We start from the raw sequence: 576,716 nt of genomic DNA, 5'->3' as shown, positions 1-576,716 counted from the left end.
ATTGCGAAGGATGAAGGGAAGAATGGTGAGTGACTTGAGTATTTGAAGGTAGAAGGGTATTTCGAACTTCACCGACACTCATACCTACTGATTCTGGGCCTCTTGCCCTAAAGACCTCGCTATCTGGTCTCGCACTGTCCTGTGTAGTTAAAGAATGCTGAGGTATTATAGTAGGCTCAGAGGGTAGGGACATCTCCTTAGCCCCCAATCGATTGCGACCATTAGTGCTTGTGAAACTTAGATTTAGGGACTCCAGAGTTACCTCAATTTTACTTAGCCTATCTGAAAGGGGCTGTAATAGGCGAGGAAAAGACAGTTCCATTTTTTTGTAGCAATGCATCCACTGAAGGCATTGAAGGTATAGAGGCTGTTGTAACCTCTGATACAATAGCAGAGGTTGGCTTTGTAACTGATCTTACACCCCCTTTTTTCTTTTTGGTGGCGGCTCAATAAAGACAATGGGAGAGTGAGCTCTAGTGTTAGCCAAATAGTTTTGACATTTAGAACGAGTTACAGTTTGCTTAGGTGGTAGAGGGGGAGAGGAAATAGACAGGTCTTCCACAGATGCATTTGGAGGCTCAATGTTAGTAAAAACAGGTGAGCAGCCGGGCACTGCTAAATCACCCATTGATAGTCTGCGCTCTACAGTCTAGATCTCCTTTTTCACAGCGTCAGAGGCTCTTATAAGGAAGGCATCTAAGGTGTTAGATGACTCACCTCCGTTCGTGGTAGATTTCCTTTTACCCATCTGCATCAGCCAGGCCTGATCCAAGTCCAGATCTTGATAGCAGAGGAAGGAGTTGGAGGGGGGTCCAGCCCAGCCTCCTCCATGGGTGCCCTTTTGTCGCCAGGGAGGCAGAAGCTGGAAGCGGTAGCTGACTGCTGGAGGAGATGAGAGTTGTGGTATGGGCTACACGGTTCTGCCCTGGACCTCCCAAGGCACAGTAAGCAATGCGTGGCTCTCCCAGCGGGTCCCCACAGCACAACGGCGATCAGCAGGCTTCTGGACAGTTCCTGGGCGGATCCCGTTTTCCTGCTCTCCTGCTTGAAGCCGGTGAGTTCCCTATTGACACACACAGCTCGCTGCCTTGCTGCTCTCCTGCTGCTTTCCTCCCTGCTGTCTTCAGGTCTGTCTTGGCTTACGCTGATAGGCACAGCTTTTCTATACTGCTCCGGTGTGTGGAGGGCTGCTCTGTTGGTTTCCGGTTGACTTCATTTTCACCTGCTCGCTGACACAACAATCTTCACAGTCCTCGACAACCAAGAGGAGATATTGGCCCCCAGATAGAGTGGCAAACAGAGAATTCCAATTGCGGTAGAGGAGACCACAAGGAGGAGATGGCATATCATCATGGATGGTCATCGCAGGATGTTGTTGCTGTAGCCGAAGTGCAGGTCTCACGTTACTGGTCGTCTCTGACAGTCACTGCTAAGGCGAAGCGCTGGTGTCACTGGAGCTCCACATTGACAGTCACAGCTCGCAGCAGAATCTTGGTGTGAGCGGTCCATTTCCGGTCCCGAGGAGCCCCAAACTTTAGGATTTTCAACTTTTCTTCAACAGGAGTGCGCATTGATGCCAGCCAAGGGTCCAAGACTGGGGTGAGACACCTCTTGGGGGATCGGTGACTCACTCTAGCAGATGTCAGCTGGGCTCAGGGAGGTATGGGAAGGTCCAGTTGTAGCAGGTCAGCTAGGCAGTTGCAGGGAAGCCTCTGATGCTTGTCCTGTAGCTCACACAGCAGGTTAGCCAACGGACCCTTGGAGTCACTTTGGTTAGCCTGGGATGAATATAAGCAAGTCCAATCTTCCTTCACAGACAGCAAGGCAGCTCTTCAAGCAGTAGGGTAGTCCTCTGGAAGTCTTTTTTCTGTAACTTCCATAAGTCCAGAGTGTTCTGAAGAGCGGGTCTGTAGGTCCAATATTTTTATTTGCTGCCAGCCTTTGTGTGTGGGATCCTGTCCCAACTCAGCATCTGGTTCTAGAAAGTTCTTCCCCTGTCATGACTCTAACTGTATAGGGGAGCAATTTCAGGGGAGGTCTGGTGTTGGATTCTTTTGTGTGTGCTGGAGTAAAGACCCTTTGATGTGTAAGTGGGGCTGGGTGCAGCCTCTCCCCTGTCACTGTGTCAGGCTGGCCCATCCTGTCCACATCTAATACCTTTTGTGTTACTGTCTGGGAGCAATACACAAAGCCCAACAACAGAGCCATTCACTGTAATGTGACCCAGGGCACTGGCAAAAGGCACAAAAGGTTGGGACAAGAAAATCCAGCTTTGGAAAAGTGGGATTTTAAAAATGTTGACTTAAAATCCAACTCCACAATTAAAAGGCATTTTAAATTACAATTAATTTGAGTGTAACCAGCATATGTGTATCTGCTCCCAATCCAACGTTAGCACTTATTACATATAATAAGGTGACCCAGTGTTAGCCAATGTGAGAGATAGGCCTTATAACATTGAAAAGCAGCTTTAGGAGTTTTTCACCACCAGGACATGAGAAACGTAAATACAAATATCCTGCTTTTTACAATGCACCCTGTCCTTTGAGCCTTTAGTGCCTACTTTAGAGGAGACTTAAATGATTTTTTTTAAAAAGATTTTGGCCTGGGCAAAGGTTTATTTTGCTAGGTTGAAATGGAAGTTTAAAACTGCACTATAGGCTGCCGTGGCAGGCCTGAAACATGTTTAAAAAGGCTTCTTTACTTGGTAGCAGCAAGAGTGCTGAGCCCACTAGTAACATTTAATTTACAGGCCCTGGGCACATGTAGTACCATTACTAGGGACATGCATGTACATTAAATTTACCAATCAGGTATATACCAATTCTTTCATGTTTTAGGGAAAGAGCACACACACTTTACCACTGGTTAGCAAGAAAAAGGTCCACAGAGTGGTAATACCAACAAAAATTGATTCAGCAATAGAAGGCAAACATCTGGGGGAGATCCGGCAAAAAGGGCTAGGTCCAACAGTGGTTGGGTATCATGGCCCTTCTCTGAGTGGGATTTGGTTAGGACCATATTTTAGTTAAATTTTTTAGAACCATTTGGCTCCGTTTATCTTATAATTTAATTGACTGTGGGCGTTTTACGGTTTTCTCTTTTGATAGCCATGTTTGGCATCCACACATCCATACATATGAGGATGACACCAGTTTGTTTTGGCTTTCGAGCTACAACTATTTGGCCTGCCCAATGAAGTAGGCCCATCCACATTCTCAATGATTCCAGCTGCTTCATTTTTCAGTTGTCTTTCCACTTGTCGCCACACATGAAACGGAATCCTCTGATGGCAAAGGGCAACCAGTTCTATTGAGTGTTCTATGTAGAGTTTGACTACTTTTCTTTCAGACAACCAGTGCATTGGAGCACTTTGGCACTCTTCCAGCATCTATATGATGGATTGCTCTTACACTTGGAATGCAAAGGTGTCGAGTTTTAAGAACTCAGCTGCACTGCAGCTGAGTAGCGTAATGCCTGCTGTCTTTTTTTGAAGAAACATGCCCCTATTGACTCCTTTTGTTGTGTGACTTTGGTTATGAAAGCACCAGTGAGGTCAATTGGGCCGGAACTGCCAGAGGCATATATATTTTAGTAGCTGTTGGGTTAAATTTTGGTGAGTGGAAAAGTTGTCTGTAGTCAGTCATTGGCATCAAACATACTGTGGCACCTGTTTTAATAAACATTTGTTGATGCCCTTGGATACGCAAATGGCACTGTGGTTGTGCTTTCTGTGGGGAGGACAAAGGACATTTGAGTGCAGAACTTAAATGAACCTGTCCCAGGTCAGATGATATTGTTTTATCTGAATCTTCAGGTTGTGGCATTCTCATTTCTCAGCAACCCAATGATGAAATTAGTTTTTTATTTCTACTAATAAAGAATAATGTCCAAAAACATGTGTCTAGAGATTTACAGAACTAACCTGCACCAAACTGCAGCTAATATTAAAGTAAGCATTTTCTGGGAACTGCATTTACCAGAATGCTAAGGGGCGAACTGTGCTGGGAGGTGAGGCAGTGTGCTCCCACCCCCCTTCACTCTGTAAAGGTGCCTCTCTTCAAGAAAGGGGAGTAGAATGGAATACTGCCGTCTACTGTACTCGTTCCCTGGTGAACATGCTGATTTCTAAATTCACAGGGGTGAAGGGTGGTGGGAGTCTGCCCACTTGACCTTCATGAATCTCATCTCTGCTTTGTGATCAGGTTAACAGAGCGAAGCTATAGGACATGCTGGGTTCCATGGAGGTCGAGTCAGCATTGGTGTCCTTTTTGCAAGACCTAAATGAGGGACTTACTGTTTCTGGATGGCATATGTCTAGCGGAGAATGTTAGGAGCCATCCAGTTTGAAGAGAGGGGTGCAGCAGGGGCATATCCTGGCCCGTTTTCTCTTCATCCTTTACATAAATGGTTTGGTATTGTTTTTATTGTGTGCACTTTTATGATTTTATAAAATTGAACAAAGTTAATATTTGATTTGACTTGTAGGTATGGGGCTGAGTGACACATAGTGAAGGGCATTCTCTCTGGAACATAGCGTTTGGAAATGTGCTGATGGTATGATCACCACAGCGATGTGCAGGTAGTAGGCTTTCATCTCTCTTTCCGAGGTTGTGTGACATCTGCATGGGCCCCTTCAATAGTCTCCCCGATATTGAGAACCTCAGCGAGTCATGGTGCTGGTAAGCACTTCCAGGGGACAGCAGACAAGCACAATGACTGTCCCGCTATCATGCAGCTGAGAAGCAGAAAGGAATTAACTTCAGCTGTGGGATTTAACATGGCATGCCAGGCATAGCGGGTGTTGCAATGAGGGCCCAATAAAAGCAATGTTGGCCTTACAGGTCATGGCCTCGTTGCCACATTGGAGGGACCCGGGGGAAGCAACAGGTGCCGCCTAGTCTTCCCTCTGGTATTTGCAGTAATGCGGACATTATATGTAGGGACAGGGAAAGGGGTGGGTTTCTAAGGAGAGTATTTAAGGAGTCGAGAGAGGTGGAGACAGCCTCTTCTTGACTCCTGCACCATCAGTGAAAGGGGGAAGATGAGATTTTTGGTTGCAAGATGAGCGGGGGCACGAAGGAAAATGAGGTGGTGAGGAATGTCCTGCACCCCCTCTATGCAGCAGGGTAAGCTGATTTACATAGGCCTGGTGTATTAGGCCTGGACGGGCATGAGCTGCTCGACATGTTGGGCGGCGTAGCGGCCTCAGTAGTGGCCTGTTCTCCCCCGTAGGGGAGAATGTGGACTACAAAAGGTGTGGTGAGGCAAAGGCACGCCGCATGTAGAGGTGATGATAAAGGCACCAGGAAGGTGGCACAGCCTCCCAGCCAAATTTATACATGGTGAAGGAGTAGGGCTCCTTCATCCAGCTGATCATATCCCTCACCAAAGACCCCCACACCGCCAAAGCCAACCTCCACAGAGGAATGAAGGGCGTAGCTGACAGGATGAGGGACAGCAGACTGAAGCTGAACTCAGACAAGACGGAGGTCCTCATTCTCGGACCCACCCCATCAGGCTGGGACGACTCTTGGTGGCCCACGTCGCTAGGCACAGCCCCGGAACCCACAGACCACGCACGAAACCTGGGGGTCATCCTCGACTCCACTCTCTCCATGACCAGGCAAGTCAACGCCATCTCCGCATCCTGCTTCAACACCCTCCGCATGCTCCGCAGGATCTTCAAATGGATCCCTCCCGACACGAGGAAAACCGTCACCCAGGCCCTCATCACCAGCAGACTCGACTACGGGAACGCCCTCTACTCAGGAACAACAACCAAGCTCCTGAGATGACTCCAACGAATCCAGAACGCCTCGGCACGACTGACCCTCGACATCCCCCGGCGCAGCCACATCACACCCCACCTGAGAGGCCTGCACTGGCTGTCCGTCAACAAGAGGATCACCTTCACACTCCTCATCCACGCACACAAAGCCCTACACAACGGACCCACATACCTCAACAACCGTGTCAGCTTCCACACCCCCACCCGAAACCTCGGCTCAGCCAACCTCGCCGTCGTCACAGTTCCTTGTATCCGGAAAACCACCGCCAGCGACAGATCCTTATCCTACCTCGCCGCCAGGACCTTGAGCGCTCTCCCCACCAGCCTACGACAGACGCAGGACCTGCTGGCCTTTAGAAGACTCTTCAAGACCTGGCTCTTCGATCAGTAGCGTCGCCACCTCCCTCCACCCCCAGAGCCTTGAGACCCTCACGGGTATGTAGCACGCTTTATAAATGCAGTGATTGATTGATTGATTGATTGATTAGGGCTGAAAGCAGATCAGGGACATGATGAGGAGGTGGGGTCTTGCTGGTGCGGCTGCACTAATGCGCTTGCGGAGGCTGCATATGAGCAAAATGAGTACAGTCAGGTTGGGGGGAGAGGAGTGCTGTCCCAGCCCTCATAAAGAGCCCCCAAGTGGAATACATGTTTCCAGTCAAATTGGGGGGATGGGTACCTTGATTTAACCATGGGCCAGGCCCCGAGGGGCTGGGACTGCCTGCACGCTGGGGGACAGGCCTGCCCATCAAAAGAAAGACACAAGGAGAGATCCAGAGCAGGCAAATGTGGGAGAATGTGGAAGAACAGCACCGGGGGCATGGTCATATGCTTGGTAGTGGTCAAAGTGGGAGGATTGGCAGATGCTGGAGGGGCTGGGTAAGGAGGCGTGTTCCAGGTGAACGGCATGCCTGGGGTGGATGGGTCAGGGTTCAGGCCCAGAGTACATGGTGGGGGAGGACACTGTTTATAGGTGTCATACAGAGTACAGGTGGGGTCAGGGACTGTGGGATCCTGTGCGACTCGAGGTGTGGGTGGTGCAGGGAGCCCACCGGGTTGGTGCAGCCTAGTGGTTGAATGATCAACAATGCCATCAGGAAATCAGTTGATGATGCAGACAAGATGCAAGCTGGCCCCTGGACATTGGCCTGAAGAGGTGGGGGTTCTGGGTTGTCCTTCCCTATGCCAAGGGCTAGGTCTAGCAGAACACGTGAGGAGCGCTACAATGTGCTGAAGAGGGACATGTCTGGGAAACAGAGTGAACAAGGTGCGAGGCGAGTGGTGTGTGAGGTAGCCACAGGTGGGGATAACCTAAATCTGGACTACAATGAAGGCAGTGATGAGTGGGAGAATGGTGAACTGTGTGATGAAGAAAAAGTGAGGGTGCCAGAGGCGCAGAAGAAAGGGAGAGTTGAGGCACTCAAGAGGACGATTGGTGTCTTTCAGGAGTCAAGCATGGACAAGGGAAGCACCGCTGGTGAGCAGTATGGGGCAAAAGGCAGACATCTCAGAGACTGAAGGGACGTTGGCGGTTTGCCTTCATGGGTAATAAAGATTGGTGGTCAGTATGGTGCATGAAGGAAGGGGGAGTCTGTCGCAAAAGTATGTAAGTCTGTGGGGGTCAGGGATGAAGTCTTTGAGTGGAGGTAAAAAAAGGGAAGGACACAACAGGGGTGCAGGAGATGCTCAAAGAGATCAAGCAACAAAAGTAGTTCGGTTGGAGGACTCAAAAGGGTCGGATGTCACAGAGGGAGACAAGAACAAAGAGAGGGGTTCACATAAGAAGAGGCTTCCTTAAACGAGATTGGCAATGCTTCTAGGGCCACACATTTGTGAAAAAACTAAGAATAAGATATGGAAACATAAATATGTAGATTGTTTAAATTCCAATTTAGAACAACATGGACAAACACATTAATGAATCCTCATACCATTAAGACTCAGTACCGTGCACTGGAATGCAAGGAAAGTTCCATTCGGCATCCCAGCTGGAGTCCTAATGATGAAGCATGCCACCAACTAGGGTGGTCGGTGAGGGTTCTTCTTACAAACATATTGGGTTGCTTGCATTCCAGTGCATGGTACTGAGTCATCCTGGTATGAGGATTCATTAATGGGTTCGTCCACGTTGTTCTAAACTATTATTTAACAGGGGGAAAGGACGTACCCCTTTGTCCTTCCCCACTCACTCTGTGTTATTTCCACGATTGTTTAAATTACTTCACAGAGACATTGAAGCTAAGGAAGGGTCAAAAGAGGAGCAGTGGGAGCTGGCGAGGCAACCCAGGGTTCCCCTTTCACAAGGAAAACTAGATGCCAGCCCATTTAATTGATGCCAGCATTTATTATGAGAAACATGCAGGCAGGGCTATTGCACTGTTCAAGTATATGGCCATCATTAGGGAGGTGCAAATGCATTTTGGGGGCTATGCTTGGCAGAGCTATGTTGAAGAGTTCAGGCACGGCTGAGCAGCAACCAGAACAGCCGTGGGTGGATGTGGCTCGGAGTTGTGGATGCAATGGATGTCCTCAACACAGTCAAATGCTTCTACACATACAGCGAGAGGCCTTCCTTTCATGTATAGGTCCTTTCAGCCCCATCCCACTCAAAAGGGGGCAGGGTATGTGTTGAAACCAATTGGACCCAATGTTGGGCATGTTGAAATTTAAATAAAGGCTTCTGTTTGAGGCACCCATACAAGTTCAAGCATCAGTGTTTGAGATGCGGGGGGAGACACCTAATTACTCACTCTTTCATCTTGACCAGCCTCACGGAATAGTGGAGGGTGACCAGTGGAAGGGGACATTAGGGTCCTACTGCACTCCTGTGCCTGTTAGGTTGGAGGATTTGCTCCCATGGATCGCTGTCTGCCCAGACAAGAAGATGGCTTTGAAGTTGGAATGGGGTTTCAAAGAAGGTGTTCGGGTAGATTACCAGGGCCCTAGGGGATTTAGATGGGCGGACAACGTACGGCCAGCAAAAGAAAATCTGGAGGTAGTGGAGACCAAATTGAGGAAATAAGTTGAGGAGGGAAGAATTCTAGTTCTTTTCTTTGATTGGCCCCTGGCAGACTTGATCCTATTCCCATTGGGGGTGGTGCCCAAATAGATGGAGGTGGAGTTCTGGATGGTATACCGCTTGTTGTGGCCAGTGGGAGCTTCATTGAACAATTTCATTGCCACACAGCACACTAACGTGGTATATGCTTCAATGTGAAATGCTATAAAAATTGTCAGACAATGTGGCAGGGGGGATCTGGTGAACTATGATGGCAATTTGGCTTTTCGTTTACTGCCCATACACCCAAGACTAGTTTCCATTGTTAGGCAGCCAGTTTGGGGGTGCCATTTACATGGACAGAGTGTTGCCCATGGACTGTGCCATCACGTGTGCACTGTTTGAGGCCTTGAGCATCTTTCTGCAGGGGGCGGGGGATTATCAAGAGGAGTGGGCAGTGCTGGGTATCCCACTACTTGGAGTATTTTTTGTTTGTGTGCAGAAAAGAGTCAGACGGGTGTCACAGTGCCTTGGGTCACTTTGAGAGGTTAGCAGAGGACCTGGGTGTTCCAATGCCTCCTGAAAAGACAGAAGAACCCAGTAAGGTGTTGTCATTTTTGGGCATTGACACGGACACTGAATTGTTGGTGGCACGGTTGCCTCGAGCAAAGGCTCCGAAGATTTAGCAGTTCTTGAATGAGGTGATCGGGGACAGGAGAATTGAGTTGAGGAAGGTTCAGAAGCTGTTGGGTTTCTTGAATTTTGTATGCAGAGTGGTGAGCAGTGGGCAAACTTTTTGCAGGATATCAGGCATGGTGATGTCTAGAGTTCTGTTACCCCACAACACAGTGCATATTTCACTGTCCATGAGAGCTGATCTTTTATCTGGAGGACTTTTTTGAACGACTTCAAAGGTGTGTCAATAATGGCGACAACACAGTGGGGCAAGTGCAGATTTTTTTGATAGGTTTGGTCTGTTCGGGACGGCGGGTGGTGTGCAGAGATTTGGCCACCACATTGGTTGCCTTTCTGTAATTTTTCCATTATTGGTGGCATTGACAGTGTGGGCTGGGGAGCTGGCGAACAAAACAGTGTTATTCAATGTGGACAACACGACAGTGGTAGCATTGATAAATTGCCAGAGGGCCAGGGATCTGAGAGTGCTGCGATTGTTGAAACATTTAATGCTGGTCTGTTTGAGACTGAACATTATTTCAGGGCTAAGCACATGCCAGGTGTGAAGAATGATATAGTGGATGCATTATCTTGTGTTCGCAGTGGCAAAGATTCCTCAGATTGGCACCTGGAACGGAGGACAGTAAGACACCATTACCAGCATGTATTTGGGCATGGGGGAGTGAGAGTGATTGGGTTGGTGAAGAGGTCTTTAGTGGAATCGACCAGGAGACACTATTGTCTGGTGTGGAACAAGTTTGAAATTTTTGAGGGAAACACACAGAAGCTAATGATACAGGATCAAGTTGGCAAAGTAAGGAGAGTGATACATTTTTTTCTTTTGTTAATTGACAGAGGTTTATCCCCCATGACCATAGCGGGCAAGTTGGCGGGAGATTCTTTCTATGGGAAATTGTACTGGGGCTTGAACCAGCAAGAGATGAGCTGTTGAGGAGGATCTTGAAAGGGTTGGGCAGAGAGCAGTGAGTGGGGGGACCTACATTGTGTTATGTGATCCCGTTTGAATTATTGCAGGGCCTTCTTAATGTTTTGCCCAAATGTTACGATGGGTTTGAGGTGCCGCTTTTCCGGTTGTGCTTTGTATGGATGTTTGCTGGTGCATTCAGAGTGTCTGAATTGGTAGGGTCTGCTTGAGAGTTGTGTGTTTTACATGGTGAGGTTCAGTTTGAGCAGGGACAGTTGGGGATATGGCTGAGGATGTCCAAGGCTGATCAGGCAGGAAGGCTCAGGTGGATATAGCTGCAAGAGGGGGGCAGAGCCGAGGTCACGCCGGTGAAGGAGTGACATACGGTTTGGGTTTGGGCAGGGCGCAGGCGAGAAGCAATCTTTTACCATAGCCGGGTGGTGAGGGTTACTGTGTTGCAGCTACTAGTGGTACTGCACATGGCACTGGGAAAACTGTGGTTGAACCTGGCTAACTTTGGTTATACAACTGTTTAGGATTAGGGCACCAACTGCAGTGTTGTGATTGGGATGGAACTGGAAACAGATTTGGAGGATAGGCAGGGTGAAATCATGGTTTTCGTGAGCGTTATGTCCGGAAATGAGGGAATGTTCTATGCATGGGGGGGGCATCTTCATTACTAATCAGTAGTGGCTGGCAGGGAACAAGAGTGGGGGTGAGGTTGCCGGGGGGGCACAATATGCAAGCAAAATAAAACACCTCCTTGCCGCATTTCTCTCCTCAGTCGTCCCTCGTCATCTCTCCGGCCAGAACCAGGAAGCACACATGCTCCCTCCCCTCAGCCAATTGATTGGTCTAAGCACTGTGGCTCGGCGCCCAGATGGGAATGGAAGGCTGGGCATCGTACCCACTAGGCTGTGTAATGCAGCCTGGTGGAGAACATGCAGAGTGCTCAGGACTGTTTGGCTGGTACTAGAGTGCTGGCCAAACAGTCATGCACATTTTGGAGTGCAGCAACCACTCCTCCTCCCAGACATCACAGGAGCCCACCCCTGCCCCGCCCAACCTTGCTGACACTAGAAATAAAATGATAATAACAGAAATATCTTCCGTTATTATCATTTTCTTTTTTCTTTTACACTGCTCCAAGAGCAGTGGGGAGATGCTCTTCTGCCTTAGCAGAGGAACCACCACTGTTAGTAATTACTTTTTTTCAGCTTAGGGTGCAATTAGCAGTCTAGGGAAGAATACAGCTGGTGACGTGAATTATTGTACACTCTTTCATGCATTGTGCAGCAAAATATGCGGACCAGCAAATTTATGGATGGAAGTTGGGATTGCCCAGCAGCCGGCATGAGAAGCTATGGTGGGGTAAGAGGAGGATATGCTGGGACAATTGTTGACTTTCTTGGCAAAGCTGGTTTTGCAGAGGGGTTAACCAGATATGCTCTTTGTGTATTTGGGAGAGAATGATTTGGTCCAGTTGTTGGGGTTGGCCTTTCAAAATGTTTGATGGTAATGCTGTTTTGAGGTTCACTAAATATTTTGCAAACCTGCCCTACTAAATGGTCTTTTATGCTACATAGTTGTATGGCGTGTGATTATTTCACGATATTGTGTGCAAAAGGGCCTGTGCCTAGATTTCGGGGAACCAGCACAAATGAGACACAAACACAGGCTCAAGTATTTCTCATTGCGTACCAACTGCTGCACGCATGCATTCTTTATTCATACCTCTGATGATGCCGCATGAGGACCATACCAAGTGCGGCTCTCAAACGGGGTGAGTGAGGACTTTCCGTTAATGACATTACACACCACCATTTTAAGTGTTGACTCTTACATCTATCAGCGAAAAGGTCTCATATATGTATATATATATATCTATATATATATTCTAATCCCAAAGAAGAATTCAATTGAAACACGCTCTCAGGAAAGAAAAGGAGTATGCCGGTCAAATGAAGTGCTGTTTAATCACAACGCGTTTCACCAAACAAATGGCTTGATCACGTGATTCAATGCTTGTAGTTCATAGGTTAAGTATCATACACAGTGTAATGAACATAAACATAGGACTGCGGCCAAGATCGGCAGACATGACTGGAAAGTCAGGCATAACAAGACCAAATGCGCGCGATCAGTACATACAATGTAAATACAATGTAACACTAATTTCAGAACGAGATCCCAATTCATGCCCATTCTTCCACATGACAGCATAGACACATTCCATGAGTGTGTCAACAAGAGTCTCAATGATCTCAGACACAAGAAACATTGGAAACCAGACAACCAGAACATGACACACAAACAACGTGAAGCCATAAAATCCCTGATGGACGACGAAAATATTGTCATCCGTCCAGCAGACAAGGGGGGTAATGTCGTGGTACTTGACAGAGACATGTACATTAATGAGGCCAACAGACAATTGGCTGACAGTCGTTTCTATGAAACCATTGATACAGTATGTTATCATGAGAGCATTACCATTTTACATGATTCCTTACTGGACTGGAAGGAAAGAGGCATTTTATCATGGGAAGAGTATAAATATTTAAAATGTGATTTTCCTGTACTTCCCGTGCTGTACTTGTTGCCCAAGGTTCACAAGAACAAAACCAATCCACCAGGAAGACCCATTGTGTCCTCCAGGGGCAGTGCTTCAGAGATGGTATCTAAGTATATTGATCATTTTTTAAGGGAATCTGTAACTAACTTAGCCAGTTATGTCAAAGACACCAAGGATTTTCTCAAGAAAATTGAGGATCTAGTATGGGACACAGACTCCATTTTGATCACACTCGATGTACAGAGTCTGTACACCATAATAGACCACAAGCAAGGCCTTGAGGCATGTGAGGAATTTCTCAAAAACAGACATGTAAGATTCAGAGACCATACTCACATGATTTTAGAAATGATTCAATATTGTCTGAAACATAACATCTTTATGTTCAATGGTGAACTATACAGACAAGTGAGCGGGTCAGCCATGGGATCATGTTTTTCACCCAGCTTTGCGAATCTGTTTTTGGGGAAGTGGGAATCCGACATAAGCAATGATACCAGTCTTCAAACAGATTTTGCCAAGGTCAAGGTATGGTTGAGATACATAGATGATCTCTTCATTGTGTGGAGAGGCACTATGGAGGAGGCTGATGCCTTTGTTGACAGACTCAACCACAATGACAGGAACATTGTCTTGAGTGGCAATAAAAGTACCACTTCCATAGAGTATCTCGACGTCAGAGTGGAAATCAAAAACAACAAGGTTCACACTTCACTCTTTCGCAAGAACACCGCAGGGAATAGCATGCTACATGCCCTCAGCAGTCATCCGGAAAATCTCAAATGGAGCATTCCGTTTGGCGAACTGCTGAGGGCTAAACGCAACTGCAACACCACTCAAAGTTTCGAGGATGAAAGCAAGATTATGATGACGAGATTCAGAGAAAGGGGTTACCCTGAATGGGTTCTGAAAAAAGCCAAAATGAGGGTCAATGGCATAGACAGAACCGAGACCATCAGTGACAAACCAGATGATGATGTCCAGAATGGGCAAACGACCAGACTCATTCTGACATACAGCTCAGATGCCAAAGCTATAAAGAGAATTATAACCAAAAATTGGGACGTTCTCAAAAGTGACAATGTTCTAGGAGCAGATCTTCCCACCAGACCCAGTATCACGTACAGACGTGGCAAGAATATACGTGATATGCTGGTCCACAGTGACATCACGGCATATCCTCCTACCAACATAGAAGGCATAGATGGCTTCTATCCTTGCGGACACTGCAAAGCATGCGCCAACAGTAAGTCATGCAAGGAGGTCACTCACAATGGTATCAAGAAAAAGATTACATCTTTTTTAACTTGTAGCTCCACATTTGTTATATATGCTATTATTTGCACTTGTAACAAATGGTACATTGGCAGCACTACATGCATGGCCAAGAAGAGGATATTGGAACATACCAGAGCGATCACTAACTTTGACCCCAAATATCCCGTGGCCCGCCATTTTAGAGAAACTCATTTCTCTAATGTACGGGATCTGAGATATATCATTCTGGAACAAATCACCAAGAATCCCAGGGGTGACAATAGAGTTTTGAAACTTCGTCAAAGGGAGTCCAAACTCATTATTGATTTCCAAACCAAAACCCCGGGAGGTCTGAACGAAAATGAAGATCTATCAGTACATCTCAAGAGATAACCTTTTTGTGGGATATCTTGTTTAGATCTCCTCTTGACACCAGGGCTCTGGTGCCTCTGACCGGTCATCGCATGCATTATATTTCATTACATTGTTGTTTTTTCCTCCGAGTATTGTCTTCTCTCTGTATAATCAGTACCTGTTAACCTGATTGTTGTTTTTAATTAAGGGTTATGCTTTCAGCATGTCCAGCAGAATTGTATATAATTATGTTTTGTATTTCTTTTTATTTTGCAGAAACACACGAGAAGGGGCCCCTTTTTACACTTATATTCCACGATCACGGGACCTCTCCCCTTCTCCTGTTTCCTGTTCACGGGGGCACTGGTTTGCTTGCTAGACGTGAGAGCGGCACTTGAGGGTAGCTGTATGACTTCGTACAGTAAGGGCATCACCACAGGACTTGGGCACTTGCCCTGTATTCTAAGATGCACTGTTTTCAGGCGTAATTTTGGCAGGACATGCGCAGTGTTTCTAGACATGATTATTCCAATGAGGCCACGAGGCACTCAGCGCGATTCACGCGTCTTGGAAGGACGGATTACAGTCCATTCTATTTTGATGAGAGCTGTCATCTCATCTGCCTGCTTTGACATTATTTATTTAACCTAGCTTTCATTTAACCAAGCCTTTAATACATTATGGTTTTTTCTTGCTTACATATGCAATTATTTGAGTCATGTTCTTAGTGTTACATTGTAATTACATTGCATGTACTGATCGCGCGCATTTGGTCTTGTTATGGCTTCACGTTGTTTGTGTGTCATGTTCTGGTTGTCTGGTTTCCAATGTTTCTTGTGTCTGAGATCATTGAGACTCTTGTTGACACACTCATGGAATGTGTCTATGCTGTCATGTGGAAGAATGGGCATGAATTGGGATCTCGTTCTGAAATTAGTGTTACATTGTATTTACATTGTATGTACTGATCGCGCGCATTTGGTCTTGTTATGCCTGACTTTCCAGTCATGTCTGCCGATCTTGGCCGCAGTCCTATGTTTATGTTCATTACACTGTGTATGATACTTAACCTATGAACTACAAGCATTGAATCACGTGATCAAGCCATTTGTTTGGTGAAACGCGTTGTGATTAAACAGCACTTCATTTGACCGGCATACTCCTTTTCTTTCCTGAGAGCGTGTTTCAATTGAATTCTTCTTTGGGATTAGAGTGGAAACTACCGGATTTACTCCGCCGGCGTGCACGCCACCTTCCATGGGTCGGAGGGATCCAGAAGGAGTGCTTTATACTGGATATATATATATATATATATATATGTATATATATATATATATATATATATATATATATATATATATATATATATTTATATATATAAATATATATTTATATATATATATATATATATATATATATATATATATATATATATATATATATATATATATATATATATATATATTCATCATCATAATCATGGCACCCTTTGTAGATGTCATGAAACTTTCCACTTCCTTAAGCAAAACAAGCCTTTGCCTGCCCCCGTGGTCAGCGTAGGCGCCCCCTAGAGGAACGATATGTCCACTTCACGGACTGCACCGACCTTCAGTGACACATTGATCTACGATTTAGCAAAGCCCGTAATTTCACCACCAAGACAGAAGTGATCTTTAATTTATTTCGGTAGCATGCTGGTTTCTGCGAGCTGGGCAATATGGGGGAAATATAAAGCATTTGTCTTTTTATTGGTGGTGCCGGAATAATTCACATTCGTCAGACAGAAAATCAATACTGGAGCCAGTCTATCTATAAAAAAAGGTAAAGCAATCATTTGAGCCTTTAATTTAAACACACATTAATATGCACAAAAGCAATTTAGGTCGGGAATATGTGCACATAGCAAATAGATCGCATGAAAGAGCAGAAAAAGCGAGGAAAAGCAATGTGATAATCCTTCCTTTGAAGGCAGAAATGCTTTGAGAATCAGAGAGGAAAACACTGTTTGTTCCTCATCAGCAAAACACAGCTGTTTCTTAACAGTCCAGATTTTTTCCTGCCTCTGCATTGCCAGGGAATATTGCCAGCCTTTCAAATTCCTTGTGTCAGAGTCCAATACGAATCAGAATACCTCATCCTGCAGCACTGCTTTTGATGCTGAGGATGCAGAAATGTGCACACTGTCACAAGGTAACAGGGACTCCCCTCAGACATCTGTTTTCCTTGCTCTGAAGGGCCCAGAATCCATTGGGAAAAAACATGAAAGGGGGATGGATGTGTTACTGCAGGCTCGTGACTGGGGCTGAGTTTAATGTAACTTGCACTGCAATCAGAAAACTGGTTTCTAGACACGGCTGTATGAAATGACCTCTCCGAAACTGAACACTGTTCAGCAGTCCACCACACTTTTTTGTCGCTTTCCTTTCACAAGGCTCCCTGTGAGTAGATTGCCGGAGCTGACGATACAACTGCTGCCAAAACGCTATAAATCTGTTCAATTTCTGTGACAGCAGATGATGTAGTGAGATTGGTATAAGCTAAAAGCAGAGGCAGACTGACCCTTAGGGAAATTGAGAGAAGTTACACGGGCCAATGGGTCTGGGGAAAACTGGTGGCAGTCGTAGTCCACCACCTTGTAATGACACCAGATTACTGCAGAAAGCCAGCAAATTCGTATTTTTTCAATTTATCAGGAGCACTTCAGCAGTCAAAATTGTATTTTGCCTGGAGAGCTAGAAATCCTTGAGCAGCCTCATGATAAGCTGTTTTAAGGATTCATACAAGTTTACGCAGGACCAGTCTGCAATTGACTCAATACATTGCTTTATTTTTTTCATAGATTGACAATTTAATCCAGCAGTGCTGCATTTTGACAAAATGCGTGGTTGCTCACACTCGAATCTGGGTGTTGTGTTGTTTCATCTTTGTGGTGTGATGATATTGTGTCTCGGACCATCGCTACTTCTTTGTAGGGTTTTATCTTCATCCCGAATTTAAGACGCAGGAGCCGATCCCCATTATTTGCAGAATCCTTTCCCATCTTCTCCTTCCTGATAGGTTTTGTAAGATGCTGTGATCTCCCAATTCGACTAGCCACCGATGTTATGTGAAGATGGAGGTCAATCTCCATAAAGGGAAAAAAAAGTGGTCCACCTCACCGTTACTCTGAAGCAGGCATTCTAATTATCTCCAGCATTAAAATAGCTCGACTCATTCCCATCCAAACAAATGATCTGATTTAATATGTTTTGCCTTTTCCATCAGGCCCTTCGCAGTGAGTCGCTCTTCTATCTCTCTATCATGATTTTGCCCACATAACACCCATGCTCTTTAAAGTTGAGCACCCTAAAGACTATGAGGCAGCGTTACAAACCCCTTGCGCCACTTTTGCGTCAATTTTCCCATGTTAAAAGTGATGCAAAAGTGGTGCAAGGGGCTTGTAAATTTGCCCCTATATGGATGTGTGATATTTGCATAATTTGCTTTTGAGTAATTGCGCAAATATGTGGGAATTTAGGCAAAATTGTGAGTAGTTACGTGAAATGCAAAACCTGCATTTTGTACGCCTATTTTGGACATGAAGTGGCATTTATCACTAAAAAAACTAGTGCAAACAAACACAAGGGTCGCAAACAGCACCAACTACCATTTTGGTCATTTGCACTGATACTGTGCACTTGTGCTAAATTTGTGCGTAATGTCAGTGAAGCATAGGAAAAGAATATATAATATTGCTAATTCCACAAATAAAGTCTAAACAAGGCAATTGTGTAAAATTATGAACACACCCTTATGAGCAGTGATAATTAATTCTAAACTAACATATGTGATTAATGTTCATGCTGACCTAGTGCTCTTCCTTTATAGGTAGTGGTGATCCTTAATCTACCTGTAATGTAATTAGATAGCACCCTGATCAAGGTCCTATAGCATTGTTTTTAAAGGTCCGAAATGTCACGTCAAAAGATCTATATTTGGACATTTCTTGCAAAGACAGCAACTGTATTGAGCAAAAAAATACATTAACAAATCCTTGACATTTAGGTTTTACCTGCTTTTAAACATTACTTTCTTGTTTTTTTAACATATTTTATTGAGTTTGAAGTTTAATCATGCGATATGGCCAACACAGCCAACATAACATAATAGTGTAATAAAAATGAAAACAACATCAAAAGAATATGCCTTCCCATCAGATCCCTCCACTCCCACAACCCCCTCATCTACTGCACTACATATATCCTGCCTGGATGCCTTAGAGGCCGTCGCCACCCCAGTTCAGTCTACCTCCCTCCCCAAAATGCCTGGACTTCATCGATAAGCATATGGTACATGGGACGGAGAGGTGCCAAGTGTACACCTCTGTGAACTGCCTACCTCTTCTATATTTTGGGGTGTTTTTGGAGGCCCCTTGCCTTATAGACTACAATTTCTTGTGTTCAAAATATTTTATTGGATTTTATGATAAACAGGACAAACAAAAAATGATACAGTGTTGATATATATAATGAAATATTGCAGTCATAAAGAATATTACCATGACAATGTTAATATACCGAAAACTTACCATCATACTAAACATAAGAAATTATAATGATCGAAACAAAACAAACAAGGCTACTCCTCAAAAACATTAGTCATAGAATATAATGAATAAAAGCCAATAGTGACACTGAGTAAGTCATAAATAAATATTAATATAATCCTCAATCTGTTTCCATAACTGTTGAAATGATAGTGTATTTTTAATGGCCCCTTAAAGGAGAGATGAGCATTCGACCTGATAAAAGTGACATATGACCACCAGGCCTGGATTGATATTGCTTCAGATGATTTCCAATTGGAGGTAATGGATTTAACAGTACTAGAGATAAGGAGATAAATTAGCTTAGACTAGGGTTCTTAGAGGAAAGATGATAAAAAAATATGATTTACCAATAAGTATGTTGTACGTGAAAGTCTCAGAAATAGGAAGTATTTTAACAACAATATCCCAAAATGTTTGCCAAAGTTGAGATATTATATTAAAGTCAAAAAGCATATGCTTCAGAGGGCGTGGCTTGGACGAAAAAGAAGATGGTCGTCTAGGTCCGTAGCTCCGCAAACCCTGAGGGAACAAAGGCGATTAAACCAACCAAAACTCGAGGTATAAACCTGGAAAAAGGAACTAATCGAACTATGAAGATGAGGGCTGCAAGATAGCAGAAGCCAGAGACTCCAAACAGGCTTCATCAACTAAGCCCAGCTCCGAAGGAGACTACAAGGCGAGAGGAAGGCAAGATGGCGACTGGTCAGAGATAGAACCAGCCAAGCGGAGGGATCACTATCGAGGAAGCGGCAAGCAGGGAGTCGCGCTTGCAACTAGTGCTTAAGTTCGCAGAGAGCGAGGAAAGAAGAAAGGGGAGAGGAGAGAAGAAGTCAAAGAGCGTGGCGACGGGGGGAGACAGGGGGGCAGAAAAGAGGAAGACAACGATCGAAAAGAGAACGTACCCGGACACACCTAACGAGTACGTTCCAGCACTGTGTGGCGGCAGCCCGGTGAGCCCGGTGAGCCCGGTGAGACCGGAAGTACCGGGGGCGGTAACGAGTGCAGGGACGGAAGCGGAGGAGGAGCGGAAGCGGAAGTCCCAGGCACAGAAAGAGGAAGCGGAAACGGGCTGCGAGGTCAAGCGGAAGAAGGGAGACGGCCCCTCCCCCCGAGACAGCACTGCAGCGCGCGAGCGCCTACACGAGAGGGGTGAGGAGGCAGCGAGACCCCGGAGGAAGCGCTGAAGCGCACAGAAGGCAGCACGCGAGCGCCTACACGAGAGGGCTGAGGAGGCAGCGAGACCCCGAAGGAAGCGCTGAAGCGCACAGAAGGCAGAGAAGGCAAGCGCTGCACGAGGGCGGAGAAGGGGGGAGGAGCCCAAGAGCCCCAAGAGACTGCTGGAAAAACGCGCAAACTACAACAAACTGCAACAAACTGCAACCCTCCACACGAGGGAGGGGGAGGAGCCTGCACGAACCCCGAGGCAGCAGATAAGTGTGCTAACTGCGGTAAACACACGGAGACCACACACGGAGACCACACGACCCCCCCCCCCCGCAGCCAGCGCCAGAGCCAGAGCGGATAAGGAACAGCGCCGGAGCCCTAGAGAAAGGCATAAACACATGAGGCAACGCCTACCAACCTACGGAGGCTCTTCCAACGCCCAAATGCTGCAGCGCACATAAGCACACCACGTGACAAGGAGATAAATAGGCAATAGGTAAGGCCTACACGAGGAAGCACGATCAGACGCTCCCAACAAACTCAGGCTAAGGGCGGCAACACTGAAGGCCCAAATCAAGAAACAGCAAAGGGCGGCAGGAGAGTCAGAGCAAGGCTAATAGCCGGAAACAACAACCAATAGAGGGCAAGGCGCAAGGCAAGACTAGAGCCGGAGGGGCAAGCACAAAAGCAAGTCCAGGCACATCAAAACAACGAAACCTATAAATAAAGGAAGGCAAAGTATCGTGTGCGGTGCAACAATTCACAACAACGCGCCAAAAAGGAGAGCTGGTGGGAGAATTGGCAACTAACCCGGCACACCAGGCGAACGAGACAAAGCAAACGCTGGAGGGAGCCAGGGCAAAAACAAAGACCCGGTGTATCAGAATACCAAGTCGCTTCCGCTACAACTGCGCAGTGCAAGCCGCAGAACTGACAAAAACGAGGCTGCTAGCTACTGCCAGGAAGGCAGGGGAATCACGCAGCCCGAGGAAACCACAGCCGCAGAAGATGGCAGACATGAAAAACGCAAACGACCTGAAGAAACTAAGGAAAGACAATCTGGAGTCCCCGGCTAAACTAAAGACAGAGACAGCGACATTAGATATTGTACTGAAAAGAATCAATGAAGTCAAGGATGTTGCAAGAGAGACTAAAAAGACAATAGACAATATGCAGCTGGAACTAACAGCGATCCGTGCTGACCAGCACAGCACAAACACCAGACTAGAAATGGCAGAAAGTAGAATAAGTGAAGTTGAAGAGGCAACAAGCAAAAATATCAAGATCACGGAAGAACACACAAGGATAACCAAATCACTACAAAAGCAGCTAGCGGAGCAAGACGACAGAGCCAGAAGAGGCAACATTAGAATCCTGGGAGTCCCAGAAGGCCTGGAGGATAAGGACAAGTCCTGCGCAGCAATGCTAGAAGACATGATTCCTAAACTCACTAGCCTAAGCTTTGAGAGGCAGTTTGAGGTCAACAAGGCATACAGGGTGCCGGCAGGGAAACCAGCCACCGGGAAACCGCCAAGAGCGATAATCTGCACCCCACTAAGAGCGGATCACACCGACGCGATCTTCGCCTTCGCCAGGAAGAATCAGAACCTCACATGGGCAAGCAGCAAGATTGTACTCACACAGGACTACTCGAAAACTACAGTAGAGGCAAGGAAAGGTTTCCTAGCCATGAGAGAGGCTCTGCGAAAAAGGAACCTAAACTACTCCTTCACTGGCCCGACTCGCTTTAAAGTCACGGACAACTTTAGATCAATGGTTTTCGAGGACCCAGAGGAATTGAGAAGATACATAAGAGGACCGCCGATGGAGGAGATGGAGGCGAGAGACCAAAGCCAGGGCCAGAGCGCCCCGAAAAGAAGTGCGTCACCAAGCAATGAGGGTAAAACAGACTGAGGAAACCTCACAGCTCTTGCAGCTCTTGCAGGAGAACTACGCAGAGCGAGCCCAGAGAGAGGCACACAACCAAAGAACGTGGACTAACCATCCCTGGCTAATGAAGTTAAACATCACCAACTACCTCAGTATGTTAACAACCAATGCCTACCTCAATATGTTACACTGACTTTTAAGGGGACAAGAGACTTAAAGGCTGGAAGCTAAAGGCCAAAGAACAGACGAGCAGACGAACACTGATCCAGGAGGCACGGAAGGAAATAAGAAACCAGCAAGCTACCTCAGGGAAGATGCGGAGCAAAGGAACTTTGTTGTCGCACACCCACTATGCAAGTAAGGGGGGGTGGGGGTAGGGCAGGGAGGAGGGCATGGAGGGGGGAGGGGGTGCGAGGATAACACACATGGGCTGATACTACTCTTTTCTCTTTTTCTATCTTATCACATCTATCACCTATCCCTAGAGAGCGCACAGAGAAAGACTAAACACGATACCATGGTAGGCACACGATCAGAAGCTAACCAGACGAACGGCCAATCCAGGCAAAACGAAAGATGACACACAACTCAGACCACAACCTCACGACCGACATCAAGATAGTGTCTATGAACGTGAAGGGTCTCAACCACCCAGTAAAGAGAAGGAAGGTCCTGGACCATCTGGCCAAGCTTAAGAGCGACATCTATGTCCTGCAGGAGACAAGACTAGAGGAGGGAGACATAGACCGACTGAAGGCCAGATGGATAGGTCAAGTAATAGGGTCACCTGCAAAGAACAAGGAAAACGGGGTGATAACAATACTAAGCAAAAAGTCGAAACGTACACTAGCTAAGTCAAAAGGGGACACGGAGGGGAGATTACTAGTAACCAGCCTGCTCAGAGGGGAGGAATCCATACATGTGGCAAACATCTATGGCCCCAACACGGAGGATAAGACATTCTGGGAGCAGACTAGCAAGGAACTGGAGACACTGCCATTAGGAGAGATGCTAATAGTGGCCGGAGACATGAACAAGGTCCTAGAGCCAGCCATAGACAGGCACCCACAGAGACGCAGCCAGGGCACACAGAAGGACAACACACTGCGGAACCTATGTACAAAACTAAGGCTCGGAGACCCATGGAGACTGCAAAACCCAGACCAGAGAGAGTACACCTTTTACTCAACCCCACACAACTCCTACAGTAGAAGCCCAAAAGCCATCTCAGACCACTCACACATCTGCCTAACACTGACAGGGAAACACAACGAACGGCCAACGAGGAGATGGAGATTTGATGATGGCCTACTGAGAAACACAAACAGCAGCGCTGAAATAGAACTAGCCATAAAGGATTACCTCTCAAACAATGACAAAGCAGACACAGATAGGGAGACCCTATGGGACGGGCTCAAAGCCACGGTGAGAGGAACGATAATGAGCATCAAAGGTAGACAGAACAGGGAAAGAGGCAGGAAGATAACAGACCTGGAGAAAGAAATCAAGACACTAGAATCAGGACACATAGCTAACTTAGAGGACAGGAACACCCTCACGACCCTAACAAAGAAAAAATACGAACTGAACAAGATCCTGAGTGAGAGGGCAGGGACCTGGGTCAACAAATACAAAGCAATTAACCTATGCTCAGCCAATAGGGCAGGGAAGGCTCTGGCGTCATACCTCAAAGGTAAGCAGAGACAACACACTATAACAGCGGTTAAAGACAGGGCAAACAAATCACATACGACGAATAAAGGGATACTTGACACCTTCAAAGACTTCTATGCGCAGCTATACAAGGGGGACGAAACACTAAGTGCAGATGGAGGGAAGGACCTGCTAGATCGCATCACGACACCAGAGTTGACGGAAACGCAAAGAAAGAGGCTAGACACTGAAATAACAAGCGAGGAGATAGAAGCAGCAGCCACAAGCCTAAAGGATAACAAGGCCCCAGGCCCAGACGGCTTCACAGCCAAGTTCTACAAACACTTTATCGCCACACTAGGGCCAACAATGACATCGGTATTCACAAGCTGTGTACTCAAGGGGCGGATGACTCAGTCGATGGCAGAGGCCAACATCATAGTAATCCCTAAAGAAGGCAAGGACACACAACACCCCAAAAATTACAGGCCAATCTCACTCATAAATGTAAATTGTAAGATATACGCGAAGATACTAGCAACCAGACTCAACGCATACCTACCGTCCCTCATACATTGCGCGCAAGTGGGGTATCTGAAGAACAGGATGTCACACGATAACACAAGGCTACTCTGCCACATAATCAACCACGCAGCAAAAGGCAGCAACGCAGCGGTCATGATCGCCCTAGACGCCGAAAAGGCTTTCGACAGGGTATCATGGCGGTACCTAGACGAATGCATGAAAAAATTCAGCTTAGGCCACAACTTTAGGAAGATGGTAATGGCCCTATATAATGAACCCAAAGCGCGCGTAGTAGTGAATGGAGGCACGTCAGAACGCTTAAACCTCAAACGAGGAACACGGCAGGGATGCCCGCTCTCACCAGCCCTCTTCCTACTGGCCATAGAGCCCCTTCTGAGCATGATACGAGCGAACCCAGACATAAAAGGGATACCTATAGAGGGAGAGACCTTCAAATTAGCAGCATATGCTGACGACGTCCTCATCGTAACAGAGGACCCAGAAAGATCCATCGCGGCCCTAATGGATACTATAGATCAATATGCCCAGGCATCAGGATACAAATTGAACAGGGAAAAATCGGAGTGCAAACCACTAAATATCCACACAAACAAGACGATGCTGGGGTCCTCTGGACTGCCCTGGCAACGGAAAGCCATCAAATACTTAGGCCTGCTCTTCGAGAGGGACCTGCACACCACATTGAACCAGAACGAACAAGCCATACTAAACAAAATAAAGGAGAAACTAGAGGGGTGGTCTCCAAAATTTACTACATGGTGGGGGAGGATAGAAACTATCAAAATGATGGTCACCCCAATGGTCAACTACCTGCTCAGCATGCTACCACTAACTAATACAACAGACTTCCTCAAAAAACTAGACAAGCTAATCAACACATTCCTCTGGAGAGGGAAGAAACCCAGAATCAGCCTTCAAAAGCTCAGACTGCCCAAGACACTAGGAGGCCTTAACCTAACTAACTTTCAGCTCTTCCAAACAGCGTGCATAGCAAAACAGGGCCTGGACTGGCTAACGCCAAAGAAGGACTACACCCCGGCCTGGCTCTCTCTGGAAAAGAGGATTCTAGGAGGGATGGAACCTATGGCCCTACTCACAGCAACAAAACACCCCGCAATAGAACAAAACCCAGTACTAAGGAACACAAGGCGAGCCCTGCTAAGAATAGATAAGCTACTAGACACCAGCATCAGGCAGACGCAACTAGAATCCCTCTGGCACAACCCTAAAATAAAATACAGGAACAACACACTAGACATGCCCACTTGGTACAGACACGGCGTAACCACAGTAAGCCAGCTGCAGCATAAGGGGACCCAAGCTACCTTCGACACACTCAAGGAACAACACAAGTTGGAAAGCGCAGAGCTTTATAACTTCCTGAAGATAAGAGTAGCAATTACCAAGGCAAACTTAACTGATCGCACACCCTCAATACTGCAATATGCCACAAGCCTTAACATAACAGGACACCAAGTAGCACACATGTACAAAGCCCTGAGCCCCACTACCTCTAAACTCAATAACAGAACGACCGCTCATTGGGGAACAGTGGCAGGGAGGGAACTAACTGACAAGGAGAACGCCGACCTCTGGGCATCCACATCAAGAAGGAAGGTGACAACAACACTAGACCAGACAAAATTCTGGCTGCTGCACAAGGCCTACTGGACCCCAGCCAGATTAGCGGCCATGGGTATTAGGGAGAACGACTCCTGCTGGAACTGCAACAATCAGAAAGGGGACCTAGCACACCTCCTTTTCCACTGCACCAAGGTCAGGAAATTTTGGGAATCGGTCAACACACTGGTAAACGATGTCACAGGGGCCGCCCTGGCACTTGACTTCCACCATCTAGCACTGGGATACACTGACCCCTCCATAAGATCCGAAACGGATAGAGACCTGATTGACCTCCTGCTCACAGCCGCGGTCAAGACGGTTTTAACAAACTGGAAAGACACAGCGAAAGCCACCTTCAAAGCCTGGTTTAACGGGGTCATTTTCCTGCGGGGGGCCGACAACATGACATCCAACAATCTACCAAGCGCAGGGAAGAAAAGCGAAATGTGGCGCTCGCTGGACAACTACCTGTCCTCACACAAGCCACCCTGAACGCCAGACAGACAACAGGGAAACAAGCCCCAAACAAGATAAGACACCACTGAATAGACCACTATGATCGCCTACTCTGCCAACTAGCCGTGCCTCTCTAATCTATGCTCTCTACTCTCTCTACTCTTCTTCTCTATACCTCTCTCTCCACGCCACCGGGGGAACAAAGACAATTGGACAATTCAGCAAGGAGGAAGGGGGTTCACCAAGAGGAACTGAAGAACTGAAGAAGCAGTGAGAACAAAGTGGACAGATGGCGGCAAATCAGTACCTAACGGTCCCCCCCCACCCCCCCACCCCCGGGGCCCCTCTTCCCTCTTCCTTGTCTCAGTTATCTCCCATGTATATCCTGTATATCCTTTGCACCATGTAAATATAATTTTCAATAAAATTTTACTGAAATAAAAAAAAAAAGCATATGCTTCAAAAAACCATCATAACTTTTGCAGTTCCAACAAAATGGGGAATCTATAAGTTTAGCTTTAAAAAGTTTACATGGAGTCGATAGGCAATTAAACAAAATAAAGGTGTTAGTTTGAGATAGAGAAACAGGAAACCATCCTGAAATATTAATGGTCCATATTTGGTTCCACTCTTTTAAGGAGAGGTTCGAAGTAAGTTCTGCATTCTAAAAGGTAACTAAAAAGGTAATGTTGGTAGCATTATAACAATTAAGTTGTTTATAAAATTTGGAAACAGTATGTTGAGAAGCTGAAAACGCTTTAAGACAACTTACTAAATCTGGAGTCGAAATTTGGGGTAATACAGTTGGAAGGTAGTAAGCAAAATATTACACAGCATTTCCTATTTAAAAGCTTCGGATACGGGTACCAAGTATCTGGTTTGCAATTCAGAGAAGGATAATAGGGCATCATCTTCAAAAATATCCTGGATAGAGAAAATGCCCGCTGATATCCAAAGTTTCTAGAATGTAAATGCATGGTTACATTTTAAAGTAGGGTTATGCCAAAGGGAAATCATAGAAGAATCAGAAATACGTGAGGAGGCGGATGCATCAAAATCAGTAAAAATGAATTTAGTAGAAGCAATAATGGTAGAGGATTAAAAAATATATATATGAATTAGACATAATCAAAAGTGAAGGTAAAGGAAATGGTGACACTAAGTTGCGTTCAATCATTAAACATTTCGGAGAGTAGCTGGGGTATGGACATGTGAACCAAAGTGAAGCTTGTTTTAAAATAAACGCTTTATGGTATTTAAAAAAATCAGGTAAACCAAACCCGCCATTAAGTTTAGACAATTTAAGTTTAGAATAAGCCAAACGAGGGGGTTTGTGATTCCATATAAATTTTGAAATGAGCTCATCAATTTTTTTGTATGTGGAAAGAGGCAGTTGTACAGGGATCATACATAAGGTGTAGAAAATAATTGGGGCTGATACCATTTTATTGGATTCAAGTTTCCCCCACCACGATAAATGTAATGTTGACCATTGAAAACGTTTTTCTGTAATTTTTGTGAATAAACAATCACAGTCAAGAGTAATAGAATGTTTAAAGGGAAGTGAGAATAGTATAACTAGATATTTAAGTTGTTCTTTTTCCCAGATAATTTCTGCATTGTCCAATATGGAAGGAGTGCAGTGAACATTCAAGGGAAAAAAATCTGTTTTATGATTATTCAAGAAATAACCAGAGACAATTGATTAGTTATTTATAACCTCTAACACTGCTGGTAGAGTTGTGACTGGGTTGCTCTCTGGGGCCCCAATTAAATAGAGTTTTTAATGCCGCTGTAATGGAAGGGGCTCCCTCTACGTGGGGCGAATCAGTAATTATTCCCATATTTAAGAAAGGGGACAGATCTGAAGCTAAAAACTACCGGCCGATTTCTCTTTTAGATTTGTCAATTAAAATTATGAGCAGGGTCCTACTTGTTAGGTTAGAGGAGTGGGCTGAGGAAAATGGGATTTTAACACAGTCCCAATATGGTTTTAGGAAAGGGCGGGGAACCCTTGAACAGTGTATTAATTTGGATTTAATAATTGGGAAATATACACGTGTAAAGCAAGGGTCCCTTTTCCTATGCTTCACTGACATTAGCACTGCATTTGATCTAGTGGATCATGCCCTGTTATGGACGATTTTACGAGGTCTTGGTGCCCCAGAGTCTATTATTTTCTTTTTGGAAAGGCTTTATGAAGAACTACTAACATCCGTGCAGTATGGCCAAATGGGTGAGTGTACCCCCAAATTTGAGGTTAAATCAGGCATCCGGCAAGGCTGCGTCCTTGCTCTACTGCTCTTTACACTCTTCATAAATGAAGTAGACGCAGCACTCAAACTTGTAAAGTCGGATGCACCTCAGGCGGAGGGTCAAGACGTGCCGTTTCTGCTTATGTAGATGATGCCGTACTTTTACCGAGAACACCTATAGGCCTACAGAGGTTAATAGATAAGTTTGTAGACTTTATTAAGGGTAGAAAGTTGCAGATTAATAAGACCAAAACTTGTACTATGATCTGTGGTCCGAGGCCCGGGAGAAATAAATCCTTTTTTGCAGAAAGACAGAAAATACAAACAGTAGACAAGTTCTGTTACCTAGGGATAACTTTTTCTGGTAACGGTAAATGGTTGCAGGAAACGATTAATGTTAGGTCCAATTTGGTAAAAAGTGTACACGGGGTTTTAAGGTTTGCTAGGGGACCACCAAATCAAAGATATAGTGCACATTTATCAATCGAGATGTACCTCAATCGCACTTTATGGTGCGGGGGTATGGGGTCATCACTACCATGGTGATTTGCAAATAGAGAAAAATAAGTTTCTTAAAAAGCTGCTCTGTTTACCCACTTCTGCATCTTCCAATTTAATACATAGCGAATTGGGGATTAATTATCTGACAGACCTAATTGGGTTAAGACCATTGATGATATGGAGATCTATATGGAGGAAAGAAGAGACCACATAGAAGCATTATTAAAGATTGTCTCTGACTAGATAATTGTTTAAAGATCCCATGGCTTAATTACATAGTACAAACCTTCAAGGATCTATTTAATATAAATATGTTGGAAAATCCTACTGGAGCAATAGAAATCCCTAAAATTGAATTGAAAAATACGTTCTTGCGGGAGAAAAAACATGAACGTCAAAAAAGTAATGGGCATTTAACAACTTGCCAGTTCTATTACTCATATTTAGAAACTGAGGGATTCCAAGCATATTTATGTCAGGTAACTAGATTATCTCATCGATTTGTTCTCACAAGAATGAGATTAGGCCTCGTCCATCACCTGGTAGCATTTCCCTGTGTAAAAAAGTATTCCGTTTCTCCCTGCCCATGTGATGGACATACAAAACAGAGCACTTTGCACTTTCTCCTTATATGTGATTTGTATTTGAACCTACGTATTACTTTCCTTAAACTTTTGTTTAAAAAATATCGTACTTTAACTACCAATGCTGCTATGAGTCTGCTGTTTACAATGCGAGAGCCCAATATTTGTTTTTATACTGCGACATATATTTTAAGATCAATTGATGTGAGGAAAAGTGGTGCAGAGTAGGAATATCGACGGAGCAATATCGTGTTACATAAATATCTCCGCAGAAATATCGAGTGGAAGAAATATCGACAACAAAAATATAGTTTGACCAGAATATCGACTGATAGGTAAGTAATATCGATATCAATAATATAGTTGTAATAAATATTGTTTGCAAAAATATAGTTTGCAAAAATATCGATTTAATAATAATGTTATGTATTTTAGTGTTTTTGAAGAGAATTGATTGTCATTTTATTATATGTTTTGGAATTGTATTAGTCAATAATGTATTTTAAGTTGAATTTTGTGTTATTAGTTCCGTAGCGGGTTGTGGGTTTATAGGGGAATAGGGTGGGAAGTAATTTAATTATATAAAATTAATTGATTATTAATGTGTTAATTTACTAATAATTGTTTAATAATTAGTTGTTAATTAATTTCAATTAGTCAATTATTAATTAATTATGTTAATTGATTAATTATTTTTAGGTGTGTGTTGTGGAGTTTATATGTGTAAATGGTGTGAAGGGTGGTGAGTAATTAATTATTTATTGATTAATTATTAAATACTTTTTAAATTAATTACCATTAATTAATTAGTAATTATTAATTGTAAATGTGTAATTAATTATAGGTTTGTGTTGTGGTGTTTATACGTGTATATGGTGTGAAGCCTGGTAATTAATTAATTAATTAATTATTTAAAAAAATAATTTTAATTAATTAATTAGTAAATAATAAATATAATTGTGTAATTATTTTTAGGTGTGTGGTGGATATTATAGTGTAAATTAATGTGTATTTAATTATATCTTATTATCTTTGTTAATAAAAATATATTTAAATGTATATATTAATTTTGTTTATATTTGAAATTAAATTTACTAAACATTTTGATAGTTTGTTTTTTTATTGTTTTGGGTTCCAGCGCTTTCCCTACTATTGTACTCTCTGGAGTGGGAATAGTAATTTTTACCCCTACGCTATCCAAGCTTTCCCTACTGTTGCACCCTTTGGACTGGGAATAGTAATTTTTATTTATTTATTTATTTATTATTTATTATCACATTTGTAGAGCGCTCTGTTACCCGGAGGTGTCCTGGCGCTGGCTGCTAGTGCTGGTCTGAGTAGATGGACTTAGTGGGTAAAGAGCCAGGTTTTGAGCTCTCTCCTGAACGCCATCAGGTCCTGGGATTGTCTGAGCGTGAGAGGAAGTTTATTCCAGGCCTCGGCTGCCCCAAGGGAGAAACTTCTGCCTCCCCAGTGAGCTCTTTTTGTTCTGGGGACAGTGACCAGGGCCAGTTCCCCTGATCTCAGTGTTCGTGCCGGTTTATGCCAACGAAAGAGCAGTTTCATATATCTGGGGCCCGTATCATGTAGGGCTTTAAAGACCATGCATAACGCCTTGAAGTCAATTCGCTTGCGGACAGGTAGCCAGTGAAGGGTCACCAGATCCTGACTTATTGATGCAAATTTGGGAGTGTCAGTGATCAGGCGGGCAGCTGCATTCTGTAATAGTTGGAGTTTATTAAGGACGCTCTGCTGGGCGTTTAACATCAGGCTGTTACAATAATCTAAGCGGGAGAGGACTAGACCTGTAACGATGGTTTTCCTATGTTCCTTCTCCACATAGGGAAGAATTTTTCTAATGGTTTTAAGAACATAATGCAAGGAGGAAGAGAGTGCGTTAACCTGGGGTTTAAAGGACAAGGAATTGTCCACTAAAATGCCTAGGTTTTTTACTTTGTCCACCGGGGAGGGGAGAGGACCCATTTCATCTGGCCACCAACTCGGGGACCAGAAGTTATCCCTGGCTCCGAAGAGCAATACTTCTGTCTTCGTGGAATTAAGTTTTAGACAGTTTTGTGCCATCCAGCAGCCCACCTCACGCATGCAGTTTTTAAATCTGTCTGCTGTATTTTCAATGTTTCCGGGTAAGAGTGACACCACTATCTGAGTGTCGTCTGCATATGCTGTGAGGTGAAAGCCAAACGATCGTATCACCGGGGCAAGGGACGCAACATAGACATTAAAAAGGGTCGGGCTGAGTGAAGACCCCTGAGGGACTCCACAAGGCAGCACAAACGGGTGGGATTCGTAATCTCCTAGGGCCACTACCTGGGTTCTATCGGCCAGGAAGGCCGGTAGGATGTTTAGTGCCTTTCCCTGGATTCCACAGGCCCTCAGCCGGTCCACCAACAGTTTGTAGTGGACCGTATCAAAGGCCGCGGAGAGATCCAGCAGGATCAGGGCCGCTCTGCCTCCTGCGTCCATCACCTGCCTGATGTCTTCCACTGATTTGATCAGGGCGGATTCCGTGCTATGCTCCGCCCGAAACCCGTGTTGGGAAGGGTCAAGGTGATCCCCCGTGTTTAAAAAGGTGCTAAGTTGTGAATTGAGGCTGCCTTCAATAATTTTTGCGGGGAGAGGAAGTCGAGCTATCGGCCGATAATTATTCAAATTGGTAATGTCTTGATTGGTTTTTTTTAGTAGTGGCAAGATGGATGCTCGCTTCCATATGGAGGGATATTCTCCTTTCTCCAGCATCTGATTGAAAAGTGGAGTAAGTCCACTTGCAATGACGTCTGGGGCTAGTTTAGCTATACCAGTGGGACAGGGATCATGAGGAGAGCCTGATTTTATTTTTAATAGGCGCTTTACCACTTCCTTTTCAGTGATGGGCAGAAATTGTTGAAGTCTAACTGAAGGGCCGAGTGTCTCCGGGCCCTCCCTCAGAGGGGGTGTCTTAACTCGGCTGTCTAGTGAAAAGAAGATGTTTTCTACCTTTTCTCGAAAAAAACTGGCCAGGTTTTCACAGAGCGGAAGACTGGGGGGAATTTCTGTAGTTTTGGGGTTAGCCAGTAATGAGACCGTTTGAAATAATTCTTTGGAGGTGTTGCTGGCTTCTTTTATCTGTTTAGTATGGAAAGCCTTTTTTGCTTGTAAAATTCTTTCTCTATAGCTTCTTTGTTCTAAATTAAGAGTTTGTTTGTCTGCCTCGCTGTAATTCGTTCGCCAGATTCTCTCCAGTTTTTTACATCGTATTTTATGTTCCCTGATTTGTTCTGTAAACCAGGGAGCTGCTGGGGAAGCCCGGGTAGAATAGGTGATTTTAGGGGGGGCCAAGAGAGAGCAGGCCCGGTCCAGCCAAGCTGTATAGGACATGGCTGCTTCCTCCACATTGTCAGGGAGCGGGGTCAGGGAGTTTTCTAACATGTTTTCCAGCTTATCCCCTTTGATGTTCTTCCATTTTCTGACCTGTCTCGGAGCGTTTCTTGTGCTAAGTGGTTTCGTTGGGGTGAGGAGGGAAATCGTGAAATGAATTGCAGAGTGATCCGACCAGGATACTGGAAGAACCGATATCACTTTTAGGTTGGGATGATTTGTAAAAATCCCATCTAGGGTATGTCCTGCTTTATGTGTTGGGTCAGATACCCGTTGAGTCATATCAACCCCCCTCAGAAGGTCGATAAGCTCCCGGGAATTTGTGTCCGCGACGCAATCCAAATGAAAGTTAAAATCGCCCAGAAGGGTGAACATTTGGGCGGACGCTGCAGCTTCGAGTGCCCTATTTAATCCTGTGAAAAATTGGGCTTTCCCACCTGGGGGTCTATAAATCAGACCGCCACTAAAGGATTGATGATCTGAAAGAGTGAGGTTGAAAAGCAGTGATTCATCAAGGCCGGCGGGACCGGGTTGGAAAGAGCCTCTGATGGTGTTATGATAAATGATCGCTAAACCACCCCCTCTCCTTTTGTCCCTATTTTGGGTGTGGCAAACATAGTCCTGGGGGGTTGCTTTGACTATGTTTGGACCTGATGCTGCATCAGTCCATGACTCCGTGATAAATGCTATCTTTATATCCTCCTCTTGGATAACCTCCGCTACCTCCAAACTATGTTTGACCAGAGATCTCGTGTTAAGCAGAAGGCATTTGACCGAGTGGTTTTTTCCCGTAGGTGGGATGATTTTTTGGTTCCCTTGGGGTGCTATAGGTTGCCAGAGTAGTTTGGGCAGGGTTTGCGGGCAGTTAGCGCAATAAGAGGTATGAAATTGGGCTTTGAGTCCTGGTTTCCTTACTTCGCAGCCCTTTGTGGCGGGCTTATTGTTTAAAGCCCAAAGCGTCTCTCTATCATATAGATGTTCGGAGGTAGGATGGAGGTTGTGCGAAGCAGGGGGACTGGCCCTAGGCGCGGACGGGCGCAGACGGGCTCGCCTTTGGCGCGCTGCCGGCGCACCCACTGCGCTTCCTAGTGAGGGGGGCCATTTAAGGAGGAAAGGGCGGGAGGGGCGGAGCACTAGACTGCTCGTCAGTCTCCCGACCCAAAATGGCGTTACCTACGGAGGAGAGCTGCCTCCAGTGCTCGGTTTGGACAGAAGTGCACAGAGCAGCAGCACAATGTTAAAAACAATGGCACAGCGTAAAAACCGGCAGGTATTAAAATCAGATATCACATACAATTTATATAAAACAGAGCAGCAGTCGCAATGTTTAAAAATGCGCAGTCCCGGCTACCGCCTCAGGACGTTTACTCACTCGCACTAGCAATCAGTGGTAAGTGTGGAGATGCTTAGTTTTTAAGGAGGAAAGGGCGGGAGGGGCGGAGCACTAGACTGCTCGTCCATCTCCCGACCCAAAATGGCGTTACCTACGGAGGAGAGCTGCCTCCAGTGCTCGGTTTGGGCAGAAGTGCACAGAGCAGCAGCACAATGTTAAAAACAATGGCACAGCGTAAAAACCGGCAGGTATTAAAATCAGATATCACATACAATTTATATAAAACAGAGCAGCAGTCGCAATGTTTAAAAATGCGCAGTCCCGGCTTCCGCATCAGGACGTTTACTCACTCGCACTAGCAATCAGTGGTAAGTGTGGAGATGCTCAGTTTTTAAGGAGGAAAGGGCGGGAGGGGCGGAGCACTAGACTGCTCATCCATCTCCCGACCCAAAATGGCGTTACCTACGGAGGAGAGCTGCCTCCAGTGCTCGGTTTGGGCAGAAGTGCACAGAGCAGCAGCACAATGTTAAAAACAATGGCACAGTGTAAAAACCGGCAGGTATTAAAATCAGATATCACATACAATTTATATAAAACAGAGCAGCAGTCACAATGTTTAAAAATGCGCAGTCCCGGCTTCCGCCTCAGGACGTTTACTGACTCGCACTAGCAATCAGTGGTAAGTGTGGAGATGCTCAGTTTTTAAGGAGGAAAGGGCGGGAGGGGCGGAGCACTAGACTGCTCGTCCGTCTCCCGACCCAAAATGGTGTTACCTACGGAGGAGAGCTGCCTCCAGTGCTCGGTTTGGGCAGAAGTGCACAGAGCAGCAGCACAATGTTAAAAACAATGGCACAGCGTAAAAACCGGCAGATATTAAAATCAGATATCACATACCATTTATATAAAACAGAGCAGCAGTCGCAATGTTTAAAAATGAGCAGTCCCGGCTTCCGCCTCAGGACGTTTACTCACTCGCACTAGCAATCAGTGGTAAGTGTGGAGATGCTCAGTTTTTAAGGAGGAAAGGGCGGGAGGGGCGGAGCACTAGACTGCTCGTCCGTCTCCCGACCCAAAATGGCGTTACCTACGGAGGAGAGCTGCCTCCAGTGCTCGGTTTGGGCAGAAGTGCACAGAGCAGCAGCACAATGTTAAAAACAATGGCACAGCGTAAAAACCGGCAGGTATTAAAATCAGATATCACATACAATTTATATAAAACAGAGCAGCATTCGCAATGTTTAAAAATGCGCAGTCCCGGCTTCCGCCTCAGGACGTTTACTCACTTGCACTAGCAATCAGTGGTAAGTGTGGAGATGCTCAGTTTTTAAGGAGGAAAGGGTGGGAGGGGCGGAGCACTAGACTGCTCGTCCGTCTCCCGACCCAAAATGGCGTTACCTACGGAGGAGAGCTGCCTCCAGTGCTCGGTTTGGGCAGAAGTGCACAGAGCAGCAGCACAATGTTAAAAACAATGGCACAGCGTAAAAACCGGCAGGTATTAAAATCATATATCACATACAATTTATATAAAACAGAGCAGCAGTCGCAATGTTTAAAAATGCGCAGTCCCGGCTTCCGCCTCAGGACGTTTACTCTCTCGCACTAGCAATCAGTGGTAAGTGTGGAGATGCTCAGTTTTTAAGGAGGAAAGGGCGGGAGGGGCGGAGCACTAGACTACTCGTCCGTCTCCCGACCCAAAATGGCGTTACCTACGGAGGAGAGCTGCCTCCAGTGCTCGGTTTGGGCAGAAGTGCACAGAGCAGCAGCACAATGTTAAAAACAATGGCACCGCGTAAAAACCGGCAGGTATTAAAATCAGATATCACATACCATTTATATAAAACAGATCAGCAGTCGCAATGTTTAAAAATGCGCAGTCCCGGCTTCCGCCTCAGGACGTTTACTCACTCACACTAGCAAAAATCCCCTATGCTATCCTGCGCTTTCCCTACTGTTGCACTCACTGGAGTGGGAATATTAATTTTTACCCCTAGGCTCTCCAACGCTTTCCCTACTGTTGCACTCTCTGGAGTGGGAATAGTAATTTTCACCCTTACGCTATCTAACGCTTTCCCTACTGTTGCACTCTCTGGAGTGGGAATAGTAATTTTTACCCCTACGCTATCCAACGCTTTCCCTACTGTCGCACCCTTTGGAGCGGGAATAGTAAGTTTTTACCCCTACGCTATCCAACATTTTCCCTACTGTTGCACTCTCTGGAGTGGGAATAGTAATTTTAACCCCTACGCTATCCAACGCTTTCCCTACTGTTGCACCCTCTGGAGTGGGAATACTAATTGTTACCCCTACGCTATCCAGCGCTTTCCCAACTGTTGCACTCACTGGAGTGGGAATAGTAATTTTTACCCCTACGTTATCCAACGCTTTCCCTACTGTTGCACCCTCTGGAGTGGGAATACTAATGTTTCCCCCTACGCTATCCAGCGCTTTGCCTACTGTTGCACTCACTGGAGTGGGAATAGTAATTTTTACCCCTACGCTATCCAACGCTTTCCCTACTGTAGCACCCTCTGGAGTGGGAATACTAATTTTTACCCCTACGCTATCCAGCGCTTTCCCAACTGTTGCACTCACTGGAGTGGGAATAGTAATTTTTCCCCCTACGCTATCCAACGCTTTACCTACTGTTGCACCCTTTGGAGTGGGAAAAGTAATTTTTACCTCAACGCTATCCAGCGCTTTCCTTACTGTTGCACCCTTTGGAGTGGAAATGGTAATTTTTACCCCTACGCTATCCAGCGCTTTCCCTACTGTTGCACTCACTGGAGTGGGAATAGTAATTTTTACCCCTACGCTATCCAACGCTTTCCCTACTGTTGCACTCTCTGGAGTGGGAATAGTAATTGTTACCCCTACGTTATCCAACGCTTTCCCTACTGTTGCACCCTTTGGAGTGGGAATAGTAATTTTTACCCCTACGCTATCCAACGCTTTCCCTACTGTTGCACCCTCTGGAGTGGGAATAGTAATTTTTACCCCTACTCTATCCAATGCTTTCCCTACTGTTGCACTCACTGGAGTGGGAATAGTAATATTTACCCCTTCGCTATCAGATGTTTTAACTACTAATGTTTTTATTTTGTTATTAAATGTATGTATTATTATTATTTAATACTTTAATGTGTTAATTAAATATAGAATATTTTATTTTCTTCAAAATGTTTTATATATGTGTTTATTTTATTTGTATATAATTATTAAAGTTTATAAATTAAATAAAGATAATAATAAAATGTATTTAAGAAAATATATGTATATGTATACATTTATGGTGTTTATATTAATTAAATTAAGTTTATTTGTTATAAATAGTTAAAATATAAATGTAATTTAATGTATTTGGTTAATAATATTAATATTATATAATTATTTAATTTAAGTTATATTATTTTTTAAAGTCGATATTTTTTACAACGATATTTTTTACAAATATATTTTTGAGTCGATATTATTGTACTTACCTGTTTAAGTATAGGGAGTCGATATTTTTGTAATCGATATTTGTACAACTATATGTTTGTAAACTATATTTTTGTTGTCGATATTTAAACAGGGAACCAGGAAAAGTATGTTGTTCTAAACCGCATTAATAGTTAAGATTGTATTCCATTGACTTAATGAATTGAATAGGCTTTTAACAAATGTTTTAAATGTGCTTTTATGGTTGTTTTATTCTAACCGAATAAAGCTTATTGAATTGAATTGTGACTGGGTTGCTAAGATACAACAGAACATCATCGTCATAAGCAGGTGTTTTCAAGTCCACATCAGCTAATACAATTACTTCAATATCTACAGAATTATGAAGGTCGGAGAGAAAAGGTTCAATCGCTAATAAAAAGAGAAGAGGGGACAATGTACAACCCTGTCTTGTACCCTATAAAGGGAAAAGGGACTTAAAAATTGACCATTAATAAAGAGTCAGGCAGAAGGGGAGCCATACAGAGTTGAAATCATTTTTATAAAACTTGTACCAAAATTAAAAGAAGACAGCATTTCAAAAAGAAATTGTCAGTGAACTTTATCAAATGCTTTCTCCTCATCTAAAGCAAAGAGACCAGCAGGAGAAGTAAGGGTTGAGGCCTTATCGATAACATGCAAAAGGAGTCTTGTGTTAATAACAGAAAACGTTTTGACATAAAACCGGTTTGATCTACATGTATAAGGCATGATAAAACCTGAGCTAATCTGGTAGCTTGGATTGTCTCAAAAAATTTACAATCTAGTTTATTAACGAAATAGGTCTATAATTTAAAACCTTAGTCCGGTCTTTATCTGTTTGGTAAAACTATATTCAACCCTTCCGAGAAAGATGTAGTGATAAAACCAGATTGGGCAAATGTAGTGAATAAATGATGTAAAGTAGATGTACAGGGGCACAGGGTGAAGGCTGATTTGCATATGGCTCTGTCCAAACCGGGGTGGCATAGTGTGTAAAAGAAAGATGGATTTAACCCAGATCTTTTGACTGGGGGAGAATGTTTGCATTGTCAGCATTCCGTCCATCATTTGTTTGCTGTAACACTTTTTGCCCTAAGTGGGATGGGTATGCCCAGACGTGGGTCCCTTGCTCACTGTGCCACTGGATTCAAGCTAGCCTGGCTGAAGAAGGGTGACATACCTCGAAACCGCTCCCAGGATGCTTGTTTCCTGTCCAGGGAGGACCTGGCCTGGCAGTTCCGTCTGGACTGTTCCCATGGGGTGCAGGGTCAAGACTGATTTGCATATGGCTCAGTCCAAACTGAGGTGGCGTAGTGGGCAAAAGAACGTTGGATTTAACCCAGATCTTTTGATTGTGGGAGAATTTTTTCATTATCAGCATTCCGCCCATCATTTGTTTGCTGTAACACATTTCGCCCTACGTGGGATGGGTATGCCCAGACGTGGGTCCCTTGCTCACTGTGCCACTGAATTCAAGCTATCCTGGTTGAAGAAGGGTGACTTACCCTGAAACCGGTCCCAGGATGCTTGTATCTAGTTGAGGGAGGACTTGGCCTGGCAGTTCGATCTGGATTGTTCCCATGGGGCACAGGGTCAAGACTGATTTGCATATGGTTGGGTCCAAACTGGGGTGGCATTGTGGGCAAAAGAACAATGGATTTAACTCAGATCTTTTGACTTGGGGAGAATGTTTGCATTGTCAGCATTCCATCCTTCATTTGTTTGCTGTAACACTTTTCACCCTAAGTGGGATGGGTATGCCCAGACGTGGGTCCCTTGCTCACTGTGCCACTGGATTTAAGCTAGCCTGGCTGAATAACGGTGACATACCCTGAAACTGGTCCCAGGATGCTTGTTTCTGGTGCAGGGAGGACATGGCCTGGCAGTTCGGTCTGGACTGTTACCATGGGGTACAGGGTCAAGCCTGATTTGCATATAGCTCGGTCCAAACAGGGGTGGCATAGTGGGCAAAAGAACAATGGATTTAACATAGATATTTTGACTGGGAGAGAATCTTCGTATTTTCAGCATTCCATCCATCATTTGTTTGCTGTAACACTTTTCGCCCTAAGTGGGACGGGTATGCCCAGACGTGGGTCCCTTGCTTTCTGTGCCACTGGATTCTACCTAGCCTGGCTGAAGAAAGATGACATACCCTGAAACCGGTCCCAGGATGCTTGTTTCCAGTCCAGAGAGGACCTGGCCTGGCAGTTCGGTCTGGACTGTTCCCATGGGGCACAGGGTCAAGACTGATTTGCATATGGCTCGGTCCAAACTGGGGTGGCATAGTGAGCAAAAGAACAATGGATTTAACCCAGTTCTTTTGACTGGGGGAGAAAGTTTGCATTGTCAGCATTCCGTCCATCATTTGTTTGCTGTAACACTTGTCGCCCTAAGTGGGATGGGTAAGCCCAGACGTGGGTCCCTTGCTCACTGTGTCACTGAATCCAAGCTAGCCTGGCTGAAAAAGGGTGACATACCCTGAAACTGGTCCAAGGATGCTTCTTTCTGGTCCAGGGAGGACCTGGCCTGGCAGTTCGGTCTGAACTGTTCCCATGGGTTACAGGGTCAAACCTGATTTGCATATGACTGGGTCCAAACTGGGGCAAAAGAACAATGGATTTAACCCAGATCTTTAAACTGGGGGAGAATGTTCGCATTGTCAGCATTCCGTCCATCATTTGTTTGCTGTAACACATTATAGAAATGACAGCACCTCTTAAGTAAGCTTTGAAGGCACCCCAGCTGATAACAGGAGAGGTAGCATCCTCAGTGTTATGCAAAAAGTATTCATGAATAGCTTTTAAAAGTGTATCTTTATGGCTTCTTTGAAGAACAACACCAACATTCATATGCCAACGGGAATGAGACACAGATAAATTACCAACTTGCAAGTGAAGGGAAATTATAGCATGGTCAGAAACTTCAATCCTACCAATAGTAGGTTGAGTTATAAATTGCACTAAATCTCTAGACACCAAAAAATATTCTAAAAGTGAGTGAGAATTGTGGGGGTTGGAGAAAAATGTGAATTCTTTCTGTGCACGGAAATGCAACCTCAATACGTCAATCAATTTAGTGTTTTTAAGTAACATTTTAAAGGAATAAAATGATTTAGTAGGTGTGTATTTAGTTGAGGATACTATATCTAAAAGAGGGTTGCTAATCGAATTAAAATTGTCCCCCAAAATTAAGGGAAGTCTCCCAAGTTGCAAAAATCTCAGAAGAAACATGGGACCAAAAAGAAGGGTCATCTGCTGTTGGACAATACATATTAAATAAGTATAAAATTGTATCTCCAATTTTAATTTAACTAATAGAAATCTGCCTGCAGCATTAGTTTGTTTGTCTAAAACTTGTAGTTGGAGACTTTTGGAGAAAAGAATACCCACACCATTATTTTTACCCTGTGCAGGAGAAGAAATAATCTGACCAACCCACTACCTTTGCATGTGCATTAATATGGTGGTGTCAATGTGAGTTTCTTGTATTAAAGAGACACACACGTGCATCCACGAAGAGAGAACAAAGGATGGTAATACACCTGTGTTGGGTAATTGTCATAATAATAACAGGATTATAACTGTTGCAACACCAAAAATACCTACTAATTACCAGATAGTAATAAAATAGCAAACAGTAACACTATCGTGTCGATTCCGATCCGGTAAAATGCGCTCCGAATGGTCGTACGGAGAGTTTTTTCCCCGTACGAATCGTATCCGTAGACGTCCCGTACGTACGATGAAGTACGATCCGTACTAGGTGCCGAACTCCGTACGAGTCGTACAGGACTCCGTACGACTCAAATCTCCATACGAATCTCACTCGGAACCCGCTGTACGCGACATCGCGGCACGTTTTTACGACCCAGCAAGTACGATTCGTGTCGGGTACGCGCCGTACGACCCTTTTCCTACGGGAGCCGAAAACAGTCGTAAACGCAGAGTTCGCGCCGAAACAGGTACGGAACGCCCCCCCCCGGGTACGGCACGTACCCCCCATGATCGCAGGGGTACGCGGCGTACCCCTCTGGTCATGCGGGGTACGTGCCGTACACCCAGCGTACATGGGGTACGCACTGTACCCCATGTACAGTGGGTGTACGGCACGTACCCCATGTACTCTGGGTGTACGGCACGTACCCCGCATGACCAGAGGGGTACGCCGCGTACCCCTGCGATCATGGGGGGTACGCGCCGTACGGTGTGTAGGTGATCGTGCGCTTTTCCGTACGAATCGACGTGTACCGTACGAATCGCGTACGGGTCGGCCGATCGGGATCGGAATCGTCCGGTCGTACGGCGTCTGTACGAGTCGTACGGAAACGGCTCCGGATACGATTCGTACGCCGGATTATTTTACCGGATCGGAATCGACCCCTATGTAGACAGTTTCAAGGTGGAGAGTCATATGTATCTATGGTAAGAGGAGAATAATGATCCAAAAAGCCATGAAGGTCTTCCGGCCGCAGAAATGCTTTGGATATGTCGTCTTTCCTGACACGCATGATGGAAGGGTCGAAAAGACCATTTTGAAACCAGTAGATCGTAAACGTGTTCGCAAGGCTGCAAAATCACGTCATAGTGCCACTGTCTCTTTTGCAAAATCTTGTTGAATTAAAATCTTCGAGCCATTGACTGAAAGAGAAGGGATTTCACATACTGCTTTTCTAAAGAAGAAGGTGATGATGGCGTAGAACCTTGAAGATGAGTTGCCTGAGTTTAGTCTGGCCTGGCCTACGATGAGATTGGATACGATGGGCTTTATCAATCTCAAACTTTTCGGAGATTTTCAAATTCAGTAGATTAGGAAATACGTTTTCTACACACTGTCTGCAATCCCTTCTTTCAATATCTTCAGGCAAGTTGAAAATGTGCAGGTTATATTGCCTATTTCTATTTTCTAGGTCAAGTAAAAAAATATTAATTTTGTAAGCATTGGCAACAGCTTATATGTTTTAGTAATAACATCATGAAATTTAATTTCATTATCAGCAACTTTCATGGAGAGGCTGGCCGTATCTTTCCGTATGTTTTTCATTTCCATAGTAATACTGTCTGTATTTGAACTTAACAGCCTTTAATTCCTCTACAATAGTGAGAAGGGAGGGTTTGGATGAGTCTACTAATTTTGACTTGACAGGCCGAGGAGAAGCAGCCTGTTTGCATTTATTTGCCACAGACTTGCTTTCCATTGTCAATAAAAATTAGAAAAACACAGGCAAAACAGTTAAAATCTATAGATAAAGTAAATAAAGAAGGCAAACCATTGCAGCAGCTAAACCCAGCAGTGGAAGGCAACCAAGGCCCAAGCCGCGCCCTCTCCTGTTGTGAGACTCCGCCTCCCTGACAGGAACTGAGGAGAGTAGTGGAAGGAGGGCTCGGTGTGGAACGCCGACTGTGGAAAGGCCAGTGAAACACCAGCATCGCACAAACAATGAGGCAGAAATGGGGCAGCAGGAGCAGGTAAGTGTCCTGAGCAGCAAGAAGACAATCCTGCTTGTACCAGCTAATGACGGTCGTCGTTCGACGGGCGAACTGGAGCAACGCTAACGAGCCGCCATCTTGGTTGTGCTCTCGTGTGTCTCCCGTAGACTACAATTTCTAAACCCATACAATGGTCCACACTCCTCTTCCATGCTGCCTGAGACAGGGGTGTCTCCACTTTCCACTCTTTGATTATATCTTTTTTAGCTACAGTTAATCCCAGGTAGAATAGGGAAAATATATATCTACCTCCACCTAAGTTATCTGTAAGGTGCAGGAGGGCAATTTCGGGTCCCTCGGTATCTGCCATGATAGAACCTCACTCAGGCATGAATCACTGCTGCCAGTCAGTCAGTCAGTCATGAATACTTTTATTTGATTTCAATAAAAAAAAATCATAAAAGGGTGGGGAACCACCATAAGTAAAAATACATTTTAAATTTAAAAACAGGAGAATTTAAAACATTAAGATAATGTTGTTGATGGATATGCTGGAACTTGTTAAATTAGTGAATGATTTCCTTTTTTTCCAGCTCTCTTGCTGCCATTTTGGGAAATGTTATTGCTCTACAGTGCAGTTGGATTGATAACCCCCCAAGGCATTGGATGACAGCAGCTGTGCATGTCCGTATTTGTTCCTTCCTAAAGGCTTCCGGGAGGACCGTTCTTCGGGTCACTGCCAGGGAGGGGCATATGCATAACAGGTGTAAAAGGGACTCGTCCCGACCTCCGCATAAGCGACATTCCTTGGATTGCCAGGGGTATTTCCATTTTGGTGTCAGATCTTTTGATGGAAATGACCCCAGCCACAATAACGTTAAGTACTGTTTTCTCTCCTGGCAGAAATGATCAAGTAAATATGGTTGAGGTTTCAGCTGCTGATAGCCTTGAATCACGGTCCAGGCGTGTTTTTTTTCTGAGACAGCTGTTTTATCCATTAATAGGGAGGTCCTTTTGATTACGTTGTTCACTACGGTTTTGAAACTGGAGTAAGTGGGGAGGGCTACTCAGTGCTGGGGCTCTGATGCTTTCCTGACCTGACTGGGCGCATCTTGTGGAGAAACTTTGCCGGCTTCTGCTTCGTTGTTCTCCGGTCGCGGCACCCGCTCCACGGCTGCTGCTTGAACCGGACCCACCCACACCGCCCACACTGCTGCGGGACTGCGAGGCGATCTACAACACCTGGAGCCTCTTCCCGCAGCAGCAACGCCCCCCCGCCTGGCTCCCTGATAAAATTTCGCAGCACCCGCTGCGCGGGTGCTACTCAGTGCTGGGGCTCTGACGCTTTCCTGACCTGACTGGGCGCATCTTGTGGAGAAACTTTGCCGGCTTCTGCTTCGTTGTTCTCCGGTCGCGGCACCCGCTCCACGGCTGCTGCTTGAACCGGACCCGTCCACACCGCCCACACCGCTGCGGGACTGCGAGGCAATCTACAACACCTGGAGCCTCTTCCCGCAGCGGCAACGCCCACCCGCCTGGGAGGATAAAAGCTGTTTAGCCGTCCCGCGCAGCGGGACGCGCGCGGGACGGAGCTCGGGGCGAAGACCGGGCAAAGAGCGGGCCGTTTGAGGCCGTTCGAGTACGGTAGAGGGCGGGCCGTGCCCCCCACCTCTGCCCGCCCTCACTTACCCTCAAATTAAGGAACGACCCTCCGGTAAAGTGTGATTCTGTGGAAATTACTTTATTCACATTGTGTGGGTTCCACAGAGTCACTACCTTTCCATACTATCACTGTAGGAGTTTACTATAGTTAAAACAGGCATAAGTAGTTGGTAACATGACTTTAAGATCAGGCAAAGATCGCACAGTCCAAATACAAACAACGAAGGGAGTTGTCTCGGGCCCACTGGACGCTTTTATCACCAGAGCAACAGGGATATTGGAAAAAGAAATAGCGATGGTGGAAAAACGCCTCTCCTTAGACCTTGTTAGCGGTAAGCGCTCTTCCCTGGGCGGGATGGCAAAAATTACTAGTCCTGCTGCTCATGCAGCATCAAATTGTGTATATTCTGTTACCACCGAGGCAATAGTTCACATAGATGGTGAAGGGGTGGGCCCTTCAGCTCCTTTGGTTAATGTTGAGCAAACCTTGGACGATACTCAGTCAAGTGGCGGGGATCAAACTCAGAATAGTGGGGAAAACGACCTTAGTTTGGAAATTTCACACTCACCTACTAATGCTGCCTTAAATCTCATAGTAGAGGATGATCCTTTGCGATTAGGAATAACATCCCGAAAAGGAAAACAGGATTCGAGCCCTCAGGGGGGGAGAGATCACAAGATGCCCAAACTTAATGATCCATCTAGTAATGTTGCATCCGCTCTGGTGTATCCCCCTGACTCACAAATATCTTCTGCATTCCCTAGCGTGCTATGTCCTTCTTTAACTACCCTGGGGTCATCTAATCCCTGCCCTATGTGCCTCAATAGTGATGAAGTCTTACTGGTAAAAATGGAGGCTATGATTAAAACCCTCCTGCTCCCTGTTTTGGAGCGCACTAGGCTGATGACCTCCAAAATAGATGCTGTGGAGATAGTAGCAAGCACAAATTTGGGCTTGCTACAAAAGTTAACTACTTCTAGTCCAGCGGGAGGGGTTCCAACACAGCCGGTATCTAAGACAAAATCTCCAAACCATGCTTTCAGTAGTAAATCCACCAACCCTGTACCAATAGGGGTAGCCAAAAAGAAACCGCTAGCGGGGGGGAGGCCTAGAGATAATCTTAGCACGGTAGCTGAGGGCACTCTGTCACAGGTTTTTAAAAAGAAGGTCGCTGATATTTCCAACCTAGATAGGTCCCAAGTTGCTCGGTCCGCTAATCCAGCGAAATCCAACGTTAGCACATGCTCACAGCCACCCCCTGGGCAAACAATTAATCACCGGAGCATCAAAACCCCAACTGGGGGGAAACAAAATAGGTATACCAATCCCCGCGCTGACTTACCCACGGAGGCAACTCAATATACAATAGTATTAACAGGTGTTGCCCCGTTAAAAGCAGGTACTAAGGAGTCATATGGGGATCTACGTAATAAGGTGATATTCTGGCTGAATAAAAACCGTCCCCTGCCACCATCATCTCCTACTGAAATTCTGTTTGTAAGGAGAGTTGATTGGGTGGGACACGGCATCAAAGACTTGGAGGGTGACTGTATTCTAATATCGTTTAAGGATCCTTGGGTGGAGGACACTATTCGAAGGGAAGCCAGGTTTGCTAGGCAGGGGGATGTACAAACTCTGGGGCTAGCATATTTCTACCCCCAAAGAGTAATTTTTCATTAGGCCCCACTCACAGGAGACCCCCAGTTAGGAGGTACCCCATAGTAAGAACACCACACCCCCAGCAATATCCCCCACTCTTTAACCACTTTGGGCCCCTTTCCGATCTTGAGGCCATAGACTGACTTTCTATAGGGAATAGAAAAATTGAGTCTGCTGTGGACAGTGGGTATGTGGAAGCGAGGCCAAGTCGGGGGGTCCCTCCTTTTACAAATAAGGTAGAGGCAACTCAGGGGGCACTAGCAACCGAGGAACATGCTGTAACAGCTGCTGATGTTCCAACAGAGGTTATGCGGGTGGGGGAAACCTGGGATAATGTTGACAGCAATGAGAATAGTGTAAAAACAGGGTGTATATCAGTGCCCCCGGCTGTATCAGCATCAATGATCCCCCTAGCAGCTCCCTTATCAGAAATATTTAACATAGTGTCCTGGAATGTTGCAGGGGTCATGGGACGCATGTACTCAGAAGATTGGTTGGAGTTTGTGGACAAATTTGATATCATTCTGCTACAGGAAACTTGGGCACCTGATCCAATTCATAGGGTAGGTTTTGTAAATTTTTTCAAACCAGCTATCAGGGGTGGTAAAGGGCGAGCCTCAGGGGGTTTGCTGATTTGGGTGAAGCAGTCATCAGGATATCACCCATCTGAGATACTTGTAGACAACCCGGACCTCCTGGTAATTAAACTGAGCAAAGATGGCCATCGGGACCTGATTGTTATTAATATATATGCACGAGGTCTCCCTGGGGGTCGCTGCCCTGTTGTGTTGGATGTATTGGATCATTTTCTTGCCGGACTGGGCAGAGAAAACTTCATCCTCCTGGCAGGAGATTTAAATTGTACTTTTGAGCCGCTTTATGTAGCCGGGGACAGCTGGGGCTCTGCAGAAGATGCAGTTTGGAACATTCCAGATTTGATGCTAAATAAAACTGTTAAAGCTACTGAGGCCGCGCTGAACTGGATGGCTCTGTGTCTTACCCGGGGGCTAAGGGCTATAAATGGTCGGTCAAGATCAGATTTGGGTGCCAACTACACCTTTGACAACGGACTAAGGAAAAGCCGGATTGATTATTTTTTGTTAAAGCTGGAACACTGGCCTTTGCTGGTAGATATGGAAGTGGTACCCCGCCCAGAAAGCGATCATAACCCCCTGATACTTAAACTAAGGCTGCCGGGAATGAAGAGATTGAAGGAACCTGACACCTCCCGGACAGGGGACGTTATCCTGACTAATGATCGAAGGATGTTAAAATGGTCCAGGCTAGCGGGGGACGAGACCTTACAGGAGAGCGTTGAGACTGTGGTCTCTAATATGTTTAATGAAATAATGCTTGATGATTTGCTGGGGGGTGGTTCTGTAAATACTGTTATTGATCTTCATGAGTGTTGTTTTAATGAGCTCAAACTCCTTCTTTCTCTACCAGGTCAGAAGGGAACCGCCAAACAAAACGCCCCCGTCAGAAATGGTACAATAAAAAGTGCAGGGAGGCCCATAGACACCTTGTCAAAGCGGTTAAGTCCCGGAACATGTGTGCGGTTAAGGCAGCTAGGGTGCAATATAAGAAAGTTCAGTGGGAAGCCAAACGGGAGTGGGAGGATATGTACTGGTCCGATCTTTTGGATGCCTCCACTTCAAATAATCTGTCCAAGTTCTGGGATTTAGTGAAATGGGGCATGGACTCTGACTCACGCATTCCCACAAACCATGTACCCCCTGAAGCTTGGGTGACCCATTATTCGGCCCGATTTAGTGCTGAAACCTCTGAACACCCTTTTAAATTGGACGAGGTACCTCTGTCATCTATTTGTGGGGAGAAACTCATTTTCTCTGAAACTGAGGCAGAGCTAGCACTTGGCTTGACCCAGCGGGGGAAAGCACCAGGGATGGATTTAATCCCTGCTGATCTGTTTAAAGCCAACCCCGCTCTATGGGTGCCCTACATAACAAAGATCGCAAATGCAATAGCTAAAGGGGCAAGAATCCCTGGGTCGTGGAAGGGTGCGGAGATACTCCCAATCCACAAAAAAGGCGATAGGTCTAATCCGGGCAATTATCGCCCGATTAGCCTCATCGACTCCCTCCAAAAAATTATTGCACGCATGGTCTTGAGTAGAGTTCAAGGCTGGATTGAACTAGAGGACATACTATCTCCCATGCAAGCGGGCTTCAGATCAGGTACGAGCACCATCGACCAGGTGTTCAGATTTTGTCTGATCTACGGGAAGGTGGTCTTGCTCGGCGGTGGAACCATCTTTGCCGCATTTATCGATCTGAAGTCCGCTTTCGATCTAGTGCCGAGGGATAAATTGTGGTGTGTCCTGAGGGACTTAGGCTTACCCAGGGAACTACTTGATCTGATAGTTAAAATGCATGAGGACAACTACGCACGGGTGAGGTCAGGGACAAGTGACGAAACCCTTCCCCGTGACCCGTGGAGTCCGCCAGGGATGTGTCCTGGCGCCAACACTCTTCTTGCTATTCATTGATCAAGTGGTCAAATTCTTTGCAGACACTCCCACTGACGCCCCCTTGCGGGCAGGGACAAGGTTTCCAATGCTTATCTTTGCCGACGACACCCTACTCCTCTCAAAAACACGCAGTGGTCTGCAGCGGGCGCTGGACCGCTTCGAGGAGTTCTGTGCCATCAATGACCTTAAGGTAAATGTGGGCAAAACCAAGTTTATGGTTCTTAATAGAAGGCATCTTGTCCGGAGCTCCGTAAGTATGAGTGGAGTCAACTTGGAACAAGTTGAAACCATGACGTACTTGGGGGTTACCTTGGACCGTCGTCTGGGATGGAAAGATCAGGTTGGTGCCCAACAGCTTAAATTTGCCCGACTCACCGGTTGTCTTCTGAATGAGCAAAGGAGATCAATTACAAAACGGGTTACCCCAGCGTTAAAAATCTATGATACTAAGATCAACACCGCAATCCTATATGGTGCTGATCTCTGGGGACATATGGATCTCCCTAGCCTATTCAGAACCCAGTGTAAGTTTTTAAGGAGCCTGATTGGGCTACCCCAATCATCCCCTTCTATACCCCTATGTCTGGATCTGGGATGCAATCCAATTAACGAGATGGCAAGATTTAGATTGGTGGCTTTCTGGAGGCGTATATGGACATCCCCTGACCTTACCCTTTTTGCTAAGGAATTGGCTGAAGTTAGGTCAATTGGGGGATCTGGGAGAATCCCTTGGCTAAAAACGGTAAAAACCATTCTGGTTGAAATGGGACTGGAACATCTGTGGATATCTCCAATTACCAACGCTTTTCCCTCCAAACAGGAATTCAAGGCATTGTACTGGGCCTCGGTCCGTCAATCGCTAGTAACGGCTTCCAGCTCTGTTGGTCTAACGGGAAGGTTTCTGACCTTTAAGTTGGATCCCTCCCGTGAGACCTATTGGGATATCATCACCAAACCGCTGGACAAGAAACTTTACCATCAGTTTCGGGTAGGAGCATTGCCATTGAATTCCTTCACAAAAAAATGGGTTAATGGAGTAACTGAATTTTGTAGTTGGTGTCCAAGTCACAAAGAAACTGAGGGACATTTTTTGTTTGCCTGCCCGATCTATTCAGTGCCACGAACAAAATGGTTAAAACCCCTGTTTCAGCGCCTCCCTTTTAGAAGGTCTTCGGAGGCTATCAGGGTTCTAAAAACCAATACCTCAGAGGTGATTGTGGTGAGCATAGCCAAATTCCTAGGGTGGGCTTGGGCCATCAGGGCAAGAAGCAGACAAAACCTTCAATAGGGCTTCTTAATTTACTCATAAAGGCTTAACCATTCCTTTTTTAACTAAACTCAGGAAAAATGTATATAGTATGAGGAATGTTCTTGCATATTCTTGTTGTTTTTCTTTTAATTTTTAATATGCTATGGTCAGGTTTGTCTTTGTATTTTTGAATGTTTAATAACTTTTTATGATAATGGTGCTGCTATTTTAAAAATGTCATTATAATGAAATATGTTTTAAATGTTGTCTTTTATGATTTCGATATCGAAATAAAGACTTTAAAACCTGAAGTGGGGAGGGTGAGCCAGGCCTCCTCGACTTGCAGTTCCGCGAGGGAGTCTTTCAGAACACTGAACGTTGAGTTACTTGGGTTTCAATTTCCTTCCAGCAGTAGTGTGCTAAGGTGTTATCCTCTGCGTCCCTCATTCTCCCGTAGTATTTCGCTAATGCCCCTTGTCTGTCGGGGGTCTAGTTTCTCAGGCCGTACTCAAGACGAATTTGGGATGGTGAAATGTGTCGGGGTATTGAGAACAGGGCCTTAAAGAGAGTTGATTGTGCTGAGTTTAAGGAAGTGACATCTTTCGTGATTAGAATTTCCGAGCCTTATGAAATTGAGGGTAAAAAGTTTGCTGAAATAGCTTCAAGCAAACGGCCTGTAGGGCACCCCGTAAGTTTTTTCTTTAAGACACTGAAGGCGAACTGCAGTTGTTTAGCTCTAGTACTGCCTTGCCCCAGTTGTAAATTGAACTGCTGCCAGAATCTGTCTAACTCAGGGTAAGTCCACACAGTGTATAGGAATGTGTCCTCTCTTGCACCTCAACGAAGACAGGCTGGGGAGGCAATCACCTCCATTCGCACAACAGATGCCAAGTAAAATATACTCTATGTGTATATTTAAATTGGATCAACCGGAGCCTGCTCGCGATGGCTGCCTCTTGTGGCGTCCCCACAACATCTGTCCATTCTTCATTTTCCAACTCCCCGATATCAGCCTCTCACGCCATGCAGAGGGCACCAAATGGGCCTGGTTGGTTGGAAAGATGTATTTGGCAGATTTGTACAACTTTATGGTCACCCAGGTCTCCCAACAGAAGTTTACCCTCCAAGGGGATTGAAGTTGGGGATTGCAGTGATGTGATTATGCATGGGGACAGTACATGGTGGAGCTGGCGTTATCTATGAAGCTGACTACGATGATGCTGATATTCCACTTGTAGGGATTGGTATGATTTGAGGACTGTGCCTTGCATTTCATCTCCTAAGGTAGGTATCCCGGTGAGGTTCCATTTCCGCAACCCCACCAGGGTGGACACCTGTGGAAGCATGTTTCCTTGCCATAGTTGTTTCTGCTCCTTCTACCTTCCCCACCATTTCAGTCGCCTAAGCGATGAACGCCATGAGTTTAGCACTACTCGTGTCGCCGGGGGAAGACCATTCCCCCATCCGCACTACACAGATACCCGGTTAGTAGGGCGCTCCCCATCACCCATTTGTTTGGTCCAAATGCCTGGTGACCCCATGTGTCATACCACCAATCATTTATAATTAGGAGGTGAGCTGCCAGGTAATACAAATCAACATCCGCTGTGGTAATACCACCAAAGTAGGAGGACTGGAAGCAATTGGTAAGTTAAATTTGGGGGTTGACCTTCTCCGACAAGAATGAGTTGAGAAAAATTGTTGTGGAATAGTGTATGGGAAATTCTGCAGTTGATAGAGGAATCTGGGCAGGGACACCATGTTGAAGATGGCACACCAAAGAGACAAGGACAGGGGGAGCACTGACCAGATTTCTATGTCCTCTCCATGGTGAGCCAGTATTGGTTCCACATTAGCTGTCCATGCTTCCGTCTTATCTGTGGATATGAAAATGCCCATATATTTGAACCTGTTACTGGCAATTCGCAATCCTGATGCCCACTCAAGTCTCTGGGGCCAATGCCCACTGCAAACAATATGGATTTTGATGTGTTGATGTGAAGACCACTGGTTTTCCCAAATACTTACGGAGTCTTACATTTGTTGCATGTAGCACACTGCTTTGCACCATTTTTGTTATTAGCTTTTATATCATAATATGCTGTATGTAGAGCAAATTTGTTTTGTTGGGAGTTAGTTACATTATTGTTATGTTCTATGTGTATATCACTGAAATAATATTATAACCAAATGTTCATTGTAGGCCTGTAATGTCCATGTCTTAGTGTATTTTCACTAAGACTTGGGCATGGGCCCAATTGCTTTCTTTATTCAGCGCCTGTATACCCTCACAGGTGACAAGAAACACTCTACAAATCTACTGATTGATTGATGTTTATTTTGGTAAATTATATTTCTGCACCATGAAATAACCCTAAAGTTTCTATTTCTAAAATATGTGAAGTATACAAAATACTCGTGGGAACCATTGTGTTTCTGTGAGCCCTGTAGGCAGGTACAAATGTAATCAGTTATTGATTGGGGTTACGCATCTAAAGGAGCAGCTCAGTGAAGTCTGAGCAGAAAGGCAGGCAATTCAGGTTTGGTGAATTGATTAAAATAGGAATCGTTGAGGTGGAATATCAATATTTAATGTACATAATGTATCTTTCCCAGATGCCACTTTGTAGGGCTTTATTGCCTGGGTGCCTCTAAAAAAAATCCTGCATTTCCAGTTCTAAGTTAAACTAGACCTATTCAAACAGTAAAAAGAGGAATTGTCATCTATGCTCAAATATTAAGAATTGAACGTTTGGGGTTGCTGGAATGACACGTCACCCTCTGCTTTCTAAAAAGGAATTCCAGTGCAGGCTTACTTTTCCTATACACTTTGGGCCTAATTTATAAGGAATTGGCATAGGGCAGCACCATAATCTTCTTGTGGCACTGCCCTATGCCAATGTGAAACAGCAGGAATGCTTTGTATTAATGACATTTGGTGCAATCCTGTCCTTTTCTCCCGCGCTAGTGCACAATTTGCTGCCTAGCGCCAACGCAGGCACCTATTCACCATGGTGCAAGGGTGACTGCATTGCATGCAGGATTGTTTTTTAGCAGGAAGGGGCACTTTCTTGCCCAAAAAACAATTCTGAGAGGCGTTTTCCTCTTTTTATGTGTGCTGCAGAATGCAGCACACATTTAAAGAGCATAAAATGAGGAGAAATAAAAAATATTACTCCTCCTTACGCCTGCTCTGGGGAAGCACAAGGTTTTGGCGCAGCCACAGGTTTATTTGATCAAACAAATCTTCGGTAGACTCAAAACCCATGAGTGTTGTGCGGTAACACCCACTGCAATGCCAATGGAATGCCTCCCTGGCGCAGAGTAAGGCAACGCACCAACTTGACCTTCTTTGTCTTACTCCATATCTATGAGGGATCTATGACATAATATCGACAGACAGAATATAGACATACAAAAATATCGAAGCAAAAATATCGACATCAAAAATATCGAAGTTCTATCTACATAAAGGTAAGTACAAAAATATCAAGAGAAAAAATATCGTAGTACAAAAATATCGAAGTAAAAAATATCGTTTTTTTTAAATGTATTAATAATAATTAGGGCTCCCGGTATTATGGTATTTTTTTTTTTTACATTTCCGTCTGTATTTATCAATATTTATTTTTGGACCTTTTTATCAGTATTTATCCATATTTATTTTGTGTTTTGCGTATAAATGAAGTTGAAAAACTGTACATTTCCATATTTATTTAACTGATAGACATGCACTCATACTTTGATGTCTGTCGTGTTTTAGCTATTTCAGCTGTCAAATATTACATCAAAATACATCCACTGTTAAATACTAGCATTATACCATAAATGTATGTTGACATATGTCGCTATTTAAATACATTTCATCCTGTTTTTTTAATTTCCCATGCTGTCCATGTGTTCAGCCGCTGCCCTATAATTCATCAAAGACAGCTTCGGGAGTCACTTTAAAGGAGCACAATTTTATGTATTTATCCACTTTTAAAAATAAATGCAGGCAGAAAACACATTGTTTTCTGTCTGAATTTATTTGTAAAAATCTGTAAAAACAGAAAACAGGGAGCCTTAATAATAATGTAAAAATAATTTAAAAATACATATAATTCAACAAATTATAGATATAAACATTAAAACATATTTAAAAAATAATAACCAATACATATACATTTAAAATAAATTAAAAACTCTACATAAAAATTACAATATATACTTACTCCACATATTGCATCAGTAGGGAAAGCGTTGAATAGCGTAGGGGTAAAAATTACTATTCCCACTCCAGTGAGTCCAACAGTGGGGAAAGCGTTGGATAGCGTAGGGGAAAAAATTACTATTCCAACTCCAAAGGTTGCAATAGTAGGGAAAGCGTTGGCTAGCGTGGGGGTAACATTTTGATATTAGTAACATAGATACCTTAAAATCGATATTCTGTCCATCGATATTATTGCACATTGATATTCTATACCATCGAAATTAAAACATCGATATTATTGCATATTGATATTTTAATTTGATATTTTGGCTACCTACCATCTATGAGGCCATGCAAAGCCAAACAGAGTGGCTTTGCGCGGCCTTATAGATATGATTGAGAGACTTGCGCTGCTGGGAGTCAAAAAAAGTGGCACTCCGGCAGCACAAGCCTTTCATAAATACAGGAGGGGTTTGGTAATATCCATCAGAGAATTAAAAAGCCATAGCTGATTGATGAAACTTATGCAAAATCATAAAAGTGGTGTTCAGCTTCTGCAACGTTTGAGAAATTCTTGCCAAAACTTCACAAAATTATAACATTTGTGGAGGATTTTAAAGCTATTTTGGGAGGAAAATCTGCAAAAATCAGATTTGTGGAAGTTGACATTGTACATTGTTTCCAGCGAAATAAATTCAAAATCCTATCGCCTTTTTGTGTATTTAGGAGAAAAAATAACCCTGCAAATTAGCTATTTGCATTAGAATATTTCGAATATTTCTTCAGGCACAAAATGAAGAAAGTCACTGATTCGCAGTGTCATAAAAATATAACATTGTTAAATTTGCCCCGCCACACTTACAAATTCACAGCCCCGATTTCTGATCAAAGTCCATACTGAGATTTTGAATCAAACCAGTGATGAGTTTTGTTTACTTCTTCTATTAAAAAGCTAATTGTATGCTTCACAATTAACAGTGTTGTTAGAAGAGGTTTGGGGATCTTGAGTGGACCAAGCTTCCACAACATTGCCAGACTGAATGATCTGTCGCTTTTATGACTAAGTGAATTTTAGATTAGTTTAAGGACCACTATATTCAATGAACAAATCTCTGTGAAAAGGAGGAAGCCTGAAATGTCGAATTTTGAAATGATGAATGATTTCAGGAGAACAGTTAATGAGGAATGTTCATAATGATGAATTATGCTTCATTTTTTTCCCTATAGGGGTACTTCTACCGCACTTCCTTTGCCCCTTTCAGTGCACTTTTGCTTACTCTCTTCCCTTTCCTACAATTTTTAATAGCAGTCTTACTGTGCACCTGGCTGATGACATTACAGGAACCACCACTCATTCTGGCACAGAGCTGGAATATACAAGTCCCCCCTCTATTTTTAATCCAAAGATACAGATGCGGCACTCTTCCCTGTGCAGGATGGGATATTACCTACTCTGGTAATGGGTTGGGTCTGGCGCTGGGATGCAGTTACACAGTGGGATTCCAGCAGGTGAAATCTTTTCCCCTGGTTCAAATGACTTACTCTGTGTTTGACCAAAGCTTTCTGTCATTAAGGTGTGTTAGTCAGGGCCAGCTTTAGAGCTGTTGGCGCCTGGCGCAACAATCTTTTCTGGCACTACCCCATGATCTCCTTCCAAACGGATTTCCTGACTACCACCCCCCAACAGTGACCCTCATCATTTTCATTTGTTTTAAAGCACTTGTTGGGGTTGGCTTTACTAATAAGAATGTATTACTACCCAAACAACTGCAAAAACATAACGTCCTAACCTATATTCTGCAATTTGCATGAGGCTCTTTCATGACAGTTCATAAGTCACTGTGCTATATTAGGATTGCAATTTATGAAGTGCAAATAACAAAAAGATCACTGCGACAAAAGGGGTAACATACTGAACTGTCCACATAAAGTTATATTGACATTTGTATTCTTGTCTGAAAACTGTTGGACACACAAGGAACTCGGCAGCAAGTGTTTTTAAACCCATAAGTTATTTCTTACACAGCACCCTCCCCTACTCCTGAGCTGTGCACAATGTGTAGCTGCACCAATTGCACCGCCCTAAAGCCAGTCCCGTGTCTGACAGACTCTTATCATGTTGATTTCTTCAATCCGTTTTGTCAGTCTAGTTTTGTCAATCTTGTATAGTAATCAGATTAATTTTATGCTATTATCCACGTTGGTATGTGGGAACATTCATTTAAATTCACTACATTTGAGGTATTGTATCAGAAAAACACAACAAAAGCAAAAAGAGTAAAAGAACAGCACAAATCTCAATTTTTGTTTCCATTATGTTTTGGACGTAAAACAGGTAATAAACGTTTTGGGGACATCTGCCAGTACCCATATTCCAAATATAATGCTGGTTGTACCAGTGGAAGTGTATACTGGTTCCTTAAATATTTTTGAGTGAAAAGTGTAGTAAGTAGTGGCAAAGCCAATATAATTGGACTCGATAATCCAGTGCAATAGTTACTCCTTTTAGTACAAACTTATGCTACAATGTAAAAAAAGTTAAAAAAATATTCTGGAACACAAATGTGGTATCCTTATGCTTTAAATAACAATTTCAAATATTAAACAAAGAAATAAACATTGTATGTAATGTTAATAGAATAGTATGTGTAAGTTCTTGCAGGCAGGTGTTCTAAGAACTGTTAAAGAAAACACCTTTTAGCTTAATGCACATAACAGGTACTTTTGCTTGCAAAGGTAATCACATGACACATGATGGTGTAAATTATATTGCAACCAAAGACGGTTTGATAAGACAACCGCAGCATGAGGTAGTGATGATGTGCAGAAATGCAGACAGAATATCAGATGTAAAAATATAATTTTTAGCCTTGTTTTTAAAATCGTAAAAATATTGATATAGAAATTAACATTGTTTGCAATATAATAAGTAAGTGTTAATAAGTATGTAGCTTATTGTAGCAGTTAATTGTATACATTTATCATTTTTTTATTTGTGTTTTCAGTAAGATCATTTATTAGTTATGAAATTGTTGAAAGTTGTATTTTTAGTTGTATTGATATTTATAAATAATGGTTTTATAATTAGTTTTAGTAGCTGGATATTGGGTTTTTAGAGATTAAGGGTGGGGAGATTTTTAAAATGTGAATATTTGAAAGTAATATTAATGTTAATTATTTTAATGATATGCAAATAATATTCTATACTTTATAAATTTATTTTGTAAGATCAATAGCTTAAAAATAATTTATAATTAAATGAAATATATATTCATTTTATTGCATAACATTTTTAAATATAAACAAAAATACTAGAATGTAATATTCTAAAAATTAAAAATTTAAGAAATTTGATTTAAATAAAGTAACATAATTAGAATGTTTTATTTAAAAGTGATATATTTTAGGAAAAAATGCATGAAATAATACAAACTTTTTTGTTATAATTGTATATTAAAAAATTTGTTTATTATTTATTTTGAATTATTTTTGTTTTGTTTTAGGATTGTTAATTTTAGAATATTACAATTTTATTATGGTTTATATGTAATATTAATTATTTATAGTAATACAAATATTTGTATATGTTGATATTTAAATATGAATATATAAGTTGGCAGTTTTTGCTAGTGTGTTTTTAGATTAAATATTAGTTTATTTTATAGGTATACATTTTTATGTGAATATGGAATATTTATTGTGTATATAATTTGTTTAAATTGTATTACCTAGTCTAAAATGTTTTAAATTGCATTGCAAAAAGTCAATGTCACCTCTTTAGCATCTAACAACTCCTTCAAATATGCCTTCGTTGGAGTGGGAAAAGTTAATATCTCCCCTTTAATGTCCAAGAACTTCCCCCAGTATGATTAGATTGGGGTTGGAGTAGTTATTGCAACTCCTTTAGTGTCCAACACCTTCTCCAAATTGGTATAGATTAGAGTTTGAATAGCAAATGTTACTCTTTTAATGTCCAACGCCTTCCCCAAAGTGGGAATAGTACATGTCACCCATTTAGTGTCCAACACTTTCCCCAAATTGATTTAGATTGGAGTGGGAATAGCACATGTCATGCTTTAACTGTACAACACTTTCCCCAAATTGCTTTAAATTGGAGTGCAAATAGTAAATATCACCTCCTTAATGTCCAACACCTATTTCAAATTGATATAGGTTGGAGTGGGAGTAGTAAATTACACCATTTAGTGTCCAACATTGTCCCCAAATTGGTTAAAATTGGAGTGGGAACAGTATTTTTCACCCCTTAAGTGTCCAATAGCTTTCTCAAATTGGTGTGGATCAGAGTGGGAATGATAAATATCACTTCGTTAGCGTCCAACACTGACCTACAATTGGCTTAGATTGGAGTGGGAATATAAATATCACCCCTTTAGTGTCCAATACTTTCTTAAAAATGGTTTATGTTGGATTGGGATTATTTAATTTTATATTTGTACTCTGAAATCCTTTGTTTTAATTGTATTTGTATTAAGTAGAAATAGTATGTGGTATTTCATTTATATTGTTGGGTGTAGAAATATAATAAAAACTTAGGGGCTGATTACGATGTCTAGAACATCTTTGAAACTTACAGGAGCAGGCACCCAAATGTAAAATGATGGCTTTGACAAGCAACGGGAATCAAAGACATCCAGATTGGTTGTGGTACAAAAGGAATGGTAAAATGCTGCTCTCAGAATGTTGTTACACAATTTGGCCCATTTGAATCATGTTGCTTGTCAGTTGAGATGGTAAAATCCCTGTCACGGTCATTTGCTGACTTGCACCTTATTTTCCCTTCATTTCTCAGCAGCACCGTTACAGGTGTATTGCTTGCAGAGTCAGGTTTAGAGCTGGTAGTGCCCTGTGCAACAATGTTTGTTGGTGCCCCCCAATGTCCACCTGTGCCACAGATTCCCTCACCACTAACCTTGAACAGTGCCCCATACATTTCCATAACCATTCTCTCTCAGATGCATTTAATTAGTTATAAAGTGCCACTCTTACCAGTGTTGGGTGTCAGAGCACTTTACATCACACACACTACATAAAGACAATTCATTATAAATGGGCTTATTAGTGTATAGGAACTGCTATATAAGACAGAGGACTACAAGGTGTAGGAGACATTCACCATTCATACTGGTAGACAGTATAGTTTAAGAGTGCTTGTTCTGGAGAAGTACAAACTCAGAATGTAAAAGCCAACACCATAATGGGGATTCCCCTTAATATTAGGAATTGATTTCTTCCCAAATGAACCCCTTTTGCAACATTAATGTATGCTCTAATCTATACTTTGTAGTGTGCATGCAGTTCTTTGATGACAGTTAATAATCCACTGTTCTATATTAATTTATAAACTGCAAGTAGCAAAGGATGTCTCTGACAAAAGCAGTAACCCACTGATCTCTTTATATTATATGCACTTTGTGATCTGCATGTTACACGTTCTTTGCAGCAGGCCCATTTACCCGCTGTGCTATTTTATGATCAGTCAAAACCTCAACTAGACAAAACTCCGATATCTCTCCAGGAAGAACATTAATCATTGGAGTTATCTTGACATTTCAATTGTTGCACGGAGATTGCTGTAGGCCAGGATAAGCAGGTGCTTTTAAAAACAAAATAGACATGCAAACACGGCGCCCACTGAAGTCAGCACCCAGTGCAGTGGCACCATGCGCATCGCCCTAGAGTGGGCCCTGGTTGCTTGGCAGGCCTGCAATATTAGAAAGAGTACCAGGACCACCCTAATTTTGACCTTTCAGTACCAGACCCAGACTGGCCATAGCGGGCACCGGGCAATCCCCATGTGCGCCGCAAGGGTGGGGGCCGGTTTTGAGCCCCTGGGGGCCGATTTTGTTGCAGGGCCGTTTTTGCAGCATAGCTGCAAAATCGGCCCTGCAGCAAAATCGGACGAAAACCGGCCCTAGCAAAGCGCTCGGTGGCACCTCCAACACCCCCGAGCGGGGAGGGGGGCCGGCCGAGCACTTTGCCAGGGCCGGTTTTGGTTCCCAGTCCGGCCCTGTTCAGTACCCTTCAAACTCATCCAGCTAGAAGATGGATTTCTGTCAAATGTCCCAAAGATGTTTTTATGTCTGCGTCTTAGTAGTGATCTATATGTTTTCTGACTGGGCGGAGACCTACCCCGGTGCTTATTTGGCCGAGAGACTAATAAAGGACTTTGTCCACATATTTGGAATCCCCTCTCAAGTTTGAAAGTTAAAGTGGATTAATTTGGTGTCATCAGTAGTTCAGGAACTAATCAAATCTTTTGGGCTTCAACAACATTTCCATTGTGCTTATGACCCTGAGTGCTCAAGAATGGTAGAATGATATAAACAAACATTGAAAAACAAAATATCCAACCTTTTAAAGAAACTGGACTCCATTCTCCTGGTGCCACACCCTTACACCTAATGTCTATGAGAGCCGTTCCAAACCAAAATACTGAGGGGTATATTATCAAGAAACAGTGTTAAAATTATCGCTGCTTTAGCGGCAGGAAACTGCAGCTAAAGCGGATATAATGGGTTTGGTAATATGCCCTTGTGAATTCACATAGAAGCCCATGTTCTGGTGTGAACATGGGCTTCTATTGGAATTCTCAAGGGCATATTATCAAGACCATTATCGCCGCTTTAGGGGCAGTTTCCTGCCGCTAAAGCAATGATAATTTTAATGCTGTTCTTGATAATATGCCCCTAAGTTGTTTTATAATGGTAGAGCAGTGGTTCTCCCATCAACTCCTCCAGTGTCTCCAGGATCACTTGATTTGCACCTATCTAACAATGTGACTTTAGAGTACTACAAACAACTCATTCACCGTCTCAACGGCTTCTGTTCTCAGGTTCAAGCTGCATTTTCCACCTGCTTGACCACTGTCTGTCACAATCTGCAGCCCTGTGACTGAATCCAAGTCACATTTCACCAGTGAAAGTCATTATTTCAACCACTGTAGTCAGGTCTGTTCTTTTTTTTTCACAGAGTTTTATATAGCGCAAACTTGAGATGAAGGTATTGGGTATCACATCGCTTTACACATGCAGCAGTTGCGTTACATGAGGACACATTCATTTTTGTTAGGCACAGGGAGAATATGTGATTTGCCCAGAATCACAGAATGTTGCACGTCCTTGCCGAGACTCTAACACAGTTCCCCAGATTTGAGGTCGACCGCCCTGGCGTTAGGCCAAGTCCTCTCCCCTAAGAGAGTTCTATGTTCTGCTTATCCCCAACACTGCTTTCAAGTGCACTGAAATATCTGCCTGGATCTACGCATCACATTGCAAGTGAACCTCAGAGCAATGAGACACCAGACCAGCTGACAGAGGAGTTCCTGCCCCAGCAGGTGCTCCACGGTGACGTATTATGAAATCGTACCCATAAACACAGCCTCCAACCTCAGTAGTGAGAAGCCCCCTAGTTATCTGATCCTTCGATGATTCTATCAGGCCTCTTTTCAACAAGCTATTTTAGTTCGTTCATTGTGTAGCAGTGCCTGGCAGGAGTGGGCAGAGGGCTGGGAGAAGTCAATCGTACAAAGTCCACTGCCCTCTCCAGATACAAGTAATTGATCTTCAAAGATAATACTTGACTTGCCCCCAGGTCATGGACCAATCTACCCAGGAATTTATTTTTTCTTAATATTAACCATGCTCCCTCCAGTGAAAGCATGCACTGCATGGACATTTAAATCCTAAATGTAAAACATACACCACCTGTGTGACGGTAAACAGTATAGTGGTTAAAAATATCGAATTTAAGGTAAGTAATATCGATTTTCAAAATATAGAAGTCAAAATATCGAAGTATACAATATAGGCATTAAATATATCGATTTTTTAATAATATCAATTTTTTTAAAGTGTTTTGTATGTTAGTATATGTGTGAAAAGTGTATAATAATTTTTGTAATGTATTTTAAGTAATTAATTTTATGTTATTTAATTTTTGCGTAATTTAATTCTGTAGCGGGTTGTGGGTTTATAGGGGAATAGGGTGGGAAGTAATTTATTTATATTAAATTAAATATTAGTTTTTAGTAATTATTATTAAATTTTAATAAAATTTTGCTTTCTAGTTCTGTAGCGGGTTGTGGGTTTATAGGGGAATAGGGTGGGAAGTAATTTAATTGTAATTAATTAAATATTTTTATTTATTTATTGGTATTCATTTTGAATTTATTGTTATTTTTTAATTGGTAAATAATTTGTATTAATTGCCAATTAATTTGTATTAATTGTTAATTATGTTAATTTTCTAAATTTATTTTCTGTAGTGGGTTGTGGGTTTATAGGGAAATAGGGTGGGAAGTAATTTAATTGTAATTAAGTAAATACTTTTTTCATTTATTGGTATTGATTTTAAATTTATTCTTAATTAATTTTTAATTGGTAATTAATTTCTATTAATTGGCAATTAATTTTTATTAATTGGTAATTATTTTGTATTCATTAAATATTTGATAATTATGATAATTGTATTAATGTATTTTCTGTAGTGGGATGTGGGTTTATAGCGGAATAGGGTGGGAAGTAATGTAATTGTAATTAATTACATATTAAAAATACTTTTTGTGTATTGATAATTAATTTACTGTTAATTTTTAATTGGTATTAATTTTTATTATTAATTAGTTTTTGTTATTGAAAATTAATTCGTTGTTAAATAATTATGAATAGGTTATTAATTTTTATTAACTAATATTTAGTTGTATTTCTAATTAATTATTACATAATATTAAATTGGTTATTCATTTCAATTAATGTTTTATTGGTATTGATATTTAATTTATTTTTAATAATATATTAAATCATTACTTTCCACACTGTTAAACTCACTGGAGTGGGAATAGTAATTTTCACCCTCCCGCTATCCAACGCTTTCCCTACTGTTGCACTCTCTGGAGTGGGAATAGTATTTTTCACCCCTACGCTATCCAACGCTTTCCCTACTGTTGCACTCTCTGGAGTGGAAATAGTAATTTTTACCCCTACGCTATCCAAAGCTTTCCCTACTGTTGCACTATCTGGAGTGGGAATAGTAATTTTCACACTCCCGCTATCCAATGCTTTCCCTACTGTTGCACTCTCTGGAGTGGGAATAGTATTTTTTACCCCTAGGCTATCCAACGCTTTCCCTACTGTTGCACTCTCTGGAGTGGGAATAGTAATTTTTACCCCTTCGCTATCCAACGCTTTCCCTACTGTTGCACTCTCTGGAGTGGGAATAGTCATTTTTACCCCTACACTATCCAAAGCTTTCCCTACTGTTGCACTCTCTGGAGTGGGAATAGTATTTTTTACCCCTACTCTATCCAACGCTTTCCCTACTGTTGCACTCACTGGAGTGGGAATAGTATTTTTTACCCCTACGCTATCCAACGCTTTCCCTACTGTTGCACTAACTGGAGTGGTAATATTAAATGTTACCCTCCTGCTATCCTACGGTAATATATTGTACATTTTTTATTAATAACTTAAATTAATTATATCTTAATTTTAAAGTTATTTGAGTATTTTTAAGTATGTTTTAGTTAATTATATTTATTATTTCATTAATTTTAAATTACTTTTAAGACATTTAAAAAAAATCGATATTTTGACTGACTATATTTTTTACAGACTATATTTTGGATTCAATATTTTTGTACTTACCTGTTTGTAGATAGGAATTCGATATTTTGGCATTCTATATTTTGGTGACTATATTTTGGTAAGTCTATATTTTGTCATTCTATATTATGTCAGTGATCCCTGTGTGACCCTTAAAAACTTTACTTTACCTTTGTTCAGCCAAGAAATTTTGCCCCCTGCTACGCACCTAGTGCGACAAGCCCATGGATTGGTTTGAAAAAATGATATTACAGTATATCCATGGAATGCAGTGAGTGTATTAACCACTTTCTCCAGCATCTTAGCAGACCAATGAATCTCAAGAAAGAATAGGCCTGATGGAGCAAGGATTCGCACGTAATGCGACTTGCTTGAATTCAGTCCTCTCGACATAACGTTAATACACTAACCAACATGTTGGTCTTATTATTATTGCATTTCACAAAAGCATTGGGTATCTAGAAGAAGCTTGCATATGTGTTTCTACCAACGATAATCTGCTTGCACTAAAAATGGCCGCTGCTACTCGGGATTTCTTACTGCGCATGCGTCTGTCACACTCACGTGACATGACGTATTCCTTGCTTTGGAGGGAATCTTTTGCTTCTGCGCATTAAAACTAAGATGGCTGCTCTGTGTTACCGCATGCATGAAGCTTGCACTGCTGCTTTTGCTAAGCTGTTTGTTCTGCCTAAATTCCTAATGCAATAGTTAAAATAAAGTAATGGGAATAGAATAGAAATAAGTGGTAAACAGTACATTCATTTTTCCTGTGTCTTAAAACTGTTTCTTTCTATCTTTTCATGTAACGATAATCTTGGGCCCGAGAGGTGCTATTACTCCATCTTGAAAACCCACATCGTGCATGTCTGACTCTAAAAAGAACTGAAGTCATCTAACCTTGAAGCAATGCCAAGCTACCGCGCACTAGAAGATGCGCATGGGAAAACGAACTTTTGAACCCAAACCGAAGAAAAATTGTTAATCTGTTATAACACTGTATTTGTTAATAGAACATTAATTGTCGGGTGGAATAAAACATACGTGGGAAAAATAAATTGATGGGCGGGAAAGCAAACATTAATATTCATTCTGAAAGATTCATTTTAGTGTGGTGTGATGACCTCTCCTCATCTTTTATCCAATCAAAAATGGGGATACTTACACTTGCAACATTTGGGGGGTGGTACACTGACTTGGAAAATAGGATAACTAGGGTAGGCTTAGTTAGTTAATTTGTCCGACTTGTCCAAATAGCTGACCTGTCACTGACCCAACGCACTCAATAGGTGATCGGGAGCAGAGGTGCTGGCGGAGCCCTCTGTCAGGAGAATTAATCCAATTAGGAAGGAGCGTACTAGTAATACAATGTGAATGTAATAACTCCAATTCACAATAACACTTCTTCACAGAGACATCTTCTGTATTTTCCAAAGGTTTCTTTATTCTTTCGACTCAACAATTCTCATAAGATCACAGTACAAATTCAACAGCCGACGCGTTTCGTCCCGTGATGGGACGTCCTCAGGGCTGTGAAAGAAAAATTTAAACAAACAATCACAAACATATTCATCTCGAAAACAAATCTACATAAGCTGACTCCTACAATTATGTTGTTTTTTCATAATCAGCATCGTGAGCAGAATATATAATCACTTCCATATAAAATTAATACATTGGTAAACATAACCACTTACGGATACAACAAAATACCACTGCTTAATGAACATTCTAAGCAAAAAAAGGCTACACATTCTCTACCAGTTACAATAATCATCTCCACTGCTGGACCCTCTTGAGCTTCATATTGTTCATATTTATTCATTCCACATTACCCACACCTGTGCGCTAACTCCGACTTCCTCCGTGGTCCACGGGAATGGATCATGTGGGAATGGATGCGGACCACGGAGGAAGTCGGAGTTAGCGCACAGGTGTGGGTAATGTGGAATGAATAAAGTGGTTGATTAGGGCAGGTAATTGAATTTACTAGGTATATAAGCACAGCAACTACACGGAGTCAATACAGACTGAATCGGGTTTGTGCGAGGATGGTGACTAAGGCGACGGTCAGATAATGCGGAGGTGAGAACTGAACCTAGAGGGAATATAGCGAGGGGGAATTGAAAGGCTGGCATCCGGTGGGGAACTTAGTGTCGTATTGTCTGTCTTAATTACAGTGTTGATACAAGAAGAAGAGATATAAGTAATATGATGTCATGAGGGAAACCAGAAAAGAAGGTTAAGAACAGAGAATTTGTAATGAGGTGAGAAGCCCAGCGAGTATCTTTTTTTTTTTTTGGACTGGGGATATTGGAAAAAGGTCAGGCCAGGGGGGCACACATTGATTGACAATCTCATGGCCATTTATTTGTTTAGGAGCATCATCCTATGCGGGTGAATAGTAGATGGTTGACGTTGGTGCAACTGTTGGAATAAATAAAGACGATATCAGGAAATTACATTAAGTAAGTCACAGGCCATTACTGGGTACTATGATCCACCATCTTGGTTCGATCTTGATTATAATGTGATTATGTGTATATTTTTGATACAGCTCATTATTCAGGAAGCGTCAAACGGTTTTGAGGCTGACATTGGCATTAATAAGAAGAGGATTGCTAAGGAGAATTAATGAAGTGGAATACAGGTAATAATGGTTAAGAAAGAAAGAGTTGCCCTGGGAGTACCTTTGTGACAGCACGTAACTGGGGTGGGTTCATGGATATTAGATCTTGAAGAAGCAGGAACACCCTGTTTTAGTCCCTGTTTTAGGAATGATTATCATACGCATTGGTTACCCATCTCTGCATTTTTAGATCTTCTACATAAACTCAAATTTTGAGTCGCCTTCAGAATATCTGCGAAAGGATAGAAATTCATGACCAGGTCACATACTGGCTGTAATATAGTGATTCAAGGTGAGCCATTATACAATGTCTAGGTTGGATATCATGAATGTAGTTTTGAACAATATGAAGCTCAAGAGGGTCCAGCAGTGGAGATGATTATTGTAACTGGTAGAGAATGTGTAGCCTTTTTTTGCTTAGAATGTTCATTATTATTACTAACAAGAGCAACCCATATGTCCTTGCAAACTGGGTAAGTACATTCGTACCAGGAAACAACGTTCACAAGGAACTCATTTTCAATACAAATAATAATTTTGTGGCAAATAAAGTAATTGCACTTCTTAATAACCAATTCTATACTGGTAATCTTTTACATATATCAATGAATTAATCATATAACCCTTTAGGACAAGCTCACAAAACATTCAATTGTTTGTACCAAACTTCAGCCGAAGTAGGCACATTTATTTATTCAAAAAGTAGGCAATTTAATAAATCTTCACATAAAAACAATTTTCATGACCCCAAGTGTAGTGACCATAACCATATTTACAGTGAACATTGAGTGACATATTCAAACAAAAACGGTTATCAGTAAATTCAACAAAAAAGGACAACATATACAGGTAAAATTTTTGTCTGATAAGGTTGTCTCTTTTCTTAATTTCGTCGACGGCGTTTCGACCCTCTCTAGATACCGGGTCTCATCAGGACAGTTAATCTGGGGACAGTACTTGCATGTAGTACAGTGGCTCATCCGACGGTAGGAGGTCTCTCAGACCGAGGCCGAGGATCAGATGAAGTTCTTATGTTGGTGTCCACTTAAATGGCTACACCGCTCAATTCTAGTAGAGCTCGCAGCGTATGATTAATTTCTTTAGCTCAGATTTGGGGATGGGATATCGATCACGATAAGATATCTCGAACACTAAATAGTGGAACGAGTCGGGAGTTTTGACTTCTCCTCGGTACGGCTGTAGCAACTCCTGGTTCCCAGATAGAATGTTCATTAGGCAGTGGTATTTTGTTGTATCCGTAAGTGGTTATGTTTACCAATGTATTCATTTTATATGGAAGTGATTATATATTCTGCTCACGATGCTGATTATCAAAAAACGACATAATTGTAGGAGTCAGCTTATGTAGATTTGTTTTGAGATGAATATGTTTGCGATTGTTTGTTTACATTTTTCTTTCACAGCCCTGAGGACGTCCCATCATGGGACGAAACGCGTCGGCTGTTGAATTTGTACTGTGATCTTATGAGAATTGTTGAGTCGAAAGAATAAAGAAACCTTTGGAAAATACAGAAGACGTCTCTGTGGAGAAGTGTTATTGTGAATTGGAGTTATTACGTTCACATTGTATTACTAGTACGCTCCTTCCTAATTGGATTAATTGTTTATGTATAGGGAGGTTGGGCAGTGCCTCCATGGGGGTAGAGCGTAACAATACTTAAATTTCTTAATATTGCTCGTAAAATGCGGCCAATTAGGTGCCCCCCTTATCGCCAAGCCCCCCTCTGTCAGGAGGTTCGAAACACAGATCGGGGTTTGAGAGCTGTAGTGCTGGCGTAGCACTTTGTCAGAGAAAATTGATAACTTTTACCAGGTTTTGGCTGTTAGCTGCAGAGAGGGAGTAACGCAGGCATTGCAACTTTAACTGCGGGTGCTGGTCTTAGCCCTTGGTGGTCCTGTCCTGATCCAATTTGGCTTCACCTGTCCTGATTCTGATCTGCACCTGCCTGCCTTTATGGTGCCTGCACTTTCGGCGTTCTGTCCTTTAAACTGACCCGTGGCCAGGGTTAGTTCTTCACACCATTCTAGGTAAATATTTAAATGTGGGTATTGTCATTGTACTTTTTCCTTCTCTCTTCCCACCCTAATGTTAAATGATAAAAGTTTTACATATTGTCATATAGCATTGTTCTGATTCCTTTTCTTTACCCACCCTCTTATCAAATGCGTAAAGACTGCGTTATAAGAACTCTGCATATTTTCATTCTAATCGTTATTTTCCTATTTGGGAATTTTCTATTATTCAATGCTTGGATCATGACATTTTAAAAGATTTTAGATAAAGAATTTAAACCTTTCCCGAGTTGTGGTTATTTCATGAGTGCAAATGTTCATATTTTACATGCTATTTTAACTCCTTTGATCCCTCAGGACTTTAGGTACCGATGACGAAGATTGGTAAGACAATAGTATAGGTCCTAAATGAAATGTATAAATCACTGATTAGAGTAAGTGCACAGGTTACCTGATTAAATGTCATCATATGTTGTTTATGGGCCCAGGTAAGTATGGTAATCTGAGTCGGGTGACCTGCGCCCTCTATCAGGCCCATGCCATAGCTTGGTATCAAAATGGCAAACAATTGTGCAGAATCTCAAAATTGTCTTTTCTTTCGCCCACTTAAGGTGGAAGGGGTGGACAAAATGTGGAATAGCAGTAACATGTGCTCTTAGTAGCATGATCCAGACCAGGAGCCGCACATAAGCAGAAACGTATTAAGTCCCAGTTGGATTAGATACACTACTCCAAGTAAACATTGCAGTAAAAGGGAAAAAAACGTCTCAGGATCTCATTTTGTGTAAAGACTTAGAATGAAATTGGAGAAGTTTGTGGGGTATGGTCATGCTCTGGAGCTAATACCTACCAAATCAGTGGCAGAAAGAAATGTAATTTTATAGAAAACTGTGGCTCTCGATTTTGTTTTAGCTCCTAAGGTCTGTGTTTATGGCATTCCTGGCTTTGAATGTGCTTATATTGCTGATTCCTTTGGAAGGATTCATGAACAAATTGATAACACACATAAAAGTGTTACGGACTTTGACATTATCGTCGATGAATTTGAATGTTTGGACATCTGGCCCTGGATGAATGATATCTTTGTAGGATGCGGAATGAAGATGCTTGAAGTTGCTTTGATCATTGCCATAGTTCCTCCACTGGTTTACCTTGTCATCTGAGTCTGTAACCACCTTCATATCAAGTCTTATGAGAGGCCCGCAAACTTTTCTCAGATGCCCTTAATAGTTTATGATGATGATGTTGGCTATGATGTTGATACCACATTTGATTCTGGTACCTTGGGAAGTTCGAAAGATGGTGAAGGGGAAGTAGTGTTTTGTTTGATGAATATTGAACTCTAATTTTGATGCACATCATAGCATAATAAATTAGCATATGAGAGAGGGATTGTGGGAAGATGAAATACAGTGCATTTTCTGTAACTTTAACCTGGTGTAGCCATGCTTTCTTACTAATGCTAACTTTGCTGACGGAATGTGCTTATGACGTAGGCTAGGAAGCATTGTCTTAGCACCCGAGATAAGACATTTGCAAACCAGCTCGCTCAGCCACAACTGTTTACATTTTGTTGTTACTTTAAAAGGACATCTTCTAATGCTCATGATCTCAGCTGGGCAACTGCTTGAAATCTACTGATATCTTAGTTATGTGATCCATACTAGAAGTCACAAGGGGATCTGCCATCTCGGGATAGCTGGGCTTGTCCATGGAACATGAGGAATCCAGGTGTCGGTAGGTTCTGTGATTTAATGACTGTTAATTTACAGTGGTGTCTCTGCAAACGTATTCACTGAGAAGACCTTCTTTGCTGTCACATAGAGGACCCATCACGATAGGTTTGGATTAGTGTTAATGGCCAAGTTTCTAGAGTGAAAGACAAATCCAATGTAAAACTACCAAAAACAAGCATTGGAAATGCAATAGGTCTCGCAATAACGCGAGTCTGAACTATTAGCATTGTAAATGATAATGCCCTTTATTTTTGCGTTCTGGTTTTTGGAACATAAATAAAAGGCTTTGTCATTTACAAGGCCTATAGCTTAAATTTGCGTTAAAACGAGACCTATTGCATTGCAATGGTGGTGGTGCTGCTGAGTTTTCTCTGAATCTGCACTCTGAATCTGCACCCACAATCTGCACTCTGAATCTGCACTCTGAATCTGCACCCACAATCTGCACCCACAATCTGCACCCACAATCTGCACCCACAATCTGCACTCACAATCTGCACTCTGAATCTGCACTCTGAATCTGCACTCTGAATCTGCACCCACAATCTGCACCCACAATCTGCACCCACAATCTGCACCCTGAATCTGCACCCACAATCTGCACCCACAATCTGCACCCACAATCTGCACCCACAATCTGCACCCTGAATCTGCACCCTGAATCTGCACCCTGAATCTGCACCCTGAATCTGCACCCTGAATCTGCACTCTGAATCTGCACCCACAATCTGCACCCACAATCTGCACCCACAATCTGCACCCTGAATCTGCACTCTGAATCTGCACTCTGAATCTGCACCCACAATCTGCACCCACAATCTGCACCCACAATCTGCACCCACAATCTGCACTCTGAATCTGCACTCTGAATCTGCACCCACAATCTGCACCCACAATCTGCACCCACAATCTGCACCCACAATCTGCACCCACAATCTGCACTCTGAATCTGCACCCACAATCTGCACCCACAATCTGCACCCACAATCTGCACCCACAATCTGCACCCACAATCTGCACTCTGAATCTGCACTCTGAATCTGCACTCTGAATCTGCACCCACAATCTGCACCCACAATCTGCACCCACAATCTGCACTCTGAATCTGCACCCACAATTTGCACCCACAATCTGCACTCACAATCTGCACCCACAATCTGCACTCACAATCTGCACCCACAATCTGCACTCTGAATCTGCACTCTGAATCTGCACCCACAATCTGCACCCACAATCTGCACTCACAATCTGCACCCACAATCTGCACTCACAATCTGCACCCACAATCTGCACCCACAATGTGTGAGTGGCGTTGCGTGTGTGAGTGGCGTTGCGTGTGAGTGGCGTTGCGTGGGTGAGCGTGGGTGAGTGGCGTTGCGTGGGTGAGTGGCGTTGCGTGTGTGAGTGGCATTGCGTGTGCGAGTGGCGTTGCGTGGCTGAGTGGCGTTGCGTGGCTGAGTGGCATTGCATGGCTGAGTGGCGTTGCGTGGCTGAGTGGCGTTGCGTGGCTGAGTGGCGTTGCGTGGCTGAGTGGCATTGCGTGGCTGAGTGGCGTTGCGTGTGTGAGTGGCGTTGCGTGTGTGAGTGGCGTTGGGTGTGTGAGTGGCGTTGCGTGTGTGAGTGGCGTTGCGTGTGTGAGTGGTGTTGCGTGTGTGAGTGGCATTGCGTGTGTGAGTGGCTTGCGTGGCTGAGTGGCGTTGCGTGTGTGAGTGGCGATGCGTGTGTGAGTGGCGTTGCGTGTGTGAGTGGTGTTGCGTGTGTGAGTGGCGTTGCGTGTGTGAGTGGCGTTGCGTGGCTGAGTGGCCTTGCGTGTGTGAGTGGTGTTGCGTGTGTGAGTGGCGTTGCGTGTGTGAGTGGCGTTGCGTGTGTGAGTGGCGTTGCGTGTGTGAGTGGCGTTGCGTGGCTGAGTGGCGTTGCGTGTGTGAGTGGCGTTGCGTGTGTGAGTGGCGTTGCGTGGGTGAGTTGTGTTGTGTGTGTGAGTGGTGTTGCTTGGGTGAGTGGCGTTGCATGGATGAGTGGCGTTGCGTGGATGAGTTGCGTTGCGTGTGTGAGTGGTGTTGCTTGGGTGAGTGGCGTTGCGTGGGTGAGTGTGGTGTTGCGTGGATGATAGTGGGCTTGCGTGGGTGTGAGTGACGTTGCGTGTCTGTAAGTGTTGCTGTGTGGGTGAAAGTGGCACAGAGCCTTTGATGTGGCCTGGCGCAGGAGAAATGCTGCTGCTGCTAATTAAATACAAGAGTGGCCGGGAAGCGGCCGGGAAACACAAGTACGGACGGCCACATAATTAGGGGAGGAGAAGCCGCACAGCACACGCTGGGAGAAGCCCTTTGATGTGCTGTGCGGCCGCGATGCGCGCTCTGTGCTGGGGGAGGGGGGAGGGCCATTAGCCTGAACTCGCGGCAAGATCAAACGAAGGGTGGGAGGGACATTGAGGAACAGATGGCCATGAAAGTGTATGGGCCAAAAGCGCGTGCCTGTACGTGCACTCGAAGAAAACGCCACGAAAAAAAGCGGTGGTTTGACAATCAGTTCGAGCACTTGAATTCTCGTCATTTCCCATTCCTTCGGAATGGTAAAGGACGAGACCTAAAAAGAAAGGGTATGCATACGTTCATGAAGGAAGATGCAAATTCATCGATTTTAACAGGCTATAAAGTAGCACAAAAATTTTGAGTGAACAAAGTGGCTTCAGTTTGCACCTAGATGATTTTAATTGCATTAAAGACTTTGCAGAATGTTTTAACATCAATTAATTTACAAATCACTTGACCAATCAATCTATATGTTGTAAATCAATTCATGTATAGATCGGTTAGACAAGACTTTTATTAATCTACAGTTTAGTATCAAGTTGTGTACGTGGGGGAAAGGGGGTACACGACTGCTTATATTGAACGGATTGACATGTAAGAGGATGTAGATCAGTGATTAGACATGACATTTTAAGAACCAGTTGGTGCGTCCTACCTAATAGCCCAAAGAACTCAATAGAATTAACCCTGGTGGATGAGAGACTAGTGTACAATCTAATAGCCTTAGATGTTAGGACAGGTCTCCCTGCCACATTGAACATCCAATTAAAGCAGCAGATGGATAATAATCTACCCCAGAACATCCCTAATTTTGCTATCCACTCGGCCATCTTCTGTCTTCTTTGGTGGAAAATTACTGACTACAGCCCAGAATTGTTTCCATAACAACTGAAGCTTGTGCATACAGCCCCCTTTCCAACCGAGGATCACTATTGCCTAGCGAGGTACCATCAACAGAAACCTCTAGGGCTGATTTAAAGCAATCGATCCATCTATAAAGCTGCATTCTGGTGAGGTAGCTCGCTCTCTTATTCTAACAAACACCTCCACCCAAAGTCCCCATTGTCCATATGCCCTCAAACGCTTAAATTGGTTTCATGTAATGTGGCAGGGGTTAGAAGGAAATGTTTCTTCCGCACTGGGTAAAGGTCATCAATTCTTCTGACAGCTGTATCTTACAAGAAATCTGGAGCTTATTGTCAACGTATATGCCAGGGTATATGACACTCCACTCGCCAGCAATTTCATCTAAACATGGGCGTCCATTAGGAGGAATGCTAATTTGGATCAGTATTGGTTTAATTGTAGAACTCAAGAGTTACCCACTAACAGCCCTGACATTTTAGCAGTTCGATTGAAGGGCAATACAGACCCCACTATAGACATTTATAGTGTCTGTACCGGAGGTACTAGAGGGGAAGGGAAATCAACCAGCTTAAAAATTCTTGATGAACTCCTTGACAAGAGGCGGCCCTCAAATCCTTCGATTGTGGGGGGTGACTTCAATCTGACTTTTGAGTACTTAGACTAGGTCGGCATCCACAATATTAAAGAGGAGGATAAGCTGTGTTCTGCTCCATCTCTTGACCTACCCCTAATAAAGAAATGGTCACAACCAGCCATTCAATTAAATGCATTAGACCTAGAATACAGGCTGAGAGCTACTAACGGGAGAACAAACTCAAACAGAGATGGAGAGATGACCATTAGAGGTTCAACTGGAACAAGTCGCTTTCACTATATTTTAGTGTATCTTATGCTGTGGCCATCTTTAATTGTAGTTAAAAGTAGTGACAGTGACCAAAATCTACTAAGTTTGGATTAAGCATCTCCATAGAGCAAACCATAAAGTGCTCTTAAGAATAAAATTATTACTAAAGCGCTACTACCTACCAATGACAAACACCTTATTAAATGGCCTCTGGTTCTGTGCGATGACACCAAACTCAACAACATCAAGCAGAATCTGGTACCCCACTTGACTCAGATTCAAATCTTACCTATACAGTACGAGAGGTAGGATGGGAGCCAACGACCTTCATACCATGTATTATCAACAGCTAGCTTTGTATTTTGTTGACCAATCTCATTGCTCAAAATTCAGACAGGGGAAAGTAAATCAGAATTCCTGGTACACACGCGAGTGTAGATCACTAAGGAGCCAACTTATCAAGGCAATTAAAACAAAGAATATGGCCAACATGCGAGAGTTAAGAAGTGCCTCAATCTGGCAATCTCTAGGGCAAAAAGGAACTGGAACAAGGATAAATGGAGGAAAACTGGGGAGGGAAACAACCTTTACAACGCACTAACATTACAACGAAACTTTTACAACGCAAAATACATTATATCGCATGCCATTACAATGCAACCATTACAACGCATGACACTACAACGCATACCACTACAACGCATGTCATTACAACTCAGTCATTACAACACATACCATTACAACGCATACCATTACAAGGCATAGTACCCTTACACTATCCAACACTTACCCTACTGTTGCACCCCCTGGAGTTAGAATAGTAATTTTTACCCCTACACTATCCAACACTTACCCTACTATTGCACCCCCCTGGAGTTAGTATAGTAATTTCCCCCCTACACTATCCAATACTTACCATACATGCAATGTAATGTTATGCATTGTAATGGTATGCGTTGTAAAGGTAGGATGCGTTGTAATAGAAAGCGTTATAAAGGTAGTTTTTAAAAATTAGTTGTAATGACATGTGTTGTAATGGAATGCGTTGTAATGGATGTTGCGTTGTAAAAAATGCATTGTAAAGGTATGCATTGTAAAAGTATGCGTTGTAACGTCATACATCCACTGGGGAGGCATGCTCCCATAAAGTCCTCAGAAAATGTTCGGCTGTTGTTGGGAGTGGGCATTTGGAAAATCAGCCTCCGCTAACCAAAAACATCACAACTAGTGCTTGGCAAGAGCCCTTTGGTGCCCTATATACCATTCCCAACTGATCTACCATGGGGACTCCTCCTTTTGATTCTTTACTGACTACAACTAATGTTTTCTTCACCAAGAGTGAAAATGTGACCTCAATTGAGGCCATTGTCCCAGGAAAAGCCCATGGACCTGACGGAATTTCAGGAGATCTATTCCATTATGGTAAAGATAACTAGTCTGACTACATAGTGGCACTCTCTAATGCTATTGCAGTGGGCACCCCAATTCCTGATTCATGGATAGGAGAGGAAGTTATTCCGGTCTTCAAAAAAGCCAACAGGAATATTCCAAACAACTACAGTCCCATTAGCCTCATCGATTGTATTCAGAAAGTATTCTGCTGTACACTTTTGATGAGGATCCAGGAGTGGATAATTGACAACAGCATACTGTCTCCTTACCAAGCGGGATTCCGGTATAAAACAGGAACAAGTAATCAGGTTTTTTTATTTATTCTTATTTACTGGAAGATGGTGATTCTAAGCAAGGGGAGCCTTTATGTTGCTTTTATAGACCTGAAGTCAACCTTCGAACTTGTCCCTTATACCACACTCTGGCAGATATTAAAAAACATGGGGATGTCATTGAAAATATTGTAATTAGTTGTCCGCCTCCATGAGTACAACTATGCAGGGTGTGATGGGGTGATCAGGGTCAAGTTACTGATCACATTAAAATCAACACGGGTGTCCGACAAGGTTGAGTCCTAGCCTCAACCCTATTTTCTTTATATATGGACCAAGTAGTTGACCGTCTGTCCACGACCCCAGCAAATGCACCAACTCTGGGACAGGAGAGAATTTGAACACGTCTATTTGCGGATGATACCCTTCTCGTTTCAAAAACAACTGGGGGCCTCCAGATGCTATTGAATCAATTTAAGGCTTTTTGTGATATGAGAGGCCTAGAAATTAATACAACCAAGATGAAGCTTATGATGTTGAACCCTCACAAATCATATAAATAGGCTGTAACCCTAAACATCATTCCATTATAGAGGGTGAATAGCTTTGAATATCTGGCTATTAAATTATCCGAAGACATGACATGGAACACAAGCCACACTTAATTAAGGCAAACTTAAAGTTGAAGCAATTAGTTGAGGCCCTAAGGAAGGAGCATTGTTGCTCATACACCAAACCTGTTGCACCTGCCCTAAAGATTTTCAAAAGTAAAGTCATGAGCTGAGCACTATATGGGGCTGAGCTGTGGGGCTTTGAAAGACTGACCGACTTAACTGCGGCGAAGAACACGTTTTTAAGGAACCTAGGGCCAGATGTAGGTAATCTGAATTTACTGATTCTTAAATACCGAATTTTACCGATTCAGTATTCAAAAATCGGTAAATGGGATGTAGGGGAAAATTCGGTATTTTTTACCGAATCGGTAAAATTCGGTATCGGACTTTCGGAAATTACCGAATCGGTAATTTCCGAATCGGTATTTACCGAATTGGTATTTCCCATTCATCCCTATGGGCCAAAAGGCCCATAGGAATGCATTGGAAATACCAAATCGGTAAATACCGAATCGGTAAATACCGATTCGGTAAATACCGAATCGAACAGCAAGCAAAAGTGAAACTTAACACAACAGTCAATCAGGTGCAACCACCCTCTCCCTTCCTACCAGGAAGTGGCCACACAGGCAGCTGCAACTAATTAGAAGGTTCTGGAGAGGCAGTTGGAGCAGAGAGACTGGGAGCAGCAGCAGACAGAGTTTGTGCTCTTTGAAAATTAAAACATGGCAAGCAGCAAGGACACAGAGCAGCATGAAAGAAAAAGAAAGCTCAAATTCAGCAGCATGGAGCTCCAGGTCCTTGTGGAGGAGGTGGTAAAGGTGCACCACAGACTGTTTGGAAGGCATTCCCTTACTGTGCCTGAATCAGCAAAAAGGAAGCTATGGCTTGAAATCCTAGAGAAAGTCAATGCAGTGGGAGTGACCACCAGAGTCACTGACGATTTAAAAAAGAGGTTTTATGACCTAAGGAGCCTCACAAAAAAGAAAATAGCTGACCACCACAAACAGGCCTCGCAAACAGGTGGAGGAAAGAACACAGCACCCCCCCTCACCGACCTGGAGAAGATGGTAGCCACAACCTTGGAGCCTGAAAGCGTCCACGGACTGGGAGAAGTGGACAGCTCGGCGAAAGCTGCATCTAGAAAAGGTAAGATGCATGCACAGCAATCCCCCTCACACCCTCATCCATCCCTCACCCCGTTACCCCAGTCCCAGTGTGTCTGTGCAAAACAGTAGCAATACATCATGGTACATGTAGTCAGTTAATGAAAGAGCATGTCACACAGCACTGTAACCACCAAGTTAGGCAAATGAATGCAGACATAATGAAGGGCAGGCAGCATGTAAGAAGTGCAATTTCATATGTTTAATTGTAGTGGCTGTGAGACATTTGCACCTAGCTGATATGTGCTCATATGTCCACAGGTCACACATCCAGAAGGCAGTCTCAGGAGGCAGAAGGCACGGCACCCGAGAGGGATGACAGTCATGAGCCAGGTCCCAGCGCATCACAGGACACAGGTGTTCCGAGTGGGCAGCCACCTTCCCAAGAACCTGACATCAGTGAAGAAATGCAGGCCTCCCCAAGACCTTCACAGTCCCCACTATTGGTTTCGTCACCCGAAATGCCAGCAGCCTTAGAAATTGAAACACCTGCAGCACACCCTAGCAGGAGGCATGTCGTTTCCCCACTGATGGTAATGGAGACAGCTGCTGGTGAAATGGTGGGTGAAAACTCACACAACTTGCCTGAAGCTGGCATCTCTGCCACAATGCAGCCCAGCACAGAGCCTGTACCAAGTACCGGTAGATGCCGCACAGTACAAGGAAGGAGTGTAGGTGCACGTGGGGAGGGGTCCAGTGTATTCCAAGGGCTGGAGGGATCCATGGTCAGGATTCAGAGGATGCAGGGCAAGGGCATCATGGCCTGTCAAAGACAAATGCGCAACCTCAATATAAACATGCAGGAAATTGGTAAGGGCATCAGGGAACTGGTGGAAGTTAACAAGAGCATGGCAACAGGCATACATGACATGACCCAATCCATGCAGCAACTGTGCACAAAACTGGACTCTGAAATTACATCAAGGCGCAGGGAGAAACAGCATGCAGAGAGAACAGAGAAATCTATACACCGCCTGGCAACAGCCACATCCCTGCTATGCAGGCGTAGCATGAATAGTCAGGAAGTACTGACTCAAAACAGCAATCAGCTGACAAGGGGCATAGCCGGAATGACCGGTGCGCTGGAGGCTCTACTCAATGCTCAAAGTGCACAAACTGCTGCCATCGACGTGCCGGACACTGAAGGGAGCACCAGTAGGAGCAGCACGGCAAGCCCCCATGTCGTAAAGACAAGGAGGAGCAGCAGGCGACAGGGTGAGGCTACAGGCCAAACGCCCGGTGAACAGGGTGAGCCACAAACACCTGCCAGTGCAAAGCGTGGTCGCAAATGAACACTTAATACTATGGCCTACTGCTAATGGACATTCAATTTATAGATATTAATGTTTTTGTTGCACAATTGTGCCATTTATACCTGCCTAGAGACAATATACAACTACGGTGGCTTGATTCCACACCTGTCTGTGTGTGTTTGCTCACTGTGAGCATTGCTGTGAAATGCTTACTGTTGCACTTTTGTTCTTTAACATACCTAGAAATATACTAAATAAAACACATTCTCGTGCTTTCAAGATAGGTCTCAGTCTCATCACTTACTCAGAAATAGTTCTGTGTTATTTCCTCACGTCTGTATCTGCCATCACTTGGTGTTGACACTCCAGCAGGTTGTGTTTCAGGCACAGCAATGTCGTCGTCATGATCCTCATAGTCTGACAACTCCACCTCAGTACCCCTCTTCACAGCTAGATTGTGCAACATAGCACAGGCAGCAATGATCTTACAGCAGGTGATGGGGGTATACTGCCTTGCACCTCCGCTCTTGTGCAAGCATCTGAACCTGCTTTTCCAGATACCAAATGTTCGCTCCACTACATTGCGTGTGCTCTTGTGTGCCCAGTTATATCTCCTTTGGCTGGGTGTTGAGGGGTTGAGGTAGGGGTGAGTATGAAGGAGCGGAGGGCATATGCACTATCTCCTAAAAGGTAATGGCAATACATCACTCACATGTATACAGGTACTTCTTAAAGCAATAGGTGTTATGTGGGTCGCACACTGTGTCTTACCTAGGAGGTATCCTTCACCAAATTCCCCTGCAGTCAGCCGTGCTTAGATGCCACTGTTTTGAAATATATAGGAGTCGTGGGTACTCTCAGGGAATTTTGCCTCAATGTCAGTAATGGCGAACTTTGCATTGCAGATCACCTGCACATTGATGGTGTGGGTGGACTTCCTATTCCTGTAGATGTATTCTGTGGCAGCAGGGGGACAAATGGGAATGTGTGTGCCATCAATGCAGCCAATTATATTGGGAAATCGAGCCATCTGGTAAAAGTCAGATTTTGTTTGCACCAGTTCAGCATGGGTAGCTGGAAAAGATATGTAATGCTCCATCCTGTGTAACATGGCGTCAAGGAATTTGTGGAAAAACCTTGACAGGCTGCTCTGTGTCACCCCACCTACCACAGCAACCACGCTCTGGTTGCTCCCAGACGCAAGCAGGTGGAGGCTGCACAGCACCTGCACATGGGGTGGAATTGCATGTGCCCTTGGGGTAGTGTGCTGCAACAGAGGTTGGAGGTCCCTGATGAGCTCCAAGATGGTGTCTGGGGCCAACCTGTACCTCTGCAGTATCTCTGCCTCTGTGAGCATGAACAAGGTGACCCTCTGCCTGTAGACCTGCTCCTCTCTCTGCCATTCCCTCTCTCCTTCCTCCTGTAGCCGTAGCCGTCTTGCAATGACATAAAATGCCGCCATTGTGCAAACAGAATTGCATTTTGGGTCCATTTTTATAGGTTTCACCTGGTTACCACCTGATTCCAATCCATGGCAAATACCGACTCTTAAATAACGAATTTCAAGCAAATTCGGTATTTCAGTGCTTCCCTACATCTCAATATCCATTTTTACCACTTCTTATTTACCAAATCAGTATTTTACCGAATCGGTAAGTTTACCGAATCGGTAAATTTACTGATTCGGTAAATTTACCGATTCGCAAATCGTTGCGAATCGGTAAATTTACCGATTCGGTAATATTTCCGATTCGGTATTTTATCGATTCGGTAACTTTACCGATTCGGTAAATTTACAGATTCTGACTATTTTCGCTCTCCTACATCCCGAAAGCTCAATACCGGTCGGTAACGGCCAAAAATACAGATTTTTGGCCGGTACCGACCGGTAAAGGGCTTCCTACATCTGGCCCCTAGTGTCACTTCCCCCAAGTACACCACTACATCCCCTTAAATTGGACATGGGAGCTAAATCTATTGTAGACCTAGCAAAACTCCACCTGCTGCTCTTTTGGCAGAGAGTAGTTTCAAACCCTGAACTGTCTTCCTATGCTTCAGCCTTTGAGGAAGGTTGCACTTTGGATGTATTTCAGAAGATAGGATGTATCAGAAACATCAAATGTCTACTTGATAGCATTGGGGCTAAAGGACAGTGGAATGGTATGAACTGCCTACGGCTGCCCTCAAAGAAGCAAGTAAAAGCTGTGTACTAGGATTAGGTAGCCCAGAATGAAATTAAGAATAATAAATTGGACAAATTAACTGTGAAACTTGTTGACTTCAATCTGTCTGGTTCATTGGAAGGCTATCTTGAACTTATACAGTCATCAACAGATAGAAAGTTATACATTCATTTTAGGCATGGTACACTCCCCTTGATCTCTTTTATGACTTCCTGGTTGTGTAGAACAGACCAGAGTAAATGCTGCCATGTTGCTCTGCTCCCACCGAATCAACCGCCCCTGTTCTCTTCAGCGGTTAAGCATATTCTGGCCCTAGAATCGATACTTTCAGAGATGTCCCTCATAATTTAGTTGAAACCTACTGGCCAAGCGATACACTGCACCCTGGCTCCCCCGAAAATTGTGTGAAGAATTTAGGGAGTAAAGCTGACAGCTCCCTCTCCTTCCAACCGTAGATTCAAGCACTTGCTGGCTCCTGCTTCAGCATGCTCCTCAGGCTAAAACAATTCTACCTCTTCTATCAGAGTCTGCTGGGAGAAAGGTCGTGCAGGCTCTGATTGCGATGAGACTTGACTATGGGAATACTCTTTACCTTGGTCTCCCTGACCATCTTCTTAGCAGGCTGCAGGTGGTGCAGAACTCGGCGGCGAGACTGCACTTCGGCTCCCACTTAGGTCTCACCTGTCTTCTCATTTGAGGGCCCTCCACTGGCTCTCTATTAAAAAGAGGGTTGTCTTTAAGGCAATGGTCCTAATGCATAAGGCCATGTATGATACAGGTGCGGTCTATCTCAGAGAGAGGATCAGTGAATACATTCCAGCACGCACCTTGTGCTATCCTCTGCGTGTCTTGCAGGAGTGCCCGCATCAATCACCTTAGAAGAGGTGGGAGATATTTTTCCTATTTGGGTACATTCAACTGGAACAGACTTCCAGTCGACCTTTGCTTAGTAGACAACCTGGACATCTTCAAGAGGAAACTTAAGACCTGGCTCTTTAAATAGTCAATCTAGATGCCCGGTTGGTTGCTCACTACCTGAGCACCAGGACACTCTGTGGAGTATCTGCGCACTTTACAAACCAGATTAATATAACATAACATAACAGAAGAAGGTGGTTAACGCCTATATATAAGCAGCTGGGCACCAGAGAACATGGTGTAGCCTTACGCATTTTAAAATCGGACGCAAGACCCTTGTTTGCCTGTACACTTGCAACATTTCTGGGCCAAATATGGGGAATTACAAGAAACATCCAAAAGTTAAAATCACCATCTAACCCAACAGATCCAATAGTATGAACCCTATTAGGTTCACCTAGTAATAAAGGTAGGTAATTTGCAAACACACATGTGAAGAGTAGACAACACATTGGGCCCTACTTCCTTGGACGCTGGGTCCCTAGGGACTGCAGATGCTTTTACTAGTTTTTACATGGCTTATATCCCTGCCTAATAAGTTTTATGAATTGATCTAATATTATCTTTTTTTTTTAAAGAACTTTTATATGTAACCTCGTAAGAAATGTATCTAATGCACTTTGTACTTTTATGGTCTGACGACCGAAATAAAGTTTATTGATTTGAATTGACTGCTTATATTGAACTGATTGCTGTTTCTATGACTGTTGGAAAAATCTAAGAAACATATATGTTGCGCTTGTACTGTTTAATAGTAAGATTAGGACCTTCTTGAAGATCTCGCAATTTGTGCATATAGGCAGCTGGGGCACAGGTTGACAGGAAGATATGTCCACGATCACCCACTTGGTTCAATAGGGGAAGTCATGATTACAGCTGAGCAGCTATGACGCCACAGTTAACAACACTGCCAGTAAACAACAGTATATGCTTAAACAAGATACCTTTCGAAGTTCTTAGCCTGGGAATGAATGATGCGCTACCACCAGGGAATACGAGTAAACTACTCTGTATGCCAAGATTGGAAACCATGATTTGAGGTGATTTGCCTTCTTCCTTGTCTGTGTGCAGGGCTCCAGACTCGAAGACCCAATCAATAGAAACCAGGCTTGCTCTCTTCGTATTGATCGATTCTTACTCATGACGGGGAAGAGACTGGCCATGCTTCAGTGAGACTTGAACAGCCTGACTGAAGATCATTGAGACATTTCACAGGTCTCCTGGGTCTAAATGTCTTCTGTTTGGATCTCCGATGAGCCTGAGGCCATCTGTCGAGGCATTGAACTGTTCCCTGTCAGAGAAACGAAAACAGGTTTGATCAAGGTGAAGTAATTTGTTTCTCTGTTTTCCAAAAGAATGTTATACAACATCGAGCCTGTATGATTTCTTCTACATTTGGACTGGATTTCTGACTTTCTTGGAATTCAGGATCCCAGCAGCTCCAAGAAACTCTATGGCAGATGTCCCTGAGTCTTCAAATTCTTCGAAATTAAACATTCAAATGTTCCACCGTGTAGAAACTTGTGTGTGTAAATCTAAAATAAAAGCTCATGGTCACGTTTGACTTCTTTATTGTTTGAAATGTTTTTCTTCAGATAGAAACACCGTGCCCTATGCTCCCGTTCAATGAGGGGGTTACCTCCACACGTTCCCTGGATACGCACGTCTGCCTTTCATGTGCATTCATGTGCAAGTGTCCCTAGGTTGGGAACTGTTTAAATGACTTTAGTAAAAGACCTAAACCCCACTGGCTTTTGTTGGTCTGCCTATTGAAAAATAACCACAGCCCACCTTACTATTGAATTGAGGAATGCAGAAAATCCTATATACCAGCAGAATTCCTATATGTAGGGTTTCTAGTGGGATGAAAAAAGGGGGAGGTCTCTCAAAGGGGCGTGACCAATGTAATTAAGGGCTTGGCTTAAAGCACCTACTCTGAAAACCAATGCTTAGCTTAGTGTGCCGCCAACTGGTATTTTGCTACTTCTGTCATTACATAAAGGTATATATAACAAAGCAAGTAACATTACACTTACAACAAGTCAGGGCTATTGGCTTTGACAATGACTGTTAGTTGCATAAGATAAATAAGCACCAACTATGGCTTCGTTGCATAGAATATTGAAAATGCTGAAGTTCTGAAATGATGAGACTGTAATTGCAATTGAAAATGTGATTTGTATAGCGCAAACTCATGCCAAAGGGCGTCTTTACGCTGTCAGAGGCGGGTATGGCTGCTGCAGATAGGTTGGAAAAGAGGCTACTTTCTGGGCTTTGGTGTCTGCTAGTCTTGTGAAAAGAGCCACGTCTTTACAGCCATTCTAAAGAGGAGTAGGGAGGGAGAGGCTTTTAGTGTCAATGGTAAGCTGTTCCAGAGCACTGCAGTGGTCCTGAAAAAAGCTCTTGGCACCCCAAGGGGTCCTCTTAAATGAGGGGAGCGTCAGGTTCATGGCAGAGCCAGAACGAAGAGTCCTTCCTGGGGTATACTAACTAAGCTTCTCCTTGAAGCGTAGTGGTCCCTGGCCATGCAATGCTTTATAGGCCAGCAATAAGGCTTTGAAACTGCAGCATTGTCTAACGGGTAGCTAGTGGAGTTACCTAATGGCTCCTCTAGCTGATTCATATTTGGAATTTTGAAGAGGGAGCGGGCGGCTGCATTTTGCAGTCTGGAGCCTTTTCAGGGGACCTATTGCAAGGTTAAGGAAGAGACTATTGCAATAGTCATACCTTGAAAGTAGGATTTTTTTAAATCTTTTTTACCAGCCTCAGAGGGCCAAAAGAGGCTGCTGTAATTCTGTTCACCTGATCTTAAAGCTTCAGTTTGTCATCTAACATGAAGCTGAGATTTTTTACTTTATATTTGCGTTCCGGGAGTGAGGCCAACTCAGGCAGCCACCAGGCCGGCGTCCAGAAAGAAGGGTTATTGCCAAAAATGACGACTTCAGTCTTTGTGGTGTTCAGTTTCAGACAATTATTGTCCATCCAATTGCTAACTTTACTCATGCAGGTCTCAAATGCCGAGCTTGAGTCTGTTTCTGGTTTTGCTAATGAAACCACGATTTGAGAGTCATCAGCGTATGACGCAAGGGAGAAACCAGAATTTTTGAAGTGTCACCAGTGGTGTCCCATAAAGATTGAAGAGTGTAGGGCTCAAGGCAGAGCCCCGAGAAACTCTGCATGGAAAGGAGAAAGGCCTTGATGACATGTTACCCATCAACACACGCTGTTGTCTGTTGGCGAGAAAGGATTGAAGGAGGTCTAGTGCAGTATCCCCGATCCCTATGTTCTCCATACGTGCAACCAGAATCTAATGGTTGACCGTATCGAATGCTAATCAGATGGGGAAGGATCACTCGTCCTGCACAACCTTAGGTATGCAGGAAGAACGGGGGGTGTCCCAATTAAAAGACCCTAATGCACGTGATGGGTATGATGGTATCTTAGCGGTATATCTTGATTCTCCGCTATCTAATCACGTGTGCATAATTTTTTTTTTTTATTTAGAAGTTTTCTATAGCGCTAACAAGACCCGAAGGTAGCAGAGCGCTTTACAGTAGAGGGAATGAAAAAGAGAACAACATGACACAAAACCAATAAAAGCAATCAGCGAATGACAATTTGGAATGAGGAAAAGTTCGGACAGCAGGACTTCTTGGTACAGGATTCAACGTTACCGCATGGATTCTGGGACGTTTGCTGATCCAAGTTACCCACAACCAAGGGAGCGGATAAGGCACAAGGATTTGAGTTGGCTCTTGAATTCTGAATAGGACGGTATAGTTCTGATGTGCGGGGGGATGGCGTTCCATATTTTGGGGGCATTTCATGAGAAAGAGCAGTCCGCAGTTCTCTTCTTTCTGGTTTTTGGTAGGATGAGCAGCAGGGAGTTAGAGCTTCTCAAATTTCTGGCTTGGCCTGCTTTTTTGAGCTTGTTTGCCAGGTATTCCGGTTTGCCGGTGTGGAGGGCCTTGTGGGTTAGGCAGGCCGTTCTGAAGGTACTCCGCATTTCCGCAGGGAGCCATTCGAGTTCTTTGAGTGCCGGGGAGATGTGGTCAGATTTTTTGCAGTCTGTGATCATTCTCGCTGCCGCGTGAAGTGTTGTTTTTAGTGGGGCCAGGTGCGATTTGGGGATGCCTGTTAGGATTGAGTTCCCGTAATCCAGTCTTGATAGAACTAGAGATTGCGTGGCTAGTTTGAGGTCCTTGTTAGGAATGTAGGGTTTAATTTTGTTCAGAAGTCTGAGGTTGAAAAATGCGCTTTTCGCCGAGTTCTTAATGTGGTTTGTCAGGGTTAGTTTGGGGTCTAGGGTGAAGCCCAGGGATTTAACGGAGTCGGCTAGCGTGAGGTTACCTTTGAGAGCATCGATCGACTTTAGCCACTCGTGATTTGAGGGTTATCTTCTTTGTTTGAGATGATGAGTGTTTCTGTCTTGTCGGGGTTGAGTTTCAGGTGATTCTTTGTCAGCCAGTCTTGAACTTGATTTAGGACATCGTTGAGTCTGTGGATGTCTTTAAGAGAGGAGGTTTCCAGGTAAATCTGCGTGTCATCCGCGTAGAGGTGGAAGTGGATGTTGGCGTTCCTGAGTAACTTGGCGAGCGGTTCCATGTAGATGTTAAAGAGCTGAGGAGAGAGCACTGATCCTTGAGGGACACCCTTGTTGACTTGCTGGGTATCGGAGGTGAAGTTCTTAATTTTTATTAATTGCGAACGGTTATGTAAAAAGGAGGAAAACCACTTGAGAACTACCTCGCCAAGGCCGGCTCTTTCTTGAAGAGTCATGATGAGGAGCTTGTGGTCCACCGCGTCGAATGCTGCGGAGAGATCGAGGAGTATGAGGAGGCAGCACTTGTCAGCGTCAAGAGATCCATGAATGTCGTCTATGATGTTCAGCATTGCGGTTTCTGTGCTGCGGCCTTGTCTGAAGCCGGATTGGAGGGGGTCCAGGAGATTGATGTTGTACAGATGTTGCGTCAGTTGCAGGAGTACACAGCGTTCAAGTGTTTTCGAGAGCAAAGGGAGGTTGGATATCGGTCTGAAATTGTTCAAGTCAGTTGAGTCGAGACCGGGTTTTTTCAGCAGAGGAGTGGCTTGCCCCATTTTGAGACAATCGGGGACCACTCCGCTTTGTAAGGAGCTGTTTATGATTCTTCCCCAGATGGGCGCTAAGGTAAGCTTCATTTTTTTGATTAAAGAGGGGGGAATGGGGTCTGAAATGTGTGCTGATGGTTTGGAGGTCGAGATCAGCGAGATTATCTCAGCTTCCTGGACGGGGCAAAAGCTTAGCCAGGGGGAGGGAAAGGAGTCGGATGGGAGTGCCAATGGGGTGGCCGAGTTTCTCTTCTGGAGGTGTGGGTTGTTGATGTCTAGAGATAGTTCGATTTTTAAGACCTTATCGTTGAAGAAGTTGGCGAAGTTATCACAGAGTTCTTTGGATGCCTGCAGGGTTGAGGGCAGGGACTTTGTTGTTTGTTGTCTGATTATGTTGTAGAGTTCTTTGGGTCTGTTTTTGGATTTGACCAATGCCTCGCTTAAGAAGCTGGATTTCTTGTTTTTGATATGGCTGTTGTACTTCCTGCGGGCTGATTTTAGTTGGAGGTGGAGAATGGCGGTTGGGTTGTTTCTCCACTTTCTTTCTTTGGCTCTCAAGTTTCTTCTTTCTGCGTTGAGGTCCACAGTGAACCAGGTTCTAGATGGAGTGGCTCGGCTTCTTTTGAGCTTTAGAGGAGCTAGATTGTCGAGTATGGAGACTAACCCCGAGTTATAGTGGTCGACGAGATCGTTGGTCGAGAGGTGCAGTGTGTTATTTGGAAGAAGTGAACTTAGTTGACCTTCCAGGATATCTTGGGGTACTTGGGAGAGGTTTCTCGACCATTTAGGGAGGTCTTGCATAGGTTTACGCGAGATGATGGGGTGATTGATGTGAAATAAGATCATGTGGTGATCTGACCAGTCAACTGGTAGTATGGTTGACCGTGATAGAATTCTTTTGGGCAATGATGGCATCCAGTGTGGCTCCTTTGTAATGAGTCTCCTCAGTACAGTGTTGGGTGAGGATGTTATCATCAAGGAGGCTAGATAGCGATCTGATTAGAGGGTTATGGGTCTCGTTCCATCGTAGGTTCAGATCACCAAGAATTAAGTTTTTGGAATCGCCAAGTGCGTCTTGTGCAATCAGGTTTGATAGTTGTTCTCCAAACTCATTATTCCTGCCTGGGGGGTGATAGAGTAGGTGGCACAGTAGAGAGTCGTTGTCTTTTGTCTTGATGACGGTGGATAGACATTCAAAGGAGTCGTACTCGAAGGAGGAGGTTTCTGTGATGCTCCAGCTGTCCTTGTGGATGATAGCGACCCCACCTCCTCGTTGTTTAATCCTATCTTTGGAGATGAGGGAGAAACCGGGTGGAACCAGCATGTCTAGGCAGGGAGGGGATGTCTTATTAAGCCAGGTCTCCGTGAGGAACGCAACGTCAATGTCATGTGTGAGGATGGCTTCAGCTAAGTCCGTTGCATGTAGAGAGGCCGATCTGCAATTGATTAGGAGGCAGTTGGTGAATTTCTCCTGATTGCTGGTGGTTCTATCTTTAGTCTCTCTAGGTATAGCGGTGAGGACTGGTAATCTCTGTGGTTTGACGATGGGTAGGTCTTTCCGGTGACCTGTGATAACTTGGATTTTGGATTTAGGTGACTCAGCAATGGACGAGTCGTAGGTGGCGGCTAGTAAGGCTGCTTCCCTATCTGACCTAGGAGCTTCTGATCTAAGCGGCCTGTTTTGAGCCCGCTGGAGTGGGAGAAGGAATAGAGGACAAGGGTCTGGTGCAAGGGGCTCTTGTTGTTTCGTTTTTTTTTAAATCAGAACCCTGGTCCTTGGGGAGGGGGGCGAGAGGCTGGGCACTGAAGGCTTTTAAGGGCCCCTGGGTGATGATGGTTTTGGCGTGGAGGGTGGTCCGGGGAGAGAGTTTGTGGGGGTTACAGACTATACCAAGGTTAGAGAGGATTTCTGATAAACCTTGGGTGATAGTGTTGACCTGGTTTTCCAGGGCTGCGAGCCGTTTTGATATGGACTCAAGGGAGGGGATGTGGGCATCCGGAGTGGGGCCGAGTGTGTTAGGGTTCGAGAGAGTGGGTTGGGAGATAGGGGTCAGGGTGAAGGACGGAGGGGTGTTCAGGGGAGGGCCAGGAGGGGGTAGGGAGGAGGACAGGAGGGGGTTTGGACAGGGGTGGTTTGAGAGTTGTAGGGAGACTCAAGGGGGAGAGGCTCGTTGGCTGAAAGCAGCCTGTTGGCGTGGGGGTTATTGCTGTAGGAGGCTGTCGGAGACTGACGTTGGGGGAGGAGAGGTAGTTGGAGGAAGGGGTAGAGGAAGGGGATTGAGTGTCCTGTTGATGTTGGGTGGCTGTGCGTGGGGGGTGAGGTATGGCTGGGGGAGGGAGGGCCTGTCGGGCTGGATAAGGGTCGCGGAAGGGAGTATCAAGGTCTTCTCTGTTAGTTGTGGTCGTGGTCGGAGGCGGCGTTGGGGCGAGGTTAGGGAGGGTGGGAAGGGCTGACCTAAGTGCGGGAAATATGGAGTCGAAAGCTTCCAGGTTCTCGTTGTTGGCTTGGATGAGGACCGTGCCATTGGAGAAGATGGTCACGGTTATATAGCCTCTGCCAGCTGATCTGAACGGGAGAGTCGCGGTTAGTTTACAGCTGTGGAGAGTGGAGTTTGTTTTGGCGATAAACATCCGCGATCTAATCGTGGAGACCCAGTATTCCGGTCTTTCAGTGTGGAATATTAGGTCCATCTTCGTCGGTCCATTGGAGGCCGAGTGGTAGATGTCAATGATTAGGGTTTCTTTATGATTGCGAATGAGTTTCTGCTTGAAGGTGCGTCGCAACTTAGTAGAGAGGCGTGGGGGGAAAATGATGGTGAAGGAGTTCCGACTGTGAGGTTTAAGGTGGGCAGGTGGGGCTGGTGGAGGAGGGGGGGGGCTGGTCCCGGGCCATCGTGGGTGTGGTGGAGGGGGGAGCCTGATTAGGTAGCGGAGTGGCGCTAGGGTGGCCCGGAGGGCAGGCGACAGGTCGAAGGTGCGGTTCAGTAGGACACGTGTTTAGGAGTCATGTGGGGCATTGCAGGCCCTCCTGGTCCGCTATTCTGAGCAACGGCGTGCAGGTGATGGTCGGGGCAGGGCAGTTAGACCAAGTGCCTCTGCCTAGGTGGAGGGAGGGGGGGATCTCATTGCCCCAAGTTATGCTTCCCCGTGGCAGCCAGTGGCACAGGAGGGGAAGGCTACGCTAGTTAGCAGCTATTATGAGTAAGCACTTTATTAATGTGTATGGTGTTGGTTGTAGAAATGACAATTTATTTATTTTCTTAATGCATCTTTCGCTATCCAATGTTGGTGAGAGTTGTTCTTCTGCGCTTTTCCCACTTCTCTTTTTCCCCCTCCTCTTTCCCTTCCTTTACTACTCTCTTCCTTCTCCTTTTTTTTTTTCCTTGTTGTAGTCCTACTTCTGTTTTTCTGAAGTGTCCCGGTTTTATGTTCACAAGATCTGGTCACACTGGAGATAGGGCAAGGGCCCCTGTAGCTCCTTATAAATGATGAGGCAGGATGTCCCAGTTGCCCCTCTGTTTGGCGCCCCCGTATCTTTCAGTATCTCTCCGTGTGGAGAGAGGTGGTTCCGGTGGAGGCTCTGGTCAGGCGACGTACTCTTTGGCCGCCATTTTAAAGTCAGACACGAGGCCGGCGGTGGCAGGAAACATGGGGCTGTGATGAGGAGGCTTTGTTTACTGGGGTAGTCGGGGCTGAAGCTTGGTGGTGCCCAAATAAGAGTCAGTAACTCACGGGGTAGAAGAAAAGCGGCTACGGAGTAGGCTCCCGTCAGGCGACGTCCTCTTTAGCCGCCATTTTTAAGCCAGGCGCGGGGTCGGCAGCGTTGGAAATAATCATCAGGTCGATCAGGTTATGCAGCCTCCACCAGGAGGTTTCTTACCCAAGGTTGATGCAGTAGTGAGCCAGTGATGAGGGGTATTAAAAGGCCCGGAAAACCAGATAGAGGAAGATTTTATTGGGTCTGGGTTCGGGTCTAGTGAACTCTGAATTAGTGCATCTCATGAATTTGTTATGTTAATAGATGCACTCAGAGTATTAGAGTCATAAAATAGTGGGGGGAATTAAAATTGGTCGACATGTTTCTGCCTCATACGCCTTAATTAGGACTTACGGGCATTCATCAGGACCGTTAGGGGAATAACGTGAAAAAAATAGTGATAAGAAATAGGGATTGTGAACCTGTTTCTTTGTATTGGAGGTCTCAGTGTACTTGTAAGAAAATAAACATAATTGTTTTCTCAACATACAGGGGAGGGGGTACAGAGGGACACAAACCAAGCAGAAATCTGCTTAACAAGTCTATTCATTGATAGGCTTCGTAACAACTAAAAAATGGCAATACTTCATGAACTGGCAGGTACATATGGCAATGGCAACTCTCTCTTCAAAACTCCAAACTCATGCAGAGGGCTGTAGCATGCTTAGAGTTGGTGACGCATGCATGTATTATCAACATACTTTTTAATTATAGGGTAAGTCATAGAGTGATTTCGTCTCTTCAAAATACGGTGATGGTGCAAAATATTGTGTTCTTCTCGTATTGTGCTCAATAACCAACACACATATACACACCGTCACTCATTCTAACGTGACTCATTCTGAAATGAAAGTATCTTAGGCAATATAGTTTAGTGCCTTAACACGCGTGCTGTTTATCAGGCATAGTACTAATAGACCGTAGTCCCTTCTCAACACGTATAGGAAAGTCATTGTTACCTCGCGCGTATATCTAACGCGCTCCAGTCGGATGGCCGAGCTTCAGGCGGACTACAGAAAGAGAGAGCTTGAATTAAGGCTAAATGTTAAAAGATACTTGCGATTTCCTGCATTCTCATTTCTTCGGTTTCGATACCTTTTGCGTCCGGTCCTGGCGTCCTCTGTGTGCGCGCTGCTCTCGCCAACCCGGAAACAGTGAATTCTGTTTCTGTGTTGGTAATTAAGGGCGGTGGTTACGTTGTGAAATGATCCTATTGGCCCTTCTATGTGTTGCTATAGAAACCTTGGATGTTTTAATACTACATACCTAGTGATTTATTTCTCGGTGTGCGTACATGACAGGGTCAGTGGAGCCATAGTTTGGTAACTTGAGGGACAGCCATATTGCGACATTCAGTCCGATGTTCGGGCTGTTGTTTATTGACTTAATGTTAAAGTCGGGTGTAAAACGATATACAATGTATTGTTTATCGTAACTTATTTATACTTTAAGGGGACTGGCGACCATTTGTGGTAACATGATGTTCAGTCCGATGTTTGGACTGGGACATGTCATCTTCGTGATAAAATAGCATTTCAATAAACAGTGTTCAGTAGGTTATTCATCGAGAAGCGAGGGACAGTGTTTGTGAAGATGACAGTGTTCATTTCCTATGCTTCTCAGTCAGACACAGATTATTCAGACTGGATACTATGACTTCATTTCCTCGCTAGGCTGAGCCAGGGGATGTTATCATTCAACCCTTCACTGTCAGTTCTAAGCCTATGTACCCACCTTTGCTCTTTCTCAAAGAGGATCTTATCGGCATTTCTATCTCTATTGGGTAAGGTTTCAAGGATGACCCAATGTAGGTCTTGTATTGTATGGCCCTTTTCTAGATAGTGATTGGCCTTTTTCGTGGTACTCTTTCTGCATTTTACGTTACTCCGATGTTCACACAATCTTTGTTTAACTTTCCTGCATGTCATGCCAATGTATCTAAGGTTGCAAGGGCAAGTGATCATATAGACCACGTGGATGGTGTTGCAATTTGTGTGGTTTCTAAGGGTCCATTTGAAATCTGGCTGTAGCTGTATTTCTTTTGTAGGTTTTGTTAGGCTACATACAGAGCATGAGCCACACGGATAGTGTCCTGTCACTTGAGGATTGCCCCATAGATTGTTATGCTCTCTGGATATTTTCGGGCAGGTCTTATGTGGACTAGAATGTCTTTTAAATTCCGACTCCTCTTGTTTGCGAACCTCGGTTTTGGCCATGAGAGGTTGCCCGATGTCAGTATTCGCCAGTTCTTGTTGATAATTTTTGTAATGCTGTTTGTCACTGGGCTATACGTAGTCACGCAAGTTAGGACTTCTTCAGAGGGTGCTTTTGGGACAGTTTCGAGAAGTGCCTCTCTGTTCTGGTTTCTGGCACGTTTTTTACATTTGTTAATAACTTTCCTCGGGTAGTCTCGTGCTTCCAATTTTTTGCAGAGGTCGTTAGCCTGTGATTTGTACTCAGTTGTGTTGCTGCAATTCCGCCGTAGTCTGAGGAACTGACTGTATGGTAAATTTGCCCTCAGGGGACGGGGATGGAAGCTCTTGTAAGAGAGGAGGCTGTTCTTAGCAGTTGTTTTGAAGAAAGTCCGAGTCTGGAGGGTGCCAGCCTCGGCATAGATGGTTACATCTAGGAGATCAATGCTCTTCTGGTCTGCACAGTAGGTGAATTTTAGGCATTCATCTTTCTGGTTCAGCCAGGTATGAAATTCTAATAGACTGCTTAGGTCTCCTTCCCAGATGACGAAAATTTCATCAATATACCGTTTCCAGAACAGTATATGATGACGGTGAGGGTTGTTGTTCTTGTTTAAGATGTATAAGTCCTCAAAAGTGCTGACATAGAGTCCCGCCACACTAGGGGCAAATGTACTGCCCATCGAAGTACCGTGGCATTGCAGGTACAGGGTGTCTTTTTATTGGAAGAAGTTTTCCATGAGTGCCATCCGGCAGCACTCCAGTGCAAAGTGTCTAGGAGTTTTGTAGGTCCATGCGGAATTAAAGAGTATGTTCTCAAGGGTGTCCATGGTTTTCCCCTGTGGAAGGCTGGTGTACAGGCTTTCCACGTCAAATCCAACCAGGAGCATGGTAATGGGAGAGTACTCGATCTTTTGTAATTGGTTAAGGAGGTCTCTAGTATCCTTTAGATATGTTGGGGTCTTTTGGACCAGTGGTCTGAGATATTGGTCTGCAAACTGGGAAAGGGGTTTGAGGATTGAGCCAATACCTGACACGATTGGTCGTCCAGGTGGTGGTACTTGCCCTTTGTGCGTCTTTGGTAGTGAGTAAAAGTAGGGGGTTCTTGGTGTGATGGTCCCTAAATACTCCCCTTCTTTTTTTGAAATCCAGTTGTTGGTTTCTCCTTCTTCTATCATCATGGCAATAGTTCTCTGTAGTCTTGGTGTAGGGTCTGTTGTTAAAACTTTGTAGAATTTATCAATTGAAAGTAAGTCCATACATTGTTGGTCATATCCTTCAGCCGTGAGGAGAACCACTCCCCCGCCTTTGTCGGCGGGTTTGATGACTATATTTCGGTCTTCTTTCAAGGCATTCAGTGCTTGTTGTTCTGCTCTGGTAATGTTCTGGAAGGGTTTCTGGAATTGGTCAGCTAGTTCATCAATTCCTTTAAAGATGGCCTGTTCGAAGGTTTGTATTTCGATTGGGATTTGGAAATTGAGTGGACAGAAAGATGATTTGTTTCTTACGGTTGTATCTCCTTCTCTGGTGGGAGGTTGATCTTCTTTAAAGAAAGCTTTTAATTTAAGCTTTCGACAGAATTCTGCCACTTCACATTTAGTTTTGAATAGATCAGGTTTAGGTGTTGGAACATATCCCAGACCTTTGTTGAGCACACTTTCTTCATCTTCAGTTAGGATCTTTTCAGTAAGATTCACGATGAGGGATTTGTGTTTGTTTCAGTTTGGGCTTTGGTTACACTCCTGGTCTGTACTTGTCTGGTTTGGTCGGACCAGGTTACTCCTCTCCTCCGTGTTCTTTGCGATGTCTGGCCGTTACCTAAAAAAGGAATACGTTGTTGAAAATTCTGGCCTGACTGGTGTTGCATCTGGTGGTTCACGATCTGGGGACATTAAAATTGGGGTTCATCCACCCTTGGAAGTGAGGGTTAAAAGGTTGGAAAGGTATCCCTTGATTGCCCATTTGAAAAAATGGGGGGCGCCAGGAGTTGCGTCCTCGTCGATTTCCTCTTCTATTCAGATATAGATTTTTGTTAGAATTATTAAATTCATCTCCTCCCTGGTCCGAGCTTGTACTTGATGCACCACTGTTTGACCCATAATTCGAGGCGTTGTCATCTGTCTTGTAGTCCTTGCTACTGTAGGGGTGTATCTTCTCCAGAGAAATTTTTTTAAGTTCTTTTGCTAACTTTTGCAGTTTTGTCTGGGTCAAGTATTCATGAGTGTCACTCATTTCTTTATTGATTTCTTCCAATCTTTTTTTATATATTGTGATGTTCACAGTATTATTCAGCTTCGTTTCTAGAATTTCAATTTTTACCGTGAGTTCGTCTGTCAATCTCGTGGCGGTTTTGATGATAAGGACCAAATAGTCCCTGGTACATTTCCATGAGATTGCAGACCAATCTTTTCTAAAAGCCAAGTCTTTAAGGAAAATCCTAGGTGCATTGGTAACCCAGAGTCCTCTGGGTGCCGCATTCACTCTTAAGTATTCTGTCATTATGATGCCGTGAACGTATCGTACCGTATCAAATGCCACAGAGAGGTTCAGCAGGATCAGGGCCATTCCCCCTCCTCCCCCATTATCCAACGTTTCTCGGATTTCTTCCGTGGATACTATCAAGGCGGATTCTGTACTCTGGTTTTTCCTGAACCCTTGCTGGGTATCATCTAGAAGAGCGTTATCTTCTAAGTACTCTGAAAGTTGTACATTCATCACCTTCTCCGCCACTTTGGTGGCGAGAGGGAGTCTTGATATAAGGAGATAGGTATTAGGGTCCAGTGCATTCAGGTTGTCCTTTTTTAGCAGAGGCTGGACAGAGGCCAGTTTCCACTGTGAAGAGAAGATTTCCTCAGCAATCATCTTGTTAAATAATTACCCTATGATTTGTGCCATTTGAGCAGCGATTAAGTGCATTACTTTAGGACAGGGGTCTTGCAGGGCACCCAATTTGAATAATGGAATTAACTTAGTGATTTGTTCTAGTGAAGGGAGCCTAAATGTGGAAAAACTGTCTTGAACTGATGCGTTAGTTGGAGGTTGTCTATTCGATTGGATGGCACTTCTAACTACATTAAGTTTACTGGAGATGTTTGCAACCTTTTCTTGAAAAACGTGGGCCACTGTGTCACAGAAATTTTGATCTATTACTGCAGTGGAGTGGCTTACAGATACCACTAATTTTCTTATAGCCAAGGAGAGGGTTTTGTGGGTGTCACAGGCTAATTTTATGCCATGACATGGAGGCTAACATTAAGCAAATCTCCTTTATTGCGCAGCTCACAGCAGCAACAATTGAAGAGTTCTAAATCTTCAAAAACATTCCAACAGTGTATATAGTCCCTCCGCATATAGTCTTCTCCCTTCTTTGTTGCTGTTGCTTACAAGATAAGTACACCTTTTATACTTCCTATGTTTGTTGCATCCCTGTTTGAGCATTGACTGATGCTGATCGGATCCTCACCCCCCTCATAAAATAAACAAAACAAAGCTGACTCACCCCTTCATAACAGTGCAGTGCGTCACCATCTTCCTTCCAGAGCTGGCTAACCCCTGACTAGGGCTAGCGGTTAAACTATTGAAGGGAATAAAATAAAAAAAAGATAGAAGAAGGGCAAAGGTCACACTTTACACAGGCTGGAAAAATAGACAAGAGACTCCAACAGCAGGCCCAAATCTAAGGAAAAGCCCTTAGCAACCCCTGACAGCCATGTTATAAAACTGGGCTAAGTTACTGCAATTATTAGAACAGCCATTTTATTAAACTGGGCAACTTTAATTGCTTTGACAGTTGGAACCTGACTGACTGCTTGGACCGCTGTCTTTTGATCACCAGTTCTCTGTTTCTAACTTTATTAATAATTATGTCCTCTGAACCCTCAACTGGCTCCATGGAAGATAGATAGATTAATAAAGCCTAATATAGGGCAATAGGGTCACTCGATTACACCATTAATAACAATTTAGAGGTCCTATCTAATCAAGGGTTTGCCAGTTACTGGACACCCCGAGGAGACCATGCAGGCGGACAAAATACAAAGGAAGGGGGCTACAACTGATAGCCTATCAAAGGGTGCTAAAAAAGCCAAGACTTCTAGCCCACTGACATCACGCTGTGGCAGTGACAGAGACACAACAGATGGGCCTGAAAAAGGCCCGGTATTACCCATCCCCATTGGTAGTGACGATGAAATGGAGGATGAAATCAATCTCTCCTACTCCTCTGAATTTGACTCTGAGGAAGAGGGAGAAATAAGGAACGTGGGTGTAGCTGATGAGACATCTTAGGTCTCGGGATAAAAAATGGGGATTGTAGACCGGTTTGGGGATTGTATGTACGACCCGTTACTTATTAAACACCCTCTATCCCGAGTGGGTCCCTTCGCAGCATGTGGTTGAATACTTTTCCTTCTGGCTCCATAAAGAAATTCCTAAGGAGGTGACGTTTTGCCTCAGAACTGAGTGCCCTCGACCAACCCTCCCAGACAAAGTGGCCTCTACCCCAGACCTAGACAATAATCAATCAATCAGTCAATCATATCATTTGTAAAGCGCACTACTCACCCGTGAGGGTCTCAAGGCGCTGGGATGGGGAATGCTGCTACTGCTCGAAAAGCCAGGTATTGAGGAGTTTTCTGAAGGTCAGCAGGTCTTGGGTTTGCCGTAGGTGGATGGGGAGGGTGTTCCAGGTCTTGGCGGTGAGGTGGGAGAACGATCTGCCACCTGAGGTCGCTCTTCAGAAGCGGGGGACTGTAGCGAGGGCGAGGTCGGTGGAGCGGAGCTGGCGGGTGGGGGTGTAGAAGCTGAGTCGTCTGTTGAGGTACGTTGGTCCGGTGTTGTGGAGTGCCTTGTGTGCATGGGTGAGGAGCTTGAAGGTTATCCTCTTGTTGACCGGGAGCCAGTGCAGGTCTCTCAGGTGGGGTGTGATGTGGCTGCGGCGAGGGATGTAGAGGATCAGGCGTACAGAGGCGTTCTGGATGCGTTGGAGCCGTCTCAGGAGTTTGGCCGAGGCTCCTGCCTAGAGGGCGTTTCCATAGTCCAACCTGCTGCTGACAAGGGCCTGGGTGACTGTTCTTCTCGTTTCAGTGGAGATCCACTTGTAGATCCTACGGAGCATGGGGAGGGTGTTAAAACAGGAGGAGGATACGGCTTTGACCTGTTTAGTCATGGAGAGGGTGCAGTCGAGGATGACCCCTAGGTTACGTGCGTGGTCAGTGGGTGTTGGAGCGGTTCCCAGTGCGGTTGGCCACCAGGAGTCGTCCCAGGCCGAAGGGTTGGATCCGAGGATGAGGACCACCGTCTTGTCCGAGTTCAGCTTCAGTCGGCTGTTCCCCATCCATTCAGCAACGGCCTTCATTCCTTCGTGAAGGTTGGTTTTGGCGGTGTGGGGGTCCTTGGTGAGGGAGAGTATCAGCTGGGTGTCATCGGCGTAGGAGAGGATGTTGAGGTTGTGCCGACGGGCGACATGGGCGAGCAGTGCCATGTAGATGTTAAACAGGGTTTGGCTGAGGGATGAGCTCTGGGGTATGCCGCAGATGATCTCGATGGCTTCGGAGCGGAAGGGGGGAAGGCGGACTCTCTGTGTTCTGCCAGAGAGGAAGGAGGTGGTCCAGTCCAGGGCCTTCTCTTGGATCCCAGTGTTGTGGAGGCGTGTTCGTAGTGTGTGGTGACAGACCGTGTCGAAGGCGGATGACAGGTCCAGGAGGATGAGGGCCGCCATTTCTCCGTTGTCCAGCAGGGACTTGATGTCATCGGTGGCGGCGATGAGGGCAGTCTCGGTGCTGTGGTTGCTGCAGAACCTGGACTGGGAAGGGTCCAGGATGTTGTTCTCCTCGAGGTAGCGGGTCAGTTGTTCGTTGACAGTCTTCTCGATGACCTTTGCCGGGAAGGGGAGCAGGGAGATGGGCCGGAAGTTCTTGAGGTCCTTGGGGTCTGCCTTGGGATTCTTGAGTAAGGCGTTGATCTTGGCGTGCTTCCAGCTCTCCAGGAAGGTTGCTGTCTCGAAGGAGGTGTTGATGACTTTCCGGAGATGGGGTGCAATGGATGTGCTGGCTTTTTTGAAGATGTGGTGTGGGCATGGGTCTGACGGAGATCCGGAGTGGATGGTGTTCTTGATCTTGATGGTGTCATTGTCGTTGATGTTGGTCCAGTAGAGCAGGCGGTTGGTGCGGATGGTGGTCGTGGGGGCGGAGGTCTCAGTGGTTGTCGGGGCGGTTGTGGCGTTGAAACGGTTGTGGATGTCTGTGATCTTGCAGTGGAAGAAGGTGGCCAGCGAGTCGCACAGGTCTTGCGAGGGTGGGACGTCGTTGGTGTTGGAGCTTAGGTTGGAGAGTTCCTTCACAATGTTGAAGAGCTCTTTGCTGTTGTGCACATTGTTGTCTAGGCGGTCTTTGGAGGAGGCCCTTTTGGCGGATCTGATGAGGTGATGGTGTCTGCAGGTGGCATCCTTGTGGGCGGCGTGGCTGTCCGGTGTTCGTTCACGGAGCCAGATCTTCTCCAGCTTTCTGCAGATTTGCTTGGAGGCCCGGAGGCCTTCAGTGAACCAGCTCTTGTTGGTATGATTGTTGGAGGGTTTGTTGATCGGGGCGAGGGTGTTGGCACAGTCGTTGATCAACTGTCTGAGGTTGCGGGCGGCGGTGTCTGGGTCGGTATGGTAGGCGGGTGGGCTCTGGGCGAGGGTGGTGGTTAGCTGGTCTTCGGTGATTTTGCTCCAGCAGCGGTGAGGCATCTGTTGGGTGCGGTGGTGCATGGTGGGTTTCTTAAAGGTAAAGTGGATGCAGCGGTGGTCGGTCCAGTGGAGTTCGGTGGTATGGTTGAAGGAGACGTGGGGGCTTGCGGAGAAGATGGGGTCAAGCGTGACTGGCGGAGTGGGTGGGTGTTGTGACGAGTTGTCTGAGTCCGAGGTTGGCTAGGTTGTTGATCAGGGTGGTGGAGTTGGTGTTGTCATTGTTCTCGAGGTGGAAGTTCAGGTCCCCGAGGAGGATCTAGTCCATGGAGGTGAAGCGTGTGTGCTGACGAAGTCGGTGATGGAGTCGCTGAACTGTGGTCGGTGTCCTGGGTGGTCTGTAGATGAGGGTTCCTCTGAGGGTGGTGTTGGGGTGGATCTGGAAGTGCAGGTGTTCGGCGGTGCTGAGGGTGTCGTCGGTGTTGGTCGAGACTCTGAGAGTGTTCCTGTGGACGATGGCGATTCCTCCTTGCGGGTGATCTTTAATGGAGAAGTGTGGCTCAGGGGTTAGAGGCAGCAGACCCGGAAGCTGAGATCGGTCCTGGACCAGGGTTCAATTCCCCGCCTCGGCGGGGTCTTGGGCTAAAAATTCCACGGACTCGATAATTCTCGCCCCGGTGCCTCCTCGACTCATGGGTTCACACTCTGCGACTCTGGGCAATAGCTTGCTTAATCTCCACAACGGCCCCTCGCGGCGGGATGCCTGACTTTCACCTTGTGGATACCCTGCTATCTCACAGGGGAATACCAGGAAGGGTTCCCTAAGCAAGCGCCGGGAAACCCACTGCGGGTAGCTGTGCGCTATATAAGCTCAACTACATTTACATTTATTTACATCTTGTAGACTTCCGGGACGGCTATGGCTATGTCGGGTGCCGAGGCGGGGTTCAGACAGGTCTCCATCAAGAAGGTGACGTCTGGGGAGGTTGAGTCAAGTAGGTCCCAGAGTTTAACTGCATGTTTTCGGGCAGAGCGGGTGTTGAGAAGGATGCATCTGAGGTGGTTGGGTTCTTTCCAGGTCGGCAGCATGGTGGGGCTGATGCTTGTAAAGCTGCAGTTCCGGCAGGTGAAAGCTCCTTGGGTGTGCTTCGGGGTGGCCAGGATGCAGGTGTGTGATCGTCCGGTGTTGAGTGCGTGGAGGGTTCTGGCATTGTAGCGGTGTCGGGCGTCGTGGCATTTGTGGTGTCCAGGTGTCCTGGCGCTGGGCGTGGTCCAGGCACGGACGGGCACAGACGGGCTTGCCTTCGGTGCGCCAGCGGCTTCCATATGAGGGGATGTGGGAGGGAGGAGCAGCTGGGAGGCGGGAGAGGGGCGACGAATGGGATTACAGGTGGGCGGGGCCGCAGGGACGCAGCGGCAGGAAAAATGGGTGGGGGCCGTGGGAGAACTGGGCACAGGAAGGAAAACCACGTTTAGGCAAGAAAACAAGAACAGGCACAGAGGAATAAAACAAGTCTGGGCAAGAAAGCAAGTTAGGTACAGGGGAATAAAAACAAGTCTGGGCAAGAAAGCAAGTACAGGCACAGGAGAAAAATACAAGATTAGGCAAAAACAATGCAGGCAGAGCCGTGCAGCAGCGTGGGGAGCGACCTGCCTGCTGCCTGCGAGCAGTAGTAAAGTAGTGGCGTTCATTGCCAAAAGCAGGAGAGACCCGAGGAAAGGCCTGAACTCCTACCAAGACCTACTCTTGGATATTACTGGCCCGCTAACCAAAATATTTGAACTAGCTGAAAGGGCCTACCATGAAGTTATTCCCATTGACCCGAGAGAGCTGCGCCAATGGGCGCAAAGAGCCCTTTGCCTCCTCGGCAACAGCAACACTGCTCTCTCCAATGAGAGAAAAAAGAGTGTCTATTGAAGATCGACCCCAAGCTAGTGGAACTAGCTAACAAGGGAGTGGGAACAGCCTCCCAAGTCCTTCTCTTTGGGGAGGAATGTATCAAGGAAATGACTAAGTTATGTTATGTTATGTTATTAATACTTGTAGAGTGCGCGATTACCCTAGGGTGTCCTGGTGCTAAGTACTGATTTGCTAGCAATAAGTAGTAATAAGAGAAAAGCCATGTCTTAAGGCCCTTGCGAAAGGAGATGATGTCTGGAGTGTTTCAAAGTTGGAACGGGAGTTCGTTCCAGGCTTTAGCTGCACAGTGAACAAAACTTCTACCTCCACAGTTGGTCTTTTTGAAAAGGGGGATTTGAGCGAGTTTGGCTCCAGTAGATCTTAATATTCTCCCTGGGATGTACCAAGAGAATTTCTTTCTAATGAACTCCGGACCAATGCCATTAACCGCTTTAAAGACAATAGATAGTGCTTTAAAGCGTGATCTTAGCAGTATTGGGAGCCAATGTAGTTTTCTCAGGTTTCCTTTGACCGAGGTAAACCTGGATGTTCCGGTCAGCACTCTAGCTGCCGCGTTCTGGACCAATTGCAACATATTCATATGTTGTTTTTGAATATTGAGATAAGGACTGTTGCAGTAGTCCAGCCGAAACATTAGGACAGCTGTCACCACCGTCCTAAGATTATCTTTAGTCAGGAAGACCTTTATTTTCTTGATAATTCTGAGGACCATGAAACATGCTGAGGTCACCATGTTCACCTGATCCCACATGGTGAGTTTATCATCCACCATGATCCCCAGATTCTTGGCTTTCCTTGATGGTTCAGGACACAAGCCCAGATTCTCCGGCCATCACTCGGGTGTCCAGACCAGAGGATTATTACCAAATGTCAAGACATCGGTCTTACCCGAATTCAATTTTAAGCAGTTGGAGGACATCCAGGTTGAGATAGAACCCATACACTCATGGAAGAGATCACCCGTCTTCTCCACTCCCTCAGTCAGCGACAACATAATTTGCGTGTTGTCAGCATAGGTGGTGAGCTGGAAACCAAAAAACCTGATGATACCGGACAGAGGTGCCACGTAGATATTAAAAAGTGTAGGGCTAAGTGCCGAGCCCTGTGGCACCCCACATGGAAGAGTAAATGGTTCTGACATGTTCCCGTCAAGGTCAACTGTTTGAGACTTGTCCGATAGAAATGATCGGAACAGTTCCCATGCTGAACCCTTGACCCCTATATCCGAAAGCCGGCCCAGCAGTACCTTATGGTGGACGGTGTCAAAGGCCGTAGATAGGTCCAATAGGATAAGTATGGCATTTCCTCCCTTATACATGGCCCCTCTAATTTCCTCCGTAGATTTTAATAAAGCCAGCTCAGTGCTATGAAAGGCTCCAAACCCATATTGCGTTGGGTCTAGGATGTTACTGAATGACAAAAAATCACTAAGTTGTCTATTCATTTCCTTTTCTAGCAATTTCGCTGGCAACGGGAGTCTAGAAATTGGTCTATAGTTGTTTGGGTCTTTAGGGTCTAGTGACTATTTCTTCAGAAGTGGCAGCACAGAGGCTTTTTTACATAATTTGCGAAAGATTCCAGAGGATAGAACTGCGTTAGGCAGAGGGGTAAGTGCAGATCCAATTAAGTCAGAGATCTGCTTAATGATCCACACTGGACAAGGATCACTAGGTGCTCCCGATTTGATGAGATCCAGCAGTTTAAGTGTATCTGGCCTTTCCAAAGGGGTGAATGCGTCCAATGATCTCACAGGGACGGCCCGCAAAAGCCTGTATTTTTCGTTAGGGTTGGTCTGGTTATTATTAATTAAATCCACAAGAGAAGGAAATATAGTTTCTATTTTTACTCTGAAAAATTCTGCAAACTTGTTGCAAAATTCTGGGTCGCCCTGTATCTTGGCAGTGTTGGGGCTAGATAGTTTAATAATAGTCTTGAAAAGTTCTTTTGAATTGGATTCAGCCTTAGATATTTGCAGCGAGAAATACTCTTTTTTTACTTCTAAAAGCATTTGTTTATAGACAGAAATGCATATTTTATATTTTTCCTTATCGGGTTCTGCGTAATGTTTACACCATATCCTTTCCGAGTGTTTACAGGCCAATTTCTTGTCCCTAAGCTCTTCTGAATACAAAGGAGCCGTAGGGAGAGCTCGTTTTGGTTTCCATTTTTTACGAGGAACTAACTGATCGCAGGCGTTAATCATTTGGGAGTATTTAATTCCAACATGAGTCTCAAAAGGACATAAAAAGAGTCTTCCACTACAAGGTTTTTGGCAGGGCCGGGAGAATACAGAGTCGGTTCCTCTGCAGTGGTCAGAGCTCATCAAGGCCCTACATGGGAAGATTCTCCCACGCAGGATTTGTTGGCCACTCATCCTTCTACCCTCAAAAGCAGAGATTTCGCGGCAGATGCTTCAGGGGCGAATGGAGACAAACAGGCTTTTCAGCAGGCAAGACTTATGAAAGACCCTTCAGATACCCCTATACATGATGTGAGGAAGACTAGACCAATTCTGTGGGAACTGGAACCTGATGAGCCAGGATCCCTGTGTCCTGGATGCAGTCAAGGGGTACAAGATAGAGTTCATAGACTTACCAATACAAAGGAAGTTACCCACAGAGATAACCTTTTCACAACAAGATTCAATCCTAGTGACAAAGGAGGTAAAAGACTTATACACCAAAGTAGTAATACAAGAAGGAAAAGTACAAGGTTTCATCAGCAATGTTTTCTTAGTGGAGAAGAAAGACAAGGGGAATAGACCTGTTATAAACCTGAAAGATTTTAACAAATTGGTGGGTTACCACCACTTCAAAATGAACAGAATCCACCTTCTAAGGGACGTATTGAGGAAAGGGGATTTGTTAACTCATCTAGACCTGAAAGATGCATACCTCACTATCCCTTTCTAGCCCCCACATCAGAAATGTCTCCAGTTCACGTGGGAGGGCAAACTCTGGCAGTTTTGCAGCCTACCCTTTGGTCTTTCATCAGCCCCCTGGAGTTTCACCAAGGTCCTACGCCCAGTGGATGGTTGGCTAAGAGCAAGAGGGATAAGACTGATATTGTACTTAGACGACATTCTAATTATAGCCCAATCCAGAGAGGTGGCGTCACAACACAGAGATCTCACAATAAAACTCTTAGACCATCTAGGATTTGTCATAAACATGAAAGAATCATCCATAACTCCAAGCCAAGACACTGAGATCCTGGGTTTTATCATAAATACAGTTCAAGCAGCGTTAAAACTACCTGGGGAAAAATTAAGAAAAGGAAAATTAAGGAAAATACCAAAGAAAAAGGGATTAACATTGAGAACATTAGCAAGGGTACCCTTTGGGGTAGATTTCTTTGAAGATGGGCTGAACACTCAATTACCAAAATATTTCAGCTGGAGGCTGGACCCACAGGCCTTGGGTGTGGATGCCTTTCTTTAGAATTGGCAAGGACTAACACCTTATGCTTTACCTCTATTTGTCATGCTACCAAGGCTAATATTAAAAGTTTGCAGGAGTAGGGAGGTAACGGTAGTAATAACGCCCCTCCAGAGGTCCCAGGCATGGTTCCCAATCCTGATGGATGAGTATAGACCTACTAATCCTTATACCAACATTCGAGCAAATAATTATAGGTCCTCAGGGAGAATGTCAACTCCTTTTACTGCAGGGCCTTCTGTCATTGATGGCCTGGAGGATTTCAGGAGACTGTGGCAAATGCCAGGACTTTTGTCAAATGATTTCAGACTCATATCAGAGTCATGGTGAGGAAAATCGAATTTTGCCTTGTCATGTGTCCCTACGTGTTCCCCATCCTAGGTAATATGTGCATGATTAATATGCATATATCCCCCTATGATCAAATAAAGACGCCATTATAGTTGTGTCCAACGTTAGTATGTCAGTTATCCAGTCCCCGTGAAAGCAACGTGAATTAGGCTTCTAGGCCTATGTTGCCAACGTTTTACATTATGCACGTTAATTCATCGAATTGTCCCCGTTTCTAGGCCTCATAAGGGCCTGAACACCAGATTCAAGCTCCAGTCTCCTGAAACCACTCCGAGGAGCGATGCAGCCCCTCCCGCATCCCTGACCCTTCGCTTACTTTCTGCCAAGCAACGCGGTGCCCGGCCTGGCCCGGCCTGCCTGTCTGTCTGCCAAGAATATGTTATGCCTCTAGTTATCAGTGCAGCTCCCCGTCTTCACATTCCTAAGCTAACGAACCGCATAAACATCTTCAGCTATAGTCTAGTCTTTCTGTCTCCATGCAAGTGAATTACTGTATTAATATCCCTAGAAGATTCATAGCACACGCAATACATGAAGAATATATGCATGCACCAGCCTTAGTGTCAAGTAGCCTTTGCTCTGATGACTTTTAGATTCAATCAACATGTACTCCAAACACCAGATACCAGATATGCTATAGGTACATGTCGTCCTGACATCCCAGACTTTAGTCTCCTCTTCTAGCGTAGAAGTCAGAGCCCCCAGCTCTCCCCAGTTACACGTCATGGTCCGTTTGCGCGCACCAGTAGGTTAAAGGTTCCAGTTGCCCAGGTAGCCCCCTCCATGTATCCACCCATTTGTGACACTTCTGTGACGTTCTCATCACATGTCTTCGTGCACGCCCTGTGCACGCCTTCTTTGTACGCCCATGTGTTCTTATCTTACGTTTGTCACTTGTTACGCCTACTGTATTCAATGCAATTGTAACGTTTTACTATATATACTATGTACTGTTAATGAGACGTTGCAGCTGCCATTCCATTCTGTTACAGGCTGATCCGATCCTGTCCCTTCCCTTGTGTCAAATTAAAGCCTGTTCAACTCAGATACCCCGGATCCTGCCTCTTATTTATTGAGCTATCTGTTTTAGTTAATGTATAGAAAATAGTACCGGTAATTAATTATTTATTTACCACATAATGGTGCCCGAACAGGGACGAGCCCCTTCCCCACGCGCCGGAGATGTAACGCAGGCCCCCTGACCCTTCTACAGCCGTGACGTAACTCTACCGTGCACGTGCAGATATTTCTGCTTCATCAAGTCTCCCTCAGGCCCACGGAGGAGACGGAGACTGCGGTCCGGCATCCAGACGAGGCGGTGAGGAATGCGGTTCGTCCCGACCAGAGCCCAAGCCGAGAGAGCAAGGTCCGAGGTATCCGGAGGCCCACCTGTTTCCGAAGCCCGAAGTTCGAAGCGCATGCGTAGTAACCAGACGTCGTAGCAGTCCAGTCCAGTCCGAGGCCTTCAGTTCTGCTTCCCGGTGAGTACCGTTGCTGGGGGAGTATCTAGACGGGGTCATTAGTTTGTCTCCGGTCCGATGGGTTTGGGTACGCAGATCCAGTCCGACGTGTCCATCTAGGTGGATACGGTATGACGTGTCTCTTTATGGGACCGGTATGTTCTGTACTGTTTTAGCAGTGCATCCAGTAATTCTAGTAAGTCCGTTCTCGAGAAATTCAAGCGTTATGTTTTCAGTGTATCAGGTAGTATTCTGTTCGAACTGTTATTAATGTATTTCTATGTCGTGGTATGAGTGATTTGTTTGCCATTTCATTACTGTGATTATTGTGTATTTTGTTTAAGTTCAAGTACGACTCAAATATGCCTCTGTTTTCAAAGTTACGTCAGATAAAAACCAGAAAAGGGTTACTCGAAGAAGCAGTTCCTGTCCCTCCTAGGGACAGTCCTGGACACTTTATGTATCACAAGCATGGCTTAGATGCCATATTATATCTAAACTTATGGGTGGATTATACAAAGAATCTTGAAGAGAAATATAGATGGCCTGTATCAGGTACATGGGATGCCGAGTGCATCATGCGAGTAGAAGAAGCATTATGGAAAAAGAAAGCCAGACAATCCCAGAAAGATGCCATAGAATTATGGTGTAAAGAATCCCATAAAAGATCCGAAAAAGATTTCAGAAAAGCAGAATTAAGTAGGGAATCCTCAGAAAAAGCCCAAGAAAGGGAACTTCTAGAAGAAGGTGAGCGAGTTAGAGCAGAACAGTCAGACAGACAGAGAAATGCCCTTATTAAAGGTATGTATCCTCTTCTTGCCGAGGGCTTGCCGAAGGCAACCCCGGAAGTACCCTGTAATTTACCGCCACCATTGGTCCCGACTAAGCTACGTCATAAACCGACTGCAGCTGAAATTTTCCTTTCGTCCTATTTGGACGATACAGTCCCAGAATATGCAAATCCTATTCCGCCTGCTCAACCTCAGCACCCTGTTAATGATGTAATTCCTGTTCCTCCAGCCACTGGTCCCGGGAACCCCGTTAATGTGCCAGTACCCCCGGACCAGCCCACATTACGTGTGCCCGTTTTGCCAGTCACTTTACCAGCACGTTCAGTATTAACTGACGATTCTAGTTCAGGAGGAGCGGGGGGAGGTGCTCCTACCACCCCGCCTCAAGTAAAACGACTGACGCTGAGAGACGCAGCGTTACAGCGCACGCCAAAGGTGTCTACACACGCAGCCCTCAAGCAATACCTTACAGACTGCATATATGATTCAGTGCCAGGCGAAGATCACATGATATTATATTCCGTACGTTTAAGACGAGTTGCCAACTTTTTGGCCACCCTGCCCGAGATGAAGGAACATCTAGACAGAATATATCATTTTATCCGAACAGGGGAGAATCCAGAGAGTATTCACGAAGCTATGACACACAGAAAGGTCGAGATTCAAAGTATGATTTTACAGTTCTTGATTAACTGTTTAATCAGAGAGCAGGATTATCCTGATAAAGACAAAGACGAGATGAAAGCCCTGACAAGGTGGAGTGACAATATAGCCGAGGGAAAACATAAGACACAAAACAGTATAGAAAGTATGTACAGGAAAATTCGTAAAGAAATTCTAAGTATACACGAGAAGGAGAAAGCAATAAGAACAACCGAGAAAGAGAATGACTCTTCAAGTGAAGAGGTAGACAGCGAGAATCCAGCCAGAATAGCGTATGTAGGTAGAACTAGATTTTCCGACCGACATTCACGCCTAGATTACAAGAAAGTTTTTCCTCCTCCCGTACCAGAACAGTGTTCTCTTGAACATGTATTCCAGGCTACTGATAAAATTCTGAAACTACGAATAGGTTATAGTGAGCTTAGTACCATGCATGAACAAGAACTAGCCCGATCAGCAGTCCGATGGACTAGTGATTCTACCACGTTTTCAGATGAAATAGTGGCCCAAACGTTTCTGATCAGTCAGAGAAAAATCCCTGGGTTCACACTGTCAATATGATTCACTCGGTTTTCTTACACCTTCTGTCTATGTGCTCACACGTTCTTTCTCCTGCTGTGCAGGTCACTCACCCACTATTATAAAAAATGCTTAATTTCCACACTAAAATTGAACGTTCACAATCTTTTTAATAAAAATTGAAATGTACACAAAGATAACTTAAAAGTTCAAAGGGTAAACTTTGAGCATATACAATAAAAAGACAAGAATAATCATAGAAATTCATTAAAAATTCATCATAGACATTTGAAATAATACAGTTTCGTTTATCTAATTTGATGTATCATAAGCAAGGACATCTTACAAAGCAGTTATCACAATCAATAAACATTTTAATTGAACAAGAAAAAAAACCCCTAAAAAATGATGGCCTATAGATTCGTTTGCCACAATATTCGCTAGATCCAATGGTCCTTTCTATGTATACACACGGTGTAGTCAATAGTCTCAACAATATGTGAATATCTATTGCACCCTGGACTCTACTTGGATTCTACAAGAAAACAACAAGTGCGTCGACGCGTTTCGGTGCTGTGGACATTTGATACAGTAGCACCTTCATCAGGACTGCCGTTTCTTTGGGGTCACCGGCATCAAGGGATATGGATAAGCTCCCTCACTGTAGATATATGGAAAGAGAAGTAAGATATCACTCTGGTGTTTCAAACGTTTCTGAAGCTGCCCCCAGCCGAGCAGCGTCTGGTGGGTATGTATATGATCCAGCACCTCATTACACTGTATGAGGATCAGCAGTCTGATCCAGGTCCTTTGTATGATGTACTGAACGAGTTACTCCTAAGCAGATGGAAAGGTCTAGGTACCGATTTAATTAGAGTCATTTTAGAACAGCGCCACAAATACAGAACGTTCCTGAATCCACATTTTGTTCCTGTTCCACCCCCAGTAAGAAAATCATTCTACATAGACAGACAGAATCCGTTGCGAGAAGTACATCCAGTTAAGGGAGAGGGGGGTGAGCTCGAACGAGTATTTGTTTACACCCCTATCACGAAAATAGAACTTCTAGAAATGAAAAAGTTAATACCCTGTCACGATAAAGATCCAGCAGGGTTCCACCGTGAATTAAAAGACATGCTCCGTATGAGAGAATACACGTATCCCGATATCATTAAAATGTTAAAGGTCCTGTTGCCTGCGGGCATATATGAAAAACTCAAAGAAAAAGAATGGGAGGTGGGAGAGAAAAAGATTGATTGGACCGCATTAGAGACTGAAGATAACACACGAGTTCCAGGTACCGGTCTTGGGGAAAAAGCTAAAGCATTGCCCGAGTTGTTAATACAGGTCTTGCCAAGATTACTAGCCACGAAAAAGGAAGACTGGGATGCCATCTCAGCCTGTAAACAGAAACAAGACGAAGACACTAGTGATTTTTATTCTAGATTTGAGAAATGTTTCATTATTAATAGCGGCCTGAAAACAAGTAGTGAATCGTATCCACATCTTTTTGTTACCAAACTAGTTGAGAATTCTTTACCACAAGTTAAAAATCGAGTACTGAAAGTCGAAAGTACCTGGCAAGCTAATACTCCGTCACAAATGCTCCAGATGCTACAGTATCACCAGAACAGAATCAGGGAGGAGCAGGAACATGAAAGGAGACGTATGAAAGACACAAAAATGAAAGTACTGGTTGCACAGTCTGTTCCACAAGATAGTCAGAAGAGGGGTCCGAATCAGACTAGTCATTCTACAGCTCCCATTAAAGGGACATGCTATTATTGTAAACAGCCAGGTCATTATATAAACGAATGTGCAGTTTTGAACCACAACATAGCTACAGGTAAGACAAAAGAGAGACCACGTCCTCCTAGACAAGAACATGTTCCGCAGAATTCCCAGCCACCGCAGAACGCACAACAGACAGTTACCGTACCGCAGCCTATAGCTGCCACACAACACGTTACACAGCAGATGTACCAGTACGCACAGTCAGATTATCCAAAATATCAGCAGTATTCATAAAACAGCCTAGAGAGGGAGGTTGGCTTGCCTCTCATCGAGATTCCTGTTGATCAAGAGGGTCCCTATGTACACAGTCAAGTATTAGGGAAAGACAGAAAGTTTCTGATTGATACAGAGGCAAGTAGGACTACCATCAGTCATGACGAGGTTCCAGGGGCTCCGCTCTCAGGCTCTAGAAATGTTTCCCTTGGATTTTCAGGAAAGCCTATTGTTAATGAAATATCGAAACCAGTTTCCCTAGAAGTTGGTCCATTGTCCCGAACTACTGACTTGTTACTTACGAAATCATGTCCAGAAAACTTACTAGGTATCAAAACACTGAAAGAATTAGGAGCAGTCATATGTTGCTCCCCAGAAGGAGTGAGATTGTTTTTACGTGATTTTAAAGGTCATTATGTATTACGTGATTTTGATCCAAGATTATTGAATGTACCACAGCATTTATGGGCGCAAGGTCCAACTGATGTAGGTTGTATGCACATTACACCATATCGTGTCACTCTGAAGCAAGGTGTTGTATTACCACGAATCCGACAGTACAAATTGCCACCTGAGGCTGTAGCAGCCTTATCAAAAATTATTGACGAGCTCATTGCTCAAGGAGTAGTTGTAGAAACTGACTCAAATGTATGTAATTCTCCTATCATTCCGATTCTTAAACGTACTGATCCCAATGTACCTCCAGTTTATCGATTAGTGATTGACCTTCGAGAACTTAATAAATGTATCATACCCCAGTACCCAGTGGTTCCAGATATTTCTTCCCTATTGACTGCCATTGATTCCGAAGCTACGTTCTTTACTGTTATTGATCTCAAGAACGCATTCTTTAGTGTCCCCATTCATCCAGACAGCCAGTTTCTTTTCGGATTCTGTTTAAATGGAAGAAGCTATAAATTCACACGAGCTCCTCAAGGCTTCACAGAAAGTCCTAGCATATACAGTCAAGCACTTAAAAGACAACTAGACAATATTCATATGCCAACTGACACTGCCCTGCTCCAGTATGTCGATGATCTATTGATCACAGCCCGTTCTGAACGTGACTGCGAACGTGCGTCACTTACAGTCTTGTATTTCCTGGCCGAGATGGGGCACAAGGTGTCCCCTTCGAAACTGCAATTTTGTGTCCAGCAAGTGGTGTACCTTGGACACTTACTGTCCAAGAGGGGTAGGCAGTTGACACCAGACCGTATCCAGTTAATAGCACATCTTCCACAGCCCAAGACTCAGAAGGAGGTACGAGCTTTTATCGGCCTCACTTCTTACTGCAGACAATGGATCCCTCAGTACGCATATCTAGCCAAGCCACTGATACAGTTAACGACACAGGAGGCAGCCACATTGACTGTCCTCCCTTGGACCCAAGAACATACACTTGTTTTCAATGAGTTAAAAAAAGCTTTATGCCAAGCACCTGTTCTAGCAACACCAAACTACAGTAAGCCTTTTACACTTTTTGTCACTGAATGTGATGGTACTGCATTATCTGTTCTCACACAAGATCAAGCGGGACAATACAAGCCCTGTGCTTATTTTTCTAGCACATTAGATCCAGTAGCCCAGGCCTTGCCTGCGTGCCTCAAGTCAGTTGCAGCCACAGCCCTAGCTATCAGACAGAGTTATTCCATAGTGTTAGGACACTCCCTGACAGTACAAGTTCCACACTCCGTGGAAGTTCTTTTAAACTGAACACAGACTCAGCACTTGACTATTGCACGTTTAACAGGATATGAACTGACATTGTTTCAGCCACACATAGAAATCAGACGCTGCAACATTTTAAATCCCGCTACACTGTTACCCTCAGTTACTTCAAATCCTGCCACACATGACTGTGTGGAAGTTGTTAACACCATGACAAAGCCAAGACAAGACTTGACAGACATTGCATTGCCTGATCCCGACCTGACGCTTTATGTGGATGGTTCATGTATGAGAACAAGCACAGGAGAGTTAGTAGCCGCGTATGCAGTGACTACTGAAACTGAAGTTATAGAAACACATCGTATTGACACCCTGTCTGCTCAAGCAGCAGAGCTCGTCGCTCTGACCCAAGCCTGCATACGAGCCAAGAACCTGAAAGTAAACATATACACAGATTCACGTTATGCATTCGGAGTCGTACACGACTTTGGAGTGCTCTGGCAAGAGAGAGGTTTCATGACTTCTCATGGAACCAAGATTCAGCATGGCCCCCTCATTCAAGCTCTGTTAGATGCAATACATTTACCGACAGCTATCGCTATCATGAAGTGCAAAGCACATACAAGAGTCACTGACATCGTTTCCCAGGGTAACGACCTGGCAGATCGAACAGCCAAGCTTACAGCTCAGACTCCAGACATTCCAGTTAACACGACACAGACAGACGTCCCTGTTCAGACGACTTGTATGACAGTTAAGGACCCTACACAAGATGTACTAGATATACAGTCACATGCTACTCCCGATGAAATCAAGAAATGGTCTGAACAAGGAGGGGTCCAGACAGATCAGGGATGGTTGACGAAGGGAAAAGCCACATGGTTTCTCCCCGACTCTATGGTTCAAGTCATTATTAATACCGCACATAGTCCAGCACACTTAGGAGAAAAAGCCATGTTAGACAGTATTCAGAACCTCTGGTTTAACAAACATTTACGAGCAGCAGCCAAGCAGAAAGTGCGTACCTGCATGATCTGTTGTCAGTTCAATCCAGGTAAAGGTGTCCCGGTGGAACAAGGTGGATTCCATCCTCCTGACCACCCTTTTGAAGTCCTCCAGATGGATTATATTCAGATGGATCGATGTCGAGGTTTCAAGTATGTCCTCGTAGTTGTATGCGCTTTGTCCAGATGGACAGAAGCATATCCAGTCCCAGATTACACTGCCGCGACCACTGCCAGGCAGTTGGTGAGTATTTCCCCCGCTATGGATTACCGAGGGTCGTGTATTCAGACAACGGCCAGCCATTCTCCTCCGAACTCATGAAACAAGTATCTCTTCTGTTAGGGTACCAGTGGAAGTTCCACTGTGTACGACATCCCGAAGCAGCTGGTCTCGTCGAGAGACATAATCAGACCCTGAAAATCCGCATTGCAAAGATATGCGCAGAGAAAGGCGTAGATTGGATGGTGGCACTGCCAGTCGCCCTTTTTTACATGAGAATGGTCGCTCACTCCCGTTCAGGTCTGTCCCCTTACGAGGTAGTTTTCGGTCGTCCCCCAAACATGTGGGGTACACCTAGGCCAGGTACAATTACCGATGTTGACAGTAATATGCTGACAGATTACCTGGCTTCCTTGATGTCTGCACTACTCTCTTGTCGTTCACAGGTCGCCGCTGCCTTTCCAGACAACACTCAAGTGAAACTGCACGAGGTCATACCAGGCGACCTCGTTTTGATTAGAAATTTTGATCGTTCAAGTCCGCTGGAGCCCCGTTGGAAAGAACCAAAGCTCGTTCTGATGACAACAAGGACTGCGATTAAAGTAGAGGGCCGCAATGGGTGGTTGCACTCCAGCCACGTTAAACGATTCCATGGACTCCGTCCAAAGACTTTTTTCAAGGACTGCCCCGTTCTCAAGGACTGCCCAGATACTGACTCTAAACTTCCCCTGTTAGAGAAAACTCCACAGCAGGAATATAAAGAAAAATTAAGGTCTCGTAAGTCAGCCAGTTTAATTGTCTAAGTCCCTCTCGGGTGAAACGGTTAGACAGGTTCCTGACATGTATGAGATAGACGCTCATAGTGAGAGAGTTAGTCGAAACTCTAAGAGAATACGTTATCAGAAAAATCTTCGAAGTCGATGCATTGTTACTCTATTAATTATGTTATTTCTGAGTCTTACGATTACAGGCATAAGTTATGTTTTACATATATATTTTCCTCCTATCGTTTCACATGTACATTTTTCCTCTAATGTTACAGTAGAGCACACATTTAGTGAACTGCCTCCTCACGAGTTATCCTATCGTCTTGCCATGCGCAATAATACTTTTATCCGAATGTTACACTATTCACACCAGACCAGCAATGCCACTAATTGTTGGGTGTGTGGTTGACTCCCCCCTTTCCAGACACCGAAGGGAGTTCTGCCACTCTTTCCCTATCCGTTTTCACACAATGGTTCGTGTGGAGCATGGTCCACGTTAACGTCATCCTCAAACGATATGTCCCTTCTGAATAGAACATGTTTCCCAGACAAGGAAGGTCTTTCCCATAGAACAGGGTTAGATCTAGAAAATGAAGTATATGATCTAGGTAATTATTCCTCGAATTTCATGGTTCTGAATGTTCAGTCCGAGACTACTCCAGATTTGCCTGCTATTACAGTTCTACCAGTGAAAGGCGAATTATGTGTCCGAAAGAATGGTTCAGTACATCTAGGACACAGTGATTGTACTACTGTGGTCGAGTATAGTGACAGTGGGAAATCTACTTTCAAAGCCTCACGTCATTCTTATTTTGTATGTGGTCAGACCGCATATGTACGTCTGCCCCAAGATTGGGATGGAACATGTTACATTGCCTTCCTACTGCCACCAGTTTTCCTAGCCCCATCCGATTATCACAGAAACACACATCTAGTACACGTTAGACATAGAAGGGAGATCGAGTCCCCAATTGTCGATCAGACTGAAACTGCATTAGAACAGTATACAGACTTCAATAAAGGTTTCTTTTTCTTCATAGGTCCTGTCCAGAATAGTAAGTTAATACGTAGACTAACTAGAACCCTTGAAGCAGTAGTGAATGAGACTACTTCCGCTCTAGGTAACTTAACTGAAGAACAATCTGCTATGAGATTTGTCGTGCTTCAAAATCGCCTCGTCCTTGACGTCATACTGGCCGATAGGGGCGGAGCTTGTAGAGTCATCGGATCTAGTTGCTGCATTTTCATTCCTAATAACGCACCGTCTGTTTATTCAGCTATAACCAGACTTCATAAAATAGCCCATCAGTTACACCAGAATCCAGGCACCTGGACATGGTCCGGTTGGCTCTGGAGTATAATATCTGCCTGGGGATGGAAAGTATTGTCATTCCTGGGTATAGCAGTAATGATCATATTCAGTTGCTGTCTCTGTTTACAATGTGGCCCTGCGATTTGCGGCTTGTGCGCTACATCTTGTATTCCAAGTCCAAAGTCCCGTTCCAAGAAGATTCGAGACGAGCAAATGATGCTCTATGAGCAGATAGATGGTATCATGAATATTGATGTTTCCTGATGGAAACGTAGGGCACAAGGAGGGAATGAGGAAAATCGAATTTTGCCTTGTCATGTGTCCCTACGTGTTCCCCATCCTATGTAATATGTGCATGATTAATATGCATATATCCCCCTATGATCAAATAAAGACGCCATTATAGTTGTGTCCAACGTTAGTATGTCAGTTATCCAGTCCCCGTGAAAGTAACGTGAATTAGGCTTCTAGGCCTATGTTGCCAACGTTTTACATTATGCACGTTAATTCATCGAATTGTCCCCGTTTCTAGGCCTCATAAGGGCCTGAACACCAGATTCAAGCTCCAGTCTCCTGAAACCACTCCGAGGAGCGATGCAGCCCCTCCCGCATCCCTGACCCTTCGCTTACTTTCTGCCAAGCAACGCGGTGCCCGGCCTGGCCCGGCCTGCCTGCCTGTCTGCCAAGAATATGTTATGCCTCTAGTTATCAGTTCAGCTCCCCGTCTTCACATTCCTAAGCTAATGAACCGCATAAACATCTTCAGCTATAGTCTAGTCTTTCTGTCTCCATGCAAGTGAATTACTGTATTAATATCCCTAGAAGATTCATAGCACACGCAATACATGAAGAATATATGCATGCACCAGCCTTAGTGTCAAGTAGCCTTTGCTCTGATGACTTTTAGATTCAATCAACATGTACTCCAAACACCAGATACCAGATATGCTATAGGTACATGTCGTCCTGACATCCCAGACTTTAGTCTCCTCTTCTAGCGTAGAAGTCAGAGCCCCCAGCTCTCCACAGTTACACGTCATGGTCCGTTTGCGCGCACCAGTAGGTTAAAGGTTCCAGCTGCCCAGGTAGCCCCCTCCATGTATCCACCCATTTGTGACACTTCTGTGACGTTCTCATCACATGTCTTCGTGCACGCCCTGTGCACGCCTTCTTTGTACGCCCATGTGTTCTTATCTTACGTTTGTCACTTGTTACGCCTACTGTATTCAATGCAATTGTAACGTTTTACTATATATACTATGTACTGTTAATGAGACGTTGCAGCTGCCATTCCATTCTGTTACAGGCTGATCCGATCCTGTCCCTTCCCTTGTGTCAAATTAAAGCCTGTTCAACTCAGATACCCCGGATCCTGCCTCTTATTTATTGAGCTATCTGTTTTAGTTAATGTATAGAAAAATAGTACCGGTAATTAATTATTTATTTACCACAATGGGCACCTGGCATAAGAAAAGCATATAGACTGGCTTGGCAGAAATGGTTTGTGGTGTCTTTGACGAAACAACAATCCTGTTTTGGCTGATCCAGTACACTAATTACCTATCTATCTGAGATTTTAGCATCGGCCAGTTAATGTCTACAGATCAGCTATAGCAGCAGGCCATTGTCTTGTAGACTGAACCTCCATGGATCAACACCTACTAACTAAGAAGTTAATAAGAAGTATGCGTGTTTTAAACCCACCATCGGCTAAATACAGTGCCCTATGGGATGTTAGATCTTGTGAGCAGCAGCAACAAAGAAGGGAGAAGACTACATGTGGAGGGACTTTACACACTGTCAGAATGTTTTTGAAGTTCTAGATCTCTTCAATTTTATGGCAAGGCCCAGGGGCCAATATTCTGCATCACCTTTTATTACTCCTCAAACACAGCATCAACATCATATAGAATTAGAACATTATAAACACTCTAGAACGCAGAACATGCTTAAAACCCATGAACAGGCAGCCATCTTCCTCTTTTGTTGCTGCTTATGCACAAGATAAGTACATTCTTTCTTAATGTTTTATGCTTTGGATTATTGAGTTTCATATATATATATATATATATATATATATATATATATATATATATATATATATATTCAAATATTGAAGGAATGTATTCTTTTTATATAGAGAATGATTATCTTCAAAAAGAATAAGTGTTTGGAATATAAACGTGATTCTTATCTTTTTACGAGAAAATATATATATTGAGTATTTTTTAGTTCTGGGCTAGAGGAAGCGTAGCGCTTGTTGTTAGGAGTTATTTGTGTTTTTTTACCTTTGAAATTATTTATTGTGTAAGGAGCTGGAAGCATTAGTAATGATGTTACCGTTACGTGGCGTGATTTAAATGAAGAACTCTTGAGGCAGGAGGAGCGCGTGTCAACCATGTCAGGTCGGATGATAGATTTCAGACATTTGCGTGACTCTTGGGCGGTTCAATTGTGTGACGCTCAAGCGCATCATAGTGCTTACCTGTTTCCTCAGCAACTCTGCGGCTTTGTGCGCGTTCGAGCGAGTGAGGGTTTATGACTCTAATGAGCCGCCGTATGCACACAGCGTGCGGCGGCCATTTTTAAGGATTGGGAAGTCTATAGTTTAATGGATTTTAAGTAGGACGGCCCTATTTTGGGAAATTAATAGTGTCTGACTGATTGAAGTCAGTTTCAGTCAGATGCAGGTTAAAAGTTTGTTGCGAATGGTCAGTTTGTGAGAAAGGAGGTATTTTGGTCGATTTGTGAGGAGAATTTTGAGTTTATTGACAGTTTTTAGATAGTTTTTATTTGAGATTGAGGTGGTATCTAAATTGAAATTTAGTTTGTTGATTTGTTTTAGTGTGTTGACAGGAATTAATATATTAATAAATGGAGAACGTAGAGGCAAATATGGAAGAGAGAATGAAATCTTATATGGAGAAAATGTTTGGCAAATTATCAGCCTCAATTGATAAAAAAATTGAGAATTCTTTGGAAAAAAGTATTAAGAAAAGGAATAATAGACAAAAGTCTTGTGAGGAAGACAGTTTCTGGACTACCGGAGGGGTTGAGGTAGTTGCAGGAACGTCTGGTGAAAAATATAAGAAAGAAGAGAAAAAGAGGCATATTTTGAAGGGAAAGCAGACAAAGGAAAATGAACGGAAGGTTCAAAAGGGTTGGCTATAAAGGCCAGAGATGGCGCTATAAAGGCGCATAAGAGGAGACAGTGCTGTAGCATGTGACTCAAGTTCAACCAGTGGGGATGTTGAGTTGACCTGTAGTTCGAGTTTAGAGGAGTCTGATGTGGAAGAGGTTCCAATTAAGAAAAGGAAATTAGTTGAAGGAGAGATTAAATTGGAGGCTGGTGATTTTGTCGATCCTCAGGGCGAAGAGATGTTCGACCCTTTGTTAATTCAACATCAACTGTCCCCACAGTGGACTCCCGTTGAACATGTTGCAAGATACATAAGATATTGGATTAGAAGGGAAATCCCTAAAGAGGTGAGAATAAGGATTAGGTCGGAGTGCCCGAGAACTAGTCTTAATAGCAAGGTGGCTTTCACGCCTGAATTGGACCAAAACATTTTGGAATTCCTTAATAAAGGTGGAGAGGATCCTAGGAGAGGATTAGACAAAGGGTTGAAAGGTTGTCAAGACAGGTTATTAGATGTCTTGGGACCATTAACAAAAATCTTCTATATGTGTGAAGAAGCACACACAAATAATACTGGTGTGGATGTTGGTGAGATGCGCCAGTGGGTGCAGAGAGCCATATGTCTGCTAGGCAATTCGAATGCAGCATTGTGTTTAGAGAGAAGGAAGAGTATTCTGTTAAAAATTGACACTAAACTTGCGGACTTGGCAAGTAAAGAATTAGGGCAACAGAGTGACGGTCTTCTTTTTGGTGATGATTTTGTCAAAGATATGGCAAAATATGTAGGAACTTTTAACTCTATGCAAAAAGCCCAAAAGGACATTAGAAGGGTTTTTGGGATGGCCGGGCGAACGTGGGGTCTGTTCCCCGGCCGAGAATATGGAGTTACCAGAAGCAATTTTGGAAGAGGAAATAGACCCTATGGAACTGGTTTTGGAGGAGGATATGGCTATTCAAGATCAGACAATGGAAGTTTCTTCCCACAAAGACAGAGAAGAAGAGGAAGGAATTCACGGTCGGGTAGAAGGCCAAGGGGAGTCTCAGGTAATAATTTTACGAGACCCTTTGTGTACGGAAATAAAATTGGGCGGCAGACTATCCCAGTTTGTTTCGAGATGGCAGGAAATCCTTCAAGATCCTTGGGTTTTGGATACTGTAGCTGGGTACAGAATAGATTTTATCAGTATTCCAGTACAAGAAAAGGTTCCCAAAATGTTGAGATTTATCAGAAGAAATGGAGACATTAGTAACAAAAGAAGTGCAAGAATTGGAGGGAAAAGGAGCAATAGAGATTGCAAGGACTGTGCCAGGTTGTTTCTTAAGCAATTTATTTTTGGTGGAGAAGAAAGACAAAAAAATGAGACCAGTCATAAATCTAAAGGAGTTAAACAATTGGGTTGTTTACAATCAATTCAAAATGGAAGGGATTCAGTCAGTCAGTCAGTCAATAATACTTTTATTTGATTTCGTTAAAAATCGTAAAAGATTGTAAAAGCACGTTATACATAATGATTAAAAGGTGATAGTTGGAGAAGTGCAAAAGATGAAAACATTGTGTCATCATTAGTCAAACCTCAACAGCAGTTGAAATAAGAAATATAACTATATAGTATGCACAATTTAAAAGTGCTAGGATATTCATTGAGGAGAGGTCAGAGAATTGTGCAGGAGCAGGTGAGAAGGGACCAGTCAGTATCGTAAGAGGCACTCAGGCGGATTCTTGGGTATTATCTAGTTATTTGGCTGCCATTTCCCAAAACGTAATTGCTTTGCAGGACAGTTGGATTGACGAACATCCAAGGCATTCAATGACAGTCTCCTCTGCATGTCCTTAACTGGTTTTTCCTGAAGATCTCACGAAGTACAGTTTTTCGAGTTTCTAGAAGCGAAGGGCAGATGCATAGGAGGTGTAGTAATGTCACTTCTCCCTGTCCACACAGTCGACATTCTTTCGTCGGCCATGTACGCTTCCATTTCAGGGTCAAGTCCTTCGTGGGGAAGTGCCCCAACCGTAGCATCATCAGACAATGCTTTTTGTTGCTGTGTGACAGATATTGTTGTGGTTTCAACATCTGATAAGATTGAATCACTGCCCATGCATGTTTCTTTTTTTTGCAAAGGCAGTTTTGTCCGTTGACAGAGAAATTTGTTTGGTTGCAGTGTTCACAGCATTTTTGAACACCGAGTAGGAAGTGATTGTGTGCCAGGCCTCTTCAAGGTGTAGGTCTGCGAGTGATTCTTTTAATACAGTGACAATGGAGTTATTTTGCCTTGCTTGCTGTTCAATTTCTGCCCAGCAAGAGTGTGCTAAGGTATTTTCCTCTGCTTGCCTCATCCACCAGTAATATTGGGCCATCGCTTCTTGGCGGGCTGGTTTCTGGTTGTTAAGCCCATATTCCAGTCTTATCTGTGACTGGGAGATGTACCTGGGGATTGAGAACAGACTCTTAAAAATACTTGACTGGGCTTTGTTTAAGGTGGCTGCATCTTTTGTGTTCATCAATTCTGACCTGTATGATATAGTTGTTATGAATTTTGCTGCAATTCCCTTTAGCAGGTGACCAGTTGAACAGCCTTTAAACTTCCTCTCTAGGGTTTTAAAGGCGTAGTGGAGTTGTTTTGCTTTCGTTTTTCCTTGGTCTAGCTGGTGGTTAAAATTGAGATTGTGATCGAGTTGGAACCCAAGATATTTGTACGAATCCACCTGGGATATTGGTTTGTCATCTAGATTCCAGATGAATTTGCCTTTTGACCCTGTTTTCCGATGTTTAGAAAAGCATAGCACCTTGGTTTTCTAGAGGTTTATCGTTAATTGGGCTGTAATCGTGTATATTCCTAGTTGAGTCATTGATCGCTGCAGACCTATCGGTGTTTGTGATAGGAGAACAATATCCTCTGCATATTCGAGGCTGGTGATTGGCGTGTTACCCAGTTTTGGGGGGTCATTTCGAACTTGTTGGAGGTGCTTCTCAAGATCGGCAGTGTAGATGTTGAATAGGCAGGGGGCCAGTACGCACCCCTGTTTAATCAGTTTTTGGTTGGAATCTTGCTTGTTATGCTGATGATTCATATGCTGAGAGATTTGTTGAGGAAAGGAGATTGGTTGACAAGATTAGATCTAAAGGATGCTTATCTGAAGATTCCAATGTGTCACGATCAAAGGGATTATCTGCAATTCAGGTGGTTAGGAAAACGTTGGAGGTTCAAGAGACTACCATTCGGACTAACGTCAACTCCATGGTGCTTCACAAAAGTAATGAGACCAGTAGCGGCTTGGTTGAGATCAAGGGGTATTCATCTGATAGTTTATCTGGACGATATTTTGATTATCGCAGAGGAGAAGAATTTAGTGAAGGAACAGACAGAGTTTGCTGTGAAGGTTATAGAGGATCTGGGGTTTGTTGTGAACAAGGAGAAGACTTGTGTAGAACCGATGCAGGAAATTAAGTTTTTAGGTTTCCAGATACAGACATTGGAATGTGTGTTGAAGTTGCCTATGGAGAAGGTGAAAAAGATCAGGAAAGAGGTAAAGAGAGTGAAGTCTGCAGATTGGATTACCCTGAGGCAGTTGGCTCGATTGCTGGGCCTTCTGTCATCGTCGATTCAAGCAATTTTTCCGGCACCTCTTCATTATCGTGAGTTGCAGAGATTGAAGGCTTATCATTTGAGAAAGGATGTGAGATATTCTTAGAGGGTGCAGATGAACCAGGAGACTCTGGAGGAGTTAGATTGGTGGTTGATGAGTTTGGAAGCATGGAACGGACGGGCGATTTTTGGAGAAATGCCAGAGATGAAAATAGAGTTGGATGCAAGTCGGTACGGATGGGGTGCGAGATGTGGAACAGTTGCAACAGGTAAACAATGGTCCAAAGAGGAAGGTCAGTTGCACATAAATTGTTTGGAACTACTGGCCAGTTCGTTTGCGATAAAGAGTTTTGTGAATGATCACGTGAGATGTTGTGTACTTTTGAAAATGGAATTTGTCAGCAGTTCGGTATGTGAACAAGTTGGGAGGTCCTCCTTCAAGAGAGTTGGCGGAACTAGCCAAGAAATTTGGGAAGTTTTGTTTGGAAAGGGAGATTATGGTTCAGGCTCAGTATATACCAGGATTGAACAACATAGAAGCGGCCTGGTATTCAAGATACCTCAGGGATGCAAGCAGCTGGAGGTTGAACAGGGAAGTTTTTGTGATCTTAGAAAGGATGTGGGGTCCCTTGAGGGTAGATCTTTTTGGGGACAGATTGAACACACAGTTGAAGGAGTTTTAGTTGGAGACCGGATCCAGAGGCGAAGGGAATAGATGCATTTCTTCAGATGTGGAAGGAGGGCAGGAATTATGCATTTCCTCCATTTTCAATGATTCAAAGGGTATTGAACTAGGTCAGAGGGGAGCAGGCAAAGTTAGTCCTGATAACACCTTATTGGAAGGCTCAGGTATGGTTTCCAGATTTAATTAATCTTTTGGTGGAGGATCCAGTCATTGTGCCGAATTTCAGGGGAAATTTTGATGGATGTTCAAGGAAACGTTCACGATCTAGTGGTTGCGGGACAGTTAAGGTTGGTGGCATGGTTGATTTCAGGAGAATATGGCAAATGCAAGGATTATCAAAGGAGGCTGAGGAATTCATATCTAAATCATGGTCTAGTGGAACATCAAAGGTTTATGGATCAGCATGGAGAAAGTGGAATGGTTGGTGTATTGAGAGGGGTTTGGATCCCATATCGGCACCTGTGGTAGAGGTGGCCAATTATTTGTCAGATCAATTTAATGAAGGTTTAGCGTATAATAGTGTCAATTCAAGTAGGTCAGCCATTTCTGCTGGGCATGCTTTGGTAGATGGGATTCCAGAGGGTCAGCATGTTTTGATTAAACAATTAGTTAAGAGTGTAGAGTAGTACTTCCACCTAAAGCGAAATATGATTCTCTCTGGGATGTTTCTTTGGTATTGAGAGAGCTGGAGAGTTGGGGATCGAATTTGATTGGATTAAAAGTTTTTGACTTGGAAAATAGCAATGCTTTTATGTCTAGTTTCCTTTAAAAGGGTTTCAGATATTAGAGCTTTAGAGGTAAATTCTAGGTGTTTTCAACCAGAAGGTGGTTGTTTTGAGATTAGAAAAAGGACAAAGACTATGTCTAGGACAATATGTTATCCTTTTTGGGAGGGTGAAAATGTTTTAAGTGTGGTAAAATGTCTAAAGGAATATGAGAAGAGAACTTCAAGCTTGAGACAGGGTAATTGTACACAACTGTTAATTTCTTATGTGAAACCATATAAAGCGGTTTCTGCACCTACCTTGGCGAGATGAATAAGGAGTGTTATGTTCAAGGCAGGGGTGGATATTAGCATATTTGGGTCACATTTTGTTAGAGGCGCTATGGCTAGTAAGGCTTTCAGTTTAAATTGTATTATGAAAGCTGCAGATTGGTCAAATGATTCAACCTTTTGAAAGTTTTACTTTAAACCTGTGGTAAATGTTTTGGAAAGAGTTTTGGATGAACTTTGAACATGCATAATATTGGCCTCCGGGCCTTGCTATAAAATGCAGATTTTCCACAGTTTTAATGTATAGAAAATCATGATTTTATTAAAGGCACGGAGGCTAATGTTATCCCTCAGCTGTACCCACCCTATTACTATTTATATATTTGTTTTATAGGTTAAAGAAGAAGAAGGAAAACGTTGGAGTTTAATGAAGACTTAAGAATTCTACGTTTGAGGAAAGAACAGATGAATTGTGGTTCTTGGGACTTTGTTTTTTTTCACAGCTACAAAAGAGGAAGATGGCTGCCTGTTCTTGGGTTATAAGCATGTTCTACGTTCTAGAGAGTTTATAATGTTCTAATTCTATATGATGTTGCTGCTGTGTTTGAGGAGTAATAAAAGGTGATGCATAATATTGGCCTCCATGCCTTTAATAAAATCATGATTTTCTATACATTAAAACTGTGGAACATTTGCATTGTTGCTGCTGTGAGCTGCGCAATAAAGGAGGTTTGCATAATCTTAGCCACTGTGTCTTTAATAAAATCCTGATTTTCTGCCCACCAGGCTGTGAAAAATCAAAATTTTATCTGTTCAGCATAGTAGGAAGTTTTTGCCCCAATGATCCGTTTTTTATGTTCCGCAAGTTTGTTTTTATATATAATTTTCTCCTCATCTTCGTATCTTTTTCATAATTTCTGTTTTTGTTTTCGGCAGTCCTGACTAGATGTCTTAAGGAATTCGTTGTACCATGGCTGGGAGACTTTCTTCGCTAAAGTTCTTAGTTAATCGGTGCTAGCATGTCTAAGGCAGTTTTTAGCAAAAGTGAAAGGTTTTCTAAGCACTGTTCCATATTTTCTTCAAGATGCCATGGTACTGAGGTCAGGACATCTTTTAATTTGTTTGGCTGTACTTTTTGCCATGCTTTGCTGAGGGTTTGATGGAGAGTAGCCGTGTACTTGATTGTTTTCTTAGTTTTTATCTGCCAATTCATTGCCCAGTAGTCTGGCCATGTGAGGGGGAGAGATGGAAGTAGATTAATATCAAGGTGGTTAGAGAAAATCCCGTCGAGCATATCACCTGCCTTATGCACGGGGGGGCCTAGAAATTAGAGACAGTCGGAGTGCACTCATGGCCTCAATTAAGCGTGGGCGTAAAATCCGCTACGCCCGCGGATTTGCGGATTTTTGGGAAATCCGCAATCCGCGTATTTTGCGGATTTCCCACAAAATCCGGAAAAAAAAATCCGCGGACGTAACGGGTTCAAACTCGTGTATACAATGGCGCCAGCAAGCTGCCAGCGCCGTTGTAAAATAGTTACAAAGTTAGCTTGCACAGGAAGCACTTAGATAAAATAAAGCAGCACCTGCTTTATTTTATCTAAATGCTTCCTGTGCAAGCTAACTTTGTAACTATTTTACAACGGCGCTGGCAGCTTGCTGGCGCCATTGTAAAATAGACAGTGACCCCTGCGCCCTTCGGCGCGATTGCATAGTAACACACACATGGTCGCTGGAACTAGTTGAAGCTCAAATGCAGTGACTCATTCATCAGCCCAGAAACAATCGTGAGCGTCGTGGAGGCTGGGCAGATGTGCCTTCTTCCCAAATCTACCATCGAAAATCAGCTGAGATGCTGGATAGAGGCCTTTGCATCCTTGCCTTTCACGAGCGCAATCCCCGTGCTGTTCCTGTGACCAGGAGGTTCTGTATCTTCATCTGCTGGTCTGATCGGTCTCGGACCTTTTATACACACAAGAGGCATGTGCACTCGCATGGGAGCCCGCCCGTTTGGCCCCGCCCACACACTTGCGGTGGGCACCGTCTTCCCGCCATTTACCCACTATGATGGACAGCTCACTCAAGGGACCCCTGCGCCCTTCGGCGCCATTGCATAGTAACACACACCTGGTCGCTGTAGACAACTCTCTGGCACTTTAGGCAGCTGTAGTGTAGTAAAAGCACTATACATTTACCCAACGAGGTAGCACTTACTGATTATCCAGTAGAAAGTCCTCCAGTTGAGTAGAGGTATGGCACAAAACGGTGGCGTCTTCTTGAATAAATATGAAGGGCAGGGTTCATTCTGGCACGGTTGTCCTGTCACAAAAATTAAACCTCAACAGGAAGCACTTACAGATATCAATAAAGCATGTGCCCTAGTTGAAGCTTAAATTCAGTGACTCATTCATCAGCCCAAAAACAATCGTGAGCGTTGTCAAGGCTGGGCAGATGTGCCTTCTTCCCAAATCTACCGTCGAAAATCAGCTGTGATGCTGGATAGAGGCCTATGCATTTGTGTTTGCACGGGTTTCTGCCCGTTCGCGAGCGTTTTGTACTATAAAACCCTCGCGAACGTGCAGAAACCCGTGCGAACACAAAAAAAAAAGAAATACGCTAGGATCCGCGGATTTTGCGTATTTTCGAAATACGCAAATCCGCAAATCCGCAAATACGCGGATTGCCGATACGCAAAATCCGCCCCTTAGCCTCAATCAGTTTTAACGAGTCTGAGTCTTGTTCCTTTTCCAGATGGAAGTAAAATCTCCTAACACAGAGAAATTGGCATTTAGAAAGGACTATAATGAGTCTCTTTGAAATTACATCATAGGCAGTGAAGGGTGGGATCGCTGCAGACTTGAGATTTTTTTTTTATTCTGAGGGTGAGAGGAAAAATGGAGAGCCCGATAGGGAACCGCCTCAGCACCTGCTTTTTAGAACTGCCGGTACTAAGCACCGGCAACCCCGGCCGACTTAATGCCCTGGCTATATGCAAAAATGCACTTTAGGACTTAAATGTAATCATCATCATAAGCTTTATTTCGACTACTTGTGTCATAAAAGCAAATACATGCAATACAGTTAAAAAAATATTAAACATTCCATAAAATATGTGCAGGTTCTTCCTTGTACGAGGGCAAAAGCATCACAGTTACAGTCAATAAGATGTTTAACAGGGCACAATCCGGTCACCTCATTTCCACAGAGGATACTCGATATCAGCAATAAAAACAACAGCTCTCACCATGTACTTAAAATAGATCTGGTCAATTAATTTGGATTTGGTGACAGGCATAATAAGAATTATGACAGTTATACACACAGGATACTTAAAGCTAGAGGCCTATGTAACACATCCTACAACATGGGGCAAATGCTTTGTTTAGGGGGTAGCAACATTACATCAGGGTCACCACAACTAATATTTTGAGGAACCAGAGTCTCACACTGGAGGGGGTGGGCCTTGGGGCTGATATATTTGATCTTAGTACCCAGATCCGACCCAACTTTAGCAATAGAGCATGCCAACAGTAGTCAGGAATCATATTTTATGATTCTAAGGGCAATCATGCTGCTTCTGGTCCCCAGTGTCTTACACAAAGGTTTAATCCCGTTCAAATGGGGACCCACAGAACCAGGGCAAGAAAATAGAACATAAGCAACGGTTTCTGCAAAGCTATTGCAAGCAGGACACAACACTCCTGCACCTGAGGCCAATTTGTTGGTAAAGGTATTCAGAAGCAAAGTGCAAACACTGAATTGGAAGCAAAGCATTCTGTCTAGTGGCACCACACTGGAGTGCAAGTAAGGTTCCAAGAAACTGTGGTATATGAAAGCTAGAAACCTACCTATCAAAGATGAACCCCACCACACATGTCTCACATTGAAAAATCCATAGCCAATATTGTTTCTTCACTAATTCAGGGGATGGGATGGGTTTACACGTTGGGTTTTTCTCAAAGCTCTCTCAAGGCTATATCGATTAATAGCTTTATGATGTACTTTATCCATTTGATTTTGTGGAATCTGTATGCATCTATAACATCTCTTAGGGCCATGGCATTCTGGGCTAATTCGGGTATAGACAATAGCCCTCTCCAAAATAAAGTGGGCATAAGCTAGCTTTAAAGGCTAGGGTTTTCCTACACAGTTCGAGCATTAAGGGTTTCAAGAGGGTGCTCGAAGGAAGAAGAGTCAAACTTCTTAAGAACTTATTCTCCACAATGATTAAAGCAGGGAGATTGAAAAAAAACACAGAATTCTAAGTCGTATAGAGCTGAGCCCAGAGCTTTACCATCATAAACCTGCAGGGAAGGACCAATTAACTTGGAAAAAGAGTGACTTTGTTACTTCACTCTGGTCCGGGTGAGCTGTCTGAGTTTTAGGGACATAGCCTCCACTTGTGGCTCCAATTACATATTCGAAGACAGGGGGACACCAAGGTAGTTAAAAACATCTGCCCTCTCAAGTGGCTTGTCCCCCAACATCACTCTTCCCTTGTATGAATAATGTTGCTTAAACAATATGGGCCTTATTTATGAAGGCCTTGCGCCACTGGTGTGTCACTTTTTCCCATGTTAAAAGTGACGCACCAGTGGCGCAAGGCCTTCATAAACAAGGCCCTATATACTATATTTTTGCAGCATTGATCCCGAGTCCTCATGCTCTACTAAACTCCTCAAAGAGGTGCTGTGTACCAGTCTCATCTGCAAACAACAGTATAGGTGGTTTAATACCAGCCAGAACTGGAGCATTAGTAGAAAAGGAAGAAAGAAAGAAAGTGAGCAAAGTCATTGAGGAACAGGGAAAATAAAGATCGCAACCTTGCTGAACACCTTTATCAATAGGGAAAATGTCATTATTCCTGGTACTCTGAAAGTAGTTGTTTGCCACACCCAAGTTCAACCCAATAGTGCAAAATGTTTTGTGAAATACCACCAATGATGGATGTGATAGAAAGTGTACCAGCTAGGTACTTTTAGCACGAATGAGCTAAAGCATATAGTTTGAACATGGGCAACATTTGCTCCACTGTTTGCAGCAGAAAGCAAAATGACCGATTGCACATTTCCTGGTCACTGGCACAGCATCTCAAACTGTCTCTGATTGACAAGTATCGCTGCTAAAAAAAACAGGCTACATTCTAAGAAAAACAAGGATGGAGTATTCCCCCAAAAGGGGTCTTACACTCCTCCTTGGAGGGGATAACATAGAGCTCCCACCACAAAATATGAGAGTAATCTCATAAGTAGACTATTCTGGTTGTGGGCCCTTCCCTGATCTAGATACACACCTTAGTGTTTTTATGGACTCTGATCATCTGTATTTGCATCGTATCAACAGGTCAGAGTGGATGAAACATTCCATTGTCATTCCAATATTAGAAGGAAAATACATACGGAATGCATTGTTTCTACAGCACATTCCTGACACACTGTATTAAAAATGTGATTTAAATTAAATGTTCTGAGGTGTTTTAAAAATGTGACATAGACGGCAGCATGGCTGCTGTCCCGGCTTTTGTCCATTACACCTACTTCCCGATTGGATGTTACTGATACTGGGGTATTGCATCTCCAGGGGAGGGATATAACAGGGTATGACGATGTGTGCACTTAGGGTACCTGCTGAAATGAGGAAATACTGGGTGTGACATCCTGATGCTTGTTGCCTGGTTGCCAAGTGCATCAGAATACTCTGGACAAGTTCTAGGAATGTTATGGTTAGAGTTTGAGAGCAGTTGAACTTGGACTCTCATACTGACGACAGCTCTCCTGTGGATGGGATCCTTAATCCTTAATAAATACTTTTTCCATCCAATATCTTCTATTGGACTTCTTTACATTTGGCGACAGGACGGGATCAGGAATAAAGGATCTCAACACGGATACCATTTTCTTCTTAAAAATTGGAAGACTTGTTTTCGAAAGGTACTGTCATTTTGCTATTCATTTTTTTTTGCTACTTAACAAGTATACCCAGGATATTTGATCATTTATTCTCCCCGGATAAGAAAGCTTTTACTTTCTTTAAACTTACTTCGTTAGGAGATACATCCTCATGGGATACTTGCATCTGCAGTAATCTTTGGAATTAATATATTGGTTGCTCTGTGGGAGATGGAAGATATTTGCAGAAGAGCGTATCGTGGACATTTGATTTAAACATTTGCGAGAGAAAACGGTGTGGGCATTTGTTTTAAAGCATCTGCGAGAGAAAACGGTGTGAGCATTTTTTAAACTCACCGCGTTCACTGCGCTCGAGCAAATTCCCGTGTTCAACGCGCACGAGGATCTCCCACGTCAACTCCTTTCAGCGATCCTCGGAAGCTTCTTGTGACATTGCAGAAAGTAAAGGATTCTGGGTAACGCGTCATCACGCTTCCTCGTGTATTGACGTCACGACGATGACGACGTGGCAGCCATTTTTGAAACTCGGATCGGTTTGGGAAACGATCCGATCTTATTTGTTTTAACTTCTATGTGTTATTACATTTGGTAAAACTTTTTTTTTTAAATCGTCATCCAAAGGCTGTGCTTAAATCCTACGGAGAACAAACAAGGTACATTTACTTTTCACAACGAAATATCTATTTTCAAGGGCATAAGAACTTACAAACATCGAATATTATTTATGCTTTATTTCTACAAGAAGCTGAGGAATACATCAGTCTTATTTAAAGGACTTGAACTTTGTTGTGACAGTCCCCTATGGTATATGTATCGGAATATATATATATTTTTTTAAAAGAGGACATATTTTATATGTGCATTGTTTAACAAATTAATGTAAGGTTGGAAGTCCTTGTACATTAATAGTTATATACTATATATGGTCCTTGTATGCATGAGGTAAACATTTTCAGTGTTTAATTTCACTGTCACTGAGCTATATATTTTGATCTTCATTTATTATTTCTTCTAAGCCAGCTCCCGGTGGGCTCAGCATTGTCTTTGACTTTGTCTTTAGCATTAATTCTTCACCATTTTACATCTTTGTAAGTACATAGTGAGGGAAACATGCAAAATGTAACAGCACCGCCGTTTTTTTTACTTCTCCAGGGGATCCCCCCATCAGATGGCAAAAGTGCCGTAAGGTATTTGAGAGGTATGCAAGGGTATGAGGGGCTAGTTTGAGCGCAGAAAGAAAAACAGCTTTGTTTTTACACTGCTTAGGTTCTGAAGGCCAGGAAGTGTTTGATCACCTCCCTGAACTTCAGGATCGTAACTTAAACGAATATGAAGTTTGTATAGCAATGGTTGATAAACATTACCTTCCTAAAGTCAGTACCATACTTGAAAGGTACCATTTTGGTCGCAGGACGCAACTTGAGGAAGGGAGTATTGAGAGTTATGTAACTGCACTGAGGAAATTAGCATCTACTTGTAAATTCGGAGCCCTAATTGATGAGAGAATAAGGGACCAGTTCATGCTGGGGTGTAACATTGAACGTGTTAGGGAAGAATTGTGGCAAAAAGATGAACCTAATTTGGATGATGTTATTACCATTGCAAAGAGGATTGAACACTCTATTAAGTGTGTAGAAGTTATAAAAAAGAATGGGGAGTGTAAGGAGAAAAATGCTGTCAATCTTGTTAAGACTACCAATTTGCACAAAAATGTCAGCACTCAAAGAAATATTAAGAAAGAGTTACCTTCTAACAAGAATGCTAGTGATAAACCAATCGGTAAATTTGATTTTCCTCAAGTGAAATGTTTTCGGTGTGGCAAAATGGGACATTTTGCAAATGATAGGCAGTGCCCCGGCTGGAAAGCCACGTGTAGTTAGTGTAAGAGGAGAGGACATCTTTCTGTTGCTTGCAAGGGGAAGGATTACAAAGGAAAGGTTAATGAGATTTATTATGATTTTGATGAAACAAGTGAGAATGATGAAGAGGTTGATTGTGATCAAATCATGGTTCAAGCTATACACAGTCCTGAAAAGAAAAACTGTCCCACTGATGAGATTTTGGTAGAAGGCCATTCCACAAGGGTGCTATTCGATTTTAGCACAAAAATCACCATTGTAGCAAAGGAATTTTATCTCAAGAATTTACAGAGTTAAATAAAGGTATTTCGCCCTGATATCAGACCATTTGCTTATGGTGGCAAACCAATCAAGCTTTTAGGTTATTTTCGAGGAATGATTGACTACAAGGGAAGGCTTACTAGCACAAAAATGTATATTTCACAGAAAGGTGATAGCATTTTGAGCTGGTTTGATCAAAGGGATTTGGGAGTAATGCTAGATCCCAATTCCTCTCCACCTAATATTCTGAAGGAACCATTTGTTCTTAATACTCACATTGTTTCTGTAAATCAAAACGGTGATAAGGACCTTTGTAACAAATTGAAAGAAGATTTTCCTGATGTCTTTTCTGAAAATGTAGGATGTTTGAAAAATTATTGTCATCATATTAAATTGAAAGAGGGTGCCACACCTGTTTGTTGCAAGGGGCGCAGTGTGCCCATTGCTGTTGGAGATCAGGTCAAAGTGGAGTTGGAGAGACTTGTCAAGGAGGGTATCATCGAAGAAGTGGAGACAACTCAATGGGTCGCTCCAATTGTAGCCGCAAAGAAATCGGATGGTTCCCTTCGTTTGTGCATTGACCTCAGGGAATTGAACAAGTCTGTGGTGGTGAATCACTACCCTTTACCTAAAATTGCTGACATGCTAATGTTGCTAGAAGGGGCAAAAGTATTTAGCACTGTGGATTTAAGATCTGCCTACCACCAGATAAAACTCGATGATGAGTCAAAAGACTTGATGGCTTTTGTAACCTCATTTGGCACATTTCGTTTTGTTAGACTTCCATTTGGCTTGGTTTCAGCTGCTTCAGTTTTTCAAAGGGCTTTTGAACGTGTCTTGAAAGGTTTGAAAGGTGTCAGAATATATCAGGATGACATTCTTATATTTGGTAGCAGCGATGAAGAACATAATTTTAGGCTTAATGAAGTTCTGAAGCACTTGAGTGAGTCGGGTTTGACAGTGAAGATTGAAAAATGTACGTTTAAAAAGGACTCTATAGACTATTTGGGTTACACAATTTCAAAAGGTGGAATTTTGCCAAAGGCGAGCTTGATTACAACGATATTAAAGATGTCATCTCCATCCAACAAGGAAAAACTGATGAGCTTTCTAGGTATGGCGGAGTACTATAGTAAATTTATAAATGGATTTGCCTCGTTGTGTGTGCATACGAGATCACTATTGAAGAAAGGTTGTGAATTTGTTTGGAATCATGAGTGTGAGAAGGAGTATATTATTCTTAAGGAAAAATTGAACAGTGCTCCAAAGTTGAACAGTTTTGATCCTGGAAGACCTTCTCAGGGGCGTAGCTAGAGCTTGTGGCGCCCGGGGCTATCCCTCAGATTGCCGCCCCTTGCATCCGCAGTCCTGTGATTGTGTGCGGTAAAGTCTTGACTCAAACTTTGAATCCCCGACTACGTATGCGAGGAGCGCTGGACAAAGAGCTACATTCAAGCAGGAAATGCCACACGGCTTGAGTACGCCATACGGCTTGAGTGCCCTCCATTTTGCCTGCCGGCATGGAGGGCACTCCATGCAGGCATGCACCTTTTTTCAATTACAAATGTACTATGACACCAGTCAACACAGAGGTGTTTACTTTTTGCTGCTGTGGGCCAATACCACCTCATCTCATTCAGATCCGCTTTGTAATGTTAACAAATGCAACGAGGACCCAGCAGTGACTACGTTTAGTGAATCCGGGGGTGGCGACTTGCCTGGTGTTTTCTGGCAAGGAGCCACCAGTTATATGACCGTGATGTTGTCTTATTGGCGCTTGAGGCAGCATGTATGGATTTCCTTGCGGCGCCTGGGTCAGCTAGAGTGGCGCACTTAACATGCGACTCTAGATGCTGCTTAATGCTGCAGATGAGGACGCGCTCTGGCTGTCAGGCACAATTCCGAGTCTGCTGGATGACAGTGAGTAAACACAACTGAACTCACTTTCCGCCCTCTGTTTGTTAGCGCTTAGACATACTTTTGTTTGGTGTAGGCAAACACTACGCCGCTCATGGAATATATATTCTCAAATTACGAGCAGGAAAATTAGTAGCAACTACCCCCTGACTGTCCACTGTTTTCATTTGTTTTCATTTGCTTCTGTGCTATCAAACTAAGCTATGACGTGCTGCTTTGCATCACACTGATCTGACTTTGTGGGGTTTCCTACAGTTTTGAACTATCAGCCTTTTATGCCCACTTTCATGAACTATTGAGATTTCACTTTTATTAACTTCTAGCGCAAAACTCATTTTGAATGTGAAGAGTGATCATCTGCACAACTGATTGCACCCCCCACTTCCTTTCGTGCATGCGCCAGCGCTAATAAAGCCTGGCCCAGAGAGTTGTGCATGAATCTTGGAAGTATCTCTCAGAAGCACAGGAAAGTGTCACAGGACCACGCACGGCAGCATCACCTACCCACTAAATGACGGTGCACTCGTTGCTGCGCACAGATTGCAGGGCCTCCACATCAGCGCCGTTATTTCCCAGCAACAGATGCTGTTGCTGTCCAGTCACACCCATAGGGGTCCAGACTCCAGGACCAGACACTTTAAGTAACTTCTCTTACTTATTTCCTTCACGGGCTCAAGCTCTAGGTTGCTGTGTTGCCTTACACAGACTCTCCGAGTAAACCTTTTCTGTAGAACGAAATAAACCTGAAAGAACTATCAGTGAAAACAGAAAACAATTATATTCCTAATGGTAACTAGTTTTACGGGTTGCATAGCCAATTTCTGATATTTGTGTTTCCCTTGTCTTCATTGCATGATTTTGCTGAAGAGAAAGCGTCACTCATTGTTGTGGAAATGTCGCTCATAATTACACTGAAATTATAAAAATGTCACATGTAGCAATCTGAAACCTTGCCAGCTATGTATATATTTATACAAAAAACCTATACACACAGGCGTGCTGTAAAATGTGACTCGAGTGAAAACAAGTCATAGTGTATGTACCTCCAGAGATACACAGGGAATGTCACAGGCCGGACGTTTAAAGCCCTGATCCAGTTACTGTATAATATAACACGCCTACATTGCAATAGCATCCTGTCTAGGCACTCACGCCTAACAAAGAGTTTTTCACAGTTTTTCCAGCAACAAATGGTTGCATGTATGGCTATTTTCAACCCATTCCCAGGAATCTTACCTCCCAGCATATCTCTGTATGCCTTTGAACTGCAGTCTTTCTGGAGCGAGTGACAAGCGCAGCGAGTTCAGCCTTGAAAGTGGCACCTTCGAAGTGGCACACTGCGTGATGCGTCACTGCTGAATTTTTTTTCAGGGCGAGGGCTGGCCAATATTAAACCCAGGGCCGTCATTGGTAGCGCTTTCGCGCTCTACAAGATTGACGGCCCCGGGACATCACGGGACCCACAAACGCGGTACGTTGAGCACCGCACCACGTCACTGCAGGCAGCCTGTACAAGCAGGTGCATGCGCTGGCCTTGCTGGTGATACGATCTGAAAATGTGTAAAAATGCACGTTTGTTACGGATGTTGTCCTACAAGTAGTCAGACGTGGGGTTTTTCTATTTTCTTTTTTAATGTGCTTATTAGGAGTTAACCGGGTCACCGGGCGTCAGACGTTTACGAGCCAGAGTCCCGTAAATGGACAATAACTATGCGGGCCTGGAAATAACGGGTGAAAATCCGCATGTCTGACCTGCAGCCCCAGACCCTGCAGCCGCGGTTCCGGTAACACCCGAGGACTTAAAGTATTGGGGGCGGGTTCTGTATCCTGCCAGGGGCACTGGTCCGTCGTTCATAATGTGGGCGTTATTGTCACGGGTTGTGACAGTGTTATGGATGGGTGACAGAACCGTCCTCGAGTGCAAAACTTATCTGTCATATTTTGATGCCCAGCTAGATTTTAGACCGTATTGGGCTCTGAAAACTCAAACTAACAAAGCCACAATTGCCGGGGCCGGGCAGCTGCCGCCCACTAATGAGTGCCGCCTGGGGCGGACCGCCCCCCTCGCCCCCCCCCTAGCTACGCGGCTGGACCTTCTGTTTTGATAACAGACGCTAGCCTGAAAGGATTAGGGGCAGTTCTGGTACAAGAAGTTGATGGACATGAGGTGGTCATTTTATTTCTATCAAGAAGCCTAAGAGGTCCGGAGTTGAGATATTCTGTCATAGAACCGGAAGCATCAGCTGTTTATTGGGCTGTGAGAAAATTAAAAAATATTTTGTGGGGAAGCACGTTTGAAGTGAGAACCGATCACAAACCATTGCGTGAAATTCTTAAAACCAAAGGCATTGATGCTGTGTCAAGTAGGATCACAAGATGGGTTGTGGGGCTGCAGGACTATAATTTTGAGGTTAAGTACCTTCCAGGGGTTGAAAATAAAGTGGCTGATGCCCTATCTCGCCTTGTCTCTGGAGATGTACTAGATCAGGAGGATGATTGGAAAGATGAAGAAGAATAAATGGTATGTGCTATAGGTGAAAGTGTAATTGATAAAAATAAATGGTTGGAAGCTTTGCAGGAAGATTCAAACCTTATGGAGGTATTAAGACTGATTAATGTTGGCTGGAAAGTAAAACCCAAGAATGATGAGAGGTTGTAATAATTTTGGCATGTAAAGGATCAACTTTCAGAGCATGAAGTATTACTTATCAGAGGCACTAGATTGGTTCCACCTGTTTCCATTAGAAGTGAACTTATTTAGTTGGCACATAGTGGACATGTAGGCATTTTAAAAACCAAAGAGAACTTGAGAATGTCCTACTGGTGGCCTGGTTTGGATTTGGAGGTGGAACGGAAAGTTAGGGATTGTATGGAATGTGTGTTGAGTGAAAGAGTAGCGAAGCCCAAGGTCCAGCCTATGGTTATCAGAGCATGTCCAGATAAGCCCTGGGAAGAAGTAGGACTTGACATTTTGGGGCATATATATTCCTCTGGGTGTGAATGGTATGTCCTAGTCTTAGTTGACTTCTTTTCAAGATGGCCTGAGATTGCCATCACTTGTGGCATTGAATCTAAAAATGTTATAAATTTTCTGGAAAAATTATTTGCCAGGGAAGGTATTCCTAACACTATTCTCACGGACAATGGTAGTCAACTTGTGTCTAGGGAGATGGAGTAAACATGGTATAAAGCATAAAAAAATCATCTTTGTACCACCCAGAGACGAATGGCACCGTGGAGAGATTCAACTGTGTGCTCAAAGAAACCGTTAGGATGGCTAAATCCGCAGGTTCGGATTGGAGATCTGATATTTTTAAAAAGGTTACGGTTTACAGATTATCTCCTCATGCCACTACTGGTAAGACACAGTTTGAACATATCAGATCTAGGAGTGCTAACACCCTGGTAACTCCCCCTTGGGTAAATGACTTACATCTAAAAAAAATCTCTAGAAGTGATGATTGGAAGTTAGGACAAGAAAGGAAGATCCAAGCTGGGAAAAGAATTCATGATTTGAGGAATTTGAGAAAAAAAAACTGTGGTACATGTAGGTGATTGGGTTCTCATAGAGAACCCTTGTAAAAAGAACAAAATGTTGTCTGCCTCGTTTTTAAAACCTATACAAGTCATTAAGGTTTTTGGAAATGCGATAAAAACAATTGATTATCGCATATGGAACTTGAACAGGGTTGTGGTGATCAAGAAGGACTTTGTATGTAAGTATCCTGAATCTTCAAGCAAATCACCTTACAATACTTCATCACGACAGAATGTGTTTGTTCCAACTAATACGAGGAAATCTTTAAGAGTTTCTCGTGCACCTGCATATTTGAAAAATTTTGTACAATGATATTTCCCTCATGTTGTTGTTTTATAAGAAGGGAGATGTGTGTGACTTCCTAATGTTTGTTGCTATTTAAGAAACTAGAATAGTTGCTATTTAGAAACATTTAGGAATTTTCATAAAACTAGCATTTCTCTTATGTTGTTGTTATTATAAGAAGGGAGATGTGTGACATCCTGATGCTTGTTGCCAAGTTGCCAAGTGCATCAGAATACTCTGGACAAGTTCTAGGAATGTTATGGTTAGAGTTTGAGAGCAGTTGAGCCTGGACTCTCATACTGATGACAGCTCTCCTGTGGATGGGATCCTTAATCCTTAATAAATACCTATTTAATCCAATATCTTCTATTGGACCTCTTTACACTGGGGAATCAGTAATTCAATGTGTTACTTTCAAAAGCTGAATTATCTCTATGAAATGCACTTGATCCACAGAGATACACAGAAGTCGTAAACTCAACGGGTCTCGCTGCTCCTGACCAGGCACACATGGGTTTACCTTTTTAAGTATAATGAGGGTACAAATCTTTTTATAAGTCATGCTGCATTAGTTTGAATTGGACACACTACTTGCCCTTCCTTATCTCTCTTACTAATTTGATATTTTTTAAATTGATACAACAAATTATATATAGCACTCCAGTTTGCACTGCAATTACAGGTCACACGCCATTCACTTATTCATATCAGGCGTGTGCGATGTTATCAGTTTTTGTTCTCACTAAGGACAAGTTTAGTTGTCTGCAGCAGACAACAATGTAACCAATACTTTAACAGATACCTAAAATGGACTTTAGGCCTCACACTTGCTCATTATTGGATGGTTCTCTTGCCTATTTTCATTCCACGTACCTAGTTCGGTGGCTTTTCCCGCTTTTGTTTTGTTTGTCCTGCCACTGGAGCACATCATACTCCTCTTTCTTTTAAATTGTTCTACTGTTGCTGTCAGGGAATTATTTTCCTTTTAGCAAGTTTTTGTGGCATGTCAGCTTTAACACTAAAAATTAGCAGAGTCTTACTCCTCTCTATCTCTCTCTCTCGATGTCTCTTGTTCGCTCTCTCTTTCTATTTCTCTCTCTCTATCTCTTCCCACCCTCAGTCATCCTTGGTTTCCCCTGCACTTCCCTACCTCTCTCTGCTCCCTCCCTCCACCTCCCATCTGGCTCCTACAACACAGGAAAATGCAGGTGCTTTCTTTCTCTTCCCCTTCCCCTAATCTGTTTCTCCCTTTCCTTCCTAGGCTGCCTTTCCTCCTCCCCAGCCGCTTTTGCCCCCATCCTGCTGCTATTAATAATGGGCTGTGAAACAGCAGCTAGCTGTCTTCTTGAAACATTATTTTTTGTCCTTCAAAGATGGCTGCCTCATTGCCTCTAGGTCATAGGTACTCACAAACATTTTCCCATGGGCCACAAAGTATGGTGTGCCAAGGGATGCATTGATGCCAGCAGGGTGGGAGTGGGGCATTGCATGGGTGGGGGAGGTTTTAAGGTGGGCATTGGGGAAACAGAGGATATACATGGTGTGGTCAGTGACTCATGGATTTATTTTGATAGTTTTATTCCATGATGCTCTTTAAATTAAGCCTCTAGTCTCTAGAAGAGCCATAAATGAGACAGCTTTGTGTTGTGCTGTATTTGAACCTCATTCCTTCCACCCCACCTTGAGGGAAGCCTTCTCTTCTTGCTATCACTACCTTGGGAGAGTCAAGTGTACAAAGGAAACTAACTTGATTATTGAACTAGAATGAAATACAATTGCATAATGTGGAACCAAAAACAGGGTCAATCCCAGCTCCTGCAGTTGACGAAATTGTGTGTTACTAGGCAATTGTTTCACTTCACTTTGTCTCCTTTTTCTTCATTACTACATGGAGGACCACCTTGAAAAACAGGATTTCAGGATGTACACAACTTTCTCTTCTGTTTGATTTAATAAACTACAATGTTGTCCATGCAAAACAGCAACTCAGAGGGTTCAACGTGTCAAATTACTTGCCATTTTGTTCACTATTAACATTGCTGTCATAGTGGGAGGAGGGAAGACTGACTCTACGTTCTTTTTTGAAAAATATCACTTAAAAAAATACTGCTCAGCACACTGACACAATCTGATGTACTAACTCCTTTGCATGTTAATGAAACACACTTTGAATTTCGAAGAGACTTTGTCATATGTGTACACGTTTGTTGCAAGATATCTTAAAAAATGAATGTGTACATAAAGTTAAGCTTTGCAGAATACCTTATTTGTATTGGTTCTTTTACTTCCTTTTAGTGCTTTCTAAAGTAAACAGCGGGCTGGTGCAGTCGTTCAATAGGGGGCTTCATGTGAAGGTCAGGCAGTGAGTCGGGTTTGACAGTGAAGATTGAAAAATGTACGTTTAAAAAGGACTCTATAGACCAGTGGTTCCCAAACTTTTGACTCCTGAGGACCCCCATTGAGTCACCACTGGAAGCCGGGGACCCCCAAGCAATTTGTTTGAGTTACATTTCAAACATTAAAACAGTAATTAGAAAAAAATACACACGTGTGCACACAAAACAAGTACTCAAAGTACTAAGGATTTTGGGGCCAGATGTACGACCATTTCATTTAGGGCCTCGCAATTGGCGAGACATTGCGAGTGGCAAATTGCGAGTCGCTAAATGAAATGTACAACAGTGTGTTTAACACTGTTTGGGATTCCAATGGGGTTGCAAATTGCGAGGTTCATTAATATTAATGAGCCTCTCGCAATTTGCAAGCCCCTTGGGAATGCCAACCCTCCCAGCGATGGTGGCCTGCTGGGCTCTGCAGGCCACCATGTCTCGGAATGCTTTTAAATAAAGCCGTTTAAAAAAAAAATGCAGCCTGTTTACCATGCATTTTAAGAAAAAGAAAATGAAACGTTTTCGTTTCATTTTCTAAGGGCAGGCAGAGGTCCCTGGGACCACTGCCTGACCTTAAAAAATTATTTTGCATGCATTTGCAAAGGGGAAGGGGTCCCCTGGGAAACCCTTCCCATTTGCGAATGCATTACCATCTACTTGAAGTAGGTGGTAATTATGACTGTTTTGCGACCGCAAAACATTTGTACATGGTTTTGAGACTCGCTATTTGGAAGGGAATACCCCATCTAAATAGCAAGTTGCAAAACTTATTTAGAGAGTCGCAAACAAATTGCGACTCGCGAAATAGGCTATGTACACGGCCCAATAGGTTTTTGCATGCGCAAACGGGTTAGCGATCCCGTTCGCGCATATAAAAACAGATCGTACATCTGGCCCTTAGTATTTTATATTGAAGTAATAGCCCCTCTGTCACATGTATTTCATTTGTTTTGTAGCCTCTCTCATACCATTGTAGGATGTCAGAGCACTTTACATCACACACATATAGAGACATTGAATCATACATGTAAATCAGTGTGCATATAAAATGTTTAAAGAGTGCTTGGTCTGGAAAAGCACAAACTCAGGATTCAGAGCATAACACAGTGGCTATCATTGACTTTAACATTAAAAATGTATTTCCACCTAAATGTATCTTTTTAGCAGCATCATGATAATGAATAACTGGGACAAAATATAAGTTACTAACTGGTACCATGCAGTTTGCAAGCAGCTCTGATGACAGTTTAAAGGTCCCTCTGCTAGATTACGATTGTCACTTATGAAGTGCACAGTAACAAAAGCAGTAACCACGAACCTAGGCGCATAAAATGCTGCTTTTAAGATGCATGTTACACGTTCTTTGCAGTAGGCACATTAACCCTCTGTGCTACATTAGTTAAATCAAAGCTGCCACTGAACAAAACTCTCCTCGCTCTCCAGCAGGTACATTAATCACTGGCATTCTCTTGACACTTTTATTGTTGCTGGAAAGCTGTTAATTATACAAGAAATGTTTCTGTGCTTTTAAAACTGTTGCCTACGGACCCCCTGGGAATGTGTCACGGACCCCTGGGGGTCCGCTGACCACAGTTTGGGAAACACTGCTATAGACTATTTGGGTTACACAATTTCAAAAGGTGGAATTTTGCCAAAGGCGAGCTTGATTACAACGATATTAAAGATGTCATCTCCATCCAACAAGGAAAAACTGATGAGCTTTCTAGGTATGGCGGAGTACTATAGTAAATTTATAAATGGATTTGCCTCGTTGTGTGTGCATACGAGATCACTATTGAAGAAAGGTTGTGAATTTGTTTGGAATCATGAGTGTGAGAAGTAGTATATTATTCTTAAGGAAAAATTGAACAGTGCTCCAAAGTTGAACAGTTTTGATCCTGGAAGACCTTCTCAGGGGCGTAGCTAGAGCTTGTGGCGCCCGGGGCTATCCCTCAGATTGCCGCCCCTTGCATCCGCAGTCCTGTGATTGTGTGCGGTAAAGTCTTGACTCAAACTTTGAATCCCCGACTACGTATGCGAGGAGCGCTGGACAAAGAGCTACATTCAAGCAGGAAATGCCACACGGCTTGAGTACGCCATACGGCTTGAGTGCCCTCCATTTTGCCTGCCGGCATGGAGGGCACTCCATGCAGGCATGCACCTTTTTTCAATTACAAATGTACTATGACACCAGTCAACACAGAGGTGTTTACTTTTTGCTGCTGTGGGCCAATACCACCTCATCTCATTCAGATCCGCTTTGTAATGTTAACAAATGCAACGAGGACCCAGCAGTGACTACGTTTAGTGAATCCGGGGGTGGCGACTTGCCTGGTGTTTTCTGGCAAGGAGCCACCAGTTATATGACCGTGATGTTGTCTTATTGGCGCTTGAGGCAGCATGTATGGATTTCCTTGCGGCGCCTGGGTCAGCTAGAGTGGCGCACTTAACATGCGACTCTAGATGCTGCTTAATGCTGCAGATGAGGACGCGCTCTGGCTGTCAGGCACAATTCCGAGTCTGCTGGATGACAGTGAGTAAACACATCTGAACTCACTTTCCGCCCTCTGTTTGTTAGCGCTTAGACATACTTTTGTTTGGTGTAGGCAAACACTACGCCGCTCATGGAATATATATTCTCAAATTACGAGCAGGAAAATTAGTAGCAACTACCCCCTGACTGTCCACTGTTTTCATTTGTTTTCATTTGCTTCTGTGCTATCAAACTAAGCTATGACGTGCTGCTTTGCATCACACTGATCTGACTTTGTGTGGTTTCCTACAGTTTTGAACTATCAGCCTTTTATGCCCACTTTCATGATCTATTGAGATTTCACTTTTATTTATTTATTTATTTATTTTTACAATTTATTAAGCGCAGCGTATACCCGTGGGCGTCTTGGCGCTGAATTTTTATTAACTTCTAGCGCAAAACTCATTTTGAATGTGAAGAGTGATCATCTGTGTTAGACCTGACACCTTTTTGGCGTGGTTCTTCCCCCATCTTTTTGCCTCTGACTCATGTGTTTTGATGCTGTGCTGGATTTCGTTTTTGCTGACTTAGATGTTTTGGACACTCTGCCACTGCTGATCAGTGTCAGAGTGTAAGTGCTCCTTCTGTAAATTGTGATATTGATTGAGTATACCCAATTGGCATATTTATATCACCACGAAGTCCCTAGTAGAGGGCACTGTGTGTGCCAGGGCTGGTGATGACAAATGCTACTAGTGGGCCTGCAGCGCAGATTGCGCCACCCACATGAGTAGCTTTAAAAAGGTGACTCAGGCCTGCCAGCGCAGGGCCTGTGTGCAGTCAGTGACTGCCATGTCAGCCTGGCCAGTGTTCCCACTGGCTAGGCCTAATCCTTCCCTGTCTGTGCACATCAGTCACCCCTATGGAAGGCTCAAGGTACCCCCCTGGGCAGGGTGCAGTGTATGGATAAGGTAGAGCATGTGCTAGTGCAGGTACTATGCTCTGGTAGTGGGCTACAGCCATTTTGTGTGCTCACTGCTGTAAGGCTATCTTGCTCCATAGAGTAACATGGAGGGGGGCTGGGCCCATGTGATACCAGCCTATCTCCCCATAGGAACAAGATGGGACATAAGTGAAAGATATCCCTGGACTCAGAATTTAATGACACATCTTTTAGTGAAGGGTGTTTTTAAATCCTGGGTTGGAGAATAGCCCTTTTAGAAAGTGGCTGTTCTCTTGTCTAAACCTTTCTGTGTGCCTGGGTTTGTGGAATGTCTGCCTGGTCTGGATGTGACAGGAAGGGGCTGCAGAGCCCCAGAGGAGAGGGTCGGAGCCATCCCGGGGATGAAAGGGCACATCTGCCTGCTTGGGAGGAGGGAGGAAGGAATGCCAGATAAGTGCTGGGCTGTGCCTGCCTACCTCCCCCACATTAGCTCTCTCCTGGTGGTCAACTGACCCCACTGGCCCTGAAGCTGACAGGAAGAAGAAAGCCAGAGACACCTCAGTGCTCCGCAACCCCCAGAACTGGTTTAGACTGGACCCAGGGCCTCCATGCACAAAGAACTTCAAAGACATTGGGGGGTATAAGGAAAGGACCCCTGTCTGCAGAGAATTAGATTCTGAAATTCTGCAAGCAAGAAGGAACCCTCGCTGGAAGGAGGACAGCTAGAGAACTGAAGGAAGACTGCCTTGCTGTGTGCTCTAAGGGCTGACTTGTTCTGCTGTCCACCTGGAAGCTAAGGAGAAGAAAGGGACTTTGCTGTGTGCTGTGACCCTGCCTACTTGCAACTGCCAAGACTCTGCTGTGTGCTGTGTCTACATCTGAATCTCCAAGGGCCTGAGAAGAGCTGGCCTCCTGCTTGGAACCCAGGGCTAAAGGTTCCTAAAGCTATCCCAGGAAACAGCTGTAAAATCGTGCTGTTGGGACCCGGGACGCGTGGTGCTGGACTGCGGAGCGTGAGGAGGAGATCGGTGTGCTCATCGGCACATTAATCGTGAGGGTTGGAGGCTTGTGGAGCCTCCCCTCGTGAAATCTGCTCCCAGGTGGTGGCAAGGTCGAGAGGGGGGTCTAGTTCTGACCAGCGCCCTTTAAAACCATTTGCCGCCAAATCACCGTCGCAGCCCGGGGCCAGGATCACCCCTGGAAGTTGCTGTTCGTGACCAGGAGCGGCCGCGGCGAAGAACGAAGCCGCCGCGACCCCATTGGCTGAGGGAGCCGAGCCCCCTCACTAACGCCGCGACGGGATTGGCCCGCGCGGCGCAGCGTCATCAGCTGTGGTGTGCCGTGATTGGCTGAGCCTGCGGAGCGTCATCGGCGAGGCCGCGCTGCCATTGGTTGGCGGCCTCGCGCTCAGAGGGGCTCGACTGAGGGCCGCGACCGGATTGGCTGCCTCCGCTGAAGCTGCGGGAGGTGCCGAAGGATTGCCCAAAATCACCGCCGGGACCGGGGAAGAGCTCCGACCCCGCCGAGGGACCTGGAAGCGTCCCGCACCCCTGGCCCGCCGTCCCTCCATCAGGTGAGCATCACCGCCTCCCCCGCCGCTCGTTGGATTGTCGAGAGCGGGCGGGAGAGGAAAGGGGACCGGCCGGGGCGGGGACGCGTGCAGTCTGCACGGCTGGTGCGCAGTGGTGCGCCTGATTCCCAGGAAGACGCGAGGCTGCCCCGGGAACGAGAAAGAGTCCCTGGGCCTCGCGAGGGAGTTGCAACAGCGCATGAAGCCCACGGATATAAGTACACGTGGGCCTTGTTTTCTTTGCGCATGCTGGGAGCATCACAGTATAAATCACTGGCCATATTCTTTTAAGTGCTGATTTGAGAGACTAGAGACTATTTTTATTTTTATGCTGAGAACTGCCTATTTACAAGACCTACTAAGAATTAAGTGCAACCTTGTTCTAAATGAAGTGTTTAACGTGCAACCTTTAAGTTAGAAATGCTATCTGTTCTAAAGAAGTGATTATCATGCAACTGCTTCATTTACATGCTGAAACTAGATAAAGTTATATTTTATATATACTTACCTGTGTGGTCTCAGTTTGTGGTGGATTGGGAATTGCTGTTGTGTTAAGTGCAAATGTTATCCACATTGTCTCCGAGTTTAGCCTAGACTGCTCGCGCCATGCTACCTAGAGGGTGAGCAGGGGTTATCTCAGAGGGTTATTCCGTCGCCCTGACCGGAGCTAGGGGTCCCTACTTGGGCCAAGGTACTTACCTTTGCCAACCAGAGACTCCCGGTTCTAACATTGGTGGCAGCGGTGGGATTTTGAACTAATAATTGCACTTGACCTGCAGTGATTTCTTGTACATCACTAGTCTAGTTTAGCGGAACAGGTTGCGCAGGATTTTTTCTTTTTGGTGAAACCTTTTTAGTTGAAAAAGGGTAGGAGGTACCATGTCTCAGAACGCGCAAAGCATGAATGCAGAAGGGGAAGTGGAATTTGAAATCCAGGAGTTGCTCACCTATAACAAGGAGCAACTGAGAAAATTCTGCAGACAGCTTGAATGCCCAGTGAAGGGTGGCGCACAGGAGATTGGGTTTTTGCCCAGTGAATTGCCAGTGGCGAAGCCAGCGTCTAGGGCCGGCAGCACCCACTCCAGTAGGATTATTTCTCCAGAGGAGTTGGAGGAGAATCAGAGAGCTAGGGCCCATGAGATTGAGCTTTTGAAGCTCAAAGCGGAAGCCGACGAGAAGAGACTGCGCCTAGAAGTTGAGAAAGAGGCGCAGGAGAGAGCGGCACAGGAGAGAAGGCATGCTCTCGCTTTGGAGGAAAAGAAGCTCCAATTGGCTCATGAGAGGAGCATGAAGGAGTTGGACTTCAAATATAAAGAGAGGGGGTCCAGTTCTAATGGTGGCAGCGCACAACCAGTACAGGCGGGTAAGGTATACATACCAAAGGATCTGGTACAGAATTATCAGAGGGGTGAGGATATTTATGCGTGGTTCAGAGCGTATGAACTTGCCTTAAAGATGAATGAGGTGCCTGAGAAGAATTGGGGAGCAGGGTTGTGGAAGCATTTTGAGGCCTCTGGGAGGGATGTTTTGGCACCCTTAGAAGCAAAGGATGCTTTGTCCTACTCCGCCATGAAGGAGGCTTTGTGCCTCAGGTATGGGCTCACTGCTGAACAGTACCGCCAGAAGTTTAGGAACTTCAAGAAGCTTGATTCAAGTACTTGGGTGGAGTGTGTGAGTATGTACACGCGTGCACTGGAAGGTTGGATGAAGGGCAGCAAAGTTACTGATTATGTGGGGTTGTGTCACTTGATTAGTAGGGAGCACTTAAGTAGTTTGTGTGTCCCAGAGCTGCGCCAGCATCTTTTGGATAGTAAGTTAACTGATCCCAGTGAGCTTGCTAAAGAGGCGGACCGGTGGACTAGCACCAGGGTCCACAAGGGGGTGGTAAGTACCCCAGCCAAAGGTGGACAGGGTCCCCAGCAGAAGAGTGGGGGGGACACGGGTAATCAAAAGGAGTCTTCTAAAGGGCCCCAAAGTAGTTCCCAAGAGAAGGTGTCTCAACCCCCCAAGTCTAAGAAGTCCTGGCCCCATAAGGGCCCGCAGGACAAGAAGACCCTCACTTGCTATGCATGTAGGGAGGTGGGGCACATTGCTCCAAACTGTCCAAAGAAGAAATCTGCACCCACTGGTGCTCCAGCTCCAGCTCCGGCGATAGCCAGTGTAGCTTTGGGAGGGGATTTGATTTCTAGTGGGGAGGAGGGGTTAGCATTGATGACCCTTGTCTCTCTAGGAGACCAAGAGATGGCCCAGGAAACCTTGCTGCCCCAAAACACTAAGAAATACGGGCAGAAGGTGACCATCAATGGACAGGTGGTGGAGGCTCTGAGAGACACAGGGGCCAGCGTGACATCTGTTAGGTGTCAGTGGGTGTCTGAAGAGCAAATTGTTCCCCAGGTACTCCGGCCTGTGGTGGCAGCTGACAGTTCAGTGCGCTACTGCAGGCTGGCGAAAGTTCCATTTGAATGGGGAGGAGTCTCCGGTATTTTGGAGATTGTAGTAAGTGATGCCTTGCCTGTAGATTGTCTATTAGGTAATGACCTGGAGAGCTCCCCATGGAAAGAGGTGGAGCACCGGACTCACTTGGAGATGTTGGGTTTGCCTGCGTGGATCTGTGTGTCCACCCGTGCAATGACAGCAAGAGAGGGCGGTCTAGCAGAACTGGAGCCTGGAACAATGGCCCAGGGACCTGCCAAGAGAGGACGGGGTAGAGGGCGCGGGAAACCAGCCCCCCCTGTTCCCATGGTCCAGGAGGAGGCAGACCCGGAAGGGGATGCCCTGGAACCTACAGGGGAGCAGGTGGCCGAACTAGGGGAATTGCCTGAGCTGTCCCAGTGGCAGCAAGAGGGTGGTCCCTCCAGGGAGGAATTCTGCCAGGCTCAGAAGGAGTGCCCTTCTCTCATTGGTGTGCGGCAGCAGGCTGCCGACCAGGCCGCAGGCCTGGGGTCCAAGGAGCATTTGATCTACTGGGAGGATGACTTACTTTACAGTGAGCCTAAGTTCGCTGAGCCCGGTGCAGCCCGTGTGCTGGTGGTACCGGAGCGCTTCAGGAACTTCCTACTGGGTCTGGCTCATGACGTGCCTCTCGCAGGACATCTGGGGCAAGACAAGACCTATCACAGGCTTGTCACCCATTTCTACTGGCCCCAGATGAAGACGCACGTCTCTGCCTTTTGTAAGTCCTGCCAGACTTGTCAGGCCAGTGGCAAGAGTGGAGGGAAGTGCGTGGCACCCCTCCAACCCTTTCCCGTGGTGAGCACCCCTTTTGAGCGGGTGGGCATTGACATCGTGGGGCCCCTGGATCCCAAGACAGCCCTAGGCAACAGGTTTATCCTGGTCTTGGTGGACCATGCCACTCGGTACCCGGAAGCCCTTCCGCTCAGGACAGTCACCGCCCCAGTGGTGGGCCGTGCCCTGATGGGGATCTTTTCCCGGGTGGGATTTCCGAAGGAGGTCGTTTCGGACCGCGGGACAAACTTCATTTCTAAATATATGAAGTCCCTGTGGAGTGAGTGTGGGGTGACATACAAATTCACCACTCCTTACCACCCTCAAGGAAATGGTTTGGTTGAGAGATTCAACCGCACATTGAAGGGCATGATTATGGGCCTGGAAGAGCCCATGAGGCGGAAATGGGATGTCTTGTTGCCATGCCTGTTGTTTGCCTACAGGGAGGTGCCTCAGAAATCATTAGGGTTCAGTCCCTTTGAGTTGCTGTATGGCCACCCTGTCAGAGGGCCTCTGGCTCTGGTGAAGGAGGGGTGGGAGAAATCCCGTGGGAAAACCCCTCAGGATGTGTTCAGCTATGTGCTTGCCATTCGCAACCAGACCAAGCGCTTCAGGAAGCTCGCTCAAGAGAACCTGGAGGCTAGCCAGGAGGAAATGAAGAGGTGGTATGACCAGAACACTTCTCTGGTTGAGTTCCAACCTGGTCAGAAGGTGTGGGTGATGGCGCCAGTGGAGCCTTGTGCGCTCCGTGACAAGTGGTCTGGCCCATATGAGGTGGTGGAGCGCAAGAGCGAGGTTACCTATTTGGTTAACCTGAAGACTCCCAGGCAGCCCCTGAGAGTGCTACATGTGAACCGCCTCAAACCCCACTTTGAAAGGACTGAAGTGACTATGCTCATGGCTACAGATGTTGGAGGGGAGGAGGATAGTGATCCTCTCCCTGACCTCCTGGCAGTCAAGGAGCAAGATGGGTCAGTGGATGGTGTGGTCCTCTCCCCCACCCTGACCCCAGAACAGCGGGAGGACTGTCGCCAAGTCTTGGGTCAGTTCGCCCCACTGTTCTCCCTGACCCCAGGTGTCACCAAGTGGTGCGTCCACGACGTGGACACTGGAGACAGCATGCCTGTGAAACAGAAGTTTTACAGGGTGGCTGACAAGGTCAGAGCTAGCATCAAGGAAGAAGTTTCCAAGATGTTGGCGCTTGGGGTTATTGAGCCCTCCAGCAGCCCCTGGGCTAGCCCAGTGGTCTTAGTGCCTAAGAAAGCTGCTACCCCCGGTGGCCCCCCAGAACTTCGGTTCTGCGTGGACTACCGTGGGCTCAATGCGGTCACGAAGACTGACGCGCACCCCATCCCCAGAGCTGATGAGCTGGTGGATCGGTTGGGAGCTGCCCAGTACCTGAGTACTTTTGATTTGACTTCAGGGTACTGGCAGATTGCCTTAACTGACGGGGCAAAGGAGAGGTCAGCATTTTCAACGCCGGAAGGACACTTCCAGTTTCGTGTCATGCCCTTTGGGTTGAAAAATGCTCCCGCCACATTTCAGAGATTAGTCAACCAGGTACTGGCAGGGCTGGAGCAATTCAGCGCAGCCTACCTGGATGACATTGCGGTGTTCAGCTCCACTTGGGAGGAACACCTACAACACCTCACTGAAGTGTTGAAGGCTCTGCAGAAGGCAGGCCTCACTATCAAGGCCAGTAAATGCCAGATAGGGCAGGGATCTGTGGTGTACTTGGGACACCAGGTGGGGAGCGGCAAGGTGGCGCCCCTACAGGCAAAAATTGATACCATTCTGGCTTGGGAACCCCCCAAGACCCAGACTGAGGTGAGAGCCTTTCTAGGTCTCACCGGGTATTACAGACGGTTTGTCAAAGGCTATTGCACCATTGTGGCCCCTTTGACAGAGCTGACATCTAGGAATCAGCCCAGGAAAGTGAATTGGACTGAGGCCTGTCAAACTGCTTTTGACACCCTCAAAACTGCCATGTGCACAGCACCGGTGCTTAAGGCACCTGACTTTTCAAGTGAGTTCATTGTGCAAACTGACGCTTCAGAGCAAGGCGTGGGAGCAGTGCTCTCACAGATCAATGATGAGGGAGGAGACCAACCTGTGGCTTTCATTAGCCGGAGGCTAATCCCCAGGGAACAAAAATGGAGTGCCATTGAAAGAGAAGCTTTCGCTGTGGTCTGGGCTCTGAAGAAGCTGAGGCCCTACCTGTTTGGGACTCACTTCCGTGTTCAGACCGACCACAGGCCCCTCAGATGGTTAATGCAGATGAGGGGTGAGAATCCAAAATTGTTGAGGTGGTCCATTTCCCTACAGGGGATGGACTTTACGGTGGAGCACCGCCCTGGTACAGAACACGCCAACGCTGACGGTCTGTCCAGATTCTTCCGCCTTAGTGATGAGGACTCCCAAGAGGTTGGGTAGTTCTCCCCACTTTCAGCTGGAGGGGACACGTGTTAGACCTGACACCTTTTTGGCGTGGTTCTTCCCCCATCTTTTTGCCTCTGACTCATGTGTTTTGATGCTGTGCTGGATTTCGTTTTTGCTGACTTAGATGTTTTGGACACTCTGCCACTGCTGATCAGTGTCAGAGTGTAAGTGCTCCTTCTGTAAATTGTGATATTGATTGAGTATACCCAATTGGCATATTTGTATCACCACGAAGTCCCTAGTAGAGGGCACTGTGTGTGCCAGGGCTGGTGATGACAAATGCTACTAGTGGGCCTGCAGCGCAGATTGCGCCACCCACATGAGTAGCTTTAAAAAGGTGACTCAGGCCTGCCAGCGCAGGGCCTGTGTGCAGTCAGTGACTGCCATGTCAGCCTGGCCAGTGTCCCCACTGGCTAGGCCTAATCCTTCCCTGTCTGTGCACATCAGTCACCCCTATGGAAGGCTCAAGGTACCCCCCTGGGCAGGGTGCAGTGTATGGATAAGGTAGAGCATGTGCTAGTGCAGGTACTATGCTCTGGTAGTGGGCTACAGCCATTTTGTGTGCTCACTGCTGTAAGGCTATCTTGCTCCATAGAGTAACATGGAGGGGGGCTGGGCCCATGTGATACCAGCCTATCTCCCCATAGGAACAAGATGGGACATAAGTGAAAGATATCCCTGGACTCAGAATTTAATGACACATCTTTTAGTGAAGGGTGTTTTTAAATCCTGGGTTGGAGAATAGCCCTTTTAGAAAGTGGCTGTTCTCTTGTCTAAACCTTTCTGTGTGCCTGGGTTTGTGGAATGTCTGCCTGGTCTGGATGTGACAGGAAGGGGCTGCAGAGCCCCAGAGGAGAGGGTCGGAGCCATCCCGGGGATGAAAGGGCACATCTGCCTGCTTGGGAGGAGGGAGGAAGGAATGCCAGATAAGTGCTGGGCTGTGCCTGCCTACCTCCCCCACATTAGCTCTCTCCTGGTGGTCAACTGACCCCACTGGCCCTGAAGCTGACAGGAAGAAGAAAGCCAGAGACACCTCAGTGCTCCGCAACCCCCAGAACTGGTTTAGACTGGACCCAGGGCCTCCATGCACAAAGAACTTCAAAGACATTGGGGGGTATAAGGAAAGGACCCCTGTCTGCAGAGAATTAGATTCTGAAATTCTGCAAGCAAGAAGGAACCCTCGCTGGAAGGAGGACAGCTAGAGAACTGAAGGAAGACTGCCTTGCTGTGTGCTCTAAGGGCTGACTTGTTCTGCTGTCCACCTGGAAGCTAAGGAGAAGAAAGGGACTTTGCTGTGTGCTGTGACCCTGCCTACTTGCAACTGCCAAGACTCTGCTGTGTGCTGTGTCTACATCTGAATCTCCAAGGGCCTGAGAAGAGCTGGCCTCCTGCTTGGAACCCAGGGCTAAAGGTTCCTAAAGCTATCCCAGGAAACAGCTGTAAAATCGTGCTGTTGGGACCCGGGACGCGTGGTGCTGGACTGCGGAGCGTGAGGAGGAGATCGGTGTGCTCATCGGCACATTAATCGTGAGGGTTGGAGGCTTGTGGAGCCTCCCCTCGTGAAATCTGCTCCCAGGTGGTGGCAAGGTCGAGAGGGGGGTCTAGTTCTGACCAGCGCCCTTTAAAACCATTTGCCGCCAAATCACCGTCGCAGCCCGGGGCCAGGATCACCCCTGGAAGTTGCTGTTCGTGACCAGGAGCGGCCGCGGCGAAGAACGAAGCCGCTGCGACCCCATTGGCTGAGGGAGCCGAGCCCCCTCACTAACGCCGCGACGGGATTGGTCCGCGCGGCGCAGCGTCATCAGCTGTGGTGTGCCGTGATTGGCTGAGCCTGTGGAGCGTCATCGGCGAGGCCGCGCTGCCATTGGTTGGCGGCCTCGCGCTCAGAGGGGCTCGACTGAGTGCCGCGACCGGATTGGCTGCCTCCGCTGAAGCTGCGGGAGGTGCCGAAGGATTGCCCAAAATCACCGCCAGGACCGGGGAAGAGCTCCGACCCCGCCGAGGGACCTGGAAGCGTCCCGCACCCCTGGCCCGCCGTCCCTCCATCAGGTGAGCTTCACCGCCTCCCCCGCCGCTCGTTGGATTGTCGAGAGCGGGCGGGAGAGGAAAGGGGACTGGCCGGGGCGGGGACGCGTGCAGTCTGCACGGCTGGTGCGCAGTGGTGCGCCTGATTCCCAGGAAGACGCGAGGCTGCCCCGGGGACGAGAAAGAGTCCCTGGGCCTCGCGAGGGAGTTGCAACAGCGCATGAAGCCCACGGATATAAGTACACGTGGGCCTTGTTTTCTTTGCGCATGCTGGGAGCATCACAGTATAAATCAGTGGCCATATTCTTTTAAGTGCTGATTTGAGAGACTAGAGACTATTTTTATTTTTATGCTGAGAACTGCCTATTTACAAGACCTACTAAGAATTAAGTGCAACCTTGTTCTAAATGAAGTGTTTAACGTGCAACCTTTAAGTTAGAAATGCTATCTGTTCTAAAGAAGTGATTATCATGCAACTGCTTTATTTACATGCTGAAACTAGATAAAGTTATATTTTATATATACTTACCTGTGTGGTCTCAGTTTGTGGTGGATTGGGAATTGCTGTTGTGTTAAGTGCAAATGTTATCCACATTGTCTCCGAGTTTAGCCTAGATTGCGCGCGCCATGCTACCTAGAGGGTGAGCAGGGGTTATCTCAGAGGGTTATTCCGTCGCCCTGACCGGAGCTAGGGGTCCCTACTTGGGCCAAGGTACTTACCTTTGCCAACCAGAGACTCCCGGTTCTAACAATCTGCACAACTGATTGCACCCCCCACTTCCTTTCGTGCATGCGCCAGCGCTAATAAAGCCTGGCCCAGACAGTTGTGCATGAATCTTGGAAGTATCTCTCAGAAGCACAGGAAAGTGTCACAGGACCACGCACGGCAGCATCACCTACCCACTAAATGACGGTGCACTCGTTGCTGCGCACAGATTGCAGGGCCTCCACATCAGCGCCGTTATTTCCCAACAACAGATGCTGTTGCTGTCCAGTCACACCCATAGGGGTCCAGACTCCAGGACCAGACACTTTAAGTAACTTCTCTTACTTATTTCCTTCACGGGCTCAAGCTCTAGGTTGCTGTGTTGCCTTACACAGACTCTCCGAGTAAACCTTTTCTGTAGAACGAAATAAACCTGAAAGAACTATCAGTGAAAACAGAAAACAATTATATTCCTAATGGTAACTAGTTTTACGGGTTGCATAGCCAATTTCTGATATTTGTGTTTCCCTCGTCTTCATTGCATGATTTTGCTGAAGAGAAAGCGTCACTCATTGTTGTGGAAATGTCGCTCATAATTACACTGAAATTATAAAAATGTCACATGTAGCAATCTGAAACCTTGCCAGCTATGTATATATTTATACAAAAAACCTATACACACAGGCGTGCTGTAAAATGTGACTCGAGTGAAAACAAGTCATAGTGTATGTACCTCCAGAGATACACAGGGAATGTCACAGGCCGGACGTTTAAAGCCCTGATCCAGTTACTGTATAATATAACACGCCTACATTGCAATAGCATCCTGTCTAGGCACTCACGCCTAACAAAGAGTTTTTCACAGTTTTTCCAGCAACAAATGGTTGCATGTATGGCTATTTTCAACCCATTCCCAGGAATCTTACCTCCCAGCATATCTCTGTATGCCTTTGAACTGCAGTCTTTCTGGAGCGAGTGACAAGCGCAGCGAGTTCAGCCTTGAAAGTGGCACCTTCGAAGTGGCACACTGCGTGATGCGTCACTGCTGAATTTTTTTTCAGGGCGAGGGCTGGCCAATATTAAACCCAGGGCCGTCATTGGTAGCGCTTTCGCGCTCTACAAGATTGACGGCCCCGGGACATCACGGGACCCACAAACGCGGTACGTTGAGCACCGCACCACGTCACTGCAGGCAGCCTGTACAAGCAGGTGCATGCGCTGGCCTTGCTGGTGATACGATCTGAAAATGTGTAAAAATGCACGTTTGTTACGGATGTTGTCCTACAAGTAGTCAGACGTGGGGTTTTTCTATTTTCTTTTTTAATGTGCTTATTAGGAGTTAACCGGGTCACCGGGCGTCAGAAGTTTACGAGCCAGAGTCCCGTAAATGGACAATAACTATGCGGGCCTGGAAATAACGGGTGAAAATCCGCATGTCTGACCTGCAGCCCCAAACCCTGCAGCCGCGGTTCCGGTAACACCCGAGGACTTAAAGTATTGGGGGCAGGTTCTGTATCCTGCCAGGGGCACTGGTCCGTCGTTCATAATGTGGGCGTTATTGTCACGGGTTGTGACAGTGTTATGGATGGGTGACAGAACCGTCCTCGAGTGCAAAACTTATCTGTCATATTTTGATGCCCAGCTAGTTTTTAGACCGTATTGGGCTCTGAAAACTCAAACTAACAAAGCCACAATTGCCGGGGCCGGGCAGCTGCCGCCCACTAACAAGTGCCGCCTGGGGTGGACCGCCCCCCTCGCCCCCCCCCTAGCTACGCGGCTGGACCTTCTGTTTTGATAACAGACGCTAGCCTGAAAGGATTAGGGGCAGTTCTGGTACAAGAAGTTGATGGACATGAGGTGGTCATTTTATTTCTATCAAGAAGCCTAAGAGGTCCGGAGTTGAGATATTCTGTCATAGAACCGGAAGCATCAGCTGTTTATTGGGCTGTGAGAAAATTAAAAAATATTTTGTGGGGAAGCACGTTTGAAGTGAGAACCGATCACAAACCATTGCGTGAAATTCTTAAAACCAAAGGCATTGATGCTGTGTCAAGTAGGATCACAAGATGGGTTGTGGGGCTGCAGGACTATAATTTTGAGGTTAAGTACCTTCCAGGGGTTGAAAATAAAGTGGCTGATGCCCTATCTCGCCTTGTCTCTGGAGATGTACTAGATCAGGAGGATGATTGGAAAGATGAAGAAGAATAAATGGTATGTGCTATAGGTGAAAGTGTAATTGATAAAAATAAATGGTTGGAAGCTTTGCAGGAAGATTCGAACCTTATGGAGGTATTAAGACTGATTAATGTTGGCTGGAAAGTAAAACCCAAGAATGATGAGAGGTTGTAATAATTTTGGCATGTAAAGGATCAACTTTCAGAGCATGAAGTATTACTTATCAGAGGCACTAGATTGGTTCCACCTGTTTCCATTAGAAGTGAACTTATTTAGTTGGCACATAGTGGACATGTAGGCATTTTAAAAACCAAAGAGAACTTGAGGATGTCCTACTGGTGGCCTGGTTTGGATTTGGAGGTGGAACGGAAAGTTAGGGATTGTATGGAATGTGTGTTGAGTGAAAGAGTAGCGAAGCCCAAGGTCCAGCCTATGGTTATCAGAGCATGTCCAGATAAGCCCTGGGAAGAAGTAGGACTTGACATTTTGGGGCATATATATTCCTCTGGGTGTGAATGGCATGTCCTAGTCTTAGTTGACTTCTTTTCAAGATGGCCTGAGATTGCCATCACTTGTGGCATTGAATCTAAAAATGTTATAAATTTTCTGGAAAAATTATTTGCCAGGGAAGGTATTCCTAACACTATTCTCACGGACAATGGTAGTCAACTTGTGTCTAGGGAGATGGAGTAAACATGGTATAAAGCATAAAAAAATCATCTTTGTACCACCCAGAGACGAATGGCCCCGTGGAGAGATTCAACTGTGTGCTCAAAGAAACCGTTAGGATGGCTAAATCCGCAGGTTCGGATTGGAGATCTGATATTTTTAAAAAGGTTAAGGTTTACAGATTATCTCCTCCTGCCACTACTGGTAAGACACAGTTTGAACATATCAGATCTAGGAGTGCTAACACCCTGGTAACTCCCCCTTGGGTAAATGACTTACATCTAAAAAAAATCTCTAGAAGTGATGATTGGAAGTTAGGACAAGAAAGGAAGATCCAAGCTGGGAAAAGAATTCATGATTTGAGGAATTTGAGAAAAAAAAACTGTGGTACATGTAGGTGATTGGGTTCTCATAGAGAACCCTTGTAAAAAGAACAAAATGTTGTCTGCCTCGTTTTTAAAACCTATACAAGTCATTAAGGTTTTTGGAAATGCGATAAAAACAATTGATTATCGCATATGGAACTTGAACAGGGTTGTGGTGATCAAGAAGGACTTTGTATGTAAGTATCCTGAATCTTCAAGCAAATCATCTTACAATACTTCATCACGACAGAATGTGTTTGTTCCAACTAATACGAGGAAATCTTTAAGAGTTTCTCGTGCACCTGCATATTTGAAAAATTTTGTACAATGATATTTCCCTCATGTTGTTGTTTTATAAGAAGGGAGATGTGTGTGACTTCCTAATGTTTGTTGCTATTTAAGAAACTAGAATAGTTGCTATTTAGAAACATTTAGGAATTTTCATAAAACTAGCATTTCTCTTATGTTGTTGTTATTATAAGAAGGGAGATGTGTGACATCCTGATGCTTGTTGCCAAGTTGCCAAGTGCATCAGAATACTCTGGACAAGTTCTAGGAATGTTATGGTTAGAGTTTGAGAGCAGTTGAACCTGGACTCTCATACTGATGACAGCTCTCCTGTGGATGGGATCCTTAATCCTTAATAAATACTTATTTAATCCAATATCTTCTATTGGACCTCTTTACACTGGGGAATCAGTAATTCAATGTGTTACTTTCAAAAGCTGAATTATCTCCATGAAATGCACTTGATCCACAGAGATACACAGAAGTCGTAAACTCAACGGGTCTCGCTGCTCCTGACCAGGCACACATGGGTTTACCTTTTTAAGTATAATGAGGGTACAAATCTTTTTATAAGTCATGCTGCATTAGTTTGAATTGGACACACTACTTGCCCTTCCTTATCTCTCTTACTAATTTGATATTTTTTAAATTGATACAACAAATTATATATAGCACTCCAGTTTGCACTGCAATTACAGGTCACACGCCATTCACTTATTCATATCAGGCGTGTGCGATGTTATCAGTTTTTGTTCTCACTAAGGACAAGTTTAGTTGTCTGCAGCAGACAACAATGTAACCAATACTTTAACAGATACCTAAAATGGACTTTAGGCCTCACACTTGCTCATTATTGGATGGTTCTCTTGCCTATTTTCATTCCACGTACCTAGTTCGGTGGCTTTTCCCGCTTTTGTTTTGTTTGTCCTGCCACTGGAGCACATCATACTCCTCTTTCTTTTAAATTGTTCTACTGTTGCTGTCAGGGAATTATTTTCCTTTTAGCAAGTTTTTGTGGCATGTCAGCTTTAACACTAAAAATTAGCAGAGTCTTACTCCTCTCTATCTCTCTCTCTCGATGTCTCTTGTTCGCTCTCTCTTTCTATTTCTCTCTCTCTATCTCTTCCCACCCTCAGTCATCCTTGGTTTCCCCTGCACTTCCCTACCTCTCTCTGCTCCCTCCCTCCACCTCCCATCTGGCTCCTACAACACAGGAAAATGCAGGTGCTTTCTTTCTCTTCCCCTTCCCCTAATCTGTTTCTCCCTTTCCTTCCTAGGCTGCCTTTCCTCCTCCCCAGCCGCTTTTGCCCCCATCCTGCTGCTATTAATAATGGGCTGTGAAACAGCAGCTAGCTGTCTTCTTGAAACATTATTTTTTGTCCTTCAAAGATGGCTGCCTCATTGCCTCTAGGTCATAGGTACTCACAAACATTTTCCCATGGGCCACAAAGTATGGTGTGCCAAGGGATGCATTGATGCCAGCAGGGTGGGAGTGGGGCATTGCATGGGTGGGGGAGGTTTTAAGGTGGGCATTGGGGAAACAGAGGATATACATGGTGTGGTCAGTGACTCATGGATTTATTTTGATAGTTTTATTCCATGATGCTCTTTAAATTAAGCCTCTAGTCTCTAGAAGAGCCATAAATGAGACAGCTTTGTGTTGTGCTGTATTTGAACCTCATTCCTTCCACCCCACCTTGAGGGAAGCCTTCTCTTCTTGCTATCACTACCTTGGGAGAGTCAAGTGTACAAAGGAAACTAACTTGATTATTGAACTAGAATGAAATACAATTGCATAATGTGGAACCAAAAACAGGGTCAATCCCAGCTCCTGCAGTTGACGAAATTGTGTGTTACTAGGCAATTGTTTCACTTCACTTTGCCTCCTTTTTCTTCATTACTACATGGAGGACCACCTTGAAAAACAGGATTTCAGGATGTACACAACTTTCTCTTCTGTTTGATTTAATAAACTACAATGTTGTCCATGCAAAACAGCAACTCAGAGGGTTCAACGTGTCAAATTACTTGCCATTTTGTTCACTATTAACATTGCTGTCATAGTGGGAGGAGGGAAGACTGACTCTACGTTCTTTTTTGAAAAATATCACTTAAAAAAATACTGCTCAGCACACTGACACAATCTGATGTACTAACTCCTTTGCATGTTAATGAAACACACTTTGAATTTCGAAGAGACTTTGTCATATGTGTACACGTTTGTTGCAAGATATCTTAAAAAATGAATGTGTACATAAAGTTAAGCTTTGCAGAATACCTTATTTGTATTGGTTCTTTTACTTCCTTTTAGTGCTTTCTAAAGTAAACAGCGGGCTGGTGCAGTCGTTCAATAGGGGGCTTCATGTGAAGGTCAGGCAGTGAGTCGGGTTTGACAGTGAAGATTGAAAAATGTACGTTTAAAAAGGACTCTATAGACCAGTGGTTCCCAAACTTTTGACTCCTGAGGACCCCCATTGAGTCACCACTGGAAGCCGGGGACCCCCAAGCAATTTGTTTGAGTTACATTTCAAACATTAAAACAGTAATTAGAAAAAAATACACACGTGTGCACACAAAACAAGTACTCAAAGTACTAAGGATTTTGGGGCCAGATGTACGACCATTTCATTTAGGGCCTCGCAATTGGCGAGACATTGCGAGTGGCAAATTGCGAGTCGCTAATTGAAATGTACAACAGTGTGTTTAACACTGTTTGGGATTCCAATGGGGTTGCAAATTGCGAGGTTCATTAATATTAATGAGCCTCTCGCAATTTGCAAGCCCCTTGGGAATGCCAGCCCTCCCAGCGATGGTGGCCTGCTGGGCTCTGCAGGCCACCATGTCTCGGAATGCTTTTAAATAAAGCCGTTTAAAAAAAAATGCAGCCTGTTTACCATGCATTTTAAGAAAAAGAAAATGAAACGTTTTCGTTTCATTTTCTAAGGGCAGGCAGAGGTCCCTGGGACCACTGCCTGACCTTAAAAAATTATTTTGCATGCATTTGCAAAGGGGAAGGGGTCCCCTGGGAAACCCTTCCCATTTGCGAATGCATTACCATCTACTTGAAGTAGGTGGTAATTATGACTGTTTTGCGACCGCAAAACATTTGTACATTGTTTTGAGACTCGCTATTTGGAAGGGAATACCCCATCTAAATAGCAAGTTGCAAAACTTATTTAGAGAGTCGCAAACAAATTGCGACTCGCGAAATAGGCTATGTACACGGCCCAATAGGTTTTTGCATGCGCAAACGGGTTAGCGATCCCGTTCGCGCATATAAAAACAGATCGTACATCTGGCCCTTAGTATTTTATATTGAAGTAATAGCCCCTCTGTCACATGTATTTCATTTGTTTTGTAGCCTCTCTCATACCATTGTAGGATGTCAGAGCACTTTACATCACACACATATAGAGACATTGAATCATACATGTAAATCAGTGTGCATATAAAATGTTTAAAGAGTGCTTGGTCTGGAAAAGCACAAACTCAGGATTCAGAGCATAACACAGTGGCTAGCATTGACTTTAACATTAAAAATGTATTTCCACCCAAATGTATCTTTTTAGCAGCATCATGATAATGAATAACTGGGACAAAATATAAGTTACTAACTGGTACCATGCAGTTTGCAAGCAGCTCTGATGACAGTTTAAAGGTCCCTCTGCTAGATTACGATTGTCACTTATGAAGTGCACAGTAATAAAGGAATCTCTGTGACAAAAGCAGTAACCACGAACCTAGGCGCATAAAATGCTGCTTTTAAGATGCATGTTACACGTTCTTTGCAGTAGGCACATTAACCCTCTGTGCTACATTAGTTAAATCAAAGCTGCCACTGAACAAAACTCTCCTCGCTCTCCAGCAGGTACATTAATCACTGGCATTCTCTTGACACTTTTATTGTTGCTGGAAAGCTGTTAATTATACAAGAAATGTTTCTGTGCTTTTAAAACTGTTGCCTACGGACCCCCTGGGAATGTGTCACGGACCCCTGGGGGTCCGCTGACCACAGTTTGGGAAACACTGCTATAGACTATTTGGGTTACACAATTTCAAAAGGTGGAATTTTGCCAAAGGCGAGCTTGATTACAACGATATTAAAGATGTCATCTCCATCCAACAAGGAAAAACTGATGAGCTTTCTAGGTATGGCGGAGTACTATAGTAAATTTATAAATGGATTTGCCTCGTTGTGTGTGCATACGAGATCACTATTGAAGAAAGGTTGTGAATTTGTTTGGAATCATGAGTGTGAGAAGGAGTATATTATTCTTAAGGAAAAATTGAACAGTGCTCCAAAGTTGAACAGTTTTGATCCTGGAAGACCTTCTCAGGGGCGTAGCTAGAGCTTGTGGCGCCCGGGGCTATCCCTCAGATTGCCGCCCCTTGCATCCGCAGTCCTGTGATTGTGTGCGGTAAAGTCTTGACTCAAACTTTGAATCCCCGACTACGTATGCGAGGAGCGCTGGACAAAGAGCTACATTCAAGCAGGAAATGCCACACGGCTTGAGTACGCCATACGGCTTGAGTGCCCTCCATTTTGCCTGCCGGCATGGAGGGCACTCCATGCAGGCATGCACCTTTTTTCAATTACAAATGTACTATGACACCAGTCAACACAGAGGTGTTTACTTTTTGCTGCTGTGGGCCAATACCACCTCATCTCATTCAGATCCGCTTTGTAATGTTAACAAATGCAACGAGGACCCAGCAGTGACTACGTTTAGTGAATCCGGGGGTGGCGACTTGCCTGGTGTTTTCTGGCAAGGAGCCACCAGTTATATGACCGTGATGTTGTCTTATTGGCGCTTGAGGCAGCATGTATGGATTTCCTTGCGGCGCCTGGGTCAGCTAGAGTGGCGCACTTAACATGCGACTCTAGATGCTGCTTAATGCTGCAGATGAGGACGCGCTCTGGCTGTCAGGCACAATTCCGAGTCTGCTGGATGACAGTGAGTAAACACAACTGAACTCACTTTCCGCCCTCTGTTTGTTAGCGCTTAGACATACTTTTGTTTGGTGTAGGCAAACACTACGCCGCTCATGGAATATATATTCTCAAATTACGAGCAGGAAAAGTAGTAGCAACTACCCCCTGACTGTCCACTGTTTTCATTTGTTTTCATTTGCTTCTGTGCTATCAAACTAAGCTATGACGTGCTGCTTTGCATCACACTGATCTGACTTTGTGTGGTTTCCTACAGTTTTGAACTATCAGCCTTTTATGCCCACTTTCATGATCTATTGAGATTTCACTTTTATTAACTTCTAGCGCAAAACTCATTTTGAATGTGAAGAGTGATCATCTGCACAACTGATTGCACCCCCCACTTCCTTTCGTGCATGCGCCAGCGCTAATAAAGCCTGGCCCAGAGAGTTGTGCATGAATCTTGGAAGTATCTCTCAGAAGCACAGGAAAGTGTCACAGGACCACGCACGGCAGCATCACCTACCCACTAAATGACGGTGCACTCGTTGCTGCGCACAGATTGCAGGGCCTCCACATCAGCGCCGTTATTTCCCAACAACAGATGCTGTTGCTGTCCAGTCACACCCATAGGGGTCCAGACTCCAGGACCAGACACTTTAAGTAACTTCTCTTACTTATTTCCTTCACGGGCTCAAGCTCTAGGTTGCTGTGTTGCCTTACACAGACTCTCCGAGTAAACCTTTTCTGTAGAACGAAATAAACCTGAAAGAACTATCAGTGAAAACAGAAAACAATTATATTCCTAATGGTAACTAGTTTTACGGGTTGCATAGCCAATTTCTGATATTTGTGTTTCCCTCGTCTTCATTGCATGATTTTGCTGAAGAGAAAGCGTCACTCATTGTTGTGGAAATGTCGCTCATAATTACACTGAAATTATAAAAATGTCACATGTAGCAATCTGAAACCTTGCCAGCTATGTATATATTTATACAAAAAACCTATACACACAGGCGTGCTGTAAAATGTGACTCGAGTGAAAACAAGTCATAGTGTATGTACCTCCAGAGATACACAGGGAATGTCACAGGCCGGACGTTTAAAGCCCTGATCCAGTTACTGTATAATATAACACGCCTACATTGCAATAGCATCCTGTCTAGGCACTCACGCCTAACAAAGAGTTTTTCACAGTTTTTCCAGCAACAAATGGTTGCATGTATGGCTATTTTCAACCCATTCCCAGGAATCTTACCTCCCAGCATATCTCTGTATGCCTTTGAACTGCAGTCTTTCTGGAGCGAGTGACAAGCGCAGCGAGTTCAGCCTTGAAAGTGGCACCTTCGAAGTGGCACACTGCGTGATGCGTCACTGCTGAATTTTTTTTCAGGGCGAGGGCTGGCCAATATTAAACCCAGGGCCGTCATTGGTAGCGCTTTCGCGCTCTACAAGATTGACGGCCCCGGGACATCACGGGACCCACAAACGCGGTACGTTGAGCACCGCACCACGTCACTGCAGGCAGCCTGTACAAGCAGGTGCATGCGCTGGCCTTGCTGGTGATACGATCTGAAAATGTGTAAAAATGCACGTTTGTTACGGATGTTGTCCTACAAGTAGTCAGACGTGGGGTTTTTCTATTTTCTTTTTTAATGTGCTTATTAGGAGTTAACCGGGTCACCGGGCGTCAGAAGTTTACGAGCCAGAGTCCCGTAAATGGACAATAACTATGCGGGCCTGGAAATAACGGGTGAAAATCCGCATGTCTGACCTGCAGCCCCAGACCCTGCAGCCGCGGTTCCGGTAACACCCGAGGACTTAAAGTATTGGGGGCGGGTTCTGTATCCTGCCAGGGGCACTGGTCCGTCGTTCATAATGTGGGCGTTATTGTCACGGGTTGTGACAGTGTTATGGATGGGTGACAGAACCGTCCTCGAGTGCAAAACTTATCTGTCATATTTTGATGCCCAGCTAGTTTTTAGACCGTATTGGGCTCTGAAAACTCAAACTAACAAAGCCACAATTGCCGGGGCCGGGCAGCTGCCGCCCACTAACGAGTGCCGCCTGGGGCGGACCGCCCCCCTCGCCCCCCCCCTAGCTACGCGGCTGGACCTTCTGTTTTGATAACAGACGCTAGCCTGAAAGGATTAGGGGCAGTTCTGGTACAAGAAGTTGATGGACATGAGGTGGTCATTTTATTTCTATCAAGAAGCCTAAGAGGTCCGGAGTTGAGATATTCTGTCATAGAACCGGAAGCATCAGCTGTTTATTGGGCTGTGAGAAAATTAAAAAATATTTTGTGGGGAAGCACGTTTGAAGTGAGAACCGATCACAAACCATTGCGTGAAATTCTTAAAACCAAAGGCATTGATGCTGTGTCAAGTAGGATCACAAGATGGGTTGTGGGGCTGCAGGACTATAATTTTGAGGTTAAGTACCTTCCAGGGGTTGAAAATAAAGTGGCTGATGCCCTATCTCGCCTTGTCTCTGGAGATGTACTAGATCAGGAGGATGATTGGAAAGATGAAGAAGAATAAATGGTATGTGCTATAGGTGAAAGTGTAATTGATAAAAATAAATGGTTGGAAGCTTTGCAGGAAGATTCGAACCTTATGGAGGTATTAAGACTGATTAATGTTGGCTGGAAAGTAAAACCCAAGAATGATGAGAGGTTGTAATAATTTTGGCATGTAAAGGATCAACTTTCAGAGCATGAAGTATTACTTATCAGAGGCACTAGATTGGTTCCACCTGTTTCCATTAGAAGTGAACTTATTTAGTTGGCACATAGTGGACATGTAGGCATTTTAAAAACCAAAGAGAACTTGAAGATGTCCTACTGGTGGCCTGGTTTGGATTTGGAGGTGGAACGGAAAGTTAGGGATTGTATGGAATGTGTGTTGAGTGAAAGAGTAGCGAAGCCCAAGGTCCAGCCTATGGTTATCAGAGCATGTCCAGATAAGCCCTGGGAAGAAGTAGGACTTGACATTTTGGGGCATATATATTCCTCTGGGTGTGAATGGTATGTCCTAGTCTTAGTTGACTTCTTTTCAAGATGGCCTGAGATTGCCATCACTTGTGGCATTGAATCTAAAAATGTTATAAATTTTCTGGAAAAATTATTTGCCAGGGAATGTATTCCTAACACTATTCTCACGGACAATGGTAGTCAACTTGTGTCTAGGGAGATGGAGTAAACATGGTATAAAGCATAAAAAAAACATCTTTGTACCACCCAGAGACGAATGGCACCGTGGAGAGATTCAACTGTGTGCTCAAAGAAACCGTTAGGATGGCTAAATCCGCAGGTTCGGATTGGAGATCTGATATTTTTAAAAAGGTTAAGGTTTACAGATTATCTCCTCATGCCACTACTGGTAAGACACAGTTTGAACATATCAGATCTAGGAGTGCTAACACCCTGGTAACTCCCCCTTGGGTAAATGACTCACATCTAAAAAAAATCTCTAGAAGTGATGATTGGAAGTTAGGACAAGAAAGGAAGATCCAAGCTGGGAAAAGAATTCATGATTTGAGGAATTTGAGAAAAAAAAACTGTGGTACATGTAGGTGATTGGGTTCTCATAGAGAACCCTTGTAAAAAGAACAAAATGTTGTCTGCCTCGTTTTTAAAACCTATACAAGTCATTAAGGTTTTTGGAAATGCGATAAAAACAATTGATTATCGCATATGGAACTTGAACAGGGTTGTGGTGATCAAGAAGGACTTTGTATGTAAGTATCCTGAATCTTCAAGCAAATCATCTTACAATACTTCATCACGACAGAATGTGTTTGTTCCAACTAATACGAGGAAATCTTTAAGAGTTTCTCGTGCACCTGCATATTTGAAAAATTTTGTACAATGATATTTCCCTCATGTTGTTGTTTTATAAGAAGGGAGATGTGTGTGACTTCCTAATGTTTGTTGCTATTTAAGAAACTAGAATAGTTGCTATTTAGAAACATTTAGGAATTTTCATAAAACTAGCATTTCTCTTATGTTGTTGTTATTATAAGAAGGGAGATGTGTGACATCCTGATGCTTGTTGCCAAGTTGCCAAGTGCATCAGAATACTCTGGACAAGTTCTAGGAATGTTATGGTTAGAGTTTGAGAGCAGTTGAACCTGGACTCTCATACTGATGACAGCTCTCCTGTGGATGGGATCCTTAATCCTTAATAAATACTTATTTAATCCAATATCTTCTATTGGACCTCTTTACACTGGGGAATCAGTAATTCAATGTGTTACTTTCAAAAGCTGAATTATCTCTATGAAATGCACTTGATCCACAGAGATACACAGAAGTCGTAAACTCAACGGGTCTCGCTGCTCCTGACCAGGCACACATGGGTTTACCTTTTTAAGTATAATGAGGGTACAAATCTTTTTATAAGTCATGCTGCATTAGTTTGAATTGGACACACTACTTGCCCTTCCTTATCTCTCTTACTAATTTGATATTTTTTAAATTGATACAACAAATTATATATAGCACTCCAGTTTGCACTGCAATTACAGGTCACACGCCATTCACTTATTCATATCAGGCGTGTGCGATGTTATCAGTTTTTGTTCTCACTAAGGACAAGTTTAGTTGTCTGCAGCAGACAACAATGTAACCAATACTTTAACAGATACCTAAAATGGACTTTAGGCCTCACACTTGCTCATTATTGGATGGTTCTCTTGCCTATTTTCATTCCACGTACCTAGTTCGGTGGCTTTTCCCGCTTTTGTTTTGTTTGTCCTGCCACTGGAGCACATCATACTCCTCTTTCTTTTAAATTGTTCTACTGTTGCTGTCAGGGAATTATTTTCCTTTTAGCAAGTTTTTGTGGCATGTCAGCTTTAACACTAAAAATTAGCAGAGTCTTACTCCTCTCTATCTCTCTCTCTCGATGTCTCTTGTTCGCTCTCTCTTTCTATTTCTCTCTCTCTATCTCTTCCCACCCTCAGTCATCCTTGGTTTCCCCTGCACTTCCCTACCTCTCTCTGCTCCCTCCCTCCACCTCCCATCTGGCTCCTACAACACAGGAAAATGCAGGTGCTTTCTTTCTCTTCCCCTTCCCCTAATCTGTTTCTCCCTTTCCTTCCTAGGCTGCCTTTCCTCCTCCCCAGCCGCTTTTGCCCCCATCCTGCTGCTATTAATAATGGGCTGTGAAACAGCAGCTAGCTGTCTTCTTGAAACATTATTTTTTGTCCTTCAAAGATGGCTGCCTCATTGCCTCTAGGTCATAGGTACTCACAAACATTTTCCCATGGGCCACAAAGTATGGTGTGCCAAGGGATGCATTGATGCCAGCAGGGTGGGAGTGGGGCATTGCATGGAAGGGGGAGGTTTTAAGGTGGGCATTGGGGAAACAGAGGATATACATGGTGTGGTCAGTGACTCATGGATTTATTTTGATTGTTTTATTCCATGATGCTCTTTAAATTAAGCCTCTAGTCTCTAGAAGAGTCATAAATGAGACAGCTTTGTGTTGTGCTGTATTTGAACCTCATTCCTTCCACCCCACCTTGAGGGAAGCCTTCTCTTCTTGCTATCACTACCTTGGGAGAGTCAAGTGTACAAAGGAAACTAACTTGATTATTGAACTAGAATGAAATACAATTGCATAATGTGGAACCAAAAACAGGGTCAATCCCAGCTCCTGCAGTTGACGAAATTGTGTGTTACTAGGCAATTGTTTCACTTCACTTTGTCTCCTTTTTCTTCATTACTACATGGAGGACCACCTTGAAAAACAGGATTTCAGGATGTACACAACTTTCTCTTCTGTTTGATTTAATAAACTACAATGTTGTCCATGCAAAACAGCAACTCAGAGGGTTCAACGTGTCAAATTACTTGCCATTTTGTTCACTATTAACATTGCTGTCATAGTGGGAGGAGGGAAGACTGACTCTACGTTCTTTTTTGAAAAATATCACTTAAAAAAATACTGCTCAGCACACTGACACAATCTGATGTACTAACTCCTTTGCATGTTAATGAAACACACTTTGAATTTCGAAGAGACTTTGTCATATGTGTACACGTTTGTTGCAAGATATCTTAAAAAATGAATGTGTACATAAAGTTAAGCTTTGCAGAATACCTTATTTGTATTGGTTCTTTTACTTCCTTTTAGTGCTTTCTAAAGTAAACAGCGGGCTGGTGCAGTCGTTCAATAGGGGGCTTCATGTGAAGGTCAGGCAGGCCAGCAAAAGCCACTAGGCTGTACTTTGAGTATTACTGCTCTAGATGAAATGTGGTGCCCATCTTGAAATGGTGTAACAACGATATTTTCAATCAGAACATTGGCATGGGTTGTTCCCTCAGCTGTGAACAATAGAATCAATTAACTGATTCTATTGTTGTCTGGGGGACAGTACTTTTCTAGGCTACAGTTGAAAAGTGCTTATCATCAGTTGAAACAGATTCCAAGTATTTGACTGCTTTGGTCATGAGTGAGGGACTATTTAAATGTAACAGGTTACCTTTTGGATTGTCATCTTTGACTACTGTTTTCCAAAGACTAATATCAAATGTATTGTCTGGAGTCGAGAATGTTGATTTTTTTTATAACGCAACATATTAGTATTTGGAGAAAGCTTTGGTGCACACAATGTCACTTTGTGAGAGGCGTTGACTTGAATTGCCAAGGTTGGTTTGAATTTATGAAAAGAAATATGTAGATTTGTGGTACAAGAGGTTGAATATATGGGGTATCTCATCGCAAGAGATGGAGTCAAATCGGATTTGAATTTGGTCAATGCTATAGACAATGCTGAGGTACCTGGTGATAAGGGCAAACTTTGATCATTCATGGGTGTGGAGGAATATTATTCCAAAGTTGTACAAGATTTTGCTTTTATAACAGATGCTTAGAGAGAGTTGTTGAGAAAGGGTTGGAAGTTCAATTTGGGGGAAGGCCCAATGGGCAGCTTTTGTGCAGATTATGGACAATATTGTGTTGTATGGCGTTTTAGATTCAGAATGAATTTTCCCGATTGATGCCCTTATATAGGTACAATTTATTTTGCCCTTATATAGGCAAATAAATGAAGCCCTTATTTAGGCATAGCCCATGCTACCCAAAAACAGGCATGGCAACTACCATCCGTTCACCAAACGTCACAACGATTTCTTGGAAAACCAGCTTAGGCCGTTAGGGACTTCCCCTTGCTTAAATATTGATTTCTCCAAGAACTCAGGGGCATATTACCAACGTTAAGCGATATTTATCTCTAACGATGCTTAGCAACGAATTTTTTAACGCTAAGCATCGTCAGAAATTATCGCAGATAAACCTTGCTATTATCAAGGTTTATTGCAAATTTGATAAAAAACGGCCGCAATGCATGAATATCGTTGAAAAGTCAGCGATATTCATGCATTACCGAGCTAATGCTCTTAGCCATGTTATCCACCTCCCATTGGATAACATGGCTAAGAACTGCTCAGGGCAGGTGTTAGTTTTTGGAGATATGTGCGCTTAGCGCGAATATCTCCAAAAGTTGGTAATAGGAGATAGCGATGTTAGCGACTGTTTCCAGTCGCTAACATCTTGGCACGCCCACTTTGCATGTCATTAGTGATAAATATCACTGGCATGCAAAGTGGGGCCCAAGATGGTCGCTATCTCCTACTAGCTGTCGCTAACTGGTGTTAGCGAGAGCTAGGTAATAGGGAGATAATTTTATCTCCGCTTTCTTGGCTTTTAAAGCCAAAAAAGCGGACATAAACCCCCTTGATAATATGCCCCTCAGTTACTTTACAATGAACAACTATTCCCTGTGGGTTCATTCATGACGTTCATATGCCCGACTCTACGTCAAACATGACTTTCCTAAACACCTTCAAGGTATAAGTATACCTTCACTTGTTATAGCAAAGTACGGTGGTTCGGTGCAGTTCGATGACCTACTTCCCCGACACTGCCGCTACAGCAAGTGCCAAAGGAAGCCGACTCTCCAAGCTAAAGCACTGATCAGGAGGCTGCCCTCCTCTGCCGAGAAATCCAGCTCCAGTGTTTCTGACTCCCCTTGCGGGGAGTTGGGAAATCAAGTCCCGAGACAGACATACCAACCTCCTCCATTTTAAGGTATGGAGCTGATTAGAATCTAGAGAAACCTTTGGCTATTCTTGGCAGAACTAAAGCTTATGCTAAACAATACTTACTTCTTCCCTTGTACTAGATCTAGGTTAGGTTCATTGGGGTAGGCATATTTTAGAAGCACCAGTTGAGTATTTTAGCCTGTGTTATTTATGTATGCATTTTTATAAGGCTTAGAAACCATACAGTGCTATTACAGTATTATTTTATAATACTATTCTCACTGTAGGCATTATACTTTGCATTCTGTCTAACAATTGTAGCAGTTCACCTCTCTTGCATGAGAAAGAAGACTGTTCAATAAACCTTTTATTGAAAACGCCTGGTTCACTATTTCTCTGCAACTTTGTAGAAACGAAGCATGCACGATTGACTGAGTAAAATAGTTATCTATTGTTTCTACGACTCTGAAGATATTTTCCAGTCCTAGGGAAACAAAGTCGTCATGTTTATGCGGTTGTCAGAAACGAATCCCTTCTTGTGTATTCAATAAAGTTTCTAGTGACCTCTGAGCTAGCTGGCACTGACAATTAAGTTTAGTATATTCGATAGAGACCTACTGACCTAAGTCTTACATCATATCTATAGGATATATTATTCCAATGCACGGAGCCTGTTGGGAATATAGGAACTACACTAAAATTGTGAATGCTGGCATTTTGGTTCCATTTCAGGTAGGGAAGAAGATGATTCTCACTCTGGATGCCTGTGCAACTGGTTTTGGTGCAGTGCTTTCACAGGTACATTAGAGAATAGAGAAGACAGTGATTTTTGCTTCATGCTTGCTGTCTAGTACTGAAAGGAACTATTCCATCATCAAATGGGATGCATTATTTTCTGCAGGGGCAAAAACAGTTTTTGTACCTTCATTTGGGGCACTAGGGGGGTGTTGAGAATCGATCCCAAACCACGGCTGAAGGTTTTGGCGTCCAATGGCACGAGGAATTGTTTGGAGCATTTGGCAAGACTGGCCGTAAAATTACAGGATAATGATTGTTGTGTTGAATATTTACCACGCTGGAAGAACAAGGTGGCCGATTGTTTGTTAAGAGTGCTGGATAAGCCTGCAAATGATTGTGAGCTGGATACTGATGAAGCGGTTGCAAGTGTGGGAAATTCAACTGAGCTTTTCCAGGGATGTGTGTCCATGGAAGATTGGATGTATGCTATGGAAGGAGCTCGTGTTCTCAAAGCAGTGGTTGATATGATCAAAGGTGGAGTGAGAAGAGCGAGTACATGTCCAGATGCAGTGAAACCATTTTTATAAGGTGGCCAATGAAATGTCTATGCTTGGGGAGAAGCTCATCATGAGGATGAAAGGTTTGTGCCACCTAGTTCAGTAAGGGCTAAACATATGGGAATTTGGGTCAGACACTGACACTCAAGAGACTTAAGGATAGGTTTTGGGGGCATGTCATGAATAGTCAGGTGAATACATAGGTGGAAGAGTGTCTTTTAGCAGGGAAATATACCATAGCTAAGAAAGGGACACTACAGCTTGCTTTTAAGGATCTGTCCTCGGCCTTTGACTGAGTGAACTGATCCAAACTTTGGGACTTGCTGCTCTCAATCAATGGGCATGGATAAAAACATTGTCAACTTTTTATCTAACCTGCATAGGGACCTTTCGGCCACAGTAAGTGTGATCAAATGGACAATCATACGCAAGGGATACAAATTATAAGAGGAGTTAGACAGGGATGCATTTTGGCCCACTTGCTGTTTACTCTTTATATAAACAATTTAGACTCTGTTCTGGGCAGAGTTAGCAAGGATAGCCCACGTGTGGGGGATTGACTCATACCAACTCTCCTATACGCAGATGACACTGCTTTATTAGCCCTTACAGCAGTGGGCCTTCAGTGTCTTCTGAGTTCCTTGGCTGATTTCCTGGGTTCATTGGACTTTAATGTAATGTTTTTTTTTTTTTTAGCGCTTGGACGCCTCAGGGCAGCAATCGCGCTGTTTATAAATTTACTTTCATTACTTTCTTTCATTCATGTAAATTTCTCCAAATCCCACACTATGATCATGGGTGCCATACCAAGAAAACCCAAAACACTTTACTACGAAGGAAATTAAATAACTTGGGTCACTACATTCCCGTACTTAGGCATCTTATTTGACGATAGGAGTACATGGGTTCCACAAAGAAAACTAAAAAGGAAATGCCATGGTCAGATCGACAGCAGCGGTGCTTAATTTTGCGCTCAAGTTAGTTGCCAAGCCTATGCAAGCAATGTTAAATATATATAGAGCTAAAAGTATCGCTCTCTCAAATTATGGCTCTGAAATCTGGGGATACAAGGACATTGAAGAGCTTCAAATACTTGAAAATAATTTTTGGAGAAGCCTGCTCTGAGTTTCACAATCAATACCTTCTTATATTATCCATCAAGAAGTGGGTATTGGTTTTATGTCAGACTTAATCAGAATGGCCCGTTTACTTAAATGGATTTTGATTTGGACCAGTTCTGTACTAGAAATGCATCGGGAGATCATACAAGATCGGCATAGCACTAGATAGGGCAAGTAGCATTCCCTGGCTGAGTCACGTGAAAAGAACATCAATGTTATTAGGATGCCCAGAGATAAGCTTGAAAAACTACATAAAAAAGATCTGGTGTTCGGTTAAGTTTTCCTTCCTACACATGGCACTCGCAGAAAGAGAGGCTAGAGAGCTGATGAAACTGACAGTACGGGCCAATGAAATAGTAAAAACCACCTGCTCCATGGAGCTTTACCTAGATATAGTCGCCACACCCCAACATCGTTTTCTTTTAACAAGATTGAGATTCAACTATCTGCACTTTTTATTGGCCGAACCTCAGGGGTGGTGAAAAAGGCGGAGGACTTGGGGTCCTGCACCTGTGACCATTTCTCCACTTAAGTCACCCTGCACTTTGTTTTGCTTTGTGAGCACTATTTGTACATTCACAAATGTTTTATTTTACCAATCCTAAAGGACAAAGGCTTTCTGCAGGTCAGGCCGGCTTTAATATATCGCAGATGTTGAATAACCCATGAGAAATTTTTAATGTTGCTAGCCTCTTGGTGGCGGCAGTCAGAGAAAGGAAAAGAAGAGGGTCCATATGATCTGACATATCAAATGCTTATTCCTTTTTAACATAAAATGATTTTTTTATAAACTTGGCTGACAAATATTATGATCTGTTAATCTATTTTTTTGTTTTGATTTTGATTATGTACAGTCTGTAACCTGGGCCATATTCTATGTTTGATTGACCTTTGTTCGATGATTATGTATTATTCTGTTTCTATCAATGGATTTTTTTAGTATGCTTTCATGGTTTCAATTGACCCAATAAAGTGATTATGACTGACTGGATGGAAGAGTGTGAGGTGTGCAACAGTTCAGAGAAGACATTGAGTGTAGGTTTAGGCATATTAGAAAGGGAAACATCCTTTACAACGAAACTTTTACAACGCAGTGCTTTTACAACGCAGGTTTTACAAGGAAAACCATTACAACGCATTGCGCTGGGGGGCGCTCTAGATTAGGGAATAGATTTAATTTACTATCCAACACCTTCCCTAGTGTCCACGGGGACTGGAGTTGGAATAGTAAATTAAACTATTCACTATCCAGCACCCCAAAGTGCTATGCGTTGTAAAGGTTTGCGTTGTAAAACCGCGTTGTAACAGCATGCGTGGTAAAAGCATGCGTTGTAACGTCATACATCCTATTAGGAAACATCAACATGTGTCTGAAGTGAATTTTGTGTGGGAAAAAGTATGCTTGGATTTCATAGGGCCATTTGTTTCCTTGCCTCAACATGAGAGGTATGTGGCGGTCACGATGGATGCCAAATTTAAATAGATTGAAGTGGTTTTCATAAAGTGTGTTAGCACAAAAGCTACCACTGCAGTGTTAGGAGAGATCTTCAGAAGCGAAGGCATACCATCTGTGCTGCTAACTGATAATGGCACACAACTGACTTCCTCTGAGATGGAAGAGTTTTCTCAGTAACATTAGTGTGAAGCATGTTTGTATCCCCCTGTACAACCCACAAGGAAATGGTCAGGTGGAGAGGATCAACCCGTTAATTAAGGGTACCATGGAGCTGGCTATCTGTGCAGGGTTGGTTGTTCAGAATGCTGTAAAGGACATGGTGTGGGCACATCATACCACAGCTAATATCAATTTGGGCAAAACACTCTTTGAGATGATGTGAGGTAGACAACCAGGGACCAATTTGGTTCCTTTATGGATATGAGAACAGGGTTCTAATGTGTCGAGTAAAACTTCACAGGATGATCGGAGCAAGTGCATGATTAATGTGGGTGATTGGGTTAAGGTTAAACCTGGTTTTGTCTGTCGGGGTTTGTCCAAGTTCCGGAGTCTATACAGATTGAATATTTTGTGTGGGGGGGGGGGGAAATTGGGTAAATTTAGAGAATGGGCAAACCTGATATTTAAGGAGAGGTGCTTAGTTACAGAGGGGAGGGAAAGATGTTGTGCAGCCCAAGAAGTAGGTTGATGGTTGTTTGGGTTGGTTGTTCATGGAGGATGGTGATTTTCAAAGTGAAGTAGGAGAAGCTGGGGTTGTGGCACATGACAGGGGTGATACAAGGGGATCACACTTTCCTGAGGTTGGGCAGTGAGGTTTCGCAGACCACCAGGCTGGCTTGGTGATTTTGTGTGGGGATGATTTCTCAGTTTTATCATTGTGATGTCTCAGGTGTGTGTTTCTGTTTTTGTCTTCTGTGGTCTTTAAGTCTTTGGCTTGGTCAGTCCTTGTTTGGTTCATTCTGTTTGTAGAAGTTGTGTTTGTTTTTTTGGGTGGGGAAGCAGATGTTTAATCGTGCTGACTTATTTTTGTGTTCAGCTTATTTGCTTTTCTGTGCCCACCTTGGTGATGTTCCCATGGAATGTTGCATTTGCAATCCTCTGTGACTTCATGGGGCTCTGGGGGTTTTCATCTTGGAATGTGATAGGTGCATGGCTTAGTGTGTCACAGCAATTTGCTACCGAATAAACGGCAAGTGATCAACCCCTACAGCCTTTTTTAGTGTGTTCACTACAGAGACCAATTCACTTTGTCATCCTCCGTGAGAATTTCCTGAAACTACATATGAACCTACTCCAGCATTAGACATTAGACACCACACGTGTAAGAGTCATACAAGCAACAAAGCTCCAAGGCATAAAGTTATATTCATATTTTGCACTAATGCAACAGTGCATCCTAGGCTCAACTGCCTGCACCATCATTTGTACAGGACAGCTGCAAGCTCTGTCATTAGCTAATCAATATCACATTCATGTATTTCTAAACTGGAAAATACCCACACAGAAGAAGCAAACCTAAACTTACCAGACCCACATGCACATTGCATTGCATAAAAATCCACATAATGTGCAAAAATCTATTACGTGAAGTTGTGAGAAAAGGTTTAAAGTTATAGGTGGTTTAATGTAATTTGTTCACAGCCTTATTTCTATGCCTAGAATTGAGTGATGTGATTTGATCCGTCTTGTATCAATAATTTTTTGAAGTTACACATTTTGGGAATTTCTTCTACAGGCACCATATATTATAATACATCAAGACCCGCAATATTCAATAGAACTAGATTCCATGACTCCTAGATCACTTGTTGTGTTTCTGTGGTGTGTTAGTCTTCGGTGTAGTGTTTATTTTTTGCTTGTTGGCCAAGGTATATGTCTGTGCCTCATGGTATTGTCTGTTGGTTGGCTTGCAGTTTACTACTAACCTGGCATTCCAGCTTGGACCTAAACTCTGTGCCACATGGAGTTCAGCTGCTTTTGCCTGAAGAGGTACAACAGAATAGATCTGGCGTTGGTTAATACTTAGAGATGACGTGGTTGGCAGTTTGAATTGTTCTTTGACTAATGGGGAGGGGCCAAGGTAATTTGGCACATGGTTAGTCTTTGTTTCTTGTCAGCAAGGACATGATGGCATGGAAGTAGGGCTGGGCAAAATTGCTATTTGTTTTTCCTCACACAACAAGTGTACTGCAAAAATTACACATTAAGTGAAATGCAGCCTACCAGATTTCTACTACTAAATTGTATGTAAGGGCATACCTCAGTACATGTGAGACACCTGCAGAGGAACAGTTTCAGCAGAAAATTAAATTTTAGCTGCTGCCAGTAGATAGTTATAGGTAGGATGTAGATTCCACAAGAAGAGCATTTTTTAATTTGCCAATAACTTTGGTGTCGTATAACAAATCCTCGTGAAATGTTCAAAACTATTTTGATGCTCACTTCAGCTGCTGTCTTGAAAGTTTCAGGGTGATCTGCGAAGCGGGGACCAAAAAAGAGGGGGGTCCTAAAATGCATTTTCCCATGTTAATTTCCATAGGCACTTTAGACAAAGCTACAACACGAACTGCTAAACATACTTACACCAAATTTGACAGAAAGGTAGTCGTTGGTCCAGAAAGAGAACTTTTTGTGAATTGGTGTAAATCTGTTCAGTAGTTGCAGAGTTATTTATAAAAAAACTTTTTTGTAGAGTTTTATATAGCGCGAACTAGACCCAAACCGAATCAGGTATCAGATCGCTTTACATAGCACAAGTTATGTTTTTTTTTTTTTTTTTACATGAGAACACACACTTTCATTTTTAGGCACGGGGAGATTAAGTGATTTGCCCAGAATCACAGGAGGTTTTGGCGTCGTTACCGAGACTCGAACCCAGATCCCCAGGTCCGAGGTCGAGCGCCTTAGCCGTTAGGCCAACTCCTCTCCTCCTCTCCTCCTCTCTTAGAGGTTTTTCAGATTTACAGCTAGGGATGCAAAGGGTTCACATCCCCTCCCGATCTTGTGCTGATATCTGATTGGCTGCCAACACTTCAAGCCAGGGAGTGTTGGCAACCATTTTGTGCCTGTGCTTGAACCGAGTCACCGAAAAAAGTGTAAAAGAAATAAAGAAATGGGGGCAGAGTAGAAACATATTTTTAAAACAATTCAGCAGGAGTCATGCTGGATTCACGGATACCCCCCAAAGGTTTTTAAAAAATGAAGCATGGGCTCCGTGGGCGGGCCAGGTCCAGGGAACAAGTCCAAGATATGTAGGAGGGATGTGCATGGGGCCCCCTCCTAGGAGCCCTAAAGCCCTTGGGACTGCCACCTCCCCAGGGCAAATGTCGTATTCATGCAAGGGTGCCTCTGCAGCCCCCCACAGACCCAGGGACCACCACCTACCCGGGGTTAAAGTGAAATGAATGCTGGGGTCATGGGGCACCCCGCAGCCCAGGGGACTGCCACCTCTCCGGGGGAAATCTTCACATTTAGAGTAGGGGGCTGCGCGACCACCACCTCCTCGGAACTGTGTCGTGAAATGAGCGCGTCCCCCCTTCTGGAGCCATAGATGGCCCTGGGGGCCTCCTCCCCCCAGGGCTGGCTCCTGCTAAGTCCATAGCTCTTTGCCACTGCGTGGGGGGAGCTTTACTGTTCCTGCCAAGTGATAGCAAACTGTGCTCCACTTCTAGCAAGCGGGAGCACAAAACATGCTCTTCCTTGCTAGAAGCAGAGCACAATTGCTTTGACAGAGAGGGAGTTGAATTTTAGGAGCTCCCTCTCTGTCAAAGTGATGCCGGCTCCTGCAGGGACCATGGGGGCCTTGAGGCTCCCCCCAAAGTCCCCAAAAGTGCAAAGTGGGTGCCCTGTGTGGGATCAGAGCACCCACACTAGGGGAAAAAAGACCCGTGGCCCGGGGGGATGGGGTCCCCAGGGCCGAAATTGGCCCATGAGGGGACGAAATTTATGAAAAAAACATTAAAGGCTGAGCCCCGGGGATGGGGTTCCCAGAGCCAGAATAGGCTCAAGGAAGGGGGGCCACACAGCCCCTTCCATGAAAACATGCCCCATTTATCCACCACTCTTGTTACTTCCAGTAAGTCCCACACAGTCGGATTGCTGAGAGGTAATTGGAGTCCATGCCTCCTTTCTCTACCACTCTGCAAACGCGCCCCCTGATGCACCACTGGTTGGGGGATGAGGCCCTTTGGATACTGAGGGTCCTTGGGGGCCAATAAGCCCTCCTGTTACCTCCAGTATGTCCCACACAGCCCATTTGCTGAGAGGACTTTGGAGACCCGCCACTTTTCTCCACCACTCTGCATGCACGCCTCCTGGTGCACTGTTCGTTTTGGAAATGAGGTCCCCTTGGCTCTAGAGTGTCCTTGGGGGTCAAGAAGCCCTCCTGTTACCTACAGTAAGTCCCATACAGTGGAAATGAGAGGTCTTCAGAGGCCAGGCCTCTTTTCTACTCTGCTCTGCAAACATGCCTCCTGGCCACTGCTGGTTGGGGGATGTGGTCCACTTGGATGCTGAGTGTTCTTAGGGGCCCACAAGCCCTCCTGTTGCCTCCAATAAGTCTGATACAGCAGAATTCCTGAGAGCTGGCTGGAAGCCCAAACCCCTTTCGCCCCACTCTGCAAACTACTAGTTAAAAAATCACTTAAAAATCAAAGGTTACAAAGTTGTTATAATTAGGAATTTGATTTATAAAATCCTTAGAAATTCACAGAAAAAAACAAAGGTTACAGGGACTTATAGTATATTTTGCTGTATAAGTGAGTGCATGGCTATGAGAGTGGCTGTACATGTGAGGGGATGGCTCTGCGAGTGGCTGTATGAGTGAGTGAGTGAGTGGGTGTGTGAGTGCCTCTATGGAGGAGTGAGTGGGTGTGTGAGTACTGGTATGCGTCTGTGAATGGGTATGTGAATGATTGTCTGGGAGTGGGCGTACAGGAGGTTGTATTGGGGTGTGAGTTGTTGATGTCATCAGTGATGTCATTTGAGATGTCATCCGTGATGTCACTGAACATGTCATGAGTAATGTAGCATGTGAGGTCATAAACCGTGCAGTGCTGTGGCGTAAGTAATAGTTAACTCAGATAACTATAACTGCTGAATTTCACTCGTTTTGTCCCAGTGAAATCGAGCCTAACAATAATGTCTGTGTAACCTTTGTTTTTTTCAGTGAATTACCTACTGGCGGTCGCCAGTAGGTAGTAATAGTTAGAACCTAGTTTCCATAGGAAAAGCATTTTTTGATTTGCTAATAACTTTGGCGTTGTTTGACGAATCTTTGCGAAATTCTCCCAAACAAAGTCTATCCAGGTCAGCTCCTATCCTGAGTGATTTTTCGAGCGGGGCTGAGAAAAACGGGGGTCCCAAAACATGTTTTCCCTATGTTAATTTCCATAGGAAATATTGCAACAAGCTATAGCCCGAACTGCGGAACAGAATTGCCTCATATTTGGCAAATAGGTAGAGCTTGGTTGAGAAAGTGACCTATTTTTTAAATGGTGGAAATCCGTTCAGTAGTTTTTGAGAAATTCCAAAAATAAGAGTAAAAAAATCAATTTCCCATAGGAAACTTTGTGCAAGGCTACAGCTGAAATTACTGAATTATCCCAAATTTGGCAGAAAGGTAGTGCTTGGACCTGAAAGTGACCTTTTTTTTAAATGGTGTAAATCCGTTTAGTAGTTGCTGAGAAATTAGAAAAATAAAAGTTTAGATGACTGGGCAGAGACTAAGTCCCGGCGAAATTCGGGCTGGGGTCGCGAGTTCCCGCATTTTATTATAATGAGGCCCCTGGGTGGGCTAGGTCCCTGGGGCATTTCTTAAAAAATTATATTTTAATGAGGCCTCTGGGTGGGCTAGGTCCTGGGGACATTCCCAGGGCTTCACTTATGTTGGGAGGGGGGTTCAGTAGGCTGTGGAAATTATATTGGGAAAACAACAATGCGCCGTATTGCGGCCTTCCTTTAATATAATGCAGAATAATGTTTACTTATTATGCAGTGTTCACTTTTATCACGGATAGAGTCACTTTCTTACAGGAAATATATTAATATGTGGGAGGGTGTGTTATGTATCTGTGTGCGGAACAAAATTAACGTTTAATTGGCTGAGGTGTTCCAACAACAAGCTTAATGTTAATTTGCTGCGAATCATCGCAAGTAGAAGTGTTTCCTGCTATTCACTTCCCCTCCGCAGAGTAGCTAGGATAACTAATTGGCTCACATGTTGTAAGGAGGACCTTCTAGAGCTTATTGTCGATTGGTTGCAAACTACTGAAAGTAGAAGTGTTGCTAGGTATTCCCTTCTCCTCCGTGGAGTAGGAAGGACATCTGATTGGCTGACGTGTTCTAAGGAGGAGCTTCCAGAGCTTTATGTTGATTGGTTGTGAACTATTGAAAGTAGAAGTGTTGGCAGCCATTCACTACCCCTCCGCGGAGTAGGAGGGACATCTGATTGGCTGACGTGTTCCAAGGAGGACTTTCCCAAGCTGAATGTTGACTGGCTGTAAACCATTGAAAGTAGAAGTGTAGTCTACGATTCCTTTCCCCTCCGCGGAGTATTAGGGACATCTCAATGGGTAACGTGTTCCAAGCGGGACCTTCCCATGCTTAATGTTCATTGGCTATGAAGCATTAAAAGTAGAAGTGTTGGCAGCCATCCCCTCCTCCTCTGCGGAACAACATGGACATTTTATTGGCTAAAGTGTTCTGAGTACAAGTTTGTTCCTTATTGGGCGGGAACGGTTCACTGATGTCAGCCATTTTGTGACGTACTTCCGAAGGAGTACGGGAAAACAAAGTAGTAGAGGGGAGGGTAGGAACACTATTCACTCTGTACAGTGGTCACAAGGTGGTGGAGAGGGATTGTGAATGTAAACATTTTTTTTATATATTTTAAGGACCATTTGTATAATTGCCGTGGGGTGTGCAAATCATGGAAGAAAAACAAGTGTCTTGCGGTTTTATTTTATCAAGTTTGCAGGTGGGATACTTCCCAGGAGCACTATTTACTTATAATGTGGTGTTTACTTTTCTGACGGGGAGGTGTAGTTGCGCATCAAAAATTTGAGTCTAGGTTTCAAATAGTTTTTATTAAGCAATTACAAATTAACTTTCTGTGGAAACTGACGCTGTATATATTAAAGGGGTGACATATAAAAATGGAATTTCAGAAAATATCACTTAAGCGTGGCCACACCCTCCTTTTTTCTGCCATAGTTTGTAAAAGTGTTGCCCCTTATTCTTGATAATATAAGAGGGCATCAGGTACTTTTAGATAAAGTAGAAAAGAAGTGCTACATCAAACACTCGCGAACTACATCATCTGAGGTCAGAAGAACAATTAAAAAACACAAATGACTTCATATTACATAGAAATGTATGTATTATCATTTTTTAATTTTGTATTCGGTAGAATTCGGAAACGTTCTGTCAAGTGCTTAGAGGTCGCACACTGTTCCGCTAACAAATCACTTACTCTTTAAAGAATATATAGCACAGTACTATTTTACAATACTGGTAATATATATTCGATAGGGAGAAGGTGTATAGGAGCAGCAACTGAGAAAAATTTAAAATAGAAAATATTATTTAGAAATGTAGGCTTTATCAAACGTTTAAAGTAAGAAAGTATGTATGAAAGCTATATTTTTTTAGACTACAGTTTTGAAAAATATGCTCACTGAAAAAATATCTGATCAAGTACATTATAAAGCTTAGTAAGCTGTATTTCAGGTGTATGTGTGTGTGTGTGTGTGTGTGTGTGTGTGTGTGTGTGTGTGAGAGAGAGAGAGAGTGAGAGAGAGTGTATGTGCATGTCTGTACATGTTTGGATGCTAAAAAAAATTAGATGTCATCAGTGATTTTTTCAATGATGTCATTAAACATGTCATGAGTGATGTTATACATAAGTATCAATCAAGAACAAACCCACTGCGTGGAAGTAATTTATCAATGAACTATACGTCAAGGATAAAGAAAAAAAGGGAACTACATAATCTGTGCAACAGAAGAGATGATAAGGTGCTGTACAGCTAATACCAAAAGACCATTGTTATTAGGGCATATATCTCAAATTTATTTGACCCATTCTCAAAGTACCAAATTATCAAATATACAATTAATAGACATTTAATAAATACTCCAATAAATACAACGCTATATCAACAGGGATCACTGACATAACCTCGACAGACCGAATATCGACTGTACAAAATATCGACGAAAAATTATCGACTACAAAATTATCGATTGCCTATAATTAAACAACAAAACACAAAAATATCGAAACCACATTATCGACTAAAAAAAACAACAACTACTACAATATCGACTAACAACATTATCGATTTCTAAAACATCGATTATCACATCTTTAAATGAAAAACTGACAAAATATCGAATACAAAAATATAGATAGCACATTTATCGTTTTTTTAAAATATTGAAATTACTACATCCTTGAATAATTCACTGTATTATCTTAAAATTTAGTCATACTATTCATATTTATTCACTAATTGTTTCTAAAAAGCTATAAAACATACTATATATTTTCCTAACATTTATAACACAAAATAAATACAAACATACATTTTATAATACATAAACAATGTTTCGTACAACTAAACATTTCTTACTGCAAATTATATATATTCCTCCACTTTAAAAATATAAAGATAACATTACCTATACAAAATAAGGCCTTACACATTAAATAAACGTTAATTGGCGTCACCCATATAAGGAAAGCAATTAGTATAACAGGTTAAAAAATTCAAATCCACGAATTAAAACAGACTATCAATTTAAACAACCAATCCTACTTCAGAAACTATTAGACTAATACTATATAAACAAGATTACAGCAAACTAAAAATGCAGCCTAAATCTCCTAACTAAAGGAAGACGAAACTCTGCAGGATTTCTGAAAGAAAACGTATTGACTTCAACATAAAGACAGCTACACCTATATAAAGTAAGTACTACTACATTATTTTCCATCGAAAATGTAACTCTCAAACCTCACACCTATGTTTAAAAGCAAAATACCTAAAATATATATATTTTTTTTACTATTTATCCTACAGACAAAAAGAAAATACAGAAGACCTAGACAACACCTGGACATCAAAAGTTAAATATAAATAAGTAAGTATATAATTTAAATGTAACTTCGACATTTAATAGATAGGTAACTAAATAGAAACTAGCTAAAAACCTCCACCAAAATATCATAAATAGTTCTAAAATATTTGTACACATTTTCTCAACTTCCACAGGTACAAAAATATATACATAGAAAATAACAGTTTGAAGAACATCAACACCGGAAAAGAACTACTTGAAATCATAAAAAGATTTACAGGTAAATCAGAAATGTGTTAAACTGTATTATTAGAAAACAACATTATTTTTTGAACAAAGGTAATTACATTCTCTTTTAATTACCTCCTAGCACTACAATACAAGCATGACTGAAGGAGCTAAATTCATTTATTCACAAAAAGGGAAAATGCTTCTTTGTTACATGGGATATGTCTACACTCAAGAGAAACAAAAAGATTTGAAAGTTTTTTGGAAGTGTACGAAATATTATGCCAACAAATGTTATGGTAGAGCTATAACTCAGGAGACTACTGTTACTTATACTAAGGAACATAATCACCCACCCAATGTAACAGAAATAGAGATTAGACAAATGCTAGATTCCCTTAAAGAAGCTAGTACTAGTACTGATCAACCAACAACTGCTATTCTAAAACACCATTTAAGAGTACTTCCCCAACATGCTTCTAGCCAATTACCATCTATCGATTCCCTAAAAAAACTATAGCTAGAAAAAAAAAAGCAACATGCGCTACTCCTCCCACACCAAAAACTTTTGAAGAAGTGCAAATTCCCCCTGAACTCTCTGTAACTCACAATAAAGATGATTTTATACTGTATGACAACAAATGTAAAGATAAAAGAATTATACTGTTTGCCACAGCAAACAACATGACTAAACTTACCCAATGCCAAACTTGGATGATGGATGGTACTTTTTCTGTATGTCCCAAACCTTTTTATCAATTATACACTATCCATGGCCATTTCCAAAATGCGAATATTCCATTCCTTTATGCCCTTCTACCAAACAAACAGCAAGCTACCTATCAAGAAATACTAACTGAAGTCAAGCAACATACTAACAACTATTTTCCACAAAACATTATCATTGACTTTGAAAAAGCTATGATAAACAGCATCCTTAAAACATACCCACACACAGCAATACAAGGTTGCTATTATCATTTTAACCAATGTATCTGGCGACATCTATAACGATCTACCTTGAGTATCCAATATGCCACTGATAGCACTTTTGCTTATCAAATAAAAAAACTCATCGCCCTAGCCTATGTTCCAGTGACAGATGTAACTGAGCACTATAACTTGTTAATAGACAGCCCCTACTATAAAAGAAACGAAGAAAGACTAAGCCCTATGCTTGACTACTTCGAAGACACATGGGTAGGAAGGCTACACAGATCAGGCCATTGAAGACAACCCAAATACCAAATAGCTTGGTGGAATGTCTACCTTAGCACACTAAATAAGGAAGCAAAAACCAACAATGCAGTTGAAGGATGGCACAATGCCTTCCAAGCAACTACAGGCCGAGGAACACCTACCCTTCACAAATTAATACAATCCTTACAAAAAGAACAGAGTTACCAGGAGCTCCGAATGGAGCAATCAGTAACTTTTATCGGACCTAAACTCACCAAAGAAAGGAAAAAAATGTATAACACACTCCAAAGTCAAGTTACCCTCTATCCAACTAGCAAAGGACTAGACTATCTATCAATGATTGCAAAAACTATTCTTTAAAACACAACATACCTATACACGTGACATTAAGCTTTTTTTTAAGAAAATCCTTAATTTTTACATGTAACAATTTGCAATTAAATTATCAAATACATAATATTAACATATATAAAATGTATTTAGATAATGTATTTACAAAATGTTACATACAATGTAACTAAAGCAAAAATTAAAACAGTTTCCCCACCCATAAAAAGTTATGTAAAAAATTACCTTTCTGTTGCACCTTCAAACGTAATCCAATTCCAAGCAATCCATACGACACCATACCAAAACCCATTTAATCCATGGAAGTCCAAAAAAAAGAATGCAAACATACAAGCAAATCCATAGCGACTCCTCTCCAATGTAATACACACGATATACCATTGAAAACCCGAAAATAGTAATTTGTAAAAAAAAACGCTCCTGCAAAACGTCAAAACCAAAACATTTGTGTGCTAAAATACGAGTATATAATACTCGTCACACAACTCTGATCGAAAAAGAAGGACCTCCTCAAAAACAGTAAAACGCGACGATAACCTTGAAAAAATAAAATACATACCCACCCACACAAAAACACCCATACATATATAAAAAGACATATTTATACACCAAACATATCATCTTTGTAACATTTAAACATATTAGCTCACGTCACACACCTACAACTAAAACGCAGTAAAAATTAAATATCGTACACTCTACCTAAAACCGAAAACACAATCTTCTCTTAATAACCCTATGTACATAAACTTAAACACACCACACATACACTAACACTAACTTAATTGACTTATAAAATACAATAAAAACAAACTTACCCTCTCTAACGCGAAGCAGCATCCAACCGCGATCTGTTGAAGCACCAAATAAGCCTAAATAACATTACGCGGTTAAAAAGTAGTCCCTGTATACAGCAAAAACCTCATTAATTTCTATATTTCAACACTTTAAAAAAATACACTGAGAATTATATTAAGTGTAAATAATTATTTAAATTGTAGAAAATTATTTCCTAAATATTCATTACTTTCAAAGAATTATTCAACTGTTATCTGTTACTTTAAATTAAATAATATGTTATTATTTATATATACATGTTGAAAATAATCTATATGTAAAACAAATGTGAATATATAACCTTGTTACAAATAATTTGTTTAGAAAAATTGCTCATATTAGTTTAAACATTATGTATGTATCTAAAAATGTATTTGTGTGTTTATCTATGTTAAAATTAATATTATAAATATGTTAAATATTCATAATATTAATTTGTAAAAACAATATGATAACTTTGTAAAAAAAAATGTTACTGTTATAAAACAAATATACATATTTATCTATGACAATATATTCAATGTCTATGTGAATAACATAATTGTTATTAAATGAAAAGTACATATTACCAATTTGTTTCTTTAACTAATTTAATTACAATATATGTGAATAAACATATAAATATTTAAATTTCATTTATTTGTGAAAAACATATATATGCACTTCATATATTTTTTGGGATAATAAAAACTGTTTACTTACAATTTTCAATAGAAATAAAAAATACATCTCTACTTAGAATTTATTTTGTATATGTTAATAAACTGTTTTTCAGTTATTCCATTTAACCCTGTGTATGTTTCCTTCTTTATTATTCTATATGATTATTAATTGCATAGGAAATATTCTATTTAAAAGTGCATTTTAAATTTTAATAAACATAAAAATGTATTTATCTTTTAACTACTACAATAACAATAATTATCATTAATACAAATGTTTTATATGTAATTTTAAAACTGTATTATAGTATCCTACCAATAATAGTTATTTGTATTAAAAATGTTTTCTTATTTACACAGCACCAATTATAAACTCACAAAACCATACTACACATTAAAACTATACAAATTACAATTCCCACTTCACCAATTGTAAACTCATGGAAGGTGCTGGACACTGAACCCATACTAATTACTATTCCCACTCCACCAAGTATAACATCAGGGAAGGTGGTGGACACTGAACCCATACAAATTACTATTCCAACTCCACCAAGTATAAACGTAATTTTAACCCTGTACCCCTGTACCCAAAACCCCCAAACTGACCCTGAACCCTAAAAATACCCCTTTACCCAAAAACTGAAAACTTACCCCGAACCCTAAAAATACCCCTTTACCCAAAAACTGAAAACTGAACCTGAACACTAAAAATACCCCTTTACCCAAAAACTGAAAACTGACCCTGAACCCAAAAAATACCCCTTTATCCAAAAACTGAAAACTGACCCTCAACCCTAAAAATACCCCATTACCCAAAAACTGAAAACTGACCCTGAACCCTAAAAATACCCCTTTACCCAAAAACTGAAAACTGACCCTGAACCCTAAAAATACCCCTTTACCCAAAAACTGAAAACTGACCCTGAACCCTAAAAATACCCCTTTACCCAAAATCTGAAAACTGACCCTGAACCCTAAAAATACCCCTTTACTCAAAAACTGAAAACTGACCCTGAACCCTAAAAATACCCCATTACCCAAAAACTGAAAACTGACCTTGAACCCTAAAAATACCCCTTTACCCAAAAACTGAAAACTGACCCTGAACCCTAAAAATACCCCTTTACCCAAAATCTGAAAACTGACCCTGCACCCTAAAATATCCCTTTACTCAAAAACTGAAAACTGACCCTGAACCCTAAAAATACCCCATTACCCAAAAACTGAAAACTGACCCAGAACACTAAAAATACCCCTTAACCCAAAAACTGAAAACTGACCCTGAACACTAAAAAACCCCTTTACCCAAAAACTGAAAACTGACCCTGAACCCTAAAAATACCCCTTTACCCAAAAACTGAAAACTGACCCTGAACCCTAAAAATACCCCTTTACCCAAAAACAGAAAACTGACCCTGAACCCTAAAAATAACCCTTTACCCAAAAACCCAAAACTGACCCTGAACCCTAAAAATACCCCTTTACCCAAAAACCCAAAACTGACCCTGAACGCTAAAAAAAACCCTTTACCCAAAAACCCAAACCTATAACATTTTAAATATAATTATATACTTACAAATACTTACATTGTAATGGAATGCGTTGTAAAAGTACCTGCGTAGTAAAAATATACGTTGTAAATACATGCGTTATAATGGTATTTGCGTAGTAAAATTTTCGTTGTAATGGTAGTGCGTAGTAAAAGTTGCGTGGTAAACGTTGTATACCTTTAATAAATATTATTATTTCCTTCTTTATTATTAATTTACTTCCCACTCTATTCCCCTATAAACCCACAACCCGCTACAGGAAATATAAAATTTTATTTAAATTATTTAACAATTAATCAATTAAATTAAAATAATTACCAATAAAATTATAAATAATCAACAAATATTTTTTAATTAACAATAAATTAAATATTACTAACAATTAATACATTTACATATTTAATGATTTATAATTAAATTACTTCCCACCCTATTCCCCTATTAACCCACAACCCGCTACATGACATAAATTATTTAAATTAACATAATTACCAATTAATCAATTAAATTCAATTATTTACAAATTAATTTTATATATTTAAAAAAAATTGTTTAATTAACATTTATTTAAATATTACTACCAAATCATAAATTTACATATTTAATTAATTATAATTAAATTACTTCCCACCCTATTACCCTATAAACCCACAACCCGCTACATCACATAAATATTTTAAATTAGCATAATTAGCAATGAATCAATTAAATTAAATTAATTACCAATTAAATATTAGATAATTGAAAACTATTATTTAATTAACAATTATATAAATATTACTACCAATTAATAAATTTACATATTTAATTATTTATTATTAAATTACTTCCCACCCTATTCCCCTATAAACCCACAACCCGCTACATCACAATAATATTTTAAATTAGCATAATTAGCAATTAATCAATGAAATTAAATTAATTACCAATTAAATTTGATATAATTGAAAACTATTATTTAATTAACAATTATTTAAATATTACTACCAATTAATAAATTTACATATTTAATTAATTATAATTAAATTACTTCCCACCCTATTCCCCTAAAAACCCACAACCCGCTACATGACATAAATTATTTAAATTACCATAATTACCAATTAATCAATTAACTTAAATTAATTAGCAATTACATTTAATATAATTAAAAATTATTATTTAATTAACAATTATTTAAATATTACTACCAATTAATAAATTTACATATTTTATTAATTATAATTAAATTACTTCCCACCCTATTCCCCTAAAAACCCACTATCCGCTCCTAGAAATTATTATACTATTTGAATTAATTTTTATATTTATTAATTATTTTTTTTTAAAAATTCAATATAAATACATAAAAAATTACATATATTTAATCATGACTGTCGATAACACAACTTTCGATATTCTTAAAACCGATATTTTGACTTTCGATATTTTTAAACTACTATAAATAACGATATTTTTTACTATCGATATTACTTACTCGATATTTTTTCAATCGATATTTTTTAACATACATGAAAATTGATAATAAATACATCGATATTACTTACCTCGACATTAATGCCTTCTCGATATTCTGGAGTCGATATTATGTCCAGTCGAAAATAAAAACTCGATATTTAGACTATACACCATCAACAGACAAGTGTACATATAAATGGTGCCCAGGCGCAACAAACAAACAAATAGCCAACACATACTCACGGCAGAATCATACTCACTCACTCACGCAACACATTACTTGATGAAAATTCACTACATCAACCACAATAATCTCCACAGTTGGAGGTATTATACATAAGACAAAAGACAGAATGCTTCGTAGTTATTCCATCATGTCAAATGGTCACAGTTAAGACATGTGTGTCCCGTGTATAAAGTTACATATTCTTTGAATCTTAATGTAAACCTCAAGAGAGACAGAAAAATAAGAGCATAAAAGGCGTTTTGATCAGTGGACACCAGCGCCGGCCCACTTTTCGGTGGACGACCCCGGTTGTTGGTCACATCTTCTTCAGGGTGCAACCAACATGATGCAGAAGGAGATGCAGGTGCCTGGGAAGGCTGAGCCTAATGCCAGTTCTGCATGAACTGGGCAGAAGACCTGCACATGTAGGTCGGACAATGGAGGGCCCCGGGAGTTAGAGGAAATGTCACTGGGGGGGCCTAGAGGGCACAGGTATGAAACAAGGGTCTTGTATCCACAGGCCAGGTGAGAAGGACGTCCTATCTGCTAGGATGACAGAGCGACCAAATGGTGAAACTGTATTGTCCCCAGTTGTCTGCTTGTGGATCTATAGCCGGATTCGAGCAAACACTAGATCTGAGTTGATCCTGGGAGCCTCCCCCACAAGGTTGAGAACGGGGGTAATGTTATACATAAGGTCATATGCATTGAATGGCGAAGGCGCCATATAATTTAGCTTACACGATTAAAACTGACGAATTTCAGTGGTTTTTGGGGTATTTGAACATTATATTATTACTAACGTTGTCATTTAACTGGCACATCCCTTTAACCTTTTCTTTTATCAGTGACTGTCTAGTGATTTTTTTTTTAATTAAGTTAAACTTTTTTTCTATACCTAAGTCTAATGTCACTATTAGCTTTGTTTTTTTAGTGAATTTCACAGTGGTTTTAACATAAAAGATTTTAATAATATATATCTAACTATGATGTGAGTTTAACCGTTGTTTTTTTCAGTGATTTTTTAAAATTTTTAGGCAAAGTAACTTGTTACTAGCATAGTTAGATATAAAGTCAATGTTATTATCTGTTTTTTTCTAGTGAATATTTCGTAGTGTGGTTTAATTGTTCAACTTAATTCTTGTTATTAACTTTATTTTTAATTGTATTACTTTTGGGTCTCTTAGAACCAATACGAGGTTCCCACAGGAGTTCCACGAGGGTCTTACTTACAGTTCCAGGTTCCACTGAAGAACTGCAGAACTCTATAGTGTTTTTAAAGAGTTGTGTTTAGTCTGAAAGAGTGATTTTTATTTAAGTTTGGACCTAGAGGTTTTCTGATTGGCGGAATTAATGAGGATGCCTTGTGAATGTTTGTGAAGGTTCCTTGTTTTTGTGTGCTGTGCATCAAGGTATCCGGAATTGGTACCGCTGGTACCATCAACATCAACTGCTGGACTATTTTTTGACCTGGAGTGAGTGTCCCTTCAGCAGTGATGGCCCGACAAAGACTTAAATCTCGCATACCAGCACATGCTTTTCTATTATAACAGGTGATCAAAGGTGGCTGTTGCCGGTGAATGGAGTGCATAAGCCAGAGATAATTTGCTGGGACAACATCACTGCCACCAGAAGAATTCGTTTTCTCTTGTTGAATCTCCAAATTCAGATGGACATTTTTGTTTAAGTTGAACCCCCCCAAAAAAGTTAGAATAATCCAAAGACAAAAGAAAGAATAGTTTAAAATAATCTGTAGAAAAGTTATTTTCAGAACCACCTTTAATAGTTTAAAAATAGAACACTTTAATGCTGTTTGTCATGTCTGTCTGTTTATACTAGAATATCATGACAGTCTGCTGTAGCAGTCTATCCATAACAATTAAGGGTAGGTTTCGTGTTATAAGTGTAAGTGAAATGCAAGCACCTATAACAGATTTGCACCAGATTTACAAAGGTTTTGCGTTGGGTTTGTGCAAACATGATGCAAAATTCAAGTTGATATTTAGAAACCAACACAAATTATGAAGTTGTTTACAACCAAAACTAATACCTTGCACTCTAATTTAGCTGTCTTGCGTTACTTTGGGTAAAGTGTGATGTTCCATTGGTGGTGTATGGGCAATCCCACGCATTTACCTATGTATTTCATTGCAAAGCCATATGTACAAAGACTTGTCAACATAATTTTGCCCAAAAATTCTGAGGGGCATATTATCAAGCCTGTGCGATAAAATTATCGCCGCTTTATCGGCCGAAAACGGCCGATAAAGCGGCGATAATGGGCTTGATAATATGCTCTATGAATTCCAATTGAAGCCCATGTTAGATGTGAAGACATCCAACATGGGCTTCGATTGGAATTCCATAGAGCATGTTATCAAGCCCATTATCGCCGCTTTATCGGCCGTTTTCAGACGATAAAGCGGCGATAATTTTATCGCACAGGCTTGATAATATGTCCCAAAGCCTTTCTCAGGCGGGAATCAATTAAGAATAATGTTTTCTCCTTGTTTATTTCCTCTTTCTCATTGATATGCACAAGAGATTGCCAACAAGAAAAGGGTCCAATACAGAGCGAAGGCTGCACATAGTAGGGACTTGGCCACCTAATGGAGCTTAGGTGTCTGGAGTGAGTGGGTTCTAAGTGAAGACTTCTGAACAAGGCGAAGGCTGTGTGTTGTCGGAGCTTGGGCAACCACGTCTCATAGATTGCTCACAAAAGGCTGTCTACCCTTAAAGGATCAATTACAAGGTGAAGGCTCTGTGTGGTAGGGGATTGGTCACTTAATGAGGCTTGGGTGTCTGCATCAAGAGTGCTTGTGATGAAGTCTTCTTTACAATACAAAGACTGTGTATTTCTGGAGCTTATCCACCCATGTCTCGTTGATTGTGCGTGAGAGGTCACCTACCTGCAAAGGGCCCAGTATAGGGAGAAAGCTGTGCACAGTAAGGGCTTCTCCATCTAATGGTGCTGGGTGTCTGGAGGAAGTAGGCTCTCTGTGAAAACATTTGTACAAAGCGAAGGTTGTAAATTGTAGTGGCTTTGCCACCCAGGTCTACCAGATTGTCCATGAGAGGTTGCCTCTTCACAATGGGGCCAGTACTGCCGCGGCCCGTGGAGGGAGTTACGGTGGGGCAGGGAGGCGGGGAGGGGGAGGGGCAGGGTGGGGGGAGCTAAAAACCAGCATATGGATAATTGCAGGTAAGTAAACAATTTAAATATTAAAACGAATTTCGTGGCGCGCACTGCATCGCAAAATGCGATGCAGGGTGCGCTACGAAATTCATTTTATTATTTAAATTGTTTACTTACCTGTAATTATCCATATGCCGGTTTTTACCACCCCCCACCCTGCCCCTCCCTCTCCCCGCCTCCCTGCCCCACCTTAACTCCCTCCACGGGCCGCGGCTGGGCCAGTGCAGGGTGAAGGTTGTGGTCAATACGGGATTGGCTACCTAATGGGAATTGGGTGTCTTCAAGGAGTGAGCTCCCCAGGAATACTTCTGTAGAAGGCGAAGGCTGTGCGTTGTAGGGGCGTAGCTAGTCCATCTCATTGATTGCACACAAGAGGACGCCTATCAGCAGAGGGTCCAGTACAGGGCGAAGGCTATGCGGAGTAGGGGCTTGGCCACCTAACTGGGCTTGAGTGCTTGGAGAGACAGGGCTCTCCTTGAACACTGCTATACAATGTGAAGGATGTATGTTGTAGGGGCTTGGCCACCTTTGTTTCACTGATTGTGCACAAGAGAGTGCTCACCTGCAAAGCGTCTAGTACAGTGTGAAGGTTGTACATAGTCGGGACTTGACCACTCATGACTCATTGATTGCGCACAAGAGGTTGCCTACCTGCATAGGGTCTGGTACAGAGCGAAGTCTATGCATAGTGGGGGCTTTGTCACCTAATGTGGGGGTCAGTGTCTGTAGTGAACAGGCTCTCTGTGAAGATTTCTATACTAGTTGAAGGCTGTGCGTTATGGAGTTGACTGCTCATGAGAGGTCACCTACACACAAAGGGTCTGGTACAGAGCAAAGGCTGTGCGTGTTAGGGGTTTTGCCGCTTAAAGGGATTTGTTTGTGTGGATGCTTGCAGAGGGTTGGGCACAAGGTTTGACCAGAGGCCAGAGTCGAGACACCACACCATCAGTGATGTCATTAATAATTTCATATAGCTTATCACGAGCGATGGAATTTGTGAGGGCACAAGCATGATGGGCTCAAGTTATAGTAAGATCACTACACCATAACTGGTTAATTTCTGTTATTTTGGCTTTTAAATGTTAGGTCTTATCTCATTTCAACACCTAGCTATAATGTCACTCAGCACTTGTGCTTTTCCAGGTAATGCACAACACCTACACATATTTATGTCACCTAAAACCTTTACAAAATGACTTGCAAAAGCATATTCAGGAGGAAAAAGATATAAAAAGATATAAGAACTAACTGAAATCCAGTAGTAGGAATCAACTTTCCCGGACTCAATATTTCACCTAAATACAGAAACAAAAATACAAATCAATCTACTTAATGTTAATGTTAATGTTAAAGGATTTATACAGCACATGGCTGCCCCAGCGAACGGGCGTCCCAGGTACACGTTGCAAAACGACAAGCAACGGGAGAGACGTTAAGCCGGGAACAACCAGGTTTTTATGGCTTTTCAGAAGCCAGATGATTCTGAATACCTCTAATGGATACAAGGAGAGAGTTCCAAAGTCCAGATGCCAAAACCTTAAAAGAACGTCCCCCAGCTCTTGCTTGTTGGACTCGGGGGTGGGGGAGGGGGGGGGGGGGTTACATGCTAAAAGCTGATCAGACGAACGCAGGGTACGTCTTGGAAAGTACAGCGCTAGCATATCCACTAGGACATGGGGCTCCTGCTGGGTCCGAATTTTGTGAGCAACGCAGAACATCTTAAATTGAATTCTTTTATCCACAGGCAACCAGTGTAGTTAAGGTGAAAGCCTGGACACTGAGCAGGATTTAGGGAGAGCCAGAAGAGTGCGTGCTGTCGCATTTTGTACTCTTTGAAGGCACTGGATACCAGATTTATTAGCACCTACATATAGGGAATAACCGTGGTCCAGCCTGGATAAGATTGTGGCTTTAATAATAGTCTGTCGAGTTTGTGAGTCAAAGCAACCAAGAAAGGGCTTTAATCCTCGCAAAAGCCCGAAACAACACACCATTTTCCTTTGTTTACATGACAAGTAATAGAAAAATACGTGTGCTCGACTTCTTAAATGTAGTAATATGGGTCTTTGTTTAAGGTAAGATTAATGTGTTCTATTTCAATACATAAGAAGGAAACATGTTTGATATGTTTTTGCTTCTAAAAGGTTTAATTCTGGATTTGCATTTCTTTATTACAATCTCTAACACAAATATGAAGTGATTTTTAAGCTATAAGCATCTTAGGGTCACATGTATCAATATCCATTTTGCTTTCCATAAATTGCCAATTTTAGGTATTCACTATTTAAAGAATGCAAATGGTATGTAAAAAAATAGCGATTCCTACAGAGCCGCAATCGCAATTCGGTAATCACTATTAGGTAATACTACTGATGGAGAGCGGTAATTTCTTCTGGTAGTTTCTCAATGTAAAACCTCCATGCTACCTCTAATTTACCGCTCAAAAGGTGTTGGGCCCTTCACACCATGTATTACCTTCAGGAGACTTTAAATAAAGACGAACAGTCAAAATACAATTATTATTGTAAGCCAATAAAGAGAGTTGTTGATTATTTTAAAGGGTTTTATTTTCTAGTCAAAATGTTAATTTTTCTCTGACCCTTTATTCATTAGTAAAATATCAATCAGGTTACAGAATTTGGAAAACAGGAAAAATATCAATAATACAGAACACATTACAGTCTGCATATAAGCATTACATGTAGTTATGAAAAATGTGGCGCAAAAGTCTTAAAGAGTTTCTAAGAAAAATAGTCTTGCAAAGCTAATCAGTACTTAAATAGTTTGCAAAAATATGCTATTAAGAGAAATAAATGCATAAATCAAATAAATCTTTTCAGACCTAATTAATTAGTCAAAACATAAACTCAAAGTTTAGCATCTAATCCTATCCTGATCCACTGCACTCTCTGTCTGTCTGTGTCTAAAGAGGAAAGCAGCCCGCCCTTCACAGGCCTCAAAGGAATGTGGCATGAAGTGCCAAGATATGACGTGGAAGCAAGAAACCTCCCCCTGACACTCCTCGGACGCAAGCCTGCCCTTCAGCAATCTCCCGGGACGTTTCTCGTACCTAACCCATAGAAGCCAGCTGAGCTGAGAAAAAGAAGAAGTGCCAGCCCCCATCCAGAGAGGACAGTATTTATACCATAATTATTGGCAGAGTACACAAAGATGTAACATTTTTCAGTAAAACCTTTACGTGATTGGTCAGTCATGATGCATGAGGTCACACTTCCCTGACTCATTCTAAAAACCTGACTTCACTAGTCTTAACAAAAGAAGCATACATGAATAACTACATTTATAAACATTTGCAACATTTACTAGGAAAAATGTTTCAATCTAATTCATCCTTCCTTCCTTCTCAGCGCAGTAGATGGACACTTTTAACTAACTGGTACATTGGCAGAATCACAAGAATGTATAAAGTTCAAAGTGTCCTTGACTCCTTTAGGAAAGCTGGTACAGTCTGCGCATGCTCTCTTCTCTTTAATGCAAGCCATAGCCTTGCAGGATTCACAGGCAGCCATTTAATTGAAGGCCCCAAAAATAAAACAAACACAAAGATAATATTAATTTTATGTAAATCAGCCCATTATGTTTCCCTCCCTCATACTAATACCCCTTATAAATGTTTACCTAGCCAAGTTATTAGTGAAAAGCAGCTTTTCTATTATTTATGACAACATGCAAAATAAATGTGAAAATTGCATTTTCATGCTTTTAGTGTAACATTTAAAAGCACACACAGTTAATATAGCGCACACTGTTAATACAGCACACACAACAACATGCTTTAATGTTTTAGATAGCTTTTCATGCAAACAAGCATTTAGTCCCTTGTGTCGTGTTTGGTGCATTATTAATTCACACACATTATAAAAAGAGGTGTTATTAACTGAAAATGTTTATCAAAATATGCAACAAGTCAAAGTCTATTAAGACAGGAATAATACATCTAGATTACATGGATGAGCTGGGAAGAGAGAAACACATTCAATGAATCTTCAAAGGTAAAAAGGCCACTTTTCTCTACACTGTAAAAACACATGTTAATGCAGTACAAGCATTACAGACTAAATAGGCCTCACTTTCATGTTTTTCATGTGCCATGTTTTTAACTTGCACGAAAATGTGTGTGGCAATTTAAATGCAGCCTGTCTGAAGCACAAAAATAAAACAATGCATGACTGCAGATGAAATCTGCTCCATCACTACACCTTTCATAGGAGCAAATGGTTTGCATTACCTCATTTGTGATTACCTAATTGATAATCACAAATTAGGTAATGCAAAACCAAGGGTGCCCGGGGGCCTAATGCCTCCCTGAAGCCTCCCCCCCAAAAATACTAATAGGCACATGTAAAGCGCACACATGCCCTTCGGACATGTGTGCCAAACATTGCCCTTTTTTGTGCATTTTTTTTAAATTGCACATGGTTACCATCTACTTGGAGTTGATGGAAAAAGCATTTCCTAAATGCGCAGTTTGCATTTAGAAAATGCTTGATGCATGTGCTTAGAGAATCACAAGATGTGATTCCCTATTTGTGGTTGCATATTTAGGTAATAACAAAAAATTGTGTTTACCTAAAATGCACTTCTAAAGTCTTTCATATATCTTGAACGGCTATTTTCCATTCGCAAATGTTCAATTTTAGCGATTTGCACTGTTTGCAAATGCAAAATAGGTTGATACATGTGATATTAAGTATTTAAAAGAGTGTCCACAGTCCATTTCCCCTGGAATCAGGTATAGCTTGCATACACCTGAACATTAAATCCATTTCCACGTGTTTTTCCCTTTTCTGTGGGAAATATCAGGAACAAATCTGCACTGCTTGTTTGCAGCAGGTGTAAATGGACGTTGGACTTCTTTTGTTGTCTGTGGCTTGAAGGACGTGGCTGGAGGGCCGAGCGGGTTTAGAAACAACCGGGTGTACCTTTTCTACTCAGTTGATATAGTCACCTCCATTCCCATCCAGCAGTTTCTGCTCTCATTTCTTTTTCTCCTATTGTGGCACCTTTTCTCTCTGACTTTTTCTGCTACAATACTGACTAACCACATACCAGCCTTTTCTACAGGTTTCCTGAGTTCACCTGTCCAATTCGATCAAGTTCTGTGGTGGTCCCCGGGGTACAGACTTCCTGTCCGAGCCTGTTTCACTGATTCCGAAGGTACTGATTTAAAGCCAGGCCCCGTCTAACCATGAGTTAGAGTAAGACGCTCTGCTTCGTGAGCCAAAGCCTAAGTCTGAACTCATTATCAGTTTGACCGAAAATAACACATTCTGTTTAATTGGATTGTAATGCCTAGTGTCGACTTTTTTGGTCAATGTTTTAGGCATGCGTTATATACAGGATAAACTATCTCTAAAAGTTTGATGCCAGATTATACTAACAAGACTTTCTGTGAGGTCACCGAGGAGAAGGCCGGAGGCAAAGTCTTTGTGTAGCTGGATCTCGAGGAAAGTAATACATACGGACATGGAAGAATGAACCCAGGTTTACAAACATAGGTACACTTACAGCCAAAGCAGTGCCTGAAAACAAGCATTGGCAAAGTCACTAGCTCGCGGCAATGCCCAAGCTTTTGGCCTTGCAATGGGAATGTTTTTAGGTCGAGGACCGTCGCACTACATAGCAGTGGGCGGAGCCCGAGATTTAATGTTTCCTAGAGGGGGCTTGGAACCCGCCCCTCTTCTCCATCGGCTGGCCTAGTAAATGCTGTCCAGCCATTGGCGGAGAGGGGCGTCACTCGGTCCAAGCCCCGTCTTTTTCAGATTCGGGGCGTGTTTTTTAGGTTCTTTCTATCCGTGACGTCTTCAGTCACTCAAACCTAAAAAACACGCCCCCGAATCCCAAAATGACCATGTGTTTCACCGAGGCATTTCTGCCTCGCCTCGGAGAAACGTGGTCATGTTCATGGCCGCAGCCAGGGGATCTCCTGGGGGCTCTCCTCGTCGGACTGCTGCTGACCTCCTCACTCCTCCGGCTCAACGCTGCCGCTGGGGAAAGGGCAGTGAGTATTTTCCCTTTGATTTGTTCTTGCCCTCCTCGGGACGTCTCAAGTTCTGCCTGTGACTTTCTCAGAAACAGTAAGATGTCTTCTTTTTCCCTGCACTTAACTCACTGCTTTCAAGGGCGCCTCTTCTACTCGGTGCAGTTGAGACATTTCCTTCAGTAGTTGGCAGATTGTGGAGCAGCAAGTTGCCTACAATGCTCCTTCTGTTATGTATTTTCTTTTCTTCAGTAGCATTCGTTAACCATTTTACATGAGAAACCAAAGCAAGTTGTGTCAGCCATCTTTTCAACCTTTTATTTCCTTTCTTGGGCTTCGTATGCTGATAATAGGTGCAGGTTTTTTCATGTTATACCGTTTTTGGCTCCTTGTCTTCTGATTTACACGTAAAGCACTGCGCTTTTTCTTGTAATTACGTTACAGCGTTATGAGGTAAGCAAAGTGTGAAGGGAGAAAGGGCAGACTGAGTCTGACCAGATAAGTGAGAAGCCGTATGTTAAATTATTTGATCGTCATGCCAGGCACCTTGAACTGATTGGTGTCCAATTATAAATCCATTCTTGATAGTTCTGTGTTCAGGAGTTTAATAAATCGACGGTCTTGGTCCTGAATAGTAAGGAAGGCCCTTTGTCGTTCTATCACCCGAGATCTACCTCCCTGTCTAATGATAGTTGACCCATGAGCTGTGCGGATGTTTGGTTTAGTGAGGAACTAGTTCTGCAGCTACACTGCGGAGAACCTTCATTTTAAACCTGGGTGCTGTTCCAATTATTTGGCGAGGTTATAGTGTCTTCATGACGTCTGTTTGCCAGTCGGGTGTCAAATGCCATTTGTGGGTAGCCGTAGTCCCGGAGGGGTCCCCTGGTAGGTGCTGTGTTGAGGCGAGGTGAGCTGTGGTGGTGGGGAGAGCTGGCAGCCACTGAGAGGGGCAGACAGTGCGCCCAAGCTTTTCTGCAGCCGCCACTGTGCGCTAAGCCAGCTCCAGCCGGGAGGAGGCGGGGCAGGGTGGGGAGTGCTGAGCTGAATCCAACTGTGGGATTGTTTCTTCATTTCAGAGACTGCAGGCGGGGCTGTGTTTATAGAACTTTACATTTTGGGCAGAGACTCGCGGCGCTGAGGGGGTCGGGGGAGCGCGAGACACCCTCACCGCCACATTTGGGGTTGGACCCGTCTTGTTCCGGCTGACCGCGCTCGGCAGAGTTACAAGGGGTGTCATGCTGGCACCAAGGTGACAAGTGTGTAACCAGGCATGGTTTTGGAGGGGTTGGGGGATTAGAGGTCATGTCGGGAGGGGCGGGGATTGGGGGCATGAGTAAGTGACATTCCAGAAGGAGTATCAGAAAGGAACAGCAGGGCTTTCATTCCAGAGTTTACCTGGGTCCGCTGCCAGCGCTGGACTCCAGAGAGGAGCTCTCCCAGGGCACTTTGTCTGACCTTCTTGGTACGGGGGACAAACAGTAGGGGTTGATAGGGCTGCTGGGACTTGCAGACAGCAGGTGGTAGCTGCCATGTGAAGTTCATGGGAAACATCACTTACAACGAAACTTTTACAACGCACTACCGTTACAACGCAACCATTACAACGCAAACTATTACAACGCATTGCTCTGGGGGGCGCTATAGGATAGGGAATAGGTTAACTTACTATCCAATAACCTTCCCTAGTGTCCACGGGGACTGGAGTTGGAATAGTAAATTAAACTATTCACTATCCAGCACCCAGAAGCACTATGCGTTGTAATGGTATGCGATGTAAAAACCGCGTTGTAACAGCATGCGTGGTAAAAGCATGCGTTGTAACGTCATACATCCGAAGTTCATCAATGCACTTGACTCTGCCCCAGCCCGACCTCTTAGAAGCACTGACTGTCTGGGACATAGTGCTTTCTTTAGCGCAGCAGTGTCTGTGGTACTGTGCCCCACTGCTACTGTACCCGACTTATGGCTATGATTTGCAGCCCATCCGAGGGCAGGGAGCACCCCTTTCCTTGCTGGTGCCAGGGCCCGTGACCCCATTGCTGCCCCACTGGCCATGAAGAGCCCCCTGCGCTCTTTGAAGAGGGTGAGTTGTTAGCAGTCCCGGGAGGGGCTCACCGCTCCCTCTTTGAACCTGTACCATGATGCTACCCGCAGTCACCACCTTGGGCCGAGTGCCAGAGAGCACAGCAAAACGATGTTGTTTGATAAAAAAAAGACCGAATTCCAAAATACGCAAACAATAATAATCGAAACTCAGTCACAATGCCATTTATTACAAGGAGAGGAGTTATGGGAGCGAAAGATTACGTCACCTCACTTTTCTGAGGGGACGTCCCGTGCCTTTGTCGCTTTGCCTAATCCTCTCAGTAAACTCTCAGCACCCTAGCTATCAGAGCCTGGAATAGTATGCCAAAGCATCTTAGATCCCAGACGCAAGAGAAACCCTTTAGGAAACACCTTAAAACATGGATTTTTAATCTCTCTGACGACTGGACTAAAGCAGCCATCTAAACCCCCCACTGCCCTCCCTCTGATCTGGTCCCAGGTTTTCATAGCGCCAAGATGCTCCCTTCGGAGCGAACGTCTGCGCTTTACAAATACCCCTCCAATCCAATCCATTTACCTCTCCCCGGGAGGTGACAGATGCCTAGATTGTGTGCTTCCTGTTGTTCTGCTTCTTCCATTACAGTGCACGCCTCCTCACACTGCCCACCAGCGCATATCACCCCTTTTTAAGTCTGATGGGAATGTGCTCATTCAGTTTGTGGCCTCTCTCGCAAGTGTCAGTTTCGTGTCTCTTGTGAGAGTGAGTCTGGCAGGGAGAGGTAGTCCCAACAATAACTTGTGTCTGTAGATTAGTAGATTCACAAGTTGTAGTAACCACACAGCCCTCGGGTGCCATTTTCTTCCGGCTGGGGTTGAGGGAGGGAGTAGAAGTAGATGCAGGCGGTCAGCATGGATATGCCTTTCCAAACTGTGGGTCAGTCTGAGGTCACGGAGAAAGGACAGCAAGCAAGGGCCTGATGAATAATAAAAACATGGGTCTGTACTCTGGTGAGACAGGAACAGACACTACTGCCAATGACTGCTCTCTGTGCCATTTGGACAGTATGACAAAGAGGGGACTGTTGTGCCCAACCGGCTACCCTGAGCACGCTATCAGGTAGCCAGCCTTGCACTCATATTGTAATGAATCAATTTCTGCACACTGTGAAAGCCTCAGGACTCAGTTCAGTAAATGTGATGGCCTCGTAGTGGAATGTGTGTGGCTCTGTCTGTGTGGCTCTGTCTGTGTGTGTGTGGCTCTGTCTGTGTGTGTGTGGCTCTGTCTGTGTGTGTTTGGCTCTGTGTGGGTGTGTGTGTGACTCTGTCCGTGTGTGTGTGGTTCTGTCCGTGTGTGTGTGGCTCTGTCCGTGTGTGTGTGGCTCTGTCCGTGTGTGTGTGGCTCTGTCCGTGCGTGTGTGGCTCTGTCTGTGTGTGTGTGGCTCTATCCGTGTGTGTGTGGCTCTGTCTGTGTGTGTGTGGCTCTGTCTGTGTGTGTGTGGCTCTGTGTGTGTGTGGCTCTGTCCGTGTGTGTGTGTGGCTCTGTGTGTGTGTGGCTCTGTGTGTGTGGCTCTGTGTGTGTGGCTCTGTGTGTGTGGGGCTGTGTGTGTGTGTGGGACTCTGTGTGTGTGCGGGGGGCTCTGTGTGTGTGTGTGTGGGGCTCTGTGTGTGTGTGTGGGGGGCTCTGTGTGTGTGTGGGGCTGTGTGTGTGGGGGGCTCTGTGTGTGTGTGGGGGGGGCTCTGTCTGTGTGTGGCTCTGTGTGGATATCTTTTTTTGTAGGTGGCTCTATGTGTGGGTGGCTCTGTCTGTGTGAGGGTGGCTCTGTGTAGGTGGCTCTGTGTGTGTGAGGGTGGCTCTGTGTGTGTGGGTGGCTCTATGTGAATGACTCTGTGTGTGTGGCTCTGTGTGGGTGTAAATGCAATAGGTCATGCATATGCGAGCGATTAAGCTATTGGCATTGTAAAGGACAATGCCATTTATTTAACGATTAAGCTATTGGCAATGTAAATGACAATGCTATTTATGATTTAAAAAAAAGTAAAAAAAATGTCATGAGCAATGCCAATAGCTCTACCTTTAATAATGCAGAGACCATTGCATTGTAAATGCTTGTTTAGCTATGTTGTCTAGCAGCACATCTGCTGTTCAGCATTACTGAAAGCCAGGAATCACAGAATGTTGAGCTAACCATGAGTCTCTTCATCTTCCATTTTGAGTTTGTTGTTCTGCCCCTTGCAAAACAAAACAGTGCTATGATGTGGCCTGCTCTGGCCCCATCATAGCGTTTTTTAGCTCTCGCGACCTATCAATGCGCGCAAGCGCATTGAGCGGAGCGAGAATTCAAGTGCTCAAAATCCTCGTCAAACCAAGGGCTTCTTGGTGCGGTTTTCTTTAAGTTCACGTGAATCACGTGACCAAACAAGCACGCGCATCAGCCTCCCTCCCTCCTAATTGCATTTTTTAACGGCCGCACAGCACATCAAAGGGCTTCGCCCAGCGTGCGCTCTGCGGCTTCTCCTCCCCTAATTAATCATGGCTGGCCGGCCGTACTTTCAGTTTCCCGGCCGCTCTTCCTGTTCACACACCCGTTCTCTCTCATTTCACGTCTTCGCTATTGTCACGCATTTACCTTTTTTACCCTACTTTCCCTCATCACTCCTCACATGTATCTTTTTAGGTCTCGCGACCTATCAATGCGCGCAAGCGCATTGAGCGGAGCGAGAATTCATGTCCTCAAAATCTTCGTCAAACCAAGGGCTTCTTGCTGCGGTTTTCTTTAAGTTCACATGAATCACGTGACCAAACAAGCACGCGCATCAGCCTCCCTCCCTCCTAATTGCATTTTTTTTTAACGGCCGCACAGCACATCAAAGGGCTTCGCCCAGCGTGCGCTCTGCGGCTTCTCGGCTTCTCCTCCCCTAATTATTCATGGCTCAGTTTCCCGGCGCACGCATTTGTTCACATTTTTTTGTTCTTGCCTTTCATCTCCTACCCGTCTTATCCCATTGTTAACATTTCCGCACCTCCGTCCGTCTGTCTATACGTCTCTGCTTTTTCGCAATCTGCCTTTTCCCACAAGCCTTTCTACTCTGTGTTCGCACTCTGCCTCCTCAGTTTCCTCCGCCTCTGTTTCACTGCCAGTCTTTCATTTCCGCACCTCCGTCCGTCTGTCTATACGTCTCTGCTTTATCGCAATGTGCCTTTTCCCACAAGCCTTTCTACTCTGTGTTCGCACTCTGCCTCCTCAGTTTCCTCCGCCTCTGTTTCACTGCCAGTCTTTCTTTTGTGACCTTCTCTCCCCTCTCTTTCCTTTCAGTCTACCCTAATTTCTCTTTCATCATGTGCCTATCTTTCCTATTCCTCGGCCTTGACCCTCTCTCCATCCTGTCTCACTTCCTCTGCCTCTTTCTTAGTCACTCTTCGACGTCTCCGTTTCCCCCCTTCGAATCTCCATCCTGTCTCACTTCCTCTGCCTCTTTCTTAGTCACTCTCCGACGTCTCCGTTTCCCCCCTTCGAATTCTGCAGAGATGCCACATAACACATCCAAACCAGACTCTGCATAACAACACACGCACTCCAATGTCACATATCATTTGCCACCCAGACCCCAGATAACACATCGAAGCCAGACTCTGCAATAATAACACACCCACTCCAATGCCGCATAACACAACCCACCCAGACTCCAGATAGCAGATCCAAACCGTACACTGCATAATAACACACCCACTTCGATGCCAAATAGTAACGCATCCCACCCAAATTACATATCCTGCTCACACTCCCAGTCACCCTCAACCTAATACCACATCTAAACTACACTTCACATATTTGTACAACCCACCCAGAGTCCACATAAGACATCCAAACCAGACTGGATAATAGCACACCTCACTCAAATGCCACATTATTACACGTCCCGCCCAGGCTCCATATAGTAATGAATCCCACCTAGACACCAGTTACCATATCCTACACCCACTCCCACCCACACTCAGCCTAATACCATGTTTCACCCCGTTGCACATAAACAGAACATGCAACGCAGACTCCACACGCCCCACCCACTCTCAAAGTAATAACATATCTCACTCAGACCACATGTACTAAGGCTTCCCAAACTCCACATACCATCACGTCCCAATCACACTCCACGTAATGCCACATCCCACCCAGCCTCCACATAACACACCTCGCCCAGACTCGAGGTAGTAACACGTCCCACAGCACTAGCTGGACCCACCCTCGCCCTTCGTACTGGCACTTACAGCCAGATTCACATAAGATGTCCCACGCAGAACACACCCGGATGTCACAATACACCTCCAACCCCCTCTCTGTGTAACATCAGACCTCACTTAGACGCCATGTAATCACGTCTTACTCCGACTCCACGCGCCAAGCCCCATCAAAATCCCAACAGACTCCATATGATAACACAAGCCACCCACACTATATGTAATAACATATCTGACCCCCCTCCTGTGCACTGGTGCTTATCGCACGGACGAGTGCCTCCGAGGCGGCGTGCACTAACATGCCCCAGCCAGGCGCGTGACACTGGGCACTAAAGTGCCCCACGGTGATTCCACGTGCTGGCGTGCCCCACTCGCAGCCTCTGCTCCAGCCCTGCCCGTGAAATATGTTCTTTTACATACATTTTTCCCTTCTATTTTTTTTAATTCTAATTGTTTTCAACCACGTTTTTAAAGTTACTTTTTATAGCAAGTTGTTTCATCATCTTGTTCAGCTTTAGAATTCACAAAGGTGACAGTTTTGTAATGGGCTGTGGCAATTTCGCTTCCTAAAACTTCCGAGAAACGCACTTTTGTTTTCCAGCTAAAAGTATTGTATTTCTAACCAATCTCCATGGGGAGGGGACTGTATACTCGAGGGGGGAGGGAGTGACTTCAGCCTGCACAATTTGACACAGCGGACGGTGTGGCAGGCCGCAACCTCACTTTAAGAAGGAACAAGCACTAGCGTTGCCAATAGGTCTCGCAGTAGGAAAGTTGGAGCTATTACAATTGCAAATAACAATGCCTTTTATTTTTCTTTTCATTTTAAAAACATAAAGGGCTTTGTCATTTACAAAACCAATAGCTCCAACTTTCCTACTGCGAGACCTATTGGCAACGCCAGTGCTTGTTTGTGTGACTTTTAACCGTGCGGAACAGCAGATGTGCTGCCAGACAGCATGGCTAAAAGACATTCACATTGACAAGGCCAATAGCTCGAGCATTGCTGAGATCTTTAGCCTTTGCCAATGCTTGTTCAGTGCTGGTGGGGTCTTGCTAACTAAATGTGGAAGAGATAGGGAGAAAAAGTTGAGGAGCTTTGTAGTGAGGCAAGAATATGGCATAATGGCCAGAGCTGCCAAAAGGGGAACTGGGAAATCAGGTTCCAATATCGAGGTCGGCTGAACAATGTGTGATTCTTGACAAATCACTTAAGCTTCCCCCTGCCTTGAATGTGTCATTGTGAAATGTAACTGGTAAGCACTTCAAGTGTTCCAATATCATCGGCTGGTGTTAGCTTTACAGCAAGATGGGGGACGGACCAAGCGCTCCAATACTATCAGATCGTGTACAAAAAAAGCAAGCTGCTCATAAAATAGGAGGCTATGAAACAGTAAGTGTTTAAGTGAGTTACAGATTAATAGCTAGATAAAGGATAGAGAGATAGATAGCTAGATAGACAGAAAGACAGAAGGACGGATGGATGGGTGAATGGATGACAGATAAATAGATAGATAAATAGATGTGTCATTGTGTAATGTAAATGGAAAAAACTTAATGTGTTCCAATACCATCGACTGGTGTTAGCACTATGGCAAGATGGAGGACGGAGCAAGCGTTCCAATGCCATTGGATCGTGCAAAAAATAAAAATACAAGCTGCTTAAAAACTGTGAGGATATGAAACTGTCAAAATGTATGTGACTTAAAAATTAATACATAGATAAAAGATAGATAGATAGATCAATATTTAAATAATTAGATAGAAGAAAGATAGATACATAGATATATATAGATAGACACATAAAAGATAGATAGGTAAATGATGTATAAAAGATAGATAGCTAGATAGAAAACATTTTGATAAATACAAGATAGGTTGATAACAGACAGCTAGATAGATAGCTAACAGATACACAGATAACAGATAGATAGATAGATAGACAGATATATAGATAGATAGATAGATAGATAGATAGATAGATAGATAGATAGATAGATAGATAGATAGATAGATAGAAGCAAGATAGAAAGATGGATCAAAATATTTTTATAGATAGATAGATATTAGGTCGATAGACAGATAGATAGATAGATAGATAGATAGATAGATAGATAGATAGATAGATAGATAGATAGATAGATAGATAGACAGAAAGATAGATAGATAGATAGATAGATAGATAGATAGATAGATAGATAGATAGATAGATAGATAGATAGATAGATAGATAGATAGATAGATAGATAGATAGATAGATAGATAGATAGATAGATAGATAGATAGATAGATAGATAGATAGATAGATGGTGCATAGAATATAGATAGCTGGACTGATAAAAATAGATTGACAAAAGACAGATAGATAACATACAGATAGATGATAGATAGATAGGAAGATAGATAGATAGATAGATAGATAGATAGATAGATAGATAGTTACCTTGATACATAAAAGATAGATAGATAGATTGATATTTAGATGCTTAGACAGAAGATACATCGAGTAATAGATACGTAGATAGACAGATAAAAGATAGATAAATGATGCATAAAAGATAGATAGCTAAGTAGAGAAAATATGATAGATAAAAGATAGATGGAAATATAGATAACATATAGATCGATAGATAGATAGATAGATAGATAGACAGACAGACAGACAGACAGATGATAGATAGATAGATAGATAGATATCAGATAGATAACAGATAGTTACATAGACAGATAAAAGTTAGATAGATAGATAGATAGATAGATAGATTGATTGATAAATAAAAGAAAGATAGATAGATAAAATATAGATAGATAGATAGATAGATAGAAGACAGATAGATAGATAGATAGATAGATAGATAGATAGATAGATAGATAGATAGATAGATAGATAGATAGATAGAGAGATAGATCGATAGATAGATAGATCGATAGATGTTAGATAGAAAAAAAGATAGGGAGTTTTGTTTATGCATCACTAGATGTATGTAAATCTGTGATTGCCGAATTCACTGTAAAATATGCTTCCACAACTCCCCCCTTCAAAATGAAGGCTGAGTGTATATGTCTAGCATTATCTGGCATAAAACTGATGTTTACAGCAACGGGCTCCTGCTTACTTGAATTTCCATCAGTGCGCTTATTTTATATACGGACTGAATACCATGCAATCAACCAAGAGGCCCCCATCAGCACATAAGGCAAATTGTAGTGGAACCAAGATGTAAATGGATAAATGTGATCCTGGGGGCTTTCTCCATCAAGCTCCATCCTTTCCTAGATGCTGCTGCTGCGCCTTCGAAGAGTATGCCCTTTGCAGCAAAGAATCCACGCAGCCCAGTTCAGGCAAAGGCAGAGACTTAGAGAAAGTGCTCCCAGTGTTTCAAAATATTTATTTCAGTGTTGTTCATTGGATCTTACAGAAAACAATGCTATTACCTTGTTTGGTAAGTTTTTCCGTTTTCACACATCAAAGGGAAATGACCTGAGCTTGAAATTTTGTTGATAGATACATAGTTATCAAAGTAAAAATGCTCCAAAACAGTGTCAGGTGAACTGTAAGATTTCTATTCAACTATGAAGAAAGTGGTTGCCTGTTTAGAACAGATTCAAACTCTTATATGTCCTTTGTCTGTGTGTATTTTGTTTTAGATTCGAGAATAAAGTTTTCCTATGGGAAAAAACTGCAGCGTGAGTATAGCAGAAAGGAAAGGCACGTGATGACCCCTGCGAAAACTAGGTCTCTACTGATCATTGTCCAAATGCTGGAGAGAGGATGTGGCATAATGCCCAGAGCTGTCAACTTTGGAGCTGGTGAGTGAGGCTCGAATCTCGGCGTTGGCTCAACATCCTGTGATTCTGGGCAAATCACTTAATCTCCCCGGGGCTACCAAAAAATGAATGTATCCTTGTGTAATGTAACTGGTGCTCATGTAAAGCGCTCCAGCCCCTTCGGTATGAGTTAGCACTATCAAAAAACTGCAAAAAGCTAGCAGGGAACAGAGAGAGGATGTAACAACAGACAGTGAAAGAGTGGGGAGTGAGAGCGCAACATAGAGGGGCAAGTAAAAACAGTAGCGCTGCTGAAAAGCACTATTAAAGTAAAAATAAAATAGTAGTCATGAAACAATGCTGCTCATGGGGAGGGTTAAACATGGGAAGAGGCATGATGCATGCATGCCATGGGTAAATGGGGAGGAGGAATATTGAACGAAGAGGGAGCCATGGCAAGCCTATGTATGGGCTAAAGCCCACAAAGTTCATTCAACAGGTCTCTTTTCAAGACAGCACATGCGCCCGATCTAGAGCCAAGACCTAAAAAGAATGGAAATTCTACTAGTAAAATTATAAAAACTGAAACCAACAGATTCCATTTAGGGGGATAACGTAGACTCCTGTGGTTGCAATAGGACCCATAAACCCTAAAGTGTGTTTAGCCCAAGACCAATGAATATCTGTGAGTTATGGGAGAGTAATTGGACCTTTTTTTACATTCTGTAGGAGGATCCTATCATTTTGATTACATCACTGATAAATGTAAATGTAAATGTGGGATACTTGTAAAGCGCACTGTCACTCTACCCGAGTGTCCTGGCGCTGTAGACCGCTGGGGAACCCGTCCTGGTTTTCCCTGCGAGATTGTCCCTTTCTGGGTATCTCCAGGGTGAAACCAGGCATCCCCGGCGTCTGTGGGGGGCCGTTGTAGAGATGAGGCAAGCTTAATGCCCAGAGTTACCGAGTGTGTTCCCTGGTTTAGAGTAGGCACTGAGGTGAGAATTAACGAGTCCGTTGACCCAGGTCCAAGACCCTGCCGCGTCGGGAATTGAACCCTGGTCCCGGGCCGTTCTCTGCTTACAGGTCTGCCGCCTCTAACCAGTGAGCCACACCTGCCCGATACAATTAGACACCAATACTGTGCTACCATATGAACCTGGAATAAACTGTAATTTCCTTTGCAGTAATAAAACCCACATGCAAAAACTGTGAACTAGCAGTAAGTGTTCAAATGCAATTTTACCCATGATTAGTATATTGTATGAAGCTCTGCCCCAGAGCTGCATGGGGGGGCTATGATGGTCTCATTAAAACTAACAGAATGCAATCACAGACATCCTTATTTAGTAAATAACAGAAAATCACACAGGAATTAATATTCCAGAATGTTACGTCATCTTCCCAGCAGGGGCGATATTTTGGAATTTTTTTAAATACTTCAGCTCGCCATTAGCCAAGATGACTGTTGAGCTTCCCCATCACAGGACAAATCCTTTATTTAGTTGCATTTTTATGTAGCGCAAACTCCACCCGAAGGTACTGGAGCACTTTACATGAGCACAAGTTACATTAAACAAGGATTAGTACCGGTCGGTAACAGGATCCCATGACCAGATTCAACCATCGCCCATTGGATGCCAGGGCTTCTCATTTATAAGAGTCTACAAGTAAAGGACCAACCCTTCCCCCCTCAGGCCCCCCATCACCCCAGCTGTGCGAGCATCCCACGGGCCCACCCGCTGTTCAATCCTCTCTACATTTATGAAAAGCCAAGACCTTTGTGGTGTTAGAACAGCCACAGGTTTTTCACATCGTAAGCTGGTACATAAGTTATCACGATTGCATAGGTCATTAATGTGTTCAGCTCTGTACAGCCCCAGTTCACACCTGATTCACAGTATAATCTTTATTGCATGTCAAACATAACATGCATAATTCACAATGCATTATCATGCAAATCAAAAGTCCCTTGACAGGGTGTCGTAAATCACTGTCAGCTGCTGTGACAGCTCACCTTCTTTCGATTATTTTGGGATAGTGGGCCGTGGCTACAAGGCTGCCCTTGCTACCGAATGTTTGGCATTCGTGGTCCCTGTGGCCATGCCTGTTCTACAAGTGCTGTGCCCACCAGTACTATCCAATTCTCACCCTTTATGTGTGCCCTCAAGTGTCCCTGCCATGCGGCATGCCAAGGACCTTATTCGGGCAAATATCCTTTATGTCTTTTTAGGTCTCGGCTAGCGTAGGCTGTGCTTGCGCAGTCTTGATGGTGAGATTTTATGTTTTCTAGTATGGAGGTTAAACAAGCCAGCTCTTCTCCATTGGCTGGCTTCCTAAACGGCGGCCAGCCATTGGAGAAGAGCTTTGTCTGTCACTTTAAGCCCCGTCCGTTTCAGATTGAGGGGAATGTTTTTTCATGTCCTTTCTCTCTGTGACGTCTTCAGTCAATCAACAGAAAGAAAGTCTAAAGAAACACGCCCCCCAGTCCGAAAAGGACGGGGCTTAGTGACTGACAAATGGTGAGCGGAACGAGCTGGAAGTCCCACGCACGCCCTGACAGCCGAGGAAGTCTTCGAGGGAGGAGGTCGGGAGCCCACCCCGCTTCCTCGAGTGCCACTAGGAAAAGTCCCGGGTCCCAGGAGGGGGCCGGGGTGAAGGCAGGGAAGCAGCGTGAGTGTTCCGGGGGCTCCCATGTGCTGGAGGGAGCCCCGGAAGAAGAGGCAGAGGCACACTGCTGGTGCCTGCCCCCGTCGCTTAGAGACCACGTCCTGGCAGCCGAGGAAGTCTTTGAGGGAGGAGGTCGGGAACCCAACCCGCCTCCTCGAGTGCCGCTAGCAAAAGTCCCGGGTCCCAGGAGGGGGCCCGGGTGAAGGCAGGGAAGCAGCACGAGTGTTCCAGGGGCTCCCATGCGCTGGAGGGAGCCCCGGAAAAAAGAGAGAGCCCCGCCGCCTATTGCTGCAGAGGGGGAGTGAGGCACACTGCCGGTGCCTGCCCCCGCAGCTTCTAAAGAGGGAGCCGACCAGCGAGGAAGGGAGACGGGCCGCGCAATAGAGAGAGACTCCCCTCCTGAGCCTCTGTTCCCTGCTTGTGCTCGATTTTCTTGCCTCTGTTCCCTGCTTGTGATCGGCTTTTTTTGCCTCTGTTCCCTGCTTGTGATCGGCTTTTCTTGCCTCTGTTCCCTGCTTGTGATGATTTTTTCTTGCATCTGTTCCCTGCTTGTGATCGGCTTTTCTTGCCTCTGTTCCCTGCTTGTGCTCGATTTTCTTGCCTCTGTTCCCTGCTTGTGATCGTTTTTTCTTGCCTCTGTTCCCTGCTTGTGCTCGATTTTCTTGCCTCTGTTCCCTGCTTGTGCTCGATTTTTCTTGCCTCTGTTCCCTGCTTGTGATCGTTTTTTCTTGCCTCTGTTCCCTGCTTGTGATCGTTTTTTCTTGCCTCTGTTCCCTGGGGCGTTACTGGGCAGAGATGGGCGTGTGGCTGACCTAGACTTAGGGAAGCAACGGGTGAGCTCTGAGAGTTGGTGGGGGCCTCGAATAACCCATTTGTAAATAAGGAGACTCCCCGGGGTGAGGGTGTGTGTGTGTCTCTGTGGCTTTCTGGGTGTGTGTGGCTTTGTGTGTGTCTGTGTGGCTCTGTGTGTGTGTATGGCTCTCTGTGTGTGGCTCTGTGTGTGTGTGGCTCTGTGTGTGTGTGTGGATGTGTGTGTGTGTGTGTGGCTCTGTGTGTGTGTGGCTCTGTGTGTGTGTGGCTCTATGTGTGTGTGTGTGGCTCTCTGTGTATGTGTGTGGCTCTCTCTGTGTGTGTGTATGTGGCTCTGTGTGTGTGTGTGTGTGGCTCTGTGTGCGTGTGTCTCTGTGTGTGTGTGGCTCTGTGTGTGTGTGTGTGTGTGGCTCTCTGTGTGTGTATGTGGCTCCCTGTGTGTGTGTGTGTGTGGCTCTGTGTGTGTGCGGCTCTGTGTGTGTGTGTGTGGCTCTGTGTGTGTGTGGCTCTGTGTGTGTGTGTGTGTGTGTGTGGCTCTGTGTGTGGCTCTGTGTGTGTGTGTGTGTTGGGCTCTGTGTGTGGCTCTGTGTGTGTGTGTTGGGCTCTCTGTGTGTGTGTGAGTTGGGCTCTCTGTGTGTGTGTTGGGCTCTGTGTGTGTGTGTGTTGGGCTCTGTGTGTGTTGGGCTCTGTGTGTGTGGCTCTGTGTGTATGGCTGTGTGTGTGTGTGGCTCTGTGTGTGTGTGTGTGGCTCTGTGTGTGTGGCTGTGGCTCTGTGTGTGGCTCTGTGTGTGTGTGGCTCTGTGTGGCTCTGTGTGTGTGTGTGTGCAAATGCAATAGGCCTCAAATTCACGAGAGATTAAGCTATTGACAATGCCATTTATTTATATGTTTTAAAAACAAAAATAATGTCATGAGCAATGCCAATAGCTCTAACTTTAACAAAGGCGCGACCATTGCATTGTAAATGCTTGTTTTTGTCTGTCCTTGGGTGTCCCTGCCATGAGGAATCCCAAGGACCTTGTTCGAGCAATTGTCTGCTTATGTTCTTGTGTGACATATGTTTTTGTTGAACTTTGTAGCTACCTGCCCTTGACATTTAGGCGTGTGCGATGCCGCGTTATCTGGTGTGGGACCAGCTTACCAAGAACCCCAAAACATTCATGCTGGAATGCCGACCGGTTCCTTTGTTGCCCTTTTGGCCACCTTTGTGGCCACGCTCCCTCGCTCACTCTCCCCACTAGTTTGTACCACTTCTCTGCCCCATGTTTTTTGGTTCGCTCCTTTCGCACCTTCTGCTTCCAAGCCCCTTCGGGAGCTGCCCACTGGGGGGGTTTCAGCCTTCCCTCTAGAATCGGCTGCAGCTCCTGGTCTGGCGGTACTTTCTGTCCTTCACTTACCGACCAAATAAAAAAAAAAAACTCAGAGCACTCAAAAGACAGGTTTTCATATTGATGAGCATTAACATGGCTGGCCCCCGTCCAACTTATGATTATGTGGCGGAGCAGGAACTGATAAAAATTACACCATCCCCTCTTCTGACCTCATCAAACTGGCGCCACGTGCAGACAGCATTGCGTTTACTGCAGCTACTCTTCAGTTTTGAGCAAGAGAAATATCGAAAACCCCAAAGAAAGTTTTTTTGCCAAAATGGAATCATTGTTGCTAGAATATAATGCTTTTTGGACTGAAGTACAATATTTATTTGCGTTCTACCAGTTATAGTCTTTGAGAGGGAAAAGAAAATCAGTGAAAAGGTGTTTCACTTTGTGCCGAGTGTGTGCCTGGGGTTTTCTCAAGTTTGAACATTACTATAATACAAAATCATTTGCTAAAGCAAGAGTATTTTTCATTAAAATAATATGTTGACAAATATATATTGTGAAAATATTAAAAGGAATGTCTGTGGGGGAGGCAAAACTTGGTCATATATCTGTGGCAAAATTATAATTTTAGAGGCGAAAGAAGTAGGTGCATAACACATCACAGGAGGAGGTGAAGACCTCTTTTACCCTGGTTATCTTTAGTAGGTTTAGATGTTGGTTCTGCAAAGGCAGGGCAGATTTTAATAAGATAATGTAGTGGAAATGGGGGAAACTGGATAACATCCTCAAAAAAGCTATAAAGCAATAGTCGTTCAGAAGAAAAGTGGTAGGATAGAGGGTTGCTAATGTACTAGATGGAGCAGCTTTCCTCCAGACTGTGTGTAAAGTCTCTACAAAATGTGGTCACGGCAGCTGCAGTCAATCAGTTTGCCTCTGGTTGCAGTCTGGTAGCCATGATGTAAAGCTGCATAGCACATTCAATGCACAGCTGAGTGTTCATGTCATGTGGTTTGAGTGTTGGTGACCCTTACCAAAAAAGCATAAGCTTCACACCTCTCTCTACCTTTTGCACACTTCTTCATTCAGCCCATTGCCCTATAACACAATACCTGCACATCGGTGCTATGAATACATGACACGGAAACACTTGCCACAGAGGATCAAAACAAACACAACTCACTTCGATCACATTCACATTGGTGATTGGGATGCATGTCAGTCATGGAGAATAATATTTTTTTAGAGTTCTCAAACTCTGTCATTTTAAAATACATGAATTGCAAAGTAGGTGGAGAAATTATTTTTCTCTCTTCCCTGGTGTATAGTTTTAAGGAAGTGTTCCAGAAATGGAAGAAGCAGTAATCTAGTGGTACAAATAGAAGAGGTCACTTTAGACAGTACTACAAGTCTGCCTCTTTATACAGTCATTTTTTATTGTGCCCTGACACAGTCAATTTCTCTTTTCCATTAACTTAATTCAGGGTTCCCCCCTTCGGATTTACCATGGTCCAAGATTGAGAATCTAAATGTTCAGTGATATGTATTGAAATGTTCAGACAGTAGATGTCTGAGGTTTTGTTCATGAATGTTGCACTCATGTTCTTTAATCCCATTTTTAGTTTGGTGGCATGGGTAAATCATTATATAAACAATGAAGATTATTGTTGTTTATGAAATTATGTTTTTGATGTTCCAGTCTATTTCTGTGTTTAAATCCTCTCCTTTAATTGTTGCTAAGTGTTAGAAACTGGGTTTTCTGGTTGGCTGGGGTATGCACCTAAGCCAGGGCGAAGCCATCACTCTAGTCAGGGCAAGTAAGTTACACACCACAGATAACCTGTGAACACCCTCTGGTAGCTTGGTGCAGAGCAGGCAGCCTTATCATTAAAGGCAATGTGTAAAGCGTTAGCGCAATACACTCACACAGACACACAATGAACACACCACAAATGAGGCTCCACACAGGATTACATACAAATATATATGGTTTATTATGCATAACACAAAACCAAAACGACACAAATTCATAAATACTGTGCATACTATGCAAATCCTGAGATAGTACTTGTTATCCTGACAATGCAAGAATCAAAATGACATACATTTAGAATACATCAGGGCATGAAATGATTAAGAAAAGTTACATGAATCACCACGTCAGTGCAAGTAATTGACATTTTTTAGACGCAAAACACCTGAACCACGCTATATAACTGTAGGGCATAGGAACACCAGCACTTCTATTAGATTGGCTACAGTAGATCTTGTGAGCCCTGCTGAATGCTAAAGTGACTGCATTCTATACATAATATAGGTACCAGGAGCTCCTGTGCACCTACTAATGGTTATATGGTAATCTTCGTCACTCGCTCGCCCGAGGATCCACACGGTAGTCTCCAGCAAGCTGAGAAACACAAGCGGTAGCGGTACCCCAATAGTGCTCCAAGAGGGGGAACCAAGCTTTTTAAAATAAGAGCTATTTGAACCTGGGTGTATCCTGGCTAGTCACCTCAAATCACTGTGCCTGCCCTTACAACAAGGTGAACTGTCCCGTCTCTTGGTTATTTCAAATGTTCCCAGTAGTGGGTGTGTCTTACTCCTACTACCTGTTTCAGTGTCTCATATCACTCTCTGTTTGAATATTCATATCTAAAAACAAATGTGTGTGTGAAAACTACTTCCCTGTGCTGTTCTAATATCCTACTCTACCCTTCTCTAATGAAAAAAGGGGAGGGGGGTTGGCAACGCCTCACGGGAGTAACCACCAAGGGGGTGTGTCAAACTGGTACTCGCTTGACTCCCCGCTATATTATCATCAGCAGTTGCCAACCTTGAAAATAAAGAGGATAAAACTGTGCACAAAAGAAACTCAGTGTAGTTATGTGAGTGACCCACCTAAGTGATAAGGCCTATCCTCCAAAATATGAGTTATAGGACCTACTCGGTTAAAAAGAACTGGGCTCCACTAGCACTTCCCACTTTATTCTTTGCCGTGTGCCTGTTCTAGTAAAAAACCAACATGTTTCATCGCCGCGTTATACATTACCGGCGATTTCATCAGGGTTGTTCTGGGTCAGCGTAATTCTTGCACTTATCTTATTGATTTTCTCCCTTTATAGTACCTAAATGCACATATGGAAATAGAAAGTGTAACACACACACATATATTACAATTCGGCCAAAGTGTCTAAAAAGGGTAGTTTCTGCCACCGTTAAGAAAATCTTTCTTATACATTACCAGGTAGCCTCATGTTGTGGTGCATACCAGGCTCCCGTAGAAGAAAATGCTTTTAAAAGAACCCCTTCTATCCGTATGTGGGTTCGCGTGTTCGCCCTTTGGTCGATGTCTAAAAAGTCGAGTAAAATATATTTTAAGTATGCTGCTGTTAGAATTCTCAATGTTCCTCTCGAAGTAGTACCTTTTGCTGTTTGTCTCTGTGCTCTTCATATTTCTGGTTGTAAAGCCCTTGCCCCTGTATGTGCCGGCTGTGCTTTACCATAAGTGCGTATTCCTTTTAACCCCTGTTATTACTCATTAACTGACAAGGACCTCATGAAACATCAACATGCGGCGGCCAGAACACTCACATTCTACCGTGTTGGTACCCATTAGAACTACCTCATGTCTATCTCCCTGTCTCACCCACAGCGTCTGTGTCCTCCTTACCGCTTGTGCAGTCTGTTGTGGCCTCCGCTCACCCTGCTCGTTCGCGTTAGTCGTCGGAACGTCTATTATTTGAACAAACCCAGCGGAACTTCCTGATCACGTGTCTGATGCATTACGTAAAGATGACGTGATTTACTATGCTAGCGGGTCGGCCACTTTGGAGTGGGTCCCTGAATATCGTGTTTATCTGTAGTTCATGGCGATGTCTCATTCATAACTTTATTAAACCATGTTGCTATTGGGGACATGTCGATTACTTCTGCATTAATGTGTCGGTCTTTCTTTTTTATATCAAAGTATTACGGTTAAATACTCATTCAGTGTCCCACTCTTATATTCTATATAGTGGGTACTTCTTGCTCTTGTGATTACCAATATCGACCTCATTTTCTGTGGTGGTATAGATTTGTCTATCACCTTTGATGTAATGTACATGATGTGTGCGTCCCTCCTGCAAAGTTTTCATTATGGTCTAATACATTTTTGTCGCTACTATGCACTCTAGCGTCCCTGCTTAAATCAAGTTGACTGGAATTTGTGCCATTCAATAGTATCGTTCAATCCTCGTTCGTCTGTAGATTCTTCAAAAATCCAGCGGGCTTCTTTTTTATGGAGTATGTTGTCCATGTTGTATTGGTCTCCTCGTACTGTTTCGATTACAATCCAACGCAGATCCCTGGGTTGGTGTTTTAGATTCACGAAATGCTGTACCAGCTTGGTCGTCAATTTTGCAGTTTTCAGGGTACTAAGATGCTCCTGAATCCTGATCTTTATTTTTCTTGAGGTGATTCCAATGTAATGTAGATTACATGGGCAGGTAAGTCTGTAAATCACATTGGTTGTGTTGCAGTTGCTAAAAGTGTTCAAGTGCCATTCCCTGCCGCTGGCTCTGGTAAATGATTTCACTTTACTTGTGAACCCACAAACTGTGCAACTGCTGCACGGATAGTGCCCTGATGGAATATTGGATTCTTTCAACACCGGGACAGTACGTGAGTGAACCAGCCGGTCTCTCAGGCTTGATGATCTTTTAAATGCGAACCTTGGTTGTGGCATCTGCTTAAGACTGGTGTCTAGTGTATCCTGGCTAGAACAGCCGCCACACAAAGCGGAAACCGGGGGTGAGCACTTCTCTGCCTATAGCAGAGGGGTTTTCACACAGACAACACCTGTGAGTAAGTGCGATACAGGTCCCTCTGGGTTGGGGAGCCGATAAAGCCACAGCAGCCTGAAAGGGTGCGGTTTGGAAAAGACCGTACGGGCCACAGTACCTTTACACGGTTTCCACTCTGCCCCTGCAAAGGAGTGCAGACTGAGGGGTTTCCTTGGCAACCTCTCCATGCCCGCACCGCAGTGACAGCCTCCTATGCGATTGGTGAGCCATGTTCTCACCGAAGAGGGGGTTCCTGATAGCTGATGTTCGTCAGTTTCACAGACCAAGGAAGGAAGACACCGATCGCCACGCAGCCTGGGCGTGCCGGTTGCTTCACCCTTAATCACTTGTTACTGGAGGCTTGAAGAAAAGGGCAATAGGAGTGTATTTGGGCACCACACTCAATTCCCAGCAGAGCCAACTACCGCTCCAGCACGCTTTTACACAACAGAGTGCTGGCAAGGCAAACAAAGCAGTGCTCAACATGTGCTGGTCAGGGGGAGCGGCCATCGCTGAGATGGCAGTGATTTTTGAAAAAGTGGAATCCTTGAGGTCTCTGGGCTTCCAAGTGAACAGGATTGGGGAATGCAGCCAACCAGTCCTTGCAGAGCACTGGGGCCACAAAGAGCAGGCGATAGGCAGCAGGCTACCACACAAGGCACACAAGTGCAAAGTGGCAGTCCCTACTGTAGCCTAGCAGGCAGCAGGCCAACACAACAAAGCAGATAGTCCAAATAACGGTTCCTCCTGGCAGCCCAGCACACTTCCTGGCAATGTGTAGATTGCAGAGCCAGAAGTGTCTTGCTACAAGTTCATGTAATGTCCAAAAACATGGGGTCAGAGCCCCAGTATTTATACTCAAAATTGTCTTTGTTCAAGGGTTGACTTCAAAAGGAACCCTTTCAAATGCACAACAATCCCTTACAACCGAACTCTGGGTCTAAACTTTAGTAGGGGGTAAATCAGTCCTTGTGTGAGGGAAGGACACAACCTATACACATGTAAAGTGTGAATTCCCTCTTCCTCTCCCAGCCTAGGAAGACCATCAGTATGCAGATGAATGTAGATGTATCCCTGTCACACAAGGCCCTTCCTGTGTGGTTGCTGTCTGGAAAGTATGCACAAAGTGTAGCTGTCAGCTAGGCCCAGACATGGAGTGGAGTCAAAGTGGTACAAAAGGGAGTGGTGATGGACGGAGCATATGAACCAATCAAACACTCACACCCAGTCAACAGATCTGGGTTTGATCCATCACCGTTCTTTAGCCCACTCTGCCACCCCAGTTCAGACATGGCCATATGTAAATCAGTCTGACCCTGTGCCTCATGGGAACAGTCCAGCCCGAAGTGCCAAGCCATGCCTTCCCTGGACCGGAAACAAGCTTCCAAGGACCGGTTTCTGGCATTTCAGCCGTCTTCAGCCCGGCTTGCTTGAATCCAGTGGCAAAATGAGCAAGGGACTCACGTCTGAGCATATCCTGCCAACTTATGGCGAACAAAGTGGTACAAAATGGGGTGGTGATGTACGGAGCATCTGAACCAATCAAACACTCACACCCAGTCAACAGATCTGGGTTTGATCCATCACCGTTCTTTAGCCCACTCTGCCACCCCAGTTCAGACATGGCCATATGCAAATCAGTCTGACCCTGTGCTTCATGGGAACAGTCCAGCCCGAACTGCCAAGCCATGCCTTCCCTGGACCGGAAACAATCTTCCAAGGACCGGTAAAGGGGGTGGTGATGGACGGAGCATCTGAACCAATCTAACACTCACACCCAGTCAACAGATCTGGGTTTGATCCATCACCGTTCTTTAGCCCACTCTGCCACCCCAGTTCAGACATGGCCATATGCAAATCAGTCTGACCCTGTGCCTCATGGGAACAGTCCAGCCCGAACTGCCAAGCCATGCCTTCCCTGGACCGGAAACAAGCTTCCAAGGACCATTTCTGGCATTTCAGCCGTCTTCAGCCCGGCTTGCTTGAATCCAGTGGCAAAGTGAGCAAGGGACTCAAGTCTGAGCATACCCTGCCAACTTATGGCGAACAAAGTGGTACAAAGGGGGTGGTGATGGACGGACGGCTGCATAGCCCAAAATGTCATAAACACAGAGAAATGCCAACTTTCTAAAACAGGCATTTCTAAAATAGTGATGTAAACTCCAACTACACCAGAAAGCAGGATTTATCACCACCATTCTAAACATACCAAACATGGCAATGCTAGCAGCCCTGCCAAGTGTCACGCATCAGGCGTGACGCCGAGGCATTTCAGGGCTGGTGTCCGCATCACCGCATTAAATGTATTAGTCATGCATAATTAGGGACCCCCATCACCTCCAGGCATGCTGTTACAAGGAACTGCAACTGGGAGCTCACTGTGCGATAGAAAGCGTGCATGCGTCTGAATGTGTCAGGAACTTAAATAAATACATGATGAACTGGAGCGAAGTGAAGCCTGGTCAATCAATAATCTACAGCCTATCCAAGATGTCTTTTGCAGCTCATCCTCGTTGTTGTTTTTTATCAAGGCGCGCTTCCTGGTTACTGTGTGCAGGGTAATTGGCCTCCTAGGCTGCAAGGCTTTTATTTTCCTAGCGTGCCCGTCTCTGGCAGCAGACTTGTGTTGGACAAAACTATGAGGTAGGGGACAGGTTTTAATTTTAATTTCGGAGTCGACTCTTGTATTACGGCCCACCCACACTCGCAACATTCACCTGCCCAGACCTTTACATGTTGGTGCAGCGGGCACACTTAACCGCCCCTCGCCGGTTCATAAATATTATGATTCATCTGTTCATTTTGTTGGAGCCTCCCGGGGCACACTACTCGTCCAGTCACGCTGGGCGGTCATTCTCGGGTCTCGTTCCTGATATTCATCCCTTCAAGCATCTAAGAGAACTTTTTGGGAAAAAACTGAGTGCATTCGAACTATCATTCATTCTTATTTCTGTCCCGCCTGGTTATGTTGCACCCTGAGCATTTGAAATAGCAGTTGCATATTACGAGAAATCAGAAGCCTCCTGGAAAAATCGACTTGTATTCTGTGCGTAACAGGAGTCATCTTTATACAACACCAAATAGTAATTAATTATGTATAGGACATTGTTTCATTTTTTTTTCTTTTTCGTTTTGTTTTCGACGAAAGGGTGCATTTAATCATTGGTGACTGATGCACTACCAAAGTATTTTCATTGTTGAAAAGGGGGGGCCCTCGGCCCCCCCGCACGCATGGCGGCGCGGCGACCGTCGCCCCCTCTCACTCCAGGGTGTCTCTCGGTGGTGGGGGCGGGCCCTGGGGGCGCGACTCACCACCGATTGGCCGGCGGCCTCCCTGACCCGGATGCAAGGTAGAAGGTCCGGGTCAGGGGGGGCGGGCTACAGGAGGGGCGGGCCGGGGGGGCGTGCCCCCCCCCCGCCTGGCCCCTCGGGAATAAAGAGGCGGGGAGCGCCCAGGAGCCCCCTTGTTCCTGGACGCTCCCCCGCATTACGGTGTGCCCCGCGCTCGGGGCTTCTTTGTTTTCCCACCCACCATCCCTTGGAACAAAAGTCTAGTGGCATGCATTATGTCTGGTATAATGGTAAGTTTTTTGAAGGGACTGTTCACATGTCTTACATGGTAATAAAAATGGTTCTGTTGGTATATTGTGATGATGCTTTTGTTTAGGAATTTTTTCCCCTTTTAGCAAACTGTGTGTGAAGTAATTTTCTGTGATGCCAAGTTGTTAGGCCTTTTTTCCCTTTGTAGCTGTACTGTGATACTATTATTTATTAGCCAGTGTAGCTGTCCTTTAGAATTTTTTCCCCATAGGTCGTCGTGTTTATTAGGTATGGGACATGCGGTAGGGTCATTATCGGTGAGCACATATTTGAGGTCTGAGGGGGCGGGCATCATCCTATGGAGGTTCCCGCCTAGGGGGAGGGGCCTGCGGGCCACTCCTAGAACTCCAGGGGCAAGGTAATGGATGCTGCAAAGCAAAGGAGCGCGGGTAGGAGTAGTTCACGCTTTCCTTAGGCTGGTAGCCACCCCGCGCGCGTGGACTCATGACGCCACCGGCGCAGAGTAAGGGCCCTCCTTTAGTGGGTAAATGGAGTTCAGGGCGTAGACCGGGCAATTCCCGGGGTAACACTGCGCATGCGCACGTCTCAGGGGGAGGCGCAGCTTGTAGGACCTGACACCGGTAGTGACCTTGCCATATGGCCAGAAATGTACAAAAATCAAGACGAGGATGTTTTAGACTCGGTTAGGAAACAACATGTATTAGAGTTTTGTTAACCACTTGGATGCTAAGCCTATTTGTTGATTCCCATGTAATTTCCATTGAAACCAATGGAAACTCCATGACGAGCTGGGCTCGTCATGAGCGTCGAAGGGGTTAAGGTCAGGCTCTCAAACTTGTTGACAATAATTCTGTATATAATGTCCTGCTGATTTTTGTATAAATGGTTGATCATGCAATTAAAAACCTTTTTTAATTTCATACTTTAATAAATACGGCCGGGCGACTAGCGCCCGCCTTCCAAAAGTAAAAACGTCTCGTGTCCACGTTTCTGGGTGTTGGGTGCCAGTCTGGGGGGGAGGCGGCAGCTAGTCGCGGACCATGTTGTGTTTTGAATCGAGATTGTGATTGTGAGGATGCTGCATCAACAGGTTTAAGGTAATCATTTATTTTTAATTTAGGCAGCAATCACTGCATTTTGGGCTGTTTACAGTTGTTTTGATTATCGCTTTTTCCTTAGCATTGTGCTTGGTATTATTTTCACGTAGTAAATATGGTGAATGAGCACAGTATCACTGTAGAGAGTCACGTATTTCTTTTATGTCTTGGCTCAGCTTGCAGTCACATGTCTGTAGATTAACTCTGCTGCATGTTTAAAAGGATTGTTTCCACCTTTGTTGTATATGACGAGTTTGCGGACTATCACTTTGCTTGGAGGATAACTTTTGTTTGTATTAGGGATGGTGTAATGGGCGGGTATGTCGCTGACGTTGAATGAATGAATGAATGAATTTGTACTTGTAAAGCGCACTGCTGCCCCAGCAACAGGGCGTCCTGGCACTGAACTCATACCGCTGTGGAACCCTTCCTGGCTTTTCCCTGTGAAATGTCCACTCCTGGGCACCCCCAAGGTGAAGCCAGGCATCCCAGTGCTGTTGGGGCCGAGTGGTACCCATGATTAGAATAGGCACCAAGGCGAGAATTATCAGCCCAAGACCCGCCGAGGCGGGAATTGAACCTTGGTCCCGGGCCATACCTCTGCATCAGGGTCTGCCACTCTAACCATTGAGCCACATTTCTCCACGTTGTCCTGAATATGCTGCTTTCCACACTGGATCTTCTCTCTACACATATTGTAAGTCGAGCATTTGCTTATGTTTGGCTTATTTTTAGTTTTTATAGATGCTTTTACTCAGTCGACCACTCAGCATGGGCGCACTGATTGGCAGAGCAGCTCGCTGTCGCTTTTGCACACCCCCGGTTGGTTCACTTTAAAGAAGTAATTGAAGTAGAGTTTCTAGTTGTTCAAATAGGTGTAATTTCTGATATTTATATGTTTCCCTATATGTTTAATTGCTTGATTTTTGCTCGTGAGAGAGTGTCACTCACAGTCGTTGAAATGTCACTCATAATTACACTGAAATTATTAAAATATCACACATAGCAATCTGAAACCTTTGCAGCTATGTGCTAGTCCTTTCAAACCTGGATTTACCACTTAAATTATATATACGGAATTCCTAATACTAGCCTAGTAGGCCTCACAGCAGCGAAAAACAAAATAGGCTGTTTGACACTTCTAGGACATACCACAGATAAAGGCACAGGTCCTACCTTTTACTTACACAGCACCCAGCCCATAGGGCTATCTAGGGGCATACCTTAGGGGTGACCTACGTCTAATAAAAGGGGTGTTTAATGCTTGGCAAGTAGTTTTAAATGCCAAGTCAAATTGGCAGTAAACCTGAGACAGTTTTGAAAGGCCAATTCTGTGGGTGGTACAAGCAGTGCTGCAGTCCAGTAGTAGCATTTAATTTACAGGCCCTGGGTATTTGGGATTCCACTGAACAAGGGACTTGCAAGTGAATTAAAAATGCCAAACGGGTGTAACTAATCATACCGCGCATTAGAGGAGAGAGCCCATGTACTTGAGCACTGATTAGTGGTGGTAAAGTGCAGTCCTAAAGCCAACAAAAAGAATGTCAGAAAAATAGGCAGAGGAAGGCAAAATGCCTAGAGATAAACCTGCAAAAAGGGCCACATCCAATAATAAGGGCCGATTGCGGTTGGAAATCGGTCCAACTGACTTGGACCGGGAACAGATTCTGACTGACACGTACAGGCACCGTATGAGCCGTGCAGTACAATGCAACGTCCATGATCTACAACCGACCCGTACGGAATACAAGCCGCATGACCGAGCCAAACAGAAATCAGTAATTCGGCCGGAAACTGGACACGAGTCACACCGACCGACACGAACCAGGAATGAACCCGACCCACACGTATCCACGACGTCTGACACGCACAGTACGATGCAATGCGTATGAAATCAGACTGACTCACACGGAGCCCAAGCCACATGACGACACGCACAGAAAACAGTTACCTGGCACAATAAAGACCTCCACAACCAACTCGTATGCAACACAGAAGAAAATCAGCGTGAAAGACTCGGAGAAGCTCGCACGAGCCAACATGAGCGTCCGACTTGGTCAGAAGAACGTCTCCTACATGCTCACAAAACACAACACAAAGGGGAAAACACAAAAAAGGACCAATCAAGCAATGACAAAGTCAATAAATACCACCACAAAAAGTGTAACAAAGACACACCCACAACTTCACCTATATAAAGGCCAAACATCACTACCATGATCCTTTGTAAAGACAACAGACCAGCCAGCACAGAACAACTTCAGGCAGCAACCACAGACACACTCACAACTGACCCATCACACAACCTTCACACCATCAGCACCCCTCCAAAAGCACTCCCACATACACCTAGCAAAACTGACACCCACCCACCCTCACTTGCACCCACACACACACATCACTCCCCAACACCACCAATCACCATGCCCCTTAAGAAGAATTTACAGTTCACAGATAGTGAGTTAGAAGTATTGGTAGATGAAATCCTTAGAGTGGAGCAACATTTGTTTGGTACATTGATACAAAGGACCCCCATGTCACAGAAAACCAAGATGTGGGTGAGGATTGTGGACAAGGTGAACACACAAGCACCAATGTTTTGCACAAAGACCGACATCCAGAACAGGTGGTATGATGTGCGCAGGAGGGTCAAGAAGCTCCTCGAGAAGGTACGCACCTTGAGTCAGCGCACTGGAGGAGGCCCTCCTGCCAAACCAGTATACTTCAGGTCCTGGGAGGAGAAAGTGCGGGACATCCTACCACTAGAGAGCATCCATGGCCTAGTAGACATACCAGAGCCTGGTGAGTACACTACCAATATACTCAATATTGTGTCGCAATACACACACATCACCGTTAAGGGGACAGTAAAACCATGCACTGATAGCAAAGACATAGTAAACAAAAGCTAATCAGCCCAAGAAGCGTATGCTAGTCAGACAAACACAATACCAGCCACATCATAGTGATTTGTAACTGTTGCATGACTTGTACAAACCTACCAACAAATAGAGCAAGGCAGTGGCACTAATCTAAATAAACACTGCCAGACATTCTTGCCACAACAACCACTACCTCACAGTGAAGCTGACTGACAGGAAGGAATAGTGTGTATGCTGGTGAAGTGAGTATATCCAAAAGCATGATGGGGTTGTTGTCACAGATAATGCTCCCCCTCACAATTGGACCATCAACACCTCTCTGAACCATGCTCACCTCACAGGGGGTGGAAATGGACTGGCAAGAACTCTCTGACTGGGCTCTGTTGTGGGGATGCACAAGGCCCTGCTGGGAACTGGCCAGCATCAAACAACAGGACTGCACTGTCAGCCATCTTGTCAACACAGGCGCACACCCTCACAGGGAAGCAGAGTCCAAAGAAGGGAAGTGAGGGCATGCTTGGAAGGGGGTGTAGCCAAGAGCATGGTGGGAGTTGCAGTCACTGACACTCCTCAGCCACCTACATGGCCCTGCAAGCTCACACTGAACCATGCTCACCTCACAGGGGGTGGAAATGGACTGGCAGGAACTCTGTGACTGGGCTCTGTTGTGGGGAGCACAAGGCCCTGCTGGAAACTGGCCACCAACAACAAAACAGGACTGCACTGTCTGCCATCTTGTCAGCACAGGCACACGCCCTCATAGGGAAGCAGAGTCCAAAGGAGGGAAGTGAGGGCATGCTCGGAAGGGGGGTGTAGCCAAGAGCATGGTGGGAGTTGCAGTCACTGACACTCCTCAGCCACCTATATGGCCCTGCAAGCTCACACTTGATGGAGCGAGATAGAAAACACAATTTTGTTTAAACTCGCAAAGTCACATTTCCATAACATGAATAAAATTATTAATGATTTGTGATATGTCGTACTAATACAACCTAGATTAAACTTTACACGTGGGGGGACTAACATGTGTGCTCATAAACGTGCATATTTGTTGCATCTTTTTGTTCGTGCAAAATAATAAAATAATTTATTGTTTTTGTTTTTGTCATTACTAACTGCTGCAAACTTAAAAGAAGCATGTGCTTGTTTTGCTTTTCCTTGTCTGTGTGATGTCATTTCTACTATTCTAGGTGCATATGGGTCTCATAGAAAAACGGAGACTGGTAAATATAAACGCTGCTTTATTTGTTTGCATTGGCTAGGTAACATTTTGATTAATCGGGTGGGTTAATTAATTAGTAAACCATGGGGTGGATACAGAATATACTTTATTTCTTACATTAATACTTTTCTTGTGTTTGTTTTATACTAGAAAACATAAGTTGCCTGCTTTTGGGCCTAGTCATTTGAGCCGCAGAAAAAGAGCTGATCTATAATTCTGCAGAAAGTCACGAGACGCCCATTCTGAATTAAAACGTTTATTGAAGCTGCATTCACAAAGCAAAAACTGATGAGCTGACATCATTCTGTCGGACATGGCCAAGGTCGAAAGTGAACATTTTGTCAGTCCTTAACTTGGCATCCGCGGAAGTTGTACTGAAAGACTATGGAAGCTGCGAGGATGACTTAATACAAAGTTGCAATCGCAGGAAGCTTCTGGCTTCACGTGGAAGAGACAATGGTCTTTGTAAGACATGATTTTGTGGAACTTTTTAAGAATCTGGTGACATGTCACTTGTCACTCTCAGCCAATGGGACGTCGAGGATTTCTGAAAACTTTCCTTTGCTAGTTTAGTTAGCGTAGAAAGGTATAAAAAGTCATGCCCTTAGGGTTGGGCTGGCTGCTGCTTTCTGACTTTCCGATGAGGGTGATGTGCTGCTGGACTTTGCGTGGACCACGTAAGAATCCTCAAAGATCTTTACTTTAATTTCTGTCTATTTAGCTCAGTTAGGGAAATAGGTTTTAGAAATGCTAAACTTTATATAATTTCTTTAAAATTGATTCAATTGCTTAAATTGTATTTTTCTCATATTTCTTACCATCATGCTTGCTATATTGCAAATAAATTTCATTTATAAAACTTTCAACTTATATACCATAATTTAGAAAATAAAATCTTACTTTTGACAAACAAGCTGGTCTTGGTTATTCAGAAGTATAGGTTACCATTAGCTAGATCACGTCGCCTATGGTGGTCGTTTAAATGGTTGGGTTTTATTCTAATGACAATATTCTTTCTGCAAATGTATAAATATGTATATAGTTTGTAGATAATGTGTATATAGATTTATTCTGACCACCTGATTCAGTAGGCCCCAAATATATCAGGTTCATAAATGGGTCCATATTTAGTATAGAATTTTGTTTATAGGTTATGAAGTTGGGTAGCGTAGTTTATGATATATTTTCTATAGCCCGCTGGATCAATTCTCTGGTAGCAGAAATTGATGGTTGCTAAGAGGTTACCAAGGTAATATGTTGGTTGCTAAGGGTTACGTCATGGTATGGAAATAGGATCAATGTTTTAACACATGTTAAGTTCGTTTTTCGTGCCTATCTGTAAGCTATACCGGTATAGATTGTGTGGCGAGAAATTAGTCACGCAAGCCATCTGTTCAGTTTGTAGTGATATCGCCGAGTATCACAAGAGGTATCGCCGTGTACCATAGTGTTGTCGCCGAGCAGCACAGTTTTAGGGCTAGGTCTGAATCTTGTATAGTGAGGATTTTCTAAGAAATCAAAGCAGCATGAGAATAGGGACAAAGCGCCTTCCATAAAACTCACTGTGATGAGAGTATTAGTTATATCCGAGCTTGAGTGAAGGGTAAAATTAACGTCGGTGCATGATTATCTATAAACAGGTTAGAGTCCTGTACGGGTACATGTTTCATATCTATAAACAGGTGAGAGCCCTGTACGGATAACGTCGTTATTTTGCTAACGGTGCATGAATTCTATAAACAGGTGAGAGTCCTGTACGGATTTCATGTGTGTTTGAATTTAGGGAATTTTCCGTGTAAAAGTGCGAGTTTGAATTGTATTTTATGTTCAAGTGGAACTCTTAGAACTTTCACTTCGCGGTGGGTTCAGAGCAAAGCGAGTTCATAATTATACGTGTTAGAAGGGTGGGGTAAGGTTACTCTACTGACAATTGAATATTATCCTTAGTGTGAATAGCGCCGTCTATTCCGAAGTGTGGATACTTGAATGTATGTAAACTATCCTAATTAGTGAAACGAACAGATGTTGTCTTTATAGTCATTGTTAAGAATTAATTTACACTGAAAAGTGTCCTTAAAATGGCGCTGTGAAAAGATTTTGTGAAGGAGGGGTAAGCGCCAGGAGTGAGAAGCGAGAAACCGCAGCTGCTGTGTACGTCACAGAGCCGCGCTGGGATTGGGTGACCTACGTCACAAGCTGTATTCTGATTGGCTCTTGAGTCTCTGACGGCCTGTGAGCTGATTGGTCGTTCGGAAAATTTCTAAATTTATTGGTTGAGCAGAAAAGTGACGTAGCTCAACTGCCATTGAATTGTTGGTGTGTTTCGCGCACGGATTGGTTGTTTTGCGGAACATCCCGGAAATATTTTACGAACGATTTTGTGAATTAAATTTAACTTTTAAAAATGAGTTATCATTTTAAACATGTTGAGAAAAAGACAACATTATTTCAGAAATTTAAGAATTTATTTTCACCTGACAAGAAAATCGAAACGCGAGGTGGTAAACTACTTCATAAGTATAAAACACCTGCAGCGTACATGGAAGGTGAATACGGATATCATACTGTCTTATGGTTCGACAGTTGGAAACGCTATACTAAAAACGACGGTGTTTTAGCTTGGCCTGATGATGGTTCATTTAATGTAAGAGTTTTAAGAAATTTACGAGAGAAAATGAATGCTCTTGTTCCAAAACCGAGACCAACTCAATTTGAAGCTTTAGTTGAGTGGGAAGACGAGATGTATCAGTTACAAAGAGAAGCTAGTGGAATTAAAAGACCTTCTAAAAATCCATCATGGAAAAGAGAAACTCATGAAGATAGATTGCGAATGTGGAGACAGGGAAACATGAGTGAAGGATTATATTTAATTCATGAAATGGTAATGGGTTCTCCTACAGGGAAATCTATGGAAAGTGAATCTGAGGATGCAGTTATGGAAGAAATATATACAACTGCTAGAAAGAAACAGCCTAATCAGCCTTTGAGACCTCCTAGATCATGGTCTACTCCGGTGGTTTCTACTGAAACTTCACCGAGTGCACCTCCAATTAGTGAAGCTCCTAAACTTTATCCAAATAATAGTGAAATCACTGAAACTCCTAGAAGATCAGAATTTGAGAATGCTCGAAATGAAGGTAGACATTTTTCAATGACTCCAAGAGCAAGGGAACCTCCAAAAGATTATGCAAGAGAGACAAGAAATGTTGAGGATGTTGATTATAATGAATATTTAAGGTCTAAAGAAGAATTAATTAAAAGAATGACAAAAGGCATGGAAGCTGTCACAGTTCCAGTAACAATAGGTCCTGTTCAGCCTGTATTTGATCAAAGAGATACAAACAAAAACGGATTAACTATTCCTTTAAATACAGAAACTCAAAAGGCTACTGAAAAATTTTATTCAGACTTGACTGAATTAAACACTTCTAGATCGAGAATGCCTGATTTAACCTTTAATGAGGATTTATCTCCAAAAACACCAATGGGTGCTATGTCAGATGTAGGAAGTCGTGAAGTTAGGGTAACCACACCAAAACTTGATGTGGCCAAATTAAAAGCGAATATAGAAGAATTAATAATTGGAACAATTGGCCCAGATAGTTTAAATTACTATCGGGATGATGAACTACTATTCATTTGCAAAAGTATTCAGTGGAAAACGAAAAATAAATATGATCAATTAGAGGATCTAGCTGCAGAACTTGAAATCGATGTAAGTAAACAAAAGAATTTTGCAAAGCATTACAGATTAGACTTTTCAGAAAGTGACATTGAGAGTTTGAACTCAATGGGAAGAATAGTTCACATTAAAGATTTGATTGTCTATATCAAAAAGCTAGGAGAACTGAACAAATGGAGAGTGAAATGGACCAAAAGGAAGGAAGATGAAAGATTGGAAAAATTGTCAAAACAATTTCCAATGAGAGAAGTTGCAGGTGGAGGATATGTTCATGTCCCATGGTCGAGACAAGACATTCTGTTATTCACAAATGACTTTCCAAAATTGAGGGAGAAACCAGTTGAGTGGTACAGGCAAGTCGATAGATTTATCAAAGTGTCAAAAGTTCTGTGGATTGATTTAGATGGATTTTTTGACATTGTAGTTCCATCTGATCTTTGGACAGAATGTAAAATATCTATTAGTTGGCCAAAAGCAGAACCTGAGCGAATTAAAGAAACAGGTGCCCCAAATCCACTTGTAATGGATTTCTATGAGAAAGTAATTGTTTGGATGAAAAACAAAATTCCACCCAAAGAAGTTGATTGGGTTAAAATAGAAAGAACAGAACAGGAAACAAAAGAATCAGTTCATTCTTTTTATGAAAGACTATTGTTAATCTTTAAACAATACAGTGGTTATGAAAAATTAGATGAAAAAGACATGAGTCATTTTATCTATAGATTTGTTTATGGACTAAAACCTGAAATTGGAGAAATGATCAGAACTAGTATTGTCGGATGGCAAGCACTATCTGTAGATGATATTCTAAGAAAAGCAAAATATTGTAGCGATGAATTAGAAGTAAAACAGAAGAAGCTGAAGGAGAAAGCCATGTGGGCTCAGGTAAAGGTGGCTGAGCAACAGATTGCCAGCATGGGAAATAAGAACACTAATTTTGTTCAAACTGGAAATACAAACCAGATACAAGGAAAGTTTAAAGGTAATAATTTCCCAAAGAAATTTAGCCCAAAGATAGAAGAGCTGAAACAAAGATTACCTTGTTTTAATTGTGGCGAAATTGGACATTGGAGGGACGAGTGTCCTCATCCTCCTAAAAACTTAAAGAATCCCTTATTGAATCCACAGATGCAGAATGGTGTTAACCTGCAGCAACAGCTACAGATGCAACAGGGGTTAAATGAATTTAATATTCAGCGACAGTTACAACAACAGCAACAACAACAGGTGAATAATCGTCAAGACCAGTTGCCACAACCACCTTTTCCGAATTGTGGGGGAGTTCAAAAATATAATCCAAACGTGGGATTTCAGGGATGTGAACAGGTAATAAAACCACAAAAACAGCAAAAGCAGCAAAGGGTTCAAATGCAAAATGCTTCACAACAATTTTTATTAACAGAAAGTCAAGACAGTGATTCTGATGATTATTGCTGACGGTGCCCGAGAGAGGAGGAAGAGTGTGTTGTTGGAGCCACTCTTGAGGTTGACCAGTCTGGTCCTTATGTAAACGGGAAAGTTAATGATGTAGACATCACTTTTCTAGTGGACACTGGTGCTACCCGTTCTACTGTTAGATCAGTGGAAATTGAAAACCTACCTCTCTCTGGGGATACCATCCAAGTTGTGGGAGTAAGTAATCAGCAAATTAAAACAGACTTAACTGATCCAGTACCAGTTGAAATTGGAAATTACAGAGACAAACACAGATTTGTGGTTTGTAATAGTAGTCCAGTAAATCTATTAGGTAGAGACATCCTATGTAAAATGAATTGCAGAATATATTGTTCTCCTGAAGGAGTTGAGTTACAAACAATGGAGGAAGATGGTTTGTATAGGATGACAATGATGATGATGGAAGCAGAAGAAACAAAATTGTTTCCTGCATTTGAAGAAAAGGATTTACCTGAAGAGCTAAAGGAAACAGTGAAATCTGAAATATGGGATTTTACTGGGAATGAGATGGGTCTGATGAAAAACGTAGATCCTGTTAAAATTGCATTGAAACAGGGAATAGAATTTCCAAACACTCCACAGTATAAAATGAAAACAGAGACAATTGAAGGTATTACACCTATAATTGAAAAGTTAATCAAGCAAGGTGTATTAAAGGAAATGAAGAGTAGCTCTTGTAATTCACCAATTATGGGAGTTAAAAAGTCTAACGGAACATTTAGGATCGTACAAGATTTGAGAAAGGTTAATCAAATTGTCATTCCATGTTGTCCTGTGGTTCCAAATCCAGCAGTAATTCTATTTCAGATTCCACATGATGCTGAATGGTACACAGTTATTGACCTTTGCAATGCATTCTTTACTGTTCCCTTACACCCAGACAGTTATGAAATCTTTGCTTTCAGATTCCAAGGTAAGACCCTTGGATGGACAAGAATCCCTCAGGGCTATACAGAAAGTCCTTCAATCTTTAATGAATTGTTAAAAAGATCATTAGAAGATTTAGACTTACCAGGTAGGTCTACGCTGGTGCAGTATATTGATGATTTGTTAATAGCTGCAAAGACAAGAGAAAATTGTGTAACAGACACAATAATTCTGTTAAATCGCCTTGCAGAAGAAGGACATAAAGTGTCTCCAGCAAAACTACAGTTTTGCAAACAAGAAGTAAAATATCTTGGTCACAGAATTGCAAAAGGAAAAAGACAAGTAACAATAGAGAGAATAAAAATGATTCAAGCAATGTTACCGCCAAAAACACAAAGACAGGTCAGAATGTTCCTGGGAATGGTAGGTTACTGTCGACAATGGATAAGTGGATTTTCAGTAATTGCAAAACCACTACAAAGACTGACCAAATCAGATGTAAAAGATCCAATTATTCTCAATGATGCTGAGATGGAATCTTTTGAGAACCTGAAAAAGAGCTTATGCCAAGCTCCTGCTTTGGGTATGCCAAATTATGAGAAAGATTTTGAACTGTATTGCAGTGAGAGAGAAGGATGTGCATTATCTGTGTTAATTCAGAGACATGGAAATCTAAAGAAACCTATTGCATACTTCTCCGCAGTTCTTGATCCAATTGCAAAAGCATTACCAGGTTGTTTGAAAGCAGTTGCAGCTACAAGTATCAGCCTTGAACAAAGTGAAGGAATCATTATGGGATTTCCTGTGAAAGTTTTTGTGCCTCATTCAGTTGAAATATTACTGACAAGAGGTAAGACTCAACATTTAACAAGTAGCAGATTGACAAAGTATGAGAAAATCATACTGGGAGCAGATAATGTTTCGATTTCAAGATGTTTGAATCTGAATCCTTCTACATTGCTGCCTGATTCTGAAATTGTTGATGATATTGAAACTGAACATGAATGTTTAGATGTCATGGAATTCTGCACAAAACCAAGAAAAGACATCAAAGACAGACCTTTGTCTGAATCGGATTTTGTCTACTTTGTAGATGGCTCATGCTTAAGATCTGAAGGAGGTGTCTTGAAAGCTTCATACTCAGTTTGTACAGTTGTAGATGTTGAAGAAGCATCATGTCTTGAAGGAGTTCGTTCAGCACAAGTGGCTGAATTGATTGCTTTAATTCGTGCATGTGAAATATCAAAAGATATTAGAGTTACGATCATTACTGATAGTCAGTATGGGTACGGAGTTGTGCATGATTATGGACAACTCTGGTCACAGAGAGGATACATGACATCAACAGGATCACCAATTAAAAATGCAGTTTTCATTAGAAGATTAATTGAAGCAATACAATTGCCAAAAGAAATTGCCATAGTCAAGTGTGCAGCGCACACTAGAGGAACTGATTATATTTCCAAGGGAAATGCCTTCGCAGACGAAACAGCAAAGTACTGCGCAAGAAAAAATTATTCATACAATCGGGAGAGGAGTAAAGAAACTGATTCAAATTCATTAATGCTAACAACTGTTGTAGAAACATGGCATGAGATTAGAGATTTACAAAACGAAGCAGATGATGAAGAAAAAGACCTATGGTTAAGATCAGATTGTAGACCACGTGAAGAAGATGGAGTGTGGGTTTACAAAGATGGCAGAATAGTCTTACCAAATTGCTTGATTGCTGACATGGCCAGATTATATCATGGTCCTGCACATTTAGGAAGAGATTCTATGGTCAGACTTTTTAGAGAAACATGGTTCAATACCAAATTTAGAACCATTGCAGAATCTTTTTGTCAAAGGTGTTTGTCATGCCAACAAATGAATCCAAACAGAAAATCAGTGGTGGGGACAGGAATAATTGGTTGAGAGGGTGGTCCCTTTACCAGGTTACAAATAGATTTCATTGAAATGCCCTTACACAACTGTTTGAAATATGTACTTGTAATTGTATGCTTATTCTCAAGATGGGTAGAGGCTTTCCCTACACGACATTGTGATTCAATTACAGTAGCAAAACTAATGCTCAGAGAAATCATCCCAAGGTACGGTTTTCCAGTCACTATTGAGAGTGATGGAGGAAGCCATTTTAATAACAAACTGTTGAAGTTAATTTGTGAAGCTTTGAGCATTGAGCAGAAAATACACTGTGCATACAGACCAGAGGCATCAGGTGTAGTCGAACAAATAAATGGAACTATCAAAAACAGAATTGGAAAAATGTGTCTAGAGACAGGAGTTAAGTGGACTGATGCTCTTCCACTTGTTTTGATGTCATTAAGAAGTACACCAGATAAAAAGACAGGTCTGAGTCCTCATGAAATTTTAATGGGAAGAGTTATGAGGCAAGCTTTTGTACCTGTAGGTAAACTGTTGAGCATAAATGACAGTGCAATTTTGGATTACTGTAAAAGGTTATCTGATATGGTAACTTCTGTGTCTAATCAGGTGGGAACTGAAGCTCAATCAAATGAAAAAGTTTTGACTCATGATCTGAGACCTGGCGATTGGGTCAGAACGAAAGTACATCGGAGGAGGAATTGTCTATCTCCTAGATGGCAGAAACCTAGGCAGGTAATCTTGATCACTACTAATGCTGTAAAGTGCAGAGGATTGAAGCGCTGGATTCATCCAAGTCATACTATTCCAGTACCAACTCCTGAGAGTTCTGATGTTGAAAGTGATACCACAGATGATTCTGATTCTGAAGCAGAAGACAGAACAGAAGGTGAAGTAATTCCAGATTCTGAAGATCGACAAGAAAGTCGACATCTGGAAACTGTGCCAGTGAATGGAAATCTGACAAGAAAAGACTTAGAAATAATTGAAATAGATTCTGAAGGTGAAGAGAATCTATTAAAAGGAAAGATAACTGAGGATTCAGTTGTCTCTATTGAAGACAAAGAAGCTGAACCAAAAGAAGTTTCAGACCAGGAGAGTATCGAAAGGCAGAGAACAAGCTCTGAAGTAAGGAACAAAAATCGGAAATCTGGGAAGCTAGAGGTAATTGAAGAAGAAGAGGAGAACGAATTACCGAGTACCAGTGATGGAAGACAAAGTGAAGTTCCTGAAGGAGTGAAATTGCCGAATAGAGAAGTTCCTGAGTCAATTGAAATTTCAGACTACGAAACTGAAGAAAGTGACGTGGAAGGTAGAAGTGAAAACGGAAAGAAAAGGACTTGGAAGTCAGAATTAAATAATTCTGAACCAAAGAAGAAGTACGTGAGAAAAGCAGACTACTGGCCTGGTGGAAGATTGAGAGTAAGATTGATTAAAAAGCCAATAGAACAAGTTGAAGAAATCAGTAGTCAAAAAAGTCCAGGAAAAGAAGTTGGAGTTGGAAGAAAAATTGAAGTGATATCGAGAAAAGGGAAGAGAATAATTAGACCAAACCAGAAATACAAGTCTCCTGAGTGGACTTACTTAGTAATTCCACCTGTTATTGACATATATGATAGTAGTGAAGAAGAAAACGAAATCCAAGAAATTAGTGACAATGATTAAAGTACAAAATTATTAAATTGGCAAAAGGCTGAAGAAATCCTGTTAGTTGACACAAGGTCGAAGAAAAACTGTTTAGTAGAAGAAAACTTATGTATGACATAAGGTCGAAGAAATCTTGTTTAGGGTTATAAAAGAAAAATATATTTTAAAAGGGGGGTGTATATAAATTTTAAAATTTATTTTTATTTTTATTTTTGAGGCTAAAACTAACCTAAAAATGCCTTACGTTAAGGAGAGCACTTCGAAATGTTCTGTTTTTAAAAGATGCTGTAAGATGACTCTGGTGTGTCTGCTCATTTTAGTTCTGCTCTGGTTGGTACTAGCTGTGATTATCCCTTTAGAAATGAATAGAGAATTACACAAAGTTAACATAACAAGCAAAGCTCTGATTAGCCAAACTAAACATAGTGCATCTGCAAAAGTTATTGATCATCAGCCTAACATTCATCAAGATAAATCAATAGGTGATTTTTCAAGCAATACATTCACAAAGCTATTGAGTGAATATGTAAAGGTAATGGATGCAAAGGACTGTTATGTCTGTGTTAAGTTACCTGCTTCTGTTTCTGAGGGAGTAACATATAATATGCTTCCTCTCACTTATGCTGTTACATGTAGTGTATTAACTAGTTTATTTTATCAAACTGGTCGTTTAGAATATTACTATTCAAATTATGATGAAATTTTTGCTAATGTTAAGATTGATAATGCTTTAAATAAGCATAAGAAAGCAAAACAATTGAGAGAATATTTCCTTGTTACTAACGAACTCACTTATGAGTATGCTTACAAGAATAATCTAACATGTAAATTAAGTGCTGAAGGAAAGAAATTTTTGAATATGGTTGAGGAGAGAAGAGCAATTTATAAGAGAAATGAATTAGTCAAGCAGACTAAGTCATCCTTCTGGCAAAAAGAGGATGAGAAATTAAATGGCAAAATGCTTGAAAATATTGCAATTCACATAGACAAACCTGTTAGTGGAAAGCTTTGCATTAGAAGAGATAATACACTTTTTGATAATTATTTTGTAGGTGCAAGTAACTGTGAAGATACTTATCAGATTATGGGAGGTTGGGGATTTAAAGGTGGAAAAGATCCTATCTTCCCTGGAATTTATTTTGTTTGTGGTGACAAAGCTTACTATAACCTTCCTGACCATTGGTATGGAACTTGTTATGTGGGAATTGTTTTTCCTAAAGTGTTTCATGTTGACAGAGATTCAGAAGGATTGTTTAAAATTCATAATTATGTAAATAGAGCTAAAAGAGAAACTTTTACTGAAGTTCTGGGAGATATTTTTCAAGCTGTAATACCTTTTGTTGGTATAACCCTAAATGCAGGGAGAATCAGAAAATTGTCCACTATAGTTGATAGATTATCAACAGACACTGCTGATGGATTTCAATTAGTGAATGTTGAAGTTATTGCAATTAGATCCATGGTAATTCAAGATCGTCTTGCTTTAGACATACTCTTAGCAAAAGAGGGAGGAGTCTGTGGCATTTTACATGTCCAACATTGCTGTACATATATACCGGATGAAAGTAAGAATATTGAAATGTATATTAAGAATATTACACAAATGCATTCAGAGATAATTCCTTTAGAAGAAGAAGATTTTACAGGGAAACTTTCAAAAAGGTTTCAAGCAATTAAAAACTGGTTTCATAATATCGGAAGTTCAATTCTTGGCAAGATTCTGGCACCTTTGATTATAATAGTATTCATTTTTATTTTGACTAAAGTAGGTTGTTTGTTACATAAAAGAAAGAAACAGTTGAAGGAAAAGAAGAGAATCTATAAACTCAGAAAAGAAGAGGAAAGGGAGATTGAGTTACAGGAGTTACATAGAGAGCGTCATGTTAATTGCAAAGATTATGCTGAAACAGACTTTTAGGTTTACTAATACAATTGAATTTGAATCGATTTCTTAAAATTTTAATTTACCAAAATTTTGAGTGCTGGTGTGGTGATTTGTTAATCACCAGATGAGGGAGTTGATGGAGCGAGATAGAAAACAAAATTTTGTTTAAACTCGCAAAGTCACATTTCCATAACATGAATAAAATTATTAATGATTTGTGATATGTCGTACTAATACAACCTAGATTAAACTTTACACGTGGGGGGACTAACATGTGTGCTCATAAACGTGCATATTTGTTGCATCTTTTTGTTCGTGCAAAATAATAAAATAATTTATTGTTTTTGTTTTTGTCATTACTAACTGCTGCAAACTTAAAAGAAGCATGTGCTTGTTTTGCTTTTCCTTGTCTGTGTGATGTCATTTCTACTATTCTAGGTGCATATGGGTCTCATAGAAAAACGGAGACTGGTAAATATAAACGCTGCTTTATTTGTTTGCATTGGCTAGGTAACATTTTGATTAATCGGGTGGGTTAATTAATTAGTAAACCATGGGGTGGATACAGAATATACTTTATTTCTTACATTAATACTTTTCTTGTGTTTGTTTTATACTAGAAAACATAAGTTGCCTGCTTTTGGGCCTAGTCATTTGAGCCGCAGAAAAAGAGCTGATCTATAATTCTGCAGAAAGTCACGAGACGCCCATTCTGAATTAAAACGTTTATTGAAGCTGCATTCACAAAGCAAAAACTGATGAGCTGACATCATTCTGTCGGACATGGCCAAGGTCGAAAGTGAACATTTTGTCAGTCCTTAACTTGGCATCCGCGGAAGTTGTACTGAAAGACTATGGAAGCTGCGAGGATGACTTAATACAAAGTTGCAATCGCAGGAAGCTTCTGGCTTCACGTGGAAGAGACAATGGTCTTTGTAAGACATGATTTTGTGGAACTTTTTAAGAATCTGGTGACATGTCACTTGTCACTCTCAGCCAATGGGACGTCGAGGATTTCTGAAAACTTTCCTTTGCTAGTTTAGTTAGCGTAGAAAGGTATAAAAAGTCATGCCCTTAGGGTTGGGCTGGCTGCTGCTTTCTGACTTTCCGATGAGGGTGATGTGCTGCTGGACTTTGCGTGGACCACGTAAGAATCCTCAAAGATCTTTACTTTAATTTCTGTCTATTTAGCTCAGTTAGGGAAATAGGTTTTAGAAATGCTAAACTTTATATAATTTCTTTAAAATTGATTCAATTGCTTAAATTGTATTTTTCTCATATTTCTTACCATCATGCTTGCTATATTGCAAATAAATTTCATTTATAAAACTTTCAACTTATATACCATAATTTAGAAAATAAAATCTTACTTTTGACAAACAAGCTGGTCTTGGTTATTCAGAAGTATAGGTTACCATTAGCTAGATCACGTCGCCTATGGTGGTCGTTTAAATGGTTGGGTTTTATTCTAATGACAATATTCTTTCTGCAAATGTATAAATATGTATATAGTTTGTAGATAATGTGTATATAGATTTATTCTGACCACCTGATTCAGTAGGCCCCAAATATATCAGGTTCATAAATGGGTCCATATTTAGTATAGAATTTTGTTTATAGGTTATGAAGTTGGGTAGCGTAGTTTATGATATATTTTCTATAGCCCGCTGGATCACACTGAACCAGGCTCACCTCACAGGGGGTGGAAATGGACTGGCAAGAACTCTGTGACTGGGCTCTGTTGTGGGGAGCACAAGGCCCTGCTGGGAACTAGCCACCAAGAAACAACAGGACTATACTGTCAGCCATCTTGTCACCACAGGCACACCCCCTCACAGGAGAGCAGAGTCAAATGTGAACAGGGATGACACTCCTGTGTCAGCCACCTGATGGCCCTTGAGTACTAATGGCCATGTACAGTGAAATCCTTACATGAGCTGGGCATGCACACACTTTAACATGCACATTGAAATGCTTCATGTTGGCTGGACAATGTGCAACAACAATATCAATCTCTGTCTGTGACGACTTAAGACAATGCAGTGTACAGGCACACATCCTGGCGTACTGTTGCAAATGTCATGTATATGAACCGTTGATACAAAAATCAAGGAGGTGGTAATGGTTCACTCGTCCTGTGTAAGTATGGGTGAATTTTGCGGATCTGCGGTCTATGAATTCACGCAAAATCGCAAAAAAGTCAGCAAATTCGCGGATTTTCCAGCCAACTTGTGTTTTTTTTTACGATTTCCATCTACTCAACTGAAGTACTCTCTACTGGCTAATCAGTAAGTGCTACCTCGTTGGGTAAATGTATAGTCGTTTTCCTACACTGCAGCTGCGTAGGGCCAGAAGATTTGTCTCCACTGAACATGTGTGCCTGTAACTTTGCCACAGCGCCAAAAGGCGCCATGGTCCCTTGAGTGAGCTGTCCATCATAGTTGGGAAAGGGCGGGAAGATGTTTGATACCGCTAGTGTGTGGTGCGGGGCTTCTATGCGTGTCAACATGCCTCATGTGTACAAAGGGTCAGAGAGTGAGCAGGGCAGCAGGTGAGGAGAAAGCAGCCTCCTGGTCACAGGAACTACACGGGGATTGCGCTTGAGAAACTCAGGGATGCAAAGACCTCCCTCGGGTATTACAGCAAGTTTTCGACGGTAGATATGGGGTTAAAGCACACTTGCCCAGCCTCGACCGTGCTCACTAATGTTTTGGGCTGATTAAAACGATACTGAATTTGAGCTTCAACTCGGGCATCTGCTATATCTGTAAGTGCTTCCTGTTGAGGTTTAATTTTTCTGACAGGAGCCTCGTGCCAGAATGAATCCACGAAGATGCCACAGTTTTGTGCAATACCTCTACTCAATTGGAGTACTTTCTACTGGCTAATCCGGTAAGTGCTACCTCGTTGGGTAAATGTAAAGTGCTTTTCCTACACTGCAGCTGCGTAAAGAGCCAGATGATTTGTCTCCACTGACCATGTGTGCCTGTAACTTTGCCACCGGACCAAAAGGCGCCGAGTTCCCTTGAGTGAGCTGTCCATCATAGTTGGGAAAGGGCGGGAAGATGTTTGATACCGCTAGTGTATGGTACGGGGCTTCTATGCGTGTCAACATGCCTCTTGTGTATAAAGGGTCAGAGAACGAGCAGGGCAGCAGGTGAGGAGAAAGCAGCCTCCTGGTCACAGGAACTACACGGGGATTGCGCTCGAGAAACTCAGGGATGCAAAGACCTCCCTCGGGTATTACAGCAAATTTTCGACGGCAGATATGGGGTTAAAGCACACTTGCCCAGCCTCGACCGTGCTTACTAATGTTTTGGGCTGATTAAAACGTTACTGAATTTGAGCTTCAACTCGGGCAGCCGCTTTATTTATATCTGTAAGTGCTTCCTGTTGAGGTTTAATTTTTGGCCCACAGGAAGCACTCACAGAGTTAAGGCAGGTGCCCGAGTTGAAGCTAACTTTGTAACCATTTTAGAATGGCGCCGACAAGCTGCCAGAGTTGCTTACTTGCAAGTTGCAACTCTGGCAGCTTCCCGGTGCCATTCTAAAATGGTTACAAAGTTAGCTTTCTTCAACTCGAGCACCTGCCTTAGCTGAAATCTGCCCGCGAGCGGATTTGCGGATTTTTGGCCAATTTGGCGAGATTCGCGGATCGCGAAATTGCCGAAAATCCGCAAATTCCGCGAGCGGAACGTATTTTCCGCCCATAGTTAGTCCTGTGCAACCCGGGTCTTTATGTTTTGTGTTGCTTCATTGAAAACCTCACATACATACACAGGCGTAGTGCGGTATATCCTGGTTTTCCACCTCAGTGTACTGTAGCAGCATTATTATTGTATCTCCATTGTTGCAAATTTGCTGTGCCTCCACCTGGAGGTAAACCGGCTGGTTTCCCAGTAGTGTCCAGAGATGAAAATTAAGAGTGAGTTTCTGTGCTCAATTGCTGTGAGTCAAAATCCCTTACATCAATCAAAGGCTAGTGTTAAATGGTGAACATTGTTATGTACGAAGTTACAAACAAAGGTGTTGCGTGTGTAGATCCAGCTACTGATCCACCGCCCTAGGGTTGTTCACTGTTGGTCAACATGTTTCAGCCCCATGTGATCCTAGAGGCTTTTTCTCCTCTGGACAAGAGGAGTCCCTGTCCCAGACTCTGGTGGAGGCTGAGCTCTCTGGTGTGGATCTGTCTCTGTCCTCTTTGGATTACGAAGAACAACCTGGCACCTCCGGTGTGAGTCCTCATGCAGCTCCAGCAGCACAAACATCTGCACCCCCTGCACCCATGCCTACAACATCTAGCAACAGACCGAGCACCCCCGCCAACACGAACAGACCAAGGACACAGGATTCAAACAGCACAGGGACAACGGCCACCCAGGAAGCTATGAAAAACACCACCTGTAGCAACACCCAAGGGGGCCCTGGGTCACCTGTGCGTGCCACCGCAGGTCCTGCCCATGTGGCTAGGGGTGGTGCGAGGGGTGGTAGGCAGAGGTCACGGCCTGCAGAGGGGCCTGGACTGCATGATGACCCCCAACTGCTACACATCATAGATGAGTACCAGGATAGCACCGGAGGATTTGACCAGGTAGTGGGGATCCTCAAGGACATGCAACAGGAGCAGGCTGGCCATCATGCACGCATTGAGACCAAGTGGGACAAACTTACTGCGGTTCATAGGGACATATTGACATGTCTCCGCCAGATCAGCACAAATATGTCCACACCTTCCTGTGTGCTCACAACATCTGTTGCTGCAAGATCTGCAAATGCCACAGGGAGGGAGGATGAATCTGGTGGAGAGTCTGATGCACCGCAAACGCCTGCATTTGAGGATCTCCCCAGAAGAAGAAGAGAGCTCGTCCGAAGAAGGACAGGTGAGACACAGATGTCTATGCACATCCCCCAGGAACCCAGAACCTGTTTTGGATATTGGCCTTTGTGTGCAAAGTGTTCACCTTGTTGCACATGACACAACTCCCCAACATGACATGGAGGCTTCATGTTGTTCTAATGTCGCAGATGAATGTGAACTTTACTCTGGATACTTCAGCTACCAAGACTTCAAACTCATCTGTGAACTTTGGATTCCAAACCACAATCCTGTGCACTATCTCCACAGATGTATGTAAATAAACTCACAATTACACTATCCTTGCCTATGTTGTGATTCAAACTTGGTATGTGTCATGTATTGACCCTATAGGACGCCGCTCTTCGTGTATCATGCCAATTTTTTGCGTTGATCAATAAATTCACTAAGGAGATTATTACTATTATTTTGACTCTGCACACTGCGCCCTACGGGATTTTACTGCTCGTGCTGTTTTCACTTTTTCTCAACGCCTATTGGCCAACTACCCAAGAGACCTGATGAAGTTCCCTTTTTGCACAACTGGAAACAAAACACGATGACTGTGCGCCGGTTTTTAAGGATTACCTGAATAAAAAGAAGCATCTATTTCGGACTCATTGCTTACGCGGCTACTTTCCTTGAGTGCACCTTCCATTCTCCTATGACAACTCCCCAACATGACATGGAGGGTTCATGTTGTTCTAATATCGCAGATGAATGTGGACTTTACTCTGGATATTTCAGCTACCAAGACTTCAAACTCATCTGTGAACTTTGGATTCCAAACCTTATGTACAGCACCCACAATCCTGTGCACTATCTCCAAACATGTATGTAAATAAACTCACTATTACACTATACTTGCCTATGTTGTGATTCAAACTTGGTATGTGTCATGGAGTTGATGATCTGCTGAAGAACAGAGTGCATGCCAACTACTACAGCAATGTTATTACCGTTATGTGACTCATGTTCATGTGACACATATGAGGGAGACACATCACCAGGGCACCACCATACATACTCACCATGGCCATGTGACACATTGCCTACAAAGATGTTTCCCAGAAATACAGTGGAATGCACAGACACCACACCTATCCACAGTCAGTGGTAACAAGCCCACAGGTGAGGTAAGCAAATGTCAGTCAGATGTGTGAAGACAGACAACACACTTAACTAAGTGAAGCACAGGTTCATTACACATCAGCAACAAGTTTATGACACAACAGTTGCAAGGTAATTCCACGTGACAGTGGGTACACAGTCACCAAGTGTTGTAGAATTGAGCTTCAGGGGTGTGTGTTACATCACATGATGGGATACTAGAAGTTCCACCCTGGGATTGGATTCTGATTGTTGGGTGTCAGAGTTGACCAAGCAACATTTAACGTACCTTGGGAAGGATAGACATAAGACACAGTCAGAAGCACACCAAAACAGGATAGAAATGGAATACACATGCACAAAACATGTCACAAGAAACCTACACAGAAACAAGTTAGCATGTCGACACTATTGTTGACTACAGACCATCTGACAGGACACATCACTGCACGCATCCAGTCAAGTATCACACAGACAAACTCAAACAGCAACTGAGCAGCACCAACACATCTCAGGCTAACTCAATACATTGACATAACAACCCTGCAAACTCACATTCAGCTGAAGAAGTTGTTGATGAGCTGTGTGCAGACGTCACCCTCATCAGCATCATCACTGGCATCGTGGCCCAGGCCAGGATCCTCCACAGGGATGGATGTAGGTCATCGTCATCCTGTATGAGAGGCAGCTTCTTCCGCACTGCCATGTTGTGTAACATGCAGCATACTATGATAATCTTGCACACCTTTGCAGGCTCTTATGGAAGGGCCCCTCCGGTCTTGTCCAGGCAGCGGAAGTGGATTTTCAGGAGACCACTGGTCCGCTCAATGACTCTCCTGGTTCGACCATGTGTGTCATTGTACCGCTTCTCGGCTGCTGTCACAGGGTTCCTGAGGGGTGTCAGCAACCACAGCATGTTGGGGTATCCAGAGTCACCTACATACAAAGAATTACACATCAGTTGAGTCTTGTAAGAGGGTGGGATACAACATTGCCAAACATACACAATGGTAAACAGTACACACCAACAAGCCAGGCCCACTGGTTTGACATCTGTGACATCATCTCCGCAATGCGACTACTCCTCATGATGTAGGCATCATGCACAGAACCAGGGAAATGTAAACACACGTGTGATACACATGTCCGCTAGACATACCACCAGAGCATTGATGGAGTGGAAATGTTTCCTGTTCCAGTATGTCACCATCCTCCCCAATCTATAAAAAGCATCCTTATGTCAGTTAGTTCACCAGGGCTAGGAAACTTGGTGTATAAGTCAAGTAAATGCAACATCCCCTCCAAGACATCATGAAGCACACGGCTGAACATAGTTTGTGATATCCCACCAGCAGTAACCATAGTGTACTGGAAGGTACCGGTAGCAAAGAACTGCAGGGCTGCCATCACCTTCACCTTTGGGGTGAGTGCTGTAGGGTATATCTGGCCAGGTAGCTGATGTGGCACCAACTACTCCGCCAACTCCTCAATCAGTGGCCTGGTGAAGCGGTACCGTCTGATGAAATCGCGTTCCACCATGCTTTCAAGGTCTAGGAACGGTCTATGGACAGCTAGTGCCCTGCAGTACTGAGATGGGCAAAGTAAGATTTTACATTCCTCCACCCATGTGGCACTGACCTTGCAAAATATCACATGATACATCATAGCAATACACAATGAACTGAGGTATGTGCTGTTGGCTATGGACACATATGTCACCTTCATGTCCATCATCTCACATATCAATTAACCCCTCCCCTGCTGATGACGGAACCGCTCCGTCATCAGCCGCGGTCTCGCTGTGCTGATGACGGAGCGGTTCCGTCACGGCCCGCTCGGCACGCCTGCGCGGTGCGGATTCCGCACCTGCGCTGAGCGTTCTATTGAGCGGGCGAGGCCGTGATGGAACCGCTCCGTCATATGCACAGCGCAACCGACGCTGGTGACGGAGCGGTTCCGTCACCAGCATGCGCCCGCCGCTCTTCCGCCCCGCCCCCTTAGCACTGCGGCGGAATAGCCGCCGCAGTGAAGGGGTTAAACATGTGTACATAAGTTCCATGGAGTGCAATGGCAAATCATTGGACTGTGGCACAGTATCTATGTACTGCTGTCACGTACAAAACACACACCACAGTGACAAGTGAGGACTGATATTTCACAGGCATTACAGCTCCACGACAGGAAGATAGCCATGGACCCTGTATTGCTACATGGACACTGGCATGACATGGCATATCATGTACACCCCACAAAAAAGCAGGAGTCCCACAGGTAGTGGCCCCTGTGGTCTCTGCAGGTCATACATGGACGTCTCTGTGACACACACACACACCATCAATGTTGATGCACAAAGCACATGGTGGAGACTGACTTCCATTGAGCACATGGAACAAGAGACATCTGAGACACAACATGCACACAGACAGTGGGTGTACATCATAATTGTGGCTATGGGTCTTGCTGTGACGTACATACCATCCCACCCTGGACTTAGGGTGTATGTGACAGGTCATACACATATTCGAACTGCTGCTGTGTCCATGACTCGGGCCCATAACTGAACAGTTGCACATTACATTGGTGAGGTGCACAACACAAAAAGGAGTTTGTCCCCATCAACCCGTGCCTAGCCTGGGAGTGGCTGCACCAAAGTGCCACACAAGAAAACAAATGTTGCCCTCCCATACACATACAGCTAATGCAGCCTTACATGCCATGGGATTAAGTGTGGCACATGCTGTGGTGTTGTAGGTGTGCCCCTGAGTCCTTGGCAAGTATATCTGTGTGGAATCCGTCAGCAAGTCTCACCAATGTGACCGATGCGGGTGACTTTAACAGAGACACGTCATGCAATTGTGGTCCGAGCCGTGAGCAAGGCTAAGCCATTGACTGCAATGTTAACCGTCGCAGGTGACTCAAATGCATACGCGTCGTACAGGCATGGACCGAGTCGTGCGCACGCCTTGGCCATTGACTACACGACGCGTATGCATTGAAGTCTCCCGCGTTGGTTCACATTGCAGTCAATGACCAAGGCGTGCCCACGTCTCGGTCCATGCCTGTACGACGTGCATGCTTTTGAGTCACCCACGTCGGTTCACATTGCAGTCAATGGCCAAGCCGTGCGCATGGCTCGGTCCAGAATTGCACGACGCGTATGCAATGTGAACCGATGCAGGTGACTTCTACAGAGAAGCGTTGTGCAGTTCTGGACTGAGCCGTGCGTGTGGCTCGGCCATTGACTGCAATGTGAACAGACTCGGGTGACTTTTATGCAGACGCGTCGTACAGACATGGACCGAGACATGCGCTCGCATAGCCCATTGAATCGTATGGAGACGGGAGCCTGTGAATTATCAAAATACGCGGTGTACAGTCAGTTTACCGAGCCATTAGCACTCCTTGGCAATGGACTGTCATGGAGACGGACGCAAATTCAAAACTTGTATGAGTCGTGCGCTGGAAATTCAGTTGGATGCCTACAACAATGTTGCAATCCTAGGATGTCATGAAGGTGAAAATTTGAACGATGCGGAAGACGTGTACGAGTCTTACAATTCCATGGATTGGACAGATTCATAAAATTCAACCCTGTTGGACCTATCAGTAAGGAGACATGGCACAGATTCGGCCCCTGCAGCACTGATATAAGGCTGGCAGGCACCCGGAGAGCTCACTTGCCTGCACTACATGGTACAGGACCACATCTCTGCTACCACTGCTGCTGTCTATGCATCCTCTGGCTACTGCAATGGCACATACTCTGGAGAGGACCCAAGCCTTTACAAAGTAGGTGAACCAGGCCCTGCTGGACGGGGTCCTCCCACAGTACTGCAAGCTGTATGGGAAACCAGGGGAGCCGGTGAGTGTGCAGTCCACTGCCTACCTAATTGTGCAATTTGTCTGGCTAGCAGTAATAGAAGTGTGCACAGCAGTGGGAAACATATGCACTGAGTACTTTCAGCACCCAAAGTGTGTAGGTACATGTGATGAACAGGTGTCCTGCTGAAAAAGTGCAGTAGTGCTAGCTTTAACTTCCCAGGCAATGTTACCATGTCAGACCTGCAGCACAAATGTTCATTTCCATGGGTGCACTACCTGTGTACCTCTTTTAGCTTTGTGATGATTACATGTATTTTCAACTGTGTGCAGCACAATTATGTGGCATGGGTGGTAATGTCCTTTTCACTTTGTCATCCTCACAGGTTCATGCCCACCAGAAGCAGGAGATCTGGCTGACCATTGCCCGGGCAGTAATATCTGTGGGGGTCTACAAACGCCGGATCCGCAACTGCCAGAAGAGGTGGCAGGAACTTTGGGGCTGGACCTGGAGGATCGCAAGGGTCCAGCTGAAGCTGTCGCCTCCTCAACGTAGGGGCGGACACCAGACCCTGACCCCCGACATGCTCCGGATTCTGGCTGTGGTCTTACCGGACCTGGATGGGCAACTGAAGGCCAGACAGCAGCAAGGAGGGGGTAAGTCCATGCCCAATCTGTGAACTATGTTCTGACATGCTATTTGAAGTATTTTGGCCTTGTGATCCGTCCACATTATGTTGGTATTGTAGTCCTGGACTCATGTCTCTCAATTGTGTAATGTTATGTTATGTTATGTTATGTTATTAGTTCATTTTTATAGCGCACGGCTACTCAAAAAGAGTGTCCCGGCGCTTTTATTGGAGAAGGCGAAGAAGCTGCACCATAATAACATAACACCAAAAGAAAGACTAAAAGAGCAGTAAGCCAAGAATTCAAGAGAGAACGGCTACTGAGTAAAAAGCCACGTTTTAAGGCCTTTCCTAAAAACCAGCAAGCTAGTGGCTCCCCGCAGGGCCAGCGGCAAAGAGTTCCATAGCTGAGATGCCAGCAATCCAAAAGAGCGCCCACCAAGGCGCGCTTTCTTTACCCGAGGGACAACAGCAAGGTGCAGGGATTCCGACCTCAGAGATCTGGTCGGATGATAAAAGACCAGTCTCTTTTGAAGGTACTTAGCTCCCCCCTTGTGAAGAGCTTTATAGACCAAGGTCAGAGCCTTAAAGGCGATCCTCTTGCGGATGGGCAACCAATGTAAAGTTACCAGCAGGCCCGAGGCACTAGAGCGCCTACTAAGGCCGAAGATAGCCCTAGCCGCGGCGTTCTGCACCACTTGAAGGCGCTGCAGCAAGTACTCCGGAAGGCCCAGGTAGAGAACGTTGGAATAATCCAACCTGGACCCAATCAGAGCCTGAACTGTCAGCGTCCTATGTTCCACGGATAACAGAGGAAGAAACCTCCGCAGCATCCTAAGGATGCCAAAGCACATGCCCGACACCCCCAGGATCTGAGATTTCAAGGTTAACCTGTTATCCAGCTTCACCCCTAGATTCTTTGCAACCTGAGAGGAACAGGATGGAGGGAACATATCCCGAGGCCACCAAGTCTGCCAGACGGGTTCGGTGTCACACCCGAAGAACAGTACTTCGGACTTGTCGGAATTGCACTTGAGGCTGTTTAGATGGAACCAATGGAAAACAGCCCCAAGGCAATCCCGAATACTCTCCCCATCAAAGTCGCCTCCTCTCGTACACGAGAAGAGGAGCTGGGTGTCATCCGCATAGGATACGATCTGGGCACCATGCGACTCCACCAGTGCCGCCAACGGGGTCATAATGATGTTAAAGAGGGTCGGGCTCAAAACAGAACCCTGCGGGACCCCAACTCCCAGAGGCGGCATCACGGCGGAATCAGGCGGGGCCCAGATCGTCTGCCGGCGGCCGGCAAGAAAGGAAGAAAACCAGTCGAACACCGTCCCCTGTATGCCTATCTCGCGAAGTCTTGCGAGAAGACCATCATGGGGAACGGTGTCGAAAGCCGCCGACAGGTCTAACATCACCAGCATGACTTTGCCCCCAGAGTCCAGAACCCCTTTAATGGTTTCCGAAACCTCCAGGAGCGCAGTCTCCGTGCTAAGATGGGGACGAAAGCCCGATTGGGTGGCGTGCAAGATCTCATTAGATTCCAGAAAATTGGAAAGCACGCCTTGAACGTGCTTTTCTAGAATCTTCGTGAGGGCCGGCAGCAGGGAGATGGGCCTATAATTAACTGGGGCCTTCGGATCTAGGCCAGATTTCTTTAGCAAGGGTATCACCATCGCCTGCTTCCAGGTTTGCGGGACCACACCAAGCCTCAGTGAAAGATTCAAAAGCGGATTAGCCAACGGGTTGATCACCTCCGCGACTTTCGCTAGAAATTTAGCCGGGCATGGGTCAAGGGGAGAACCCGATTTTAATTTGCCCATTAAAGCCAGGGAGTCCGGAGCAGAGATTGGAGGAAACACACTCAACGTCACCCTAGGCCCTGCCTGTGGCAATATGTTGATGTCACGTTCAATTTGGCCCGCAGACATTGGTACCAGGAATGACTCCTGGATGCGTTGGATCTTGCTCGTAAAGAAATCAGCAAGATCCGCAGCCCAGGTACCAGATGGTTTTTGGTCCGAGGTGTTCGACCAAGGTGAGGTAAATTCTCTCACGATGGAGAATATCTCCTTGCAAGAATTGGAAGCAGCATCAATTCTCCTGGCTAGATACGCTTTTTTTTCCAGGCGAATGTCCCGGTGATAAGCCTTGACCACCGTTTTATAGGTCAGCTTGGCAGCAGTGTCATATTGTGCCCGCCAAGCTCTTTCGGCTACCTTGCACTGCTGCCGCGTAGCCGACAGTGCAGCGGTAAACCAAGGCGCGGAGACCCGTTTCGGTGTCGGGCGAGATGTTACTTCCGGGGCAAGATCGTTTAGCCTATCCAAAAACCAGTCCTGCATGGTCTGCAAATCCCTGTCTAAATCGCCTGACAAGAGGCAAGGATGGGCATCCTCATCTGATCCACAGTTGTGGCCCCTACAGTCTGTGACTTTTTTAACTTGGGCACTGTGTCCCTGCAGTCAGCTATGCTTAAGGTTCTAGACAGCATACGTTAATGGGACTCTGATGTGTGCTATGTGGATGGCTCAATTGTTTGCACAATGCCTGATCTCTGACATGTGTTCTGTGTGTTCCTTTGATATGTGTTCCAATTGCTGGTCTGACTCGCCACATGTATCTGGGGTATTTAAAACACACCCATGCAGCAGGTGAGTCCATTTAATGGCCTCAGGAGTATGTATATCAAGTGTGTCACACTTGCCCAGACACCTGCCTACTGTCCAGGCCTATATACTGTTTCAGGTTTACCTGGGCCGTCAAGCCCACTCCAGGGCATTGGGAGACTCTCTACTCACACTCCCGTGTATCAACCTACTGATTGTGCTTAGTGAAATGTGCCATCAGGTGTCCGACTCTATGTCATTGTGGTGTGGCTTCCTTTTTGGGACAACTAGTGTGTCAATAATTTGTAGGTTCAGCAGGACTTCTGAGATGTGACTAAAGGAGATGATACCTGTACACCATACAGGTGTGTGATCACTTGACTATGCACAATGCTGTTTGCAACAATGAATTTCAGGCAGCTGTGTTTCATCGCAGTAGACTGTGAGGTGCTCATGTTCAGGGAGTTGTGTTTGCAGTCACTCATGTCTGATTTTTGTGAAGTGGGGTTATCATAGTCCAGAATATATTTTTGGCAGGGGACGTACAAGTGCACTTGTCAGCTGCAGAGTTTGCTTTGGCCATGACCTATGATTGTGACACAGTGCAGACTGTTGGTGTCCGGAGGCCCTGCCCCTATGACATGTGGCAGTGATGGCTGACTTACCATGCATACCTGCACCAGGTCATTGAACTTACTAAGAGGGATCCTGCATTGGAGTCAAAGGTGCTCCATGCACCCCATTGTGTCATTGACTATCAAGACGTGAGGACATCATTGTGTGTTTTGCTGCTAGGCATCACAAGCATGTGAACTGAGAGTCTGGCCATCCAATCATCCTGAAACCTGTACTGAGTGAGTGGCATGAGATGTGATGTGTGTGTATAGTAACAAACTTCTACATGTTCGCCTGCATGTTCAACAACTGTGTAGGTGGAGCATGTGTGCATATTGGGGTATTAGCAGCCAACATGCAACATACATATGGGTGCAAGTCCAGGAGGGATATGGTTGAAATGGTTGATGGTCAGACTGGCAATTGCCCTTTGTAAACCAGTGTGGGCAGTTTGAACAATGATCAGCTGACAATGCCAGAGCTTGCCCTGTGATGTGCTGTAATCACTGTGCTGTGTGCAGTCAGTGTAGACGACTAATGTGGGTCTTGTTTTCCTAATTCTATCCAGGTACATCCATGGGCACAGGAGGGGACAGTGCCACGGAGCAGGATGAGCCGCAGAGCCAGACTGGGCCAGCAACCGAGTAGTTGGTGGGACCCAGTGGCACGAAGGGTGAGGGGAACCACACAGAGTAGTCCTCAGCACCATCCACCTCAGCTGAGGACCAGAGTAGCTCAGAGGATGACTCACTTGTGGGGCGGGTGTCAGCAGCCAACAAACCCCTGCGAGTGAGGCTGTTCCCGCCACCACCACCACCACCCTCCCATCGGCTCCCATCCCAGAGGTCCGTGGCAGCTCTCGTGTTCGGGAGCATTTATTTTATTTATTTTATATTCTTCTATAGCGCATGAATAGACCCCCGAAGGGGTATCTCAGCGCTTTGCCAGTGAGTATATCCTCAGATGTTAAGAGGAGAGGTGAATGGTGCATTTAGAGAGAGAGATTAGTTAATGGGAAACAGATGTGTTTTCAAGACCTTACGAAAGGTCAGATGGTTGGTCAGTGTTCTTATCTCAAGAGGCAGAGAGTTCCAAAGCCTTGGGCCAGGGCTCGCCCTCCTTGTCTGGCCTTTTTTATTCTGGGCACCTGCAGAACCTGTTGGTTCACAGAGCGCAGGGTTCGCCCAGGAGCATAAGGCAGGAAGATGTTGGCCAGATATTTGGGGCCTTTACCTATCACACTTTTGTGAATTGTGCATAGGGTCTTAAAATGCACTCGTTTCCTCACTGGTAACCAATGGAGTTTGGTCAGCAGGGGAAGGGAGGGAGTCCTGGGGGGGGCGTTGAGGACTATCCTTGCTGCTGTGTTTTGGATCACTTGCAGTTTTTTGAGCTGCCCTTCATTTGCTCCCAAAAGAAGGCCGTTGCAGTAATCCACTCTGCTGATGATTAATGCTTGCACTAGTGTTTTTCTATGGCAGTCTGGCAGGTAGGGAAACACTCTCCTTAGCATACCAATGGCTCGGAAACAGGTGCTTGCCACCTGGTTTACGTGGTCCTTGTAAGTAAGTGTTTGGTCTATTAACACTCCTAGGTTTCTCACTGTGTTTTTGGGGCTAGGAACGGGGCCTAATTCCAGGGGCCACCAGTCCGGTGTCCAATGTGTTATTGCTTGTCCAAACAGCATGACCTCCGTTTTTCCTATATTGCATTGGAGGCAGTTTGCTGACATCCAAGCAGATATTGCTCTCATTCCCTCTGCGAAAGATTTTTTTATCGCAGGTGTCAGATCTTTAAAGGGGAAGAGGAGTTGGGTGTCGTCAGCGTACGGCACTGGTGTAAACCCAAATGATCTTGCTAGGTTGGCTAGGGGAGCCACATACACGTTGAAAAGTGTAGGGCTTAAACAGGAGCCTTGTGGCACTCCCTTATTGAGCTCCCTATGGATGGATTTGTGGGAGCCCAGCCTGACCTCTTGAGAGCGTCCTGACAGGAAGCTTTCCATCCATGCCAATGCCGTGCCCTCCAAACCTGCGTCTTTTAGTCGCTCAAGAAGCACTTTGTGGGACACCGTATCGAAAGCGGCGGAGAGATCCAACAGCACCAGAATCATGGAATTGCCCCCATCCAGTGCCATTCTGATGTTATTGGTCACTGTTTGGAGGGCAGATTCGGTGCTGTGGTTTGGCCTGAACCCAGATTGAGAATAGTCCAGGCCCTCCGTCGCTTCTAGATGTTGTGACAGATAGGTGTTCACATGCTTCTCAGCTATCTTACTGATGTATGGTAAGAGTGAAATGGGACGCAGGTTGGAAAGGTCGGTCCATGGGGAAGCAGCTTTCTTACGTATTGGGTTTACTACCGCCCTCTTCCAATCTGCTGGGACTTGTCCTTTCATAAGAGATGTGTTGATGACATTCTGTATGAAGGGGCCCAGGAGAGGGAGCAGGGGAGGAACCATCTTAGCAGGAAGAAGGTCGTTTGGAGACCCTGATTTGATGTGGGTGATGAGGTGGGGGAGATCTGTACTTTCAATAAGGGGGAAGTGTGATATGGAACTTCCACTGTCTTTGTCTTTGGGCAGGTTTAGAGGTGTAATCCTGCTGGCGCCATTCGTACTGTTATTGGCAGCCACTATTTTCTCGTATATAGTATCAATTTTACTCTCAAAAAAGGACGATATCTCGTCACATAAGGTCTGTGAGAACTCCTCTGAGCTTTCACATGCAGCAGGATTAACAAAGTTTTGGAGGATTTTGAAAAGCTCCTTGGGACAGTTAATGGCTTCTTCTAGTTGTTGCTGAAGACGATTTTTCCTAGCCTGTCTAATGTTTTTATAGTACTTAGATTGAGCATGATGAAAGACCGCTCTTGTTTCCTTGGTCTTATATTTCCTCCATTTTTTTTCGGCTTGCCTACATTTTTGTTTTTCCTCCCTTAACTCCTTAGTGTACCAGCTTTCTTGTTTGGAGGCAGGATACTCTTTGTATAGTTTTAAGGGGGCCAGAGTGTCAATGGCTTGTTTGATTGAGCCTGTAAGTTTAGCCAATGCTACATCTACTGTATCTTCTGCTGATATGGTGGGTTGTACCCATGTTTCCTGTAGATTGCTTAGGGAAATTTTGTGCCATTGACGGCGCCAGGAAGGGAGGGAGGGTCCTTTATTTATCGGTCTTTTGGGAGTTGAGAGTGTAAATTCTAGAAGAAAGTGGTCTGTCCATAAGATCTCTCTGGCTGGAAGACAGATGACCTTGGGACAATTGGAGAGAACAAGGTCTAGCGTGTGGCCCCCATTATGCGTGGGTCCAGTATTTTTTATCTCTAGACCCACGTTTAGCAAGTCAGTGATTAGGGTATAAGATTCAGGTAAAGTTGGTAAGTCTACATGAATGTTAAAATCCCCTAGAAGAATGAAGTCTTCATTGGATTTAAGTTGGGGAACTAACAATTCTTGAAGAAGGAGAGAAAAACCAGGGTTTGGTCCTGGTGGGCGGTAAACAAGGGCTCCTTTCCAGAAAGTGTGGCTAGTAAGGGCAATTTTAAAAAACATGATTTCTAATTGCAGATTTTGATATTGTGAGAATATGGTGACCTTTAAATCATCCTTGTGTATGATTGCTAGGCCACCACCTGTCTTCCCTTCTCTATCTAGATGTTTCAGTTTGTATCCAATAGGAATCCCCATTGTTACAGCTGTGATGGTATGGGGCTTCATCCAAGTTTCAGTAAGGAAACATATATCTGGTTTGATAGAGTTTACCAGGTCCCATACCTCATGCTGGTGTTTAGGCAGGGACCGTACATTTAAGAGGAAAGCCTTCAGCCCAGTAACAGGGGCTCCTGCGTTGGACGGGGCGTTGTTACCGAGTAGTCGGTGATGACATTGGAAACATGAGAATGCTCCTTCTACGGTGTGCCATGGTATTTTAGAACCACATGCTATCTGTGGTGTTAAGTCTAGTAGGGCGTGGGCGGTATAGGTAATACGATGTGAGCACATACCTAAGCGTGGCAAGATGGAAGGTGCAGTGTCCCTGGCCCCTATGCCCCGTCCTGTCGCGGACGGGCGCAGACGGGCAGCTCTTTGGCGGGTCTTCGGCAGGGCTGCGCGCGATCGCTGCGCGCTCGGTAAGGCGCGAGGGCTATATAGCGCTGTGAGGATCCACTAGAGCGCTAACCGCTCCCAGTGGACCAGGAAGTGAACAGGAAGTGAGTCAAAGAGCCTACCACCCCCTTGTAAGCGAGGGAGGCGGCAGCCTAGCGTTTCCCCAAGCGAGGAGAGCTGGAAGCAGAGCTGCTTTTAGTGAGTGCGTGGGTGCAAGTAATGCGCTCCAATTTTAAAAGCACACAATTACAATACAGTGTAAATTCAATTTAAAATGTTGCTACAATTCGAATTAAAATAGTTCCCATTACATGAACGTTCTCCTGGTCGAGGTAACCGGCAAGCAGGTTAGAGACACTGCCACTGTCTCCTTCCCACAGCGAGCACCCCAGGCGCTCTGCCTATATAGCGCTGTGAGGATCCACTAGAGCGCTAACCGCTCCCAGTGGACCAGGAAGTGAACAGGAAGTGAGTCAAAGAGCCTACCACCCCCTTGTAAGCGAGGGAGGCGGCAGCCTAGCGTTTCCCCAAGCGAGGAGGGCTGGAAGCAGAGCTGCTTTTAGTGAGTGCGTGGGTGCAAGTAATGCGCTCCAATTTTAAAAGCACACAATTACAATACAGTGTAAATTCAATTTAAAATGTTGCTACAATTCGAATTAAAATAGTTCCCATTACATGAGCGTTCTCCTGGTCGAGGTAACCGGCAAGCAGGTTAGAGACACTGCCACTGTCTCCTTCCCACAGCGAGCACCCCAGGCGCTCTGCCTATATAGCGCTGTGAGGATCCACTAGAGCGCTAACCGCTCCCAGTGGACCAGGAAGTGAACAGGAAGTGAGTCAAAGAGCCTACCACCCCCTTGTAAGCGAGGGAGGCGGCAGCCTAGCGTTTCCCCAAGCGAGGAGGGCTGGAAGCAGAGCTGCTTTTAGTGAGTGCGTGGGTGCAAGTAATGCGCTCCAATTTTAAAAGCACACAATTACAATACAGTGTAAATTCAATTTAAAATGTTGCTACAATTCGAATTAAAATAGTTCCCATTACATGAACGTTCTCCTGGTCGAGGTAACCGGCAAGCAGGTTAGAGACACTGCCACTGTCTCCTTCATGCCAAGCACCGCACCTCCCTGCCCCTGTGTCCCCTGCTGCCCTGAGTGTGGAGTCTGTGGATCAGCTTAAACAGATCCATGTAGGGCAGACATCAATGCTGCATGTCCTCCATGCACACAACAGTCTGTTGACGCAACTGGTGTTGTTCACTAAGGGCATCTCATTGGGCATCTCATTGGGCATGTCTGCCCTACAGAGGACCAATCAGTCCATGGCCTCCTCCCTGATGGCAGCAGTGTCCCTCCTCCAACAGTCTCACACCCCTCCTGCCGCTGCCCCATCCACAATTCCTAGCACCCTACCTGTCCCAAGCACACACCTGCACAGTCACAGAAACACACAGACACTGATAACACACAAACACCCAAACCAAAGTCCAAACGTGCATGCAAGCAAAGTCAGGGGACTGATACCACACTCACAGGGGATGGTTTGTAAACACACAGGCATCCACAACCACTCCGCAGTCCTCCAATCCCTCTCCCTCCAAGAGCCCTTCCCTTGCCTCACCTGCAAACCCCATCTCAAAAGAAGCTTTTCCTGTGTGACCTTGGCCTCTTCCTCACCGATCCAGCAGATCCAGGGTACAGGGGGAAGAGGAAATCCACATACAGAGAGGGCAGTGCCCCTCACACCCGGACACCCTCCCCCAGGCGCAGGCAGACTGAGGCCCCCACCCGCAAGTCCCCCGTACCCAGAAGAGCAAAACCCCACCCCACAGCTCCACTGCACAGTCTCCTTCCTCCATCCCCCAGGTCAGCCCTCCACGGGTTCCCCTGCCATACTCTGCCCCAAGTTCCCCCACCCACAGATACATCATCCCCAAAATGCTGAGTCCCTCCCCCCCTACCACTTGCATTTCCACCACCACCACCCCCGGTCAGCCTGTTTGTGCAACTGGTGTGGGCACAGTGGCCCCCCTCTGTCCTGCCAACCTCACATGTACCCCATTCCGCTCCCATGGAGTTAGGCACTGTAGTGGAGTCAATCAATCAATCAATCATAGCATTTGTATAGCGCACTACTCACCCGGAGGGGTCTCAAGGCGCTTGGGGGGTGTCTGCTACTGCTCGAAGAGCCAGGTCTTGAGTTGCTTCCTGAAGGAAAGGTGGTCCTGGGTCAGTCGAAGGTGGGTGGGGAGGGAGTTCCAAGTCTTGGCTGCCAGGTAGGAGAAGGATCTTCCTCCGGTGGTAGCTCTGCGGATGCGTGGGACGGCGGCGAGGGCGAGGCTGGTGGAGCGTAGCTGGCGGGTGGGGGTATAGAAGGTCAGGCGGTTGTTGAGGTACCTGGGGCCCAGGTCGTGGAGAGCCTTGTGCGCGTGGGTGAGGAGTCTGAACGTGATCCTCTTACTGACGGGGAGCCAGTGCAGGTCTCTCAGGTGTCCGGAGATGTGGCTGTGTCGGGGGATGTCCAGGATGAGTCGTGCGGAGGCGTTCTGGATTCATTGGAGTCTTTTCTGAAGTTTGGCTGTGGTTCCGGCGTAGAGGGTGTTCCCGTAGTCCAGACGGCTGGTGACGAGTGCCTGGGTGACCCTCTTCTTGGTTTCGGTGGGGATCCACCGGAAGATCTTTCGAAGCATCCGCAGGGTGTTGAAACACGACAACGAGACGGCGTTGACTTGTCTGTTCATCGAGAGGGAGGAGTCCAAGATGAAGCCCAGGTTGCGAGCGTGGTCCGTTGGCTTGGGAGTGGTGCCCAGGGCCGTGGGCCACCCGGAGTCGTTCCAGGCGGAGGGTGATGATCCCAAGATGAGGACTTCCGTCTTGTCTGAGTTCAGTTTCAGACGGCTGTTCTTCATCCATTCAGTGACGTTTTTCATCCCTTTGTGTAGGCTGGTTCTGGCGGTGGCTGGGTCGTTTGTGAGGGAGAGGATCAGCTGGGTGTCGTTGGCATAGGAGATGATGTTGAGGTTGTGTTGGCGTGCGATGGCTGCGAGGGGGCTCATGTAGACATTGAAGAGGGTGGGGCTGAGTGATTATTCTTGTGGTACGCCGCAGATGACTTCGGTGACCTCGGATCTGAACGGGGGCAGGCGGACCCTCTGGGTTCTTCCGGTGAGGAACGAGATGATCCATTCCAGTTCCTTCTCTTGGATTCCGATGTTGTTGAGACGCTGCACCAGGGTGCAGTGGCAGACCGTGTCGAAGGCCGCGGAGAGGTCCAGGAGGATGAGGGCCGCTGTTTCCCCGTTGGCGAGCAGGGATCTGATGTCATCTGTGGCTGCGATGAGGGCGGTCTCGGTGCTGTGGTTGGCACGGAAGCCGGACTGCGAGTGGTCGAGGGATCCGTTCGTCTCGAGGAAGGCGGTCAGTTCACTGTTGACGGTCTTCTCGATGACCTTGGCGGGAAAAGGGAGGAGCGAGATGGGACGGTAGTTCTTCAGGTCGGTGGGGTCCGCCGTTGGTTTCTTCAGCAGGGCGCTGAGTTCGGCGTGCTTCCAGCTCTCCGGGAAGGTGGCAGTGTTGAAGGAGGTGTTGATGATGTCCCGGAGTTTGGGTGCGATGATGGAGTCAGCTTTGTTCAAGACGTGGTGGGGGCAGGGGTCGGTTGGCGATCCGGAATGGATGGTGTTCATCACGTGGGCGGTGTGTTCGGTGCTGATCGGAGTCCAGGCGCGGAGGGTGGTGGTGGGGGGCGTTGGCTCGGTGGTGGGAACGTGGTCTGTGCGTCGAAGCTGTTGTGTATAACGCTGATCTTGCTGTGGAAGAACGAGGCGAGGGAGTCGCAGAGGTCTTGCGAGGGAGTGATGTCGTTGTTTCCGGTGTTGGGGTTGGAGAGCTCTTTGACGATGTTGAAGAGTTCCTTGCTGTTGTGGGCGTTGTTGTCCAGTCGGTCCTTGAATGCTGTCTTCTTGGTGGTGCGGATCAGCTGGTGGTGTTTGCGAGTGGCGTGCTTGAGGGCAGTCATGTTGTCTGTGGTCTGGTCGTTGCTCCATGCTTTTTCGAGGGTGCAGCAGTTTTTCTTGGAGTTCTTGAGTTCCTCGGTGAACCAGAAGGCTTTCTTGCTGCCTGGTCTGCTGGGAGGGGTCTTCAGTGGAGCGAGGTAGTCTGCGCAGGTGGTGATCCACTGTGTGAGGTTGCGGGCTGCTACGTTGGGGTCCGTTGTGCTGTCGGGGGGGTCCTGGCTGTGGCAGGCGGTGAGCTGGTTGTCGGTGATCTTGTTCCAGCTTCTGCGCGGAGCCTGTTGCGGGTGGTGGTGGGTCGTGGTTCTTCTGAAGCTGAAGTGGATGCAGCTGTGGTCAGTCCAGTGGAGTCCGGTGGAGTGGCTGAAGGAGATGTGCTTGCTGGAGGAGAAAACGGGGTCAAGCGTGTGTCCGGCGTAGTGGGTGGGGGTGTTCACCAGTTGCTTGAGTCCGAGGTTGTTGAGGTTGTCCAGCAGGGTGGTGGTGTTGTTGTTGTTGATGTTCTCCAAGTGTAAGTTGAAGTCCCCTAGGAGGATGTAGTCATCAGAGGGGAGGGCGTGCCGGCTGATGAAGTCTGCGATGTCTTCGCTGAATTGTGTGCGTGGTCCCGGGGGTCTGTAGATGAGGGTTCCTCTGAGGGTCGTCTTGGGGTCGGTGTGTATCTGGAAGTGGAGGTGTTCAGCGGTGGTGAGGGTGTCGTCGGAGTTGGTCGTGATACGGATGGTGTTCTTGTGTACGATGGCTATGCCTCCTCGGATCTGGTTGATGCGGTCCCTCCTGATGATCTTGTACCCGTCCGGGATGACGATGGCGATGTCGGGGGCTGAGGAGGCGTTCATCCAGGTTTCCGTGAGGAAGGCGACGTCTGGTGATGTTGTGTCGAGGAGGTTCCACGGCGTGTCTGTGGACGGAGCGGGTGTCGAGCAGGATGCACTTGAGGTGGTTCTTGCTGGTGCTTGGCTTGGCGGGTGCGGTGCAGGTTCGGAGGCAGGTGAACTTGCAGGCTTTGCAGGTGAAGGGTCCGTGGGTGCGTTTCGGGGTGGCTCGGCAGCAGGCGGGGTTACGGCCGGCATTGAGTGCGATGAGGGCGGCGGCATCGTAGGTCTGTCGGGTGGTCTTGCATTGGCGGGGGCCAGGGGTACTGGCGCGGGGCACGGTCCAGGCGCGGACGGGCACAGACGGGCTTACCTTTGGCGCACCTTCGGCGCGCATAGGGCGCGCCCGCTGCACGTGAACGCCATAAATGGAGAGTGGGGGGGGCGGAGCGAGGGAGGAGCAGCTGGGAGGCGGGAGCAGGGTGGCGAGTGGGGAGGGGAGCGATGCGAGGAGAGGCTGAAGGAGCGGGGTTGGGGCCGCGGGGGAGCAGAGGCAGGGAGCGGGGTGGGTCAGCGGGAGCACGGAGAGGAGAGGACCGGAATCCAATCAAGGGCACAACAGTGAACAGGGGGCACAACAGCACGGAGAGAGCAAAATATAATCAGGGGCAACAGCACGGAGAGAGCAGAATTACAATCAGGCACAGTAGTGAAACCAGGGGGGGGGGGAACAGGGGCACAACGGCACGGAGAGAGCAGAGTACAATCAAGGGCACGGAGAGAGCAGAATACAATCAGGGGCACGGAGAGAGCAGAATACAATCAGGGGCAACAGTCAGGGGCACAAGCACGGAGAGAACAGAATACTATCACAGAATACAGGCAAAGCAACAAAATTTACAGGCAGTGGCGGCGGCAACGGGGACTGGGCACACGCAGGTCGGCCCCGTGGCGGGTGGAGCGATCGGCACTGACCAGGTCAGGTCAGTCACAGCTCCCCGCCTCGCAGACCCCACTTAAGTACTCAGTGGGAGGGAGGAGCAGCTGGGAGGCAGGAGCGGGGTGGCGAGTGGGGAGGGGAGCGATGCGAGGAGAGGCTGAAGGAGCGGAGTTGGGGCCGCGGGGGAGCAGCGGCAGGGAGCGGGGAGTGGGGTGGGTCAGCGGGAGCATGGAGAGGAGAGGACCGGAATCCAATCAAGGGCACAACAGTGAACAGGGGGCACAACAGCATGGAGAGAGCAAAATACAATCAGGGGCAACAGCACGGAGAGAGCAGAATTACAATCAGGCACAGTAGTGAAACCAGGGGGGGGAACAGGGGCACAACGGCACGGAGAGAGCAGAGTACAATCAAGGGCAACAGCACGGAGAGAGCAGAATTACAATCAGGCACAGTAGTGAAACCAGGGGGAACAGGGGCACAACGGCACGGAGAGAGCAGAGTACAATCAAGGGCATGGAGAGAGAAGAATACAATCAGGGGCACGGAGAGAGCAGAATACAATCAGGGGCAACAGTCAGGGGCACAAGTACAGAGAGAACAGAATATTATCACAGAATACAGGCAAAGCAACACAAGTTACTGGCAGTGGCGGCAGTGGCGGCGGCAACGGGGACTGGGCACACGCAGGTGGGCCACGAGGCGGGTGGAGCGACCGGCACTGACCAGGTCAGGTCAGGTCACAGCTCCCCATCCACCCAGTCTGACTTGGGCCCTGCAGTGGGGACCCAGTCCATTACATCTGACCTGCCCACTGCAGTTGATACTGCACCCACCCCATCAGACTTGTGCCCCACAGTTGTGACAGCACACACCACGACAGACACCTCCACCTCAGTTGCCAGTGACTCTCCTGCACCCACCACCCCTTCACTGCCTCCTTCTGCTGAGCCCTGATCCTGTACCTGCGGTGCCTGGCATGCCCCTATGTATGCCCCTGAGAGTGGATTTCCCCTGTCATACATAGTGCAGGCAAGCAACGGGTGTCAGGTGTCAGTCACACCCAATTTGGAATTTCTCTATTGACTGGACATTGGCCCTTATTTCATTATGGACTTTCAGTTTCAGTTTTCAATTTGCTGAATGAAGCCTTTTTTGTTATCCTTGTGAATTTGATGTTGCTGTACATTATGTTGATGATGTTTGCCTTGACCTTGCTGTTATGATGCTGGTGTTCCAATGTTTAATACTGAGGTATTGATGTGATGTACTCCATGTGGTCCATGAGATATGAATCCTATTCTGTTTGGTATCCATGTCATCCTTTGCAGCTAACTGTGTGTGTCATGATTAAGTAATTTTGCACAGTGATGCCAACATTTCATTTGCATGGTCACGTCTGTGGCTTGCACCCATGCACATATGATGTGCTTCCCATTGTCCAATTAGTCTAATTCCCTGACTGTGGGCCCATCTCCACTGGACATGCAGGTGTGGGCATCATTGGTGTAGGAGTCAACTGTGTCCTCTGTGCATTTAGCTAGACATATGTATTGAATATGTGCAGATGACTTAAGGCACACTACCGTACTCGGGGTGATGTGAGTAGTGCCTATATTGGGTGGTATTTGATGGTTGAATGGACAAGTGTTGTGCTGACATGACTGTGATCTGGAACTGTGTTTTGCGTAGCTATACTTCCACAGGAGTTGAGTCCCCTCAAGTTGTGTGTTGTTCCGTGATATTGCCTGGGCCCATGGTGCGTGCTGTGTGGGCATGTCTGTGTGTGTTCCCATCCCTTTTTCTACACAGGCTGTGTTCCCTTGATATGTTTGTGTTGGTGATGCTTGCTGAGTTGTCCTGTGTTCATCACACATCTTGGTCCGTGTCTGCCAGATATGTGGGTGCATGAGACACTACTGTTCATTTGTGTGTCATCACTATGATTTGTCAGTCCTGAGTGGTGATGATGTAGTCAGACGCAGATGGTACACAGTCAGGGTTCCCCAGGGCACTTGTTTGTGTGCAATATCATGTAGATGTCCATAGGTGGTACCTTTCAGTGATTGAGACATGTGTATGTGTGTGTGACTGCTCCCACTCGTCAGGGTCAGAGGTGCAATGTTGTCAGGTTTCAGCATGTGTGCCTTGTGGTTCTCCTTGGCTTCTGCATTTCCTGGGGCTGCGTGAGGGATAAGAAAGGTTACTGGAGATTTGACGTCATGGCCATGTACTGCATACTGTGTAGTATGTCTGTCATTCACTGTGGTTGTAGACTGTCCTTGTGTGATGTGTATGTGCACCTTATATCCTCCCAACATTACTGTGTTTCTCATAGGTGCCTGTGCAATGTTACCAGTCCATGTGGGCTTCACTGATGCACATCGGTGCAGTTCAGGGTGTGTGGTGTTGAAGGTGGACAGATGTGAATGTTTGCATGGCTTGGCCCCTACCTCCCTTTTGCCCCTGGTTGATGGGCCATGTTGAGTGATTTGTGTTTGTGTAGGTGTGATGTACGTTTGTGGCACAGGACACTTGTTAGAGTTTCCCATTTTGAACAACATCTCCCTTTGTCATCACAGTGGACCATTCATGCAGGCTTGTGTCACCCTATTTTTGCTCCCCTCTGGGGGTAGTGCTGTTGTGGGTCTGTCTCATGCTGTTTTAGTTACTGTTTATTCCATCTTGTGTCAGATGTGTCTGTTGGGACCCCTCTTGTCTTACAATTCCTGATTGCCCACTAAGGGGTGCACAATTGATGGCTTAGTTTTGTTTGGCACTGTGTCGACATCTGTGTCATTGTGGTTCAGCCCCCCTCATGTGTTGTGTAGTTGCCTGTGGATATTGAGACACAGCACAGACACATGTTGTGTGAGATGTGCAGTTTGAGGTTGCCTGTTTGTGTTTGTGCATCTGCACCAGTGCATTAGTATTGCTGTTGTGGGCAATTGTCTGAATGTTGTTTTGGTGTTTTTCCCTGCTGTCCTTGTGAGTCATATCTCATCATTCTGCACATTGATCCTGGTTGTGGTGTCCCATTGCTGCCATGGAATGGGATTTTGTGACGTGACACCTACAGTCTACACAGTATGTATTGCTTTGTGTGTCTATTTTTGAGATGTGAGTATGCATTATGATGGTCACTTCTGCTTTTGTGTCATTTTACACTGTATGCAATGTCAGCCCCCATGGGTGTTGCTTATCTGCACATGGCCGAGAGTATGGTTTATTTTCACATCACTGTTTGCCTCACCACATCTCTGTGGGTATGTGACATAACCACTACTTTGCCACAAAAGTGCTTCATGTGTTGAGACCAGGTATCATACATGCTGTTTGCCATTTATTGCTTTTGCCATGTTGACACTGACCTTTAGGTCACTGTGACGATGAGCGTTTAGCCCCATTACCACAATGCTCAACTTTTGCTGCAGTTTGTAACCACACAATTTACATTGGATCTACACAGTGATGGGGAGTTAGAGCACATTGACACAGTGTTATTGTGATGCTTGACTTGTGTAGTCCACACTTTTGGTCACACATGTGATGGTAGTTACATTGTATGTTCTAACTCATATTCACTGTTTGGGGTATTTGTCAAACACTACACACTGTTGTCATGATGTTAGGGGGGATGTATTTTGCTGACATACCTGATGTTGATATGTGATGGATGTGTGGCAAATCACCAATCCTGTGGGTGGGCGTGTTTATATTGATCCCCCCAAAGATGTTCAATTTAGGTGACTGCTAATGGGAACATCAGTGTGTAGTATTCTATGCACAAGGCAGGCTTTTTGCAAACCAGTGGGTAGCCATTCGAAGTGACATAAAAAAGAGGGAGTTGTGGGAACAGTGGTGGTTTCCAGGTACTGTATTGTCCACAGTGCATAAACTGGCTCGAAGGAAGATGGGTATTATTTTGCGATATCTGTGAGGAGGAATGGGAAATGTTCAGTTCTTGAAAGCAGGAATGGCTTAACATTTGAGCTCTTGTTCAGGGTTATAAGATTGAAACCCTCTGTGGGGGTGAGCTTGAACTGAGGGTTCACGTTACGTTACTACCGCTTTCCTTTAATTTATTTTTAATATGAGTGATGTGTGAGAGTCTATTACAGACATTTTGCAGAAAAATGTGTTTATGTTTCATGCAACATTCATGAAAAGTTTATTTTATATCAAAACAGGCCCCCACATACGAGAAAGAGGAGAGTGTCACAAAGGTTATTTTCAGTAATATTAGTGATCTGCTGCTGTGTTCCAATGTGAAAACACATCACTATCTCTGAATATTCGAGGTAAACACATTTAGAATTTGAACCATTGTGCCTGTGCACTGTCAGTGATCAAAGAGGGCATGAAAGAGCTCAAAGTTCATCATAAAGTAAAAGCAGACCCAAACAGGGCCCCCCAAACTCAGGCCCAAGGCCCCCAAAATCCTTACGATGTTGCTGGGGCTCCAGTAAGCATAATTTCACTTTGACCAGAGTGCTTTATGTCCTTGCATTTTTCCTGTCTTAGCCTGGTAAGTGCAGCATCTCAGGAGTCAAACGAGGTGGTAAACTTAAGTTATGACACGAAGAAGTGAGCAAAGCATAAGGAACCGCTGAATTTACAGAAACCCCTCAAGTGATATATTGTTTTTTGATCGAACATGCTGGCTGCTCATTTTTCCCCATTATACTGCCAAGCTACTGGGCCAAAGAGAGACTGGAAAGCACATCGGAAGAGAAATCTTGTTTATAAACGTAGCAAATACGACAGCATGACTGACTTAGAGTCCAAACCGAGACTAGGGAAGCAGGGCCAGTCACAGCGTCTTTCGCTCTGTTTAATATCAGGAAAGTTGTTTTTTGGCAGCGAGGCCTAAATAAACTGAAAATAAGCAATGGCGGAAAAGTCATTCCGTGCGCATGCTAGAATAGTGGCCAAATCAACCCATTGGGAGGGAGAGAGGGGGGCAAGCCAGACCAACAACCGTATTGTGTGTGAAAAAGGCTGCTTTATTGAAACAGGTGCACATCACAAACTTTATTAAACTGGCTCCCCACCTTACAAAACTAAAACCTCTCTAAACATCGAGTTACCTAACCCCTTGTTCTTTATCCCCCACCCCTATGATCCCCACATGATAAAAACATCCCCCACCCAGCAAACACACAATGCATGAAATGCAAATACATTACATAAATACACCATAATACACAATCTTATCCCATGACCTTTGACCTTCATAACTCCCAAAACCTAACCTCCTATTCATCTTCTTGCAACTGTAACTAATAAGCACCAATGTAACACCTCCAACCTGTTTAACCTTTCCCCTTTCCTGACACCAACTCCCCAACTTAACCTAACTACCAGAAACTCCAGCCAAACTTGGCCAACTTCCAAAACCAACAACGCCAGCACCTGTTCCAAGCGACAGCATACAATTCAGAAAAAAACCCTGCGCACCTGTTCCAAACCGGCTCCGTAAAAACCTACCACCAATTTAACAAAAACCTCCCAAAAACCCAAAACCCAGGGAGGGCGGCTGGGGACAAAAAACCTATTCTGCAGCGCTGCCAGCCACAAGGTTACCAACCCCTAAAATGGTGGCTGGGCAGGCGCTGTTAACCCCTATATCCCTTGGGCTACCTTTTTAGAATTGGGCTGCTTTTGGGCTATCCCCAAGCAGCCCAAAAACGGCAAGCTGTCTGCCTCCAGCTTGCCCCCCTCCCCCTCTCAATCTGCCCGGGGGCAGACCTCGAGGCTCGGCTGCCCCCCAAAACTTCCTTGGGAGGGAGAAAGGGGGGCAAGCCAGACCGACAACCGTATTGTGTGTGAAAAAGGCCGCTTTATTGAAACAGGTGCACATCACAAACTTTATTAAACTGGCTCCCCACCTTACAAAACTAAAACCTCTCTAAACATTGAGTTACCTAACCCCTTGGTCTTTATCCCTCGCCCCTATTATCCCCACATGATAAAAACATCCCCCACCAAAACACAGGACATGAAATACAAATACATTACTTAAATACACCATATTACACAATCTTATCCCATAACCTTTGACCTTCATGACCCCCAAAACCTAACCTCCTATCCGTCTTCTTGCAACTGTAACTAATGAGCTCCAATGTAACACCTCCAACCTGTTTAACCTTTCCCCTTTTCTGACACCAACTCCCCAACTTAACCTAACTACCAAAAACTCCAGCCAAACTTGGCCAACTTCCAAAACCAACACCGCCACCCAGGAAAAGTCGGGAGGGTAGGTGGCTACACAGCCTCCCTACTTTCTCTGCCCCCCCCCCTCACCCCCTCCACACACCCTCCAACCAGCAGAAGCCCTTCTGACCTCTAACGCACCCCCCAACAACCGGGACAATACCTCGCGAAGCTCCAACAGGTAAAGATCCATTCCCATAAGTAAGGTAAGTGGACTGTGGCAGCGTCCCTACCGCTTTTAAACTTAAGCGCATTTGCGTGTAGCTCGCATGCTTTGCGGCGCGTGAGCGTTTTAATGCTTTTTTAACTCTGCACATTACTTTCTCCTCACCTGGCTGGGAAGCTGCTTGCACAGCGTGTTGTCAGCGTGTTGTCTGTCCCTCCACACTTTGCTCGGCTGAGCTTCGTTAGGCGGACTACGGAGTGCTGGACTCGCCCCTCCCTCCCGCCTCGGTCTGACGCCGGTGATTAGCGCCGTTTGAGCAGAGGGCGTGGAGGGTCCGAGCCAGGCACTTCCGGTAGGGAACAGCAGCGTTCTAGTTGTTGGGACGCTGGGGGGGATATAAGGCACTGGACACAGGAGCCTTGTGTGGTAAGTGGACTGTGGCAGCGTCCCTACCGCTTTTAAACTTAAGCGCATTTGCGTGTAGCTCGCATGCTTTGCGGCGCGTGAGCGTTTTAATGCTTTTTTAACTCTGCACATTACTTTCTCCTCACCTGGCTGGGAAGCTGCTTGCACAGCGTGTTGTCAGCGTGTTGTCTGTCCCTCCACACTTTGCTCGGCTGAGCTTCGTTAGGCGGACTACGGAGTGCTGGACTCGCCCCTCCCTCCCGCCTCGGTCTGACGCCGGTGATTAGCGCCGTTTGAGCAGAGGGCGTGGAGGGTCCGAGCCAGGCACTTCCGGTAGGGAACAGCAGCGCTCTAGTTGTTGGGACGCTGGGGGGGATATAAGGCGGATGTGCTGTCGTCAGCGCAGCGGACGAGCGCAGCGGGCGCGACGAAGGCGCGCCGGAGTTGCGCCTGAGTTAAGCCCGTCTGCGCCCGTCCGCGGCCGATCGCGGCCCAGGGCCAGACCTCTTGCCTCTTCTTCCTGTCAAGTCTGCTGGAGTCGAGATGATTTACTTCTCCTCCGCAGAGAGCTGCGTGGGCTTTGCCCTCACAGCATTGAGGCAGGGAACAATGCGGGCTGCAGCCACTGTGATTACACCTTCAACACAGGTAAGGCACTAACTGTAGGCCAGCATACTTTGGTATGTGGTCTACTAAACGTACGCTCCCTACGAAAACACTCCCTCGACATTCATGACCTTCTTACTGGGAAACAATGGGATCTGTTTTTCCTTACGGAAACCTGGCTTGACCAAGACTCCATGCCAGAGATCATTGAGGCCATTCCAGAAGGTTACTGCCTGCAAAGGCTAGACCGAATACGGGGGAGAGGGGGCGGCATAGCCATTGTTGCTCGACAAGACTATCAATGTCAGCTAGATCGCACTGTGATTGACGACAGTGAGGCTGGCGCCTTTTCCATTTCTATTAATGGTTGTTTCACTTTGAAAGGCCTGGTAATCTATCGCCCTCCAGGCTCCACTGCAGCCTTCATTGAAAAGCTAGTGGAAGGCGTTACAGAAGCTGCTTTACGCTCAGACAAATACCTGATCCTGGGGGATCTCAACTTACATCTAGATACCCCCACGGACAGGGTGGCGAGTGAGCTATGCCATACGATGGCCAGCTTACAATTCGAACAGAAGGTATTGCAACCCACCCATAAGTTGGGCCACCTTCTAGACCCAGTTTTTGCTAACTGGAACCAAGTGGATGCCCAAGCCCCGATTCCCATTGCATGGTCTGACCATCTCCTCGTCCCCTTTACCATCGAAATACAGGGACCACGTCCCAATGACCGTCCCGCTGACAAACACCCTAGGCGTAGATGGACAGCGTTCTCCCAGGCCAAATTCAACCTGGCGCTCACCGAGAAAGGTCATCCTGGGGGTAATGGGGTTGATGAAATTAATTCCAATCTTGACCATCGCATTTTGGAAGCCCTGAATCAGGTGGCACCTTTGGGTATGGCGAAATTAGGGGGCCGAGTGCAACGATCGGCACCTTGGTACAATGAAGATCTGCGAACGGCCAAAGCAACATGTAAATGTGCCGAAAGGCAATGGAGGATAGCCATTCCACGCAGGCCAAAACAGTTTACATAGATTGCAGACGTGCCTATCACACGCTGATTAGGAAGGCCAAATCATTGTACTACTGCAATAAGATAGAGGAAGCAAAGCAGTCCACCAAGGAGCTTTTCTCTATTTATAAATCTATTGCAATAGGAAAATCCGCCACAGTGCCTAAGAAACTCTGCACCACGGAGGGCTGCAATCGAATTGCTGAGTTCTTTGCAACTAAGGTCTCCAATATTTACAATTCCTTCCCCCAGAGGACAGACAATGGTCCTACCCCCTCGGAATTCCCAAGAATGAAAGGGGAACATCAGCTAACTACTTTTGTTACTCCTTCCACTACGGAGCTTCTCCGTATTTGTGGATCCATAAAATCCGGTTCCCCTAGAGATCCGACCACTCCCAGTCGGCTAAAGGATAGTCTGCCAGTACTGGAGCCCTATGTGCGTCAGCTACTGGACATCTCCTTTGAGTCTCAGGTGGTCCCGAAGGCCTGGAAACAGGCAGTGGTACTTCCTCTGCAAAAGAAGATCAACGTTAGCTTCGAAAAGCTGGATAACCTCCGTCCTATTTCCCTCCTTCCCTATATGGCGAAGGTGGCGGAAAAAATAGCCAACATACAGCTTATGCAGTTTGTGGGGATGGCGTCGCTTCTCCACGACTCGCAATTTGGCTTCCGCCCCCGTCATTCGACGGAGTCTGCTCTCCTCGTGGCAGTGGAAGCACTCAGACAGGGAGTAGACGAGGGCCAAACGATGGCAATGATCCTTCTTGACTTAAGCGCAGCATTCGACACTGTAGCACATTCCACCTTGCTACAGTGTCTGAATGGAGGAGGGGTGACAGGAGCTGCGCTTGGTTGGATCAAGTCCTTCCTTTCTGAGAGGTGCTTCCAAGTCAGATTGGGTGACTGCTACTCTAGGGAGATTGAGTTGGGCCAGGGCGTACCTCAGGGTTCGTCCCTGAGCCCAACTCTATTCAACATCTACGTCTCCCCCCTGGCGACTATCGTGGAGGGGCATGGTCTCCGCTTGGTGTCCTACGCCGATGACACGCAGTTGGTCATCTCCCTATCGCGCGCGCCCGGACTTGCGGCAGACATCTTCAGGAACTGCATGAAAGATCTTGCTGCCTGGATGTCTGCAAACTGTTTAAAGTTGAACGGGAGCAAGACCGAGGTGCTCGTGGTGGGGGGTGCACCGTCTGCGTGGTCGTCGGCGTGATGGCCACCTTGTCTGGGGGAAGTTCCTGCTCCCTGCCGTGAGGCAAGGAACCTTGGCGTGTGGCTGGACAAGGACCTTACTTTCGGTCCACAGGTCGGTCGGGTGGCAGGGATATGCTTCAGTGTTCTGAGAGCCCTTAGGAAAGTATTAGATCTGCTTCCCATCTCTGCTCGTCAGACACTGGTGCATGCCTTGGTCACCTCCCGACTTGATTATGGGAACCTGCTCTATTTGGGGGCCACAGGCAGGGTCATCGGCCGCCTGCAGGTTCTTCAAAATGCGGCAGCGCGGTTGGTCCTCAGACTCCCTAGGAGGTCATCCGCCAAACCAGCCTTACGGGCCCTCCACTGGCTCCCCATTGAGAGGAGAGTGGAGTTTAAGGCCCTTGCCACTTGTCATCGTATCTTGAGCGGCAAAGCACCTTTTCCGCTCCAGAGTCTAGTATCCCATTATGAGCCTGTACGCAGTCTTCGGTCCTCGCAGACCGGGCTGTTAAAAGTTCCAAGAATATTTAAAGCTCGTATGGGAGGTAGATCCTTTAGATACCTTGCTCCCAAATGCTGGAATAATCTTCCGCTGGAACTTCGGCTTGAACCCTCCGAAGTCCAGTTTAGGAAAAAACTTAAAACGCACCTTTTCAGCAAATAGCTTGTTTGGGAGGAGGGGGGACAGTCACTCCACTTGTCATAGCGCGGGGACACGCCAGTGGCGTAACCAGGCGCTTAATAAATGCCCATTAATAATAATAATAATAATATGGGACAAATGGACCCCATCACCCCTAAACAACTCCGGGGCATCATACCTGACATCCTTGTGCCAAATCCTAGAGAAACACAGGTGCCTACAGAACCTCACCATCTCCACATTCACCTTCCTTCTTGCCTTGTCAATTGCCTGAGGATGCACCACGCCCCTCCACACCCGACGCGGCACAAACTCCGTCCAGACCACCACACACCCTGACCACCTTCTCTTTATCTCCCCCAGATCCCTCCTCATGGCCCTCATAAGCACCAGACCAGTCTCCCTCACCATATCATTTTCAACCAAGTTCAGCACTAAGACGTCCGGACTACTGCCCGCTACCACCATGGAGTTTAGCGTGGGTATCAATTCCCTCCACAACATGCCCCCTTTTCCCTTCCAAGGTAGGCTAAACAAAGTAGGGTTGAAACCCAAGTTTTCTCCAAAGTAACTGGATCGCGCCTGCAACTGGGCCCTCCTAACAAACGAATGCTCCACGATCCAGACTGCCATGTCTCTGGCGAGGGGACCCGCCACCAAACCTAGAAAAGAAACAACAGTAAGTACCCCAGCCACGATTTTCACCGTGCGCTTCAAACGCTGGGCACGCCCTGTATGTATCGCCGATAACAGTCCGACGACCACCTGCCCAGCCGCATAATGTCCCCTCGCACCCGCCCATGCCGGTGCGCCTCCACGCCGCGCCAATCCTGAAAGAGTTTGTCCCAAATTGCTGCCCGTCCAGCCCCAGCCCCCTTAATGCCTTGCGCAGGACCACCAGCAGTTGCACCCCCGACACCCGCCGTCCGTCCGCATGTCAAAACACAGCCCCCTCTAGACGCTCCGCTGCTTTCAGTCGCAATCCCCATCTCACCAGGCACCTACCCCCGACGCAACCGCCGGCAACGACACCCAACGACCTACCCCCTTTGATCCATTTTCACTCTCCTCAACCACAAACTCACTTTCCCTTCCCCGAATGACACCTCCGACCACAGCAGCCCCGCATCCGTCCATACGCCCAGCAACTCGGACACCCTAAAGGCCCCCACAAACATCCATACCATCAGTGTGGAGAACACACAGGCCTCCTCCGCGTCAAAACACACACCCGGCAATGCTTCAATTACCTGCTCCAATAAACCCGTCGACAATGGCTGGCGGACCCTGCACCCCCTCCCGCATTCTCGGGCAGCCCCTCTAACATGCGAGAACTCAGCTCCCCCGCCGAAGGCGCATACCCCCACAACAGCTTACCCATGAAAGCGACCCTCGCCAGTTTGCCCGCAATCGTGACCCGCGATAGACCCCTGTCAACTAATTCAAGAATGAACTGAACCTCCTGCCTTTCCCTCCCCGAGGACTGCCACCTTGCCCCAGACTCCAAGAAATCCTCCCACGCAGTCAAGTACGTCATCTTTGTAGACACTGCCAAGGACCCTAGAACCAGCTGCAACATCCTGTGTTGCCTCCGTACCACATCTGAGGGGGGATGCTGGTCGGATCCCGGTCTGCATCCTTGTCTAAGCCACGGTATATCCCCCGCTGCGAACGAGACAAAGCATCCGCTATTTCATTATCGACCATTGGCACATGCACCGCGTGAAAAGCAATGTCAAAACGCAAGCAGCCAAGAACAAACACACGCAACAGCTTCAACACCTGCACATCCCTGTCCGACTGCCGATTGACCACCTCTACCACCGCCATGCTGTCTACGTGAAAAGTTACCCTCCTGTGTGCCAGCAGCTCCCCCCACAATGCTACCGCCACCACCAAAGGGAAAAACTCTAGGAAGGTGATACTCCTGCCCCCCCGCCCACTCTAGAGGCCACTTTTCCGTGCACCACTTGCCTTGCCAGTACAAACCAAACCCGTCGCTTCCCGCAGCGTCCGAGAAAATTTGCACGTCCCAGACCAGAGCCTCCCCCGGCTGCATGGGGATTCCATTGAAATGCTGTAAGAAAAAACACCACATCCGTAAATCCTCCATGACTCCCGCGGGGATCCGGACGTGGTGATGCGGCGGGTGCCTCCCCGCCAGAGCCCTAGCCAACCTTCTACAAAAAGTCCTCCCCACGTGCACCACTCTGAATGCAAAATTAAGGTGGCCCAGCAACACCTGAATCTCCTAAACTGTAACCTTGGGTTGTGCCAACATTCTTTCCAACAGCTCCAGCATGTGCTGCTTTTTCTCCATTGGTAAACGGGCCTCCATAGCCTCCGAGTCCAGTTCAATACCCAAAAAGGACAGCACCGTGCCTGGCCCCACTGTCTTTTCTGGCGCCAGTGGGACGCCAAATTCCCCCATGAGCTCTTGGAACCTGTCCAGTGCCTCCTGGCAGTCCGCAGAACCGGGGGAGCTGACAAAAAAGAAGTCATCCAGGCAGAGCGTGACACCTTGGTGACCCGTCCTTTCCGTAAACAGCCACTGCAGGAGCATGCAGAAGCACTCAAAAAGTGCGCATGACATCAAGCAGCCCATCGGCAATGATTTGTCCACATACCAGCAGCCGTCAAACTGAATTCCCAGTAGGCTCCAGTCGTCTGGATGGACTGGGACCAGCCAGAAAGCCGACTTGATGTCGCACTTCGCCATCCTTGCCGTTGCGCCCGCCGACACTACCAAGGCCATGGCCTCATCAACGGAAGAATATGAGACCGAAGTCTCCCGCTCGTCGATAAAATCGTTCACCAAGCCCCCTTCGGGCCAAGACAGGTGTTGTATCACCCGAAACTGCCCCTTCTCTTTCTTTGGCACGACCCCAACCAGGGAGACAACTCCTCCAACGGCCAATCCTCAAAAGGACCCGCCATGCGGCCCTCGCACACCTCCTTCTCCAGCTTGTTCCGCACCACCTCCGGGTGCTCCTTGGCGGACTTCAAATTGTCGGCCGACCTCCGCCGCCTGGGCCCTTCGTACCCTAGTCTGAACCCGTCCTGGAACTCCTTGCAGACGTTCAGCGCCCCCCGCGTCCGGATAATCGCGCAGCGCCGCCACTAGCCGGTCCACTTTAACCGACGTATGAGCCCTTGGGCCCAGGACCCTTATCACCTCTGCCTGCCCTGGCTGCCTAATTGGAGTTGGCCCACTGACCACCTATTGCCCCTCCCTGACCTCCTTTGGATGTGCCCGCTGTGTCCCAGCACCAGACCAGGAGGTGTCCATATTTCCCGCAGCCGGACCATTCATGCCGGGAACGGCAATGCTCTCGTGTACACAAACCCTTGTTGTAATCCTAACAGGGACCCACAGTGCCGGACTGGTTCTTGGCACCTGCCCCCACCCCTCCTCGGGTGGGGCGGCCTTAAAAGGGCCGATAGATGATGGGAAGCCCACTTGCTGTAAAAATGGTCTTCCCCGACCCTGCCAACCCCATCGTATGTTATCAACGGTCGGTATCTAGCTCTCCCCATTTTGCCTCCGAATCCCAGGCCATCCGAGCCTTAAACTCCTCATCATACTGAGCCCAGGCAAAGCCGCCCCCCATAATCTGGGCCTTGCTAATGACGTCCATGTATTTAAACAAGGACACTGACCGCTCCGGAAACTTTTCGGCCTCTTCTGGAGCTCATACTCCTCCTCCTTCGAGCCTTCCTTCGCCCGCACTTCCTGATGGAGTAACTTAAGGATTTCAACATACTCCCCCTTCCAAATCCATTCCTTCGTAGCCAGCATCAAGTGCGCCCACAGCGGTTTTGTGACCCCTAGCGGTTTTGTGACCCCCATGTACGGAAGTTTCTTAATCTTTAGCTCCTTACTCTCCTGCTTCGAGACGTCCTCCACTCTCGCACCCGCACTTGCCGACCCCGTCCCGCCAGCGGGCCCAGTCGCCCCTACCCCTTTTGCCCCGTCCCCCAACACTTCCTTGAATGCCTCGCTCGCGTCCTTGCCCGCCGGCTCCTGGAGCACCACATGCCGCTCCATCGATGCCGCTCTCGGCTCCCAATGCGATGCCCGGGCCGTCCGCTCTCGCTGGCCCTGTGACCTCTGGAAAACACTAGCAACAACATTATTGCGCCCCCCTCCACCCTCGCCATCCCTCAACTCTCCTTCTAACAAACTATCCTCGTCCTCCACCACCTGCACAGAACCTGCTCCACGCACCCCTCCTGTCGGCGGCACCGACTGCCCCCAGCCAGCCACATTAAATAAAACATGCGTGTCGCTCCTCGAGTGGTAAGACTCCCCAGGCCACTGGTGCCCCGTGGGTGCTGGGGTCGGCGAGGCCACCTCGGGCCTTTTTGTGCCGGCCGCGACGGGATCCACCGCTGGTACCAGGCTCGCCGCGGGAGGCTCCATCCTCCCTTCGCCATGGCGCCGCTTGGCCATCTTCAGCCCTGCCAAGTCAGGAGCCCCTCAACGGTCTGCTTCCTGCAAGAAAAATGGCCGGACTGGTGTTATGGGTCCCTCACTCCACCGGAGCACCGACTCACCCTGCCTCCAACCCATCCCCCGTGCCCCAGACCCCCACGCCCCCACTTCCTCCCCTTTCCACCCCTCCCTCTCCTCCCCGTCGCTCCGCACCAAACCCCCAAAACCTGCACCCCATCGTCCGACCACGCCTCCCCGGCCCTCCAGCCTCCCGCACCGGACCCCTGTCCCTCTGAAATGCCCCCCCAGCCAGGCCTCCCCCAACCCCAAAATCCCCTGACCCCCAGGCCCTCCCTGTCTCCCGCGCTTCTCTGACCCCCTCCTCCCACGACTCAAAAACGTCCAAACCCTCCCAGTTCCCCCCTCTCCCCTCCGATATCAACAACGGGGACCACCCCCCTACATCGCCCTGCTCCCCCTGGGCCCGAGCCCCTCCCCCACACCATTCCGCGTATGCCCCCCACCTCCTCCAAACCAGCCTCCCCAAAAGCCCCACCCATCCACTCATGGCCCCTGAATCCCCACCCGCCCTGGCCCCCTTTGCCACCTGTTCACCTTGCTGCCGCCCCCCAGTCTCTGCTGCCTCCTCCGGCATCCCCCCCGCTGACTAGAGCCCCCACAGCCCCCATTCCGGCCTCCCTTTCCCCTATTTCCTTCCTTCCCGGTCTTCCACGCCCCCCCCCCCCGGGCTCCCGCGCTCCTCCTGAACTCGCAAGGGGGACTGTCATCCGCCCCCCCAGGCGTGCGCCAACCACGTCCTTGGACACCTTTGTTCCTACAGCCAGTGACTTGCTCCGCCTGTTCCCCCCCACTTGCTCTTCTCCTTCTTCCCTGCCTCTCCCGCACTGCTCCGTGACTTGTCCCTCGCCGCGGGCAGATCGCTCTGCTCGCTGCCGCGGCGCTCGTGCACTCACTCCCGGCGCCCCCGCCCGCTCCACAGCGAGGGAAGCGCTCCTCGCGCCTCCCCGCCATTTACCACACACCGCTCTAAGAGGCCCGCCAGCGCCCGCACCCGAGGCCCCAGGCGGAGGCATGACCTCCGCCCCGGACCTCCCCCGCCTTCCCAGACGAGACTGCCTCCGAGGCAGCGGGACGGTCAAACCAACCACCGCGGGCTCCGTGAGCATGCCCCCAGAACGCCCCCGCTGCAGCGGCCTCCCACGGCCCCCCTCTCCCTCCTCGCCCCCAGCTTCTCTCCCCAGGGTCCCGCTCGACCCCTCCCCGCGGCCAGGGGGCCTCACCTGCGTCCTTGCCAGCTTCCGGGGCGGCGAGCAGGCCAGAACGGCCGCCGCCACTTCCACCGACGCACTCCTCACCGGACGCACCCTCCCCCCCCCGGGGGCCCACAAGGAGGTCCATTCGCCCTGCCTCCAGGCGAATGGACTCCGGCACACGGAAATCTTCAGCTGCCATAACGCGAACACCAACCAGGTAATACACCGCCACAAACCAACCGAAATGCCCAGACAAAAACCTATCCTGCAGCGCTCCCAGCCACCAGGTTACCAAACCCTTACCAAACCCTAAAATGGTGGCTGGGCAGGCGCTGTTAACCCCTATATCCCTTGGGCTACCTTTTTAGATTTGGGCTGCTTTTGGGCTATCCCCAAGCAGCCAAAAACGGCAAGATGGCTGCCGCCAGCTTGCGCCCCTCCCAATCTGCCAGGGGGCAGACCTCGGGGCTCGGCTGCCCCCCAAAACCCCCTTGAAGGCTATGAACTGACACAGATCGTCAACAGAGGCCATGAGATACGGATCATAATCGCCTCCCTTCTGCGCCATCAGACGAAGGACCTCTCAACTGCTTGGTAATTGGTAACTCGGGGCAGCACAGCATCTCTCGCCAAGGTCAATAACCTAAACACTGCTATTAGGGTAACAGTAACCCCAGTAATGTAAAGAGTGAAGGACGAGCAAATAACTACAGTATTTAGGCTCTGTATAAAAATCTGCCCTCATAGGGTTAATCCGAATTCACTGCTGCAACTAAGCGGGCTGCCATGACTCAGCGAGGGCCGTGGCATCACACAACAGCTGTGGTGACGAAATTCAAATAAAATGAGCACGGGGCGGGCAGTAGTGTACAAACACACGATGGCTTCCAACAGTGGAACACTACGTGAAGGTGCACGCACAACAAAAATGAGAATGGATGAGCACAGCAAAAGGGTCACACAACAGAATTACCTGTGGAGGAGCATTGTAAAAGACTGCAACAGGACTGCGTGGAGAAGCAATGCAAGGACGTGTGCACCTAGGGAAGTCTGTGTCTTTAGACGTGTACTGTAGGAGACCGCCCACTGCACAACATGGCTGTCTATGAAGAGGGACTGCAAACGAGTGCAGATTGTGAAACTTGAAAGTCTATTAAGAAGTGCTGAGGTCTGCAAACCGTCAGTGTCTATGTAGTGTTACTGCAAGAGATTACAATGCAAAAGAGAGCTGTAAAATAGTGCACAGCACACTGCATAACCGGGCTGCCAGCAGAGATCCATTGCAGGAGCATATACATTCCAAAAGAGGACTGTCTAAATAGAACTGCAAGACTGCACACTACTCTTGGGTGATGTAACGTGGAGAGATTCAAGCAATGCTGAATGTATGGAAGGAGGGGCGAGAGAGTGTAAGAGAGGGCACACAGTATTCAATGACTGTCTAAGGGGGGCTGCAAGGGAGTGTGCACTGCACACGTTCACTGTCACCTGAGGAATATTGCAATATAGTCAGGGTCACTGGAATTATACGACAGGAAAGGGTCAATTTATGCATCAGGGTTAAGTCACTTTTGTGGCAAGAAAAGTCAAATTGTGCTGCATATTGAGGCACCTTTTATGATATTATCACTACATTATTTAGTCATGTTTACACTTGTAAACACTGCCTTTGGCATTGTTGTACCTTATTACTACCAGTTTACCACAAAAATATAGCAATAAGCAACAGCAAGAATACCAGTCAAGCTTTGAAAGGGTCTTCCACTGCATGACAATGTGTTGCTGCGTTTTTAATATCTTTTGAACCGTTTCGGCTAGAACCAATAAAACAAATTACAAATTTTGCATTAGATGATGGATTATGTGGTAAAACTATATTTATGTGGAAAAAGTCTGCAGCCGCACAATCGCATCAAGTGGTTCTAAATATAGTGCACACTGCACATGAAAACTGAGCAGAAACACTGCAAAAGAGTACTCAGAGCATAACAGGATTGCCAACAGAGAACCACAGCAGGAGGATACACCCAGCTCAATATGTTCATCTACTTAGCACCGCAAGAGAGGTTTGGCTTTAACCCCTTCCATGCTGATGACGGCCCCCGGCCGTCATGCATCACGGTGGGCATGTGCTGATGACGGCTGGGGGCCGTCATGAACCCACCCACTCATTAAAAAAGCCGCACAGGCGCAGAATCGCGGCCGCGCCCAAGGGGTTAAAGGATGGTAGGTGTCTACCATTCAAGAGGACTGTCTAAGGAGTGTTGCCAGAGATTGTAAGTCGCTCAAGAGGACTGTGGATAGAGAGAGAGTGAAAGCAGACCTCATAACACAGTGGCGTAGCTAGACCTATTGCCACCCGATGTGTTCCCTGAGTTTGCCACCCGGTGCAGGAAAGAGTGGGGGGGTTTGACGGTTGACAGTTTACTTGTTCCGGGGGGCGGGGTAGCAGTCGACAGATGACTTATTCTCGGTGTGGGTGGTAGTCGACAGACGACTTACTCACATCTGCTGCTCCCAAAAAGAGTGCTGCCCGGGGCTGACCACACCCTCTGTCCCCCCCTAGCTAAGCCACTGACACAACAGGACTATCAACGGAAGAAGAACTGTGAGAAAGTGCCCACTGCTCACGCAGGCTCTCAGCAGGCACTGCACAGAACAGTGCGTTTAGCTCAAGAGGACTGTCTATGGAGTAATGCACAGAAAGCACACTGAGAGAGTGCTGGTGCATGATTTACAATCTCTCCTCTGATGGATCTTTTAAGTTGACTGAAACACCAAGGGAGTTAGCAATAATAAAACAATTCAAACTTTGTGTAACCTATTTGGCCACACAATAAGTACCAGGAATCGGTGATTGAAGTTGAGGACTTTTATTTCCAATTAGCAGTCAATCTAGTGTATACGTATGTTAGACCTGGCCCTTTTCAGGTTTATCCCCAAACCTTTTGCCTCCTATTTTTCTGACACTGTTTTTGTTGGTGTTATGACTCTGGGCACTTTATCACTGCTGCTCAGTGCTAAAGTGCATAGGGTCTCTGTGTAAACTGTGAATATGATTGATTATCCATGTTTGACTTATTTGATTTACTGGTAAGTCACTAGTAAAGTGCACTGAGTGTGCCAGGGCCTGTAAATCAAATGCTACCAGTGGGCTTGCAGCACGGGTTGTGCCACCCACATGAGTAGCCCTGCAAATGTGTCTCAGACCTGCCACTGCGGTGTCTGCGTGTAGTTTTAAACTGCCATGGTGAGATGTTTAAAGTCATGGGCAAAGTGGGTCATTGCCTAGGGCCGCCTCCTTCCATGGTGTCCCCTGGGTAAGTAAAATTCTGCTCTATCTGACATCTATCTGTTTATCCAACTTCACCATTATCATATTATTTAATTATGTTTGACATCATGGGGCCTTTATTAGCAGGAAATGGGTAATAAAATACAAACCTGTTGTGGAGAGGGGCTCCTAAAGTATGCATTTCCAGGGACCCCCAACATTCGTAAGACGACACTGCTGCCATGTCAACCTGGCAAGTGCACCCACTTGCCAGGCCCTAACCTTCCCTTTTCTTACATGTAAGTCAACCCTTAGGTAGGCCCAAAGTACCCCCATTGGCAGAGTGCAGTGTATGTGAAAGGTAGGGCATGTACTGATGTGCTTTACATTTCCTGATAGGGAAATACTGTGTACTTCATTTTTCACTATTGAAAGGCTGTCTGTCTCCAGGTTAACATGGGAGCTGCCTTGTAACATCCTATAATTGTAACCTTGCACTGGGACAAGATAGAGAAATGGAGTTTAGGCTCTCTGAACTCAGAATTTAACAACCCACCTTTTAGTAATGGTGTTTTTAAATTGCTTATTTGAAAATGTCACTTTTAGAAAGTAAGCATTTTCTTGCTTTCCCATTCTGTGTGCCTCAGCCTGTTTGTGTATTCACATCTGGCTTTGGAGTGACAGATGATGTGGATGTGCATTCACTCTAGACTAAGGCGGGTTGGGGTGTGTCCTGCCTTTTCTGGGTGACTCATGGTCAGGCCATCCTACATTTAGAGTGGTAGAAAGGAGTTTTCACTAGCACCTGAATAGGCTGTGTCTCCTTTGCACAATTCTGTCTCCACCCCCTGTGGTAAAGCTGGACTAGGGAGGACAGAACTGGTTTGTAGTGAGCTTAGGAACTGTGATACGAAGACTACAATGAGAAAATGGGGTAGAAGTATTGGACCTAAAACCCCAGGACTTTAGATCACTTCTGGAAATGAGGACCCAGCCAAGAAGAAGAGCTGAATGAGGAGCGCTGCCTTTTCTGTGTGAGGGGTGGGTTGACCAGTAGTTGCTGCTTCTATATGTGAGCAGAGTAAAATGGCTGACTCCTTTTGCTCTGCTGTGGTATTTTGCTTTAGAAGATCTCCAAGGACTTTTGTGTGATTGCCTCCTGTTGGAAGTCTCAGAGAAATCAAAGACATAAAAAGATCCTTGGTTGGTGGAAAAGAAAACCTGCTTGGAAGGAGAGCTGGGCTATTTGTGTGATGAGCACTGCCCCCTTGTTCTGTGTGGGGTGGGTCAGCCGGTAGTCACTGCTCCTCTCTGGAGCAAGAGAAGGACTGGACTGTTCCTCACCTTTTGACCAAGTACGCCTGTGCTGAGCACTTCATTAGTGGGACAAGCATGTGGAGAGTGCTTCCCCTTTCAAAAAGGAGCACTCTAAACTAGTGCGTGGTGAGTGCTTTGTGGTTTACTGTTCAGCACGTGGCTGGCGCTTTGTTCAATACTCTACAGACATCTGAAGTACGCCCCCCCAGCTGAGGGGGGCCCAACGTGCAGCACCTGAGGGTAAAAAGCACTGAGCCAAGGCACCATTCCCCTGCTAGGGACCTCCGTGCCATGTGTCAATTTGTACCTTCTCCACCGGCCAGCTGAAATTCTCTGTAGAAGGCGCCATTGCCGAGAAACTCACCTAATGGGGAGATCCCTCCTGTGCTGCCTGTGGTGGGAGGCTGCAATACCACTTGGTGCATGCAGGGAGAGCCTGCATCTTGAGAGGTAAGGGAGCAGAGTGAGGCCATTCTCGGTCCTACGGGGCGGCGCTGTGTTCACCGAGGTGGACCCTGACTGCAGACGATCCTCTCCCAATAGCAGTGTTTTTCTTGAAGGCCGCCCAGGAGAGACCACGGGAGGCCTCCTCCTTCCGTATTTGGCCCGCAAGCCCTGGGGCTCCACCAGCTGCCCTGTGCACACACAGGCAGCGGCATTCAACCATATTTCCCATGGAGGTTACTGTGTGAATGTGCCTCCCCACATTGCTGCACATACCAGGCCCGGTCACAACGTGTGGCTACGGTAGATACTCATTCTCCTAGACGCTTGACGCGTTTTGAGAACGACCCAAAAGGGAGGTCCGAGCCTTTGATAACAAACGGATTTTAAAAGGACTAATATGTGACTAAGTTGGGAGGAACTGCTACTGCAATAAGTCGGCAGGACTCGTCATTACCCTCCATAGAACCCCCTTTATGGTACAGAATTGGAATCGTTAAGGATATTGTCGCCAGCTGACAGCGGCGGACGAGTGTTAACCCGAGACCAGTCAGGGGACATCACTTATCCCCTGGTTGCCCCTTGGTCCTGATGAAGACTCGCACGGCCCAGGTATAATACTCCGCATGGCCATAAGACGAGTCGAAACGTTGACACGAGAAATACACACAACCTGGACCCTAGTCTTATTCTCTGCATTGTTGTGCAAAATGTAGTGCTTGATTCATCCGCAATGTATGAGATTTTGTGTCTTGATTGATTTTGTGGTCAGGTTTTACAGATTGGGTGACTAATGACCCTCTGCTGTACTCGATAAAATTGTTCATCATGTTTATTTTGTCACTTCTCTATTGATCATCTCTTTTCTTTCTCAATCACAACCCCTTTTTGCACTCTTTGCTGTGTTGCACGCTCCTGTGAGGCAACCACCCTGGTACTCATTTGAGCAATATTAATGATTTTTTATCGATTAGATATAATTATGTAGCAATTTAATAAAAAGATTGCTTGAATCTACTATTGTTGTCCATCCTATGCCCACACTCTGGTTTTTGTAATTTTTGTATTATGTGCATTTGTGTGTTTTAAGCTGATTTATATTGCTTCTTACTAGGTAAAATTAATGATGATACACTGATAAATTCAGAAAAAGAAGTATAGAGGTCTAGGACCACTGTTTTTGTATTGCACATACCAGGAGGCTTCCTGTCCGGTCTTCACTTGCCGCACTCAGGAAAGCTTGTGGGTGTTTTTTTCTCACATAAATTTCCACAGGGCTCCTGCAGCTTACATGGTATGCCTACTGACAACTATTGCACCAGCGCTCACAAAAGTTACTGTAACACCCCTTCTAGGGGCAGAAGACTTCATGTGACCATACAGGCTTGGTGTTACTAAAATGTTATGGTGATATTTCATGATTTATGGTCTGCTGGTGTTACCTGGTGAATTATGTACTCTGTTCTTGTTTTTAAAAATATTTTTATTTTTGCGTAGTTCAAAAACATAACACTGAGATGAAATGCAATGCAGTAGAACACAAGGTGCAGATAAATACAGTTCAGAAATATCATACTTCCCTTACGTCAATCATTACTATAGGATTAATAAAAATCATTCAGAAAAGATAAATTGATGGACACTTCTTATATGCACATGAAAATTAAGCAATCCCAAGAATAGCCTACTGATGTCTTTCCATTTTCTGTAAGTATAGAACACAGGGTACTCTGAAAATATCAAGGATAACATACAAAATAACGTAGTGCATACCCCTGTGTCATCAAAATTCACACATATTCATCACAAATTTTAAAATACAGCCCCTAGTTAAATATTGTCTCGATGTTCATCCTGCCGGGGCGAGTTGAGCCATCCATGTGGTTAAAGGCCCCAGATCCTCTTTCCTTTAATCCTACTTCTTCTACCTCTCTGATCATAGAGTGCTTTTTCCAGATTAAATATATGTAGAAAGCAGCCTTTCCACTGCTGAAAGGTCGGAGGAGAGGGATCAGGCCAGGCTGACGCGACACAGAGTCTGAGCACTGCCTTTGCTATAAACATGAGCTCGTCCCCAATTTTCCCATTTTGTTAATTTACACCTAATAGAATCAGCTGCGGTGAAAGCTGGACCTCTTCTTTCAATATATGCTTCAGAAAGCCAGTTATTTTTTGACCGATAGGTTCTATCTATGGCATGTAGCGAAGATATGAACCACATCTGCGCCATATGTCTTGCACCTGAAACATTGGGCCCCCTCCACTCCTCCCCACTTTGCTATTTTTGCAGGCGTAATATACAAATCGGATAGGGTTTTAAAATGTTGAGCCCGCAGGTGTGCAAAACATAATATGGAGCTACCCATATCCAATAATTCCATAAAATTAGACTCCCGGACCCCAAGCCTGTTGTTCCACTTCTGCCCATGCCACATTGTCCATGAAATTTTCCAGCATACAGTCATATAATTGTGAAATCGAAGTACTAGAGGGCCTTATTAATAATTCCATCAGGAATACTTTTGAGAGGCCAGCGGCTCCGCCTGCTTTTAAAGGAGAAAATCCCCCAAATACAGACATTTGAAGAAGTCCCGATGACCCAAGTTAAATCTTTCCCTAACCATTTCGAACGATCAAATATCCTCCGCCAGCATATCATCAATCCTAAAAAAAAACACATTTTCCCCACCTTGCCAGGCATTCATCTTGCAAGACCTTTGGTAATTGATCATTACTGACCAAGGGGGTATATCTCCTGAACTTACCGATTCCCAACTTTTTCCGAACCCCTGCCCAGTTGCGGAATGGGATACAAAGTCTTGAACTATGTTCTTTTAAAATAGCTTGGTTCATAGATCTTTAAGAGCCATCCATTAGCCCGTGATCCAATCGTCATCTCGTGAATTGATGAAATAAAGCTAGGACCATACTCTTCTCTTGACCTGGTACCAAAAAGGGGCCAATAATATTGCAGCGAAGCGGCGAGGTCATATAATTTAAAATTGGGAAGCACCAACCAGCCTCTGTCCCTAGGGAGGGACGGAAATACATTGGATCTTCTAATTCTGCTGTATTGCCAAATAAATCTAGCCACCTCTCTCTCAACTAACCTTAACCAGTCATTGTGTATTTCTAAAAGAATCGTGTGGAAATTATACAATAATTTAGGTAAAATCCTCATTTTAATCAAATTGCATCTTCCAATAATAGACAGCTTTAAATTTTCCCATTGCCGTATATCTTTCTTTATTTTCCCCGCTATAGGAGCAAAGTTTATGTAGACAATGTCATCTATCTTTGCGGTGATGTGTATTCCTAAATACACTGCGACCTCCACAATCCTACTATCAGTGGAAGTGAATAATCTATTTGTCAAGATCTGAGTCTTTGTTTTGTTCAGAGAAAACCCAGACTGTGTCCCAAAATTTTCCACAATGGTTTCCACCACAGGCAATCCCCCTATCAGGGTCGGCCGTAATGATTGCCACATCATCGGCATAAGCCAATAATTTCATATCCCAGCCATGTAAAGTTATAGGCAAGATATCTGAAGATGCTTCCAGACGTCTAAGGAAGGGATCTATATATAACATGAATAACAGGGGAGAAGAGGGACACCCTTGTCTAGTTCCCCTGCCAATTGAAAAGGTCCCAGACTCTTCTCCCATTATCTGCAAAAGTGCTGTAGGATTAGAGTACAGAGACTGTACTGCTCTTATAAAGGAGTCCCCTAGACTATTGGCTTCCAAGACCCTCCATAGACACCCCCCACAAGACTCTATCGAAGGCCTTCTCAGCATCCAAAAAGGCCACCCCCATAGGTCTTGTGAGGGCATCAGTAGCATCCAAAAGTGAAATGACAGGCCTAACATGGTCAGCAGTCCCCCTCCCCATAATAAATCCATGCTGCCATACTAAAACCGGATGGTGCATTACCTTATTCAAGCGAGTACCTAGGATCTTTGAGTAGAGCTTACTGTCACTATTTAAGAGTATTATAGGCCTACAGGAGCTCAGATTAAAGGGATCTTTTCCTTTCTTTAAATAAATACCAATATTGGTGGTGCCCATGCATCTGGTGGTGCCTCCCCTTCCCTCACCTCTTTGAATAATCCAAGCAATTCTTGGGTGATTTCATTGACAAAGGTTTTATTAAATTCTAATTGAATACAGTCAGTCCCCGTGGCCTTACATGATGGAAGGGCTTGAAGAGCAAGATGAAACTTCTCCTGGGGGATTTTCAATCCCAGCAGGAGGCCCTTCCCCTTGGGGATCCTCCCCTTTGGCGCAAATTCGCCCCAGTCATTCTGCCTGAGAGAACTCCGTACAGATAACGCAGTATATAACTCCTCATAAAAAACCCCAAACGCCTCCCTTGAGGTTCCTTAATTTTGACTCCATTTTACATTTAACTCCATTTTGTGTTGCCTTTACACAGGCTGCATGATTCACGAAGTGTTTTTGCCCTTTGGACTGCAACGTGTTGAAAACCCCCTCTGTCCTTGTCTAGAAACCCATCTCAGACACCAGCTGGCCTAACTAATTCTTGTCTGGACCACCTAATCCCTGTATCAACTATCTGTTAGCCTTTAGCATTCTTCTCGTGCTGTATCTTATCTTTTGGCCTTCGCTATTCTCTCCCTGTGTTTTCCTATTCCACAACCTTTTCCTTTGAAGCACGCAAACATTTTCTGCCATTACTGATTGATCTGTAGGTGGTGTAATTGATTGACATATGGGTTGGGCAAAAGCACGACTCAAGGGGGATGTTCTGGTTACATGATGCCTTGTTTTGAATGTTTTCCTATTGGCTAATATTTTGCAGATCTTGTATGTCCATATTAGGTATTTTGCATGCTTGCAAAAGCTAGGACTGCCCCTTACTTTTGTGCTGAGTTTGTAACCCTAAGCATATAAAAGGCCTCTGTGTTCTGTACTCTTTAGACTGCCTCATTCAGTTGCTACGGCTTCTGTGTGACGTAGTTTCACTCATTTGAGTTTAATAAAAATGTTCTCTTTATATTCCAGCTTCTGTGTCAGATTCTTCTTTTGTATTAGCGAGACCCCTGAGAAAGAAGACTTGAGCTTCTTCAAATGGCGCGACCAACGTGGGCTTCATCAGAGAAGTGACTTTCTGAAAAAGTGATCTTGTCAGGAGACTGAAATCTACTAAGGAGGACAGGACAAGACTCTACTACCGAGGTACTCTGTGCACAGGGATTCTGGAGATTCTTTGTCTTTGCAGCCCAGTATATTTCTGATCTTCCTGATTTTGATCCTCCACATGATGTCACTCCGACTGAGAACCTTTTTTGGCGTGAATATTCTAAAGGAAAAAAGACCGTTAGGTCATGTAGAACTTGGCAGTTAGAATTTGGATAACCCTTTGATTGGTAAAAGTAAGGTAGTTTAGTAACGCTTACTGTAGCTTTGGAATTTTGGAATTTATGTTGGCCAACTTTGGATTTGTAGAGGTTTGTATATGCGAATTGTAATTTGTGTAGGCAGGTAATGAGGAGATTTTTGTCTATTTGGTTTTGTTGAACGGTGCACGTACGAAAAGTACATTAAGCACCACTTTGATTATAATATTGTATATTCTGCAATATTTTTGGCATGCCTGTTTCAAGCTCACATCAAAGAATGTGTTGCTTTATTTGGAAGGTACCATAGTGTGATGTGAAATTAATTAGCCATCTCTCCTACAAGGAATACCTAAATAGGTTTAGGTATACAAACATATTTCTTCCTTGGTGATTCTGTATCCCCGGGGAATTAAATATGGACATAATACATACAAGGATCCTTTGTTCTGTGCAATTTTATGGATGAAGATATGCAGAGAGATTTTTGGTGTTCTGCCAGCCAAAGCTAGTGAATTGAGTGTATTTTCGCTTCTTGGATATACATCAATCTGTTGGGCTTTTTTGCATTCTTTTGGAATACTATTGAGAAGCGCTTCTTGTAAATATGACTTACAACTAGTATTTACAAATGGTTTGGTTTAAGTACAGTCTGTGGGCTGTCCTTTGTTTTTGTTCTGAGTATTGATTTGTGGGTTAAATGTGTGTTTAAATGTCTATGTGGTTTTCCCATTAGTGCAATTTCTGTAAGTGAATAGCGATGGCGTTGGAGTTTGACCCCTTTCTGTTTATGTCTGAAATGAGCTCAATGTCTGTTCGTGGTTTTTCTTGATGTTTTCAGTCTATTAAGCAAAATATCTAAATGCTTAAAAACATAAAATTAAAATTCACATTCACTAGGAATGAAAAAGGCCTCAAAAACGAATCGTGTGTTTTGTAGAAAAATAAACTTATAGTATTTTTTTACTTACATACATTGTGTTAGATATTAACAAGCAAACTCTTCAGCTGAAGTAAATATTTTTCTGAATTCAGACGCATATTATAGAACACGCATTGATGTGTCTTAGTTTGAAAAAGACTGTCACCATGCTCATGTTAATACTGAGAGGAGAACTTTTATTACCTCTGAGCAAATAGCTGTTGCCTTTGTAGGCCACAGAATAAATAGGAATATTTACTCAAGCCAGGATTTCGCCCTCAGTTGCACGGCTGAATCTTTGCATTTCAGAATGTCGTTTTAAAAAGGTTCCAAAACTAAGGTTCATTATTTTGTATTATAGGAAGACATTTCAATTAAGGGTTTTCCTCTCTTTAAGCATTTCGGTAAGTATATTCTTGGTTCTGTTGCTAAATAATAATTAACCTATGTAATGAAGAAACATTTAAAAAAAAAAAAGAAACAGTAACAGATGCTGAACAAGATAAGGCATGTGCAAGGAAACTAAAAAGTTAACGATGTCCTGAACATTGATTGGCAATCTCAGATAAAGCTCAATCAGGGAGATTGGCTTTGCGAGGTCAGTGTCAGGTGAAGAGGTCAGTTTCTTACAGTTCATTTCAGAGTAAGCCTGGTTAATGTGTACATGAACTAGGGATGCCAGGCCACCTTGTTCGCCGGACTATCTTTCCAGCCCTGCGTGGAGGAAGGCGCAAAATGGTGGGATGTATGACGTTACAACGCATACTTTTACCACGCATACCTTTACAACGCGGTTTTTACATCGCAAACCTTTACAACGCATAGCGCTTAGAGGTGCTGGATAGTGGTAAGTATAATTTTCTATTCCAACTCCAGTCCCCGTGGACACTAGGGAAGGTGTTGGATAGAAAATTAAACGTATTCCCTATCCTAGAGCGCCCCCCCAGCACAATGCGTTGTAATGGTTTGCGTTTTAATGCCTGCGTTGTAATGGTAGTGCGTGGTAAAAGTTTCGTTGTAAACGTTGTTTACCAAATGGGGACACAGAACAGGAAAAAAAAATGAAGTCAGACTCGAGGAATTACAGAACCTAAATATGTGGAATTATCAAAAATGATTGGGGTTATTAAAAATAATTATTAATTATGAAAAAGAATTATTAAAAATAAGTGCTACAAAATTCGTTTTTTACTATTCATGAAGCTTAATGCTCATACTGTGACCTCCTAGCATTATAATTTAATTTAAGTTGTGTTGCACTGCATAATGAGGACATTAGCATATATAATTTCACTTGGCGCAGGCGTGAAAAACTCATTTTTCTCAGGATTTGCATGAGATATGTCTAATTTCCAATCTCTGCAATTTGTAAAGAACATTCTGAGGATGATTAATATGTATCACAATTATAGGATATTTATTTTTAAGTGCCCTAAATATCAAAGTCGAATTTGGGTAAAATGTGGGTATTCTTGCCATTTACAATAGCTTTAAAGTGCTTTAGGCTTCAGTAAATGCATACATTTAGGTATAATACAAATTTGCAAGTTGTTCCCATTTGGGTTTGCTTTTAAATGGCTCAGTGAGCCAATGTGCCTGGTGCAGAGGTTTGAGTTTAATATCAGGGTTGAAGGTTTTAACTCTAAGCTGTACCTATTGAAACGTTCATTCATTTAATGTTGATGAGCTGAGTACTGTTGCATAGGGTAGTAACACACATTTGTTCTAAAGCTGGAATGTTATGTTATTATGTTCTGCGAATTATTCACAGTAACTGTTTTAATAATCTAAGTATAGAAATAAATTGTAGCCCCTTACAGGAGTAATATATATATCATGTGTTTTTAAATAGGGTTGGTTATTGCAGGTTAGAAAGAGTTAGGAAGGCTTTTTGTCTCTTTGTCAGCCTTAGAGTAAGGAAGAGGGAGAGGGCTGAGGAGCCCGCAAGGCAGATTTTGAACTTAAGGTCAGTAAGGTGGGAGTTAGGAGTAAGTGTAAACAGATGGAGAAATGATTGCTTGGAAAAGCAGTGCCTCAAAGGGTGTTGGCGCATGGGACACGCAGTAAAAATTAAGGTGGTTTAGCATGTTTTCAAAAGATGGTTGGTTACAGTTGATATTTTGTGTGTTATGTGCAGTGTCAGCAGTATGTTGAAAACAGATGTTTTTTTTTTATTATGACTTCTTTGAAAAGAAATGTTTGTGCGTTATACATATTTTTGCATTTTATCCTTTTATGAATTGTTCCTGCTGGTCCTGTGTGTCAGAAGCGACACAGTAAGTTGTGTTTGACAGCCAAATCTCCACTAACTGGTTATCTGCTGTCAAAAGGAGGGTGAGGATTTTAAACATGACAAATTAAGCAGGCCCGAATATTGGGTTTTGGGCTTCAGGTTCACAGTGCATAAAGTACATGACATGGTGTGGTGCGTCACCGCTCATTTACATATGCTATTGTTTTGTCTATGCTTTTTTGTGCTTGATATACAGCAAGTATATCTGATGGCTTGTCATGTGCGTTTTTTTATTCTTTGCATGTTTTTTTTTCTTTTATGTTGCTGCTTTTGATACTATTACAAGTTTACCTGAGTTGTGAAGGGATATACATGAGGATCTGTATCCTGCACAACAGTTGGGTAGATTTGCTCTGACACTAAATTTCACAGATAGACAGACAACACTTCATCAGTGTATGTCAAATTTGGCTATAATGGTATTTGAAGAAAAATAAAAAAGAGATATACAGGATCAAAGTGTGTCACCTGCTGTTAGTCACGTTACTGCCCCCTTCCCTTAAGGAACAGCAGCCCTAGATTTATGTATCCTGATTGGACGTAAGGATACATTTTAGATCTGTGACTCTTGTACATGGTGACCTAATTTCTATATTACATTAGTCAGTTTTGTTCTGCTTCCTAAATAGTGTATGGCTTTGTACCATAAAGGAAACAAGGTTTCATTTTTCCCTGAAGAAGGAACTGGAACATTAGCTGAGATTACCGTATATGGTTTAGCGGCCAGCGGTAGAGCTAACATTTCTGAACTATTTTTGATTTTTGTTCACCCAAGTAATTTCTTGTTCTTCCTATAGATTTTTCTTTTGTTACTTCTCCCCTGACCGATGTCGCATCGTGCCTAGCTATTGGGATTTTAGCTGTGACCTAGTCCCATTTCTCTTTTCCATATTCCTTTCACCAGTCAGCTTTTATTATTGTTGATGTATTGCTCAGGTTCACACTTCCAGATTGCAGTTATATACTAGGAACCCCCATATTATGCATAATTCCCTTCTGTATGACCAGGCTGGTTTTTAAGAATTTTCTTTCGGCCTACTTTGATGTTTTCTAGTCTGACTGTCAGGGTAGTGATGGACTGGTTAACTGACTCAATACTATAGTAAGACAAGTTTTCCACCTCAATAGGAGATACCTTACATTTATTTTTTTGAACATGACAAATTTTCAATGACTATTTTAATTTGGATTTTTACCCTTTTGTTCCTGCTTCTTTAATTTTTGGTGGATGAGATGTGTTCCAAATCATGGAAATACCAGGACTCTCTAGTTCTTGTCTTTTGTTTCCACATTTTTTATCATTAGCCTTTGTATTGCATAGTGCACTTGATGCACAGTTATTAAAAGGGAGGTATCCACATGTCCCTGATAATCTGTATTATGCAATTTCTCTTTTTAGATGTTCTAGATAAGGAATTAGGGAGCACCTATATGTAATCATTGAGAGAGAAAATGTGTTTACCCCATTAGACGATGCCACTATGTGTGAGGACATCCATTCAGATAGAATTCCCATGTCGCTATCTACCCTTAGATGGTAGAGGATATGCTCTCACATGGAAACCCAATTGAAGAGGCTAGAGGCACTGTTTTGCCTACTGCCTTTGTCTTTGTATTGCCTTTGAGAATGACAGTGTATTTTAGACCAGAATTGTCCCATGGCATATGGCCACTCCTTTGAAGATTGCAGGCCACCTGCTTGCAGTCCCCTTGTCAAATACAATAAACAGTTTTTGTACTAAATTGAAGGAAACTAACAACTGTGTCACATTTCCTATGTCACTAGTCCCAGCGCCCAGAAAGGAAGCAAGGCTGGATAGCGATCGCATCAATGGTATCTCTAAAGCATCGAACTTGCTCCATCAGACGGCATTGGACATCACAGAATCAGAATTTCAGTGCAAAAGAGCGAAAGAAAAGGATTCTTGTTGTTTTGAGGATTCAGTTTTCCACCTGTCATGTGCTGGTAACCTCTGACAGTGTGCAGTCCCCTGAGCCCCTTGGCCTGAGTTTTGGCCACACACACCCCCCCTTTTCCTTTGCTCCAACGGAAGTGCAGTGCACCGGAGGATCCAAGATTGGAAAAAGGCACTACATTATGGTGCCCATGAAAGAGCAGCCTGGGCGTTCTCTGACACTGAGTAATGAGTGTTGGAGCCTGAGAATGTAGACTCGGATCTGCATAAGATGATCTATGCCCTGGATCAATGAAGAACCAAAAGGGGATAGATCCATAAACACGTAGTGGGGGCTAGACCATATATTTAAATTGCAAAAACACACAGTGCCCACACCACAATTACTCATTCAATATTCAAGAAGGGTAAGAAACCAGTTTATTGTAACCACCCTTAGACAGCATTACTCAGTGTCTATCATTTTATGCTTTTTTTTCAAATTTTCAAAAAATCATAACAGAATAAAGGACTACGTATTGGAATATTTACAAGACTGCCGCAGTCTTTCTTGGGTGGAATAAATTGTCAACTTCACGCCACTAGGACCGGCTGGTCCAGTATTTAAGTGTTTACAAGCTATTAAGTTGCTTATACCCCCTTGGAAATCATTTCTCTTCATGTTTTTTATTGTAATATTTGTTGGTTGTGATGTAATTATACTTTTTTGTAATGTTTGATGCAGAAACGTTTTTTAGTGTGTAAATAATGTTTGTCTTTTGATGTATGGACAAAGTGTATTTAGTCTTGTAAATATTCCAATACGTAGTCCTTTATTCTGTTATGATTTTTTGAAAATTTGAAAAAAAGCATAAAATGATAGACACTGAGTAATGCTGTCTAAGGGTGGTTACAATAAACTGGTTTCTTACCCTTCTTGAATATTGAATGAGTAATTGTGGTGTGGGCACTGTGTGTTTTTGCAACTTGATCAATGAAGAGCACACTATCTGTATTGCCTGCCGCAGAGTAGAGATATTGGTGCACTGCCTTGAGACATTGAGACTTTTGAATGAGCTGTGAGTGTTTGCCAGGAGGGCACTCCAACGGATACTGAGAAACACTATTTTTTATGGGAGGCCTGAATCAAGAGGCCCATACAACAATGGGAGCAGATTTGATGGACGATAGAAGCCTGCCAGAGAGGCTTTGAACGGACTCTGGGCATAGTTGGTTGCACAAGTGGTTTCCGTGCGATTGCATAAAATGGGTGTTAGGAGACTGATTCTTGTTGTTTTGCTGGCATTGTTTTAAAGTAGTATTCTGTTTAGTAAAAGCAGAATAAAGTCCATTCCCTGTGGAAGAGTATCCCTTTTCATCTGAGAGCATTGATAAGGATCGCCACTGTTTCACCTGAGTATATAATAGTTACTGAAAGCCATAGGAGCTAAAAATGTTACTAGAGAATTTTAGGATTTGCTTTTGCTTAGGTTTGTGAAAAAAAATGATAATTTTGTTTGTAATAGTGGTCATTACTTTCTTTTGCTATCTAAATGTTAAATGCTTTGTTCTCTTTGTATTCCTGCTGATAGCTTACATATTCCTGTTTTTATAAAATGAGTAGAATGCTTGCCTAGCAATGAATTAGGATGTGCCTGTGTAATGGCAAAAGGAGGGTCTGAGGTTCCTTAATTTTGACTCCATTTTACGTTCAACTCCATTTTGTGTTGCCTTTACACAGGCTGCATGATTCACGAGGTGTTTCTGCCCTTTGGACTGCAACGTGTTGAAAACCCCCTCTGTCCTTGTCTTGAAACCCATCTCAGACACCAGCTGGCCTAACTAATTCTTGTCTGGACCACCTAATCCCTGTATCAACTATCTGTTAGCCTTTAGCATTCTTCTCGTGCTGTATCTTATCTTTTGGCCTTCACTATTCTCTCCCTGTGTTTTCCTATTCCACAACCTTTTCCTTTGAAGCACGCAAACATGTTCTGCCATTACTGATTGACCTGTAGGTGGTGTAATTGATTGACTTATGGGTTGGGCAAAAGCACGACTCAAGGGGGATGTTCTGGTTACATGATGCCTTGTTTTGAATGTTTTCCTATTGGCTAATATTTTGCAGATCTTGTATGTCCATATTAGGTATTTTGCATGCTTGCAAAAGCTAGGACTGCCCCTTACTTTTGTGCTGAGTTTGTAACCCTAAGCATATAAAAGGCCTCTGTGTTCTGTACTCTTTAGACTGCCTCATTCAGTTGCTACGGCTTCTGTGTGACGTAGTTTTACTCATTTGAGTTTAATAAAAATGTTCTCTTTATATTCCAGCTTCTGTGTCAGATTCTTCTTTTGTATTAGTGAGAACCCTGAGAATGAAGACTTGAGTTTCTTCACCCTGATATCTGCAGGGTCAGAAACTATGTCACCAACCCTGTTCATGACCTGTTTAATATGTCCTGCAGCAATTTGTTGCCTGTCCCTAACTGCTAACAGTCAACCAACATTCTCGCTGTATTCATAACACTGCTGCCTTTTAGCAAGATATCTACCTGCTGTTTTCTCGGTATTGAAATCATTTAAAAAAGCTTTAGTGACCGCTATTAGATTTATAACGGAGGTGATATCACCTCCATAGTTCACAGTGTTAATTAGTTCAATTTCAAGAAGGGCGAGTCTTTGATAATTCCCTTTTATTTGGCCAGCTCCTTTTTTCTGTTTAATCAGACTATATCGAAGCATCTCACCTCTTAATGACGCTTCAAATGCGTCCCATATCATTCCGGGAGGGGCGCTATCCTTATTGTTGCTAAAAATCTCTGCAATCCACCCCTTCATATACTCAACGTACTCCTGATCTGAAAGGAGTGCTCTCTCAAAAGTCCACCTCTTGTGCTCCTTTTGTAGACCTGCCAATAAGAATTCGGGTTGTGGTCTGACATTACCCTAGGCAAGAGCTCTACCCGGGCCTCCTGGAGTAGGGATGGTGAAGTTAAAAAATAATCAAGCTTTGCAAACTTTTCTGTGGGGTGCCGAATATTATGTATAGCTTGGCTCCTGAGCCCTCAGACTAGGCATACATCCACCAGACGAACATCCCTAAAGAAGTTTTTCATAGCACTAGATGATTTGGGTTGTCGCCCTGTGCTGGATATTCCATTACTTTCTGTATCTCCTCTAGATCCATTAATATTAAAATCACCACTCACTATGTACGGAGCAGGCTAGGATGGTAATTGGTAACTCCATTGCTAATAAATTCAACAGCCAGGATCGTCCAGAATTGGAGCATAGAAAGAGCATCCCGTAAACTTTTCTGTCCCACCTCTGCATTCCATAATTATCCATCTACCATTCTTATCCATTCTTGTGTTGTATGGGTGAGAGCTTTAAAGCCTAAGGAGTTAAGCATATTACTGTCATTACAAGCTATGTAGGTCTCCTGAAAACACAACAAACTGCATGTAAAAATTTAAGAGCTTCGCTAATCTTCATCCTTTAAGCCCCATTATTTAAACCACAGATATTTATAGAGGCTATGCGTAGTTTAACCATAATGGCAATGTATTATCTTGCCTGGACATACCCCCTTCCTCATTGTGCTGTCTAGATAACACATTTTCTGATTGACTTTCATGTATACATTGTTCATCAAATTTTATTGTTTCCCAAAATTCTATAAAGCACAAGACACTCTTTGGCTGCAAATTGAATGCTAACTTTCCACCCAAACCCCCCCTGCCCCAGTTCCCCCTTGCACGCCTCCTCCTCCCTGATCCCCCTCCCCCTACCCTTGAAAGAATCCAGACCAATCATGTCTGTGTGATAGAGATAGCGAGAACCCCCGTAGCCACTCAACCCCCTCCTTCCTATGCACCAAGCCTGTGATTATAGCCTAAACTATCTAATGATAGCGTGAGAACAGCCTCTGTCTATCTATTGACACCACCCTGTCTTAAACAATTCGGCATGGACACCTTTGACTGACAGGTTATACATTTCTTTTCTCTTCTTGAACCTGCACCAGATACTCTTTAGCCTGTGTCTCAGAGGTAAAGAACTTAACCAAGCCTTTCACAATAGTTTTTAGTCTGGCTGGGGCCAACAAAAATGCCTCAAAACTAGCGTCTTGATAAGGTTTGATTAACTGCCGTAAACGCCATCTGCGCTCAGCGGTGATATGGCAGAAATCCATTTGGACGAAGAAAGATGACCCCTTGTACTGCCTTCTTGCATCAAGCCGAGCTGTCTTGAATATTTCCTGTCTCAAAGAATAATCGCCAAAAAAAACAGAATGGCCCTCGGCTGAGTTGATTCCTGACTGTGGGTTTTGTTACAGACAAAAGGGAACCTATGAGCCCTTTTATTTCCCTCTCCCAATCCCACCCTGAGAGTTTGGGAAAAGCGATTCTAAGGAGAACCAGAATAAACAAACAAATATCATCCCCTTCCAATCCCTCCTTAATGCCCAGGAAATGTAGGTTATTTCTTCTTTGGTGGTATTCCAAGTCCTCTAGTTTCCACATGACGTCCGTAAGTTGAGCTTCATGATCCTTCCTCTGTTCTCTTACAGCGACCAGATCTTTTTCTACCAGAGAAGTTCTTTCTTCCATAGCAACCAATCGTTCTCCATTCTCCAGACAGGTTCTCCCCACTTTCTGCACTGCGCCCTCCAACTTCTTTGTGGCTTGTCTTGCTTTCTTTCCATCAGCCATTGTTTCTGCCCGATGTTCTCTAATTGACTCCAAAATCAGGCTCAAAGCCGGGTTCATATTTACGGCAGCCTAACCCTGTTGCTTGGCTAAGGAGCTACGGGCCTGCATTGAAACTGAATCCAGGGGACCCATGATCCTTGAGTGGGAGTAGTCCAATTTCAACCCTGTGCTGGAGCTGTGTCTTCCTTTCTTTTCCTCCCGGGCCTCAGAGCGGACTTTAGACTTTAGACTTTAGTTCCTTTAGAGCTCCTTTGAGATTTCTCATCCTTAAGGTCTTCCTTAATAAGATTTCATTTTCCGTCTCACTGTATGTAGTTTTGTTTCCTTCAGAAACCTCCTCCCTTCGTGTTCCAAAAATGTCGCTAGCACTTTCGCTTGAGTTTACCTCAGGTGTCACAAAACACTCGCTAGACGTCTGACCCCTTAGTCCCTCCTTAGCCTTTAAGAAGTCTGTAATGGCCGTTTGGGGTGGGATAGGGATGGTGGTTACATTATCTACATCCGATATTGCCCCTAGATCCTCTGCATCTTTCCGTGTTGTTATTTTCTTTCCCCCAGTTTGCCCCCGCTCCGCTATATTCCTCCACTCTCCAGCCACCATATTATCCTGTTTTCTTATGATATGAGACTCACTGAGTTTACCTGCAACAGCGTCTGGATTTACTGGTGGGGACTCCTATCTTCATCCCTGTAGCTGGGCTAGATTCCGCCTAAAAGTTTCTTTTACTTGTCTCAATGCTTTTGGAGGCATTCCTCTGCCTCCAGGTATCCTGCTGATGTCAGTTGTAGCAGCCCTTGCCCTCTGAGCAAATACGTAACTGACAGAGGAAGCGATGCCCGCCCACGATCTCAAGGTGTTGTGCAGAGATCGGGTGAGCCTTGCAGCCAGGACGCTAATCATGCCAGCTCTTCACCGCAATAATCACAGCAGGCGATCGAGGACTCCTGTGTGAGTATTCCAGGCATGCCGATAGTCTCCACTTGCAGACAGGAAGGTGCATAAAACTCAGGTATAGTCCGCCTGGGCTGCATCCGTGTCAGGTCCCTCCTCCATTCTTCTGCAGGTAAGCCGATGATCCAGTGAGCCGGGGAGCCATGAGAGATCTTTTGTGGTGCTTCAGGAGAGTGAGGTGAGTGTACCGCTATGGCGAGAACTACACCAGCACCATCTTGCTTTACCCGCGGGACAACCAATGTATTCTGTTATGTTGTGCTATGTGCCGTTTTAGGCCTTCCAGTGACAGGCTAAAGTGTCTTATTTTGGGGACTGCCTAATATGTACAGTGATGGTGTTTTCTTGACGTGTGCAACCCATAAGTATTTACTTTATTGCACCAACTCTGATGTCATGACAAACGCCTAGATGGCAAAGTGACTTATGAGTTATGTGATTGTGGTCTGTGCCATATACAATATATGAGATATTTTTATATACTACTGTGTGGAGTCTCTTTTGTGGTATATTTATTGTGTCACTGGTGTGTGTGTTGCACAAACGCTTTACACATTGCCTCTGGGATAAGCCTGACTGCTCTGCCAAGCTTCGAAGGAGGAGAGCAGGGGTTATCTTGGGTGTGTAACTCCCTTACCCTGACTAGAGTTTTGGGTTCTGCCTGGCTTAGGTGCATACCATAGCCAACCAGAAACCCCCTTTTATAACAATGCATATCAGGAAAATATTCGAAAAATACAAGATTGCAGCTGGCAAGCTGAAATAATGCAATCGGTTTAATCTCACTAGAATAAAGTACACATTAATCACAGCCACAGCGATACAGAAAATGAGTATTAGAAATAGGTGCTCCGTAAAGAAACTGCAATTCTCTCTCCTAAACATGAATACGTTCTAAAATAATCTAATCAAGGTTCGAAGTTTCAAACAAGGATGGCTTCTAAAGTGGGATCTAAAGGAAATTCAGAAAAAAGTAAAAGTCTTCCAGAATTGAAATAGGCATAAAGCTTCACACTTGCAAGAATAGAAAAACCAGAGAGGTCTGTACCCCTCAAAGTCTAAAGTATTCTGCTCTAATACCTAATATTGTGAACAGTATTAAAACAACAGAGACTTCAGCAATAGTTGTGTCTCTTCTCACTCCTCCAGGAATCAATCACCTCAAACCTCATGTTGCATTTGCAACATTACCAGACTCTCCCATCCCAAAGAACTTGGACAGTTACTGTAACCTTGAAACACCCCTCCATTCCTGATACAGGATGATTAGGAGGGTTCATCTTCTCATTAGCTCTTCACGTTTGTGTCAAGATTTCTCTTCTCAGTCCCACTTTCAAGAAACTCATACAAACAACAATATTCCTTTTTATAACTCATATAACTTTGCAAACTAACCTGTAAAGTAAAAGAAAACTCTACCCAATTAATGGACATTTCAAAATCAGGCCTTTAGTCGGCTAACTTTAACTAAACATTTAAATATGCACTTCAAATACATGGTTTTACTTGTGCACATTTAATGAACGAACAAATGCAAACATGAATAAAAGAATACATGATTACACTTTCAAACATGACTTTCAGAATATGCAAACAAGACTACAGAATACATTTCTTAATGTTAAACTGAACATTAGCACAAACGATTATAAAACTCTAGTTTCTACAGTAAGTACATTTCATGAATCTATTTAAATGTGCACACACCTTAATATTATACGTTAATATTATTAAGGCACACAGTAAATCTTTTGTCAAAATATAAATGCAAAGTGCCCAATGTTAACATGTCAGGGATGGAGACTAAGTGGCATATGTATGAAGATTCAATTTTGCGATTCCTAAATAGCGATTTTTAAGGAATCGCTATATAGAAATCGCTAAATGGAATGTACGGAAAAAAACGCTATTTTTTTGCGATTCCTTACACTTCCTTATTTGCGAATTCGCATTTTGCGAATTCGCAAATAAGGAATAATTTCCCATGCATTCCTATGGGCCAGAAGGCCCATAGGAATGATTTTGAACTAATTCGCAAATTGCGAATTCGCAATTTGCTAATCGCAATTTGAGAATTATTTCAAGGGTGCAGGGGTGTCTTAAAGACACCCTGCTGCACCCCTGAAATGTACATATGTGTGCATATGGCGAACATACATGCCCCATGGGTATGTGCGCGCGTTACAAGCCACCTTAAAAAATGCAAAATTGTGCATTCGTTGAGGACTTCGCAAATTACCATCAACTACAAGTTGGTGGTAATTTGCGATTCTTTAACCAAAATTCGCAAAGGAAAAATGCTTCATACATAGCATTTAAGGAATCGCAAAATTTGCGATTCCTTAAATGCTATGGCAAATTAAGGAATCACAAATCTTTGCGATTTCTTAATTTGCGAATTTTTGATACATTCAAAATAATGCAAAATGACCATTTGCGAGTCGCAAAGGCTGAAATTCTGCGAATTTCGGCCTTTGCGAGTCGCAAAACGGTTGAACATCTGCCCCAAGATTACACCCCTATCCCCCTCAGATGGCGAAGTAAGCCATCACAACAACACACATATGAATCCTTATCAGGTGATATGAAGTCCAAACCTTCAACTTTTCAACAATGTTCGTCTAGTATTTTCCAGATGTTTCATTTCATTATAAAATCTACACTAACTCTCTTCCATTTCCACATCCTTTCTCTTTCTTACTATTCCCCTCCTCTCCCGTTCTTCTCTTTTTGATTCCTATACTTGTACCTCTTAAAGATGATAAACAGAGATATTGCACAAAGGGCAATTATCACAAGGGTCTCGAAATGGATCCAAGTATTCCACTTCCAAGTTTTTCAAACCATTTGCCTACTTTTGAAAATCCATTGCTAATTGCTTCTCAAGCACCTGTAGCTTCCAATTTCTTCCAATTCCTTCAACTCTCCTTTCAGATCAGCGATCTTCCTAATGTACTTCTTTAAGTACTTACTCTTGTCAAGAATATAGATACAGCATTGCTGAACCTTTAACATCCTTCAGACTCAGCCCTCCTTCACGAGAAGGATGTCTCGCCCAAGATGATTCTGCGAAACCATGGATCTTATTGCTACCATTTAATTATCCAGTTCCAACAGGGAACTTGCTGTACTTGTGGACACTGTATCTACTATGGTGGACTATTTTCTAATCTTTGTATCATTCAAGATTACCCATACAGATGGAGTTATTGCACCAAAAATGAACCCACAATTTAAGCAACTACCTCATTAACTTCAAGTTTTCTTCTCCCACACTGGATCATCTAAATGTTCCAACTGATAAATCTTTAGCAAAACTACATCTAAATAACAAGTATTATACCATCCCTTGAGAAATCACCCAAAACAAATAATCTCCAAGAATAATGGGATCTTGTCATCCCAAAAACAGAAGCCAAAGTCCTACATAATCGAAAATCTGGTCACAATCTTTTTTACCCATGAACTTAGTGTTAAGGGAAGATTTCTCTGTACTCACGCATAGTTTACCTTTGTGTTGCCAATCTGAAGAAGTGCAGGTATGATGTTTAAGTCTCAACTTTTTCCTCTTCTTCCATATCCCACGGTCCTTTATATTGCTCATCCAATCCTGTTTTCTCCCTTTTATAAATTGCCCTATTCCTGTATTCTGTTATAACTAAACATGTCTTCTCAACCTCAGTTAAAGAACATGTCAAATCTTTCTATGAGCAAAAGCCATGTGCAGTGCTAAATTTGGTCTAAGAAAACTGTTAACTGTCTTCATTCTTTTAGCATGATAATGCCTATTCAAATGCTTGAGCAAAGGAACTTCGGAAAGTACCAAGTCACAATTCCCAAAATAATATTGGAAATGCCCCTTTCCTTAAAACAGGCTTAACAGAAGGCTACATGTAACACCATACATAAGAGGAATATGGTGACAGGTAATTCCCTCTGCCACAGGTCGCTGCACACAGGCATAACAGTCTCTCACCCCCATAGTGTCAACATATTCATAAAGCAACTTCAAATAGGCAATTGAAGAATAATCTGCTCTAGAGGCATCTGTATGCAAAACTTTAAAATCTACTGCACACAATCTTTGTCAGTAGGATTCAGGGTTTTAGGAGAAACATCAGGCTTAAGCTCGGCTACTGTGGACAATGAAGGTGAGGATAATCCTACAAAACAACCAATTAGTACAACAATCACAGCTGTTAATACACCTGCTAATATGTACCTACACTTATTGTGTTTATCAGTTTCCATGGCTTCTTTAAAACCAGACTATTAAACAAAGTTTGCAGCAAGCAGATTTCTTCAGTGTGCTGTTACTTATGCAGAAAGCAAAGTCAATAAATCATGTGATGCAATTATTTACAAAGTCTTTGTAAGTCTTCCTTAACCCTACTCCGTATTCTTCTAAAGGACCCCCTTATGCTCCTTCAGCAGCTTTGGGGCTAGGTTATCTTCTTAATTCTTTTAGCAAAGTCTATTAAATTGTCTTTATTCAAAAGTGTTACTACACAGAAAGGATGGCTGGGTCACAGTTGCGCACAGTTGTGAACGAGTTAAACCAATCTAAATATCCATAGCTCAAAGGATAAGGCAACGGCCATCCACTGTTTACCAGATGGTATAGGAAACCATACCATTTAAACCAAACAAACATTATATCCTGAGCTCATTGCACCATCAGTCAAAGTCCTTAACAAATCAAACACGAGAGGATCTTCTCAATCTTCTTTTATTTCACAACACTTCTCCAAAGCAAACGTTCTAGCCGTCAACACGTGTTTCGTCTTTGCATGGTGTAAGCCACAGACTTCCTCAGGGCTAATAAAATAGAAACTTTTCAATTGACCAGCAACATTGAAACAGTAGCAAATAAATAGGATTGTAAGTTTCCAAGAGTTTGTCAATATCTTATGTCGAGAGAGCAGTTGTGTAGCATCTCCAAAATTGTCTTCTATTTATTGAAGTTCATCAGTAATCCAGAATAAACGGCATGGCACGATACAGAGTTACAGAGTGCTAGACGCCACTTCGCCGCAACTGGAACAGTTCTCAGTTCTCCTTCCGAAGGCAATTTTAGTCTCTATTTTGCTTGCCTTTTCCGGACAATGGTCTTCAGTTTCTACTCAGCGTGACACAGCACTAGGCCCTTTGCCAAGCTCATCAAGACCGCCCTTATACAAAGGATGTGCTGTCACAGGCTCTTGCCGAGTCTCAGTCCTCTTGCTGTCTCTCAGTTGTGGGGTGCACTTCAGGGAGAGGTACTGTCATGTCATCAAGAAGACAGACACTTCACTCTTCGGGTATGTGCATTGTGGATCCAGTTGGCAATACCGCCACATTTCACAGCAGTATTTGTCACTAGGATAACCTGGTATGGTCCACACCACCTAGGTTTCAGACATGTCTTCCAGACATGTTTCTTCACCAAGACCTAGTTGCCGGGACTAAGGTCATGGCTCTGCTCCAGACATGGAGAGGTGGAAACAGCTTCAACCTGGTGGGACACAAAATGCACCACAACAGCTAGTTCCTAGTAATCGTCAAGGACCATGTCATCTGTAATGTTCACCAGTGCATTTGTGGGCACTGCAGGCAATCTCATTGCTCTCCTCATAATTATTATGGGTGTGGACAATCCTGCTTGTCGATCAGGGACAATGCAAAGACTCCTGAGCACAAGAAGCAAACCGTCTGGCCACTTCAGAGATGTTGATGCACACACTTTGGCCAATCCGGCTTTCAACGTACCATTGATCTACTCCACTATACCAGAAGCCTCTGGCTGATAACTGCAGTGCAATCTCTGCTCCATTTGCAATGTTGAACACGACGGTCCCGATTCACAAATGTAATCTGAGACAAAATCCTAACTTTACGACTTTCGGTATTCACAGAAGGCATTTAGCAGTACTAAACTTAAGATTTTATCTCAGTTAAACTTAAGTATTGGCCTTAAGTTAAACTTAAGACAAACTTAATTAACTGAGACAAAATCCTAAGTTTAGTACTCTAAAATGCCTTCTGTGTGTACCAAAAGTCATAAAGTTAGGATTTTGTCTCATATTACTTTCGTTAATTTGGCCCTACATTCTCAGGACCTAATTACTGAAATTAGCTCCTCGGTCTGACTCCATCGAAGTGTTAGGAAACCAAACCTTCGAATGAGTTCCTTCACAACAATTTAGCTACTGTGAGACTGTCATTTCATCTGGTGGGTAGGCTTCAACCCAACGCGAGAAGATGTGCACAACTACTAGGACATATCTCAGCCCATTGCACACAGGCATCTCAATAAAATCCATCTGCATACTGTTAAACGGTCCTCCTAATCTTCATATATCACTCAATGTCAATGGAGTTGTTTTCCCTTTATTCATCTGTTGACACACATAACAGCTGTGGCACAATTCTCCAGTTACCAATGTAAACCGTGGAATAAACAAATGTTGTCTAAAAATCAGGCCATGGCATTCCTACAAATAAGTGTGGATCCATGAATATGTCTGGCCACTAGGGATAACATGCTGTCTGGCAACGCAGGTCTGCCATCTACAGAAACCCATATATCATCATCTCTTTTCACACATCCTGCTCTAATCCAACACTGCTGTTCTGCACCTGACACTTCCTCCTGCAACTCTTCACTACCTCCCAGGTGTCAGTTGTTGATAACAACAGGTTGTAGTTAGTCTCACCTTCGAGTTCATTGCTATATTCAACACTGAATGTTCATGGACCATGAGCACAGTATTATGCAACTCGGCGTGGTTGGCGGATTCATTTTAAGAATTGCAGAGATTCTTTTTTGTGACACCTTCCTCACTATTTTCTCAGTGTGATGACTGAGATACACGCCTTATTTCTGGCAATTCTGCAACTTACTCCGGACACTTTATGTCCATTCTCAGCTAAGAAGTTCAAAAAATGCAATTGTATCTTGTTACAAGATTCCTGTGTATTTGATGCAACCAATACATAATCCATGTACTGAACTACGACTGAGTTACAGTCTATGACCAGGGCCTCAAGATTCTTTTTGAGGATCAGATTAAAAATTGAGGGGCACTCTGTATACCCTTTTGGGACTTGGTACCATACCAAAACATGGTTCTGGAACCAGAAGGCACAGAGGTTCCGGCTGCCGTCATGCAAGGGTCCAGAAAAGAAGGTCTGACAAATTATTTGCTGTGGACCACTCAGCTCCAAATAGAATATGAACCAAAATCACTGCTGGATTTTGTACCACAGGACATCAGTGAATTACAATACTGTTGATCCTTCTCAGGTTCTGACTATGTGGTATTTACCATTAGGTATAATTGGTGAATTACATGGACTCCCATTTTATCCCCTTCAAAATGTCTTATCGTATCATTGACTCAGACCCTGGAATAATCCCAGCAATTTGTTCAGGGGTCAGATTATACTGTGAGATTCTTGGCTGCCTCAGCATTAGGTTTTATTTTCATGTGAACCGACTCAATTCCCTTTATGAGACCAATATCTTTTCCTGAAAAGTACCCGACCTCAGTTTTCAACTCTGCGATCCAGTGGTAAATCATAATTCATCATCAAAGGATACAATCCAATAGTTGGCACTTGACTTTCTAATTTAAATCTTCTTCATGGGTTTGCAATTCCACTTCTTTCAGAGTACATAGATAGTTCAGTTTCAATCTCACAACAAATATCGTCCTACCAAACACACAGGACATGAACCGCACATCACAAACTGGTGATTCTCCTCAAAGAACCCTATTTTAACAGGTACTACTTCTACTACGGGGTTTATCATTTGATTATTTGAGACTCCTACAACTTAGATTCTTTTTCCTGAGAGGGGAAGAATTGGAACTTCCACTGTTCTAACTGTAGAACAAGGAGCACCAGTACCAATCCAGAATGTTATGGGGTACCCATTCATCTCACCTTCTATGAAGGACCACTCTGGTCTACTTTTTTTTGTTTTTTGTCTGGTTTACTTTTAAGACTGCTCCATGTAAGCAAGCTTCATCCCATCTCAGGCACCATCATTGGGACTGGTTAGAGAAGTAGGCGTGAAGGGTCTCAAACATAAGAAACATTCTAATTTTGGAAAGGATCCTGATTTAAATTTGGGACTTGATTTGAATTAAATCGAGAACCATTTACATTTTGCTGTGGCATCGAGGCTTGTGGAAACTACATCACTGGGGATTAGGTCACATTCGACTTTTGCATTCTCGGTCTGGGTGCACTCTGTGACTTTACAGGGTAATTACAATGGGACTGTGTAAGCCCTAAATTCTGAACCTAGTTTTCATGCATCACTCTTTTAGGATTAGGAAGACATTCCTGCTTCCAAAGCCCTAATTAATTGCAAAAGTGACAAGGATTCGTTCTCTTCAAAGTTGCCACACCAATTCCAGTACTCAGGTCAATGGAAACAACACGACCTCTACTTTGTTGCAGGAGTCCATTTCCACCTTGAGGAGTGTCTTGCGGAGCACTGCCAGAAAGTAAACTCTACAAAACGGGGCTGCTGGCTGAGGGGCACTTAAAGAGCACTGCACTACAGTACTCTGTACAAAGCTGCAATGTAAGAGAGTAGAAACAGCACAACATCTCTCTCCAGAGGAGCGCTGTGAGAAGATTCATGCTGCACAAAAGGACTTTCTATGGAGGAGCGGTGCGATTATGTAATGTCTGTGGAAGAGGAATGTCTAGGGAGGGGTAATGCAAGAGATGTACCGTACACAGCACGCCTCGCTGCAGAATAGTGCTGCAATAGAATGCACACTGAACAGGACAACCTTCAGAGGCACTAGTAGGGTGTGCACACTGAATAAAAGAACAGTCCGTAGGAGCACTGCAAGAGAGAGTGCACACTGAATACCAGGACAGCTTGCAGGCTCACTGCAAGAGAGTTCACTCTGAATAACAGGGCAGCCTGCAGGAGCACTGCAAGATAGGGCACTGTGAATAAAAGGACAGCCTGCAGGCTCACTGCAAGAGAGTGCACCCTGAATAACAGGGCAGCCTGCAGGAGCACTGCAAGATAGGACACTGTGAATAAAAGGACAGCCTGCAGGAGCACTGCAAGACAGGGCACTGTGAATAAAAGGACAGCCTGCAGGCTCACTGCAAGAGAGTGCACCCTGAATAACAGGGCAGCCTGCAGGAGCACTGCGAGACAGGGCACTGTGAATAAAAGGACAGCCTGCAGGCACACAGCAAGAGATTTCACTCTGAATAACAGGGCAGCCTACAGGTGCACTGCAAGAGAGGGCACTGTGAATAAAAGGACAGCCTGCAGGCACACTGCAAGAGAGGGCACTGTGAATAAAAGGACAGCCTGCAGGTGCACTGCAAGATAGGGCACTGTGAATACAAGGACAGCCTGCAGGCACACTGCAAGAGAGTTCACTCTGAATAACAGGGCAGCCTGCAGGTGCACTGCAAGAGAGGGCACTGTGAATAAAAGGACAGCCTGCAGGCTCACTGCAGGAGAGTGCACTGTGAATAAAAGGACAGCCTGCAGGTGCACTGCAAGAGAGTTCACTCTGAATAACAGGGCAGCCTGCAGGTGCACTGCAAGAGAGTTCACTCTGAATAACAGAGCAGCCTGCAGGTGCACTGCAAGAGAGGGCACTGTGAATAAAAGGACAGCCTGCAGGCACACTGCAAGAGAGTGCACTGTGAATAAAAGGACAGCCTGCAGGCACATTGCAAGACAGGGCACTGTGAATAAAAGGACAGCCTGCAGGCACACTGCAAGAGAGTGCACTGTGAATAAAGGACAGCCTGCAGGCACACTGCAAGACAGGGCACTGTCAATGAAAGGACAGCCTGCAGGCACACTGCAAGAGAGGGCACTGTGAATAAAAGGACAGCCTGCAGGCACACAGCAAGAGATTTCACTCTGAATAACAGGGCAGCCTGCAGGTGCACTGCAAGAGAGTGCACTGTGAATAAAAGGACAGCCTGCAGGCACACTGCAAGAGAGGGCACTGTGAATAAAAGGACAGCCTGCAGGCACACTGCAAGACAGTGCACTGTGAATAAAAGGACAGCCTGTAGGCACACTGCAAGAGAGGGCACTGTGAATAAAAGGACAGCCTGCAGGCACACTGCAAGAGAGGGCACTGTGAATAAAAGGACAGACTGCAGGCACACTGCAAGACAGGGCACTGTGAATAAAAGGACAGCCTGCAGGCACACAGCAAGAGATTTCACTCTGAATAACAGGGCAGCCTGCAGGTGCACTGCAAGAGAGTGCACTGTGAATAAAAGGACAGCCTGCAGGCACACTGCAAGACAGGGCACTGTGAATAAAAGGACAGCCTGCAGGCACACTGCAAGAGAGGGCACTGTGAATAAAAGGACAGCCTGCAGGCACACTGCAAGAGAGGGCACTGTGAATAAAAGGACAGCCTGCAGGCACACTGCAAGAGAGGGCACTGTGAATAAAAGGACAGCCTGCAGGCACACAGCAAGCGAGGGCACTGTGAGTAACAGGACAGCCTTCAGGCAACTACTAGGGAGTGCACAGTGAATAAAAGAACGGCCTGTAGGAGCACTGCAAGAGTGCACACTGCCCAACTACACTCTCTCTAAAGGAAAAATGTAAGAGGGTGCACACTGAACAAACAGAGGCAGTGCCCTGCAGCCCCCACAGCAAGGCCCACCCACACAACTCTCCCAGGGGTCCTAGGTCTTCAGGGGAGGCCCACGTAGCTCAAAGACTATGACTATTTAAGAGATATTGGGTTCTCGGGGACCCCTTATTACATTCTCAGGGGGTGGGAGAGTCGCATTCTGCGTTATGCCACTGGGAACAGCAGGAGTGTCTGTAGGCGCACTGCAAGAGAACATGCACTGCCCAACAGCGCTGCTGAGAGCAATCAATAACATACCTATTTCTTTAAAAAACTTTATTGTATGTAGAGTCGGGCTGGCCAATTTAGAATACTATAAACCATGTTAAGAACAATTGGAAGTTAGCAAACGTATCACATATACACTTTTCTTCCAAATAAATGTACAAACTTTATTTCCTAACTCCAAAATTCATGACAACGTCACTATTGTGTCCTATTTCATACCTTTTCCCGCCTTGTAAATAAAGCCTTGAAAGAATCGACGTGTAGCCTCTTCATAAAGTGCATTGACGCCTCAGCAGGAGTTAGTAAATGGTATGTAAGATATATTGGGTACAACAACTGCCTTTTAATCTTAAATCACGGAGATCAGGCGAATAAGTAGCTCATGCTCGGCTGAACCAGTGACAGCCAGTAGCAGCAGCACAATCTATGTCTGTGAGGGATGCCTTCCAACTTACACCCCACCCCTCCCGTCCAGGACTTGCATTCTTCAGGCTGTAGGCAAGTTGTAATTGCGGTCCCCCTATATAGACTGTACCCTCATTCCGTCTTTGACCTGCCCCTCTTGCTTGCTTTGATACATCCATAGCTCATTCGTCCTTCGGTCCTTGCTGCTGTCACCCCTGCTTCCCTGTCCCTCCACATTCATTTCCCTTAGTCCATTCATTTATTTTCTTAGCTCCTTCCATCATTCTTTCCCAGGTTCGTTTTTTCACCCTACCCTTTGTCTGTTCATTCTCGGTCCATTCATCACCCCGCCCTTGGTACTGTTTTCCCCTTGGTCCTTCCATTTTCCCTTATTTTAGTCCATTTATCCCTTTCCCTAGCTCCTTCCGTCGTTCCTTTTCACTATTTCCTTAGCCTATGCACCCTTGTTCAATTTTCTTTTTTCCATGTGTCTTTCCACTCAGCTTTCCTTGTCCCCTTTGAGCCTTGGCCTCTCAGTTTCGAGTTCTTCAAACATGCGCATTACCAAAAAGGCGAGTTTTCAATCAAGCGAGGTCAGAACCATGGACAAAAGGGGTGCAAAAATTCATATCATCTCTGAAAATACGAGGCCAAGTGCTTTAAAGTGGGCAGATACTGAGTGCCTGCACTTCATTACTTTGAAAGGGAGAGAGTACCTGCACTTTTCAGCTCTGCTGCACTATATTTAATGGGAGAGTACCGGCACTTCTCTAAAGCAAATAGGTCCTCTGAAAAGAGAGTACATGGATTTCCGTATTTCCTTTTAAAGTACTGCCAAGGCCAGAACCCCTGCATTAAAGGACCTCAGAGCAAAGGGCCTGTTTTCTGCGAGTCAAGTCCTGACAGCACAGGCTTTCCAACCCACAGTCACGCACACAACCTCTATCAAGCAGGCACATTCACACAAGCAAGCAGTCACATAGGCACATAGACACAATCAGGCATTCACAATCATAGGCTAGGACACGTTGACTCACACTTGCTGATTCACACTGATCACACACACAGTTGGATGCAGACATATGAGTCTTGGCCCTAGCCCTCATCTTCTGGGCAGTGGGTGAATTCAGGCTGCCAGGGACACCACATCTCTCCTGGTTTGTTATATTTCAGCTTCCCATAGTCCACTGTAGTGGAAACTGCACACGACAGTAGACGAGAGCAGTGGTCTGAGTGACATCAGGCAAGTGGTGCAAGGCCTCAGCAGGGCTCCGGAGATAGGAAGCTGCTGGCCTTTGTTCCCCTAGCCCTGCTAAAGCTCAGCACTGACAAGAAGCAGGGCGGGTGTGGCCAAGGGGAAATGCCACGGTTGGGGATACCTGGGAAGTACGTGCTAGCCAGAGTCTTCCAGGGGACCTTGAAATGAAGATTGCAGAAAAAAGACACTGGAGATGGAGAGGTCAGGAACGCGAAAAGGCAGCAAAGGCTGGCTCTCACTTTGTTCCTCTCAGATCCCACTCCATTCTTAAAGGGCCGAACCCGAACACATCCTCTCCTAGACAACCTGTGAACAAGCATGCATCGCGGAACACGTAACTACATTTACCATAGTCCTTAGGGGCGATACCGCTGGTGTGTGAGTAGTGTGCGACCCCACCCCCAATTGTAATGTTAAAGCTCCCTCGAGCAGTTGGCTGACGAGCCTGAGACCCCGCACCTACGCGCCTGAGTGGTACTAAACCTGGCAGATATTTGGCAGCCACCGGCAAGCCTATCCCTGCTGACGAGGAGTGATACCCCGAAACACGTGTCCAGGGATGGCAAAGACAGCGAAGATAGCAGAGAATCGAAAGAAGATGCATCGCGGAACACGTAACTATATTTGCCATAGTCCTTAGTGGCGATACCGCTGGTGTGTGAGTAGTATGCGACCCCACCTCCAATTGTAACCTGTGAACAAGCATTGGCATAGCCAATAGGTCTAGCTTTTGGGACCTTATAAGTATTTAGTTATGCAGCACAATATCCTTGGTGTAACAACATTAACTGTTGCATGGTTAAACACTTATAAGGCCCCAAAGGCGAAACCTATTGGCTATGCCAATGTTTTTTTTTTTTAACCACATCAATGCTACAGCAATTTCCCCTCAGCGCTGGAACTCATTTATTCCCATTGTTCATGACGAGCTCAGCTCGTCATGAGCACACGAGCAGTGTACTGCATGACGAGCTGAGCTCGTCATGAGCATGGAAGGGGTTAAAGGACAAGCAGAGCTATCAGGCTCTGGCTGCCACTTAGAGGTACAGAGAGAGAGGTGTGTAGAGAGAGAGAGAGAGAGAGGTGCGAAGAGAGGTGGGTAGAGAGAGGTGTGTAGAGAGAGGTGTGTAAAGAGAGAGGGGTAGAGAGAGGGGTAGAGAGAGAGGTAGAGAGAGGGTTAGAGAGAGAGGGGTATAGAGAGAGGTGTAGAGAGAGCGGTGTACAGAGAGAGGGGTAGAGAGAGGGGTATAGAGAGGGGTGTAGAGAGAGGGGCCCATAAAATGAACGCAGAAAACATGAATCGTGAAGGGCGGTCTACGTGCCTGTTTCATTAGAATATGGATGCACAATACTGTCTCCAGATGATAGACATTACTACTACCTGTCAAAGTCTGAGGTGAATTTAACCCAGTTTAATGGATGTCTGAAGCAAAACAAGGCTTGCGTGCTTTCTGCATACAGAGAAGGGGACGTCGTCTTTGGGAGGGTCTAGCAGCCAGGGCCACTGGATGAATATAAACCATGATCACAGAATAAAGGGTGAATGGTCAAACAGAGAGAGGATTCACATCCATAGGCCATTGGCTGTAAATGCAAGGAGATGAGGAAAGCAGATACTGATTGATGCGTACAGGCTAGCAGGTGCAAGATGACGAGACAGGTGCACGAAGGTCCATTTTAAGGCACCACGGAGTCAGGCAAGGTGAAGGAGAAAGCAAGACAAAAAGGTACGAGATAGAAACCCATGGTGTCAGGTCCAGACCTGAGAACAGATTTAGTAGGGGGATTTGGTGGGGGCTGCTTTAGTTTGCAGGCAACGTGTTGAACAGAGTACAGACTCACTGTGAAGATGAAAAGTCATGTATGGGTAAGGGATCCATGCTTTCCGGCACCAGCCAATCGGGTCGTGTTTGCATCACACACATGGAGGGGTGGGGGGGCCATGCTTAGCCTGCCAGATCTGGGGCAAAGGCACATTCTTTGGAAGAGATCATGCTGACATGCACGACTAACCGAGCTCGTTGGAACAGTCATTGTGAGGGGCTATGCTTTAGAAGCACTGACCTCTGTATCCTGTACAAAGGCACAATTGCTCGGAGTGGTGGCGCTTAGCAGTACCATACTGTTAGATTCACCCTGAAGCACGGCCAGTAGGAGTGGTCATGCTGGTATGTAAATGCTTGACAGGCATAGTGCAAAGAAACATACACTGGAGAAATCAGGCATATACTACTGACCGCTCACATATAGTGTGAATGGGCTGAAAATGTGAGGGGGTCACGTCTTCTTATGTCAGGCTGACAGATCCCATCTGGGGGCGTCGTCATTGCAAGATGACACTTGCAAGTTGGTGATACAATGTGGCGAGCAAAAAGCAATCAAACGGACTGTTCGTGCAACAGACAAGCCCGGTGCGAATGGTCAGTCATGGGTAGAGGTCATAATTACAAAACACAGTCTATCAGGTTCAGTGTGATGGCAAGGAATGAGGATTACAGGTACCAGGCTGTAAAATCAAATAAAGTGGAAGGACCTGTTAAGGGCAACTAACACACGCTGTATTAGGCTGCCTGACTTATAGTTCAAAGATACAAGAGTGAATTAAAAGATATGGGGCAAGCATCTTGGCCAGCCTGCACGAGTAGAACAGTTTAACCTCTGTAAAGGATCCCTGGAAACATTTCCATTATGGAGGAGGCCAGGAGGCATCTCTGGGCATGTGGACACATGAGAAGCAATCATGTCTGCCCCAGCAAGCCAGAGATGAATGAGCACACTTGGGGAGGGATCTGGGCTAACCTGCTATATAGGAAGGTGATCAGGAGAGGAAAGCGCTCAAGAAGCTAGTCACAACAAGCGCGCGCCTCGCGCTGAAAGTTTAAAAAAAATAAGCATTTGTCGCCAGGCCGTGAAAGGGATCGCGATCGCGGGCTGTTAGGGTGCCCGCGAGCGATGCACTTAATGACCCATGACGGAGGAAAGCCAGATGGCGGCTGCAAGCTTGAGGCCAGCGAAAGCATGTGGTAGCACTTTGAAAACCCACAGACTAAATGTCTCGCGAGTCCAGCGCATGCGCTGGCTCAGGTGAGACCTAAAAAGGATCTGCCAAGGAAAGGGGCGGGACCTGAAAGATTCTGCTCAGCATATGGGCGGGATTAGCCTGTTGATGAGTAACCCCTGTTGTAAACACATTCTTTTTCATTGTGTAGCATTTCATATTGAGTGTTTTCTGTATGTGTAGGCAGGGGTGCAGCTTAGTAAGTAAGATTGGAGGTGTAAATCTAAATTTTACTAAACTCAAAAAGCAGTTAGCTGCAGGATGATGGATGAGATGATCAAAGTTCAGAATGGACTATTTTCATGAGGAACAGGGTCAGAACTGATTTGCATAGGGTGGGCCTCTGTCTAGAGATACACAGTGGGCACACAACCATGGGTTGGAATGCTACCTGTCACTGGTTAGACTATTTGCAAGCATTCATCCCATAACCTTTTGTGTGTTTGCTTGCCAGTAATATGCCTGGAGAATTGAGGCTGGTGCAGCTTTCCAAGCCAACTACTGCCAAACTCTGTGAATGACAAAAAGTAGTAAAGTTACACTAATTCAAGGAGTACTTCAATGGGTACATATTTACTACTTTTTGGTAAACTGGTCCCTATTTATATTACGATCCCGATCCAAGAGATTATCAAGTTAAAACCTCTTAGTGAAATGAAAACGACACAGCAGACCCCGTTCAGAGCCCCCAGTCCCACCTATCAAACTTAGAATGCTTAAGAGAGGTGTCACACCCAGAACCCTTCTGCTGAAGTTATGGCCCTGCTCATTCCACTTGGGCCTGGTATTTCTCCCTGGGAACTCATGACTATGGTCACATACAACACAACGGCTTAACCCCTGCCCTAGGATCACTTTTCCCTGCATGCACTCGTCTTTGTCTCTGCTACAAAAAGCCTTCAGGGTAGAGTAGTCAAATCAATGTATGTGGGCAGGGCTCCATGTTTCTAGTTCTCACCTTTTACAAATAACTTTATCAAATTACTGATGACCCTATACAGTAAGCTTGAGTCTCAAATAGAGAAAGGCACTCAGGTACATTAATAGGATAAGACGAGCCACAGCCGAGCCATGTGTCTGGCTTGGCTTTACAAGATGCGTAACTTGCATGCCAGCTTCCTTTTAAACCTGCAGCAACTTGTCAGTCCCTTTGGAATCTAACAGTAGATGTCCTGTGAGGCACATCTCTCCTGCATTCTTCGAGGATTGGATCCTTAACCCCAAGCAGTTTGGAATTAATTCAGGGTTGAGGACTTCATTAGCAGTTGTCCCCCCAGCGTACTCATACCACTCACTGCGGACCCCTCCACTTATGGGAATGCCCTTGGTTTGGACTACCAATAGTGACACCATCCTGGGCATCTACATTATGTTGCCCCTCCCCCCCTTGTTCTGAAGAAGACGAACGTGCGGAGGCTTAAAATCGCCCTCTTCACCCAAGACAGGTCAAAATGTCGACACATCTCCCCAGCGAGGCCTGCTCCATAATTTATCCCCCACAGAAATTGGATGTTGCATCTATGCACTCAAGAATAATGCAAATAGATCTAAAAAAGACCATGGACAGGCCTATGAAAACTCTACAATAAGGAACAGTCTGTATCTTTGAACTCCTTGATTTCTCACTCTCTTTTCACAAGCACTAACCCCTTTTTCCTTTTTCCTTGTGCAACCTTCTCTTAAATGTACATGGTAATCACATTACCAAATGCCTGATGTTTGTACTTCGATTACATAGAATATATAAATAATGAACTTTCCTGAGTAAATCTTGTGTGGTTGTAGTTTGTATAAGTATATTGAAGGACTTTACTGTTTTGCTGGGTTGTGTATACACAAACGAACTGCATTCATTACCTCAGGTTGACCCTCCTGGCAAACCTCATATCTTCATTTCCTTAGTTACCCCATTATTTTGTAATGGCTCTAAAAGTCAGCGCATGAGCCAAGCTATGAAAACATTTGGCATGCATACTGTGCAACAAATATAATATATAAGTATGATACAATCTCTTCAAAGTTAAAAGGAAAAGTGTATTTTTGTAACACAGGGAAGCGTTTCACCTTAGTTCATCACATTATATCACTGCATAGACATACACATATTAAAAGCACCTCCCAATGACAATACCTTTAGTCATACTAAGAGGCAAGGCAGTAGTCATGTAAACCCTAAATATGGCTTAAATGGAGAAACATTATAGTCGATTAAATAAAATATGAGAGGAGCTTGTACAGTGCACACCGAACTCAAGTATTTAAATGTACGCTCAAAAATAATAATTATAAAGAAAAAGGAGGTTCTGTGAAATAAAATAGGTGCCTAGGATCCCACAATGTGGATCAGCAGGGAAGCTGGTATTGATTCCAGTTTCTCTGGTTTCACATTTTGACATTTGGGTATTGCTCTCTCTCTCTCTCTCTCTCTCTCTCTCTCTCTCTCTCTCTCTCCTGTGTTTACTTTAAAGGTCACTGTTTTATCTGTCATTCTTGGCTCATAACAAGAAATCACAGAGAAAGCATACCTGACCCCGGGGCGCACAGACACCATTTCTCACTTAAGAATGCATTTATTTCGGGGGCTTCACACCCAAATCCCCTCCCCCTGCAGCTATGCACATGTGTGTAGGGTCCAGAGTGGTGGCTGAGTTTGGAATGTGTATCAAATAATGGCAAGTGAGGATAGCAGCTGTTAACCGAAGATGCCCAAATATACATCCATAGGACTAACCTAAACTTATATTGGAGAAAATCCACAAATACTTCATAATCTGGAAAATAAATGATTGGGACATATTAGGCTTATGTTGATTTGTTCACACCTAACAATTCAAAAGACCTGTTGTACCAAGTTGCCTGGTACCTTGCAAAACTTGGTCTGTCTTTACAATCCAGCTGAAAACCTACATTTGGCCAACTTGCACCTTGTACATCAGACAACAAAAAAATGGAAATTTAGACCTGGACATCATTCAACACAAACTCTGGCACACATGGAACATCACTTTAAGAGTAGAACCTAACCAGCTGCAGTCAGGAAAATGCCTTAATGCTGAACTCATAAGGTTGGTGATCAGCAAAAGAAATGCATTGACAGGGCAAGTAGTGAGAAAAAAAGGAGTGTTTAACAATTTGCATCCAGTTTCATTTCACCTTCTCCTGCCCTTTTGGCAGCTCTTGTACTTCAGCCGTTCAGCTTATCCCACACTAGTAGCAATAAGGAGATGGGTGGTGCTTCATTCGTACAAAACCAGTGAAATTATTCAGTTATAGTTAGCTGAGCTAACTATGACTTACAGCCCCGCAATGCACTGCTTATGACCTCACATATTACATTACTGATGACATGGTCAGTGACATCACTGATGATATCATTGATGACATCTCAAGTGACATCACTGATGACATCAGCTAGTGAGTGTTTTCTAAAAGTTTATGAGTGTTAAACATATGTCCCAAGATCCTGCAAAAGTTAGAATAGTATACTTTCTGTACTCCTAAGGAGTGATACTATATCTAACATATATTATGTGAGTGGTTTGTGACTGTGTGTATCAGTGTGTGAGTGGGTGTCTAAGTGCCAGTATGAGAGTGTGAGTGGCTTTATGGGTGGGGTGGCAGTATGGGTGTATAAGTAGGTGTGTGAGTAGCTGTGTGGGTCAGTGAGTAGCTGTGTGAGTGACGGTATTGGTGAGCAAGTCAGTGTGTCAGTGGCTATATGGGTGAGTGAGTGGGTTACTGAATTGTTGTATGAGTGAGTGACATGCTGTGTAAGTGGTGGTATGGGTGAGTGAGTGGCTGTTCAAGTAGGTGTTTGAATAAGTGAGTTGGTGTGTGAATGGCTGCATTGTAGAGTAAGTGTCTGTGTGAATGAATGTCTGGGTGAGTGAGTGGATGTGTGAGTGTTTGTATGGATGTGTGAATGGGTATGTAAGTATAATGTGGGTGTGTGAGTAAGTGTGTGAGTGCTTGTATGGGTGAATGAGTGGCTGTGTTGAGAGGCAGTATGGGTAAGTGAGTGGGTATTTGAGTGGCTGTATGGGTGAGTGACTGGTTGCAGGTATAGCTGTATAGGTGAGTGAGTGGTTGTGTGAGTGGCTGTATGAGTGAGTGATTGGGTGCGTGAGTGGCTCTATGGATGCATGGGTGGTTGTGTAAGTACTTGTATGGGTCTGTGAATGGCTATGTGAGTGGTTGTGTGGGTGTGTAAGTGGGTGTATGAAATATTGTATAGGGGTGTGAGTGGGTGTGTGAGTGCCTCTGTGGATGGTATCATCAGTGATGTCATCAGTGATGCCATTTAAGATGTCATTAGTGATGTCATTAGTGATGTCACTGACCATGTCCTGAGTGATATGTATGTGAGGTCATAAACAGTGCATTGCAGGGGCATAAGTTTTAGTTAGCTCAGCTAACTATAACTGCTGAATTTTACTGGTTTTATACGGGAGAAATGCAATCCTAACAATAAAGTCCCTGTAGCCTTTGTTTTTGTAAATTTAATTTCGACGTTTAAAAGAAATTCTGTATTTCAACTATAATGTCCGTGTAACCTTTGTTTTTTCTGTGAATTTCTGAGGTTTTTTCCTTGCTGTTTCCTAACTATAATGCCCCGGTAAACTTTGCTTTTTAAAGTGAATTTCTAAGGTTTTTAAAATTTGATTTCATAACTGTAACCACTAACCTTTGACAGTGAGTGTGTGAGTCAGTTCATGAGTGTCTCAGTAGGTCTGTGAGTGGTGTGAGAATATCTGAGTGGTTCTGTGAGGGAGTGTGTGAGTCACTGAGGGGGTCTGTGAGTAGATATGTGAGTGTCTAAGTGTACCTGCAAGTGGGTGTGTGAGTGTCTGAGTGGGGCTGCGAGTGGGTGCATGAGTTTCTGAGTGGGCCTGTGAGTGACTGCATGAGTCTCAAAGTAGGTCTGTGAGTGAGCGCAGGAGCCTGAGTGGGAACATGAGTCTCTGAATGGGCTTGTGAGTGGGTGTATAAGTGTCTCATTGGATCTGTGAGTGGGTGGTTAGTCTCTGAGTGGGTCTGCGAGTGTCTGAGTACTCTCTGTTTTGTCTGCCTTTTCTGCTTTTTTTCTGACCTCTGTTCTGGCTTTTCCGGCTTGTTTTTCTGCCCCTTGTTTTGCCCTCTTCTTCTCTGTTTTGTCTTTTCTGCTTGTTTTTCTGCCTTCTGTTTTGCTGTTTCTGCTAATTTTTCTGCTCTTTGTTTTCCCTTTTTAGGTCTCGCTGAGCCAGGGCATGAGCTGCTCTGCGAGACATTTGGTGAGTGACTTTTCGAAAGTGCTACCAGAGACTTTTGCTGGCTTGAAGCTTGCGTTCACGTGCGCGTGCACGCGCGCAGTCGCCATGTGGGTTTATGTCAAGGCTCATTAAGGCTTGCTCTCCCAAGTTCCTTGCTCTTCCCCTCCCTCACCACAGAGCGCGTCCCTGCCATCACTTTCAATTGCCCGGCCGCGCGGCCATGTTACTTTCACAGCCGCACGGCCAATGCTTGTTTGTGTATTAAATGTGCTTTTCTACCATAATAGCGGCAAACATAAACCATTTATAGAATAACTAATTGCAAATATCAGAACAAATATAAACTGCGAGAGTTTCTTCTGTTATTCAGTACCTGCTTATTCAGAGCGACATTGTTAGAAAACATACGGTACCTTTTCAATTAGCTTTATATTCTGTATTGAATCACCTTTTAGTTTTCCTAATGTTATTTCATAAACAAGTTGTTAAGGTTTCTTTACTATCAGAAACCTTGCTGAAGTACCTACACTACACCAAGTAAGATGAGGAACACGTAGTTTAATAACTGTTCATCTCCACAGCTTCCAGGAACTGATCTCCTGGCATTCAAACCACAGCGTTCTGTAGTCATGGCAATGACATCATTCAATATAGAACTTGTGAAACAAAATTAAAGTGAAACTACTACAACTGCATAAAATTTGAACCTGATACCTCGAACTCTGCCACCCTGAGGATTGTGGGTATGCAGAAGTCACTGCTTCTACTGTTGACTATGAGAGGCTTTGTAGGTTGGACCTCCCCGTCTGTTTGTGCCCTATTGCCTCCCGTGCGCATGCGTGTAATTGTATGCAAACTTTGTCTGGAAACTTGTATTTCTGGGCTCCCCATACGGCAGCTGTGTGCTTTGAACGATCCCCCAATCGTGCGTCAGCACTAGGTGCAGACCTCAGCGAGTGACGGAGACGAACTAGAGGTCTTTTGGTGCGTCATACCCACACTACTCTGTTTAAAATCTGCATACCATGTGTTCTCGTGCCAATATGGGAGAAGGGCTGCGCAGCCACAATTAATGGGTCAATTTTGGCCCCTGGGACCCCGGGCTGATTTTGGGCCTGGGGACCCCATCTTCCAGAGCCAAGTCATATTTAATTTAATTTAATTTAATTTAATTGTCGGTTTATATAGCGCTAGGAATCGACTCCCGGAGGAGTATCTCCACGCTTCGACCGCTGGGGAACCCGTCCTGGCTCACCCTAAGAGATGGTCCCTGATGGGTATCTCTAAGGTGCGACCAAGCATCCCCGGCGGTCTGGGGGGGCCGTTGTGAAGATGAGGCAAGCTGATGCCCAGAGCTGCCGAGTGTGGTTTCTGACTAGAGTAGGCACCGAGGCGAGAATTATCGAGTCCGCTGACCCTGGTCCACGACCCTGCCGCGTCGGGAATCGAACCCTGGTCCCGGGCCGTTCTCTGCTTACGGGTCTGCCGCCTCTAACCAGTGAGCCACACTTCTCCTTCTAACCAGTGAGCCACACTTCTCCTCTCCCACTTATTGGAATGTGGGAGAGGGGCTGTGCTGCCCCTCTCCATGGGCCAATTTTGTCACAAGTGACTCCATCCCCTGGGGCCTGGTCTTAACTGAATGGGGGAGGGGGGCCAAGCGGGCCCCCTCCCCAGGCCAATTTCAGCCGTGGGGCCCCCATCCACCGGGGCCCAGCCTTATTCGGCCCTCCTCCTCAGGAAGATTTTGGCCCAGGGATCCCATTCAGTGGGGCCCAGCCATGTTTCCCTGGGTACCGAGGAGCCTACCTAGGGCACCCAGTGTGCTATGGGACCACGGTGGAAGCTTCAAGGCCCCCATGGTTCCCCGCGGTCCCAGCTGGCTCTCTGCCTCCTGGGAGAGTGGGCATTGCTATTGCACCCAGGGAGTTGCTGAAAATGCAGCTCTCTATGTGTAAGAGCATTTATCTGCAGACAGGGTAAGGGATGCAATCTCCGTTTCTAGAGATCAGGTGCACTTTGACAGCTCCAGATTGCTGGAAGTGAAGTGTTTGCTTTTGCTTAAAAAAACAGCTTTGTTCCGGGTTGGGCATGCTGGGGCATAGCAGGAGCCACGCTGAGGGGTGGTGGTCCACTCGGCCATTTATGGCTCCAGGATGGTGGCAATCCAGCCCCCCTCCTTTACTTTTCATGGGTCTGCTCCGGGGAGGTGATGGTCCCCGGGGCTGTATATGGCCCAGGAGGGGGGAATTGCGGTCTCCCTCTCACTTTTTAAAGTTATTTGCCCTGGGCAGATGCTAGTTCCTGTGGCCTGGGGGTTCCGTGAGGCCCCCCCATTACTTTCAACATAGCCCCCAGAGGTGGTGTCCCCAGAGCCGAGATTGCCCCAGGAGAGGGTTGCATGTCCCCCCTCCCTTTTCTTAAATGAAGGGGCAGGCCCTGGGGGCTAAAATCAGACCAGGAGGGGGGCCTTGCAGCCCCCCTCCCTTAAATAAATGGCCAGGCCCTAGAGGATGGGGTCCCGGGGCTGGAATCAGCCTGGGAGTGGGGTCAAACAACCCCCTCCCATTATTTTTAAAATAATAAAATAAATATAAAGGAAGACACCAGGGAATGGAGTCCCTGGTGCCAAAATCAGCCAAGAAGGAGGGGCCCCTCAGCCCCATCCATACAACTTATAAGAAAAGGAAAAACTGGGCCCTGGGGGATGGGTTCCCAAGGCCCAAATCAGCCTAAGGGGGGTGCCACGCAGCCCCCCTCATCAATTGAAAAAACACCTGGCCATGGGGGATGGGGTCCCTAGGTGGATAATGTCCTAGGAAGGGGGGCCACGCAGCCCACCTCCCTTAAAACAATTGTACAAAAAAGAAAAATACCTCCGGCAAGTCACCAGAGGCCACGCCAATTTTACCACCACCCTGCCAATGCCCCTCCTGGTGCACTGCCGGTTGGGGGAGTATGTCCCCATGAATGCTGAGGGTCCCTGGGGGTCCAGGAACCCCTCCTGTTATCTCCAGTAAGCCCCAGACAGCAGGATTGCTGAGACAACATGGAAGCCAATCCCCCTTTCTCCACTACTCTGCAAATGCACCTCCTGGATCACTGCTGGTTTGGTACTGAATACCACTTTACTTCTGAGGGCCTCAGGACTAAAGTGGACTTCTTACCCCAAACAGTAGTGCACCAGGAGGCGAGTTTGCAGAGTGGTGGAGAAAGGGGGAGTCTCCACTGACAACCTATTAGCAATACAGCTGTGTGCGACGTAATGGAGGTAACAGGAGGAGTAGTTGGCCCCTAAGGACCCTCAAGAGGCAAGGGGCTTCATCCCCCATCTAGTAGTGTGCCAGGAGGTACGTATGCAGAGTGGTGGAGCAAGGGAGCATGGCAACTGAAAACCTCTCAGCAATACCATTGTGTGGGACTTACTGGAGGTAGCAAGAGGGGTAGTTGTCCCCCAAGGACCCTCAAGAGCCAAGGACTCTTCATCCCCCAACTAGTAGTGTGCCAGGAGGCGTGTTTTCAGAATGGTGGAGAAATGGGTATGGCGTCTGACAATTTCTCAGCAATTCTTCTGTGTGGAACTTAATGGAGGTAACAGGAGGGGTTGTTGGCCGCAAGTCTGTCCTTGGGTTCCAACTACCCCTCCTGTTACCTATAATGAGTCCCACCCAGCGGGATTATTAAGAGTTCTTCGGAGGCCATGCTCCCTTTCTCCACCCCCTTTTATGATGACTTTCCAGCCCCTGTTTCGGGCTTCTGCTGACTCCTTCATCTCAGGCTTCTGCTGGCTCCTTTAGTACCTCTTGAAACTTGAACCTGATGACTTGAAACTGTAACTGCAGATCATAGACTGCACTCTCAACTGTGAACCTGATACTGCAGGTCATAGACTGCACTCTAAACCGCAGCCTACTGACCATAGGGAATCACCAGGACCGATGTGGTAACTAAAGAGCAGAGCCCAGAGCCTCATAGCCTATAGACATATGTATGGCTTGTGATATGTATGCATGACAAAATACCCTCTAAAAAAACGTCAGGTGTGTGCTGCATACCCGTGTATGGCTGTATGATGATTTATTGTCTTGTGCTGACACTTCCTATTTATTTTGGCAGGGATTCAGTCGCACCTTGCAGATATCAATGTCCGCGCGACGTACGGGACGTTACAATCCCAGCCACCATGTTGGTTGAGGCAGAACATAAATACGGACCCCACCCATCGGAGAATGCTCAAGATCAGCGATTCTCCAAACAGCAGCATCAGCCACAGAATCACAGTAGGATGATTATTCTTTCAGGTGCTTTCCACATGGGCTTAGAATTGACACTTGATTTTTGTTAGTGAACTCTTGTCAAATAGTCATGGCTGTTATACTTGAATGCCGAGCAGTTTTTACGCGAAGAGTACTGGTATACTCCGCATAGTCCTGGATATTATCAAATTGTGCACTTTGATATTTTGATGTTCTAGGCCAGGGAATATTTGCTTACAAGACTGAGGCAAAAAACTGTGTGAAGGAACAGTGTAATTCTAAGTCACTATTTATGAACCTTATAAAAGAACTACTGCACTTTGTGAATCTGTGTTTAAACTACGAATCTTGTGAAAGAACTATCGAACAATAATTCAAAGTGCTCATGAGACAAAAGCATTGGAGTCCATCAGTGATATTACTACAAGTGCTGCATCAAACTTTGAATGCTGAATCATTCATCCTGAGTCAAGTATCTTAGTGATTTGAACAGTGAAGGGATGCATAGCATATTTGAATGAGTGAGAACTATTGTGTGTGAGAGTAGACAGCATCTTTGTTCCCTCACAGGTAAGGGTGGTAATAATATCTATATAATACATAGTACACTACGTCCTAGACCTCGCCATAACACTGCTTATCGTTCCGTGTCATTCCAGGTCTCCCTCCCCGCAGTACCGTCCCCAAAACCTTTCAACCATCCAGCCACTCCCATCCTCTGGTATATATCGTATTCACAGAGTTGGTGTTGCCAGAAGGTGAGCATTGAAGGGTACTGCTCCTTAGGAACTCGGACATGACAACTTTCTGGAAATGCCACTACTACTTAAAAACAAGAAAAACATCACTGAAAAAAACAAAGTTTACAGGGAAGTTATAATTAGGAATTAACATTTAAAAAAGCTTGAAAATCACTAAAAACAAAGGTTAGAAGGACATTATAGTTAGGCTCAGATTACACTCGTACACAATTAGTGAATATCAGCCATTATAGTTAGTGAGCTAACTAGAACTCATGTCCCCATAGTGCACCACTTATGCCCTCACTATTTCATCACTCATGACATGGCCAGGGATATCACTCATGACATCACTGAATGTGGTGCACTACTGGTTTGGGGATGAAGTCCACTTTACTCCTAAGGGACCTTGGGGGCTAAGAAGCCCTCCTGGGAACTCCTGTAGGTCCTACACAGAGGGATACCCAAGAGCTGGTCAGTGGCCCAGCCCCCTTTCTCCACCACTCTGCAAACATGACTGCTAGATAAAAACCCATAGAAATTTGCTAAAAAATCAAAGGGTACAGGCACATTGTAGTTAGTAATTTGCATTTAAAAAACCTTAGCAATTCACTGAAGAAACCAAAGGTTACAGGGATGTTAAAGTTAGGAAATGGAATTTTAAAAAATTTAGAAATTCACTGAAAAAACTAAAGGTTACAGAGACGTTATGGTTAGGCTCAGGTTTCACTCATTGGCTCTACTAACTATAACTCGCACCTCTACAAGTACTGCTTATGACCTCATATATTACATCACTGATGACATGATCAGTGATATCACTGATGACATCACAGATGACATCCAAATGACATCACTGATGACATCATCCATAGAATCTCTGATGCACATACTCACACCCTCATATAACCTTTCATACACCCACTCCAGTATAAACCCTACCATTCTTAAACCCCTTCACATACCCATACCAGTACTTTTACACCCATGCACTGATTCATAGTACTACACACACATCCACGGACTCACCCACAGAGCCGCTCATTTACTAATACAACCACTGACATATCCACTCAGATACCAATACAGCCACTTACATACTGTAAGTCACCCATAGGGATATTCATATACCTACTCACTCACCCAAAGAGTCAATCACATAGCCACTTACTCACCCATATACCTACACCCACACACTCACTTACTCATACGAATACTAAAACATACTCACTTTCTCATCCAGTCATTGACACAAGCAAACACTCACCCATACAACTCTCACAATAACTAACTCACCCATACTAACATATGCAGTTACTTACTAATATACCAATGACACATCCACTCACTCACTGACACAGCCATACACACACTCACTCACCCATACAGCCCCTCATATACGCATTCACTAACCCAAACAGCCATTGACTCACTCACTCACTTATCCATGCAGACAGTCACACACACCCTTACCAACCCACACAGGCACTCAGACACCCATACAGGTACTTAGACAACCAATCACTCACCCATGAAGCCACACATGTACCCACTCACACACACTGATACAGCCCAATAGACATCAACTGACACACTGATACAGACGTTCACACAGCCAGTCACTCACCCATACATTCACTGAGACAAGAAATCCTTTACTTATACAGTCCAATATGCACCCACTGAATTATCCACACAGGCACTCATACACAGACTGATTCACCAATACACCTTGGTATACATATTTAAAACAGTATTCAGTCAAAATAGCGAGTTGGAAATGTCGAATTACATAAATATCAACTTTTAAATATTATTACATAGAAACATCAACAGCAAGAATATCGTGGTCAAGAATATCGAATTTAAGGTAAGAAATATCGATTAATATCATTTACAAAAATATAGTTGTTTAAAATATTAATTTTTTAATTAGTGTTTTGTATTTTAGTATATATTTTAAATGTATGTGATGCATTTTTTTTGTAGAGTTTTGATTATGTTTTTTATATATGTGTTAAATTTTAGGTGGTTATTAATTTGATTTGAATTACATTTTGTGTTTTTTCAGTTCCCTATTAATACCAGGGGATACGTGAATACGTCACAAAGGAAAGGTGCAAATAGAGATAGTTAGGAAAGTAACAGTAATTTCCTGTGTGGCTTATTGACTTCAAATTATGGCCGTGCCCACCGCCTCAACTTACTTTATTTATTTAAATAGTTATGTGATCAGCTATCACATGACTGTTATTGCACAGGGCGATAAGGTTATATATATTAGATATACTTCTGAAACTCCTCTCGGTGCATTGTTCTGTTACTTCCCTAACTATTTCTATTTGCACCTTTCCTTTATGACGTGTTCATGTATCCACTGGTATTAATATGCATACTTTTAACAAATTTTACATAATAGAACCTGAGTAAAATCGTACACGTCTTCATGTAGTGTTATATGTATGCTCCAAATTACTATAATAATCATGAACGCTATTTATGAATCAGATAAACATAGCAATATGATTTTTTTTTAAATGTCACTTGAAATGACCGTCATGTTACACCTATATTCACGAGCACTGGCTATGTATATGTCGAAAATATACATGTGACAATCACAACTTCATGCTAGCTGGTGATGGTGATAAATCAGCCTAATGAATTAGGCATACCTTGGGTGTTTGTATCCCGGATTTTTATCTTTAATTGCTGTATCCCTGATCAATTCGCTAAACAGACGAAACACATGCTGGCTACATGAACACTGAACAAGATCTGCGAATAAAAAATCTCTGCTGTAGCCAAAGACTTGGATGATTGTACTATTCATGTGGAAAATATTCTCTTCGTCTTGTGAATGACTGTTTTAGGATAACTACTGCAGGGGAAATTAACCTTAAAGAATCTATTTTTAGTGTGTACGCAAGGTTTGTTTAAAAATGCTTATGTATTTACTTTATTAGTTTGTGTAGTTTTGTTTAAATTGTAGTGGGAATAGTATGTGTATTAAATGTTATAAATAATTTAGACACTTATTTATCCATTTATTCTTCCATCAACCTTTAGATATACATATATAAAAAATATTTATTTTTCAGAAAGACACATATTCACTGGATGATGTCATCAGTGATGTCATTTGAGATGTCATCAGTGTATGTCATCAGTGATATCATTTGAGATGTCATGAGTGATGTAATGAGTGATGTCACTGACCATGTCATGAGTGATGTGACGTCATCAGCAGTGCATTGCGGGTGGGCGAGTTATAGTTAGCTGAACTAACTATAACGGGGGAATTTCAATGGTTTTGTATGAGTGAAATGTCCAGCTAACTATAACATGTGTGAAACCTATGGTTTTTTCAGTGAATTTCAAGGTTTTTTAAATGCTAATTCCTAACTATAACGTGGCTGAAACCTATGGTTTTTTAAGTGAATTTCTAAGGTTTTCTAAATGCTAATTCCTAACTATAACATGTCTGAAACCTATGTTTTTTTCAGTGAATTTCAAAGGTTTTGTAAATGATAATTATTAAATATATTAATTATTATATTTTTTTATTTTTATACTAATTTCTTACATTTCTGATATAAATATTTATATTTATTTTATTTTTTTAAATATATTTCATATTCTTATTGTAAAATAATAACAAAACTAAATTACAAAACATTTTTTGAATAATAATTTTTTTCCAATATATTAAAATTGAATTCTATATAATTCCTTTTTCATTTATTTTTTGGGGTAATCGTACCTCACGCGTACAGAAACGGAATTACACCAAATTGGGCAGAGAGGTAGAGTTCAGTTCGCAGATTGTGCTTTTTGTTAAATAGTGTAAATCTGTTTAGTACTTTCTGAGAAAACCCCTATAGACTATGCATGTAGTGTCTTTTATATCTTCAATTCCCCAACCTGTATTCTTACACTTCCAGTAAACACTAGCACACTTCTGTTTCAGCATTGTACTGACCATACAGCGCTATGTGTTTATCTATACACTGTTCTAAAAGAATCTATTCACCACATTAAAACACTAATCAGCAGATCTACAATAAGTGGTACATCCCCAGAGATATGCCAGTTATTGTGTGCTGTGATATGACCTCCTTCTGGCGCAGGGCTTTATAATGTGATGCACCTTCCAGATGTGTCACATTGTAAATAGTACACACCATGGCACATCTTTTGCAGCAAAAAAGAAGGAGAGAACTCTGGGTAGTTCTTGAGTTTAAGTGGACAGCAGCTCTTGTTAGAGCACTCTCAACACCAGTGACTTCTGCTCACTTCAAATGTCTGTTTTTCTATCAAATTCTTTAAGCATAGGATTAGCAAAGTGTCATCCACGCTGAGATAGAAAAAGACAAAGTCTTTTGCCATTTCTACAGCAAAGTCTTTAAGCATAAGACTACCACAGTGCTGTCCTTGCCGAGCTGTAAAATGACAAAAGCCATTCATCACTCCAGGCACAGTATTACAGCTTTGAAATGGTAAAATACCAACTCAAGCCAACCTGAAATGAGTAAAAGCAACTCCTGACACAGTGGTGTTGAGAGTGCTCTAACAAGAACTGCTTTCCACCTAAACTCAAGAACTACCCAGAGTTCTCTCCGTCTTTTTTGCACAAATTATACATTTTTTGCACCACCAGTGCATCACAAAAGTGACGCAACAACTGTGTTAAAAGAGGCACAAGGGGGTTGTAAATCCACCTGTAACACATAGAAATCCATCCAGGCATTTTCACTAGTAGTGCAAATTGAAGCTTAGACGTGTAACATATTTATGTGCATATGTTACATTCAAGTGCTTCGGAGGTACTACAGTATACTATAGGTAAACTGCTTATAGATGTATGCTGTAGCAGTTCCTTATAGTTCTGCACTTTCACATTCTGCATACACTAGTAATGTATTCATTCATTCATTTATGAACTACACATTCATTCTGAGAAACTTTTATACACTAACATAGAAATATAGTTCTTTCTTTGACCAGTGAAAGTAGTTCTAAAAAGAACAGTTTTTTTGTGTTTTTAGTTTTCTGTTTTTTTTGTGTTTTGTCAACATTAAAATGGAACTGGAACCCAAAAAGTGTCCAACAGGAACAAAAGAATGAAAAAAAAAAGAACTAATGTCGAGGACACCAATGCTCCCGCTTTCTGCGTCTTATCAGGTAGATAGACTGTTCCCCATAACCCAAAAGTTTATCGCAATAAATGCATACAATTTTAACTTCACCAAAGTCAAGATCAATTTGTGGGTGTGGACTGCTTGCTGAAAATGCTGCTGCAGCAGTTGATGTGCTTGGTGCAGTAGCAGGTGGGTTGTCCTGCAACCTTCGTCTTGCAGCTCAAGCAAAGTTGTTGGGGTGCAAGTTCTTCACGTGTCGCACCATATTTGCTGTGCCAAAGGAGTATTTTTTAGATGGATCACCCCTTGAAAGAGTTGTTCGGCAAATTTTACAGGTTACTTTTAGAGCATTAACCTTTTTTTGCCCTTCTGGAAAAGTAAAAAACTGCCAAATTAGAGCTTCTTTCCTCTTCTTTGGAGGTTCTTGAGGAATGAAATATTCCTCTGAAGCATGGCTGGAAGATGAGTCCATTGCTGTTATTATGGTAATCTTCCATCTATTTAACAGGATTCTCAGAAGAGATGCATCTTCTTAGAAAGTCAAAGTAGAATGATTAAAATGGGACGGAACTTTCAACAGTTGGAATAGGAACTATTATGAACCTATCAAATCTCTTCTTTTTAAGTCACATGGCTTACCGTACGCTTACGCTGAGCTTACGGTGCTCTCACGATGCGAGTACACATAACGTTCAACCGGGATTTGTGTAATTGCTTTTAAAAGTAATATACAATTGTTCAAAGTTTAAAAAAACTATTTTCATAACTACTCTAGATAATGTATTCTGTTAGTATGTTCATTAAGTACATAAATATATGTTTTTAAACAATTAAAAACATTTGCGCCTTTTGGGCGCCGTACATGATGTCACACGGAAGCTTTGATGCGACCCATAACGTCAAAGCGTGTTCGTAGCGTATGCGCGGGTACGCTCTGAGAATGATTAGCAGTACAAACTATGGTGCGATCACTCTCAATGTCAAATCAGAGCACAGGGCGCGCTATGAGAATGATTACAAGTGGTCACTCATTGGAGATCCGATTCTGGGCCTGACTTTGTGCACATGAAAACCCCGCCCCGTCGCTCTTTGTTGTTAATTGTTGGTGCACACACTCACACTTGCACATGTGTGGTGCACGCCCACCCACACTTCCCAGATGTCACCACGTAGCTTTCTTGCTATTACTAAGCCTGGAAGCCAATACATTAGCCAATGGGAGGTCCCCCAGGGCCGTCATTCTTCTAGACCGCGAAAACGCTACCGATGACGGCCCTGGAATTAGTTTGGTCAGCCCCCGCAGTTCCCATATAATGCGGATACTGACGTAAGCACGCTCTCTTTTGCCTGCCTGTGATGCGGTGACAGACAGACTCTCATCGTCGTCGATTGTACTACGAACTGTTTGCTCAAGCGGAGGAGGACTCAAGACACTCAACGTGGTGTCACTGCTGCTGCCGTCCAGCCAGGCCACCATAGGCGCAGTGCCGGCGTCGCCGGCACCCACCCATCGAGGCCCAGCCAAAGCCCCAGCCTTTGAAGACAAGACAAGAGACGACAGAAGCAAAGGTAGGAGAAGCCATCACAACATCAGCCTCCACTGTAAATCGTACCTGCATCATAGTATTTTTTTTTTTACTGTGTCACGTGGCCCTCCCAGCTCTGTTTTGCTTTATTTTTGTGCGACACATACTTTGTGCTTCATTGTATTTGCTCCCTCCTAATCCTCCCGTGACTTTTAATGTTTATTGCTACCTCACGTGGCCTTCCCAGGCCTCTATTCTTATTGATAGTATATGGTGGATCGGAATATTTCCTTCTGCATTACGGGGCCCTCCTAGGCCTTTTTTAAATAAAGTGTGCGTGCATGAATTTCTGTGTCGTATTTTTGAATTGTTACGTGCTTTAGCCTGTATTGTTATTCATTGTGCGTTCATAATAGTATTATTTTTTTACTGCGTCACGTGCCCCTCCCAGCTCTGTTTTGCTTTATTTTTGTGCACCACGTGCTTTGTACTTCATCGTATTTGCTCCCTCCTAATCCTCCCGTGACTTTTAATGTTTATTGCTACCTCACGTGGCCTTCCCAGGCCTCTATTCTTATTGATCATATATGGTTGATCATAATATTTCCTTCTGCGTCACGGGGCCCTCCTAGGCCTTTTTTAAATAAATTGTGAGTGCATGAATTTCTATGTCGCGTTTGAACTGTGCCCCATGCTTTAGCCTGTATGGTTACAATTTGTGCATTCATATTAGTATTATTTTTTTACTGCGTTACGTGCCCCTCCCAGCTCTGTTTTGCTTTATTTTTGTGCGCCACGTGCTTTGTACCTCATCGTATTTGCTACCTCCTAATCCTCCTGTGACTTTAAATGTTTATTGCTTCCTCACGTGGCCTTCCCAGGCCTCTATTCTTATTGATCATATATAGTTGATCATAATATTTCCTTCTGCGTCACGAGGCCCTCCTAGGCCTTTTTGAAATAAATTGTGCATGCACGAATTTCTGTGTCGTGTTTGAACTGTGCCCCATGCTTTAGCCTGTATTTTTACAATTTGTGCATTCATATTAGTATTATTTTTTTTCTGCGTCACGTGCCCCTCCCAGCTCTGTTTTGCTTTATTTTTGTGTGCTACGTACTTTGTAACCCTGGGCGTAGCACTTCGCTACGCCCACGGAGTGGACGTAGTGTTGCATACTCCGCCATTTGCGAAGTAGGCGTAGCAGGCAACACTACGCCCACCCTGCGGGCGTAGCGAAGTTGCCCGCCAGTTGCTCGCCTCCCGCCCTCCCTAAATACTTAAATAACATTTTAGAAAATAATTAAAAGCCACTTACCTTGTCCGCCGCGTCCCCGGGGCTCCCTCTCGTCATCGCGCGATTCGCGCCGCCGCCTTGGATAGTAATGCGCATGCGCGGCTGCCCGCGCATGCGCATTTCTCGCGCCACGTGCATTTGTGCGCCACGTACTTTGTACTCCATCGTATTTGCTCCCTCCTAATCCTCCCGTGACTTTTAATGTTCATTGCTACCTCACGTGGCCTTCCCAGGCCTCTATTCATATTGATCATATATGGTTGATCATAATATTTCCTTCTGCGTCACGGGGCCCTCTTAGGCCTTTTTTAAATAAATTGTGCATGCACGAATTTCTGTGTCATGTTTGAACTGTGCCCCATGCTTTAGCCTGTATTGTTACAATTTGTTCATTCATATTAGTATTATTTTTTACTGCGTCACGTGCCCCTCCCAGCTCTGTTTTGCTTTATTTTTGTGCACCACATGCTTTGTACTTCATCGTATTTTCTCCCTCCTAATCCTCCCGTGACTTTTAATGTTTATTGCTACCTCACTTGGCCTTCCCAGGCCTCTATTCTTATTGATCATAATATTTCCTTCTGTGTCACGGGGCCCTCATAGGTCTTTTTTAAATAAATTGTGCGTGTATGAATTTCTGTGTCGTAATGTTGAAGTGTCACATGCTTTAGCCTGTATTCTTATAAATTGTGTGTTCATAATAGTATTATTTTTTTAATGCTTCATGTGCCCCTCCCAGCTCTGTTTTGCTTTATTTTTGTGCTAAACGTGCTATGTACTTCATCGTATTTGCTCCCTCCTAATCCTCCTGTGACTTTTAATGCTCATTGCTACCTCACGTGGCCTTCCCAGGCCTCTATTCCTATTGATCGTATATGGTTGATCAGAATATTTCCTTCTGCGTCACGGGGCCCTCCTAGGCCTTTTTTAAATAAATTATGCGTGCACGGATTTCTGTGTTGTGTTTGAACTGTGCTCCGTGCTTTAGCCTGTATTGGTCCAATTTTTTTATTCATATTAGTATTATTTTTTACCCCGTCAAGTGCCCCTCCCAGCTCTGTTTTGCTTTATTTTTGTACGCCACGTGCTTTATACTTCATCGTACTTGCTCCCTCCTAATCCTCCCATGACTTTTAATATTTATTGCTACCTCACGTGGCCTTCCCAGGCCTCTATTTTTATTCATCGTAATTCCATGATCCTATTATTTAATTCCTTCTGCGTCACGGGGCCCTCCTAGACCTTTTTTTAATAAATTATGCGTGCATGAATTTCTGTGTCATATTTATGTTACTCTTGATAGTAAAGTATACTATATATACCAGGGCTGCTCATGTAAATGCTACTAGTGGGCCTGCAACAGTAATTGTGCCACACCCACACAAGTAACCTTAAATGAACAAAAGTAAGGCTTGGCACTACAGTGCCTGAGCGCCCTTTCTAAAACTGCCATGTTTTCAAACTGCATCCATTTGGTAGGCCTTACTCGTCCCTTTGTATGGACTGTACTCTGTATCCCTCACTTAAACTTTGTGGGCATATTGAGCTGTGAAGACGGGGTGACAGTTGTTTTACTAATTATATATTTAAACATCTTTATAGTCATTTATGTCTTTATACTTGAATGTGAGCATATAAAATTTGTTCTTTACATCTATAATGCTTTTCTTCTAACGGGTTTTCCCGTTTATCTTCATTTTCCATAGAAATTAATGCCACTAAGTAACAAGAGCTTCCGGATTACATAAGCTATAATGTGACACCTGATGGTTTCAGTAAATTCCACACGCATGAATTGCGTAGACTATCTAAAAAATTCTCTGTTGATGGTAGTATATTTTTTCAGTATTGGCACATAATTTGAATGTCAATATCAATGATGTTCTATTGACTGGTGTAATTCTCTCCTATATAGGTGAAAAGTTAATACATTGAAGAACAGTACGTGATTATATCTTTCTGCACACGACATATTTTACAAACTACATTAATGTAAGAAAGGTATTTCTGATTAACTGTTTGTGTTTGAGAAAGGTTTGTGGTAGGTTGTTAAACTAATTTCTTCTTTAAGAAATGTTACTTTTTTTGGATACCTGTTGAGGTTAGTTTCTGCTACATGTAAATTGTGTATATTATGGCTAATAACGTATGATGTACATATTTTTTCTTCTTTACAAGCTCATGTGCTTTCATATATTTTTACAGGTACTCCATATCTTCCTCTCAAATATGTTTCAGAAGACCAAATGTATGTATATTACCATTCCGAATACAGTTACCTATCTTTAAGTAATAATTTCAAATCAATCTGTGTACTGAAATCCTTTAATTTTAACCTTACTGTTTAGTAATATCAACAACAGTGTCTTCTTGTATCTTCCTCGACAAATATCGCTCTTCCACTTTTCAGGTAAATATTCATATCTGTTATGTGACTTTTCAGTGTTACTGGTGCAAATACTGATTGTCATTGGATACTTTTGGTAAGTGGATTCATCAAACTATTTTGAAAGTTCTTGTTCGAAAATGACTGGTTGAATATTTGACATGCTAATTTTTGCTTTTCAACCTCAAACCTTTTCTGATTAATTGTTTTTATGTACATTAACTTTCAGGCTAGACTTTTGCTCAACATATACATTGCTTATTATGTTTTCAGTTTGAAGAATGCTACCTAACTCAGCAGCAAGTTGCTGAGATTTTTACTAATGTAATATTACTACGGAATTATCTACTGAAAATTGCAATGGACCTAATGAAGTCATCAGGTTTGACTTTAACATTTCAATGATAAATAAGTTGTCACACTGTAGTGTTGTCCTGAAAATTGCATTATTCTGTATTTTCTTTTTTCATAGCAGGTCTTTTATAGATAAAGGCATATCATTAATTTTTAACATAGTACAGTAAGATATTGTCATTTTAGTTGTGAATTTTCAATAATGTTCGTAGTCAACCCATTTGCATATGTTTGCAACAGTTGTGACTATCTCTATTCCTGCATCTGAAAACACCTAGAATCATGCATGATATATTGCAATCTAAGATTTGAATTGTTAGCATTGCTGTTATGATGTGCTAATGTACATCTTTTTTTTACATTTAGAGTCTGTTGAAAAGTATTGTGGTGTCTGCAACCAAGATACTTCAATTGATATGCAAAACTTAATGGTAAGTACCATCAATGATTGTAGAGGCTGAAGAGCAAAATTAAGTGATATAAGTCTTTGGGCTGTTTTGGAGGCATGAAGTCTCCAGTTCACATCCGCCTGATGCAGAGTCTATGATAGTATGACTCAGATAACTGAACCATTTGCAAGGGTTTTTTCAGAGTTACGTCCGCCATGTTGCTTAACTGGCTATATTTACAACAAGGGGTGGTGAGGGACAGAGTCTCTGAATTAAGCAGAATACTCTCACCCTGTCAAGAGATCAGGGCTAGATCCAACACCGTTTTTTAGCTCACTGCACCATCCCAGTTTCAGAACCTGGCTGTATGCAAATTAGTCTGTTCCTGTCCCAGTGCATGATGGGAACAGGGCAAACCAAACTACAAAAGCCAATTCTTACACTGGGAAGGAAACAAGCTTCCGGGGACCGGTTTCTGGCATTACAGCCGTCTTCGGCCCGGCTTGCTTGTATCCTGATGGTGCAATGAGCAAGGGACTCATGTCTGAGTATACCCTTCCACGCTTAGGGTGGACAAAAATATTTACAACAAGGGGTGGTGAGGGACAGAGTCTCTGAATTAAGCAGAATACTCTCACCCTGTCAAGAGATCAGGGCTAGATCCAACACCGTTTTTTAGCTCACTGCACCATCCCAGTTTCAGAACCTGGCTGTATGCAAATTAGTCTGTTCCTGTCCCAGTGCATGATGGGAACAGGGCAAACCAAACAACAAAAGCCAATTCTTACACTGGGAAGGAAACAAGCTTCCGGGGTTGGATCTAGCCCTGATCTCTTGACTGGGTGAGAGTACTCTGCTTAATTCAGAGACTCTGTCCATCACCACCCCTTGTTGTAAATAAGCTTAACTGGCTATGCACCGTTCTTAATTATAGGCTCATTCCCACTTTTTCACTGAGTTTTGAGTGGTTACTATGTTTACTATGTAAATACATATAAAGTTTTAATTTAAAAAAGCTATTGAACTTTAAATAATACAATGTTAATAACAAGTTACTTTTCATTATCTTCGCAACAGGCCCAATGTTTTCGAATGCAGCAGATGAATACACCTTTAATGTATCAAACAAAATGTAACATCCTAGTTACCTTTTACTGGTTACAAATGTACAAAATGTATGTCTTAAACTAAACATGTGATTGCATTCAAGATGTCTAATTAGATGCTTTCAATACTCCTGCGATCTAGTGTTGTGTCCGGATTATCATAAGAACTAACCATGCTAGGTTTTCTTTGGCTGCATGGAAACATGTAGTGTAACCTGTCAAACACTTTCAAATGCTACCCTCCCACTAGTCTGAGAGGCGGATGTAGAATTTAACCGTTCTACATAAAATAGAATCAGATGTCACTAAATACAAAGTGTTTCCGTATTATGGAAGCCCTAATGTGTCCCTTGAAGATTCCAGCGAAGTCCAGACGCATACTAACTGAAACACACCAACCATTAGTAACCTGTAAAATTTGCAAAACAAATCTTTCAAGGGGTGATCAATGCAAAGAATACTCCTTTGGCATAGCAAATATAGTGTAACACATAAACAACTTGCAACTCAACAACTTTGCTTGAGCTGCAACACAAACATTGCTGGACAACCCAGTTGCTGCTGCTGCACCAAGCACATCAACTGCTGCAACAGCATCTTCTGCAAACACTCCATACTGACATATGGATCTTGATTTTGGTCAACTTAATTTTCTATGCATTTATAGCGATGAACTTTTGTGTTACGTGAAATAGTCTATCGACCTCATACAAAACAGGAAACAGGAGCAATTATTCTTGAATTTAATATTCTGATTCAAAGTCAAGGCCCTTTATCGAACTTTTTGTTGTAGCTACTACCCCGGCCAAATGCAGTGGGAAATGTATGCACTTGCTCCCTTTCTTGGCTGGGATTATCAATTATTGTTCAATTTCATATTCTGATTAAAAGTCAAGGCCCTTTATAAAACATTTTTGTTGTAACTACTTCCCCAGCTAAAGGCAGTGGGTAATTTACACACTTGCAGCCTTTCTTATTGTTTAACTTATTCATCTTCCACACAATCAACACATCATCTACACTTACACACACCTTCTTGCTGCCTTTCTTGGCTATGGTTATCAACTGTTCTTCTATTACATATTGGTATTCAAAGTGCAGGCCCCATATCAAGCCTTTTTATTGTAACAACTACCCCAGCCGAAATCAGTAAGTAATGTGCATACTTGCTGCCTTTCTTGGCTGGGGTTATCAATTATTGTTCAATTTTATATTGTGATTCAAAGTCAAGGCCCTTTATGTAGCCTTTTTGTTGTAGCTACTACCCCGGACAAAGGCAGTGGGAAATGTTCACACTTACTGCCTTTCTTGGCTGGGGTTATCAATTATTCTTCAAGTAATTCAAAATTCAGGCCCTTTATTGAACCTTCTTGGTAATTACTACCCATGAATCGCAGTGGATAATTTGCACACTTGCGTCCTTTCTTGCATCCTTTCCACCGCAAAAGTGTGTGTACTTTGTGCACTTGCTTAACTCCTTACCTGAGATACCCGTTTCTCAGGCTCCCACTGCGGAATCTGACTCACAGTCTGTAATGGCCTGAAAAACTAAACACCCATTTCCTTTACAAGGCAGTGGGTTGTTTCCGCATCTGCTACCTTTCTTCCATTTCACCTTATTCTGCATCCGCTACCTAAAACACACCTACCTGCTATCTTTCTTACTGGCTTTGCCAAGTATTATTCTAATTCAAAGTAGAGTCCCTGAAATGGGCCCGGTGTTGTAATTTTTCAGCCCTACCGCCCACAGTGGTAACTTAGTGCACTTACATTGCTTGCTTCGATGTGGTAGCCATTTCTCAGGCTCCCACTGCAAAATCCGATGAACAATCTGTGTAATGAGCTAGGTATCCAAAGATCCACTTCCCTTACAAGGCAGTGGGTACTTTGTGCGTCTGCAGCCTTTCTAATTTTTCACCTTTTTTATCTTCCACTCAATCAACACATCATCTACACATACACACACCAACTTGCTGCCTTTTTTGGCTGGGGTTATCAATTATTCGTGAATTTCATATTCTGATTCAAACTCGTGGCCATTTATTGAGCCTTTTTCTTGTAGCTACTACCGCGGCCAAAGGCAGTGGGAAATGTACACACTTACTGCCTTTCTTGGCTGGGGTTATCAATTATTGTTCAATTTCATATTCTGATTCAAAGTCAAGGCCCTTTATTGAGCCTTTTTGTTGTAGCTAATACCCCGCCCGAAGGCAGTAGCAAATTTGCACACTTGCTCCTTTCTTGCCTGGGGTTATCAATTACTCTAAATGTAGCTACAACCTCAGGAACAATATTTTCATTTGGAAACAAATTGGAAAGTAATCATTCCTGTAAAACCTCTTTGCCATGTTCAGTCATTTTTCCAATTCTTATATCTTGTAGAATAGTTCCATAATCAGCATCATTTGCTTGTCGCATATTTGTAATAAATTCCTTATATTCAAAATATGACCAAATGTTAACATTTCCAATGCTACATTACATCGTTTACTTATACTACCTGTGGAGCATGATAACAAATTGGAATACCACAAGCTATCTGTAGAAGCTTGTTCTGAAGACTCTTGAAGAAAATGAAACTTCTCATTATTGATGACGCAAGCATGGTATCAAACTTAATGCTTGCCTTTGTGCATTTAAGAATGCAGCAAATTCTTAAAACAGAGTATGACATATTAGTATTTATTTAAGGCAGAGACAATTGTACTATGTCCTCAGATTCTGTTAACTGTACAAAATAGAATTCATCGATGTTTTTGTCAAGTAGTACCTTCGATATACATTGCGGACTGCAGGGTTCACAACTTCAATTCAGCTTTGCATGTAAATTTCTCTTCAGTTTGTGTGCTGAGAACTGCCTTCAATCAATTCTGCGCCCAGTAGAGTTGACAACTAGATACCAACAGCACCAGCACTACAGAAAACATTCAATACAATCTTGATTTATTTAAAACAGAGACAAATTCACAATGTCCTCAGATTTTCTTAAAGTTTGAACAGAAGGAAATTCAGCCTTCATTTATTTAATTTAGAGATAGTTCTACTGTATGTCTTCAGATTTAGTTTAAATAAGTGACAAAAAGCATTCCTCCATGTCTGTGTCAACTACTGCCTTCGATCTACACTACGGACAGCAGGGTTCACAACTTGAATTCAGCTTTCCATCCACACTATGGACAGCATTCAAATTAGCCTTGATTTATGTAAGGAAGAGACAATTTGGTTAATGCATGCCACAAAAAACGTTCCTCAATGGCTATACTAATTACTGCTTTCAAATGTACACTGCGATGAACAGACTTTAACGCTTGATACCAGGAGCGCATAAGCACTACAGACAACATTGAATTCAGTCTCGATTTATTTAAGGCAGAGACAATTGGACACAACTTGATTTATGTAAGGCAGAGACAATTTTGTTAATGGATGCCACAAGAAACATTCCTCAATGTCTCTACGAAGTACTACCTTCAAATGTACACTACGAACAACAGAGTTTACCACTTGGTACCACGAGCACATCAGTACTACAGAAAACATTGAATCCAGCCTTGCTTTATTTAAGTTAGAGACTAATGGATTATATGTCTTCCGATTTTGTAAATGAATGTAACAAATAGCATTCATCTATAACTGTGGACAGCTGGGGTCATAACTTGAATTCAGCTTTCCATCTACACTAAGGACAGCATTGAATCCAGCCTTGCTTTATTTAAGACAGAGACAATTGTACTGTGTCCTCAGATTCGGTTAACTGTGACAAAATAGCATTCATTGATCTTTGTGCCAACAACTGCCTTCAATCTACACTGCGGACAGCAGAGTTCACAACTTGAATTCAGCTTTGGATCTAAATTTGTCTTCAGTATCTGTGCTGAGAACTGCCTTCAATCTATTCTGCAGTCAGTAGAGTTCAAAACTTGATACCAGGAGCGCCACTACTACAGAAAACATTGAATCCAGCCTTGCTTTATTTAAGGTCGAGACTAATGGATTCTATGTCTTCCGATTTTGTAAAAGAATATCACAAATAGCATTCATCTATAACTGTGCTCACTAGAGCCGTCAATCTACACTGCGGACAGCAGCGTTCACAACTTGAATTCAGCTTTTAATCTACACTAAGGACAGCATTGAATCCAGCCTTGCTTTATTTAAGACAGAGACAATTGTACTGTGTCCTCAGATTCTGTTAACTGTGACAAAATAGCATTCATCGATCTTTGTGTCAACAACTGCCTTCAATCTACAATGCGGACAGCAGGGTTCACAACTTGAATTCAGCTTTGGATCTAAATTTGTCTTCAGTATCTGTGCTGAGAACTGCCTTCAATCTATTCTGCGGCCAGCAGAGTTGTATACATGGGAGAAGAAGAAATAATTGTAGAAGAAGAGATTCCACATCTGGACAAATTGAAAAAGTACTCCGGAACTGAAGACATCTACGAACATTATAGTATTCATCCAGTTCATTCCAAAGAAGTGAAGGAGAATACTATAGAGTTATTCCAAATGAAAGAAGCAAAGGGCAGTCCCATTAGTGTACGCGAAAAAAGCTTGGAAACTCGTTGTTTCCAACAGGTAAAGGAGGACGATATGATGACTGACCTATGCAGATTCCTGAATCTGAATACCGGACATCAAGGTTGTATGCAGAAGATCCAAGATTTCGACAATGTATTCCATATTTGTTTGAGAGTGACTTGTCTGCATTTTCTTATGCAGTGAATCATATATTGAAAACAGGTGTACATCTGCAAAATGTTTCGGCAAAGGAATTTATGGATAAAGTACAGCAGAAAGATGTTTTGGAATCTCAGCTAATTAATCTCATGGCATGTCACCGTGGTAGTAATGAGTATTGGTACTGTCGTCATGGAGAACTTAAATGTATGCTAAGGAACTTAGAAACTCCTACATGGTTCCTTACTCAAAGCTGTGCTGAATATGCTTGGGATGATTTACTTCAATTTCTTCGAGAAGCAAATCCAAATATACTAAATATTGAATACAAGATACCTGGAGAATTGTGCTCTTTGGATCCAGTTAATGTATGCAGGTATTTCAATCATAGATTTAAAGCTATGATGTCTTTTTCACCAATAAAAAAATCCTCCTCTTGGAGAGATAGGAGTATCAAGCAAAAGTTGCTCCTCACATACGTATGCTAATATGGATTAAAGATGCTCCCAAATTTGGAACTGAGTCACATGATACTGTACTGTCTTTTATTGAAGAATATGCTACATGTGATATACCCAAAATACACAAGATAAAGACTTAAGACAACAAGTCTTACGATTCCGTTGAAAATACAGATCTAAGGACAAGTTCTACACCAAATGTCGTTTTGGATTTCCAAGTCCTGTAATATTGAAAGGAAGAATGAACAGTTGTATATCATCTTTGCGACATACTATCACAAGAGAGTCTCCCAAAAATACCTACAACTAAAAAAGAAATGAAGAATCATAATACATAAATGACTACAACCCAGTCTTTTTATTCATGTGGAATGCCAACATAGACATTCAATATGTTGCAGACAATTCCATTGGTGTTGCTCGATATATACCATCCTACATAACAAAATCGGAAAAGACAGAATTAAAGGAGGTGTGGGAAGAGATTTCCCACCAGAAGAGTCTAAGTAAGAAATTATATAGTTACAGTTTGAAGATATTATCTCATCGACAAATTAGACCGTAAGAATGTTCAGATGGCTTATCACCTCTAAATATTTACTCCAAATCTAGAAGAATCATTTGAGTGAGTCTAGGTCTTGCTGCAACACGAAATCGAGTACTTAAATCTGTACAACAAATTGAATATTTAGCTGAAAAAGAGCCAGAAAGTATATGTATTGTAGTGTATTGGTTCATAACACATCCTATACTAACTGTTGAAAGATCCCTCCCATTTTATTCATTCTACTTTGACTTTCTAACAAGAACCATCTCTTCTGAGAATCCTGTCAAATAGAAGAAAGATAACCATAATAACAGCAATAGACTCATATTCCACCTATCCTTCAGAAGGAGATTTCATTCCGGAAGAGCCTCCAAAGAAGAAAAAAGAAGCTCTAATTTGGAAGTTATTTACTTTCCCTGAAGGGCAAAAAAACGTTAATGCTCCATTAGTAACCTGTAAAATGGTACTCATGACCTTTTGTGTTACGTGAAACAGTCTATCAACCTCATAAAAAAAAGGACACAGGAGCATCGCTATCCTCAACATTAGTCATTAGACATTTATCAAGCTTTTTTGTTGTAGCTACTACCCCGGCCAAAGGCTGTGGGAAATTTGCACAGTTGCTGCCTTTCTTGCCTGGGGTTATCCATTATTCTTCAATTTCAAATTCTGATTCAAAGTCAAGGCCTTTTATCGAGCCTTTTCTGTTGTAACCACTTCCCTGGCTGAAGGCACTGGGTAATTTGCACATTTGCAGCCTTTCTTATATTTCACCAAATTCACCTTCCACTCAATCACACATCATCCACACATACACACACCTACTTGCTGCCTTTCTTGGCTGGGGTTATCAATTATTCTTCTTGTAATACAAATTCAAAGTGCAGACCCTTTATTCAACCTTCTTGGTAACTACTTCCCGTGAATAGCAGTGGGTAATTTCCACACTTGCATCCTTTCTTGAGACGCACAGTCTGTGTAATGAGCTGAGTATCCAGCCTGCAGCCTTTCTTACTTTTTACCTTATTCATCTTCCATTCAATGAACCCACCATCCACACATACACACGCTTACTTGCTGCCTTTCTTGGCTGGCGTTATCAATTATTGTTTAATTTCATATTCTGAATCAAAGTCATGGCCCTTTATCGAGCCTTTTTTGTTGTAGCTACTACCCCGGCCAAAGGTAGTGTGAAATTTGCACACTTGCTGACTTTCTTCGCTGGGGTTATCAATTATTGTTCAATTTCATGTTCTGATTTAAACTCATGGCCCTTTATCAAGCCTGTTTGTTGTAACTACTTCCCCGGCTAAAGGTAGTGGGTAATTTGCACACTTACAGCCTTTCTTATTTTTTGGATTATTCATCTTCCAGCCAATTAACACATCATCTACACATACACACACCTACTTTCTGCCTTTCTTGGCTGTGGTTATCAACTATTGTTCTATTTCATATCCATATTCAAAGTGCAGGCCCTTTATTGAGCCTTTTTGTTGTAACAACAACCCCGGCCAAAGGCAGGGAGAAATTTGCATACTTGCTGCCTTTCTTGGCTGGGGTTATCAATTATTCTTCTTGTAATACAAATTCAAAGTGCAGACCCTTTATTCAACCTTGTTGGTAACTACTTCCCGTGAATAGCAGTGTGAAATTTGCACACTTACATCCTTTCTTGCAATGCACAGTCTGTGTAATGAGCTGAGTATCCAAAGATCTACTTCCCTAATAAGGCAGTGGTTACTTTGCACGTCTGCAGCCTTTCTTACTTTTTACCTTATTCATCTTCCATTCAATTGACACATCATCCACACATACACACACTTACTTGCTGCCTTTCTTATCAATTACTCTTCAATTTCATATTCTAATTCAAAGTCAAGGCCCTTTATCGAGCCTTTTTCATGTAGATACTACCCCACCAGAAGGCAGTGGAAAATTTGTGCACTTGCTGCCTTTCTTCGCAGGGGTTATCAATTATTCTAAGAGTAATTCAAATTCAAAGTACAGACCCTTTATTGAGCCTTCTTGGTACCTACTACCCGTGAATGACAGTGGATAATTTGCACACTTACGTCCTTTCTTACGTACTTTCTACTGCACAGTGTATGTACTTTATACAGTTGCTTGCCTCCTTAGATGTACTGACAGTTTCTCAGGATCCCACTACGGAATACCACTCACAGTCTATAATGGCCTGGAAAACCAAACACCCACTTCTTTTGCAAGGCAGTGCGTAGTTTGCACATCTGCTGCCTTTCTTAATTTTCACCTTTTTCATCTTCCACTCAATCAACACATCATCCACACATTTACACACCTACTTCCTGCCTTTTTTGACTGGGATTATCAATTGTTCCTGAATTTCATATTTGATTCAAAGTCAATGCCCTTTATAGAACCTTTTTGTTATAGCTACTACCTCAGCCAAACTCAACACGACATAGCAGGACTATGAAAAGCATCTAAATCTACAGCACTACATGCCAAAAAGAAATGCTTACTCTGTAAGTGACATTTTCCATCTGTAAGATATAACATCTGTCAATAGAAAAGAAAAATGTTCTCAGTGAAGTGAAATGAGTTTTTGTGACATATTGAAAGTCTTTTCACAACTTCTTTACTGTTGTTTGTTGTAACACTGTTTTTTTTGCTCCTCACATTCAATATTTTAAGCTACACTCCAACTATTTTCACAACTTCATTACTGTAATATCGAAGTTTGTAGTGCTCACCTGAAATATTTTGTGATACCTTGAAACTATTTTAAAAACTTGTTTACTATAATATCAGTGTTTCAACTGCTTTCATAAAACATTTTTGGATACATTGCAACTATTCTAAAAAATCTTTACTGTAATATCAGTGTTTCACATGGTAACAGACAATAAATGTGATACATTCTGCTGTGTGCGTCACTACAATATTTAAACAGAAGTGTGATAGTGTTTGCTGGAAGTGTAAAGATAGACACTGGAGTATTGAAGGTATAAAACACAAGTTTGCAGGTGCATGGAAGAGTGCATTCATAGTCTATAGGGGTTTGAAGCGATCCATGCCCCAACACCCACTTTCAATAATGAGTACTTCAGTAATATCTGAATGACTACAATTCTGCAACAAGAGTCTCTCAAACCATTATTATTATATGATAATACATTTTTTTGGAACATCTCATAATTTAATAGAGCTTCTAAAATAATTTCATCATGTATTCCATTTTCCTGATTATCAATTTCAAAAGTCATATGATCATACTCGATGTCATCTAATGCTTCCACAAAATCATCATCCAAGATTTCATCTAGGAAATCACAACTGATATATGCAGCATTCATTTCTTCCTCTTCATTATCGCTACTTACAAAAAAGTATCTTCAGCTCTTCTATGACACTATTACTAATTTCAAAACCGTCTTCCAAATTGTTTTGTTGATTTTCCATACTGAATTTCTTATGTTGTAGCTCCTTGTACAAAAACCTAAACACTTCATTTCATGAAGCAACAATATTTTGTACATGAGTGTATATTATTTTGAAAACATTCGAAAATTAAATACATTAAATACAGTGTCACTCTGCATTGTTTCAAGTGCTTTATTTATAATATACAGGAATATGTTACCTTTAATTGTAAGGACATACAAACCAAAACAACATAGAACACTGCAACTAAAGCACATTACATAATAGTACAAAGCATGTCATTGGACTGTTGGGTATTAGGATAACATACACAACTCGCATACAAAATCATTTCAGAAACTACTTTTTCGATGATAAGGATTAGTAATGTCTTTCCAAGAAGATTTGAATATTTAAAACAGTAAAGTAGGAGATGAAGAACACAGGTAAGAGGTTACATAACAGGATGCAAGAATGGATGAAAAGGGTGGTCCAAGGTCTCCATGTACAATGGCCAGTGGAGACGTTTTGAGGGCGGGTACACTCAAGGTATTCTATAATGTACAATAGTTGCTGATGATAGGTTAGGAAAATTAACAATAGCAAACATACATTAAACAACTTAACTTAAAGGGTGTAAGAAGGGTAAGTCCACAGTTAGAATCTTTAGAAAAATATATTTTTATTCTATTCTTTTGATAGTTTTTGAATTCATTAATATTTTTTAAAGAGATTTACACATTTTTTAGAATGTCTGATGCATTTTGACACATTATTTGCATTTATTAGTCACATTTATCTTTCAAAACATAGAGAGCGGATGTGTATGAGCATCATTTCTATTCCATAAATTAGTTGTTTTGATTATGATAGCAGACAAGGAGTAGATTGGCGCAGGTGCTGCATAATAGTACTGCTGGAAAACTCAGTAAAATTATTCCTATGTAGTTGGTTTACTTATCAACAGTCCCGTATTTTTTAGTTGACTTCAGTTTAGTCCATACGAATAGACTTGTATGGTCTGAAGGTATTGATGAGGTTTTCATATATGTACACGCAATTTGAAATCCGGGAATATCTCTATATCGATGAATTTACCAAAAGTTTTTCTGTGACTAAATAGATTTTGTCAATTGGCACAGGGACGCCTAGCGATATTTTCGTATTCCGCCCATGATGGATATATCGTGGGATATGTCACACTTCCCAAAAGTAGTTACAACATTTTAACAGGCAGCCATTGTTATCGTGTCAGTTAGATTGACTCAGCACCTCTCGGGCTCGAAAAACGCCATCAGCACTTTTACTCAGCACCTCTCGGGTTCGAAAAAACGCCATCGATACCACCACACAGAATGGGCAAGAACAGATAAAATGATGGATTGTATGTGCTTGAACTATGATGAAAATACACTGTAGGAGGGCCATGGTCAAGTGCAAAGAAAAAATACTTAAGACATAGCAAACGAGGTGGCAACAAGGGCCAGAAGGGTCCAACAGTGGTGGAGACTGGGTTTCGTAACCCGTATCGTACCTACTGTGTTGCAAACTTAAAACAGTGACGACAGCAGTGTCTTAGTTTGACTCACCCCATTACGTTGTCAATTAGGGTCGAGGGAGGCAAAGGAAAGAAGTAAACTACATGTCTACAGATGTACTGCTATATTCAGAACACTGGATGAAGCACTGAATAAACAAAGTCAGATACAAACGAAGATACACAAAAGAAGGCTGCACAAAAGATACACAAAGGAAAGTTACACAAATAGGACACCGAATCTTGAACACAAACTGGTAAGTCAGCAAAAGAACAAAAAGGCTAAGAACACTGCAACGGACGCTACGCTGTGGAACTCATTGTGAAGAGAGGTGGAAACATACTGTAAATAAAGCGGAATTCAAAAAAAAGAAAAAGTTAAAAAGATACATGGATGACAAAGTCACTAGGGTAATACTCTGTTCCCCAACACAAAAAAAGATTTTACAGAAATTGTATGTACGAATGTTTAAGGAGCTGCAAAGGGACCCCATCCCCTGGGACTCAAAAAATAATATTGGGGACCGTGTGGGAAACACCAATACCCCCATGGTCCCAGCCGGCTTCCCGCGTCGTTCGAGAGCCGGCATTGCTTTGTCAGAGAGAGCAGTTTATATGCTGGTCTCTCTAACGAAAAGCAATCTGCTTTCCTACTTGAAGGAGACAGCAGATTAACTTGCTCTCTCTTTCAAATAGGAAACCGGTTTGCTGTGCTAAAGTGGGAGCTGCGACGCTCCCGCCCTACCATAGCAAACAGCAGTGTCCCGGGGGTAGGCACCCCAGGACACTGCAGGAGCTGGACCTGAGAGATGCTGGTCCCCAGAGCCATCAAGAGCTCCAGGACGGAGGCCGCGCAACCCCCTCCCAACATTAAAAAGCCCCGAGAGGTGGTGGTCCCCGGGGCAGGGAGGTCCGTGCTGTCACGGACCCCCCTATTTTAAATATTACTGCCCCAGGAAGGTGACAGTCCCCGGGGCATGTAGGAGGGCCATGAGCCCCCCGCATATTTTAAAATAAAACCCCAGGGGGTGGCGTTCCCCAGGGCTCGGAGGGCCTTACAAGCCACCATTATGGACAAAAATTACCCCTGGGATTTGGCCCCCCCGGGAGCGAATTAAGAATAAAACCGACTTCCTTTTTTTTTCCTTTGCCACCCAGTACACGTACAATACGCGTACGCCACGATTTTTCATTTAAAAAACAAAACAAAATTTGGGCCTAAACATCCATGTGTGACCCCCTCAGCAGGCCTAGAGGGTCAAAATGTTTCTACCCCGCCCTCTTTCCTTATTTTTCAACTTTGTTTTACTGTTTTCTTGTACCTTGGTTCTATCGAGGCACAAGATGGTTGCCAACACTTCCTGGTTTGGAGTGTTGACAGACAGTTGACATCCAAACAACATGCAGCTCGTGCTCGTAATTGTACAGTTTTCGGTACAACGCCCTGAGGGGTGGCGATCCCCAGGGCTGTGGAGAGGGAGACCGTACACCCCCGCATACTTCAAAATAAAACCACGGGTTGGCGTTCCCCGTTGCTCAGAGCACCTTACAAGCGCCCCATTATGAAGAAAATTGTCCTGGGAAACAGTTGACATCCAATCAACATGCAGCTCGTGCTCATAATTGTACAGTTTTCGGTACACTTTCTGTATGCGTGGGGGGGGGTGCTGAAAACATATTTTAAAAAAAATAATTAAAAAAGCCCCGAGGAGGTGGCGGTCACCGGTGCTTCGGGGAGGGCTACCGTAAACCCCCCACATACTTCAAAATAAAAGCACCGGGGGGTGGCATTCCCCGGAGCTCGGGGCACCTTACAAGCCCCCCAATATGGGTAACATTTGCCCCTAGGTGCTAATTAAGAATAAAACAGACTTCTAGTTTTTTTTCCTTTTCCACCGCGTACGAGTACAATACGCGTACCCCGCAATTTTTTATTTAAAAAAAAATAATTTGAGCCTAAAGATCCATGTACAACCCCCTGAGCAAGCCTAGAGGGTCAGGATATTTCTACCCTGCCCCTTTCCTTATTTCTCAACTTTGTTTTACTGTTTTCTTGTGACTCGGTTCTAGCGACGAACAAGATGGCTACCAACACTTCCTGGTTTGGAGTGTTGACAGACAGTTGACAGCCAATCAGCATGCAGCTCGTGCTCGTAATTGTACGGATTTCCGTACGCATGCGGTACTTCGTCTCTGATATCGCTATGATTTTACTTTTAATTTTCTCAGAAACTACTGAAAGGATTTACACCATTTAACAAAAAGCACAATCTGCGAACCGAACTCTACCTCTCTGCCAAATTTGGTGTAATTCTGTTCAGCCGTTCGGGCTGTAGCCCTGGCTAAAGGTCCCTATGGAAAATTGCATGGGGAAAACACGTTTTGGGACCCCCTTTTTTTCTCGGCCCCCACTTGACGAATCACCCCCAAACTTCCAGGGAAGGAGCGGAGTGGAGCAGGCCATTTTCTTGGAGAAATTCACAAAGATTTGTCCACCAGCACCAAAGTTGTGGATTTCCTATGGAAAGTAGGTCCTAACTATAAGTACCTACTGGCGACCGCCAGTAGGATATATATATATATATACACATATATATATATATATATATATACATATATATATACACTGTGAGCAAGGGCATCCGCCCGAAACGCGTCAGTCTGCTGCTGCTTTTTCGAACTTTGGTGAAATAAAATCTTCCTGCCTTACCTTGGGATTTGTTGGTCTTTTGTTCGCCACAAGTTGGAGGTGCAGGACCTGCTATTTGAACTTATATATATATATATATATATAAATATATATATATATAATAATTTTTTTTTCAAAAAACAAGTTCACCTGTCTCCCTGCCGATTTTCGGCAGCGGGCTTAAGTGAGGTAGAGCTCCTCCTTAATACCCCAAATACCTTGTGATTTCACAAAATAGTCCTAAGCCCAGCTCCATAAAGCGTGATTTATTTCATGGACAAAATAGCAAACAAACGCACAACGCATTTCGGTGCAGCCGCACCTTGGTCACGGGTCACTGACAGTTTGTGCAAAGTGAAACATATAGTGCTCGTACATGGTAATTGAGGTAGGACTACCCGTCCCAAATCATTTTGGAAGATATGCAAACATGGCATCCATTTTGAGGTGGTATAAATTCACATACCTACTTATTAACAGCCAACAAATATTCAACTATTTTGCATTTCATTCATAAAATATTACAATGTTTTTACTTTCATTGCTACATTTTTACATACCCAAGTACAGAAAAGAGTACTAATCTTATTAAACTGAAACTGATGTTGCCTCAGTATACAGTATACAATTCCCTTTCAATACTGAGGGTCCCTGAGGGCCAACTAACCCACCAGGTATCTCCAGTATGCGCCAGGGAGCTGCGTTGCAGACAGGTGTTCAGAGGCCACGCCCCTTTTTGCAACACTCTGCAACGCAGCTCCATGGGAATTACTGGAGGTAGTGGGCTAGTTTGACCCTAGGGACCCTTAGGATTCAAGGGGACTTAATCTCACAACTTAGAACCGCCACAGGGCATGTTTACACAGTGGAGAAGGGAGGGGACGGGGCCTGAGGTGACGTGTGCAAACACGCCCTGTGGCGTGTTTTAAGTTGGGGAATTATTTCCCCTTCAATCCTCTGGGCCCCTGGGGGACAACTAGCCCACCAGGTGCTTCCAGTAAGTGACACAACGCTGCGTTGCAGAGAGGTGGTGCAGGCCGTTGCCTTTTTTACACCTCTCTGCAACGGTGCTTACTGGAGGTACCTAGTGGGCTAGTTTGACCTTAGGGATCCCCAGGATTCAAGGGGACTTAATCTCCCAACTTAAAATGGCCACAGGGCAAGTTTACACAGTGGGGAAGGGAGGGGACGGGGCCTGAGGTGACTTGTGCAAACTATGACAACCACAGGTGGGACACGCCCTCCGGTGGGCTTGGTCACGTCGACAGGTTTCTGGGACCTGTAGTTCGCCCCTCGTGCTACTTGCATTTACAATCCTTTGGTGGATTTCCCATCACTCTGTCATCTGTGATGCCCCAATTCATAACTCTCTGGTGAGGAGCAAGTGCGGGTCTCTGTTATTTCTATGAACTGTTGACTGATGGGAAATCCAGTCCGCAGTCCCACTTAATCATATGGTGGGCTGCGCGCACAGACTACCTGAAGCGCAGCGCAGGCTGTCAACAGTTCGTAAAAATAACGGAGACCGGCACTTGCTCCTCACCAGAGAGTTATGAATTGGGGCATCACAGATGACAGACTGATGGGAAATCCACCAAAGGATTGTAAATGCAAGTAGCACGAGGGGCGAACTACAGGTCCTAGAAACCTGTCGACGTGACCAAGCCCACCGGAGGGCGTGTCCCACCTGTGGTTGTCATAGTTTGAAAAAGCGGAGAGACCCGGTTGGCTCCTCTTTCCCACCCAGCTGACATTGCCCAGTGCCCGTGAACAAGGAGCAGGAGCTCCGAAACGCGTAGGGCTGGATTAAGAACAAGCACTGTGAAATCCGGATAACAATTGAAAATAAAGGATGCTGTTTGAAATTGCAGTTTCCGCCTGTTGCCTCATGTGCGTCCTCACCTGGGGACACCCTTCTGTTGACGTATTTTCGGGCTGTCCCGGCCGAGAGGACCGCAGTCCCACTTAATCATATGGTGGGCTGCGCGCACAGACTACCTGAAGCGCACCGCAGGCTGTCAACAGTGCGTAAAAATAACGGAGACCGGCACTTGCTCCTCACCAGAGAGTTATGAATTGGGGCATCACAGATGACAGACTGATGGGAAATCCACCAAAGGATTGTAAATGCAAGTAGCACGAGGGGCGAACTACAGGTCCCAGAAACCTGTCGACGTGACCAAGCCCACCGGAGGGCGTGTCCCACCTGTGGTTGTCATAGTTTGAAAAAGCGGAGAGACCCGGTTGGCTCCTCTTTCCCACCCAGCTGACATTGCCCAGTGCCCGTGAACAAGGAGCAGGAGCTCCGAAACGAGTAGGGCTGGATTAAGAACAAGCGCTGTGAAATCCGGATAACAATTGAAAATAAAGGATGCTGTTTGAAATTGCAGTTTCCGCTTGTTGCCTCATGTGCGTCCTCACCTGGGGACACCCTTCTGTTGACGTATTTTTGGCCCATCCCGGCCGAGAGGACCGCAGTCCCACTTAATCATATGGTGGGCTGCGCGCACAGACTACCTGAAGCGCACCGCAGGCTGTCAACAGCTCATAGAAATAAAGGAGACCGGCACTTGCTCCTCACCAGAGAGTTATGAATTGGGGCATCACAGATGACAGACTGATGGGAAATCCACCAAAGGATTGTAAATGCAAGTAGCACGAGGGGCGAACTACAGGTCCCAGAAACCTGTCGACGTGACCAAGCCCACCGGAGGGCGTGTCCCACCTGTGGTTGTCATAGTTTGAAAAAGCGGAAAGACCCGGTTGGCTCCTCTTTCCCACCCAGCTGACATTGCCCAGTGCCCGTGAACAAGGAGCAGGAGCTCCAAAACGCGTAGGGCTGGATTAGGAACAAGCACTGTGAAATCCGGATAACAATTGAAAATAAAGGATGCTGTTTGAAATTGCAGTTTCCGCCTGTTGCCTCATGTGCGTCCTCACCTGGGGACACCCTTCTGTTGACGTATTTTCGGCTCGCCCGGCCGAGAAGACCGCAGTCCCACTTAATCATATGGTGGGCTGCGCGCACAGACTACCTGAAGCGCACCGCAGGCTGTCAACAGTTCATAGAAATAACGGAGACCGGCACTTGCTCCTCACCAGAGAGTTATGAATTGGGGCATCACAGATGACAGACTGATGGGAAATCCACCAAAGGATTGTAAATGCAAGTAGCACGAGGGGCGAACTACAGGTCCCAGAAACCTGTCGACGTGACCAAGCCCACCGGAGGGCGTGTCCCACCTGTGGTTGTCATAGTTTGAAAAAGCGGAAAGACCCGGTTGGCTCCTCTTTCCCACCCAGCTGACATTGCCCAGTGCCCGTGAACAAGGAGCAGGAGCTCCGAAACGCTTAGAGCTGGATTAAGAACAAGCGCTGTGAAATCCGGATAACAATTGAAAATAAAGGATGCTGTAAAGTATATAGAGACACACACACACATATATATATATAAATATATGTATATGTATATATATATATATATATATATATATATACATATATTAATTCTTATACGTGTGTTTAACTTTTTCAATCAAGTTTATTAGTTATATTTGTTAAAATGTATATGAAATTAAATTGAATTGTTCAAACTAATTTTATTTAATATATGTAATATGTATTATTTAATTTTATATATGTACACAAAACAATATTTTGTACAACTATATTTATGACTTTGATTTTTTATCTCATTGGGAACCCAGTCCGCATTGACTGCCTCTGCCCGGCGGATCGCCTGTGTTGTTATTCTGGCAGTAGCGGCATGAGGGGACCAAGGGGAACGGCCGTGGACTTTCTCCTGTTCTGCGGCTACTCTCCAAACACCGCCTACCTGTCAGCCAGCACGAACCCATCGTTTGCCTCACTCCCCCAAGCCACCTTCCCAGTCTGACCGCCACAGTGCATTCTGGAATTTGATGTTCTTCATTTGATCAGGAACATTCAAGGGTGTGTCGACCACATTAGGGGGAGGAGTACCAGGTGCTGGGAGGTATTTCACGCAGGAAGGAGTCATTTGGTGGAGGACAAGCCACAGTGTTGGGCGCTGAAGAAGGCTGATGAGCCGAAATGCATTCGCCGCCACTGAGAACTTGTGATTAAAGCGAGCGGTTTGCCCTGAAGTCCCCTTTGGCCTCTGTGTTCTTCTTTCGAGGGAACTTTTCCGTCATATATATATATATATATATATATATATATATATATATATATATATATATATATATATATATATATATATATATATATATATATATATATATATATATATATATATATATATAAAAATTATAAAATACATTAAACTTATTACTTTAATAATCATTGTAAAGTATATAGAGACACACACACATATATATATATATATATTCACTGAAAAAACCATGGGTTATAGACCATATATAGTTAGGAATTAGCATTTAAAAAACCTTATTTTACTCACACAAAACCATTGAAATTCCATATATAGTTAGTTGCACTAACTATATATCGCGCACCCGCAATCCACTGCTGATGATGTCACATATTACATCATTCATGACATGGTCAGTGACATCACTGATGACATCACTGATGACATCTCAAATGACATCACTGATGACATCACTGATGACATCATCCATTGACTGTGTGTTTCTGTAAAGTTTAAATATGTTTTACATATTGAAGAATGAGTAGATGTATAAGTGTCTGGATGAAGGATTTAGTAGGTGCGTGACTGACTGTATGAGTGAGTGATTAAATGTGTCTCACTGAGTGCATGGGTTAGTGACTAAACTGTCTTAATTTGTGCATCATTATGTCTGTTGTTCTGTAAACTGCTGCATGTGTTGATCAGTAGCTATATGAGTAACTATATGGGTTATTGATTGATTGTCCAAGTATTTGTATGGAAGACTGAGTGTGTATGTGGCTGGCTGGGAGATGTGTGACTCTGTGCAGATCAATGTGTTCTTGTATCAATGATTGTATAAGAGAGTAAGTATGTGTTAGTATATGTTTGAAAATGTAAGGTACTCTATGTTTAACTGTATAGATTAGAAAATGGAAGTGTAATTGATTCTTTACAGGACTGACTAGGTGTGTGAGTAACTCCATGGATGAGTGGCAGAGTGTGAGTGTCTGTATAGGTGTATGAGTGCATATGATAGTGTTGTAAAGATGAGTGATTGTATGTATGAATGATTGTATGGGTGAATGAGTGAATGTGTGTGTAGACATAGGAATCAGTGAGTGCGTATGTAGTAACTAGTATTGGTGTGTCAATGGTTTAAAAAATTATATTCTGTATTTAACACTGGGTGTAACAGAGGTTATATTAAAGTGTGAGGAGATGCATTGTATTGTCACATGAATGATATCATCAGTGATGTGGCCATTGATGTCAAATGAGATGTCATCAGTGATATCATCCGTGATGTCATCAGTGATGTCATTTGAGATGTTATCAGTGATGTCATTTGAGATGTCATCAGTGATGTCATCAGTGATGTCATTTGAGATGTCATCAGTGATGTCATCAGTGATGTCATTTGAGATGTCATCAGTGATGTCATCAGTGATGTCACTGACCATGTCATGAATGATGTAATATGTGACATCATCAGCAGTGGATTGCGGGTGCGCGATATATAGTTAGTGCAACTAACTATATATGGAATTTCAATGGTTTTGTGTGAGTAAAATAAGGTTTTTTAAATGCTAATTCCTAACTATATATGGTCTATAACCCATGGTTTTTTCAGTGAATTTTCAAGGTTTTGTAAATGCTAATTCCTAACTATATATGGTCTCTAACCTATGGTTTTTTCAGTGAATTTCAATGGTTTTTTAATAGCAAATATCATAAGCTGTCGAATGTCAAGTACGTGGTAAGTAAAAACATTTTCGTGTTTATGCACACTGATCTGCTTTGAATGCTGCCCCCCCCCCTCATTTCTATTAGGAGTACTCTCTCTTTGCAGATAGTGAAGGGTAGTTAACGCAGGCCTTTGCCCCCGTTGTAATCCGTCGTGCCTGCTTCTCTCTCCATTTGATTGATTGTTATCCAAGCATTTACTGTTTTAGAATTGGTTCTCTTTGGTTCATTCTCTATTTACAAACAAGCACAGAGTCGCAATACTCTGTTTAGTCTTTGCAGATAGTGAAAAATTGTGTAAAAAAACAAAAGGAATCGAGCAAAATCAGTAGGCCACTAATGGGATCTCTTTTTGACCTCGCTAAAATAGAAACATTAGGAACAACCCCTCATGAGAAATACGAAACTAGTGAGATGAACTGAGCTCCACACCATGATGGCTGCAAGACAGCTCGGCTCCGCCACCCACCCCGCCCAAAATAACGATAAACTCTATGCAAATATTACAAATATATACAACACACCTGCAAAGTAACAGGGTAAAACATTTTATTAAATAACTATTTACATAACTATTTTATACTTTTTGTTGCCCGATCCGGCTAGCTCAATCGATCGAGCATGAAACTCATGCACTCTGATAGTTCAAAGTTTTGAGGAGTGCTTGTTAGACTGTCTGAAGCTTATTTGCACCTGCTACAGCTTCACTATTCTCAATGTGAGTGGGGGCTGTTTGAGGACGTGACTGCATTTGAAAACAATGTGATGCGGTGCCTCCCTGAACCGCTTGATGGAGGCCCCCGAGGGACGGTGTGATGGCGCGGACTCGGAGGGGGCGCTTGGCTCCGGCCCCCTCCCCAAGTCGTGTTGCCCTGGTGTGGCCTGAGATCGCCCCCGACATAGGTGGCCGGCTCCCGGGGTCAAGCGGAACTTTTTGCCTTTTGGTGACTCTTCCATTCTTGACCTTGTCCCACAATCCGTTTGACCTAAAGACACGCTGTAGTGGGGCGCCCCTTTACCGTTTCAGTTGCCATTCCGCCCGCTTTTGCTACACTGTGACGCTTCCGCTATTCAGCTGTTTACCGCCCGCTCTTGCGACTACAGCGTCTCGCTCACCATGTAGTTGAGTTGCTCCCGCTCTTGCGGTGCAGCGATAGGCGGCTGCCACAGGACTCTCAAAATGGCGGCCGGCTCTTCAGATTTGGGCGTGGTCCACTAAAATGGCCCTGCGACACCTTGGAACTCGGACGCTTGTCTGCTAGGGCTTGGGCTCCATTCTCGAAAGCGTCCCCTCAGCCTTGAAGATTCTACAAAAGTCTTGGGGGCCCCCGACTCCCGCAGGCTTCTGGTGGGGAGCGTCTGCCATGATTGCTCGTGGAATGGCCACGACGGAGCTACGAGATGGTGGTGCTCTCATGCTGACGCCAGCTTCAGTCTGAAACATCCAGAAACACTGTAGACTACCAATTCGATCAGTTCCGGTAGCGCCCCAACGTGACCCGGTAGAGAAGAACTTGCCCTCCCCTCTTTGACTGATGGTTCTTGTTGCCTGTCCCTTCTGTTGTCATTTAACAGAACTATTTAGCCTGCTGAAAGGGGTTGTGTTCCGACCGCTGGTTGGTGGAGACATTTTGACTATATTCTGGACCTGCGTTGTCGCGTAATGCGTCATATGACGCGCCGCGTTAGCGCATCCGGAAGTGCTCCGGTGCGCGAAGCACAGCTTCCCGGAAGCGATCCGGGGCGCGGCGCGCAGCACGTAACGTAAGCATAACAGGTCATGTGACTTGTTAATAAAACTTTTCATTGGTTCATTTTACTTTTCTTATTCTAATGATGAAAGGCTTGGTCATATGACCTAAAAATTACACTTTTTATTACTTTCGAACATTATTTTTTCTTAAACATATATGTTATAATGTTCCAGGCTAATGTACTTTCCCGGAAAATGTACAACTGTCCTGCAAGTAAAATATATTCCTTTTTCGAGAAAAAGGGCGTTTCTTCGTCCCATGACGGAGCCTTTGAGCAAAAGAGGCTCGGCCTGCTGTCTTAGTCGCCGATACGCCTGAATATCAGATTCTTATCGATCACTTTATGTTGCAGGAGTAGAAAACACAACAGCCCTTGACCATTTATCTTTACTGCGTTCCTGCGTATTATACCTTTTACCCTTCATGTAATTGGACTGCTTTATTTCACTTGCCTTTTACTGATTCGAAAACAGTGACTATTATTAAAAACTTTACCAATGTAAATACTACTACCATGTTTTCTTTTAAAAACCTTTATTGTGAAAATGTCAGTATACAAATACGGGCCTATAACCACGTGGGCCGGCCACGGAGCAAACTGTAATCGTATATGATGAGGAGACATTTACACTGTAGAGGAACGTAACGGGCGGGCCATTAGGTTGCAAGAACTAAGGTGTCTAACAGTTGCGGAATCGGTGGACGTACATTTTATAATTAAAATACGACAGGGCCAGTTACAATAACATTATCTAGATATACATTTGCGGGCAAGTACCATGGGTGACGTTAATTCAAACTTTCAATAGTACAGTAATCAATAACACATCAGAACTTAATATCAATAGGGATGTCGAAATATTCAATCAATTCTCGTCCCCGCCCGCCATGTGCTTCAAAACTGCATACGTATCTCGTGATATCAAGGTTGTGCAACCAGTACACAACAAGGAGTTACGAGTCCCATTTATTCCGGCGCCATTTTGGGCGAGGACGGGCAGGTCCAGGATAGAGTCAAAATGTCTCCACCAACCATCGACTATGATGATGTTCATATGCTGTATTTATTAGAGTAACACTCATCTGTCCACATGAAATTAATTTGCCACAATCTAAACATGTCATTTTAATCTTTCCAAAGTTCTTCTGAATATTTGGGACCGTTTCCCTTGCCTCTGATGCTGTCAGTACCACTTCTTTGGTGAATGTACTGGCAGGTCGGGGGTTGTCCTCCAAATCTCTCTTTTGTGCAGCACTATAATTAATCGGTGCCACCTCTCCATATGACGATGCATGGTATAATTACCATAACTATATTTTTTTTCGGTTCCTCTGGAGAGTACATCGTGGCAGATGAGGCAGGTAACGTACCGGGCATTTACCTTTTTTGCATGTAGAGGAAAGGAAAAAAAATTCGAGCGTCCGAGTTCTAAGGTGTCCCAGGGCCATTTTAGTGGACCAGGCCCAAATCCAAAGAACAGGCCGCCATTTTGAGAGTCCTGTTGCAGCCGCCTGTCGCTGTAGCAGCAAGAGCGGGCGAAACTCAGCTAGACGGCGCTCCACTGCAGATGAAGTGCCTCAACCTGGAGAGGCGGGAGAGGCTCGTTTGCGCCGCCTCCCCCCCCCCCTTCGGGCACCCCACGCCGTCTTTCGGCGCAGCATTGTAGGATGGCCACACCAGTGCGGCAACTTGCTAGACACCACCTCGGTGCCATCCGGATCTCGGCGCCCCACTGCAGATGAAGTGCCTCCACATGGAGAAGCGGGAGAGGCTCGTTTGCGCCGCCTCCCCCCCCCCCCCTTCGGGCACCCCACGCCGACTTTCGGCGCAGCATTGTAGGATAGCCACACCAGTGCGGCAACTTGCTGGACACCACCTCGGTGCCAACCGAATCTCAGCGCCTTGTGGTGTCTTCCATTCCGAAAATATTGTTGGCAGCATTTTGAAAGGAAAGATAAACAGCCGTTTGTGGCCCTCACTACACCGTTCTCCTAGTGAGTCTCACATTGTTACATTTAGGAAGAATGTTGAAGAGTAGTATGTTGAAAATCTGAAGCCATTGTTCTACAAACTCTCAACCAGCCTTGGATGGAAAAATCCTGAAGAATGTACAAACTGAAAACCAGTTTTTGTCTGTATAGCATCAGCAGCAACGCTTGAGTCACCTTTGTGTGAAGCCGCCATTTTGATTCAATCAATAGCGTCCCCCTGCACACATTCAGGGACCTGGTCGTGTCTTCAGGTCAAACGGATTGTGGGACAAGATGCACAAAGGAAAAGGAAAAAAGTTCCGCTGGACCCCGGGAGGCGGCCGCCGATGTCATGGGCGATCTTAGGCCACACCAGGGCAATAGTGAAGCTGCAGCAGGTGCAAATAAGCTTCAGACAGTGTTACAAGCGCTGCTCAGAACTCTCAACTATGACACCACCTCGGTGCCATCCGGATCTTGGCGCCTTGTGCTGGTTCCGGCCTATTCACACATCGGTCCGCTACTGACGCCACGTCACAGGCCAACGGGGCACCCCACGCCGACTTTCGGCGCAGCATTGTAGGATGGCCACACCAGTGCGGCAACTTGCTGGACACCACCTCGGTGCCATCCAGATCTCGGCGCGTTGTGCTGCCTTCGGCCTATTCGCCGCAAGTGCGCACGCAACTCAGCTGCATAGCGAGTGAAACACCAAGGGGCGCCCCACTGCAGCCGAGGAACCTCCATCTTGGGGGCGACGCACAGCATCACATTGCTTTCCAATGCAGTCAGATCCTCAAACAGCCCCCACTGACTGACGCGAACTCACAGGCCAACGGGGCGCCCCACACCGACTTTCGGCGCAGCATTGTAGGATGGCCACACCAGTGCGGCAACTTGCTGGACACCACCTCGGTGCCATCCGGATCTTGGCGCGTTGTGCTGCCTTCGGCCTATTCGCACATCGGTCCGCTACTGACGCCGCCTCACGTGCCAACGGATTTTCTACGCTTTTTATAGCCCTATGCCGCATAACAGGTCATGTGACTTGTTTATAAAACTTTTCATTGGTTCATTTTACTTTTGGTTTCCTAATGATGGAAGGCTTGATCATATGATCTAAAAATAACACTTTTTATTGGATTAAAACATTTTTTTTTCCCAAACGATGAAAGCCCCACCTTGTTTCTGGATGTTTCAGACTGAAGCTGGCGTCAGCATGAAAGCACCACCATCTCGTGGCTCCGTCGTGGTCATTCCGCGAGCAATCATGGCAGCCGCTCCCCACCGGAAGCCTGCAGGAGTCGGGGGCCCCCAAGACTTTTGTAGAATCTTCAAGGCTGAGGGGACGTTTTCGAGAATGGGGTCCAAGCCCTAGCAGACAAGCGTCCGAGTTCCAAGGTGTCCCAGGGCCATTTCAGTGGACCAGGCCCAAAAAGGAAAGAGCCTGCCGCCATTTTGAGAGTCCTGTGGCAGCCGCCTATCGCTGCACCGCAAGAGTGGGCGCAACTCAGCTGAATGGCGGATTTTGGCACAGTGTACCAAAAGCGGGCGGAATGGCAACTGAAACGGTAAAGGGGCGCCCCACTACAGCAGACGAGCCTCCACCTGGGGAGGCCCGTTCACGCCGCCTCACCCCCCCCCGGGCGCCCCACGCCGTTATTCGGAGCAGCATTGTAGGATACCAAAACCAGTGCGGCAACTTACTGGACATCACCTGGGTGCCATCCACATCTCAGCGCGTTCTGCTGCCTTGGGACTATTCGCACAACAGACCGCTACTGACGAGGCCTCCCCCCGCATCCCCGGGACGCCCCACGCCGTTTTTCGGAGCTGCATTGTAGGATACCAAAAACCAGTGCGGCACCCAGGTAACATCACCTGGGTGCCGTCCAGAACTCAGCACGTTGTGCTGCCTTGGGACTATTCGCACAAAACACAGCTACTGACCATTGTTGCTTCTTTTTTCAAAAAAATGTTTTAATGTATTTACTGTTTTTGTTGCGTTGTATATATTTATAAGTTATTAAAGTTTTATAATCCTACTACTTTGTTGGAGTGCTATATATTTTTAATGTGACACATAATTGTAAAAACTTTGATGTACAAAGAGGCATTCCTGGAATCTTCCGCTTCAGGCTCGGTCCCCTCCCCAATCACAATACAGGATGGCTTTCAGATAGTAGGAACGCGTGTGGTGTGACGGATCTCATCGGGTGGGGGCCTTGATCTACTGTAACTCCTTTGAAGAGGGGTGATTCTTTACAGCTGGGGCCATAAACTACATCTGCAGGGCTAGGTGATAGCCTGGGACCGGCCTGGACAATCGGACACAGAGGAAGAGGAGTGTCAGAGGGTGCGGTAGTGAATAGGGCGAAAGGGAGGTGTCGGGCGGGCACAGGGTGTGATTCTCAAGGAAGAGCAGCGCAGATGGGGGGAGGTTTATTGCCCATGCATAAGACAGAGAGCGGGGGTGACCAGTGCCTGGGGGAGATGCTTGCGAGGGTGGGGAGCCATGCTAAGGATCGACAGCGTTTAGAGAGTGGGTCTGGTCAAGGCATCTAAAATGGCTGCCGTGCACGACAAAAGTGTGGCATTTGAAAAAAGGCAAGATGGCGCAGACAATGTTTATCAACACTTCCTGATTTCCTTCGAATCGAACGTTAACAGACGTTATCTCTCCCACACTACCGGTCCCCCTGGGCTTAAACGCCGAGATGGTAGGGACTGCATCCCGTGGAGATAGGCCGAGACGTCACTCAGCAGGAAAAAAAAAAAAAAAAAAAGTCTATAAACATACAATAAGTTAAAAGTCAATCATTCTTGTTTCCTTGTAGTACGCTCCCCAGTCCGCTTTCCGTTACGCGTACCGGGCGCACCCCACCGGGCGCACCCCGCGGGGCCCTTTTAAAGCCTCCACATCAAACTTAGGGGGTCAGGGAGGATCTACTATGGCCCCTTATAGTCATTTCCCCCTTTGTTTTGGCCTCCTCTTGTCTCTCGATCCTACCGAGAGACAAGATGGCGGCCGCTCCGGACTGTTTAGAATGTTGACAGACACCGGAGAGCCAATCAGCTTCGCTTCGCGAAGTTCCGTTACGCGTCAAGGACACGAACCGGAGCGCTACCCGGAGCGCTGTTACAGATATATATCTTTTTTTGAACGTTAATTTCTCAAAATCCACTGGAGCACATATATTGAGACCTAGCAAAGGCACATCGGGCTAACAGTCCCTACAATTTTGCCAAGTTTCGTGCAAATCCATTCAGCCGTTCGGGCTAAAAGTGAGGCCAACCTCCCTATGGAAATTAACATGGGAAAAACGTGTTTTGGGACCCCCCTTTTTTCTCGGCCCCCCCTTGACGAACCCCCCCCAAATTTTCAGGGGCTGCTCAGAAACAAAATGTTCCATTTTCCTGAAAATTTCAGCCAATTCCGTCCACAAACGCCAAAGTTATTAGACATAGAATTTTAAAAAATCCCATAGAGAAAAAATCCTAACTATATATACCTACTGGCGACCGCCAGTAGGTAATATATAAATATATGTATATGTATATATATATATATATATATACATATATTAATTATTATACGTGTGTTTAACTTTTTCAATCAAGTTTATTAGTTATATTTGTTAAAATGTATATGAAATTTTATTTAATTGTTCAAACTAATTTTATTTAATATATGTAATATTTATTATTTTATTTTATATATGTACACAACACAATATTTTGTACAACTATATTTATGACTGATTTTTTTCTGATATTTTTGTACATTATAAATATAGGATGTCAATATTTTTTTACATTGATATTTATAACTCAACATTGTGGTATAGGGATAATGTAGGTTTTGATATCCTATCAGTGAGAAATTTAACACATAACACTTTAAAAAACACTCATAGACACTGATGACATGATATTGTCATCAGTTATGTCATCTGAGATGTCATGAGTGATGTCATCAGTAATTTCACAGACCATATCTTGAGTGATGTTATGTGTGAGGTGATTATCAGTGCAACGATGAGCTGAAGAGTGTCATGAACCAATTTACACATTACACTCATTATCAAGAACAGGCTGGGGACTTTGACATTTGCACACATTCCCTACGCTCCATGCAGAACCATCAGCCAAAATGAGACAATTTTTCTTTACTCCTCTTACTTGATTTGGCTTAGAAAATGTACTCTCACCCTTAGTGACAATACCACCTCTTTTGACCATGACCCAATGACTTTCCTTTATGTCGGGTACTTTGACACCTTTCCTGGCATTGTAGTATTCCATAGCTACACGTTACTTCTGAGCTACATCACTCTCCACAACTGCACAGTCAACCCACACACAATTCTTGTTTTTCAGCCACCCTCGAACCTCCTTTAAGCCAGGTTACCTCCCTTTTAAAGAGATAAACAGTGACACTCCTGTCACCGAATGGCGGTCACCTTAATGGACCACACCAATTTTTTCAACTCTTCACACCAAGACAACCCATTTGACAACAAGAGTTGTATTTTTTCTATAATCAAACGATTAACTCTCTCTACTAATCCATTGGCTTGGGGTCTAAACAAAGCCACCCTTTCATGCTTGATCCACATTGGACAACAATTGAACTCCATTGTCCAACACCAGGATGTTAGGAATTCCTTCATTCATAAATACCTTCTCTAAAAATCATACAACCTTCTCTCTGTCAATAGAATCAGTGGTTTCAACAGCAAACCACTTGGAATCGATCCATCATGTACTTACTCCATGCCACTACCTTAAATATCGGACCCAAAAAATCAATTGCCACTCTTTCTCAAGACATTTTAAGCAGAATCGTAAAATCCAGGTGAGGTTATCTCACAATTCTAGTTTTGTCACTGATCACATATGCATAGCATTTCCTCACCACATCCTCAATGTCTCCAAATTGACTGGCGCACTCGCCTCTTGGTTACCATCTTACCCAAATGCCACTCAAGTGCAATATTGATCATTCTTTTCCTAAGTTTCCCAAGTGGTACGAACGGAGTCTTCCTCAATAATTTGCAATCGCAAGCACTCAATTCTCCCTCCACATGATGGTATCCCTTGAAACGAACATCCTCAACTTGATCCTCCTTCCAGCCTTCTGACACACACTTGACTACTTGTTGCAATCCGTTCTCTTCCAAAATGGCTGCCTCCCACTCCATTCTCTCAAGAGCCAACTCCTTGCTACCACCTCTTACCATCTCAATCTCTCCATCCACCTCTAGGTCCACTTCATCCAGCAGCATCCTCGACAAACCATTAGCAACCACGTTCCTTAAACCTTTCACGTACTCGACCTCAAAATTGTATTCTAAGACAGACAACATCCACCTAGAAATCCTGGGTGTCATGCTTCCCTCTAAGCCAATCCCCCTTTAAACAAATGAATGAGAGGCTTGTGATCAGTAGGGACTCTGAAAGGTACACCCCAAACTAAGTATGTAAAATGGTTTATCCCCCAACAACATTCTAGGGCTTCCTTTTCATTGAAGGAATAAGAAGTGTCTGCATCCCGAAGCTGCCTAGAGGCAAACCCTATGATTCTATCTTGACCCTCCTTCACCTGAGGCAGAACTTCTCCAATCCCTACACCACTAGCCTCAGTAGTAATATATGTCTTAGCCATGACATCAAAGTGACCAAGTGTTGGAGCAATCTGTTAAAAGCCTCATCACATCGCTCATTCCACTCAAACGCTGCACCTTTCTTCATTAGAAGGCTCAAAGTTTCTACAATTTCAGTGAATCCAGCCACAAACTTTGAGCAATATTCTGCCAAACCGAGGAAAGACTTCAACTGCTCCTTAGTAAGAGGAGTAGGAGTGCCTTCCACAACTGAAACAATGCTCTTTGTATGCCTAATCCCTTCCTTGGATATCTCATGCCCTAAGTACGTGACATGATCCTTCCTCAATAGGCACTTCTCTTTCTTTGTCGTTAACCTATGGCTTTGCATCCACTTCAACACTTCATTCAACACCTCATCATGTTGTACTTCGTTCCTCCCCACTATCAGCCATCATTTTGGGAACAAATGACTTCTTTGAGTCCTCCGATCATCTGCTGCATAATCCTCTGAAACACTGCTGAGGCAGATGCTTATCTGAACAGCATCCTGCAATAACCGAAAGCCCCATGTGGTGATACAAATGAGGTAAGATGTTTTGACTCCCCATGCAGAGCAATCTGGTGATATCTGCCACATTCATGTCAATCACGCTAAAAATCTCACCAACAACCATAGCAGTCAACATTTCAGAAATGTTAAGTAAGGGTTGCCTATCGACCCATATATTATTGTTGAGGTCACGCAAGTCCACACACAGGCACATTTTTCCTACTTCCCTGGGTGTTACAACAATGGGTGCTAACCACTCCGAAGCATCAATTTGGTCTATTATGCCCTGTTCCTCTTGTAAAGGTTATTTCATTAAGTGGGGCACATTCCTACTTTTAAGCACAAACAGCACAGTATTATGTTTTTAAAGGATTCAGTGAGAAACTTTCCTAAGCCTCCCTAATTTGTCAGTAGAAACCTCAGTATTTCTTAGTTATGGTCACACCATAGTCCTCAACATTGTGCACAACCATGATCATTACTGGTTTGGTGACATTAGGATTCAAGGTCATGTTCAGAACGTTTTGGTGCCACCAGCCTAGAAGATCGAAACCTTGCTTAGTCATATACACACAACCAAATACTTTCTTGCCATTAAAGCTTATTACCATCCAGTTCAATCACAACATTTCTATAGTTTTTCCACCAAATCCAAAAGCCTTCATGTCAGATTTACTCTACATAGGATCCACCCCTTCCCAGTTTTTACAATATGTTTCTTTAGATAGCAAAGAGTATAAACTCCCAGAATCAAACAGCATCTTGACCCTACACTCATCCAAGCCCATAATGCAATGAGGTTTCTCTAATTTGTCAGTAGTCATCCTGACATAACTGATCCAGCCGGTTACCAGCAACAGGTAATCCAACACCACATACTCATCTGGGCCCGTAAAGTCACTCGCAACATATTGGCAATATCCGCTCGGGTTATGTTTTTTCGTAAATATCTAGATTAGTTATTTCTGATCCCCAACTAATCCTTCACTGATCAAATAATTCTTTCCCCTGGTCAATGGACCATTAGTTGAACTAGTTGATAGTGAAATGACATAGAATTTCAATTTTACTTACACATTGGAAATGATCACAGAGTCGGGATGTATTTTAAAGTTTTATCTCAGATTAAATTCATGTGAACCACTTACACAGTACAGAACAGGCTCCGTGTCTCGCAGGAATGAAGATTAAAAAAATCAATCAAAATGCATTCATTTATACTTTGCAATGACACTGCATGAAAGGGACAGGATAGAGAGAAAAGCACATAAGCGCATACACAGATATCATTATAATGACCTAAAATGGTGTGAAACCAACTTCCAGGCCTAGGAATTGGTAAGGATCCCCCAGAAAAGATCTGGCGAACAAAGGCTTCAGGACAGGAATCAGGACAGGGCAGGGGACAGACGACCTCTCTATCACCGACGCTTGCGTAGCACCCCTCTCTGATACTCTCTTCCTCCTCGAGATTCTTCCGCGATCTTCTTTTAAATTAATTTGCCTAAAGTAATTGGTTCAGCAATTCGATTCTTCTTCGGCATCACTCGTCACTCCATGAGCATCCGGGTCTCATGCTTCAGCATCTCCGTCTGGAATCTTCAATACTCCTCTCAATGCTCTGCTCTCGTACAGCATTCCGATCTCAATCTCTGCAAATGCCAACTAACTAACTAAAGCTACCTCAATTATACCTTACTGTATGCTTGTACCACCCATTAGTGTTTCAAACTTATGAAAATACTAACTCTGATTGGACAGGCAAGGGGAGGTGATCATCACACCATGCTTATTTCCCATTATTTTCTTTCAGTTCTTTCTTTAAAATCCCACCCCTTAATTTTTGTACATGAATCTTTATTCCCACATGTATTCACATTGTAATTGTCACAAATTCTAAAGGTCTCTCAGGTGCTCTTCCATTTCAGTGGGCTGTCATTCCGGTTCTCAGGAAAGTATTCTTTCACAAACTTGAACTACGTTCAAGTTGACATCGTGTCTTCCAGTTTGATTGCACTACGCATGTGTGGTAGAACGAGAGGGAGTAGACTGTGGCTCACGTTGTTAGACCCATAATAATATCAAAAGAGTGAAAAGACAAATGTTTAAATCAGAAATAAAGGGTTTCACTGTATACTACCTATCTCTACTCTAATCCCATTTACTTAATATTACTCTGCCCGCATTAGCATCAGTAAAATAGCTGGGTTTCGTTTTTCAGCAAACAGGTGGCAAACATGTGAGTTTCAAGCGGCCATTGTGTCAGATACTGCACAAGCGCAGAAAGTTCCCTCCAAGCAAAAGGTAAGTCATACTACGTAGATGCAGTAGACACAGGCGCAATAAAGATTTTCAGTTAGCGACCATTTTAGAATTTCGCTCGAGTTACCTATTAGTAAAACACATAGGCAAGCTTCGGTTTCTTCTCATAAATGTAGTGTTATGAATATTAGTTTTCACGAAACAAGGTTTAGTACGTAGTTAGAGGTTACAGGAGAGGATTGTGTCCGAGTGAGTCTATATTTTCACAAGTCCTTGCTCCATCAATACCATTGGCATGCACAGTAGAGTTACCCTCCGATTCTGCCGATGCTCCGCACTACTCCACATTCAATATTAACTCTTGAATAGTTTTCACATGTGTCATCTACTTCTTGTACTTGGTTAAATTGGGCTCTAGCTCTGCAGACTTTTGGAAAATGCCCTTTCCTACCACAAGCTTGACAAGTTACATTTCTAGCCATGTACTTAGTACTTGATGCAATGTGGCCAGGAGCACCACAACAGTAGCATTTGACCATACTCGGGTGAAACATTGAGGTGGTAGGAAAAGAGTGCAAGTTATCATTTAGCTTGTCCGAGGGCTGAGATTTTACATAGTGTTTCACTTTCTTCATTTCATCAATTGACATATTTACCTCTGTCACCTTGGATGAATGCTCTCTTAACTCACTACCACCACATTTATCCATCTCCTTCATCCACAAATCAGTATGTTCCAATCCCTCAGCAATATGAATTGCTTCTTCCAGCATAGGATCTTTGATTAGTAATTTTTCCTTTACTCTTTTATTGTTGGTGCACCTCATGATCTGATCTCATGTGAGAGAATCCCCCAAACCTTCAAATCGGCAAGTAAGACCCCTTAATGCAGCAACATGCGATGCGATATTCTCATCTACCTTTTACACCCCAGAGTAAAATGTATGTTTTTCCAACACAATATTTACTCTAGTTATAAAGCGTGCATCCAACATTTGCATTATCATTTCATATGCATTACTCGGTTGACTATATCCCATGCCCAAAGAGATCTCAGGATGATCTTCATATAATCAGTATCCTTTTATTCCAAGCTGATGGATTGGAATAGCTTGTTTTCTTACAGGATCGTACTTGTCAGCACATGTTGCTAATATATAAGTAATAAACAATTTCTTTTCCACTCCTTCCATGGAATGGGATGTTTACCAGGATTGGCAAGAAAAGTGGGTGGTGAAGACAGGTCTTGGTCTATCATGGTATAGGACGCTACCTTGTATACTCTCCTAGATTTCCTTATTTATCAACTAGTAGACAGGGCGGACCTACCAGTAAAGTGACACGATGGCATGTGACTCATAGTCCCACCTGCAAAGGAAATTAGGTTAATTGTAAGTAAATAATAAATTAATATAATAGATTAAAACAACACACCAACTGTAGCAATCCTAGTAGAACTCGGCAATGTATAACACCTGTATCTTTGTTGTCTCTGATTCGTAGTTGAACTTTGGCGATCGGAAAATATTCCTTGTATACAGTATTGAAATATATGAAGTACTTCCCAACTTCCTAAAATGGTTGCCACCCAAACATCATACAACAAGAGTTTCTTTGGAATTTAGAGCTTGTTTTTTTTCTTTCCTTCCAACCGAGTTTCTCGCATGAAGTATTGAAGTCTATGAAGTACTTCCCACCTTCCTAAAATGGCCGCCACTGATGCATCATCCAACATGTTGTTTCTAGAGGAATTGGAACTAGTCAGAGATATGAAATTGGGACGAGGATTCCGAAGTCGCAAGGCACAATGTAAGCCCTTTTAAAAGTAAACAGCAGTTACAAATTTACAATGTCTACAATGTGCCCAATTTGTAGATTGTCATTTTAAAGCACTGGAAATTGTCGAGTGGAGTGAACCCACCCGATCGGGTACATGTGGCCAAAAAAAGAAAACAATAATCACTCGGTTCTCGGCACACAAGAACATGTACTCTATCCCTAAGAATACATACACAGGGATTTTTTCTTAGTATTTCAGCAGCACTCACAGTTCAATGACACGGGAATCTGTGGTAAATTCAGTTTCAAGTTTTGTTGAAATGCTTGGTTATAGGTTTCAATTTTCCTTCCTTCCTTCCTTTCAATGAATCGATGCACCATATATATATATTCAGGGGTCCCCTGCACAGACTGTAGGGTCAACCCCTCACCAGCTAGGTAGAAATTCACTCAGAGAAGTGTTGCAAATTTCACTTTATTCTTCATCAGATACCTCCAGCTTACTCCTCCAGCTTCCCAGCTGCAACCACCCTTCTCCCCTACAAGATAAACATTGCACACAATCACATTGGTTCTGAATTCCATATTCCCTAGAGAGTTTTAACAACTCTACACTGAGCTACCTATAACTGCTGAATTTCTCTGGGTTTGTACGAGTGAAATCTGAGCCTATCTATACTGTCTCTGTAACCTTTAGTTTTATCATTGAATTGTTAAGATTTTTTAAATTCCGTTAAGATTTTTTAAATTCCATTTCCCAACTATAACTTCCCTGTATCTTTTGTTTTTTTTCATTGAATTTCCAAGGTTTTTTAAATGCTAATTCCTAACTATAATGTCCCTGTAACCTTTGTTTTTTGTGTGATTTCTATGATTTTTTTAACTAGTAGTTCCTTTAGCAGAGTGGTGGAGTAAGAGTAGTGGAGAAAGGGGGCTGGGCATCCGACCAGCTCTCAGGAATCCCACTGTGTAGGACTTACAGGAGGGCCCATGTGGGCTTCTTGGCCCCCAAGGTCCCTCAGGAGTAAGGTGGACTTCATATCCCCCAACCAGTAGTACACCACAAACCATGTTTGCAGAGTGGTGGAGAAAGAGGGCATGGCCTCGAAAGACCACTTAGCAATCCCTCTGTGTAGGAGTTATTGGAGATAAAAGGCGTAGTAGTTGGACCCCAAGGATGTCCTTGGTGGCCAACTAGTCGTACTTTTACCTCTAGTAAGCCCCACACAGCTGGATTGCTGAGGCCTGATAGGAGGCCACACACCCTTTATCCACCACCCTGTAAACATGCCTCCTGGCACACTGATGGTATGGGGGTGAAGTTCCTTTGGCTATTGAGGATTCCTGGGGACCAACTACTCCTCATGTTACATCCAGAAAGTCCCACACAGGTAGATTGCTGAGAGGTCATCAGAGGTCATGTCCCCTTTCTCCACAACTCTGCAAATGCACTTCCTGGTGCATTATTCATTGTGAGAAAAAGTCCATTTTAGTCCTGAGGCCCTTCATCCCTTCACCTGCAGTGCACTGAGAGGCGTGCTTGCAGAGTGGTGGGCAGGGCCTCCAACCACCTTGCAGTAATCCTACTGTGTGGGGCCTACTGGAAGTAAAAGGAGGTCTTGTTGGCCCCTAGGTACCCTCAGCAGCGAAGGGGGCATTATCCCCCAACCAGGAGCATGCCAGGAGAACCGTTTGCAGAGTACTGGAGAAAGGGGTTGGGCCTCCAGGAAGTTGCGGACTTTTTCTTTTTTCTTTTTTAGGATGGGGTCTGTGAGGCCCCCCTTCCCTGCACTATTATGCGCACCGGGAGCCCATCCCTTGCGGCCTGACCCTTTCTTCACTTTTTCTAATATAAAAATGAGAGCGAAGCTGCGTTGCCCCCATCCTGGGCCGTTTTCAGCCCCTGGGACCCCATCTCCCAGGGCCTGCCTTTTTTTAATTGTTTTTTTAGGGGGCGGTCATCTGTGATGGTAGTGTCGGAGTGGGTATATGAAAGGATCTATGGGGGTGTGAGCGAGTGCATCAGTGGTTTTGTGGCTGATGTCATCAGTGTTGTCATTTGAGATGTCATCAGTGATGTCACTGACCATGTCATGAGTGATGTAATATGTGACGTCATCAGTGGTGCATTGCGGGGGCATGAGTTATAGGTAGCTCAGCTAACTATAGCAGCTGAATTTACAGGTTGTGTACATGTAAAATGTCAGCCTAACTATAACGTTGCTGTGACCTGTGTTTGTCCCCTTGAATTTCCAAGATTTTTTAAAATGCTAATTCCTAACTAGAACGTCCCTGAAATCTATGGTATTGTCAGTGAATTTATATGGTTTTTTTAAATGCTAATTCCTTTTTTAAGTAGTAGTTGCATTTGCAGAGTGGTGGAGAAAAGGGGCTGAGCCTCGCCCAGCTCTCAGGACTTCGATTGCATAGGACTTAAAGGAGGTACCAGGAGGGCTTGTTGACCTCCAAAGTCCCTCAGAGGGAAAATGGACTTCATCCCCCAACCAATAGTGCACCAAGAGGCTCGTTTGCAGAATGGTGGAAAAAGGGGGGGTGGTGGCCCAGAAGAACTCTTAGCAATCCTACTGTGTGGGACTTACCGGAGGTTACAAGAGGGGTAGTTGGACCCCAAGGACATTCGTGTGGGCCAACTATCCCTCCTGTTTCCTCCAGTAAGTCCCACAGAGCAGGATGCTGCTTTCTGATAGCATGGCATGCCCCATTTCTCCACTGCAAACTTGCCTCCTACTGCGCTCATGTTTGGGGATAAAGTCCCCCTCACTGCTTGGGGTCCTTAGGGGCCAACTAGCCTCCCTGTTACCTCCAGTAAGCCCCACATTGCAGGATTGCTGAGAAGTGGTCACAGGTCATGCTCCCTTTCTCCACCACTCTGCAAATGCACCTCCTGGCATGCTCTTGGTTGGGTGATGAAGTCCCCTTGCCTCTTGCGGGTCCCTAGTGGCCAACTAGCCCTATCGTTACTGCTAGTAAGCCCCACACAGCTGGATTGCTGAGAGGTGGTCAGAGGCACACCCCCTTTCTCTGCTACTTTGCAAACTCACCTCCTGGGAATGGGTGGAACATAACTTACAGTGCTCACTTAACATGATGTGCATATTATTCTAACATGCCAAAAAGGATGTTACTGAAATTACAAAAGATTGGAAGAGATGAAGAAGCCATGAAGGATCAGACAAATAAAGAGGAAATTTCTAAATTGCGGAAATAAATGGATATTAGGTTGGAGAAATATGAAAAGGAGATCCAGGAACGTAATTAAAGGAAATTTAAAAGAGATGAGAAGGACTATCTATATGACAGGATACTAACATTTGACAGATGATTGGACACACTTAAAAAGAACTATTAGATGCAACAAAAGAAACCAGTAACAGAGAGCACAAGTGAATCCGACATCAGTGAAGGCGAGACTCCGAGTGGGGCACAAGGAACATTTAAGGTGACTTTTTTAGAGGAGATGCGATTAATGAATCTGGACACAACAATAACAAGAGAAGGGGGACGTGGAAGGGCCATGAACAGAGGCCGAGGTCGAGGCAGAGGAACAGGAAATACCCTGCAAGAACAAGAAAAACAAAAAGGGCCAAGCAAAAAAAGGCAGTACTCACTACGCAATCAGAAATAGAAAACACCAATTTAATAGTGAATCTCTGAAAGCATCAACTAACAAAAGAGGAAACAGCACTACTAAACAAGGGTCTAGCCTTTTGTCCGGAGAGCTACTATAATCACACACAGGTCAGAATTGATCTATATAAATATATTTGTAAGCTTAAATTGGTTAAAATTTATGCCAACAAAGAAGGAACGAAACATCATGAAAAAGAGAGTCAAGGTGACTCAAATGATTTAAAGGAACCAACAATCACAATAGGCCAAATATCTTACCTTAAGAATATGTTTGACTTGATATACAACCTGGATGATGATCAGATGACAGAAGAACAGGTTATGGAGCATCTGGATATTAAAACTGTCAACAAACCAGAGAGTAGATTAAAGAAAAAATCCAGATATTGTCCTGTTCTATCCCCTGGAAATAAATTCAATTTATTTTCTGAGGCCATAATTGAAGAACTGGGAAAAAAGCCAAAAACACGGAATTTAAATCAAAGAGAAAATCTAACTAGCAAGGAAAGGGAAGCAATAAAAAAATTAATGGAAAATAAAATGATCACTGTGACACCCACCGATAAAGGGGGAAACATCGACCTAATGGACACAAAGGATTATGTAAAAGAAGCCATGAGACAATAAAATTACATCACTAATTATTGCAGAATTAAAAGTAATCCCATAAATAAAATGGTAATAGATTTAAATTGGCATCTGCAGGAATGGCAATCAAGCAATCTGATCAGTGATGATGAATGAACATTTCCTATTAAAGACTTCCCTGTAATACCTACAATATATTTTTTGCCTAAAATATATAAGACATTACAACATCCACCAGGGAGACCAATAGTCTCTTCTTGTGACTCACTTTACGAAAATCTTTCTCAAATGTGGACAAATTCCTAGCACCAATCGTGCAAAGTATAAGTTCATACCTAAGAGATACAGGAGATTTCCTCAAGATCCTAACGGGCATAATATGGAGTAAGCAATATCTTCTGATTACAATAGACGCAGTGTCATTGTATATGTCTATCTGGCACGAAGTGGGCCTAGGGGCATGTAACTACTTTTTGAGGCAGCGAAACATCAAGGAACTGAAACATACTGAAATGCTTCTGAAAATGATTGAGATATTTCTCAGTAACACTATCTTTTTCTTTAATAATGAGCTCTTCAAACAACAATGTGGCACTGCCATGGGCATTTCTTTTCCCCCAAATGATGCGAACATCACAATGGGGTGGTGGGAGAGGACAATAGCATGGAGTACGGACAACCAGGATGAACTAGAACGGATCATCCTGTGGGTCCAGAATATTGACGACTTATTTTGAATATGGAATTGCACTGAACAAGATTTTAATGAGTACTTAATGAGTACTTTTTTTAATTAAAAATATCATTCAAATTGGTCTATCATTTACGTGTGCCAAGAGCAGGAAGAAAATTTACTTCTTGGATACAAATGTGTTGATTGAAAATGACCAAATACAATCCACGGTATTCAGAAAAAAGACTGCAACCAATAGCATTCTGTACGGGACTAGCTTCCACCCGAAACCGTTGTTAGGAAGCATCCCTTATGGGGAAATTGTACGCATGAAGTGCAAAAATTCAAGACACAGTGCACAGGCTAAAACTAGGAGGATATAATGAAAAACGTTAAAACGATGCAAACGGCGTATTGATCAAAAACCTAGGGAAGATACATTGATTCCAAAACCAAAGGCCAAGGAATTGAATGAACAAGGACCACCCAGGTTCATCACAACATATAGTAAAGAAAGTGGAAGAATAGTCAATAAAATTAAAAAATATTGGCATCTAATCTTTGGCGACCCAGACATTGGGAAGCTCTTGGGGCCTAAACCAACAGTTACCTACAGAAAGACCAAATCACTGAGGGACATGCTGGTTAAAAGTCACTTTCAGGAAAGCCAGAGTACTAACTGGCTAACAGACCAACAGAAGGGTTTTAAAAAATGCAATCTATGTAAGGCTTGTAAAATTGGCAAAAATATGACAACAATTGTTAAACCCAATAGTAACATGATCACAATCGACCAAAATATCTCCCGCACTTCACAGTTTGTGATATACATAATAGAGTGCAATTTTGGAATGAGATACATCAGAAGCACAACATGTATGCTGAAAAAACGTATCCTTGTGCATATCCGAGCAGTGAAGAACAGAAATATGGCTTAAGCAATGACCAAACATATGGCACAATGTCAGAAAGGGGATTGGAGGGCAATGAGCTAATATGGCATACATATGATACCCCTAGAGGAACGTGGAGGGGACAGAGTGAAATAATTGCGACAAATGGAATCACGATATATCATTAGACTCAGGACAAAGACCCCTGGAGGAATCAACAACGATGAGGAACTTTTTGTCCATCTTGATTGAATATGGGGACGGCAAATGGTGTGCTAGGCTAAACAATGTGAATGAACTCTGAGACTGCATTCTCCTTTAGTCGACAAGCGTACTATACCCAAATATTGTAGATATATGATATCTTACTTCTTTTGGACCCTGTATAGAATCACCAAAGAAGTGGTAACATTATTTGAATTTGAAAAGCATGCTTTCAAAATAATGGCAAGGCACTATACCAAAATTTGCTAAATCAAATGAACATAAATGAAAGTTGAAGTAGCGCTTCAAAAAACTAAATCTATACTACTATTATAAAGGAAGAACTTTGCACCTTTGAGGCGGGTAAACTCGGGAACCACAGCGCCAATACACACATCCGATACACCGTTGGAATCGTCAGGGTGTGTGGATGGTTATAGGCTATATAAATTGAAAAAAAAACGTTATTTAAAAAATTAACATTAAAAAAAAGTAGTCCTTTCGAAGTAGCGCCGGCCGCGACCTGCGTGCTGACGTCAGGAGCGCGGGGAGGAGCGGCGTCCAGGAACGCGAGGAGGAGTGGTGGACATGGCGCGGGGGAGGAGCGGTGACGAACGGCGGAATGGCGGTGAGGACCGGCGTGCAGGCGGGAGGAGCGGTAAGCGGCGAGGAGCGGCGGAGCGGTGAAATGAGGAGCGCGGGGAAGGAGCAGCGGCTGAGGTAAGGCTCCGGGCAGGCGGGGGTCGGGGAAGGCGGGGGACGGGGCGGGCGGGGGCCCTGGCTGCTTGACAATGTCGGGGCGGGCGGGGGGCCGGGCTGCTGCACAATGTGCGGTGAAATCAGGAGCGTGGGGGAGGAGCGGCGGCTGAGGTAAGGCTCCGGGCAGGCGGGGGTCGGGGCAGGCGGGGGACGGGGCGGGCGGGGGCCCGGGCTGCTTGACAATGTCGGGTCGGGCAGGGGGCCGGGCTGCTGCACAATGTCGGGGCGGGCGGGGGTCGAAGAAGCCTGATTGCTCCCGGACAAGGTCGGGACGGGCTGCTAGTATAAATATAAGCCAGTGTTTAATTACTTGACAAAAACGCAATTATCCTTTTCGTACATATGTACAAAGTTTTTTGAATTATAAAAAAAACACTACAATTCCCATAATGCCTCATCAAGGCTAAGATGGGTATAAAAAGTGTAATTGAAGAGGGACTCACTGACCGTGAGAAAAGCTGTGGGAGGGCTGAAAAGTGTTTGTGTGGGTGTTGTGCTTAAACAAATTGAGCATATTGCAGGAACCAGCCCTGAGGCCCACCGGAGGGCTTTGAACATTAACATGAATTTAAGGGAATTAAAATAATGTGACAGTAACTCTGAACCCCCCACTGAAGGAGAAACATTTGCACTTCAAAATCCAGCATGCCACTCACTGGAGAGTGAATGCCAAACAGCGGAAGTGTGCTCCAGGTTTTGTCAAGGTCCCGCCCCTATGATTAAGGTGAAGCTGCACCGAAACGCGTTAGGGAGTGCTATTAATTGGGGCTGGTTCTGTGGTTCTACTAATAAAGATTCAGTGGAATAATCCTTCCTTGGAGTGGTGTCCTTGAGATCTGGAGCAACTTTGGTTGATGTTGGCACGGTGGCTCCGGCCATGAAGGATGCACCGCCTGGAAATGTTAACAGGTCTGTGAGACTGCAAATCCTTGCAGCCTGCCGGCACGAAGGAAAATAATTTTGAAACCAGGAAGCAACCCTGAGGCTCACCGGAGGGCTTTGAACAATAAAATGAATTTGGGGGAATTAAAATAATGTGACAGTAACTCGGACTCCACTGAAGGGGAAACGTTAGCACTTCAACTCCCGGCATGCCACTCACTGGAGAAGTGTGGCTCACTGGTTAGAGGAGGCAGATCCTGAAGCAGAGGTCAGACCCGGGACCAGGGTTCAATTCCCGACGCGGCAGGGTCTTGAGCCCAAATATCCACGGACTCGATAATTCTCGTTTCGGTGCCTACTCGAATCATGGGTTCACACTCTGCAGCTCTGGGCATTAGCCTGCTTAATCTCCACTACGCCCCCCCCCCCCGCGGCGGGATGCCTGGCTTTCACCTTGGGGGAAGCCAGGACGGGTTCCCAAGGCAAGCGCCGAGATGCCTACGGGTAATCGAGCGCTATATAAGAATGCATAATAATAATAATAATAATAATAATAATACCAAACAGGGATAAAAGCAGAAGTGTGCACCAGGTTTTGTCAATGCCCCACCCCTCTGATTAAGGTGCAGCCGCACCGAAACGTGTCAGGGAGTGCTATTTATTGGGGCCAGTTCTATGGTTCTACTATTAAAGATTCAGTGGAATAATCCTTCATTGGAGTGGCGTACCTGGGATCTGGAACAACTTCGGTTCATGTTGGAACGGCGGCTCCTGCCGTGAAGGATACACCACCTGGAAATGTTAACAGGTCTGTGAGATTGCAAATGCTTCCAGCCTGTCGGTGCAAAGGAGAATAATTTTGGAACCAGGAACCAGCCCTGAGGCCCACCGGAGGGCTTTGAACATTAAAATGAATTTGGGGGAATTAAAATATTGTGACAGTAACTCGGACCCCACTGAAGGGGAAAAATTAGCACTTCAACTCCCGGCATGCCTCTCACTGGATAGTGAATGCCAAATAGGGATAAAAAGCGGAAGTGTGCTCCAGGTTTTGTCAATGTCCCGCCCCTATGATTAAGGTGAAGCTGCACCGAAACGCATTAGGGAGTGCTATTAATTGGGGCTAGTTCTGTGGTTCTACTAATAAAGATTCAGTGGAATAATCCTTCATTGGAGTGGTGTCCTTGAGATCTGGAGCAACTTCGGTTGATATATATATATAATTTTTTTTTGCACGATACATGTGGGGCAATGAACTGCATTTACCAGCATGCTCTTTCGTCACCGCCCAAGGGGGCGTGTCTCTTTATTGTTCAATAAAATACGTGCTAACATTCAGCCTCTGTTTCCGAATTGCAGCCAGTGAACAAGGGCGGGAGGTCGCCCGAAACGCGTATGGCCTGATTGGAGTGGAGTACAACAAGCTGGTGTGCTGTTACCGGTGGCATGTGTGCTTGATACCCCTTCGTGTGTGGCATTCCAATGAGGCAACTTGTTTTTTGGATATATATATATATATTACCTACTGGCGGTCGCCAGTAGGTATATATAGTTAGGATTTTTTCTCTATGGGTTTTTTGAAAATTCTATGTCTAATAACTTTGGCGTTTGTGGACGGAATTGGCTGAAATTTTCAGGAAAATGGCACATTTTGTTTCTGAGCAGCCCTTGAAAATTTGGGGGGGGTTCGTCCAGTGGGGGCCGAGAAAAAAGGGGGGTCCCAAAACGTGTTTTTAACATTGAGTTTTCCATAGGGCGGTTGGCCTCACTTTTAGCCCGAACGGCTGAATGGATTTGCACGAAACTTGGCAAAATTGTAGGGACTGGTAGCCCGATGTGCCTTTTGTAGGTCTCAATATATGTGCTCCAGTGGATTTTGAGAAATTAACGTTTAAAAAAAGATATATATCTGTAAGCGCGGACCAGGCAGCGCTCTGGTTCGCGGACTTTTCGCGCAACGGAGCTTTGTGAAGCGAAGCTGATTGGTTCTCCGGCGTCTGTCAACATTCCAAACAGTCCGTAGCGGCCGCCATCTTGTCTCTCGGTAGGATCGAGAGACAAGAGGAGGTCAAAACAAAGGGGGAAATAACTATAAGGGGGCATAGTAGATCCTCGCTGACCCCCTAGGTTTGATGTGGAGGTTTTAAAAGGGCCCCGCGGGGCAAAAAAAAATAATAATAATAATAATCGAACGGCTGAATGCACGAAACTTGGTAAAATATTAGGGACTGGTAGCCCGATGTGCCTTTGCTATGTCTCAATATATGTGCTTCAGTGCATTTTGAGAAATTAACGTTCAAAAACAAGATATATATCTGTAACAGCGCTCCGCTTCGCGGAGATAAAATTATATCTGTATTACCTAGCTGTTGCTAACACCAGTTAGCGACGGCTAGTAGGAGATAGCGACCATCTTGGGTCCCACTTTGCATGTGAGTGATATTTATCACTAATGACATGCAAAGTGGGCATGCCAAGATGTTAGCGACTGGAAACAGTCGCTAACATCGCTATCTCCTATTATCAACTTTTGGAAATATTCGAGATAAGCGCGAATATCTCCAAAAAGTAACAGCTGCCCTGAGCAGTTCTTAGCCATGTTATCCAATGGGAGGTGGATAACATGGCTAAGAGCATTAGCTCGGTAATGCATGAATATCGCGGAGTTTTCAGCGATATTAATGCATTGCGCTCGTTTTTTATCGTATTTGCGATAAACCTTGATAATAGCAAGGTTTATCTGCGATAATTTCTGACGGTAAAAAAATCTTTGCAATGCATCGTTAGGGATAAATATCGCTTAACTTTGGTAATATGCCCCAACGTCTGTTAACGTTCGATTCGAAGGAAATCAGGAATTGTTGAAAAACATTGTGTGCGCCATCTTGTCTTTTTTCAAATGCCACACTTTTGTCGTGCACGGCAGCCATTTTAGATGCCTTGACCAGATCCACTCTGTGCACGCTGTCGATCCTTAGCATGGCTCCCCACCCTCGCAAGCATCTCCCCCAGGCAGTGGTCACCCCCGCTCTCTGTTTTATGCATGGGTAATAAACCTCCCCCCATCTGCGCTGTTCTTCCCTGAGAATCACACCCTGTGCCCGCCCGACACCTCCCTTTCGCCCTATTCACTACCGCACCCTCTGACACTCCTTTTCCTCTGTGTCCGATTGTCCAGGCCGGTCCTAGGCTATCAGCTAGCCCTGCAGATGTAGTTTATGGCCACAGCTGTAAAGAATCACCCGTCTTCAAAGGAGTTATAGTAGATCAAGGCCCACACTCGATGAGATCCGTCACAGCAGAAGCGTTGCTATTATCTGAAAACCATCCTGTATTGTGATTGGGGAGGGGACCGAGCGTGAAGCGGAAGATTCCAGGGATGACTCTTTGTACATCAAAGTTTTTACAATTATGTGTCACATTAAAAATATATAGCACTCCGACAAAGTAGTAAGATTATAAAACTTTAATAATTTATAAATATATACAAGAAAACAAAAATAGTAATAACATATAAACATTTTTAGAGAAAAACAACGAAGTAGCGGTCGGCTGTGCGAATAGTCCCAACGCAGCACAACGTCCAGATTTCCGGCGTGGGGCGTCGCGGGGGGTGGGTCATCAGTAGCAAACTGTTGTGCGAATAGTTCCAAGGCAGCAGAACGCGCCGAAATCTAGATGACACGAAAGTGATGTCTAGTAAGTTGCCACCCAGCAAATAACGGCGTGGGGCGTCGCGGGGGGTGGGTCATCAGTAGCAAACTGTTGTGCGAATAGTTCCAAGGCAGCAGAACGATGGCACCAAGGTGATGTCCAGTAAGTTGCCGCACTGGTTTTGGTATCCTACAATGCTGCTCCGAATAACGGCGTGGAGCACCCCGGGGGAGGCGGCGTGAACGGGCCTCTCCAGGTGGAGTCTCATCTGTTTTAGTGGGGCGCCCCTTTACCGTTTCAGTTGCCATTCCGTCCGCTTTTGGTCCACTGTGTCAAAATCCGCCATTCAGCTGAGTTGCGCCCACTCTTGCGGTGCAGCGATAGGCGGCTGTCACAGGACTCTCAAAATGGCGGCAGGCTGTTTCCTTTTTGGGCCTGGTCCACTGAAATGGCCCTGGGACACCTTGGAAATCGGACGCTTGTCTGCTAGGTCTTGGACCCCATTCTCGAAAGCGTCCCCTCCGCCTTGAGAATTCATCAAAAGTTTTGGGGGCCCCGAGTCCTGCAGGCTTCTGGTGGGGAGCGGCTGCCATGATTGCTCGCAGAATGACCACGACGGAGCTACGAGATGGTGGTGCTCTCATGGTGACGCCAGTTTAGTCTGAAACATCCAGAAACAAGGTGGGGCTTTCATCGTTTGGGGGGAAAAAAAAGTTTTCATCCAATGAAAAGTGTTGTTTTTAGGTCATATGATCAAGCCTTCCATCATTAGGAAACCAAAAGTAAAATGAACCAATGAAAAGTTTTATAAACAAGTCACATGACCTGTTATGCGGCATAGGGTATAAAATGCGGAGAAAATACGTTGGCACGTGAGGCGGCGTCAGTAGCGGACCGATGTGCGAATAGGCCGAAGGCAATACAACGCGCTAAGATCCGGATGGCACCGAGGTGGTGTCATAGTTGAGAGTTCTGAGCAGCGGTTGTAACACTGTCTGAAGCTTATTTGCAGCTGCTGCAGCTTCACTACGCGCCAAGATCCGGATGGCACCGAGGTGGTGTGTAGGAAGTTGCCGCACTGGTGTGGCCATCCTACAATGCTGAAAGTCGGCGTGGGGCGCCCCGTTGGCCTGTGAGTTTGCGTCAGTAGCGGACCGATGTGCGAATAGGCCAAAGGCAGCACAACGCGCCAAGATCCGGATGGCACCGAGGTGGTGTCTAGTAAGTTGTCGCACTTCTGTGGCCATCCTACAATGTTGAAAGTCGGCGTGGGGCGCCCCGTTGGCCTGTGAGATGGTGTCAGTAGCGGACTGATGTGTGAATGGGGCCAAAGGCAGCGCAACAATATTTTCTACTATATTTCCGGAGTAGACGACACCACAAGGCGCTGAGATGCCAAGATCCGGATGGCACCGAGGTGGTGTGTAGCAAGTTGCCGCACTGGTGTGGCCATCCTACAATGCTGAAAGTCGGCGTGGGGCGCCCCGTTGGCCTGTGAGATGGCGTCAGTAGCGGACCGATGTGCGAATAGGCCGAAGGCAGCACAACAATATTTTCTGACTGACACCACAAGGCGCTGAGATGCCAAGATCCGGATGGCACCGAGGTGATGTCTAAGTTGCGGACTGATGTGCGAATGGGGCCAAAGGCAGCGTAACAATATTTTTTGTATGGAAGATACCACTAGGCGTTGAGATGCCAAGATTCGGATGGCACTGAGGTGATGTCTAGCAAGTTGGTGTGGTCATCCTACAATGCTGAAACTCGGCGTGGGTCGCCCCATTAGCCTGTGAGATGGCGTCAGTAGCGGACCGATGTGCGAATAGGCCGAAGGCAGCACAACGCGCCAAGATCCGGATGTCACCGTGGTGGTTTCATAGTTGAGAGGCACTTCATCTGCAGTGGGGCGCCGAGATCCGGATGGCACCGAGGTGATGTCTAGCAAGTTGCTGTACTGGTGTGGTCATCCTACAATGCTGAAACTCGGCGTGGGTCGCCCCATTAGCCTGTGAGATGGCGTCAGTAGCGGACCGATGTGCGAATAGGCCGAAGGCAGCACAACGCGCCAAGATCCGGATGTCACCGTGGTGGTTTCATAGTTGAGAGGCACTTCATCTGCAGTGGGGCGCCGAGATCCGGATGGCACCGAGGTGATGTCTAGCAAGTTGCTGTACTTGTGTGGTCATCCTACAATGCTGAAACTCGGCGTGGGTCGCCCCATTAGCCTGTGAGATAGCTGTTCTTTGGATTTGGGCCTGGTCCACCAAAATGGCCCTGGGACACCTTAGAACTCGGACGCTCGATTTTTTTTTCCTTTCCTGTACATGCAAAAAAAGGTAAATGCCCGGTACGTTACACGCTTCATCTGCCACGATGAACTCTCCAGAGGAACCGAAAAAAAATATAGTTGTGGTAACTATACCATGCATCGTCATATGGAGAGGTGGCACCAATTAATTATAGTGCTGCATAAAAGAGAGATTTGGAGGAGAACCCCTGACCTGCTAGTACATTCATCAAAGAAGTGGCACTGAGAGCTTCAGAGGCAAGGGAAACGGTCCCAAATATTTAGAAGAACTTTGGAAAGATTAAAATGACATGTTTAGATTGTGGCAAATTAATTTCATGTGGACAGATGAGTGTTACTCTAATAAATACAGCATATGAACATCATCATAGTCGATGGTTGGTAGAGACATTTTGACTATATCCTGGACCTGCCCGTCCTTGCCCAAAATGGCGCCAGAATAAATGGGACTCGTAACTCCTTGTTGTGTACTGGTTGCAGAACCTTGAAATCACGAGATACGTATGCAGTTTTGAAGCACATGGCGGGCGGGGACGAGAATTGATTGAATATTTCGACATCCCTATTGATATTAAGTTCTGATGTGTTATTGATTACTGTACTGTTGAAAGTTCGAATTAACGTCACCCATGGTACTTGCCCGCAAATGTATATCTAGATAATTTTATTGTAACTGGCCCTGTCGTATTTTAATTATAAAATGTACGTCCACCGATTCCGTAACTGTTAGACACCTTAGTTCTTGCAACCTAATGGCCCGCCCGTTACGTTCCTCTACAGTGTAAATGTCTATTCATCATATACGATTACAGTTTGCTCCGTGGCCGGCCCACGTGGTTATAGGCTCGTATTTGTATAATGAAATTTTCACAATAAAGGTTTTTAAAAGAAAACATGGTAGTAGTATATACATTGGTAAAGTTTTTAATAATAGTCACTGTTTTAGAATCATTAAAAGGCAAGTGAAATAAAGCAGACCAATTACATGAAGGGTAAAAGGTATAATACGAAGGAACGCAGTAAAGATAAATGGTCAAGGGCTGTTGTGTTTTCTATTCCTGCAACATAAAGTGATCGATAAGAATCTCATATTCAGGCGTATCGGCGACTAAGACAGCAGGTCGACCCTCTTTTGCTCAACGGCTCCGTCATGGGACGAAGAAACGCTCTTTTTCTCGAAAAAAGAATATATTTTACTTGCAGGACAGTTGTAAAATTTCCGGGAAAGTACATTAGCCTGGAACATTATAACATATATTTAAGAAAAAATAATGTTCGGAAGTAATGAAAAGCGTAATTTTTAGGTCATATGACCAAGCCTTTCATCATTACAATAAGAAAAGTAAAATGAACCAATGAAAAGTTTTATTAACAAGTCACATGACTTGTTATGCTTACGTTACGCGCTGCGCGCCCCGGATGACTTCCGGATGCGCTAACGCGGCGCGTCATATGACGCATTACGCGACAACGCAGGCACAGAATATAGTCAAAATGTCTCCACCAACCAGCGGTCGGAACACAACCCCTTTCAGCAGGCTAAATAGTTCTGTTAAATGACAACAGAAGGGACAGGCAACAAGAACCATCAGTCAAAGAGGGGAGGGCTAGTTCTTCTCTACCGGGTTACATTGGGGCGCTACCGGAACTGATCGAATTGGTAGTCTACAGTGTTTCTGGATGTTTCAGACTGAAGCTGGGGTTAGCATGAGAGCAGCACCATTTCGTAGCTCCGTCGTGGTCATTCCGCAACCAATCATGGCAGCCGTTCTTTATCGTTATTTTGGGCGGGGTGGGTGGCGGAGCCGAGCTGTTTTGCAGCCATCATTGTGTGGAGTTCAGTTCATCTCACTAGTTTTGTATTTGTCATGAGGGGTTGTTCTTAATGTTTCTATTTTAGCGAGGTCAAAAAGAGATCCCATTAGTGGCCTACTGATTTTGCTCGATTCCTTTTCTTTTTTTTTACACGATTTTTCGTTATCTGCAAAGACTAAACAGAGTATTGCGACTCTGTGTTTGTTTGTAAATAGAGAATGAACCAAAGAGAACTAATTCTAAAACAGTAAATACTTGGATAACAATGAATCAAATGGAGAGAGAAGCAGGCACGACGGATTACAATGGGGGCAAAGACCTGCGTTAACTACCTTTCACTATCTGCAAAGAGAGAGTACTCCTAATAGAAATGAGGGGGGGGGGCACCATTCAAAGCAGATCAGTGTGCATAAACACGAAAATGTTTTCACTTACCACGTACTTGACATTCGACAGCTTATGATATTTGCTATTAAAAAACCATTGAAATTCACTGAAAAAACCATAGGTTATAGACCATATATAGTTAGGAATTAGCATTTACAAAACCTTGAAAATTCACTGAAAAAACCATAGGTTATAGACCATATATAGTTAGGAATTAGCATTTAAAAAACCTTATTTTACTCACACAAAACCATTGAAATTCCATATATAGTTAGTTGCACTAACTATATATCGCGCACCTGCAATCCACTGCTGATGATGTCACATATTACATCATTCATGACATGGTCAGTGACATCACTGATGACATCACTGATGACATCTCAAATGACATCACTGATGACATCACTAATGACATCTCATTTGACATCATTCTTGTGCTAATACGATAAACCTCTTCAGACTCTAATATAATCTTAGATACACTCAGTGTATACAGACACTCACACACTTCCACTCATCCATGGAGTTACTCACACACCCAGTCAGTCATGCAAAGAAACAATCTCATCTCCATTTCTTCAACTATACAGTTAAACACACCTTACTTATTGAAACATATACTAACACATATTTACTCTCTTATACAATCCCTGATACAAGTTCACAATGATCGATACAACCACTCACTCATTCGGTGGCTCTCATGCACAGTTATTTATATATGCCAACTCTCACATGTACTGTGTTTTACATATGTACTTACTATGACATGTAGCATTGAGATATCCATTTACTCATCAATACACTCATGCACACAGTCAACTGCCCATGTAGCTGTTTCCACATGCACTCTTGAACTCATACACCTAGTGAATAAACTGTTCACACATCTATGCATAGAGTCACACACCTTTCAGCCACCCCCACACAAACTCAATCTCCCATAGAAATACTTGGGCAAGCAATTAATAACACATATAGCCTCTCGTATAGCTAATGATCAACACATGCAGCAGTTTACAGAACAACAGACATAATGATGCACAAATTAAGACAGTTTAGTCACTAACCCATGCATTCAGTGAGACACATTTAATCACTCACTCATAGAGTCAGTCACGCACCTACTAAATCCTTCATCCAGACACTTATACATCCACTCATTCTTCAATATGTAAGATATATTTTAACTTTACAGAAACATACAGTCACTGGATGTTGTCATCAGTGATGTCATCAGTGATGTCATTTGAGATGTCATCAGTGATGTCATCAGTGATGTCACTGACCATGTCATGAATGATGTAATATGTGACATCATCAGCAGTGGATTGCAGGTGCGCGATATATAGTTAGTGCAACTAACTATATATGGAATTTCAATGGTTTTGTGTGAGTAAAATAAGGTTTTTTAAATGCTAATTCCTAACTATATATGGTCTATAACCTATGGTTTTTTCAGTGAATTTTCAAGGTTTTGTAAATGCTAATTCCTAACTATATATGGTCTATAACCTATGGTTTTTTCAGTGAATATATATATATATATATATATATATATATATATTACCTACTGGCGGTCGCCAGTAGGTATATATAGTTAGGATTTTTTCTCTATGGGATTTTTGAAAATTCTATGTCTAATAACTTTGGCGTTTGTGGACGGAATTGGCTGAAATTTTCAGGAAAATGGCACATTTTGTTTCTGAGCAGCCCTTGAAAATTTGGGGGGGGTTCGTCAAGGGGGGGCTGAGAAAAAAGGGGGGTCCCAAAACATGTTTTTAACATTGAGTTTTCCATAGGGCGGTTGGCCTCACTTTTAGCCCGAACGGCTGAATGGATTTGCACGAAACTTGGCAAAATTGTAGGGACTGGTAGCCCGATGTGCCTTTTGTAGGTCTCAATATATGTGCTACAGTGGATTTTGAGAAATTAACGTTTAAAAAAAGATATATATCTGTAACAGCGGACCGGGCAGCGCTCCAGGACGCGTACTTTTCGCGCAACGGAGCTTTGTGAAGCGAAGCTGATTGGTTCTCCGGCGTCTGTCAACATTCCAAACAGTCCGTAGCGGCCGCCATCTTGTCTCTCGGTAGGATCGAGAGACAAGAGGAGGCCAAAGCGAAGGGGCAAATGACCATAAGGGGGAATAGTAGATCCTCGCTGACCCCCTAGGTTTGATGTGGAGGTTTTAAAAGGGCCCCGCGGGGCAAAAAAAATAAATAATAATAATAATCGAACGGCTGAATGGATTTGCACGAAACTTGGCAAAATTGTAGGGACTGGTAGCCCGATGTGCCTTTGCTAGGTCTCAATATATGTGCTTCAGTGGATTTTGAGAAATTAACGTTCAAAAAAAGATATATAGCTGTAACAGCGCACCGCTTCGCGTACTTTTCGCGTTACGGAGCTTTGCGAAGCGAAGCTGATTGGCTCTCCGGTGTCTGTAAACATTCCAAACAGTCCGTAGCGGCCGCCATCTTGTCTCTCGGTAGGATCGAGAGACAAGAGGAGGCCAAAGCGAAGGGGCAAATGACCATAAGGGGGCATAGTAGATCCTCGCTGACCCCCTAGGTTTGATGTGGAGGTTTTAAAAGGGCCCCGCGGGGCAAAAAAAAAAAATAATAATAATAATCGAACGGCTGAATGGATTTGCACGAAACTTGGTAAAATATTAGGGACTGGTAGCCCGATGTGCCTTTTGTAGGTCTCAATATATGTGCTCCAGTGGATTTTGAGAAATTAACGTTCAAAAACAAGATATATATCTGTAACAGCGCTCCGCTTCGCGGAGATAAAATTATATCTGTATTACCTAGCTGTTGCTAACACCAGTTAGCGACGGCTAGTAGGAGATAGCGACCATCTTGGGCCCCACTTTGCATGTGAGTGATATTTATCACTAATGACATGCAAAGTGGGCATGCCAAGATGTTAGCGACTGGAAACAGTCGCTAACATCGCTATCTCCTATTATCAACTTTTGGAAATATTCGAGATAAGCGCGAATATCTCCAAAAAGTAACAGCTGCCCTGAGCAGTTCTTAGCCATGTTATCCAATGGGAGGTGGATAACATGGCTAAGAGCATTAGCTCGGTAATGCATGAATATCGCTGAGTTTTCAGCGATATTAATGCATTGCGGTCGTTTTTTATCGTATTTGCGATAAACCTTGATAATAGCAAGGTTTATCTGCGATAATTTCTGACGGTAAAAAAATCTTTGCAATGCATCGTTAGGGATAAATATCGCTTAACTTTGGTAATATGCCCCAACGTCTGTTAACGTTCGATTCGAAGGAAATCAGGAAGTGTTGAAAAACATTGTCTGCGCCATCTTGTCTTTTTTCAAATGCCACACTTTTGTCGTGCACGGCAGCCATTTTAGATGCCTTGACCAGACCCACTCTGTGCACGCTGTCGACCCTTAGCATGGCTCCCCACCCTCGCAAGCATCTCACCCAGGCAGTGGTCACCCCCGCTCTCTGTCTTATGCATGGGTAATAAACCTACCCCCATCTGCGCTGCTCTTCCCTGAGAATCACACCCTGTGCCCGCCCGACACCTCCCTTTCGCCCTATTCACTACCGCACCCTCTGACACTCCTTTTCCTCTGTGTCCGATTGTCCAGGCCGGTCCTAGGCTATCAGCTAGCCCTGCAGATGTAGTTTATGGCCACAGCTGTAAAGAATCACCCCTCTTCAAAGGAGTTATAGTAGATCAAGGCCCACACTCGATGAGATCCGTCATAGCAGAAGCGTTGCTATTATCTGAAAACCATCCTGTATTGTGATTGGGGAGGGGACCGAGCGTGAAGCGGAAGATTCCAGGGATGACTCTTTGTACATCAAAGTTTTTACAATTATGTGTCACATTAAAAATATATAGCACTCCGACAAAGTAGTAAGATTATAAAACTTTAATAATTTATAAATATATACAAGAAAACAAAAATAGTAATAACATATAAACATTTTTAGGGAAAAACAACGAAGTAGCGGTCGGCTGTGCAAATAGTCCCAACGCAGCACAACGTCCAGATTTCCGGCGTGGGGCGTCGCGGGGGGTGGGTCATCAGTAGCAAACTGTTGTGCGAATAGTTCCAAGGCAGCAGAACGCGCCGAAATCTAGATGACACGAAAGTGATGTCTAGTAAGTTGCCACCCAGCAAATAACGGCGTGGGGCGTCGCGGGGGGTGGGTCATCAGTAGCAAACTGTTGTGCGAATAGTTCCAAGGCAGCAGAACGATGGCACCAAGGTGATGTCCAGTAAGTTGCCGCACTGGTTTTGGTATCCTACAATGCTGCTCCGAATAACGGCGTGGGGCGCCCCGGGGGAGGCGGCGTGAACGGGCCTCTCCAGGTGGAGTGTCATTTGTTGTAGTGGGGCGCCCCTTTACCGTTTCAGTTGCCATTCCGTCCGTTTTTGGTCCACTGTGTCAAAAGCCGCAATTCAGCTGAGTTGCGCTCACTCTTGCGGTGCAGCGATAGGCGGCTGTCACAGGACTCTCAAAATGGCGGCAGGCTCTTTCCTTTTTGGGCCTGGTCCACTGAAATGGCCCTGGGACACCTTGGAAATCGGACGCTTGTCTGCTAGGTCTTGGACCCCATTCTCGAAAGCGTCCCCTCCGCCTTGAGAATTCATCAAAAGTTTTGGGGGCCCCGACTCCTGCAGGCTTCTGGTGGGGAGCGGCTGCCATGATTGCTCGCGGAATGACCACGACGGAGCTACGAGATGGTGGTGCTCTCATGCTGACGCCAGCTTCAGTCTGAAACATCCAAAAACAAGGTGGGGCTTTCATCGTTTGGGAAAAAAAAAAGTTTTCATCCAATGAAAAGTGTTGTTTTTAGGTCATATGATCAAGCCTTCCATCATTAGGAAACTAAAAGTAAAATGAACCAATGAAAAGTTTTATAAACAAGTCACATGACCTGTTATGCGGCATAGGGTATAAAATGCGGAGAAAATACATTGGCACGTGAGGCGGCGTCAGTAGCGGACCGATGTGCGAATAGGCCGAAGGCAATACAACGCGCCAAGATCCGGATGGCACCGAGGTGGTGTCCAGCAAGTTGCAGCACTGGTGTGGCCATCCTACAATGCTGAAAGTCGGCGTGGGGCGCCCCGTTGGCCTGTGAGTTTGCGTCAGTAGCGGACCGATGTGCGAATAGGCCGAAGGCAGCACAACGCGCCAAGATCCGGATGGCACCGAGGTGGTGTCTAGTAAGTTGCCGCACTGGTGTGGCCATCCAACAATGCTGAAAGTCGGCGTGGGGCGCCCCGTTGGCCTGTGAGTTTGCGTCAGTAGCGGACCGATGTGCGAATAGGCCGAAGGCAGCACAACGCGCCAAGATCCGGATGGCACCGAGGTGGTGTCTAGTAAGTTGCCGCACTGGTGTGGCCATCCTACAATGCTGAAAGTCGGCGTGGGGCGCCCCGTTGGCCTGTGAGTTTGCGTCAGTAGCGTACCGATGTGCGAATAGGCCGAAGGCAGCACAACGCGCCAAGATCCGGATGGCACCGAGGTGGTGTCTAGTAAGTTGTCGCACTTCTGTGGCCATCCTACAATGTTGAAAGTCGGCGTGGTGCGCCCCGTTGGCGTGTGAGATGGCGTCAGTAGCGGACCGATGTGCGAATGGGGCCAAAGGCAGCGCAACAATATTTTCTGATTTGAAGACACCACAAGGCGCTGAGATGCCAAGATCCGGATGGCACCGAGGTGGTGTCTAGCAAGTTGTGGCACTGGTGTGGCCATCGTACAATGGTAAAAGTCGGCGTGGGGCGCCCTGTTGGCCTGTGAGATGGTGTCAGTAGCGGACTGATGTGCGAATGGGGCCAAAGGCAGCGCAACAATATTTTCTGACTGACACCACAAGGCGCTGAGATGCCAAGATCCGGATGGCACCGAGGTGATGTCTAAGTTGCGGACTGATGTGCGAATGGGGCCAAAGGCAGCGTAACAATATTTTTTGTATGGAAGATACCACTAGGCGTTGAGATGCCAAGATTCGGATGGCACCGAGGTGATGTCTAGCAAGTTGCTGTACTGGTGTGGTCATCCTACAATGCTGAAACTCGGCGTGGGTCGCCCCTTTAGCCTGTGAGATGGCGTCAGTAGCGGACCGATGTGCGAATAGCCCGAAGGCAGCACAACGCGCCAAGATCCGGATGTCACCGTGGTGGTTTCATAGTTGAGAGGCACTTCATCTGCAGTGGGGCGCCGAGATCCGGATGGCACCGAGGTGATGTCTAGCAAGTTGCTGTACTGGTGTGGTCATTCTACAATGCTGAAAGTCGGCGTGGGGCGCCCCATTAGCCTGTGAGATGGCGTCAGTAGCGGACTGATGTGCGAATGGGGCCAAAGGCAGCGCAACAATATTTTCTGAAGAGAAGACACCAAAAGGTGCTGACATTCCAAGATCCGGATGGCACCGAGGTGGTGTCTAGCAAGCTATGCAGTTGAGTTGTGTGCGCACTTGCGGCGAATAGGTCGAAGGCAGCATAACAATGTTTTCTGAATAGAAGACACCACAAGGCGTTGAGATTCGGTTACCACCGAGGTGATGTCTAGCAAGTTGCCGCACTGGTGTGGCCATCCTACAATACTGCTCCGAATAACGGCGTGGGGTGCCCGAAGGGGGGGGGGGAGCCGGCGTGAATGGGCCTTCCTAGGTGGAGGCTCGTCTGCTGTAGTGGGGCGCCCCTTTACCGTTTCAGTTGCCATTCAGCTGAGTTTCGGCTGCTCTTGATGCTACAGTGACAGGCGGCTGCAAGAGGACTCTCAAAATGGCGGCCTGTTCTTTGGATTTGGGCCTGGTCCACTAAAATGGCCCTGGGACACCTTAGAACTCGGACGCTCGATTTTCTTTTCCTTTCCTGTACATGCAAAAAAAGGTAAATGCCCGGTACGTTACACGCTTCATCTGCCACGATGAACTCTCCAGAGGAACCGAAAAAAAATATAGTTGTGGTAACTATACCATGCATCGTCATATGGAGAGGTGGCACCAATTAATTATAGTGCTGCATAAAAGAGAGATTTGGAGGAGAACCCCTGACCTGCTAGTACATTCATCAAAGAAGTGGCACTGAGAGCTTCAGAGGCAAGGGAAACGGTCCCAAATATTTAGAAGAACTTTGGAAAGATTAAAATGACATGTTTAGATTGTGGCAAATTAATTTCATGTGGACAGATGAGTGTTACTCTAATAAATACAGCATATGAACATCATCATAGTCGATGGTTGGTAGAGACATTTTGACTATATCCTGGACCTGCCCGTCCTCGCCCAAAATGGCGCTGGAATAAATGGGACTCGTAACTCCTTGTTGTGTACTGGTTGCAGAACCTTGAAATCACGAGATACGTATGCAGTTTTGAAGCACATGGCGGGCGGGGACGAGAATTGATTGAATATTTCGACATCCCTATTGATATTAAGTTCTGATGTGTTATTGATTACTGTACTGTTGAAAGTTCGAATTAACGTCACCCATGGTACTTGCCCGCAAATGTATATCTAGATAATTTTATTGTAACTGGCCCTGTCGTATTTTAATTATAAAATGTACGTCCACCGATTCCGTAACTGTTAGACACCTTAGTTCTTGCAACCTAATGGCCCGCCCGTTACGTTCCTCTACAGTGTAAATGTCTATTCATCATATACGATTACAGTTTGCTCCGTGGCAGGCCCACGTGGTTATAGGCTCGTATTTGTATAATGAAATTTTCACAATAAAGGTTTTTAAAAGAAAACATGGTAGTAGTATATACATTGGTAAAGTTTTTAATAATAGTGACTGTTTTAGAATCATTAAAAGGCAAGTGAAATAAAGCAGACCAATTACATGAAGGGTAAAAGGTATAATACGAAGGAACGCAGTAAAGATAAATGGTCAAGGGCTGTTGTGTTTTCTATTCCTGCAACATAAAGTGATCGATAAGAATCTCATATTCAGGCGTATCGGCGACTAAGACAGCAGGTCGACCCTCTTTTGCTCAACGGCTCCGTCATGGGACGAAGAAACGCTCTTTTTCTCGAAAAAAGAATATATTTTACTTGCAGGACAGTTGTAAAATTTCCGGGAAAGTACATTAGCCTGGAACATTATAACATATATTTAAGAAAAAATAATGTTCGGAAGTAATGAAAAGCGTAATTTTTAGGTCATATGACCAAGCCTTTCATCATTACAATAAGAAAAGTAAAATGAACCAATGAAAAGTTTTATTAACAAGTCACATGACTTGTTATGCTTACGTTACGCGCTGCGCGCCCCGGATGACTTCCGGATGCGCTAACGCGGCGCGTCATATGACGCATTACGCGACAACGCAGGTACAGAATATAGTCAAAATGTCTCCACCAACCAGCGGTCGGAACACAACCCCTTTCAGCAGGCTAAATAGTTCTGTTAAATGACAACAGAAGGGACAGGCAACAAGAACCATCAGTCAAAGAGGGGAGGGCTAGTTCTTCTCTACCGGGTTACATTGGGGCGCTACCGGAACTGATCGAATTGGTAGTCTACAGTGTTTCTGGATGTTTCAGACTGAAGCTGGGGTTAGCATGAGAGCAGCACCATTTCGTAGCTCCGTCGTGGCCATTCCGCAACCAATCATGGCAGCCGCTCTTTATCGTTATTTTGGGCGGGGTGGGTGGCGGAGCCGAGCTGTTTTGCAGCCATCATTGTGTGGAGTTCAGTTCATCTCACTAGTTTTGTATTTGTCATGAGGGGTTGTTCCTAATGTTTCTATTTTAGCGAGGTCAAAAAGAGATCCCAGTAGTGGCCTACTGATTTTGCTCGATTCCTTTTCTTTTTTTTTACACGATTTTTCGTTATCTGCAAAGACTAAACAGAGTATTGCGACTCTGTGTTTGTTTGTAAATAGAGAATGAACCAAAGAGAACTAATTCTAAAACAGTAAATACTTGGATAACAATCAATCAAATGGAGAGAGAAGCAGGCACGACGGATTACAACGGGGGCAAAGGCCTGCGTTAACTACCTTTCACTATCTGCAAAGAGAGAGTACTCCTAATAGAAATGAGGGGGGGGGGGGCACCATTCAAAGCAGATCAGTGTGCATAAACACGAAAATGTTTTCACTTACCACGTACTTGACATTCGACAGCTTATGATATTTGCTATTAAAAAACCATTGAAATTCACTGAAAAAACCATAGGTTATAGACCATATATAGTTAGGAATTAGCATTTACAAAACCTTGAAAATTCACTGAAAAAACCATAGGTTATAGACCATATATAGTTAGGAATTAGCATTTAAAAAACCTTATTTTACTCACACAAAACCATTGAAATTCCATGTATAGTTAGTTGCACTAACTATATATCGCGCACCCGCAATCCACTGCTGATCATGTCACATATTACATCATTCATGACATGGTCAGTGACATCACTGATGACATCTCAAATGACATCACTGATGACATCACTGATGACATCTCAAATGACATCACTGATGACATCACTGATGACATCTCAAATGACATCACTGATGACATCTCATTTGACATTACTGATCACATCACTGATGACATCATTCATGTGATAATACGACGAACCTCTTCAGACTCTAATATAACCTTAGATACACTCAGTGTAAACAGACACTCATAGACTGTCACTCATCCATGGAGTTACTCAGACACTTAGTCAGTCATGCAAAGAATCAATCACACCTCCATTTCCTCAACTATACAGTTATACACACCTTACTTATTCAAACATATACTAAAACATATTTACTCACTTATACAATCCTGGATACAAGTTCACAATGATCCATACAGCCACTCACACATTCACTGGCTCTTATGCACAGTTATTTATATATGTCAACTCTCACATGTACTGTGTTTTACATATGTACTTACTTTGACATGTAGCACTGAGATATCCATTCACTCACCAATACACTCATGCACACAGTCAACCGCCCATGTAGCTGTTTCCACATGCACTCTTGAACTCATACACCTAGTGAATAAACTGCTCACACATCTATGCAGAGAGTCATACACCTCCCAGCCACCCAGACACACACTCAGTCTCCCATACAAATGCTTGGGCAACCAATCAATAACCCATACAGTTAATCATATAGCTAATGATCAACACATGCAGCAGTTTACAGAACAACAGACATAATGATGCACAAATTAAGACAGTTTAGTCACTAACCCATGCACTCAGTGAGACACATTTAATCAGTCACTCATACAGTCAGCCATGCCCCTACTAAATCCTTCATCAAGACACTTATACATCCACTCATTCTTCAATATGTAAGACATATTTTAACTTTACAGAATTATACAGTCACTGGATGTAGTCATGTCATTTGAGATGTCATCAGTGATGTCATCAGTGATGTCATCAGTGATGTCACTGACCATGTCATGAATGATGTAATATGTGACATGATCAGCAGTGGATTGCGGGTGCGCGATATATAGTTAGTGCAACTAACTATATATGGAATTTCAATGGTTTTGTGTGAGTAAAATAAGGTTTTTTAAATGCTAATTCCTAACTATATATGGTCTATAACCTATGGTTTTTTCAGTGAATATATATATATATATACATATATATATATACAAAGGTTACAGGGACGTTATAGTTAGGCTTTACAATAGCACAAAATTTGCAGTTATAGTTAGCTGAGCTAACTATAACTCACGCCCCTGCAATGCACTCCTTATGACCTCACATATTACATCACTTATGACATGGTCAGTGACATCTCAAAAGACAACACTGATGACATCATCCACAAAACCACTAATGTACCCACTCACACCCCCAGAGAACCTTTCATAGACCCACTCCCACCCACTCCCACTCTGACACTACCATTATTTTTTTATTTTGAATATTTTTATTTTCAATTATATTGGGGGTCATAAATCAATAACATCAATCACCATAGCAATAGTAGGTTACAAATAAGTAGTCAAGATTTAACAATATGACAGAGAGCTTGAGAGAGGGTAAGGTGGATGCGAAAATTATTATATTTCCCTCCCCCTTAAACGAGGAGAGGGAGAAAAAATAAAGACAAGATAAATCAAGCCAGAAAAATAATTATGTTAATCAATCCCACTGCAATCTGGACAAGATCTAGTCATATTTTATGATTGAGCGAGGACCTCTTGCCTTAGCGACTGCTTGTTCACATTCATATGTCTGCCGCAGTACTTCCCATGATTCTATTATGTTGTGCTAAAGAGGGCTAATCCATGCCCTAGCAACACAAAAAGTCATAATTTGGCTCCACTCATTCATAGCATACCCTATGGTGAGTTCCTTAGAGCACGACGCAATTGCAGCAGGGACAATATTTTCGCCAAGGAACGTGAGGTTATGAGACAGAGGTTCAAAAAATGAGGATACTCCCACAAGACATTATCAAATGCACGTGCAGTCACAAGGAGAAAAACACGAAGATGTTCTATTCAGAATTAATTAAACTTTTAAGAATAAACAAGAAAACACAAATCCCAGATTAATCACAATTTACAAAAAAAGATCCAAACAGCTCATTCAAATTCTAAAACGACATTGGAGTTTATTAACGACTGATCCAGAACAAAAGGATCTACTCCCCTTGTAACGTATACGAAACCCCTTTCATTGAAGGATATTTTGGTACACTGCTTTCAGTTGCCTATTTTGGTTACCTCCTGGTTGGGAGAATGGGGGCGGGGGTTTCACACTTGCAATTCTTGCAAAGCCTGTAAAAACAGTCAAAGCTGTAGAAGCTGTACCACTTGCAGTGGGTGGACAAAACAAATGTACAAATTCATAACATGCAGTACTGATTTTGCCATATATGTCCTTGAATGCCCTTGCGACTTAAGATATGTTGGTAGCACCAAGTTGCCATTCAAGATAAGAATACTTCAACATCTATGAGCTTTAACGAACAAAGATTTTAACAATCCGGTAGTTCGACATTTTCAAATCATGCATAACAGCAACAGCGATCAGATGAAATTCTTTGGAATTGATCATGTTTTGAAGCACACACGAGGTGGGCACAGGGAGAAACAGTTGCAGATTTTGTAATCCAGGTTCATAATTGATCTAAACTCAACAATACTTAATGGCATGAATAGCAGTGAGGACCTGATCACACACATTGGCAGACAGAAATTCATTTCCTTTCACACTTGCTATACCTCCTTCAGTATATATATATATTTAATTCTCAATTTTTCACCAATTTCACTTACGTTTTCACTCACTATGGCACTTTTTTAGCATAGGCTGATACCAATTATCCTACGATACGGGCACTGGCCCTTAATTGTGGAATTGGGGCAACAACAGGTGTTGGCTCTTCTGATCTCTAATTTATTGTGGTGAATCCCTTAAGCTAATTTCAGACAATTTATGCTATGAATTGATCTGCAGTTTCATATAAATGGTGCTAAAGATCTGCACATTCCAACACCTGCATACAGCCTTATTAGTATTTACAAACAGGCTAATAACCAAATAGGGAGCCCACATTCCATAACAAGTGATTTTTCTTACAGGTTGAATATTGGGTGTCTAGTATCTCCACTATTTGTGTACATTTACTGTGCCATTTCAATATGTATTTGCACTAATATAACACATTGGGGAAAGTATTGGACATTTAAAATATATTTAGTTATTTAATTCATCTGTATTTTCATATGAATTTTGAATATGATTAACTTGATTTTTTTAAATTATGAATTTGATTTACTTCATGAAATATAAAGTTCATTTTAAATTGTGCAATAAGGAATTTATATTGTATGAATGTGCAGACAATTCTAACGTGTACAGTATTTTGTTAATGCCAATCATTTTGTGGCTTATTTTTATGGTGAATGGGGCACATTGTGTAAACTTGACAAAGGCTCCTTAGCTGAAATGCATTGTTTTGCACAATAAACATTCCTGCCTTCTCTTGCCATGCTGCATTCATCATTCTGGATTTCTGGAATAGTCTCTTGTCTCATATATGTATAAACATAGACCCCAATATATACTAATAATATTTCTATCCTTGTAAATTAGATTTCACCTCCCAGATAGGTTGTCAGCAATTGGATCAACCCTCCCCAAAAGGCATTAAGGGCGGGGCAATCAACGAACATATGAGATATGTCAGCTGCAAAAAGACGACACTTCGGACGATGTGATTATCAGGAAATCAAGACCATTTTGAAATATGTCTAGGTTCGTAATAAAGCATGTAAATAGTTTAAATTGCTGTCATTAAAGATTGACAGATACTACCGACTGATCTAACACAGTGAGGGCCTCCTGGCATTCTGTAGCCATAACTTCAGTTATAAGAAGTTAACTCCACTTTGCAGCTATCTGTAAACTGTCATCTTTAGCATATGAAATCAGTTTCTGGTAGAACTAGCAAATAGTAGTTTTACCTGGAAGCAGATATAAACTGGTGAGTATTTCAGCTCCTTCTTGATCAATTGTCAATTTACAGTCATACAACAGATAATCCCTTGCCTACAAATACTTATAAAAAGAATCATGTGGTAACCCATAGGCTTCCTGCAGTGACATAAAAGTCCGAAACCCTTGATCGTCAAATAAATGTTCGAAATTATATATCCCCGCCTGTCGCCAAGTTTTCTCAATGTTGTACTGGATTATATCAGGGAGAGCAGGATTGCCCCATAAGAGAGTGCAAATATGAAATGCAGGCAATGTATATTAAAAATTGAGTTCCTGCCAAATCTGTGCTATGTCTCAAACTACTTTGAATCTGACCCTCTTAAAGTAGTTAAGAGCGGTCAGTTTGTGGAGTGCACATCTGATATCGCGCCCTAATGCTAACGTTTGTAACTTATTAGTCACAGTTTTCAAAAGGGGTTCGTAGTTAACCGGTAAAGCATCTTCAGCAACGCCGGTAAGTCTAATACCTAAGCACATAGCTGTGTTAGTATCCCCGAGTGATGGACTTGGCAGATAAAAGTTCAGAATTGTCTGTGTTTTGGAAAGTTAAGCTTATAGCGCAAAAATGAGCCGAATAGTTCAGCCTCCTTTGATATAATGGGTTAGTGGAAAATACAGCAATATCATCAGTGTATGTCATTATTTTCAGCTTCATTTAATTTAATTTAACTGGCTGAATACAGGTATTCAGTGAAAGTTGTCTTATATATGGTTCTATATACAGAGCGAATAATAGCGGGGTAAAGAGACATCCCTGACGTATGGCTCTATGTATGGTAAACAATGAAGAAGGCAGACCGCCATTTGAGATCTTTGCAAAAGGGCTTTTATATAGCTTCTGGACTAATAAATTAGCCGGCTTCCATTGTCCAACAGAGTGATTCCAAGGTTACCCGATCAAATGCCTTTTCGGCAACCAGCATAATCATGCCGACCCGATCTTTCATTTTCTCAGCTACTTCGAATGCTGCTATTGCAGTATTAATATGCGCAACAGTATCCTTGCCAGGGATGAATCTGTGCTGCTGTTCCAAGATCAGGGTGTGCAAGAGGGGCCCTAGTGGCATTCCCAAACCATTTGAAAATACCATGACATCCGCATTTATCAAAGATATAGGCTGGTATGAGACTCTTTCCTCCAGTGTTTTGTCTTTTTCTCAAGAACACAACCATATTTGCCAACCCCGAAGAGGCCGGAGCATCCCCTCCACCAAACATATAAGCAAATAAGTTGTTATATTCTGGTACGAGAATTTCCCTGAATACCTTATAGAACTCTAATGGTATTGTATCTTCCCCTGCCGCCCTCATTGCTGACAAAGCGCTTATAGTAGCTTTGCTCTCCGCTGGAAGAATTTAACCCTGAAGTGTAAATTCCTGATGGATATCGAGTTGAGGCAAGAGGCCGCCTTGAAGGTACTGATTAATAATAGGGTATTTGGGGTCAGCTGGTTTACTATAAAGCTCCTGATTGAAAATCCTGAACTGTTCTGCTAGACTGATTCTCAGTATCCGTCGCCCCGTCAGAACCCCTAGTACATTTTATATTGCCTCTTGTCTTTTATCACAGATCTGGTGTGCTAAAAGACATCCAACTTTAGTACCATGCTCATATTGGTACTTTTTGTTCTTCTGATAACTGGTGGCTACCTTCTCGATCAGTCCCCAATTTACCCTTAGCTGTCTTTCTATTATTCTGAGATGTATATCCTGCTCTCTTGGGTTTCTGGAATGAATTGCCTGTGCATGCCATATCTCTAATTCCAGACAGTCCTTCCAGTTTTGAATTGTGTCATCTTTTGGTTTTGATTTGTTCTTATTTAAAATAAACTGAAGTGTTGCCCTTCTAATAAAAGTCTTCATGCAATCCCATACAATGGTTACTGGAGCAGTCTCTTTAATATTTTTTAGGATTTCCCGTAATGTATCTCTAAGATAGGACTGATACTCCATGTTGCCTAGAAGATGACAAGGTAATGTAAATGAATGAGGATTTACCCTATGCTCTGGTGTAACTTGAACTGTCAGCATGATGGGATTATGATCTGACGTAATCTTGGGCAAACCTCTATAAGTGCGCCTCCCAATGATTGAGTACTGTTTATGAGGATGAGAGTTGCAAGTATTCGCCGGTACCATGGGATGCAATATTCTCCACACATCTGCTAGACTATGTACGCGTATAAGTTCCAAAATAGATGCCATAATCCATTATACAATTAAAATCACCCATTACCATTAGCTCACCAGCATAGTCCAATAAATCCAAATTTAACTAGTCATATAGACTGGGGTCATCCATAACTGGACCATACACCACACAAAAGGTTACCTTGCGTCCTAATAATAAAAGCTGAGTTATGGCCCGTCTTCCCTTAGAATCTGGCCTTCACCATTTTAACAGTCAGGTTTTAGATTTGATTATGGCCATTTCCCATATTGACTTCACTTGTGATGCACAGACAAGAATATCGTACCCCAATTGTTTAAGTAAAGCTCTGTCTCTATATGACAAATGTGTTTCAGTCACCCCAAGTATGTGTGTTTTAACAACTTTCAGTTCTTCCTTAACTAACTGATGTTTTCTAGCCTGATTCTGTTCAGCAATGTTCCAACACATATATTTGAGTGAAGACATATTTGACTTAATTTGCCTAGTTTTGCTGGTTCCTCACCATGTCTATAAATAAATGTCTCCCGCTCTCAAACGTGAAACCATTATTATCTGTCAATATCGAAATAAATGTACTCCCCTGACACCCGTGACTCCCGACTTCTCCTGATGCCTAAAGCATATATTTTAAAAAAACACAATTTTTGCGAATCCTGCAGCCCCCATTGGGCCTCCCCTGCCCTGTGTCTGGAGAAAAGAATCCACTTGGGAGTGCATCCCCAGGACCCCCTTTCACCCCGACCTGCCGTTGAAACATCCCCGACCCGGTTTCTATATAATTCAAAACCAAGAATACTGAAGAAAATCTTTTAGAAAAGTGGAGGATAGAAAAAGAACAAAAGATAGTCACTGCTCCATTGCTGTGAATGAAAGAACTGAACGTGACCATTCCTGATGACTTAAAGACGCGTGGGCTCCTGTAAAAAGACCTGTGCTCCAGTAGCCTTCCAAGGATCTGTTAACTGGCTAAGTTTCCACCGCCTGTCCATAGTAGCCCTGCTCAAATCGGATCACACAAAAATAAAAATAGAGCTCATGGCTACAGGTGTTGTGGGCATGCTTTCATTAGGATAGCCTGATGGAAAAGATAATTGCTATAAACATAAGCATCGGTCGAGGTTCAGAAGATGTTGCCTGTGCAGATTGCCTTATAGAAATAGGTAGTCTGTGATTCCGCTGAATTTGAGAATCCATATCCCAGTCTGCCAGATCTGGAAACGCCTGCTGAAATAGTCTAACAATGAAGGCCCTGGGTTTGCCTCCTCCCTTCCCTTCTGGTATGCCGAAGACTCTTAGATTTTTCCATCGCTGCCTGTTTTTCCAATCCTCAATTTTACTTTGGACCCACAGCAGCTGCACCTCTTGAAGTTTGATGGACTTTGCTGTGGCTGAAGAGGCTTCCTTGGGCCCTACTACGCATGGCTGGAGCTCAGCCACTTCCAAAGAGAGCACTGCAACTTTGCCTAGCATTTCTGTTAGTAATTGCTGTAGTGCTATACTGTCTGCTCTGGCATGGGCATGATATTCCAGAGCTACCATGCATTGCAAGTGTAAAAATTAAAAAATAGTGGATAAAGAAGGTTCCTTCACACCTAATGTTCCTGTCTGATCTGGGAAATAAACATCCTCCTTTACTGCTGTTACTGGAGACCCTAGTGGTGAGCTCTCCAGGGAGTCACAAGGAGCCCCTGAGCTTTCCCGCAATATCAGGCTGGGGATTCTGTCTGGGTGGGGGTTTATGTTTGAAACTGTGGGGCAGTCACCTCTGGGTGCCAGTGTACTGGGCTGGCTGGTAGAGCCAAGGTGAGAAAGCAGAGATATTATGGCTTTGACCTCGCCATTGGTTTTGACCCATTGTCTCAGTGGGCTATCCTTGGAGCCTCCTTTTGAGCGTACAGAAGCTGTGTTACCACCATTATCACTGTCATAGTCTACAGCATCTCTTTTATAGCCATCATGATTTTGAAGGGACTTTGCCATATGCTGCTTCCTGCTCGATGGCCGCCCTGCTTACATTCATGTGGGTTTAGGACATTCATTATTCACCATTTGCTCCCTCGTACAAAGAGCTACGCCCCCACCAGTTAATGCAATAGCATCCAATGTTACATTAAGATGTCTTAGATCAATCCCTGTTGAGCCTACCAAGGCTCAATTCGGAATGCTACCTCCTAGACAAGCATGAGTTGGTTCAGGAGTAGTGGCTTTAAATAAACTATGCCCTCCACTCAAGGCACCTTCTTCCGAGCCGATCCTCCTAACAGGCTCCCCGACATGTGAGGCACACCGTTCTATTGCCACCGCATGTCCCTGCTCAGCTAGGACTGCCATATCCTGGTATCTTTATAAAGAGAGGCATTTTGGCTGAAGTAATTTCCTTTCTGTGAAGCTGGGTCGATTGAGGGGCGGCCGTTCGACTTGCGCTGTGCTCCATTCCAATCTAGGATCTTTTCATCTTTGGATATGTCAAGAGTGGGCTCTGAGACAGTAATGCTGGCCTCTGGTGACACCTCTGGTACCTGAATAGCTCTCAGCAGTGCATCTAGCACGAGCACAGGATCCACGTTCTCCTTGTTAGATGTAACGTGGAGAGTCCCCATTTTCCCAGATTGAAGAAGTTTGAGGATCGGTCTCCTGACCCGGGAAGTTGATCCGGACCCTTTCTCGCCAGCTCGGAGGCACCTCCCACAGTTTGATGGTAGGGCTGATGCAGAGAAACGTTAAGCCAAGGTATCGCCACAGCTGCCGTGGCTGTTGTGCATCCACCATGCCCTCCAAGTTGAGCTGTCATCTGTGGAGGAGCCATTGCAAGGGCAGGCTCTGGCCAGCTGATGACGAGCCTGCCGAAAACGAAGCTGCAAGAGCCACCTTGTTGCTCGTACCTGCAAGAGGCGCATGAATTGAAACCTGGAAAGTTAGCACTGCATCAGGTAAGCGGGGCACAGCGGTTGCTCACAGCACCCAATACATAATTTTCTCTGTTTTAATGTCTGTAATATCTTTTTTTGACTATACCATCATCAGAGAAAAATTGGGGCGGGCAGCTGGTGGAGCGGGAGTGATCCTAGGTATGTGCACTCACCAAGGCAGACTCAAACTGCCATCTTCCTTCCTTGGTCCTACTTCCTTACTCATTTCTCCCACACTACCATTCAGAAACCCATTCACAGACCCAGACCACTACTTACACACCCACTCACTGATTCATAGATCTACACACACATACACACACATCCACTCACTCACCCATACAGCCACTAATACGCCCACTCACTAAAACTGCCACTGACATATTACCTCATACACCCATACAGCCACTCACACATGGGGTCAGTCACCCATAGAACTACTGACACACCTACTCACTCACCCATACAGTCAGTCACACAGTCATCCACTCACCCATACAGTTCCACACACCCATTTGCTTACGCATACAGATACTAACATGTACTCACTCACGTATACAGTCACTGACACAAGCACGCACTCACACATATAGTCAATCACATTCCCTTACTCACTCATACAGTCACTCGTCATATACCCCATCACTCACCTGTACTGCCTTTCACATATCCAGTAACTCACTCATATACCACTGACATACACTTACTCATCCACACAGCCATACACATACTCACACATGCAGCCCTTCACATATGTACTCAGCAATCCATACAACCACTGACTCACCCACTCATTCGTCCATACAAGTAGTCACCCACCCACACAGACACTCAGATATTCATACAGATACTCAGACAAGCAAACAATCACCCATACAGCCACTCACATACCTACTCACACACCCATACAACCACTTAGATGCCATCTGACAGACAGACACAGACATTCACACAACTAATCACTCACCCATACAGTCACTGATATGGTCAATCACCACCCACTGAATTATGCATACAGGCACTCATACACCCAGTGATTCATCAATACACTTTGGTGTTTATATTTAAAAATCATAAACTGAAAAAAGAAAACACTCACAGTCACTGGATGATGTAAATAGTTACATATTTCAGTGAATGTATGTGTGAGTGACTGGTTGTGCGAATGGCTCTATCTCTCTCACAGTTGGTGTCTAAGTTGTTGAAGATGTGTGTGAGTGGGCATGTGAGTTTCTGTATGGGTGAGTGATTGGATGTCTGAGTACATGTATGGGTGTCTCAATGTCTGTGTGGGTGGGTGAGGGGGTGTGTACCTGCCTGTATGGATGAGTGTATGGGTGAGCCAGTGGCTCTACGTGTCAGTGAGAATGTGTATGGCTGTGCCAGTGAGTGAATGGATATGCCAGTGGCATATGGGTGAGTAACTGCATATGTGAAAGGCGTTATAGGCAAGAGATGGAGTATATGAGTGACTGTATGTGTAACTGAGTGATTCTAAGAGTAGCTGTATGGCTGAGAGTGTGCTTGATTCAGTGACTGTATAGATGAGTGAGTATGTTTTAGTATCTGTATGAATACATGAGTGGGTGAGTGACTACAGGTGAGTGAGTAGGTGTGTGAGTAGCTCTGTGAGTGACTCACTGTGTGTGAGTGGCTGTATTGGTGTATGAGTAGATATATCAGTGGCTGTATTGGTGTATGAGTAGATATATCAGTGGTTGTTTTAGTAAGTGAGTTGTTGTATGAGTGGCTGTATGGGTAACTGGGTGGGTGTGTGTGTAGACCTATGAAACAGTGAGTGGGTGTGTAAGTATTGGTATGGGTGTGACAATGGTTTTGAGGATGCTTGTGTAGAAGTTGGAGTGGGTATATGAAAGGTTATATTGGGGTGTGAATGGGTATGTCAGAGATTCTGTGGATGATGTCATCAGTAATGTCACTAACCATGTCATGAATGATGTAAAATGTGAGGTAATAAGCAGTGCATTGCAGGGGCACAATTTATAGTTAGTTCAGTTAACTATAACTGCTGAATTTCTCTGATTTTATGCATGTGAAATCTGACCCTTACAATACAATCCAAGTGACCCTTGTTTTTTTTCAGGGAATTTGCCAAGGTTTTTTTAATTATATTTCCTTATTATAATAGCCCTGTAACCTTGTCTGAAATCTTTGAGTGTGTTGTCTTTAGTTTCCCCCTTTCTTTATGAAATGATGTTAAAGTCCAGTTTTCCTGGACCTTAAAATAGTTTCAGAAAGGGGAGAACTAAAGACAACAACACACATAAAACCAACCGCAAAGAATTGCCTCCTGGTTTACGACAGTTTCCATCTGAGACACCTAAGGGAAAATCTCCCCTTCAGCCAGTTCCTTAGACTGAAGAGGGACCACTCAGACCTCAGTGATTTCAGACAACAGGCTGAGGACTTACGTCACAAATTAATGTAGAGAAATTACAACACCTGTGTCATTGAAAGGGCTATGAAGCTAACCAGAAATATCAACAGGGAGGCCCTTTTGGAGGAAAGACAACAAAAAACGGTAGAGACATGACCGATCTGCATACCTACTTACAGTACAGCGTCTAATCAGGTCAGGAAGGTAATCAATAGACAATGGCGTATCCTGAACAGTGGAACCCTAGATTTCCTGAAACCTATGTTCTTGCACAGAAGAGGCAGGAGTCTAAGGGGCATGACAATACACACAAGACCACGCAAAAACAAGGACGGAGAAACATCACAAAGTTTCCTCTCCCCTCTCACAGGCCACAACCCATGCAGTAACTGCAGTGTCTGCCATTTGACCGCCCGGAGTAAAAAAATAACATTCAATAACAACACCAACTGGGAACAGAGAAGGTTCATGAACTGCAACTCGAAATTTGTCATTTATATGATTACATGTCCTTGTCAGTTCCACTACATTGGGATGACAAAACGCATGATTAGGACATGCATTTGTGAACATCGCAGTAATCTGAAATGTGACTGAACAACAAGAAAAAATGTCAGCACATCACATCGAGAAAAAACACACAGCACAGGACCTAAGGTTGACCATCATAGAACAGGTCTCAAATGATTCCCAGCTATTTGAAAAAGAACAGCACTGGGTTATCCGCCTAAAACACACACACCTACGTGTTGAACAATGGCATTCCATGGAGTCAATGTGCCCAATATAACCCCAATGCCAGAACAATGCAAACCAAAGAATGGAGAAGGTATCATTCGTACAGGATATGGGACAGTTTTTCCATTCATAACAATGCTTTCGAGTGACTACCAACCACCTTTTTTAAAGCCTTTAAAAACCAGTAGGACACTGAAAAAGGAGGCCCTACTATGTCTTCTTTCCAAAAATCCTTGAGACAGCATCCTAAACAATGACCTTTTTGGACAGTGGAGTATATGTCCCCTCACTGTCTTTTATTTGGCTGATCAATACTCCTGGCCATTTCTCACAATCATGCATGCATTATATATATATATCTCATTTCCTTTCTTTGGCCTAATAATCTAAATTTTTTGCCTCGGTGCAACACACCGCAAATTCCCATTGACACAGCCACGAAGGACCATGTAAAAAATAACTCTCCTTTTGCTCAATATATATTTCTTTTAACCACATTTTTTCTGAAATGTAGCAAACCTAATGGGAAAATAAACCATGATTATACAAATTTAACATGTTGCCCTTTTTCAATTCCGAACCTTACTGCTGGATAGCAGCCTTGAACTGGCTTAGATGTGTAGCGAGAATCTAAGAAGTGTACCACCAACGGGCGGCCATTTTGTTCAGGTTAGCGTTCTAGATACCGCTAACACAAGTACGCTGAGTGTGAGATCACCTGACAATTAACAGGACGAGCTCCACTCTCGTATTTAGTATCGGAGCCAAGGGAAGGCAAAGTAAGCTAGGTGAGGGTGAAGCTTTGGTGATGTAAGTACGGCATAGCCTACTCCCTCTGACAATGAGCGTTTCTCTGTGGAAATTCCAAGGTACACCCTGTTGTAATTAGATCAGTTTCCTGAGCACTGATAAAATTATCCCTTTCAGTGTGCGACTACAAGCGCCTCTACCCTCCCGTGTAGAGCTCGTGATGTCTGAATCAGGCAAAACAAATGTATGTTTTTCATCAGTTCCCTTTTTAAATGAGCACTCCGCTTTTGATTCACTGCAATTATCTGTTCATTACCAGCCTCCCATCAGGAATATCAATGCATATATGAATGTAGTTCCTCCTGTTGCAGGCAGAAAGCGACCTAATAGAGTGTGTGATTTATGTTTTATGTATTGTATTGTCTTGTCTGTTTTTAAGGGCAGCACAACACTACCAAGGTTAATACAAGGATTAGTCGTACACTAGAAAAACATATCACTTTTTTTTTAACAGTCGGTGATGTGTTTGTAAATTACATAACTGTATTGACTAGTTAACAATAACTCAATGTCCTATCTTTCCAGATCATACGCAGGAAATATACCGACTAGGTATTGTATGTGCATGAAAATCTCTCACCTTTACAGTAATTAAGAAGACCAACAAGGTATTGTTCTAGGAGTGGAATTTGGGATCATTTAATCTGGTCCTGAAGAAAAGCCTTAGGGTATAGGCTTGAAACATGTAGACCAGGAGACACACACCCATCACAGTGTGTTGCTCCGTTCCCCCCTTTTTAATAATATCAGCTACAGGAGTTAATACAACTTATTTTTCACGTAGCCAGATATTTTTTTAATTCACAAGTTTTATTCTCCCACTCTTATCACGTATTACTTTATAGTCTACACCCTACAAAGTGCTCCCACGTCTCTGTTGGTCATAGTACCCCCCGTCCCGCAGTGGGGCGGGAAGAACCTGATGATGAAGCATGCCACCAAGGGACATTTTGGTGGGTGAGGGTTATTTTAAGAAAGCATATTGTTTTTCTTGAATACTATTAAGTTCCCTGGAAAGATAGCTAATTTTTCTTTGAGTAAGTGTGGACTCTTTTTGGTTATTTGTGCTCTGCCATATGCCAAACACAGAAATGGAAGTGGTCCAATCAATTCTGTCCACAGATTGACAAAGCCAGGAAACATGTTAATAAAACTGTTTCTACATTCCTCAGAGACCATCGCATGGGCTGTATCTATAACAACGATCTGCGTTTTGACATGCATGGCATTTATTGAAATGGTGGAGTGCACTTTACAGATGAAGGCAACAAGGTGTTTCTAAGTAACCTGAAACTCCTCTGCACCTGGTCTTATGTGTAGCAGCCATATACACAATCAATGCAAATATTCTTGTCAGAGCCGCCCTAGGGCCAGATGTAGGTAGGGTTTTACCGGTCGGTAACGGCCGAATTCGGCCGTTACCGACCGGTAAAAGGAATTTGAGATGTAGGGGGCAGAATCGGTAATTTTACCGTTCTGTAATTTACCGATCTGTAATTTTACAGAATCTGTAAATATACCGGTCGGTAAATTTACAGAACGGTAAAATTACAGATTCTGTAAAATCGATATGTAGGTGGGACTCTGATGAGTCCCACAAGGCCTAAGAAATCGGTATTTTACCATCAAATTCAATTTGATGGTGAAATACCGATTCAGGTGAGCATGCAAATGTGTGCATGCACACCTGTGCCATATGACAGGCAGACCTGCCCTTAGGGCAGGTATGCCTGCCATATGGCCCCCGAACCTTTTTTGGGGGTGCTAGAGGGTGTCAAAGTGACACCCCCTGCACCCTTGCCAAAAATCTGTATTTACCGATCGGTAAATACCGACCTGTAATGCCCCATTCATTCCTATGGGCTTCAAAGCCCATAGGAATGAATGGAGCATTACAGGTCGGTATTTACCGAATCGGTAAATACCGACTTTTAAGGAATCGGTAAATCCACATCTGGATTTACCTACATCTCGGTACATCTATTTTACCGACTCTTAAATACCGAATCGGTAAAATTCGGTATTTAAGTGTCGGTAAAATAGATTTACCTACATCTGGCCCCTAGTGTCCAAAATATTGTGAAGTTTTTATATAAAGTTTTTTTTCTTTAGTTTTTGACAATCTTCATGACGATGTTGCGATCCCCGCAGAAATGTCACGAAAACGGAAAACAAAAGCAGGCATTCAATGACCACCAACACATCCAAAAATAATATGTAAAAAAATCCATTCTGAACATTGCACTATATATATTATTATATACATACTTCTTTCAAAACATGTTTAAACTCCTGCTTTTGTATTAAGTTTCTTTAAAAAACATCTTTCAAACTATTTTCTGTTTTTGCCGTTATTTGGGATGTCACGATGATGACGTTAACCGTGATGATCGCGCCTTTCTCAAAAAGTCTAAAACACACATATCCACACATACTGCAGTATTTCACACACTGGGGTTTCTTACAGTATTCTCTAAAGTCATGTTTTTCTAGAGAGTTTCTATTAAAACCATCTCTAAAACCTATTCTATGTTTTTGCGGTGACTCTGGAGATCGCGATGATGTCGGTAATTGGGATACCCCCGGACACATCGTGAAAACGACAACAAAAGCAGACATTCAATGACTACCAACACTTCCAAAAATAATATGTTAAAAAATCCAGTCTGAACATTGCACTACACATATTACTATATACATACTTCTTTTAAAGCATATTTAAACTCATAATTCTGTACCAGCTTCATTAAAAACCATCTTTCCGACCTATTTTCCATTTTTATGGTTATTTGGGGCATCACAACAACGTTGTTAACCGCGGCAATAGCGCCTTTTCCATAAAGTCCAAAACACATATATCCACTGTTATACCTGGCACCATTGGTGTGGATCTCCCCTGCATTTTTTGCTTTAGCCTCCAGTGTTTTTGCTTTGTGTGGGACTCCGCTTTTCTGGTCTAGATGCTTTGGACACTTTGCCACTGCAGTTCAGTGCCAAAGTGCAAGTGCTCCCATTGTAAATTGATGATATGGATTAGTGATTCCATGATTGGCATATTTGATTTACTAGTCAGACCCTAGTACAGTGCACTATGTGTGCCTATGGCCTGTAAATCAAATGCTGCCAGTGAGCTGCAGCACTGATTTTGCCACCCACAGAAGCAGCCTGTAAAATGTAACTCCGGCCTGCCATTGCAGAGCTTGTGTGCAGTCTGGGACTGCCATGTGGGCTTGGTAAGTGCACACACTTGCCAGGTCCTAACCTTCCCTTTTCCACATATTAGTCACCCCTAAGGTTGGCCCAATGTACCCCTGTGGGCAGGGTCCATTGTATGTGAAAGGTAGGACATGCCTTGATGTGTGTGGCATGACCTGATAGTGAATTACTGCCAATTTGGTTTTTTTCACTATTGCAAGGCTACCTGTTCCCATAGGACAGAATCTGGAGTTTGTTTATAACATATTAGAAACATAACTGGCCCTGGGAACAAGGTAGGAAAATAAAGTTGAGTATGCCTGAACTCAGAATGTTCAAATGCATCTTTTAGTGAGGGTGATTTTTACATTCTGTGTTTGAAAATACCACTTTTAGAAAGTAGGTATTTTCTTGCCTAACCATCCAGTGTGCCTCTGCTAGGTTTGTGTATTGCATGTCTGACTTTTGGATGACAGGGGCTGGGAAGGGGCAGTGGATCCAGAGAGATGAATCAGGGCTGGGCTGAATAGACCTGGGCTGCATTTAGAGTAGGGGGAGGAGATTTCCTTTTACCTGAATGGGCCTGGTCTGCCTTCAACAATGCTGTCTCCACCTCCTGCCAGGAAGCTGCACCAGTGAGGACAGAACTGGTTTTGGCTGGGTACAGACACTCTGCCTTCAGAGAACAAAGGATTGTGTGCTATAAACCGGCGGGCCCAGACACCTAAATTTTAGATCACTTCTGGAAAATCAAGAGGAACCTTTGCCAAGGAGAAGAGCCAGAGAAGCTGAGAAGGAATACAGCCCCTGTGCTGGTAGCTTTCTGGGGTTGGCCTGCAGTGGCTACTTGCTGCCAAGCAAAGGAGAAAGGACTTTGCTGCTTGCTTTGCCCCCCTTCTTGAAGAGAAGATCTCCAAGGGTTTGAACTGAGCTTTCTCCCTGTTCTAGAGGTCTCAGGAACAGCAAAGACCTCACGTGTCTGTGGGCATCGTCTCTGATCCTCTCTGCAGTAGAAAAGGGTAACCGACTCTGTCATAGAGTCCGCTGCAGGATTACATGTCCCGAAAGCACCACCGAAAGCAACACTTCATAATGCAACCCTGGTCTCACCGACTCCGTCAATGAGCCGCTGCTTGCACCGCATTCTGTAGGCACAGCACTCTGCAACACTTCACTACACACTGCAAGGATATCACCGACTCCATCGCTGCCCGACCTGAAAATCAACCGGCTCCGTCACCACACAGTGACCTGCCACCACCTCAGCGAGCACCGTCTCACCCACCAATGCAAGCCCTGATCTCACCAACTCCATCGAGGAGCCGCTGCTTGCACCACATCATGAGGACACCGCCTGCCACAATGCTCCGCTTTACAATGCGACTGTGACATTTGTCCCGACTGACTCTCACCGACGTGTTGGTTGCAACAAAAAAGGTACTGTGTCCGAGTCTGTCGATGCTTTAGCTGGCCCGTATTGACACGGTTAGCTGGAATTGTTAGACTCTATCATTCTCAGTATCGTGGTAGCCCCAGGATGAGCTACCAAGTCGGAAGAACTGTGTTTTATTGATTTTCCTGCAATTTAAAGGCTATTTTGCACAAGTACTTTTTTTCAAGAGTATTGTATGGTGGATTATTATTGTATTTGGTCTTGTTGGTTTAGATGAAGATTAACAATTTTTCTAAACTGGTGTGGTGTCCATGTGTAGTGTTTTCAGTGTATTACTGTATGGGTTCACAAATGCTTTACACACTGCCTCTGAGATAAGCCTGTCTGCTTGTGCCAAGCTACCAAGGGGGTGAGATGGGGTTATTTTAGAAATGTATCCCCCTTACCCTGATTAGAAGCAAGGGTCACTATTTGGACAAAGGTACCTACCTCTGCCGACTAGAGATCCCCATTTCTAACATCCACACATACTACAGTATTTCAAACACTGGGGTGTATTACAGTATTCTCTAAAGTCATGTTTTTTCTAGAAAGTTTCTATAAAAACCATCTCTAAAACCTGTTTTATGTTTTTGCGGTGACTCCAAAGATCGCGATGACTCCGTAATCACGATTCCCCTGGACACATTGCAAAAACAAACATTCAATGACCACTAACACATTCAACAATTATAACTATATAATTAATTTTAACCATCACAGTAGATAACTCACTATATAAATAAGTCTATAAAACATGTATCAGAATCTCAATATGTCCATAACAGTGTGTTATTAATGATTCACTGATATATTTTTTATATTCCTACCAATATTTCATGCAACAGGATTCGTACTGGGAGCCCCTCCACGCAGACCTGGGGACCGCCACCTCCCCAGGGCTTTAATAATTAAATGTGGGGGCCTCGTGGCCCCCCTCAGCCCCAGGGACCACCATCTTCCCTGGGCTTTTTTTTTACATAAAAGGCATGGGGGTGGCTCCTGCCCCGCCATGCAGGCCCGGGCACTGCCACCTCCACGGGGCTTCAATGATTAAGTGCAGGGTGCCACGCGGCTCCTGCCATGCCATAACAAACTTCTGCTTCGAATCAAGGAAGCGAGAGCTGGAAAACTGCTCTTGCTTCCATGAAGTGAAGCAGAATTGCTTTTGGGCATACGGAGCTGTATGTTTCAAGCTCCCTTTGCCCAAAAGCAGTGCCGGCTCCCGCAGGAAGCAGGGAGCAGGGAGCGGGCAGGCACAGCGAGGGCATTGGGGCTCACCCTACTGTCCCCACAAAGAGGCCAAGACCCGGGGGATGGGTCCAGGGGCCCAAAATGTCCCAGGTAGGGGGGCCGCGCAGGCCCCCTTACCCATTTAAAAAAAAATAATAATAATAAAGGATTTGCCATTCCCCTGGGATGGGGTCCCCAGGATTATATCAGTAGGAGGGCGCATGGCCCGCCTCCAAATTTTTTTAAAATTAAAAATAGAGGGTAGGCCCTGGGGATGGGGTCCAAAAAATGGTTTAAAAAAAAAGCCAGGGCCCCGGGTGATAGGGTTCCCAGGGCCGCAATCAGCCTCAGGAAGGAGGCCCGTGCCCTCCCCATCCCTTTTAACTTTTTTTTTAAACAATGGCTCAGCCCTGGGGGATGGGGTCTCCTGGACCTAAAGATTCATGGGAAGGGTGGCCACACAGCCCCCCTTCCTAAAATAAGAAGAAAGAAACTGACAACTTGCCAGAGGCCCTGCCCCCTTTCTGACTACACTGCAAATGCACCTCCTGGCACGCTCTGTGTTTGGGGATGAAATCCCCTTCACTGCTGATGGTCCTTAGGGGCCAACCAGCCCACCAGTTAACTCCAGTAAGCCCCATTTGGGATTGCTGAGAGGTAGTAAAAGGCCATACCCCTTTTTATAATACTCTGCAAATGCACCACTTGCAGCACTGCTGGTGGGGCAATCAGGTCCCCTTGTGTAATGAGGACTTCAGGACTAAAGTGGACTTCATCCCCTAAGCAGCAGTGCGCCAGGAGGTGTGTTCGCAAAGTGGTGTAAAAAGGGGGCATGGCCTCTGACCAGTCTCAGCAATCCAGCTGTGTGGGGCTTCCTAGAGGTAACAAGAGGGCTAGTTGGCTCCCAGGGAACCTCAAGAGGGAAGGGGGCTTCATCTCCCACCCAAGAGCATGCCAGGAGGCGCATTTGCAGACTGATGAAGAAAGGGGGTGTGGCCTTTGTCCACCTCCCAGAAATCCCACTGTGTGGGGCTTACTGGAGGTAACAGGTAGGCTAGTTGGCCCCTAAGGATCCCCAGCAGTGAAGGGGACCTATCCAAGAGCACACCAGGGAGCATGTTTGCAGAGTGGTAGGCAAAAGGTGTGTGGTCTGCTATCAGAACTTAGCAATCCTGCTGTTTGAGACTTACTGACGGTAATAGGAGGGGTAGTTGGCCCCCAAGGATGTCCTTGGGGGCCAACAACACCTCCTGTTACCTCCAGTAAGTCCCACACAGTGGGATTGCTATGAGGTCTTTGGAGGCCACACACCCCTTTCTCCACCACTCTGCAAATGCTCCTCCTGACACACTACTGGTTGGAGGAATAAGTCCACTTTACTCGTACGGGACTTTGAGGGCCAAGAAGCCCTCCTGGTACCTCCTGTAAGTCCTACGCAGTGGAATTCCTGAGCGCTAGTTGGAGGCCCAGACACCTTTCTCCACCACTATGCAAACACGAGTAGTAGTTAAACAAGCATTTACAATGCAAAGGTCTCGCATTTGCAAGAGTTAGAGCTATTGACATTGTAAATGTAAAAGTTTTTACTATTGTTTTTTTAAGTGGAGTGGATGTACGTTGTGTGTGGTGGAACTATGTGGGATGTTTGCAGTAAAATTATGTGGATATAAAGTATGTGGTATTTAGTGTATAGGAATTATTTAGAGTGGGATTATGTGTTATGGAGAGTAATTATGTGGTATGGTAGTCTGTGTTGTGGAGTGGTAACCTCAGGTTTAGTCTTCATCGTTTCCATAGAAGCTAAACTATAAACTCAATGAGACCCAAAAAAAGAAGAAACCACTGAGGAACACTTGTGGACCTAGGCAGGGGTATGAGCAGGGCCACTGGAATAATGCAACTGTTCAGATGCATGATTTTCACCTAATTATAAATTTTCCGCATTTGCCACATAATCCATCATCTGCAGCATAATCTGCAGATCTGAAAGAAAAAAAACCTTGTTTCGATCTCAAACGGTGTAAACGTTACCAAAAATTATGCACTCAAAAGTGTGCCTAGGTTATACCTTGCGCAAAACCAATCTTTTAGTAATAGTGTGACTGAAATTTTCTCCAAAGTGCTCTAGGGAACGAAAAAGGAACGGCCACCCACGTTCCAAAAAGACCTCTGTGGCCAAAGAGACACAGAGGATATACAATAAACAGAGTATCGCTCCCGAGCAAATAACCATTTAACATTCACAGTTAAACCATATGAAGTCAATTCAATAAGTTGTCCAAATTCAAGGTGAACTCAGATGAATTTTCTTCTTTTAATTATTTTCTCATTTTCCTTTGTCTTTATCAGAAATGTAGTTATATTGTACAAAAGCTCACAATAAATAAATTGGTATAGATGACATCGCCAAATGTAGCCAGTAGCCGACACGTGTTTCGTTTTGGGGAGATTCACCCACTGACTTCCTCAGGGCAAGTATATATATATATATATATATATATATATATATATATATATATATATATATATATATATATATATTCACTGAAAACACCATAGGTTTGACACCAGTTATAGTTAGCTGGAAATTTTACTGACATAAAACCATTGAAATTCCCACGTTAAAGTTAGTTGGACTCACTATAACTCGCGCGCCCGCAATGCACTGCTGATGATGTCATATATTACATAATTCATGACATGGTTAGTGACATCACTGATGACATCACTGATGACATCTCAAATGACATCACTGATGACATCTCAAATGACATCACTGATGACATCACTGATGACATCATCCAGTGTCTGCGTGTTTCTGTAAAGTTAAAATATGTTTTACATATTGAAGAATGAGTGTATGTATGAGTGTCTGGATGAAGATTTAGTAGGTGCGTGACTGACTGTATGAGTGAGTGATTAAATGTGTCTTAGTGAATGCATGGGTTAGTGACTAAACTGTCTGAATGTGTACATCATTATGTTTGTTGTTGTGTAAGCTGCTGCATGTGAGAGTTGTCATATATAAATGACTATATATAACAGCCTGTGATTGCATAAGTGACTGTATCTATCAATATGTACTTGTATCAGTGATTGTTAAAGATAGTAAGTATGTGTTAGTATATGTTTAAATAAGCAAGGTTTTGTGTGTTTAACTGTATAGTCGTGGAAATGGGAGTGTGATTGATTCTTTACATGACTGACTAGGTGTATGAGTAACTCCATGGATGAGTGGCAGTGTGTGAGTCTCTGTATAGGTGCATATGTGCATATGTTGGTCTTGTATTGATGAGTGACTGTATTTATGGAAGATTGTATGGGTGAATGAGTGGATGTGTGTGTAGACCTAGAAATCAGTGAGTGCGTATGTGGTAAGTGGTTTTACTGTGTCAATGGTTTCAGGAATGGTAGTTTGTATTTAACACTAGGTGTATCATGGGTTAGATTAGAGTGTGAGGAGGTGTATTGTATTATCACATGGATGATGTCATCAGTGATGTCATTTGAGATGTCATCAGTGATGTCATCAGTGATGTCATTTGAGATGTCATCAGTGATGTCATCAGTGATGTCACTAACCATGTCATGAATGATGTAATATGTGACATCATCAGCAGTGCATTGCGGGCGCGCGAGTTATAGTGAGTCCAACTAACTATAACGTGGGAATTTTAATGGTTTTATATCAGTAAAATTTCCAGCTAACTATAACTGGTGTCAAACCTATGGTTTTTTCAGTGAATTTAATAGGTTTTTAAATGCTAATTCCTAACTATAACTGGTGTGAAACCTATGGTATTTTCAGTGAATTTCATAGGTTTTTTAATAGCTAATTTCTATAGCTATGAAATATATTATTTTTTATAAAGAATCCTATATTGTATATTTATGTAATACTATTTTTTTATGTATATTGTTCATGTTTATTTATTTTTTTATTTTTTGCCCTGGAGCGCTTCCGGTGCGCGTACTGGTGAGCGCACCGGTAAGCGCAGTCTTGCGGCGCGCCCCTGTGCGCATACCGGTGAGCGTCCTGTTAGCGCTATTTCCGCGAATGAAAACATCATCGTGACGTATCGCGTAGCCGCGTGATGCGTCTTATGACGCACGGCGTAAGCGCATCCGGAAGCGCCCGAGCGCATACGACCGCGCTACGTAAGCGCAGCCGGGCGCGCCCCGGGGCGCGTAGCGTAAGCGCGTCGGGTCATGTGACCTGAAAATAACACTTTTCATTGGTTCAGAGCCGTTTGTTTTTCCAAATGATGAAAGCCCCCACCTTTTTTCCTCATTCTCACTTTGTACTTTGACTGAGGAAGACCTGTTTGCAGACCTGAGAAATGGCTACAGTAGCAGCAGCAGCAGGAGTACCTCAACCACCACAACCACCACCACCACAAGGACCACCACAACACCACAGTGGTGGTGAAGAAGAAGAAGAAGAGGAGGAGGAGGAGGAGGAGGAGGAGGAGGGGCGGTTCCTGCCGGAAGATAATATCCCCTATAAACCGAAGGAGCACTTTGTGTGGGAGTTTTTTAAAATCCCAAAGGACCAAAAGAAAGTCAATGCGCCAAAAGTGACATGTCTGCTCTGTGGCATTGTACTTTCCAGGGGGAACCCTGCAAAAAAATATTCATTTGGGAACCACACAATGCTTCGCCACATGCAACGCAGGCACCCTAACAACTATGCTGCGGCAGAGGTCAGAGAACTGACCAGAAACCCTCCCCAATCTTCTCCGAGCACCTCCAAAAGCAAACAACCCACTCCATCGGGTCCAGAGACAAGGGAGATGGTCCCAAACATCCAACGCCAGTTTGGAGATTACAAAATAGTTTGTATATTTTGTGGGACTACAATTTCGTATGGTGAGCAAAGCATCAAACTCATCAACCGTGCTGGAGACAACCACAACTGCAGAAAGAAACCTTAATTTTTTTCTGATTTTTTTTGCTCCAGTTTAGCCGTTTACAATTCCCAGTTTTTTGTTTGTCCCCATAAAAACTACAAAAAAATATAAAATTGTTCATAAAAGTCAAAAAAAGTAAAAAATGTTCAAAAAAACAATAAAAAAAATATAAAACAACAAAAAGAATTAAAAAAACAGTTCTTTTTAGAACTACCTCCAATTTATAAAAAAATGCTACATTTTCTAAAAACTCTGTCATTCTTTTTTCTCCATGGTACGCTCCCTGGTACGCTCCCTGGTGCGCGTACTGGGCGCTTCCCCCGCGTAAATCGAAAAAAAAATAGCCCTTTCTGCCTGTTACTATAGCAACTCCCTCCTCACTGAGCTCTCAGGTTTAAAAGTTTATTCTACAATATTGCAAATGAACTCAGCAAGGATGTTTGACCTCTCAATACACCAGCTTATCCGGTGCAATGTTTCTTTAAATGACTTTTTCTTAACCATTCAAATTACTTCTTTCACAGAACAGAACCATGCACCCTAACTTTCAGTTTTCAACTATCTGAATCCACCAATCATTGCTTGTGATTCAAGAGCACTGAAACTCCACAGTTTTTTTTGTGCAAACTCCTACTGTTCCAACTGCCATTTCATTCCCACACTTCATCTGACTGCACCAGAACCTCCTCTCACCATGTATTCTGTCTGGACTATTGGACATAGCTACATCCACTGGGCTCAAAGGTACGCAGCTATCAGAAATTTTCACAACCTTGATTTACAAAATGTGGACATCAAGTGGATTGGCCAGAGAGGATTGAGATGTCACCAATTGATACCATTGGTGAAAACCTTTTTGCATCTGCCACACCCTCACCTCATAATTCTGCACTGTGGTGGAAATGACCTAGGCACTTTGACTGGGGTAGGTCTGGAAATGCTTTTAAAGGACACTTTGAGCAATTGATGGCACTTTTTCCACAAACTGCCTTGGTATATTCCAATATATGCCAAAGACAGAAATGGAAGTGGTCCAACCAATTTTGTCCACAATTTGAGAAAGCACGGAAACATGTGAATAAATCTGTTTCTGCTTACATGAGAGACTATGGAATGGGTTCAATATACAACAATAACTTGCGTTACAACATGCAAGATATCTACAGAGGAGATGGTGTGCACTTCTCAGATGAGGGGAATAGAATATTCCTCCTAAAATTAAGACTGTGCATTGGAACCTACTTGTAGGTACCTAAATCAGCCACAGAACCCAAAAGCTCTTTTCAGGGCTACCCTACCTCTGATCACTCAAAATGATTATTTTACTCTAACTTTTTTCACTATTTTTCACCAAAGTACGCTCCCCGGTACGCTCCCCGGTGAGCGTACCGGGCGCTCCCCACGCGAAAATCGAAAAAAATAATAATAATTTTTTGCCCCGCGGGGCCCTTTTATGGCCCCCACATCAAACCTGGGGGGTCTACCCTGCCCCCATTTGGTCATTTCCCCCTTTGTTTTTGCCACCTCTTGTGTCTCGATCCTACTGAAACACAAGATGGCGGCCGCTCCGGACTGTTTAGAATGTTAACAGAAACCCGAGAGCCAATCAGCTTTCCGCTCGCGTACTCGTGTAGCGCGCTGGTGCGCGCCCCGGTGCGCGTACCGGGGCGCGCTTATAGATATATATATTTTTTTGAACCTAAATTACTCAAAATCCACTGGAGCACATATCTTGAGACATAGCAAAGGCACATCGGGCTATCAGTCCCTACAATTTTGCCAAGTTTGGTGGAAATCCATTCAGTCGTTCGGGCTAAAAGTGAGTCCAACCGCCCTATGGAAATTAACATGGGGAAAACACGTTTTGGGACCCCCTTTTATCTCGGCCCCCGCTTCACGAATCCCCCCCAAACTTTCAGGGAAGGAGCGGAGCGGAGCTGGCCATTGTCTTGGAGAAATTCAGCCAATTCCGTCAATCGACGCCAAAGTTATTCCAAATAGAATGTTGCGGATTTCCTACGGAAACTAGGTCCTAACTATAACTACCTACTGGCGACCACCAGTAGGTAATATGTATATATATATATATATATATATATACATATATATATATATATATATATATATATATATATATATATATATATATACACACAAGTAGTCCCTGTGGAAGAAAGACCAAGTGGGTTTGTTTCGCCTTATTTTAATGAAACGCTGCAATTTCACTTCCAAAAGGACCGGCTTTACAAAGAATTCGTCCCTCGGCCAAACGCGTTTCAAAATCAAAACAATAACGAATGCTCAAAAAATATGTTAAGAATATTAATAAAATACGCAGAAATTGATCTGGAAGAAGCACTTGGCCTGATCAAGGATCTTGAGAGTAAAACAACAATGAACAAAGAGGAAGCAACAAAATTAAGGAAAGAAATGGAAACACGCCTAGAAATATATGAGGATGAAGTGCAGGAGCGAAAGCATAGAAAGTTCTTAAGAGATGAAAATGATTACAAACATGGCAAAATCCTAACATTTGTAAAGCGCTTCGATATACTGAAAAAGAATTATCATCAGTACCCAGCGCAAAAAACAGGAGATATAACAAGTGAGTCCGATATCAGTGAAAATGAAGCAAGCCCAAGCACAGATGTTGGAAAAAAGATAAATTTTTTAGAGGAAATGATTCTGGTAAATCTGGATCAAAGCCTGTCCAGGAATCGGGGACAAGGAAGAGGCAGAGGACGTGGAAGAGGGAGTACAAAGTCTATCCCAGTACCAGAAAAATAAGAAGAAGCAAACACAAAAAGACAATATCCTCTGAGAAACCAAACATTCAAGAAATAAATGGGTCAGAAAACAAAGTTAATGAGCAAAATCTAATTGTCAATCTCTCAGACTATGTGCTATCTAAAGAAGAACAATCGGTCTTAAATAAGGGACTATCCTTTTGTCCTGAAAGACATTTTAGTTACACAGACATAAAAATCGATGTGTATAAATATGTACGAAAATTGAAATTAACAAAGGTACACATAGGTAAAAAGACCAAACAAACTGAGGCTGAAAGATCTAATGTGTTGGAAACGACACAAAGCCCAGAATTATTAATCTAACAAATTGAAGACATTAAAAATCTTTTTGATTTGGCACAGGATCTTGAAGAAGAAGACTATACAGCCAATCAAATTTTGGATGAATTAAATATGGAAACATCACAGTATGTAAAAATCGACATATTGCCCACAATTAACACCTGGAAACGAAATTGATTTATTTTCAGAAGCAATTATGAAAGAACTTGAGGCAGTAGAAAAAAATCGTAACACCAAAAAGAAGGAAAATCTTTCAAGAAGAGAAAATAAGGCAATCAAAAGCCTAAGAGAAAATTCGATAATAAACATAAAACCAGCTGACAAAGGCAGGAATATAGTTGTTCAAAATACAACAGACTATATAAATGAAGCATTGAAAAAATTAGGCGACAAAACGAAATATGAAAATGTATCCACAAATCCAATCAATAAAATGACCACAGATCTAAAAAAGAACTTAGATGAATGGAAAAAACAGAATTTGATTAATGAGGACGAAGCAATACATCTCTTCAAGGAATGCCCCACGATAACAACAATTTATTTCCTGCCCAAAATTCACAAGACATTATTTAATCCCCCAGGCAGACCCATAGTTTTGTCATGTGATTCCCTTTACGAAAACATGTCAACATATGTGGATCATTTCCTAGCGCCAATTGTGAAGAACTTAAGCTCATACATACAAGACACTGGAGAATTTCTGAGAACATTAACAAATATCACGTGGAATACTAACTACTTAATGGCAACGATCGACGTAGTATCATTATATACATTGATAGATCATAACATAGGTTTGGAAGCATGCGCATATTTTTTAAGACAAAGGAAGATGTCGGAATTACAACACTCTGCAATGTTGTTAACAATGATTAAAACATGCTTGATCAACAACGTTTTCCTCTTTGACCAACAGCTATACCATCAGCTCTGTGGCACTGCTATGGGCATTTCATTCTCCCCAAATTTTGCAAACCTTATGATGGGTTGGTGGGAGAAAGAGTTAGCCTGGGACCCAGAAAACCATCAACGACTGGAGAAAATCGTATTATGGGTACGATATATCGATGATTTATTTATCATCTGGGACGGAAAGAAAGAGGATTTTATGAAATATTTTGATCAACTAAATAACAACAAAATTGGATTGTCATTCAAATGCACCACAAGCAAATCAAGGATAACTTTTTGGACACTACAGTATATATTGATCAAGGCAAAATACAGACTACCTTATATCGTAAAAAACCAGCTACAAATAGTATCCTACATGCCAAGAGTTTTCATCCACAAACACTTCTCAACAGCATCCCGTATGGGGAGTTAGTGAGGATTAAAAGAAATTGTTCGAAAGAATGTGATGCAAATACTGAAATAGAAGCCAGTGTGAGAAGACTGAAAAACAGAGGATACAAACAGAGAATCCTGAAAAAAAGCAAAAGAAAGGTGGAGAAGAGAACACACAATGAGATTCTCATGACACGACGGGAAAAAGAACAACTTCAGGCAAAAGGAAAAGAAAGTGAATTCTCTGATGCGAATGAAGATAGTGCGCCAAGGTTAATCTTAACATATAGCAAGGAAAGCACGAAGCCGGGTTCCGCCCTCTCCATTCCACTGAAAAAGTGGTTGTATCTGTCTTAGACGCACTTAGGGAGGGGCAGGACACAAATCTCCCCCAGGCATTGGTTCTGCTCGATTTGTCGGCCGCCTTCGACACGGTGGACCATACCATCCTTCTCTCCCGTGTCGAGGCGGCAGGCATCGGAGGCTCTGCCTTCGCCTGGTTAAGATCATTTTTGAGCGATCGCTCACGGGCAGTCAATCTGGCGAACGTCTCCTCCCAGGCTCGCAAAGTTCAATGTGGCGTCCCCCAGGGATCTTCTCTCTCCCCCCTTCTTTTTAATTTATATATCTTTCCCCTCATCTTTGCACTACAGGGGATGGAGGTCACGGTGTTTAACTACGCCGATGACCTCCAGCTCATTTTTAATCTCTCTGATTCCCCTGACTCTATTCTTAATTTCCAATCAGTGATGGTCTTTGTCAGGGATTGGATGAGCTTTAACCATCTTAAGCTCAACCCTGACAAGACCGAGCTTCTTCTCACTGGCGGTAAACTTAATCCTTGGTCTCCTTCTTTCTGGCCCCCCTCTCTTGGTCCCTCCCCTTCCCCTTCTTCCTCTGTTAAGACCTTGGGGATCACTCTTAACCATCAACTCACTCTTCACTCCCAGATCAGCACGGTGGTTTCTTCTTGTTTTTTTACCTTGCGTACTATCCGGAAGGTCTCACGTTTTTTTTCTCTCTCAGCCCTCAAACTGATCATGATGGCTATGGTTCTCTCTCGTTTAGATTACGGGAATGTCCTGTACAATGGCGCTCCTGCATACTCCATCCGACGGCTTCAATTGGTGCAGAACCAAGCCGCCCGCCTGGTACATGGCTTACCCAAATCACATCACACCACTCCCCTCTTAAGATCCCTCCATTGGCTCCCTATTAGAGAAAGGGCCCTTTTTAAAATGGGCTGTATGACGTTCCAGGCCCTCGCGGGAACAGCGCCTTCTTTCATTAGGTCCAAAATCATACCTTATATCCCTAGCAGACAATTGCGTTCCTCTTCTTTGTCCTTTTTGGTGGTGCCCAGGTTCAAGAAGAGTAGAATGGGAGGCTCTAAGTTCTCCACCCTGGCGCCGCAATTTTGGAACTCTCTTCCTCTCCATATGAGATCTACATCATCATACCTGGAGTTCCGCAGTACCCTAAAAACCCATTTGTTTTCGCAGGCCTTTAAATTTTAACACTCCCTTCCACTCAGGAACCATTCTCTTTCCTCAATAGCGCCATGAAACCGCCTGGTGTACGAGCGCTCAATAAATATTTTTAAATAAATAAAAATAAAAAAGTAACAAGGATTGTCCAAAAATACTGGCATCTATTATTACAGGACAATGACATTGGCAAAATCATGGGAAAGAGACCAATAGTGACCTACAGAAAAGCAAGGTCTTTGAAACCTCAGATAGTCCAAAGTCACTTCCAGACTTCCAGACCCCAGCAAAAGAAACATGGTTAACACAACAACAAATGGGATTCAGGAAATGTTCCGATTGTAAAGCCTGCAAAATTGCTACAAATAAAAAACAGATAACCCATCCAGAAGGAAAAGTCATAAGAATAACAAAAAGAATCACATGCACAACGCAATTTGTGGTTTATGTAATCGAATGTGCATGCGGAAAAAGATACATCGGAAGCACTTTGGCATGCTAAAGAATTGTATATTGGAACACATAAGAGCTGTTAAAAATAAGGATACAAACTATGCCACAGCCAAACACCTTGCCAAGTGTCAAGAGAATGATTGGAGGAAGACGGAGTTTTTCGGACTGGATACAAACTTGCCCCACGAACGAATGGGTGATAGGAAAAAGAAACTGCGACAAATGGAGTCAAAATACATCATACAAATGCGTACAAATACTCCGAAAGGTCTGAACAATGATGAAGAAATGTACACTCACCTATGAAGCAGAAACTGGAACAATGCGGACATATACAATTATATAAAATAAAACATAACAAGACTGCTCTTCAAACCGCAACTCAAGGGCATTGTGTAAATGTATGGGGGGATGACAATGGATACTAATCCAACACTAGAATAACACAAGATATGTGTTGTACTATACATGCACTGTATTAATATGGAAAGTCCTTTCATGTATTCTGCTTTAAAAATTGATACTAATCAGAGCAGAATCCAGACATATACCAAACAATGTTTTAAAAACATGTTTAAAAATTTAGATGTCTCCCCATGGCATACACAAGCCTATGAAAATGTAACGAAATGTGTTTCACTGTCAGTTTGGGACATAATGTTTAAACAACTACAACTCCGATAATGCAATGGGGTTGTTTTTAACAGGAAATGCTATTTAACAGATAAAGGTAGTAGTGTCTCCCTACTGTGACAAAGGCCGCGAGGCCGAAACGCGTCGGTTGACAGACTGGCTCTGTTGTGAAAATAAATCCTCTGAAAAAACAAGAACTGGTGTGTGCGACTAATACTTTGCAAAAATATATATATATTTATATATATATATATATATATATATATATATATATATATATATCGCCCAACATCGCTTCCTCCAAGAAACAACAGGGAACACAGCGGATCTGCACAAGTATGTTTAATTTCTCATGGCATGACGCTTTTTGTTTTTCGGCAAGATTTGCAGATACAACACGAATCCCGGTGTTTTCTTTTTTAAGAAATGCTTTTTTTGGCCCTGGAGAACCTTGTGGGACCCCCTGATCAGGCCTAGGGGGTCAGGGTGTTTCTACCCCTTGCCATGAGACATGTAAGCAAATGTATTGGTATGTGACTGTCTATTTTAGTAACTCTATGACTCTCTAAATATCTATGTAAGTGGCTATAAACAACGCCTCCCTATCTGTCTTACCTAAAAAAGAGAGCAATATAGATGTGACTACAATTATGTTTGAATCTGTTACATGCACAAGTAGTTTCTGAGTAAGTATCTAAATGTATATGTGCTTCTGTAGCTGTCTGGCAAATCACTGTAACAGAACTACAACACCCAGAATTAAAAGAAAAATACTCTTTGAGAACAGCGCATCATATGTACACATCTAAATATTTCCACGTCGTCTAATACCTTGCTAACTAAAAGTTTAACTCTTAATCTACAGTTTCTTTACTAACAATTACACCACATAGTAAGCAGAAAATGTACAACATACTAATTCAAAGCAACAGATTGTGAACCAACTTCTCACACATCTAGTCTGCAAATCAGGCAAACTGTCAAATTTTCAAGAACTCATAAACTGTCTTTCTTACCTGTTATTAAACTTACAAGGCCACTCACAAACCCACTCATACATTACCTCATATAGTTCCAATATTTTCTCAAAGGTATTGTATACTCTCTTATAACTTTCCCAGATACACATATACCTTTTCAATCAGCTTTTACTCCAAATTAAATGTAATAAACAAACCTGAAAATTGAGTTTGTTGATCAAATATTTTGGTCTTATCAGATAGACACAATACTTTCAGGAACTGTAAAAACTAAGCATAGGAATGGCACACCACTCTCACACAAAGCAACCATTAGTGGCAGCATTCGCAACTTTGCACCCTCTGATAGTGCAGAGGGTAGCAAATAGAAACATATCTTTGCTTTTTTATTTTGCCACTCCATTCTTGAATGGTTAATATGTGTTAACCTGTTCATGCACTTTCCTAGATAAGCCCAATATGTGTGGGTGTTTTACACACTTCTGACATTGGGCTATACTTTGGCTACATTTGGGTGATATTTGTGCTACATTTTGTCTCTTTTCTCTCTGGTGGCCATCTCGTAATTTACTGTGGTATCCTCATTAGAAAATGCTCCCAGTTTTCCACTGTAAAAACTAAGCATAGGAATGGCACACCACGAGAGGCAAGATGGCCGCTGAGGGATGCAGTGAGTGAGTCGCACTTCCACCTCCTCCCCACTGCTGGATTTCAATGGTCTAATGGTGGAGCCCTGCCTGAACGGATTTGCCTCTGGATATTTTGAACTCCTCGGGAGCTACACTGTCGATACTTCAACTTCTGCGGAGCGACATGGTAACATTATAAAACGAGCAGTCTTGCGTTTTAAAAGGAGAGTATCTGAAGCTGTCAGCTGGATCCTAAGAACCTGGTCCAGGATGCCTCCCCGTGTACAGCGAGGAAACGATGCGAAAGATGGCAAGGGCAAGGTTATAGACTCAGATTCTGCGAGAGGCTCGGCCTCCAAAGAGAAAACTAAAGCAGACCCTAAAACTACTGCCGTAAGCACTGCACAGAAAGGCACCGCTAGCCTCAAGAAGACAACAACAAAAAGAAACGGCCCGGACCTCACAGTTTCTATGAAAGAGCCGGGGAACAAAGCAAAGGCCAAAGAAAGTACCCTGCGCCAACCCACCGTTACGGAGAGCTTTGCCAATGTACCTGCAGGCAGCGGGACACCGGGGAGTATGCACGGCGGCGGGGATAGCATTGCAGCCTCGGACGCCAGAGCAGGAGCCGACTTCAGAGCCGATGTTGGCGCAGGAGCCGGAGCTGCGGTTGCTAGGCAACCTGAAAGACCTGCAGCACGGAAGCCGGCTGAGCCATTGCCTGCCGCAACTGCTACGGCTGGGGTCGCAGTAGGGAGAGGAGACCAAGTCCTGGAGGTAGGCTCGGGGGAACCTCGGGCTGGGTCAGATGAAAGGCACAAGTCTGATAGTCATGACAAAAAAATCTCAGATAAATTAAAAGTGAGCAATGAGATGGTGAATCAAATAGACAGTCGTGCCATGTGTACTCAGTTGCCGGACGAGAATGGGAGCATTGCTATGCCGGTGTTGGGGTCAGAGTCAGAGGTCGTGCAGCAACCTCATTTACAAATGACTAGTAATGAAGGTGTTGGTCTGTTGCGTGCTGAACCTAGTGCGCTAGATTGGGCAGAAGTCATGGACTTAGAAATGGAAAGCGGATTTATTAAAATAGGAGGCGAGTCCTCTGCCTCTGCTGAAGTGGGTATTGGTGATGGAACTGCCTCCACAGATAAATTCTATTCCGTCGATGAAGACTCTCAATCTCAATCGCAGTCCCTGCCTTCAGATGAAATTAGCACGGATGAGTCTACTGGTAAGGATACTGGCAGTAGTTCTCCTGCTCAGAGAAACACGCAGAAGAAACGTCTTTCTAAAAGAAAGCCCTCTACAGCAAGTAGCACCACCGACCCTACTAAAAAGCTAGCTTGGGACTACTCTACTACCACCTTTTCCTTTTTGGAGCAAGACAGTCCTACTACGTTGGTTGGCGATCAAGGTTCCGTACAGCCACCTCAGCCTCCGGTTACACTAGATCTACTATTTAATACATTGAAATTAATGCAATCCGAGGCTAGGGGCGAAAGTAGGAGGGCAAGACAAGAGTCAAGGAAGATTCAGAACAAATTAAGAAATATAAGTAAAAGGCAGGACGAGATGGTGGAAAGAGTCACCCACGTGGAGGAAAGGACTGGCAAAGTAGAGGATGAGCTGAGAGATTTAAAAATGTATAAACAAGAGCATCAAAAGGTGGCAGAAGACGTTAATTGGAAGCTGGAGGACTATGAAAATAGACAGCGTCGCAATAATATCAGACTGTTAGGCGTAGAAGAAGGTCTCGAAGGGGAGGATCCCAGAGTGTTTGTTGTGAACCTTCTTAAGGGGGCTTTTCCCGAATTAACAACTTGGCAGTGGGAAACTGAAATTCAAAGAGCCCACCGTTTTCCGTTCTCACTCAAAAGGGGTCAAGCGGGAGCGGGAGCGCAGGATGGGCGCCCGAGGGCACTGTTAATTTATGTGGGGAATTTTCTTCTACGACAGCTGATATTGGATAAGGCTAAGCCTGAGTCTAGACGTACATTTAATAATGTCACTTTTTTTGCAAGGCCGGACTTCTGCCACGCTACAGTGGAGCGCAGATGGAGGATGAGGCAGTTGATACCGCATATTCAGGCCTTGGGTTCAGAGGCTTATTTGTTGTACCCCGCTAAATTGAAAATAGTGACCAAAGGCCAGTTTAAGTTTTTTTTTCCTGAAATTAAAGCGAAGGCATACATGATGGAAGTTTTGGGGTACAAGGAGAAATAAACAAAGGGCCTCTTTGAGGTTGGAACGGGGGTGGGGAGGAGTGGCGGCTGCTGCTTCCCTGGCGTCCACATATAGGTCATGCTTGACCTATTTGCCTGTAGGGGAGGGTTGGGGAGGGGTAGTGTGGGGGGGGTTGGGGAGGGGGTGGGGGGGAGCAGGGGGAAGAAATTGGCACACATTGCACACACAGAGATACATGTTGAGACAGTTACAGATCTTACACATATGGTGGAAGGGGGAAGTATGGGGAAAGTTTGCGAAACGGAATAGGGAGTTGGTACCAATTCTGGATGTTTTTAATGGCTTGCCGCATTATGTCAATGAATGTCTGTGGCCTTAACGATCTTCAGAAAAGATTACGAGTCTCAGCGTTTTGTAAATCAATGTATCCAGATTTGATCTGCCTGCAGGAAACTCACGTGGAGGGAGGTAAGGGTTATTTGTTAGAACAACTGGGTTTTAAAGTATTAGCACTTACAAAACAAGGCTCCAAAACACGCAAGGTAGCTATTTTAGGGAAAGGTACGGATTGTATAGTTTCTAGGAGTAAAGAGGACATATGGGGGAGGTGGGTCATTGTAGAAGTAGGCTTTAGAGGAGCTAGGTTCACACTGGTTTCTGTGTATGGCTCAACGGGTGATGATCCTGATATATTTCGTTTTCTGGATCAAGAGTTGTCAACTTGGGTGGAACCCATTATTTGCTGTGGGGATTTTAACATCAACCGTCCTTCTAGTGTTGAGCTACAACTGGGGCATCGGTATATTGGGCGTAAGAAGAGAGTGCATAGGGCAATAGTAGACATGGCCGCACACAACGCTCTATCGGATGTCTGGGCCAATCTTCATCCACAGACAGATGGTGATACCTTTTTCTCTGCCCCCCATAGAGTAATGGTAAGGTTGGATTATTTTCTAATCTCCAACTCCTTGCTCTCTAATACACAGATTAGGAAGCTACCCCGCTTGGTGTCAGATCATAATCCCCTAATCTTGACAGTTAGTTTAAATGGGATAGTAAGAAAGGTATACAAGTGGACATTTGAGAGGGTTTTGTTAAAAGATGAGGGATACTGTAAACATATGGAAAGGTGGGTTAGAGAGTTTTGGTATATTAATAAGGGGAGTACTAGCAGTGGTATTGCTTGGGATGCTTTTAAAGCAGGAATAAGGGGTGAGACGATTAGCTTTACAACTTTTAGACAGAAAACGGAAAGAGAAAGGGTAGAACAACAAGTTAACTCTCTCCTGTCTGCAGAGGCGGAGCTGGCTAGGTTAATTGCGACTAGCAGCCCCTTGGATCAACAAATTTTGGAAATTATGGTGCAAAAGGCTGAAATGGCTGAAAGTATTGCTAACAAAACAGCAGCAAATTACTTGGCAAAGAAAGAACAAGCTTGCGAGTTTAGTCAGAGAGTGGGGCATATTCTTGCCATCAGAACGAGACAGAAAATTACTGCAGGTGATATTAAGAATATGATAGATGGCTCAGGCAATCTGATTTCTGACCCTGCAGATATAAGAAATGAGTTTTGGAGGTATTACTCAGAATTATATGATGGGGAAGCTGAGGTGGGTAGGGATAAAATCAAAGATTATTTAGGTAATATCGAATTTAATGAGTTAGAGGAAGAAGAAAAGGGGAAATTAGATTCTACTATAACTATAGAAGAATTGACATTAGCCCTATCAGATCTTCCGTCATCCAAGGCAGCAGGACCAGATATGATTCCAGTGGAATTCTATAAAACATTTTTTGCGGCCCTCAGGTCGGAGTTACTGGATACGCTCATTCAAGCTCAGAGTGAAGCTTCAATTCCGAACTCATGGGGTGGCGCTGAAATCATAGTCATCTTGAAAAAAGGTAAACCTCCCACAGCCCCTGGGTCGTATAGACCTATTGCTCTAATGAATGCGGATGTGAAGCTGTATTCGAAAATCTTGGCAACAAGGTTGACTACTGTTATAGAGAAATTAGTTTCCCCAGCCCAACATGGTTTTATCCCAAGGAAGGGTACTACGGAACATGTTAGGACGGTGATTACCTGCTTCGATGCTATGGAGGCTGCGGGTGGCCCTGTCGCAGCTTTATTTCTTGATGCCGAAAAGGCTTTTGATAGGGGTGCATGGGAGTATTTGTGGGAGTTAATGAGACACTATGGTTTTGGTGAAAGATATATTAGGGCAATTCAGGTACTGTATAAGGCTCCAACGGCTAGAATTAAAATTAATCGGGAACTAACGGCTGCGGTACAGATAAAAAGAGGGACAAGGCAAGGTTGCCCGAGTTCTCCCCTCCTCTTGGCACTCTATATGGACCCCTACATACGTTATCTTAATTTTAATCCTGGTATTCCCCCTTTTTGCTCGAATGAGATAGAAGTCAATGTGCTGGCGTACGCAGATGACGTCGCTATAATTACGCCGGATCCATCTAGGGCAATTGAAGAAATCGAGCAAGAGGCCCTTAAATTTGGTATAATCTCTGGCTATAAGCTTAATAGTGCAAAAACACAGATAATCAAGAATGCAATGGTATGTTGCAACGACTCACGTGTGGTTTCTGCAGCAGTCTATTTAGGTGTTGAAATTTTGCCCAACCTAGAGACAGTGGTAGAACGGAACATCTCCCCCTTAATGAGGAAAGTAAGCTTAGATTTGGTCAGGATAAACAACCTTAGACTTACACTGGTGGGCCGAACCAATGTCATCAAAATGCTTATACTCCCCAAGTTTCTTTATTTTTTCCGAACAATACCCCTAATATTTGAGTCCTCTTGGTTTAATAAGCTTGAGTCAATCTTGAATAAATTTATTTGGTCATATGGGAAGACCAGGCGGGCTTACAAATTTATGACTTTACCTAGGGCTAAGGGAGGGTGGGGGGTTCCAGATTTTAGATTATATTATTGGGCTTCGGCTCTTCAATATACTCAGGGTCTGATTGGAGCTAATGGTGCGGACCTGAATGTTAATGCCTTTTCGACTATGATATATTCAATTGTACTGGGCTCTGATACTACAAATGCTTTTTTAAACTGCGGTGACTTATCTTACTATAAACGCACTCGTTTTAAGACAGTTCTAGCTGCACATAGCATCTGGTCAGTTGTAGCAAAAAAATGTGGGTTGGGAAGATACAACAGATACACCAGACTATACAGGAATAAGACTCTCCCACCCTTAATCTTTGCTGATGCTATTATGGCAGAGTGGGCTAGAAATGGAATTATAAAAATAGGAGATATGCTGGGCCCAGATGAAAAGATATTGCAATTCTCTGATCTGATGGCAAAATTTAATATCACTAGACAGAGCTTCTTTAAGTATCTACAGATCAGGAGCTTCCTCAATAGGAAAAAAGGAGGCGAGGCAGGATTTGCAAAAAATAATATTATGGAAGCCATAGAACAAGGAGGGATGTGTTCTATTCGCCATTTTTATGCTAACTTAGTAGAATTGAAGCAGGACGATATTGAAAAATATGGAAATAAATGGGCTGGGAAATTGGGGATACAGAGCCAATATTTCTTAGACTCATTGGAACTAGGATGCTCTGTTTTCTGTTCTGCCTCGCTCCAATCCCAACACTACAAAACTCTATACCAACTCTACCATACACCGGATCGCATTGCACAGTGGGGTGGTACTACAGGGACTACTTGTCCCCGCTGCAATACTCCGGCAGCGGATAGTATTCATATTTTTGCACTATGTCCTCAATTAAGAACATTGTTGAAAGGTATTGAAGAATTTATGGACTGTACACTTGGTTTGAATGTGATTTTGTCACCAACTGTAATTATGTTAGGTGTCAGGGGATTTGATGGTGAATTTTGTGAATTTTTATTTGTAGCAATGGCGGTGTATAGATTACTGATTGCCAGAGCCTGGCTGGATATAGTACCTCCGGTAACACAACAATGGATTGCTCTGTTATTGGGGACGTTCAATCTTGAAAAGGGCATTTATGCTAGGAAAGGTAAAAGGGCAAGGAGACTGGGAAGGAAAATATGGGAACCAGTTCATCGATGGAAAGAAAGGCTAAATGTAAGCCATAACTGATTTAACAATTGTTGTTATGTTTTGTAGATTATATGGGAGTAAAAGAGATGTCTAATGCTACTTAGAATTTTTTTCTTTGTTTGTAGTATTTGTTTAATATATGTATGTATATTCTGTGTATTCTGTGTTATATGTGTGCCCCCCAAAAGTTTTTTTTAATAAAAAAAAAAAAAAAGGAATGGCACACCACTCTCACACAAAGCAACCATTAGTGGCAGCATTCGCAACTTTGCACCCTTTGATAGTGCAGAGGGTAGCAAATAGAAACATATCTTTGCTTTTTTATTTTGCCACTCCATTCTTGAATGGTTAATATGTGTTAACCTGTTCATGCACTTTCCTAGATAAGTCCAATATGTGTGGGTGTTTTACACACTTCTGACATTGGGCTATACTTTGGCTACATTTGGGTGATATTTGTGCTACATTTTGTCTCTTTTCTCTCTGGTGGCCATCTCGTAATTTACTGTGGTATCCTCATTAGAAAATGCTCCCAGTTTTCCACTTCGATTCCATCGAGAAGGTGGTCAGATGTGCTACACGTTTGGCATAAATTTAGAATGTTAACACTCTAACTACTCATTAGAAAACTGTAGTAAGCTGCTGAACACCAGGGAGTTAACTGGCAGTCTGCTGCTGGTGTTCAAAGTGCATGTTTCAGTCTACATGGCCAAATGTTTTAATGAAATATAAAAAGAAAATATTTGAGAACTCACTTAAAACATGTGCTATTTACTTTCTACAACAATAACCATAATTTCTATGACAAAATAAAACCCCTTATTTTGTTCCTTTCTAAATTAAATGTTTTAGTTTTACCAGTTTGATTCAATCAAGAGGGCTTCAGGTGTGCCAAACTTTTGTCCTAAGTAATACTGTTAGCGGTCTAGCTGTTCTTTAAAACACTCTGGGAGGCTGCAGTAGAATACAAGGGAATCAACTGACAGGCGACGCCTGTTGAAGTACAACAGGAAGATATTTGAGATCTCACTTAAAAAAATCCAAATTTTTCTTCCTACAGCACTAATCATAATTTTTATTACAAAATGAACTGTAAAATCAGCACAAACTGTACTGCACGGCACAAGAGAGGCTGCTGCTTCTTTCTGCTGGTGGAGTAGATTTTCTACTCAAGTGGCAGCTTTCTTAAATTGAACGGTATTGACCTGCTGTGACCGCCTGCATTGTGAAATCACATCGGGACTCGATTTTTTCACTCACGCTTACCAACATATTGTTGGCAAGCCACGTGTGACAAAAATCCCTCCACACGACAGTTGGCAGAGTTTTTCCAAAAGTCTGTGCTCCAGGCAGAGCGCAGACAGGGCAAACTTCCACCTGTGGAGCGGAGTTTACCGTCCACCCCTAGTTTTAATAGGTTAGTTTCATGCCAATATCACCTCAATCTTTTGCCAGTATGGTGCATGGAAATCTTATTATTTCAGTGTACCAGGAAGCACGATACAACAGAGCAGCTAACCACACTCTCCAGAGATAATGCCAACTTCAGCCGTGCTGGTGATTCAGCTACAACACCACACCTCACAGAAGTGAAGACAAAACAGCTTAACGCACATAGACCAACTGTAAGCACTTAGGGCCACGTTCAATTGGAGCCACTCAGATTAGCAGGATCAAGCTGAAGTACACAGCTTCACATTAAGATGGCCTCGTCTAACCATGTCAAAGGTCTCTCCATTTTCGGACTTCTATAGTTTGCGCTGTTACATATACCAATTTATAACAATCATAATAATTGTCTCCACTCTAGGGAATTCATTTGCTGTTTGCTTAGCATTTGTTAAAAAAATGAACTTGTGACTTGCACAATTCCACCTACGTCTAATTGATAAGAGATCCCTCACACTTTGATATTTGTAGAGTTTCACAGTACTAACAAGGAGGGGATAGTTTTAAGTTAAATAAGTTAAATAAAAGAGCTACAAAAAGAGCTATGACACGTCCAGCATCCAACAATAGTGCCTGAATTCCAGCGTGAGAAGCAGATTGTCAGCAGAGGGCACTAATCAAAGTTAAGAAATGTGTTCTTGGTACGTGCGCCACACAAGAAAAGGAAGTGACTCATGGCAAACACTGCCCAATGAGAAGGCATCAAAGAATCAAAGAAGAGCACCAATGATGCCAATGAACAGTACGCTATGGGAGGGTTCCGAGCCTGCTACCGAACACCAGAGTCTCACAAGCGAGAGTGCATGCTCTCACAGCCTCGACCTAAAAAACGCATCCTAAACACACAGGCAGGACTGGGGTGCCTGCCTTAGTGAGCTAGACTCGTCTGAAAATCTGCATTTGTTACCATTTGCCCAGAGAAAGGAATGCGCTAAAATAATGCATCTATTACTCCATGGTGTGCCTCCTCTCAGGCACTCTGGTTAAATAAAAAGTGCTCCGCTTTCAAGGTAGATAGCACCTTATTTTTACCTTTTTATGTATTAGGCTGCCTGGAACACTCCAAAATGACATGGATTGCTGACCTCCGGGACTGGGTGCCCAACTTCCTCCAGTTTCAGGGTGAACAGGGCTGCTGCCTCTCCTAGCAACTTCATCAGTGCAAGAGCATGGGTTCCCCAAAAACAGTGGGTGCAGTGTTACTGAGGCCCATTGAACCCTGACTATGCTGTATTTTACTACCAAGCATCAGTCAAAGGGTCAATTGTCCTTACTTACACCAGGATCCATACTATCCTTGCTACCTACTGGATTTATGTAATGCCATAGGGCTTCACCTTGTGATAAGGTCCCTGGCTTTAGATGAGCATGCCCACAGATTCATTAAACGGGTATATAGATTTTACCAATACAGTACACTGTATCCAATATATTAAGGAAATAAACTAAATATATTTTTCCTTCCTTGGTTCACAAGTGATTCACACACTGCATTCCTTCCATGTGGGACTAGAAGGAGAGAGAACAGCATTACTTAAGAGGACATATTTATTGTCTTTTGCTCTCCAAACAACATATTATTCAATGATTTATTTGTTTTGACACCTCAATTCAACCAATTGAATTCATCGATACCTCTGTCTTATGTATCACACGACATTTGTTTTAAAACAATCCAATATAGAATGACTGCTACTGTTATGCAGGACAATACTACTAATAGTGTAAAGTACCCCATTATTTTGAGCACATGAATGTTACATTTTAGGTGCTTGTGCTGTTTGTCCTTTTCTGAGACACCCCCTAGCAGAGCAAGGCAAGGAGCAGCTGAGTGGCTGGAGACATTTGCCAGTGCTCTGACTGTGCTCCTTCAATGCCCCTAGTCATTAGCTAAACAGATGCAGTACAAGAGGCACCCACTTTGAAGCACATAAGCCAAGCACAGAGGCATTACTCCCTTAAAGGTGATCAATGGGTTCCGAAATCAACAATCACACTGAAGTTGTGCCAAAAAAAGTGAATTTAAGGCCAATTTAAGAGTATTCATTAAGATGTACATTTTCTACTAAACATTGCGATCTGAAAATCAACTCACAGGAAAGATAGGGCCTCATTTACAAGGTTTTGGCACAGGGCAGCACCACATGGAATCTCATATACAAGGTTTTGGCACAGTGCAGCACCACATGGAATCTTGCTACGCTGCCCTGTGTCAAAAGAAAAGGGCCGTAATGTGCAATATCTATGAGATACGGCGCATTCCTGTCTTTTTCCCCTGTTGTGGCCATTGTGCATTGGTGCCTGCGTTTTAGAGGTGATGGCATTTTGCTCCTTCTATTTGTGCTGCAGAATCCAGCACACGAAGAAAGAGCAAAAAACGAGGAGAAATAAAAGTATTTCTCCTCGTTGTGCCACCCTCACGCCTTCAATGGCGAGGTGTACGTTTTTGGGTTGACTCAGATTTACAATTCCTTGTATATCTGAGTCAGTGTCAAAAAGCCATGGGGGTCGCTGGGAAAGCTCACAGCAACACCCATTGCATGCCCCTTTAACGCTGAAAACTGCATCAAAGGGAATGATATTTAGGCCACATTAAGCTATGCAAAGTGGCTCGGTGCTGTCTTGTAAATATGGAACAGGACACACAACCAGAGCATCACAAAAAGTGAGGCTCCGGTGGCACAGTGGCCTTTTAAATATGCCCTAAATTCATACAGTTGGTTGCCTCTGGGTCTCTGGACCATTTCACACTAAGGGGCAGATTTTCAAAGATGCTGCATTGCGTGACAGGGACGGAGCAGGAAAGCGCCATATCTACAGATATATGGGTCTCTCCGCACCTCTTCCTATTGCTGGTGCTAATTTCAGCTACAGTGCACCACACACACACACCTTAGTGCCATGGCACTAGGGAGTGTTTGTATGTCTAGCATAGGTTTTGTACAGGAAGGTTACCCTTCCTGTACAAAATACCATGCCTAGACAAGTTTGACAGCTTTTCCCAACATGTTATTCTGCTGCACAGTGCAGCACACATGCAATAGCAGAAAAGAAAAGAGAAATAAAAGCATTTCTCCTGCCAGCGCCTCCTTTGAAGTGTCCTCCCCAGCCTTGGTACATATAAATGAATATGCCAGAGACAGACCTTGCTATTACACATCTGTATTCCTCAGTGTGTAATCATGAACTCAACATTCTAAATTATGAATTCTATTAACCATGCCCGACCACTTATGTCACAGTTCTATGAAGTCCATCAGGAACCAAAAGGGTCCTGTCATCTCTAACTCACAAGACACTACATGTCCCCCTTTGTTAAATGAAAAGTACAAATATTACATATATACATCACAACTTTTTAATAAGTCATCGTGGAACACTAATCAATCGCCCATAATGTATCCCATGAGGCTGTGAGATGATAGGAGAAGTGTCCATGATTGTCACTGGTGATGCAGAGACAGGTGCAGTGAGTGGGCTCTCTGAAGTCTAAATTGAAACAGTCTCATGTCTGACATATGGAGTTGGCGAATGATGAGGCAGATGCTTGAAATACAAAGAATCTTGGGTAATGGACTTTTGAAGATGGTGAGCAGTCACGATGTGTCCTTTACTCGTCACAACTTTAAATGGTTCAACATCAAATGGAGCATCAGACTTGCGTTTTCTCTTTTGTCTTACTAGAACTCGATCTCCTTCTTTAAAAACAGTGTTCTTAACACATTGGTGTTTGTCTGCATAGATTATCATTTTGTGCTTGTGACACAAATCTGTTTGACGAAGTTCACAATCGTTTTTTAATCTTTCATTGGCCCATTGGGGCATCTTGGTCTTCAAGGCTCTCTTGAACAGCAGGGTGGCAGGACTTTCACCTGTCATCATTGAATGGGAAATCGACTGGTAGGCACGAAGGGTAGAAGTAAGAGCTGATTTGAGATCAAGCTTCACTAATGCAGCACGCTGATCAGTGTTCTTTAATGTGCTCATTGAAAGCTCGGCAATGCCATTTGCTTGTGGACAAAGAGGTGTGCTCTTCAGATGTTTAACTTTGAGATGATTAAGAAAGTCATTGACGTTCTTGACTGTTAAAAGGTGGGTCAATGTCAGAATGTAAAACTGAAGGAACACTTCATGTTGCAAAAATGCCATCTTACCCCTCAGTAACTTTTTCCTCATTGATCGATAAAGAGGTCTTTACCAAAGGAAATTAAGAATACTCATCAATGACCACCATGACGTGTTGTCCATTGTCAAGGAGTCCAAAGAGGTCAACAGCAATTCTCTCCCACACTTGCTTTGGAAGATCAGACATGTTCAATGAATGCAGGGTTGGTTTGGGAGAAGCACAGTTGCACAAATGACAGGCTTTTAATTCCCTTTCAACTCTTTTATCAAGATGAGGAAACCAGATTTAGAGAGCACATTTAGTGGCGACAATTGCACAACGTCCTTTATGTGACACTTCAGTTACTTATTGTCGCAGACTCTCCCATATGACAATCCTCGAACCTCATAAGACAATGCCTTCTTGAGTAACATCTTTCACATTTTTTAATTTCTGCTATTCACTGTCATTTGTGAGAGGTCGAGGGTGCTGTTTCCAGGAAAAATTTGCAATAATGTCTTTAAGTAACAGCATGTCACTATCTGTGCTTGTGGCTTTAATGATTTCTTCCAATAAAATAGCCGCAGGTGTACTGGGCTCTACAATGAAGTTAATGTATGGATCAGCCACTTTGGAAGTGGTACCATGATACTGTATTGGCACTCATGAAAAATAGTCAGCAGGGTTTTGATTTTTCCCTGGTTGGTGCACAATAGTCTAGTCATATTCCTGTAGTCGCAAACCCCACCGTTCAAGGAGAGGTGGCATCTTGGCTTTAGGATTGCCAAAGATGGTAAGCAATGCTTGATGATCTGTGACAAGAGTAAAATGCTTTCCATACAAAAACACATGGAAATGTTCACAAGCCCACACTATTGCTAAAATGTATTTTTCAGGTTGTGAATAGGCACATTCAGTTTGTGACAAATGTCTGCTAGCATATGCTACAATATGCCTTTGAGCAGTTGGGTGTCCATTGTGTTGGGCAAGGGAAACGGCCTTAACAACGTGGGCTCAGCCATGCGTGCCATTACCCCACAAGCAAAACCACACTTGCTTTAACCACGCATAAGCCTTAATCCCGCATATGCGTGGTTTAGGCAATGTACGGTCTAGATGCTGAGTGGATGGGCGGGGGAGGAAGACAGGAAGAGGAAGGATGATCGGGAATTGGAAGATGATGCAGTGAGGTAAGTGGGGCTGGATCTTGGGGGTGGAGGAGGGTTGTTTTTCAGTGTGGGGGTAGGTTCTAGGGCTCAGGAGGGGTCGGGTTATTTGTAGTGCATGGACAGTTTTAGGGCTCAGGGCAAGGGGGTCTGAGTCAGGGTACTTAACAGGTGTAGGGGACAGTTTTAAGGGCTCATGGTAGGGGGCTGGGGCTGGGATAGTTTTTAGGGCAGGGGACAGTTTTAAGCGCTGGGCAGGGAAATGGGACAGTTTATAGGACAGGGGACAGTTTATAGGACAGGGGACAGTTTTAGGCCTCTGGGCAGGGGAGCTAGTTTGGGGTACTTCCGGGATGTAGGGGATGGTTTCTAGGGCTCAGGGTGGGGAGGCTGGGGTTGGTGTAGTGTTGGGGCATGGGTTTCAATTTTTAGGGCTCCGCAAGGGGAAATGGACCGTTAACAGGGCAGGGGGCAGTTTTAGACCTCAGGATGGGGAGGCTGGATCGGGGTAATTTTGGGATGTTGGGGAGAGCGTTTAGGGCGTAGGGTGAAGGGCTGGGTTTGGAGTAGTTTTTTGGGCCTTGGCTTAATTTGTAGGGTTCAGGGCAGGGGGAAAGGGACAGTTTACAGAGCAGGGGCCAGGGTATGATCTTTAGCACGCATGTCCCATTACTGATCATGTCTTTGTCATAAAATTACATGGTAAAGGCATGCGTGGTAAAGGTATGCATGGTAAAGACGTGGTCGTGGTAGAGACTGTGTGGTCCAGGTATGCGATGCTCCGGCAAACGTTGTACCATCATACAACCCTTGGGCAATGATCTCTCCCAACTCGACTGGGGTTGCGTCAACAACAACCCTGTATGAAGATTCAGATCAAAGTAGGACATTTCAGTGGCATTCTTAATTGCATGTTTGTTTTTCTTGAAGATTTGATCACATCCATGTGAACAGTGAAATGAAGCATTTTGTTTTGTTAAGTCTTTTAAGGGAGCCCTTACTTGGGCAAAGTCACGTATGTATCTAGAACAGTAACTGGCCATGCCAATAAAAGAACGTAACATTGTAACATCTTCGGATAGACTTGATTCTGATGACTGCCACGGACTGCCAGCTGGTGTCCGGGGCCGAAATTCTAGCCCGAGGAATCTCCGATCACTCCCCTGTCGTCGTTCGCATTGGATCCCATCCACTGGCCCCCGGCCTACTTGGCGCCTCAACGCGTGGTACCTACAGGACCCCAACCTGGTAGACTCCCTTGGCCATGAACTCCGACATTACTTCTTCGCTAATGTCGGGTCTGTGCCTTCACAAGGAACGCTCTGGGAGGCGGGCAAGGCAGTGCTGGGGGGGTCGCCAGGGGGCTTGTGCACGCCAAACGTGTGGCCCAGTCTGCCCAGCTGACACAGTTGGAGTCCAGAGCCGTCCGCTTAGAACAGGCCCAGCTGGAGGCCGACTCTGCTGATTCCTCCAGACAACTGGCTCTGATCCGGACGAGATCCGGCGGATTTCCCTAGAATCGGCCCAAATGCTCTGGCGATCCTCGGTTACCCGTAACTACGGATGGGGCGACAAGAACGGGAAACTGCTCCACAATCTGATCTCCTACCCTAGGGCCCATCGTATTATCCCTGAGATCCGCACGGCCCATGGGACTTGCCAGATGACCTCCCAGGCTATTGCGCAAACCTTTGCGCAATATTACGAGGCCCTTTATAGCGCACGCCCCCCCAGCACCTCCCTCACGGACTTGATGTCGGAATCGGGAATCTGTTTGACCTGCCTTCCTAAAGAGACGGCGGATACCCTCGATGGCCCGCTCACTCCGGAGGAAATCCAAGGGGCCATCACCCTGTTACACTCCGGCAAAACGCCTGGGCAGGATGGATTCCCTCAGGAATACTACTCGATGTTCCATGAGGAATTGGTGCCCCACTTAACGGAGATCTTCCGACAGGCAGTAGATGTCGGATCCTTTCCATCGGAATCAGACGTGGCGACTATCTTGGTCATCCCAAAGACAAATCCACCCTCCTTAGATTGCTCCGACTTTCGGCCCATTTCCTTGATCAACACTGATGTTAAGATTTTCGCCACTACCATTTCCCAGACACTCCGTCCCCTCCTGAATGACCTGGTCCACCCTGATCAGTGCGGCTTTATTCCGGCCAGGGGTATCCGACACTGCATCCGTCATCTCCATCTTGCCCTGGCCCATCGTCATCGGCTCCCACCCTACCTGGCCCTTCTCTGTCTGGACTTCGAGAAGGCCTTCGACACGGTGGACTGGGGATACCTGGGAGACGTTCTGGAGACGATGGGTTTTGGCCTCCCCTTTCGCCGTCTGGTCCAGGTCCTATATAGCAGCCCTAAAGCCCGAGTACTCGTTACCGGCAGACTCTCCGATCCGTTCCCGATCCGTAGGGGCACCCGCCAGGGCTGCGCTCTCTCCCCACTCCTATTCACGCTAGCGATGAAGCCCCTGGCGGTGCTCATAGGCAAAGACCCCTTGATCCGAGGGTGGCAATGGGATCAGAGCCACGTGGACAAAATTGCCTTGTATGCAGATGACGTGCTGCTTTATTTGGAGGACCCGGAACAGTCCGGCCCCAGGTCCTAGAGAGCCCTTTCGGCCTTGGAGCAAGTCTCTGGTCTCTGCCTCAACCCGGCAAAGTCCACGTTGGTCCCCCTCCACTCCTCAAGCGCCTGCTTTGACCCTCCGGCGCATGTCCTTTAAGTATCTGGGTGTGTGGGTGACCCTCCTGCCTGAACTAGAGTGGACACTCAACATTGCCCCCCTAGTTACCCGGATGAAAACGGATCTTCAAAACTGGCAGTCCCTTCCCTTGAACCCGCTAGGCCTAAGCGCTCTTTTTAAAATGATGATCCTCCCCCGCTTCCTCTATATTTTGCAAAACACCTCTATCCCCCTCACAAAAAGCTGGTTCCGGGAATTAGACAGCGTGTTTATCCGGTTTCTATGGGGGAGGGGATGCTCATGACTCTCCCTGGCCCACTGCTGAATTCCCCCCTTTGACGGTGGTATGGGAGTCACCAACCTTTACGCCTATTACCTAGCCACCAAACTCATTGTGATCCACGACTGGTTTGCGGGTGGCTGGTCTGACCCCGCCTACCGAGTCAAACTCAATGTCCTCGAGTTCCCACGACTGCAGGGATTCCTCTATGGTTCCCCGGTGCCACAAGACATGCCATCCATCACCAGATCGGTCCTTCTGGAATGCCGTGCCGCACTCCGTCTGGTGCGCTGGGACCGGAAACTGACTCAACAATCACCCCTCTGGTGTGGCACCTGGCTGAGGGAGGCCTCTGCCCTGGAGGGGTTCCGCCGATGGGACCTGGTGTGAATATCCCTACTAGGAGACGTGTGGGTGGGAGACCACGTACGTTCCTTCTCTGACCTGCAGCAGCGACACTCACTCCTACACTCCCAATTTTACAAATACTTACAGCTCTGCCACGCCCTCCATGCCCACCTCCCCATACCTACTTTCCTTCCAGAGTTTAGTCCCCTGGAAGCCCAAGTCATGATGGGAGATCTGGAGAGGGAAGGGTTTCCAGAATATAACGAGCCTTGATTAATAATTCTCCCACATCCCTAGATCGCCTTAGGGAGCGATGGGAGGGCTGGGTGGGCCCCTTGGATGAAGCTGACTGGCGCGATGCCCTTATGGCGCCCAAGACCCTAACCACATCTTCGAAACTACGCCTGGTCCAGCTTTACTTCCTTCACGCGGCCTATTTGACGCCGGCCTGTCTCTTCCGAGCAGGTGCAAGATCCTCCCCGGCCTGTGCCCGGTGCGCCGGCACCCCGGCTGTTTTTTCCATATGGTGTGACTGTGCCCGGCCTTGGAGCCGTTCTGGAGAGGGGTGGAGGAAGAACGTACGAGTACACTGGGCTGGGTGGTTCCTCATGACCCGAGACATCTGCTTTTAGGAGTGTTTGCTGGGATGGACGGCTCCCGAGCCGATAAGCGCTTCTTGGGAACGGCTCTGGCGTGGCGAAATGGGACATTGCACCCAAATGGTCTCAGAGGGAGGCACCTGCACTGAGGAAATGGAGGAGGGGGGTGGACTGGTGTGGGACACAAGAGGAAAGTGTCTTTGAGTTCCGAGGCTGCCCGGAGCTCTTCCATAAAGTATGGGGCAAATGGTTTGGCTTGTTACCATAATGAAGAACTTGATATGTCAATGTGTTCGGTAGGTACCGGCGACTTCTCCTGCCACTGTTGATATGCTCCGTGATGTGGGGGAGGGGGTCCGTTTTTTTTTTTAATGGAATATGTAACTCGCTACGAATGAACTTATTTTGTATGGAAACTTTAATAAAAATTGATTATCAAAAAAACAAAAAACATTGTAACATCTTGTGGGGGCAGGTGGCTGCCAAAGCCTGAACTTTAGCCGGATCTGGAGTCATTCCCCCATCAGAGACAATATGGATAAGGAACTTGAGTTCTGTTTTGTTGAACTCACACTTCTCTGCATTCAAAGTTATATCTCCATCAGCAAGTTTTCGACACACTTGTGCAAAACCTTTATCATGTTCTTTTTCGTGTGACCCAAAAGAACAATATGTCATCACTGAAATCTAAAGTATTCATGACAGGCTGTATTACAGGGGCTGCATACATGGGGGCTCACGGTTTGATCTCCGGCGCCGACTGCAGGTTAGCCCAGTACCATGTGACTCTGGGCAATAGCTCACTTAATCTTCCCGATGACCCTCAGTGCCTTGACAACCTTAGGGTTAATTGTTCACGCTTTTCAAATACCGGATTATTATTATTATTATTATTATTATTATTATTATTATTATCGATTTTATTCATATTAATATTATATGTCAAATGATGTCTAGAAAAAGTTCTGCGGCTGATAACATACCAAAACGTAATCTTTTATATCTCAACAAACCACAATGGGTAGAAAAAGGAGTAATATAGCTGCAAATTTGTTTGAGTTCCAATGGATGATACCCTTTTTTCAGATCAAGGCGAAAGAAGACTTTGCCACTTTTTAGCTGTGTGATCATGTCGGCAATCTTTGTACCTGGATGTTATTCTCTTTCAATTGCCTTGTTAGCTTGACACATACCAACGCAGCTCTTTCACCGTCCTTTTTTGGCACTACCACTATTGATAAAAAGCATTGCCTCGGACCAGTAGATCACTCAATGACATCATGCTTTAGTAATGTCTCAAATTCCTTTTCAACAGCTTCTTGTAAATGAAATACAATTCGTCAAAATCTTTGAGCAACAGAATGAATATCCTCATTGATATGCAGTTGAATTTTCATGGTCTTAAGTTTCCCTAATCCCTGAAACAAAGATGGTAACTGAATTTCTATTTCATGATGAGCATTCATGTACTAGTTTACACATATCAATCCCATTTCAGCAGCACTGTCTATAATAAAAGGTATGGAGTGACCGTTCACAGTTAGTGTAATTTTAGGACAAAGTTTTAATGACTTTTGTGATTTAACGTGTTATCTTTTCTTTGGCTCGTCTTCCTCCTAGCATGCGGCCAGTCCAACATCCACATGTAAAATTGACCTCGCACATCCATCTTTTTTATTGTCACTTTACGATGAGACCGAAGAACTCTTCTTTTAGTGTCTATTTGCCTCAGCTGATGTTGCTGCTATGCCTTGAGGGCATGCATAGAAAATCACTTCTGGAACATTTGGGCATCCATTTTGTTTTTTCTACCTGACACACTTAGCTTTTCCTTTACCTGGCAAACCATGACAAAATGGTTCTCTTTCCTATAGACTTGCATACTTGTCCAATGGCGGAACATTTACCTTAATGTGGTAATGAAAATCTGTATCAGAATCACAATTTCTTTTTCTTTGGAGCCATCATTTCCCGTCCTTCAGCCTTGTGTTTCTGATTACTTTTCATGTTTGTGACTAACTCATTGTGGGCTCCTCGAGCCTCCATGCCAGCAGTTTATCGATATGGTCGTTCCTCAGCTCTGGCAGCCATGAGTACTTGCTCCAAACAAAATGTTTCTCTCAGCATTCGTTGTCTGCATGAATCTGGAAAACATCCATCTATAACTCTGAGGTGTATAACTTCTTCATCATTGAATTCATTGAACTTACAGTGTTTGATCAGCGTATCAAGTCTTTCAACAAATATGTTGATTGTTTCACCAGCTTTGTGCCATTCATGACTGAAAATATATCTTTCGTAATCGGCATTCGGCATTGGATCGAACTTAATATTTAGCGCCTCTTTTATCTGACTGTAAGAGACTTAATCAGCATGTGGTATTTTCTTTAAAACCTCCTTTACCAGCAGGAGTTTTGAGATATTTGATAATCTTTTTATCTGTTTCTTCAAGTGCATCATTGAATTCATCAAAAGTTTCTATCCAGGCAGTCCACCTGTCACCAATATTATGCTTTTTGACAATATCGAAAGGAGGAGGTGGTTTCAGAAAGGCAGCGGCTCTGTATTTTGTGCCTCTTGCCATGGTTGTGGAGACTTACAAAGCATCAGTGATAGTTTTCTCATGACCACATTTATATAATTAAGTTGGATACGTAATTGCCAGGATTGTGTGTGGATTGTAGTTCCACACTGAGGGCACAATTACGAGTTTGGTGGTGTGGTAACAGGCCACCATGCCACCGCCCGCTCCCACACCACCAAACAGGGCTGCTGCCCACCAAACAGATTACGAGGGAAATCGTGTTCTGGTGGGCGAGCGGAGTGGCGGTCTCGCGGCAGTGCAGCAAAAAGGCTCAAATGTGAGCCTTGCAACAGCGAGTTCCAGCACAGCATGGAATGTCAAGTCCTTGCTGTGCTGGAACTGGGAGTGCATGCACACAGGGGGGCACATGCACCAACATGCATGAGGCTAGAGTGGCCCTGTTTCCTGACTCACAGCAGTTTCATGAAGTAAGAACCTCCATGACAGTGCTGGCGATCAGGAATCGCGTAATATGAATTGTGGTGCAACAGCGGCACTGCCAACATATTGGGAGCCCCTGACTGCAGTGCCACCACCAGGAAACGTGAGTACCTAGCGGTTGTGGTGGTCCAATGGAGGTAGGGCCGCCGGTGTGGCATGTGTTTGACTGTCCATGGACAACCAAACTCATAATCAGGCATGTGTGTTAATTGGGCATTGGCAGAACACAAAGCAGCGTCTAAGCTGTTTGTTTTATCCAACTATAGAGACATTTTAAGTGAGAAAGAGGCAATAGACTTCCCCAAACCTAGTACAGAGCTTTTTGGAAAGCAAGTCACTGGTTAGCTACCTGCTTTTGAAGTCAAATCACTATATGGTAATAGGTGGAAGCAAAACAATATTAAGCTTTCTGGCTCAATGGTTGATGTTTTTACCTTACCCCTTTTTAGTAAATTATGACCATTTCAGGGCTTTAAGTGGGCTGGGTCCCTCTAGGTATTAGATTCAGTAGTAATTAAAAAAGAATATTGAAACATGTCCCTTTCTCTGCCTTGTATTGCTGTCATTAACATTACAGTCAAGCCACTGCTTGATTTCTGAATAATTAGTGTTAAAAAACGTTACTGTAATCCATGTTGGTGCTGTATTTATTTCATTTACTCTCCTTAACTTTGCATTCCCTTAGAGGTTTAGCTTTTTACAAGATTGTTTTAATTTGTGTAACATACTGCTCTTAGTGCATACTTTGAACTAAATGTGTGGTTAGAGTAGCACTTTATGGGGATTTTAGTTTACATGTTTAAGACATATCCTTAAATATATGGGCCACACCTGAAGAACCGAGTTTTAGAACCCAGCGGCGCCAGGGGCACGCCCAAAGTCTTCGGGTTCTCCTGTCTTGGTATACAGAGACACGGAATACTTCTGGATGGCGCCAAAGATCACATTTATTAGCTGCAGCTAGTAATAGTAATCCCAGCAATACAACACGGTGTACAACTCAGGAAACTGCTCAACTTTCGTAGAGCAAGACATCACTTTTTATCTACAATTTGCTCATTATAAATGCACACCCACTGCGACAAATACTGACGAATGAAATACATTTTCCCATGCATTATCACATCATAAAAGCTCAATTTACATTGTACCAACCCACAAGTTAATTATTAGGAATGTTCCAAATTCGATTTCTACAAGCCGGACAAACCCATAATTGAAAGCACTATCCATGTAATGAAAAGTCATAAGAAAAGGAAACAGTTCAGATGCTGAATAGGATAAGATATGTACAAGGGCACTAAAGTTAACGATATCCTGAACATTGATTGGCAATCTCAGACAATGATCAGCCAGGAAAATTGGCTTCGCAAAGGGTCAGTTTCAGGTGACGGGGTCAGCGTCCTGCAGTTCACTCGCAAGTCGGAAAAGGCCTAGTTAATACGTACATGAACAACGAAGCCCATGCAACTTGTTCGTTCGGTTACCTCCACCGGCCTACGTGAGGGCAACACAAAATGGCGTTACGAACAACTCAAACAAAATGGAGTCCGGTTCGAGAATCACAGAACCTCAGACACTCCTTTTGCCATTACGTAGGCAATAACCTAAACTCATGTCAATCTGAATCCAGGTCTATATCTATTCTCATCAGGTCATCAAGGTGTTGCTGTAGCATCATCGTATTACCCTTCACTTCTCTCGGGACAGGTCTTCTCACACAGATCGTAGCACAAAGACTACAAATGGCGGGACCACACTGGATACACAAACAACACGAGAAAAGGATAGCTAAAGCCATACCAAGGAACATTAGAATCTTCCATCACCATCTAGACAACAGCCCCCAAATCCATCCAGTCAAAGACCAGTTCCCTTCGTCTACATGTATAGACTCAGCGGACTTATATAACTTCATGATGGCTTGGTACACTGTCGGGTCATTATCTGGTATGAAAACGCAGCAACTAGACCCGATTAATTTACATACCCCACCTCTATCTGCTAATATGATATCTAAAACCATACGGTTTAGTAACGTCATAAGACGATCCGCCTGAAGTTCAGCTGTAATATTGCTAAGAGCACCTGCAGTTTCATTTATAGTGGCCTCAACCACTCTCGTAAGCTGTCGAATATTCCTACTATTGGCCATAAGAACCCCAAAAGGGCACGAAACCCTTGAAGAAGTCTCCAGCTTCTTGTGCGACAGTATCTTTCGCATCGTTGACACCTCCACCATATCTTGTCTTGTGGTAATTGAAAACAGTTGTGTATGTAGGGGGAAGCAAAAAGGCCACATAACATGTACCTGAAAAATCAGGTGGCAACCATGTATAAGCTCTGTCGTGACAAACAAAATATGTGCCTTTAGCTGGCACAAACGGTGGAGAACTCTGGGATGCATAGACATAGGTGTGAACACACACTCTTACCAAGCTGAGCTATCGGATTCTGACCATTACCTTGCAGACAAAGGTGACCTCGGTGGGGTACAATCCAAATAGGGGGAGACCTTTTTCGTCTCTCCTTTTCTGTCAGACTAATGCTATACCCAGCCTTGTTCCAACCAGTGTATGCTCGTACTTCATCCTTAGGGATAGCATTATACGCATGGATATCTCTGATCATATCTACTATTCCCTGTATCAAGGCATTATTACTCGCATTATCTTTGACGGAACGTAAAGGAGATGCTTCATTCGCATAAATAAACATTGCTTGGAGTGCCCACACTGACCCATTAGGCGAAAAAGGTAAAACCAAATATGGCATTCCCTTATCTGTCGTATGCGGCATAAGACCACATACCCAGCAGTTCGTTGTATTTACTATTAGCTGATGCTGATGCAACAACTGTATAAAGGAATTGTTAACAAATTCTGATCTTCGTGTATGCTCATGTTCAGGCAAAGTGTGAAACTCATACGAAGGAACAGTAGGAAAAGAAAGAGTAGGCTGGGACGTAGGTACAGGCGTCTGTTGTGCAATATAGACAATCCAACTCACACAAGCCAATGTAATATTCAAAAGCGTCAAGAAACACAATATTAAAAAACATTTGCTATGAAACAATGTACACATTTTCATTTTAAAATCAATTCTCTCAACACTTTTCTCAGATACAAAAGACTCCATCCTCTAACGTGCTGCTCGCGGCTATTACCTTCTTCACTTAAGTGTGCGTCAAGATCGTACTAACGACCAAGAACCACAGACCTTTCGTCAATTCGCGGCTCACCCCTTAAGGCTGTACCGCGACCCTGCAGCTGAGTCCGGATGGTGACTCAAAAAAGAAAAGGAAAGATAGTCTCTTGTCTGAAAAAGGTGTAACTCACAACAAAAATTCTAATTGTATTTTTCCATTCATTTGTCCTTTCTCGGCCTTAGGTTGTAGCGCTCTCTACCAGGCACAGTTTGCTCTTGAAAAAGTGTTTCCGGATCCGTTGTGTCCAGTCTTAGATGTGGAGGCACAGAAGCTTGCAGAATATCGTCCGCACGTTCTGACTGAGTCCATTCCAAATGTGCGTCACTAAAAGGTACGAATCTAGGAATTCTTTCACATTCAGAATCTGCTATACCTCCCCGCACCCACTTGTCATTCGGTAAGGGCAATGGGACCTTTTTACAATGGGCACCATGTACCCAATTCTTTTTACCAGCTACTCTAACTGCAGTCCGAGTAGACAATAATACTAAGTACGGTCCAGTCCACCTTGGCTCCAAGTTCTTAGTTCGTTGGAAGTTTTTCGTAGGGACAAAATCACCAGGTTGAATTGTGTGGCCTGGATCCGCAGTCGCTGTTGGTAAGCTGTCATAGACCTGTTGGTGGAGAACACGCAATTTAGCAGTCAAGTCATGTAAGTAATCCACCAACATAGGGTACTCAATGTCGCTATACTTCTTAGGCCTTGGCACACCCCAAACATTGGCCGGACGACCAAAAACAATTTCATATGGGCTAAGTCCCACACGAGAATGTACTGTCGTCCTTGTTGACAAAAGGGCCAATGGCTAGGCATCTGGCCATGTAAGACCAGTGCTCGCTTGTATTTTAGCTAACTTCAATTTCAGAGTGCCATTATAGCATTAAACAAGTCCAGCGGACTGGGGGTGATTCGCAGCATGAAATTTCTGATTAATACCCAAACCCGCACACACTTTCTTCATGATCTGGCCCACGAATTCACTCCCATTGTCGCTCCATACAATTCTCGGCAAACCATACCTAGGGAAGTACTCTTTGAGCAAAACCTTGGCTGTAGACAAGGCAGTATTATCCTTTAGGGGGTAGGCCTCTATCCATCTGGAAAAGGTACAAACAACCACAAGGACATACTTCAAGTTATTGCATCTTTCCATGTGAATGTAATCTAGCTGTATCACTTCAAACGGATACGTTGGGGGAGCAAAATGACCAGCTGGAGTTGGGGTTCCCTTGCCAGGATTATGCATCAAGCAAGTCATACAATGCTTCACCAAATTCTCAGCACATTTAGGTATTCCAGAATTCTGCCATACTGGAGCCAACAACTTGCATATCCCTTTCGAGCTAATGTGAGCCATTCCATGAGCCCTAGTAACCACTGGGAGCACATACGCATCAGGCAACAACCATCGCTGGTGCTCCGACAACTCAACCCAACAACCTGTCGAATCCAACATACCCGTAGTTTCTCTCCACACACTCACTTCTTTTTCCGTAGCTTCAGCCTGAATCAACTTCACGCTTTCTATTATGTCTTCACACATTCCTCTTTCCACAACCCATCTTGCAAGACCCGCAACATACATTCAACTTGTCACATCCTTCGCCGATTCTTTCTCAATTTCATCCGCAAACGCATTCCCTCGATCCACATCGTCCACAACCTTTCTATGCGCACTACACATCACAATTGCAATCTGCTTTGGCAGAGTTAGTGATTCAAGAAGTTCATTCACCAATTGTCCATGCTGAATTTTTGTACCTTGGGAAGTAAGAAATCCTCTCTCTCTCCACAAACGGCCGAAACTATGGGCCACACCAAACGCATACTGGCTATCAGTATAAACATTCACTCGCTTTCCTTCTGACAATACACACGCTCTAGTCAAGGCTATTAACTCTGCTGCTTGCGCTGAATTCTTTGCTATACGTGCTGTTTCAACAACTGTATGTAAAGTTGTGACAGCATATGCTGCAGTCGACTCTCCATTCGAAAGCTTAAAACATGAACCATCTACCCATAGGGTGCCATCAACATTCGAAAGAGGAGTATCTTTTAAATCAACTCTAGCCTTTGTTTCCTCCTCTGTCCGGAGAACACAATCATGCTGTTCCTGAACATCTGTCTCTACAGAAATCGGTAACAGCGTAGCTGGATTCAACACATTGCACCTTTTGATGTGCGCATGGCTAGCCAAAAGCGTCAACTCATAACCTGACAGACGTGCACTAGTAAGGTGCTGAGTCTTTGTCCTATTCAGTAGAGTATCCACTGCATGTGGGACCATCACAATGAACGTATTATCCAATACCAAATCAGCAGACTGTCGAATAGAAACAGCCGCTGCCGCTGTAGCTCTCAGGCAACTCGGCAACGCTCTAGCTACTGGATCTAACGTCGCTGAAAAATACGCACATGGGCATTGCTTGTCTCCAAATTGTTGTGTCAACACTGACAATGCACAACCTTCTCTCTCGTGTACATACAATGTAAAAGGTTTACTGTAGTCCGGAGTACCCAATACCGGAGCAGAACACAATGCATCACGTAATTCAGGAAAACTTTTCTGACAATCATCAGACCAAGGGAGAGGATACGGAGTATCTTTAAGAGTCAGTGCCAACAGAGGTTTTGCTAGCAGGGAAAAATTGGGGATCCATTGCCTACAATACGAGGTGATACCTAAGAAGGCACGCACTTCTCTCTGTGTGGATGGTACAGTCATTTGGGCAATCGCTTGAATTCGTTCTGGGGTCAATCCTCTTCCCTCCTTCGACAAGAGATGACCTAAGCAGGTTACTTCTTGTCGGCAATACTGTAACTTTGAAGGTGACACTTTATGATGAAGGTCAGACAAATGTCGTAACAAGGAAAGAGTAGCTTCTTTACAAATCTCTTCGTCATCAGCAGCGACCAGTAGATCATCAACATACTGGATAAGAGTAGCACCAGAAGGCAACACAAGAGTATCAAGCTGAGTTTTCAACACTTGACTATAGATGGAGGGACTTTCACAATAACCTTGAGGAGCTCTCTTAAACCGGAGCTGCGGCCTCCTAAAGAGAAGCCGAAAATATCTCTACTTTCCTCAGCGATCGGAATGCTAAAGAAAGCATTCTTCAGATCGATAACAGAAATCCAAGCAGCTGAAGCAGGGATCAGAGTCAACAAAGCAGTGATATCCGGGACAACAGGAAACTGTGGCACCATAATCTTATTCACTTCTCGAAGATCGATCACAAACCGATACACAGGTGGCTGAGAAGCATCAGTACGCTTAAGGACAGGCAGAACAGGACTGTTACACACATTATCACTCGTTTCTTCAACTACACCCTTCTCAACAAAATCATAAATAATCGCTAGAAGAGCTCTCTCGCCATCACTAGATATTTTATAATGGGGAATACGAGGTAGCCTAGCATTCGACTGGGTGACAACATAGGGTGGAATCTGCAAGAGACCAACATCATTGGGACCTGTAGCCCAAAGTGTATCAGGAAGAGAACGCAATTCCAGTTGAAGACAATCTTTAGACAAATACATCGGGGAAATCACGTTCTTACCCATCGTAAGATGTACTCCCGAAGGAGAGCAATGTAATGTCGCATGCAATCTTTTCAGCAAGTCCAAACCCAACAGATTCTCACCACAACCAGTCGTTAGAATAAGAGGAGCTTCCAATTCACAAGGACCAATAGAAAGAGGCAAAGGATTAGAAACCGGGTTACAAACTGGGGCGCCAGACAATCCTACTGAAACATTGGTCAAGCCAGACAAAGGTGCGCCAGGAAGTTTAGAGTGCATAATAGAACTCTTCGTCGCAACTGTATCCAAAAGAAAAGGTTCTGCCACACCTAATGTAATCCCTTCAACATAAGGTCCACTCCGGTCTACTGGAACTGACACTACTCCCTCTCTTTGCCCATGGCTGTCCTAACTATCATTATAACCAGCACTCTCACTCTCGACATAATAATCATCAACGTAGTACTGGGCAGACTGAACAGTCGGAACATTCTGTCTGTCAAAACAATTCGTAGAATTCTGAGGGGGAAAGGAACGCTCATTCCGGGGAAACACACCACGTCCCCTACCCCTAGGAACTTGTTGGAAACTACCACGACCTCTCTGACCAGATACACAACTCGCACGCTGTAACAAAATCGGACAACTACTCTTGAAGTGACCGTCTTCTCTGCAATAAGCACACTGATTAGGTCCTAGTGGCAATCGCAGAGCGAAAAACTCAGGTTTCTGTAATAATCTCTGAAACTGTGGGGGTTGCTGAAACTGAGGCTGATTCAAACGAGGCGGATAAGCTTGCTGCAAAAGAACTTTTGTCTTTAATTCTTTAGTCTTCTTCTCTACTTTATCCTTCTCATCTTTATCCCTATTCTCATAACATTGTGCAGTAGCCAATATCTGGGCCGACGAAGAAACAGCCCATGAACTCTCAGAGTCCTTTAACTTATTAGAAAGTTCGGGGAGCAAATTAAAGACAAATTTGTCCCCGAACAACCGTTGACCACCTTCAGTGCTCATGTCCTGACCACTATGATCGATAAACGTTTCTTCAAACCTCGTGAAGAAATCAGACACACTCTCGTCTTTCTTTTGTTTGCATGCTGCTAACTTGTCCCAATTCACTCGTAATGGAGGCATTATAGTTTTCATTAAATTAATAATTCTACCAGGTAATTCTGCAACCAAGGGCTCAGGTTTGGCACCTCCTACCTGCCGACCATCTGCAGCAACAATATTAGCCCACGTATCTCCTAATTCTTGCGCATTATTCTCATGACGAATCTTCGCCCACAAAGGTTGAGGAACTACATTACCCATCAACATATCTATGTCAGCTAAATTCATAACACACGCATCAACTGTCTGGGACAACTCCCTGTAAAAACCAGCAGGATTCTTACGGGGGTCAGGTAGGGTCTGCTTAAGAGCCAAGACCTCTGCTCTTTTCCAAGAAACATGTACCCATACTCGCTGAAAATGTGCAGGCTCAGCCTGAATACCCTGATTAACATTAGCAGCAACTGCCTCTCTCCATACAGGGGGAACTTCTCTCATAGTATACTGCTTCACTTTCCTCCTAACAGAAGAATCAGGTTCATACGATGTCTGAGGCGGTAATCTAGACCTAAAGACAAGTATCGTCTCTACGGCTTCCTCAACATCAGACTCCACTATTGTCCCTTTAGCAAATTCGGACTGAACATCAAGCACTTCCTGCGGAATCTGACCCAACTCATTATCTTCCCATTCCTGACGGAGAAACGTACACATTACATCAAAAACATACCTTTGCTTAGGCGGCTCCCACTGTAAGAAAACATCCATAACCGCTTGTAAATTATACCTGGAAGCATTTAAAATCCATCTACGAGCCAAGAGATCCAATACTGCCCGTTCTTCGGGACCAGGAAACTGACTACGACTCTGCTTACGTTCCAAAACAGGGGTCATGTTTAGTGAACCAAAGAGTGGAGACAAAAGACCAGCAACAGTCTCAGTCATTCTTTGTCGAACAGAAGGAGAAGAAGTTAACATAAGGACAGGAGAAAGAGTGTTTTGAGGTGACGAAAGCATAGGGACAGAAGTAGCAGGGATCGGATATACAGGAATGTGAGGTACAAGAGCTTGAGGCAAAGCTGATAGCAAAGCTGGCGACCCTGGAGGGGGCTGCACCGTAGGAGGGAGAACCATCTGTGCAACGGGTGACTGAACAACAGCAGGGGGCTGAACAACAAAGGGTGGAACAACTGGGGGTAATGGAGGTGCAGTAGCACCTTGCACATAAGGGGGTGGTAATCTCAGTAAATGAGACATCAAAGGATCTTTTTCAGAGTCTTCAGTCACTTTTGAAAGGGAAGGCGGCAAGGCCGGATAACATTTATCAATGTGTCAACATAGATATGGGACCCCCTCTATTAATACTTTTAAGGTCAGGGAAAGAGAGGAACACAATTATATCATACAGAAATATTCCCTCTTGACCTAGACAATTCTGAGATTAACAATTTTTATGCTTTGAAAATTACTTTTTAACACAGGGTGACAACATTTGCTTTTTTACATGTGTAATTTTTATTACTTTTGTATATAAGAAACATATTTCATTTTTTTCTCCTTTTTTCAATTTTTACTTTAAAGTTATTACAATCACTTCGCGCTACAACTTGCGACCCAACAGACGCAGAATAAAGAGTGAATGTAGTATGTATGAGAGAGTTTGGATGAAGGTTTTGTGAGACTTAATTAGCTTGTTTTTTCTCTGCATGGTAATTGTATGTTTTTTATTGCTCTAATGAAGTACCACATGTTTTAGTAAATGATTGTAATAACTTTAAAGTAAAAATTGAAAAAAGGAGAAAAAAATTAAATATGTTTCTTATATAAAAAATTCATAAAAATTACACATGTAAAAAAGCAAATGTTGTCACCCTGTGTTAAAAAATAATTTTCAATGGATAAAAATTGTTAATCTCAGAATTGTCTAGGTCAAGAGGGAATATTTCTGTATAACATTTATCAATGGCCATGCAACGTTGTCTATCTGAGACTTCACTCACTCGATCTTCTTCATCTGTCTTAAACTGCCTAGCAGCTTGTAGTACTGACATATTCTTATCTTTCCTATCTCTCTTTGCTTGCTTAATTTCTCGCTGTTTGGCTTCCTTACGCCAGAGGCGGAAAGAGTCAAACATTGCCGGCCGGGCTTTCTTCTTAAATAGCGCAACTTCCAAATTATCTAAAATATTTAATTCGAAACTACCATGTTGGGGCCATCGTAAAACACCATCTTTCTTCGTATAGCGAACCGATACTTCATTATAAGTAAGAGGACCCACTCCGTGTTTTGAATAGAGCTCATAAGTCGGAGTTCCAACCGGAGGTATCGGACACGAGTCCTCCAATCGGGAATCCCTGTTGCAACCACAACTAAACCATTTCCCAAATTTGCTAAGACCAGGCATCTTATAGCTCACTAGTCTAGCTTCAAACTTCAAGGGGTTATCAACTATCGGTACACTCGTAAATATACGAGCCCCTCGGCTTCGACTATTCCAATAACCGAATCAAAACCAAGAAACAAAACAAAGTCGTGGGAGTGACCCACTTATACTTAACAAAAATATCTGTCACGCCACCAGAAGACCGTCTATCGTCTCGCTCTACAAAGCATTAATCGAGGGTCCAAGACAGGGCGACAGTCAGGGCAGCAGTCCTTCGTAGCCGTCGGAAAGCGGGAGGCCTCGCAGTAAAAACTTTCGGTCCACGTCAACATACAGGGGTCGATGAAGTGGTTGGCCTTCCTCCAGAATTTCCTCACGGGGCTCCACACGATCCTCGGGCTTGGACCGGTACCGCTGAAGTCGCCCCGCCGTTGGGCGCCAACTGAAGAACCGGGTTTTAGAACCCAGCGGCGCCAGGGGCACGCCCAAAGTCTTCGGGTTCTCCTGTCTTGGTATACAGAGACACGGAATACTTCTGGATGGCGTAAAAAATCAAATTTATTAGCTGCAGCTAGTAACAGTAATCCCAGCAATACAACACGGTGTACAACTCAGGAAACTGCTCAACTTTCGTAGAGCAAGACATCACTTTTTATCTACAATTTTCTCATTATAAATGCACACCCACTGCGACAAATACTGACGAATGAAATACATTTTCCCACGCATTATCACATCATAAAAGCTCAATTTACATTGCACCAACCCACATGTTAATTATTAGGAATGTCCCAAATTCGATTTCTACAAGCCGGACAAACCCATAATTGAAAGCACTTTCCATGTAATGAAAAGTCATAAGAAAAGGAAACTGTTCAGATGCTGAATAGGATAAGATATGTACAAGGGCACTAAAGTTAACGATATCCTGAACATTGATTGGCAATCTCAGACAACGATCAGCCAGGAAAATTGGCTTCGCAAAGGGTCAGTTTCAGGTGACGGGGTCAGCGTCCTGCAGTTCACTCGCAAGTCGGAAAAGGCATAGTTAATACGTACATGAACAACGAAGCCCATGCAACTTGTTCGTTCGGTTACCTCCACGGGCCTACGTGAGGGCAACACAAAATGGCGTCACGAACAACTCAAACAAAATGGAGTCCGGTTCGAGAATCACAGAACCTCACACCCCTTTTACAGGCACCCTCACTTTTGTCATCCCACTTATAGACCTAGGCCCAATGTCTCCTCCTCGCTTTGCTACGATGTGACATCACCCACAATCCAATTCAATTCAATTCAATTCAAATAACCTTTATTTGTCTGATATGCCATAAAAGATACATAAAAGAAAAAAAATCAAAAGCTTGTTACACTAATAATAATAATAATCATTAAAACATTTCTACAGTCATTCTAAAAATATGATATAATACATAGCATTATTACCAATATTCAGTTGACCATCCCAAACTTAAAAAAGTATGGCATACATGAAAAAATCAAAATTAAGATACAACACATTTTAGCAGCATATTAGATCTGTATACCCGACATTCAAGAGAGCTGGGTGACTGAAGCCGAACCAAGAAACTTCACGAGCAGCTAAACTGTCCTGGCATAACATTCCTTGACACAATGCCTCTTCTACTCAGATGTTTGTGTCATAGGATTGCGAAGGCTTTTTCAGAAGAGGGCCAGCAGATACCCCTGTGTGTTGAAACCAATTAAAGCAAATTGCAAGCTTTTGCCCCAGCATAAATCAGCATACAAATATACATAAAATAGATATTTTTTTTTTTTAGCAAGCTCTCAGATTTAGGAAACACTTTTGACAGTCCCAACGGGTGGGAAATAATCCAAATCCTGCAATTCTTGCAATGGTAATTTCACCCTCCTTCCCAGGAATCATTTACTCATACTTCATTGTTTCAATCCAGAAAACCTTTTCTACATGCAGTTGCATTGTACCTGCAGAAACAGTGGTAACTGTGCGCTTAAAATCCTTGTCCTCATTCACAAAGTCATAATGTACAGGTTTTACTGCAAACTGACGTCACAACATTGGGACGGAAAGCAAGGTGGGAGAACTGTTCCGCAGTGGGTGGGCGGGTGAGTTGGTACTTCATCCAGAGAATCAAGGGTGTGGACAAGGTGAATGTTGTGAACACCTGCAAACAGATAAATCATGGGGTAAATACACATTTGCCATGGTTTTTCTACATTTGTGTGGTGCTGAAAGTGTGACAAATTAGTTGTAACAACCAATTTAAGAGAGAGAAGATGTCTTAATATGGAAAAAATGTTCCATGTGAAGGAAAACATGAATGTGTATGTTCACATTCCCCTTAACCCAACATCAGTGAGTTGTCCATAATATCCCTTTAACTGCTGCCGTCGGCCGTTGGCCATCGCGAGCACTACCTCGCTGGTGCTGCGAACGTCCAACAGCCGACGCAGCCCCGCCCACTCCGCTGAACCGTTGCACTGCCGTGAAAAATCAGCCTCAGCTAAAGTGATATGAAAGATGTTTTCACATAAAACAGCGCAGGATGTTGTTTGCTCCGTGCAAATCATTGGTGCAAATTCAAGTACGAACTGCACACTCAGTGGATAGACCTTTAACTCAAATTAAGGCTTGACATCAATAGTGGAGCATCATTGCGATGACAGTGAAGCACATTTTGCCCATAAGGGTGACAGAGAAGACTAGATTTGCAAACTATGAAAGTGTATTAGCAGATTAGCAAAGTTACAAACTCAAATCATTCACATTAGTCGTCAATCATTAATCACAAGTAAATACAGCAAATACAAAGACAAGTGATTTAAAGATAGCTATATGCAAATTGAATAGTATTCGGCTCCCTTGATGGGAATTTCCCTAAAGCTAAGCTGGAGATTTAGATGAGATTGGTGAAAATTAACCAACAGGTGTCAGTAAGTAAAGCCTCTAAAAGCAGAACCAAATAAGGGCCTCACTACGATGTCAGTCGGTCAGAGAGGCGTTCCGCCCGAATCGGTGTCGGAATGGTTTCTGACCGAATTGGATTCAGGGAGTCTGACCGACCAATTACGATGTTTCCGACCACTGTTCGGTCGGACTCCAATTGACTTCGATGGGAGCCTGTGTTACGACAACATAGGCTCAAATTGAAAAATGGGGTGTTAGTGGAAAAGTTTGCACCCAGTGGCGGGCACCTCTAGGTGCCTGTCGCACCATGCATGGTTGGAAAGCGGGGACACATGGGTACCCTCACAGGCCCCAACCAGAGGTTTCCAGGTGAAGGGAGCCTGCTACAGGCCCTCAAAGTCAGATTCTGACAGCCGATCCATGTCGGACAAACCTATTCAAAAAGGCAGTCCGAATCTGACATCGTAATGCATCGGTCGAAAACGTGGTCCATAGATCTGTACGATTCGACTCCAACCGACTCTGTTTCTCCGAATGCTAATCGGAACGGCCAAATGGTTTTCGACTATTGTCGCTCGGATGTGTTTCGGAACCATTCGTAAACACGGGTTCATTTTCAGATTCGGGCAAACCGAAAGCAGTTTGGAGCCTTTCCAACCGACTTTGTAATCAGCACCTTAATGTCCAGTCATAAAAAGAAAATTAGATCTGCTCAAGACTGTGACTCTATGAGTGGGTCAAATTAAGCATGCGGTCTCAAGAGAGTGGAAAGGAGCATCTGCTTTTGAAAGAGTAGATAAGAGCATTTCAAACTAACTTGATCAGCAAGAGGGGGAGACCAATCAAAATCCAGAATTTCTTGCTACGGTGCCTTCACTCCCCCTCCCAGGGATTGCACAAAGAAGGCCCACAGATGCACGGCCTTCAGGAGTAGTCTATCACAGGATGATACTTTGCAGTCAGGCCGTCACAGGCACAGATGTAGAAAGCTCATTATACTACTTTCAGTGAAATTTACGAAGATAAACCTTTCACATACAACCTAAAATAATTGCAGCCATTTATTACATTCAAGCTAATGCGGTTCAGCTCTTGGAAGAGAGAAATGGTAAAAGAATCATGATAGCCAGAATTGCATATTTCAACTTACCATGAGCTAGTAAAACACTTGAGCACACTTTACCTCTGATGAATTATAATGTGAGATCCACTATGATCAACCTCTAACATAAAATCACACTTTATATATGAATATATTTAATATGCTTTAGTACATGTGTGAGTAAAATTAAAATTAGTGACAAGGCGTCATCACACACGTTGAAAGTCGAAACTCTCCAGTGACGCCCTAGGCTACAGAGCTCCATATCTTTATAAGCATATAGTATCTACCTTCTCACAAGCCAAAGGTGCTTTCAACCTACGAAGAGGAATAGAAAACGCCTTATAAATAACAGTACAATAAAATGAACTTCACTAGAAATAGTCATTTACTTTCCATGTCATACGCCTGAGGCTTTTGAAATCATGGAAAAGCAGTACTTCTACATACATGGGTCTGCAATGGAAATGTAAAACTCGTAGTTGAATTTGGGTGTAGAATTTCAGTTCCATTTTAATTTTTAATGGTATTTACTAGTGCAGTAAAGGGAATTCTATCCACTCTGTCACAAGTAATCCATTTTGTTCGTGCTGGGGCTGCGCGTTGAGAGAAGTGGTCCATCCGACAACACGTGTCTGTATACTTTTATCACCCATCTCCTAAGGCTGTCAGAATTAGGATTCATAATTTAAACACTGATTTTTTTCTGATTTGAACCAGTCCAATGTAGTTTAATACAGTGGTGTGGCCTGTTTATCATGGACCCTAATCTAAGGAAGGAAAATGGGACCCCAGTTGGTATAAAAATAAAGATATAACTGAGGTGCAGTTCGTCAATTACACTCCAGGACCTTTGTATGACTCGGCTTGCTGCACTAATCGCAACTGCAGCCCTGCTTACAATCCTTTCTTTCATCTCCTTCCTCCCTTTCAAGCCGTACTTCCTCAGCCCCTCATCTGTCTCTCACTCTTCCATACCTTCTTCCTCCATTCTCTCCTCTTCCCTTTCTCCTTTTACTTGTCCTTTACCCTTTCTTACCTGATCCTGAACTCCTTCCATTCTGTCATTTCCTCTCATCCTTTCCATCTTTCACACTCTCCTTTTCCTTCATCCCTTTCCTCACCTCCATTTCTCCCCGATCTTTTACTTCAATTGTACCCCTCACACCCTTCCCAAAGAGTAAACACAAAGGCCTCAGGCAGACTCTGTGTTTGCAAAATTCTCAAAGGGCAGCCTAAACAAATAAGCGTAGTTGGGGGTAGGGCATGCTGGTCCTCTCTCACCTATCGGGTCCAGTGCCATGTTTATCACTTACCATTGTTTCATAAAAAAAAATCATATTTTTTCCAATGCATTTTCACTCTGATGCGTCTCTTGGCACAATGGAGAGACAACGGATGTGTTTTTCTTATCACCTCGGAAAAGATATCGAATTTAACACTGGAAATGTTGCAGTTTATTGTCCTCCTGAACTTCCTCCGCAGCGAAGACAGCATCGATAAAAGAAAATGCAACAACGTCTGATCAAAAGCATCTGCCTGGTTCAGAAGATGAGGTTAACTAGATGAGAGCACTTAATGTAAGTGAAAAAAATAATTCAGTACGTAAGAAAATGTATGCAAAATTATCAACACTCAAAAGCTTGTATTGATCCTTCTAAATAAATTAAAGTACAGGGTTAACAAAATAGAAATTAAATCAAGCCATACTCTAAATTAACAGGCAGATCGAGTGAAGGAAGGGTATGCAAGGTGAGTGAAGGAATGAGGATGCAAGGTGAGTGAAGGAAGGGGTATGTAAGCTGAGAGAAGGAAAGGGGTGCAAGGTGAGTGACAGAAGGGTATATAAGCTGAGTGAAGGAAGGGGGTGCAAGGTGAGTGAAAGAATGAGATGCAAGGTGGGCGAAGAAAAGGGTAAGTAAGCAGAGTTAAAGAAGGGGGTGTAAAGTGAGTGAAAGAATGAGGATGCAAGGTGAGTGAAGGAAGAGTATGCAAGGTGAGTGAAGGAAGGGGTATGTAAGTTGAGTGAAGAAAGGCTTATGCAAGGTGAGTGAAAGAATGGGGATACAAGGTGAGGAAGGGAATGCAAGGTGAGGGAAGGAAGGTGCATGCATGCTGAGCAAAGGAAGAGGAGTGAATGTAAGATGGGTGGAAGCAGGGGGATTCAAGTTGATTGAAGGAAGGTGGATCCATGTTCCTTTAATTGCTTTTCCCATTGAGACTGAGCTATTTGGCCAATGCTCGGTGGAGCTACCTGATAGCTATAGAGGAGATGGGTTTTGGGACTTCCCCTCGACCGTCACATACCCAGCCGGACTTTGGACAGACTTTCCTTTCGTCTCTCTGCCGTATCTCCTTCCTATCCCTTTACCCTTCCCCTCTACACTTAAATTATCTCGTCTTCTATGTCTCTTGCAATTGTTTGTCTAGCAACTGATGTAAATTGGAACTGATGTAATCTTGTAATTGTAATTTTTGTGAAAACTCATGAAAAGCCCTCTGATACCTCCGGGTCTAGCCAGCGCTATATAAAACTCTTGAATAAATAAATAAATAAATAAATAAGAACGATGAAGCAAGGTGGGTGAAGGAAGGGGGATGCAAGGTGAGGGATGGAAGGTGGATGAATGCTGAGCATAGGAAGAGGGTTGAATGTAAGGTGGGTATATGAGTGGGATGCAAGGTAAATGAATGAAGGAGGATGCAAGGTGAGTGAAGGAGGGGGATACAAGGTGGGTAAAGGAGAGGGATGGGAGGTGAGGTGAGGGAAGGGAAGGAAGGTAGGTGGAGCGAAGTTGAGCGAAGGAAGTGGGATGTAGAGTCCGTGAAGGAGGGGGTGCAAGGTGAGTGAAGCAAGGGGTATGCTAGGTGAAAAAAAGAAAGTAGGATGCAAAGTGAGGGAAGGAAGGTGGATGCAGGGTGTGTGAAGGAGGGGCATGAGAGGTGGATAAAGGGGGATGCAAGGTGAGGAAAGGAATGGGAATGTAAGGTGAGGGCAGGAGAGGGGAACGATTGATAATAGAAACACGTTTAATTGTAGACTGTGAGGCATATATGGGCACATATTTCATCGATGTGGCTGACCTCCCCTTCACCCGTGAACAGGAAGTGGCTGTGTTTTTGGGCAGGTCCAGCTGGCTGCACTGTTGTGAAGAGTGGCTTTAACATAATCGGAAAAGAAACGCAACCCAACAATACAGGATGAGTTAGAAGGACATTAATTTTCCCTCATCAAGCGGCCAGGCTGGCATCAGAAAGAGGGAGTCGTCTCCTAGGATCGGTCCCGGGTCGGGCAATCAGGCAGTGCCGACGGGCAGAGGCTGGTCTTACAGGTCAGGGTATTTCCGTTTTTTGGGCTATTTAGGCTTCTTTTATGGTGTGCTGTGCGGTTTTTATTCTTGATTTTCCTGAAATTAAAAAGTAAACATTGCCTTCAGCAATATCAAATCCACGCAGTACCTTGCAAATCGGTCATCAAAGAGCTACATGCAAACTGCAAGGTACAGGTTAGGACGTTATGGTTTTTCCCCCCAGTCATTCATTATCTATTTCTAATGTTGCTGAGGAGGTTTCATTTGAGTAGACACACATTCTTATTAGTAAAGCCAACCCTAACCAGTACTTTAAAGCAAATGAAAGGATGTGTGAGAGGAGCTATGGAGAGATGAGAGTCAGTCGTAGGGAGGGAAGGCATGGAAAAGGAGGTCATGGGGAGCACCAAAAAATTGTCATACGGGCACCACCAGTGCTAAAGGCAATCCTGCTTACAGTTACACTTGCTGTTCCTCACTCATTATCATTCAGTCTTTCTCACTTACATTCTCTAACACTCCCTCACATTCACTCTTTTTTAATTTAAAAAAAAATATTTTTATAAGGATTAAGAAAAAGAATAAACATTCCATTTATCAAACAAGAACAAGAACAGAAAACGATGAAATATATTACAAAGCTTATAAACTAATGAACAAGCAATACTTGAGATAAATACCTATAAGATGCAATCTAAAAGTGGAATATAAGTTAAGAAACAGGGCACATGTTTATCTTTTAACCCCTTGCTTGCTGAAGACGGCCCCCAGCCGTCATGCACTACGGTGCTCGTGTGCTGATGATGGCTGGGGGCCGTCAAAAACCCACGCACTTGCGATTTTGCCGCACAGGCACAGAATCGCGGCAGCATGGCAGGGGTTAATCTGTTTTTTGATTTTATAGAAAAAAAGAGAAAGATGGAAAAAGAAGAAAAAAGAGTAAAAGAAAAGAGAAAGAGAGAAATAAAGATGTAGAAAAGGAAAGAGAAGAAAGATAAGGGAAAGAAATGTAGGAATTAGGAAAAGATAAGCGAGAAAACAGAAAAGTAGTGAAAGGTAACCAGTGTAAATTAAATGTAATCTTCTGAGATAACAAAGAAGCAGAAACAGTAGATATTCTATGCTCGTCACAAATAGGATTCCACCATGTTAACAAACATTTAAGATTGAGTAATATTGGCAGCTTTGGAAGTAGTTATCATTTTAAGCCATAATTGATACCATTGCTAAACAGAGAGGTCTTTTTCCCATAACAATTCAATAGAGGATTTAAGTCTACCAGGAATAGGGGTGGATAAAAAACGTATATATGAGGGAAGCTTTAGAAGTGGAATCACAAGCAGTAAATGGGTCTAACCAATCACTGAAGTCACCAGCAAGAATATTTTATGGATTATCAATAGAGGGCAGTTTTAATTTAACATTGTGCCAAAAGCCAGGATCCGATTTGAAAGGACGATAAATATTTTAAAAAGTGACTTGTCTTTTAAAGATAGTGGTATTAAGCAATACCCATCATCCGTTCCTATCACATTCAGGTGATAAAATTGAAATATTTAACAATTTATGACTTAAAATAGCAACACCATCCTTGCGATTGACAGCAGGAGAAAAGACAACCTGACTAACCCATTGACGTTTAAGCATAAGCAATACAACATCATTACAGGGAGTTTCTTGCAAAAAAGCAATATGACAATAAAGTTTCGACAGATGCGAAAGTACCTTTTGACGTTTGACAAAATGACCCCAACCTCGGAGGTTCCACAAGACAACAATAAACATGTTGTGGAATAAAGGTAAGGATACAGGAACATCAGGGACAAACTGCAAAATCAATGGGGGAAACAAAAGGACACCTTGTATCAACAATAAAATGACACAAAGAAACTACCAATAAAATAGGAGAAAGAAGTTAACATTTATACAATTATAGAGAAAATAGAAAGAAAGAGAAGTAAAAAGAAAAGGAAAAAGAATAGAAGAAAAAAAGGACAGTAAAGAAATGGAGTAATGAAAAAAATAAAAGACAGATCAAGGACAAAGAGCCAGATCTGAAGTAAAAAATGAATGAAAATGAGCATAAGGCATGTCAGCATCAAGAGCAAGAATGACGATGGAGAGAGAGAGAGAGACGAGAGAATACATGGAATATAGCCATATAATTTAGAAAAAGATAAAGATAAAAAAAAGAAAGAGGTCATGCAAAAAATAAAACTTTAAGAACATTAAGGATTAATAGCCATAGTTTGCTTTGAAATATTTTGTACGACATTTTTTAATTTAACCGGATCATCAAAAGAACATGAGGTTCCTTCATAGGTAAGTCTACAGAGGCAGGGATGCAATAATAACCTGATGCCTCCTTCCACTCTTCAGTATGATTTATCCTCAACGTGATAACATTGTACAGCCAGATTACCAATTTGGATGTTTTTAATTCTTAATTTACAGACATTGTACCATCTGATTGAAAGAATGATTTACTATTACCTCGCTATGTAAGTCCATGATGTATATCTAATATGTAAAAGCTGTGATATCCCAGAGAGACAAGATATCATTTGATTCAGATTCATATTTTATATGGTGCCATCATGCCTTTTCTCACACTGAATATTACATATACAATATACAAGGACATAGCAATCATACTTAAGCACATACCACCGTTGTCCCAATAGGAATGGAATGGAATCGAATTGAATTTATAAAGCGCATGGTTACCTGGGAGCGTCCCCGCTCTGTAGAGCAGAGATTACTGTGAGTGAAAAACCGTGTTTAAGGATCCTGGGGGAAGAGGAAAGTTTTGAGGAGCTTTCGAAACTTCAAATAGCTAGGTTCGATTCGGATCTTGAGAGGAAGTGCATTCCACAGAGTCGCTGCGTTAACGGAGAACCAACGTCCTCCCGTTCGAGCCCTCTTCACTCTTGGAACATTGGCAAGGTGCTCAAGGTCAGAGTGGAGTGTCCTGTTGGCCTTGTAAGGGCGCACTAGACTCCTCAAGATAGGGGGTCCTTAGCCCTGTAGAGATTTGTGGACAATGCACAGGGATTTAAACTTAATCCTCTCACGTATTGGCAACCAGTGATGGGATCTCAGAGCAGGTCTGGCTGAGAGCTTTGCAGATGAACCTGTCAACAACCTAGCTGCAGAATTTTGGATCAATTGAAGTTTGTTAATGGTGGCCTCTTGAAGAACCGGTTTTAGAACCCAGCGGCGCCAGGGACACGCCCAAAGTCTTCGGGTTCTCCTGTCTTGGCAAACAAAGACACAGAATACTTCTGGATGGCGTCAGAGATCAAATTTATTAGCTGCAGCTAGTAACAGTAATCCCAGCAATACAACACGGTGTACAACTCAGGAAACTGCTCAATTTTCATAGAGCAAGACATCACCTTTTATCCCAATTTTGCTCATTACAAATGCACACCCACTGCGACAAATACTGACGAATGAAATACATTTTCCCACGCATTATCACATCATAAAAAGCTCACTTTACATAGCACCAACCCACAAGTTAATTATTAGGAATGTCCCAAATTCAATTTCCATGAGCCGGACAAACCCATAATTGAAAGCACTACCCATGTAATGAAAAGACATAAGGAAAGAAGCAATTCAGATGTTGAGTAGGATAAGATATGTGCAAGCGAACTAAAAGTTAACGATATCCTGAACATTGATTGGCAATTTCAGACAACGATCAGCCAGGGAAATTGGCCTCGCAAAGGGGCAGTTTCAGGTGACGGGGTCAGCGTCTTTGCAGTTCACTCACAAGTCAGAAAATGCCTAGTTAATACGTATATGAACAACGAAGCCCATGCAACTTTGTTCGTTCGGTTACCTCCACGGGCCTACGTGAGGGCAACACAAAATGGCATCACGAACAACGCAAGCAAAATGGAGTCTGGTTCGCAAATCACGGAACCTCAGACCCTCCTTTTGCCAGTACGTAGGCAATAACCTAAACTCATGTCAATCTGAATCCAGGTCTATATCTATTCTCATCAGGTCATCAAGGTGTTGCTGTAGCATCATCTTATTATCCTTCACCTCTCTCGGGATGGGTCTTCTCACACAGATCGTAGCACAAAGACTACAAATGGCGGGACCACACTGGATGCATAAACAACACGAAAAAAGGATTGCTAAAGCCATACCAAGGAACATCAGAATCTTCCATCCCCATCTAGACAACAATTCCCAAAACAATCCAGTCAATGACCAGTTCCCTTCGTCTACATGTATAGACTCAGCAGACTTATGTAACTTCAAGATGGCTTGGTACACTGTCGGGGCATTATCTGGTATGAAAACACAGCAACTTTACCCGATCAATTTACATACCCCACCTCTATCTGCAAGTATGATATCTAAAACCATACGGTTTTGTAACGTCATAAGACGATCCGCCTGAAGCTCGGCTGTAATATTGCTTAGGGCACCAGCATTTTCATTTATAGTAGCCTCAACCACTCTCGTAAGCTGACGAATATTCCTACTTTTGGCCATAGGACCCCAAAAGGGCACGAAACCCTTAAAGAAGTCTCTAGCTTCTTGTGTGACAGTATCTTTCGCATCGATAACACCTCTACCATATCTTGTCTTGTGGTAATTGAAAACAGCAGTGTATGTAGGGGGAAGCAAAAATGCCACATAACATATACCTGAAAAGTCAGATGGCAACCATGTATATGCTCTGTCGTGACAAACAAAATACGTGCCTTTAGCTGGCACGAACGGTGGAGATTTCTGGGACGTATAAACATAGGTGTGAACACACACACTCTTACCAAGCTGAGCTCTCGGATTCTGACCATTACCTTGCAGACAAAAATGACCTCGGTGGGGTACAATCCAAATCGGGGGAGACCTTTTTCGTCTCTCCTTCTCTGTCAGACTAATGCTATATTCAGTCTTGTTCCAACCAATATATTCCCCGTACCTCATCCTTATGGATAGCATTAGACGCATCAATATCTCTGATCATATCTACTATTCCCTGTATCAAGGCATTATTACTCGCATTATCTTTGACGGAACGTACAGGAGATGCTTCATTCGCATAAATAAACATCGCTTGGAGCGCCCACACTGACCCATTAGGCGAAAAAGGCAAAACCGAATATGGCATTCCCTTATCTGTCGTATGCGGCATAAGACCACATGACCAGCAATTCGTAGTATTTACGACTAGCTGATGCTGAGGCAACAACTGTATAAACGAATTGTTAACAAATTCTGATCTTCGTGTCTGTTCATGTTCAGGCAAAGTATGAAACTCATGTGGAGAAACAGTAGAAAAAGAAAGAGTAGGTTGGGACGTAGATGTAAGCGTATGTTGTATGGCATAAACAATCCAACCCACACAACCCAATATAACATTCAAAAGCATCAAGAAACACAATATCAAAAAACATTTGCTACGAACTAATGTACACATTTTCTTTTTAGCATCAATTCTCTCAACACTCTTATCAGATCCAAAAGACTTCATCCTCTAACGTGCTGCTCACGGCTATTACCTTCTTCACTTAAGTGTGCATCAAGATCGTACTAACGACCATGAACCACAGACCTTTCGTCAATTGGCGGCTCACCCCTTAAGGCTGTACCGCGACCCTGCAGCTGAGTTCGGATGGTGACTCGAAAAAGAAAAAGAAAAAAAGTCTCTTGATCCTAAAAGGTGTAACTCACATCAAAAAAATTCTAGTTTTGTTTGTCCATTTATTTGTCCTTTTTCAAACTTTGTTTGTCCTTTCTTGGTCTTAGATTGTAGCGTTCTTTACCAGACACGGTCTGTTCCTGAAAAAGCACTTCTGGATCCGTCGTATCAAGTATCAGATGCGGAGGCACTCCAGCTTGTAGGATTTCATCATCCGCACGTTCTGACTGAGTCCATTCCAAATGTGCGTCACTAAAAGGTACGAATCTAGGAATTCTTTCATATTCAGAATCGGCTATACCTCCCCTCACCCACTTGTCATACGGCAAGGGCAACGGAACCTTTTTACAATGGGTGGCATGCACCCAATTCTTTTTACCAGCTACTCTAACTGCAGTCCGAGTCGACAGCAAAACTAAATGCGGTCCAGTCCACCTTGGCTCCAAGTTCTTAGTTCGTTGAAAATTCTTCGTTAGGATGTATTTACCAGGTTGAATCGTGTGGCCTGGATCCGCAGGCGCTGTCGGCAAACTGTCATAGACCTGTTGGTGGAGAACACGTAATTTAGCAGTCAAGTCATGTAAGTAATCCACCAACATAGGGTACTCGATGTCGCTGCACTTTTTGGGCTTCGGGCACCCCAAATATTGGCCGGACGACCAAACACAATTTCATATTGGCTAAGTCCCACATGAGAATGTACTGTCGTCCTCGTTGACAAAAGAGCCAATGGCAAGGCATCTGGCCATGTAAGATCAGAGCTTGCTTGTATCTTAGCTAACTTCAGCTTCAAAGTGCCATTGTAGCACTCGACAAGTCCAGCTGACTGGGGTGATTCGCAGCATGGAATTTCTGATTGATACCCAAACCCGGACACACTTTCTTCATGATCTGGCCCACAAATTCACTCCCATTGTCGCTCCATACAATTCTCGTCAAACCGTACCTAGGGAAGTACTCTTTAAGCAAAACCTTGGCTGTTAACAAGGCAGTATTATCCTTTAGGGGGTAAGCCTCTATCCATCTGGAAAAGGCGCAAACAACCACAAGGACATACTTCAAATTATTGCATCTCTCCATGTGAATGTAATCTAGCTGTATCACTTCAAACGGATAAGTTGGAGGAGCAAAATGACCAGCTGGAGTTGGAGTTCCCTTTCCAGGATTATACATCAGACAAATCATAAAATGCTTCACCACATTCTCAGCACATTTAGGAATTCCAGCATTCTGCCATACTGGAGCCAACAACTTACATATCCCTTTCGAACTTATGTGAGCCATTCCATGAGCCATAGTAACCACTGGGAGCACATACGCATCAGGCAACAACCATCGCTGGTGCTCCGACAACTCAACCCAACAACCTGTTGAATCCAACATACCTGTACTTTCTCTCCACGTACTCACTTCTTTCTCAGTAGCTTCAGCCTGAATCAACTTCACACTTTCTGTTGTGTCTTCACACATTCCTCTTGCCATAATCCATCTTGCAGGGCCCGCAACATACATTCGACTCGCCATGTCTCTCGCCGTTTCTTTTGCAACTTCATCCGCAAACGCATTTCCTCGACCCACATCATCCACAACCTTTCTATGCGCACTACACTTCACAATCGCAATCTGCTTTGGCAAAGTAAGTGATTCAAGAAGTTCATTCACCAATTGTCCATGCTGAAGTTTCGTACCATGGGAAGTAAGAAATTCTCTCTCTCTCCACAAGTGTCCAAAACTATGGGCAACACCAAACGCATACTGGCTAGCGGAGGAGTGTGGCTCAGTGGAGGAGTGTGACTCACTGATTAGAGCGGCAGACCCTGATGCAGAGGTCTGGCCCGGGACCAGGGTTCAATTCCCGTCGCGGCAGGGTCTTGAGCTCAAACGTCCGCGGACCCGAAAATTCTCGGCACGGTGCCTACTCTAATCATGGGGTCCCACGCTGCAACTCTGGGCAATAGCTTGCTTAGTCTCCACACCGGCCCTAATCGCTAAGGATGCCTGGCTTCACCAGGGGGGTGCCCAGGAGTTGGGCGCCTCACAGGAACAGGCTAGGACGGGTTCCTCAGCGGTTTATTCAGCGCGGGGACACACTGGTAAGTGTAACCATGCGCTTTATAAGCTTCACAATTACAATCAGTATAAACATTCACTCGCTTTCCTTCTGACAACACACATGCTCGAGTCAATGCTATTAACTCTGCTGCTTGCGCTGAATTCTGTGCAATACGTTTTGTTTCAACAACTGTATGTAAAGTTGTGACAGCATATGCTGCAGTCGTTTATCCATTCGGAAGCTTAAAACATGAACCATCTACCCATAGGGTACCATCAATATTCGAAAGAGGAGTATCTTTTATATCAACTCTAGCCTTTGTTTCTTCCTCTGTCCGAAGAAAACAATCATGCTGTTCCTGAACATCTGTCTCTACAGAAATCGGCAACAACGTAGCTGGATTTAACACATTGCATCTTTTGATGTGCACATGGCTAGCCAAAAGCGTCAACTCATAACCTGACAAACGTGCACTAGTAAGGTGCTGTGTCTTAGTCCTATTCAATAAGGTATCCACTGCATGTGGGACCATCTCAATCAACGTATTATCCAATACCAAACCAGCAGACTGTCGGATAGAAACAGCAGGTGCCGCTGTAGCTCTCAAACAACTCGGCAACGCTTTAGCTACCGGATCTAACGTAGCTGAAAAATACGCGCATGGGCGTTGCTTATCTCCAAATTGTTGTGTCAAGACTGACAATGCAAAACCTTCTCTCTCGTGGACATACAGTGTAAAAGGTTTACTGTAGTCTGGGGTACCCAATACCGGAGCAGAATACAATGCATCACGCAATTCAGAAAAACTCTTCTGACATTCATCAGACCAAGGGAGAGGATGCAGAGTATCTTTAAGAGTCAATGCCAACAGAGGTTTTGCTAGCAGAGAAAAATTGGGGATCCATTGCCTACAATACGAGGTGATACCTAAGAAAGCACGCACTTCTCTCTGTGTGGATGGCACAGTCATTTGGGCAATCGCTTGAATTTGTTCTGGGGTAAATCGTCGTCCCTCCTTCGACAAGAGATGACCTAAGTAGGTCACTTCTTGGCGGCAATACTGTAACTTTGAAGGTGACATTTTATGATGAAGGTCAGACAAATGTCGTAACAAAGAAAGAGTAACTTATTTACAAATCTCTTCATCATCAGCAGCAATCAGCAGATCATCAACATATTGGATAAGAGTAGCACCAGAAGGCAACACAAAATTAGCAAGCTGAGTTTTCAATGCCTGACTATAGATTGAGGGACTTTCACAATAACCTTGAGGAGCACGCTTAAACCGGAAGCTTCGGCCTCCTAAAGAGAAGCCAAAAATATCTCTACTTTCCTCAGCAATCGGAATACTAAAGAAAGCGTTCTTCAAGTCGATAACTGAAAACCAGGCAGCTGAAGCAGGGATCAGAGTCAACAAAGCAGTAATGTCCGGAACAACAGGAAACTGTGGCCAGACAATCTTGTTGACCTCTCGAAGATCGATCACAAACCGATACACAGGCGGCCGAGAAGCATCAGTACGCTTAAGGACAGGCAAAACAGGACTGTTACACACATTACCTCTCGTTTCTTCAACTACACCCTTCTCAACCAAATCATAGATAATAGCCAAAAGAGCTCTCTCGCCATCACTCGATATTTTATATTGTGGAATACGAGGTAGCCTAGCATTCGACTTGAGAGCAACAACGTAGGGTGGAATCTGCAAGAGACCAACATCATTGGGACCTGTAGTCCAAAGTGTATCAGGAAGAGAACGCAATTCCAGTGGAAGACAATCTTTAGAGAAATGCATCGGGGAAATCACTTTCTTACCCATCGTGAGATGTACTTCCGAAGGAGAGCAATGTAATGTCGCATGCAATCTTTTCAGCAAGTCCAAACCCAACAGATTCTCACCACAACCAGTCATTAAAATAAGAGGAGCTTCCAATTCACAAGGACCAATAGAAAGAGGCAAAGGACTAGAAACCGGATTACGAACTGGGGCGCCAGAAAATCCTACTGAAACATTGGTCAAGCCAGACAAAGGTGCGCCAGGAAGTTTAGAGTGCATAATAGAACTCTTCGTCGCACCAGTATCCAAAAGAAAAGGTTCTGCCACACCTAATGTAATCACTTCAACATAAGGTCCACTCTCGTCTACTGGAACTGACACTGCTTCCTCTCTTTGCCCATGGCTGTCCTAGCAATCATTATAACCAGCACTCTCACTCTCGACATAATAGTCATCAGCATAGTACTGGGCAGACTGAACAGTCGGAACATTCTGTCTATCAAAACAATTCGCAGAATTCTGAGGGGGAAAGGAACTCTCATTCCGAGGAAACACACCACGTCCCCTACCCCTAGGAGCTTGTTGGAAACCACCACGACCTCTCTGATCAGATACACCATTCGCACGCTGTAACAGAACCGGACAACTATGCTTGAAGTGACCTTCTTATCTGCAATAAGCACACTGATTAGGGCCTGGAAAAAATCGCGGAGCAAAATACTCGGGCTTCTGTAGCAATCTATAAAACTGTGGGGGTTGCTGAAACTGAGGCTGATTCGAACGAGGCGGATAAGCTTGCTGCAAAAGAACTTTCGTCTTTAATTCTTTAGTCTTCTTCTCTACTTTATCCTTCTCATCTTTATCCCTATTCTCATAATATTGTGCAGTATCCAATATCTGGGCCGACAAAGAAACAGCCCATGAACTCTCAGAATCCTTTAATTTATTAGAAAGTTCGGAAAGCAAATTAAAGACAAATTTGTCCACGAACAACCTTTGACCACCTTCAGTGCTCATATCCTGACCACTATGATCGATAAACGTTTCCTCAAACCTAGTGAAGAAATCAGACATACTTTCGTCTTTCTTTTGTTTGTATGCTGCTAACTTATCCCAATTCACTCGTAAAGGAGGCATCATCGTTTTCATCAAAATAATAATTCTTCCAGGTAATTCTGCAACTAAAGGTTCAGGTTTGGCACCTCCTACCTGCCGACCATCTGCAGCAACAATATTAGCCCACGTATCTCCTAATTCTTGCGCATGATTCTCATGACGAATCTTCGCCCACTAAGGTTGAGGGACTACATTACCCATCAACATATCTATGTCAGCTAAATTCATAATACACGCATCAACTGTCTGGGACAACTCCCTGTAAAAACCAGCAGGATTCTTACGGGGGTCAGGTAAGGTCTGCTTAAGAGCCAAGACCTCTGCTCTTTTCCAAGAAACATGTACCCATACTCGCTGAAAATGTGCAGGCTCAGCCTGAATACCCTGATTAACATTAGCAGCAACTGCCTCTCTCCATACAGGGGGAACTTCTCTCATAGTATACTGCTTCACTTTCCTCCTAACAGAAGAATCAGGTTCATACAATGTCTGAGGCGGTAATCTAGACCTAAAGACAAGTATCGTCTCTACGGCTTCCTCAACATCAGACTCCACTATTGTCCCTTTAGCAAATTCGGACTGAACATCAAGCACTTCCTGCGGAATCGGACCCAACTCATTATTTTCCCATTCCTGAAGAAGAAAAGTACACATCACATCAAACACATACCTTTGCTTCGGCGGTTCCCACTGAAAGAAAACATCCATAATCGCTTGTAAATTAAACCTCAAAGCATTTAAAACTCATCTTCGAGCCAAAAGATCCAACACTGCCCGCTCTTCGGGACTAGGAAACTGACTACGACTCTGCCTACGTTCCGAAACAGGGGTCATATTCAATGAGCCAAAGAGTGGAGACAAAAGATTAGCAACAGTCTCAGTCATTCGTTTTCGAACAGAAGGAGAAGAAGTAGCCATAAGAACAGGAGAAAGAGTATTTTGAGGCAAAAGAGGCGTAGGGACAAGAGTAGCAGGAGTCGGAGATACAGAAGTAGAAGACAAAGGAGTTTGAGGCAAAGCTGATGACAATGCTGGCAGCCCTAGAGAAGGCTGCACCAAAGGAGGGAGAACCATCTGTGAAGCAACGGGTGGCTGAACAACAGCAGGAGGCTGAACAACAAGGGGTGCAACAACCGGGGGTAATGGAGGTGCAGTAGCACCCTGCACATAAGGAGGTGGTAATCTCAGTAAATTAGAGATCAAAGGATCTTTTTCAGGGTCTTCATTCACTTTTGGAAGGGAAGGCGGCAAGGCCGGATAACATTTATCAATAGCCATGCAACGCTGTCTATCTAAGACTTCACTCGCACGCTCTTCTCCATCGTCCTTAAACTGCCTAGCAGCTTGTAGTACTGACATATTCTTATCTTTCCTATCTCTCTTCGCTTGCTTAATTTCTCGCTGTTTGGCTTCCTTACGCCAAAGGCGGAAAGAGTCAAACATCGCCGGCCGGGCTTTCTTCCTAAATAGCGCAACTTCCAGATTATCTAAAATATTTCATTCGAAACTACCATATTGGGGCCATCGTAAAACACCATCTTTCTTTGTATAGCGAACCCACACTTCATTGTGGAGAAGTGTGGCTCAATGGTTAGAGTGGCAGACCCTGATGCAGAGGTCTAGCCCGGGACCAGGGTTCAATTCCCCGCCTCGGCGAGTCTTGGGCTCAAAATTCCACGGACCTGATAATTCTCGCCTCGCTGCCTATTCCAATCATGGAGTCCCACTCTGCAACTCTGGGCAATAGCTTGCTTAATCTCCACAACGACCCCCACAACGCTAAGGATACCTGGCCTCCACCTTGGGGGTGCCCAGGAGTGGACACCTCACAGGGAAAGCCAGGATGAGTTCCACAGCGGTATTCGTACAAGCGCCTTGAGACCCTTGCGGGTGAGTAGTGCGCTATACAAGTATCAATTTACAATTATAAGCAATGGGACCCACTCCGTGCTTTGAATAGAGCTCATAAGTTGGAGTTCCAACCGGAGGTATCGGACACGAATCCTCCAATCGGGAATCCCTGTTGCAACCACAACCAAACCATTTCCCAAATTTGCTAAGACCAGGCATCTTATAGCTCACTAGTCTAGCTTCAAACTTCAAGGGGTTATCAACTATCGATACACTCGTAAATATACGAGCCCCTCGGCCTCAGCTATTGCAATATCTGAATCAAAACCAAGAACCAAAACAAAGATCGTGGGAGCGACCCACTTATACTTAACCAAAGTATCTGTCACGCCACTAGAAGACCGTCTATCGTCTCGCTTTACAAAGGATCAATCAAGGGTCCAAGACAGGGCGACAGTCAGGGCAGCAGTCCTTCGTAGCCTTCAGGAAGCGGGAAGCCTCGCAGCAAACACTTTTGGTCCACGTCGACATACAGGGGTCGATGAAGTGGTTGGCCTTCCTCCAAAATTTTCTCACGTGGCTCCTCACGATCCTCGGGCTTGGACCGGTACCGCTGAAGTCGCCCCACCATTGGGCACCAACTGACGAACCGGGTTTTAGAACCCAGCGGCGCCAGGGACACGCCCAAAGTCTTCGGGTTCTCCTGTCTTGGCAAACAGAGACACGGAATACTTCTGGATGGCGTCAGAAATCAAATTTATTAGCTGCAGCTAGTAACAGTAATCCCAGCAATACAACACGGTGTACAACTCAGGAAACTGCTCAATTTTCATAGAGCAAGACATCACCTTTTATCCCAATTTTGCTCATTACAAATGCACACCCACTGCGACAAATACTGACGAATGAAATACATTTTCCCACGCATTATCACATCATAAAAAGCTCACTTTACATGGTACCAACCCACAAGTTAATTATTAGGAGTGTCCCAAATTCAATTTCCACGAGCCGGACAAACCCATAATGGAAAGCACTACCCATGTAATGAAAAGACATAAGGAAAGAAGCAATTCAGATGTTGAGTAGGATAAGATATGTGCAAGCGAACTAAAAGTTAACGATATCCTGAACATTGATTGGCAATTTCAGACAACGATCAGCCAGGGAAATTGGCCTCGCAAAGGGTCAGTTTCAGGTGACGGGGTCAGCGTCTTTGCAGTTCACTCACAAGTCAGAAAAGGCCTAGTTAATACGTACATGAACAACGAAGCCCATGCAACTTTGTTCGTTCGGTTACCTCCACGGGCCTACGTGAGGGCAACACAAAATGGCGTCACGAACAACGCAAACAAAATGGAGTCTGGTTTGCAAATCACGGAACCTCACTCTGGGGTGCCCAAATAAAGGGCGTTACTGTAATCCAACCTTGAGAGGATTAAACCTTGGATGAGGAGCTTTCTAGAGTGAGGAGGTAAGAGGGGGAGGACTTTACGGGCTAGGCGGAGTAGGCCAAAGCATATGCCGGCCGTTTTTTTAGCTTGAAATCTAAAAGAGAGCTCCTGTTTGAGCCAAACCCCAAGACTTTTAATTTCGTTTTTTGGGGTGGGAAAAGCCCCCTTACTGATGGGCCAGATGGAGTCAGCTAAAGGTGTCGACTTGTGTCCTAGGAGCATAATCTCCGTTTTAGCTCCGTTTAGTCTGAGCAAGGATTTACACATCCAGACATGGATTTCTGACAGACAAGATTGAAGATTTCCAGAGCACTGGTCTAATTGGGTGAGCGAGACGACTAATTGTATGTCGTCCGCGTAGGTGACTAGTTTGATCCCAAAAGGGGTGACCACATCTACCAGTGGGGACATATACACGTTGAACAGAGTAGGGCTCAACGAGGAGCCCTGCGGTACACCACACTGGAGAGGGATCAGGTTAGACCGTGCGTTGCCTTCCCAAACCTGGTAAGTTCTGTTATTTAGAAAAGATGTTAATCATGACAGGGCTGTGCCTGAGACTCCCAAATTACTGAGGCGCTGGATTAGGATACGATGGTTGACCGTATCAAAGGCTGCACTTAGATCCAGGAAGATCACGACTGCTGATCCTCCCGAATCCAAGATGCGCCTCGCCTCGTCTCTTCGACAACTGCTATGAGGGCGGTGTCTGTGCCCTGATCTGGGCGGAAGCCTGTTTGAGAGTTCCGCAGTAGCTCATTAGTTTCCAGGAAAGATGCCAGTTGCTGGTTCACTATTTTCTCAGCAATCTTACTGAGTCCCAGCAGTAATGAAAAGGGGCGAAAGTTGGCCAACTCTGAAGAGTCCAACTGTGGCTTTTTTAATAGTGCTTTTACAATGGCTGTCTTCCAGCTAGGAGGGACGATACCTCGAGAGAGGGAGGTGTTTATTAAATCGGTGGCCAAGGGGGTGAAGGTAGATGTAATAAGCTTTAGGATGTGTATGGGAGCGGGATCGCTGGGAGATTCACTTTTCATAGATGCCAGGACTTTTGAAATTCTTCCCTGGAGACCAGGGCAAAGGAATCCAGATGAGGGCCAGATGTGAGGGCCCTGGGACTGCCAAGTAGGAAAGGAAAGTCACTTTGAGGTAGAGTTTTTAGGATGTTTTGAATTTTACTGTCAAAGAAGTCCGCAAGCTGATTGCATTTGGCCCCAGAGGTGTCCGGGACGGGAGGAGGGTTAGGAACTTTCAAGAGTTCCTTCACTATCCGGAAGGTTTCCCTGGAAGAGTTAGAGGAAATTCTAATTTTCTCTTCGAAGAATGCAGCATGGGCTGTTTTAAGAGACCTTTTATAAGACCTGACAGCTGATCTATATGCGGCCTTGTTGTGACTGGCCCAATCTTTCCTCTGCACGTTCTAATTTTTTACATCCTTTCCTCTGGTCTCTAAGTTCAGGCGTGTACCACTGAGATTTAAAAGCTCTCTTTTTCTAGGAAGGACAAAGTCCAGTGAGCTGTCAAGCCAGCTCGCTAGATTTTTGTCGGCTACCAAAGGGTCGGGGTTGTGTACCGGGGCAGTCTGTTCCAGTCTGTGCGTCCAATTCTCAAGAGAGAGCTTGGACCAGACTCTTTCTAGCGTGCGTATGACCGGGGCTCGACATGAATCTATACTGGTTTGCCATGAAAACTGGACCAGGAAATGATCGGACCAGGGGAGGGAAAGTGGGGACCTGGAATCCAGGAGCGGGATGTTGGAAAATATGGGATCCAGAAGGTGTCCTTTGATGTGAGTGGCATCTGAGTTTTTAAGCAACATGTCATAGGATTTTAGGTCGAGCTGTAGTTCAGCCGCCACTTTATCTTGGGGGTCATTGAAGTGGAGATTTAAATCTCCCAATAACATAAAATTGGGCGCAGTGGTGGCTGAAGAAATAACTTTTTCTAATAGCGAGCTGCCGAAATGCCCTGGACTGCCCGGAGGGCGGTACACCAGGAGACCTGAAATGGACCTGGTGGGGGAGATTTGAACGGTAAAGTGGGAGCTCTCACAGTCGGATATCCCGCTATCAGCCGTCCTGCAGGTGTAGTGGTTTCTATACACTATGGCTATTCCACCCGCTTTGCCGTTGGGCCTATTCTGGGAATGGATGAGGTATCCCTGAGGGAGCGCGCTGACTATGTCAGAGTCTGAATTCGATGACAACCATGTCTCTGTTAAAAACAGTATATCGAGTTTATGATCCTGGATTAATAAATTAGTCTCTAGGGAATGTTTCGGCAGTGACCTACAATTAAGTAGGATTTGAAAAAACAAGGAGTCAGGTCCTGGGACATGTAGTTGGTTGGACCATAGGTAAACGTTATGAAAACACAAATTACCAACTACACACTTCTCTGGATCCTCAAATTTAAGGAAAAACAACCCAGTGATACTTCTAGGTTAGTTGGGTTTATTTCATTCGTACCCTTTTATTCTATTATTTTAAATTTTTCATTGTTTCATGTGTGAAAAGGACACTGAACATTTTAACATTTTACACATAAGTACAATACATTTCTACAACATATAAAATATACAACATTTATATATACACAAAAACTTCATATTCATACAGCGTATTTACAACTCACACTCCCTTTAAGACAAGAAAATCACGTTTGGACTAAAGGATTTAAATAAACAACAACCAAATATGAAAAAAGTTTTTCAAAATAGTTTTTCAAAATAGACCATAAATCAATTCTTTGATCTATTGAGCAATTGATGTCTATTCCCTTTATGTGCCGACGCGTTTCGAACCCGATGATATCACTTCTCAGGTTCTCCTCAGGGCTTTGTCTTTTAAGTTTATCTGTTTTCCAGCAGTCGCCGGTCCGCAAGTATTATTTTGCACTGGACTGATTATCTTGGTCTTTAAACCTCAGTGTGCCTGTTTATTGCTCGGGCACTCTTCACTTTATATCCTGTTTTTAAGAATGGTGCTTGTCCTTGCGTGTTGTTCACAACCTGGTAAATTCTGGTTCTCCCTCATGTTCTGCACAAACTATGCTTTTGTCTCCTCGAGCGGCTCTTTGCACTTCAAGCCGTGGGGCAGTTTACCTGCTTGTTTCTGCGGCGTTCCGAAGACTGCTGCATCAATCTAAGCATCCTTAGATTGAGGTCGAGGAGACAAAAGCATAGTTCTTGCAGAACATAAGGGAGAACCAGAATTTACCAGGTTGTGCACAACACGCAAGGACGAGCACCATTCTTAAAAACAGGATATAAAGTGAAGAGTGTCAGAGCAATAAACAGGCACACTGAGCTTTAAAGACCAAGATAATCAGTCCAGTGCAAAATAATACTTGCGACCGGCGACTGCTGGAAAACAGATAAACTTAAAAGACAAAGCCCTGAGGAGAACCTGAGAAGTGATATCATCGGATTTGAAATGCGTCGGCACATAAAGGGAATAGACATCAATTGCTCAATAGATCAAATAATTGATTTATGGTCTATTTTGAAAAACTATTTTGAAAAACTTTTTTCATATTTGGCTGTTGTTTATTTAAATCCTTTAGTCCAAACGTGATTTTTTTGTCTTAAAGGGAGTGTGAGTAGTAAATACGCTGTATGAATATGAAGTTTTTGTGTATATATAAATGTTGTATATTTTATATGTTGTAGAAATGTATTGTACTTATGTGTAAAATGTTAAAATGTTCAGTGTCCTTTTCACACATGAAACAATGAAAAATTTAAAATAATAGAATAAAAGGGTACGAATGAAATATACCCAACTAACCTAGAAGTATCACTGGGTTGTTTTTCCTTAAATTTGAGGATCCAGAGAAGTGTGTAGTTGGTAATTTGTGTTTTCATAACATCTACAATTAAGTAGGGCCATGCGTAAATGAGTCGTGGCTTGTTCAGCGGATTTTTTTTAATTAGGTATTGGGTGGATCCAGCGGCTACAGTGGGTATATGGGCTATCTGATCTGTGCACGCCGTGGCATGTGGACTTTTTCTCCGTTCTTAAATGAAGGAGGGCTTTGCACGAGTAAGTAATGGGGCCAATAGGAGGGACGGCCAGGATTCCTGGCCCTGGGCTCGGACTGGCGCGGACGGGCGCAGACGGGCTTGCCTCTGGCGCGCCTCCGGCGCGCCATGGACGCGCCCGCTGCGCTCGACCGCTGCACGGGCGGGAAACGTTGTTAATTTTGTAGTGGTGGGCCAAACTCGCCCGCAGCACAAGCCCGCTGACCTCGAACTCCTCCCAAGATGGCGCCCGTGGATATGCGCCAGGGTGTCAGAGCCCGCGCCCAGAGAGAGCCCAAAATCGGCCCCTGGAAGCACGGATGAGCCCCTGGGGAGTGCGAGTGAGGTGAGTGGTGATATATAATACAACGTTTTTACAAGCTGCAGCTCCAAAATTCAGGAACAACAGGTTGCTTTTTACACATTGTTTCTTTAGCATTGCCCTGTTACCTAGTTGCACCCTATAGTGGAACATTGCCTTGAGTACAGGCTTGACCACTTGACGCCCAGTAGCAATCTTGGAGGTAGTACTGCACTCCAAGGTAGCAGCGCCGGACTGGGAACCCAAACCTGCCTCTGCAAATTTCTCAGACCAGCCCCTAGTGAAGCCCTGCGTGGCCAGGGGAGTCTGGAAATGCTTGCTTGATGCTTTTGCTATTGGGGACCGATACTGCAGCACAACTGCAAAACCGGCTCCCAGTAACAAAATCGCCCCTACCAATGCAAATCGGTCCCCACCTTTCCAGCATCCCGGGAAAACGCCTGATGCCTGCTACGGCTAGTCCGGTCCTGCGTGGAGGAAGCGCATGCACACGTCAGCTTGCCTCTTCTTCATTATTTATCTGCTTTGAGATGCATTTGAGGCAGGAACGTAAATGAGGGAAGTTGTATTGAGATTGCTAGCTCCCTGTGTACATGCCATTTTTTAATTCTTTTACATCTCATTATTCCCTTTCTGACTTTCTTTTAGCAATGCATCTTGTGATATGACAAATTTTAATGATTAACGTGCATCCTCGTTTCTTATTGGTAAGTGGCCATGATGATTACTCTGTCATCCACACACTCCGGGGATCCCACATTACGGTTAATACGTTTTGATCATTTATTTGTAGAATTCCCTTTATATGACATTCAAGCCATCATTTCTGATAGATTGAAAGAAGCAAACCTTCTGAGATCAAAGGATCACTCAAGGGTGAGACATAGAGTGCCATCCTAGCCTGTTCCTTGACTCCAGGTGAGTCGCAGAGGTTACTTAGACTTTACCAAGATTGAATACACATCGCAACACATCAGGCCTGATAGTATGTATTTTATCATACAGGTTGCTCCCTATTTACTCCTGATGAAGACCCTGTTAGATACATATAAAGCACACGCTTCCTAAGAGGGTGGAAACATCCACAATTCCCAGGATGCTGTTGACAAGACAAAAACAGTTAAATAATGAAACTAATCTAAAAAGAAGACGGCATGAGGTTGTAGGAAGTAGCACTGCACACAAAAACACAGTGCACTGGTGGACAATCCATGGTGGAGCACTGCAAGGGAGCACAGACTTGACACAATGGAACAATTCATGAAGGAACACTGGATGGTAGTAAGTGCACAATAAACAATGTAAACACCTGACGAAGGCGCACGGCAAAGGAGTACATACTGCACACAGGAATGACCAGTAAAGGAGTGCACACTGCAGAATGATGTAACGCATGAGGAGGACTGCAAGAGAGTATTTACTAAAAAATTAAGCAATCCACAGAGGTATAAGGGACTGGATGTTGGGAAGGTTTGTTCAATCTCTTTCTTGATTGCATAAGAAAAGGGCAACTCCTCTGAGTAGTCGTGGTACCACTCCGCACAGAATAGTTGTGTGAAAGGTTTCTTTGAATGGGTCCCTGAAAGGAGGGACCAACATGGTAAAAAAATCCATCATTGGTAAATTTGTGGCTCTTGATTTAACATAAAGATTGAGACTGAAGTTATTAGCAAGGCACCAGACTCCTCCTGTCATCAGAAATGAGAAAGAGGCAAGCAACGAAATCCAGAAGTAGAATCCAGTAGAACCAAAAGATGGGGACAAAAACAGAGACCCGGTGCAAGGAATTGGACTATAAGTAATAGAACAAATGTGCTGTACAAATCCTTCACCTAGACAAATAACCCTTTAAATACGAGCTGAAATCACATCAAAAGGCCCTATATCATCTTGGATTGGGAATAACATCTTTATCGACTAACCACCACTTTGGGAGTGGCATCGTGTAATACCTCCACAAGTTCCTTTCCTGAAAATCATGGTGTTCATTTGGTACACGCACGCAGAAGCAGCCCATGTCTGGCGTCCTTAACCCGGTGTTGAATTCTGCTGTCTTTCGCTTGGTGTTTCAGGCACTTCGAGTGACCACAAACACTGGCAAGCAGGAGTGATCCCAGAAGTTTAGACGCTCTGTGTGCTGCGTCTATCAGTGTACGAGCTGCTCTGTCCTCTACTGAGAATGTGCATCTCTCGAACGTTCTCACAGTGTTCTTGGCACAGAAATAACAGGAGTAGCACTGCAAGGGAGTGGACAGTGGAATAGCTCATGAAGGCGCACTGAAAGGGAACACACACTAAACAATGGTTAACCAGGACCACTGGAATTATGCTGCATGACCCGCCACATTTTTTGATAGCATTGCTTCATTTTGTCATTTTTACACGCTAACACCATCTCTGAAAGATTTCACCTTTTTAGTACAAATGTAACACCCAAATACAGCAATAAGCAACTGAAAGAAGACCAGTGAACTTTTGATGTCGACCTTCCAGTGCGCCAGAATACATGCTGCCATGTTTTTAATATCTTTTGATCTGTTTGGGCTGAAATGTATTTGTTTTTAAATCTGCCGATTATGCTGCAGATGCTGGATTATGTGGGAAATGTGGCAAGTTCATAATTAGGCAAAAGATACAGTGGCTACAGAGTTGAATAGTTCCAGTGGCCCGGGTTATAATCCATGAGGCGCACTGGAGAGCTGCACAGGAGCACACACTAAATAATGAAACAGTCCATGAAGGACCACTGGTAAGGAGCGTACACTGCACAGTGGAAGAAACCATGAAGGAGAACTGCAAGTGTGTGTATACTGCGGAATAGAACAAACCATGAATGAGCATTACAACAAATCAAACACTGGACACTGATATAGCTCATGAGAAGCTCTGAAACTGACAGGTAGTGAATACACAGTAATAGACAGCAACTGATGAAGGAGCACTGCAATGAAGGCCGCGATTTATTATGATTTTGTGTCAAGTTTGCGTCACTTTTGTTGCACAGCCCCAACACAAAATACTTTTTGTCATTTACTCAGCCAAGCAGAGCCACTTTGTATGGCTTTGTTTGGTTTAGTAAACACAAAGTAACACAACGCAGTGCATGGCACTGTCTTGCATTACTTTATGCTGAGTAGGGATTGCATGGGTGCAGCATTGGCGTTCCCCTGCATCCAGCCATGTATTTTAACACAAACCCAGATTTCCAAATACTTGAAAACCTAGGTTTGCTGCAAATGGTGCGCCTATCTGACAGAAGTGACAAGGAAAAATATCTTTATTTCTGTTGTTACATTCTCTTTACCTGTATTGCAATTGGCAGCACACATAGAGAGAGGAATATGCCACAAAGGATTGTTGTTGTGAAACACAAAAGCAATCCTGCCAGTAACGCAAGTGCCCTTGCATTGTGGTGTAACTGAACCTTCATTGGCTCTAGGCAGCACACAGTGCACCAGTTCAAGGAGAGAGCAGACCTACTCCATATATTTGTATAATGGAGCATTTATGCTCTATCTCTTTCACACAATGCATTGCAGCACATTCGGGTCGCACGTTTGGTGTATTAAATAATAGTAAATGCACCCCAAAGAGCGCACTGCATTCTGGAATTATCCACTAATGAGCCCTAAAAGAGAGCGAACAATAGAACATACTACTGGCAAAGTAAATAGGTCTCGCCTATGCGCAAACTATTGGCTTTGTCAATGTTTTTTAGCCTTGTTTCACAGTAACACGGCCACTCTGCAACATTGCTGAAAGTAAAGAAAATGAAGACATTATGACGTGGCCAGCACTGACCACTTCGTAGCACTTTTATTTTCTTTACTTTCAGCTATATTGCATTTTGGCCACTCTGCTGTGCAGTATGGCAAAAACAAATATTGACAAAGCCAATAGGTCTCAATAGGCAAGACTTATTGGCATAGACAATGTTTGCTTCTGCTGGGCTGCATTGGTATGCGACCGGGAGTGAAAAATGATCATGGACAAAGGACTAATACTTGACGTCTTCCAAGTCACCTCCTGTTCAGTAACTATAGGTGCCATCTTTGATAGAGGAGTGCTTGAAGTTGACTGCTAAGTCCTGCGTTGAGTACATTATAGCGAAATGGCAATGTTTTTTCTTTTGCACCAATTAATTAGTTGATATAATTAAGGTTATAATATTTAGGTGGATGCACACATATTTAGGTAAGCAAGAAAATAAGGTAAAACTGCATCATTAGTTGGTCAACTGAATGCAGTATTTTATTTCCACATTCAGTTGACTAACTAATGATTCAGTGTTACATAGATTTTTTGTTTGCCTAAATATGTGTGAGCCCATTGCGAAGTTCCAATTTCCCATTGCGACAAGACTGGCCTCGGCGCTAGAACACAGTAGATGAGTGGCATTCTTGACAGAAACAGGAGCGCTCTGAAGGTATTACAAGGCACTGAATAGAGCAGGTGAGTGTTGATGCGAATTTTATTTGCTAAAAAAATGGTTACATTAATAATGTGCAAAGCTTATATTTAAGTAGCTCATATGCTAAATGCAATCATTTGTAGTAGGTAATCATATTTAAATGTTATAGACCTGCAAATAAATACAAGTGCTGATTTAAGCTAGCCTAACTGTCGATGACATGTTGACTGAAAATAATGCATCAACACCTAAAGGCCTGATTTTCACATTGAGTAGTTGTTTGCTCACAATGTTTTTCATTTTTACAACTATTTTATTTTTCCAGAAGCATTCTATAAGCTAGTGAATAGACACTTGTTTTGTATTAGACAACTGATAGTGAGTTCTCACCGGAAGGAGAGGAGGTGACCGGAAGGATGATTTATGGGAAGAACTGTCTGGACCGCAAAATATCAAAGATGGAACTTTTCAAGGTTTAATGTCTGAAAGTCTATTGTGTCTGTATGGGAAGTGTGCTTATTTCATGTGTTTATTGCAATTCTATTGGAGAATGAAGAATACTGAGAAAAAAGTGTTGCAACGTAGAATAGTGTGTGTTTATATTAGTGTGTGATCCTAGAGTAGAAGCTAGATTCAGGATTAATTTCCCAACACTTTGACTATATACTCATCTGTGAGCCTCTTAGAGTTCTCTACATGAGAGGTTATTTAGACTATATCTCTTATGTCTGCTGATTTATGACTCTATATATTTTCCAAACTGAGATGTAAAGGCTTCATGCTTTTGCATTGATTCTCTCATCAGAGCTCTTCATTGGGTTTCTCAGCTGACACCTCTTTCTCTAACACTTGCTGTATGTATTATTATTATATTATCTGTGATTTTAACAAACAATTTGCTCTATTTTATAATCAAATACTGATTGATGGATTATATTAACTTTTAATGCTGACATCTAAAGATTAATACCAAATGAATAAAAAGTTTTAAGAGTAAGAGAATTGAAAATATAACCCTTTAACTCTCACAAATTTTCTTTATTGACAGAACTAAAAGTCTTCAATGATTTATTGCTATGTAGATGATTGCTCCTTACTTCTCTTTGTCAGTGAACAAATGTTCATACGACCCGTGATGGTGTAATTTAAGACCCGAAGATTGAGATATAGAAAAACCCACTCCCTCATGCTTTTTTAAACTTGTGCATTGTTTCTTTTTTTAACACTTGATGGTGGAACATTCTGAGTGCACTATTCTGCTTCTTGCAGCATGTGAGCTGTCTCTTGAAGTTGTGGCCCTGTTAATACCAGTCAAATGTCAGTAGCTTTGCCAATGTTTTTTTTTCCTTGTGCCGAATTTAAAGAACTAAAGCCAAAATCCTGCCAGTGTCATCTGAAGCAAGCAAAACCAGCAAAATGAAACCAGCTGCTGCTGATAAATAAAAGCAAGAGAAAGGAAAGTGACGGTAAATCCTCCAAATGGTAAGTAAAAGAAAGGAGCCTGCAAACATGCTTACCAATGATAAGTAATGATTGGGCTGTAACTCCCCTTTTAGATTTTTTTAAAACACACACCGTGGCAGTCCCCACAGTGTGGGGTGGCCAACCCTTCAGGGACCCCTCAATCCTTCAAGGGGGCCCCAAATTAGTTCAAGACCAATGTGTATCTGTGAGGCATGGGCGTCTCTTCACATTCTGCAGGGGTACCCCATCATTTTGCGTTGCGCCACTGTGCGTGACCTATCTGAGAAGAGAGCTAAAAGGTGCCCTGCAAGGGACTGCACACTGCATTAATCCACGAGAGGCACTGCAGGATGATGATAAAATAAACCAAGATGAATTATATTGACGAGCACTGGAATAAGGTGTGTTCTATGTCACTGCTCACCATTGTAAAATATAAAGAAACCTTCACAGAGAATGTGCACACTGCAGTGCACTGCACGACATGAAAGAGGCATCAAGGCAGGGCATATGCAAAAAAGGGCACACTGAAATGTTTCAACATAAAGGTACTTCTAGTGTGACTGAATAGTCCAAGAGACAGCACTGCACACCAACTAAGGAACTTTCCAAGAGCGTCCATTCTGCACATGTAGGAGCGCTGCAAGGCAGTGCAAGTGGCGCTCTAGGCAGACCATTAAGCTCTGCAAAAGGGTACACACTCAGGGATAGAACACTACACCAGATATCACTGCAACATAGCGACCACTTCAAAATCACAAACTACACGCAGGAGCACTGCGTGAGAAGGTACACTGCAAAATTGGGCAGCATATTGGGGAGCACTGCAGAAAAGAGCACCAGTGGGGAGCACTGCAGGAGTGCACTGCAAAATAGGGCATCACATGGGGGAGCACAACAAGCAGTACTTTAAATGGAAATATGTAAATGCAGGCACTCTCGTTTTAGAGCACCTGTTTGCTACTGAGAAGTTGCTGTACCTTCATTAAATGTATAGCAGCGGCGGAGAGAAGTGCAGGTACCTTCCTTTTCAAATGAAAGAAGTGCAGATACTCAGTACCGTACAGTACCTCCCCATACGAAGCATTGACTGCAAGAGAGGGCGCACTGCGTAAAAGGGGAAAACAGTGAGGATTTCAGCAAGAGAGGGAACACTGTGAAACAGGACAATACATGGACTAACAGGGGCCACTTCAAGAGAGCACAGTTCTAATAGAATAAGACACGGAAGAGTGATGCACAATGGAGCACAGTGTTAGATACGACAACACATGGCCCTTCCCTGCAAGAAAGTTCATTCTGAAAAATAGGACAACACATGGTGCAGTGTTTCAAGAGAGTGCGATGCAGGCGAGTACCGACTGCATTCTGCCCTGCACGAGCGAGCCAGCTATGGAAAAGAAGGCTTTGAAGCGTGGCACTCAGGATGGGCGCGATGGGCTGAGGGTGGACATTGCGTTTATTCAGTGGTGCACTAGAATAACAGATTCCCCTTCAAATCATTTATATAAGCATAAGCAAAAATGCCCTTTCTTTAAACCTTTTTGTAAGAGAGGATGTAACCTAACGGCTAGAGCGGTCGATTTCGAACCTGTGTCCCAGTCTTGGCACGACGCCCAACACGCTGTGATTCTGGGCAAATCACTTAATCTTCCTGAGCCGAACAAAATGAACGTGTCCGTCTGTAACGCAACTGGTGCTCGTGTAAAGCGCTCTAACATCTTCAGGTCGAGTTCGCGCTACATAAAACTAAAGATAAAATAAATCTTGAAATGACTGGCATCAGGGTGGGATTAACCTTCTAGCACCACAACTGTACTTTTCACTGAAATAGTGCTCACAACAATTAGCAATAAGTATATCCCTTCAGACCAGAATGCATCAGAAAAAAAATAAGCAACCAAATGTTCCCATAGAGGAAACGTTATTGCCTCAAAGAGCATGACCATCAACTAAATGTAAATGCATTGCGAACAATATATTGGCAAGAAGCCGGTCCAAATGTTTTGGACTGAAATATGCCAGCTTTCAGGATTTGTCACTGTGAAATATATATATTGACCCACTGCTACATTTGAGAATTCATGTTTTTTCCCAGTAGCACATAAATAGCCCAGAACGATTTATACCTCAGATATATTAATTTGCCTGAAAATATCATCTCTGTTACGCGAATGCGTTAATTTTTGCTCCAAAACATAATTCTTATCCGTTTCTAAGCCCTCATGTATTAACCAAGGTTAACATCTGCAATCCAATTTTTAATGTACTCCGTCGTCAATATCTTCCCAAATATCCTTACAACGTTGCCCGTAAATAGCACACATTATTGTCCATAAATAATTGTTCTCTAGAGACCACTGTGCTGGCCTCGATATTTCTTCAGTCTTATTTATTTCCAACAGCTGCAACGATAAGCTTCAAAAAATGAATGATGCCAAAGAGGCTTCTTTTGTCCCCATAACGCCTTCACATGACTTATTTGCTACAAATGCATGAATTAGCACACACACATTGCTTGTGTACACCCTCTCCTGAAAAAAAGATGCTGCTAGGTTGTATCACATCTCCGGGATCATTTAGAAGAACGGTGCAATATATGTGAGTGATCATATGAAGAAAGGCAATATACAACAGAACATCCTGGCTGAGCTCACCAATCAGATCCCTATGAAAAAGGTCACTAATAGGTATTGGCCAGTAGAAGCCCGGAACATCAACATTACAATGTTTGCCTTGGTACACAGCTGTTGCTGTAAAAATAAACCTTGTGGAGCCCCTGAGACCTTTGCTTTACTATTTAGGATATTCTGCCCTCTAGGGGCGGAATGTTCTAATAGCCTTACAGCCCTCTATAGCCAGCTACGCCATAATTATAGGCCCGCTACCTTGTAAAAGGCCCTCGCCTTTAAGGCTGGAGCGGGCCATTAATGGCCAACATGGCCCGCTTTGGTGGGCTATAGTAAAGGACTGCCTCTATGCAACTCTGAAGCTGGTGATATAATAAGGTGCCAGCAACCAATCAGAATGTGATTCTCATAGCTTATTTTGATGCTGCTGTATAGCTAGTTTCAACGTGTATGCTTTTAATGTCACACAACACTGCTGCAGCCAGTACTAAAATGACTCAGTTCCAGATATATTTTTTAACCCCTTCGGTGCGCTTGACGGCCCCTGGCCATCATGCGTTACGGTGGGCCTGTGCGGAGGACGGCCGGGGCCGTCCGAATCCCGGCCTCTATTTAAATCGGATACAAAGCGGCAAGGCCCCTGCATAAAACGCCCTCAAACTTTTAGTAAAGTGTAGTTTTCCGGTTGCTTCCACTCTGTGACAAGACTGTTGCAGTTTAGGGCTCTATTATGGGAGATATGGCTCTCTACCTGATCTCAAATGCGATGGTACTCCACCATCCAGATTTACAGGGTGCAAGACTGTTGGACCAAGTAGGTAAATTTGAGTGAGGAGGATGAGGCTGGGGCTGCAGACACAATCAGGAAGGAGCACCTCTGACAACAAGGGGGAGCAAGGAAAGCCCCCCCCCCATTGCTTGCTGCCCCCTGCCCATGCTTCCTGGCATCCTCTCAATCAATCAGGGGCTTATAAATCGTTCTATTCACCCGTGAGGGTCTCAAGGCGCTCCAGGGTGGGGAGCAGCTCTGGATCAGTCGAAGAGCCAGGTCCTTATGTCCTTCCTGAAGAGTGCAGGGTCAGGGTGTGTCTGATGTTCATGGGGAGCTCTTTCCAGGCCTTGGCTGTGATGTAGGAGAAAGCTCTCCCACCTGTTCTGTTTTTGTGGATGCGGTGGACCCCAGCCAGGGTGAGGTCGGCGGAGCGGAGGTTCCTCTTGGGTATGTGGAAGGATACTCTCTTGTTGAGGTATTTGGCTCCGATGTTGTTGAGGGATTTGTAGGTGTGGTGAGGAGTTTGTAGGTGGCCCTCTTCTCGACAGGAAGCCAGTGGAGGTCTCATAGGTGTTGGGTCATGTGTTCATGGCAAGGTGTCCGAGGACGAGTCTGGCCGCGGCGTTCTGGATGGTTTATAGTTTGTGTAGTAGAGTTCTGTTGATACCGGCGTATAGGGCGTTGCCGTAGTGCAGTCTGCTGGTTATGAGCGCGTGGGTGACAGTCTTTCTGTATTCCAGGGGGATCCATTTGAAGGTCTTGCGGAGGATGCGCAGGCAGTTGATACTGGTGGAGGGAGGAGTCGAGGATGATCCTGAGGTTCCGTGCGTGGTCTGTAGGACTGGGTGGATTTCCAAGGGCGGAGGGCCACCAGGTGTCATCCCAGGAGGAGGTCTGGGGCCCGAGGATTAGGTCCTCGGTCTTCTCTGAGTTGTGCTTCAAGCAGCTGTCCTTCATCCAGGCTGCCTCATTCTTCATTCCTTCCTGGAAGCAGAGTCTGGTGTTTTCAGGATTCTTCGTGAGTGAGAGAATGTATGACGTTACAACGCATACATTCACAATGCATACCATTACAACAAAACTTTTACAACGCAGGATCCATTACAACGCATGCCATTACAACGCATGCTATTACAACGCAGATGCTATTACAACGCATGCCATTACAACGTAAGTATGGGTAAGTATTTTTTTTTATTTTAATGAATGGGAATGTAATAGTAGTGTAAATGTTGGATAGTGTAGGGGTTAAAATTACTATTCTAACTCCAGGGGGGTGTAATAGTAGGGTAAGTGTTGGATAGTTTAGGGGTTAAAATTACTATTCTAACTCCAGGGGGTGTAATAGTAGGGTAAGTGTTGGATAGTGTAGCGGTTTAAATTAAATTAAATACTTACCGATACTTACGTTGTAATGGGATGCGTTGTAATAGCATCTGCGTTGTAATGGCATGTGTTGTAATGGATCCTGCGTTGTAAAAGTTTCGTTGTAATGGTAGTGCGTTGTGAAAGTTGCGTTTTAATAGCTGTTTCCCGTGCGAGAGGATAAGCTGGGTGTCATCGGCATAGGATACAATGCTGAGTCCCTGCTGTCTTACGATGGTGGTGAGGGGGGTCATGTAGATGTTGAAGAGCGTCGGGCTGAGCGTTGATCCTTGGGGTACTCCGCAGTTGACGTTGGTGGGTTCGGAGAGGAAGGGAGGGAGTCTGATCCTCTGGGTTCTGCCGGTGAGGAAGGATTGGATCCAGTCGAGGGTGGCCCTTTGTATCCCTGCATTGTGAAGTTTGGCTGCGAGGGTGTGATGAGAGGCATGTCAAAGGCTGCGGAGAGGTCTAGAAGGATGTGTCTAGAAGGTGTGTCCCTGGTCAAGTAGCATGTGGATGTCGTCCGTGGCGGCGAGGAGGGCAGTCTCAGTGCTGTGGTTGCTACGGAATCTGGCCTGGGAGGCGTCTAGGATGGAGTTCTCTTCGATGAAGGGGGTCAGCTGGGCATTCACGAGTCTCTCTGTGACTTTGGCTGCGAAGGGTAAGAGAGAGATGGGCCGGTAGTCTTTCAGGTCGGTAGGGTCAGCCATGGGCTTCTTGTGGAGGGGTTTAACTTCCGGCCGCTTCCAGTCCTCTGAGAAGACCCCGGTCATGAAGGAGGCATTGATGGTCAGTCCTAGTTTGGGTGCAATGGCGGTGGAGGCTCTGTGGAATATGTGGTTGGGTAGGGGTCCATTGGGACTCCTGAGTGGGTCTTCCTCATGGTGGCGGTGATGTGTTTGACGGTGGCAGGCTTCCAGGTCATGATGGTTGGCTTGTCAGCGGCATTGGGGGGGCGGGAGTGTTGTCCGTCATTGGTTCATTGAAGTTCTCGTAGAGGTCCTTGATCTTCAGATGGAAGTATGCGCTAAGCTTGTTGCAGAGTTCCTGGGAAGGTGTGATGTCTGTGGCTTCACTGGGGGGTTTTGTGAACTGTTGTATGATGTTGAACAGCTCCTTGGCTTTTGTCGCGATGGTCTGGACTTTGTCTCTTATGAAGGTTCATTTGGTGTCCATTATTCGCTGGTGGTATTCCTTCAGGGCGCTCCGGTGGTTGCTCCATGCTTCTGTGGTTTTCTGGTTTTGCCACGCTTTCTCTAGGCGTCTGCAAAAGTGTCTTGTTTCTTGTAGTTCCGTGTTGAACCAGGCGGCCTTCAAGGGGCGTTTGCTTGGCAGGGTGGCAGAGGGGTGCGAGCTTGTCGGCGCAGAGGGAGATCCAGCGATGAAATTCTGTGGCTGCGGAATTGGTGTTGGTCGTGGCGCTGGGGGGTGTTGGTGGAGGGTGGTGTTGAGGAATTCCTCTGTGATCTTGCTCCAGTTCCTTCGTGGTGGTTGCGGTGCGGGCTTGGGGAGCGGAGGTGGTATTGAAGGTGAAATGGATGCAGTGGTGGTCTGTCCAGAGGGGCTGAGTGGTGTTGCTGAAGCAGATGTTTGTTCCTCCCACGAAGATAGGGTCGAGGGTGTGTCCAGCTTTTTGAGTGGGCGTGGTGACTAGCGGCTTCAGCCCGAGGATGGCTAGGCTGTCGAGGAGGGTGATAGAGTCATGGTCGTTGTAGTTGTCGAGGTGGAAGTTCAGGTCCCCGAGTAGAATGCAGTCTGTGGAGGTGATTGCGTGGGGTGCGGGGAGCTCCACGATGGTGGTTGTGGGCTGGCTGCGTAGTCCTGGAGGTCTGTAGATGAGGGTCCCATGTAGCATAGTTCTGGGGCTGGCGTGGATCTAGAAGTTGAGGTGTTCTGTGTTGGAGTCGGGGTCACTCACGCTGGAGGGGGTGAGTCGGAGGGGGTTTTGTGGGGAATGGCGAGTCCTCCTCCTGGGCGGTGGGGGGCGGTCCTTTCTCTGGATCTTGTAGCCGTCGGGGATGGCAGTGGCTATGTCAGGACCGGAGGTGGTATTGGTCCAGGTTTCGGTGAAGAAGGTGGCGTGGGGCGTGAGGGAGTCGATCAGTGTGTTGGTGAAGGGAGCGTACGTTGAGGAGGATGCATGTCAGGGTTTTGGTGGTGCATGCGTCGGGCGGTCCTTCAGTGGTGGTGTGGGTGTTGTCGATGGTGAGGGATCTGCGGCAGGGTAGGCACGAGAAGGGTCCATGGGTGGTGTTCAGCGAGGATCTTACGCAGTTGGTGTGTCTTCCAGGGTTGAGTGCATGGAGCGCAGTGGAGTCATAACGACCGCGCAGTGGTGGACAATAAGAAGGGGAGGGGGGCGGGACCAGTGGTAGAGAGGCGGGAGCGGGGACTATGTCAGGGTGGGAAGGTCCGCAGGGGCAGCAACAGCAGTTGAACGGGCTCAACACAATGCAGGGGATAGAAATACAAATAGAGACTCAGGGAGTCAGGCGGAACAGGAGACTACAGTTGTAGTCACAGGGAAAATAGCACAATACTAGAATTGCCAGGAGGCTTGGGTGAGCTGCTGGTGTGAACCCTGACCTGCGGGGGCTGCTGGCACGAAACCTGATGGAATAGGAGATAATATACAGTTGCAGTAATACGGAGGAAAATACAGTCACAAGAGAAAGTAACACAATGCTAGAATCGCCAGGAGGCTGGGCGGGCTGCTGGCGTGAACCCTGACCTGCGGAGGACTCGAGGCTGCGGCGGTGAGGAGGCCTCCACCCACCGCCTACTCCGAACAACCCTTCCTGCACCCGTTTACTATCTGTTTAGAGCAGTGGCATAACGGAACTTGAGGGGGTCCCCGCAAGATACGTGGAAGGCCCCCCTTCGGACTCAATCAGGACCTCTCCCGCCAGGGTACTGTGCTGAGGGGGCCCCCTGGAGCTTGGCCGCCCGCACCGCAGGAGATGTGGGGGCCTATGTTATACAACTGTCTTAGATAAAGTGGTAAATGGAAGTGGACTTGCCCTTGGAATGGGGAACTGGCATGTGGAAAAGGAGCCAGTAATTCTGGATCTGCATGTAATTCCCCATTCTAAGGACAACACTTTTTTAACTGTGCCTTTTCACTGGCGCGCTTACAGTGCCAAACCTGTGCCTCCAGTCCCAGAAATTTGGACACTCCTTAGAGAAACAAACTGCTGTTTCTCTGTGGAATTTAGCACTTTTCCCGATCACAAAAATGTATACTACTATGTACTACTGTGTTTCTGTTCTTTTGAAGGAAAATGGCTCTCAGGGGTAGCTGCATTGCAGTGGATATTGAGGTGGACAGATCTGTTGTCCCATACTGCCTGCCTTCAATGGCGTGCAAGAAATTGCACTTCCATCACGAAGTAAATCAATATTCATTAAGCAAGCTCGCTGCGGCTCCATGTACACAGCTTCTTTTCCTTGTGCTGTGCCTTTCAGACTGTGAGAAACAGCACTAAAGTCGCAGCAAAAGCCTACTCCTTTCATTCTAAGTTCTGGTGGCCTGAAGACAAGAAAATAAGTTGCTAAATATGTTACCAGTGGTCTTGAGTTCCGATCCCGCCTTCCTTTCATTCTATCAAATTGTGTTATCTTGGCAACTCTTCATGTGTCTGTCTCTTCGTTCCCTTATCTGTTAAAATTGGGAGTGATTTGAAAAAGGGTTTTTGCCTGTATGAAAGCTCTCTGAGTTAACTCTCACTCTTGACATACTTTGGGCCATATTTACGAGAAAATGTTGGCGCGCAAAGCTATGCCAAATTTGGCAGTGCAGCGCTCCAACATTTTCAAATGCAGGGATGCGCCATATTTACAAGAATACGGTGCAAACACAGGCACCCTAGCACCATAGTGCAAGGGTGCTTACTTTGTAGGGAATGTTTGTTTATGTGCAGGAAGGGCCCCTTCATGCACATAAACAATCGCTAATGCCGATTTGTTACTTCTATGTGTACTGCAGAATGCAGTACATATAGAAGTATTGTTATGTTATGTTAAGCATTTGTAAAGCGCAAACAGCTGCCCCAGCAACGGGGCGTCCCGGCGCTAGAACCGTAACACAAACAACTGAGTAAAAAACAGAGGGAGACCTACAGGGGGGGAAAGAGATGGGTTTTAATAGCTCTACGGAAAGCTAATAGGTTGTCGATGCAGCGGATGTGGAGGGGGAGGGAGTTCCATAACTTAGCCCCCAAAAGTTTGAAAGAACGTCCACCGATGCGACAGAACTTGATGAGGGGTACCATGACTAGATGTTGCCCCTTGGACCGGAGGTTGCGTTGTGGGTTATAGGGCATCAGCAGCGGGCGGATGAGCTCTGGACCCTCGTTATTCAGAATTTTAAAGGCAAAAGTGAGGGCCTTGAATTGGATGCGGGCTTCCACGGGCAGCCAATGTAGTCTGTGAATGGTAGCTCTCGCTGAGCACCTTCTAGACAAGCCTACTATTGCCCTAGCCGCCGAATTTTTAATCCGTTGGAATCTCTTGATTTCAGCTTTGTTAGCTCCTAACAACAGGACACTCGCGTAGTCCAGTCTAGCCAAGATGGTCGATTGTACAATCAGTTGCCGCGTTTTGGAGTCAAAGTAGCCTAAGACGGGGTTGAGGCTTCTCAATAGTCCAATACAGGTTGCAGCAACTTTTTTTGTATGCGACTGGAAGTTTAGTGCAGAGTCCAGCCAAACTCCTAAGTTTTTAGCCAGAGTTTTCGGTGGGGGGGCTGGGCCTAATGAGTGGGGCCACCAGAGGTCACTCCAGCTATTCGGGTTTTTCCCCAAGATCAGCACCTCGGTTTTGCCACCGTTGAGTTGAATCATCATTATTTAATGATTGTTTATGCACAGGATGGGACGCCCGCCGGCACATAAACAATCATAAATGGCGTATTGCTCTTTCTATGCATGCCGTAGAATGAAGAACACATAGAAAAAGCAAAAACGAGGAGAAATAAAAGTATTTCTCGCCATTGCACCATTCTACTGCCTGCTCTTGTACCGTGTTCATTTTTGGAGCAGCGTCAGATTTATACCTCCTTGTAAATCTGGGGCAGCCTCAAAAGCTATAAGTGTTGCGGTGGAATGCCCAAAGCAAAACCCATTAAACGCCCCTTTCACACTAAGTTATGTGTGTAAAAGTGGCTTATTCACAAGGCGGAGTTAAGCCCTAAAAAGTGGCTTATTGCTGCTTTGCAAATATGGAGAAGGGCATTGCACTGCAGGAACGTCGTTAAAAGTGACCTTCTGGTGAACTATATCCCTTTGTAAATATGCCCCTTTGTGTTTTGAAGGTCCTGAAATCATATTCTCAAAAGGCAATCTTAGTTTCCCATCCTTATTAGGTCAGGGAATTGAAGACCTTAACATTTGAATACAGTAAATTGTTATTTAAAGCAGTTAGAAAGTGCAATGGGGCAGTATGAAATACTGTATAAAATAAGGATTTGCAATGCGATTGGCCTCGCATTTGTGAGAGTTAGAGCTATTTGCGTTGTAAATGACAATGTCTTTTGCCTACTTGTTTTGGTTTGGAGCGTAGCGGATGCATGAACAGAGATGCAGCTGTAGCACTGTCCAGAGGACTAAGAATGTGGAATTACCACTGGGTACAGAGACACAGCTGCAGTACTGCCTAAAGGACTTAGAGTGAGGAATTTCCACGGTGACCAGATGGACAGCTGTAGCACTGCCTAGAAGACATAGAATGGAGAGTTACTGACACGACGAGAGAAGCAGCTACAAAAACTGTTTAGAGAACTTAGAATGGGGTAATTACAGACTAGACAAGAGAAACAGCAAGCAGCACTGTCCGGAGGACATAGAATGAGGACTTACCACTGTGACCAGAGACACAGCTTTGCCTAGAGGAGTTAGAATGGGGGAGTTACTGACAGGACCAGAGAAGCAGCTAACAGCACTGTCTAGAGGACTTAGAACGTGGAATTACCACTGGGGACAGACATACAGTTGCAGCACTGCCTATAGGACTTAGAATTAGGAATTACCAATGGGACCAGAGGAGCAGCTGCAGCACTGCCTGGAAGACTTAGACTGGGGAGTTATTGTCTGGACCAGAGAAGTAGGTAGCAGCACTGTCTAGAGGACTAAGAATGATGAATTACCACTGGAAACAGACACAGCTTCAGCACTGCCTAGATCACTTAGAATGGGGAATTACCACTGGGACCAGAGACATAGCTGCAGCATTGTCTAGAGGACTTAGAATGAGGAACTACTGATGAGACCAGATAAGCAGGTAACAGCACTGTTTAGAGGACTTAAAATGTTGGAATTTCTGACCGGACCAGAGACGCAGCTAGCAGCACTGTCTAGAGGACTTAGAATCAAGAATTACTGATGAGACCAGAGAAGCAGCAACCATAACTGTCTAGAGATGACTTAGAATGAGGAAATACCGTCGGGACCAGCGAAGCAGCTAGCAGCACTGCGTAGAGGACTGAGAATGACAACATTTGCACCAAAGGCCTTGGACAACCTTATTACAGGTCTATCGTACCTTGCTGCTCTCCCACATTTGTCGAGAAAGTAAACAACCCTATGTGAAGCTAGGCCCCAGTATTAATGATACTTCTGCTGGAGGAGCTACTAAATGGGCTGGGGGGCAATTCTTGCTGAAAATAGGGATCACCTGTCCAGACAGATGCAGCAAGCACATACCATGTATCTACAGAAAACGTATGCAGCATAGTGAGTGCAGCATACTGTCAAACTGTTCTGCATGCTCGGAGCCAATCCTGTGCTTTTCTAATGCAAAGATGGCCTTTGAACCTTATCAAAAGCATAAAAATGGAAATTAGATCCACAGACATTAATCATCTCCAGATATGGTGCAATCAATTACTGAGTTTCCTCATGTAATGGAGACCCTTTTTCTGAATTCCTAGCTAGCATTGAGGGTTGTGAAAACGTATTATTAGATAAGATTAAATCCAGCAAAATAGCATTTTTAAGGAACAGTAGTGTCTCATTTCAGTGACAAACCGTGTATATTATACACCAATTTTTTGTTTACAAGATGAGAGATTTCACAAAAATAAATTTAAATGCCAATGTCAGTAACAAAAACATTAGAAGCATAGTCAAAACTGTAATGGATCCGGTCTAGGCACATACATGTCTAAAAACACGGCAGAACATTAACATATGTGCTGCACGTAAAATAAATTACTGGTCAAAATGTAATGCCTGTTTCAGTACTATACAACATGAACTATAAATATTATCTGGGATTTTTGAGCTCCGTTTTGGAGATATAACATCACCCACTTCTAGCATGACTGTGCATCCACTTGGCATCCTTTAACATGGGATACTAAAGTATACACAACATGGGAGCTGACGCTTTTACTTTCAAAAATAATTTCAACACAAAGCTGTTTTAAGAACCAGCAAAAAGCACGGAGCGCCAATGATAATTTAGATGGCAGTAGACTGGGACCTAGGTGCAAATTGAGGCCGACAGCGATGGTGCTATTTACCTTCTGACCCCAGGACCTCAGTGGAGGAATTTGAGAGGCTCATAGAGTATCACACATAGGCCACCAATAGGGTTCAATTTAGGTTACAGTTGCCACTGGTCAGCTAGGTATTCCCAGGAAAAGACCTCTTGCAGTTTGTTATCTCCTGTAGCGGCATAGGAAATCGGCCAGCTGACTCTTGAAGTCAAATTCTCTGTCATAGGTATACGAAGGAGAGATCCAGTCCTCCGGGGCTCCTCTCAGGTCACAGACAACAGGTCCTGTCCTTTTCTTGTCTTCAACAGTTCCAGAAAGTGTCCTGAGGTGGGTGCCTGAAGATGTCACATTTAGGCCTGGCACAAGCTAATGACTCCTGGAAACTGCCTAACCAGTCAGGTAAAGGTTCCCAGGTCCTGACGTACCTACCTTTGTAGAGGTTCCTGATTGCTTTACCACAAAGAGGCCCAAAATGCAATGTGTCAGGGAACATCCAAGACTGTGAAAGTTTTTGGCCAATCTAAACTTGGGCTCTGAGGGCTGGAGGTATGTGTGGTGAATTTACTATGGCAATACTAGTGTCCTTCCACATCTCAAACTAAAATCTAGGTTGAAGCAGGCACTGTATCCACAGCAAACCCAGAGACTGAAGGCTGGTAGGGCACAAGCAGAGTTCTTCAGCAACCAGACAGGGGATACACAATATTGTCTCGGATTTGACAATGTCATGCGCCCCCACCACAACTAACTTACGCCCATCCTCCACTATGCACTCTCCACCTACCACCAATACCCTCCTCCATTCTATGTTATCCTCCCCCAACCCTCCAATACCCATCACCAACACAAATCCCACACCAGACCATGTTATGGCCTCCCTCCTCCAGCTCAAAGAAGACATTCACATCATCAAACAACTACTCCGCTCGCATTCCAGTCACTCCTCACCCACCACCCTCCTCAAGCTCAAACAAGACATTCACATCATCAAACAATTACTCTGCACACATCCCGGACACCCCTCACCCGCCTTCACCAGCACTACCCTTCCTAACAGGACCTCCACTCGGGCGGCTGACTCTCGCACTCAACGCTCCACGCACTGGATCTCCATCCCTGTTCGCAATCGGGAAAACCGCCCCCATCGTACCCGCAACACACTATCGGACCTCGACACAGTCACCCTCCTCCGCTCCACCGACCCAGCTCCCCTTAACAACATACCCTCCACCCTCCGCGCCATTCCAACGATTCATCCAAATCCCCTTAGACCCCCCACGCAAAACAACAGAATCTCTATCCTTAGTAACCTGAGAAAAGTCCCCCTCTCTCTAGAACCCCCTTCCACCCTCGACACACCCCGTCTCAAATGCACCCTCCTCAACTGCAGATCGGCCTCTAGGCACTCCTCTGCAATCGCTGATCTCATCTTATCACTGGACATAGACCTCATCATCATGACTGAAACCTGGCTAACTGAATCTTCTACACCCATACTGGACATACTGGTTCCCCCCAACTACCACATCACCAGATTAGACAGGGTTGGTCAAAAAGGTGGGGGAATCGCATGTATACACAGGAGTAACCTCTCTGTCAAGAAAGTAACCTCTCCCTCCCTACCCTCCCCAACCTCCTGTGAATACATTTGCCTTGATATTATCAGTGAGGGCAAACCGATATGCTCTCTCCACGGCATTTACCATCCACCAGGGGACAACTTTACCTTCGCGCAACAAATTATGGATTTGATCACCACCAATTCGGGGCGACAACTCACACAAATATACCTTGGTGACTTTAACCTCCACTGGAACGATCATAATGACGCGGTGGTGAATAGTCTTAAAAACTTCCTCGACGCCCTTGACCTCACCCAAATATGCAACAGCCCGACCCACGAGAAAGGCTCTATCATCGACCTTATCATCGCCAAAGAAGACTCTATCCAGCTCGAATCTATCGAACCCTGTGACTGGTCAGATCATCACATTGTCACGTTCTTCATCAACGAAAAAGTCAAATTTAACCCGGTTCAATCCTTCAAACCCAAAGTCTGGAAAAGAGACTTGAAAAAACTCAACCCAAACTCTCTACCCCCCAACAGCTGCAATATATTACTCCCTCCCACTGGCGTTGCGGATGTCCAAGCCTTGACGGATCACTATCTCAACGCTATGACCTCTTTAGTTAATGAAGCTGCACCTATGCAGCTAAAAAGAGCATCCACAAAAATGTCCAATCCTTGGTACAACGGGAGTCTCAACGACGATAGACGGGCCATGCGAATGGCAGAGCGCACCTGGAGATCAGCTCCCTCCGCACTGCACCTAAAAACACTGAAGAAAAAGAGAAATGCATACTTCAGGAAAATAAAACGCACAAAATCAGATTTCTTCAGCCGTCAGCTTGACCAAGCCAAAAATCGTCCGAGAAAGCTGTTTGAGCTAATCAGAACGCAATCCAAGGATCAACCCCAACCACTCAGTACTCTGGGCGAAGCACCCTCCTGTGAAGACTTCACCTCTTTCTTTATCCAAAAAACAGACAACATAAAGATCGATCTCCTCATTGACGCAAGTCTCTATCCCAAACCGCTCTGCACAGCACCCGCTGAACCAAAAAACAATGCTACATGGTCATCCTTTGCCACCTACTCGGAAGAAGAAATTGGTAGACTGCTCAGCACTGTGAAACCAGCTAATCACCTCTCGGACCCCCTTCCTGCCAACGCTGTCAAAGACCTTACCCCATCGCTCCTCCCACTTTGGACTAAAATCATCAACAGCTCTCTTCAACAAGGGACCATTCCCGACTCCCTCAAAGTTGGACAAGTCACACCTCTACTAAAGAAACCTATAGCCGACCCCACTGATCTAAATAATTACCGTCCCATTACCAATATTCCGACTCTTGCCAAACTACTGGAAAAATGCGCACAAACCCAATTGACTAATCACATTAATCAGTTTGATCTACTCAACACTCATCAATCAGGCTTCAGAGCGGACCACAGCACAGAAACTGCTATGATACACATAATTGACGGCGCCCTCCAAATCCTAGATCAAAACGATACCTGCCTCCTTATCCTTCTGGATCTCTCCTCTGCATTCGACACCGTCAAACAGGAGAACCTACTCGATCTATTAAACACAAGAATGGGTATATCTGGAACTGTGCTCAAGTGGTTCACGTCCTTTCTACACAACAGAATGCAGAAATTCAAGAGTAACAACTTGATGTCTTCTCCAATACCGGTATCGCTAGGCGTCCCACAAGGATCCTCCCTATCCCCAACTTTGTTTAACCTAGTCATGGAACCTCTCACCACCTTGCTACAAGCATCCAATGTTCAATTCCACATGTATGCCGATGACACCCAACTTTATCTCAAAGTACAATCACCCAAAGACATTATGCTCTTGAATTCAACGATCAGAAACACCCAAGCATGGTTGGCCGCTAATCATCTCAAGCTCAATGCTCTTAAAACAGAGTTCCTCTTGATCTCACCTCCTGCGAAGATCACTACCACTCAAATCTGGCTTAAACACCTAACCGCACTCAATGTTCATCCCACCATTGTAGACTCAGCAAAATCCCTAGGCATAACACTTGACACCAACCTCAACATGCAGGAACACATCAACAAAGCAACTAAAGGGGCGAACTACCAGATCAATACCTTAAGGAAACTCAAACCCTTCCTTCCAGCCAAAGATTTCCAAAATGTGGTACAAGCTCTAGTCATCCCTCGAATAGATTACGGCAGCATTGCCCTCTGCGGTCTCCCCCTAACTACCACGGCACCCATAAGAGCTTCTCTAAACGCTGCAGCGAGACTCATCACCGGATCAAGAAAACACTCACACATTTCCCCTGACCTGAGAGCCCTGAACTGGCTACCTTTTGAAGCCAGAATTCATCTGAAAATCGCCTGCATCACGCACAAGGCTCTCCACCTGAGCTCACCCGGATACCTCGCCCAAAAGCTGTCGATTTCCGGAGGCTCTAGAATCACTAGAGGCACAAACAATCTCCTGCTAAAGCCCCAAAGATTCCGTAAGGAAAAAACGTATAAACGCTCCTTCTCTGGAATGGCACCCAGGATCTGGAACTCACTCCCCCCTGAAATCAGGCTCATCTTCTCTACCATACTTTTTAAGAAAGAAGTAAAAGCTATCCTCATGGCGAAATACACTTGAATTATTACTGGGGATGTTATTTACAGTAGCTGCATCATTCAGTTTTACTGACCTTTTTTGCATTTTTGCATGACTCGTGTTGATGACCTGCCTAAGTGTTTACGCTATCAATTATTTGTACTTGTATTTGTACTTGTATCATAATGGATGTATCTGGTGGTCTATGCTCCCACATGTACCTTCCCCACCCCAATACTATTTGCTCGCATGTTGTTCTTTTCGTCTGTAAAGCGCTCTGATATCTGCAAAGATCTTGTTCGCGCTATATAAAACTTTCAAAATAAATAAATAAATAAAATGTAGTAACAAAAAGTATGCCCACAACTCCCACCCTGCATATTCTGTGGAATTCAGAGGAGTCATGTCTGCTCATTCAGATTAGCCTAATTGCTCCGGGGGGCATTTCACACATATTCAAGGGTGAGCACAGACTGAGAGCTGACAAAGGCTTATGTTAATTAGCCTTCTGATAGTTCAGGCAGCTAAAGGGTGATTCATAAAGTTTGTTTGGTCTCAATATTTGTTAAAAATCCAAATTCACTATTGAATTTGATTTTGAATTTTTTTTATTAACTTTGCTCGTGATCTATTCAATACTCAGCAGTGTATTTTTGCCAAGTATGGAATTTTATTTTTAATAAATATAAAAAATTGTAATTTAATAATTTTTCTAGCTGGTCCCATTCCATTGGTACAGTGTTAGTATTTTAATTTGTACTCTGGTTTTCTGCATAGGGTAGCTAGGCCAACCAAAGTGAAAAATAGCTTTTTAGGCATTGTCACTAAGGAAATTGTAATATTAATTTACTAAAAGTCTCACATTTTTAAATGCAATGCATCCTACCTTGTGCACTACAAGGCCTTCAAAGGAGCAACTTACTAGTATAATGATATTTAAACAAAAAGAATCCACATCTAGATTTTGTTAGAGTGGTCCCTACAATGGTAGGGAGCACACTGTGTTCTTTAAATACCCCTCACACACCAAAAGGACCCTTGGTGTCATGCTTCATCGTTGGGGTCTTCGCACCCCTCTACGGGATGTGGCGTGCTGCTAACCGGCGACTACGCGGGAGCACTTTTATTAATTGACTATGTGTGCTGCATGTGAGGTTTAGAGTGTATAAGTGAGTGGTGGGTTCCGAAGAGTCATAAAGTAAGGTTAAAAAAGTACCTTGCACGTGAGGTCTACAAAAACTTTAATGGGCCCCCATACTGGCACTATTAAAAGGGTGATTGTGAGGTATTTTGTATGTTAATGTACAACACCTCGTGTGTGCGTGGACATGTTTCGAAGCTAGGCTTCTTCTTCAGGACGGGGTGCACAGATCCCCACCTTACTCACGTCCCTCGAACATATCGGATCGATTTACAGAAAAGTGAAACTAAACTAAAAACAGGGTAGTATGTGCCTACTTGTCTATTCAGAAGTTTCTGCATTGAGAACTTGAAAAAAGAGGACAAAAGAACACAAGAGGAAAATATTTTGGTAATATTGATGTAATATCCAAAGGTGCAGGTTCAGTGACCTAAAAAATTTTGAGGGCAACAACTGCTAGACATAATATGTCATCCTATTGTGGTGGTGTGCCCTGTAAGAAAGGAACAGAGACAAGACATACACAACATTAAACAAAAAACACATGCTCTAGTTCATTATCCTGTGTAGATTTCAGGACAGGAATCTAATCTTGTTAGCCATTTGGGAAAAAAAAAACAATTGTAAGCATACTTGCTGCCAAAGTCATGGTTGGCACCATGAGCCTCCAAACGGTGGGGTTGCAGTGCTATTTTACACCCTGAAAAAATAAGGTATAGTGCTCAGTTTACATGAACGCCCAGTATTCACTTACTTCTGGTGGTGGCAACCGAGGTAGCTCAGTGGTTAGTTATACTCACTGCTACATGGGAATTCCTGCACCTTACTTCCCCCGACCGTGGCTCCACTGGTAGTGAGAAGAGCCCGGTATTAGCGCCTTAAGTACACCCACCAATCAACATTAATTGTTAATTGGCCAAAAACCGGGAAAATTTGTGAGCCATATAAGGCATTTCCGGACTGCCGGTAAAGTCGTGGCTGCCTCCTTGGTAGTATGCTGAAAGCGGTGCATGCGCAGAGCGTGGTGCGGCTATCGCCCCTGTGCAAACCCAATGGCAGAGTGTCTCGGGTATTGCACATGCGCGTTTGGGAACCGCAGAATGCATTGGCGGTGTACTTACAGTCGGCAAAATCGAGCCATTGTAAAGCGTGGTCCGTGTAGGACTAGATTAATTTATTTAAAATGCGTTATATCCTTACAAAAAACGATGGGTTTGTTTTTGAACAAAAATGGATGGTACTGCCACCCGAGGGAAAGTAATGGCTCCTAATCACAGAGACTGATTCTCGCATGATATTTACACTTGAAATTACGAAAGGTGGTTGTGGTGTGCTCAGTCTAATGAACGTTAGTTCAGAAGTATAATGGTGTCAGGCATACTCAAAAATAGTATAATGGACATTAGTTTAGAAGTATAAGGGCGTCAGGCATACTAAAAAAATAGTATAAAAAAGTCATTTTTGCACCCATACGTGTACTATTTAAGGTTAAGTGTGTATGGATAAAACACAAACCTTAGGAGCCCAAATCACAGCAGCCCTTGAAAGTGGCCTATCACCAGCCAAGACACAATGAGAAGGTGGTACCGGTGTCATGTTATCTTATTTCAAAGAAATACGAGTGGGGGACATAGTTAGTTCAGCTGACCCCACGGAATGTCATCGTTGAGGCCAATCACGTGGGTGCCCATCCGGAACTCCCAGCATTGCGCTTTTTCAAAAAGGCCTTGCTCGGAGGGTAGTTGTTCAATTATGGTCCAGTTTAGGTTGTTTACACAGTGCGTTTCATTCAAAAAGTGTGTTGACATTTTTGTTGTGCTTTTCTTGCACCTTACATTACTCTTGTGCTCACTGATTCTGGTTTTGACTGGTCTTGTTGTCATTCCAATATATTCGAGGCCACATGGGCACGTAATCATGTATATGACATGTTTACTATTACAGTTCGTAAACTTTCTTTGATCCCATGTACTTTCGTTCCAAAAAGCCAGATGTCTGCTTTTCTTTGTTAAGTGGCAACTGCTGCAATTACCACAGGGATGGTGACCCTGTATCCCGTGTAGTGTGGGTTGGTCTGGTTGCTTTTTTTGAGGACGAGTGTGGACTAGAATGTCTTTAAGGTTTCTACCTCGCCTATGTGCAAAGAGGGGTTTCTCAAAGTCTAGATCACCACACACCAAAGAACGCCAATGTTTATTTATGATTTTTGAGATTTCATTGGAATGTGTATTGTAGGTGGTCACGCATATGGGTCTCTTGTTATTAGGCTCCTTCTGCACTTTTTCTTCCAGAGAGCCTCTCTGTTGGTATTCCGGGCTCTCTTCATGGCTTTGTTGATTACAGTGACAGGATAATTTGTCAGTTGGAGTTTCCATTTGAGGTCTGCCGCTTGTGTTTTATATTCTCCTACATCAGAACAATTCCTTCTGAGATGGAGGAATTGACCATACGGTAGGTTGTCTCGAAGGAGTTGTGGGTGAAAGCTGTTGTACCGTAAGAGACAATTTCTCGCGGTAGGTTTAAAGTGAGTGGTAGTCTTTAGAAATCCACCCTCTGGATAGATGTTTAGATCCAGGAACACCAGCATTTCGTGTAAGACAGAGCTAGTAAATTTCAGAAATGCCACTCCATAAACTGTGTCACAGAGTGCAGGTCGCCCTCCCAGATGACAAACATATCGTCTATGTAGCGCCTCCATGTTAATATGTTGTTCCTGAAGGGGTTATTTTCGTGAAGGATTTTTTGTGTCTCCAAGTGGTGGACGTAGAGACCGGCCAGGCTAGGAGCAAAGGTGCTCCCCATGCTGGTACCGTGGCTCTGTAAGTATAGTGTATTTTCATAATCAAAAAAATTGTTCGTGAGGGCAATAGAAATGCACTTGAGAACCACACCTCTAGGTGTTTGATATTTCCATGGAGTGGAGAACCAAACTTCCTCAATGATGTAGAGTGTTTCATCATGTGGTAAGCTAGTATACAGGCTCTCCACATCCAAACTCAGTAGCACCTGGGTTATGGGGTCAAAAGGTAAGTTTTGTAACAATTGGAGTACTGCTTTAGTGTCTTTTAGGTATGTGTCGGTGGCCTGTACCAAGGGGCGCAGAAAAGCATCCGCAAATCGGGATAGAGGTTCCAAAATGGAACAGATGCCTGAGACAATCTGAGGAACCGAAATCTGAATTAGGCATAGTAAAGCACATAGTAACAGTTAGAAATTAGCATGATGCACCTATTAATCTAGTGAAGGTGTTCGGGCATTAATAACCTCACACATGTATTAGTTTAGGGATTAATGTATGCCTTATTTTAAATATTTGTCTTTTCACGAGCAATATAGATTGACTCGACCAGCGCCATTTTGTGGCCTAGTCTGCTTGCAGCATTAGTGGAAACCCACCATTAAACTTAGCAAGAGACGTTCTCTTGAGAAATAGTCTGACAAATGTAACAAATTGCTGCTTCTGCCCGTTAGGCCTGTCAAGGTTGTAGGTGGGGGAAGGCTGGATGAGCACATTCCAGGAGGTGCTGTGCGGACTCTCCTAGAGCTGACAGAAGGGAGTCACCCTCCTCGACCTTGCTATAACGAGCTGAGCTAAACTAAGGATGCTTTGTGTCCCATATATGGTCTTTCCTTTGCACCAACCTGTACCAACTTGTATTTTTCCTTCTTAGGTAACGGTTTCGAAATGTAATAGTATATATGTGATCTGTTGATAATGTGCTAGCAGTCTTCTCGGCGGACCTCGAGGGGTTAGGTCGCGAGAGGCTCCTCTGGCAGAGTTGTTTGTTTAATAAACAATTGAACCTTCTACACTGCCAACTGACTGATTAATGGTAATTGGTATTAGGGCTATTTGTAAGTATAGCTCTATAGGGTTATAATTAGTTTTTTCGGTACTTCAGTTGGCAACTCCGCCGGGACTCCGCGTTGGGGTCGTCCTTCTGTAATCAGAAAGGAAAGGGACATTGGGAAGGGTGCTCTTGATCGGGGGGGAGGACCGACCGAAAGTTCGAGGTTTGCTCCGCTCTCCCGATCGAGAGAGACCCAGCTGCTAGTGACCCCACGCCGGAGTCCTACGGGTGTAACCCAGGAACAGACCACGTTGGTCTACAGGAGTTGACAATGGAGAAGCTTGCAATCGAACCTGAGTGCACCAGGTGAGTGATTAGTTTTGTCTCATGTTGGATATCCTTTGGATTTGAATTTGGTATTTGGTGGTTTCATGCCACGGAGAACTCAGAAGGGGGTCTGACGGGGCAGTATTGAGACTGCAAGGGCAGGCGCTCCTGTTGTGGGCTGACTTGGAGAATAATAGAGATTGGGACCAGACGCCTTGGTGTAACTTACGGAAGAAGTTTACACCCGGCCGGACTGCTCTCGGAAACACTAACAGCTGTGATTGGGTAGCCCTCGAACAGATCTGGAGCGGCGCACGAAAGAGCGGGCTAAGCCAGAATAGTCCGGGAGGTGAACCAGGAAGGCTGTCGGATGGTCCGTAGGTCGGTCTGTGGTTTAAAAAACCTGTGTGGCTATCTCTCGGCAGTCTAAGGACAAGACTGTTTGATTCTGATGCTTGATTTAGGGTCTTTTTGAAAATTTGGAAGAATACGTGAATTCTCCATACGTAGGAGTCGACGGGCTCCACCTTCTGTTTGATATAAGTTTGTTTGTCTTTTATGGCGATATAAAGATTGTTGTCAGGTTATTATCTGTGTGTAATTGAATTTGATTGTAAACATGGCCATGTGTATGAGAGTGTTGTGAATACCATTTTCATTTTCAGCTAGAAGTATTTAGACTATAGAAGAGGGGCAATGCCGTGTTTTAGTAAGCTATGCTTCGGGTATTTGCCGGAGGGGTACGAGACTGGACGAAAGCCAAACGGCCCCTCCAGAGGGGAGCCCCAGTCATGATATGTATTGTAAGCATGGGATTGCCCCACTCTTATTCAATACCTTATGGCATAAGTACACCAAAGATAATGTAGAATGGCAATGGCCACTAACAGGATCCTTTGATGAGAAAAAGATCCAGTATTTACAAGACCGTCTGTTTGCTAAACGCAGCAGACAGGCCATGTTTGACACTCTTAATACATGGCAGAAAGAAGCAAAGCGGAGACGTATAAGGGCAGAGAAATTAATAAAGATAAAACAAGGACAGACTGTAACTCAGAAAGCCATTGCTCATGATAAAAATCAGACGGAAGAAAATATCGAGTGTTTAGACAGGCAGTTTAGGCTACAGGTAGATAAAAGTTATGTGACTCGAAATGAAGCAGAAGATGAAATAGAGGATTTACTGAACGTTCGACCTCCCCCACCGTATGCGCCACAACGCATATACCTCGCTGTGCCTCTTCACCCGGCTACTGCCTCTTTAGCCTCCGCCCCGGAGGCAGACGTGTCTCTCACCCCTCTAGGTACTACTCGTGCCACCCCTACCTCATTAAGAGACACGACTACCCTTATCCCTGACACACGGCAGCCTCCGGTAACTTCCCATATAATTCTAGAAACCCCGAGTCCCATATGGTCATCTCAATCAGCTGGTGCGACCCCTGAAGAGAGGGAGCGTACTCCGCTAAGGGATCCAGGTGGGATAAACGCTAGGCGACTGTTTACGAGAGCCTCACTGGGCTATAGTGAGAAGGAGGCTATAGCAGAACAGGCAGTCAAATGGATGCGGAAGGATGTATATACAGTGGCCGATTTGTGGAGTACCATAAGGGACCTCGAACCGGTTATGCAGCAACATGCTTTGCATCAAATGTCCCGTTATCTTATTGATGCATGGGAACAATGCTTTCAGGATGGATTGGCCCCTCAAATATTGTATGACATCTTGGACCGAGCTCATAAGTTCGATCTAAGTCCGGTGGAAGTGTACAAAAACATAGACACATTGGTGAAATATCGAGGCAGAATGTTTGTGAAATGTCCCAACTGGGATTTTCAACATCCCAATAGGGAAGTGCATCCTATTTTTCATCCTGAAGTGCCTAAAGCACGTGATGATAATTATCAAGTTACAAGAGCCCGAGTGGATGCGCTGTTTCAGGAACAATGGGTATATACGCCGTGGAAGCAAAGTGAAGTCCTTGCTTTAAAATCACAGCTGCCTGACCCTCGTAAGAATCCCACCGCTTACTATAAAGAATTAACTTAAGCTGCAGCATCAGCTGTAATGACTTTAGCTGATGTTGAATTGTTTTTCGGGTTGTTGGTCCCTGTAGATATATGGCGACAGGTTCATGACACTGATCATGCAGCGGAACTAGGGGGAACTTGGAACCAGTTGAAAGACTGGGATCGGGACCGCAAACCTGGAGATAAGCCTAGGGATGAAATTACTACTCTTCCCGCGAAAATCATTGCTTATATGCACACTCTGATTCCCCCACGTAAAGTTGACTGGGATAAATTGACTGCTTGTAAACAAAAGAAAGACGAAAGTGTTTCTGATTTTTTCACTCGATTTGAAGGTACATTTATTGACTTAAGCGGTCAGGACCTTGCCACAGAAGGCGGGGTCCGGTTGTTTGTAAATCGTTTTGTGACCAACTTGTTACATGAAGTCTCTACTCGGCTACAAGCCGCTAGGAGTACTTGGACAACATCTACTCCTTCCGTGATATTAAGTATGACTCAATACTATGAGCACCGAGAGAATGAGAGTAAGGATAATGTAGAGAAAAAGGCCAAAGATCTTAAGACCCGGGTGTTGTTACAGCAAGTCATTCGAGGACAAGGAGGGGGAGAGGAGTGCGAGGGCCAGTGTCCAGAGGGGTGGGGACAGGAAGAAGTAGAGGCCCAGCCCCGCCGTTAGGGATAAATCAGTGTGCTTATTGTAAACAGGAAGGACATTGGAGAGCTCAGTGTCCATTATTGCTTGCCCAAAACGGAGCTGTTCGAGGACGGGGACGTGGTCGAGGTGGCCCAGACCGGAGTGATATGCGTAGAGAGGAAGTTGCTCAGGGCAAGTCTGAGCAGAACCACTTTGATAACCCTCAAGGTAGGCAATACTTCAATGAGGATTTTGCATTCGGAGATCAGGATGGGTATGTTTATCCATAGGACAGCCAGGGACAGAATAGGGGCCAAGTGTCGATCCCAGTCAATCAACAAGGACCCTATGTGAAAGGGGTATTGATGGGGACTTCCAAAAAATTTTTAATTGACACAGGAGCAATGAATAGTTCTGTTGCTCGATCATTGGTCCCAGGGGCGGCTCTGTCCGGGCAAAATAATGTTTCAGTGGGATTTTCCGGAGTTCCGGTGGTGAGCCCCATCTCTAAACCCCTCCCATTCACTATTGGTCCGGCTACTATTGATTCCCCTTTCTTGTTGACTTCACATTGTGGTGAGAATTTATAGATTTGGATATGTTGAAGAAACTGAATGCGAAAATCTATTGTTCCCCTGATGGTGTTTACTTAACTATACAACCCCACACTGAGAATATGAAACAGTGTTTCGCTAAGAATGAACCTCTTCCCCCTGAGTTTGATGCCATCCCTACTACGCTGTGGGCAACGGGGGATGCGGATGTCGGTAAATTAGACATCTCTCCCGTCCATATTACGCTGAAACCTGGTGTGAAATTACCACGTATACCCCAGTATAAAATCTCGCCGGCTGGCGAGCGAGCCTTGCTTTCAATTATTCCAGGATTTAATTGATAAAGGTGTGGTTGAGGAAACGGCTGCCAATATTTGTAACAGCCCTATTCTCCCAATTTTGAAGAAATCCTCTGATTCTGGATCTCCCGGGAATATTGATGCATATCGTTTTGTAATAGACCTGCGGGAGGTTAATAAGATTGTAGTGCCACAGTACCCTGTGGTGACTGATATCACTACTATACTCACAATGATCCTACCAACTGCCCAATATTTCTCGGTCATTGATCTGAAGAATGCCTACTTCAGCATCCCGATTCATCCAGATAGCCGTCAGATCTTCGGCTTCTCGTTATCTGGCCAAAGCTTTAGATTTTGTCGTGCACCTCAAGGCTATACTGAAAGTCCGAGTATCTATAGCCAGGCCCTTAAGGCCATTTTGGATGATTTAGTTTTGCCCGCAGGTAGTGTGCTCTTGCAATATGTGGATGACTTGTTGATAGCATCCGACACTGAGGAGGGTTGTAAGGATGCCACTGTTAAATTATTGCACCATCTAGCAGCGAAAGGTAATAAGGTGTCCCTGTCTACGTTTCAATACTGTCGACAGGAGGTGACCTACCTAGGTCATCTACTGTCGAAAGAGGGTAGGCGTTTGACTCCTGAACGAATTACTACTATCTCTAACATGTCTGTCCCTTGCACCCAGTGTGAAGTCCGTGCTTTTCTTGGCATCACTTCTTATTGTCGCAAATGGATACCTAATTTTTCTCTTCTTGCTAAGCCTTTGTTACATTTAACCACTAAAGATGTGCATGAACCTCTCCCTTGGACTGACGAATGTCAGCATTCTTTTGATTCTTTGAAATCTGCTCTTTGTTCTGCACCCGTCTTGGGTACTCCTGATTACCGTAAACCCTTTGTACTTTATATACATGAGGTTGACGGTTGCTGGCTGTCAGTGTTAACGCAAGGATTTGGTGGTAAGCAAAGACCATGCGCTTACTTTTCGGCCACATTGGATAATGTTGCCAGAGCGCTTCCTAGCTGTCTGAGGGCCACTGCAGCTGTGGCGGTGGCCATCCGGGCAGTCGGAGGGGCTCGTTCTAAATTCTAGTCTAACGGTGATGGTGCCGCATGCTGTGGATGCATTGCTAAACAAAACAAAAACACAGCATCTCACAAGTGCACGCCTCACCGGTTATGAATTGACACTGTTTGCTCCACATATTACGATTATGTGATGTGCCACGTTAAACCCTGCCACATTGTTACCTCTCCCTTCGAGTGAAACTACAAATGACGTACATGATTGCATATTTCGGACTGAAGAAGAAACGAAGGGGAGGATTGACCTCACTGACATTCCTCTATCAGACCCCCAAGGGGAATTATATGTGGAAGGGTCTTGTTTCAAGTTAGAAGATGGCACAACAACAGCTGCATATGCAATCACCACGCTGAAAACGATAGTTGAGACTTCTCGAGTTCCCTATCGATCAGCTCAGGCTGCTGAACTGGTGGCATTAGTACGAGCCTGTGAATTAAGTGAGGGACTCGAGGTTAACATCTATACAGACTGCCAATACGCCTTCGGCGTGGCCCATAGCTTTGGGCAGCTGTGGAGGGAATGGGGTTTCCTCACCTCTCATGGTCAGAAAATACAGAATGGCCCCTTGGTGTTACAATTACTTGCTGCCCTAACCTTACCCAAGAAACTAGCCATAATAAGATGCAGTGCCCATAAGGCGGTGGTGGACGAAGTGGGGGAGGGAAATGCCTTTGCTGACCAGGTTGCTAAGCAGACGGCTCAGTCCACACTATCGGCTATGTTTGTAATGTCCTCTGCAAGATGGGTGGAAGAATCTGGTTTGTTCACTAATACCATAGGGAGCGTGAAAGAAATACAGAAGGAAGCCACTCCAGTTGAATTGGTGCGATGGGAGCAGGAAGTGGGAAGGTTGGATGAAAACAACTGTTGGGTTGATTTAACGGAAAAACAAAGATGGTTGCTGCCCAACGCTCTGGTACAGGCCGTTGTAACTATGGCCCACGGTCCAGCTCATATTGGGGCTAAAGGTATTTGTGCTTTGCTGGACCCAGTATGGAATAACCACAACATTCAAAGGACGGCTGTCCATTTAGTCCAATATTGTATGGTCTGCTTACAACACAATCCAGGAAAGGGAGAAAGTGTTTTGGGTGGGAATTTTGCACCCCCAAGTTTGCCGTTTGAAGTACTCCAGATGGATTACATCCACATGGAGCGCGTCAACAACTTAAAATATGTTTTGGTGGTGGTTTGTGCCTTTAGCAAATGGGTTGAGGCTTACTCAACTAAAGATAACACTGCCTTGGCTACAGCAAAAGCTCTCATCAAGGAGTTTATCCCTAATACGGGTTGCCCCGTTTGATTTGGTCGGACAATGGGGGGTATTTCCATGGGGCTCTTGTTAGACATATCTGTGACGGGTTGCAGATACGACAGAAATTCCATGCAGCTCGACACCCTCAGTCAGCAGGATTAGTGGCGAAGTATAATGGGATTCTGAAACTGAAAATGGCTAAGATCCAAGAGAGTACCGGCTTAAAGTGGCCGGACACCTTACCCCTGGCCCTCATGTCATTATGAGTTACCCCCCCATTCACGTTCTGGACTCTCTCCCTAAGAAGTAATCTTTGGGTGACCTGCTAATGTATGGGGAGTGCCCAGACCACGGTCATTTACCGATGTTGAATATCCTATGTTGATCGATTACTTGTATACTTTGACTAAAAATCTCCGTTCTATTCACCAGCAGGTAGCATCTGTATTGCAGCCCCTGCCGGAGGGCCCCGGACATCGATTGGAACCCGGCCAGTGGGTGCTGGTCAAGAAATACGAACGAGACTCCAGCTTGGCACCGAGGTGGTCCAAGCCGTATCAGATCCTTCTGGCCACGCGGACGGCTGTAAAGGTGGATGGGAAGAAACATTGAATACATGTTTCTCATCTCAAACGGTTACCACTCCCGCTTCCTTATGATCAGCAGCACCCTGATGGAATTGTGACCCAGGAAAGTGAGAGAGCCACTGCATTTGTTCCTTTTTCCGACGCCTGTGAAATAGAACAAAGGCAAGAAGAAGGAGTGACGGGATCAGGCGAAACGGCCCGGGTTGATCCCGTAATTGCCCTTAACCCTGTCATATTTAAGAAGCTGTGAAGCCTGGTTCCAAATGTTCTCAGCCGTGCATAACTATTATGTGGAGAACCCCAAACAGTACTCAGAGAAAGATTATAACATGATCTTAGCCTATATTGAAACGCACCAGGGATTCGATCCAGCAGGGAATGGGGGGGAGGGATCATTGGACCCATACGCCTGTATGAATTTATATACTACTAATGAAAACAGTACTTGGTTGAAAGATGAACTTTTTGATTTTGCTAATTTTAATCATTCTCAGTATTTTCAGCAGTTTGTTACCAGGAATGTCACCAGTGAACGCATCATGCCCATCCCTATTTTGAACACTTCCTCTGCTTTCTGTGTGCATGGAATTGGGCATGTGCAGGTTGGGAATAGTATTTGTAATTATACATATAGGACGAAAATCTTTAGCAGTCCTCCACTGTTGACACCACCAAATGTGTATTTTGTATGCGGGGCAAATGCTTATACCTGGTTACCACGGGGATGGGCAGGCCAATGTTACCTGTCTTTCCTGTACCCTCCTGTATACATAGCGCCTTCAGATTATCTCAAAACTCATCAACTTTATAACGCAAGGGTGGTTTCCAATAGGCAACGAAGACAGCTCGGAATGACTGAGGTTGATCAGACCGATATCTCTTTGCAGCAGTTCACGGATTTTACCAAGGGATTGGTCCCATTCTGGGGACCGATATTCAATAGTGGAGAGATAAGACGATTGTCCAGGGTGGTGGAGAATGTCATTAATATCACTACTGAGATTATGACAAACATAACTGAAGAGCTTCAGGCTACGAGACTCGTTTCTCTCCAGAACCGAATGGTTTTGGACGTTATCTTGGCTGATCGAGGAGGAGCATGCCGGGTGATCGGCAGCTCCTGTTGTTTTACATTCCAGACTCCGCCCCCACGATTCATTTAGCTATTCAGAAACTGCATCGCATTGCTGCGGAGATGCACACTGAGAATGGATCCTGGTCACTCTCCAGCAGGTTTTGGGGGCTTCTATCTACCTGGGGTTGGAAATTATTGATGATAGTTGCTGGAGCTGCGGGCATCCTCTTTACTTGTTGCCTTTGTATACAATGTGGACCAGCCTGTTGCTCTTATTGCGCTACCAAATTGACAGCCATGATCGTTCCTTCTCCTATCCCTTCTAAGTCTCAGATGCTCCAACAGGAGATTCGTGAGTTGATGGCCATTGATGAGGATGTTTTCCGGGATTAGTACTTCTCTTAGTTAGCTACATCAATCTAAAAGGAGGGTTTGAGGAACCGAAATCTGCATTAGGCATACTAAAGCTAATAGTAACAGTTAGAAATTAGCGTGATGCACCTTTTAGTCTAGTGAAGGTGTTCGAGCATTAATAACCTCACACATGTATTAGTTTAGGGATTAATGTATGCCTTATTTTAATTATTTGTCTTTTCACGAGCAATATAGATTGACCCGACCAGCGCCATTTTGTGGCCTAGTCTGCTTGCAGCATTAGTGGAAACCTACCATTACACTTAGCAAGAGACGTTCTCTTGAGAAATAGTCTGACAAATGTAACAAACTGCTGCTTCTGCCCGTTAGGCCTGTCAAGGTTGTAGGTGGGCGTAGGCTGGATGAGCACATTCCAGGAGGTGCTAGCGGACTCTCCTAGAGCTGGCAGAAGGGAGTCACCCTCCACAACCTTGCTATAACGAGCTGAGCTAAACTAAGGATGCTTTGTGTCTCATATATTTTCTTTCCTTTGCACCAACCTGTACCAACTTGTATTTTTCCTTCTTAGGTAACGGTTTCGAAACATAACATTATATATGTGATCTGTTGATAATGTGCCAGCAGTCTTCTCGGCGGACCTCGAGGGGTTAGGTCGCAAGAGGCTCCTCTGGCAGAGTTGTTTGTTTAATAAACGATTGAACCTTCTACACTGCCAACTGACTCATTAATGGTAATTGGTATTAGGGCTATTTGTAAGTATAGCTCTATAGGGTTGTAATTATTTTTCGGTACTTCAAATCGGCCTCTCTGGAGGTTTGTCCAGGTCTCTGTATATCTTAGGAACCTGCACCTTTGGATATTACATCAATAATACCAAAATATTCTCCTCTTGTGTTCTTTTTTCCTCTTTTTTCAGGTTATCAGTGCAGAAACTTCTGAATAGACAAGTAGGCACATACTAGCCTTTTTTTAGTTTAATTTCACTTTTCTGTAAATCGATTTGATATTTTCGAGGGACTTGAGTAAGAGTAAGGTGGGGATCTGTGCACCCTGTCCTGAAGAAGAAGCCTAGCTTCGAAACATGTCGACGCACACACCAGGTGTTGTACATTAACATACAAAATACCTCACAATCACCCTTTTAATAGTACCACATTGGAGGGCGATTACAGTTTTTGTAGACATCACGTGCCAGGTACTTTTTTAACCTCACTTTATCACTCTTCGGAACCCACCACTCACTTACACACACTAAACCTCACATGCACCACACATAGTCAATTAATAAAAGTGCTCCCGCGTAGTCGCCAGTTAGCAGCACGCCACATCCCGTAGAGGGGTGCGAAGACCCCAATGATGAAGCATGACACCAAGGGTCCTTTTGGTGTGTGAGGGGTATTTATTTTTATTATTTGGAGATTTATAGAGCGCCTGGTTACGCGCACCGGCGTGTCCCCGCGCTATGATAAGTGGGAGTAACAGCCCAAGCCACCCTCAGAAACGCCTACCTACTGTATAGATGAGTTTTAAGTTTTTTCCTGAAAATGGTCTCAGAAGGTTCCAGGCGCAACTCCAGAGGCAAGGCATTCCAATGCTTGGCAGCCAAAGATCTGAAAGACCTCCCCCCCATTCGAGCCTTCCTTACTCTTGGAACCTTCAGCAGCCCTGTACGGGAGGAGCGAAGATTGCGCATGGGCTCATACCAGGTCACCAGGCTCTGAAGCGGGGCAGGAGCTTTACCGCTCAGAATGCGGTGACATGTGGAGAGACACATTTAAAGGACACAGTGTGCTCCCCACCATTGTAGGGACCACTCTAACAAAATCTACGTGTGGATTCTTTTTGTTTAAATAAATCTGTAGAGGGAGACCGAATCCACTTTTTCTCTCCTCTCCCCTGTTGTTATATTTAATTTGCAAATTACTAGTACTCATAAGGAAGGTTTTTACCTTTCAAAAAGGCTTATTTTGAAAGGTTGTTTGACAGGTTTGATACTGTCAGAGTCAGACTATATAGGGTATGCCTGAAGCAGTGCTTGCATTGCGCCTGTAGTGAAGGGCACAATGGGTTCTACAGACCATTAGTGGCATTTAACTCCAGGCCCTGGAAACACTTTTTACACCACACACTAAGGATGTATATGATAGTTAAATTTACCAATCAAGAATAAGCCAATTTAAACATGGTGAAAAAGGAAGCAAAGGCCATTTACTACTGGTTAGCAGGGGTAAAGTGGAAAGAGTTTTAGAGTAAGCAAACACGAATAGGTTCCAGGAAAGCTGGAAAAGCTAGAGTGACCATGCAGAAAAGGCAGATTTTCTACAATGATACACAAAACACTGCACTTTATACAAGGTGTAAACAATGGTGACAGGATATATTGTATCACAGATGAGGCATGTCAGCGGGTAATGTCTGAATTACTTACTGGCATCTACATTACTTCTAGTCCTACCAGTACTTGTCCCAGCCATTACTCATGAGATCAAATTTCACCTCGAGACAGGAAGCTGTTAATAAATCTCCAACCACCCCAGCTCAGTACCGTAAATACGAAAAGCTTCCCAACATTTTCCTACCATTCCAAGCATAAAATTAATATCAGGCTAGTCAGGAGTCAGTTTGTTGTGACTGGGATGAGGATGGGTAGGACTGGGAGTAATAAAGATTATCGGCAAGTAAAAAGGACATTATCTCTATGTCAGTCATCCTTGCCTCAGACATCACTCTTGAAGAATACTCATACATAATGAATTTTAAAGTATTATAACAAATGATAGAACATTAAAATAAAGCACAGTAAATGCAATCATTCAATGCATCACCCAGTGATTAATTAATTGAATACCATCCTACATGACAGAACAGATTTAAGCACATCTACACCTAATGTTCTGCCCTCTTTCTCTAGATTTTGACTACATAAGGAAGAAGAGATTCCAAGAGGCTGCTCTGCAGATATCTTCTAATGGAACCCCATGCGCTTCTGCCCATGAAGCAGCCAAACAGAACAGATGTACCTTAAATTCCAGATGGAAGAGAAATTTCAGCTAAAGAGTATGCTATGGCAATGATAGAAATAATCCACCCGCAAATTGAGACATACAAGTCTTTATTACTGTGAGCTGCTGTTCCATAAGTTACAAATAAGAGATCTGGTGATCGAAATGAATGTGACCTATCTAAATAGATTATGAGAACTTGGTTTACAGCCAGAAAATAAAATGTATTTTCTTCTGCAGTAGAAGGGATGGATAAACACTGGAAGTCTACCTCTGGCAACCTATGAATAAAACAGTGAGCTTTAAACTAAATGTCTGGTTTTTAAATAGAACAACACCATCCACCTGAATTGACAAACAACAAGCCACACATCAGACCACCCAGCTCACCAATGCTCTGAGCCAAGTTAACACCACAAAAAAAACATCAAATCTATTTCAGAAAGAGCTTCAAATGGGTGATTCTGTAACACCCTTAAAATCAAAGGAAATCCCAAGATGGAGAAAACGGTTGAGCTATAGGATGAGGAAGAAAGAAATTATTTATGAGGTGAGTGGCTAGTATTGCACTATCACCTAGCTTAGCCAGTGCTCAGGAAATGCTTTAATCATTTCCAGTTGAGCCCTCAACTTGACTATTGACAAATAGAGGAGTAAGCCATCCCATGAGAAAGTGCAACACAGAGGAAATATCACCATCTAAAGGGGAAAGTGGATGACTATTTCATCACTTTTGTATAGTATTCCAATGATGGTAATAAGCGTAAGGACTAAATGCATTAATGGACTTTTTGATAGCTTCTGCTATTTTCTGTGGTATATGGTACCAGAATACAATGGCCTAACAATCATCTGACAAAAATATTGTGTTTTGGCTAAAATCTGCAGAAATATCAACCTGTTGGACGTCATAGTAGAACACTAATATCTAATTGAGTGATATTTTTGTAAACAACATTTAGGCCACATTTTTCTATGTCAAACAATATTTTTGTTATCAATATTTTGACATACGACCTTCTATTGTAATGCCTTGCCTTTCAACCCTATCCTTTCAATCTCCAGACTGAAAACGTGATTCTCCCTGAATGAATATCAACTGCATGATGTAGTGGGCATGGTACTAATGGTAGTAGTCTCTAGGAACAAAGAGTTGACAGAGATCTTAGCAGAGGAAATCAAACTTTCCTTGGCCAAAATGTGAATTTGGGAACCAGATGAAATTAGGGGAAGGCATGAAGCGGTTTCTGAGGCTCTGTTACACTTAATTTGTGTACCGCTCTGGCTCCCATCACCAGATATCGAGAACAGAACCTCAGGAGCTGAGCATTGGATGTGAAAATATACAGAAAAAGAGTTTCAAACCTGCCGGCATATCTTTTTAAAAAAAGTTTGGGAACAGAGAAATATCCTGGGAGGCATACAATATCCTGTTCGACTGATTGGCTTGAGTATTGTTTTTTCCCTTGATGTGAGCTGCTGACACAACCAATAAATCGAGGTCTGCCCAGGTACACAGATGATTCACCAACATACTTCATGATTTGGAATGCATCCCTCCATGATGATTTATTGATGGCACAATTACAGTATTTCCCTATCTCTCTAGAATATGTTGCTTTCAGGTATGAGACACAAAATATTTTGGAGCCCTCCAGATGATCTGACAATAGCACAACCCCCAAAATGGCAGACGGGAGTAGCAATAGATGAATAAAAAGTTCTTGGTCACACTGGGTGCCCGTCAACTGATGAGGCCTGAACCCTCAGGCTTGCAGCAGGAGCTGGCATGGTGAATTGAGGCAGTCTCATCTGCAGTGTGGCCCCAATGGACGAATGGTTAACAAGGTTTGGTATTGCACTCAGATGTTCAACAGTTTTTATCCGTGTTATCCAAGTTATGTTATTGTCGTCGGTGCATAGGTCGGTACCCTACTGAGCAATTAGGGTGTGTATACAAAACTTAACATGTGTGTTCTGTGACTACAGGACACACTCCTTCCTTGCACTCCTTTTGCTTTTCATACAAATTTACTCCAAACATGTAGGTGACAATTCGTAGAATTTATTCAAACATCATTCTGTAGCGAGTTTTCAATTCATCAAAATTATATTTCATTCATAATTGTTTGCATGATTATATCTCATCCCAATGCATTTCAAGCATAACGCTCTTCTTCAGAGTAGCGAGGGGAGAGGAGCAGTAAGACATATCGGCGCGTGAATAGCAATGAAAAATAATGAAGACTAACAAATCCCCTGAAGAAGAGCGTTATGCTTGAAATGCATTGGGATGAGATATAATCATGCAAACAATTATGAATGAAATATAATTTTGATGAATTGAAAACTCGCTACAGAATGATGTTTGAATAAATTCTACGAATTGTCACCTACATGTTTGGAGTAAATTTGTATGAAAAGCAAAAGGAGTGCAAGGAAGGAGTGTGTCCTGTAGTCACAGAACACACATGTTAAGCCCAATGGACGAATGCCATAGAGCTGAGGCACCCCAGAGAGAGGCCTATTGTGGACAGATGCTTCGCCTAGCCAGATGGCATGCGGTCTGAGGGGGAAAAACCAGAGGAGGACCCCATGCGCAAAGAGGAGGCTAGTGTGCTCACCTGTGGGACACCGCAGGCCAGCGATCATCCCGCAGATGGTCCGTGGTGTAACTGGTCAGAGAACGGGCGCCCTCCCCCTCAGCTGAACTAAGAGAGAGATGAAGTGCCACAGAATCCTCTGGGGGCCGTGGCAGGTACTCCAGCAAGCATTGAGGGCTGGTGCTAGTGCCTAATGACTGGGAGCGGCCCCACTCTTTGTCCAGCTTACCGATGGGCCTCATCAGTTTTCTTAATATGTAATCTGGAGTGATTTTGCAAGTTGTGCATATGTAACTCTAACCACGAGTATCTGTAGTAGACATATGTACTTGCAACCATTCTTTTCGAGTTTCGAGTTTATGTGTTTGTATCTTTTATGTAATTCAAGTACTCTGAAGTCCTTATGTAATGTAACTGGTTCTAGTGTAAAGCGCTCCGACACCTTCGGGTAAAGTATGCGCTATATAAAAACGCATAAATAATAATAAGCAGTTGACAATTCTCTCCAACTGGAGGATAAAACATGTTCTACCAAGGACCATTGTGTTTGTGCTGAGAAAGAACCCAGAGTTGTTCCCCTTCCAAAGAAGCTGGCATCTATAATTATCACCTCTGGAGGATCCAGTTGCCGAGGACGTGACTTGGAGTTGGGCAGATGATCCAACCCCAGTATCACAACTCTTGAGTCACTGGTCTCATGGCCTCAAAATTGGGTAACGTAGGATTCCAAAACCCATGTACATGTTATCACAAAGGATACACATGCAATTGTTTCTGCCCAAGGCACACTGAAAACACAAGCTAGCATGCGAGCTCAAGCAGCGGAGACTGGGGCAGATGAGATCTCCAGTAGGGAAAAGAAACGTAGACATAGCCATAATGCTCTTGCTTTTGGTAAGAACAACTTGTTAAGATCTTTAACAATACATGCCCCAGTGAACGTCAGTTCCTGTGAAGGTGACAACTGCGCTTCTGCATGTTGAGTAGAAGCCCATGTTGTTGTAGACATGAACATAGCTTTTTGGGCCCCACAATGGAGCATGAAGGAGCCAATCAACAAGGTAGGGGTAAATCAACCACCCTTAGTGATGCAAAGGAGCCACAAGTCACAACTGGAGTGACCTTTTTGGTAAACAGGTGAAAGGGCTGATTTCAGGCCAAATATTAAACACTCTTATTTTCAAATGATTCTTCTTGACACAGAAGCTAACAAACTTCTGATAGCTGCTTGCTAACGGACATTTTACCTGTATTCTGCGGGTGCCTCAATCTGTTGAACCAGCTTCCGGAATGCTTCTGTTTAAGCGACATTTTGAGCACGCGCGATGAGCCATTCCGAGGTGTTCTTCAGTAGATATGCTTACAAACCGTTTTCACACTGTGACAAAACTCAGAGCCTGAAACGAGGCACCGCCATGAGACTCAGAACCGGAGCGCGGCTGGTCAAAGAAATACTTAATGAAAAGCATCTTGTCGGACCTGCCGCTCACTTTTCAGAGGTAGTTCTGCTGTATCGGCTCCTGTAAGACTGAATGAATAGGAGCTACATTTTCTTGCACTTTTGGTCCCGCACGGCTCCATCCTTTTACCCCAAGCCAGGCAGGGGAGGACCGAAGAAGAGAGACGAAACGAGGCGGGTTCAAGACCAGCATGGACCCCTCCATGCAGCTTACCAAATCAGTTTATTAAAAGAAAAAACAGGAGGGCTTTGGGAATAACAGCCTATTCAGGGTATCCACACGGATTGGTCAGAGCTTTATTCTCAGCTTCCTGAAAGCTTTCCCCTCTCTCCTGTGATACTTACTCACCCACCTCATGGGAAACGACTGGGACGAGAGGATGAGAACCACAGAGGTAATACTGGCGTGCATAATGGGAATGGCTTCATGAAATATAGCATGTGAGCAACCATCTACAGGGAGCAGCATGTAACGATTGAGGCCCAACTGCCGGGAACTGTCCATCTCGCGCGAGGGATCCCTTCAGGAGACAGAGCGCAGCGCGTGCCCCTCTTCCTTCCGGCCTCTTTCAAAATGATGAATAATTGTCTCCCTGCTGCTGTGCAGTATCACGTGAAGGGTCTTTAATAACTGTCAGCGTGCAACACCTGCCTCAGACTTGATGATGGGCTGAGAGTGAACGAGGGCGCAGTTATACATCCCATTAGAGTCCCGGGCAGCAATCTGCTCTGTAAAGCAGGGCAAACATGGCGGTCGAGGGGGGGAAGAGGTGTGCCCGAGCCGACAATCATAGAGCCCAGCACGAGCTGATTCCTGAAAGTATATGCTATGTAATTCGTATAACAAACATCATGTATAATATGATAAACGCTCTGCAAAATTTTAAAAAAAAGTGTATTTATTGAACTTGTGAAAGTTTTGGCATTAATAGGGCACACTTATAGCACTGCACTTGAAAGTGTTTATTAAAAGTGATAGTTTTGTGCAGCTGGTAGTCTGAGCTCACATTTTTGAAAGTGCTTTCATACACCATAATGAAGAAAAACAGAGTATTGGTGGAATACTTTTTTTGCCTAAAATCGCACAATTAAAGCAGGGAAGCCACAATTTAGGTTTTATGGTCTTCACTTTGTAAAGATCAGCCAGCAAAATGTGCATCTATTTATTTTTCCTTAAGTTAAAGGTTTGTTTTTACCTCTTAGCGCAGTTGTTAAATATAACACAAACTGAAAGACCCAGTGCTTTACATGAGCACCAATTACATTACACAAGGACACATGCATTATTTGTATCCATAGGAGATTGAGGGCTTGATTACGAGACTGGCAGTCCGCGAACGGCCAGACTTGTGGGGCGGAGGTGGTGGTCTCTCGACCACCCTATTACAATAAGGGCGGTTGGGCCGCCAATGCCCTGCCTCAGACACCAGGGAACCTCCATTTCCTGGCAGTGGTGCGGCAATATAGAGGGAGTAATATGTTTGGCGGGACTGCTGTGGTCCCGCTAGCATATTATAATTTTTCTCTCCACCACTGTTTTCAAGGGGGTTCCTCATCCATGAAAACTGTGGCAGAGAGGAAACAAAGGGGGGCCCAACAGGGCCCCCTGGGGCCTTACACCATGTGGATAAGCACGGGCACATCATATGCCCCCCTATGTGCATGCACACCAGTTCCTGCACGGCGTGAACTTTACAGAATTGGATATTGGCATGGACTTTACAGTCCATGCCATGCAGGAACTGGTTTTGGCGTTCCCATTTACCACCATGAGAACATAAAAAAAGCCCGCCAGACAATATAAACACTCGTAATCTGACGGGTTTGGTGGTGCTGCAGTGGGGCGACCCGGCGCCCACTGCCAAACTCGTAATCAGGCCCTAAGTGATTCGCCCAGAATCACAGGATGTTGAACTGGTGCAGCGACTAGAACCTGGTTCCCCAGATAGCAACTTCTGACCCTAATGCCAAATCCTGGGGACCTCTAGCTGAGCCAGAGAGAGACTTCAGGCTTGAGCCTGGCTCGAGCTTTCAGTGTCTCATCCACTGCCTGTATTTTCATTGTGTCTGTGACTGCTGTTGTCTGTCTTCCCCCGCTGCCTGTACGTGGTCCGTGCCCCTTTTTCATCCCTCTGTTCCCCTCGCTGTCCCTGTGCTCTCTCTGCCTGGTCTTTACTTCTGTACCCCTCACTGCCCCCGTGTCTCTGCCCGGTTTTCCCTTCTGTTCCCCTCGCTGACCCCGTGCCTCTCGGCCCTTCGGCCCTCTGTTCCACTCGTTTTTTTGTGCCCTCCTGCCCTCTGTGCCACTCGTTTTTCCCTAGTTTTTGTTCCCTTCTGCCCTCTCCTCTACTAGTTTTTTTGTGCCCTTCTGCCCTCTGGGCCACTCATTTTCCCCTTGTTTTTGTGCCCCTTTTGCCTTCTGTTCCACTTGTTTTTTGTGCCCTTCTGCCCTCTGTGCCGCTCGTTTTTCCCTTGTTTTCGTGCCCCTTTTGCCTTCTGTTCCACTCGTTTTTTGTGCTCTTCTGCCCTGTGTGCCACTCAATTTTCCCTCGTTTTTGTGCCCCTTTTGCCTTCTGTTCCACTCGCTTTTTTGTGCCCTTCTGCCCTCTGTGCCACTCGTTTTCCCTTGTTTTTGTGCCCCTTTTGCCTTCTTTTCCACTCGTTTTTGTGCCCTTCTGCCCTCGGTGCCACTCGTTTTTCCCTTGTTTTCGTGCCCGTGTTGCCTTCTGTTCCACTTGTTTTTTGTGCCCTTCTGCCCTGTGTTCCACTTGTTTTTTGTGCCCTTTCTGACCTTTGTGCCACTCGTTTTTCCCTCATTTTTGTGCCCCTTTTGCCTTCTGTTCCACTCGTTTTTTGTGCCCTTCTGCCCTCTGTGCCACTCGTTTTAACCTCGTTTTTTTGCCCCTTTTGCCTTCTGTTCCACTCGTTTTTTGTGCCCTTCTCCCCTCTGTGCCACTCGTTTTTCCCTCGTTTTTGTGCCCCTTGTGCCTTCTGTTCCACTTGTTTTTTTGTACCCTTCTGCCCTCTGTGCCACTAGTTTTAACCTCGTTTTTGTGCCACTTTTGCCTTCTGTTCCACTCGTTTTTTGTGCCCTTCTGCCCTCTGTGCCACTCGTTTTTCCCTTGTTTTCGTGCCCCTTTTGCCTTCTGTTCCACTTGTTTTTTGTGCCCTTCTGCCCTCTGTTCCACTCGTTTTTTTGTGTCCTTATGCCCTCTGTGCCACTCGCTTTTCCCTTCTTTTTGTGCCCCTTTTGCCTTCTTTTCCACTCGTTTTTTGTGTCCTTCTGCCCTCATTGCCACTTGTTTTTCCCTTGTTTTCGTGCCCGTTTTGCTATCTGTTCCACTCATTTTTGTGCCCTTCTGCCCTCTGTTCCACTTGTTTTTGTGCCCTTCTGCCCTCTGTGCCACTCGTTGTTCCCTCATTTTTGTGCCCCTTTTGCCTTCTGTTCCACTCGTTTTTTTGTGCCCTTCTGCTCTCTGTGCCACTCTTTTTTCCCTTGTTTTTGTGCCCCTTTTGCCTATTGTTCCACTCTTTTTTGTGCCTTTCTGCCCTCTGTTTCACTCGTTTTTTTGTGCCCTCCTGCCCTCTGTGCCACTTGTTTTTGTGCCCTTCTGTCCTCTGTGCCACTCATTTTTCCCTTGTTTCGTGCCCGTTTTGCCTTCTGTTCCACTCATTTTTTGTGCCCTTCTGCCCTCTGTTCCACTCGTTTTTCTCTTGATTTTGTGCCCACTGCCCATTGGCTGCCCCAGCCTCTTGTCTCCCAGCTGCTCCTCCCTCCCACCTCCCCATATAGGCCAGCCGTTGCTCGGTGGGGAGAGCGACCCTTGACCCCACCAGGTAGGTAGGTAGCTCCCCCTCCGCACAGCACCGCCTGTGCCTCCCTGCCCCAGCTGCCGCTGCTGAGGAAGTTCAAGGACTCCACCACCCGCAGGCTACCACCTGCGTCTCATCCCTGGTGGCCAGTGGTAGGCAGTAGGTAGGTTTGTTCATCCTCTGCTTTATTGCTTTTATTGTATTGCCTGTATTTCCATTGTTGTGTCTGTGACTGCTGTTGTCTGTCTTCCCCCGCTGACAGCACGTGGTCCATGCCCCTTTTTCTTCCCTCTGTTCCCCTCGCTGTCCCCGTGCTCTCTCTGCCCAGTCTTTCCTTCTGTACCCCTCGCTGCACCTGTGTCTCTGCCCAGTTTTCCCTTCTGTTCCCCTCGCTGCCCCCGTGCCTCTCTGCTCGTTCTGCCTTCTGTTCTTAGCTGCCTCTGTATTTCTGTATTCTGTATTTTGCCTCTGTGGCACTCGTTTTTCTGGTATTTCAGTGCCCTTTTTGCCTTCTGTTCCACTCGTTTTTTGTGCCCGTCTGCCTTCTGTGCCACTCATTTTTCCCTCGTTTCTGTGCCCCTTTTGCCTTCTGTTCCACTCATTTTTTGTGCCCTTCTGCCCTCTGTGCCACTCGTTTTTGTGCCTCTTTTGCCTTCTGTTCCACTCATTTTTGTGCCCTTCTGCCCTTTGTTCCACTCGTTTTTTGTGCCCTTCTGCCCTATGAGCTACTTGTTTTTCCATCGTTTCTGTGCCCCTTTGGCCTTTTGTTCCACTCGTTTTTTGTGCCCTTTTGCCTTCTGTGCCACTTGTTTTCCCTTCAATTTTGTGCCCCTTTTTTCTTCTGTTACCTTCGTTGTCCTCACCGCCTTTGCCACTGCATCCCCTGCGGCCTGCCCCCCTGACTGCCCACTGCCCATTCGCTGCCCCCGCCTCCCAGCTGCTCCTCCCTTCCACCTCCCCATATATGCCGCCCGCTATGTGGCCGTGCCGCTGGCGCGCCAAAGGTGCGCCTAAGGCAAGCCCGTCTGCGCCCATCGGCGCCTGGATCGCGCCCAGCGCCATAACCCCTGGCCCCCGTATCCGCAACAACCACCGCCGCCACTACGATGCTAGCACTCTGCACACTCTCAACTCCGGACAGAGCCACACCTGCTTCAAGGCCGCCTCGAAACGCACACACACGGCCCCTTCACCTGCCGGAACTGTAGCTACACCAGCCTCAGAGCCGATGAACCACCCACCAAGAAAGATCCCAACCACCTCCGATGCATACTACTGAACACCCGCTCCACATGTAAGCATGCCGTCGAGCTATGGGACCTGCTCGACACAACATCCCCGGACGTCGCCTTCCTGACAGAGACCTGGTTTAACAACTCCTCCGCACCCGACATCGCCATAGCCATACCAGACGGTACCAAGATCACCCACAGAGACAGCACCAACGGAGTCGGAGGAGGAATCGCCATCATCCACAAGAACAGCATCAGGGTCTGGCTGGCACCGACGACGCACTCAGCACCGCCGAACACATGCATTTCCAGATCCACACAGACACTAACTACACCCTCAGAGGCACCATTGTCTACCGACCACCTGGACCCCGCCCCCAGTTCAGCGACTTCATCGACAACTTGAGCAGCACGCACGCCCTGACCTCCACCGACTACATCCTCCTCGGTGACATGAACTTTCACCTTGAGAACAACGACAACAACTCCACAACCCTGATCGATAACCTCGCCAACCTCGGACTGAAGCAACCTGTCACAACGCCCACCCACTCCGCCTGCCACACGCTCAACCCCGTCTTCTCCTCAAGCGCGCACGTCTCCGTCAGCCACACCACTGAACTCCTCTGGACCGACCACCACTGCATCCACTTCGTCTTCCATAATCCCACCACACACCACTGCACCCAATAGATCCCCCGCCGCTGCTGGAGCAAAATCACTGAAGACCAACTACACGAAAACCTAGCTCTCAGCCCACCCACCGAACCCTCCAACACTGACGACGTTGCCCACAGCCTCAGGCACTGGATCGAGGACTGCGACAGCACCCTCGCCCTGCTGAAGAAACCCCGCACATTGACACTAGCAAGAGGGCCAGCTGGTTCACCCCGGAACTCCTAGCCTCCAATCAAGCCTGCCGGAAACTAGAGAAGAAATGGCACAGTGAACAAACTCCGGACAGCCACGCAGCACACAAGGACGCCATCTGCAACCACCACCACCTCATCAGGGCGACCAAGAGGATCTCCTTCAAAGACCGCCTAGACAACAACACACATAATAGCAAGGAGCTCTTCAACATCATGAAGGAACTCTCCAACCCCAGCTCCACACCAACGATGACCAATCGCCGTCGCAAGCCCTGTGCGACTCTCTTGCCACCTTCTTCCACTGCAAGATAGCAGACATCCACGACAGCTTCAACACCCAGACAGCCTCAACAGACAGCAACACAACAGACCCCCTCTGTACACCATTGACCACGAACCCTGCAAGCCTGGGCCAGCGTGAGCATCAAAGACACCATCAAGACCATGCGCACAACCCACTCCTGCTCTCCGTCAGACCCATTCCCGCACCACGTCTTCAACAGAGCAAGCAGCTCCATCACACCTCACCTGCGCATCATCATCAATCTCTCACTCGAGACCGCGACCTTCCCATAGATCAACACCTTACTCAAAAAACCTAAGGCAGACCCAAGAGACCTCAAGAACTTCCGGCCCATCTCTCTGCTCCCCTTCCCGGCCTAGGTCATCGAGAAAACCGTCAACAGACAGCTAACCCGATACCTCGAAGAAAACAGAATCATGGACGCTTCACAGTCAGGATTCCGCAGCAACCACAGCCCCGAGACTGCCCTCATCGCCGCCACCAACGACATCAGGACCCTGCTGGACAAAAGCGAGACCTGTGGTAAATAAATAAATAATACCTCTATTTTTGGATGAATAAATGAATAACAGATAGCTCAATAAATAAGAGTCAAGATTCGAGGTAGTAGGAGTTTTGCAGGTTTATTACAGCATAAAGGACAGGAACAGGACAACCTGCATAGGAATAGGATGGCAGGGCCCAGCAGCTGCTGGGGCTGGATCTGGGATGAGCGCGCTAACATTTAATAACAATACACGATCATATATACTAAAACAGTTGCATTACAATACATACGATAGGCGTAGCAGTGGGTGGAGCAATAGGCGTGACGCGTAGCAGTCGCGAAAGATAAGGGTGAAAGTAGGTGTAACAGAGGCGTATACATAGACATGTGATGCAAACGTAACAGAATATGTCATGAATGGGGCGGAAACATGGAGGGGGCTACCTAAGGAGCCGGGACCTCTGACCTGATGGTGCGCGCAAGCTGGCAATGACGTGTTACTAGAAGAAGCTGGGGGCTACGAACTCTGTGCTAGGAGCAGAGACTGAAGTCTGAAGAGTCAGGGCGACATGTACCTAAGCAGTATCTAGTATCTGATGTTTAGAGAACATGTTGATGGAATCCAAAAGTTATCGGGGTAGAGGCAAACAGACTCTAAGACTGGAGCATGCATTATTCTACATGTAGTGCGTGATGAAGAATATTAAATGACCATTAATACAGTATTTCTCTAACGTGGAGACGTGAAGGCTAGACAATGACGGAAACTATTGATGCGATTCAGTAGCTTAGGAATGCAGAGAAGGAGGGCTGTACTGATAACTCGAATCATAACATACTCTTGGCAGACTCAGAGGCAGAGCCAGGCTGAACCGGGCACTGCGAGGCAGGAAGTAAGTGAAGGGTCGAGGATACAGGTGGGGGCTGTATCGCTCCTCAGCGAGGGCTTCAGGAGACAGGAGCTGAATCTGATGTCCAGGCCCTTTTGAGGCCTAGAAACGGGGACTTTACAATGGAATAACGTGCACACTGAGAAACGTGGCAACGTAGCTTTACATAGGCCTGATATTCGTAGTATTCACGAGAACTGGGAACTGACATACTAGAGGTGGACACAACTGTAATTGCGTCTTTAATCGAACATAGGGAATACATATGCATATTAATCATGCACAGATAACATATGATGGAGGACTCGTAGGGACACAGAACATGGCAAAATTTACTTTTCCACATTCCCTCCTTGTCACTACGTTTCCATCAGGAAACATCAATATTCATGATACCATCTATCATTTCATACAGTATCATTTGCTCGTCTCGAATTTTCTGGGAACGTGTTTTAGAACGGGGCTTGGGACTAGGAATACAAGAGGTAGCACAAATGCCGCAAATCGCAGGGCCACATTGTATACAGAGGCAGCAGCTAAATATGATCGCTACTGCAATACCTAGAAAGGACAAGACTTTCCATCCCCAAGCGGAAATTATAGTCCAGAACCAACCGGACCATGTCCAGGTGCCTGGATCTTGGTGTAACAGATGGGCAATTTTATGAAGTCTGGTTATAGCTGAATAAACAGACGGCGCGTTATTTGGAATGAAAATGCAGCAACTAGATCCGATGACTCTACAGGCCCCGCCCCTATCGGCCAATATGACGTCAAGGACGAGACGATTCTGTAAAACGACAAATCTCATAGCAGATTGCTCTTCGGTTAAGTTACCTAGAGCAGAGGCAGTCTCATTGACTACTACTTCAAGGGTTCTTGTTAACCTACGGATTAGCTTACTATTCTGGATAGGTCCTATAAAGAAGAAGAAACCTCTATTGAAATCTGTATACTGTTCTAGAGCAGTTTCAGTATAATCGACAATTGGGGACTCGATCTCCCTTCTATGTCTAATGTGTACTAGATGTGTGTTTCTATGATAATCAGGTGGGGCTAGGAAAACTGGTGGCAGTAAGAAGGCAATGTAACAGGTTCCCTCCCAATCGAGGGGCAGACGAACATATGCGGTCTGACCACAAATAAAATAAGAATGACGTGAAGCTTTGAAAATAGATTTCCCACTGTCACTGTATTTGACTATAGTAGTACAATCGCTATGTCCTACATGTACGGAACCATTATTTCGGACACATAATTCGCCTTTGACTGGTAGTACTGAAATAGCAGGTAAATCTGGAGTGGAATCGGACTGAACATTCAGGACCATGAAATTCGAAGAATAATTACCTAAATTGTAAACTTCATTTTCTAGATCTAACCCTGTTCTGTGGGGAAGACCTTGCTTGTCTGGAAAACATGTACTGTTAAGAAAAGACATATCTGTTGAGGATGACGTTAACGTGGACCATGCTCCACACGAACCATTATGTGAAAAAGGATAAGGAAAGAGTGGCAGAACTCCCTTCGGTGTCTGGAAAGGGGGGAGTCGACCACACACCCAACAATTAGTGGCATTGCTGGTCTGGTGTGAATAATGTAACATGCGGATAAAAGAATTATTTCGCATAGCGAGGCGGTAAGAGAGTTCATGAGGAGGTAGATCACTAAACGTGTGCTCTACTGTAGCATTGGCAGACTTATTTACATGAGAAACTGGAAAATACAAGTAAAACGCATAACTGGTGCAGGAAATCATAATACTGAGAAATAATATGAAACATAGAAAAACGATACATCGGATTGAGTTTTGACTAACTCTCTCACTATGGGGGTCTATTTTATACATGTCAGAAACAGTCTAACCGTTTCACCTAGGGGAGGACTTAGACAATCAAACTGGCTGACTTATTTTACTAGACCGGAGTTTCAACTTATACTCCTGCTGCGGAGTTTTCTCTACCAGGGAGGGTGCAGTATCATTGTTCTTTGCGGGACAGTCCTTGAGAATAGTACTTTGGTAATCCTTCAAATCCTGGGAAATGTCCTTTGAGACCGGTTTCAGTCCATAAAACTTCTTTATATGCGAAAGATGCACCCAGCCTTTGCGTCCCTCCAACTTCACGGCTGTACGTGTGGCGAGGAGGACCTGTCGGGGCTCCTTCCAGCGAGGCTCCAGCGGACTTGAGCGATCGAAATTTCGCACCAGGACCATGGATCCTGGAACGATTTCATGCGGTGCCACCTCGGTATTGTCTGGAAATGCGGCAGCAACCTGTGAACGACAAGAGTTGAGGGCAGACATCAAGGAAGCTAGGTAATCTGTCAGCATATTACTTGAAACATCGGTAATACTTCGGGGTCTAGGTGTACCCCACATATTTGGGGGGCGGCCGAATACGACCTCGTACGGGGACAGACCTGATCTGGAATGTGCGACCATGCGCATGTAAAACAGAGCAACTGGCAGAGCTACTAGCCAGTCCACACCTTTCTCTTTACATACTTTGGCGATGCGGATTTTCAGGGTCTGATTATGTCTCTCTACGAGACCGGCTGCTTCTGGATGGCGTACACAATGGAACTTCCACTGGTATCCTAACAAAAGGGACACGTGATTCATGAGTTCAGATGAGAATGGCTGGCCGTTGTCAGAATATACGACTCTAGGGAGTCCGTAACGGGGGAAGAACTCACGAACCAACTGCTTGGCAGTGGTCGCGGCTGTGTAATCTGGGACTGGATATGCCTCCGTCCACCTGGACAAAGCGCATACAACTACAAGGACATACTTGAAACCTCGACATCGCTCCATCTGAATATAATCCATCTGGAGGACTTCAAAAGGGTGGTCAGGAGGTTGGAATCCACCTTGTTCCACCGGGACACTTTTACCTGGATTAAACTGACAACATATCATACAGGTACGGACTTTCTGCTTGGCTGCAGCTCGTAAATGCTTGTTGAACCAAAGGTTCTGGATACTGTCTAACATGGCTTTTTCTCCTAAATGTGCTGGACTATGTGCGGTATTAATAATGACTTGAACCATGGAGTCGGGGAGAAACCAAGTGGCTCTACCCTTTGTTAACCATCCCTGATCTGTCTGTACCCCTCCTTGTTCGGACCATTTCTTGATTTCCTCGGGAGTAGCATGTAACTGGATATCTATGACATCTTGAGTAGGGTCTTTAACTGTCATGCATGTAGTCGGATCTGGAGTGTATGTCGGTGTCTTATTAACTGGAATGTCTGGTGTCTGTGCTGTAAGCTTGGCTGTGCGATCTGCTAGATCATTACCTTGAGAAATAGTGTCAGTAACTTTCGTATGTGCTTTGCACTTCATGATAGCAATGGATGTCGGTAAATGTATTGCATCTAACAGAGCTTGAATGAGGAGACCATGCTGAATCTTGGTTCCATGAGAAGTCATGAAACCTCTCTCTTGCCAGAGCGCTCCAAAGTCGTGTACGACTCCAAATGCGTAGCGTGAATCTGTGTAAACATTAACTTTCAGGTTCTTGGCGTGTATGCAGGCTTGAGTCAGAGCAACTAGCTCTGCTGCTTGAGCGGACAGGGTGTCAATACGGTGTGTCTTAATAACTTCGGTGTCGGTAGTCACTGCATACGCGGCGACTAGTTCTCCTGTACTTGTTCTCATACATGAACCATCCACATAAAGTGTCAGGTCGGGATCTGGTAACGGAATATCTGTCAGATCTTGTCTTGGCTTTGTCGTAATATTAACTACTTCCACATAGTCGTGTGTGTCCGGACTTAAAGTAACTGATGGTAACAGTGTAGCAGGGTTCAGGATGTTGCAGCGTCTGATTTCTATGTGTGGCTGGAACAGTGTCAATTCATAACCTGTTAAACGTGCAATTGTCAAGTGCTGAGTCTGTGTTCGGTTTAAAAGAACTTCCACAGAGTGTGGAACTTGTACTGTCAAGGAATGTCCTAATACTATGGAATCACTTTGTCTGATAGCTAGTGCTGTGGCTGCAACTGACTTGAGGCACGCAGGCAGAGCCTGGGCTACAGGATCTAATGTGCTCGAAAAATAAGCACAGGGCTTGTATTGTCCTGCTTGATCTTGTGTGAGGACAGATAATGCTGTACCTTCGCGTTCTGTGACGAAAAGTGTAAAAGGCTTACTGTAGTTTGGTGTAGCTAGAACTGGAGCTTGACATAGGGCTTTCTTTAACTCATTGAAACTGAGTGTATGTTCAGATGTCCAAGGGAGGACAGTCGATACGGCTGCCTCCTGTGTCGTTAACTGTATCAGTGGCTTGGCTAGAAATGCATACTGAGGAATCCATTGTCTGCAGTAAGAAGTGAGGCCGATAAAAGCACGTACCTCCTTCTGGGTCTTGGGCTGAGGAAGACTCGCTATTAACTGGATACGGTCAGGTGTCAACTGCCTACCCCTCTTGGACAGTAAGTGTCCTAAGTAGACCACTTGCTGGACACAGAATTGAAGCTTCGAAGGGGACACCTTGTGCCCCATCTCGGCTAGGAAATACAGAACTGTGAGGGATGCTCGCTCGCAAGCACGTTCAGAACGGGCTGTGATCAGGAGATCATCGACATACTGGAGCAGGGCAGTGTCAGTTGGCATGTGAATGTTGTCTAGTTGTCTCTTGAGTGCTTGACTGTAAATACTAGGACTTTCTGTGAAACCTTGAGGAGCGCGTGTGAACATATAGCTCCTTCCATTTAAACAAAATCCGAAAAGGAACTGGCTGTCTGGATGAATGGGAACACTAAAAAATGCGTTCTTGAGGTCTATGACAGTAAAAAATGAGGCTTCTGAATCAATGGCTGTCAATAGGGAAGAGATATCTGGGACAACTGGATACTGGGGAATAATACATTTATTAAGTTCTCGGAGATCAATCACTAATCGATATACTGGGGGTGCATTTGGATCAGTACGTTTCATGACTGGAATGATCGGAGAATTGCATACATTGGAGTCAGTTTCTACAACTACTCCTTGAGCCATGAGCTCGTCAATAATTTTGGATAAGGCTGCTACAGCCTCAGGTGGCAATCTGTACTGCCTGATTCGTGGTAACACTACACCTGGCTTGAGAGTCACACGATGGGGTGTGATTTGCATATAACCAACATCAGTTGGACCTTGCGCCCATAGATGCTGCGGAACATTGGACAATCTGGGATCAAAATCTCGTAATACATAGTGACCCTTGAAGTCACGTAGGAACAATCGTATTCCCTCTGGGGAACAGCATATAACTGCACCTAACTCTTTCAGTGTTTTAATGCCTAACAAATTTTCTGGACATGACTTAGTAAGTAACAGATCAGTAGTGCGGGACAGTGGACCTACTTCTAGAGTAACCGGCTTTGATATTTCATTTACGATAGGTTTTCCTGAAAATCCAAGGGAAACATTTCTCGAGCCTGAGAGCGGAGCCCCTGGAACTTCGGCGTGACTGATGGTGGTCCTACTTGCCCCTGTATCAATCAAAAACTTTCTGTCTTTCCCTAATACTTGACTGTGAACATAGGGACCTTCTTGATCTACAGGTATCTCGATGAGAGGCAAGCCTACCTCCCTCTCTAGGCTGTTTCATGAATATGGCTGATACTCTGGATACTCGGACTGTGCATACTGGTACATCTGCTGTGTAACATGCTGTGTCGCAGCGATAGGCTGCGGTGCTGTAACTGTCTGTGGTGCAATCTGTGACTGAGGAGTCTGTGAAACTTGCTCTTGTCTCGGCGGACGTGGTCTTTCTTTAGTCTTACCGGTAGCTATGTTGTGTTTCAGAACTGCACACTCGTTTATAAAATGACCTGGCTGTTTACAATAATTGCAGTTTCCTTTAACGGGAGCTGCAGGATGACTGACTTGATTCGGACCCCTCTTCTGACTGTCTTGAGGAACAGATTGTGCAACTAGTACTTTCATTTTCGTGTCTTTCATACGTTTCCTTTCATGTTCTTGCTCTTCTCTGATTCTATTCTGGTGATATTGAAGCATCTGTAACATCTGGGACGGGGTATTAGCTTGCCAGGTACTTTCGACTTTCAAAACTCGATTTTTAATTGGTGGACTTGAATTCTCGACTAATTTAGTAACAAAAAGGTGAGGGTATGACTCACTACTTGTCTTGAGGCCACTGTTGATGCTAAAACATTTCTCAAATCTAGAATAAAAATCACTAATGTCTTCGTCTTGTTTCTGTTTACAGGCTGAGATTGCATCCCAGTCTTCTTTTCTAGTTGTCAATAACCTAGGCAAAACTTGTATTAACAATTCTGGTAATTCTTTACATTTATCTCCAAGACCGGTACCTGGTACTCGTGCCTTATCTTCGGCTTCTAGAACTGCCCAATCGATCTTTTTCTCTCCCACCTCCCATTCTTTTTCTTTGAGTTTCTCATATACCCCTGCGGGCAACAGGACCTTTAACATTTTAATGATATCTGGATACGTGTATTCTCCCATACGGAGCATGTCTTTTAATTCTCGGTGGAACCCTGCTGGATCTTTATCATGACAGGGAATTAATTTTTTCATCTCTAAGAGTTCCATCTTTGTGATCGGGGTGCAAACAAACACTCGTTGCATTTCACCACCGTCTGTCTTAACTGGATGCACTTCTCGTAACGGATTCTGTCTGTCTATGTAAAAGGGTTTACTTTCTGGGGGGTAGGCATGAACAAAATGCGGGTTCAAAAACGTTCTATATTTGTGACGCTGTTCTAGAATGACACTAATTAAATCGGTACCTAGACCTTTCCATCTATACTGGAGTAACTCGTTCAGGATATCATGTAACGGGCCTGGATCAGAGTGCTGACCCTCATACAATGTAATGAGGTGCTGGATCATATACATACCCACCAGTCGCTGCTCGGCTGGGGGCAGTTTCAGAAACATTTGTGCCACTATTTCGTCTGGAAAAGTGGTAGAATCAGTAATCCATCGGACTGCTGATCGGGCTAGTTCTTGTTCATGCATAGTACTTAACTCACTGTAACCGATTCGTGATTTCAGAATGTGATCGGTAGCTTGAAACACTTGTTCTAGAGAACCTTGTTCTGGTGCTGGATGATGGAAAGTTGACTTGTGTTCTAGGCGCAAATAGCGATCTGGAAATCTAGATTTTCCTACATACGCTATTCTGTCGGGATTCTCGTCCTCTACCTCTTCTGTAGAAGAGTCATTTTCTTTCTCGCTTACTTGTGCTGCTTTACGTTGATCGTGTAACCTTATTATTTCTTTACGAATCTTCTTATACATACTCTCTATACTACTGATGGTTCTGTGCTTACCCTCGGCTATATTATCACTCCACCTTGTCAGGGTTCTCATTTCGGCTTGATCTTTGGTCGGATAATCTTGTTCTCGTATTAGACAATTAATCAGAAACTTTAATAGCATGAGCTGGACTTCAGCTTTTCTTTGGCACATGACATCACTAATACTTTCTGGATCATTCCCTGTACGGATGAAACGATATATTCTGTCTAGATCTTCTTTCATGTCTGGTAGGGTGACTAGATACTCGGTCACCTTTCTTACGCGTAATGAATATAAAACCATATTATCCTCGCCTGGGACTGGATCATAGCCACATTCGTTAAGGGCTTTTCTTATTTCTGCAACAGACTGATATCTGGGCGTACGCTGTGACGCTTGTGCATGTAATTCGGCTAACGTTAAACGCTTGTGTGGCGGCGGGGTTTGAGGAGGACCTCCCCCCGTGGCCCCTAAACTAGAGTCGTCTACTGATGCTCTTCGTCCTGGTGTGGCAGGAAATTGAAATGCGGGCTGAACTGGTATGGCGGGCTGGACCGGGGGGACCGTAACAGGTACTGCAAGGGGTACCCCGGTGTCTGGAGAAACGGGGAGTGCCTGATTTACAGGGACTGGCGGAGCGCGAACAGGATTTGCATATTCTGGGACTGTGTCGTCCAAATAGGACGAAATGAAAATATCAGCTGCGGTCTGTTTGTGACGTAGCTTGGTCGGAACTAATGGTGGCGGAAAGTTACTGGATGCCTCCGGGGTCGCTTTTGGCCGGCCCTCGGCAAGAAGAGGATACATACCCTTAATAAGAGCATGCCTCTGTCTGTCTGACTGTTCGGTTTTAACTCGTTCACCAATCTCGATTAATTCCTTTTCTTGGGCTCGTTCTAAGGATTCTCTACTCAATTCTGACTTTCTGATTTCTTTTTCGGTTCTTTTATGAGATTCTTTGCGCCATAACTCGATGGCATCTTTCTGTGACTGTCTGGCTTTCTTTTTCCATAATGCTTCTTCTACTCGCATGATGCACTCGGCATCCCATGTGCCTGATACAGGCCATCTATACTTTTCTTCTAACTGTTTGGTATACTCTACCCATAAATCTAGATATAGTATGGCACTTATGCCATGCTTTTGATACATAAAATGACCTGGACTGTCCCTAGGAGGGACAGGAACTGCTGCTTCTAGCAGACCTTTTCTAGTTCTCAACTGACGCAGTTTTGAAAAGAGCGGCATGACTGAACTATAATCTGGACACAATACGATACACAATAAACACGATAACTACTTCACACTCATTCCACGACATCAAGATACATGAAGAACATTCAGAATAACAGTTCGAACAGAATACTACCTGGAATACGGAAAACAGAATACATGAATTTTCTCGAGAACAGAACTGACTAGAACAGAAACTAGATGCACTGCTGAAACAGTACGAAACTTACCGGTCTCATACAGAGACACGTCAGGACCCGCATCCACCGAAGTGGACACTTCGTTTGTGGGTCTGTGTACCACCAACCCACGGACCAGAGTCAATTAGATTGACCCTGTCTAGATACTACCCCAGCAACGGTACTCACCGGGCAGCAAGAACGGAAGGCCTCGGACTGGACTGGACTGCTTCGACGCCGGACGGACGAACTTCGGACTTCTGTTACGGGTGGGCCTCCGGATACCTCGGACCTTGGACTCTCGGCTTGGGCTCTGGTCGGGACTCGCCGCGTTCCTCCACCGCCTCGTCTGGATGCTGGACCGCAACCTCCGTCTCCTCCGTGGGCCTGAGGGATACTTGAAGCAGAAATATCTGCACGTGCACGGTATGGTTCCGTCACGGCTGCAGAGGGTCAGGGGGCCGGCGTGGCTTCACCGGCGCGTGGGGAAAGGGCAAGTCCCTGTTCGGGCGCCATTATGTGGTAAATAAATAAATAATACCTCTATTTTTGGATGAATAAATGAATAACAGATAGCTCAATAAATAAGAGTCAAGATTCGAGGTAGTAGGAGTTTTGCAGGTTTATTACAGCATAAAGGACAGGAACAGGACAACCTGCATAGGAATAGGATGGCAGGCCCCAGCAGCTGCTGGGGCTGGATCTGGGATGAGCGCGCTAACATTTAATAACAATACACGATCATATATACTAAAACAGTTGCATTACAATACATACGATAGGCGTAGCAGTGGGTGGAGCAATAGGCGTGACGCGTAGCAGTCGCGAAAGATAAGGGTGAAAGTAGGTGTAACAGAGGCGTATACATAGACATGTGATGCAAACGTAACAGAATATGTCATGAATGGGGCGGAAACATGGAGGGGGCTACCTAAGGAGCCGGGACCTCTGACCTGATGGTGCGCGCAAGCTGGCAATGACGTGTTACTAGAAGAAGCTGGGGGCTACGAACTCTGTGCTAGGAGCAGAGACTGAAGTCTGAAGAGTCAGGGCGACATGTACCTAAGCAGTATCTAGTATCTGATGTTTAGAGAACATGTTGATGGAATCCAAAAGTTATCGGGGTAGAGGCAAACAGACTCTAAGACTGGAGCATGCATTATTCTACATGTAGTGCGTGATGAAGAATATTAAATGACCATTAATACAGTATTTCTCTAACGTGGAGACGTGAAGGCTAGACAATGACGGAAACTATTGATGCGATTCAGTAGCTTAGGAATGCAGAGAAGGAGGGCTGTACTGATAACTCGAATCATAACATACTCTTGGCAGACTCAGAGGCAGAGCCAGGCTGAACCGGGCACTGCGAGGCAGGAAGTAAGTGAAGGGTCGAGGATACAGGTGGGGGCTGTATCGCTCCTCAGCGAGGGCTTCAGGAGACAGGAGCTGAATCTGATGTCCAGGCCCTTTTGAGGCCTAGAAACGGGGACTTTACAATGGAATAACGTGCACACTGAGAAACGTGGCAACGTAGCTTTACATAGGCCTGATATTCGTAGTATTCACGAGAACTGGGAACTGACATACTAGAGGTGGACACAACTGTAATTGCGTCTTTAATCGAACATAGGGAATACATATGCATATTAATCATGCACAGATAACATATGATGGAGGACTCGTAGGGACACAGAACATGGCAAAATTTACTTTTCCACAGACCGCAGCACTCATCCTCCTAGACCTCTCTGCTGCCTTCAACACCGTCTGCCACCGCACACTACGCGCACTCCTCTACGCTGCAGGCATCCGAGACAAGGCTCGGGACTGGACCACCTCCTTCCTATCCGGCAGAACCCAGAGCATCTGCCTCCCCCATTCCGTTCCAAAGCCTCCGAGATCATCTGCGGCGTACCCCAGGGACCTCCCTCAGCCCGACGCTGTTCAACATTTACATGGCCCCGCTCGCACACGTAGCCCGACAGCACAACCTCAACATAATCTCCTACGCCGACGACACTCAGCTGATCCTCTCCCTCACCAAGGACCCCACCACCGCCAAAGCCAACCTCCACGAAGGAATAAATGCCGTCACCGACTGGATGAAGACCAGCCGTCTGAAGCTGAACTCGGACAAGACGGAGGTCCTCATCCTCGGCTCCAACCCTTTCAGCCTGGGACGACTCCTGGTGACCAACGGCACTTGGGGCAGCCCCGACACCCACTGACTGTATTTAAGAAACATGATGTGCTTCCCACCAAAGTAGAAAACACACTTAACCCCTGATCAATTATCATCCATCGCAATCTCCCTTGGGTGGATCCTTTTGTTTATAAATAATATATACCCTTGCACAGCTGTCTTGCCCTCTGAAACCAATGGTGGAAAAGGCTATGGGTTCCAGGGTGCAAATCAGGGGCCCTAATTAATGTAATTGGCTTCATAAATACAAATGGGATGAACATTGATCTCTTTGATGTCTGTTCCTAAAGGTTCAGTGAGGTTTCAGCCAGCAATAGTTGGATGGCGCTATACGAATCCAAACAACGAAACACAAACTTTCATCATTGTAGCAAGACACGGTACATTCACTCCACCCTGGTGCCACAAATGTAAAATCTTTTCACTGTTAACAATGATCACTGGGATGGAAAAACATAGTTGCAAAGGTAAGAGGAAGATTTCACTTTGGCAATATGTGGTAAAGGCGTATTCGTATTTTAGGAAATCAGGAGAAAAGGAGGGAATAATTACTGCATGAGGAAAAGATTAATCTTTAAAATGGGTTCAGAAGAGATGAGTCTTTAGATCGTTCCGGAAGGATGGTAGGTTGATATTGCTTCAGATGTTTTCAGCCAAGCAGTTCCATAGTCTAGGGGCTGGCTAAACAACAATTGATTAAAGGTTTTATTCCTTTTCGTATTTGAAATTTTGAGAACCTGATAATATCTGCTCATCAGATGCTCGGCTAAGGGTAGGTGATTCGCTTCTGCTGAGATTTAGAGCCACAGCTGAAATGTGTTCAGTAATCAGAGTTTGGAAAGGTGCTATCTAGTTCATTCCTTTATTGTGTTTTTAAGATGGTATGAGCAAGGGTTCCTGACCATATTTGAGGATTCAATACAAAAGTTTGTTTGACTTTAATATGAATTAAATGGAATCGTGGCCGATATATTAAATTCTAGAATAAAGTAGTGTCATTAAAGCTCTTACCTTCAGGAAAGTTCGTGAATGTGCATGTGGGGCATGAATGTTATGCAGTGGCTAACGCAAAATGGTGGTGCCCCCATGCAGAATGTGATGAGTGGCCCGTGAGCCTCCCATAACTCACAGATATTCATTGGCCTTGGGATGAAAAGGCCCCTATGAAAGGTTGTGCGCTCACCTGCGCCGCAGTAGCTGCAGGGTTCGATGTTAATCCCCTTGTGATATGCCAGTTTACAAGCATGCCTGTGTTAGGACGTGAATGCCACCTGTTGGGATGGAAAAGTCCTCTGCATGGTAATGGTTGTGCACCCCTGCCCTGAGTGCTCAACTGTAGTGATGACTTGATTGCTAATGCTGATTTTTGTTGTCATAGGCAAACACAGCTCATGATTGTATGCCATAATACATAGGCATGTCTCACAGATTGTGGTCTTGATGGAACGAGACAGGTGCCCAAAGCGCTATCCTCATAGTGGTAGAAGGCTACTGCCTACACCAGGAGTTAGGCATCATCAGTGCGGTGGTGGCAGCATACTGTGCAATGATTAGTAGGAGTGAACAGGTCATTTTTAGGTCTCGCGAAGAGAGAGACCTAATGCCGTCCATCCACAAAGCTGACTTTTACGATCCGGATTTTCGAAAGTGCACGCCTCGTGCACGAGCTTCTGCCTATTCTGCCTATCAGCCTTTCACTGACTGGCTCTTCAAAGGCTCTGCTCCCCGCCCCCCGCCTGCACTTGCACTTCACGGCCGCTTGCTAATCTCCCCATTACTCCCCCCTCACCTCTCCCACTGGCTCTCGGCCCGCGCTGGTCTCTTCTTCAATTAACCGATTTCTCTGCCTCGGAGCCTCTTTACATTCCGCTCGCCTCCGCCTTACATCTCTGTTCTGTGCCTCATCTGCACGCCACACACCCTGCACCCTGCATCACAGGCTCCATTACATGCCCCGCGGTCCTGCAGAGCTCATTCACATACAGTGTTCCATGCCGGGCTGGTCTCTGCAGTGTCTGTGCAGAGACCTCCTTTACGAGCCCGGGGACCCTGCAAACCCGTAGTTTGCACACCTCTTACATACTTAGGTCCCCGCAGAGCCTCCGTGTGTGTACCTCTGCCCTATCTACAGCCGGCTCCTACATACCTCGCGGTCTGCCCGTTAACGTTGCTTTCCACCCGTTTTTTTTATTCCTTTACGAGCACTGCTTATCTCATGCAGCACTGCTTATCTGGTTTGTGGTCACGGTTTCTGCTTGTGCAGAACTGTTCCCACAAAGGTCCCTTTCTCAATGAGCATGTATAGAGAGAGCATCCAATCATCTTTCCAATACAGTGCTGTGATGGCCTTTATATGTTTATTTTTCTTCTGTTTCTGATGTGTTTTAGGATTGTTGGCGTCTTTGATGTTTCTCGTCCTCGCATGTTCCCTCCTCCTCCCTCCCTACAGTTCTATCTATCACGATCAGCTGGTTTCCGCAAGTGTCATTGTTTTGTCTGTACTCCGCAAGGTTGTTTGTTGTTAGCTGAAGCAATACTTTATTTTCATCCCACTCCACATTATGCTTAAAACCAGCTGGTAAGTGCACTTTACTTTCGTTTTTTTCGGCTTTGTCTCTTTTATTATAAGCAACTTGCAATGTGTGTTAGCCGCGCCATGGAGGCCTGCTGCCCCACACAGAGGCATTGGCACCAGGTGGCCCCCTTTGTTTATCTAAGTGCGAAATTTCAAGCTGATCGCCGCATGAGCCGGGTCTCTGACCTAGAGTGCGAAAATAAACAGCTCGTCTCTAAATAATGCCCGTCTTATCACAGCCTCCTATTGTGCTCTCTCAAAAATCGGCCTAAACCCCTCCTCCTCTTTATCCCTTGTTTAATGGTAGTATTTTTTTATATAGCTAGATCTCCCTAGTTGAAGAGTCCAGTACTGCCTGTTCATAAAACCTGCCAGACCCTTCCATTCCCCTGCAGTGGAAGCTGATGATAATCACCCTTTAATGATGTGTAGGCCGAGAGAAGGGGGGGACAAAAGGGGCAACGGAGGACAGAAGGCGTCCTCTTTAAGCATACAACATGCAGTTACACGCAGTTCTCCACAACAGGCACATTAACCAGAAGTATTATCTTATCGCTAGACCCTCTGCATACACACAGCTTTCTGCACTCAGCGCCTTAACCCACTAAGCTACATTACCACCCGATATCCTTGCCCACCAGATATTGCCATTAAAATAACTCGAACATTAATGCTGTTACAGAGGAAATCGATGGGTAATTTCAAGGTTGCAGTTTGAGCTCTAGTGGCCACATCAGCTTATTAACAAATATGATGTAAAAAACTAGCACAAGTGTGTACATGTGTTATTCGTGTATACATTTGTAGGTGCAGGTACTAGAAAGATATTCCATTTTTTTTTAGTAGCAGGGTTTAAAATCCTCTTGAACGCCTCATATATACTCCTGTGTTCTGTGAGGATTACCAGCCTGTGATGGCTGAAATGCAGTCGCCCCTCCATCAGTGCACGCAGCAGAGGGAGCTTGATCTCACATGAAGACAGACAGAGGCAAAGATTTAATAGTAGCCTGCACCAGCCCGATACCGAATTTTCCAGGAGCCTAGCTTAATTTGTAAAATAGGAAGTGTCAGGTAAGTACGTTCTCAGGGTGCCACTGTAGCTTGAATGCCTCCGCCAGTGCTGCCAGTGACAATACCAACACAGTTACTAACCCTCGTACTCCTACAATTTAGCCTATTCTTATTTTTTTTGTTGCGACTCGACGTGCCCCGCTCCTCTGCTCACCCCCCCCGCCACACAATGCCGAGAGCTTGTTGCTCTTCCGTCTCCTCTTTCACTCCCACCCTCCTCACATGTCTCTCGCATTTTCTCTTTCTATCACCCATTCCCCTCATGCCTATCGCGCCTCTCTCTCCTTCTCTCTTTCCATGCTCCTCCCTACTTGTTGCGTTCAAAGCACCATTTCGCTATTTGTCCACAAACTCAACTTATTTAGCAAACAGCGCAGTCCACTGTTGCTTCTACTCCTATTGTGCATCTCCCTGGCACGCACTTTATCTTTACCTTTACCTTTATATATTGCGTGGCGGCCACAGCTGCCCCTCACCCCTCTCCGATCCTTCCTCTTATTCCCTCTCTTTAAGTCCCCTTCTCACTTACTGAAAACAAATACTTTAGCTTCTCCTGCTCTGTCGCTATCAGCGCTCCCTCCCCCTCCCCCCGCTTCTTGACACTCTTATTCCCTCTCCTGCCTCTGTCTCGGTCCTCCTCCGTGGTCGCAAAGTACGCAGATTGGTTCAACATCAGGTAATAAACTGCACTATTCCCGGAGGTACTATATTATAAGTGGTGCAGCCTCGGAACAGACAAAAAAAAGGGTGAAAATACCAATAGCTGCCATATGGTGGCAAAAAAGGCCTCTGCGAATGAATTTTGCTCCATTTCGCATTGCGAAACTTTGGCGGCTTTTTTCTTGGAAAAAGTTCAAGCCATCTACCGAGCATTTCCTTCGCCTTTGCCTTCTGGCGATGGGCTTTTTAGCCCCCCAGTGCAGGATGTGTTACACTCTTTTCCCAGCCTAACACCTGAAAGCTTTAAAAAACTGGCGCAGCAAGTAAAGTCTGGGTCTCCGGCTGACCCTTTAAGGCCAGCGTTGTTCAGAGACATGGCCTCTTTTGATCTTCTGCCGATCTGTTCCTTGATTAACATCTCGCTTGCATCTGGGTCGGTTCCCGTCAAGTGGAAACAGGCAGTGGTCATGCCCATCCTGAAGAAGCCATCCTTGGATGCCAGCAAACCTGTGAACTATCGCCCGATATCACTCCTCCCCTGGCCGGCAAAAGTAGCAGAGGCGCATGTAAATACGGCCCTCTCGGACCATCTCTCGCGTGCTAATATCCTGGACGTGACGCAGAACGGATTCCGAGCGGGTCATAGCACGGAGACTGCCCTCCTCTTTATGGTGGAACACCGGCGCTCTGTGCTCGATGCGGGTCAAACGGCGGCGCTTGTGTTATTAGATCTTAGCGCCGCCTTTGACACCGTCGCGCACAGGATTCTTCTGCAGCGCCTGGAGGAGGCTGGAATCGTCGGCCCTGCTCTCCAGTGGTTCCGCTCCTTCCTTGCTGACCGATCTTTTTGCGTTGCCGTCCCGCCCCATCAGTCCAAATTCTATCCTCTGGATCTTGGGGTTCCTCAGGGATCCTCGCTGAGCCCCACGTTATTTAATCTTTACGTGAGGCCGCTGGCTGAGGTCGTCAAGCGGTGGGGTATGACCATGGTATCATACGCTGACGACACTCAGCTGGCGGTCACGCTCAGCGGGGATTCAGATCTGGATGCCCCAAGATTCATTAATGGACTACGGGCGGTTGCCAGCTGGATGACGTCCAACTGTCTCCAGCTGAACGCAAAAAAGACGGAGATTATGATCTTCGGCAAGCAAGCGGAACTTTGGGGCGATACGTGGTGGCCTTCAGAGCTTGGTCCCACCCCGACTCCGGTTTCGGAGATAAAAAACCTCGGGGTGTGGTTAGATCCCACTCTCAGCTTTGTCTGCCACACTAAGCGTACCGCTGCCTGCTGCTTTGGCGTCCTGCGTAGCTTAAGACCTGTGCTGAAATTTTTTGATGCTTCGACCAGGCAGCTTATTGTGCAGGCGACGGTGATTTCTCGGCTCGACTATGCCAGCTCCCTTTTGGTAGGGATAAACCTGGCCGAAATCACCCGTCTTCAACGCGTGCAAAATGCGGCCGCCAGAGCAGTTGTGGGGTTGCCCAGGTACTGCTCCACTGCTAACACCTTGCGCTCTCTTCATTGGTTGCCGATTAAGCAGAGGATCCAATTCAAAGTGCTCTGTTTGTCTCACAAGATTCTTAAGGTCTCTCCCCCTCAGATTCTTTTGAATCTCTTGTCTCTCTATGTCCCAGTCCGCTCCCTACGCTCATCCGACCTTGAATTTGCAGTAGTCCCCCGGTTTAAGCGCAGCCGTGCTGGCGGCCGCTCATTTCGAGTACGTGCTGCGGCTTTGTGGAATTCCCTTCCTTTAGAGCTACGTACCCTCGGTGATCTGTTCTCGTTTCGTAGGGCCGTTAAGACCTTCTTCTTTCCCTAAATCTGTTTCTTCTTCAGTTTGTCCTTTTTTAGCTGTGTTATGTTGGTACCTTGTCGGGCGCCAGGACGCTCCTTTGCTGGAGCAGCTGTGCGCGTAATAAATGCTCATAACATAACATAACATATTAATTGTATTCACAACCACATTCATTCGTGCCGCGTGACAGGTTTTTCCTGTGGAGCACTACTTTCGTTTTATCGTGTTTGTTTAAACAACAACGTTCACTTTCACTTTCCGCTAGCAGCTACCCCCCACCCTCTCTCTTTTTTCCAGGTATTCCTCTCCTATTTTGGTGACTCACAACCACACACATTAGCGCCACTTTGCAGAGGTTACCAGTAAAGCGCTACTTTATTTCCTCTTTCTTAAAACAACATTGCTTTCCACGGACGAGAAGTGCACCATTTCAAGAGGTACTGCAATACCTGGTGCAGCTTGGGCCGAGATAAAAAAAAAGTTCAAAGGACAGACAGCAGCCGGGATCCTTCTCATGTTTATTTGGCATACATATTGACACTAATGGCGGATTTGTCAAATACTGCTAATTAAGCTAGGCTAATAGGATTCTCTCCAAGCCCCCTCTCTCTTCAGTCTTTCCCTCGCCCATCCAGACACAATTCTTGTTTTATAGCCCAATCTCTGCTCAAACACTATCTCTTTAATCCCCATCTGCACCCACCACTCTCCCCCTCCCTCACAAGTATTTCCTTGATGTTCCCATATCCCTCCTTCACATCGCACACCATTTGGCTTTGAGGCTGCCCTCATTTCTAATTTACCACCCTGTCTTTTTATTGCCTTTCTTTGTAATGCGATCCGAACACATTATGCTTTGTTTCCTTTGCAACATGCACTAGTGAGCCATGGGCATGCTGCAGATCCCGATTTATGTAACTGCTACTTTCAAGCTTGTAAACAGAAGCTGCTCAGTTGCAAGTTAAATGATAATTCAACCTCCTACACACACAAAGCCACACACAACCCCCAAACACACACACAACCCCACTCACACAACTCCACACACAATCACAACCCCACATACACTCAACCCCAAACACATACAACTCCTCCACACAGACATACCCCACCCCCACACCCCCCCCACACACACACACCCCACACAGACACCCCACACAGACCCCTCCCACACACACCCACACACAACCCCACACACACACAACCCCATACACACACACCTCCATACACACAAACCCCCATACACACAACCCCCATACACACAACCCCACACACACAACCCCACACACACACAACCCCACCCCCCCACACCCAACCCCCCACACACAACCCCCCCACACACAACCCCCCAACACACAACCCCCAACACACAACCCCCAACACACAACCCCACCCCCCACACACAACCCCACCCCCCACACCCCACACACCCACACCTCACCCCCACAACCCACACACACCCCACATCCCCCCACACACCCACACACCCCCACACAACCCCCACACACACAACCCTCCCACCCCACCCCCACACCCACTCACACACACAAACTCACACAACCACACACACACACACAAATACACCCATCTCTCTCTACACCCCTCTCCATAGGACCTCCTTAACTTTCTCCATACCCCTCTCTCTACACCCCCTCTCTCTAAACCCCCTCTCTCTGCACCCCCTCTCTCTGCACCCCCCTCTCTCTACACCCCTCTCTCTATACACCCCTCTCTCTCTACACCCCTCTCTCTCTACACCCCCCTCTCCCTACGCACCTCTCTCTCTACACCCCTCTCTCTACAACCCCTTTCTCTAGGACCTCCTTAACTCTCTCTACACCCCCCTCTCTCTACATCCCCCTCTCTATACACCCTCTCTCTATACCCCCTCTCTCTACACACCCCTCTCTCTACACCTCCCTCTCTACACCTCCCTCTCTACACCCCCTCTCTACACCCCCCTCTCTACACCCCCCCTCTACACCCCCTCTCTCTACACCCCTCTCTCTCTACACCCCTCTCTCTCTACACTCCTCTCTCTCTACACCCCTCTCTCTACACCCCTCTCTCTCTACACCCCTCTCTCTCTACACCCCTCTCTCTCTACACCCCCCTCTCTAGACCCATCTCTCTCTCTACACCCCTCTATCTATCTATCATCCTCACTCTATCTAGCGCCCTCACTCTATCTATGTATCGCCCTCACTCTATCTATGTATCGCCCTCACTCTATCTATCGATCGCCCTCACTGTATCTATCGATAGCCCTCACTGTATCTATCGATCACCCTCACTGTATCTATCGATCGCCCTCACTCTATCTAGCGCCCTCAGTTTAAGCTATTGCCATTATAAATGACAATAACTTTTATTTAAGTATTATATTTAAAAAAAGCCATTGTTATTTGTAATATTAATACATCTAAGTCACGTAAATACAACACATATTGCATTACACATGCTATAGGTGTCACATTTGCGAAACTTACAGATATTGCCTGTATAAATGATAAAGCTATTAATTTAGCTATTTTCAAAACCAACACATAAATTCAAAATTTGTCATTTACAATACCAATAGCTCAAAATTTCCTAATGCGAGACCTATTGCATTGCAAATGCTTGTTAACCTGTGTCACTGGAGTGAGGTCTACAGAGTCACCACATCTAAACGTTCCACTGCTCTGTCTTCACTCACCCATGGCTACATCAGAATGGTGTGAAGTGCTGCACTGCATGTATGTGTGCCTGGGAAAAGGTACAATACAGGGAGAGTGCAATACTGAGATGTGTTTGCATGGTGTATGCATGTGCTGGAGGTGCATGTTTCTGTGAGTGGCAAAGTACCGAAAGAATGCAAGCCTGCACAGTACTTGCAGGATAAATGCATGTGCTGGGTGTATGTGCACCTGTGATTGGTACACTACATGAAGGGTGAAGAGCATGCATGATAGGTGCACGTGCTGAGTGTATGTGTGCCTGTGAGTGGTACAGTATTTACAGGATAGAGCACTGGGCAGTGAGTCCATGTTAAACGCAAGTGCTGTGTGTATGTGTTTCTCTGAATGGTACAGTACATGGAGGATACAGTACTATGCAGTGAGTGTCTGCTGTATACATGCACTGGGTGTATGGGTGCCTGTGGGTGGTTCAATTCATGGAGAGCCCTGGGTTCAATTTTGGGAGACCCAGGCCTTCATGGTGAAACATAGAGTGGAGGTAGAGAGATTAGTGGTTTGCTGGATTCCTGTAAGCTGTGTGAGATCCACACTGGGGGGAGGACCAGACCTCCACTATACACTTAAAGGAAGCTCTTTGATTCAGTCAGAGGTCTAAAAGAAGGGGCCTGGGCACATCCCAGGAGCGAGATGGGGCTGACAAGAGAATCATAAACAATAGGGCTGGGAGCCCTGGGTTCACCTTTTGATGCACATATCATTGTGGCTGACATCCAAGTGTGAACTCTAGTCATTCCCATGACGTGTTGTGGGACTATCAGCTTCTGAAGAATCCCTGCTGTGACAAACTGCTTTTCAAGAGGAAAAGGGAGCAAAACAGCATGCACTTCAAAAGAAGTAGAACCCCAAAATTAAACTTCAAAGACTCAGACCATAAATCACATTTGATGTGTGGAAATGGACTATGAGAAGGGGAGTTTGAGACCCCCAAAATTGTCATCTGACAAGCAGCCAGATGGGCTGTGTGAGAAGGTGAAGCTCTGCAACACTTCTGCCGGAGACCAGGACTTCAGTCCAAGGCCTGGTAGTCTCCCTACTGGGGGAGGGGATGTCATCCAGGGAATCTAAGACTACCTGCTGTGGAGCCTGAAGGGCCAGCGCCTGCTTGTTTGCCAGGACCAGTGTGCCCAATTAGGAAGAGGAGAGCTTGGGAGGGGGCAAGATCCAGTGGGGAGCCCTATCAAGTAGACTCCCGGTGCGACATGTGAAGAAATGGCTGCTGCACCGATTGGGTCATTGCCCTTGTGCAGGACTGAGTCCATGACCCCCTAATGCAAAGAGAGGGCTGCCTAGAAGATAGCAGTGTTAAAGACTGCAGTGCGGTAAGGGTCGAACCCTTGCGTGGTAGCAGTGTGGCGAGCCCTTATGCCAGGAGGGACCACCATGGTAAAGACTGTCATCCAGTAAGGGCCGAAGCCTTGTGTGGCAGCGGGATGGCAATTCTCATATGCCAGAAGGTACAGCCATGGATAACTTTGCCATGTTGACCGGTCCGGGGCCCACGGACAACGAGCAGTGGTTACTCTGTGTATTGGAGGAGATCACCAGAAGCATGAAGGACTGTGACTGATTTGACCGTGTTGGAGAAGTAAGGATGCCATGGGAGCACAATCACCCACGCAGGGGACAAAAAAGGATCATCGACGCCATCCCCCCCCATTGGGAGTGTGTGAACACTTACCCTTCAGAAGAAGTCACAGGAGTCCTCAAATTGCTGCAGGAGCACAACCGCGAAGGAGAGAGCCTTTTTCTACTGAGTGCAGCCACTGAGTCCACATGCAGCTGACTCAACTGATTTGGACTAGAGCAGCCGCAAGCACCCATGCACAGGGCACACGTCAGGACTCTGAAAGCTCCCCTCCTGCTGGTGTGGGTAGGACTTGTTCTGGGCCTGATGTTTCTGGGGGAACATACTGCTAAATCAAGCATGTGTGCGCTGGAACACTATTAAATCAGACTCATAGCAGTCTCTTGAGAATTGCACTGGTAGTGGGACATACCTTGGATATATCAGTAGTGGATGGGTGATAACCACGATTGCTAACACGAGGAGTGAGTAGGACAGGGACTCACCAAGTAGACATTCGAGCCCTGGCCTCAGAGTAGGACCCTGTAATTGTTTGTGAATGTTTTAGTCTTCCTTTGAGTGGTTAGCAGTAGAAATTAAATCTTCTCTTTTCTCATAGAAGGGAATATTTGCTGGATAATGATTTATTGAGTTGTGAGCCATTGTTCACTAAACTGCATCACACATCTCCCCGAAGGAGCATCGGACACGTCCACTGCACTTATGATAGAGATTCAAGTGCAGAAGTGATGCTTAGTCTAGTTGCACAGAATCCATAGTGGACTGATCCTCGTGACATAGGGAGTCAAAGGCCTCAACCACCATGGTTGGGCTCAATAGCCTCTGAAAAGGGTTCTGACACCATAGATGAGTGTTACCTGCTTGAACCATGAGTGATAGTGCTGCAGAACACGGTTTAAGGGATGAGATTGCAGCTAAGCATCACTTAGAAGCCAAAGGTCACAGCAAGAGATTATCTCTGCATGTCTACATGCATGAAGAGTGAATGGGCTAGAGCAAATGGATGATGATGCATGACTGGTGGTTGTCTGGACTTTGAAGATGGCTGAAAGAGTGAGTTCCTTGTAGTACACCCTAGGATTATATTCACTAATCCCCATCGCCCCCAGGATTTGACATAGATATTGTGGCCTAAGTGTACTTTACAAATACATTGTTGCATTGGATGTAGACTTTACATTACCTCCAAATGAGTGATATTTTTTTAACTGTACAGAGAACACAGTATTTGTGTCAGGCGAAATTCTGCCAATAAGATTCCTCCCCTTCGTGGGGCAGGGTCAAGTTTAAGGGCCAATATGACTTCCAAGAGCTGAATAGGAAAGACCTGGTCATTAACGCTCAAATGGAGGTTCGTTCTTGCTGAGTGCCTGGCCACCACCATCTCAGGTGGCCTTATGGGGCCTGTATCCTAGTGGTTACAAAGAGTAGAGGAATCTAGGAAGAACAGTGAGTAAGTAGCATGCTTGGATCATTATTTCGGAGAAACGATTGACTGGCCTTGTAGAATATTTAAATTGGGTTGCCTATAGTTATCCATGGCAGGAACAAGTCACAAAGGGGTCAGAATCTAATCTAAACACCATCATTACCTCAAGCTAAGGGTCTTGGGCACTCATTCTAAGTGTGCCCTAGATGTGAGGGAGGAAAGCCTACTAGGATCCCACAAGACGTCCCAAGTCTCCCAAGCCACCTCTACCTCCCATTTGGAACATATCCAATGACGGGATTTGATCTATAGGATTAGTGGATGTTAAAATGCAAGACTTGTTTTCTGTACAAGTATGCTCTTTGCCCACCTTTGTGACATGAACTGAATAGCCCATTCGAAATTATTTCTAGTGATAGGCCAGATGGACCAGAATGGGTGAGGGTATGAGAGATCTCTTATATGTCTGAGTGGAGCAGCCTATATCTTACCATGGGCAATTGAGGTCTGCATGCAGCCAGGGTGAGACATAGTGACTAATCTAGAGTGTGGTGGATAGGTTACTCCAGCAGAAACGTGATGGTCATCCCATTCACCTTGGTACAGATGCCACATGATATAATGTACTTTTAATAAGGTGGATGCATATCTATCAGGTTTGTGATGGAGTAACCAGTCCGTCAAACTCTAAATCATTCCATTGGTATTTGCAGCTATGGTAAATCTAGGATGCAGTAAATAGATGTTGTAATCAGTGACAATTAGAGACCAGTAATAAAAAGCATTTATAGGATTGTTACTCCTCCTTATATGAAGGAAGTAGATAATACTTCAAGGTGAAGAGTAGAGAACGAACTCCCGGGGTAGTTGAAACCTTCCTTGTACAGGTGTGCATGCCCGCTAACATAATTGTATCACCTATAGGTCCTCTGCTAGCCATGACGCTGCCCCATCTTCAATGGACTCTTCTTTTTCTAGTGCTGGTGTTTAATTCCCTCTCTCTGGTCTGGAGAGAGGCACCACCATCTCACATCCTTCCAATATTATGTATTCTTGTGAAGTTTGCTAGCTTTCAATCAATACAATGCACATGGCATTTTATACACTTCCCTCACTGATGGGGTCACTTCCTTGCCTCCTAATGACTGTATTTTGGTAAATTGCTTAACAACGGTCAACCTTATCCTGAAATACTGCAGTACAATATTTTAACAGTTTCCAGCTTACAGTACTGATACTTAAATTCGATTTCTCTTATTTCTATCACTTCCACTTAGAGGACTACTTCAGATCGCAGCACTAAATCACAACATACATAGATAATGGTAGTGGCTTCTCATTCGTGTGGGACTCTGATGTGCCTCTCTGTGGAATTTTAGTTTGTGTACTGAACATCATCTACGCCATCTTGCAGACTCACGTATGAGCATACACGACAGCCATTTTAGGTTCCATGGTCTCCCTGTTCACGGTCGCCCGTCAGCACACTTCCCTGAACATTGCAAGCCTTCCCCGCGCCTCCTGGCTGCCCCCGCGCTCACACGCACAAATCATGACCCCCCCCATGACTCTGTCTCAGGGAATCACACCCCGCGCCTGACCAACACCTCCTTTCCGTCCATGAATACCCCTCCTTTGATGACCCCTTCCTCTGAGCCCGACTGCCTGTACAAACCACTGGTCATCCCTTAGCCCGAGGATACAGTTTATTGCCCACTACTGTATGCACTCGCCTCTCCTGAAAGAGACCACTATTGATCATGACGTCCCCACCCCCTGAGATTCGATCAGGCGCACACATTCCAAAGGAATCGGCAGAACACTCAGCTGCGTGATAACCCCCTCCCAATCATATGAGGGGAAAGGGCTTCTACTGTTGTCATGTGTTGGAATGGGCCGGAACTGGGGGGGTGCCGGGGATGTCGTTCTCATACTTCACAATGCCCTTGTTGTAATAAAGAGCGTTCACATGTCTTAACCCAGGAGGATAAAAGACCAGGTCTCAGAGAGGTTGAGAGAGCACCTCGAGACGATACCTTGTTGTCTGATCTGATGTGTTCTACTCCGACGGAATAAAACTTGTTTCCTGTCTTCCTGTCTCCAGCGCCTGCCTCTTTATTGAATAACTTCGTATGGTATTAGAGGCGTTTTACGCCGGGCAAATTTAACTTAGGAAACATCTACTGAAAGCGCCTGACCATTTTAAATTGATCTTTAACAATTGGCGTCCCAAACGCGGGGCCCATCAGCGACACGTGGATCCAGTGGGAGAGGTCCCGACGACAGAGTGAACAACTGCAACGATCGGGAGAGCTCCTGTCCGATAGACCCTCGTCTGACAGCCGATCATCTGAACTTCACTGATTCCGAGCTGACCTCTCCTGAGTGATCTACGGTCCTGACTGGGAACCACCAGGAGTGCCGCGATAGCAACAGAGAGTAGAGGACGATCGGGCGCTGGAAGCGGAAGACGAGAAACTGTACATGCGGTCCGGGTAAGGTCGTGACACACGACAAATTGCGAAATTGATTGATTGATTGTTTGAAAATACTAGTATTACTTATTGACTGTTTCTGAGAAATTCTCTATTTGCAAACAAGTACAGAATCGCCATACTCTGTTTAGTCTTTGCAGATAGTGAAGGGTAGGCAACGCAAGCCTTTAACACGTCGTGCCTATTTTTCTCCTCATTGATTGATTGATTGAATCGAGCATTGAATTGTTCGAAGTTGGTTCTCTTAAGGATCTTCTCTGCCTACAAACGGGGAAGAATAGGAATATTCTCTCTCCCTTTGCAGATAGTGAAGGGTAGGCAACGCAAGCCTTTAACACGTCGTGCCTATTCTATTCCTCATTGATTGATTGTTTGTCCAAACATTGACTGTTTGGAATTGGTTCTTTCTGGAGGTATTCTCTGTTTGCAAATAGCGTACAATAGAATATTCTGTCCAGTCTTTGCAAATAGTGAAAAGATAGGTAGTGCAGGCTTTTGCCCCCCATTGTAATCCGTCATGCCTATCTTCTCCCCATTGGTTAATAGTTGGGTCAACCCGGACCGCTTATTAGAGATGGACCATCCAGCTCCACTGGAAGGCACCCCTAATAAGGACATGTTTACTAAGCAAGGACTAGTCGCTATAGCTTATAGTAAGTTGTGGCATAAATATACAAAAAAGGATCCTGAAAGTCAGTGGCCACTGATAGGTTCTTTTGATGAAAATAAAATAAAAACACTAGAAGCAGCTGTAAAAATAAATAAGGCAACGCCCACTATGCTCGATAGTATTGGCATGTGGCGCAAAGAAGCACCGGTGCAGCGAAGGAGGCAGTACAGGTCCACGGCAGGCTCTGACCAAGAACTCTGGTCAACCCATGCCACTTCTCAAACCATGAAGTAGCATTCTTGACAAACTAGCGTGTTTTCTTGAGATGGGAATCCCCCACTCACACATAGAAAAACACTTTAGGGCGTGTATACACATAGTCTGGATATACACCCACTAGTTTTAACTGCACACACCTTTTTTACTCGTCCTGAAGAAAGCCAGCATAGACATAAGGCACTGGCTGAAACATGTTGACACACCCCAGGATGTGGGAGGTCGTAACTCGCCCCTAGCATCCAATAGCCTTATTTTTAACCGCTGACGGTGACCCAGCCAATAAAGTGTATTTGCCCTTGGGCACTGGGATCCCCGCCAAGCCGTTTTAAACTCACAATCCATAACAGTCTTCACCGCACACACAGCGACATACCTGCTCCGCTGTCTTCAGGCGTCGAAGCACACCCGGGACACGCTAGGTGTCACTGGGTGGGCCCGATGATGAAGCATGCCACCAACTAGGTTGGTGGGTGAGGGCTTTATGAGCACACCTACCAGGTGCCACAAACCGTTGACAAAACATACTTGAGTCCTTGATAAATTAAAACAATTTATTTTCTTTTGATTATTTAGCTAGTCCATTTTTGATTTACTTGCGCAAAGAAGCAGAACATCGAAGGAAAAGAGAAGAAGCAAAAATAGTGAAAGTTACGAAAAGCAGCCCATCTGGCCGCAAAAGAACTAGATGAAGAAATAAGAAGAAGAGAGGAAGTTAAACAAACGCAAGAATCAGGACTGGCAGGCCAATGCCCTGTCAGGACCACCTCTGCGCTCTACCCGGAGATGCCCTCCAAACAGCGGGCAAATGACGAGTTACTGCTCGGTCCTCCAATTATCTACATGCCTCCTCCTTATGCTCCCAGCCAGCCTCTAGCACAACACTCACCAGTTCCAAGTGCAGGTGTGGGTGACCCTAGCGCTAGTGCCCCGGCTCTTACGGCCTTCGCACCAGCCGCATTGGTAACAACAGCAGATGAACATGAGACTAGCAGGCACCTAACAGCCAGACCAAATAGGTTGAGCAAAGATGAGCGGGATGGAATCGACAAGGTAGCAAAAACATTGGTAGAACGGAAGGAGAGCGAAGAATATACGATGAATATGCACAATTCACATGCCGGTAGTCACAGACGGCATTTCATCTTACGGTTCAGCTACCACACCCTGAACGCGTATGAGGATAGGTACCAGAATAAAGGTCCTGCTAAATTGACGGCTCTATATAGAAGGGTCGATGTTGGAGATGGAACTGAGAGCGATGTGACGGACCTCTTCATGCAAACGCTTGAGGTCTTCCGCCACCTCGCGGAACAGAAACCAGAGGTCAAGATCACAGTCCCTGAGACGATTGAGCCCTCATTAGAAGCAGCCAACACTATGATGCCTATCAGAGAAGCCGCCCCCTACTGGGTTCCCCCAAGAGGTCAGGGAACAAACGATGATATCAACCACGCAGATGCAAAAGGGAGGGTTGTGTACAACTGGGTTTACCAACCATGGGATCGGCAAGATATTTTAACTTTTAGGCAAACCCTGCCCGATCTACGAAAGAACCCTACAGCATTTTATACTGAACTAGGCACAGCCTTGGGCTCAACCATAATGACTCTATCGGACATTGATTTGTTTTTCGGGTTGTGTCTGCCGGCTGATGTGTGGAAGCAAATCCGGAAAGCCGACCACACAGACCTGTTCGGACACACCTGGAAACAACTCGATGACCTAGATAGGCAGCGGGAGCCCGGAAAGAAACCTGGAAAAGACATACTGGAACTCCCCGACAAAATAGTGCAGAAGCTAAAGACGTTGATCCCAGAAAAGAAGGTAGACTGGTCGGTAGTCACGGCTTGTCGTCAGAAACCTCAGGAAGATGTATCAGAATATTTCTCCCGATTTGAAACAGTGTTCTCCGACTACAGTGGCCAAGACATGACCACCGCAACCGGACAACACCTATTCGTGCAAAACTACGTAAAAGGGCTATCGCAAGAGGTCTCCCAAAAGTTACAGATGAGTGAGAGTAGTTGGGGAGCCTCCAAACCTGCAGCTATCCTTCAGATGGCTCAGTATTATGAACACCAAAAGAACGAGAACGAGAGGGCGAACGAGAAAAAGAAAAAGGACTTAAAGGAACGAGTGATGATTGCTCAATTGCATGAAGTGACTACAGGAAGGGAACGATATAGGGGAAACTACCAGTCGAATGCCCCTAGGAATTCGGCCCCTAGAGATCGCAACCCCACACCTGGCGCTCCACGAACCGACCTCGATGAGAACCAGTGTGCATTTTGCAAAGAATTTGGGCATTGGAAGTCTCAATGCCTGGCCCTTCGGGAAATGATTAAAAATAAAGAAACAAGGGACATGACAAATGGCTCCAAAACTGGAGGGCAGGGACGAGGGCAGACCCGCGACACCACCAATGACCGATCTGGCAGACCAAACACATTTGACCGCCCCCGACAGAATCAGTGCCAACAGTCCGACTGCAACAATGCTCACGACTCTGCATAGGACTGCCAGGGGAAAGGGAGGGATCCAGTCGAGCTCTGTGTTGACCAGCAAGGTCCTTACGTCACTGCTAAGGTCCTGGGTACAAAGTCTCCATTTTTGGTAGACACTGGAGTGACACGTAGTGTATTATCAAAACGACTGATTCCAAGGGCACCCTTGTCTGGCTCACACATTACCTCGATAGGTTTCGATGGAACGCCCTCCACTAATCCCCTGTCTGTACCTATCTCCTTTGACCTAGGAAACAATCCCACTGACACAACATTTCTGCTCTCCTCCAACTCCCCTGACGCCATTATGGGTATTGATTTACTGAAACATTTCCGAGCTACTATTAGGTGTTCCCCGGATGGATTCCGAGTCATCCTGTACGACAACCCGAGCATGTCCAGACCCTACCCCGCACGACATATGTACGCCATAACAGATGCTGACCTATCCTTGCTCGATACCCTACCCCTGTACCTATGGGCCAGAAACGACTCGGATGTAGGACGAATGATGATCAATCCTGTACACATAACTGTTCGACCAGATGCAATACTCCCGAAACTCCCACAGTACCGGATATCGCCCGAAGGCGAGAAGGCATTGGTAGCGATTATTCAGTCCTTGGTAGATGCAGGAGTGGTAGAGGAAGTGGTTAGTAATGTCTGCAATAGCCCTATCCTACCCATTGTTAAGAAGCAAGGTGAGGGAGATGAGAAAGCGTACCGCTTCATCATCGACCTGCGAGAAGTCAACAAAGTGGTGGTACCACAGTACCCCGTAGTCTCAGACATCGCCACCATCCTGACTCTCATCCCGTCCACTGCCACCACCTTCACCGTTATTGATCTTAAAAATGCATTTTTCTCTATCCCCATCCATCCAGACAGCCGTTATCTCTTCGGCTTCACTTTAAAAAACCGTTCATACCGATTTTGTAGAGCTCCCCAGGGCTACACTGAAAGTCCCAGCATTTACAGCCAGGCCCTCAAAAGACAGCTGGACGCCGTCCAGCTACCAGATGGAGTGGTGTTGATCCAATATGTTGACGATATCCTTTTGGCGGCCGACACCACTCCACTTACAATCACAGCCACTATCCAACTCTTGCACTTTCTTGCGGAGAATGGACACAAAGTCTCCAAAAAGAAACTGCAGTTCTGCCAGCCCCAAGTAACATACCTAGGCCATCTCCTGTCCAAAGAAGGGAGGAAACTTACGCCCGACCGAATCCAAACCATCCTAGACACCCCCATTCCAAAAACACAGAAGCAAGTCCGTTCATTAGTGGGCCTTACTTCTTTCTGCCGACAATGGTTACCAAATTTCAGTCTCATTATAAAACCCCTACTTTCCCTGTTGGCCAAAGATGTTCCGTTCCCACTCCCGTGGACTCCCGAATGCCAAGCATCCTTTAAGGAGTTGCGGGATGCCCTTTGCTCGGCACCCGTTCTAGGAACACCAGATTACTCCAAGCCCTTCTCCCTCTTCACTCACGAAAGGGAGGGATGCGCATTGTCTGTTCTAACTCAGCCCATCGGCGCCAAACAACGCCCTTGTGCCTACTTCTCTGCCACTCTTGATCCAGTCGCCAGAGCTCTACCTGCCTGCCTTCGAGCAGTAGCCGCTGCTGCTGTCTCTATCCGCCAGAGTGAGGGAATTGTGTTTTCAAACTCCCTCACGGTATTAGTGCCCCATGCAGTTGACACCCTTTTGAACCAGACTAAGACTCAACACCTGACTAGCGCACGACTAACAGGGTACGAATTGACTCTACTTGCACCCCACATCACCCTGAAGAGATGCACGACATTGAACCCTGCTACACTGTTACCCTTGCCCGAAAATGACCCCGATGTGCCCCCTATACACGACTGTGTGACCCTCACGGACGAACTGACCAGGAGTAAAATTGACCTCCGAGACATTGCTTTCACAGATCCTGATGGAGAACTATGGGTAGATGGCTCTTGTATCAAACTCCCAGACGGCACCACTTCTGCTGCCTATGCGGTGACGACAGCTCGAACAGTAGTTGAAATAGCTCGCATCACACAACGATCCGCACAGGCAGCCGAGCTAATTGCCCTCACACGAGCATGTATCATAGCAGCAGGAACCACGGCAAACATTTACACGGACAGCCAGTACGCCTTCGGGGTGGTTCATCATTTTGGGCTCCTATGGAGGGAAAGGGGATTCCTGACGTCCCACGGTACGCCCATCCTTCACGGAGATTTAGTCTCCGCCCTGATTGAAGCAGTTCTTCTCCCCAAACGATTAGCAGTGATCAAATGCCAAGCACACAAGAAGGTGACAGACCTAGTCGGACAGGGAAACGCACTGGCCGACACCACTGCCCGAACCACAGCTGAGAATAGGACAACGACACGCATGTATGTGACCAGGTCACAAGCAGAAAAATGGACCGACGCTAGGGAAACAATCAGGGACATCCAATCGGCCAGCACACCACACGAACTGACTGAGTGGGGCGGGTGGGTCTAAGGGACGATGAGGACTGCTGGCGGACAAAAGACACGAACAAATGGTTGCTGCCTGATGCATACTTGATCCCCATACTGACCATGGCACACTCCCCTGCACACATAGGTTCTGCCCCCATGATTGAACTCATCTCCAGAGTCTGGCACAACAACAAGATCCCCGACTCAGCCAAACGCCTGGTCCAGCAGTGCCTTATCTGCCTACAACACATCCCCGGGAAAGGAACTGTGGTACCCCGGAGAGGGTTTGGGATCCCCGACCACCCCTTTGAGGTCCTTCAGATGGATTACATCCAATTAGAGAGGTGCCAAGGCTTGAAGTACGTATTGGTCATTGTATGTGCCTTCAGCAAATGGGGGGAAGCCTATCCGACCCGTGATAACACTGCCATGACTACTGCCAAAGTATTACTGAAAGAGTTTTTCCCTCGCTACGGCCTTTGTCGAATTTTATGGAGCGACAATGGCCCCCACTTCGTAGCTGAAGTTATCCAACTAATCCTGAAGGGGTTGGGGGTAAAACAGAGGTTCCACGCAGTCTTCCACCCCCAATCTGCTGGCCTGGTTGAACGACACAACGCTACACTGAAACTGAAACTGTCAAAAATAGTGGCCACCACAGGACTTAAGTGGCCAGATGCCCTTCCACTGGCATTACTATCGATGCGCTCCACTCCCACTAAGCACCACTTGACCCCCTACGAAGTTGTGTTTGGGCGGCCTATGAACCTCTGGACTGCCCCCAAACCGACCTCCATTCACGACGTCCCCGACGTCCTGCTGTCAGATTATTTATGCAAATGAACTAAAACGTTGTCTGTCATTCATCAACAGGTGCAGCAGGCCATCCCCGATGCTTCCAGGGGTCCCGGTCACGATATCAAACCGGGGGACTACATCCTAATCCGGAACTTTCAACGAGCGAAGAGTTTGGAACCCCGGTGGACGGGCCCCTGGCAAGTACTGATCACCACTCGGACGGCTCTTCGAGTGGAGGGGAAAAAGAACTGGCTGCATGCGCACCACTGCAAGAAGGTTTCTTCGACCCTGGCCACGACAGACAACGTCAGCACCCAAGAAGAGCTCCTGAACAAAGACCGACCATCACTGAACTGCTATCCTGATACCGAGGCACTTGAACTTGCAAAACACTCTGATCCCACTGTGCCATCTCGAGAAGGGTATTTCCTGCGTCGAAAGGAGGGAGCTTCGGTTAAGTAGGCCACTGACTAAGTTAAAAATCTCAGAACGGTGACCCAAAGCAACCAAGGGTTACCCGGAGAGAAGCTAAACAAAGTCTGTGGTTCTGCCCACTACCGAGCACCTTGAAGATGAAGATGATGGAAGCGCCAGATAAGAAGATGATGGAAGCGCCAGATAAGAAGACGTCGGAAGCAGCAGGAAATACCCACTACAGGAACCCAAAGACTGACAATTTGCACAAATCAAAGACAATCGCTTTCTTTATTGTCTTCCTCTTCTGCCTCCTCCTCATGACTTCCTTCTGGATCTTGGAGGAAAGCACACCCGCTCACCAGATGTTGCCAACCACTGTCCAGCCAACCACCATGAAAGAGCACCACCTGATCACCCTTTCACCTCAGCTCCGAGAAAGGCGTAGGGAGTTCTGGAACAATTCCTTCGTACAACTGTTGCACCAGCACAACCTTGCTGCAAATGCCACGAACTGCTGGATCTGTGGGTTGCTCCCACATGCTACCGGACACTCCATCCCCTTCATCCCTTCTCCTTTCTCAGTTCACGGCTCCTGCCTCGCCTGGTTGATCCTCATGCAGGAAAGCCACAAGGACAACGCCACTTCTGGTCAAACCGTGTCACACTTCTACTATGGGTTCTGGCTGAACAAAATAAAAAAGACGTCTGCTCCCTTTTGTCCTGCAATTTCAGGTTCAACCTTCCTCACGAACATCCCTGCCAAAGAAAGGGTCGAAATGCAAGTGCTCCACAATCCAGCCAGACCCACCTTCTCCCACCTGCGGAAACAAACGGCTGCCACCCTGACCGTGGCCCTGTCTGTCATCAATGTCACAGGACTCGTATGCCTCGAAGGACAAGGAACGCAGCTGGTGGGTCACAGTTCTTGTCGCATCACCAAAACATTGGTCTCAGCTGACCCCCCCTCCTTTGTTGCTTCCCCGAATATGTACTTTGTTTGTGGCACCAAAGCTTACACTTGGCTCCCAAAAGGCTGGAGGGGTACGTGCTACATCGCCTTCATTCTTCCTCCCACGTATGTGGCTTCAGCCAACCACCACCGGCAAAAGCGCGCCGGAGATGTTGAACAAGCCGACTCCACCGGAGCACAGTTCCTGGATGCAGCAAAGGGACTTGTTCCTCTGTGGGGACCAATGGCAAATAGCCGCGCTATTCGACACCTGACTCAGGCATTAGAAACAACCATTAACATCACCGCTGGCATCCTCACCAACAACACGGCTGAGCTTCAGGCCGTCCGCCTGGTGGCTCTTCAAAACCGTCTTGTTCTAGATGTGGTTCTGGCTGACCGTGGAGGTGCATGCCGCATCATCGGCTCCAGCTGTTGCACCTACGTGCCAGATAACTCACCTTCAGTCTACAAAGCAATCGAACACCTCCACAGACTGTCCTCGGAGGTTCACCAGGAGCAGGAAGGATGGTCGCTTGGAGGCTGGTTCTGGGACACTTTGAAGAACTGGGGATGGAGATTGTTCACGTTTTTATTGATACCAATCATGATACTATGTGGATGTTGCTTAGGTATTCAATGTTTACCATCTTTATGTGCACTCATTTCCAACTGTATGTGCCCAAAGACTTTGAACTTTAAACCTGAGCACATGAGTCCCCTATACGAGATAGAGGTGCGTGGTCTCATGGGGATTGATCCGAACTGACAAGCTGGCGAGACATGTTAAAGGGAGGACTGTGGAATTTTAGTTCGTGTACTGAACATCATCTACGCCATCTTGCAGACTCACGTATGAGCATACACGACAGCCATTTTCGGTTCCATGGTCTCCCTGTTCACGATCGCCCGTCAGCACACTTCCCTGAACCTTGCAAGCCTTCCCCGCACCTCCTGGCTGCCCCCGTGCTCACACGCACAAATCATGACCCCCCCCATGACTCTGTCTCAGGGAATCACACCCCGACCCTGACCAACACCTCCTTTCCGTCCATGAATACCCCTCCTTTGATGACCCCTTCCTCTGAGCCCGACTGCCTGTACAAACCACTGGTCATCCCTTAGCCCGAGGATACAGTTTATTGCCCACTACTGTATGCACTCGCCTCTCCTGAAAGAGACCACTATTGATCATGACGTCCCCACCCCCTGAGATTCGATCAGGCGCACACATTCCAAAGGAATCGGCAGAACACTCAGCTGCGTGATAACCCCCTCCCAATCATATGAGGGGAAAGGGCTTCTACTGTTGTCATGTGTTGGAATGGGCCGGAACTGGGGGGGTGCCGGGGATGTCATTCTCATACTTCACAATGCCCTTGTTGTAATAAAGAGCGTTCACATGTCTTAACCCAGGAGGATAAAAGACCAGGTCTCAGAGAGGTTGAGAGAGCACCTCGAGACGATACCTTGTTGTCTGATCTGATGTGTTCTACTCCGACGGAATAAAACTTGTTTCCTGTCTTCCTGTCTCCAGCGCCTGCCTCTTTATTGAATAACTTCGTATGGTATTAGAGGCGTTTTACGCCGGGCAAATTTAACTTAGGAAACATCTACTGAAAGCGCCTGACCATTTTAAATTGATCTTTAACATCTCCATCACAAAGTCTTGCTTCCTTGAGGCTCTTAGTTGTGAGAAAGGGACTATCAAAAATGTTCAAAAGTCACTTTTGCACTAAAAAAAAGAATTGCACACCTTTAGTTTAGACACTTTGAACAGAACAATCCGCCTGATACGTCTATCCCCATGTGCAGGAAAGCAAAGAACATTGTTGCAAAATAAACCTCGGGGATCATTGGCCCATCTTGTGGAAGGCCTTGGAGTCCTTAGTGATATAACAAATCATGATGCTTCTTTTCATGTCTCAAATAGTGGTCTGTATCAGCACAACCTACCCTCATCCCAAATCAGACTTGTCCTCAAGGGAGTTTGCTACCAATACCAGATTGAATTCTATGCATTTTCTACCCCAGCAACTGAGATTCCAAAAAGTACCAATCTGACTCCTTCATGACATAAAAGAAGGTCTTTGACAATGCCCTAATCTCAATATTTCCACCTCTTTCTAGAATGTCTCAGGTGGAGACAACCTACCTTAAAAGCAACTTTCAGGACTCCTCAGAAGAGGAAATGCTCATTCCCAATACTGTCCCCCATCCACACTTTTCTGATGTGTGGTCTCAAAACTTGAGTTAGAAAACCATAGGCAAGGAAGCTAGCAGATAGACCGGTTCAGAACCATTTTGGGGGCAAAACCTGACAGTGCCATTTCTGATTGCCCTTCTCTTTCATCTTGGAAAGGACATACGTAAGAACAAGAATAATCCTTAAGAAGTATGAAGATATCTCTAGAACTCTCACAAACATTTGATACGGATGGGAAAGCTCACCCCTTTGGACATTGATCCCTTCCGGTTTGAATTCGAATTTGACTGCCTCAGCAAGACAAAACCCACTATCCTGGCAGAGTGTTGTCATCCTTCCTCATGAAAATCGCCTGTTAGAATAATAAGACCTACACATCAATTTACTGGCGCTCCTTCCTCTATATTCACTCTTATGACTAATGCAGCTAGGCAGTGTCACCAATCTGGGAGGAGTAACATAAAAACAGCTAGCCTACCTTTAATCTGTGCTGATTGCATTCCAGGATTGTATATTCTTACCTCTGACTGAAACTCCTATTTCCTCTGGAAGTGCAGCAACAGGAAGTTACAACATCGGAACTTCCTGTGACATCATCCGCTTTTCAACATTAACCCATTAACATCTCACCTAATTATTATTCCTCTTTTTTCAGTTGGCAGCTGTACCCAGAAGGTATACTATAGACACCTTTTTTCAGTCATTTTCAGATCTGAAAGGGTACATTTTTTCTCAGTTTGCAGTTGTCCTGAGGGTCATCCCCAAGTTTGGAAATGTCTCCCTTGCTCACTCTTCTAGCTCAGTTCTGGCAAACCCAAGCTTTGTACTGATCTCTGTCAGAGCTTGCATCACCCATTAGTCTCCCTCTTGACTGGAGGATCTTCCAAGTTTTGTCCAACCCAGACTCTAGTCATCACAGGCTGCAGAACCTCTTTAACATACTAAATCATTTTGAATTATATGAACTGATTAATAACTAGAGCAATACTTTGATGCAAAGGCACTCCCTGTGGTAGAAATAGGCATCTTCCTTTGCAAGCTTTTTCAGTGTGGTCTTGCCGAATTTATGCTTAAATCCCAGCGTTCTGTTGTAGCTGCCAGATACATTTGTTTATTTTTCATTTTGACTGAGGAGGGTTCTTTGATACATAGACTGCCTAAACCAAGATATGGGAAATTTTGGGACTCGTACAATGTCCTTAATTTTTTCTGTACTTGGCCAGAATATTCAGCCCTCTTCACAAAGGTTGTTGTCGCATCCTTTTCTGGCATGTGTTCCCTGCAGTAGAATGTACATATGTTGTATAAGGTAAAAGTTACAGATAAGGTAGAGTTCTAACTTTGCCGGTTGTTTGGTGAATCTCTACGTGTGCAATAGTACAGGAATAAAGACTTCTCCTCCCATCTTTATCTTCTTTCAGTGGAATTGACTACTCACATTTGTGTGATCTGCAAGATCCAGAGTCCATGTGCGGCCAACAACTGTAATTAGAGGGGCCATTTACTGAAAGTGGGATTAAACAGGGTGCTCACTTTCATTGGAGTTCATAATCCACCTTACAGTGTGGTTTAGAGACTGGAGTTGCCCTGCAGCCTTTACTTTTTTGGGGCTTGAATCATTACCATGCTGCTCTCATGTGTGCCTGGAGTGTGAGTCCCAAGTTTCAGTCTTAGAACATTACCAGGGTGATCTGCCTGTCCTGAGATACCCGCTCATTCTCTGAAATAGCATTCCTGAGTCAGGCATTTGAGCTATCATCGAGATCTGACCTTGTGCTTCTCTGAGTGCATTATCATTTTCAGCTTATAGTGCATGTCCTTGAGAGTTTGTGAAGATGCTTTATTGACACTGCAGTTTTCATTTCAGTTTCTGAGTCTCACTGTGCATTGGTACTGGCTTTGAAAGTGTGCCTGTGTATGTTTGTGCAAGGGCCTTGGTTGATTTTTCTTATGTGTTCTTGTATTACTGTGCCTCTTGGACACTGTGAGCTGGAGTTTAGCATGCTAGCCCTAGTTTGAAGAAAGTTCCTCACGGCATCCTTAGTGGCCATTCAACTTCTGCTCAAGGGTCTTTATTAATAATCATTGGCTTTCCATTGACTGTTTCAATGAAAAAGTGGCTAAATGATGCCCAAGAAAACACATAGAAAGGTTTGTCTTGAGTAAGCCTTCATGTGAATATTTGTTAAGACCTCAACCATATCTTTCCAGATTACACGACAGTTTCATTGCACATTTTACATTCTGTTTCTGATTTTACTTTCAGTTTTCCAATCATCAAAGGAATAGCATCGCACCCATGTTTTTGAATAGTCTAGAGGGGCCATCTTTAGTATTGGAAGAGTGAAGTGAAGAGAGTGAAATCACCAGAAACAGAACCTGGAGAAGGATTCTCTATGATATGAAATGCCAGACAAAATGAGCTGGCATACCCTGCACTTAGAAGAGGACCGCCAATAGTCCCTCCGGGGCTGGAGAGGGGGACACCGGTGGTCGTGTTCCAATGAAGTGGTGACGTCATCCGGAGGCATCAAGAAGCAGGGCTTACAGGCACATCGGGCTAGGTGTGTGGCCACTTCCTTTGAGCACCTGGCTGAGAGCACTTCTAGAGGGATTGGATGACAGGGGCCGCATCAGAAAAGAACAACCACCCACCGAGACCTAGAACAAAAATTAGCAGAAATGTGAGCAGAAAATAACAGGACTACCTACAAAGTTGAACAGTTGTCTGGTTTTGTCCAATTGATGAGGTAATGATCTTCGTGGGCACTGGGCTGGCTGGAGGGTGGATTGACCTGCTGGTGATCTTGGACATTTCAACCCTTCTCTTGGTTGCCTGGAGTTGATTATGGAGGGGGGCTTTGCCTGGAAGCTGGTAAGGCCACAGGTACCCAGGCAGAGATGGTGCATTATGCAGTTTCCTGATGTTTTGTGTTCTGTATTAAACGGTGTGCATTTTCCATCCCTCACCTAGTCAGAGGTTTCTCTGATGTTTGGATAAATAGATATTGACTACATTATTGGCCTCGGAACCCTGGTGGGGATGTGAATTGTTGGCACCAGGTGCATGCCCCTGAGGGGGATGTAAATAGAACTATTTGCTGGCTACAAGACATTCGTAAGTATATATCACTGGACTGAGGAATCATGGCTGAAATGTATTTGTTCATATATTTCTAGACACTTGCTGTACAATATGTGTGCTACCTTCCTTGCTTGCTCACTTACGTTGTGCGTCCAACTTCTAGGTAACTGCTTTTTCTTCCCTTGCAGGATTCTTATGTGATTACATGGCTATGTCCTGGTTGAACCACACACTTGAGTATGATTCTCATTTGTCACAGGAATTGGTCGTTGTGTATGAGTGAAGGTCAGGAATTTGCACATTGTGAGCGCACTAAGAAACAACTGCTTGCTTACTTGAAAGACTATTTGAAATTGAACGAGAGCTCAGTCCCCTAACAGGAAACGCTGTGAGTGGCAGGGAAATCATATGTTCAAGGACTTATTATACAGGACCAGCCCCAAAACGTTAACCTTATTTAGAATCGAACATTGAAGACTTAACCAGTACTTATCAAACAACACCCACGGCTCCTGATCTTCGATCACTCACAACAAAGAAATGTGAACTAAACACACTACTTACTGTACAAGCAGAGAAAGCGCACTAGTGGATCTAAAGCCAAAACTATAAACATGGAACATGGTGAGACAACTAACAGACTCTTGGTCTACCAACACAGGGAAGGAGCTGCAAGCCAGACAATACCCGCTATCTACAATGGATGCAATGTATTGCTTAACTGATCTAGATACATTACAGCAGAATTTGCCTCTTTCTATACTAGGTTCTACCCTTCAGAAGCCCCAGCAGATGATGTAGTGGAACAACGTTTCTTTGATGGATTTCCAATCCTCCACTTCACTGAAGAAAGTAGGAAAGAGCTAGATGCTGTGGTAATCGATGAGGACATAACGGAAGGTATTTAGCCTCATCGCTGCTGGAGAGTTTCCCCTGCTGTGCTGGACAGCAATAAAAACGGGTGTGGTCATGACGAGCTCAGCTCGTCATAAGCACATGAGCGCGTCATGAGCATGGAAGGGGTTAATAACTACCTACCGGTAGAGTGCCAAACATGACATCCCTGTAGAATTCTACAAACTGACAACATGTTATTCGGCCCATCTTCTGGGAAAATGTTCTGGGAAGCCTTGGACACTGACAACATCTCAGGGAGTTTTAACAAAAGCTTACATATTGTTTCTACCGAACCACTGTGCTGCATAAAATATAGACCACTCTCCTAAATCAGTTCGGCTATCAAGATACAGGTCAAATTACTGGCAAAATGAATGCCAAAGTTAATCCCCTCATTGGTTCAAAGAAGTCAAGTGGAATTTGTCCCAGGACGATCCTCATGTAATCACCTGTGTACCCTATCCCATCCATTAATTCAGGCAAGACACACTCTGGATAAACAACTAGCCCTCTCACTTGATGCTGAAACAGGCTATAGGAAGAACGGGAGTTAGCCGACCATCTTCAGAATGACTCAATGGCTGTACCATGCCCCATCAGCAGTGATAAACTGTAACAGGTTTTTGTTGGAGACTTTCTCCATCAAAAGGGGAGCCAGACAAAGTTGCCAATGCTTTTTCTATTGGCCCTGAAACTGATGGCTATCGCCACATGCTGCTCCCCCAAAATAGCATGCATAAACACCCTAGTGGGAAATACAAAAATTAGGCTTTATGCGGATGTCACACTGATGAGAGACACCTCCATCCCAGCACTAATTAAAGTTATAGCACAGTTCTCTACCTTTTCCGGGCACTGACAGCCTTCTCGACAGTGCACTCATTAAATAGTATGCCTTTATGATGGCTACATGCCAGAATGAAATACTTCGGTATACTGGCAAGTACCAACCTGCAAATTAAGACAATATTGCCCACCTAACAGAGCATATGCAGCAAGGTTTTGTGAAATGGAGCCAACTTCCTCTCTCTTTATGGGAACAAGTGGACCTCCGTGGATGATGGCCCTGCTTTGGACCCCCAAAGTCCCTTTCCGGCTGCCTTTTAATGGCGCTTGGACCACCATGAACAGGCAGTTGGAAAGGGACATTGTAATCCTGGTGGCGGTGCCTGAGAAGGCACCACTTCCATTCAGGAACACGATCCTGACCGCTGCCCCGTCAGGATCAGTAGATTCTGTCGGAAGCAGCATTCTGTCCCCCATCCATCAATGGTCTGACCGCCTTTATCATAATGTGGCAGTCAGACCGATGTCCTGTATGTCAGGTGGCAATGATCTATGATAGAGAGGGAGCTACCCTTTTGACAGGAAAAGGATTGGGTCTACAATCTTATAAAAACAAAAAACTCCTTCTCCTGAGTTTGGTAAATTCCCCTGGGGGCGTTTACATCAATGGGAGGGACTAAATTATTGCGTAGGTTACCAAATTTACACCTTAATGTGTATCAGACCAAAAGATAGCATGAAAATATTGCAAACACAAAAACAGGAGATAGTTTATCCCTACATGCAGAAGGAGTGTTTTGATAGACAGAGGGAAGAGTGGCCAGCTAGAAACAAATTGGCAATCAAACAAACGCCAAGCCCCTAGGAAGGGAGTGCTGTCTGTGGGTGAGGTTTAATAAATCATCCTCGTTAAACTATACCTATTGTCTTAACTTATTCTGTGGTAAACACCACATTAATTTGGCTACGATCGGAAGAGAACCCTTCCTACCTCAACACAAAGCCAGCTCTGCATCGCCTCATCACTCCTCCAGCGGCTGATTATTTGGACGGAAGCGTAGTCTTCCCAGCGGCAGTCGTTCAACTATTAAAAATGCAATCATACGGTGAGGAGTGTGGCTGGAGGCCTCCAAATAGGTTTTATTAGATAAAAAAAAAGTCAGGAAAAGTCGTTTCAAATCCCGTTCAAACGCTTTGCGTTTCAATGACGCTACTTTCACTCGCGTCTGCGTTCCATCAAGAACAGCGTGCGCTTCGTCTGGAGCATTGTTCAACGTGTGCGTGTCAGTGACACACAACGTTATCAGCTATCTAACTACCATTATGATTGGACACTTTACGCCAGCATTTTCATACAAAGCATTAAGACGCACAATACTTGACTCAACGTAAAAAAAAAAAAGACATTGTTCTACTCGCAACAATTGCCTGTTCTGTGTTCTGAATTAAAATATAATCAGCACTGTTTGCCATAAGTTTTCTTTACTCTGTCCTTGGTCGAATATAAAAATAGACATCTTATTAGAAATAAAAAACAAATTTGCAGCCATTTTGACTGGTTTATAAAGATCTCCAAGAACTATAGAGAGAGAATTTTAAAATTAGCTCAAAATAAAATATACATATTTATTTATATTCAAGGAGAAGTACTTAAAAAAAAAGAGAAGTACTTAAAAAAAAGGAGGATAACATTTTGGAAGAAATAAAAAAGAAAACAAAGGAAAATGCAAAATGTAACTCAGCCAGCGTTTTTTCTAACGAGTCCAGGAGAGCCTAATGTAAAATGGCAGAAATGGAAGAAAATATTTGCTAACTATGCGAGAGTGTGCGGAACTAACTTAAGTGCTGAAAGGAAACATTCATTATTACTCCATTGTTTGGGAGGCGAAGGTCAAGATGTATTAGAACA

This window comes from Lissotriton helveticus, chromosome 3_1 (assembly GCF_964261635.1).
Source record: "Lissotriton helveticus chromosome 3_1, aLisHel1.1, whole genome shotgun sequence".
Classification (NCBI taxonomy): Eukaryota; Metazoa; Chordata; class Amphibia; order Caudata; family Salamandridae; genus Lissotriton; species Lissotriton helveticus.
The sequence above is the reverse complement of the archived record's forward strand: the minus strand, read 5'-3'. Positions refer to the sequence as shown.